At 38.6% G+C, this 478,785-nt stretch overlaps 4 protein-coding genes and 1 non-coding gene across 8 annotated transcripts; 2 read left to right on the forward strand and 3 right to left on the reverse strand.

Moving 5' to 3' along the window:
* The first annotated feature begins 9,742 nt into the window (after positions 1–9,742).
* gzl (godzilla E3 ubiquitin protein ligase) lies at positions 9,743–72,392 on the forward strand. The gene is made up of 9 exons (XM_083129971.1): positions 9,743–9,992; positions 49,730–50,075; positions 52,384–52,579; positions 53,639–53,741; positions 56,482–56,590; positions 58,213–58,387; positions 58,591–58,778; positions 59,570–59,843; positions 65,870–72,392. Exons 2-9 carry the CDS (start codon positions 49,872–49,874, stop codon positions 66,040–66,042), a joined length of 1,422 nt encoding a protein of 473 aa, XP_082986097.1. The 5' UTR covers positions 9,743–9,992; positions 49,730–49,871; the 3' UTR covers positions 66,043–72,392.
* Positions 72,393–83,794: 11,402 nt separating this feature from the next.
* IscU (Iron-sulfur cluster assembly enzyme) lies at positions 83,795–92,998 on the reverse strand. The gene is made up of 2 exons (XM_083130523.1): positions 92,750–92,998; positions 83,795–84,337 (listed from the first exon to the last, which is right to left on the reverse strand). Exons 1-2 carry the CDS (start codon positions 92,910–92,912, stop codon positions 84,012–84,014), a joined length of 489 nt encoding a protein of 162 aa, XP_082986649.1. The 5' UTR covers positions 92,913–92,998; the 3' UTR covers positions 83,795–84,011.
* A 1,069-nt stretch (positions 92,999–94,067) lies between these two features.
* Positions 94,068–210,663, forward strand: LOC145993967 (4'-phosphopantetheine phosphatase). Of its 2 annotated transcripts, none has more exons than XM_083129976.1 (16): positions 94,068–94,717; positions 95,003–95,094; positions 96,967–97,166; positions 99,417–99,600; positions 111,395–111,487; positions 152,139–152,310; positions 163,446–163,537; positions 166,848–167,010; positions 181,742–181,952; positions 182,786–182,938; positions 190,426–190,513; positions 191,547–191,751; positions 197,955–198,109; positions 201,508–201,677; positions 202,243–202,468; positions 210,472–210,663. In XM_083129976.1, the coding sequence occupies exons 1-16, from the start codon at positions 94,621–94,623 to the stop codon at positions 210,523–210,525; spliced, it is 2,355 nt and encodes a 784-aa protein (XP_082986102.1). In that variant the 5' UTR covers positions 94,068–94,620; the 3' UTR covers positions 210,526–210,663. The 2 variants fall into 2 exon arrangements, with proteins under 2 accessions (XP_082986102.1, XP_082986101.1); XM_083129975.1 differs by having other exon boundaries at positions 94,069–94,717; positions 163,431–163,537.
* On the reverse strand, positions 207,213–426,894 carry LOC145993966 (phospholipid-transporting ATPase IF-like). Of its 3 annotated transcripts, none has more exons than XM_083129972.1 (25): positions 426,730–426,894; positions 324,797–324,877; positions 290,227–290,334; positions 279,905–279,994; positions 278,584–278,748; positions 276,234–276,386; positions 274,531–274,789; positions 271,901–271,982; positions 269,969–270,069; positions 268,594–268,713; positions 263,286–263,401; positions 261,477–261,641; positions 255,544–255,707; positions 253,070–253,173; positions 246,400–246,545; positions 244,640–244,876; positions 243,161–243,303; positions 240,313–240,472; positions 223,093–223,195; positions 221,713–221,918; positions 219,859–220,045; positions 215,897–216,042; positions 212,241–212,344; positions 210,501–210,663; positions 207,213–207,746 (listed from the first exon to the last, which is right to left on the reverse strand). In XM_083129972.1, the coding sequence occupies exons 2-25, from the start codon at positions 324,797–324,799 to the stop codon at positions 207,624–207,626; spliced, it is 3,348 nt and encodes a 1,115-aa protein (XP_082986098.1). In that variant the 5' UTR covers positions 324,800–324,877; positions 426,730–426,894; the 3' UTR covers positions 207,213–207,623. The 3 variants fall into 3 exon arrangements, with proteins under 3 accessions (XP_082986098.1, XP_082986099.1, XP_082986100.1); XM_083129973.1 differs by lacking the exon at positions 426,730–426,894 and adding an exon at positions 338,866–338,909; XM_083129974.1 differs by lacking the exon at positions 426,730–426,894 and adding an exon at positions 333,269–333,289.
* LOC145994511 (U1 spliceosomal RNA) lies at positions 320,916–321,077 on the reverse strand. The gene has a single exon (XR_014442376.1). It is a non-coding gene; the product is annotated as a U1 spliceosomal RNA (small nuclear RNA).
* Positions 426,895–478,785: the final 51,891 nt, after the last annotated feature.

The raw sequence follows: 478,785 nt of genomic DNA on the forward strand, positions 1-478,785 counted from the left end.
TTTTCTAAAATACCGAAGCAGCTGATCCGAGACAACAGCAATTTTATATGTGTGTTTCATCAAGATCATACCAACCTCAAACACATACATGATGAATATGTAGGTGGGGACTTGAGCTACAATAACTTCTCCAAGTTTTGCAGTAGGTGCTGGAACCAGGACAGTTATGGGTTTGTCACAATTGATATGACAAGAACACCCAGTAGCGGCAAATACAGAAATAAAATCAACGATTTTCTAGACGTTGAAACATATATAAATAACCATGAAACGACCAGTCATTGATGATCTTAAGTTAAGAGATTATCTTGTAAAAAGATTTAAGGGATGGAAATCAGAGAACCGTGGAATTTATGAAAAACACAAACAAACAGAACAGCCTGTAATTGATGCTATTAATAATTTAGGTAAGAATATCAAAACTGTTACAGAGCAGAATCAAGATTTGATCACAGAGCTTGTACCTGTAGCTGCTAGGAACATATTAGATTATCCATTCACCCCACTTTCCAGTATTCATACACCTAGTCCTGTTGCTCCTAGAAGAATTGAAGCTAGTCAGGATCCTATTGAATTGGGTCGTCTTGCTCAAAAATATTTAACTACACCTAAAGACAACAAAGATGAGGTGTTTGGCTTATATGCTGACACAGAGCTTGATGGGAGCATCATTCATAGAATTGGCAATTTCAGAGTAACATTTATGGGGGATGATATAATTGTTTATTCAGAATCTCGTCTCGGAGAAAAAGGTGCTTTTGTTAAGTACACCGGAACACCTGGATTGTGGGAACTGATAACTAGGAAAAGGCCTGGCAGCTATACAGATCAAGATTATGAGGATTACAAGGAAATATTAATAAAATCAGATGCTCTATACCAGAACAATGATCCCACACAAAAAAGAGTCAAGTCGAGCAGTGGGGCAAAATACAATAATTTAATTAAGCCCATATGGTCACAGATCAAGACAGGTAGTGGAATCAAACAATACAACACCCTGCCCAAAGAATTTGTGTGGGTTGATGATGTCAGGAAACTTGTAGATAGGTTGCTGGTGATAGCTGGGGAGGAAAATGCTGGGAACCACAATTTTTACAATGAAAAGGTTGGAATTATGGACATGATAAGCACAAAATTGTCTAATTTTATAGTAAATGACCCTAAGGGGATTGGATATCTCATAAAAATTATTAATACTCTACCACCTAAATTTTGGAATATTTCTGAGGGTCGGGGGTTGGTTAATGACATTATAAACAAGCTGCCATTTGAACTACACATTCCAGGCTATCAGTATTGTGGCCCAGGCACAAAATTGGACCATAGATTAAACAGAGGTGATCCTGGTGTTAATCCCCTAGATGCTGCTTGTAGAGACCATGACATAGCATACAACACACATACTGATCTTGACAAGAGACATGTTGCAGACAAGAAATTAGAAGAGGCTGCATTTGGTAGATTTGTAAGCAAAGATGCTTCTTTGAGTGAAAAAATAGCAGCATTGGGAACCACCATAGCTATGAGTACCAAACAAAAACTGGGGTGGGGGCTGTGAATATGTATATAATAAACCTACAATGAAGGCCAAGGGTGTTATGTATCAAATACCTTATGCAGGTCTCAAATCTCTTAAAACTATTGACAGTCTCTTGACCAAAAAGCAGCGCAAGAAAAAAAGCTCTTGTCTTGCAAAGGGCCATGGTATGAAATTGTTGCTTAGCACCCCCCAATTAAAAAAATTACAGCAATCAAGAAAAAAATCACATGTAGGTGGTTTCATATTTACTATCCCTGCCATCTTAGCTGCTCTCGGGGCTGTTGGGAGCTTGGCTGGGGGATCAGCTGCCATAGCAAAAACAGTAATAGATGCCAAGAAAAATAGGGCAGAATTAGATGAGCAGAGGCGCCATAACCTGGCCATGGAGAAAAAAGGCAAAGGTGTTAAGAGAGCCATGAGTAAGTTTAAAAAAAACAAGAGCCGCTTACAAACCAAGATATTGAAGCTTTAATCAAGCCACTGGGCATCAAATATTTTAGAGGTGTGTACATGTCTGATTCTTTACCAGAACAACCACTCAACAAAGAGTGTGGCATTGTTAATTTGGATGAGTACAAAAATCAGGGCACTCACTGGATCTGTTATCTTAAATATTTAAACAATAAGGCATTTGTGTTTGATTCATTTGGAGGTGTTGGAGGTGTTCCACCTGAAAATTTAGTAAAATATCTAAAATCACCCAATCTTTATTACAATAATGCCCGTGTTCAAAACTTCAAAGATGTTAATTGTGGACATTTGTGTTTATCTGTTCTCAGATATATGTCTCAAATAAATAAACCATCAATTGAAAATTTTCAAAAGGCCTTGTGGTATTTAAAACATCATGGGGGTATTTCATCTCACCAGCCAAAATTCAATATTGAAACTCAAATTGCATGATGACATAGTGTATCCCAAAACAATAGCTCTCAGGGCATTTTACGGCATGTACTTGATACCTAATATTACACACCACAACAATACAATTGCAGTAGGGGATCAAAAAATTGTCATCACTCCAGGGCAATATAATCTGTCCACTCTAAATGCTCAATTACCCAGAGGTGTAGTGTTAAGTCAAAATTCTGTCACTCACAGAGTAGAGATTGTATCTGCTACAGAGACAGTGGATCTGGGTACTATAGGAGAGCTGTTAGGATTTGAGAACAACACAAAACTTGAACCGGCCATCAAACACACTGCTATTAATATACCTAAATTCTTAGCCATAGAGACTCTGAATATTCACTGTAATGTGGCCGAGGGTATGATCACCAAATCAAATGGCATAGGCACTCACAAACAAACCGGCATCATTGCAACATTCAAACCTAATTCCGAATTCATGGAGCCCATCATATACAATCCATCCCCAACATTATATTTTCCTGTGTGCCATAATAGAATAGATTACATTGAATTGATGGTCACTAATGAAAAAGAAGAATTAGTTGATTTTGCTGGAGCCACAACAACTGCAATCATAGAGATTAATATTTAAATAAAAATACATACAATGGAAAATATTGAGAGTTATGAGCTACAATCATTCCCTCCAAACAGGAGGACATTTGCAAATTTAAATCAACCCAACACGGAAATAGAGGTTGATCTTGATGTAGGGGACGGCTTTATACACCCCCACAGAGCAGATCTATACATCAAATTTGATGTTGTAAAGCTCGATGGAACAGATTACCCCGCAAATTCGAATATAAGATTGGTGGACAATTTTGTGCCGCATCTGTTCTCTGAAATTGAGATCAGAAAGCATGGCGTTGTTATAAACAGAATAGATTATCCCGGCATTACCTCCACGGCTTTGGCCACATTAAAATTATCCAAAACCGAAGCTTCTTACTACAAAATAGGCGGATTTGAGGCTGGTAATAAGATATTAACCAAGAACCACACAGTGCTGTTCCCCATGCGCCTGTTGCCAGGATTCTTCTCGGATTACAAAGATATTATGTGGAAGGGCGGGTTAAGAATTACATTTAGAAGAGCTGCAAATGATAACAATGCATTGATGAGGTACAGCACATTAAACTCTACAGGAGAAGCTCTGCCTAATACCCTACCTGATGCAGGCAAATGCATTATTCAGACTATGGAGTTAAGAATCCCGGTTGTTGAATATGAAGCCAGTTACGCTCTTAAATACAAAGCAGATATAATAAAAAATCCACAGATTCCTCTGCAATTTTACACATATCAATGCGTACAGAAGGTTGCCACTGGTACCTATTATGAATTTGATGCTACAAATTCATTCTCCAGCATTCAATTTGACATGCCCGATTTTGTAGTAGTACTGTTTCAGACTGGGAGACACAACAATCAGGAAAAAAATTCAAGTAGATTTGATAACTGCAACATCAAGAACATATATCTTAAAAATGGTAGAAATGAGGTTTTTCCTAGAGAAAATTACAATTTAGACATTTCCAAGGATGATTTTCTCAAATTATATGAAGCTTTTTCGGCTTTCAAAAGAGTCACTACAGGCAGTACTGACCTGTATTACGCACCAGATGAATTCAAAGCACGGAGGCCCATGTTTGTCATCAACACTTCAAAAAGAAAACAAGTTGTGGTTAATGACAGAACAAACATTAAAATTATCTGTGAATTTCACGAGGCTTTACCAGATGACACCATATGTAGCGTTATTCTCATAGGAGAAAAATCATATGTTTATGATGTAAGAAATGAAAGAGTCACAGAGCAATTCTAGAAGCACGATTCAGGGCTTCCCCCATGGCGCAGTGGTAGCGTCATTGCCTTGTAATCAAGGGGTCCCGGGTTCGATACCCGGTGGAGGCACAAGTGGTTCGGATCCCACTTTAAAACTGTAGGGCCAGTCCCGATTAGCCTTACTGTGCATAAAATGGACTTAAAACAGCAACTCGAACTAGAAATACAATTCAAACACAAAGCCCCTTTGGATATAAAACAATACTTTACCGTCAGAAAATATATTACCTACCCATTTTATACCACGTCTGTTCGTAGCAGATACTTACCCAAAATACAATACATTTGCCAAAAGCTGAAATACAAAAATATTGTAATTCTGTAAGTTACAGACTTGTGTACAACAAGATCAAACCTGCTATTCGGTTTGCATGACAATATCCATGAAGAAATTTCCTCAATATGATGAATAGTCCCTGAAAGGGTGCATAGTGTAGATAAGAATTTCTCTTTGAGTTCCATGACAAATGACATGTAATTTCCCTCGGAAAAGGCACAATACAGGTAATATCAGCAGATATAATCACTCAGGCATACAGAAAGAAGGCAATTTCTCTTTAATAATAAATAACTCTCTGAAAAGACGTAGTATAGATTATATCTGTTGGCATACAACTCCCGGGGCATGCAATAATTTATTGTTGGCCGAAACATGGGAGTGATCAAAAGATTGGAAAAACATGCAATGTTTACTTGACCTCCATTCTATTGTATTGATTATGCAGTTTTGCCCCGTATTGTTGTTACCCAGATAACAAAACTATGGTGATTCTTAATAGAGAATAATTTTGCTCTGTTGTATAACATTTTTTTACCAAATTTAAGATCTGGGGGCTATCAACTAGCTCAAAATCTCACGTATGGAATGCCACATCTCTCAGGACTCGAACCCGGAGCCCCTTGTTTACAAAACTACAATATTAACATTTTGCCATCAGATTTTATGAGGACTCAAACCCGAAAACCTCCTGATTACAAGGCAATGCACCACGCTCCACTCGGTCTCAGAACCCAATAGATATCAATTCAAGATTCCTGGGATTTTGACAGAAAAACATACTATAAGCTTAATTTCTGGTATAGCCAAAAATTGACAAGTTTATATACAAAAATCTGGCTGATGCAACTTTTGTAAGTATAAACAAATCAATCTGAGGAAGCTCTTCGTTTCTGAAAAATTCTTGAGAGCATTTTTACAAAAATCTTGGATTAGAGGGGGTTCCACACTAGAGCAAAAAGCTCATGTAGGCATGTTGAGCAAGTTTTAAGTATAAGCAAAGCTGCTACAGGGGGGCTCTTCCTTTCCGGCACTGTCCGTAGCATGAGTACCACTACTTTAAGCTATACAAAACGTTAATAAGACCTATTTTAATGTATGGATGTGAATCATGGATTATAACTAAGAATGCTGAGACAATGATCGGAAGTTTTGAAAGGAAGATCCTGCACAGGATCTATGGTCCTATATGTGAAAACGGATTTTGGAGAAGAAGATACAATAATGAACTATATCAACTCTACCAAGATATAGATATTGTGAAGGAAATTAAACTAATAAGGTTAAGGTGGCTAGGACATATATACCGAATGCCAGATAACTCGATGTGCAAAAAGATAACGTTTATGCATATGGAGGGCAGGAGAAAAGTAGGAAGACCACCTTTAAGGTGGGTTGATTCGGTAGAAGAGGACCTAAGTATGCTGGGAGTTAGGAGTTGGAGAAGGAAGGCGCTGGATAGAGATGGATGGCGGAAGATTTTGAAGGAGGCCAAGGCCTGTGATGGGCTGTAGTGCCAGAAAAGAAGAAGAAGAAGGCTAATCGGGACTGGACCTACAGTTTAAAATGGGATCTGAAACACTTGTGCCTGCACCGGGTATCGAACCCGGAACCCCTTGATTACAAGGCAACGACACTACCACTGTGCCATCGGGGAGGCCCGAATATGTTTTAAGTTCTATTATTATGACGCAAGTGGTGTTCCCAGGGTCTTTTTACGGTCCCCATTTTGTCATCTTTTCCTTCCTTTGACGTTTTTTCTTAGATATACTGGGCCAAAAGGGGGTTATGTCTACCATCCACCCCCCCCCTTCGCCCCGGGCACGCCATTGAATGACACTTTATTACTTAAATATTAATGTACATACTCGTTCTGCTGAAATGATTCTGATTCCTCCGCGTAATTTTTATCTCCAAACTGATATATCTTTCCTTTGTGACGGATAAAATTAAGGAAATAGGTTGGTATCACTTTCTGTTGTTTCAGAGATTTTCAAAGTGATCTTGTGTGGATATTTGTATTTGCAGTTCTGGAAAGCGCGTGGGATAGTGTGAGTGTTTGTTGCTTCGTGTTTTGTGCTGTGAATTTATCGGAATGAACACGTATTTAGGAACGGTTGATGTGAAGTGCGGGTGTATTATTGAGCAATTGAAAATTGCTTCGTTTAGCTCGAGAGAGATAAGTGTTAAAATGAAAATCGTGGAAGGGGGTCGACCAACACCAAGAGTTTGAAATTTATTGTGGTGAGTACATCGTCTATGCATGTGTTTCTTTGCTTTGAAATGAATTTTTTATTGTTTGTGTTTAACTTTTTATTTAGTGTTTAAGTTACTCCAATGCAGTTTTTAGGGTGCCCAAAAATACTAAATTACATCATGCAGCGTAAAATAAACAAACGATTCCCATTTTTTTAATCTAAATCGGTTTGGTCACCGTTTGACCATATTAAATAATAATGAACAAATAAAGGTACTAATAAGTAAGTAAGAAATTCCGTCTCCCTTTAGTCGTATGCGGAAAGTTCGCATATGCAAAACGTTTAATATCATATGAATAACGTTACCTGGATTTTTTTTAAAAAGTAAATGTGACGTTTGCGGATCATATGGTTTATTTTTAGTACAGTCACTTTATTACGATATTTTGACAAATCCAGCGACTGGGTAAATGAGGCTATAAACCTTGAATCTTTCCCCTCGGCATGTCATTGTACTACATGTTTTGTTGTACTGAAACATTGCTTGCCTCCTTCGTAAGACTACGCTTCGCTACTGGATAGAACATTCTTGGGCCCTCTGAAGAGAGATTACAACGAGGAGTTGAGATTGTTTCTCCGTAACCATGGGAGAAGAGCAACTCATTTTGACGTAGGAGAACTCTTTTCCAGAGCTTACCTACGTGCTCAGTCGGGCGAGATTGCTGTTAATGGATTCAAATGCACAGGGATTCATCCCCTGAATCCAAACGTTTTTAGGGATAGTGATTTCATTGGAGCTACCAACACAGCCAGTAATGACGTCTCTCTACCTCCTGATAGTGTTAATCCACAACCATCCACATCTTCGCCAACTGAAAATCCCACACCGCCTGTACAGGAAACAACTTCACCAAGTGAAAAGTCTACAAATGCTGTCTACACTCGCCGATCAACTCAACCCAACCATGCAGTAACACCATGGGATATATCTCCAGTTCCAACTACAAGTAATGCACAATCCAAGAGGGGAAGCAGAACCACTTCGTCAACTGTACTCACAGGAACACCTTATAAACATTAAACATTCTCTACAACACTCTTTTCATGAATCAGAAAGCGTGGCAAGAAGCAGGAAGACATTGCAAGTACAACAAGTGAATCGACCATTGAAAGTGATGGAATCACCTCTGATCATTGTAGTGTGATTGGTGAAAATGTAGGTCCGAGGAACCCAGACACTGAGTGCTTGTTCTGTGGAGAGAATTGGTCGACTGATGTTCCAGGCAGTAAGTGGATCCAGTGTTTATTGTGTGAATTGTGGGCTCTGTAGTGCATCAGAGGGAGATGTGTTTATTTGCGATTTTTGCAAGTAAATTTGTAGTTTTTCATTTAACTGCATAACAAATGTCGAATTAACATAAATGAGCAGAACAATAAGGCTAAGCGTCAATGTTGTGAAATCTCTAATTATGAGGGTAATGTGGAATACTGTATTCCACATTACCCCCCACTTTCATTTTGTTGACATTTCGCACTTTATTCACTAATGTTTTTTTCTTCAAAAGCACATTAATTATTTCAAATATTCTGAGTGTTTTTTTGAATAAGAAATGTGTATTGTATTTTTTTGTTGAATTTTCATATCAAAATGTGCACAAATAAAGTAATTATAGTTCAAAACAAAAACGGTATTCCACATTTGCCGCCTCTACTCTATGGCAGCAAAGAAATACAGAGTTGGGAGTCCCGAAACTTAATCCCAGCTGTCAAACACGGTGGCAGTTCACTCTTAGTATGGTGTTGTATGAGTGCTCCTGGAGTCGGCAAGTTGCATTTCATAGAGGGGACGATGCATCAGTACATGTACATTGATATATATTGAAGAATAATTTGAGCGCTAGTGTGGCTCAAATTAATTTGGGTAATGATTACTTGTTTCAACAGGACAATGATCCTAAGCATATTGCCCTTAATGCAAAATTGTGGCTGTTATATAACACCCCAAAACAACTTCACACACCTCCCCAATCGCCAGATCTGAACCACATAGAAATTTTATGGAGTGTATTAGAGAAACAGATAAGAAAAAGAAACATATCCAGCAAATCCGACCTAAAATTAGTATTGCAGGAAGAATGGAGCGCCATTTCACCTCAGATTACTGCAGATCTGGTTAAATCTGTACCCGACAGGCTCCGGGCAGTGATTGATACGAAAGGAAATCCAACACATTTGAAATGCTTGTGTTTTTTGCAGAAAATATGGATAAGAATGGCAAGTGTCCAAAGACTTTTTGTGTTCAAAATATGTAATATTTTCGTTATTATTGTTTATAGATGGTTTATTTTTTATATTTTGTATTTTCCTGTTGTAACAGATAAAGAAGTATATGAGGTACAATAATGTAGTTTTCATTCCACTCGCCTACCTGCACCCACAACCCATAGCGGATACCTTATTTACGTACCATCAATGGTGTCCAAACACTTTGTACACTCACTGTATATGGTCCTCAATCTGCGATCTCAGAATTTCTGGCATTAGGCTATTTTTTTGTTGGAATTGTAAAGGTGCATTATATAGCGCATTATATAGCTGCATTGTAAATTGGAATGCACAATAAGGTATTTCGTATATTTAGAAGTTTCTACTCTCAAAAATGGCATTGGGGGGGGGGGATGGGCTCCTTACATGTACAGTACCACTCTGGTTTCTCCCGAATTTTTGTTTTTTCTTTTAAAAATGTTAATTTTCTCAAAATTTCGGAGATATGTAGCCCCATCAGCTCCCCTCTGCGTACGTCAGTGCCCCTCCTGGCTAGTAGCATCGAACGAGCATTTTTTACTTTTACCGCCGAGCACACTGGACAAAAATGCTGCATAAAGAAGCACACTGCGTCAAATGGCTAGTTTCCACGCATGGTGTATACGGGACATATACACAGAAGGAAATTGTGTCAACGTATGGCAACATTGTATCAGTCACGTGAACAGAAAATGGTGTCTAACGTGTGGTAAATCTGGGCAAGCTTCACTGAATTTATGTTTTTTTAATGTTCTTCGTTGTTTGGTTGTTTAAGTGCATTTTGTTCCGTGAAAGGACGTAAAAGTATCGGTTTCATGAATTGGAGAGTGTACTGTTGATGTTAGAAACTAGATTCGGTGTTGTCCTATGAAACTCAGTCTCTTGTTATCAGCTGGATCATGAAGTTTGGGTAAGTAACGAGGAAAATAATAGTATTTCAAAATCGTAGCATTAAGAAATTGTATACATATTATAACAAATGTACGTAAAGGTAAGACAAATGAAGAGGAAAGTTAAAGAAAATTTTACGTTTGATTTTTATAGCTTGCCTTTTATTTTGTATTATGTAACCTAGACATATTCAAGACTCGTAACTGTCTAAAGTTTGGTTGCGACGCGAGTGTCATCAAATTTGTGCCTATTTTTGTTGGACGAAGAGAATTCCATAACAAGGATGTGATGTCACAAAATTATCCGTGTTTGTTAAACACTGTTTTCTTGCATGGGCAAGGTTTTTGAGATTTGATTCACTTTCTTATTTTGCGTAAAACTACGAAATAGAATGCGTGTTTCCAAAACATTCTCCCTTCACAGAAGTTTTGACTTCGTGGATTTGGAAGTTGTACTTTATTTTCTATACCAAACTTGCACATAAATGAGGAATTTTCTTTTTAGCATTGTCTTTTCCCAGTTTCTATTACTGATCATTACCAAGGACATATGAACTCAAGGTTGTTAAGGTCACTTATTACTGTGCCTCTCAAGGTTAAAGGGGGTAAGGATATCGGTAAAAGTTCGGTATATCGGATATTTTGCGTACTTACCAATTGTGTATTGCGGAAGGTGCCATTATGCTTTTTACACAAAAAAACAGAGTATTTTCTTTATTTCTTTCTTCGCTTCCGTAACACACATTATGGCAGGCAAATTTTGACTCAGGTTGTGGGTATGCAGTGTTTCCAACCATCTTCACCGAAAAATTTGTCACGGGTGAAAATTTAACAGTTTCATACATCGGAGACACATTTAAATCCGATATTTTGTGTTTCTCGTGGTTAGTACTTACCAATTATGTATTGCGGAACATAGTGGAAGGTGCCAATATGCTTTTTGCACGAAAACAAACACTTTTTCTGCTAAAATAAACCATTTTCCTTAATGCTACGGAAAGCATGCCACGGTGCGATATCGCTTGCTTTGCGAATGGTAACGCTTCTTTTGTTTTCGAATATCAATGTTTCCAACTCTATTGTGCATGAAAGTTGTAAAAAACCGGGGATCACGTCTGGAAATTGTACATTTCGATGAAACATTGTTCGTTAGCCCCAAAAACCATCCACGGGTAGCACCACAAACCATTGACGTTAGCCCCAAAAACCATCCATGGGTAGCCCCACGAACCATTCACACGAGGTTAGGTTCCATTAGCACCCATTTCACCCCTAAATTAATCGAAAAACAATTTTCCTTTCTCGACAAAAAACTGCACGTTTCTCAGAAGAAAAATGTGCATTTCTCGAAAAAAATCGCGCGTTTGGAAACCCTGATTCCACTAGCGAGATCGCGTGACTTCCGACGCTAGAGCCATCTGCAGGTACATCTTGGAAACAATGGCATGATGATGTCGATTTTCACAAAATGCGCAATATTATTACATGAAAAGTGATTATTTATTGTTCTGCTGCATTGTACGATGAATTTTTAGGAAGAATATATATCGACGAAGGTTGTAAACCTTGGAGAAACTCATTTCCGTAAGTAGTTTCTTGTGTAAAATTAAAGAAATGTGTCTCCGATGTATGAAACTGTTACCGAAAATTTTACATTATGCATGGGTAGCCGATGGATAGCCCCACGAACCATTTCCGATAAGGTTAGGCAAGCATAGTGAAGAAAAAGGGGTTGGAAACACTGACAGGGGCTTTTGTCATCAAACATACTCGGCATGCAGTTCACGTAAGCAGTGGCAATTGTGAGTCAGTGAGTTATTTCTCTTGAAAAATACATGATTTCCCGGTCAAATATATTCAACGATGAAAGAAAATACCGCAACGAATGTTGGAAAGCTTGCAGAAACTCATTTCCATAAGTAGTTTCTAGTGTAAAAATGAAGAAATGAGTCTCCGATATACCCGAACTTTTACCAGGGTATCAAATGTTTAATGATTTTTTACAAGCTTTATGAGAGATTTGCATGCGAGGCTAGAGGGATCCTTAAACGTGAGCCATAACCAAACAATGATATCATTTAGGGGTGTTTTATTAAAGCGAAGGGTGACAGTTTCACAACAGGTATGGATTTAGTGATGTAACCCTCCGTACCCCTGCGAGAAACCAGAAACTTTTTAGTGGGTTGGAAAGATTGGTACTTGTTTACTATCCTTCGGACACATTTATTTATTTTTACAGAAGAAACTACTTACCGTAATAAGTTCCTGTAGCATTGTCGAACATCGGGAAGGTGTTTTGTGTGATGTGGGAATGTTTCATAGCTGAAATTCATGTTGTTCGTTGAAAATTAATTCTCCAACGGAGAATAGCTAGCCCAACGAACCATTGGCGTGTGGATAGGTTAGGAAACATAGTTAAAATTTGGTGTCATGTTAGTATCAGGATCTAGAAATTGGAAATAATTGCGAACCATTGGCGCTAACCCCACGGACCATTAGTGCGTGGTTAGGTTAGTTCTGTTAGGTTAGGAAACATAGTTCAAATTTCATCAAAACAACGTTGATACACCTTCAGGAATGTTCCGCGAAGCAGATGCGTAAGTACGAATGTCAAAAATTGACGAAACAAAAAAATTAGAGGTGTCCGAAGGATAGTAAATTTTTACCGAAAGATTTATGAATGTATGTCTTTGTTTTTAACACGTGTAAATGCGTTACAAGTCAGTAATTAGTGATTTTATGTGGTATGATTTATGACGTCACACACAATGTGAATGATGTCAGAAACTGCTTATCGCACAACACTATGGCAACCTCTCGTTCAGACGTGGATTGCCTATGTTGTTAGGTCTGTTGGGTTTGGTTTTATTAACATAAATACATTGCAAATTTATTATTTATGCTGATAAAACTAAACCTAGTTAGCCTAACATAACTTAGGCATTCCTTGTGTGATGTCTGAACGCAAGGTTGTTGTAGTGTTGTGGGATAAGGGAGACCCATTGTGACGGAAAAGCAGAATGCCTTTGTTTGTTAGGTTTGGTTATCTTAGCATAAATAGTACAAAATACGAAAAATTACAGTCTATTTGTATCATCTGCCACTTGACATATGTTGCCCCTGCCACCACGGAGTGGGAACGGCATACTTTTAACGTACATGTATCATTTATTTTGAGGAATTAGGTTTCATGGTTATAGCAATCTCCCTTTCTTTTTAAAGATTTACATCGTGGGTAATGAAAATTGCTTTAAAAGAGGTGAAAGTAATAATTTAACATCATCTTTGACGTTAGGATGGTTACTTTCCATGATAATAGTAATTACGTGTTATTGTTGTACACTTATCATTGTACATGTTTCGATGATTTCTGTCGAAGATTTCTTGTGTGTGATGAAAATTTGTTCAAATAAGTGGCGAAAGTGGTGCAGATTGCGAGGAATTTGACGTGCCGTTGTTACATTTTGATAGTACATATCTCGCTTCTTTGTGGTTTCCACATTTTAAAAAGACTTTCCGGTACCTTCAAAAATCGAAATCTGCAGATTGATAATATAGATGTTAGAATTTTAGAGGGAGTACGGTTGGTCACCAGCCCAATGCATTTATTTCAGTATCGGCAGAGTGGCAAAAACATAGGGTAAGAAAGTATGAATTTCCCCTCATGTTGCAAGTGGAGGTGGTTTTTTTACAGTTGAGTTTTAAGTTAGATGTGATCTGTAAAAAATATATTTCCGATAAGGTTAGGTAAGGTTTGGTTGTGTTAGGCAAGCATAGTATAAAAAAAAAAGCCGACAGGGGCTTACGTCATCAAACGTGCGCAGCATCCGGTTGTCGTAGGGCAAGCAAATGAAAGCAATGGCAATTGTGCGTCAGCGAGATATTTCTCTTAAAAAATACATGATTTTCCAGTCAAATATATTTCACAATGAAAGAAAATTCCTCGACGAACGTTATAAACTTTGGAGAAACTCATTTCCGTAAGTAGTTTCTTGTGTAAAATTGAAGAAATGTGTCTCCGATCTATGAAACTGTTACTGTTTTTTTTTATTCCCAAGAGAAGAAGTAAAGCAATGCTCCCATAACTGTAATTCTAAGTGTTCTCCCCCTCCTGCAACCATCCAGCACACAGACCTCTCTTTCCCCAGCTTGCAGTGGGATATGTAGGGGGGGGGGGGGCAATTACAGGTTCTCATGACTGGCTGGATGTAGAAACTGTTCCTCGTGCCCCTAACAGTAAGAGCCATAAACGTGATATGCCTAACCTAACAATGAAAGAATTTAGGTGTGTAATGCCTCTGAATTTCATGTCATGTGACATAGTAGCAGCAGCAGTCTGTAACCAAGAACCTCCCGGTGGAAGCACATAGTTGTTTGGATACCACTTTAAAACTGTAAGCTCAGTCCTGATTAGCCTGTGTGTGCATAAAAGTGGACTTAAATCTAAACTCAAACTCTAAGAATTGTTATGCATCTAATGCATAGATCTTTTTCATTAATTTACCTTGAAATCTTTGTATTTTCATGTAACTTTGGATAGGAAATGTGGACATAATGCATATATTCACATGTAAAAATAATTATTTTGTGTACTGTCTGTGTGTGTTGTGTAAGTCACAATTTGTAGTCCCCTTTGAGTAGTTCCATATTTCATTAAAAATATAGATTTCAGTATTAATTACCTGTACATCTGATGACAATGTCTTTCAAGAAGAAACTTCTATATTTATTCCTAAAATTCGGCACTCCCAGGAGATGTACTATGTAGATTTTTCCATGAAAAATGCAGGTTTGACCAGGACTCAAAACCAAGTCTCTGGCTTAGCATGCCATTACTGAGCATGAGCTACCGAGCCGGACTGGCTTCGCCTGATTTTTCACGGCCACTGTTTTACCTTTGATGAATCATCTCTTTTAGTGCTACCATAACGGGATCTGTTGCATTTAAAACACTAGACGTTGCCTGGTTCCTCCCAGCATAGAGATGTCAATTCTTTAAATTAGGCACACACAGGAGATGTACTATGTAGATTTTTCAGAAAGAGATTCAGGCTCAACCAGAACTCGAACCTGGGTCTCTGGGTTACCACTGAACTACCGAGCCGAACTGGCTTCACCTGTTTTTCTGCTGAAAAATCTAGGTAGTTTTATTTTTATGTTATTGCCATTTGCACTTCGGTGCACAACTTCTGTTGTAAACACAGAATGGTATTGCTTTATAATTTGGCACACGCAGGAGATACGCTATGTAGAAATTAAGCAAAAGAAAAAAATGTAGGACTTGAACCAGGTCTTTGGCATAACATGCTGTTTGGTTTGATTTGGTGTTTTAAGTCCACTTTATGCGCAGTAAGGCTAATCGGGACTGGACCTACAGTTTAAAGTGGAATCCGAACCACTTGTGCCTCCACCGGGTATCGAACCCAGGACCCCTTGATTACAAGGCAATGACGCTACCACTGCGCCATGGGGGAGGCCCCATAACATGCTGTTGCTCGAGCGACTGAGTCAGCTGTGGTTTCACTTGATTTTTCACCTCCACTATTTCACCTTTTTGGTAATTGTGTCAACCAGTAATTTAGAGACAAGAGTTTCACTGACAGAGACAGTTCCACACAGATAAACAGCAGAAAGCAAGAAATCATGGCTGGTTCCCTACCTGTTTGTTTAGCATCTGCATGGTATGCCAAATACCTTAGTTCGAGCCCTGCTTGATTCCATCTTGTGAACTATATATTTCAGTGACATTACTCTTAAATTAATGGTTAACATAAGTGACCCAGCCTGGTAGTCTCTGCTGGCATAATATTGTTTCCATGGTGTATTTTCACTTTTAGAATCTTATTCGACAGCAAAAATAAATGTAAGTGGCAACTAAGGAGCTATTAAATAGGGTTGCATGCATATAGGATAGAAAAATATCAATTTCAGCTGATCATAGCATCGAATTTGTTCACTTTGATGCACTCTACAAACTGTGAAAGTTTTTGGTGTTGTACAGTCACATCCAACTATATTTATATCCAAGACATTTAGATGAAGAAGAGTTACAGCAAAATAAATGCTGCTTAACAGAATCTCGTAAATGATATTGTACTCAATTTATTATTTTTTTTAAAAAATAAAAGTACTTTTTGCAAGTTTGACAAAAAAACCAACGAAATATTCAATGATCAACGGGTTCCTATTTGATTGTTGAGTGTCAAACACTCGTAAGAAATTCAAAACAATTTTAACATTGTGCACAATATTCTACAGAATGTCCTACATAACCAGTACAATGTCTGTAGTTGTGCAAGAGTATTCCTTTATAGCAAGCAGGGACATGGATTAAAAAGAATGAACTGTTTCAACTAAATTGAGACATCTGATAACCTTGCATCAATGTTTGAAATGCTAAAAATACCAAATATTGCAGACTGCAGATTTCCGGAGCCTGTCTCTTTCCAGAAAGAAACTTATTCATTTGTGCAAGGACAAAATTGAAATTGTCGCAAACTTTGAAAGATCAACATTATTTTCATATTATTATGGGTTAACATTAAAATATTTCAGAGCCCCCCCTTTAGGTATGGGTCTGTTTGTACATATTTATACTAACAATGAACATGTTACAAATGTTACATGTTTTTTTGCAATATCAGTCTCTTGTATATAAAGCACTGTTCAAGAATAGTGGGAGAAATATTTTTAATACATTCTGATTATATTAACTTTATTCTTAATGTTTATTTGCAAAGTTTGACACTAAATACATTGATTTATAAATTAAATGATTTAGTTTACTTTGACTTCACTTTTGTGCCACTGTTGGCTAATTGCAAAGATGGGTTGAGTGATGTGATGATGGACACTCACAAACATCCATGCCCAGGCTGATATTCAATACCAGGACCCCTGGCATCATAGTGCAATGTGCTAACAACTTTGCCACGGGGGACGGTAACATATTTAACAACTAACAGTTTTGTCTTTTGCACCTGAAAGAATCGCATTTTATGTAAAATGCCACGTAAGTGTATCTAAAGTTTGCATTTGAACTCTGATTGACTTATTGAATTAGGTTAATTAGCATCTCTTTTATGCCCCTTTCGGCTAATCAGGATGATGACAATGAGTGTTGAAGTTGATGAAGGGACACTGTCTAAGAACCAGCATGCCCACCAGGATTCAAACCCAGGAGACCTGACATTGTAGCGTGCTGTGCTAACCACTCCACCACATAGGTCGGCATATTTGAACCAAATTTGTGCAAGTAAGATATGTTAACTCCTTTGTTCATCTATTACAGTTATCAGTTTGATTGGCAGAAATTGTATTAAACATTGGTGTGTACTTCCTTGAACTTGGATCTCCCCACTAGAACAAAGAAGGGGTTCTGTGTTCAATGCCCAGTCAGGATGCAATTTCGTACTTTGTTTCCATTTTAAATTAAAGGTTCACCCATGAATAGCCTAGCTGTGCATCAAATGGACTTAAAACAATCTTGACAAAGAATTCAAAGTAATAAGAAATGAAATATGTATAACATTTATTCTTAATAACATCTACTGAATTAAAAACTTAGGTGAAATTGGCCTCTTGGACTCCACATTAACATATTATTTTTTATTTGTTCTTCTTTTGGTGATATAACTGTTTACATAATTTAATAAAAGAAAAATATTTAATGTAATATATTAGTAGTGAGAACAGAGAACATTGTTACAACATAGTATTTACCAATGCAAATGCTTTTAATTACTGTTTTAAAATTGCTTAAAGCATGTTTTCAAATTTGCATATAGAGTTGCAAAAAAGCCAGCTTTTTTGAATGGACAGTTTTTTCCCTAAAAAAAGCCAGCCTTTTTGAAAAAAAATGAAATTTTTGCTTTTTATCAATTAAAGCTAACTTATTTCACTTGAAATTAGTATTATGAATATACAGGTTTCTAGTGACATATCTAGCTACAAAAAATTTACATGATGTAGCAGCCAAGGGACAGATATTGGCAATCCCAGTAGTTCAGATACAATTTTAACAATTTTCTAGCTTACCAGTGGGGAGGGGGGCTTGCAGGCCCACCATCGTTATTTTTTAGAATTTTCAACCGTTTGAAAATAAATTACATTGTTTCCTAGGATGTTACCAATACTTCTGTATTACTTTTGTTCATAAAAACATAAATGTAATGTAATTAGGAGGCAAAATACACTTGGTTGGCATATCAGGCACCATCTTTAAATTTGTCTTATTCGAGCCAATCGCAGCATTGACAGTGTACAATTGGTTGGTAATTATGGTAGTTATTGTAATTATCATATTTAATAAACAACTGTACTTAAACAAAAAGCATTAAAAAAATATTATGGATTTTGTGAGTTTTAGTAAATGATAAAATATATGTGACACACTCATACAATCATTAGTTACTATTTTCTATTATTGATAGTAATTTTGTAATTATTATAATAAATAACTGCACACATATAATCAGCACACTAAGCAGTGAATTAATAATAAAATGGTTTCTTGAATTTTAGTAATTAAAAAAAAGTGTGGGCCTGTGAGCCACTCCACGGTATCTAAGTTTCTTGTACTGCACGGGTAAGCTAGGGGTAAAACTAAACATGTAGTCCTGATGAGCACATCTGACCATGAAATGGACTTAAAACAAGCTTTTACATGTTTTGTGTCCCAATTTAAATTTTGATGTCATAAAATATTAAACAAATGTTAATATCAAAATATTTGTTGTTTTGGGACAATTAAAAATCTTGACTGTTCACACCACATATGCAGAAGTATACATATTACGTGAATGTGTGTATATATATCCTGTTTAATGGAGCTTTGAGATGGAAGCTATACATGGCTCTAGGAAACCAACCCTAAGAAGTAAATGCAACCTTTTGAACCGAAACAACTTGCCACTTGGCCTGTACCGTTTTCTCAGAAAACTTTCAGATCGAAGCAACAAGTGACACGTATCACTTGGAAGTAGACCCTCAGTAATCCATTCAACCTTTTGAACCGAAGTGCGACAATGAGCTAGACACATTACTTACATGTTGTTCGGTCTATAAGCTACTGTTTTCTCAATGGCATGCATTATGCCGCTTCGGTCTGTTGTTCTTGCATGCATGGTGAATGTTTTGCTTTATACTGAAGAAGACTGTGTTGCTTGTCATCTGTGACTTCAGTCTGAAAGCTCCTTCAATGGTGTGCATCATGTCATATCGGGTCTTGTTTGTGCATGTGTGGTGACTGCTTGCGTATAGACTGAAGGGGCCCATGTCACTTGTCACATTTCAATCATCCACTGACACACTGTCATGTGTTGCTTCGGTCTTAATTTTCTCTATACTTAACAAGGTTAGCTACTTCATCAGAGATTAAGATTTAATATAGCCTGTAAATCACAGAGCACAAATTGCAAGTACTGCTGTTGGAAAAAGGCCAGCTTTTTAATAGAAGGTTTCTTTTATAAACATGAATGGGCCTCTGGTGTGGCATAAAGTAATGCTATTGCCTTGTAATAAGAAGGGGTCAGTGGAGGCAGAGTGCTTCGGATCTCATTTCAAACTGTAGGTCCAGTTGATATTTCTTAAATAGATTTTTTTTTTTGCCATTTGCAGCTAGGTCTTATTTGCTTCAGTTTTAGTGCCAGTGTTTTTCACCACCGGGCTGCGAAAGGTCTGTTGCACCCAGGGGTTGACTACTAATTTAAATCTAATTTTATATTTGACAGTAAGTCTATATATACATAATTGAACTATGATTATGCCATAGTTGATATATTAATATTAATTAAGGGTGCATATTAATTTCCATATAAACTTTAAAGATAAGAAATGTATGTGGGTGACACTAAAAGTTTTTAGATGCGGCAATACATTGTCTCTAGGATATGTTGAAGTTAGTAGTCTGTGAAGTGTGATAATGCTGCAGAATTTATAGTTGTTAATTGTTGTGTGCCAGAAATTAGTCAATTATTGTCGTGTGTGTACAGTAAAATGGATTTAACACGGAAGCACTTCAGAGCAATGATTTTTTACGATTTTCGAGCAGGTTTAATGCAGCAGCAATGTTATGAAAGGCTCCGAAATGCATTTCAGGAGGAAGCCCCATGCCGTGCGACTGTGTTTAATTGGTTTTTAGAATTTCGATGTGGACGTCAGAAACTCAGTGATGAATTACGTGATGGTCGTCCTGTGACAGCAACTTCTCAAGAAAACGTCGACAGAGTGTGTCGCATGATAGAGGAGGATAACCGGGTGACACATGCAGTTATTAGTGCAACACTGGGTATTGGTATGAGTCAGGTTCAAACGATCCTGCATGACCACCTTGGTGTCAGGAAGCTCTGTGCCAGATGGATCCCACACCATCTTACTCAGGAGCAAAAGCAGGCATGGGTCACATGGTGCATGAAAATGCTGGACAAATTTAACCAAGGACAATCAAATGCAGTGTATGACATCGTAACAGGTGACGAAACTTGGGTGTACTGTTATGAACCCGAGAGCAAACGACAGTTGACGCAGTGGATCTTCCGGGATGAAGACCCACCAACAAAAGTCAGGAAGGGACGAAGTGTTGGCAAACAAATGGTTGCCACTTTCTTCAGTCGGATGGGCCATATTGCTACAGGGACGTCGGACCGTTAATGCTGAATGGTACACTACGGTTTGTTTACCGGAGATCGTACGGAAAGTTCGTGAAAAACACCAACGAAGTCGCATTATTGTGCATCAAGACAATGCGCGCAGCCATACAGCAGTACGAACAATTGAATTCTTCAAAGCCTCCAATGACTCATCCTCCTTACAGTCCCGACCTCGCCCCTTGTGATTTCTTCCTGTTCCCTAAAATCAAGGATACATTACGAGGTTCTTCATTTCCTACTCCCGAGGAGGCAGTCACCACATTCGTTCAGTGCATTCAAGAGGTGCCTGCAGATGTGTGGTCCCAGTGCTTTCACACGTGGTTTGAGCAGATGAACAAGTGTATCAACTGTCATGGAGAATACTTTGAAAAATTATAGCATTCATACTTTTGGTCTTCAGTGTTTTACTTGCGCGTGTCTAAAAACTTTTAGTGTGACCTATCATATTTATGAGTGAAATTGTTGGGATCAGGACATCGACTTGTAAAAAATTAATTTACTGGCTGTGGTCTCACAAAGGTTGAGAACCACTGTAACAAGCAGCCAAAATACATCACTAGTTTCTCTTGGACTAGGTTTAGCGACCATTTAACCAAATTATACATGATTTACTGGAAAGCCTGAATACAAATACAGGGTGTTTCTAAAGGTCGTTTACAACGCTTGGGAGGTGATTCCTCACACGAAAACAAGCAAAAAGTCTAAGTTCCATTTTTACGACTGAGGCTTCGTTTCCGAGATAGGAGCCTCGCAAAAGGTGACAAAGTGAACGTCACACCTAACTGGGACGAATACTATCACAGATAGAGAGGCGGTTCCAAGGGAATCATAAAGGAATCGTATGTGCTCAGTCCGGAAGTCACTATGAAAAGTTCACTGCACGCATGCGCAATGGAGTCCTCAAAGGAATTGGGGATTTCCAGCAAGAACAATGCATGGAAATGGTATGTAACGCAGCAAGAAGGACCGTGACAACGAGAAATGCGTTAAAGACAACACATCCCGACCTCAAACATCAAAACATGAGCACCGAACACAAAATCCGAAAAGTTGAGCACGGTTGCATACCCCAGTTACACGCGAGGAATGAACGAATCATGTCATGTGCCATACGAGAGACACATTACTCCACCAGGAGAAGGGAAAGAAAAACACAATATCAGATGATTGCGACAACGTGTATTTTTACACGCGACAACTACGTAATACCCCCTCCCCACACGCACAACAAATAACAAATGGTACAATGTGTTACGATACAGGCAGTGCGTGTCACTGTACACCAACTGAAGATGTCACTTTCACCACACAAAGGGGGTGGGGAGCAATACCAAGAGTGTTCTCACTGGGATTTGCCGAGGGCTATAATCAAAGCCGGTTTTCAAAATGTCTGCCGTTCACTTCTACGCAGAGATGACAGCGATGAATCAAGGATTGTCGAGTACGGGCAAACAAGCCAGGTGTATCTGCTACCATCGCGGCGGCGACGTTGATGCGAGCAACGAAGTCCTCAGCTGATGTGATAGGTGTGTCGTATACGAGGGTTTTCATTTCTTCCCAGAAGAAAAAATCGAGAGGGTTGAGATCTGGCGACCTCGGTGGCCAAGGCACAGGCTCATTCCTACCAATGAACCTATTGCGAAACACATCATACAGGAAATGTACTACATTACGATCGAAATGAACTGGTGCCCCATCGTGTTGGTACCACATTTCTTGCCGCAGTGCAAAAGGTACAGTCTCCAACAGTTTCGGCAGAACCTCACTAAGAAATGCATGATACGTGCGACCATTCAGGCGAACAGGGAGAATGTATGGTCCAATTAAATTATCATGTACTATCCCGCATCACACATTCACTGAAAACTTGTGCTGGTGATGGGCCACAAAAAGTGCATGTGGGTTGTCAAAGTCCCAGACATGACTGTTTCTACTAATGAAGACATCCATCCTGGTGCAAATGGCTTCATCTGTCCACAATACCTTTGCCCCGAAGTGAGGGTTTGTGTCCAGCTGATGCAACAGCCATTGGCAAAATTCCATACGAGGGCGAAAGTCACGAGGTAACAGTTCTTGTACTTTCTGCAGTGTAAAAGGGTGCATTCCTTCCTCTGACAACATTCGCCGAACATTCACATCAGACGTGTTTCGTGCCCGAGCGAGTGCCAGGATGTTCTGCGACCGCTGTTAACACATTTTCTGCAAACTGACGTGTGCGTACACTTCGGGGTCTTCCAACTTCTTGTCGCGGTGGTAACACCGACCCTGTTTCACGCAGTCGATTGCCCACTACCTGAAAGAAGGCGCGAGACGGTAAACATCTATGTGGGAAGCGTTCTCCATAAAGACGCCTCGCCTCACGGCTATTACCACGTGCCTCCCCATACATGAGATGCATGTCTGCTAGCTGCTGGGTCGTATACGCAGCCATCTGTGTAATAGGGAGCTGGAACTGCAAAGTATCGTTTTTGTTCAACACTGGCACACTGCGCAAATTGGCCGTATCACAGTACGAACACCACAGACCAATTGTTGCGATACTTGACTTGCCCACTCCACCACATCAACTTTCAATACAACATACTAGTACTCTTCAATGCGTATGACAACCTAGAGCGAACTGCTGATCATATCCCAGCACCTGGAACACGTCTGGCACGACTGAAAGTGACACGCACTGTCTGTGCGTAAGACATTGTACTATTTGTTGTTTGTTGAGCGTGTGGGGAGGGGGTATTACGTAGTTGTCGCGTGCCCGACCCTGTGGCCGAGTGGTTAGCACATCGCGCTGCGACGCCAAGGGTCCCGGGTTCGAATCCCGGTCGGGTATGGTTGTTTGTGAATGTCCATTTTCATCCATTTCATCTCTCATCCCCATCTTCGCAAATTAGCCAAGAGGCACAAAACGCGAAGTAAAATAAACTAAATCAATCAATCAATCAATCAATTGTAGTTGTCGCAATCATCTGATATTGTGTTTTTCTTTCCCTCCTCCTGGTGGAGTAATGTGTGTCTCGTATGCCACATGACAAGATTCGTTCATTCCTCGCGTGTAACTGGGGTATGCAACCGTGCTCAACTTTTCGGATTTTGTGTTCGGTGCTCATGTTTTGATGTTTGAGGTCGGGATGTGTTGTCTTTAACGCATTTCTCATTGTCACGGTCTTTCTTGCTGCATTACATACCCTTTCCATGCATTGTTCTTGCTGGAAATCCCCAATTCCTTTGAGGACTCCATTGCGCATGCGTGCAGTGAACTTTTCATAGTGACTTCCGGACTAAGCACATACGATACCTTTATGATTCCCTTGGAACCGCCTCTCTATCTGTGATAGTATTCGTCCCAGTTAAGTGTGACGTTCACTTTGTCACCTTTTGCGAGGCTCCTATCTCGGAAACGAAGCCTCAGTCGTAAAAATGGAACTTAGACTTTTTGCTTGTTTTCGTGTGAGGAATCACCTCCCAAGCGTTGTAAACGACCTTTAGAAACACCCTGTATATGTATTTTACTAAACACAAAATTTAATGTAAAGAGATTTGATGATTTTCAAAGGTAGAGCAGTATATTCTTTTTTGCTTCGTGTATGTGTTCGTATAACAAATTCAAAACATTGAAAATCATATTATACTATTAGGTTCTATTAAAAACAAACAAAACTACTCTAGTTATGTGAATATGTTTATTCTACATAGCTATATTTAATAAGCCTTCTGAAATATAATTACAACACTGGGAAAGAACCGCCCATTCAAAAAAGCCATCTTTTTTGAAAACACTGTTGTCTAGGTACAAATTTCATATTGTAAATTGTATTTTATATTTAGAAATGAGTGTCTATTTTACAGTTGGGAGATAAACGAAAACCATGGAACAGGAAAAATTATTGCCAATTCTTGTACTTTCATTGAATTGAGATACTGTGAAAAAAGCCATGGAAAAAAACTCCGTTTTTTTTCCCGACCACTTCCAATTCTATTTGCTTGTAATCTGTTCTCTATTTATTGTCCTTTTTTTATATGCAATAAAAATGTGGACTCTGGACAGTTAATTGGCTGCTTTCCAGATATGAGTTTCTTTACGATTATAAGTGGAGCAAGATTCCTTGTCCTCCATATCAGTCCTCGGCCAGTTCATTGAGTGCATTACTGCATGCAGAAACACATTCATAAATGTATGTTGTACTCAAGGAGTTTAAATTATTACATATTTTTCACGGACGTTGCATCCTTCTCTTCATAAGAAACTTGATTAATGTAACAGTTGTGGCATAGTGGTCAGGAGATTTCTTTGTAGCTTTCCAACCCTTAAGATTAAAATATTCTGCATATCAGCTGTTATATTTTTGGTCTTGCTACTGTGAATACAAAATAGAATCCACTCAAAACAAGTTAGCACCACAATTGTATATAAACAAAACAAAATCGATATACAGATACACAGACTCTTCTGAAACGCTCTTAATCCCATTGTAACATACTACGTATGAACTAAATCTGCATAATGAAGCAAAATTGGGTAGAGGGTATTTCCATGTCAAATCAACCAAGAAAAAATAAATTTTGGAATTTGATGTCATTGATTTGACTAATTTTTGGTATACACGTTTCTTTCCAAGCACCCTGTATTTCAATCATCTCTTCCTCAAGGCTTGTTATCAAGGCTTCCTTGAAATCAATTATGCTGGGACAGGAATCACACTCATCTAAAAAAAACACTTCTGTTGTGGTACCATACACATTATTTTTGAAAGACAATCTTTGTATGTTTTTAACTGATTTTCATGTCCTGGGAGAGTTATTTGATTTAAGTGAGCTCCAGCTATCATTTGTTTAACATTTTGATGAGTGGTACAAACCAGAGGTGGTCACCCTCCGGAGGGCGACCCTCACGAGGGCAGACTCTGAAGACTTGTGAGGGTGAGGGTGGGTGAGAGTGAGGGCGAGATCGATCCATGAGGGTGAGGGCGTGTGAGGGCGAAGCCGAGCCGTGAGGGTGAGGGGGTGTGAGGGTGAGGGCGACTGGTGAGTCGTGAGGGTGAGGGCATGTGAGGGTGAGGGCTACCTGTAAGTCGTGAGGGTGAGGGCGTGTGAGGGTGAGGGCGAAAGGTGAGTCGTGAGGGTGAGGGCGTGGGAGGGTGAGGGCCATGTCAATCCGTGAGGGTGAGGGTGCGTGAGGGTGAGGGCAAAAGGCTAGTCGTGAGGGTGAGGGCAGTTTCCTCGATATATTTTTTCATATTGTAAAAAAAACGTACAAGTTATTGACTTTCCTGTAGAAATGACATTTTTTTGTTAAAATACACAGTTTTCAAATTTATGTATTTTTCCTACTTTTGCGTCCCTTTCCTGTAACTTTTTCTAATCATGGCAATGAGGATGAATTGTTTATTTAGTTATTTTCTTATATAAGGCCGTTTTCTGCCACTTTTGGCTAATTGTGAGAATGGGGAAGAATGATGAGTGGGGAATGGAGGAGCAGGAGGATCCCATCTTCCCAACTAGGAGTCTTTCCTAGTGTTTGTTTTGAGTTCACTTTATGCACAAATCAGCTGATCGAGACTGATACGAACCACCATGTGCCCTCAGCCGGGTATCGAACCTGGGGTCCTTTGAATACAAGGTGACAATTACAATTTCCACTGTGTCTTCGGGGAAGCATTTTCAACAGAAAGACTTACGTAAAGCATTGTTCCACCTGTTCCTCATTTATACCATTAGAAGCATCCCCCAGCTATCCTCAAGGTTCGAGCTAATATCCGCCATCCCCCAAATAACATTCTGTTTAAGTTAAGAAGATTAAATTGATACATATCACATTTTTATCTTATTCCCATTTTGTGCAACACGTTCTAGTTAATTTCGATACATGTGATATTCTTCCAATTAATTTTAAAAAGAAGTCTGTCACATAAATATTTTTCAAATTACAATCAGAACATCACGGATACGTGTAAGACCTAGTTTTTTGAATTGATATGCCACTTACAAAGGTACTTTATTCTCAAACACTTTATTAAAATTATGTAACTGAAGTAACACTGCTATAAAAATTATAGAATGAAGGGAATCATGGTAATAAATAACAGAATCTATTTTTCAGTACGTACAACTATCATACTAGAGCTTCTTTTGAATAGCCATATAGTTGTTTAAGTTTTTAATACAGAAGTAGCGCAAAAGTAGCGAAGTAGCGAGTAGCGAACAAGAGTAGCGTGGCGAGCTACTTTTTGGTAAATGTAGTTGTAGCTGTAGCGAAGCTACATTTTGGAAGAGTAGCTGTAGTTGTAGCGAAGATACTTATAAAATGTAGCGTTCTGATCACTGGCAGAAACAATCCTCCACTCGTCCCCCTTCAATCTCTGACTTTAGTCGGATTAGAAACTCTAAGCTGCTTCATTGACTCTTAATGTTCTGCTTGTTCTTGTTTTATCTAACCTAACAAGGTGTGCGATATCAAGGATAACTAAGAATGACTTTCATAACTTGCACCGGAGTTCGGGTATTTATTTTGGTTAGAATAGGCAGAAAAAAAACATTTATAATGTGGAAAATAGGCACCAAATTAAAAAAAATAGGCACAATAAACAAAAATAAAGTGGGAAAGTTCCAAATAATTTATCTCTATAATTTCATTTTAAAATCAACATGTAAATAACATATTTACTTTCATTTCTTGCCTTGATTACACACAACCACTATTTTTTTTTTTTTTTTTTTTTTGAACATTCATTGCTAGCCGTCTGTCAGAAAGAATGATTTTCATAACGAGAAAATGATCTCATTTGACCTCCCATGAAATAGGCTATTGTAAGAACTGGATTCATATCGTGAATGAAATATTTTTTCTCGTTTAAGAATATCACAAATAGTTTTTACTCATTACACCTTTGCACTTTTCTGAAACTGCTAACTTTTTCTCCTGACACTTCAATTAGTAGCTGCACCGATTCCTCCAAGACTTTAATGGATAAGAGTTTCACCACTTTTTCCTAGCTTTGTAATTGTTTCTGGCAACTGGCAACATCGTAATGTGCTAATAAATAATGTTTTTGAAAGAAAACTAAGTTATGTACAATTTTTTAAAAACACATTCTAAAAATGTCATTGAAAATTTAAAAAAAACAGGCGTAAAAATTAAAGATATAGGCAGTAGGGTATAAAGTAGGTAAAACGAAAAAGTTTCTAAAACATTATCACCAACATAAAAAATGTACAGGGGATGGACAAAAATATGGAAACAGCACGACATCGGAACGGGTGATATCGACACACTTTTTCCACTTGAAATCGGACATGTTGCGACATTATTTTGTCTTGCGCCGTGAGATAGGACCCTGTCGGACTGGTAGGAGTCGACATTTGCACTGTAGATAGCGTGCATTGCAGTTGATACTGAATCATGTCGGAGCTGACAGTGTTTCAAAGAGAGCAAATTGTTGGTGCCTGCCTTGCAGGGGCCTCTGTTACCATAGTAGCCATGTTATTTGGCATAATCAATTTCGGTGCAGTGGCGGCGATTGGATTCTAAAACCGGCAGGGGCAAGGTGCCAAAACTGGGGGCAAAGGCAGTATATTTTCCTTTGTAGATAAGGTTTAGCAAAGTACGAGGGCAAAAGTGGCGAAAAGTTGGGGGGGCTATTGCCCCCTCGCCCTCTAATCGCCGCCACTGCCTCGCTGTTGTATTTCCTTTTTCATGACATAGGAGCTCCAATAATTATTTTAAACTTTCCTTTCAGAAGTAACTCAAAGAAAAAAATGGTTGCTGGAGGGTAATTTAAAGGGAAGTTTTCCCAAGTTCTTTAGATTTTCTTATTGTCAAAAAATTTCGGGGAGGGGTTGTAGCTCCTTATTCCCCCCTCCTCTGCGTACGCCAGTGGGGTAAGCAAATTGTGTCTGCTAGTAGTGGATTCCCGAGATCCTTGGATTTGAAAGCGACAGCCTGGGCACTATATTATCTGGGAGTTACCAAAGGGAACCCCACGATACAATTAATCATGGAAAATAAATGTAGAAATTGACTGACATATTTAAAATTATAACACAGTACTATTGTACTTGTACTTTGATTGCTGTTCTGTGTCATTAATTTTCTCTTTTCAAAAACTTCCACCCAATACGTCATTATATTTCCATTTCCACTCTGTCTTCAAAACTCTTCATTCACCAAGCTATAGTAAATGCTCCTGTTTCTTCTGTGAGATTACCATCATGGTTTCCAAGAATGAATGTCTTTCTTCAAATCGAAACTGTCCCTCTTACAACAAAGGATGGGGTGGAGGTAGGGGCTTTGAACACCTGCGGGGCAAGTCTTCCTTTTCCATGGAATTCCAGTAATTGTCACGTAGTGAGATCAAGTTCAACATATTTGTGCAGAGGATGAAGTGATCCCACAACTTAGATGTTTACATATCATCAATAGCTTGCGGATTTGCCTTTTTCATTCTTTCGTAATAAAACATAGGCTTTAATATTTTTAATTCGTTTCATGGTGTTTCTAGTCCAAAAACGCATTTTTGTATTGCCTATAAATGCCTATTAGCTGAGTGCCTATTTTGTTTAATCGTCCCTAAAATGCCTATTCTGCAATTTTTGCTTATTTCAGCTTTGTTATGCGCCTTTGGCTTTCCCTATGTTGAATGTAAGCCTTCGTTGACGTTGAACTGACTGAAAGCCTCAATCGGGGTAAGCAAACTGGACAACCTGTTAGTGACTCATCAGTCATCACCGTGGACATAACGACACCTACCGCCTAACTACCCTTTCTTTTTTCCACCTGAAATCTTGTAGCAGTCAACCCATACTCATTTGCTTTGTTGTGTGTGTGTGTGAAAGGAAGTAGACAGTTATCTGTGGAGATATCATGTTCATATGTTTAAAAATGCCAAAAGCACAAGACTGCCAGATGTGTATTGATTTAAAAATGGATTTCTGCAAAAGTTTGTTTAACCACCGACGGAAAATTTGATTTTTGTTATTCAGCATCGCTTTTCTTCCACTTTTGGCTAATCGCGAGGATTCGGATGAGGGATGACATGATGACATTTATGAAGGAACACTCGCAAAGAACATCCATGCCCAGGCCAGGATTCGAACCTGGAACCCCTGCTGTGCTATCCACTTCCTCACGGAGATCAGCCCCACTGACAGAAAAGTAATTTTCTGTCAAGCTTGTGTTAAATTACTATACAAATTAATATTCTATCCCACATACATGTACGTACCTATATAGTTTTACAAAATATCCTTGTTCAAAACTCAAGTTCTCTGTACGTGATTTTAGGCTCCTCTGAAAATGTATTTCTACCTATCGCGTTCTTAGGAAACAAGAATAAATGGTGAACAATGCACACCGAGATGAACCCTCTTACATTGCCTCAGTTCTGAATGAAACAATGCTAAGTTATAAGTTATGTGAAAAACTTAGTGTAGTGCCTTTGTGTTGCATAAGTCAAACGATGCTATTTATTCTAAAATGTAATGCCATACAAATTAACAGCTCACGTATTAGTGTAATGTGCGTAATCAGCGCAATGAGTAACGCAAGTTCATTTCTTCAGATACATTTTATTGGGAACATCCACAATTTATTTTAAGGGTGCAATTTTTTTTCATAACTTGCAAACAATTGGGCATGAAACTGGTGGAATTTACGTAAAAATGGCAAAGGCAATAGTGGCAACGGAAAAAGTGGCAAATTGAAAATGGCAAGCGGATAAAATGGGAACGTTACAAATGGTGAGAATAAAAGTGGCAAATACAATTATTATGATTTTACTTGAAAACTGAGAAATTTCTCGCATTTCACAGTTTGAAATTAAAATTTAATATAATGGTATATTTTTGCAGATATATTTACATGAAGTATAACTTGCACATGTAGCTCAATATCGGACACACTGGACGGAGCAGAACTAAGCCTGAAATCTTCTTCATTAAGTTTTAGCCTAATGTACGAATTTCCATTGATTGATTTTGTTTATTTTACTTAAATTTTCTTGGGTGATCGCGAAGATGAGGATGTGTGATGATTAGGGTGCGGATTTATAGGCACTAAAAACCTCTGAAATAGGCAGGCAATAGGCACCAAAATGATGCAAATAGGCACTTAAAAAGGGGCTCTAAAATAGGCAACCAAAATAAAAATACATTAAAATAGGCATTTTTTACTTCCAATGCACATGCATACTGTATTAGCATTCCAGTTTACATATAAAAGTGGGCTAACAATTCACAAATTTCAGAGAATCGTCAGTTCAAGTAATTCTCGCAGAAATTACTTGAGCTAACGATTGTTACGTGAATAATTGTTCTGAAGTGATGAAAAAACGATTTGCACCATTTTAACAAAAAAATATTTTAAAGGATGTTCCGATTAAAATTTCTCCGGAGAAATGAATTTCTGTTACCCACTGTACTAATTGCGCACATATGTTTAACAAACTATTGACAATAGTTTGAATGAAATGATCATTTGCAGGGAAGCTAGGATAACTCAACCTGGTTAATTTATTTATTTGAATGTATTTTACTTGCACTTTTTGCACGAGTAGATGAGCTGTTCATCTGTGTATGCGCATAACATTTTATAATAAATAATATCATTTGATTTGGTGTCCGTGCTCGAAGTGAGTCGGCATACAAGCGGATGGCATCCTCGCAACTAGCGCCAAGACACGCTATTAGTGTAATTCTCCATATTCATCACAAAGCCACTAAACGAAGTTTGTCACATAACATAGCATTGTTACATTTAGAACTGAGGTAATGTAAGCTGAAGGCTCGTCACAGTGTGCATTGTGCACCATTTATCTTTGTTCCCAAACAACACGAGAGGTAGAAAAACATTTTCTGAGGAGTGGAAATTTATACGTGAGCAGTTCAGTTTTGAACAAGTGCAATACATAAAACTATAGCTACATATGTAGTACCTAGGTACATGTGATATTTCCCATGTGAAAGAAATTGTTTATTTGGAAGTAATTTAACAGTTAAAGATGTCTGCTTCATACAAGCTTGACAGAAAATTACTTTTCCGTGTGGGAACGACCTCGGTGGCGGAGGTGTTAGTACAACAAGGCTACAACTCAAGGGTCCCGGGTTGGAATCCCGGCCTGTGCATGGGTGTTCCTTGTGAGCAGTGTCGTGCCCGGGATTTTCGAAAGGGAGGAGTTATGTATATTTTTTCTTGGTAGTCAGCCATCATTTTGTCGTAGTTTCCTACCTTTGACGTTCTTTTTTTTAGGAATACTGGGCGAAAGGGGGTTATAACCCCCATCAAGCCCCCCCTTGTGCACGCCACTGCTTCTGAGTGTCTCTTCATCAGTTTCATCATATCACTCATCCTCATCGATGCGATTAGCCAAACGTGGAGAAAAGCGGCGCTAAATAACAAAAATCAAGTTTTCATCCGTAGAACAACCTTCTGCATCAATCCATTTTTGATTAATACACTTCTGACTGCCTTGTACTTAGGCATTTTAAACATATGAACACGATATCTCCACACATAACTGCCTATCTCCTATCACACGCTCAACAAAGCAGATGAATACTGGTTGACACTAGAGGCTTTCAGGTGGAAAAAAGGAAGTAGTGGGTTCAAATTTGGCGAATACCATATTTCTGTCAGTTCAATGTAACCAATGGCTTACCTTCTTCAATGTAGGGAAAGCCAAAGACGCATAAAACCAGCTGAAGTTATCAAAAAAGGCAGAATAGGCATGTTTAGGCACGATTAAGCAAAATAGACACTAACCCTCAAAATAGGCATTTATACGCACTAAATGCGTTTTCGGACTATAAACACCATGAAACGAACTTTAAACATTAAAGCCTATGTTTTCTGCAAAGGAATAAAGAAGGCAAATAAGCAAAAATCCGCACGCTAGTGATGATACTTTAAAACTGAAGAAGGGACACTCACAAAAAACACCTATCCAGGCCAGGATTCCAACCCGAGACCTGTGCCATCGTAGCGCGCAGTGCTAACTAGTCCGCCGCGGAGTAGTTCTCTTAGAAGAAGAAGATGAGAAACGGTTGTAGCAAAAATACCGACCTAGTTTAACTTTAACGTGGTGAAATGATGACAGTGTGGCAGCAGGTGGGATGATCTGTGAAAATGTTGCTAACTCGGGGAAACCATGCCCCCTCACTTCGAGCACTGCTTATCCTCTTTTTTTTTTTTTTAAAGTGATAGGTAGAAAAACAAACCCTGTCCCGGATACGTTTTCGAGTAGCCGAAAATCACGTAACCAGCTGATAGTTTTAAACAAGGCCATTACATAAAATTACATATTTTTCCCATGTGGGAAATAAATATTAATCTGTCTTTTGATTTTAGGGTGTTTTTTGAAGTGCTTATTTTTTTTATTTTTGTGCCCATTTGTCTGCCTATTTGAGGGCTTTTTAGTGCTTTTAAATCCGCACCCTCATTGTTAGACATTATACACGTACACATTAATATCTACTGTTTTCCGGGCTCGGTTTAAAAACTGAAAAGTGGAGTTTGATCTTTCCAATTTCCCTTCAATTATGTCCATGGAATGATAACTACCAATTTTATTGTATTGTCTTCACACATGCATATTTCTCAACATTTATCCCTTAATAATCAAGTAATGTAATTTTATCATAAATCGATTGTGTTTTAAATAAAAATGAGAACTTAGCAATATTCCAGTGGTTTCGAGGCCAAATATGTGACGTAGGGTGCCAAGGAAATGCATGGTAAAAAATAAATATATATTTTTTGTGAGTCTTACCCCCTAAATTTTTTCCTTTTGACCTAAAAATAAGATAAATGCCTTTTTCTTCAAAATTTTTTAATATTTACAGGTCCCTCAAAAGCATTGAACTTTATAATTATTACCAGAAAAAGTGCTGTAAATGAAATTTGACGAAAAGAGGGAACTGCTTGTGATTTTTTAAATATAGTTCAAAAGTTTCTATATGATACAGTTCAATAATTAAAATATCCAATTTTATGTTTTTAATAAATTATCAAATTTCTCTTCTCTGAAATGGCAGCACAGTGCTTTCAAAATGGCTACCGTCCACAATCACGTTTTTGTTTTAGGTTTTATTTCCAATGATTTGATAATTTTAGAAGATAAAGCACCAAGACATTTTAGAAGATAAACATTTTAAAAGATAAAGAGTATGAAGACTTTTTTGAAGATGAGGACATTTTAGAAGATAAAGAGTATAAAGACTTTTTAGAAGATAAGGACATTTTAGAAGGTAAAGACAATAGAAATGAACAAATCTTACACAATTTTTTGTTTTATTTAAACAATATTTGTAAAGGATATTGATAAAGTTACCTTTGTTTTATGTTCGATCATAACTAATTAACTACGCAATATGTATATTTGGATAAGTTACTTTTGAAATGAATTATGAAAGAAAACTAACCCTAAAAAAATATCACTTATTTAGTGAATGAGAGAATATTTAAAATTTTTGAACACGTTTTGAATTTATAATCAGGATCTATATTTTTAACATATTTATACGCTGTTACAAATTATAAATGCAATAATTAGGTGCGTTTTTGCTTTCAGGTAGATAGCTGCCATGACTTCACAAATTGGAAAAGACCGTGGAATTTGGTTGATTGGTGGCACTATAGATTTAATTACAGGATGCAAATTGCCATCAAATAGACAAATTTTAGCAAGATTCTTTCATTCTCACACAAATGAAAAGCAGACCATTCAAGAAAGTGCTAGGAGGACAACGATGGAGCTTCTAGAATTGTGGGAAAAGGCGAGAATACCTACTCGTCAAGAATACAATATCATTGTGAAAATTAAAAATTTATATGGACAATGGCAAACATTACAGAAAAATGCCAGTCGAAAAAGTGATACACAGAAACATAAAGAAGAAGCATTTACAGAAGCTTTGGATGATTTGTTTGATGTTGCCCATGCTGATGCCATGAGTCTCATAAAGATCAAGGAAGACAAAATGTTCTTGGAAGCACAGCGAGAAAAAGGAAGGAGGGGAAGTATGGGGCCGGTTGACATAAAGTTAGCCAGACAAGAAGAACGGCGTCATAAGCAAGAATCTTTACAAGATTTAAGAAAGCGCAAAGAAGAGCAGAGAAAGAAGGAGTTGGTGACAACTGATGTTGAAGTGCTTAGTGGCAGCAGTGAGACTGAAAACGATAGTTCATCAGATGATATGGTACCAGTTTTTAGTGCTTCAGCTGAAGATGTCTCACATTCTAAAAAGCAACGCGTGACTAATTTCTTTACTCCAGAGCTGGGCGCTGCTCTGGATCGTACAAAGGTAAGCGACAGAAATGCTACCTATATTTTGGCTGCTGCTGCAAAATCTCTAGGTCACAATCCTGCTGAACTAACTTTAAATAAAGAATCCTGTAGACAGTTTCGAAGACGAAACAGAGAGAACATTGCTACTCAAATCAAAAAGACTTTCTCACCAGACACACTATTGACTGTTCACTGGGATACCAAGCTATTACCCTCTTTGGAAATTCCTCAGTGTGGGGGTTCTGCTAAATCTGTAGACAGAATTGCAGTGCTTGTCTCTGGATGTGGTTTAATGAAATTGCTAGCTGTCCCATCATTACAAAATGGTACTGGTGAAGCGCAGGCATTCGCAGTGTATAACGCACTAAGAGATTGGAACTTGACTGATTCTGTTTGTAGTATGTCATTCGATACTACTGCAAGTAATACAGGGAGCAAAAGTGGCGCATGTGTATTGCTTGAGCAGAAGATGAATAAAAAATTGTTATCTTTGGCATGCAGACATCATATTCATGAACTTATCATTGCAAGAGTATTTGAAACATTATTTGAGACCGGTGGAGGTCCGCAAATAAAACTGTTTCAGAGATTTTCATCGGTGTGGAACATTATCAATGTAGAGGCCTATGAAAGCAGTATTAGTGATATAGAGCTAACTGTAAAATTGAATCCGATTAAAGATGACATTTTGACTTTTTTGAAAAACCAGTTGCACATACATCAACCCAGAGACGATTACAAAGAATTGTTGAATTTAGCAATTCTTTTCCTAGGCGACCTATCTAGTGCTGCTAATATTAATGCGCCAGGTGCCTACCATCGTGCAAGATGGATGGCAAAACTCATTTATTGTTTTAAGATCTACCTGTTTCGCTCACAATTTCACCTTACAACCCGTGAACTTTCCCAACTTCGGCAGTTTAATCTGTTCGTTGTGTCCATATATTTGAAGGTGTGGTTTACTTGTCCTTGTGCAGCTTCTGCTCCACAACAAGATCTGGAACTGTTGCAAAAATTAGTTGAATACCGGATTACAAATAAAGCTGTAGCTAATGCAGCACTGAAAAGTTTCCTGCATCAACTTTGGTATTTAAGCGAACACCTAGTAGGTTTGGCATTCTTTGATGATAATGTGTCAGTGGAGAACAAAATTCTGATGGTCAGTGCTCTTTCACGAGATGAAAAAAACGAACCTGCTAAGAGAATCAACCTTGACATTGACAATTGTGACATTTCTTCAAAGCGATTATCTGATTTCGTTACTGTGAACACAAGACATATTTTTGTTGCACTTGATATATCGCAGGACTTTCTTCGAGAGCATCCATCCAAGTGGACATCACTTAATAGCTATTTGGTTGCTCAAGTCAGAGTTAAATCACTTAAGGTGGTGAATGACGCTGCAGAGCGTGGAATTTCACTAATTCAGGAATTCAATCCTATACTAACAAATCAGGAGGAACAGAAACAATTTCTACTGCAGGTTGTGGAGAAGCACCGGCGTGAATTTCCCGAACCTAAGAAGTCGAAACTCGTAGAAAGTGTAACTGCAACAAGTTCCATTGAACATTGAGTTGATGGCTACAAAAAGTTTTGTAATTCACTTACTGACTCTTTACAGTACTTTTTGCTTCAGAAATACTACATTTATGGCTATTAATAACTAGTTTTCACACGTTTTTGTCATGTAAATAAATTTCCCTAAAATTAGTTAATGTAATAAATTTCAAATGCTTTGAGGAAGTGGTAAATATAATTTTTATGTCCTAATATTTTTGGTAGATAATTACTATGCCAAAAGGAACATTTTTGAGGGGTAAGACTTTAAAATTTTTAAACTTCGTTTTTCCTTGGCACCCTAATGTGACGCATACATAAAACGTAAAAACATTCACTGTCAAACGGGAGGAAAGCAAAGTAACAAGAGGAGAAAAAAATAACGGATCCTGGTGTGTCTAACAGTACCAAGTTTAGTTCTAAAGAACATAAGTATCCACTATGTCGTAAACCAAGATTACGAAAAATTCGGTTTTTGTCAGATGTCGTGGATAAGATCTGGCAAGCGTAAAAAATATTAGAAGTTGTTGATTGATGTGATGAATAAAGATAGAACTCTTAAAGTAGTCTGCCAATGTTTTCGACATTGTCAAACAAAACATCGCAGTGTCTGCATGCCAATCATATATTTCTTTAACTTCCCTATTGTTTTTTTGGCACTTGACAATTAATTAATTAAATTTTCCTCAATTAGAGTATCACTTACATTTCTTTGTGTGTGTGTGTGTGTGTGTGTGTGTGTGTGTGTGTGTGTGTGTGTGTGTGTGTGTGTGTGTGTGTGTGTGTGTGTGTGTGTGTGTGTGTGTGTGTGTGTGCGCGCGCATTTGCATACATTCTTTTACAACATATTGCCCTCTCATCCCACATCAGTCCTTTTTATTCCTCCTCTTATCTATGTTCCTCGTTTTTTAAATTTACTGTACTTGTTGTTGCTATCCCCTGATACTACCCAGGTCTTGTGAAATATATGCCGTCAAATATTTCTCAGTGTTCACATTATGTATATATATGTAGACAGAGACAAAGGAATTGAGAATGGGAAAGAAATAATTTAATAATTCAAATTCAGTATCGATGCCTCATATGCAAACAGGTAGGAGCAAGCGAGTACTCGACTGTTTCCCCTATTGACAATGACGTTACTGTAACCACATTCGTAAAAGAACAGCATTTATATCATGACGATCAGATTTCCATTTACTTGGTACAGGTTAAATCAACAAATTTTCTTGACAGAAAATAAACTAAAGTAAATGTTTGGTAATTGCAACGTTGTGTTCTCTTAAAATCGAGACGAATTACATGTGGTGTAGGCAGCAGTAGCATATGATATTCGTAGTATCTTTGCCATAACCCACTCTGTTAAACGCATGTGATTATTTATTAATCGAAACACGGACCGTGTATTATGACGGATTTCTTCCGAAAAAAAATGAAGTGAAATATTTTTGTGGGGAGAGAACATGAAATGAAAAGTTTCATGTGCCCAGATATGGTTTTTTCTTTGTGTTCCCTCGCCTATTCCTTATTCATGTATCTTTATCGTTGTTATTCTAGAGAAGTATAATTGGAACGTGAAGAAACGAAAATACGATTTGATTGATTGATTGATTTGCTTTATTGTACTCCGCTTTTGTGCCAATTTTAGCTAATTGCGAAGATGGGGATGTGTGATGAGATGATATGATGAAATTAATGAATGGTGATTCACAAGCATCCATGCACAGTCGAACCCGGGACCCCTTGCGTCGTAACGCGATGTGCTAACCACTCCGCATCAGGGGCCGGTTCAAAATAAGAAGAAAAAGAAGCAATGTACATTGCCCATCAACAAGGTAGTAATATTTTATATTCGTTATCAAGGGATGTAGTTTGTTAGACGTAAATTTTATGCTCAAATAAGCTAATATCTACTGCACCTACAATTACAATGGGAGAAGTACTAAATTGTACACCAGCTAGAAGTGGAATCCTTGGATTCCAAAACGCAGAGGGTGCAACAACGAATTTTTGTCGGGCGGGGCAAGTACAGTGGGATCCACAAGTATTGCTCAGCAAATTGTCCATGACTATTTTCGTTGGTTTTTATCTTAATCTTACGTATTTTTAAGGACTGATTTTTTATGTATACTGGTTCAGAGGTTGTAAGCAGATTGCTTGGTGTTTTTTTTGTCAGTTTGTGAAGCTCTCATTGCATAAAACAAAGGGAGTAAATGTTGTGATGGACAATTTGCTTGGTAATACTTATGGATCCCACTGTACCAGGGTAAAAGTACCAATAGTAGTAGTAGTAGTAGTAGTAGTAAAAATGACATTATTATTATTATTATTAGTAGTAGTAGTAGTAGTAGCAGCATCAAAAACGTTATCATCCTCTTAAATTACGCAAAAAAAAGGGGTAGAAGTCGGTGCTAAAGCATTTGTTTGGTCAAACGATTTGAAATATTTTTTCAACACTTTCAATTTCACATTAGCTAATAATGGAAAACAAGCACACAAACTGTATTTTTGAATGGCAGAAAATGCACGATAAATGCATTCCGATTATAATTCTTTTCGTACACATGACATGTATAACTTTCATGTACATCATATGTTTTACACATATGCAATATGGAGCGACATAAAATAAGAAAATACATATGCAACATGCTGCCACTAAATTGTGTACAAATTCAAAATTTATTCAATACATATATGTACAACAGATGTATATTGCCTAAATATATTACATTATAGAAAACAATTATATTGCGAGCAAAGCGTATAAGAAAATATTTAGATCCAATTTTTCCAAACCGAAAAGAATATTGATTTAATATGGCGCAAATAATTTCACGGGGCGCCATGGCATTCTCTCTTTTATAGCTTTTTTAATTTAGATCGCTCGGCATCCATGGCCGACTCCCGCCGCCCCCTAACTACGGCTCTGAACTTGACGAGATTGAGTAAAGCAAGCAGTCCGAGCGAAGCGAGCAAGAAAATTTTACGAAATGTATTTTATTTACACAAAATTTGAAATCAAGGGGGGGCAATTGCTCCTATGTACCCCCTGGAAATGCCCTTGGCCGTCAACGTTTGCCCCCCTAGAATTTACTTCCGTCGAAGCTTTAGGGGGCAATGCCTCCCTGCTCCCCTGTAGTTGCGCCACTGTCAAAATGACAGCGTGGGCACTAGTCTGTTTGACAAAGGAAAGTTTATTTAACCACGACACGATACAATCAGCGATTCACGAATCAATGAAAAATAATTTTTGAAATTGACTGACATATTCAAAATTGTAGCACAGTACTATTGTACTTTGATTGTTCTGTCTTCATAATCACGAAATTTATGCCCCGTCAATATATACTGCTGGACAAAAAAACCGGACACTTGCATTTTTTGTGATAACGCAATGGGTCGATAAAAGCTCTGGTACAAGGGCTAACTAAATGTTGCAGAAAGTGAATTAAGTACGAATGCATAAACAAAGTCCGAGCCTATGAATGGTGCATATGGTACTACATGATCTGCCGAACATTCTGTAATATACCTGCGAGCTGTTATTGCAATTCAGATGTCAAATATTAAAGTGTCCGGTTTTCATTGTCCAGCAGTATATTTCCCCCTTTTAAAAGCTTTTACGTTCTATTTAGTGAACATATTTCCATTTATAAGCTGACTTCAAGCTACTCCTGTTGGAGGTGCAGATTTCCATCACGGTTTCCAAGAAGATCAGTGAATGGAATGTTGTTTTTCAAATCCAAACTGTCCTTGCAGACAAGAGGGTGGGGGTAGGGGCTTTGAACGCCTGCGGGGCAAGTCTTTCTCATCTATGGAATTCCGGTAATTGTGACGTAGTGAGATCAAGTCCAACATCTCTGGGCAGAGAATGAAGTGATACAACTCAGCTGCTTGTATATTATCATTGTTATAGTGTGATAAACAACAAGAAATAAAGACAGAGCAGTTGCATCTTCCAATGATAAGGTGTTTATAAAGTGAACGCTACTGTCAGTGGCCCACCCAAGGGCCCACCCACAATACTGTATACTCGTATGACACGATTTTTGTGACAACGTATAACTCAAATAATCTTAGTCCAAAATGATACTCATTGTTAAACCTTCTTGCTTAATAAAGAAAATTTATTATTATTATCATTATTATTAACTTCCTTAACATGAATGAGTTAACAATTTCGTGTCATTTCAATGTATGAAATGCACGTGGTAAAGGAACCAGTTATTTCTTCAAACATCGCTAACTCTCTACGGAGGGCAACCCTCATGAGGGCAGACCTCACCCTCACCCTCACCCTCCGAAGACTTGTGAGGGTGAGGGTGTGTGAGGGTGAGGGCGAGATCGATCCGTGAGGGTGAGGGCGTGTGAGGGTGAGGACGAAGCCGAGCCGTGAGGGTGAGGGTGTGTGAGGGCGAGAGGCAAGTCGTGAGGGTGAGGGCATGTGAGGGTGAGGGCGAAAGGTGAGTCGTGAGGGCGAGGGCATGTGAGGGTGAGGGCGAAAGGCAAATCGTGAGGGTGAGGGTGTGTGAGGGTGAGGGTGACTGGTGAGTCATGAGGGTGAGGGCGTGTGAGGGTGAACTGTGAGTCGTGAGGGTGAGGGCATGTGAGGGTGAGGGCAAAAGGCAAATCGTGAGGGTGAGGGTGTGTGAGGGTGAGGGCAACTGGTGAGTCGTGAGGGTGAGGGCAAAGGTGAGCCGTGAGGGTGAGGGAGGTTGAACGAAAATGACCACCTCTGGTACAAACACATACAATGTGGGTACCACTGGCTCCTGCTATTATGCAACTCTTTGGTCTTAATTCTACAAATTTTGAAAACCCAATCTTAAGTAGCAGGTATTTAGATTTAAAAAGTCTGATTATTTCTCTCAGATTTGCCAGGATCAATCTTTTTTGGATGTTGATGTTGTGTCCCTCATGGAAATATAGTCTTTCTTGCCAAGCATTTGCCTGCTAACTTCATCACTGCAGTAAAAATATTTAACTAATGAGGCTGTTTCTTCTGGTAAAGTTTTTCCAGGTCTGGGGTCGGGTGGGGACAAAGTTCCCTTCTCTCGACGAGTTTTTTTTTTTTTTACCAACACCAAACTCCTTTTCAATTTTTCCACATGACCAACTTTGGGCAAAATAGACAAAATCATGAACCTTTCACTTTTGTTTGCAGTTTTAAATCTCTGTTTAAGTTGTGCAAAGATTTCTAATTCTGAATTGCTATAGTGGCATTCTTCTTCATCGTTATCACTAGGGCTCGGATTTTTAGGTGCTAAAAATCAGAAAAATATTTATTTTTTATGTGCTCAAAATATGGAAAATATTTACACTTTATGTACTTAAACATGGAAAATATGCATTTTTATGTGCTAAAAATGTTGAAAATTTCTGCTTAAAACAGCTCTACTCACCAGATGAAATTAGCATGTCTTGCTGAAAAATGGTGAATTACAATACACCACAACTGTCATCTTCAAATTGTCCATTACAAAGGCCTGACGATTGTCTCGAAACAGTGCCTTATACTGCGAAAATGTTCGTTCTACATCACATGAAGTCAACCTCGCATACTTAAGGCATGATATTTCACTCACACTTAAATATCCAATATTGTCTTCCTGTTCACCGTCCAATACATTCGAAATGTTACACATCATTTTAAAGCCGGAATTTTTTGCCATGACATCTTGGAGTTTTCTGCGAAGCAATTGTGCCTTTGGTCCATTAAGTTTGTTGAGCTTGCTCTCCACTTCACGAACTTCTTTAACTGCTTCTGACAAAGGAATGTCCGTTGCTTCTAGTTTCTTGATCATATTACATAGGAAACTCAAATTTGCAGAAATATAAGCCAGGTCATTTCTTAATGTAGAGTCACTCAACATACCTTGAAGAATTTCAATTGAAGAAGCATCATCTTTATTCAGTCCATTAACAACAGATGAAAATTCTTCAAAATTTTCTGCATAGTATGCAACAGCATTAAGCCATGTTCCCCACCGCGTAACTACAGGTGTGGGTGGCAACGGTGGTTGGGGATTTTCCTTTTTGAAGATTTCAATTCTTGTTGGCGATTTCACAAACACCTTTTTTCCATTCGAAACCAATTTATCTACATTAGGATATACATTTCTGATTTCTTCACATACCCTATGCAATCCATGAACAATGCACGTAACATGAGTCATTTTAGGATAACGACTGCAAGACCTTCTGCTGCTTTCTTCATATATGCTGCAGCATCTGTGAGCAAAAGTAAAACATTGTCGAACTTCACCCCACTTGGCCACAATATCTGCATGGCTTCATTGAACAATCTAGCAATTGTAACATGATTTGTGGCACACAGTTCTTGGCACGTTAAAAGAAAAGATTTACTTGAAATTGTTTCATCATTAGAAAAGGCTAAATCTGTTCTTGAAATATAATGTATTGCTAAAAAAAGACCTGTTTTTCAATTACCCAACAACTACATTTCCCACTTTCCTACCACTTGAGTCTGTACTTTCATCTATGCTGACCCAGATTTTTTCATTCTCACAGATATCACGAATTTTCTGCATCGTTTCTTCGTAACACTTTGGGAGGTAACATTTCCTTAAAGTAGACTCATCTGGGGTGTCGATGTTTGTGTATTTGCCTAAAAAATTTCGCAGCTGAGGATGATTCACCTTATAAAGCGGTATGTCAGCAGAAACAAAAGCCATACACAAATCCGCACAATAACGAGAAAACTTGGATGGTTCTTGGGACGAACTTGGGATGGGGTCACCAATAAGGGATTGTTTGCTTTTCACACGCACAGCTGGAGCAATATGTTTACTGCCATTCACATGTTGGGTTACCTGAGATCGCTGTTATGGCTTTTCCACAGGTCTGACAAAAGAGTAGCTTTCCATCAGTGGTAAATGTGTTCTTGAATTCTGCAACATATTGCTGCAAACGATAGCTTGGTGCAGATTTCACTTTCGGCATTTTCAAACACGCACACACTTACAGAAAACTTGCACCTTTTGAACGAAACACACTAGTGCTTCTCCCACGCAATACCACGCCAAGCAAATACTGTGGAACAATCTGTCCACTACTGAACGTTGAGCTTATGTTTTACCTCTCAGTATGGACAATTCGTTACATCCAGACTGGATACTGTTGCCAGGTCTTGCAGAAATTTTTCCCTCTCTAAGATGAGAAAATAAATACAGCGACTATAAAAAAACCCTTTTGATTTTTTTTTCTGGGAAATCTTAAAAAGATAAGTAAATTTAAGTAGATACGAAATTTTATGTGAAATTTTTGGGACAAAACATTCATTTTATGCATTTATGAGCGAATATTAAGAAATATGTATTTACATAAAAAAAATTGGAAAATATGTTTTTTTATGTGAAATAAAATTTGATATATAGGCTCCAGTTACTATGATCGGAATTTGTAACTCACTTACGAGGTCATATCTACTCGCAGAAAAAATATTTATTTACCTAAAAATCCGAGCCCTAGTTATCACCTTCTGCATTAAAAAGGGATTGGGTATAAGTATTTCTTATTTTCTTTCTCTTTTCTCTGCAATACCTTTTCGATTTCTTCAGTTTCTTCTTACTCACTGGAGACTCACCAAGAGAGATCAAAGAGGCATTCAAGTAGCTGAACCCTGTATCAACATGGATATATTCTGAATCTTTGCTTACTGCAACTAGGACCAGCATTATCATCTGGCCCTGAAGGATTTTCTTTTTCTGGAACGATAGCCTGCTTTTCCTTCCCCAAGTGCAGTCTACAGGAAGTGCAAATTTTCATGTTTTCTTCAATTCCGTAATTCAAAGAAATCATCCAAGCTGCCACATTCCTCAGATCTGTAGTACAGCAGTGTCCCTCTTTCTTCAAAGGATTACAACAGTAAATGGACCACTTTTTGCCATCCATATCAAGATATTTTTTTTAAAAAAATGAAGACCCTAATAAAGCAAGTTTCAAACAATTCACAGCACAGAAGTTAACTGAGATGTACACACACTGACAGTTACACCACAACTGATCCAGTTGGACAAAGAAGCATAGGAGAGCAGGAATAAACAAATCTCTGCTGGAAGGGGCTTGAGCTTTAACTGTCTCTCACTCATGATACCAAAGAGATACCACCTTGAAATTTTGACTGAATCTTCAGTAGATGTGTACCAATATGTGTAAAATTTTTGAAAATGTCGTTTTTCGGAAATTGTAAAATAAAAAATTTTTAAAAAACTTTCGAAATTTGCTTTTTGCAAAAAAATCGAGCATGTTGTATATCAAAGGAAAGCCCTCTTCATAAGCTTTAAAATGAGACCATGCCCAGCCAATGTAGTTGAAACAAGTTTCTTGCTAATGGTATTTAAAGTTTCAGCGGTGAGCAGTGTTTGGGCAATTTTGTCTATTTTCAAATTTCAACAACTCAAAAACCGGCAACATGAAAAATAAAAAATAAAATTTCTATATTTCAGATGATAAGAAACATGTATACCCAAATTTAGGCAAATCCATGACATGAAAGGTTTATGCACTCCTTGATTTGACATGGAATTAACCTAGAGGGAAAAAAGAAGTTTCGAGTGCAACAATGTTTTTGTTTTCATTTTCTGCATCTCTTGTGTAAACACTTTGCTGTAACAATATGTTTAAAGTTTCTGTTTCTCCTTCCTACCACTTACTTAACCAATGATTAATTTTTCAAGAGATTTTAAAATAATAATGTAAAGTTTAAAAATTTGGTTTGCAATAGCAAATTTCTTTGCTCAGCAAATGCACACAAAATATAATGATACTAAATCTCGTTATTCTGGGACATAACGAAGTTTGCTTGGCAGACTTGCAGAGTGAATTCAATTACGGGAGGATTGGCAAACCTGTCAGTGCAGCATGCTATGAAACCAGAGGTCAATGTTTAAACACTGGTCAAGCATAGATATAGTGTCAAACTTGTCCCGTGCTCTATTTGATCATTCATCCTCAGTCGTGGTAAACCTAAGAGATAGAAAAGTGGCACGAAAGAACCAAAAATAGATGTAGAATGTTAAAACACCGATCATTTGGGTTTTGAGTTGAAAGTCATGTTATTTTTTTTTCCATTCTCAGCTTAATTGAGAATTTTTGCAAATGATTTGACATTACTATGAACACTTTCTTTGAATTTTTCTAAAAATACTTTGACCAATGGAGTTAAGATGTTTGCAATGCAATAGGATTTCTGAGACACATAGTGTTGACCTTGAAAACCATGCTTTTACCATTCTGGTTGGAACAATGATAAATTAATAAATTAATCATATTTGGAAGTGAAAACCCTTATTTCTCTTGGTGGCAACTCTGTGGATTGCTGGATGTATGATATTGCCATTGATACGCCTAGGTTCAAGGCTTGACTTGGGCATGATTAGGCACGTATCCAGAAAATATTGGGGGGGGGGGCTAAAGAACAGTGGTGGCTATTAGGTACAAAGAAGGGGGTTGGCAAGGAAATATTACATTCTCTTGGTAGACAAGGCTTAGCATTAAAGAGGCCATAGTGCAGGGGCATAAAATGGGGACAAACTGTCCCCTAAATCTTCACCACTGGTGCCATTTTTATCAGAACATGAAATTGGAACGTTTTTCACCACTAGACTCCTCTGGACATTGGGTGTATGTTGAAACCATCTCAGTGTGTGTGTGTGTTTGTCCATTTCTTCTCATAAGGCATCAAAACATCTGTGGTATATTTATGAAGCTGTTACGCACAGGATTGACAATCAACTCTACAATGTGAGAATGAAACTGTGGGCAGCAAACTGAATGTAGACAGTTATAATACTTCTCTCTCATTCTACCCTGAACACCACTGATGTGTCCTCCCATGTTTGCAGCTCCATCAAAGCCGAAACCCACCAACTTGTTCATATTCAGTTCTAAGCACTCACAAGTGTTCAAAATTGTCTCTGTCACAGCTTCAGCAGTCATGTCGTATATCGCCACGAAAGAAGTCTTCTCGAACACAGCTGGATGACGAAAAAAGAATTACAGCTCTTACTTTTCCAACATATCTTAATTTTCGGCTCATAATATGGTAAAATGCTGACTCATTTATCTCAGACAGATTTTTATAATCAGCTCACCAGAAGTTTTTGTCATTTTGTGTTGCATAAATGGACTGAAATAAGATGTGTTCTTCCTGCAGGTTCGGATATGATCCTTTAGGGTGTTGTCGCCTGTCTTCGCACCTAACCTTACCAAAGCCCTAATTTTCATCCTTGTGACTTGGATCTGCAATGCCTTTGGAAGATTTCAGACTGAAGGGACATGCGTAACATGTCGTTTGAAACGAACCAATCAACTGCATAGAGGCACATCATGCCTCTCAGTTTCTTCTTTCTCCTTTATTTTGTGCTTGTTCATTAAACAGGCACACACAAGAGATGTACTATGTAGATATCTTTGCAAAAATATAGTCTTGACCGGGACCCAAAACAGGGGGTCTGGCATACTGTGCCATTGCTCTACCAACTGAGCCACTGACAGCAAAGATAGTGTTTACTCAGTAGTTCAATTGGTAGAGTAATGGATCATTATGATTTGTGGACATTTTCCAAATTGGAGATAACTTTACAAAGTTCTTTTGTTACATGAAGCAACACATTTTTTGCTCTAATTCTCATTTGAATCACCCGATATTGCAATGCAGATTCTAACATAGTTGAGTCTATTTTGTTCATTAAGATTTTATATAGTATGACCATCAAGTTTAGAATATAAAAAGGACGTTAAAATTAACGTTAAAAATTGTACTTAACGTATTCGAGTATGTTGTTCCTATTTTCCTTTCTTTAGAACTACGATTCGGAGACTAACTATCCCCTTCTTCAGGTTCGTATGAAAAAACTAGCTCGAGCAGGAAAGGCCGTACCTGCAAGTTGTATATAGTGATACACACAGTTTTTTTAAAGTTTTTTTAACATTTTTTAACATGAGAATAGGTTAATTGTGCAAGTTTTTAGTGAACAACGAACTTTTTATATATGTATGGGGCAGGGATATAATATCTTAAATGGATCCACTCCAACCCTTGTCCACAATCCTTTTATTACATTTCGACGTGGTACTATGTTAAGTACCTAGTTTTTTCATACGAACCTGAAGAAGGGGATAGTTAGTCTCCGAAATGTAGTTCTAAAGAGAGGAAATTAGGAACAACATACTCGCATACGTAAGTACAGTTTTTAACGTTAATTTTTAATGTCCTTTTTATATTCTGGAATTGTGAGTAATACGCAGCAAACCTACAAAATGCTATCAAGTTTAGATTACACTTTTTTTTTTTCGATGTCACTGTAAGAGGGCAGCTCTTACAGTGGGGTGAAATTAAGGTACACATTGTTTTCGTACTTTAGATGCATGAAGAATTTGGACTGAATGATCTGTATTTCCCTTTTTTCCAAAGGCATGCCACATTACCATGAGTGGGTACACAAAGGAGACATACAAAGTTATTAATGTTGATATACTTGTTAGATCTTCCCCAGTTTTTTATACACGTGGTTAACGATATGATGGTTCTTTAAAGCATAGATTAGCATCATATGTGACACTAAGATCCTTCAATTTATCAGATATTCCAGAATGGAACAAATTAAGATAGGACAGGGAAAGCGTGGCCCCATGGGCATTGGGATGGTAGGGGGGTTCGAACAGCTCCCCAATGGAATTTGACTTCATTCATACAAAGTTACAAAAAGCAGAAAGTTTGTTATTTTTATTGTAAATAACAGAAATAAAGTTCAGTTAGTATTCAAACAGAATATCTGAAATAGCGAAGTCATTAGATTGAAAAATTAGCGTAAAATGTATTAACCTGGTTATGTTTTTTTCATGTCTACCATTTAATCCAAAGAATACAGTTGAACCTGAGTTATGTGTATGTCAAGGTGAAGAGAAGATAATACGTATAACTGAGAATTTCTTACAAATCAGATTTAGGTATATCATATTAATACAGGTTATTTCTGTCATAAAGTGGTAAATTAACAAATCTTAAAGTTTGCTACTGAAATACTACAGTAGACACTTACAGTTTTACTAACCAATTTTAAAAAATCATCTAAAATGGAATTTCTTTACTAATGACTGAAAAGTGTGATATAAGCGATGCCTAAATCTGCAGCTATTTCAGTTTATATGGATTAGCATTCACTTCCTGTATAAATTTTACTTTCTGGTCCAGCGTGCTTCTTTTTCTCTTGGTGTTCTCCATTGCCGACCAAAATCAACTGAAAACTGTCACTTCTGTGACATTGTTGCAGCTTGGTTACATACAAATCAATTGTATTTTATGAATATTACTATGTATAATACCAAATTACGTATGTACAAATAAGATTTAATTAATACATTTTTAAATTATATTTTGCCGGGATCTACAGTAATTTACATATAAAACAGAATTACCCAGAACTGAGTTATGTATAAAGCAGTCTCAACTGGAAATGGTTTCACATCTACAGTTTCCAAAATTCAAAAATTCAGTGTGTTATGTGGGAGGTCAAACAACATGCAGTTCATGAGTAAGATATCCCTCTGACTTTTGAAGCTTCTTCTAAAACGAGATGTGTAAAGTTGATAACAATGTAGAATAACTTTACATTTCAGTGCATTCAGTGCTTGATATTCACTTGTCTTGTGGTAAAAGTTTCTCTAAGGATAATAACAATAATAAATTGAAAAAAATGGTTTATTTTTATCAGTCTTTCATTGTTATTATTTCTACTATTCAGGTTTCATAGATGGCCTCACCTGCCCCCCTATATGTATCTTTTGACTAAAAGTTTATACTTGCTTTGTGCATTTTTTTGCCTCTGGGGAACGTAGCATAAGAGAGAAATTAAATATTTTATTTTTCATTGAACACTCATACTCTGTAGGAAACTTTTACACAGTATATCTACCCGTTGATATAAAAAGCAGCAATTTTAAATACATATTTTAGGACCGTCATGGGTGGCCCACTTACTCCATGTCACAAGTACAGTGGGATGCACAAGTATTGCTTGGCAAATTGTCCCGATTTTTCATTCATTTTTCTTTTGCATTCTTCATGTCTTTAAGCAATATACCTAGGTATTTTTAAGTATTCTGGTGCAGAGGTTGTGAGCCACTTCTTTTGTATTTTGTTTCAGTTCTTGAAACTCATTGCGTAAAACAAAGCGTGGACATGGTGATGGATAATTTGTTTGGCAATACTTATGCATCCCACTGTACATTGTATAATTTCTGTTGCAGACAGGAGAGTCCACTCTGAGAGACAGTTGAACGTATTTGTCATGCTGTGGAACCTCAGCATCAAATGTGAAACTGCAAAGCCGTGCTTGGAAGCTTCACCCATGTGGGGGAGCAGCAGTAATAGTGTGAACCATTGAACACCATGTATCCACAGTGCCCTCTTCCACGTCACATCACAGCACTCTACCTCACGACCGTCATCAACTGCTTCGTGCTCTTCCACGTGGCTCTCGTCGGAGCCGATGTCCTCGTGTACTCCCAGTTGACCCACGAGCCTCTCGAAGGGGTGGGGTTTGTTGACTTACCTGCGAAATTTGGCGACAGGTTACCCCTTGATGGATTGAAGGTTAGTAAGTAGAAGAGTAGCTGTATATTCTTATTTAGTCTGCTAAAAAAGTAAATTGTTGCTTTAATATTTTACATAGAATGGAACCCATGGTTGGCTGGTTTAAACCAAGTTTAAAACCATTTTATTAAAAATTAAGTACACAGTAGTTGTTTTTCAGGATTTTCTAATTTCATTTATTAGGGAAGTGGATAAAATTAAAGCATATCAGTAGCAGAAGTTGGGACAAATTAAATAATGACAGTGATGATGTAATGTGCAATATTAATGATTAAAGTTTTTGTGTACAGTTGATGTAATCCAATATTGTTTGATATTTTTCAGAATGCAAAGAATTGAATTATGAGCGATTACATTGAAAAAGTATTGTTCATTGCTACTTTATGGTTATTATATATATTATATACATTAGATATATTATTAATGTTAATAGTGGTAGCTCACGTCTAAAAGAAGGGTCAAACAGAACTACAAATAATTCAGGCACCAGCCATTTTCTGAAATATGATCTTAAAACATTTAGTTTATTTATATAAGATTGGATTAAAAGTAATTGATCCTTGCACTTGAGTGGCCTTCCTACAGAAGCCTAAATAACTATGCAATCTATTCTAATGTATGGCCAACTCTACCATATCGCTGCAGATTTTAAAATTCGTCTAGCAGCAGTGCAAAGATTTACAATTCCATATTTATTATTCTAATTTAATGAAACGTGATACAGAAAATACAGAAACATTACAAGACACACACACTGTAATCATTTAAGAAAGGTAATGGAAATTTCCTTAAGCCGATACATGATGTTTCTACCCCTGTCTAAAGTGATTTTTATTCTTTCAACCTGACATTTTGTCAGTTTTTCGATACTTTCTCAGATTCAACAGTATTGTTATTGATTTGCTTTATTTTACTTCGCTTTTTGTGCCACTTTTGGCTAATTTGCGAAGATGGGGATGAGTGATGACATGATGAAATCGATGAATGAACACTCACAAACATCCGTGCCCAGGCCAGGATTTGAACCCGGGACCCTGGCATTGTAGCACGATGTGATTCAACAGTATCATGCACACACTTCATATAGCTCGTTAGTAAACAATAGAGCTCTTTTCCAGAGAGCAGTAGTTTTCTAGTATGTTTCTGTAAGCATGTGAATGTGTGAAGCATTATATTTTTTGTGTCAAGATGGAAAATTTTGACTTTTTGTTTCATCGTAGTTGTGTGTGCGTTTCTCTCCCTCCCCATTTTTGTTATTGTTAACATAGCAATATACAGGGTGGGCCATATTGATGGGACACATTTCAAATGCGTATGTGGAGCATGTAGGAAGCAACATTTATTACCAAATATATGGAGAACACTCAAAAAGGACGGGAGTTTTGCACTGTGTTCAGTGTTTGAAGATTACATCCCTGAGATGGACACCATCTTGACGAGAACATTCTTTGGCTCTAACAGTCATGTTCAGCATAGTTTTGCGTAGGGTTTCGGCTGGGATGGCCGCTATCTCCCTTCAGATTTTGTCCTTCAGTTCATTGATGGTAGTGGGCCTTGTGGTATACACCTTGTCCTTTAGGTAACCCCACAAGAAGTAGTTTGGTGGAGTTAGATCCGGGGATCTGGATGACCAATGGACATCACCGAATCTCGAGATGAGCCGTCCCGGGAAGTGTCGTCGAAGGGTTGTCATTGACACTACTGCTGTATGATTAGTGGCACCATCCTGCCGCAGCCACATGTCCCTTAGGCCAAACCGTCTCATTTCGGGTATGAAGAATGTTTTCTTAAGCACTTAATCTGCTGGCACTTCACATCCATGTTTTCACGCTACAATTTCAAAATTTGAATCATGCGAAGCCTTTCCAGAAATCTCAGGGAGGGCAAGTGCCCCCCCCCCCAAAGGACAAGACCCACTACCATCAATGAACTGAAGGACAACATCCAAAGGGAGATAGCGGCCATCCCAGCCGAAACCCTGCACAAAACTATGCTGAACATGACTGTTAGAGCCAAAGAATGTTCTCGTCAAAATGGTGTCAGGAATGTAATCTTCAAACACTGAACACAGTGCAAAACTCCCGTCCTTTGGGAGTGTTCTCCATATATTTGGTAATAAATGTTGCTTCCTACATGCTCCACATATGCATTTGAAATGTGTCCCATCAGTATGGCCCACCCTGTATAAAACATTGAAGCTACATATTGTATATATGGTTATATACGTTTATTTATTTTTCTCTTTATGCAGAACCTTTCCATGTAAATCAACATTATTGTTAATAATGAATATTATTTAAAATTCCAGGGTATGGTCGTATATGCAGATCCACCAGATGCGTGCATCCCAATCAGACCACCAAACAGAACAATTGACAATTTTACAGGGAAATGGATTGCTCTCATTAAGCGATACAACTGCTCCTTTGAACAGAAAATACGTATCGCTCAGAGTTCTGATTTTGATGCAGCAATTGTCCACAATGTCAACTCCAGTGACATTGGTAAGTGCCAGTTACAATAAAATGAAAAATAAATTTAAAAGAAGAAAAAAAAATCATTCTTCTGCTTACTAGTTTGTGTCTTTGTATTTATAAACTGAAATTAATTACTAAACATTTCCAACACTGGCAACATTTGCTCTGAAACCTTCAATTATGTATTTAAAAAAATATTTGATTTGCTATTACTAGAGACACATATATTTGGTAAATATAAAAGCAAAAATTCGGTACAAAAACAGTCAATTTTGTGTTCAAAAGCTGTAAATTAAATAAAATTTCGGTGTTAGGCTGATGAAAAATTGGATAAAATGATATTTCGGTTTTAAAATTGTGAATATAATCCTAAATTCATGTTGAGGGGAATAAACAATGTGGTTGATAATATAAGACGTAAAAGAGTTACTAAAGATATATCCACGAAACTTACTTGTAAATGTTCTATTAATTTCGGTGGCCTCTGCCACCATCCACTTGGGAACTCGATGCTTCACTGCTAGGTTCTGCAAAAAAAGTTTCCATAGCAGTGAAGCATCAAGTTCCCAAGTGGATGGTGTCAGAGGCCACTGAAATTAATAGAACATTTACAAGTAAGTTTCACGGATATATCTTTAGTAACTCGTTTACGTCTTATATAATCCTAAAGTTGATTTAAAAACTGCACTTATTACATAAAATAAACATATCCCTTCTAATAGCACATTTATGTAGTTACCAGAGTATTAAGTTTATTAATGTATAAAGGGGTCCATTTTTGCTTCTCAAATATTTACAGCAGAATTAATCAATTTTCAGTGAATTGTATAATCACAGGATAATTCAAACTTCATAAAGTGTCGCGTCAGTAAATAAACAGGGTTAAGAAAATGCACCTCACACTTTTCAGAAACATGAAAAATTAACATTACAATGTGTTATTTCACATTTCGTGTTTTCATCAAAAACTAAATGTTCATGCCTCTTGTAAGAAGTGGAGTAGGTGTCAGAAATTGCATAATTCTATGTGAGATAGGTTTAAGTTTGACTGTCTCGATTTCATTTTGTTTCTTCTATTCACAATAGAAACAATGTCCGCTAAGGAATCCATTGGAATAATAATTCCATCCGTTTTTGTTGGTGAAGATGCTGGATTGGCTATTCGATTCAATTACTTATATGATGATGGGTAAGTTCTAGGTGATTATATTTGTTGTGATTTCTGTGTTAATATTCATTGTAGGTTTAAACCATTATACAACTGGCTGACTGGGTTTGATTCCCAGGGTGGGAGGTTTCCGGTGGGAATTCTTCCATCAATGTCCCTACATGGAGTTCGCTCTGCCTCTAATAAATGGGTACCTGGGGCAAAACCCTTTGGGTAAAGGTCAAAGGGGATTGATTCAAATTGATACAAAAATCACTGATTTGAATCATTTAAAGAAATAATTTATAGAATAATGTTCATAAGTAATTTGTAGATATCAGAATCACTTTTGGGTCATTCCATGTCAAATCGACCAATTTCAGGAAAGTTTCCAGGTCATGGTTTTTTGATTTTCATGAAATTTTGCATGAAGCTACAATCATGTCCGGAAGGCTTGTATTCCAAATATTAGGTTCCTCCGAGAAATAGTTATCGAGTTATAGCCTGTGGAAGAAAGTGGTGTGCAACAGAAAATGTGACCCAAATCTGAGAAATGAGCCTCAGAGCTAACTTCAGGACTCAATAACTTTGGAACTATTGATCACAAACCTCTCACCAAGCAACACGTGTATTGCATCAAAATACCCTCAGCTTGTGTACGTTAGCAAATAAAATACCTCAAAATATGCCTTAAAAAGCCTTATGTGTCAAAAAATGCATATTTTGTGTGCCTGCTGGTACAAGTGTAATCCAACCAGGAAGGTGGCATTGATTTTTCTAGCAACCCTGATGTGAGCTCAGTATGCACACATTATGTCGTCTCCGTATATATCACCCAATCCATATTATATGTGGTTGAATATGCAAGAAATTGAAAAATCACCGGAAAATGGTGTAGCACAAGAGGGACAACAGATATCCAAGCCAAATTGCATACTCTACATAATAGACCTTCCTCTAATGTGTGTCAAAATTTCAACTTGTTATTGCAAGATGCTAGTGCACAGTAAAGGTAGACCCTTAAATGCCCAGCACGTTTTCAGTGGGAAGTTTAAAATTGCACAAGATTTTAAATGAAGATTTATATCTCCGTAACTACGAATGATAGAGTTACAAATTATAGCTTGTTTCTTTCAGTACAGTCTCCGCTACATGCCTATTGTTGAAGAAATTCAAATTGCACTAACCAAATAGAAGAAGAAGAAGATGAAATTTAATACTCTTATTTTTTCTTTACAAAATTTCAATTTCGTCGGGCCCCCACATAGGCAACGCCAGGATGGGAGTGTTCAAAACAGTTCCTGCGTATTGCCTGATATGTATTTCATTCTCGTAGCAAGAATTGTGCACTTACGGAGAAAAAATATAATTTTTAATGTAAAAGCAGTATTTTTTTTCAGGGGATATTGCACCCACTTCCCCCTCCCCCTAACCCCCAAATATATTCAGAATCAAATTGAACTTTACTAAATACTAATAGGATGCTTAAGGCTCTTTGTGTAGCACCCAAGACATGTATCTCTTAACATTGCCCGAGTCTCAGTATGCCAAGAGTAAAAGAACACAAATGTGACATATTTCACATCTCGGCGTTTATGGTTTAAAAACATGTATTGGAACAGATCACTTTTTTGTAACAACCACAAAATTGGGCTTTAACCTCGCAAAAAAATCACTGGAAAGGAAGTAGACGATTATTTACAGTTCTTTAGACATACATTAACAGGGTGAATTGAAAGTCATAGGACACCCTTTCATTTCAGAGAAGAATGGATAATTAAATATCCGAGTACCACAGATAAAAAGGTGTGACGGAACCTAGCTTCCAAGATATAACTCCAACATAGCCACCGTACTGAAATCCACCATCTTGGGATTAGTTCTTTTCAAAAGGGAAGGTTGTCATTATGATGTACAAATCAGGCAAGGATTTTTCTCTCAGAAATTCATTTCTGCAATCCACTTTGCCATATGATATGGTGTGTTTAAACGCTATTAATATGTCCGATGTCACTCGAATAAAGGACGACGTGTTATGCATCTATGTGATGTGTTCAGTACGCTTGCCCTTGTGTGGCTGAGCACAGAGCATAATGCACTCGTTATGCACCCGCACAAGAATATCGGGAAATATATTACAGGTCTTCAGGGTGCGTTCCTGCAAGTGATCTTTGTCACGGATTTTTAGTTTCAGATGTTCCACAGTGAAAGCAGGGGGTTAGGTCGGGTGATCTGGATGTCCATTCCTCTGGACAATGCCAACCAATCCAATGACCAGGTAATTCATATTGACACATTGACGAACATTTGCTCCATACTATGGTGGAACTTCATTATGTTGGAAATTACAGGGGAATTGAAGAGAAGACTGTCTCCTGCAGCATTTCCAGCTAGCCCTGTGCATTTAGGGTGAATATGAGTGCCGCAAGGACCACCTTCAGCAAGGAGTCCTGGAGGCCTACAACATAATTCATTTCTCCAGATGTTTTGGTGCATAACGACTAGGCATAGTGCCTTCAACGAGCATAATGGTTAACATACTGAACACACAAAATAGTAGCACATCATGTGGTCACTTGGATGTAGTTTCAAATTTTTGAGCTAATAACTTTTGTACCACACCACATATGGCAAAACAAATTAATTGCAGAAATGAAATTTGTGGTGAAAAAAAAAGGCCCGATTTGATATATGTGAATCACATATGTTACATATATGATGTTGCTTGTTTTATTCTGTGTAGTGTAAATCATCATATTAATATTTGTGGTGTTTATTTCAGGTTCTATGTTGTGATGAATGATGAACTTCCATTCAACATCAACACCCATCTATTGTTACCATTTGCCATTGTTGTTGGGATCTGTTTTCTAATTATGGTAGTGTTTGTGGTAAGTATTATATATAATTTACACTATTCGTTGTTCAATGTCGAGGTAGTAAATTTTCTGATTTGTGGAAGCCTTTAGCATATAAATCACATTGTGCATTTTAGTGCAATGGAATGCATTTGAATATTAGACATAATTTCACTCTGGCATGTGTAAAGAATGTATAGTAATCTGTAGTGTGTTAGTGCTTCATATGAGAATAGACTTTTTACACATAAAGTCATTCTGCAGCGTGTTTGTAGTTTTCCTTAGTCACTCCAGGCAAATGTTTTGATAAATTTCATGCAGATGACTGCTGTTATGTAGTATCTTGTATCACTTATAAATAAGCTACAATTATAGCAGGTTAAAGCAGACAGAAAGGCTCACAAATTCCAGCATCCATGAGGTACATGTGAAGAGTTTTTTATGTGTAGTTTGTTTTATGGAGGGGTCCTGGGAGTTTTTTATGTGTAGTTTGTTTTATGGCGGGGTCCTGGGTTCGATACCTGGTGGAGGCACATAGTGGTTTGGATCCCACTTTAAACTGTAGGTCCAGTCCCGATTAGCCTTACTGGGCATACTGTGGACTTAAAACACCAACTCAATCAATCAATTTGTATTATGGATAGAGCCACATTTCGGGATCAAAAGCAGTATATAAAATGGCATTTCACTGTTAAAGTTGTGAATAAAGTCTCATTTGATTTTGAAAATTATACTTATTATACAAAAGAAGCATTTTGGTTCTAATATCACTTTTATATAGTTCTCAGTCTTAAGTTTATTCCTGCATAAGAGAGTCCTTTGACAGAAATAGTAAGTTTTCTGTGATTTTTGCATAGCTCACAGGATATTCGAATAAACTCTAAATTTCACGTTTAAGAATTTATTTCACATTTTAAAGTTCATGAGGAAACATCATAGGAAAATCCACCTCACACCTTTCAAAACCCATGAAAAATGAACATTACAACATATTATTTCACATTTCGTGTTTCCAGTCAACAACTAAATATGCATGTCTCTAATTACAGAACAACTAAATCTGGAATGAATTATTGTTTCACACATGGGAGAAGTTTATGTGGGTGTGGCAACCAATGTTTATGTTTACCAAGGGCAGAGAGCAAGTTGGTTCATTCTACTTCAGTTGACAAATTTGGAATATTTATTACCGGTATTTAAATACAGTAAAACCTTGTTAATCCAGACTAATGGGGGGATAAGTTGACTGGATTAACTGAAATAACCTAAAAGAACAGTAGAAGGTGCATTAAAACACTGTTTATAGCAACAAAACATGTTTCTTATTGCATATTTAAAGGGCATAGGCCTAAATACACTATACAGTACAAAGTCTGCGGGGAAACAGAATTTCATCAGTGGTTGACTGCCTTTTCTTTTGGAAGTTCTCTTGTTTACTTCTAGCCACATTTAAAACCTTGCATTCTGCTTTTTTTTCTGTCCAGATAAAGCAAAGTGTGGCTTATCGGGGTCCGGATGAACGAGATTTTACTGTAATAGAAATATTGGGCCAAACCTTTCAGTCTTATATTTCATTTTTAAATAGTTGGTTGTGGACTCACGTGTATGAAGAATATCTATTATTATTATTATTATTATTATTATTACTATTTCAGATTGTAAAATGCATCAAAGATCACCGTCAGCAGCGTCGACATCGTCTGCCGTCATCGTCCTTGAAAAAGATACCAACGTCCAAGTTCAAGAAGGGAGATCCATACGAGACATGTGCCATTTGCTTGGAGGATTACCAAGAGGGGGAGAAGCTTAGAATATTACCGTGCTCACATGGTAAGCAATTTTTTTTTGTCTATAAGTCTCTTTGAATGGGAGGTTTTCAAGGAGGTGCTTTTCAACAAACTGTCTTATTAATGTAGATTACAATGATATCAAATAGGTTTGATAGTATTTGCATCAGTGACATAATTTGTTACTGCATTTGTTTGCAGCATACTTATCCTGAAAATAACAATGTCTGGATTTTGTGTTTTCAGCCTACCACTCAAAATGTATCGATCCCTGGCTTACAAGGAACCGCAGGGTGTGCCCTGTGTGCAAGAGGAAGGTTTTTGCACACGATGAACATGTCTCCGACAGCGAGAGTGATAGTGAGGATGAAATGGCACCGCTTGTGCGACCAAGCTCCTACGGAACACAGGGTGGAACATTTGTACCACAAAGGGTAAGCTCCTTTCTTTCTTAAGTCTATCATTGGTAGAGGCATTTAAAAAAAAAATTGAAGGTGAAAATTTCAGTAAAATCTTAGCACATTAGATTCAAAACCAGTACAGCAGCCTTTTTTTATGTGCCCATTCCTTGCACAGATGGGTACTAGATTACTTTAGTTTAGTTCTTGTTAAAATTTTAGGAATTGACCAATATGAAATATTTACTTACTGATACTGATAGCACAGCACACTTCAACTTGTGGTCCCAAGTTTGAATCCTGTATATAAAGTGGTATTTTGCTGTTAAAATTGTGAATAAAATACTCAGTTTGATTTCAAAACTACACTATTACACTAAATAAACATTTCCCTTCTAATAGCACATTTATGTAGTTATCAGAGTATTAAGTTTATTTCTGCAGAAATCAATTTTCCATGATTTGCATAACTCTCAGGATAATTCAGACCAGAGAGTGTCATGTCGTTAAACTCTAAATTTCGTGTTTAAGAGCTTAGTTTGCATTTTGTAGTTTATTTCGCAACATTTTTTGACAAAACATGTTAGGAAAATCTACCTCCCACCTTTCAAAAACATAATTTGCATTTTGTAGTTTATTTCGCAACATTTTTTGACAAAACATGTTAGGAAAATCTACCTCCCACCTTTCAAAAACATAATTTGCATGCCTCTATTGATTACTATTGAGGAAAATGTTTAATTTAATCTCTTCACGTGGGAAGACAGATTGTGTCTTGAGTTTTCAGTGTCGGTTCAGCCCTTTAAAAAATTCCTCTTTTGTTGTAGGAAAATCCTTTCCAGCGTGCCCAAAGGCAAAGAGCTGGGAGCTCATCATCCGAAGCTTCAGCCAGTGCTTCGGCCCATTCTGGAGAAGCCGAGGCCTATGAAAATGCTGCATACGTGTTTGAGCAAAAGCTGCCTGCACCAGAAAAGCCGAAAGGGAATCATTCCTCTGATGACACCTCAAATTCAGACTCCACGTATGGCTCACCCTTGAGTTCCAGCTTCTCGCAACAGAGGCGACCGCACAGTAGCTCACGCCATGAGGGAGTTTCTACAGGTAGGTGTGGAACGTAATGCTGGGATGGTATTTGTGAAGGGGGATCCAGGCTGCGTCAGTTTTTAGTCTGATCCATATACATCGTGTCCTAAAATGATTATCTGGGTTTCAAGTAGTTGGTGCATTCCAACAGACAAAGGTGAATGTTTATATCGTACATTGACAATAAGAACTGCTGTGGAAGTTTGCTACCCTGAGTGCTTATCATTTGTTTCCCATTAGTCATGGTAGCATAGGTGTATTACAAGATGGTGACTCCCGTGCAGAAGTTCTTTTGTGTCATTGAATTTGCAAGGTGTGGTTCTGCTGTTTCAGTTCAGCGAGCTTTTCGACAGCAATTTAAAAGTGATCTGATAACAACATTCGTCGATGATTTAATAAGTTTGAAACAACTGGATGTGTCTGTAAAGGGAAGAGTTCTGGACGTTGTTGTTCATTTATTTAATGTTTTAAGTCCACTTTATGCACAGTAAGGCTAATCGGTACTGAACCTACAGTTTAAAGTGGAATCTGAACCACTATATGTCTCCACCGGGTATCGAACCCGGGACCCCTTGATTACAAGGCAACAACGTTACCACTACGCCATCGGGGAGGCCAGTTCTGGACATCCAAGTGTGTTGAACGGAAGTGTCCACAACATCACTAGACTACCAGATGGATGTGAGCCATGTCGCAAAAGGTTCTCGTATTGAACATTCATAAGGTACGCTATGTAAACTTGTTGGGTTGTTGGTTACTCCCATATAAGCTTTGTCCTTGTACTCCACATATAAGAGAAATTAAACGACTATGAAACCCTGATAATCATTTTGGCACAAGCTGTATATATGAAATTAACTAAGTGTTTTCCGTCTGCTGGAAATTTTGCAGATGCCATACTGAAGAAAATTACAGAATTTCCACATGCCTGTAAATCTTAGAGAATTAGAAAAAAATAATTGATCAATGTGTTCCAGTGAAGCATTTCTGAAGGACTTCAGCTGATAATAATAATTATAAGTAATAAGTTCTAATAATTATGTCAGTAACTTGTTTCAATAAGTTACTTTGAAGATGTGGGCATTAGATATATGTTTATTTCATTATAGATTCATTGATGTTGTACCCATTTGTAAACCTCTGTTTACCAAAAGTGTGAAAATATTTAACTTTGTTGCACAGTTGTCATTTTATTCCTGAATTAATTTTGTTAGTGGTATGAGGAAGTAATAATAATAATAATAATAATTATGCACCTTTAGTCTGCCCACGTAACACATATGTTACCCAAAAAGTATGTCCCTTGTAGAATCTGTAACACATATGTTACAAACAGCTTTAAATACAATTATCGAGGGTTTGCCACACTTATATTTGTATATTGAGGTTGAAACACTGACAGTTCGTTCGGGAACATGTGTTTACGAAAATTCCAAATCCCCCCCCCCCCCTTTCTTGGAATATGTCACGTGTTTGGGCTCACCCAAACACGTGTTGGCTCGACACTTGACAGACACAATGAATGCTTGGAATTTACGATGCTGTTTTCCTCCAAGCTTCCAACGCTGTGATTTAGTACTGATAAGGCACACATTCTTCTTTGTGTTTAGACCTGGTGATCCAGCTGAAGTAGTGGCAGGGGGTAGGGCAAGGAGAGAAGGGATTGGATGAGGTTTGGCGGTGTCAGCTTTCTGTCGCCTCTATGTTAGAAATGCAATGAAGCTTGACGATAGCCAGAGGCCAGAAGCATGAGTCTAAAGCGTGCGTCTACCCAGAAGTATAGACAAAACAAACGATTGCAAAGGCTCCCTTCCCTCCTCTGTTAGGACTAACAAAGGCCTCACCATAAACACTTCGTAACAGCTCATCGATTTCCCTAACGCACAATTGTTTCCTTCCGGACATATTTCCACAAAGAGCCGAGTCAACAGGGAAGAAATAGATTCACAGTTGCTACACAAGATGCAAGTGCAAACAAAAAAAAAGCAAAAGTTCGGGTTTTCTCCCCAAAGTAGCTGGAGAAGAGGGGGGCAAACTACACATTTTCATGCTTTTTTCATTGAAATTCGGGGGATGCAGCCCCCGCCCATAAACCCCCCTGCGGTTGGGCATCCAAATTTTACATGGTTGTATGCACCGATGTATTACCTGCAAAACAAAAGTTATCCGAAGTAGATTGGTCCCATAGTGCTAGAGTTATTACGATTTTTCTCCATTATGTATACGAATTCAAATTTCCCGCTCAAAGCCTTGGCGACACTGGGCTTACTTTCGTCAGACCGCGCGGCATACTAAGGGTTAACGCTCACATTTTTTCTGGTACTGATAAGCAGGGAACGGATTTATATGTAGCTAAAATGTGCTAAATATGTAAATGTATATTTAGTTATTTTCACCAAAATATGAAGCTAAATATGTACTTAAAATTGTGAAAATTTATCTTTTTAATAATATAAGACACTACACAAGCTAATTTCAGCATGTTACCATGAAAGAAAAGAAACCAGAAGGGAATCCCGTTCATCCCTGTGCCACAAAGTCGTTGCTTCTGGCACTGCTGTCAGGCACGCAACTAGTAGCAAGGTTAGCTAGCAGTGGACTGCTCGATTTGGGACTCTCTTCCAACATTGCCAAAATAACTTTTGTAACAGCCAGGAGCCAATGCTTGAGCCCTCATTCCCTATTGTTGTCGATTCATTGCAAATTCACAAGAAATTCACCCAACTCGTTCGGTCATTGATTAATTGTTTTGCTTTATTTTACTTTCCTTTTGTGCCACTTTTGGCTAATTTGCAAAGTTGGGGATGAGTGGATATGATGAAATTGATGAATGGACACTCACAAACAGCCATGCCCAGGCCGGGATTCGAACCTGGGACCCCTGGCTTTGTAGCGTGATGTACTTATCACTGTGCCACGTGGTCTTTTGGTCATATAGACATATGCAGTTATTGTGCAAATATGGAGTATATGTTGAGAAGTGTTCTGAAATTCATTCATTCATTGTTTTCTGCCTAATTGTCAGGTTTTTCACTGCAATCTCCAGCTTTTCCTATTCTCTACCTTACGCTTCGTAATAGCATAGGACCCAGTTAATTTAATATCATCCATAAGCTGATATCTCTTTCTTCCACAGACTTTTCCTTCTTCAACCATTCCCTCCAAGGCATCTCTTAGCAGGCAGTTCCTTCTTAGACAGTGTCCTAACCAGTTTCTTTTCCTCTTCTTGATGGTCTCCAGTATAGATCTACTTTCACTAACACTTTTCAGTACGGTTTCATTTCTTACCCTGTCCGTCCATTTTACATGCTTCATTTTTCGCCATGTCCACATTTCAAAAGCTTTGAGTCGTTTTTCTTCATTTCTTCTCAATGTCCAGGTTTCTGCACCATATAGTGCTACACTCCACACAAAACATTTCACTAATCTCTTCCTTAGACCTATGTCCATGGGTCCACAAAAAACATTTTTTCTTCTAATGAAAGCTTCTTTTGCTATTGCGATTTTCATTTTCACTTCTTGGTTGCAGCTCATGTCACTGCTTATAGTGCATCCGAGGTACTTGAAGCTATCCACTTGCTGGATTCTTTCACTGTTTGCTCTCACATTAATATTCCTTGGTTTCCATCCTATGACCATTGCCTTTGTCTTGTTTACATTAATATTCATCCCGTACTGCTCACAGCTGCTATTTAACACCTCTAACATACCTGGTGTACAAAAAAGAATGTCCTAGTTTTGAACCTCGGTTGTTTCATACATATTTGGGATACGGCAATGATATATATATATATATTAAACGAGAGAGTAACACTCACAGTTTTTTTGGTTCACAAATGTTCAATGTGTGACCCGGCGCACATCCAAACGATGAGACAGCTCTTCCCACACTCTAACAAGCATGTCCATAGTGATTGAGGTTACAGCTGTTCGTATTAGTTTCAAATTGCTTATATCAACATCTTATGTTCTTCGCAAGTGGAGCTTCAACATGGAACTTCACACGGAAAGCATGCTGCGCAGATATCACTGATTCACATTGCACCATGTTCAGAACACAGAAGGACTTCTGCTCGGGGCTCGCAATCTCACCTATTCTATTCCTTTGTTACGCCAGCGCCGCCAACCTGGAAAACTGAGAACTAATGAACACGAACAAAATTTCAAACATTCAAGTCATGAATGAACACTGTTCACGTATTCTACAAGAAGTTATAACAATTTAAAACTAGGACATTCTTTTTTGTACACACTGTATTATTTATGGTTCTTTCATCCTCAGCAAATAATGCCATGTCATCAGCAAATCTTATGCAGTTTATTCTTCTTCCTCCCAATTTGACACCTCCTGTGCCCTGGAAACAATTTTTCACTATATCTTTTAAGTAGATAGATATTAAGCAAAGTAGACGATATATGGAAATAATATGTAAAAATAACTAAAATACGAGCCAAAACCTAATATATGTACAAATATGGAAAAATAAAAACTGAATATTTCAAGTCTACATGCTATGATGCGAAAGGATATTACAAAATATAACTGATTTCAGCTTCATACATAAATATGTATTTACATATAATCTGTTCCCTGCTGATAAGCTACTGATTTAAAATTTGCTTTTACTGATAGTGGACTTAACAGGTTACAGTGCAATCTTAACCATGGGCATCGCGATGCAGGGTCTAGATGGCTGGTATACTAACAATTCAATATAAAATTGCAAGTGTTCTATGAAGAAATGAGTGATTAATTTGCTTCGTTAAACTGCGTTTGTGAGAAACTGGGAAAAAGTTGTCTGCTGGGCAGTGAGGAGTGAATGGAAGCCAGGAGAGAGACGCTGCTTACGCAGCCTTAACCCTTGCGTGTTTTTTTTGTTTTTTTGTTATGTTTAAGAAACTTGGTTCGTAAGCGTGGTGTTATCTTAATACGACAATCTTAATCGCAACCTTGCCTCAGTTTCTCCCAGTGTGGATTTCACCCGGTCTACATCAGCAACACCTCATGGTTTCTGCAAGAAATGCCAATGATTGGCAAGCATGGGAAACATGACAAGTTGTATCAAACGTGGTTTAATTAACATGTGCAGCTAAATAATTGCACTGGATTAAAAATGAACTGCATATTCAGATATTTACTTTACAAAACCAAACCATTCATAAAAAGAATTACAAAATGACAGAATTTTTCCCTAAATTACTGGCAAAACGTAAATATACTATTCATGACAGATGCGGTAAGCATGGTTTCAATATTGTGTATGCAAAATTTTCGTGTTACTATCAAATTCGCAATGGGGAAAAACTAAATTATACTAGTTTGGTAAAATTATCGGTAATTTTTCTGATAAATTGGTACACTAATATATACCAATACGAACTGGTACTTATTAATCTGTCCTATAGAGATCACTACTGATAAAGTACTGATTATCTCCCCCACCTCTAGTGTTCGATAGGTTCGATAGGTAGTCTCCATGTGATTATTTGGCATTTTTATGTTCCATCTGCCAGCAGTGTCAAGAAAGTTTTGGTCAATCTGTAGTTCTTTTTGGTCTCCCAAATGGTTTATTTGGATCCATGATGGTCTAGTTGGTAGGTGTTTGACTGCCATTCGGGAGACCTGGGTTTAATTCCTGTGATGGGTGATTTAAAGTCAGAATTTTTCCGGTCTTGTTCCTGCATAAAAGTGGCTCTGGGGATAACCCAGTCTCAAATAAATTGAGTGGGAGTAAAAGTGGCTTGAGTGTGGTGCTGATCACATCACCTCCAAAATTGCTGAGATCGAAGAATGATGGGCCCTACCCCCACGTCCCCCTATATATGCATCATGGCATGATGCAAAGTGCAATGGTGCATTTGTAACACTTGCTTTTGTAATGAAGGAGCTCGATCCTGAGTGGACGCATATCGGACAGTGGTTCAGATCAGACTTGATACAAAGGTTCATTCCCAATTAGCCTAAAATGTACTGAAACCAAACTCTGTAGTTCTTTTATTGCACATTAAAGTTGAATCACGTGAGCTTTGAAACTCTTTTTCAGGAGACCATTCGATTAATAGCCATGCCGATGACATTGTCGTTGATATTGCATCAGCAGCAGCTGCTCTCGGACCTGTTGAGATTGCAGTGGATGTAGCTTCCAGCCGTAGTCCCCAGGTGGCAGCAGAGTCCCAGGAAAGTAACACCACCAGGCAGAGTGATGTTGTGGTGTGATATGCATTACATAGCAATGAAAAGCAACTTAGAGAAACAAGACAGTTACTTCATTTGTGAAACTGGAGGGAGATAGTTTCCAAAAAAATCAGATTTCTCCTTTTTTTTAAAAAAGAAAATCACATATGTTATACTTGTAATAATCACTTTGCTTGTGATATTTCTGTTGTACTTTATATATTTAATGACATTGGTTTTAGTTTTACCTTATATTGTTTTATGTTCTTACAGGAAAAATCATGTTAATTTGCAGTAACAGTATGTTAATCTCTGTTCATAAACCATGTCTTATTGATTTTTGTAGAGTAAAAAAGAGATTGATTAATGAAAGGACATGTATGCAAAGAAAAATGCAAAACATTTATTTTAAGAATAACATGTTGTGTATTGTTGATGTTGCTTTTATGTTCTTGAATAGAATTCTGAGAAACTATAAAACCAAGAATAGTAACTGAATATTTTCTACAGAGAGAATATATATGTATGTATGAGAGAGAGTAATATATTTGTAAGACATTCTGATGTGTCTATAATCAACTCTGAACCAGACTTTCGTATTTGTAAGGTTTTTCTTCATAAAATGTATTCTTTTGTAAAATAATCTTCAGTGTGATTGTGTGTGGAGACAAGGAAGATGTTCATTTTTGTACAATTGGTCTCAAATTTTACAAAATAAAAGAAGACAGTTGTCATAAAATGAACATATTTTATTTGTATAGATAGGAGTTCATAGTTTTCTCTACAATTACTCTCGTTTCTGAGAAATCTCAAAATTTGCTATTTGAATGATGTAATATGTAGTTTTTATACATTTTTGTGTTATGGCTGATGATAAGTATTGTGTGAAGTTTGTTATTTGTACTTTCAGTGGTGCTGTTGTTAGTGTAATATAAATTTGTGTTTCATTTTATTTCTCGTTACTTCATTCTGAAGCTATGGGTTAGTTTAGAATGTAACTTGTTTTTATTTCTTTTTCTGTGATAAATTTTTAGCTTTAGAAACTATATACACACATTAATGAAATAACTGTATCCTTTTTTCTGTTTTTTTATTTAAACTATTCTTGCCAGAGGAGTGACAATTATGATTTTGTTTAAAACAGGATGCATTTTAAAATTAGAAACAACTGTCTTAATTATTTTGATACAGTTAAGGATAAATTCAAGATATAATAGGAAGTATCTGTTTGTGTTGAGATACATTGTATATTCTTTAGTAGAGTTAAGGTGATGTGTTCTGTGAAGTCGATTTTGTTTTCTTTTCTTTGCTGCTGATGTACAAATAAGTATGGACTTGCATTTCTACCAATAGTAATATAGTACTGGTGTAAAATTAAAGTGAGTGACTACTCGTATAACCCTGGTAAAATTGAAGTATAATTCCATATTCCAAAACTTCAAGGTAAAAAATAATAGTTGTTATAATGAAAATTAATTTGTAGTAACATTTTACTTGAATGTTTCTTTGTATATTTTTCTTAGTATTAGAATAATTTATGAGAGACAGGTGGTAGGGCATCTAACTCATGGGAGATCTAGGTTTGATTCCCAGGGCATGTTGTTCAAATGGGAATTTTAACAGCAATGTCCCTGTATGGAACAGCTCTGGGGTTCACCCACCCTCTAATAAATGGGTACTTCTTGGGAAAGGAGTTACAAGGAGCGGGTAGGGCCTCCCCAATGCTGTAGTGCTAACGTTGTCACCTTGTAATCAATGGGTCCCAGGTTCAATAACTATTGGAGGCACGTAGTGGTTCGGGCTACACTTTAAACTGTAGGTCCAGTCCTTGTTAGCCTAGCTGTGCATAAAAGTGGACTTAAAACAAAAAAAAAAAAATTGCAGAATTCATACAAGGAGCTGGTGCATGATGCTGATCACTAGGGCTAGAGCATATTATGATGGATTTTCGGTCATATTCAGATTCAGCATATTTTCGCTTTTTCAAGAAATATACAGTCATTTTCCAAGTGGATTCGTTCTTACCCCCAGGTTCACTCGAGTTTTTTTTTTTCTGCAGCAAAGTCTTTTTCATTTTCATTTGAAAATTTACAGGAAGTAGTCATTGCAGATTGCAACTCAGGGCTCATAAAGTGAACTAATAATAGTACGAATGTGAAAATATCTCAGCATTTAGATATTGATGTTTGAAACAGTCCAGTTATAAGGGCATATTTTTCAAATTATATTGCATATTTTGTACAATTTTAGGTCATAAGAGCATATTTTATTTTGCATATTTTGATGATTTTTAGGTTATAAAAATCCTAGCCATACTGATCAAATTACCTCCACAAACGGTTGCTATTGTGAATGTGTGGAAGCCCAACCTCCCATTCCCCTTCTATATGCACCTTCACAACATGATGCAATATGCAGGGGCAGCTTTACCTTTGCCATGTGAACAATTTATAGACCCCTCCCCTCTTGACATCTAGAATTAACCAATTACCCTCACGATGTTGTTAGTAACCTTCCCCACATTTTTTCGTACAAAATAAAAGAACCATCCCTAGATTAGCTCTGCAAGTAACAGTATAAATCTCTGATGAAACTGAAGAGCAGCAGCTGAAAAGAGACCTTAAAAAAAAAGTGCAAAAACTTTTGCATATTTTGAATTAAATATGGCTATTTTTCACATCTGGAAAAAGTCAAGGAATTTCAAATCTATAGAAAAAGAGAAATCAAGGCTCTTTCCCTACAAAAAGTCTCCCTGATCCTCATCCAAAAGGGCATGTTAGGGTAAAGCATGAGCATGGTGATCATCGCATCACCTCGAATCTGGCGAAGATTGAAAATATATGAGGACCCCTTCCTCCATGCCCTCCGTGTGCTTTCATGATATGGGAATTGCAGGTTTTTGCCCCTTCCCTTTGTATTTAACTTGTGTGATAATAATAACCCATGGCGCAACAGCTATTGAGGGCCAAGGCCTACGTACCGACTACCGGACTCAGCCGAGGTGGGTGGTCATCCAACCAGTTACGGTTGTGTGGTCAGCACGGTGAACCCCCAGTCATTGTTGTAGGCTTCCATGACCAGGTCATGCTACTCATTTGTAGCTCCCTAATTTCCTCACAATGGTGGGTGGCTGCCATTCCCATAAACTGGCTGAAGTCGTAGGAGAGGACTTTCCCAGAGAGCATGCAGCCCATTGCCGAAGCCCAAAACCTCACGCCTTAAACTGTAGATCCAAAAATGTAGAACAAGGAGAAGATGCGAAATACTGTTGGAGGATTAGATCTGACGACCAATATTGTTAAATTACTATTTTTTTGGTTTAAGAGACCATTAAGAGTCATCTGATGATTCTTGTATAATTTTTATGGTATTTCAGCTAGGCATACAATTGTACAGTTGTATTATTATGCTCCAAATTAATGGAAAGAATTCAGCTCTCCTATAGACCTTTGTGACCCGACAATCAGCAACACAGATGCAGGCAAAAGCTGTCACATGGTGTACAGGTTGGTGCTTATTGTTTACATTCCATTCTCATAATAGTACTATATTCTGCAAGTTAACAATGCTTTAATTTTCTAATACCAGCACCATTGAACAGCCATGACAATTTTATGTTTAGAAAAAAATATATATTTATAAATTAAGTGATACTAGCAATAATTCCTATAATGAAGAACATGTCTAAAGGTAAGAAAACAAAACAAAATAAAAATATCAGAACAGAGATTGAAAAGAATGGGCTGTCCCAACATCTGGTAGTTTGCATCAATGAAACTAAAAATTACCAAATATTGCCCACAACTCCCCACAAACAAGCAATTTATTTATGCAAGAACAAACTCTTAAATTCTTGCAAAATCGTCAATGTTGTTTTTGTGCATTTTTGTAGATTGACATTAAAGTACTTTGTAGTATGAGAGGGAGATTTTCTCCCCCGTTGGGTAGGGACCTGTTTGTAATGAAATACACTGAATGGTTTTAGACTTACATCTACAGCACTAAGGAAAGTACAGAGAACATACAAATTTCGAACACAAGAAATAATGAGTGCCTCCCTGAGGTATAGTGGTAACATTGCTGCCTTGTAATTAAGGGGTCCCAGGTTCGATACCCGGTGGAGGCATATAATGGTTCGGATCCTACTTTAAACTATAGGTCCAGTCCTGATTACCCATACTGTGCATGTGTAAAGTGGACTTAAAATGCAAACTCAATCAATCAACCAGAAACAATGAATAGAAAGACTCGTGCTAGAACATATCCTTGGTTTTAAATTCAAATCTCAATCTATTGTTTATTGGTGTTAGTAAATTTTATATTGATACATGATCTGCATTGGCAAAAATTTTGCATCGCCCCATCTGCTTTAATGCACTTGTGAGATCTACCTTGATTTACCAAGCATTTTCTTTGAAGTCCACTTTATGCACAGATGGGTTGTTTGGAAGTTGAAGTGGTACCCAAGTGTTTCTATTTGCAGGACCTGTAATTAACTACTTGAGCAATTAATCATTACACTGAATTTAATGCCTCAGAAAAAAATTAAATACCTAGGGCCAAATATGTATGGTGAATACATGATCAAGATTTTGGTACAAAACTGGCACATTTCAGGATCAAAAGCTATACACAATGGAATTTCGGTATTAAAATGGTACCTAGACCTGAATTTCATTTAAAAATACTCATTACACAAAACAAAAATTTAGTTTCTAATTATGTAATTTGTTCGTGTGTAAAGGAGTCAATTTTTGCTTCTCAAACTATTACAGCAGAATTATTCAGTTTCCGTGATTTGGCCTAACTCCCACAATAATCCATACTTCAGAAAGTGTTGTGTTGGTAAATAAACTGTAAATTTCATGTTTTAGAGTTTCATTTGGCAGTTGATATTGTATAATTTCGTGTCAAAATATGGTAGGAAAAAATACCTTGCACCTTTCAAAAATGTTATATCACATTTTGTGTGTCAATCCAAAAACAAAATACGTGCTCTACAGTAGAAATTCCGAATAAATCTTTTGGGGGGAGGTGGGCAATGATTAAATGGTCAGAAACCAGGCTCGTTGCTCATCCAAACATTATTTGGTAATGTGGAAGCTTTGAAGAAAAAGTATCCTTTGTCTGAATTGGCACCATTTTTATACACATCTTACTTGTACATTGGCAATAAAGAAAGTTCAGGTACAATAGCGGAAATACTCCGGAGCAAAGAAAACCTAACACAGTTGCATAATTTACTGATTGAATGAATTTCATATTGTGTGCAATGTGAAAATTCCAACTTGATTCATTTGAAAACAGAGCATCTTCACCACTGTGTTATGTGCACCTGCTCATTTTTATTAATGTGACTCATTGTGCGTTATCTTTTTGTGAAGTTTTTCTTGTTTGTAATTTCTACATGAATTTGTACAGCATGTCAACTTTTGTAGTCATGGTTTTTCATTGCTTTAAGGTTTTTATATTTGAAAATCTGATGTTTATGACAATGATAACCAACAAGGGTATTTGCCTGTGTTCCATACATTCCACAATATGGAAAATTTGTCTAACAGCCTAATCCTTAGGTGATAAACTTCGAAGTTGAAAATAATGACATCACAGGACAAAATAGAACTCCTCATGACTTCCTGTGTGGTCAAATAGAAATTGTTGGAAAGCACACAAAACTAAACATTATATTTAAATGTATGTGCGTTTCAACATCAATGTCTTTAGATTTGCTTGCGAAAACGGTAGAATTGGTCTAGGAAGAATTCTGGATTAGGTTTGTTTATTGAGTGATGCATGTAAAAAGTGACATTTGCAAGTTCAGTCGGAACAATTTGCATTTTGAATAATTTTGTGGCTAAAGACGTGTGGATTTGTGTTTAGATCAATACTTTAAGTTTCCATATCTGATTAAAACTACCCAGTTCACAATAGTAGAATCTGATGAAAATACAAATGTATATTCATAGATACGTACAATACTTTTGTTATCATTGAGTATATTTTATTCTGCCATTGTAGGGTGTGATTTGTTTTGCAGAAGTGAAGTTTAAATAAAAGAAGTACGGGAACAGTGAAATGTGATACAATAGTGTGAGTGAAGACTGACTGTTTAGTTGAAAATATTTGTGTAATTTTTTCAATAGAGAAGAACTAAAGAATTGTATGTAACCATAGTTCTTTTTTTTATGAACTAGTTGTTTTCTGTCATTATCTTTAAACAAGAAACTATAAGTATTTTGTAATCTGCTACTTAAAAAAATACAAAATAATTGAAGGCTTGTTAGTATGTTTGTATAGTTGTTACAAAGAAATGCTGCGTTGACGTTGTTATGATATGCAACTGTTTGCCATCGTATTGACATCATCACTTTGGCATACAATAAATTGATTTAAGAAAATTAATTGTTTATTCATGTGCACTACAAAATATTCATGAATGTGTGAAACAAACTTACTTTTTTTTGTACACCTATTTTTTTCATTAGGTTTGGTGACTTTGCCTGAACATGAAAAAAATGAATACACCATGGGCCATGAGTCATGATTCAATACTATTTATACTGCAAGAATGTATTATTTTCAAGCAAAATTGAAAACACTAAGATGCTGACCAAGGCAATTTATTAAGATATAAAAACACTTAACATGTAACGTTTCAACCCTGTATCAGGGTCTTCCTCAGACGACGAACTAAACTAGTTGAAACATTACATGTTAAGCGTTTTTATATCTTAATAAACTGCCTTGGTCAGCATCTTAGTGTTTTTAATATGGAAACAAGGCTTAATTGGTGTAAAAGGTGTTGGTTTAGAGGAATGTTAATCTTCTTCACACACATGTGGTGGTAATTTGTTTTCTGATAGAGATCAGTCAATGCCAATTGTGTGGTTAGGAGTCAGGGTTTCCAAGGGAAATCTGGAATTCACATGAATTAGCGTATTAGCGGAATTCATGTGAACTTCATTCATAGCATGCTACGACACCATGTTTCCTGGGCTCAAGTACCAGCCTGGGCGTGGATTGTGTGTGTTTCTTCATCATATTTTCACTCATCCTGATCGTCACGATTAGCCAAAAGTGGCAGAAAAGTGACACTAAATAACAAAAATCAAATCATAGGAATTCTGTTGAGTATTTAAAAGGAAAACCTTACCCGTGTCTTCAAAATGATCACGCCTGAAATGCTGAGGCATTTAAGCCAATGTACAGTCAACAGCAAAGAAAATAGTAGGCAAATTGTCCATCATTATTTTTTTTCTCACGTACTGTGTTGTGTAAAGCCATGGAATTCTGTTGATTCTAAGCAGGTGTTCGCCTCTACTTATTGATGTTCTTATTTCAATGTATTATCATCACAGTGTGGAAAACAAACAATGAAAATGGTGATGGACAATTCACCTACATGTTGGCACCGAGATTATGTTCAATGTACTGAGAAATTAGACTATTGGGAGCTGCACTGGGATTAATCTTACAGGCATTTTTGTCCTATTTCACTCTTTAATGCACCTTGTTGAGTTCAATACAGTTTCTGCATTGATTACAACATTTTCTTTAACGATACTAAAAACAATATCCAGTCATGACTTTTGGCTTACACTTCACAAAATTTGAACATTTCTTGTCAAAGAACAGAAGTACTTTGTTTGTTAGAGCTTAAAATGGTGAGGAGCATCAGATAGTAGTAGTAAATGATTATTTTTAAAAAAACAATAAATTCTTGGCTTTTTTGGCTGTAGATCAATTTCCGTACTAGCTCCGGATTTTCGGGACAGTACGAATTCCGAAAGTCTGTTGTTTATAGGGCAAAAGGCATAACTTGCCACCAAGCCTACCATTGTCATTGAGTACAACAAATTAGACCACACTCACTGCAGAGATGGACATGAAGATGGATGACAAAACTTTTCCCCCTTATTGGGAAAGACTATTCTGAATTTGTACCATCCCAAAGTCCCACACCAAGCCGTTGACTCCAACTTGTATACCTTATTTTCAAGGAAGGAAAGAGGGGGTCCTTGGAAGTGTCACCGGGGCCTGTCCAGGGCATCACACCTACCCACCGAGGCAGTAAGGAGTCAGGGATGCAGATTGTGCAATGATTGAGACTTTTTTTTCTTTTCTCCTTCCAGTTTTTTTTTTTTAAAAGGGAGAAAGAAGAGGGGACATCTTTATCTCTCATCTTCTGTCTAGAGAGAGAGAGAGGTCGGGGGTGTTAAGTGAAACATGAACCTGTGTGTCAAACGTTACTGGGCATAGCATACCCCCTAGCAGGATGGTACCCCACGCAGAAGATAACTGCATCCAGGTAAGAAAATGTAATTTGGTGTACCTATATATTTTTCCCACGTATTTTGAAATCGTATTTGTTTTGCATGGTTCCTTTCTGGAAGGTGCATATTTTTTGTAGGAAAGTGGCTCATACAGTAACACCATACACACACATTTTCAGTGGCCCATTACAGCATGTGATCCGAAAAATCGGATGTAATTATTTTCCTGAGTAAATAATTAAAAAACAAATAATTTTGCAACTGGTTTCCTTCAATATGCACTTTGAACATTCAACAATGAAAACCAGATTCATATGTTGCCAGGACTTGTCAACACTGTTTCTCAGATGCAAAATGAAGAAGTATTTCGGCTTGTACTAGCACTCCTTATCGCAGAGGGTAAGTACATTGTTGAAATTAAATATCTTACACAGGGATTTTACTTTGATTTTCATGTACATGTGTTCTTAAGACATTGTCAATTTTTCTCTGATAATTGTGAAATAAGAGCTTTGTATTGTTATTATGTTGTAAGTGCTCATCGGGCACGATCCGAAAAATCGGATCACATGCACACAGAACTAGGTTTGACTCTACACTTCATTTCATGCTCATCCATGGAGGTCTAGAAGAGCATTTATCAATTGATGAAAGCATGATTCCTTATTATGGGAAACATACATACATACATACATACAAACAGTACATAAAAGGTAAACCGATTAGATTCGGTTTCAAGAATTGGGCATTGTGTACTGCTTCTGGCTATATGGTGGCCTTCAAAATATACGCTGGCAAGGAAGAAAATCAAGAAAAACAGTTTGGTGTAGGGGGAGATACAGTTGTTTGTTTGATCAAGCTTGCTGAAATACCATCTAAACAGGGATTTAAAATTTATTTTGATAGTTACTTTACATCTGCAAAATTGCTAAGATATCTGGCAGAGGAAGGTTATTGTGCTACAGGGACTGTTCAGGAAGGGCGTGTAGAAAAGTGCCCTGTAATGAGTAGAAAAGACATGAGTAAGCTGCCATGTGGAAGTGTTGATTCTCGTACCTGTGATGATGTTCTTGTTGTTCGGTGGAAAGATAACAATGTTGTTACTGTTGCAACGAACTATGAAAAGAACGAAATGGGTACCTGCTCAAGATGGTCCAAAGAGAAGAAAAGCAAAATAACAGTACCGCAGCCAACAGTTCTTAGGTCGTACAATAAAGGAATGGGTGGAGTTGATCTCACTGATCAAATGGTTGCAATATACAGAACAAGAATACTCCAAAAGAAATGGTACTGGCCCATTTTTGCTTATATGCTTGACGTTTCAATTGTGAATGCATGGTTGCTTATGCGGAAAGTGATGCCATCTAATGAAAAATCTCAAAGTCTTCTGAAGTTTCGGAGGGATGTGCGTGTCAGCCTACTGAAAAGCTACGGAACAGAATCACAAAGAGGAAGACAGCCTGGTGCTCCCAATACAGATATTCGTTTCGACGAACGCAGTCATTGGATCATTCCTGTGTCGACAGAAAAGAAGTGTCGTTATTGCGCAGGAAAAGCTAAATACATGTGTCAAAAGTGTGATGTAGGGTTACATCCCAAATACTTCAAAGACTATCATATATATTACCGAGGTAAGGACTGTCTCAGAAAGTACTTTTCAGAATATTCAAACTGTGTAAATAACGATAATATGTATCTTTGATCAAGTACAAACTTAAGGTTTTGTATTTCTTCAAAATATTCTACATGTGACATATTATAACTAATATTTGCAGTTCAGTGTTCTTCAGTCATGTGATTTGATTTTTTTTGGGTGTTTCACTATCTTTGTGCAAACATATGATGATAAAATATTAAAATATATTTAATTTACTTTGACTTTTCAAAAATATTAAAATATATTTAATTTACTTTGACTTTTCAAATACAAATTTAAGGTTTTTGAAAATATTATTATATTTAGTACAAGCGATCATACTTGACAGTCCAATATTTCCCAGGTATGTAATCCAATTTCTCGGTTGTCTCCCCTCTCTCCCAATGCCGCCGCATGAGTTGACATCATATTATAATGTTCAATCATGAGAAATATTAAATATGTTTTGACTTGTCAGTTAGAAACTTAAGAATAGCGACTTTTCTGAAAATATTATTCATTACATTACTCTATATCTAACCTAACATAACATGGCAAATACTTTCAAGTGCACAGTGTTCTCCAGGCATGTGATCCGATTTTTCGGATGCCCACCCCCTCTTAGGGTACAACATACAATGATCTACAAACATTAAAAAATACTAAATGGTGGCTAAAAAGTAAAGAATAAATCAAAAGTTACAAAAAAAAATTCATCTGCAAACTTTATGCACTAATGGGTTAATATAAAAAAAAAATAATTAAAAAATTGTTCTTGTTCTTCTAGCTGCTAATCAAATTTTGGTAGCATGTGCTTGTCACTTCTGAACAAAATGAAGTATTTCTCATAATGCTACAAGTAGCAGTTTCTGAAATATTAAATTTTCTTTACAGAAAGTATGGAATTTCAAATTTCCCCCTGAAAACAGCTCCATATTTGGAGCAAATACCAGGAAAACAGCTCCAAGGGTTACAATTAGGTTCTGTTACTGTAAAAAAAGTGCTCCCCTGTGCTTAGCACCACACCATGAAGGCATATAGAGGGTGTGGGGGTAAGGCTACACACTTTCTTGATCCAGTCGTGAGTGGGGGTGATGTGATCAGCATCACACCCCTGACTACCTTTACCCCCCGGGTACCCATGTCATTCGATGCTGGGTGGGCGCTGGGGCCGCTTCCGTTACAAAAGTTCCCGGATTTGAACCTTATCTTGCAATAATATAATTTATATTATTAAATTTATATACTACCGTGTCTCTCTTTTTCCAATTATGAATTATATTATTAATTTAAGAAAAACCTTAACAGTATGTACAGTGGGATCCATGAGTATTACCATGCAAATTGTCCATGACTATTTTCATTAATTTTTCTTTTACATGCTATGTGTTTTTAAGCAATGGATTTTTATGTATGATGGTGAAGAAGTTGTCAACAGCTTGTTTTGAGATTTCATTTAATTCTTGAAGCTCTTATTGGGTCAAATAAAATGCACGAACATGGTGATGGACAATTTGCACGGTAATACTCATGGATCCCACTGTACATACTTGCCTTTCCCTTCAATTCAATACAATGAAATGATTAAAGTTCTTACTATTCCACAATTTGCTGATCTTACCAGAGTGGTTATCACATCATGCTACGATACCAGTGGTTCCGGTTTTAAATCCCATCCTGGGCACGGGTGTTCTTTGTGAAAGTCTCTCATCAAATCATCATCTTCGCAAAAGTGGCAGAGAAGCGAAGTAAAATAAACCAAATCAATCAATATTCCAAAATTCAACTGGGATGAAATGGGGACAAGTATTCTTAAGAACGATAATGGTCAAATGAGTCACTCTATACTGTTATATTCCTTGGGTTTGTACATTGGAGTGGCTGGGAGATGATGTTCCTTTGGATAATTCATCCTCGCTTGAGTCCCATTGTTCCTAGTGACTCGAGTGGAATCTGTATCTTGGATACTGACTTTCCCTCCTGGCTAGGGTGACCAGACACATACATTCAAAAAAAAGGACAGAGCATGGTGAAAAAGGAGGACAAAGTCATAAAAAAGAGGACACCGCAAAAAACGGCGACTCATTTGCCATTACTCATAATTTCATTAATAAATAAAGTACCAACACTTTGCTGACATAATTCTGATGATTTTTTCAATAATTTGAAATTTGCTCTTGCCTTTAAGCAATGAAGGCAATCTATTATTTAACACATGGCAATCATAACTAAGATATCTATACTTTGAAGCACAGAATTTTACTCTTTTTCCAATTCTTGGATATTAGAATGCAATATCCCGCATAAGTGAATGCAAATGTAACAAGTAAGCTTCGCTTAAACTCATTTCCAAGAACCTAATTTACATTTTGGGTAGTTTAGATTGGGTCAAGAAATATGATTTTAATGCCACGAACATTTCTAGTACTCTTCAAAAGCAGGGGAAACTGACAGCCACCTTACACTTTACCTCTGGTGGAGGGTCCCAGAGGTCCCATGTTCGAATCTCAGCCTGGGCATGGGTGTTCTTTGTGAGTGTTTCTTCATCAAAATCATCATATCATTGCTCATCCTCATCGAGCACACACATATCCAGGAGACGTCTAATGGACGTCCTCTGGATATCCATATTTCCGTCCAGGGGAAGTCCATAACATATCCAGGAATTAAGTGTTTTGGACATTCTGTGGATTATTTCTGGATGTGTTTTGGACATTCTGGATATGTTTCGGATATTCTGTGGATCAATTTTGAACATGTTTTGGACATCCTGTGGATCATTTTTGGATGTGTTTTGGACATTATATGGATGACTTTTGGACATGTTTGGGACATGAATTCACGTGATTTTCTGGGTGTTTTTATTTCATTGTGGATAAGGATATATTCTGGACTAAAATTGTACCTAATCTGGACATCATGCTGATATTTTTCGCACATACTTTGGATACGAAAAGAACATTCCTGGACTAGATTTACACAAATTGAAGACCTCAAGTACACATATGCTTATAACAAGCACTCCACTCTCTCTCTCTCTCTCTCTCTCTATCTCACTTATGTACACACACGTATCTACACATCCGAAAAGTACTTTGTATTCACACGCATAAGTATAGTAAGCAGCGCTTATTCTTCACTACAACGCAAGGAAACGTCCTCATGCAAACTACCGTTGTGTTCGAGAGGATACACAAAGAAAGCCTCGTGGCAACTTTCACCTGCTTGGTGCGCATGCGGGGCAACGCAATTCCTGTGGGAGATGTTTTTAATTTCAGATTTAATACTGCATAACAGAGTTTAAGTGCTAACATAATTGACACAAGATACTATGACTGAATCTTTACACGGATCTCAAAACATTTATGTCAAATTTGTGATAACGTGTGGACGTAATACCACATATCCCATGAATATCCAGGATGGGAGATTCTCTGCATATTCAGGAAGAGATATCCCATTCTACATATCCAGATATATCTGGATATGTAGAATGGGATATCTATAGGACGTCTTTTGGACATCCACAATATCCATGGATCTGTATAGGACATTGTGGACGTCCTATAGACGTCCCTTGGAGATGTGTGCTGTATGTGTGTTCACTATTAGCCAAAAGTGTCAGAAAAGCGAATTAAAATAAATCATATCAATCAACCAAAAAGGAACTGCTCAGATTACATGTGTTTCGCAAGTTTCAGATTGTGAAGCAACGAGTTAGAATAATTTGTACTAATGACTAGGGGTGTGCGGGACAGAACTTTTTTTGGTCGGGACAAGAAATTGTTTTAAATCACGACGTTCGGGATGGGAAAAATTCGCAAATTCCCGATGAGGTCAGTAAATTTTCTAGACGGGAAAAAAAATTCTAATGCTGTGGAAATCACGAACTTTATACTTAATTTTGTCTAAGATTTTTATTAATAAAAGCTAACAATTTCCGAAAAGTGTCAAGACACTTACAATGTTGAAAACTAGGGGTGTGTGGGATCCCAAAATGTCGGGACCGGGATCAGGAAAATAATTTCCCATCCTGATCCCGACTTTTCGGGATCCCGAGCAGTCAGGAAATACCGAAATGGTCATTTTTAAAAGTCGTTAATTCTAGACGTTTTCTGCATTGTAAATTTCTGGAACTTATCGGAAATTGTTACGTTTTTATTCAAGAAATGCAAAAACAATCACTTAAAGTGAAAATGACGTGTAGAATTCGAGATTTACAGAGCTTCAGGAAATTTTGAACATTTCCCATCTCGAAAATTTCCAGACATTGTCGGGGAAATTGCAAATTTTTCCCGTCCCGAATGTCGGGATTTAAAAACTTTCCCATCCCGGCCCAAAAAATTCTGTCTTGCACACCCCTACTGAAAACATAAAGAATGAACCCCTTTTAAAAATTACCATTCGGAATCCCGAAAAGTCTGGAAATCATTTCTAGAAGTCGGAATCAGGATGGCAACTTTTTAAACCGATCCCGGTACCGACTTTTCTTAATCCCACACACCCTTACTAATGACTCAGTTGGGAAAGTGATCGTGTTCAGCTCCTATGCTAGGTGAGCATTGCTCGCATACTTAAAACGCCCCAAGTGATGTGATGATTGTTATGTGTGGAAACATTCTCTGTGGAGCACATTTGTTATGGTCGATTCTATACTCTTTCCAAAAAAGGAGGACATTTACTGATTTCTAAAACATCCGCCCGGACGCCGGACAGACACCTGAAAAGGATGACATATCCGGATAAAAGAGGACGTCTGGTCACCCTACTCCTGGCACTTGCAGCAGTCACATTCTATACTAGTGTACAGTCACAGACACTTCTGGTTTGACTTTCAATGGGACCATTACAACCGAGAAGTGTCCGTGACTATCAATAGCAGGCTGTTCACCTCTTACGTAGATACTATTCAGTGCAAAGCAATACTCTGAATTTGTTTAGGTGCACTCTTAAGGTTAGTATTGATTGATTTGATTTTAAGTCCACTTTATGAACAGTAAGGCTAATTGGGACTGGCCCTACAGTTTAGAGTGGGATCCGAACCACTATGAGCCTCCACCAGGTAATCAAACCTGGGACCCCTTAGTTTAAAGATGATGACATTACCACTGTACTATCGGGAAAGCCTTAATGCCAGTAATGTAATGTAATTGTGTTGCTCAAGGGCACATCCAGTATCTAAATGCTCAGCTACTTGATGGTTAAATTAGCTTCACTTAATAAACATTGTTCAGTAGCTCCGTGAGCAAGCTTTCACCTCACATATACAAGAATTGGACCACAGACTGCAGTATTTGAATGCCAGTGATAAAGGTAAAGTGCTCCCCTGTGCTTAGCACCATGCCATGAAGGCGTATAGGGGGTGTGGGGGTAACACCCCACACTTTCTTGATCCGGTCATGAGTGGGGGTGATGTGATCAGCATCACGCCCCTGACTGCCTTTACCCCCCAGGGTTTCCCCCAGGTACCCATGTTATTCGATGCTGGGTGGGCGCCGGGGCCGCTTCCAATGCTAGAAAAGTTCCCGGACTTGAACCGGCTGGGGATCGAACCCGGGTCCTTGAGCATGGTAGTCAGACGCGTTACCGACCGAGCCACCACGGCCACTCGTTAAAAAGTATTTGTTGTTGACAGCATGGAATTCAGTAAGAGTCCTGAAGAAACCGAAGTTACAGGGTATGTAATTTTAACCTGTTATGAATTGTTCTAATTGAATGTATTGGTATGCAAAATGTGCACATGTTTCTGTAGGTTAGACAATGAGCAAAAAAAAAAAAACCACCAGTTCTGTATAATTAAGATATTTCACAAGGGCTTAAAGACCTCCCCGATTCAGTCCCCAATTATGACAAGATTGTACAGTGGGATGCAAATGCATATGCATTACCAAGCAAATTGTCCATCCCCATGCTTACTCTGTTTACGCGATGAGAGCTTCAAAAATTGAAACAAACACCAAACAAGTAAGCTCCTGACACGTCTGCATCAGTATACATAAAATTCCATTCCTTAAAAACACACAGCATACAAGAGAGAAATGAATGAAAGTAGTCATGGACAATTTGCTGGCTAGTACTTGTGAATCCCACTGTACAATGGTTCGACTGTAGGTTCAATTCCTATTAGTCTATCTGAGCATAGACTTAAACTTTGACAATGGCTCTTAAAAAATTGCCGACATGCATGGACAGCCGCAGCATTGTATTTTTTTTAAGGGAGGGGGGCAAACGAGATATATTACTTCCATAATGGTGCTGCCCCCTAAAAAAACATTCAGGTTGAAGTTTCTGCAACACCCTCCAATAATTAACATAAATTACTGTGAATGAAATTAAATATGTGTGTGTGTGTAATATATAAGTTTATGGTAACATCCATTTTATAGGGGGGCAACCCCCCTTCCCGATGCCCATGCTGTCATTAAATATTGGCAGGTTCTATACGTCAGCCTCACCATGAAGAAAATGCATCTTTGCTGAACTTCTTTCATATTATATTAAGATTAATAAAACCCCTAAGTACTTACATACAGTATTCTTCTGTTTGATGTTTTTGGTCATCCTCATCCTCAAAAACTTCACAAAAGTGCAAGTTTAAAAACATGACTCCAGACATCAAATGCAATACAATAATTTTTATGGAATTCAAAGTGGTGAAATCCAAGACAGAGAATGTATGTAACTCAGAGACTCCCACGCCATCACAGAAGGAGTTGTAAAGTTCATGATGGGGCATTTCCGGTTTACATGTGTGACATTTCACACATAAAATGTAAGATTCTAGACAGGAGATTGGATTAAAATATTCATAATGAGCTGATTCCATAGCATTATGAAGTACTTAATGGTGTCTGCTAATGAATGAATAAACTTGAATGTAATATAGCTTAAATGCATGAAAAGCATTAATGTAAACATATTGTGCATGTCATGCTTTAAAAATGTAAAGAGGTTTGACTTCATTTGTCTGTGGAGCATATAGGCTAGAGATGCTAATCACTTTTGTTGGTGAAATATGGATATATGAATTCACAAACATCTAAACCTTAATGCAATTAAAATCACTAATAATTTTCAGGTTAATTCCTTGTTATTTGTCGTGAAATGCCCCTATTGTGGAAATAAAGTGAATTTATCCATGTAATCTCGTAAAGAAATCTGTACAACAGTGCTACATTATGGAGATATAAAAAATCTAGACAACTGAAAAACATAAAATACAAATACACAAATGTAGATTTCCTGGTATATTTGTATTTTCTTTTTTCAGGTGATTTGAAAAATACTTATTTTCAAATGTAACACACAGTACACCATAGGAGGAAATAGTTTCCATGCGTACTTGTATTTTTATTCGGGTATGTGACTAATCACTAAGACTGCGAAGAGTATGTTTGAACACACAAAAATAGAAATTGAACCATGTAAAAAATGCCTGTGTATTATGATTAGTTCAGAATTTAAAAAATGGACTTTGGACCTTCACCTTCATGTAATCTTGCAATTTCAGGGGAAAAAACTAGAAGTTATGTTTATATTCCTCTGACAACGCAGGTTTTTTTTGTCTTCAAAATCTCAACAGTAAGTGACTACCATATACTCTTCAGAAAATGTTACCTATATAAAAAATAGTTTGCATGTGAACTTTCACCTAATTAACGTGTGCTAATGCACCTCTTCCATTCACAGCAACATTTGCCTGTTCCCACAGATTTTGCCAGAAAATTTGTAACTTTATTCACATCCCAATATAAAATGACAATTATGGTATAAAAACAAAGAATATATGTGTAACCAAACTATCAACAATTTAATTATATGTACGGAATAAAGCTTTCAAGGCACACCTCTTTACGCTTGTGTGGTCAATGATAGAACCTTATAATTTCCAATATTTACATATACATTTAATTGGCCTTTTTACAGATTTAAATAGCACAAAAGAGTAGTACATAAAATTCCAACTAGTTCTTTCAACGAAGTGAAGGAGGTACAAGAGCTGGAATTTTCAGGCTGCAAATTTGGAACGGCGTATCCTACTGTGCAGCATTAGTTGTTCATTTCTACAGCTGGTGTTGTGAAGATCACATCTTCATTTCTATTTAGTTTACAGATTCCCCAGCTTCCTTTTTCTTGGATGATTGTTTTATGCGATAGTCTGAAAGTGCGGCTTTGATTGCATCTTCTGCCAACATAGAGCAATGAAGTTTGACAGGAGGGAGACAAAGTTCTTTTGCTATATCAGTGTTCTTCAACGACAGTGCCTCATCAACAGATTTACCTTTAACCCATTCCGTTGCCAAAGAACTAGAGGCTATTGCTGAGCCGCATCCAAATGTCTTGAATTTAGCATCCACAATTTTTCCATCTTCATCTACTTTTATTTGCAGCTTCATCACATCTCCGCATGCAGGGGCTCCAACAAGACCTTATAAAAATAATATTGAGAATTATAAACCTATATCACTTACTTCTACATTCTCAGATACTTGAGAAAATTATTTCAAATAGTATACTTAATTTCTGTAACAATTATAAAATATTAAATCAATTGTCAGCACGGATTCCTTACAGGTAAGTCTGTAAACACGGCACTTGCACAATTGATTGACTATATAACTGAGTCCTTGGAATATCATGAAATTGTAAATGCCATATTTTAGGGATGGGACCGATTAATCTGTACTCTATCGGTATTGGCCGATATAGGCACATCAGTAAAATTATCGATTATTTTACCGATCCGATATATCAATAAAATCTGATAATTTAGTACAAAATTCTGCCATTTTGTTGTAATTTTTATGGATAATCGCCATGCCCTACTTTCTATAAAAAAGTAAATGTCTAAATATGCAACTTCTTTTTCACTGCAGTCACCTGGAAACAAACACTTACCAAGGGGGTTAATGAACCATTCAAGTTCTTCAAGGATCATTTGGAATTTTATATTGGATCCATAGAATATCGGTTAATTTTATATCAGTACTTTATCGGTATAGGACCATCCCTACCATATTTCTTGATCTCTCAAAAGCTTTTGATAGAGTAAACCATAAAATTTTAATGAATAAACTTTACTGCTACGGAATAAAAGGAACAACATTCACATCTACATGAAAGAATTCAGGCCTCCCCGATGGAGCCGTGGTAGCATCGTTGCCTTGTAATCAAGGGGGTCCCAGGTTCGATTCCCAGTGGAGGCACATAGTGGTTTGGATCCCACTTTAAACTGTAGGTCCCATCCCGATTAGCCTTACAGTGCATAAAGTGGACTTAAAACATCAACTCAATCAATGAAAGAATTCAGTATACACAAATGAGATTTAACTTTCATGAAAACTGCATCAATTATACATCAGATATGAAAAGTATTGTTCGTGGTGTGCCACAAGGCTCAATCTTAGGACCTTTATTATTTATATGAAAGATTTCCCTGACATGAGGATAATTACTTATGCTGATGACATAACAGTGTCGTTTAATGACAGAGACATTACAAGTCTTGAAATCAATACATTTATAAAAATTAATCATATAATTCAGTATTTAAATTTTTATTCATGATTTTTAATCCAAGCAACGCTAATAATAATGTGACACATGTTATTTTTATAGATGACACTGAAATAGATGTTGCACATTCTACCAAATTATTAGGAATTATAATAGACAAAGATTTATCATGGGATGAGGAGATAGACAACATATGTAGTAAACTAGCTTCTAATCTTTATCTATTGAAACAACTTGCTAAATATAACTTGACAGTAATTAACAAAACAATACTATAGGTTAATAGCTATATCCTGATATTGAAAATGGTATTATAATATGGGGCAGAGCATCACACATTAAAACATCCAAAATATAACGTCTACAAAAGAAACAGCCCTAAGAATCATGTATAAATTAAACAATAGATCTACTTGTAAATAAGTATTCAAAGAGAATCAATCGAATAATGACTATTTTTCTCTTTATATTTATAAAGTTATTTTATATGCTTTAAATACTGGTAAATTGGCCAAAAAATTTCAATTGCATAATTACAATACCGGAAGTAAAAACGATTACCATCAAGCATATACCAGATTGCATTTAACATAATCTTCACCCATGAATGCGGGAATATGGTATTTCTATCATCTACCCAACAATATTAAAACACTCATACCTTTAAAAAAAAACAAATTTTAGCTATAAAAGAATATTTATTACATAAAGCTTTGTATAGTCTTACAGAATTTATGGAAAATTGAATTATGGATGCCTAATGACTCATGTTTTATTTTGTTTCTATACTAATACTGTCTACTTAATTTATCTATGAATAATATTTCATGTCCTACTGTTAGTATAGTTTTGTTATTTTATATTTATATGACTGGAATATTATAATCTTATCGTGTGATATAATTCACAGCGAGTATATTCATGTTAAGTAATTCCACGTCAGATCAATAAGAAAAAATAAGTTTTTGACCTCACCAGTTCTGATTTTGATGAAATTTGGTATGATGGACACATATGACAAGGTAAGTAATTCTGCCAATTTTCCGATCTTTATTTTGAAAATTGTCCAAGATACAGACAATAAAAATAAAAATTTTCGTAAAAAATTACAAACTCGCATACTTACAAATGGCTGCAACTTTTACCCTAATTGTAGTAGAGTGAAAATTCAAACACCGTTGAAAAGCTAAGGAATAAAGCTTTCCCTTGGTACCCTATATGAGCTACTTATGACAGAATACAGTTTCAAGGTCATTGATTGTGACCTTTGACCTTGAATATCTCAAAACATGCAATCTCAGAAAATCATGAAAAAATATATTTTATTGCCACAACATTCTTCTACCCATGTACCAAATATTAGGCTGGCACTGCAATGGCAAGGCAGTGCAGGATTAACGGGAGTGTCATGCTGCATACTACTGCAGGTAAGGCACAGAGACATACCATGCAATAAATATTTCATACCCTGAGGATTTGGGTTCATTATACATATGTGTAGATATTTTATAACAAATCAATAGATTTATAAGAAAAATGCTGCTATGTGAAAGCAACTTTATTTGATAAGACACAATTTTCATCAGTAAATAGCAACAACTCTTGGAGATCATCAGAGATTGAAACTGCAGCCATTTTAGCCAATGGCAGGGCTTCTTACCCAATGAGAAAGCCATTTTGTAATCCACTGGGTAAAAAAGTGGACACACAAGGTGGAGAAAGAATCTGAGAAAAGTACAGTCTTGGATGATTCAGAAATGTCCAAATATAACATTAGAACAGAAAATATGTAGTTTGTGCAGAACAACCTGAGATATCAATTGAAGATATTTCAGGTTGAGATATGGACTGACAGAGACACAAACTTGAAGAGTCTGAATGATACATTACTTTCTCTAGGCGAATCTCCTGTAAAAAAAAAAAAAAAATAAACAAAAATTAGGTGTTGGACGGTACAGCAAGAAGAAATTTAAGAAAATTGGTGAAGTTATAAAAGACTAATATGGTCTTCCAGAATGTGAGAATCATGAGACAGTGTCTGACGAAGAAACCCTGCCTAAAATGGCTGCAGTTTCAATCTCTGATCGCCAAGATTTGTTGCTATTTACTGATGAAAATTATGTCTATCAATTAAAGTTGCTGTCACATGGTAGCATATTTCTGATAAATCTGTACACATTTCATGTATAATAAACCCAAATCCTCAAGGTATGAAATATTTATTGCATGATATGTCTCTGTGCCTTACTTGCAGTAGTATGCAGCATGACATTCCCATTAATCCTGCACTTCCTTGCCACTGCAGTGTCAGCCTAATATTTGGTACATGGGTAAAAGAATGTTGTGGCAATAAAGTATATTTTTTTCATGATTTTGAGATGGCATGTTTTGAGATATTCAAGGTCAACGGGTAACACTTTCGTTTAGTCAAAACGGATTTCTTCATTTTTACAGAAGAAACTACTTATGCAAATCATTTTCTGTACGATTGTTGAAGTTACCGAATGTATTTTCTGTCATCGTTTCATATTTTTTACTGATAATTCATGTATAAAAATATCGCAATTGCAGTTGCTTCCATGTACGAACCGGATGTTCCGTGCGCTTGATGACCCCTGTCACTGTTTCCAACCACCCCGTGCAAGATGATGATGTGACCCCAATTTAAACTATGCTTGCCTAACCTAACCCTCCCGTGAATGGTTTGTGGGGCTACCCGGGAAAAAATAGAAAATTAATAACACGGAAGTAGGCATTTTCTTCCCATGAATGGTTTGTGGGGCAACCTGGGAAAAAATATAAAATTAATAAGACGGAAGTATTTTGTTCAGAAGGTTAGAAACACTGCATCACTCGACAAAACACAATGACGACGCACGATGATCCAGAACGCTCGCGCCATATTGTGTCTCACACAAATTACACCTTATAGAATGTTCCGCAATGCACAATAAGTAAGTAGCAATCATAAAAAGGACGAAATTAATTAGTTATAGGTGTTTTGACTAAACGGTAGTAGTACTGGTCAAACGTCAGTCAATGACCTTGAAACTGTAATCTGTCATAAGTAGCTCATATAGAGCACCAATGGAAAGCTCTATTCCTTAGCTTTTCAGCGGTGTTGGAATTTTCACTCTACTACAATTACAAGCAACAATGTGATTGAATGTTATAATTTTGGTAACAGTTCGTTGTATCGGAGACACATTTCTTCATTTTTACACAAGAAAATAGTTATGGAAATGAGTTTCTCTAAGGTTTCTAACGTTCGTCGAGGTATTCTCTTTCATCGTGGAATCTATTTGACAGGGAAATCATGTATTTTGCAACAGAAATATCTCCCCGACACACAATTGCCATTGCTTTCCTAAGTGAACCGGATGCTCCAACCCCTTCTTTTTTTAACTATGCTTGCCTAACCAAACCTAACCTTATCGGAAATGCTTCGTCGGGTTATCCGTCAGCTACCCGTGCAAAATGTTGGAAACACGGAACGACTTGAGATGACCGGACCCCTCTCCGATTTTCTTCATATTTGGCATACTCACTAATTGAGGCCTCCTAATCATGAATCTGTACTTAAAATTTGTTGGAAACGTCTAACAATTGCAAAATAAGCAAAAATAAGGCGTTAGTTTAAGGAATGGAAACTGTCGATTTTCTCAATTTCTTTTGTTTCACAACCAAATACGATATATTCCTTATACTACCCCGACACCAGATTTTAACTATGTTTGCCTAACCTAACCACACAACATGGTTCATGGGGCTAACGCCAATGGTTCGTGAAGCTAGCGTCAATGGTTCACAATTTCTAGACGTGGCCGCCAAATGTTAACTTCAGATTCGTGATTAGGAGGCCTCAATTAGTGAGTATGTGAAATATGAAGAAAATCGGGGCTAGAGCCTAGTTTACGTCCTTCTTGCCCGTTTACGTCCTTCTTGCTCGTTTACAAAACCGTGCTAGCAGACAGCCGGCGCTCCGGCATGTGTAGGGTAAGTAAGTTTTTCTTTATACACTTTCTGTCACTAACCATTCACGGGAACGAGGTATGCCTACGAGGTTAGGTTAGGCCTGTTTGGTTAGGTTTTATTAGCACTCATTTCACCTCTAAATATGCGCTTCATCATCGAAAAATGTCCTCAGTACGTTCAATCACGAATATCCGGACAACATCGGTTTTTCTCGATTCTTTCCTCCAGGAAATTTTTCCTCGCCTTGGGATTTACTTTGTTGACTTCCTTATAAAATAACCTTTCCAACGATATATGACACGTATTCCTTAGGAAAAGGACGTAAACTAGACTCTTACCAAAATCGGAGAGGGGTCCGGTCATCTCAAGTCATACCACAAAAACTACTCTCTATGTGAAAATTTGTGTTGGTTTTCGTGTAAAAAGCATAATGGCACATGTTCAGCAATACACAATTCGTAAGTACGAACCATGAGAAACACAAAATATAATAATAATAATATTTTTTTTATTCAGCGGGGGAGGTTCAGCCAAGGGCTGCTCTGCCACCTAACCCTTGTCAATATGAGAATACATATGAGATGATATAAACTTATGGACCAGTATCTAAACGTAAAAATAATAATAAAATTAAATTAAAAATGAAGAAAAAAAAATACATAGGAATTAGTTGCACACAAAAAAAAGTGTAACTAGAAATACAAAAGACAATAGTAATAATAATACAAATTCCTTATAGTGAATGACTTGATACCTTCAGTATGTGCCCCGACTCTGCCATTGTTCCATTAACATCAGATCTTTTATTTTACCTTTGAAATATAATTGGTTGTTTACACTAGCGATATTTGCAGGCAATGCATTCCATGCTTTGGGAGCCGAAAAGGAGAAAGATGATTTGTAGGCCGTGGTAGAGTGATGGGGTAAATCGAAGTTGTTCCGCTTACGGGTAACATACTGATGGATTTCACTACGGGAATGCATCTTCTCAAACAGGTACTGCGGTTTACCTTCTGTCAGTATGCGGCGTAGAAAACAGAAATAGTGCAACTTCCTTCTGTTTGCCATGGTAAGAACCTGATTATTATTTAAGAATGGAAGAATATGATCAGATCTTTTTGCTTGAAAAATGGATCGGAAGCACGCATTTTGCACCATTTGTATTTTTTTACTGAATTTTTGCGAGAGTTGAGGGCCATAAACATTATCACAATAGTCGAAGAATGGGTAGATTAATGCTTGGATGAGTCTTAGCTTGCATTCCACAGGGAGGAAGTCACAGAAACGATTCAGATTCCTAAGTGTTCCATAATTTGATTTTGATTTGATTTGATTTAGTTTATTTTACTTCGCATTTTGTGCCTCTTGGCTAATTTGCGAAGATGGGGATGAGTGATGAAATTGATGAATGGACATTCACAAACAACCAAGCCCGACCGGGATTCGAATCCGGGACCCTTGGCGTCGCAGCGCGATGTGCTAACCACTCGGCCACAGGGTCGGGCTAAGTGTTCCATAAGCTTTCCTACATTGCGTCTTTACATGTTCTGTCCAATCAAAAATTTCGTCAAAAATTAGACCAAGATTTTTAGCAGTGTTATTCCTGACAATGGGCAAATTGTTTATTTTGAGCTCGATCTTAATATTTTTAATTAACGACCTTGAATAATTAGAACCAATGATCATGAAAGTGGATTTTTCTGGATTTATTTTAAGACCGTTAGATACACACCAGTCACTGACGATGTTCAAGTCAGAATTTATACCTGCCGCAAAATTAGTTTGGTATTGAGAGCTGAAGGAACACGCGTCACGGTGTTGCCATATCATGCGGTACAGTACGCACTGCAGCCGTCTGACGCCGTGTCGAGGAAAACGTGTAATGAAAAGGAACAACAATGAATAATGTGTTATTGTTTTTTCTATTCATTTCCATCTCCCTTACAACATGAACGAATTAACAAAACGAGCATTGTTTACAGGTTACCTTTTCAATCCATTCTGTATATACACTTTCAATAATCATTTCTTTCCGAAGTCGCCGTTAAAGTCTGCCCGTCTTTCAATTATACCGCAACTGAAGTGCACAAAGTCCAGTTGGTGGGGCGTCTGACTTTCACGCGTGGGACCCGCGGTGGTTTGTGGAACTTTTTCAAATATCCCGAGCGGCTCCGGGGTCGACTCACCGCATCACCTCCATAATATGGCCTAGGTCGAGGTCGAGAATGTGTCGAGCTCTACCTCCACATCTCCATCCATTATTTTTTTTTGTATGAGAATCCCAGATATTTTATGACTGTCCTTAAAGATGTTTCCCCACTTTGAAAAAATGCCGAATCTTTCAACGAAACGCGCAGTTTCCCAACAGTGGGATGATCTTTCCTCCTATAATAAGAGTAAATATGGCGAGAATAGCATCTTGCTGAAAAGTATCTAAATTTGTCACGCATTTACTGATATTCCTATTCTTTCCTGGGGTTTCCAATTTTGAAGCCTCGCATTTATTTATTTCTACCACATTATATTTTTCTTTCCCTATGGTAACAATAGTGTTCTTAGACACACCGAAAGCAGCAGCAGTCCTGTCCAGAACTTTGTTTACAGAAATGATTCGACCCCCCATTGTTTTTCTCTTGCTCAAATTATTTGCGCTCAGAACAAACCATCTCCCGCGTTTGTCCTTTGAGAAGAATTCCTTTTTCTTTTAGTGCATGGCCTTTTTTGTACATTGTCATCTCGAGTATTGCCTCCCGTGCTTGACATTCTTCACACAAGCACACGACACACTCAAGCAGAACACAGAAAATTATGTACAAAAAATAACACACTAAAACAACACGCTATATACAACAAAGAATACTCTAAATTCAATAAACACTAAACAAACGGACTGGTTAAAATATCACAGTAACGCAACGCAACAAACAACACGTCCTCTCCCAACAACATGAAGAATCGCCCGATAAGCGGCAACACCGAGAAAAACGTTTTCTGTTGCTAGGTAACCAGGGCCTGGGTGAAGCACTGGGAAGATTTTGATTGGCTGGCATGCCAGCAACCCACCCTCCCGCAGTGACGTAGACCCGATTTCAACACGTGGTTCTCAAGTGTCAATACCAAACTAATTTTGCGGCAGGTATAGTGACTGAAGCTTATGTTCCAAGGAAGCGTAATGATCTGAGAAATATAATGTGTTAATGTGTTTCCGATATAAAGAACTGTTACCATAATTTTATTAGTAACTTAATTAACAACCATTTTATGTATATGTATAACTACTGACGTTTTCCATGCCTATGTACTTGGTATTATGGAAATAAACCATTATTATTATTATTATTATTATTACCAGTGCCTACAGACTCGTCATTCTTATCCAAAGATCCAACGTTCCGTGGATTTTCGTAATGATCAATTACATTGGGATGATAATATAACACAGGAGCACTTATGGATCTTGCTACCACGTTCTGTCCGGGAAAAAACCTTGTAACAGTACGATATAATGCCATTTCCTTGATGTATCCTTAACTTGTAAACAAAACTGCGTAGATTCTTTGCTTATGGTTACATCATAAATGTCGTATATAATCTGTGGTCGCACGCAACCAATTCACCTTCACAGATTACTTCCAAGCGTTTTATCACGAGAAAGAACATGCTGGAATAATGGGTGCGTTCCGAAAGTCTTAACGAAACGAACGAATCGAATGAAAGTAACTGGCATCGTGAACCTGGTGATCACAGTTATTTTTCAGACTTATTGGACGCTCTAGACGCAGCGTTTTGTTTATACAAATTTTCCGCATGGCGTCCAGCGGAAGGCATGTCCCTCTGGTAGAAAAAAAAATGGATTGTTTTGTTGTTTTAAGTCCACTTTATGCACAGTAAGGCTAATCGGGACTGGACCTACAGTTTAAAGTGGGAACCGAACCAATATGTGCCTCCACCGGGAATTGAACCCGGGACCCATTTATTACAAGGCGACGAAGATACCACTGCTCCATCAGGGAGAACAACTGGCAGAAATAAACTCTGCTGTGAACACTATACTATTACTCATTTTAATCACATTCATGGACGTCCGCAGGATTTTTTTCAGGCAGGGGCAAACAAGGCACATTTTCCCCAAAAATAGTGTTGTTCCCTAAAAAACGTTGTTTAATTTTGAATTTATATTGTTCATGCAATAATTAACACATATTATTGTGGCTAGAATGCAATTATATGTGGGAGATACAAAATTTTTGTTGACTTTCATTTCTCAGGGGGGGGCACGGCCCACCCCTTCAGGACGCCCATGATCACATTGTATGAACAGTTATGGCACACTCATCTTGCGCATGTTGCTTCATACTCTCTGTTAAAATTATAATACATTTTCCGAACTAGTTCAGTTAGAAATCATCATGAACGCGCGAGGTCTGCACGATTCTCACTGAACAAACCGGCTTCCTCGCCCGTGCGTCTGGTGAATCACATCTTTCACGAGACTTTTGGGACAGCATAATATACTTATAGGAAATTGTTTGTGCTTCGGGAAATTTAGAATTTTTCCCGTCCCGGACCAAAAAAGAAATCTTTCCCGCACACCCCTATTTGCTGCAACACATAAGTGCCCCTGACTGTACATACTTCTAATAACCTTGTTTTTTTCGTGTCTGTTGTCAAATCATGTCAAAGTCAAATGGCCGAAAACCAGAAGAAAAATGACAAGAGAAGAAGAAATCCGTGAAATACAATATGCCTGGCCATGTTTTATTACTCGTAACATGATAATGACATTGAACATTGGGAAACTTTGGTCAGATTATGTTCCCAATTTTTGCGCTAACTGATTTCTTGCCTTGAACTTGGTACTCCGTGGACTTTGATTTCATGGTGAGATTGTTTAAATTATCAGCTTATTTGCTGTTCCCACCAAAGAGCAAATAAAAGGTAGACAAAGACCTGTGGTGGGTTATAGGGTACATGTCCCTCCGCTGCTATAAACTGTGGACGAAGTGCGAATGTTTTCAGTCGAGTCAGCTGTAAATGCAATCTGTAATTAAACGGTGCCGTGGTAAGTCAAATAAATATTTGAGGACGATGTAAATTATGTTTTATCACGGAACATATGTGACTCTAACTGTGACATCAAGTAGTTCTGTGATACTTGTGCAACTGGAAGAAAATTTTTGAGAAGCACTGATATAATTCGAAGAATGCGAGTGAAGAAAAATGGACGAGACCAACCATCCCAAAAGTATTATACTTCCAGAGACCGTGGAAGTATTTCGAAATCTCAAAAATGCGAAGAGATTTGCCATAGACATTGGTAAGTTCTTAACCTACAAGTTGTAAGATACATGGTGTCAAAATTGCGTGTATTTGTCGAATAACTATCAAACTATTTCTGGGTTCGAATCCGAGACAAGCGACACGCCTTCTTGTTGTATGCCTAAATGGTTATGCTATCACACATTTCAACTTCTTTTTTATGTACCAAAACATAATTACGTTTTGTATGAACATGTTCAATATTCTTAGATTTTAACACTACATAAGCTCACACATACCATTAAAAAATGAAATGTTGAATTTAGTATGTTATATTTTTCAGGAGGATCTTTGACAAAAATAGCTTATTACTCAACAATTTCACATAGAAGAGTTCATTATGGAAAAGATGAAAGTACTGAACAGGATGGCATGGTAATGCATTTGTCTTACTAAAACTTGTTTAATTAATACATACATAGCAGTATTATTTCTCTTGTAGTTTACAGTTATTACAAGCATAAGAACACAGTTTTTCGTTGTGACGTTTCAGGAGACAACAACCATTGTTATAACTGTATCTTTAGTCAAACTAAAAATAAATGTCTGATGAAGGGAGCATGTGTTATGAAATGTCACAACGAAAAATTGTGTTCTTAACGCTTGTAATAACCGTAAACTACAAGAGAAATAATTCTACAATGCAAGCAAAGCATACAAGAAAAACTATAGCAGTATTGCTCTTGTACGTTTCAAATTATATTTCATGTCACTATTTGTATTTCACAATTTGTCTGAGTGAAATGGTTTAAAGCAGGAATATTAGTAAAGTCTGATAGCGGATTCTAAACTTATAATTAGGATATGTAATGCGTAGGTTATATTTAGGTTATTCTGCATGCTTGGGCTTATGGTTTTTGCACAAAAATATTTACTTGACTAAGAAGAGGCAATTGATAATAATAATGATAAACACAGTATGTCCATAAACACATACCAGTTTTATAACTTGTTACCAGTGGTGTAAAGGTAAAAAAAGGTAAAGTGTTCCCCTGTGCATAGCACCACGCCATGAAGGCGTATATAGGGTGTGGGGGTAACGCCCCACACTTTCTTGATCCGGTCGTGAGTGGGGGTGATGTGATCAGCATCACGCCCCTGACCGCCTTTACCCCCCAGGGTTTCCCCCAGGTACCCATGTTATTCGATGCTGGGTGGGCGCCGGGGCCGCTTCCACCGTTAGAAAAGTTCCCGGATTTGAACCGGCCGGGGATCGAACCCGGGACCTTTAGCATGGTAGTCAGACGCGTTACCGACTGAGCCACCGCGGCCAACCAGTGGTGTGGTGTGACTTTTTCAAAAGTGTTATCAGCCATCAGTACGACAATTATGCCTGCTAGACATTATCACCCCCCCCAAATAACCACACGTTAGCGATCTATTTTTTTTTTGTTCATTTCGTTCCTTTTTTTGCAATCTGCACAGTGATTTAGCCACAAACACTCCTAGAAAGAACTACCACTCATGAAACAGTTACCGCGAAAATCCAATGAATAGTGGTGGACCCTTGTCAATTCTTCATCTGTCTCAGTTTCATTGCAATGAGGTGCAAAGGCGAAGAAGAACCAACACACTTTTCTCGGGTCAGTTTTATGTTTGTGTGGTGAGCAGACAACAGAACTCCGCTCCTCCAGTGACAGTCAATGTAAAAGGGAAGGCCAGCTGTACGTACTACTGTTGCCAACTTAGTATTTTGGAGCAAGGTTTGTCCAAATCACGAATCACACCACGGAACTGTATTTTCATCTATTACCTAACTGGTCTCAGTTGTAGTTAAATTCAGCCTTGGTTCTGCAGTCTGACTCTAGTTGCTTCACAGAAATAGTATCCCCATTTTAAGTGAGACAAACATAAATACGTTAGAGTATTAAATTTTGTCTACTTACGTAAGTGAGTATATATTCGTTGTAAACTACGTTTTGCAAGCTTTACTGCTTCCTTCTTCAGGTGGTCGTATTTTAGGCTCGGAACATCAAGTCACGTCGGAGAAGTGTCATGCAAAGATACTAGGTAAAAGTTGGAGTTAACACCAGTTACAACGTAATAGCAACTAACAAGAGTAGGGCATGAATGTTTTGTTTAATGTGATTCCTTCAATTCCACATTAATCCTCGTTGTTGCCATTAACATATTGGAGATTTGTAACAACCAGACAAAATAGACTGTATGTGGTGGTAAATTGTGAGCATTGTGTACATGTTGGTGGTATTTTTAATTTCCTGTAATAATTATATATGTTTATTTCAGGATCATATTGTATATGAGGTGTCAGAAGGTGCCAGGCTCCATTTCATTAAATTCGAGACAAAGTATATTGAAAGTTGCCTGGACTTCATTCAGCAAAACTTATTAGGTTCTCGAGATAATATGCTTGGTAAAAGCATTAAGGCAACTGGCGGAGGAGCTTACAAGTATACAGGATTAATTCAATCCAAGTTGGGACTGTCGTATGTATATATATTTATTTGCTTTTGTCTTCCCTCTTATGTACTTTTCAGCTAATAATTTAACTGGTTGGTTCTCTAAAAATTAACAAGATTATGGCCAAGTGAAATAACTAAGAAATATCTTCATGCAGAAAGTTTATTTTTTCACTGTCCTAAAAGTCATCCTTCTGGTCTGTCGAGATCTCATTTTTAAACATACTATATTTATTTAAAATTCCATTATACATGCTTGAAGGAATAGAACATTTTTATAAAACAATTTACATGACTTATCACTTCAAAGTGTGTTTGAGTGTTTTAACATGGCCCAGGTGATTTTTAAAATTCCTGTAGCAAAAGAAAGACAACTTTTAGTCAGATTTATGGACAGTATATCCCTCCCCCTTTTTTTTCTTGGTGGAAGAATAGGGTCTTGTGCAAATGCTACTTCTCCTGCTGCTTTCCTCAAATATAAGAAAATTGAAATTTAGTCTCGCAGCATTTTTGGCTGCCAATTTCCTTTAGTTGTTCCTTTTCCTTTTGTTACATATTAACATTTTAACATCAGGAATTTGTTGTCATTTTTTATTCACTTCAAAAGTTTAATGCGTTAATTTTAATTCATTCAAAAAAGATGCAGTAAATTCACGGAAATGTTCGGTAAGAGTGCTCCGACTGAGTTCAATTCAGAAAATTGTCAATAAATTTCGTGAGAGTATCTGTATGTAACGTGAAACACTGACGTAGGAAAATGTTGAAATTATATCCATATCGAATTCAAGTTTTTCATGAATTAAAACAAATTGACTACCCTAATCGTGTGCACTACTGTCAATAGTTAAAGAACTTCATTGGGAATGACATCATTGTGTTGGACTATGTGTTCTTTAGAGAGAGAGAGAGAGAGAGAGAGAGAGAGAGAGAAAGACTCTCTCTCTCCAGAGAAAGAAGGAAAGCCGAGAGAGAGAGAGAGATTTCTTTCTTTTTCTTTCCATCTCTCTCTCTCTGAAAGAGAGAGGAGAGAGCTCTCTCTCCTTTTCTTTCTCTCTCCCCCCTCTCTCCCTCCCTCCTCTCTCTCACTCTCTTCCTCTCCCTTTCTCTCTCTCTCTCTCTCTCTCTCTCTCTTTCTTTCTTTCTTTCTTTCTTTAAAGTACTTTTTCCCTGAACAGCCTAGAATTAATGCAATCAACCAGGTGAATGGAATAAGTTTTGCAGGCTTTCATAATGGTGTAGTATTAATGCTGCTGCCTTGTAATCTTGAGTTCTTGAATTTTATGCATATATACGCTGTAAGGACTGGACCTACAGTTTAAAGTTGAAACCAAACTACATGGTGTCCCAAAATGATTACCCTGATTTCATAATTTTCTTACTCTTTAGTGATTGCACTTATTTTGATTTTTCTCTTGCATATATGTTGGTCCAATTTTCGAGTTTTTCTGGTTGTGTGAAATGAATGTGCATGTTCTTAAGTAGGGGCACTGCTGCTCTTTAATCTGAAGACATGGCTTCTACGCAAGAAAAGGCTCAGTGTGTCGTGTGGCTGGCTGGGACAAAATCACCAAAAATGGTGCAATGGAAGGTTCAAAACAACCACCAGATGTGAAGTTGATAAAATCTTGGTTGCAAAAGTTTTTAGAAACAGGTACGGTCGAAAAGGGTAAAAGTGCTGGGCGACCATCGACATCTGTGGAGACTGTTGAAAACATTCACGCAGCCTTCCATGCATCACCAATAGCGATTTTGAAACTTCCGTTGCATTGTTTTTGGTGATTTTGTCTCAGCCAGCCACACTACACACAGCCTTTTCTTGTATAGAAGCCACGTTTTCAGATTAAACAGCGCATATTCATTTCACACAGCCAGAAAAACTCGACGATTGGTCCAACGCATCTGCAAGAGAAAAATCCAAATCGGTGCAATCACTAAAGAGTAAGAAAATTATGAAATCAGGGTAATCATTTTGGGACACCCGGTACTTGTGCCTCTAGGACTGTTTGATTACAAGGCAATGGCGTTACTACTGTGCCATTGGCGAGGCCCTCCTTGTAATCAAGGCATCCTGGGTTGGATCTTCAGTGGAGGCACATAGTGGTTTGGATTCAACTTTAAACTGTAGGTCTCTCTTTGCTTGAGCATGCTATTTGCAAATGTCATCTTAAGTAACCTATACATTGTACCCTATCATTTTTCTGGATTCATAATATCATTTTCCCATGTGTGTACCATGATGGAAAATGTTGTAATATCAGGTTGTATTCTTTGTTACAGAGTTGACAAAGAAGATGAAATGGGCTGCCTCATTAAAGGATGCAATTTCCTTTTGAAAAATATGATAGATGAAGTGTTTGTGTACCAGCGCCACGGGAATCCTGAGTACAGATTCCACAATATGGACCCCAATATATTTCCATACCTTCTAGTCAATATTGGGTCAGGGGTCAGCATTATGAAGGTAAACTCTAAGTTTCTTCTACATCATGTCTACTGAAGATCATTGCAAATCATGACACTTAGATTTTGCAGAATACAAGTTGCACTTGGAAAGGTTAATCCTTGTATTTTAACAGTCTGCCTTTTTGTTAATGGTTATAATGTCAGGAAATTCAGGAGTTTTTTTTACTATATAGAATGGACGTTTTTTTTCTCGATTAAAATCAGTTTTTTTGGAAACCAAGTGGAAATTTTGGCTTTTTACTAGGGATGTGACGAAGCTGAAAATTTACCGATGCCGATGTACTCACCGATAATTTTTGGAACCGATTCCGATACATAAGATGTTATGGAATGTTATTTTCAGCATGACAAAAATAAATTTCCTATGTATACAGGGTGTTTCTAAAGGTCGTTTACAACGCTTGGGAGGTGATTCCTCACACGAAAACAAGCAAAAAGTCTAAGTTCCATTTTTACGACTGAGGCTTCGTTTCCGAGATAGGAGCCTCGCAAAAGGTGACAAAGTGAACGTCACTCCTGACTGGGACGAATACTATAACAGATAGAGAGGCGGTTCCAAGGGAATCATAAAGGAATCGTATGTGCTCAGTCCGGAAGTCACTATGAAAAGTTCACTGCACGCATGCGCAATGGAGTCCTCAAAGGAATTGGGGATTTCCAGCAAGAACAATGCATGGAAAGGGTATGTAACGCAGCAAGAAGGACCGTGACAATGAGAAATGCGTTAAAGACAACACATCCCGACCTCAAACATCAAAACATGAGCACCGAACACAAAATCGGAAAAGTTGAGCACGGTTGCATACCCCAGTTACACGCGAGGAATGAACGAATCATGTCATGTGGCATACGAGAGACAGGAGGAGGGAAAGAAAAACACAATATCAGATGATTGCGACAACGTGTATTTTTACACGCGACAACTACGTAATATCCGCCCCCCCACACACACACAACAAACAACAAATGCTACAATGTCTTATGCACAGACAGTGCGTGTCACTGTACACCAACTGAAGATGTCACTTTCACCACACAAAGGGGGTGGGGAGCAATACCAAAAGTGTTCGCACGCGATCATTGTGACGTAAAAGAGACCAGTTTCGGGAGCGCTGCACAGGCAAGTCTGACTCTCGTAGTCTACGTTTGACCTTCATGACTGCTGTTCCCGCGAGAGGAGCTCGAAGGGTTGGTTCTCTCCGGCAGTCGTCCCAGTCGTGTTGCAGGTGCTGGGATATGATCAGCAGTTCGCTCTAGGTTGTCATACGCATTGAAGAGTACTAGTATGTTGCATTGAAAGAAGTTGACGTGGTGGAGTGGGCAAGTCAAGTATCGCAACAATTGGTCTGTGGTGTTCGTACGGTGATACGGCCAATTTGTGCAGTGTGCCAGTGTTAAACAAAATCAATACTCTGCAGTTCCAGCTCCCTATTACTCAGATGGCTGCGTATACGACCCAGCAGCTAGCAGACATGCATCTCATGTATGGGGAGGCACGTGGTAATAGCCGTGAGGCAAGGCGTCTTTATGGAGAACGCTTTCCACATAGACGTTTACCGTCTCACACCTTCTTTCAGGTAGTGGACAGTCGACTGCGTGAAACAGGGTCAGTGTTACCAGCGCGGCAAGAAGTTGGAAGACCCCGAAGTGTACGCACACATCAGTTTGCAGAAGATGTGTTAACAGCGGTCGCAGAACATCCTGGCACCAGTACGCGAGTGCTCGCTCGGGCACGAAACAAGTCTCATGTGAATGTTTGGCGAGTGTTGTCAGAGGAAGGAATGCACCCTTTTAAACTGCAGAAAGTACAAGAACTGTTACCTCGTGACTTTCGCCCTCGTATGGAGTTTTGCCAATGGTTGTTGCATCAGCTGGACACAAACCCTCACTTCGGGGCAAACGTATTGTGGACAGATGAAGCCATTTTCACCAGGATGGATGTCTTCAATAGTAGAAACAGTCATGTATGGGACTTTGACAACCCACATGCACTTTTTGTGGCCCATCACCAGCACAGGTTTTCAGTGAATGTGTGGTGCGGGATAGTACATGATCATTTAATTGGACCATACATTCTCCCTGTTCGCCTGAATGGTCGCACGTATCATGCATTTCTTAGTGAGGTTCTGCCTGAACTGTTGGAGACCGTACCTTTGGCACTACGGCAAGAAATGTGGTACCAACACGATGGTGCACCAGCTCATTTCGATTGTAATGTACGACATTTCCTGCATGACGTGTTTCGCAATAGGTTCATTGGTAGGGAAGAGCCTGTGCCTTGGCCACCGAGGTCGCCAGATCTCAACCCTCTCGATTTTTTCTTCTGGGGAGAAATGAAAACCCTCGTATACGACACACCTGTCACATCAGCTGAGGACATCGTTGCTCGCATCAACGTCGCCGCCGCGACGGTAGCAGATACACCTGGCATGTTTGCTCGTACTCGACAATCCTTGATTCGTCGCTGTCATCTCTGCGTAGAAGTAAACGGCAGACATTTTGAAAACCGTCTGTGATTATTGCCCTCGGCAAATACCAGTGAGAACACTCTTGGTATTGCTCCCCACACCCTTTGTGTGGTGAAAGTGACATCTTCAGTTGGTGTACAGTGACACGCACTGTCTGTGCATAAGACATTGTAGCATTTGTTGTTTGTTGTGTGTGTGTGTGGGGGGGGGGGATATTACGTAGTTGTCGCGTGTAAAAATACACGTTGTCGCAATCATCTGATAATGTGTTTTTCTTTCCCTCCTCCTGTCTCTCGTATGCCATATGACATGATTCGTTCATTCCTCGCGTGTAACTGGGGTATGCAACCGTGCTCAACTTTTCCGATTTTGTGTTCGGTGCTCATGTTTTGATGTTTGAGGTCGGGATGTGTTGTCTTTAACGCATTTCTCATTGTCACGGTCCTTCTTGCTGCGTTACATACCTTTTCCATTCATTGTTCTTGCTGGAAATCCCCAATTCCTTTGAGGACTCCATTGCGCATGCGTGCAGTGAACTTTTCATAGTGACTTCCGGACTGAGCACATACGATTCCTTTATGATTCCCTTGGAACCGCCTCTCTATCTGTTATAGTATTCGTCCCAGTCAGGTGTGACGTTCACTTTGTCACCTTTTGCGAGGCTCCTATCTCGGAAACGAAGCCTCAGTCGTAAAAATGGAACTTAGACTTTTTGCTTGTTTTCGTGTGAGGAATCACCTCCCAAGCGTTGTAAACGACCTTTAGAAACACCCTGTATATCTATTGGATACATTTGCATCTAAAAAAAAAGTGGTTATGTGAACCTTTAAGAAGAACATAGATTCTCAAGAGATTTGACATTAGTACACAAGCAGTTCTTTGAAAAGCAAAATGAATTCTTGTTCTTAATGTTGTAAATGTAATGCTGGCAGATTGAACTTCAGAAACAGGTATGGCCCAAGTATTTTCTCACCACTTGCTGCAGGTTTGGATACTCAATCTTTAATTTCCAACAACAGCAGATCCTGGTCACGTGGAATAGTTGGTTCAGCAATGTACTCTTTTATTTCTGATTTTGAGGTAGGATGATCCTCTGAATGAGAGTTTGCAATAATTTTGTTACAAAAACTCTACAAATGAAAAATCATAACCTAATTTTCAATAAATCTTACAAAATTAAAATATAAAACTTATTAGAAGGTAAATCTCTAGTATAATCTGTACCGTTTTAATAACAGATTTTTGCCAATGCCGATATGTCAATTTCTGCCGATTTTCATACATCTCTGATTAATCGGCTTCGGCACATCCCTACTTTTTACCAATTACAGCTAACTTATTTCTCTGTTATGAGTTTACACGTTTGTAAAGACATATTTTACAACTAGCTAAAAAATGTACATGATGTAGCTGCCAAGAGACAGATATTGGCCAACCCCGTGGACACGTTTTGCATAGTGGTTCAGATACAATTTTAACCCTACTCTACCCAGGGTGGGGGGGGGGTATACATTGCCACTACCTCTATTTTTTAGATTTTTTTAACTGAAAATAAATTACATTGTTACCTAGGATGTTCACAATATTTCTGTATTACCTTTGTTCCTAAAAACACAAATGTAGTGTAATTAGGAGCCAATATGTAGTTGGTGGGCTCAGGTGCCATCTTCGAATGCGTTTCATTTGAGACACTCATGCCAGTGACAGTGTACAGTCATGGACACTTCTGGTTTGTAATGATTCCATTGAAAGTTAACGGAATTGTTATAACCCAGAAGTGTCCGTGACTACAATTGCTTGGTAATTATTATAATTAATAAATAACTGCACATATATAATCAGGATAGGAAGCAGTAATTCAATAATAAAATGGTTCCTTGAATTTTAGAGATAAAAAAAGTGTGGGTCTGTGAAACCCCCCCAATATGTAAGTTTCTTGTATCGCACGGTTAAGCTAGGGTTGAAACTTTACGTGTGGTCTTGATGAGCACATTTGACCATGAAATGGACTTAAAACAAGCTTTTACATGTTTGTGTCTCAATTTAAATGTTGATGTTATAAAATATGAAATAAATGTTAATGTCAAAATATTTGATGTTTCGTGAGCATTAAAAAACTTTACTGTTCACAACACATATGTAGAAGTATACGTATTACGTGAATGTCTGTATATATTTGAGACAGAAGCGACACGTGGCTCTTGGAAACCAACCCTTAGTAGTAAATACAACCTTTCAAACTGAAGCAACAAAAGCTGCAAGTGTCGCTTGTTGGCATGTACAGTTTTCTCAGGGAACTTTCAGACCGAAGTGACACGTGTCACTTGGAAGCAGACCCTCAGCAATCCATTCAACCTTTTGAACCGAAGTGCGACAACGAGCTAAACACATTACTTGCAACCATTACTTGCATGTTGCTTGGTCTATAGGCTACTGTTTTCTCAATGGCATGCATCATGCCGCTTCGGTCTGTTGTTCTTGCATGTACGGTGAATGTTTTGCTTTATACTCAAGGAGACTGTGTTACTTGTCATCTGTGACTTCAGTCGGAGAGCTCTTTCAATGGCATGCATCATGTCGCCTCGGTCTTGTTTGTGCACTTCAATGTGACACCCACACTGTCATGTGTTGCTTCAGTCTGAATATTCTCTATACTTAACAACATTGTTAGCTACTTCATCAGAGATTAAGATTTAATTTAGCCTGTATATCACAGAGAACAAAATAAATTATTGTTGTTGGAAAAAGGCCAGCTTTTTGATAGAAGGTTCCTTTCATAATCATGAATGGGCCTCTGGAGTGGCATAAAGTAATGCTATTGCCTTGTAATAAGAAGGGGTCTGAGGTTGAATCCTTAGTGGAGGCAGAGTGCTTTGGATCTAATTTCTAACTGTAGGTCCAGTTTTTTTTTTTTTTTTTTTTTTTTTTTTTTGGGTGGGGGGCATTTGCAGCCAGTCTTATTTCCTTCTGCTTCAGTTTTAGTGCTTCATTTTCAATCAAATGGTCCATTGCACCCAGGGGTTGGCGACTAAATGTAATTTTATATTTGACAGCAAGTCTATACATAATTGAACTATGATTATGCCATAGTTGATATATTAATATTAATTAAGGGTGCATATTAATTTGCACACAAACTTTAAAGATCAGAAATGTATTTATGAGTGAAATTGTTGGGATCAGGGCATCGACTTATAAGAAATAAATTTACTGGGCTGTGGTCTCACAAAGGTTGAGTACCACTGCAACAAGCAGCCAAAATACATCACTAGTTGCTCTGTGACCAGGTTTAGCGGCCATTTAACCAAATTATAATTTAATGTAAAGAGATGTGATACTAGATTTTCAAAAGGTAGAGCAATAATTTCTTTTTTGCTTCATGTGCATGTTCGTATAACAAATTCAAACATTGAAAATCATATTATACTATTAGGTTCTATTAGAAACACAAACAAAACTACTCTAGTTATGTGAATATGTTTATACTACATAGATGTATTGCATAAACCTATCGAAATATGAAGATAACACTCTGAAAGAACAGCGCATTAAAAAAGCCAGCTTTTTTTAAAACAGTGTTTATGTGTAGCCACGAACCTCATATTGTAAATTGCATTTTATATTTAGAAAGGAGTGTCTATTTTACAGTAGGGAACAGGAAAAATACTGCCAACTCTTATTTTCATTGAGTTTAGACACTTTTGTGAATAAAGCCATTGGAAATTTTTTTCCCCCAAAGAAAGCAGTTTTTATTCCGACAACTTCCAACTCTGCATTTTACACATACGTGGCACCAGGAAAGTGCCAGATACCCTCTGCTTTAAGTTACACACCATGCTAATATAGAACAATTGTAACTAACATTAGGAGATTATCGGTACTTTATTGGTATTAGCAAAATCCCTCATAGAAATATTCAGAATTAGAAAAAGCTAATCTCAGCAGCCAGCTTTTTTTTTGGGGGGGGGGGGCAAACATGGTGTATGAAAACAATTAATCCAATTTAGACAAATTTATTTAGAAATGTGACCTTAATACATTTAATTTATTAATTAATACAATACTGGATTAAGAGTATTTAATTCTTGCACTGGAGTGGCCTTCCTAAAGAAGGTTCTACCGGTAAGAGCATAAATAACTATGCAATTCTAATTAGAGTTGGAAGTGGTCCGCGGATTTTTTGGTTGACCTTTTTTCAGCCTCCCCCCCCCCCCCAAAGTGTTTCAAATCAGTGGGAATACGTTACTTGGCTGTATTTTTGTTGTTTCATAGCTATCATTCATCTGTCTACTGTAAAAAGACATGTCTAAATTGAAAATACAACTTTCGACATGGAATTTGTAACTAGACACAAGCAGTAGTTGCAAAAATACCGGCTTTTTTGAATGGATGGTGGTAACTTCATATTTCAGTAGGCTTATTAAATATATCTACGTAGTATGTAAGCACACACACAACTAGAGTACTTTTGTACATATTTTGTAAATAGAATCCAATAGTATATAAATTTCGTTGTTTGAACTCTTTCCCTGGTGGCAGGATTACGAACTTGCTCTCTCTATCCTGGCAGGCAATTTAAACAAAATTAACCTAAAAGACATTTATTCTTTTTGTTTGGCAACAGCAACAAAGATGAAATATTTTGTTATACAAAGTGTAAATATCAGTAGAGGATGAATGAAAACATATATTTATAATGTAATAATTTTAGCAATTTAGTAGTTAGTAAGATGTGTGGGTGTTCAAATATTGATGGGCATACCGATTTGTCTAAGTAGTTGTGTGACTTATGAAATTTTCGTCCAAAAATATTTGCAAAAAATCAAATGGGTTTTTTACACTTGTCAAATCGATTTTGATTCCACAATCTCCTGTAAAAGGGACAATTGTAGGCACAATGTCACTGTTTGTCCATGCAATGTGTGTATTATGCACTGGGGACAAGATCACAGTATCTTCACTATCACTTTCGTCTGATCCATTGGAAGATATTACATCTTGAATTTCATCAAGTTCGGGAATATAGATTTCATTTTCACTTCATCAGCACAAATTTCATTCACTACTTTTTCAAAATCCTGCTACTTGATCGCCTGATTTCCCTTTCGAGATACCATACTTCTTGCCTTTGGTCTGCCTCAAACACACGGAGCTCTGGAACACAATAACAACAATGGGGATAAAAATAGACTTGCGCCTCACAAAACAATGACTCAAACGTTTTCAAGGTCGAGCGATCTTCCTTCAACACCTGTGAAAGATTTTGCAGTCACGTGTCCAGCTGCTATGCGGCAGGATAGCTCAGACGAAGCACATGTGTCTGGGCGTGAAAACATGCCCACGACGGAGAAAGGTTGGATTCTTTTCGGAATGAAAACATGCCCATGCCAGGGAAAGTGTTAATTTGACATGTGAACATTCACATGAAGCAAAATAAATTAAGAAATAAAGAAACACTGTCCTATTGCACGGTGGCCTAAAAATGAGGCATAAACTGAAATAGATTGGGCACAAATGACAAAAAAAAAAAACAACTAAAAATCTGGCTTTCTCTCAGTAAAATTTTGTTTGTTTAAGAAGTCCACTTTATGCTCGGATATGCTAATTGGGATTGGACTTAACATCTTAAAATGAGATCTGAACCACTGTGTCTTCATTGGAGATTGACCTTGGAAACCCTTGATTACAAGGTGACATAATTATTTTATGGAATCAGCGAGGTTCATTCTTTTATATTTGGTCTAGGAATTAATTCATGCGGTTGTTACGCACACATTGAAGCTGTAGTTCAAACACAAAATACATAAATACCTTAAGAAAAATATTGTCCATCGCGAGCCACTACTTTCGCCCATCTTGTCAGGCAAGTTACGGGTTCCGTGGCGAAAGAAGTCCTCATCCTTTGAATCGATCCAGTCAGAGACCCATTTTTCGATATCTTCTGAAGAAGTGAACCGCTGTCCAATCAAATCGTTATTCATGCAATCGAACAAGTAGTAGTCCGAAGGAGCAACGTCTGGTGAATACGGCGGGTGGGGTAAAATTTCCCATCCGACATTTTCTAAATAGGTTTTGACCGGTTTTGCGACATGTGGGCGAGCGTTATCATGTTGAAAAATAAGTTTATCATGTCTGTTCTCCCATTCTGGTCGTTTCCTGGCCAGAGCTTGCTTTCAAACGCATTAATTGTCGTCGATAACGTTCTCCATTAATAGTTTCACCCGGTTGCAGCAGCTCATAGTACACCACACCTTTCATATCCCACCATATGCACAGCATAACCTTTGCACAGTGAATATCTTGTTTCGGTTGTGATGGACCTGGTTCACCTGGCTTCACCCAGGCCTTTTTTCGTTTCGGGTTCTCGTAATGGATCCACTTCTCATCGCCAGTAACAATGCGATGCAAAAACCCCTTTCTTTTCTGTCTTTGAAGCAGCAATTCGCAAATGGTTTTTCGTCTTTCAACGTCTCTGTCTTTCAATTTATGTGGAACCCAATGTGACATCTTTTGAATCATTCCCATGTCTTTGAGGCGTTTGGAAACTGTTGTTTGATCAACGCCTAATGCTTCTGCAAGTTCTTCCTGCGTTTGACACGAATCCTGATCGAGCAATGCTCTCAATTCTTCGTCTTCAAATTTTTTTGGCTGTCCAGGTCGCTCTTGGTCTTCCAGGCCGAAATCACCACTTCTAAACCGTGCAAACCACTTCTGACACGTTCGCTCAGCTAGCGCATGGTCACCATACACTTCCACCAAAATACGATGACTTTCGGTAGCACTTTTCTGCATGTTAAAGTAATGAAGCAGAACACCCCACAAAAACACTTTATCTGGCATGAACTGCGCCATGTTCAGTTGACTACAAAATGCTGTTGTTGACGCGTCAATCAACTGCCCTATACTACGAACGATGCACGCTGACAGGAGTTTTCAACGCATGTGTGGCTACACGGAACTGTGGGACGATACGCTCGTTACACCATCTCTTGTCCAGGTGCACGAATTAATTCCTAGACCAAATATATGTCTGGCCATTTTCCAACTGTGCTCTGAATTGTAAGTTACTTTGGAATCTAAATCACAAGTTACTTTGGAATCTAAATCACCCTTGTAGTAGCATACTGATCTTAGGTATTAAATGGGGACTTTATAAGCATCTAGTTCTGGATACATACTATGGATGGTAAAGTTTTAAATTGTCTTGAAACATACAATAGTTTAATGTTAACATTTGCTTCATTTTTTGTGACATCAACGTCAACTCAACTGGTCGATAGTCCGAGAGAATTTTTTCATCAAGGGCACAAGTTTGCGAAAGTGAAAGTTCATTTTATGCTTAGATGGTCTAAACAGGATTGGGCCTACAGTTTTAAAATGGAATCTAAATCTTTCTGCAATATGTCTCCACTGAGGATCAAACCTGGTACTCATCTATTACAAGATAACAGGGTTACCACTATGTCATTGGGTAGACACATACTTAAACGTATGGAAAAAACAAATTAGTAGCTACAGGGTATCCAAAAAGTCACAACCGAGATTTTGTCTACATAACTTTTGTACAAATATGATAGACATAAATCTTACATTAAGTATATATTTGTTCTATGTGGATATTTTTTAAAACTTCAACTATATAATTGTGCTGTTCATGAACGTTCAGTTTGTGGAAAAGTACTAAGGTGTAAAATAGAGTGCTGCAGCAAGAACTATTTGCCTAAGTGTCTAATAGTTTGCACAGGCAAAATGAGTGGTACTTGCTCCAAGACCAGTAGTTTATGTATAACTTTAATTTGTCTGTGGTAGTGGACCCTCAAATGTGGATCGTAAAGTGAAAGACTTACTGAATAATTATCTCCACGTTTCACTTGCTCTCGGCCCCTGATTTTTGCTTATAAAAATCAAACTATTGGTCATAATGTAATGAAGGGAAAATAGGGGCCAAGAGCGAGTGAAACACCCTGTAGTTTAGTCTATCTTGCCAATAAAAAAATTAATTAAAGTGCTTCCCTGTGCTTTGCACCATGCCATGAAGGTGTAATGGGGGGGGGGGGTCCAGGGATGTCCGGCCATGTGCTATTCACCATCAATTACAGGAGGTTTATGGAGACAATGTTATTGACGAGTCGTCTGTTCGGTGCTGGTGTCGAAACTTTAACTCTGGGAGGTAGAACGTCCACGATGACGAACGTTCCGGTCACCCGTCGGGCATTCAAGTGGGAAATTTTCAAACATTCACCCTACAGTGTGGACCTGGTTCCTTCAGATTTTCATCTCTTCACAAAACTAAAGAACTTTTTGGGAGAAAAGACATTTCACAGTGGTGAGGAACTGAAAGAAGGGGTGACTACTTTTCTCAATGGACTGGCAGCAGAGGAATATGAAGCTGGGTTACAAAAACTCGTCACACTTTACGATAAATTCTTAAATGTACATGGTGACTATGTAGAGAAGTAGTAAAGTTTGTTGTTAACAATTACAAAGTTTTGTAAAAAAAATATTTTAAGTTTTTTTTAAAATTCAAAAATGGGTACTACTATCTGGATGCCCCTCGTACCAACAGAGACCGTCGATATACATTGAAAACGTTTTGCAAGCAACTCCACAGCTATATTTTATCCGTTTGTTTCCACTTCGTACAAAAACTTTTTTTACACCTTAGTAACTTTTCTCCATACTGAACGTTCATGAACAGCATGATTTTCTAGTTTAATGTTTAAAAAATAACCACATAGACAAAGTTGAAAATTCATGTCTCTATAACTATTTGTACAAAAGTTATGTATTTTCAAAGACTCGGTTGCTTGACTTTTTGTACATCCTGTAGAAGAAATGCCAAATATGTGTCTTTTGGTTGCTACACCATGTACAATTATTTAGCTAATTGCAAAATAACATTACGAACCTCTAAACTCTTTAATTTACACTGCAAGTAAAATGGGTTAGCTGCAATTGGTAAAAAGCTGGCATTTTATCGGAAAAAAAACTTCCATTCAAAAGAGCTGGCTTTTTTGTAACTCTAATTCTAAGACACATCTACCATATTCCTGCAGATTTTAAAATTTGGTGGTAGTGATGCAAGAATTGATAATGGTATTACAGAACCTTTCCTCTAGTTGGAATTTGTATATTGGATTCCGTAATTTCCTGCTTCATCATGTAACTATTTTGATTGTTTCATTCTGCAAGATTTCATAATTTAAAATCATTGTTTGCCAAATTTTTATACATTTAGTATGTGTCAGATGAAATTTACACTATGTCCAGCTCGGTGATCATGTTCAAGTGTGGCTCTAATTATGTATTTGATTCTCTTCACAGGTGGAGTCAGAAAATAAGTACGAGAGGATAGGTGGCACTGCGACTGGTGGTGGCACTTTCTGGGGCCTTGGGTCATTGCTCACAAAAGCAAAGGTATTCAATAGCATTTTATATGTGCACTAATACAATGGAACCCTAGATTTTACATTTTTCTGCATTCTTTTTTCACCTTGATCTCCTGAAAAACTTCCACTGTACATATATTTCAAAGGGGGGAGGGGGACAAAGTGAACCTGCCTCCACCTGCATTCATTTGAGGAAATGCTCTTAGTGTCCAGATGCCTTAAAATATACCAGGAAATCAGTTGCATGAATTTAACAGTTCCCCCACGTTTTAATTTCTCTTATTTATTGATACAATATACATGACAAAATAACACATATAATGAAAGAAAAATAATTTCATGGTAATTGATTTATAGTATTTCATTTGTTTATTTTTGCCATTTCGGCTACCAGAACTCTATTAAGTATGTTGTGAGAAGCAATCGATGATTGAATTGTAGGTGTGAGGTCTTTTATAATTTTTATTTGAAATTTGAATACAGTAAAACCTCTTTAATTCGAACCCCAATAAGCAGAACTTTTCTTAATCCGGACAGGCAAAAGGAAAAAAATCAGAATGCAAGGTATACAGGGTGTCTCGTAAGTAATAGAGCAAACTGACACAGGTGAAAGTACACGAAAATAGAAGCAAAAAAGTGTCAGTAAACATAGGTCTGAAAACGAGCCGTTTTCGAGATAATCGGGAATGTGTGATTACAAGCTGCCACTGACATCCTAGTTGATAAAATGCTAATAATGTGTGCAAATGTGTGGTTACGAGCTGTCATTCATTGCATTTTGTAAACACAGAGTGTTTTACTCCTTGCGCGGTCCGAGGTTTGCTCCTTGTTTACAAAACAGAACATTTCCGAGAGGTGGCGTTGGAATCAAACAGGATGTAAGTAGAATGTTCAATAAAAGCAATGAGATCTCCAAAGACTTTTCTTACTGTATTATTAGCATTTTACCAACTAGGACGACATTTACAAACAATGAAGTCAGTGTAATGTCAGTCACGAGGTTCATGTCCCCTGTTCTGGATCCCAGATCAGAAATAATATCACATAAAGTATGGTATACACCAATTATGTCATGTATATATTCCTTTGTATAGCATTGCAGTTTATTATTATACCTATTATAAAATGCAATCAAATTGTAATAAATAGAGAAAATAAGGTCGGGGGAACCGTCAAATTCTGAGCAACTGACATCGTGGTATATTTTTAGGACAATAAGCACATACCCTCGAATGTATGCGGGAGAAGGTGGGCTTACTTCGGGGGTTCCCCCCTTTGTTACATGTATTGAGTAGTTGTAATACGTGCATATTGGTTGCTTATGGTTGATAATTGTCTATAATTATATGATAATGCAATTCAATATGTAATGTAATAATGGGTATTATTTCACTTGATATGGATTACTCTGGTGAAGTTTTATAGTGCATATAAATGCATATTTGGGATGTGACTGCATATTTTAGCTTAACGTGCATATAATAATTTTCATGTAATTGTTAGTTTCAAGTTTGTCTGCTTCATTTTCCCCGTTCTTTGTGTCAGTATTAAAAATAGCCTACTTCTGTCTGGTCATGGGCACTAGTTGATTCAAGGACAATCCAAAACTCATCTCATAGTGTTATAGGTGGTCTGGTTGCTAAGATAGAGAAAACCCACCCTTTCACAAACCAACAACCATTCACATTTCCAAATTCCAGCAACAACACTGGGGTCACGTTATTTGAGGGTTATCTCCTAATGTGACATCTTGATAGGTGTGTGTGTGTGTGTGTGTGTGTGTGTGTGTGTGTGTGTGTGTGTGTGTGTGTGTGTGTGTGTGTGTGTGTGTGTGTGTGTGTGTGTGTGTGCGCGCGCGCGTGCGTGCGTGCGCGCGCTGGTTTACCCGTGTAAACGAGGACTTCCATGTGTTAACACATCAGCAGTCCGAGGACATTTTTTGCCGACCGTAGATGCGAGGACGTCCTCGGATCGTCTCGACAATATATTCAAGCATCCCAATGCTTTCTCAGTGTCTGGTCCTTTTCCCAGGCGTGGCTCGGAACGTAGGTCTGGTGCCTGTAGCGATAAACACACTCACACAAATGTCCCTATGTTAACGGTCTGCAGGCATAAGTAACACATCTCGGATTTCACACTCCGCTCTCCTCAAGGTCACGAAAGCCCGCCAAGGGTCCGGGGCGAGAGGGGGTGAAGTCCTCGGACTGAATGTCGCGTGCCCGTCACGGTACTTCTCTACCGCCCCCACCTCCTTTCCACGCAGGGGACAAAGACCTCCCAGGGTGCACCGTGGACATGTGTTTACTATAACTCCCCCTCGCTTCTGGGAAGAAGGTTTCCACTGAGTCCATGCCCTTTCACGTTTGCCTTTCGGTCATGTCGACGAAAACACGAAGAATGAGAATTTTCCAGTTTTACTTCTTTTTGTAATCTGTACCATGATTTTTTAAATCATTTTCCCTTTTATACCCTTCTTTGTTTTTCTTTTCTTTTCACTCAGACGCATATGAATTATTCAATTGGATGACACACCAAAGAGGACAAAAACATTCATAACTTACCAGTGGTTTCAACGCTTGATTCGTAGCTCATTAGGGGCGTCACAGCAGGGTGGATGGAAAGACAAGAGTCAGAGGTCGTGATATGAAGTGAGCCAGCACGCTTTTCTCTCGCTATTTATGTTTTTCTTCCCTCCCTTCCTTCCAATAAACCATTTTTAACCATTCAATTAAATACATAGCGCATGAGTTCTAATATCTTACAGAGGAAAATCACTTTCCTTCATCCAGTTTTCCGGAAAAATGAAATTAATTAATATCATCTATTTTTGGATATATTATATTTTCAGTAATGTATTTTTCATATGCGTGGCATAGAAATCAATTCAGAACGTCTCTTTTACACGTAAATTATAGTGTAGAAAATTCAACGATCTTTCAATTTGCGAACAAGACGCATGGGCGGTAAATTGTACAAATCAATTGGAGATCTATCTTGAAACATTGGCAGGGGTCTCTACGTTTGTAGTTAAGCCTCTGTAGCTCGTACACTGTACACTTCCATTCCTTCGTGTTCTATATCGCTTTCGTGTTTAGGATTTAATTGTTCTTACGATTCTGCCGACAAATCAGGAAGCCAACAGCATATATTTTTAGTAATTCTAAAAATTACGCCCTACTGTGACAGTAGAAGCTAAACAAGTTTGAGCAGCATTTACAAGGTAAACGCGATACTCCACAGGCCTTTATCAATCGGAAATATCAATATATAACTCTCATTTGAGATAGACAGACGAGCAGGTAGATATATTATATCCTATTGTAGAAAGTGATACTATTTTTAGTTCATAGAATTTTATCTCTGTATCTGTAATTGATTCCGTTATTTACCTGAAAGAAGGATCGGGCGTGCCAACGAGGACATTTTATCTAATGAAGATTATCAAGGGTCAATCGAGAATATATATATAATGCATCATGTTCGTGTTCAGGAAGTGTTTCAGTATGGTGAGTGGGTAGAGGAGCACCTACACGACTGCTACACGAAAGGTGAGAGAGAAATGTTATAGGAGAGTTAAGCTGCATTGTGTTCTCCAAATACGCAACTATATCATATTAACTGAAATATTCATATTTGTTCGAAACCATGTGTAAAGATCAGCGCTCGTACTGGAAATTGTTAGGTGAGAGAAGTTGTTCTAGCCTTGGGGGTATCTTTGCATAAAAATATTCTATTGAGGAGGAATACAACTCCCCGAATACCCAACTTAGAGCATTGGTAAAGATATAATAGCAAACACATTTATATTTATATACGTATATGGATATACACTAACACAGGGTGTCGTTGTGAAACACCGACATCCTTCCACAGCATGTAAACGACATCAATCTGAACGAATTTTTTTCGATAACATTTTGTTCGTTGAGGTCTCATTTTGAGAGTACGAGCCCTCAAAATATACCACTTTTATCCTGTGTGCTTACAGCCATGAATCACATGCCGATGCCACTAACATTTTTTCTATTGTAAAACGACAAAATTTTTAATACGCTACTGACAGACAAGGAAGGATAGCCTCCAGGATATGAATATCTCTTAATAAAACTTAGAAAATTTGTAACGTAAAGGTATCAAGCATGTTAAGCAACGTACGTGAATTGAACGAAATTTAAAATCAGGAATGTCGTTCTGTCAGATTCTCTGCTACCATGATAGGCCAGTCAACAAGGGGGTCCAATATGGATAAAAAACAGGGAAAGGTGGAACAAATGTTATTATCTTCATAAAATGGTTATTAACAATATATTAATTTTGCACGCCTGTACCACCCCAGATTTGGCCGCCATCTTCAAAATTGGCCCCCAAAATAAGTTTTTTTTTCCAAATATCTAACTTGGAAAGCATTTTACAGCAGAAGACGTTATAACAAAAATTAATCTACATACAATTCTCTAGAAAAAGGTTCTGTGCTTTTTTCTTCTAGGATGCACCGTTTGGGTGCTAGATGAGCGAGAAATTTTAAGTCCTTTTTCAGCCCCGATTTGGAAGTGCGGAGCTCATGGAAACATGTTTTACATGAAGTTTTGGTAATTCTCTTCTATAAAACTAGATTTTTTACATTTGTTCTTTCTCATAGAACGTAATTTATTGGTTCAATTGCTTTTATCACTGCATGCAGTACTTACAGGATATAGTTTAGCGTCCCTGAGTACAGGAGATAATATATTTTGTCAAAAATAGAAGATAACTTCAAAGGAACATATTGACTTGGTCCAAAAAGGTTATTTCATATTAAAACGCCCTTGTTCCTGGATGCAATGCCCGGTGGAGGCACATTTCTCAGTGGTTTGGAGCCCACTATAAACTGTAAGTCCAGTCCCGATTGTCTATCTGTGCATAAAGTAAACTTAAAACAACAATTCAGACCACAATAACACGATCAGAAAAGGTTTGGTCTGGGATCTTGTCAGATATGACGATGGAGCCGTCCGCGATGCGCTCCAATAAGAGTTGTGGGGATGGCAGAGGAGTGATCAACTCAGTTTTAACTAAGTGGATTTTTGGCATGTCTACTAGTTCACAGATAGGCAATTGGGAAACAATTTGGGAAACCTGATGGTAAGAGGCCTGTAGGAAGGCCAAGAGGAAGATGGAGGGATAACGTTGCGATGGACCTAAAGGAAATCGGTAAGGATAGGAAATATTGATTTCTTGTCCAGGATAGAAACAGATAGAAGGATTGTGTTGCTGTAGCCATAAACCTTCGGGTTTAAGAAGGCTAGAGAGTTAGTTAGTTACCAGTTCACAGATAAAATAGATGAGCTGCATGTCGATGCACGAAAGTCTCGTACACAAAGAGATAAACAAGACTCTCAGTTCTTTTGTCAGTGATTCTCATCTTCGCCACCATTCCCTGCTTTTGATTGATTGTTTTGATTGCATTTGAGTTTTAAGTCCACTTTATACACAATATGGCTAGTCGGGACTGGACCTACAGTTTTCAAGTGGGATTCGAACAACTATGTGCCTCCACTGGGTATCGAACCGGGGACTCCTTGATTACAAGGCGACAACATTACCACTACGCCATCGGGGATCCCTGCTTTTGATTGTATAAAGCCAATAGTTACAAGAGTAATAGGGAATAAGAAAACCAATCCTTCCAATGCTCATGATGTTGGAATGTCTTCAATGTTGAGCATTTGGCAAATGTCAGGTTTGAACAAAATAAGAGAGATTCACTGAAGCGATCACTTCTGAAATAAAAATCAGAGATACGTTGTATCCAGTTTTAATTTAAAAAATATTTTACTAAAAAATCAAGATCAATTCAGAGAAAACTTTAAGTACAAATTTGCCCCGTACCCGATATAGCTGATGTGGTAAGGATGTGGAAAACCAAGAAGTCTTATCTTTATGATCTCTGTGTAGCACTCTCTGAAAGTATCACAACAGACAAGAAACTGCACAGTCTGAGCTTCTTCGCATTATATTCTGTAAAAGCCTTAAAAGTTTCATAAGGGGCCTTGTAGCTGTAGGAAAATTGGGCTAAATTGTTGAATGATCTGTGAACATTGCAATATATTCATGTGTTCAAAATCTGACACTGTTCTATCCTCTGTCCTAGGAATCTCTGGAGCAAGGTCGTGTATTACAGTATAGAAGGGAAGTAAGCGAGTGGGCGGAGCGAAGCAGTACACGCTCCTGTAAACGGCTAGTCCTTTCAGTTATTTTCCCACGCCACGCAATCCCGTTTCCTCTCACGTGTTCATTCGTCGAGCCCTCTCGAGTTACTACGTGCGCAGAGACTTGTTTTCATTCGCTGGCTCCATAAATTCCCGGGACAGAGTATAGAAGAGACGGAAGCTAATCTTGAGAGATAAATGCAACTTTTCGAAGCAAGCTGCACGTGTCGCTCCAACTGCGCCATGTTCTCAATACCGTGCATCGTAGCACGTCTGTTGTTCGCGCTTGCACGGGGAATGTTTTACTATAGACTAAAGGGGGACATGTCATCATCACATCGGTTTGAAATCCCTGGGTAGATTAAGGTCTGCTTCGATCTGAAAGCTCACGACAACTGTGATGATATTTTTCATACGTATTACAAGAATTCTTGCTGGTAAAAGACAAGGGATGGTTTGGTTTCTAACAGTAGCAAGAAATACAGACATTATATTCATTTGTTTTGTATTAAATACTATAAAATTATTGTTTACGAGTGATTAATATACATATATTACCACTTGAAAATACGTTTTCAAGAAAGTCCTTAGAACATTTAGAATAGGTATTTTAGTACCTATTTTTCCAAGATGGCGGCCACATCCGGGTTGTAGAGGCGTGCAAAATTAATATGTTGTTAAGAACCCTTTCAGGAAAGCAATAAAATTTGTTCCAGTTTTCCCTGATTTCTTTCCTTATTGGACCCCAAAATCATCCCTGGCCTATGATCCCGCTTCATGTCTTTAGTATGTTGGCAACGATGAATCTGCAGTGCATGGTTACATATACACAAGATAATAATATTATGTTTTTCGAGGGCTGGTGGACCTGAAATAGGTCCTAAAGTAGCAATAGTTATTACGGAAAATTGTTGTCTTGATATCCTCTACACGCAGCCAAATTTCGTTGATGGTTGAAGGAAAATTGAAAGGGGGTTATAATTACGCAATATTAATAACTAGTGTGCAGATTTTTGCCCATTTGCCTTTTCTATTCTTCTATATCATAACGTAGGCTTCAATGTTTTAAGTTCGTTTCATGGCGCATCTAGTTCAAGAACGCATTTTAATCCTGCCTATAATTGCCTATTTTTTGGGTTAGTGCCTATTTTGCTTGACCGTGCCTGAAATGCCTATTCTGCAATTTCTGCTTACTTCGGCTTTCCCCCCCCCTTTGACTTACCCTGCATTGTAGAAGGCAAGCCTTTGTTTAATTTGAACTGACTGAAATCTGATATTCGACAGATTTGAGGGAATGTCAGATCTTTGCAAATTCCAAATGTCGCTTAATCAGGGTAAGCAAACTGGAAATAGGTTGTTGACTCGTACTCCGACAAAACCCTGTTTTATTTCAACTGGAAGCTTGTAGGAGTCACAGTACTCATTTGTTTTGTTGTGCTTGTCAAAGGATATAAGGTGGCTACGCTTCAAATTTGTGAAGATATCCTTGGTTTCAAAATACCAAAGGACTAGGCGGCCGAAGGTTCCGCGTGCGATTCCTGTACTCGGTATTTCAGCAATTTCATTTAATGATCCTCCATCCTCATCGTCGCGATTCAGTAAAATGGCGAAAAGCAACGTAAGATAAGAAGCATATGAAATAACGGTTCACAAAGAGTGACAAATTTTTAAAGGCAGAATTTTTAGCCAATTTTAGTGCAATTTTTAATTTTTAATTTTAGGATGCCTTTTAAGTGCCTATTTCAGTGCTTTTTAAGTGTATTTTGATCCTTTTGGGCGCCTATTTTTCTGCCTATTTGAGCTATTTCTAGTGCCAACATATCCGCACCCTATTAATAACTATGTGAGTTTTAGTGTATAATTTTACGAAGAATTGAAGGTGTATACATATTCATTTTTCAAAATATAAGGGCCTCGTGCTTCCTAACAGCGGCCCTGGCATCGGGCACTGATGTAAGTCAGCCATGTCAAGCTCGCGGCCCGCAGCATCTCTTGATGCGGCTCGCCTTGGCCCTACCTACATTTCATGCATAGAGGACTATATATACCGGTACAATTGAAGTTACCGTGTTTTTTTCCTCATAAAGCAAGCGTCGACTCATCGAAACTTCACCAGATTAACCTATTTCCCTACATTCTTCCATTCCATTAAAAGGTGGAGGAGGCTGCCTATTAAGCAAGTTTATTGACAGGTTGGTTCTGAAGTATAGAAATATCTTGCTGGCTGGTGGAGACGAGCATGGATACTTTCTGTCGCCAACGAGTCAATTGCGAAGGTTTTGCCTTGAAGAAATTTCAGTTTCTGGAAAAGTTTCACACAACCTTGCCACTGCGTAATACTTGTGGGTAGTAAGAAAATGACTATAGAAGAGGAATGTAGAATTTTTCAAACGAAATAGCAGATTGCATATTTTTGTTGTGAAAAGTGTTGATATTTTGTTTCCTCATAACGTGTATTCACTCAAAAATATTTCTTTGTTACGAAATAAAGTTGTTGACCTCCTTAGTGGAGTGGTTATGTTATCACAGTGTCGCGGTGCGACTCGACTCGAGGGTTCCCAAGTTCGAATCCCGGCCTGGATATGTGTGTTCTTTGTGAGTGCCCTTTCTTCCACTTCATCATATTTTCATGCATCATCGCCGTCGCCGTTAGACAAAAGTGACACAAAAGCGATGCTAGATAACAAAAATCGAAATAAAATCAAAGGCTAAAGTATCAGAATTACAGATGAGGAGAGGATTGGTCACTTAACATGCTATGTCAAAACGAAAAATTGAAATCATAATTTTATGGGTTTGTTGGTTTTTTTCTTCAAATAGATGAAAGTATGAACGTCTGTGGGCTTGCTAAGTTAGCTGTATTTACTCGTGGATGCGAGTCTCATCTCAGTGTGACAGAATAACTGCTTGTCATGATTTCCCTCCTTGACACAACAGAAATATTTTCATTGACGTAGAGATCATTTAGCAAAGATACAGTATTCATTTATCTAAGTTAGTAACATATATATTTTACAATTTACACATACAAGTTATAAGTAACTTAAAACTTGATTAATTTGATTGTTTATTGATTTCTTTATTTTATTTCGCTTTTTGCTTTTGGTTAAACACGAAGATGGGGATGAGCGATTATATGATGAAAGGGAGTCTCACAAAAACATTGATGCCCAGGCCGAGATTCGAACACAGGACTCCCAGCGTCGTAGCGCGCTGTGCTAAACACTCTGTCACCGATATCGGCATTGATGAATTTGAAAACAGGGTTCAAGGCTTCTAAGGAGAATTTTCTTATTCGCTAATTCCTTTTCCTTTGATGGTGCGTGTGCAAGTTCCGACCTTGAAATGGAACTTTTTTAAATACAACGCAACTCAGCATTGAGAGAGAAATATCATCACAAGGTTAGCGTTTCTAGATTTTTCTTATATCTCCCAGAGCAGCATCCTCGAATAAGTCATTTTGATGCTGGAATTTTAGTGATGTTGGAAGCATTTTCCTTTGTGAACACCTGTTCTCTATTATGAAGATAAATGAAAGAGCCCAACGATCAACAATGACTAATACACATTTGTTGTATACATTAAGAATTTTCAACTGACAAAAAAAACAAAAAAAAACAGTACGGGCATTGGGACATTGAGAATCTGGTTTCTAAAACAAAGTGTCCAATCTGTGGGACATGAAACTAGAATTGTCCCCCTCTTTTTTTTCTTTTTTTTTCTTTTTTTATTTTTTTTTTTATGTTTTCAGCAATTGTAACCGATGTACGCTTGAAACAAACATAAAAAATACTTTCACTAACTGCCAAAATATACTTCAGTTTGATTTTATTTCAATAAAATATATAACCCCACACCTCCTATACGCCTTCATAGCGTGGGGGAGCACTTTACTTTTTTTCCTTTTTATATAAGAACTAAAATTGAAATATTTTCCTTTACAATTACATACGTGCGTAATTATGGAGTCATTCAGTTCTAATCAGGGTTATTTGTGAAGGGGGATGAGGGAGATTTTTTTCTTCTGGTTGTTACGTCCTCCTCCGGTTGCTAATTTTTAGCACCTGAGGGTGGGGACTCTCTCTATATTTTATATAATATACCGATGCTGGAACAGTAATCACTAGAATCCTCCCGCCTGGGCCAACCTCCAAGATATGCGGCCCTACTTACAAACTGAATTTGACATGGTTGATGTAAGTGAAGGTTTCTTTCCTCTTTTGTTCGTGGATTCGCCTCTGGCCTCACCCTCGCCATCCCTGTCGAAGCAAACAATGTGTTACCCTGGACAAGGGTGAAATCCAAAGAGCAACAGTCATTGGCCTGGCTTTACGATGGGGGCTCCGCACAACAATTGCGCTCAAGGTTACCAGAAGAGTATTCCGAACGAGCCTAGTATTCCAAGGTCTGTGGACCACCCATCCATGTTGATTCAAGAAGTATGTCACCCATGCCAACAGAAATACCACGCATAATGAACGGTCGGAAGAAGGCAAAAACATGACTGAATATAATTCCAGCGGATATGGTTTTGTTTTATTTTATTTTTACCTACAAAGGATGTTGCGAGGGAAGTTTTCCATTTTCTTCTTCTTGCACAAGTATAGATTTTGAATCGTTTCTCTAATCAACATAAGCAGGAAAACTAAATAGGCAACGGTCAACTGATTTATTAACAAATTAGTAGTCCGTTGGGATATGAAAGAATTGTAGCTTCCATCGTCTGTCCATAAGGGACAATAATATATCTTACATGATCTACTTGTAATGGCACGAAAATTCATTAAATTCAGAACTTGTATTTTTCCGAATATAAAAATGTCTGCCATTACTTTTCTTGAAAGATCTCTCCTTGAAGCTCTGTTCTCCACACACCCTATACGCCTTCATGGCGCGGTGCAAAGCACAGGGGAGCACTTTACTTTTTTTTTTTTAAACTTTTCCTCAAGGTGTCCGATGAGAAGAAAATCCCTTCTTATGGACCATCGTCTAAGAACCAATGACAGATCTTAAATTAAGCATTCATACACTCTCATTCTGTCTTCTTGAAACTGGATTACACTAAGATAAAGTAATTTCCTATTACCTATAGCCCCTACACATGGATTGTCCGCTATTCATCTCCAATGATACGACAATGTCAGTTCTATTTTTCAAAGTTGTAGTAACTATTGCAAACACTGTGATGCTAGTTGCGTCAGCTTACGTAGTCCCCCCCCCCACTCGGTCCCCAATTCTTAAATCAATAACCGGACCGATGCCAGAAGGCATAATGTCATGTAATCAAATATTCGGAAGCATATTAAGATAATATGATGTAAGGTGTCTAAGACAATGTAACCATTTATTGTATTAAGGGTAATTCAAATAATACAAGGAAAGAAGATACCTGTTTGAGTATCTGAGACTCCAAGGGTGATCGATATGAATGTTATGGTTGGATTGTAACAAGCACCAAGGTAATTAACGTGACTAAGAGAAAGGTTCAATAAAATTTTGGTAGTTAAACATTAAAATTGTAAAGAGGACTAACAGTTTGCAAACCACATGAATCAGTGGCTAAGTCAGGGATAAATTACCAGAGCGGCCAAGAGAGGACCAGAACGGCAAGTGAAGGTTAGGGGGCACAAAAAATATAGTAAAAAGTCTATTTTTTTGGCTTCTCTACCTTCATGCAGGACTGTGGGATATGTGTAAAAAAATCCCCGGTGCATTGCAACGTACCCCAGACGCACATGAGACAGAGGATAAGGCTCCACATATTCTCGGCCATTGCCACAGTGGACATTTTTGCTCCATAGAATTTATTATTTATTTGAATTTAATCTTACCATACTTTCACAATTGTATTTAATATGCTTCCACTGTTTTTAGTGCAACAACAACATGACATCCATTTCAAACGAGCTAATTTTTTTTACTTCATTTGGGAGGAACTGCATAGCCTATCCATTAGGTGGACCGAAAGGTTACTGTAATGAATGCGAACGAACGATAGACGGGTGGGGAGGGAAGGGGGTCTGAATACATTTTTCCATGGGAGTGAAACGTGGCAATCAGACATATTAGCCGATCTATTTTGATTTCCAGGGAGTTAAAGGCAAATAATACATAACAACATACTCCGGTTAAGGTTCGCCATCATTATTATTGCACGTGCACGAACAAATAAATAAATAACGGTATTCTTTGTTTCAACAATAATAGGGCAAGTAATGCATATTAAGTTGATATGAGTCAGAAACATTTGTATTGTGAGAGCAGCGAGCAAAGAGACAACAATATTAATGTATTGCTGTTATAATACTTTCAAAGTAATAGGAGGTTCCCTTACAAAGGTTTGTATTGCGAGAGGAGTAAGCACAAGCAAATTTGCTGAATTTAGAGTACATTACTGATCTGCTATCATATCTACATGAAATACTGAACTTCCAATCTATGGTAGCAATTACATCCACGGTTTTCTTAAAGTTACTTTGATCTACGCTGCGAGTTTTGAGTCAGGAAAAGTGTGTGTGGGGTTGGGGAGAGGAGGTAGACGTGTGTCTGGCAGTTTGTGGCCAACCCTGGCCACCCCTTGGCGTTGCCACTGATATGAACACTAGGCCACCCCTCCCAAATACACTTATCGCTCACCGAGAATACAGATACTTAACATGCTATCATTACGCATCGTTCATGCACCAGCAAAGTACAGGGTGGCGACAGACCTGGAAAACCTGGAAAACCGGGAAAAGTCAGGGAATTTGAGGTGTCAAAAAAAGTCAGGGAAATGTCAGGGAATTTCGTTTTCATTGACTTTTTTTTATATTATTTATTTATTTAAAGATACCGTTATGGAACTCTGCACGGGAACAGGAAATCTCGTTCGTAAGTTTCGGCCTCAACTTTTAGACCCCTTTTATGCGCAACACAACCACGGCGTCAGAAAACAGTGATGGCAGCAGGAGGAGAGAGAGAGAGAGAGAGAGAGAGAGAGAGAGAGAGGGAGAGATAAATTTTTCTCGGCGGGAATTTTAAATTCGAACACACTGTGGAGGAAAATTGTTATAACTCAGGCACTATGGGATCAATCTACTTCGGATAACTTTTGTTTTTCAGCTAAAACATCAGCGCATTTAACCGTGTACAATTCAGAACACCGGACCGAGGAAGGGGGGCTTGGGGGGGGGGGGCACGTGCCCCGAATTTCAATAGAAAAAACAAAGAAATCTGGAGTTTGTCCCCTCTTCTCCCGCTATTTTGGAGAGAATGCGCGAACTTTAGTATTCTTTTCTAAGAATGAACATTTCTCAAGAGAATGAAACATGTTTCATGTTCTTGGGTGCCATACAAGTTGAATAATAAGCCAAAATGTGATATATATTTTTTTTATGAAAAATAGGTAATTTGCATTTTTGGAGGAAAATTGTTAGGAACAATCTACTTCGGATAAGTTTTGTTTGTCAGATAGAACATCAGAGCATGCAACCGTGTATAATTCAGAACGCCGGACCGAGGAAGAGGGGCTTGGGGGCGACCCCCGAATTTCAATGAAAAAAACCCATAAAAATCTGGAGTTTGCCCCTCTTCTCCCGCTATTTTGGGAGGAATGCGCAAACCTTAGTATTCTCTTCAAAGAATGGACGTTTCCAAAGAGAATGAAACATGTTTCATGTGTTTGGGTGCCATACAAGTTGAATAATAAGGCAAAATGTGAAACTCTGTTTTTTACGAAAAATAGGTAATTTGCATATTGCTCAGAAAATTGTTATAACTCTGGCACTATGGGAGCAATCTACTTCGGATAAGTTTTGTTTTTCAGCTAAAACATCGGAGCATGCAACCGTGTACAATTCAGAACGCCGGACCGAGGAAGGGGGTTTGGGGGGCGCGATCCCCGAATTTCAATGAAAAGACCATAAAAATCTGGAGTTTGCCCGTTCTTCTCCCGCTATTTGGGAAGAAGGCGCGAACTTTAGCATTCTTTTCAAAGAATGGACATTTCTGAAGAGAACGTAACATGTTTCATGTTCTTGGGTGCAATACAAGTTGAATAATAAGCCAAAAAGTGATTATTATTATTTTTTTTTTTTTTTACGAAAAATAGGTATAATTTGCATTTTTTGAGAAAAATTGTTATAACCCTGGCACTATGGGAGCAATCTACTTCGGATAACTTTTGTTTTTCAGATAAAACATCAGAGCATGCAACCGTGTACAATTTAGAACGGCAAACCGGGGAAGGGGGATTTGGGGGTGTGACCACCGAATTTCAATGAGAAAAAACATAAAAATCTGGAGTTTGTCCCCTCTTCTCCCGCTATTTTGGGGAGAAGTCACAAACCTTTGTATTCTCTTCAAAGAATGGATGTTTCCAAAGAGATTGAAACACATTTCATGTTCCTGGGTGCCATAAAAGTTGAATAATGAGTCAAAATGTGAAACTCTGTTCGGAGGTGGGGGGAGGTTGGTCGTGAATATGAATTTCCCAGGCTTGCTCCAGACCAGAGTTTCCACCCAAACATAAGAGTATGAAGGTCCAAAAAGCACATTCATTTCGTAATCAGCACCATGATACCATATGGTATCATCGGGCGAGTACGACCTTACTCTGATGATGCCATATGGTATCATCGGGGGAGGAAAGGTTAAGCCTCTAAATATTACGTGGAAAATGCATTGAATTATCATTTTTTCTTGTCCGTATGGAAGTAGTAAGGGACAGAACTGTCAACAGATGAAGGGGATGGGAGCGGGTGGTGCCGTCCGATAGTTGTCGGACGTCCTAGTAAGTCATTTTGTTGGAGAAACCGAAGGAACATGGAAACAAATAGGTCCCATTGATACATAACGATTTTTGTCGAATATCGCCACCCGACAAAGTATCTCACTACAACATGCGACAGAAATTGCATGGACTGCAACATCCAACAAAAATCGCATGGATAAACAAGAAGAGCTTTAGACTGCAAATATGCTGCTGGAATTGTATTACTCTTCTGGCTCACTTCGCCTTATTTAATGTAGCAGTGCTTACAAAGGTTTTCTTTTATCATCCTGATGTATTACTGGTTTTGCACTAGTTACCATACGTTTACAATGGCATTGCACTATTCTTAGATATCAAGAAGAATCTCACCAAATGGGATATATATTGAATATTATCCCGAAAAAGTGAAACATAAATCTGTATTGATGAACGTTATAAAAATTGGCAAGTGCATGCTCCCAACCTCAAATTTACTGCAACACTAGTATTACAATGAAATTAACGCCACTCTCTGTCCTGTCTCTTTAAACTCGTGAGAGATGGTGACTAGTCTCTCACTGATAAGGTTAATGTCCAATATTATGAAATAAAACTAATAATAAATACGTCAATATTTTAATATCATATTTACTCGAATCATTCAGTCATAAAAGCAAATAACTTTTTTCAAGAATTGACTTTTCTCTGCCAGCCCTGCTAAATTTTCACTTTCAATCTACTGATTTATATGAGGGGTGGCCAGAAAGTAATTTCCAATTAGTAGGGACATTGATTTTTCGCAAACGCCAAAACCGTGAAAAATGGTAATTGCTGCGAAGTTATGTTTAAATGTGCAGTGATGTCTGGACGCATTTTTCGCCCTTTCGAAATATCGAAATAATGCGAATTTGGCATAAAATGCGAATTGTTGGCGTTTTTAGCGATTTTTTAAAAAGAAATGTCCTAAAACATCGAAAAATTACATGAAATCCATTCTTGTCTTTTATAGGCCATGTTTGTATACATAGAACATGCAAGTTTTCCAACATTTTACTCAAGAGTGAACTATAGAGTTATACGTACATGGAATAATTCCGACAGTCACATTAAATCATGTATTTCGCACGATTTTTTCAACTTCTATCAAAACCATTTGCATCACAGAGCAAAGTGGCAGGGTTCTAACAGGAGATCGAGTGCGTATCTACCGTCACTCGGGAGCCACATCTTTGTATTTGTCGCACGAGATATGTTTTGAATTACCAAGCTAAGTGTGCACCATCGGCATTTGTCGAGCAAGTAATAATGGAGCTCAGTCTTTATGGTGTCTGACTACTATGCGAGAGACCCGGGGTCAATCCCCTGCAGGGGATAACCGGGATGTTTTCCACCTATTCAAACTGCTCCGGTGCCCACCCAGCATCATATGAAGCTGGTACCTTGAGAAAGACTTTGCGGGATAAGGTAGCCACGAGCGTGGTGCCGATCACATCACCCCCACCTTCGGCCGTGATCAAGAAATTGTGTAACCCTAACTCCACACCCCTACTATACACCTTCATAGAAAAGTGCAGGGGAGCACTTTACTTTTACTTCCTCAAAAATCTGTTCCAACATATCAAACTATCACGAAAATACGTAGATCTTGTGACCTACAATTTAAAATAATAGTTTAAAAGCACAATGGAGTATTAAGTTTTGGTATATTTGGCAGATAAATGTTCTAAAACAAAAACGCGAATTTTGGGAAACGTAACACTAACAAGTCAAAAAAAGATAATGCCAATTTTTGGTGCCATAATATATCGGTATCTGTCACGTGAGATTTATTGATTTTAATTTTTTGGGTGCGTCGCCACTTATGGTCATTATGCACCCTTCAGTATATACGGGGAAAATTCCATTATCTAAAATTCTTACCTTAAAATTAAAAAAGGGGTATGGAAAATAACTTTTCCAAAATAACTTTCAAAATATCAAACTCTCACGAAGAGGCGTAAGCCATGTGACTTACAATTTGAAACAGTAGTTTTAAAACACCATGAAGGAATAATTTCAGATATTTGCCAGAAAATGCGCTAAAATGAAAATGTGAATTTTGGGAAAAATAACACAGTATAATAAAAAAAATTAAAAAATAAGAAAATACACCAATTTGAAAAAAAATATCAAAGAGAGTGCTGATTAGGTATAAATAAAACAAGAATATCAGTTGTAATTTATTGCATTAGTAACAGTGAGTCCTAACCTAATTTTCGGCATAATCACCACCGTTGTTCTGGCATTTGTCGTAGCATGGCACTAAATTTTGTATGTCCATGGTATATGTGTCTGACAGCAAAGACTGGAACTATCTCTACCGCAGTGTAGCTGTCAAATCCTTGCCCTGCCAGAAACCTCTTCAGTTAAACAAAGAGATGAAAGTCGGTACATTCTTGGCCAGGGCTGTTCAGGGAGTGGTCCAAGATCTCTCACCTGAAGTGATGCAAAGGGCCCGTGTGTACTCAGCTGTATGGGGTTGTGCACATTCGATTGGCCATCCGTGAATTGTCTGCACCATCGTCTGACCATACTATCACTCACGACGTCCGGTCTGCACACCTCACACGATTGCTGGTGGCTCTGTGCCAAATTCTGAGCATGCAATGTAGGCTACATCGCAGTCGGTGGGAGACTGTGTGAGAGCTGCAATCTTTAACCTAGAACTGTCCTAAAAGGGCTGCATTGCAACTGTACTAGATTACAGCTACATGCCACTTCTTCCTGTCTGCATTTGTGTGTGTGTCGCTCTCCGACCACTATTGCTGTGTATAGGCACCATTGGAGCTTTTTTCAGGATGCCCCTCGTATATGAACTTTCAGAAGGTTTTATTATTAGTGTTTTCCTGTTTTAATTTGTGGTTAGCTAAGTCAGGTACCCATACAATGCAATTCTATAAATTGCTTGCGTTAAATTTCTAATACCTACATACCCTTTTCGTCAGCATTAATGGTATAACTGCATGTTGTCAGTTTCACAGTACTTCACTTGGATATACTGTACTGAAGCAGAAATCCCATTGATAATGTAAGGAAATATGACACTTTATTTTGTTCGATTCAATTGTTTCACTTATATGCAAGAGTTAAGTTGTTTGCTTTACAGAGAAAAGAGAAGCTTTATGCATTGAAAAATGAGTCTGCACTCATGGTTGTTGCAAGCAGAGGGTTTCAAACCTCAGTGAAAATATCAACATATAATACCGTTGTATTTCTTAATCAATCTCTCTTCACTCTTATCTCATTTAGTCGTAACTTTAAAAATAATCAAGTATTTTATTTTAAACTTACTGCGTATGACAAAATTCCGTAATCCTTCCGTAGCTTGTGAATTGTAATAATTTTCCAAATTCACCATTTTGCAGTTTGAATTCAAATCATAGAGAATAGAGAAATTAAGTCAATTTCATAGAAGATAATATTGGTACTTAACAAAACCATACGTGGATCTGTATGAGTTTATTATTTCCATTTGCAAAAACATCGATTTTGTTTAGTTTGTAATTGTCAGGGAAAAATATAAATTTTGTCCTGGAAAACCTGGAAAAGTCAGGGAATTTCATTTCTGCGTGTTTGTAGCCACCCTGAAAGTAGCAAATACAGTTAAGAAGTGCAATTTTACATCACAAATTCCACAAGGAACGTTTCTCCAAAAGTAAATAAAATACCAGAGCATTTCATCCAAAATTATCCATCACTGGTTCGGAAGAAACAAGATAAAAGAAAGGGACTTCGGTTCCGAGGTAACACCATTTGCGATGAGCGTCGTACCAGGCTGCACAGCATAATTCTCAGCAAGACATTAGGCACATTATTACTCTTCACGCTGAAACTTTTCTTCCACACTTTAGTACTAGACCTTTCTCGACCTTAGTTGACTGATTGATTTGGTTGGTCTTTTAAGTCCACTTTATACACAGTAAGGTTAATCGGTACTGGACCTACAGTTTAAAGTAGGATCCGAACCACTATGTGCCTCCAGTGGGTATCGAACCCGGGACGTCTTGATTATAAGGCTACTTGGATTGGATTGATTTGGTGTTTTAAGTCCACTTTTTGCACAGTAAGGCTAATCTGGACTGGACCTACAGTTTAAAGAGGGATCCAAACCACTATGTGCCTCCACCGAATATCTAACACGGGACCCCTTGATTACAAGGCGAGGATGCTACCACTGCGCCGTTGTGAGGCCCTCTCGCCCTTAGTGATAGACAAAAATTCTTGACTACAAGAATAATTTCTTCTGGACTTTCTTGACCTACTTGTTGATTTCTTGACTTTTTCTTGATTTTCTTGACATTGTTGACTGGTAGACACCCTGTAAATACTCGGGAAAAGCCAGAGTGGTAAATGCAAGCCCCATAAAATGAACCCCAGTTGCCATTCTTTATAACATTGGGTTCTAAGTTAAGAAAATATCCGAAATTCTCCTTTCCATGTATTATGATATTAATGCATCATCTGTTATTTACTGATTTCAATACGCAAATACATAATAACAAATATAATAGTAATAACACGACAAATTATCCCTACAAGTTTCCGCCACTGAAAGCATCCAGTTATTAATTTCCAGCCCCTCCCGAAAAAATAAATCCTGCGTACGCCAGTGCTTACAGTACATTTAAACCATTCGTTGTTACAAAATGGGGGTTTACCTCTCTCCCCTTCTAAACTATGCATTTCCGTCTCAAAGTTTGTTACTAATTTATATTCCAAGCAACATGCTAAACTTCGAATAAGAAAAAGTACTGTAGTTCCATTGCTTCACAAACGTCTGAAGTCCGTGTGTTATTTTTTAAAAAATAATTTGCATTGTTTCTAAATGATCAAAACAATATACAGCATACATTGAAAATTATAATATAAAATTTGTTATTTTTCTGCCTCCGTTACGATGTCATGAGTGTAGCAGGCTTCGACGCCAGAGGTTCTCTGTCATGTTGGAATCCTGGGGGAAGTATTGGATTTGTGTCTGTTTAATGATGTTTTCATCGCTTCATCATTCATCCTCAGCTTGCGATTATCCCAGTCCTTTTTCGCTTGAAGCGGGCGACAAAGGCAGTGGAAGGACAGGCGAGGTGTCTTTCGGGGGGAATGGTTGGCAAAGAGACAAGGTTACTGATGACAGTTTTATGAGGGTCGCGTCAGCCCCAGGTTTCCATTGCCGAAATACTATATACAACACCTTTGCTGTTTCCTGCGTGCGCTTGCTGTCATGGTCATCAATCATGAACCTGATTTCCTGCATTTGCAATATATCATAATATTATATAAAGAAAAAACAATTTGAAAGCTCATTCAGTACACAATTGAATCGTTTATTTAAGAAACCGCCTATCGACCACTTTTGGCCAAAACGACATTTTTACAGTTTCATTTAGCCCTTACCAAGATGCATGATTTGATGTAGAAACCGCTCATATAACCGCATCCGTAACGAAGGCAAGTGGCCTTGAAATATCCGTTTACTGCAGAAACCCCTCAGGCGCCGCAACATAGAGGGTTTCTACAGTAAAGATGTAACTCAGTTGGTACCAACTGATTCAATCGGACGTTCCGTACAGTTGGCAATACTACGTACATTGTATCTAAGAACAAGTGTTCTCCTGTGGAGTGGTGTGTTTAACATTGTCGTGAATTCAGTGGCGTGCCCAAGGGGAAGGGGGGGTTGGTGGAGGTCATGCCCACCCCCTTTGGCCCAGCATTCAAGAATAAAAGAACATCAAAAGCAGGAAAAGATGGCAAAATGAAGGCTGGCGACTAAACAAATGTATACGTAAACCCCTCCCCCTTTAGAAAATCCTGAGCACACCACTGCGTGAATTGTTGCCTGACAAAGTTCATCTTCAGCTAAATTCACCAAAAGCCAACAGGAAAGGCTCCCATAATCAGGAAGAAACTGGACGATATTCGTAAGTTGCTGGATTACATACGAGAATATGACAACTTCTACTACAACATTCTGCTGTGGCGAACAACACATGCTGAATGCTTCAACTTGGTCTAGGACAGTGGCGTAGCAGCCGCCCCTGCAAAAATCCCGCAATGCTGGGGGGGGGGGGAGTTATAGGGGTCCCACTATGTTATCTCTCTGTCATCCGGAAATTTTATATAATCCCAGAAATTCAACAATTACTGTCGCTTATTTAAAAAATGGATTTACGAAACAGAAAGTTGGTTCCCAGTAACATATCATATGACGACGTCTGCGATCATAAGCAGAGGGGCCCGGGCAACTTGACATTATGGGTCTCTTCCGAAAATCAGAATTAAGTTACTTGCTCATAGATGGCAATCGGTAGGAAGATTCTCTCATTTCATACCTTTATACCTACGTGGTTTTCGTAATATTAGTGTAGTGTAGTGTAGTACAGTTGTGAATCGAGTAGAAAGATTCAGTTGCTCAACCGGTTGATGTCTTATTGTTACACAATACCTAAACAAGCAAACTTGATAATTTATGACATTTTTATTACCAGTAATATTACGTGATATTTAAAATGTAACTTCCCACCAAATATTTTCAAGCCCCCCAAGCCTCAGTATGAGATTGAAATAAGATAAATTTCCCACATTGTCCATACCTATTACATTTTACTTCAAAGGGGCCCAAAAACTCGGGATGTTGAGCCCAAGGGCAATTTTCCCTTTGCCCTTAGGTCCAATAGCCCCAATTCCGCCACGCAGGTTATACAACGTATACAGTACTCGAAGTGCTCCAATCGCTCCAATAGGCATTTCATTGAGTGACAAAATTTCAGTGAATAAGTCCAGTCGCTGCTAAATTTTCTATATCTCAAGACTTGAGTCCGCCTCTATTTCTTAGCAGCAGATTGCAATTGACCCGAAGATATTAGGTCACCATTGACAATGTAGAGGTCCAGTTCAATCCCCATAACTGAAATGATAAGTTTGCTTGAGTATATAACTCAGTATTAGTATTAGAAGCGTAATGTGAAGGCTCTTACGTTGAATCTTGGCCAAGCATAGCCAGAGGATGGCTTTTTGGGCTGAAGGTGCATCCACCTCTAAGTCCAAAAAAGGAGCGTTTACTATCCTTTAAACAATTTACCCAAAAAGTATTTTTTTAAATATATGTGTATTATATGTAACCTACATTAAAGAAAAAAAGCTTCGAACAAAAAATACAAAGGATCACGAACAAAATAGTTGGCTATGTGAAGCCTCCACCCTCCTTAAAAAAAGAATCTTGGCCTTGCCACCGCGTTCAAGTAAGAGAAAATATTTCTAATTTCTTCATCCAGTTATTTATGAGAGATTCAGACAACCCTGATTTAGTTTCGACAAATTACTAAACTGATATATAGCCTAAGTCGATGTCGAAAAATTGGAAGGGTTAATTCATTTTACAACTTTGGAGGGGGGGGTGCTAACTATTGTGCGTCTGTCCCAGGCCCTTAGCTAGAACTGACCTCCATGGGGGGGGGGGGGGCTTATGGGTATCAAGTGGGGCTTTGTGGACCAAGTCCATTTTTCAAAAGTTCAATAGTATTAAATGAAGGTAAATTATGTGTGTTGGGGGTCATTCAGTTAAATTAAAATATAAAATTTAGAAATATCGTACAAATACTACAGTTTTTTTCTATATATCTTCTAAAACATCTCTTGAAGTGCTAATGACTGCCACTGACACCATCCCTTAACACACTCTCCATACTACTTTTGATGATACAGATATTTTTTATCATACATGTTAAAATGTACAATATTCACTTCAATCATAGTGCCTACCGTACATTCCACTTCCGCCCATAGCAATAAAACTTGGGATCTGTTGACATTTGACGTAGATGCGGAAGGAATGTGGATAATGACATCAAAGTCACAGATTTCTGCAACAGGGGCAAGGAAGGTACAGATAAAGAAGGCTCCTTATGAAAGAACATTCTAAAGTCTAGAGAATCTTCTAAACACTTGCTGCTGCTTAGACTTCTGCTCATAAACAAGATGAACGAACGAAGTTGTGAACAAAATAATATATTCTGTCTAAATTTTCGCTCTTCACCTCAAATTAGAATACAAAATAGTTTTACCTAATGTCAAGGGACTGGCGGCAGTGCCAAAGGGGGGGGGTGGCGACCCTGTTAGGGAGGCTGAGCCCCCCTGGCCCCTGCCTGGCTACGGGCCTGGTCTGTCCCACTCTGGCATCATCTCGATGTTTATTCTTTTCCACTGAGGGGGCCCCAATATTTTACTTGCAGGGGGGGCAGAGAACTGCGCTACGCCACTGGTCTAGGAGAAAGATAAGGTACGTTAGATTACTACCTATTTTGTCCTCTGAAAATGTGAATATTTTAACTGATTACGTAGAAGATTTTTTTCTTTTGTTCCCCTTAAGTTTAGCTCAAATAATTTGAATAGCTAATGATTATTATGTAAATAAGAATTGGGAGCACATACGTAATGCAATAGAATCAGCAGCTAAAGAAAGTATAGGATACCATAAACCGAGAAAAAGTAAGCCATGGTTTGATAATGAATGTCATAATCTAATAGAAATAAGAAATCAGGCTAGACTTAGGTGGTTAAATAACTCTGATGTATAATAGAATAAAGCGAGAAGTTAACCACACGTTTAGAAGTAAAAAAAGAGATTACTTGAAAAGCAAAATTAACGAAATTGAAACAAACAGCAAAAATAAAAATATCAGAGATTTATATAAAGGTGTAAATGAGTTTAGAAAGGGGTGGCAACCTAAAGTAAACTTGATAGAAGATAAAGACGGTGATTTTCTAGTTGACCCAAGCGATATTCTAAATAGATGGAAGAACTACTTTAATGACCTTTTAAATGTCCATGTAGAAGATAAATCAGAAGTAAATGAAGTCCACACAGCAGAACCTTTAGTTCCAGAACTTAACTTGACTGAAGTTAAGGATGCTATTAAAAGGCTAAAGAATAACAAAGCACCTGGCAGTGATTTAATACCAGCTGAGTTAATTAAATATGGTGGAAATTCGTTAATATGCCAAATTCATAAATTAATTTGTTTAATATGGAATAAAGAAGAAATCCTTCAACAGTGGAAAGAATCCATAATTGTTCCTGTGTTTAAAAAAGGTGATAAAATGAACTGCAATAATTACCGTGGAATTTCTCTACTCTCAACAACATACAAAATATTATCTAACATTCTTTTAACAAGACTAACCCCATATGCTAATGAAATTATAAGTGATTATCAATGTGGATTTAAACGTAACAGATCAAATTTTTCACATCAGACAGACACTTGAAAAAAAGTGGGAATATAATCAAAATGTCCATCAGCTATTCATTGATTTCAAAAAAGCATATGATTCGCTCAAAAGAGATAAATTATATAATATATTAGTAGAGTTTGGAATACCTAAGAAGCTTGTTAGTATGATAAAAATATGCACCAGTGAAACAGAAAGTAAAATTCGTGTAGGTATTAATATGTCTGACAAATTTACAATTCATGATGGGTTAAAACAAGGAGATGCATTATCTCCATTGCTCTTTAATTTTGCCTTAGAATATGCTGTTAGGAAAGTAAAAGAAACTAAAGAAGGACTAAAATTAAATGTTGTGACTCAGTTGTTAGCATATGCAGATGATGTAGACTTACTGGGGGATGATGTGAATACAATTAAGAATAATGGTAAAATATTTTTCCAAACTGCTAAAGAGATAGGTTTGGAAGTTAACAAAGACATAACTAAATATATGCTTACAGGCCGAAACCAAGTGTTAGGTAATAATCAAAATTTAATTATTGATAACAACTCGTTTGAACCAGTTTCCAAATTCAAATCCTTAGGAGTAATATTAACAAATGAAAATTATATTAAAGAGGAAATAAAAAGTAGGCTTAATTCAGGAAATGCATGTTACTTCTCTCTTCATAAACTTTTGTCTTCTCGTTTAATATCTAAGAAACTAAAAGTTAAAATATACAAAACAGTAATTTTGCCTGTAGTATTATATGGATGTGAAACTTGGTCCCTTACATTGAAAGAGGAACATAAATTGAGAGTATTTGAAAATAAGATCCTTAGGAAAATCTTTGGACTTAAAAGGGATGAGGAGACAGGTGAGTGGAGAAGGTTACATAATTTATAAGTACATAATTTGTATTCATGTCCAGATATTATTAGAATAATTAAATCAAGAAGACTTAGGTGGGCAGGCCATGTGGCACGAATGGGAGAGGAAAGAGGAGTTCACAGGATTCTTGTTGGGAAACCTGATGGTAAGAGACCTGTAGGAAGGCCAAGACGAAGATGGATGGACAACGTTGAGATGGACCTAAGGGAAATCGGTAGGGATGGAAAAGAGTATATAGAACTTGCTCAAGATAGGGAAAGATGGAAGGCCTGTGTTGTTGCAGCCATGAACCTTCGGGTTTAAGAAGGCTAGAGAGTTAGTTAGTGTTGATGATTATTATGAAGAAAACAATACATTTGTGTTTTCAACATTTTTCATTTTCTTCACGCTCATCTATTTCATGAATCAAATAAAGTCTTATTGTGATTCGTTGCGATTTTCACCCTCCATAAACAAAAAATAATAATAAATGAGCATTATAAAATCTCGCTGATAATGGCGCAAACTAAATGTACAGAAGTGGTTCACTGAAAAACAAACCTGTGAAATTGGAAAAATAATTATTCCCCCACTACTTAATATCGGAAACATTCAAAAACCATGTAAATGTGTTTGGACAATGGGACTTAATTTTGACCAATTTGTTTTACTGCGCTCAAATATTATGTGGGACAATAGCATTTTTTTTGTTTTCTCACAAACGACATTTGTGGAAATAGGGGGTTTCTGAAATAAACTATTCAATTTCTGTCTAGGAACATAAACAAGATTTATTAGTTCCTCTTGACAGTAGTGTAACGTTATTTGAAGGAAGGGTGTCGGGATGGGATTTTTAGAGAAACGTTTCTAGTGCGAACAAGTAAAGAAAACTTTTATGACTTTCTTAATTAGCAAGTCAACTGCAAAATTACTCAGGGAACTTATTTTTTTAAAAGGGAGATAAAATACAATGAAAAGTGTAACGAAAGTGCATTATCTGTTGTTCTTTTATGTCTGCAATGTGTCTGTTGTCAAAGGGAAATAGGAAAGAACATAACGTTTTATAATGTGTTTAAGAGCCATTATTTTGAAATTCGAACCAAAAAGTTATATTTGGATAGTTGTATTTTTTGTTCTCCGTGATTTTTTTATATGTTGAAGTAGGTCATGAGAAATGAATTTTGTGCAATTTTCAGACGTTGGAAAAATTTTCCCTACCCTGTAGAAAATGTCAAAATTCAAGGTCAAACCGTCCACTATTCATGAAAAGTGAAACATGAGTACGTTTGGAGTGCTGTATCTTTGGAAAGCAACAACACCCCGAACTTTTGTTTTGATATACTGTTAGTATAAGACTGCTTGTATACCTTCAATTGTTTTGATGGGGTATTGTTGCTTTCCATTGTTATGCAGCAACAAAGAGGGTCCAAAATGCAGTTTTTGCCTGTTTTCGGCCCTTAATATCTTGGTTAAGTATACCCTATTTTTACATTCTTTTTACTGGGCCAAAGGGGATAATAATCTCCAGCCCCCATTTTTGGCACGCCACTATATATTTCTTTGGAATTCATGCGATGAGAGTATGTTTGTAAAAGATGCTGTATGATTATACCAAAGAGAACAGAACTTTCTTGTAAAAGTCTGTACTTGTAACACCATACTGCGTGAGAGATTCCCAAAATAAACCAATATCAATTCAGGTAGGCATAGGAGCGGACTTCCTTGCGTATTGGTTTTCAGAGCACGCTACGATGCCAGGGGTCCTGGGTTCGGATCCCCGTCTGGTGTTGTTTGTTCTTTGTGAGTGTCATCAATTTCATAAATCATCACTCATACTCACCGTCTTGATTAGCCAAAAGTGCCAGAAAAGCGACGTAAATAACCTAGTATCAAGTAATCTCAAATAAGTCTAGGAAAAGCAGGTTTAGGTTATTTCCATCATCTTAATATTGTTCCTGCAAAAAAATCAATTTATTTTTGTCATAATCATGGCCATTGTTTCAAAGGAATTTCAAAATATCAGACACAAATTTATATTTTCGGATGCTTTACCTTGCAAGCATAATGGCGTACTCCAGATGCGCTTGGTTTTCTTTGGATTGTGGTGCGGTGACCAGTTTTTTTTTAAAAGAAAAAATAACGTGTAAGTAGGGAGGAATCCAGAATTTTTCTAGCAACATGTTAATACAACCGTAGCGACAACTGTTACCGTTGCACACGGACATTGGATTTCGATTTAGAAACCATTTGTTTTCGTAAATCCGTTTATCTTCTTTTAGTTTTGATTGAGTTGGCGTCTTAAGTCCACTTTATTCACAGTAAGGCTAATTGGGACTGGACCTACAGTTTATAGTGGGATCCGAACCACTATGTGCCTCCACCGGGTAGCGAACCTGGGACCCCTTCATTACGTTTCTCTTCTTTTGACTGATCCCAAGTACAAGGGACGATTATTGTGTTGGGGCAAGGGGAGAAATGCATTCTTGTCCCAATAGCCAGTCCGTCCTACGGCCGTATAGTATTTTTAACATCTTTGGTACGGCCTTTAATAGTTACGTACACTCATTGAAATGCGTTTGTAATCACATGTGATTGAAAAATTCTGATGTTTTTCACAGCTTCTAGAGTTCTACTTCATACTCGTCAATGTGACATTTTATTATTATTACGTGCCACAATCCAACTTGTCAGGTGCAATCTTCGAAATTCAAATATCCTTGAAGATTGATTGATTGATTTGGTGTTTTAAGTCCACTTTATGCACCGTAAGGTTAATCGGGACTGGACCTACAATTTAAAGTGGGATCCGAACCACTATGAACCTCCATCGGGTATCGAACACGAGACCCCTTGATTACAAGGAGACGACACTACCACTGCGCCATCGGGGAGCCCCTCAATCTTTCAAATAAAAGGTCAAGTAATACCCAAGCTAGATAGAAATTAAGAAGTAGGTTGGTTTTGTATTATTGTATTAATTAATTGCCGGCCAGCTACAAGGTGTAGTGTTAAGTAATATGTTTTCCATGTGTGTTCTTTTATGATATTATTACATGTAAGTGTATGTGCTTAATGAATTGTGATTTTTGCTGGATATTAGATTCCACTGTTTTTTAGCTTCCCGGTTTGGGGGAAGCTACGGGGTTCACGTTCACGGATGTTTACCCCGACTATGGAAAAAGGCCAGTTAGCCTTAAGAAAAAAAAACAGTTTTTTACTTCCTTCACAACGACGAAGACCCTTCGAAAGTCTTGTCCACTCAGGATGGCTATACTGAATGATTGAGAAGAAAATGTAATACTTGGCAAATGAACAGCTTCGAGAGTATTAGTCCACTTATGGTGGCTAGACTGTTGACTGAAATTAATGTATCATTTGGCCAAGGAACCTACTTCGAAAGTTTAGTTCACTTATGGTGGCTAAACTAATGATGGAAAATATATGTAGCATTTGGTAAAGCTAACCCCTGTTTGAAATCCCCAAGATTCAAAATTAGCAAAAGATTTGCATTTGTATGATATTGCCGAGTCGCATCATAATGAGGATACTGCGTAAGGAAACGCAAAACTAGTCGGAATATCAAGTAAGTCGAGGGTAGGCTACAGAGATAGTTAGGCTAACTCTGTGTTAATGAAAGTACCAATGGTTAGGCCATAGGTACACCTTTGCTTGAATTAAGGAAATTGGTTGATTATGTAAATGCACATAAGTATGGAAACGCTTTGTAAATATGTAAATAATAGCAACGTATAATAAATCCATATAATCCTACTTGAAATGTTACAATTTGCTGAAGAAACCCCAAGAACTACAGTTACTGTCCATTTTTAACAAAATATTTTTTCACTTTCTGTACATATGTAACAAACCAGGGACTAAAAATATAAATGTTATGTGAAACCCCACCCCCTTCGTAATTCCGGCGCAAATTGGCACGCAAGGTGAGGTGGAAGGAGAGATTGAAAGGAAAATACAAGGGAAGGGAAGTAATCACGAAGACCGGAGTTAAACCAGGGATTGGGGGGCCGAACTTTCACAGAGTCTAGTGGTGGTGTTTTAGCTGTGTGTTAAATTTAACAATCCCCAAATTTTCTCTCTCTGGCTGGTGTAGTTTCTGAGATACTCACTATATGAGTGTCTTAGGAGCTATGGTTGACATGGAGGTACACGATGGATCTCGATGTTAATGTAGAACCTAACATTGTGACTTTTAAATCAAGGGTTATCGAGTTTGATCCCGATGGAGGAACGTTGCACAGTGGTTCAGACTCATCATTTCGTTCTTTGCCTCATTGACTTTTCAAATTTCACCCCTAACGATCGAAAAGCAAGTAAAAAAAAGTACATTAAAATAGTCGCAATCTTGTACTATATGTTCTGCTGCAAGTGACCCAACAAAAAAAAGGTAAAGTGCTCCCCTGTGCTTAGCACCACGGCATGAAGGCGTATAGGGGGTGTGAGGGTAACGCCCCACATTTTCTTGATTCGGTCGTGAGTGGGGGTGATGTGATCAGCATCACGCCCCTGACCGCCTTTACCTCCCAGGGTTTCCCCCAGGTACCCATGTTATTCGACGCTGGGTGGGCGCCGGGGCCGCTTCCATCGTTAGAAATGTTCCCGGATTTGAACCGCCCGGGGATCGAATCCGGGACCTTTAGCATGGTAGTCAGACGCGTTACCGACTGAGCCACCGCGGCCAACAAAGGCCCTTAAAATCTCATGCCAGTGACGTTCTCTGTGCCGTCAAACAAATTCCGGTAATTGCACTTCCGTAATTTATTACTTCATCTTTCTCTCTCATGGTCAAGCGAAACCTGTAAACATTGATGTAAAATAGCCAAAAATATAAATAAATCATGCAATTCAACATTTAGATTTACTATTGTATCGTTAAAGATAATCAGGTTGCACGTAAATACCGTCAATATCAATATAATCTATAATCTTTGTGGCCCTTTGAAGATCGTTGAATATCTTAAAAGAAGCCCCACGAAGTGGTACACCCACAGGGTAAAGTTGGTACCGCCTTTGTTCGTAGAGTGTTTACTCCAAGAAGGGAAAGTGTTAGAACTAACAGGGGAAGTACAATAAATGTGAAGAGAGTGACTGTTTTCACTTTCTGAAGGGGAGATCTCTTGACTTTCTCTTCTTGCGCCCCAGCCCGCTAACTCCACACGTGCCGTTATGTAACCCCTTAACCATCTGAGGGATGTTTCTCTCATCGAGGCCAATTCTTAAAGGCAGGCTCCCTTTTATTGTGTTTTTGCGAGTTTATGTGCAACACCCCTCTTGTTCCCCATCCCTCTGCATGCTTTCTCTGCCGACCCTTCTCTCTTAAATGTTTTAACATTTTCATCCGTATCACAACCTCATCAATTTTACCAGAAGGGTTGGACATTCTGGTTCGAAAGATCGGTAATTTATGACAGCTTTCCCCATCTTTAGTGAGTTTTCAAAAATTACTTGATTGACTCCTAACGCATTTCGTTTGAGTCGCACCCTTTTTTTCCCCCATAGTTCCACGCTTTTCACTGAAAACAATATAAGGCTGAAAGGTCTGTCTTCAGTGTCCCTACACTGACCAATCGCATGACTCTAAACTGCCTTAGAGTTTCTAAAGTTCTTGCCTGAATTTATTTAAACTAATCAGTATTTGCTCACACATTGGAGTGTTCAGAGGACTGAAGAATCATACGTGCTGAAGGGTGAGTATTCTCTTGAATAACCACCACTGAAAATATTCATGTTTTTATATACTCCAGTGCATATGCTATTTGTTCCAAATTGCTTAGCTTTTATTGCTATTTTTATATAGTCTTTTTTTTTTCAATTCGCACGTTCAGAATATTTCCTTCTGATGTTTTTAAAGTATCTTGAAAGAGTTTTTGCAGACCAATATGAATATGCAAACGGAAATTCTGTCTTCGGTAGTGTTTCTGGTAAAATAGATGCCAAACTCTGACAACACGCAGGCCTGTAGCTTGGAGTGATCTCTTGACGAGGCGTTCACGGGTTACTGGTGAGTGGGGGTGAGCTTGTTTCAAACATGTAAAACATAATACTTTTACCTTCAATAGTTAAACAGAAATGAAACATGAACTGCAACTAGAGATGCTTTTTTCTTTTTTTTTGTTCAAAATTAGAATAGAATTCTGTGCTTCTTGAATTCATACATATAACTAAATTCTTCTATCAGAATTGTATTACTTTTGAGAAAAGTTGTTGTGGTGGTTTCAAGAGCACTTTCATTGCGTGGAGAGCAAGTGAGAAGATTTTTACTCTTCTTTCTATTTTTTTTTTAAATGGACAATAATATTAATTTTACCGGTGAGAGGGGCTAGTTTTCATAGTAATAAGTATGAAGTTGATATGACTAATATAAAAATCAACGTGGTGCTAGCGTATTGAGCAAGAACAAATTACTATTTTTTTCTTTTTAAAAAAATCGATAATTTAAACTGAATTATTAGTTAAAATTTTGAAATTGAAGGGAATGCATTGTTCTGTCTCACTTGCCCCTAGTAAATGTTCCCGTTTGCGATATAAGAGATGCAAATTTATTAGATATCAATAAACTTACAAATTCTTTCTGACATGCATGTGAATAAGAAGCATGGAAGGACATTGTGAAATACGATGAAAGGGGTCTCGGTCCAGGTTAGGCTAAGCCTCCCTCGCCCATGCCTAGCTACGGGTCTGACAACACGACATTAAAAAAAAGTGTAGAAACCCCAGTAAGTGGGTGGCGAAATACATATAATTTCATTTGGAATGGTTCCATATTCCATACTGCTTTTCTACTATTTGCTACCTACCTTATAATACGTAGTTTTATTTTGATAATATCTATAGCAAAAGGTCAACACCGGTAGCAATGATAATTTTAATTTTCCTGCTTGCTGCTATCGTGCGATTGTAATAGTCAGTTTATACTCGGCATATGCGTGTGCTAGCAGTGCAACTATTTTACCAAAGTGCTTAATTTCAATTTGGACTTGATCTTTTTTTACGCCGATTTTCTACCAATTTTGTCTAATCGCGACGATGAAGATGAATGATCATTTGATGAACTGCATGAAGAGTCAGTAGTTTACGACTTTTGAGGTGAGTTTTCTCACAAATAGGAGTCCCCAAAGAGCCAGTTTCCACTTTATAAGCACGGGTGAGTTTTCTCACACTAGTCTAGGCTTTGTAATTATTCCTCTAGCAAATGTATGTGGTGAACATGCTTACCCTGGCTAAAGGAGTGTATTTACACCCTTTCATCTGCATACAGTGCAAATGCACCCCCTAAGCTCGGGTGAGTATAACCACTCCTCATTTCGCTGGCGGGTAAATGCGCTTCCCAAGTTCATGAAGGAAAACTCACCTTTGTTTAGAACGAGGAAACTTGCCTTTTGTGGACGTCTATTTGTTACAAACCAAAGTCACCCCTGTAAGGTGAATTTACAGTGTTTGTTTATCAGTATACTCAAAGCGCTCGGCTACCAGGGTGTACTTCATTTCAGTTAAATATGTGATACTACATATAATTGTATGTAATAATAATAATATAAATTAGAAATTCAAATGAACGTGTGTCGTGATTGCAGGGGTTTGGTGAAGGGTGTGGTCAGTAAAAAAAGGTTGGGAACTACTGCATTAATATATCCAAAAGCTTCGGAATCAGAATCATGTGTACATTCCGTGTCTTAATAATACAACTGGGATGGTGTTTTAAATAATACCATGAACTTTGGGGAAAAAGACCCCCTGCCCCCCCTAAATACATCATTTGCAATGAAACCATTACTTTTATATATTATTATTAATGTTATGATTATAAACTTGGTGCATTTCTCTACTCGAAACAGCCGGCCCCCGTGGCGGAGTGGTTTGCACATTGAGCTATGACGCCAGTCGTCCCGGATTCAAATCCCGGCCTGGGCGTGGATGTTTGTGAGTGTCCATTCATCAATTTCATCATATCATCACTCATCCTCATCTTTGCAAATTAGGCAAAAGTGGCACTAAAGGCGAAGTAAAATAAAGCAAATCAATCAATCAATCAATCCACTTGAAACACCTGATGAGCTAATATCTGGCATAATTGTATTTTGTCAGATGTCAATGAAGGACAATTTTATTGATGAAATTTATGTTGTTTTATCTTTAACTATATCGGATTTCGGTAATTTGATAAACCCTTTCAAGTAACAATTTCATCATTCATCATCATCGTCGCGATTAAACAAAAAGGTAGAATGGCGACGTAAAATAAGAAAAATAAATTAGAAATAAATATATTTTCCTTCTGGCATGCACTACAATGTATTTTCTGATGATTGTAAAGTCTCATACACATCAGTACGAAATAAAATATCCATACAGTGCAAATGAATGGAATACAAGTAGAAAGGAAGATTTCTACTTTCGCTAATATTTCTAAGAAAGTTTCCATGTAATATTTTTGGAAAAGTCATACATATGTAGAAAGTACAGATGGCCAAATCCGTTTATTTTTTTAAAAAAAAATCCAGAATCCGTATAGTAAAAACGGAGAATCCGGATTTCGGAGGGAATCCGGATTTTGAATGGAATCCAGATTTCGAATTCGATCCATCCTGGCTCACGCTTATTTTAAATGTTTAAATAGTACGTAACTAAGTCTACTGTATATGTTTGCAGCTAATTCCAAACTGAGAAAGAGGAATAGTTGGCTAACTGAAAAGCAATGTGCAGTAGTATTGTACAACAGTTCTTTCTTTCCGCCAAACATGCCCACATTGCTCGATGACTTCTTATCTGTCGTAGCAGTTACATAAGAGCGATATTTTGATAGATTTCAAAAGTAACCGATGTCGTCCGTCACCTGTTGTAAAGCCTTTTGGCTATCATTCCTATCTCTCCTGTCGGATCACACTTTAAACTGTAGGTCCAGTTCCAATTGGCCTTACTGTGCATAAAGTGGACTTAAAACACTAACTCAATCAATCTATCTTTCCTGTGTGAATCTTGATATGGCCTCCCCACCTCTCTCATGTATGTGTCCCTTCCCTGATACCCTTCAATTGCTCCATTGAGGATGAATTGTGATAGGATGAAGCAGACGTAGGAACAATCACAAACACATATGAGCAGATCACATATCCACAAAAAAGCTCCACGTAGGTTTGTACTGGCTGTGAGTCCAGACGCCATAGTCTTGTTAGTCTGCTAAATACAGTCCAGGGTGTACTACGTGGAAGACAGTCTGACATTGGGTTGGTAGATTAGAGTATATTCTTAAATTCATGAGACAATTATTGAAAATATGGGTCGAAATCAGTTTCCCTCCAAAATTTGCTTTCTCTCTGTAATTCGTTATCATTCCAGAACCTGTCTTGCTTCCGGTATTCTTCTCACTCTGAAATCAGGATTCCCTCCGAAATCCGGATATTATATTTTCCGAATCCGGATTTCAAATTCTCCGAATGCGGATTTTTTTTGCTATACCTAAAGAAAGGGGCTGCTTGCAAGTACGATTAAAAGAGAGATAAAATTTATTACATAAGATGAATTATATTAAATTAGATTATAATTAGAAACAGTATCACGTTATACATTCTGAGAAGGTTCAGTGAAACTACCTGGCCAACTTTTTTTCTTGGATCGGAAATTCCATTGTTTCTAAAATGGAACCCAGACCCTCAGGAGTCTTTTTAAGTTGTAAGTTTGCTAACCGCAACACGGTTTACTTCAAAGAAGGAAACATGTGGTCTTCATTTAGAACAGTTCCCTTCGCGATAGCCACATCCCTCCTTATCCGACTCTCTTTCTCCCCCCTGTGGTGCACCAGCTGCGGCAACATACATACACTCAGGTCCTCATTTCGTTTGTTGCAGAATCTACAGTTCGAGGACATCAATGTCCTCGCATCGTTGATAGAATTATGTGCGATGCGAGGACCTGTGCACACATAACACAGGTGTACATTTGGTTATACAGATGACCTACAGTTAGAGGACCGTCCTCGTAATGTCTGTTACATGCCTGTAAGGAGAAAAGTTGTCATATCTTCGTTATTATTTAGCCATTTAGTATGCCGAAGCGCGTGGTGTTTCATCTCAATAAAACGTCTTTCTTGAGCGCTACTAATTGCAGTTGAGCCATGTCCTCGTATTGTATGTGGTCTGCTCATGTCCTCGCATGGTAGGGTAGACAAAGAGGGGTGTGGGTGTGTGTGTGTGTGTGTGTGTGTGTGTGTGTGTGTGTGTGTGTGTGTGTGTGTGTGTGTGTGTGTGTGTGTGTGTGTGTGTGTGTGTGTGTGTGCGCGCGCGCGCGCGCTACAGAAGTGGCAATAAATGCCGAAGGAGAGAAGAAGTAGCATCATATTGCTCCCAACAGTGGGTAGAAAGTAACAATGCGTTTATACCACTGCCAGCAGGGTTATTTATTGTCAAGTATCCTCTAAACATGTAATACATTTCAGCTATTTTAGAAGTTTTTGGCAGCTTAAATGGAAATTTGCCGAAATGCAAATTTAACCTGCTCAAAAAGAGCTTTCATTTTTTTGTAACAAAACATTTGTTGCCTGCGTAGGCCTGGACACTAAGGGAATGATGGTCAGGTGATGAATATATGCACTATGAGCATATTTTATTCTTAAATTAGACATAATAAAAATGCAATAACTTTTTACGATTATGTCTGTCGATGAATTGCAGCTAAATATTCAAACAACATACTGGTGAGGATTAAACATGATTTTTGGGTGATTTTCTTCACGAAAGTAGTAGTGATTTGAAGTGCTAATTTAATATGAAAGTAATTGGAAGGAGAAAGAGGGCATTCCTATAGAAACTGAGATAGCATTCGTGGGATTTGTGTACTTGATATATTTAATGCAGTTTTTATGTGCGTATAATAGGGTCCCTGGTTTTGATAAGGAAAAATTGTCACAATTATACCTTGTATATAACCTCCAACACAATTTATGTTTAAAAAATTATGCTTTCCTTATTCTTTGGTCTATCCTTGTACATTATTTTCCATTAAATCTCATGCGAAAAATAGCGTTTTCGACTCTCATATTAAGGTAGGTGCGAACCACAGATTCATAGTGCAGACTGTTTGCTGCCCGAGTTCAATATCTGTATATAATACATTTATATCTGTGCAAAATCTATCGTCACCAGAACTGCACATTAAATGTAGCAATCCAGCATTGCTTCCTTGAATTGACTGTTAAGGTGATGGATTCATATTCCTAGTGTTTGCAGTTGAATCTACGCTAGACCATCCAGACCATTGTGGTATGTCTGTAGTTGTACCATTGTGTTGTTAATTTGAATGAAAATTTTGTTCATCTGAATCTTAAATGAAGTATTAAAAATATGGTAAAATTTTGTTAATAGTTTTGAACAGACAAATATGATTTTTTTTCCTTTGTCCATCCAATCTCTCTTCCATATTGTTCCAAAGAAAATAGTACAGGAGAAGTTGAGGTAGCTGCAATATTATAATTGCAATATTGCAGTTTTTAAAGTGAGCCTCCAGACAAAGGAATGCATGTAATATAATCATTTTGTTACTTGAAAGTAAAAACATTTGTAATTAGTATTTTTTGGTGATCCTGAATAGCACAATTTACCGTACTTTCATTTCTATAATTACATTCAGTGAGTTGCCGATATATTTATTTCCCATATAAGGTGTACAAAACCTTAAAATGGGTTGTTTTGAACATTTTTAGTGCATATTTGCATGCATATTTTGGCTTTTTTTCATATAAATCCACCCTCCAGTAATCGCACATTTGCGATTATCTCTAAAACGGCTCGTTTGCAAACCCATTTTTACTTAGACTTTTTTGCTTCTATTATCGTGTACTTTCACCTGGGTCAGTTTGCACTATTACTTTTGAGACACCCTGTATATATAGAGCAGAATGTAAACATGTACTTCAAACCAACTTCCACAGCAAGAGTTTCGAGTGATGCAGAGCCAGGTCCGTTGGGCACATCCTAATAATTTTGGTATCACGTATGCACATTGTATGTACAGTATTGTGTACTGTACTGTATAGTGTATTTAGGCCTATGCCTTTAAATACACCATAATAAACGTGTTTTGTTGCTATAAACGGAGTTGTAATGCACTTTGTACGGTTCTTTTAGGTTATTTCTGTTAATCCGGGCTTTCGTTAAACCGGTCAACGTATCTGGATTAACGAGGTTTTACTGTATTGCTAATTGTGTCTGCAGATCTAGTTATCAGAACGGGTATTTGGTTTGATACAAGTTGATTGTTTCCCTTATTCTGGAGTTCAAATCTGGAGTCCAGAGCAAATAGCATGTATTTTAATAAAGTGAGTGCTACATTACAGTATGCATTTTGAAACTAATGAAATATGTTTCAGAACATATGCAATTTTGTTATTTTGTTTTGATAAGCTAGCGTCACCTGCCTCATTCTGGAATCCCAGAATGGGGCATCCCCATTCTTTCAAAATATGATGTGAGCATAAAAGATGAAACAATGGATATATAATGTGTAGATTTATCCACATTAAAAATGCAGCACTATTTGTATGTGTACATGTTTCATACCATATAATCGGTGAAACATTTTCAATGGAGGGAAGTGGGCTGGCCTAACCGATGGCGCAGTGGTAGCGTCGTTGCCTTGTAATCAAGGGGTCCCAGGTTCGATACCCGGTGGAGCACAGTGGTTCGGATCCCACTTTAAACCATAGGTCCAGTCCCGATTAGTCTTACTGTGTACAAAGTGGACTTGAAACACCAACTCAATCAATCAATGGATTGATGCAGCAACCTTCTATTAAGACACCCAAAAGTCAACCTTGCCTTCACGTGGTACACCCTTGTAACTGGTTCTTGTAGGCCAACAAGGCTCTGATGCCTGGACCAACAGCCAGGACAATCCTTTGTGGAGATTGTCCTTGTGTGTGCTGAACAGCATCAGCTTTCAATCTACGTAAGAAGATTGTACTCCTCAGAGATAGTATATATAGTTTTACTCCGTGCTTTTTTTTCTTGGTGGTTTGTTTGTGTGTCCATTATAAGGACCACTCAAAAACATTGTGATATGTTTGTAAATAATCGCCTATAAAAAGGTACCGGTACGCCGTACCGTTGTGTACCGCCAGGAAATAAGAACTGGTTTTATTTCTTTGTGTATGGTGAATGAATAAATTTTTTAAAAATGGGTTTTTAACATACATATTTTATTTTCTTGTTAGGGGTGTGTCTTCAATTTTGCTTTAGTTAAGGGGATTATTCCCATATTGCATGACAGGCAAAAGTAGCCTAGGTGCTAATGTGTCCATAATATCAAAATCAAAGGTGACATCTGTTGTTTGTCACTTGTTACTTAGTCTGAAAGTTGCCTTAATTGTAATGTTGTTATAATAGTAGCGTACTTTTGATTTCTAGAAAAGTATTTTCACTTCATTTGACAAATACATTTGGTATTTTTTATTAGGGATCGGTATCGGCCAATGTAGACATATCGGTAAAATTACCTATTATTTTACCGATCGAATATATCTATAAGTATTATAATTTAGTGCAAAATTCTGCCATTTTCTTATAATTTTTATGGACAATCTCCATGCCCTTTTTTTTTTAAGAAAGTAAATGTGTAAATATGCAACTTCTTTTGCACTGGAGTCAGCTGGAAACAAACATTTATTAAGGAGGTCATTGAACCATTCAGGACTATTTGAAATTTTATATCTGATTTCTTTTTACTCCTTAATTTAGATTAAAATGTAAAGATACAGTCAAACCTCGATTTTATGCTTTTCAGAGGATCAAGTTCAAAAAAGTGATAAAAGGTAAAATCCAGGAAAATTTTATAACATTCATGCAGATTGAATCTATAATGCAGGAAGTAATAAGAATATTACAGTAGGTGCCATTTCATCTGAAAAGCTACTTTTACCATAAAATGTTTTATAAAGAATTAATGAAGATTGCACACGTTGCATAATTTGCTGAATATTACGGCTCTGAGAAAGTACCAGTTAACGATTTGTTCTGGACTGCAGAGAAGCATATGACTTGCTTGGTGGCTGATCAATTAAGTGCTGGACTTTTTGTCTTGCCATGAAAGTTTCCGTGTTTCGAGTCCCAACCTGGGCATGGTGCTCTTTGTGGAGTCCTTTCATCAATTTCATCTAATCATCAATCAGCTTCATCATTGTGACTGCCAAAAGTGCCAGAAAAGAGATGTAACATAACAAAAATGCAAATACAATGTGGAAAAGTATTGGTGATTGGAGTAAATACTGTCCTGTCATGTCTGCAAGGTGTCAGGCTGTAGGATGCACTGTAGTTCAAGTCTCCTGGGGAGACGCGTACAACTTTTCTCCTGAGATTTCGACAGTGTATGGGACCCGTGGCCACCCACCAGGGGTAGAAAAATACAGGGCACCAACCATGCCACGTGTTAGGGGCCCCACACTTTCTTGATCATGGCTGAAGGTGGGGGTGATGTGATAAGCACCATGCCCCTGGCCACCTTCACCACACTCCAGGTATTCACTTTATATGAAGCTGTGTGGGTGCCGGAGTCGCTTGAACAGGTGGAAAAAATCACTGTTCTCCCCTGCCAGGGATCGAACCTGGGCCTCTCATTTGATAGATGCCCTAACGACTGAGCTACCATGGCTACTACGCATACAGCATGTGTTCTTTAATGTTTGTGTTTTTTCTGTATCACATGTATCATTAAATCAGAATAATAAACATTCCATTACAAATTTTTGCACTGTTGCTAGTCTATTTTAAGAACTGCAGAGTCAACCGTATATTAGAATGCATAGTTATTCATGCTGTTACTGGGGTGTAAGGGGTGCTCCTTCCACGTAGTGCACCCAATAGTCAACCTCACTTCCACATAGTACACCCTAGACTGCAGACTAACAAGGCTCTGGCGACTGGCCCCGTAGCCAGTATAATTTTGTTTGTGTTGTCCTGTGTTTTGTCCTTATTTGTACTGAGTGCTCCTTTACAACCTCAGCTTTTAACAAAAGTCGGAAGATTTTAATATTTTATGATTTTAGTTCTGCAACGTTAGAGTTGTTATGTGTAACGATAAGGGGCTGGAGCCCGTATAATGTGATGGGTGCAAAATAGCCTTAGTGCTGATGCACCCAAAATTTTAAATTCAAATCAAATCAAATCAAATCATGCTGTTACTGGTTGATTCTTCTTTAGGAAAGCCACTCTGTCACAAAATTAATTATTTTTAATCCAAACTTGCATGAATTAATTAAATTAAATGTTTTAAGATCACATTTAATAGCTTCTCTTAGTGAATTCATGCCTTTCTTAGCCCTTATTTGAAAAAAAAAAAAAATATTTTGGTCTACCCCTGCCACCCACCATTGCGTGGAAATTGGGGAACTATGAACGAGTAGCTGAACTTGATCATGGAAATCTACAACAATGACTGGGGCTTCATTGTCTGACCACATGACCCTCCGTAACTGGTTGAATGGTTGCCCACCTGTGTTGAGGCATGTGGGAGTTATGCTGGCGGTCGGTAGGTAGGCACTGACCCCCAAGAGCGGTTGTGCCACAGGTTGTTATTATTGATTACTATTATTAATTTTAATTACTGGTTTAATTAGTTCTTTGCCTCTCTCTCTAATGCGCAGGGTTTTGATGAGCTACTTGACCTGGCAGAGAGGGGCGACCATCGTCACATAGACATGCTAGTGAAAGATATTTACGGAGGAGATTACAAAAACCTCGGACTTCCTGGAGACTTGATTGCATCATCATTCGGCAAAGCAATGCATGCGATGAAGGATAGTAACTGCAATGCAGGTTAGGCTTACTTTTTACATCACTGTTGCTGAAATTATGGTGAAGGCAGTAGGTCTTGTAATGTACAGGGTTTCTCCTAAAATAGATACATGTTTTGTAATGACCTTATTTAAATTAAGGTATGACATACATGGATCATAGCATATTGTAGGGATCAACAAACACTGAATTCTTGCCAATACCAATAAAGTATCCATACTGATAACTAATACTGTAACAATCCAATATAAAATTAAGGAATACTTGTGAATATAACTTATTTCTTCGTGACAGTTTGGCGAATATTTTTCCAGTTTGAAAAAAAAAAGTAGAACTTTATTTATTATTGATTTCTGCATTATAATTGAAATAGTACACTTGAGAAAATTTACTACAGTGTTGGAAATTACGGACTTATCAAATAATTTAATCTTCTGTGTCCAAAGCAATATCATTCTTCGAATCTTGTACTGAATACAGTATAGTAATAAATGATTTTTAAGTACCGGCAATACTAGCACAGTTCTTTTTTTTTTAAAAAAAAAATTCTAATTATCATGTATCAATAGAAATATGTTTTAATTAACCTGTGGCTTCAAAGGTATGTGTGCAGCATGGTTATTGTTTTATATATATGATTTCCCCTGCTCTTATTGCCTTGACCTACATTCAGGGTAATAGTCTGTGGGGTTGTATGTAGAGCTGTGATTTGTCCTTATGTGTGTCGAGTGTGTCTGTACAGTTTTTATGTTTGCAATGAAAATTTAAATTTTAGTCATAATTTTTTATCCTTGGCAAGGAATTCATCTTCACAGTGTAGTTTTTTAAAATTTGCAATGCATGTCTTGAAGTTGCATTGTTGCTTATACTTGCATATTGTGCTTCCAGATAATACTAATATGGTTTGTGTATACCACGTTTGTTACAACTTGTCCCCCTTCCCGCGCTTGCTGATCGCTGACTTTTGTAGCAAAACCACGTGGCATTGCCACTGCAGATCGCGTGAACGCCATGCTGGGGAAAGCCGAAGCCAGGCTGTGAATAAAATACGCTGAAATGCCCAAATATACACAATTCCCCTTCCTGAATGTTCAAGCTAAGATGACACTAAACACAAAAAGGACACAAGCAAATATCACCAGAATAAATTCATCCTAGATATTTTAAAACACACTAATCAGCACCACGCTTACAAAACAAGCAAACACACATGCTTACACAAACAAAACACGTGAGTTAGACCACAACGTGGCAACAGCGTCTACGTACGTGCCTCTCTTCGCTCCTCGCTGCCCAGCAAATGACTTGTTCCTCATTTCTCATTGGCACCAAAACTGTCGAGTGATCGCTAGCGTGGGAAATGGGACAGGTTCTAACAAATGAGGTATTTGCTAAGGCATTATCGCTTAACCGCTAGTGATACCAATGTTGATACAAAGGTTGATTTTTAATACTGGCAACACTGCTGTAGCGACGCCATAAAACGAAGCAGGGCAATGTCGTGTATTCCACAAGTAAGTAAAATGCCCACCTTCCCTCAGAGCAAATTAACTCACCCTTCCACCTCCACTGCACGTGCGCGGTGACAACAGGAACAGAGCAGTTGTGCATGAGTGCTCGCGTTAGCAGTATACCATAGCAATGATTTTGAAGCAAGAGCAGAGGAGTTGGTTAAATATTGAATGTGCTAGAGGTCGCAATGCACGAGAGTGTCACCAAGGACTGCAAGAGGCTTGCGGTGCAGTAGGAAGGTGGGTAAGTACCTTCAGAGAAGGACATGAAAATGTGTCAGACATGCTTCGCTCTGGTCGTCTACCAGTAAGTGATGAAGACGTGCAAACTGTGTCCGCTTTAGTGCAGACGGATCAGAACTCCATGATTCGTGAGTTAGCCCAAGATGCAGGACTGGCACCTTCTACTGTGCTTCACATCCTCAAGGACCACCTGAGAATGCGAAAAATTGCATCAAGATGGGTTCCACATGATTTAACAGAAATGCAGGAATGGCTACAGTATGACGGTGCTCGTACTTATTTGCAGCGCTATGAGCACGAAGGAGAGGCCTTCTTACGGCATATCATTATAATTGATGAGACCTGGGCCAAATGTTACGAACCAAAGCTGAAACGCCAATCGAATGAATGGCATCGTCACGGGTCACTGCAAACAGCAACAGTTCGACCAATCCCAACCATTGTGAAAGTGATGGTGATTCTTGCCTACGATTGGGATGGTGTTATCGTAAAACATACCGTTCTCCCAAGGCAGACCGTTAATGCTGAGTACTACTGTTCGTTTTTGCAAAACAATCTGCGGTCAGCTCTGAGAAGAAGACTACGACACTTCATGCAAAACCCACCCATCATTCTCCACGACAATGCAAGAGCGCATGTAGCAGAAGCTGTGTGTGATTTGTTCATCGATGGGGCTGGGAAATGCTCTGCCACCCCCCATACTCTCCGGATTTAAGTCCCTGTGACTTGACCTATTCCCAAAGATGAAAGAACCACTTTGTGGAATTCGCTTCCGAGCAGTTCAAGAAGTTATTCAGGCAATAGATCACTCTCTACGCACCATCCTGAGATCACGCAGTGCCAACGGTATCCAAAGGTTTCCCCATCACTGGGAACACGTACGCAATGATGGTGGTTACTTTGAAGGCCTGTAAAACTTTGCACCTGATATGTGTGTTATGTATCTTGAAAATAAATAGTTGCCACTACTTAAAATTCAACCTATGTATTTGCTGGTACAGAAAGTTTCGGTTATAGTTTAATCACTGATACTTGGTGTTTTGCAGGGTCTGCAAATAGTGAATATGCTGTTTAAAAATTAAATAGTGAATAAAATTAAGCAGAAGGTGTAATAGAGTTTCTGGATTGGTCAAGTGTTCTCGGGTTACCAGCCAGGTTAAATTGACGTTAGCTTCCAACGTTTCTAGTGCATTCATTGCTCTCATCATCGAGACGGAAGCTAATGCTGATTTAACCTTGCTGGTAACCCAAGAACACTTGTTCGAATCATGTTGCCACTAAAGCTACAATCCCTACAGTGTGTATGCTGTTAACTTTTTTTTTAAAATACACTTTATGCATCCAACCAAGAACTTCTGTTCTTGTTCAACAATATTTCAGTCCATGTGAATCATCTGGCTGATGAGAATGCAAAATGAAAAATTCTAGAAGTTGTTTTAACACCTTATCACTAGAATTAATCAGCACATATGTACTTTTGTTGTTTGATAAAGATAAGAACTGAAGTTCTACTTCTTGTTACTATGCAAGAAGTAGTATGTGTGAACATAAGAAGCAAACATTTCTCTAAAGCAGAATTGCAAATATACCTGGGAGAAAGTTTTTCTCGGTTATGTGTAATTGTAACTGTCCGTGTTGTACATTAAATCACACATACATCTGCTGTGTTCTTTCTCAGAATTGCATTGTCGATTGGTTGATTTGCTTTATTTTACTTTCCTTTTGTGCCACTTTTGGCTAATTTGTGAAGATTGGGATGAGTGATGATATGATGAAATTGATGAATGGACACTAACAAACATCCAGGCCCAGGCAGGATTCAAACCCGTGACCCCTGGCGTCACGTTGACTTTTATGTTCTGCTGTAGTATTACTGTTGGCAGGGATCTTCATATGTGAGCATGGCACAGAGTAGATATGGGTCAGATTAATCTAAACTCCATCAGCATTGCTCCATACAGGCATACTATGAAAATATGGGTGGGCCGATATGAGATAAAATTCAAAATGGTCCTTGAAGAACCTGAATAGTTCTTTGACCTCCTTAATAAATGTGTGTTTCGAGGTGACTGCAGTGCAAGAGATGCTGCATATTTAGACATTTGCTTTTCTAAAAACTAGGGCATGGAGATTATCCATAAAAATTATAAAAAAAATGGCATAATTTTGCACTAAATTATAAGATACTTGTAGATATATTGGATTAGTAAAATAATTGATAATTTTACTGATGCACCGATTGTTCCTACATTGGCCAATATTGATACAGTATTGGTTAATCTATCTCCTAATTTTACCAATCTGACATTTCTACAGTGTAATGCCATTTTGAGATTTTCTTTGTATGTTCATATACCTTGATTTCTAAAGTAACATTAAATGGCTCATTTATCTTCTTAATTAATACATGTAATCGTATGACTGAAATAGTTTTGTTTTAAAAAAAAAGAAATGCATATTTAGAGAGTTATAAATACAGATACAAATTACTAACTTTTTCAATGAAACTTACCTAAAAAGGTTCTATTAATTTCATTGACCATGCCACCATCCACGCGGGAATTTGTTTCACAAATTTGCTTGTGTGTATTTATTACACAACTGCATCTTTCATCCACCAAAACATCAGTAATGAGTTGTGAAGAAGAAGAAGAAGGAGCAAGAAAAAACAGCTTATGGATTATACCTTTATCTTTCTTTCTCTAACTAATATATATTTATTTTATATATATATATATATATATATATATATATATATATATATATATATATATAAATAAATGGATGTGTGTGTGTGTTTGTACCAGCATAACTCTCGAACGCCTGGAGCAATTTCAACCAAACTTGGAACACGTATCACTTGCAATCTCGAATGAAATACTGTGGGGGTAAGACTAGAATTGGAAGTGGTCGAAAAAAAAACAGCTTTTTTGGGGAAAAAAAACTGTTTTTTATACCGCGGCTTTTTAGGTTGGCCTTTTTATCCATTTTTTTTTCACCAAAGTGTCTCAAATCAATGAAAATACAAGAGTTGGCAGTATTTTTCCTGTTCCATGGATTTTGTTTATCTCCCTACTGTAAAATAGACTCTCATATCTAAATATAGAATACAATTTACAATATGAAATTCGTAGCTAGACATAGACTGTGCTTTCAGACCAAAGCAACACATGACAGTGGGGTGTAACATTGAAGTGACAAGCGACATGAACCCTTTCAGTCTACCAGGTGTGCCGGTTAATAATTCTTAATTGATCCGAAAGAAAACAAGAGGAGAAAGGTAACAAATGCTTTGTTCAAAGTATGCGCCATCACTAGTTATACATTGTGCCCATCTGTCCATCAAATTGTGGATGCCCTTCCAGAAAAATTGTTCACATTTTGAGGTGATCCAGTCAGCAAGCCATTGTTCGACATTTTCGTAATTGTTGAAGTGTTGCTGGGAAAGGGAGTGAGACATCGATGAAATAAGTGGTAGTCCGAAGGGGCTAAGTCTGGTGAGTATGGCGGGTGAGGCAAGAATTCCCAGCTAAGTGCAGAAATGGTGTCTTTGACACCTTTCGCTGTGTGTGATGAGGCATTGTCGTGCTGCAAAATCACTTTTCCGTGTCCTGTCGCCCAATGTGGGTGCTTTTCGATCAATGCATGGTTCAAATTGATGAGTTGTTGACGGTAGCAAACGGCATTCACTGTTTCACCTGGTTTCAGAAGCTCATGGTACACCACACCCTTCTAATCCCACCAAATGCACAGCATTGTCTTCCTTCCGAAGCGATTCAGTTTTGCGGTCGATGTTGAAGATTGTCCTGGGTCAACCCATGACTTTTTGCATTTTGGGTTCTCGAAGTAGATCCATTTTTCGTCCCCAGTCACTATCCGATGCAAGAAAGACTTTCTTTCATGCTGAGAAAGCAACACTTCACACACAGTTTGTCGCTTTTCCATTTGTCTGTCCAGATGATGTGGGACCCATTTTCCTTCCTTCTGGATCTTTCCTATGACATGAAGACGATCAGATATGGTTTGGCGACCAACATTTAACTTCTCTGCCAGTTGTTGTTGGGTTTGAGTATCGTCTTCGTCCAACAGTGCTTGCAATTAGGCATCTTGTAATTTTTTCAGCTGGCCCGGGCGATCTTTGTCCTTCAAGTCGAAATCACCACTTTTGAATCGTTGAAACCAACGCGCACACGCATCTTGCGTTAGGACATTGTCACCGTACGTTTCCACAAGGATACGATGGCTTCACTTGCATTTTTATTTTGATTGAACAAGAAATGCAGGACGTGCCACACATGCTCCTTATTTGGTTTGCAGGTCAACATGTTTCCCACACAAACCCAATATCACGATCACACGCACTCGGGTTGCACATCCACGGCATTTTGACAGGTACTGTCCTGGCAACACACTGACGTAACAGTTGAGACTGTGCACCAACCCTTGCTTCCAGGGCCATCCAGCGACAAAATTAAGAATTATTAACCGGCACAGCTGATATAAGCAAGCATACACCACACATGCAGAAACAAGACCGAGACGACACGATGTGTGCCACTGAAGGAGCTTTCAGACTGAAGTCACAGATGACAAGCGACACAGTGTCCTTCAGTATAAAGCAAAGTATTCACCGTACATGGAAGAACAACAGACTGAAGCAGCACAATATACACCATTGAGAAAACTGTATAGTCTGAGAAACATGCAAGTGACATGTTTAGCTTGTTCCCGCACTTCAGTTCAAAAGCTTGAATGAATTACTGAGGGTCTGCTTCCAAGTGACACGTGTCACTTGTTACTTTGGTCTGAAAGTTCCCTGTGAAAACGGTACAGGCCAAGTGACAAGCACCACTTGCATATTATGTTGCTTCGGTACGAAAGGTTCCATTTACTTCTAATGGTTAGTTTCCAAGAGCCATGTAAGAGCCATCTGAAAGCTCCATTAAACAGGCTATATACACACATTCACGTAATATGTATACTTCTGCATATGTGTTGTGAATAGTAAAGATTTTTAATTGTCCCGGAACATCGAATATTTTGATATTAACATTTGTTTCATACACTGCTGTTTGTGAAAATTGCAACACCAAGAAGGAAACATATGATTGAAATGAAATTTATACCACAGATTAGGTACATGCCAATACACAAATGATTAGGGTTACAGACCTGTATGTGATCTCTGACCTTGAGAATTCAGTATGGTGTGAAGCCCCCATGTGCTGCAAACAAAGCCTCTACACGTCGTGGCATGGAATCAAGGAGGGCCTGGATATGTTCCTGGGTAATCTCCCTCCACGCGGTTTGTATGCGAGTCCCCAAAGCATTAACAGTGGTTGCTGGAGGACCATGACAAACAAGTTGCCGACCAACCATATCCCGGACATGTTCCATGGGTGACATGTCAGGCGAACGTGCAGGCCAGTGAAGCAGTGGTGTTTGTTGTTCTTCGAAGACGGCTTGCACATTCCTCGCCACATGTGGCCGGGCATTGACCTGCTGGAATATGGCATGTGGAGTTGCCTGAAGAAGGGGTCAGTGCCAGGGCTCTAAAACCTCCCTGATGTAGCGGCTGCTGTTCAGATTGCCTTCAACACGTAGGAGGGGAGATGGCATGTTGTGTCCAATGGCACCCCAAACCATCACACTTGGTGTTTGCCCGCTATGCCGCTCAACAATGCAGGTTGCCAGATTGGGTTCACCATGGTAGCGTCTAACACATATACGGCCATCACTGTAGGACAAGTTTAAGCGGGGTTTGTGCGAAAACACTACATTTTGCTACTTAGCATGCCAGCGCACGTGCCCATTGCAGTCTGAGGCGTTTGTGGTTTCTGGACAATGGAAGCCGATACAATGGCATGCGTGCCACCAGCCCAACCCGCAGCAGACATCGTCGTACCGTCGACGCAGACAGGTCCACAACTGTTGTAGTGCTCCAGGGTCGAGCCAACACTGTGGACGAAGCTGTACGGTCCGTTACAGCCATGCGTACAAGATGGCGATCATCCCATGCTGTGGTCACATTGCGTGGTCCAGTACCTGCTCATCGCTGTGTACGACCCTCTTCTATCCACTGGCTCCACACATGCATCACTGTCGTAGCAGCATGCCCTGTACGAGACGAAATGTCACGGTATGACAAACCCGCTTGCCGGAGACTGGTCATTCTGCCCCGTTCGAACACACTCACATGCTGATATTGAACCCTTTGATGTCGACAAGGCATACTAGCACTTGCTTTCACGTTTCCACTTCGATTGACGGCTCTTCACTGACTGAGCTTGGCGTAACACTAACCTTTCCAGTCACACAAGAGAGGGCGCTGCTGGGCCTACATGCGCGCCATCCCTCTGCAATCCTAATCACTTATTGCTGGTACACTGTTCTACACATCCTACGAGTTTGGATTCATTTGGGCCATTATTTCTGGGTGTTGCAATTTTCACAAACAGCAGTGTATTTTATAAGATCAACATTTAAATTGAGACAGAAACATGTAAAAGCTTGTTTTAAGTCCATTTCATGGTCAGATGTGCTCACCAGGACTATACATTTAGTTTTAACCCTAACTTACCTGTGCCGTACGAGAAACTTGCATACCGGGGGGCAACTCACAGGCCCACACTTTTTTTTTTCTCACTAAAATTCAAGAAACCATTTTATTGTTGAATCACTGCTTCCTTTGCTGGTTACATAAGCAGTTATTTATTAATTATAATAATTACAAAAATTACTATCAGTAATAAAAAATAACCAATTATTGCATGAGTATCTCACATATATCATTCACTAAAACTCACAAAATCCATAATATTTTTTTATTAATACTTTTTAGTTTGCAGAATTGTATTTGTTTATTAAATATAATAATTACAATAATTACCATCATTACCAATCAATTGTACACTGTCACTGGCATGAGTGTCTCGAATAAGACACATTCAAAAATGGTGCCTAATATGCCCACCAAGTGCATTTTGCCTCCTAATTACATTACATTTATGTTTTTATGAACAAAAGTAATAAATAAATATTGGAAACATCCTAGAAAACTATGTAATTTATTATTTTAAAACAGTTGAAACATCTAAAAAAAAGAGGTGGTGGGCCTCGAAACAGTTAGCCTCCGGTTAGTTAGGGTTTAAATTGTATCTTATCCACTATGCAATATGTGTCCACTGAGATTGGCCAATAACTGTATTTTGGCTGCTACAACATGTACATTTTCTTTTAGCTATTTGTAAAATACGTCACTGCACACCTGTAAACTCATAACAGTAACTTTAACTGAAATAGGCTAGCTGTAATTGGTAAAAATCCAAAGGAGCCAAAATTCCCAGTTTTTCCAAAAAAGCTGGCTCTTTATCGAAAATAAATCCATTCAAAAAAGCCAGCTTTTTTGCAACCCTAATACCCCTAGGGATGGGGGTGGGAAGGGGGTGACATGTAAAAATAATCGAAAACTGCCAATATTAGTGTGGAATCCATAGTTGTTGGGGTCGCTAAGATGAATAGTGACACTCCCAATGCCATTCAACTCCAAGACACCCCTGGCACCCCTAGCGGAGGGGGTGACATGTAAAACGACCGATATTAGTGTGGAATCCATAGTTTCCAGGGTCGCTAAGAGGAATAGTGACACTCACAATGCTGTTCAACTCCGTTCAACTCCAAGACACTTCTGGCACCTCTAGAGAAGGGGGTGACAAGTAAAAATTATCGAAAGCGACCGATATTAGTGTGGAATCCATAGTTTACGGGGTCGCTACAATGAATAGTGATGCTTCCAATGCCGTTCAACTCCAAGTTAATTTTACAGTGTGCGTAGTTATAATTCATTATTTTCCTGTCTAATAGAAGATTGGTATAAATAAATACCCTGGCAACGGCAGGTAGTCAGCTAGTATTCATATAAAGTAATAACAAAATGGCAATTTTTGTACTGTGGTACTAGACTGGTACTGATTAAGCTGTTCCATCTGTAATACTACACTAAAAACTCATATATTCAAATTTGCATTAGCAATATTTTGGATAATCTGGAACATATTGTTTCAAACAAGTTCTGTCATGACTGGTCTACTACACGTTAGTAGTCATGGCAACCAGTGTAGTTTACTTGGCAAGCGTACAGTGTATATTTTACCATAGTTAGAATGCAGTTACTGTTGTAAAAATAGCACAAATTTTGAACAAATGTTAATAGTATTGTGTGAATTTCAGTTACGGTTGATTAAATGCTTGTAACAACCATAAACTACAAGGGGAAAATTGTGCAAATTACAAGGGGAATAATTTAGTTGTGATGATCCCAGCAATACAAAATGTTATGAAATTCTCAATTTTACAATTTCCAGTTTTTTCAGTTTGATTCCCTGAAAAACATGAAATCGAGGTTCCATTGTATTATGTATATTTAATGGTCCCGGTATATCATTTTTCAATATTGATTATTGTGTTAAGAACCTTACAAGGCATTTAAACTACACCTTACTGCCTCTACAGATTGTAGAGGACCTTACAGGTTCAGGCATCTTACCATTGGAAAAAAACTGTAGCTCATAAGCACTCGCTTATCTGCATCCTTCATCAGCGGAGGTACCTAAATAAACTTAACCTACACAACGTTTTAAATGAATGGCAACTCACTTATTTTGGGTTAAAATTACCTAAAGACTGCATAGGCAAGGTTGGCGATAGAGAGAACATATTACTTGTCTCGTTCTTGAAGAGTTGATCAATAATAGTCTCCAGGGTAACTCTCTCACCCCACTTTTCTCTGCAATAACAGGCAAATACTTTGTCCTGAGGTTGTGCATAAGTTAACACATTCCTTAGAGTTCCCTGCCTGTTACCTAGCTAAGCTTAACTCGAAAATGAAAATAAGAGGTACATTACGATTGATGCAAAAATGTTTTTATGTATTTTTGAAGTTTACTAAAAATCGCTTCTGGTAAATGGGATTTGTGGACAAATGAGATTCGGATAAACAAGTTTTTATTGTATAGTGGAGTTATTATAAAGTAATTCCTGGTTTGGTTCCATTGGTTCTGGTATTGTTGTCTTGTCTGCTGGGTTAAGGTGTTTAACTAAGGCTGAATTGATATCACTGGAGTTGGTCAGAAAATAACAGTTCTTATCCAGTCACTATAGAAATCATGGTATCCAAAAAGGTATGCAGAATTCCAGTTATCCTGAAAATAATGAAAAATGTTATTAAATGACAGCTGTAAGAAATAGTTTTTGCATATGCAAACTTGTAATGATGCAATTTGCAAAAGTATTGGTATTGATTCAGCCTTAGTTTGATCTGTGTGATCCTTGTTGCTTTGGGTGTGTGTATTGTTTTGAGGGAAAGTTATGTCCTCTTCTTTATTACAGCTGCTCAATTTTCAGAAGCTGATATTGCCCGAAGTCTACTGTTTACCATTAGTAACGATATTGGACAGATAGCTTGCCTCTATGCCATGATGCATGGTCTGAAAAAGGTAAGTTTGTTTTTGCTGTTTTGTATTATGCTTCTTTAGTTTGATATAGGGTGTCCCACAAAATATGTAGCCAATAATTAGGGCCATATATTTATGGTGAATAAAATATCAAGATTTTGGTACAACATTTTTCAGGACTCCAAATCGAGCTCTTTGCATTTTTGGAGTTAACATTCATCAAGTTTTCATATGACGGTACGGAAGTGGAGATTCAGTTTAGAAGATAGTTTCAATGAAGTCTGTCATTAGTTGAATTAAAGGGAAACCTATATCACATTTTTACCAGCTGTGCCAGTTAATAATTCTTAATTTTGTCGCTGGATGGCGCTGAAAGCAACGGTTGGTGCACAGTCTCAACTGTTATGTCAGTGTGTTGCCAGGACAGTACCTGTCAAAATGCCATGGATGTGCAACCGAGTGCGAGTGATCGTGATATTGGGTTTGTGTGGGAAACATGTTGACCTTCAAACCAAATAAGGAGCATGTGCGGCACATCCTGCTTTTCTTGTTCAATCAAAAGAAAACGCGAGTGAAAGCCATCATATCCTTGTAGAAACGTACGGTGACAATGTCTTAACGCAAGATGCGTGTCTCATCACACACAGCGAAAGACGTCAGACACAATTTCTGCACTTAGCTGGGAATTCTTGCCCCACCCGCCATACTCACCAGACTTAGCCCCTTCGGACTACCACTTGTTTTCATCGATGTCTCACTCACTTTCCCAGCAACACTTCAACAATTACGAAGATGTCGAACAATGGCTTGCTGACTGGATCACCTCAAAATGTGAACGATTTTTCTGGAAGGGCATTAACAATTTGACGGACAAATGGGCACAATGTATAGCTAGCGATGGTACATACTTTGAATAAAGCATTTGTTACCTTTCTCCCCAGATACACTTGTTTTCTTTCGGGTCAATTAAGAATTATTAACTGGCACACCTGGTAAGATGCCAATACAACATTCCAGAAGACTGAGGACTTCTGTCTCCACAAGAGAAAATGAGTTGTAAACTTACAGCTAACTTCAAAAATAGGTTGAACAAGCAACTTATGACATGGGACAATGTTTATGACATTTTGAAGTATGTCGTTGAATCAATCATGCCATGCGTTTGAGAGATGTGAGGGTCTACTTTGATGAAAATCGGTTGACTGGATGTAGAGGTTGCACTGAATGTCCCCTGTGTTCACCAGATTTGACACCACAAGGTAACATAAATGGCACAAAACTGGTAAAATTGCTAAATTGAAAAATAATGCATCCATGATGTTCATCATTCCTGTGCAAAAATAATCATTGGTTTGAACACCTGTGATAATGGTTTCTTTAAATTAACAAAATTAGAAGGATCATTAATAGGGCTACCAGAGCACTATAAGCAAAAAGTATTACATATTAATTCTCCCAAAATGTAGGACATGATCATTTACAGTAAATTTAGTGCAGTGGAATCTGGATTTCCTATTTTTCAGAGAACAAAGGCTATAAGATTTAAAATGTAGAAAAATGCAAAATCTGGGAACATAAAATTACAGTTTCACTGTATATTACTAAGAAATATTACAAAATAATGTGAAAATGACACATTTTTAGTTCAAAAATTATTTTTTAAATTAATATCAAAGTATATAATTCCCAAATTTTTAATCAATAATGTAATCAACCTCGCATTCCATCTACCTTGGACTGCATTTTGCAGACAAACAAGGAAGATTACCATGTGTGTCTCAAGTAGGGATGTATGGGATGGCATTTTTTTAGTTTTGATGGGTTCAGGACAGGAAAAAAAATCTATGAGTTTGAGACTGGAATTGTACACAATATCCAGAAGAAGATCTGAAAACTTTAAGATCAAAAGTTCCAACTGCTGGGAAAATCTTGAATTCTGTGTGGTATTTCTCCCTAAAGTGAATGTTCTCACAATTTCTGGAATGAAACTTGCCATTTCCAACAAAATTTATGATACTGTGGATTAAGAAAGCATTTAATTCAATGGAGAAACTAAAAATCAGGGTGAATTTTGAGGAAAATGTCTCGTTGGAGAAGTATGATTGAAACTAGGTTTGTACAGGTAATTACCAGCATCTTGCATCCTGTTCGAGATGTTGGGAAACAACATTCCGGTTTTCGGTATCCTAAACAGGAAATTTTGAGTGGATGCATATTGAAACAGGATGTGTTATCAGTCAAGAAAGTCATGAAACTGAAGAAAAAGTAAAGAAATCAAAAAATAGGCCAAGAACTCAATAAAAAGGTGAGAAATTGTATTTGTGGTGAAAGATTTTTGCTTTCACAGTGACTGATTGATTTAGTTTATTTTACTTCACTTTTCTGCCCCTTTTGACTAATCACGAAGATGAAGTTGAATGGTGGTAAGATGGATGAAAGGAGAATCACAAATATGTAGGGATGACAACAGGATCCCCATATAAGATTATACTGGCTGAGAGTCCAAACGCCAGAGACACACTGCCAAATGTAGTCCAGTCTAATTCTCTTGTTAAATACAGCTTCAGTTTTCATCTTAACTGGCCTTTTGGTAAGAGTTATTTCTCAATAAGGGTCAAATGAATGAAGATTAAAGAAAACTTAAAAGAAGGTCAAGAAAAAGTCAAGAATTTTGGATTTATTTGGTAGACACCTTGTAAAAGGTGTTTAATTCTCAAAGTTTTCTACATTATAACTGCTATAAATTTCATGAGAATGTGTGACGATTTTTTGCTCTCTTTTATTTTCAAATAAACTTGTCGCAAAATCGTTCACAATTACTTCGCTTCGCTCCTGACGCAATGCGCGTCCAACATTGGTGTGATATCAACTACATAGTTTCCCTAATTCTCCAGAGATGGAAGCACCAAACCCCATTGACAACCTCAATATGCCATCTCACAGTGAATTGCACGTTATGAGTAACAATTACGGCCCACGTAGTGAGGTTCAAAAAGGACCTTGAGGTGCTACGAAACAACATGACTATAACCTCCATCAAAAACTTTGTACGTTCTGCAAATTGATAATCCTGCATTCCGGCCTCTTTCTATTTAGCTTACAAAAATATATTGTAGCAAGCTGAACGTTACAAATGGCAAATTTGATTCCAGAAATCTTAAAAAATTGACACTTCAAGGGGAGCTAGTGTGTAGAAAACCAGAATTTTACAGTGTCATGTAATCTTGAACATTGCCCATCCTGAAGATCTGGATGATTTGTTTCTTTCCCTACCAATAATCTTCTACCCCACACATCCCTATTGAAAATAGAAGGGAGGCAGCTTGTTTTATCTTCCGTTTCTAATTTTTAGGTGTACTTTGGAGGTTACTTCTTGCGGAACCACCCCCTGAGCATGCATACCGTGAGCTTTGCCATCAACTACTGGAGCCGTGGGCAGGTGCATGCCTTGTTTCTCCGTCACGAGGGCTACCTGGGTGCCATTGGTGCCTTTCTCAAGGGTGCTGAGGAGTGTGGTGAGGAACCAGGGGCTGGGGGGGAAGTAGGTGCTTGCAGTAGTAGTTCTACTTAGTAAATTAATTGCTAATTGTGGAAGTTAAGCACTTACTGTCATTTCTTCCTTCCTGCAGTAGCTAGAAACATAAATTGAGCATAATCGTCCAATTGCATGCCGACCCGTGAACATAAGGCTCTACAAAACCACAGTGAATCACTGGTTAGAAAATAGGAATGGTGGTAGGAATGCATATCATGATCACATATTTGTTTTTCAATATTACTTAACTTTGATACCCTTGCACTTATTCCAATGATTGTCATCAAATCACAAACAACTTTATTTGTTCTTTTGAAATTATAGGTGCATATGCTAGCATGTGCATCATTTTTATTTATCAAACTGCAAATTCCTACAGATAATTAGGTAGATGTTTTTGGTATCAACAAGTATTGGTTCAGATTTAATCACTGATACTTTTCCATTATCCAGGTGTGTCACGGAATCTGCAAAAATGTCATGCAACACTTTAACGGTGTCTTAAGAAAATTAATTTTTAAAAAAGGCGTGTGCGACTTATTAACGTTGGTACAATGTATAAGTACTTAAAATAATTACTTATGGTTCGTGAGTATATGTTTTATAGAAATCACTATGTTTCGAGATGCAACTGATCTCTTCCTCAGGTGCACTTCTTGGCAATCGGAATTCCTTCATGCCTACATCAATTTACACAAAAGAACAAGGAATAAGGTGATAGTAAAAGATCATGGTTAAAAAGGTATTTGTTAAAACTGCCCTTTGTGGGGCACTTGAGTGGGGTTTTAACGTGTAATGGGAGACGGGTTTTAACGTGTAATGGGAGACATGTTTTTATGGCCGTTTTTAGGTTTGAGGTTCATGCTTGGCAATGTGAGAAAGTGAGTTTTTATGCGCACAAAGGGCAGTTTTAACAAATACCTTTTTAACCATGATATTTTACTATCACCTTATTCCTTGTTCTTTTGTGTTCATTGACGTAGGCATGAAGTAATTCCGATTGCGAAGAAGTGCACCTGAGGAAGAGACCAGTTGCATCTCGAAACGTTGTTTTTTCTATAAAATGCATACGAACTGTAAGTAATCATTTTTATAGTATTTTTTAAAGTACTTACATAAATTGTACTGTTATGAAAAATTCACATTAATTTTGCACCAAAATTTTCTGCAGAAGAAATGATTTCGTTGATGGCTATTTTAATACTGTGAGTATCGTACATTCAAACTTTGAACTTATGTATATCTTGAAGTAAACCTGCTAGATTGATTTGTTACAGTTCATATAAAATAGTTATACAGTAGAACCTCAATTTTATGTATTTCAGAGGACAAAGGTGAAGAAACTTAAAATGTGAGAAAATGCAAAAGTCAGAACATTTTGCTATAGGGGGAATAAGAAGATTGAATGTATGATTCAGAAAAAATGTTAAATTCAGGAACGTAAAATTAGGGTTCCACTGTATATGCATATTAACAGATTCAAATTGATGCAATATTGAGGTATCGGTATCAGTGGAAATCAGGAAGAATATAGATATATGATCAAAGGGTATTGGCTGTGTTATTTATTTTTTGGCATTCCAAAAGCAACATTGCTTCCAATAATTAATTCCAAATCAGATGGCTCAAATGTCAACATTGGGATTAATTTTAAACAATTTTCGGTGATTATAATGGAATTGTTTAGTTCCCTGCCTCGCAGTGTTTGAAATTAGCATTCACAAAAATGTCACTCTTAATTTTTAGTTCGGTGATTGACTAAATCTACAACGTTGCAATTGCTTGTGACTGTTCAATTCTGATTCTTATAAATGTGATGATATCATCATTTTCAAATACAGGAACATGGACCGTTTTATATTTTATGTTTAATGGATAATAGGTAGTTTCTTTTGCATTTCTTTGATCAATGAATATTTTATTCTGCAGCTTCAGTCAGACTAAGAGTGTAAATATTTCCCTGATGATATTCAAGAGAGAACAGCCACAAAGAATAAATAAATTCATTATTGATTTTATTCCTTGGTTGTGGTCAGAAAATTTAGAAATGTATGTCTCCTGTACACACTACTTTCGCAACCTACTTTTTGCTACTGAATGATAGTTTAGTGTCTAAATTGTCAGCTTTGGTACCTTAAATATTATACATTAGTCACGAAATAGTCACATCACAAGATTAAAAGTTATAATATTAGTGGACAACCGAAACTAACCATTATAGTGCTTTCAAATTGTCAATTATTGATTAAAAGAATTTATCTGTTTTGTGAGCAGATTGAGCACACAATTGCAATAATATTGATTAAAAACATTTGTATAAGAAATGAAAAACGTCCCTACTTAGCATTTTGTTTATTGTTGCTAATACAGTGGAAAAATTGTTAACGAGACATTGTTATTTGTTGAAAAAATGTAAAGTCCATGGTATTTTATATTGCTTTTTACATGTGCTTGTTATGATGTATTTTTGGAAAATGTGTTAAAGAAATTGTATATTTTCTAGCATAGAAAAGACCAAAACTTGTGATCGTATCTATCAAGGTGAAGGATTTTGCAAGACACAAGTAATTGTTTCTTTTTTCCAAAGGGCTTTCAGTATCACACATCAATTAAGTTTGTAAAACATATTCTTTACAGCACCAACTTTATTTTTCTAAATAATATCTGCATCATATTCTTTTGAGATTACTCCAAATTGTTACGCCACATTTTTTTTTTTCAAATTCGAACTTACAGTAAGAAAATTATGAAGATGTTAAAGCAAAGTTGTGGAGAGTTGATGTTTTTAAATTATTATTGGCCTAACTTTGGTATTTTTACTGCATTTCAAAGGATTAGGGTAACTTATATATTTGATAAATTTTCTGTTGTCTTACAACAATAAATTTGAATTTTACTCCATACTTTTATGCTATTGTTTGGCAACAATATTTTCTCAATAGTTGTATCTATAATAATGTAATATGTACACTGAAACCTAATTTTGCAGTCATTGTGAAAGCATGTGCTATCATGACATTCATTGTATATCTGCTTTTTCAGATATTAGAATGAAAGTATACTAGTTTTTGCCATATTTTAAAAAAATAAGGGACCATTTTTAATAAAAGTTTTTGGCATTTTTTTAATACAATATTTAATAAAGTACACAGTAGAAGATTTTATTGATTTAATATACTATTATCAATAACTATTTTCTATTTTGGTTAATATTTTGCTGGTAAATATTTTATGGCTAGTTATTTATTTAATTACTTTTGTTAATTTTTTGTTTTATTTATTTTTGTTGATTTGTTTTTTTGAAGGGACTTGTTACAAAAGGTACAATTCATGTCATAACGTTTGTATAATTATTTTACAAATAAAGTCATTTAAAAATAAAACACAACTTTGCTTTATGAATAATGACTTCACCATTACATTCACCACTTTAATGCGAACAATGATTCTTATTTGAAGCATGTTTTCGTCAAGAGTTGGTCTGTAAAGAATTTTATATCTGGGGTATGTTTTGAATGCTACAAGAAAAGTTGGTAGTGGTTTATACTCCTGCTGGGAGGTGTGTTCAGGAATTGGGTCTGAAGTCTCAAGTTATGTCTTGAGCTTTTCAGAATGCATAGTTGTCATTTAACCCTTTCCAAAGGAATGACTGTATAGCCTGTCGTACAACTACTGTCCAATATGATGTGCACTCTAAATTCTATTGTGAATGAAAATGGGCTTTAATCACAGTGTCTCTTTTACAGTTGTGTTATAACCACCTGTTTCAAATTCCAATTGCTGGAATATTACTTGTACTCGTTGGTTGATTTGGTGTTTTAAGTCCACTTTTATGCACAGTAAGGCTAATCGGGACTGGACCTACAGTTTAAAGTGGGATCCGAACCACTTGTGCCTCCACCGGGTATCGAACCCGGGACCCCTTGATTACAAGGCGGCGACGCTACCACTGCGCCATTGGGGAGGCCCACTTGTACTCGTGTTGAATCACATTGCGCTCTTCTTTATACCTTTGAAAATTGCATTTAATCATTTATATGCAAATTGTGGACATTTTTTAACGAGGATTCCACTTTGGATTTCGCAGTTAGTGATGATTTCGATTCTCATAGGAAGTTTTTAGGCTATTTATCATTAATTATTTCCATATTATGTATTGAAAATAGGGATGGGACAGATTAATGTGTACTCTATCGGAATCAGCTGATATAAGCATATCAATAAAATTACCGATAATTTTACTATCCAATATATCTATAAATATCTTACATTACAAATTAATGCAATATTTTCCCATTTTGTTATTACTTTTATGAATATACACATATAATCTCCATTCCATACTTTTTTAAAGTTATTCTCTAAATATGAAGCTTCTTTTGCATCGCAAAGGTTGGTCATTTGGTAATATCCATTTATTAAGCAGGTCAATGACCCGTTTGAAATCTTATATCAGATCAGAAGAATATTGGTATCGGTAGGGATGTGCCGAAGCCGATTACAGATGTATGAAAATCGGCAGAAATTGACATATCGGCATCGGCAAAAATCTGATATTTAAACCGGTACAGATTATACTAGAGTTTTACCTTCTAATAAGTTTTATATTCTAGTTTTGTAAGATTTATTGAAAATTAGGTTATGATTCGTCATTATTGTAGAGTTTTTGTAATAAAATTATTGCAAACTCTCATTCAGAAGATCAACCTAACTATAAAACGGTACATTGCTGAACCAGGATCTGCTGTTGTATTGGAAATTCAAAAATTAGTATTCAAACCTGAAGCAAGTGCTGAGAAAATACTTGAGCATACCTGCTGCATCAGTATTCAGTGATTGAGTGTTCAGTGTTACTGAACAGATTCGCGATAAGAGAAGAAGTAGGTTACTTCTTGAAGTGCTTCCAAATCTCGTATTTCTGAAGTTGGATCTGGCAGAACAGGAATTCATTTTGCATTTCAAAGAACTGCTTGTGTACTAATGTTAAATCCCTAGGTTCACATAACCGTTTGTAGATGCAAATGTACATTCGCTACTCTTGAGAATATATATGTATATACATATGATATGCAATAGAAATGTACATACCAAATTTATTTTTGTCATGCAGAAAATAACATCTCATTTCTGTTTAATAATCTTATGTATCGGAATCGGTTAAAGATCAGCGTCAGTATCGGTTCCAAAAAATATCGGTGAGTACATCGGCATTGGTAAATTTTCAGCTTCATCACATCCCTAGGTATCGGTAAATTTTACATCTACACTTTATCAATATCGGCCAAAATTTCATATCCCTAATTGAAAATGTGGGAAAATTTATTTTAAATATAAGAAGAAAAACCAGCAAGAAAACACTGGGAAAACTGTATTTTCAGGCCCAACTGGAAAGGTTAAACCAGTAACTTAGTTTTAGCTGCATTAATGGCTGAGCCAATATTGATGGTTTTGTCAGCAAATGCAAGGAGTATGTGCAGGTAGCTGTTGAAACTCATTGATACAGGCTGATAATTTTTGTAGGAGCTTGGATGTCTTGCATGACACTTTCACATAGTTTGGTAATCATGCAAAATTCACAATCGATACATTTTAAAAGCAAAACTATTCTGAATGTGGCCAAATAATGATCAAAATATTCTCTATCAAATGGAAAAGGTCAAATATGCATAAGTATGCCATAAAGAAGCCCCTTATTATAATTAGTTTTTTCACAAGAAAGTGCATTCATGAAAATTTTAGTCCAATTAGTATGCTAGTATTTTTATGGATCATTTAGAGCACCAAATTTTATATTTAGATTTGCCGTAGTTTCTGAATAATTAGTAGATATTAAACGAATAGTTCATTAACTCTCAGACACAAATGAATGGGCAAATATAGGACATTTATGTTCAAGATTACCACTGACCTCAAAATCATAGAAAACCAGGAAAAATGTGGGAAATTGACCTATGACTAGGGGCATGCATATTTCGTTTTTGACGAAAAAACGAAATTTGAAAAAACACATTGTAGTGTTAATTTTTCATGTTTTTGAAAGGTGTGAGATGCATTTTGTGACCATGTTTTGTCAGGAAATAATGCGAAATGAACTGCAAAAAGCGAAATTAACTCTTAAACACGAAATTTACCATTTATATACCGACGCGACACTTTCTGAAGTCTGAAGTATCCTGTGAGTTATGCAATTCCCGGAAAATTGATTAATTCTGCTGTTAATATTGGAGAAGCAAAAATGGACTCCTTTACACAGAAATAAACTTAATACTCTTATAACTACATAAATGTGCTATTAGAAGTGAAATGTTAATTCTGTGGAGTAAGTGTAGTTTTTAAATCAAATTTAGGATTATATTCACAATTTTAAAACCAAAGTGTCTTTTTATATACCACTTTTCATCCAATTTTTCACCGCTATAACACCGATATTTCATTTTATTTACCGCTTTTGAACCCGAAATTAACTCCGTTTTTGTACCGAAATTTTGCTTTTTTATTTACCAAAAATATGTGCCTCTACCTATGACCAATTCTAGAAGAATGTGAACCCTGATGGCCAAAATTACACATCAGTGAAGAGCAATGTGCTGTACATTGTTTTAAAGGAGAATCTTTAGATTGCGAATATACAGTACAATATATGTGTTTCTAAACTCTAAAATTTGTCTGTGAAAAATTACCGCTTCAAGTACTATTTCACCAACTTCGATTCAGCAAATCCAGATTCACAGGTTGTCAATTGTGTCAGTCTGTTACCTTCATTTTTTTATTTTTTTTTAATATAGTGATGGCAGAATGCATTAGAAGATATATTCCTGTGCAAGAAGAAAGGCTGCTGCTATTTGTAAATTTCCTTGGTTATGTTTTTACATTATATATTTAATGAATCATATTTACAAAGAAATAAAATGTAAATAAAACTGCTTCTAAATTATCAGTCTGTTGCATCTGGAATTGCTGCAATGACTGAGAAAGTCTGGAAATTCAGAAAATAGTAAATGTGATTCTTGTAGCTGAGAATGTGGATTTTATGCAAAAATGTAATACTTTAATAATACCGTATCAGCTGGAACTAGAGGTTGCACTTTCGTATTTCCTACAAGTTAAAACGCCAGCCCCCGTGGTGGAGTGGTTAGCACTTTGTGCTACAACACCAGGGGTCCTGTGTTCGAATCCCAGCCTGGGCATGGATGTTTGTGAGAGTCCATTCATCAATTTCATCACTCATCACCATCTTCGCAAGTTAGCCAAAAGTGGCACAAAAAGCGAAATAAAATCAAGCAAATCAATCAATCAGTAAGTTAAAACATTACAGAATGGGTCTGAATATTTGAACAAAGATACATGAAAAAAATAAGGATTTTTTTTTATGAAGGTCTTTCTTCCATCAAAATCCATGCAGTTTTATTTGCATCCAAGATGTTTAAGTTCAAATCAATATTGATTTTTGACTTTACACTCTGATTTCCACAGGCAGACCGATCCACTGATCAAGCTTATTCATGTCATGTTATGCAATCTATCCGTTTTTTTTTGTGTATAAGTGAAAAACAAAAAGGAGTTGGCAACAACAGTTTTGGTGACGTCATGTGACACCCCTAGTCTATCTGTGCTGCAAGTTTGGACTCACCCGGTCTCGCCAGTTGGGAGTATTGCATCATTGAATGAACACCTGCAACAGTGTTCTGCCGAAAAAATGTCTAGCGTGAAAAGTGAACAAAGAATAACATCCAATTCCTTGTGAAACTTACTTTCAGGGTCATAGGTAAAAATCCATGTCTCATCGCAAGTAACAACAGATTCCAACAAACTTGGCTCATTTCTAAGGCATTGTAACATGTCCTCACTCAAGTCTTTACGACACTTTTTGGTCATCTGACAGAACGTTTGGTACAACCTTCGCACAAATCTTCCGCATGTTCAATTCCTCTGTTAAAATGCATCGAACAGCTTCCCAATCCAAGTTAACTAACTCAGCCACTGCACGAACGCTCAATCTTCGGTCACCTCGTATCACTTCAAGAACTCTTGCAATGTTTTGTTCTGTAATCGCAGTTTGTGGGCACCCTGTACGTTCATTGTCATCCACACTGTCCCTTCTCTCCGAAAACCGTTCATGCCATTCAAACATGCATGTCCTAGACAAAGTATCATCTCCAAAAGCCTCACTTAACATTTGGAATGTTTCTGTTGCTGATTTCTTAAGTTTCACAAGGAATGTGATGTTGATTCTTTGTTCACTTTTCACACTAGATATTTTTTTTCGGCAGAACACCGTTGCAGGTGTTCACTCAATGACGCAGTACTCCCAACTGGCAAGACCAGGTGATTCCAAACTTGCAGCAGAGAGAGACTAGGGGTGTCGCATGACGTCGCCAAAGCTGTTGTTGCCAACTCCTTTTTGTTTTTCACTTATGTCACACCTCGTATGTATTTCAGTCCACAAAATTTCATATGTATGTGTCTAGTAGTTACCAAGTAATTGATAGGGTTCATTGTTATCTTAATTAGGCATATAAGTAGGCTGATTGAAACCGTGCCTTGAGTTTACATCATATTTGTCTTATACTCCACCAAACTTCACATATCTAGTATGGGTGGTGGCCGGTACAAGATTTTAATGATACCACTGCTAATACTGTTATTACTAATTCCTACCATTTCCAATATTGCAATGTTGTAACTTTTAAGTTTTTCATAATATTTATAAATATTAATGTGCAAATAGAATATCAAAATAGCTGCCATTTAATTACAAACTCTTGTGGCACTGCTCATTCTGATACTGATGATTGAGTTTCTACTGGTTTGATATAAAATTGCAAATGTTCCAAGAAAATCCTAAATGGTTTGTGTGTATTCTTTATGCATGCAAATAGGCGATGGCAATAGGTTTTGTCTTAAGAAAATAAACTGCATATTTAGATATTTACTTCATAAAATCAGTGTTTCAAAAGGTGCTATTATCTTTGCATTGCACCATGCTCTAACGACACACATGGGATGTACGCAAACATTATGCCACATTAAAAGTGTTGTGAACAACACCACACTCCAGCTGCTTTTACCCTTCAGCTTTCCTTCCCTGGTACCCAGTGAGTAGATGCTGGATGAACCCAGAGCGACTTTATACGAGTACGGTCAGAAAGAAATCCATCGGAGATTAGCCACCATTGGAATTGAACACATTTCTCTCAAGAAACTCAAGATGCCAGAATTGTACACTAAGTTACAGGGTACGTACAGAAATTTCATAAAATTCTTTCACTGATATGCCTATATCAGCTGACAACAATTGAGTATTGGGCCTCCCTGATGGCATAGTGGTAGTGTCGTGGCCTTGTATTCAAGGGATCCCAGGTTCGATACCCGGTGGAGGCACATAGTGGTTTGAATCCCACTTTAAACTGTAGGTCCAGTCCCGATTGCGAATATACAATACATGTTTCTAAACTGAAATTTGTCTGAAAAATTACCTCTTCAAGTACTATTTCACCAACTTTGATTCAGAAAAGCCACCAGCTAGGAAAACTTGAAGACAAAGATTGGACGTTTGCTGCATGTGTATGTTGTTTGGGTTGCAAGTAATGGTATGGATGTTATGCCAAAAAGAGTAATTTGGGGGGGGGGGAAAGGGGATAGGGACAGTTACCTAGGGTTGCATTTTGGTGATTAGATGGAAATATTCAGAAGAATGATGTGAACAAATTACTTCTGAAATAATGACTAGAATTATTGAAGTAGTAATTTTAGGTTTGAGGTTCATGCTTGGCAATGTGAGAAAGTGAGATTTTTTCGCATCTATCCCTTATGTGTAGCTTTACTGAGATAGGAGTGTGGGCAATTGTATGTTTTATTCCTGCAAGCAGGTGGATGCACTAGTTGAGATATTTTGTCTCATTAAATATAGTTTCAAAGGTATTTGTTAAAACTGCCCTTTGTGGGGCACTTGAGTGGGGTTTTAACGTGTAATGGGAGACATGTTTCTATGGCTTAATCAAAGGCTTAAATGAAGTTATGCATTATGCAATACCCCTTGGTAGGATGGTAATTTTAACAATTGCAATTAGTGTAATAAATTAATATAATTTCTAGCTAATTGAAGGAAGTGGGGTCTGGAGAAAGGGATTTTGGGGGTCAGTTACAGTATTGGACACAAATTCAAAAATTGAGAGTTGCTTGTTACTTTGGTAAACCAAACAGTGAGGGAGTGCAAGCACTTAAGTCAAGAGAAAATTGCCATTGAAAAATACGTTGAAATTCCTTCAACTTGCTCCCTTAGCTGGAAAAACAAGACTTATCGGGGTTGTGTGCCAGAAAGGATTGTAGCAATATTAGGGCATGTTGTAGACAATTTTTCCATAACAGTGGTATTTTTTTGTTTCTAAGTACTTTGTTCATAATTCTCAATAGGGAAAATTAACCACCAAAACGGAAGTGAGCCCAACCGTTAACATGTAAGAATGGGAAAGATATGGTAAGATTGATACACCAGGCAAAGTAAGATGTAGGTAATTTGTGACATTACCACTTGCTATGTTTATATAGACTATGGTTTTACAAGCGTAAATGCAATTTTACTGTACTTTGATTGGAAACCAAATTTCTCATTGACCTGAAAATACTGGAAAAGTAAGGTAAATCGATTTTGTGATCTAATGGCAGCTATTTTAAATATTTTAGTGTAATTCTTAAATGTTTTAAAGCAAAACCATGGTAAATTGATGATGTCATTGCACTGGAATATGTTCATGTTAATAAGAGGGAGACTCAAATACAAACCTTAAATATTTTTTATCTCCAAATGTAATGAATAATAAATGTACACACTTACTTTTTAAAAAGTCTCCATTGCATGCACTTTAGCCTCAGCACTTTAGAAGTGCATGGGTACCTCCAGAAAAAAGTATTTTGGCTGCGAGTGTAGCCACTTGTTCTGCTTCATCAAACTTGAAAGACTTGCCTCCTGGCACCTCTTTGCCCGACACAAGTTTGAAAATCACTGGGGGCAAGTCTGGTAAGTATGGTTGATGGGGAAGATACTCAGAGGGCAGATCTTGGTTGGTTGCACGAGTTGAATGTGCACTTGGGGGTTGAGCATTGTCATGTTGCAACAAATCACCTTTACACTGAAGTCCATGTTGTTTTGATCTGATAACAGGATAAAAGCGGTTCTTAAGGAGATCTCTATACATTAAATTGGTGACTGTTTTCCCTCTGGGTTTGCAGTGTTCGAAAATGATACCTCATTCATCCCAAAAGAGTCAGTGTAACCTTTTCTGCCAATGGTGGGGTGCCATTCCTTGCGTGCTTTCTTGGTTTCTGGTTGTGGTAGTGGACCCAGGTTTCATCTCCAGTGACAGATCTTCAGTCACAAATTGCCACTCAAGTTCCTCACAGGTATGAACATGTTGATCTTTCAACTGTCATCAGCTGGCATGCCGATCCATGACTCGTATCCATACAAGCAGCTATTTCATGCACAGTTGCACTCAGATTTTACTTCACTAGGCTATAACTGCTGCAATACCCTGTGGCATCACTACTCGATGTGCCTGACCTGGTTAAGGGGAGTGTCACAGATGTAACACTGTTTAGAAACCACATTCATACACTTGCTGGAGAGATGAACATCCATCAGGGGCATTCCATGTCAAAGCACCTCTGAATCTCAAATTTTAGAATTAAATGAAAGGCTGTAACTTTATCTTGTGGGTCAATAATCTAAAATTGTCATTTGCGTAGAAATTCAAGAATAATATACAGGGTGTCTATAAAAGACCTCCGGGGTTTGAAACAATGATAGCGCGCAAACAGTATTAGGTAACTCAGGTTAGTTAATTACTTTGAAATCAATAGCTCATCAAATTTTATTCACGCCGTTTGGAGTTTATTCCAACAAAGGTCGGCAACGCTGCACAACATTGACCTTGAAGTGGCCGAGCCGAACACAGTCAGGGCAGTTCAGTGCAACAGAAGGCGCAGTGTGTGATATGGCTTGTAGAAACTGGATCTGTTATTACTGTACAGCGGAACTTTCGACGCGAGTATGGTGGTGTTTAGCCTTCGGACAAAACCATTCGTCAATGGCTTAAGGCGTTTAAAGAATCTGGAAGTGTGGATTGGAAGGAAAGGGCCTATTCCGTGGCCTCCAAGAAGTCCGGACCTTACTCCCTTAGACCTTTTTCTATGTGGACATGCGAAGAACATGGTTCATGCGGAGAAAATTCAAGATGTCAACCATCTAAGGCACAGAATTATCGCTTCTGTGGCAACCATCACCCCAGACATGCTGGCTAGGATGCCACAAGAAGTCTATTATCGTTTGGATGTGTGCCGTGCTACAAACAGGGCACATATTGAAATTTACTAAATTATAAACAAAACTTGATAACATTACCTTCAAAAATATGTATTTACTTTTTCCCGAGTTTGTTTTTAATAAAATGTTTAGCTTCAAAACCCCGGAGTTCTTTTATAGATACCCTGTATATACTTAAGTTAGAAAATAGAAGGTATTTTACATATTCTTGGTTTATTTTAACTTTTTGATTTCCGTTTGTTTTCTATTGTGTCCCACTCGCGACACCAAAAAAGAAAAAAAATACCAATTAATTTCTCCTTTAACTGTTCCATTTCCCCCTCAACTTCACTAGAATATTCAAAGGTCAATTGCCTTCTCTCTTTGTCTTAAATAATTTATTTTTCATCATTTGAAAATTCACAGAAGTTAAAATCAATTTCTTATTAAGTAAAGAGGCAGTGTTTTATCTGTCCCACCAGAGACACAAAATTGTTGACTTGTTGCTATAAATCTGGGAAAATGTTCTAACAGTGTGTAGTTTCATAATTCATTGCACAGCAACTGTAAGAAAAATGTTGCTTAACTATCAGTAGAATAGTTAATTTATTGTCAAAAATATAGTCTGTGCATGCCACTTGTGACAATGGAACGCCCCATCACTATACTTCACTTTCATTCTTCAATGGATTTTGATGAGTTTGATCAGTTCTCAAAAAAAATGTGTAACAGATTCTTTAACCTGGCTTCATGTTGCAAGTGGAGCTGCCTTATTTATAATACTGCAGAGCCTCCCCAATGGTGCAGTGGTAACGTTGTCATCAATGTAATCAGGTGGTCCCGGGTTCGAATCCCGGTGGAGGGACATAGTGGTTCGGATCCCACTTCAAACTGGGACCAGTCCCGATTAGCCTTACTGTGCATAAAGTGGACTTACAATAATAAATCAACAATATCAATTTATACTACTGCCATGCCAGTGTGGAGTATGCCAACATTATGCTGCCACCTGTTGACCACTCTTCATACCACAAGTATCATTATTGCCAAATTACAAGACAATCAAGACTGTTTGGAATATTTAGCGCACTTTTAAGGTTTTTATTTGACTGATATTAATCAGTACAGTGGAACCTCAATTTTACATTCCCGGATTTTACATTTTCCCGCATTATACATTCAATCTTGGTGGTCCCAACATAGCAGTTTTACATTTTCCTGCATTTTAAGTCTTTTCAACTTGGTCCCCTGAAAAACGTAAAATCAAGATTCCACTGTGTTTTAAACAACTCTTAGTACTTACAATTTACAATTTTGAAACATTCATAGCGAATGAGGATTGATAAGTATTTCAACATCAGAATTGGTATCACTTAAAACTGGGATCAGCTCAATGATGCAGAGGGTATTAATATGTTCTTTTTTGTGACAATTTTATGTCTTCTCAGAGAACAATGTGATATTCTTGTTAAAAGCAACACACATAAAGCACGATACGAGACACTTTAAAAGTTTGTCCGATGACTCCAAGATCATGTCAAAAGCTTGGACAAACTCTTAAAGTGTCTTGTATTGTGCTGTTTATATGTTTTTTTTAACAAGAATGTTGCTGGCACGTTATGTATGAAGTTTTTCAATGTCATATCAATGTGATAGTTATAATTAAGGCTCGGGTATTAATACGTGCGCCTTTTTTTAAAAGTCAAATACATTACTCGGATATTAATCTGTTTCATTACAAAAACAACCAAAACATTTTTGATGCAGCTTTTATTGTGGGATATTGCATTTTTAGGGTGTTTCATGACATTTTAGTGCATTTTAAAACAATTTTTTAAACGTTACCTTGCTTTTTTTAATGCTTTTATGAGAGAAGAGACATTTCATAGTGTTTTTGTTTATTTTCTTAAAAAGCAACCCATTTGTTTCTTGCCAGTATGAACGTTTCAGAACAACAACTTTGGCTCTAGGAAATCTGGTAAATCATTCCTTCTGAAACAAAGAGATGTAGTTAAAAAAGTGACTCATGGGAATGAAAGTAGCCAAGAAAATGATTCTGGTTTTGAACAAAAATGAAGGATGTTGATGTTTTGTCTGGAGAAGATTTTTCTTGTAACATAGTTTACTTCAAATATGTTTCTCTATTATCGGTAAGGAGGTTTTCAGTGTTCATATATTTGTTAAGAGACAGCCAGTGGTCGATTTGCTTTGACAAACTACGTATGTTGTTAGTGGTTCATTGCAATGCAGGATCGGTGAAATGAGCATGTAAATTTGTTGTGGTTTGAAGGCATTATTGAATTTTTATAGAGCATTTTCTTGTATTTTATTGTGTATTAAAATCCTATCCCTAGTGATAATGTAAGAATCTAATAACAACATGGAGTATATTGCGAATTGCCCCTTTCAGATCCTGATAGGTACTCTTGGCAAGAGAACTACGCAGGGAGCTCCGGCCTACGTAGTCCTATACCCACTCAGGTGCTGTCAGCTCAGGGGGTTCCCATGGATCAACTAGAGATAGACAGGAGGGAGCAGCAGGTCACGTTCTGCCCTCTGTTGTCAGACCCTAGCAACTATGTTCCTGACACTGTAGACTTGACACAGGATAGCGAAGCTAGGTGAGTTGTATGTGAGGTTGATAATGCTTTCTTGAATGTTTACATTATTATATTTTCCTAAGTAAAAAGTATAATAATTGTAATGGTAATATTAATAATAATTGGGCATTCCAATGTTACGTGTGTGACATTCACACATAACATGTAAGGTTTTTAGACATGTGATTGGATTAAAATATTCATAATGAACTGATTTCATTGAATTATTAGGGACTTTGTGGTGTCTGCTAACACATGAAAAAACTTGATTATGATTACAAAGCCTGAATGCATGAAGAGTACATGCTAACAAAAATGTGCTACGTGTGTGATGCATTAAAAATGTAGCAAATTTGGACTTAATTTGTCCGTGAAGCATATAGGCTACAGATGTTTATAATTTTTGTTGGTGAAATATGCAAATTGTATTAATTCACACACATTTAAACCTTAAGCAGTGTTTATTTTGTGAACTTTGATTTGCACACAAATATTACCTAGAAATTTCAGCAAAAAATACAGGCTCGACCAGGACTCGAACCTGGGTTTCTGGCATACCGTGCCATTGCTCTACCAATTGCACACAGGTAAAACAGCAACAGCAAAAACCAGGTGAAGCCCGGCTGCCTCGGCTTTTGAGTTGGTAGAGCGATGGCATGGTGTGCCATAGACCCAGGTTCGACGCCTGGTCGAGCCTGCATTTATTGCTAAAATTTCTACATAATGTATATCCTGTGTGTGCCAGATGGTAAGGTACTTTAACAATATATTAAAATTTGAACTTCAACAGTATTGAGATTTCTGTCTTTGCTTGTAAATACATAGTAAGTAATATTGTGGAAATGTCTTTCCAGGGAATACTGGTTGCATTGCTTCAAAGACTCGGTTGACAAGTTTGCTACACGTGCCATTAAGAGTCAGTCTCACAGCTCCACAGCAAGAGACAGAGCCAATAAGTTTAAGGAAAAGTACTTGTCAAGGCTGGAACATTTACAGGAACAACCATTGTAAGTACATGCACATGTAACTGGATATGTATATTTTAGAACTCAACCAATACCACTTTGACCCGATACCAATGCTGATATAATTACCGCGTCTGCAGTGTTGGCAGTAGTCAACATATATTTTTTTCTGGAATGTTTAGCTTACTCACATTTAGCAGTCACGCGTAGGTAGATCACTGTGCTCGATTACAATAAAAATACATTATACAAAATGGTTGCTAAGAGGAGGGCAAGAATATTTTGTGGTAGAAGACCATATTTAATATACGTGTAAACGATCAGATATAAAATATTTATGTGAGGTTAAAATTACACTATCAAGATTTTTGCGTATAGGGATGTAAGGAGAGCAGAATGGACTGACCGACTCAGGATTGAGTTCGTGAACCACTTTGTGGCATCGTCACTGTCTCAGAGGAAATTATGTGAACAATCTGCAAGTTTCACACAATTCTCAGAGTACAAGAATATCTGTTTACCCCATTCCAGATATCAACATTTTATTTAAGTTCATTTGCATTTCAGCTTATAAGTTGATGAGGATGGATGTTGACTGTTGACCCGACAATATGAATGAATAAAAGAACAAAAAGCATAATTAAACACAATGCTACTATGAGATGTATATGGATGGTATATTGTGCCCAACATTTTTTTCTTTTTTAGCTTTTGAAGTGTGCTGGGATGAATACCATTGTATGCTTACGTATTTTCTTCGTGAGCTTTATTATCTCCCTTGTACAAAATATTTCATCGACTGGCAACTCTGAGTCATTCATCCACAAGAACGCTCTGTTTTCACGGACAGCAGACACTTGTTGCCGTGGGAGGTTTTTCGTTCATATTATTTGCTTGTTTGTCGGTGCAGTGAAGTGATAAAGTGGGGAGGAGGGGAGAGGAATTGGGAGTTATTGATGACAATCTTTAATTGGGATTTTCGGCATATAATTACGAAAAAATTGCAAACAATCCAAAATTGGAGGTGTGTTCCTGATTTGGAGGACTTGTTTCAGGCAGGAATTATGAAGGATGGTAAGCAGTATATTAGGCATTTTGAAGAAAAAAATTATAACTACAGAGTTGTTGACTGGCAGCAGAACAACTAGAAACTTTATTGTTGACCTTGTTCGTTGGTTCCCTCTGAGAAAGGTGTGTCAAATTTATCACATGTTATTCAAAAGTACGAAAAATCATTATTCCAGTTCGTTACCGTTCAATGTTCATTGCACTGCATGAAGGAATTAATCTAGTTTGAGTTTTTTTTAAGTCCACTTTATGCACAATAAGGGTAATCGGGAATGGACCTACATTTTAAAGTGGGATCTGAACCACTATTGCCTTCACCGGGTATCGAACCCAGGATGCCTTGATTACAAAGCGGTGAAGGAATTAATCGAAGTCAATTGTTGGACTGCACCTAGCTACTATCAGAGAATATATTTGCGAATATAAAATATCATACATATAGCTTACCTCGTTACATTTGGATCTCTCTAGTAGCATTTAAGGTTATATCAAAGATTCCTTAGTTTCATCGTTTCCATAATTGACATCATATTTTAAGCAAGTGTCAATTAGCTTCCATGTGCACAAAGCAAGCTTAAAATAACTTCTGCTTCCCTTAATCTTCAGAACATGTTCCTCGTAAAACAATTTTTTAAAAAAAAAAAAAATTGTGGGATTGTTTATTCTGAAGCAACAACTTTTGTGAGGGATGAATGAAGGTCTTACAAAAGGGTGCAACGATTGATAAATGCTGCTGTGCCATTCCAAAAAGTAATTCCTGTTATTTGAAAATGATAACAATAATGAGAAATTTTCCATTACAAAATTTGGGAAAAGTAGTTTTCTTTATAACATGATGGATTGGATGGAGTGGTGTCTGACCCCCCTAACCCCCCTTCAGTGCACCCATGTTGCTTACCCTAGTCTAAATGTCACCGCACGCCACTGATATGTATTATACATTTGGACATGATTTAGCCAGATGTTGAGTTTTCAAAATTGAAGAGCAGAATTGTGGAAAATTATACTCAAACAGATTCTTGCTTGTAAGAATATATGAAAAAGGCTGATTTTTCTTACAGAAGATTGCCTAAGACATATGTTCTTTATTTAAATTTCACTTATATGTTATAAATAATCGTTTTCCATTGTATAATTTGATGATGTTTTAACTATAGGTTTTTGCTTTGTTAGAACTAGAGACCGGATGTTAGGCAAAATGCCTATTCTTTCCTGTTAGAGATATGATGAAAAGGAATGTTGCGAAGGCCAGGGGGGAGGGATTAGCTTCATTTAAAGGCAATTTAATTTTGCCTATTTTATACGATATTGCCTATATTATTTCATAAATACCAGATATTGCCTATTTTAGGTATTTTCTTTAAAATTGGGACATGACTGAACTCGGTGCATACAATTTCCTGTTCCCAGGATTAGTTTCCGATGCTTCCAAGAAATTCAAAAATAACAGTTAGCGAGTTATTGCAGCTAATGAGGACTTGGACAAATTAAGGGCAATTCAACAAGTTCTGAAAGATGAAAATATACAAACTGAGTTAGATCCACATGTTCTCGCGTGCTTTAAGTATGCTCCGGTAACATCTGTGGAGGTTGAAAGATCTTTTTCAATTCTAAAAAATGTGTTGTCCGATCGCAGACATAACTTGTCGGTTGATGACGTGAAGAAATACCTTGTTGTGACGTGCAACCACAATTAGTGCTTCTTATTCAGAGACTGCCAAACCGTACAGTACAAACTTGAAATGCATTTAAACAGGTTCTTAGTTCGAACTGCTGTGGAATATATAGTGTAAATTCTTTAACTGAAATAACCCTGTGTGCAGTGATAAAGTGTATATTTAAATAATTTGCGTACTGGTTGGAAGTAGCCAACAATTTCATTTGTCAGACTATTGTGTGTAGCCATTATACAATGGAAAATTTTGGGTTGACGTGACTCCCGTTTGCAGTGATTTATTAAGTATAATATTGGACTGCTGTCTCTAATGATGAGCTCCTGGTTTATTTTAAGTAACTATAAAGAATGTACAGGTATGTTTCTATATTTTTTAAACACATTTCTTTTTGTATGTCTATCTTCATTATTTTGAGTTAAATTTAATTGCCTTTTTTTATTGCCTATTTGTATTTTAATGCCTATTTTACTGCCTATTTTGAAAATTATAAGTGCTTATTTGCCTGCCTATTTTATATGTTTTTAGTGCCTAAACATCCGGTCTTTAGTTATAACAATATACATAAAATTGCTGAAACTGTTCCGGTACAAAAATTTCTATTTCTTAGTAAATGTAAGACAGTGATTCCTTTTCAGCATGTAACCGTAGCTTCCTACTGCACTACACATTTATTTCAATTCTGATTGTATGCTATTAGCCTATTACATATCAGGCTGTTATATAATGTGATGGTGTGTCAATCAGAACTTCAGATATAACTGAGAGCATTTACCAGTCACATTGTTTGTGATATAAAATGTAATTGGGGAGACATGATTTAACAAAATTGGTTGACCACACTGTCTTCGCTATTCTCACTGTCTCGTCGTATTAAGAGATGTGTGGATGCACAAGGACAACATTTCCAACATCCCTCGTGACATTTAATGTGCTGATTTTGAACTTAATTGTAACTGTAATTCTGAGAACTTGAAGTCATTTTGAAACTAGCTGTTTCCATAGTGGAGATATTACATATGATTTGATGGGAGTTGCCATCCGGGCAGCTGCCGACAGGCACACAAGGGACGGCAAAACGCACTGTACTTTCCGATTCCAATGGCAATGGTCAATCCTGATACATCAGCATCAGTATTGACTCACCCCTTCTTTGAACCGATACTCATATCGATGTTGATGCTCTTACCAATTCCTACCAATACTGATGTTTGAAAATTGTAACAACTAAAATTTGTTCTAAATATTGATCAATATTAGTGTGTACATATTCCACTTCAGTTACAAGCATCAATTTAACAAGAGTTTTGCTTCAGAATATTCAATAATTACATCATAATATTAAAATACATGTTATGCAATCACAAAATATGCTGTGCAAAATAACTTTGAATTTTGCATTATTTTCAGGATAATTAGACTCTGCAAATGTAACACTTGTGTATATATTATTAAAGATTTTTTCTTGAAGACTGAGAAGAGAATTGGTTGGTTGATTTGGTGTTTTAAGTCCACTTTTTGCACAATAAGGCTACTCAGGACTGTATCTACAGTTTAAAGTGGGATCCGAACCACTATGTGCCCCCACCGGGTATCGAACCCGGGACCCTTCGATTACACGGCGACGATACTACCACTGCATCATCTGGGAGGGGGAGAGAGAGGAGAGAATTAAACTGAAGTTCAGATTTCACAACAAAACAGCTACACTGTGTAGCCAAAAGTCACCAGACACCCAAGTGAATGTGGCGATAATGTCATGGTCTGGGGCTGTTTTTCCTGGTTTGGGCTCAGTTTTGTCAATGGCAACATGAACAGTGGTGTTTATGAGGACATGTTAGACAAGAGTATGCTGCCCACACTGTGGCAACAGTTGGAGTTGGCCCTTTTCTCTATCAGCATGATAATGGCCCTACCCATAAAGCAGGGTCCATTGCATCGTGATTTGAGGACAATCAGGTGGATGTGCTTATCTGGCTTCCTCAAAGTTCCGCCCCATAGAACATCCTTGGGATGAACTGGAGCGCCGGTTGCATTCCAGACCCACTCGACCGAAAACCATCCATGAACTATTCATGAGGCTACAGGATGAATGGAAAAAAAATCCACCAGCAATTACCAGAACTTAGTGAAAATCCTGCCCCGAAGAGGAAATGCTGTAATAATAGCAACGGTAGGTCTGTCATCTTATTAGTTATCTGGCTGGTGTCTTTGGAATGAGCAGCACTGTTTGATTTGATTTGATTTAGTTTATTTTACTTCGCGTTTTGTGCCTCTTGGCTAATTTGCAAAGATGGGGATGAGTGATGAAATAATGAAATTGATGAATGGACATTCACAAACAACCAAGTCCGACCGGGATTCGAACCCGGGACCCTTGGCATCGCAGCACGATGTGCTAACCACTCAGCCACAGGGTCGGGGCAAACAGCACTGTTTGTCCAGAGACTTTTGCCTACATAGTGTATTCGCAATTCGAGACTAGATTATAACACCATTAAGCCTTGTTTCCATGATTATGAAAAAATATAAATATGTTGACCAAGGCAGTAATTTATTTTATTAAAAACATAAACTAAACGTAACGTTTCAATCTTCTAGCAAGGTTTTCTTCAGACTGTGTATCAAGTACAAATGTAACAAGATACAAAAACAGGGCATTATATGTGCACAAACATTACTCCCTCCAGACTATTAGAAAGTTGTTCTGGAACTTTCTAGCAGGTGGCTTTCCCTTGTCAACTATACTTTCATCTAAAAGGCTAAACATATTTACTTCCATATAGAATGTGGTTAGGATTTATATCTCACGCTCTTTTTCCTTCATTTTTCTTCCTTCTCCTCTTTCTCTCTTGTCCTTTCCACACAATGAACTGGAATAGGGGACTGAAGTTAAACAAAGAATGGAAGAATTTGTTAGAAAGAGTGGAAAGGACAAAAGAGAGAGAGAGGAGAGGAGAAGAAAGAAAAATGAAGGAAAAAGAGCGTGAGATCTAAATCCCAACCACATTCTATATGGAAGTAAATATGTTTAGCCTTTTAGCTGAAAGTACAGTTGACAAGGGAAAGCCACCTGCTAGAAATTTCCAGAACAACTTTCTAATAGTCTGGAGGGAGTAATGTTTGTGTATATATAATGCCCTGTTTTTGTATCTTGTTACTTTTGTACTTGATACAGAGTCTGAAGAAGACTTTGCTAGAAGGTTGAAACGTTACGTTTAGTTTATGTTCTTAATAAAATAAATTACTGCGTTGGTCAGCATATTTATATCTTTTCAGAGACAAGATTGAGAACAAGACAGATTTCCTCCTGTATGGCACAAGAACTGACTTTAGCATAGATGCCTTGTGAAGATGTGACAGAATACTCTTATTGGTACTGGCCAGTAATTTAACACAATTTTTTTTCCAATAATAATTGCCATCCTTTGTCTAATGGTCCTGGATCTTCATTTAAGTTTTCTGATGTTGGTCCTCTTGTACTTTTGATAAATTTGGTTTCTTTCAATCTGTGTTTTTGTATTTTATATTCAAATAAATGTATTATTGGAAAAAACTACCAACAAATGTGCAGTGTTTTTGTGTAAAATCCTGAAAAACAAACAAGTCACAACACAATAAAGAGGAAGTGCAGCCATTTTTACTTGCTGGCAGCCATATTGAATATGACAGTCAGTTGCTAGCCAGAGGTGGAGTATGAAGAAGTGACAGGGCACTGCATTGTCTTACCATTTTAATCTTTTTTAACCTAACTTACCTCCCCATGTTGGAAACTTTGACTATTCTTGTCTTATCTCCTGATCTGGTGAAAGCTAGAGAAAGAAACAGTAAGTACATGCCAAAACTGAACTTCATTACTATAAAGCCCCGTTTCCATTACCACAAATTTGGCCTGCAACATGACGCGTTGCATTTGCCAAGCATTTGTTGAAATGGAAACTGTCTACAACATGTCGCAGTGCAAGTGCAGGGGACAAAATTGCCCCAAACGATTTTGAGGCACAACTTGCGCTGTGTCATGCACTGTGGAAAATGGAAACAGCCTGTAGCATGTTCCTGGGGCACAGGCATGCGCACTAGAGTAGAAACAGACGATGCGACTACAACCACGTGTTCGCTGTTCGGACTGAAGCGGCATCACGACACAACGGCCTGTTATTGGAGTGTAGTTGTTGCAGTTGATTGTCTAGTTGTACATGAGTGTTTGTTTTGTGGACAATATGGAGTGGTCGAAAGATAAAGTAGTAAAACGTATAGAGCAATATGAACAGGAGTCACAGTTGTGGGATGTCACCAGTTCGAACCATTGTATTGCCCATCTTACCAAATTATTACAATACAAGAGAAGAAACGCTGAACTAATCTAAAGCTCTGCACAATGCTACACTGCAGTCCTGCACTCCAGTGTTGTTGCAGACGTATTTTGCAGAAGTTGTTTTGAATTGGAAACAGTGCACTAAATGACACACAACATGCGCGTCATGAGTCTGGACTTGTCAGAATGGAAACGTAGCTTAAGTGAAATGATGGCATGTAGTGTAAGTTGTGCGTTATCCATGTAATACGTTAGTGAAGTAAATCTGCTGTTTCTTTTGCAAAAGCTAAATCTGATTACCTGGAGATGAATGAACTTTGCAATTTTATATCTGCTTGGTAGAATATTGCTTCTTGACATAAACAATTTTTTATGCCAGTCTCTCTCTTGTGTCTTAACTAGAGAGAACTAGACAGACACAAGGAAAGAGGAACATGATTTTTATTCATAATTTCTCTATTTGTATATTTCAGTGCCTTTGGAAACCTATCAGTTAGAAGTCTCCTAGACACAATTGAGCATTGCCTTAAGGAGTTTGACTTCCCAGATCCTTATTTAATGGTAAGTCTTGTCTATTTTCTTTTTTCTGTGTAATTAAAATACGTAGTGAGCATATAGGGTCAAAGTTATAAGTTTGTACGTGAGCAGTCTTGAGAAATTTAACACTGCATAAGGTATTTATTCATAATGATTCAAATGTATGAAAACTGAAATTTTAGTAACACAAATTTGTATGAGAGAATTATGCTGTATTTTTGCACTATAATGCCTCATCGATTGAGATCATTTTTTCATTCCCCTCTTGAAGGTACTGTAGATTGGAAAGAAGGGACAGCAAGAGTCACTTTTAATTACTTAACCTTTCCGGATGAGCCTGAAAATACAGAGTTTCACCCAGGGGGTGGAGCTTTTTTGCTGTTTTTTAGAAATGAAAATATGTTGTTAAGTGTATTATTATTAAAAAAAATCTGAAATCTACAACACGTCCTTTTTCCACAGACATATAATACGTTACAGTTTATATAAATTTTCTCACATTTGACAATTTTTTTCTGTAACAATTTTTTGAAAATAAATTATAACATTGAGAAAATGTTATTGAAAATATATTTTGATAAGGTATTATGGAATTAATTAATGCAAATAGCCTAAAAACCTCCTATTTGGATCGGAATTGTGACTAGCTGTGAAATTCGAAGCAAACTCCTCATAAAATATTTCCAGAATGAGCATATGAATTGTTCAATGCTATTCTCAAGTCTATAAACGAACCTTCAACATATTTTTTTGACACGAGTACAAGTAAAATTCAGCAACACGGAAAATGAGACATCTAGCGGTTGAAATTTGTAAGAATTGGTTACAACACACGTGCACAACAGACACGGTTCGATTAATTCTAGGCAGTCATTCATTCAAAGTAGAATTTTATAGTAAACGATTGGCTATTGCCATTGCCCATCTTATTGGACAGAAATTGTATGATGAGCTATGCCCGTCGCTCATTCGGGAATGGGTTAAATGGTGTGGAACATGTGACATTGTGCTTTTTTGATGCAGAAGTGGGTTGTAATGTGATACTATTATCTTGTAGCAAAAGCAGCAGGAGAACGACCAGGCACTGAAGCTACTTGGCTCTCGGCTGCAAACCCTGGACTCTCTGGACTGGTTTTCAAAGCAGGAGAGTTTGCTGGTTTCCCTCCTGGCAGGGAATGTGTTTGACTGGGGTGCAAAGGAAGTTGCTGATCTCATGGAGAATCCGGACTTTGGATTCCAGGAAGCAAAATCCAGACTGGAAGGTAATGTATGCTTCATCTTTCTTTATGAAGCAAACTGTATTGTTAAATTTTTTGTATCAGTTTGATACTGCAAGTCCCTTCTTTTGTACCATCATGTGTATTTATATACAGGGTGATTCAGTGAAAGCATGCAAAAATGAAACAGGAAATAGGTGATGCAGCACTGAACAATTTGAGATAGCGAACCTAGGGTTGGAGATGCCAGTGTAACAAGCTTTGGAGCACTTCCTCAATTCAGTGTGGATATCCGGAACCATCTGGATGTTACCTTTCCTGTTTGCTGGATTAGATAGGGCCTGCAAGGTCACCCGACCTGAATCTACTCCATTTTACATCTTGGGATTCCTCAAATCACTTGTTTATGAGAGTCCAATGGACATGGATTGCCAGGACTGTCGCTGCTTGTGATGTAATTTGTTACAACCTAGGGGTATATTAAAGTCTGCAGCTGCCTGGTGATGAGTATGAATAATGAAATGGTATTGGAAAAAACACAATCGTGTATCCAGGTTTCAAACATGGAATCGCTGGTTTTGTAACATTTTTATGCTGATCACTCCAGCACGAAGGTTGGTAAAAAAAGGTAAAGTGCTCCCCTGTGCATAGCACCATGCCATGAAGGCGTATAGGGGTGTGGTGGTAATGCCCCACACTTTCTTGATCCGGTCGTGAGGGGGGGTGATGTGATCAGCATCATGCCCCTGACTGCCTTTACCCCCCAGGGTTTCCCCCAGGTACCCATGTTATTCGATGCTGGGTGGGCGCCGGGGCCTCTTCCTACGTTAGAAAAGTTCCCGGATTTGAACTGGCCGGGGATCGAACCCGGGACCTTTAGCATGGTAGTCAGACGCGTTATCGACTGAGCCACCGAGAACATCAGTTGTGTTCTCTCATACTATTTACATGTCAGAAGTATTCCTCTATTATACTAACAGTCATTGCAAGTACTTAACCCCTTTCCGTTGTAACCTCCCCTGACACACATGCTTCCCTCACAAGACATTTATTTGTAGACCAGTAGTATCAAAATTGTAGTTAAACAATGAGCATTGTTAACAATGTTTTTTCTTTTGGTAATAATTGGTATCATATTGTTTTGGCTAACAATTAACATAAAGTTGAGTTGCCAGGATTCGATAGTGAAAAAAACTAACATTTCTGCAATAACTTGCTTCTTCGTTGCAGGTATTTTACACAAAACTGTTTTGCTTATTATTGTGTTTACTAAACTTGAATCTTTTAATAGCATGTAATAATGAATATTTAACATTTATCACTAAGCTAAATCATTAATTTTGTTTTATGACTGGAAAAGTTGAGGAATTTGTTGTGGCCAAAAGAGTAGAAACCCTTCTAATGAGATGTAACAACTATACATGAAAATCCACATTACTTTAATTCTGTAACATGCAAAAACCAGTTGCAAATTTATATTTTTAATAGTGATCTGAATATGTAGCCTACTAAAGTTGTGATTATGATTAACATGAATAACGTATGAACATGAAAGAATATTATTTGCTCTGTTGAGGTGTTAGTTTCAGGTTGCCATTTTTAGCAAAGATTACATCTTATTTTTGAACCTTAAATCCAGTGCACATTTCTGCCACCTTAAAAGATTATTAACAAAGGTAATTCTGAGTATCATGTCATGGTGGTTCGGTCAAATGGGTGTCTCACTGTGACCTAGAAGATCCAGGTTCGAATTCCAGGATGGGTGATCCGAGATAGAAATTTTTCCGACATTCTGCCTGCATAGAGTTGCTCTGGGCTTCACCCAGTCTCTAATCAATAGGTACCTTGGGGTAAATGTGACCGGAACATGGTGCTCATCAAATCACCTCCAATACGGGCCAAGATTGAGACTGATGTGGCCTTACCTTGGCACCTCCTATGGGTGGGCCTTCATGAAATGGTGCAATGCACAGGAGATAGGTTTACTGTCAGAATAACTATGTTCTGAGGGTGGGGAAGCGTGATATCATTTGAATGATGAGGTTTATTGAAAAGCAGATCAGCATGTTCTTGTTAGAGTCTCGGAGGTAATTAATACATTTTTAATTACTGCAGCGAATGATAGCCTGTTCTTGAGAAAATATTTCATGACGAATGATAGCCTGTTCTTGAGAAAATATTTCATGTATAAGCATCTGGATAGTCTGAATAACATCGCATCATTCCCCTTAAGCCTAAGAAATGTTGCAGGAAGAATGCTATGTAGGGCTGTTACCAATGCTGATGAATTAGAAAGTATTGGTTCAAATTGAATCACCAATACCAACCGATACTTTCTGTATTAGTATTTCTGTCTTGGTATTTTCAACAGTCTGCAGAAATGCCATGCAGTATTTTTGCAGTCCAATTTATCCTGCAAGTAAATTATGCAAAATGTACATTGTATTTAATTTTGCACCAACATTTTGTGGCAGAAGTGAATTTCACAAGTAAGTGATACTTATGTTAATATTTTGATTATCACTTTTGTAATTTTTCAAATATTTTAAAGCAACACTTCTAAGTTAACATTTATAAAAATTCTGAACACAATTTTCTTAGTGTATTCAAGCATTGGTATTGGAATTAGAGTGAGTATGTATTGGCATTTGTATGGGTATCATCACAGCCAGTTGAAAATGTTTTAGTATTATTACAACTATAATTTTACACTACTTTTAAACATGGTTTACAGCCAATTTGAAATACTTGTAGTAGCCATGGATTGAGATTTTGTATATCATCATGGAAGTGCTGTCTGTAATTTGAACCACCACGGCATGCTGGACTTCATCTCTTCATCATCATCCAAGCGCTGCAATTAAAACCATTTCGTCATGTACGTGAACAGATGGAAATCAGTACAGGAACTCACCAGAAAACTCTGAAATGGTGAATTGGCGGTTCTTTTTTAAATGGTTTGTTACCAGTTTAGCGTTCATCCTGCTCATCCAGTCACCTCACTTGCTCATCATGGACATTGGCCAGGCTGGAACATATGGCACCAGTGTTTCACACAACCCTCACTCGTTACATTATACTCATGCATTTTGCACAGTTGCTGATAATTTCAAACACTATAATGTTTTTGGTTAACAGAAATTTTAACATTAGTATATACACTATGTTGCCATTCGTCACTGGACACCCCTCAAAAAGTGCTTTGGATCGTCCGTACACGTCATACAACCTATAAAAGGCGTTGCCGGTTGAGAATACACTCATACCAGCTACAGCAGTCAATATGGACAGACGAACCAAACTTTGTGAGGCGGAACGAGGGATGATCATTGGAGCCCACAGATTTGGGCATTTGACCCGTGAGATTTCCAACAAATTTCAGATACCCCGGTCGACAGTGAGTGATGTTATTGTGAAGTGGAAGTGAGAGGGGGTCATGACATACCGACCCAGACCCAGTAAACCGAAAATATTAACAGATCGTGACCGTCGATGTTTGAAACGTGTGGTGAAGTCAAACCGGAAGGCATCGTTACAGATGGTGGCACAGGAGTTTCGATCGGCTTCCAGTAGTGCTGCAAGTGATCACACTGTCCGCCGGGAGATCGTTGCACTTGGTTTTCATGGTCGCGCAGCAGTTCACAAGTTGCATATCACAGCCCGCAATGCAACCCGTCGGTTACAGTGGTGCAAGGAACGCCGCCATTGGTCTCTCGAACAATGGAAATCCATCCTGTGGAGTGTGAATCGCGCTACCAGATGTGGCGATCAGATGGACGTGTGTGGGTGTGGCGTATGCCCGGTGAATGCTGTTTACAGGACTGTATCGTACCCACAGTGAAATTCGGCAGGTGGCATCATGGTGTGGTTCGTGGTATAGTGTTGGTCCTCTTGTTTTAGTTCGGGAAAACATGAATGCCGATGCATACCAAAAAGTTCTGGACAATTCTGTGCTACTGACATTGTGGGAACAATTCGGTATTTGCCCATACCTGTTTCAGCATGACAATGCTCCATGTCATACGGCAGGCATTATCAACACGTGGTTCGAGGACATGGGTGTGCAAAAACTTGATTGGCCAGCCCGAAGTCCAGATATCAACCCCATTGAACACCTTTGGGACGAGTTGGAGTGCCGCTTGAGAGCCAGGCCATGCTGCCCAAAAAACACCACTGAGCTGTTTGCCACTTTGCAGGAGGAATGGGGCAAGATTCCCATCGACACGTATAGCAAATTGGTGGATAGTCTTCCTCGAAGGGTTGCGGACGTAATTGCGGCGAAAGGTGGCCCTACACGATACTGATGTGGTGCTGCGACCGGATTAACGTACTGGTATGGGGTGTCCGGTGACGAATGGCAACATAGTGTATCTACAACTGGCAGGACTTCCAGTTGCAACACATTTTACACTGTGGTAGTTGTGCGACTAACAGCGACACAGCTTCCATTCCACCAGTGCTGGATGATCAGTAGGAATTGTAGCTTTCCTGGCAATGTGATTTGAACAAGTGAACTCAGGTTACCAGCCAGGTTAAATCAGCTTTAGCATCCATCTTTTCAAGCACATACATTGCTGATGATGATGAGAGCAATGTATCCACTCAAAACGTTGGATGCCAACACCAATTTAACCTGGCTGGTAACCCGAGAACACTTGTTTTGAGTCATGATACTTAACTGCACAAAAACGACACCATTACCCTCACTACTTCGTGTGCCACAGACAATCAGAAATGGCTTTTTGAACACCTCTCATATTTAACTAAATTAGTAAGGACTGGAAGAATTAGTCGTCTACCGACAGCTGTACCTTTTGGACTAGTGTTTTCACTGCAACAAGTAAAGATGCCCATAATTTTTCAAGAAGTGTGAAGATCTTTAAAAGCATATGCAGTATTATTTGACTGTTGGTTTAATTTTATGAGATTATTGTTGAAATAGCCTAATGTGATTTGTCACTGAAGTATTCAAAATTTGAGTTTTGGTAGATTATAATTAGGGAGCGGAAGTTGATGAAATGTCATCTTTTTTCTGACATCTCGGACACGATACCCATTAAATATATACAATATATTATACTTCGTCTAGAACCCAAAAGAGGTTATTTTAAAGTGCATCTTTTTTTGCCAATTTTTAGGTTTTAGGTCATTTTCCCTGATTTTCAACATTTTTCCGTCCTTTTTTTGCAATATTCGGTGTATTGTTTCGTCATATTTTGTCACTTCCTTCATTTTGTCAATATTCTTGAGTCTATTCAAAAAATGTAAAGTGCTCCCCTGTGCTTAGCACCACGCCATGAAGGCGTATAGGGGGTGTGGGGGTAACGCCCCACACTTTCTTGATCCGTTCGTGAGTGGGGGTGATGTGATCAGCATCACGCCCCTGACCGCCTTTACCCCCAGGGTTTCCCCCAGGTACCCATGTTATTCGACGCTGGGTGGACGCCGGCGCTTCCATCGTTAGAAAAGTTCCCGGATTTGAACCGGCCAGGGATCGAACCCGGGACCTTTAGCATGGTAGCCAGACGCGTTACCGACTGAGCCACCGCGGCCAACTTGAGTCTATTCACCAAGGTGAAATATACATATCACGCAGGATTGCAATTTACGAGCAAAAGAAATGCTGAACAGGTGACAGTCTTCGTTGTGTCGGGGGAAACCACCAGGTGTCCATCTGGGGCAAACTCAAATTTAACATTAGATAAGGAGATTGCATTTTGTTTAATTTCCTTTTCATTTAAATTTTTAACCCGAAACTAACAAATTTAATGGGCCTTTTTTACGTTATTTTCCCCATTTTTTAGGACATTCTATAGGTCATATACCTATATTTTTTAGGTCATCAACTTCTGCTCCCTAATTATAATAGTACATGGATAAAATCAATAATTAATAGAATGAAAGCATTTTTTACAACTGTACTGGATAATAATAGTCTTAGGATTAAAAAAGTGCATCGTGGCCACCAGCTGTCTTGCATAAAAGATGTTTGTCACTATCTACCGTTGTAAAACACTGATCTCGCTTTACGGATGTGTACTCGTTTCCTCCTCCTGGCAACTCCCCTTCCTTCCCCTCTTCTTACATTATCCGGTAACAATACAATACAAAGTATTCACCATACACATTTTATTTTCACCATACAATTTTATTTCAACACTGTTTGTATCAGTATAAATAAAATATGTGCCCAAAACGGTCTTGTTTTGGCAAATGTTTACACAGAGCTTTTATGGTTTTCTCGACAGCTCGGCCATGGTTGATAGACAGCTTCGATGAGTGGATAGACCGGTTGAAAGGACCACCTCATAAGTGTGCTGTTATATTTATAGACAATAGCGGTGTCGATATAGTTCTGGGAATAATTCCATTTGCACGTGAACTCCTACAAAGGGGAACTCAGGTAAGTTGTATTATTGCCATCATTAGGGATGGGAAAAATTTACACATACAGTGGAACCCCAATTTTACATTCTCCGGTTTTACATTTTCTTGCATAATACATTCAATTTTCGTGGTCCCAAAAGAGCAAAAATGGTATAAAATTTTCCCCAATTTTACACTTTTCCGCATTTTAATTTTTTTCAACTTTGTCCCCTGAAAAATATAAAATCAATGTTCCACTGTATATGTCCATAGAATAAAGCATCAATTTTACATTTTTCAGAGGATCAAAATTATTTAAATAGGGCTGGGCTAATACCGATGCCTGTGTACCAGGTGTGCCGGTTAATAATTCTTAATTGATCCGAAAGAAAACAAGTGTATCTGGGGAGAAAGGTAACAAATGCTTTATTCAAAGTATGCGCCATCGCTAGCTCTACATTGTGCCCATCTGTCCGTCAAATTGTGGATGCCCTTCCAGAAAAATCTTTCACATTTTGAGGTGATCCAGTCAGCAAGCCATTGTTTGACATCTTCTTAATTGTTGAAGGGTTGTTGGGGAAGTGAGTGAGACATCGGTGAAAACAAGTGGTAGTCCAAATGGGCTAAGTCTGGTGAGTATGGCGGGTGGAGCAAGTATTCCCAGCCAAGTGCAGAAATGGTGTGTCTGATGCCTTTCGCTGTGTGTGATGAGGCATTGTCGTGTTGCAAAATCACTTTTCCGTGTCTTTTCACCCAATGTGGGTGCTTTTCGATCAATGCATGGTTCAAATTGATGACTTGTTGACGGTAGCGAACGGCATTCACTGTTTCACCTGGTTTCAGAAGCTCATGGTACACCACACCCTTCTGATCCCACCAAATGCACAGCATTGTCTTCCTTCCGAAGCGATTCGGGTTTGCAGTCGATGTTGAAGGTTGTCCTGGGTCAACCCATGACTTTTTGCATTTTGGGTTCTCAAACTAGATCCATTTTTCGTCCCCAGTCACTATCCGATGCAAGAAAGACTTTCTTTCATGCCGAGAAAGCAACACTTCACACACCGTTTTTCGCTTTTCCATTTGTCTGTCGTTCAGATGATGTGGGACCCATTTTCCTGCCTTCTGGATCTTTCCCATGGCATGAAGATGATCAGATATGGTTTGGCGACCAACATTTAACTTCTCTGCCAGTTGTTGTTTGCGTATTGTCTTTGTCCAACAGTGCTTGCAATTCGGCATCTTGGAATTTTTTCGGCTGGCCCGGGCAATCTTTGTATTTCAAGTCGAAATCACCACTTTTGAATCGTCGAAAGCAACGCACACATGCATCTTGCGTTAGAACATTGTCACCGTACATTTCCACAAGGATACGATGGTTTCACTTGCATTTTTATTTTGATTGAACAAGAAAAGCAGGATGCCGCACATGCTCCTTATTTGGTTTGAAGGTCAACATGTTTCCCACACAAACCCAATATCACGATCACTCGCACTCGGTTGCACATCCACGGCATTTTGACAGGTACTGTCCTGGCAACACACTGACGTAACAGTTGAGACTGTGCACCAACTCCTTGCTTCCAGCGCCATTCAGCGACGAAATTAAGAATTATTAACTGGCACACCTGGTATCGATATCAGCCAATATCAGTGGTATCAGTTGAATTTTTTTTACCAATACTTATCCTGAAAACTGTGCAAAATTCAAAATTTCCATTTATTTCGCAGCAGTATTGTGCAGAGAACTGAATTTGATGATTACATAAGATGTATTTTAATATTCTGTTGTGATTCTTGAATCATCATCATCATCGTCAAGCCTCTCCATTTTCTTCTAGACTTCCACCACTCCTCCCTTTCCTAACACTCTCCGCTATCCTCTCTTTTCACCAACATCTTGGTCTTCCCTTCAACCTTACTCCCACTCCTTGTGCATTGTAAGGTCTTACTGGCAGTTTTTCTGCATCCATCCTCTTCATGTGTCCGAACCATCTCATCTGTGCCTGGTCTGTCCTGTCCTGAAGCTTCACCACGCCCACTGTCTTGTCAGATCTCCTCATTCCTTATGCTATCCCTTCTAGTCTTCCCCAATATACTCCTTAAAAATTTCATCTCCACTTCAATTCCATCTTTCTTCTGTCTCTCTCGGTCATTGGTGAATCCCTGTTCCATCAGGGTGATTCTTGAATATTGAATATAATTGGAGTGGAATACTTACTAATATTAATCCATATTTAGAATAACTTTTAATTGTTACGATTTTCAACCATTAGTATCACTGTCAGTAGGAATTATTAAAAGTATCACATTGGTTGAAAATGGTATCAACTCAGCAGGAAAGTGAAATATTCGGGGGAAATTTCATATTATTATTGTCTATTAAAGAGCCATGGAGCTACTTCCCACATTAGAAAATAGAAGACAATCTATCGAGGATGGATTGACATTTTTAATGATAATTTCTTTGCTTCTAAAAACTGTAAGAAGTAACAATTTTTTTTTAAATAAACAGATGAAAGTAAAAAAAATGTGTTGCATTAAACTTCTGTATGCTAGATTGTTGCATTGTAAATGTTATATCTTCTCATATTTTAAGACTGATTGTTCTCTCTCACTGTCAGATTGAGTTAATCCACCAAAATTTATCTTCATAGCTCTGGTCTTATTTGTCGCTCACAGCAGTTTAAATTTAAAATGTTTTTATTGATACGATTTGTATTACCTTAGCCTAATTATAATTTATTTCATTTCACATAAAATAGAAGATCTTGCCTGTGCATTGCACTGTGCTCGTCATGCACGTAGGACTCTACACATTCCAAGTATCAACCATAATGGAGGTGTTGTGATAGGCTTGACTTGGTTTATTTTACTTCCCTTTTCTGCCATTTTTGGCTAATCGTGAGATGAGTGATGATAGGAGGAAACTGATGAAGCGACACTCCCAAAGAACACCCATGCCCAGGATGACATTCGAACCCGGCCTGGACATGCTTCATGTGATTAGCACTAACTATACTATGGCTGTTTTTGCCCCTAACAATGCCAGCGTATCCGTTGCCCCCCCCCCCCCAATCAAACCAGGCTCTAGTTGTGGTCATCAGATGGTTTATCAACTGAACCACCACAGCACTTTCCACATAAAAAGAGCAAAGTTTATTGTACTGTTATACTGCACATCTGATATTTTTTTTCTAATTTGTGAACATTATCAACCATTGTGGCTGAGCACATTTGATTTGAAATCTTGCCACCGAAAGTTCTGAATTCAAATCTTGGCCTGGGCATGTGTGTTCCTTTTTAAGTGTCCATCAATTTCATCATCGCAGAGGCAGAAAAAAAAAAAAAAAAAAAAAAAAAAATACATACACTCATATTTATGTGTGTTTTTATTATGAAAAATATCAAGCGGAATGTAATCATGATTGTTTGCAGGTGATTTTGTGTGCCAACTCCGCTCCAGCCTTGAACGATGTAACGTACTGTGAGCTGCTTGTACTTCTGAAGCAGGTAGCAGCCATTTGTGAAGTGGTCCACCATGCCCTGGCAGAAGAGCGGCTGCTTGCAATGGAAACAGGACAGGGAGGACCGTGCCTTGATCTCAGGTATGTTTGTTTGCCTTTGGTATTATGGATTTCACCCAAGGTTTGCTCTACTTGGCTCTTGATTCAAAATACAAAATTTGTCACCTGAACCTAGAATTCTGGATTGAGTAACCAAAGTATAAATTCCAAATTTGCCAACTGAATCAAAAATCCAAATCCTAGATTTGCCACCAACAGCCAAAATCCAAATTCTGTATTTTCCTCCTGCATCCAAAATCTGGATTTTTTGTACCTGAATCCATGAATAGCAGAACTGATACTATCTGATACCAATATTGACATGTCAGAAACAGTATTGATCATACAGACAGAATATAATCATGCAACACTGACAGTCTTGCACAACTTGTAAACATGTTGGTGAACATGAAAATTCTTTGTAATGTTTTCCATTTTAAATCAGTTTAGTATGCTTTTGGTGCAATATTTTACTATTATGAGAACTTTTCGTGCATTAGACGGTCCACATTTGCTAATGCTATTTGTACTGCAGTGTATATCTAAATTATTATCACATACTTATTTTCCTATGAGGGTACAACTTATGGTAACATTTTGTTTATAGTCGCATTAGCCAGGATCTGGCAGATGAGATGAGTCGGTCCAAGGTTGATCTGGTGGTTCTGGAGGGAATGGGCCGTGCACTGCACACGAACCTTCACGCAAAGTTCAAGTGCGAGTGTCTGAAGGTTGCCGTGATCAAGAACAGGTGGCTAGCCAAGCGGTTAGGCGGGAACATGTTCTCTGTGATGTGTAAGTACGAACGCCCTGCCAAGGAGGATGAATCACAGGTTAGATAATGAATGTTAATGTAGTTATGTATATAAACCATAAATGATATACTATATAAGGCTGAGTACCTGTAGGTACTACTACTCACGAGAGAATTTACTGTAATGTATATGTAAGATTGTAGTGATCAATTCTGTACAGTCTTTAAAAATATAATTCATTCTTGTATGTTTTACATGGAGGTTTCCTTTCGGTTTGTTCCACAGCATTTCTCTGATTTCACATTCCTGGTTTCTATATTTTCTTCCTGTTATACATTACCCAGTTGTTTTTGTCATAAACTTAAAAAATGTGCAATTGAAGATTGTCTTCATTAGAGGCACTTTACTAATTGCCATTTTTTTTATTTTCATATTAGCCATGTCAGTGTACAGGTTATTTTTGCTCATCACGTAATATGAGGATGAGCCCCTGAACTAAAACATCTCCATAAAATTTCCTTACTCAATTTTTAAAACTCATTCATTTGTTACTTAACAAGAACTGAAACTATATGGTTTCCGAGGATAAAATCTCCTTGCCTATTAAAAGCCGAGGCTGTAAAGGGGCACTCGGCACACACAAGGACAAACACAGGACAACACAACTCAAGAAAAGATTATCCTGGCTCTTGGTCCAGTCACAAGACCCTCATTGGCCTGCAAGAAGCAGTTACCACCGGGATGTGAGAACAGGTTTTGTTCATTTGAAGTTTTAACTAATCTGTTGATTATTAAGACTGTTTAATCCATCCTCCCCAAATGTAATGGTTAGTGAAATCACTCAGTCATGGCATGGTAAATTTGTTTGGATCCAACTTTCAACTGTATGCCCAGTCCTGATTAGTCTGTGTAAAGTGCGCTTAAAACAATAAACTATAAAACTATAGTTTATTGTTGTTATTTGTTATTATGTAAATAAGTCGAGTTTGAGTGTAGCGCTCTAAGCCTGTATGATTTGTAAAATTGAAACCTTGATATATCTGATAAATCTTTAATCTAGTTTCACAATCGCTTGAGGCAATTTTTCAGAATATAAAGTATTTAAATTATAAATTTCTTGCTGCAAGTGCTACAACGCGATTGTTATTTAAGAATATTACGTACATCATGATATTTTAAAACTGGAATGGCTGGCTTAATATTTTATTTGCTAACCTTAACAAAGCTTGTAAATGATTTTCCACGTTTTTTCACATTGATATGTGATCTGCTTGTATCAGCATAGTGTAGAATAGGTTCCAGTCAGAAGTGCTGTATTACCTTAAAGATGCTTGATGACTTCAATATACACAGGAGGTGTTATGCTGGTCTTAAGGAATCTCATGCACTGGTAGGGATATATCAGAATGCTGTGTTGATTCCGAGAAGGCCTTTGGTCTAATGTGTTTGCAAGATATGCTCAGTTGGTCACTGGTCACCTTGTGCACTTGTAGAGGTTTGCCAAAAGTCCAGTGTTGACCTTGAGAAGACTTACTTCTGGATGAGAGTATTCGCAAGGGATGCTCAGCTGGTCTCTGGGCATCTTCTGAACTTGTAGGGTTTTGCCAGAAGTCCGGTGTTGACCTTGAGAAGACTTACTTCTGGATGAGAGTATTCGCAAGAGATGCTCAGCTGGTCTCTGGGCATCTTCTGTATTCGTAGGGTTTTGCCAGAAGTCCCGTGTTGACCTTGAGAAGACTTACTTCTGGATGAGAGTATTCGCAAGAGATGCTCAGGTGGTCTCTGGGCATCTTCTGTACTCGTAGGGTTTTGCCAGAAGTCCGGTGTTGACCTTGAGAAGACTTACTTCTGGATGAGAGTATTCGCAAGAGATGGTCAGTTGGTCTCTGGGCATCTTCTGCACTTGTAGGGGTTTGCCAGAAGTCCGGTGTTGACCTTGAGAAGACTTACTTCTGGATGAGAGTATTCGCAAAAGATGCTCAGCTGGTCTCTGGGCATCTTCTGCACTTGTAGGGGTTTGCCAGAAGTCCGGTGTTGACCTTGAGAAGACTTACCTCTGGATGAGAGTATTCGCAAGAGATGCTCAGCTGGTCTCTGGGCATCTTCTGTACTTGTAGGGTTTTGTCAGAAGTCCGGTGTTGACCTTGAGAAGACTTACTTCTGGATGAGAGTATTCGCAAGAGATGCTCAGCTGGTCTCTGGCCATCTTCTGTACTTGTAGGGGTTTGCCAGAAGTCCGGTGTTGACCTTGAGAAGACTTACTTCTGGATGAGAGTATTCGCAAAAGATGCTCAGCTGGTCTCTGGCCATCTTCTGTACTTGTAGGGGTTTGCCAGAAGTCCGGTGTTGACCTTGAGAAGACTTACTTCTGGATGAGAGTATTCGCAAAAGATGCTCAGCTGGTCTCTGGGCATCTTCTGCACTTGTAGGGGTTTGCCAGAAGTCCGGTGTTGACCTTGAGAAGACTTACCTCTGGATGAGAGTATTCGCAAGAGATGCTCAGCTGGTCTCTGGGCATCTTCTGTACTTGTAGGGTTTTGTCAGAAGTCCGGTGTTGACCTTGAGAAGACTTACTTCTGGATGAGAGTATTCGCAAGAGATGCTCAGCTGGTCTCTGGCCATCTTCTGTACTTGTAGGGGTTTGCCAGAAGTCCGGTGTTGACCTTGAGAAGACTTACTTCTGGATGAGAGTATTCGCAAAAGATGCTCAGCTGGTCTCTGGCCATCTTCTGCACTTGTAGGGGTTTGCCAGAAGTCCGGTGTTGACCTTGAGAAGACTTACCTCTGGATGAGAGTATTCGCAAGAGATGCTCAGCTGGTCTCTGGGCATCTTCTGTACTTGTAGGGTTTTGTCAGAAGTCCGGTGTTGACCTTGAGAAGACTTACTTCTGGATGAGAGTATTCGCAAGAGATGCTCAGCTGGTCTCTGGGCATCTTCTGTACTTGTAGGGTTTTGTCAGAAGTCCGGTGTTGACCTTGAGAAGACTTACTTCTGGATGAGAGTATTCGCAAGAGATGCTCAGCTGGTCTCTGGCCATCTTCTGCACTTGTAGGGGTTTGCCAGAAGTCCGGTGTTGACCTTGAGAAGACTTACCTCTGGATGAGAGTATTCGCAAGAGATGCTCAGCTGGTCTCTGGGCATCTTCTGTACTTGTAGGGTTTTGTCAGAAGTCCGGTGTTGACCTTGAGAAGACTTACTTCTGGATGAGAGTATTCGCAAGAGATGCTCAGCTGGTCTCTGGGCATCTTCTGTACTTGTAGGGTTTTGTCAGAAGTCCGGTGTTGACCTTGAGAAGACTTACCTCTGGATGAGAGTATTCGCAAGAGATGCTCAGCTGGTCTCTGGGCATCTTCTGTACTTGTAGGGTTTTGTCAGAAGTCCGGTGTTGACCTTGAGAAGACTTACTTCTGGATGAGAGTATTCGCAAGAGATGCTCAGCTGGTCTCTGGGCATCTTCTGTACTTGTAGGGTTTTGTCAGAAGTCCGGTGTTGACCTTGAGAAGACTTACTTCTGGATGAGAGTATTCGCAAGAGATGCTCAGCTGGTCTCTGGCCATCTTCTGCACTTGTAGGGGTTTGCCAGAAGTCCGGTGTTGACCTTGAGAAGACTTACCTCTGGATGAGAGTATTCGCAAGAGATGCTCAGCTGGTCTCTGGGCATCTTCTGTACTTGTAGGGTTTTGTCAGAAGTCCGGTGTTGACCTTGAGAAGACTTACTTCTGGATGAGAGTATTCGCAAGAGATGCTCAGCTGGTCTCTGGGCATCTTCTGTACTTGTAGGGTTTTGTCAGAAGTCCGGTGTTGACCTTGAGAAGACTTACTTCTGGATGAGAGTATTCGCAAGAGATGCTCAGCTGGTCTCTGGCCATCTTCTGTACTTGTAGGGGTTTGCCAGAAGTCCGGTGTTGACCTTGAGAAGACTTACTTCTGGATGAGAGTATTCGCAAAAGATGCTCAGCTGGTCTCTGGGCATCTTCTGCACTTGTAGGGGTTTGCCAGAAGTCCGGTGTTGACCTTGAGAAGACTTACCTCTGGATGAGAGTATTCGCAAGAGATGCTCAGCTGGTCTCTGGGCATCTTCTGTACTTGTAGGGTTTTGTCAGAAGTCCGGTGTTGACCTTGAGAAGACTTACTTCTGGATGAGAGTATTCGCAAGAGATGCTCAGCTGGTCTCTGGCCATCTTCTGTACTTGTAGGGGTTTGCCAGAAGTCCGGTGTTGACCTTGAGAAGACTTACTTCTGGATGAGAGTATTCGCAAGAGATGCTCAGCTGGTCTCTGGCCATCTTCTGTACTTGTAGGGGTTTGCCAGAAGTCCGGTGTTGACCTTGAGAAGACTTACTTCTGGATGAGAGTATTCACAAAAGATGCTCAGCTGGTCTCTGGGCATCTTCTGCACTTGTAGGGTTTTGCCAGAAGTCCGGTGTTGACCTTGAGAAGACTTACTTCTGGATGAGAGTAATCGCAAAAGATGCTCAGTTGGTCTCTGGGCATCTCATGCACTTCTAGGGGTCTTCCAGAAATATTTTGTTGGCCTGGATGTGGTAAACAGGTATTGCAACATCTCGTGACTTGAACAGACCTGCAAAATTTGCTGTGCTTACCTGGAGAAATCTTGTGGACTGGGGTGTTCACATTAAATGCTAAAATTGGCTCATGACGTGAACTTAAGATTTCTTCCATACGTTGACTGCAATTATATTTTGGAGCAAGATCTTGTGTGTTTAAGCATTACACAGAGGAAAGAGACCCATAAATACAGGTTTATGAAGATTATATTTTGAATTTTTATAAACTTTCAAGTTTAAAAGGTAGTAGAAAATTGAACTTACATTAAATAGTTTATTCAATTGAACTAATATTACAATATTATTCATCTTCTCATGTAAAATGGCACTAGTCACAGCATTAAAAAAATAATCATATTCATTTCAAGTGAAAGTACACTATACATAATCACACTGTAAAAAAATTGGAGCACATTACAATTGTAAAATAAAGAAGCAACCATTGGCATCCTCAATGCATTACATAATATAATTCTCTCTTGTATTGTGTTTTTATTCACTTGAGGCACATAAACAAAAACAGTAATCTACACATCTTTGGCAACAAAGTTTGGTTAATTCTCGTTTTCTTGCACCTGGCAATTATGCTAAAACAAAAGCTATCAAATGATTTTGTAGTAATGTTTAAAAATAAAAATAAAATAAATGCCAACAAGGTTCATATATCATGGCAACATATCCCCATGATCCGTCAGGTTCATTTTGGAAATGGTGAGGCTTCCTGACTGCTTAGCAAAGAACAGTGAAAATGTAACATAGCGCCCCTTGTATGTTCTCCTCCTCACATACTGCAAAATACAAGAATTGATGGATTGATAAGTAACTGTGTATGTAAGAACTATATTGCTATTTACTAGCTTTACAACTAAATGCTGTTACTCTTATTTTTAGATTATGTAGCAATCTTTGATTTCTAAAAATGTTGCAAGTATTCAAAAATTCTCTTTTTCTCCTTCAAGGCAAAGTTCTAATAGCTGATATTTACATAAAATATGGAAGTATGGAACGGTATAGAATGAGTTGGTCCACTTTATGCACAGTAAGGCTAATCGGGACTGGACATACAGTTTAAAGTGGGATCTGAACCACTATGTGCCTCCACCGGGTATCAAACCTGGCACCCCTTCATTACAAGGTGACAATGCTACCACTGTAGAGATATCATGTGTGGTGTCCGTTGAAGTCAATCCTGTTTGCTGCAGCTGCCATGATTGTTGGTACCATGCACCTGTTGGGCCCATTTGTTAACATTCGGCGAGTAAATTTTGTAAATTAAATAATAAAAAAAAATAGGGCTACACATTTGGTTTGCTTGTGATTAGAGACCAGAAACACCAACAAAAGGTTTTGAAGCTTTCACCTTGGGCCCTTCATGAACTTTTGTGCAAACAATATTTGCGTCACTTTAATTATAACATAGTGAATAGAAAATAATGTCTACTTGTTCGAGTGTTCAGCATGTTTGTTCAGTGATTTTGCATCCTACTAAAGATTACAACACATGTTTATTTAGGCCACATATGAACAATAGGTCAATTTTAAATTTTGTACATATTATTAATAAACGCATAAGAGAAATAAGTGTTTCATAAATGTACATTTGTTGTAAGTATACCTCTAGAATATAATCATCTTGATCGTCCCAAATTCCTAGTTTTTAATTTTCTACCACTTCTGTTGTTGCATCGAAAGCTGCACAGAGTATTATTCATTGTTTACCATAATGCAGAAATTATGCACTGTAAACTAACCTTCCTCACTAAATTCACTTTCACCATTGTCTCGGCAGCAACTATGGTACTAACTCAGATGGCAGCATTTTTACCTCATCCCTCTTCCCCAGAAAGCAAGCTTAGGTTTCCTCTATACCTCGTTCCGTACCCTAAGCATATCAGGCATAGGTTTCAAGTGCTGCCTGTGGCCCAACACATTCACAATCTGCCATATATGGAGGTGATGCGATCATCATCATGCTCCAACTACATATACTCCTTGGGCTTTCTCCCAGCTGGGATAACACACACATATTGATCGATCCTTATATCCTAGGGATCGGACCGATTAATAGGTACTCTATCGGTATCAGCCGATATAGGCATATCGGTAAAATTACTGATTATTTTACAGATCCGATATATCGATAAATATCTTATAATTTAGTGCAAAATTCTGCCATTTTGTTGTAATTTTATGGATAATCTCCATGCCCTACTTTTTTGAAAAGTAAATGTCTAAATATTCAACTTCCTTTGCATTGAAATCAGCTCAAAACACACATTTATTACGGAGATCAATGAAAATTTCAGGGTCTTCAAGGACCATTTCTAATTTTATATCGGATCGGTCGAATATCAGTTATTGGTATCGGTAAATTTTATATCGGTACTGTATCGGTATCGGTCAAAATTTCATATCGGCCTATCCCTGTTATATCCCTTAGGTGGGAAAAATAGAACAAATGATTTTGCCATCTGGTGATAAATGCCTCAAGTATTTTTTTTATGCATAGTATACGTTACTGCCTAGTTGCAGAATTCTGAACTGTAATTCTTTTTGTCACTAAATGGCAGCACATTCAATGTAAAGTCTGATGTATGTCAACTTTTATTGCCATCACTGTATTTTGGGATAATTGTCAAACTCTTTTTATTTTTCACATCCAATCAACTGCCATCTAGTGACAAAATGTGAATTACATATAGTAGTGTATGAGCAGCTGGATACAGCTTTATCAATGTGAAAATATACTTTCTGCAGTGCCTGTTATGATGTCGCATATTGATTGCCTGCTGTACAGTGGGATCCATGAGTATTACCGTGCAAATTGACCATGACTATTTTCATTAATTTTTCTTTTACATGCTATGTGTTTTTAAGCAATGGATTTTTATGTATGCTGGTGAAGAAGTTGTCAACAGCTTGTTTTGAGATTTCTTTTAATTCTTGAAGCTCTTATTGGGTCAAATAAAATGCACGAACATGGTGATGGACAATTTGCACGGTAATACTCATGGATCCCACTGTACAAGCTACATTAATGGCTATCCTGCCTAACCTATTCACGCAGGTCAAATTTGGTGTTATTAGCATATACAAGTTGCTATAGCTGTTGCTAGTAGTTGTAGCATCAAATCTAATGCTATCTAGTTGCAAAATCCTTAATGGGATTGTCACTAGATGGCAGCATATTCAAAGGAAAAAGTCAACTCTTACATTTATATTGCCTGTGCTACCATCTAGTGCCAAACTATTCATTGAATGTCGAATTTAGAGAAAAAAAATGATTAATAGCACCAAAACCAAATGTCTAACAAACTATTGTGCCATACAGTAGCAAAACCTTGGCTGTTGGCAAAAGACTGAAATAAGTTTTTGTTGACAGTGTTGCCACCCCATAATAATAATTATGTACAGGAGTAATTTTATTTCACGTACTGCTATCTAGTATATAAAGTCGGAATTAATCACTTTTCATTAGCATGATTTATGATAATTTTTTCATTCACTTAAAAGAAATTGGAAAACGAATGGCAAATACTTACCTTTGTGAAGCGTTTCCACGTATGAGCAACTGGTATCTTGAGGACCGCTATTATGCAGTCGGGAAGGAGGCAGGCCACAATTAGAAGAAAGGTGGACAGCCAAAATATGGGTGACGAGAGCAAAGAAATATACACCCAGTACATATCCAGCCCAAGTGACTCTCTGGAAATAATAACGACAGAGCAATATTTGAAATAATGTACAAAAATTGTATAAAATGCATCTTTACACCATATGTTGTGAACCACATTAATTTTGTTATTGTTCTGATGTTTAAGTTAGATATATTAAATTAAAGTTATAAATATCTGTGAAAAATATTTTACTTCCGAGACAAGTAATCAAAGATTTGAAAATTAGGATAACAACACTTGTGGACATGGGTGTAACTTGGGGCCTTTAGGAGAGGAGGGGGGGGGGGGGGTGAATCAAAATCAAAAAGTTGTCCATCTCATAAAAAAGACTATTTTGCTAAATAACAGTTTCATTTTAGAAATCATAAAAAAAAATGCTCTTTATTTCTTTGTTCCACAGGATCCAGGAGGTTAGCAAAATACCGTGAACTTGTAAATGTTAATGTGAAAAATTGCCTCCCTTGCCCCTAGTATGTGCGCACAGGAAGGGAGAGAAAGAGAGAGTTGGGAAGGGAATGAGGAGGAAATTTGTTTCCAGGGTTGTTAAAAGTCCAGGTATTGTACATAAACTGAATTCCGGTCCGGGAGAGAAAATCAGCAAGCATAAATGGATTCTGGACCATAAAGAACATTTTTATCATTAAAGCATTTCAATTCAGTCCCAGGACCTTTTTTTTTTTCCAGATTAATTTAAATAGGATCCAAGTTCCGTATTGGAATGAAACAATATGCAACTTGGACCAAATTTAAATTGTGCGAGAAAAAAGGTTCCAGTCCTTCCTTCCTTTTCTCTCTCTCTTTTTTTTTTTGTTTATATATATATATATATATATATATATATATATATATATATATATATATATATATATATATATATAATGGATAAAAGCAAGGAGGGCCAAAAGGGCTAAGTAAAAATCAAAGAAGGTAAAAGGAAACACTCACCGGACAGTAGAAAAATTCAAAATTTTCGCTAATTTCATAGCATCATCGGTGTGAGAAGAAATAGACGGAACTGGAAGTTCCGGTTCTTCCGGTTCCGTCTATTTCTTCTCACACCGATGATGCTATGGAATTAGCGAAAATTTTGAATTTTTCTACTGTCCGGTGAGTGTTTCCTTTTACCTTCTTTGATTTTTATATATATAAAATAAAAATGTGTGTGGGGAGAGAAATGTATTTGGTACCAGTATGTGTGAATATTACTCCCTCTGTCCCATAATTATGGTCTGGTATGCCAAAATGGTAGTACAGGAATTACAGACGAAGAGGCAGATGGAAAGTACACGCATGAGGAGAGGCACAGTATAGATCAGTCTTCAAGATTGTGAAGAGGAACAACGTGACCTTATCGCAACGAGCAACAAATACCATCCAGCCAATTACCAATTATTATGGGACAACAAACAAAGGTGTACCGGACAATAATTATGAGACAGAGGTGGTAGGTGATATGAGTACTAATTAATGTGTCATATCCTTAATGTATAGAAATATCAGCTCAAGAAAATTAACGGAAATGTTGCTGGTACGCCTTTACCTGGCATTACCACATTTCTATAGCTTCCTTGCATGTTATGATACCAATTGTAAAGCAATACTTACACAAATAAAAGGGAGTAGCCAACAACGACCACCATATATCCAAGCATGGACAACAGGAGTGAGAAGATAAAAATAAAAGTCCAATACGAACTCTGCAACCACAGCTGAAAAAATAAATAAAGAGGATATTGCTATAAATTCAAGTATAAGAATAAAGTAAGTTTTACTTTTCTAACATGTACATCCTGAATGCTGCACCATACAAACAATACAGATATAATAACTAAGACATGAAAAATATTAAAATAGGGGGGGGGGATTGTGTCTGTGGGAGTAAACAATTGAGCAAAGTGTACATGTAATCACAATAAATGGACTGTTATGGCCATACTTAATCTCGAGGAGACAGTCATCTCAAAAATGGTGTACATTTCACTTAAAAGGCAGAGCAGTGACTAGGCTGCCAAAATATAAGTCTGCCCCACAGTGACATAAATGTGCATTACACTGATGAATCACCAATATAAACTTCACTGATAAACTCTCTTATACCCATATAAAATATAAACAATTCATGAAGACTGAGAATTAACCCCAAAACTGCAATAATACGCTATGAAATGCATGTCCACGATGCTAAGCCCATTCTGCATTGATAGACATCAATATTTTGTTTTTAAAGGAAACACAAAATGTGAATTAATATGTAGTAATGTTCACTTTGCATGCTTTTGAAAGGTGTGAGGTATACATGAATAAATTTCATTATTTGTGGTACCTTACAAAACAGGATGAAAGAATTACTAACTACAAATGAATCACGTAATGAACAGTATGATTTTGATGATTATTGTTGATATTGCAGTTCCTAAAAATTATAAACCTCATTTAATGTCCATTTTAATTAATTTTGGGCGAGGAAAGTTGATTTCCAAGAAAATTGTTTATTTTTGCATATTATCTAACGTAAGTACATTAACCTCTACCATACGTGGGGCTCTAAAGATGGGAGCTTTTCAAACTTGCCGTGGTCTAAAAAAAATTGTAGCTGGAGAACTAATTGTCGTAGAGATATGAAACCTTTTTTTTTTTTTCGAATGACAGGACTTTTAGCGAAGGTTAAATTTATACATTGTCCAATAATGAGTTAATGGAAAATGAACAAATAGAATTTTTTTAAAAAATGTATTCGGCATGCCCTTGTGGCCACCACGATAGACAAAAGTGAACAGGCAAAATGCAGTATGTAGCAGTTGTATATTTCTACAATCATGCAAAGTTGCATTGAAAATATGCTGATACTGTTTGGGGGGAGGGGAAATAACAACAATGTATAAAAGCAGCATTGTTGCCAGCGTAAGGAAAGGAGAAAATTTGGAATTTTGCTTCTAGAATCTGCCCTATGGATGATAGATGGGTCAAGTTTGTAGGGCAGCATGAGGGGGGACTGACATTGCACACCAGTTTTGAAAGTTGTAATTTTTGGACATGGATCCTAATTGACGCATGTTGTTGAAGTGTTCTTTGTTCTCATTATTAAATGTAAAAGTGAAGCATATCTATCTAGTGGATCTATATATCCCAGCTGTACACTAGAGGATAACTCCATAATATCTTAATTAATGCATGTGACTTGCTTTAGAAAAAGGACTTTATTTTTAAAACAGATTTCAAACAGGGTCCTGACCCTCTTTTGCAGATTAGATTTCCAGATTCCTTGACCAGGATTCATTCCATCTGGAAACAAATTAACAACTTTGCTTCTACAGTAGAGCATCGATTATCCGAATACCGATCAACTGAAACATTGGTTAACCGAAAGCATTCCAGTCGGCAAATTCAAATGTAGTTTCACTACCAGCCACTAGTGTTGTGGAATGTGATGCTGTCCAATTGCTGTCTTTAAAACGTGTGCCGAGATTTAGCGGCAAAAAAACGAGTCTCAGCTCTGAAACAAAAGACAATTTTGGACTTCTTTTCCTAAACTGTAGGCCTACTTTACTTTATGTAAGGTATGTATTTGTAAGACAAAATACATACAGTTTTGTGTTTAATATCACTGTTTCTTTGGTACAACTTTTTTCGTATGATCGGTTATCCGAACAACCCCCGGTCCCACATTGTTTCAGATAATCGATGCTTTACTGTATTTGCATCTTGGTACGTTCAATAAATCAAATTCAAATTGTGTGCCAATGACCATTAATCTTTAGCATGGGTATTCCACGATGGACAGGTGATATACCTGTGTTATTACTAAGGATGGCCAAATCTGGACAAAATTTTATCCGAATATTGGATAATTTTCTATCTCGATATTCGAATTATCCATATATGTAAATTATCCAAAATGTTGTTTTATCATTCATTTGTTTTATGAGCTATCCACATATTATTTTATTTGTTATGTTCGACTGTATGGATTTTCTACGAATCCTTCATCAAATGTGTACTATCCGAATTATCTAGATATCCATACCATCTGGATATTCAGATTATTTGGCTATCGCTAGTTATCACCTCTACAGGGTTTGTCCGGAAAGTAATGAGACTGGGTCCAGGAAATAAAATTTATTGATCCAATTGGTACAACTTGTTAAAATTCTTCAAAGTACTCTCCTTGGCTATCGACACACTGCAGCCAGCACTATTTCCACACAGCGTATGCCTCCTGGAAGTCAGCTTCCAACAACCTCCTCAGAACACCCGTCGTTTTTTGCTTCGATGGTCAAAACGGCGACCTTTCAAGCGTCTTTTGAGCTTGGGGAATAGAAAAAAGTCCACTGGGCTCATGTCGGGGCTGTACGTTGGCTGCGGCAACGTGGATTCTAGCCAGTAATGACATCACAACGAACGCGGTGTGACTTTGTGCGTTATCATGATGGAGCTTCCTTTTGTTTGTCATCCAGCACCAACTTCGCACAAATCTTGCACATGTTCAAATTTTCACTCACAATTTCGTGCACCACTGTTTTGGGTAGATTCAGTTCTTCGGCTATCATTCTCACACTCAAACGACGGTCTTGGTCCAAGAGTTCCTTCACTTTGATGAAATTTTCGTCCAGACGACTCGTCGAAGGGCGTCCAGAGCGTTGGTCATCTTCCACGTTTTCCCGCCAGTTCTTGAAATCTCCATGCCAACTAAAAACCTGGGCTCTTGACGGGGCTTGGTCCTGGTAGGCCCCCTTAATCATGGCGAACGTCCCTGAAGCAGTTTTTCCAAGTTTGAAGCAAACGCTGCATTTTGAGCTTCCAAAAATCTCGACATCGTTTTTAAACACGGTTCGTGCGATAAGCGACCCTTAGTCTACCAGAGCTCGGAAGCGAATGATCCGGGTAGCGTTGGTTAGCTAAGACACCCACCACCAATCCCGCTCATGCCAGATGTGCTGTTGACGACTGGAGCGCCGTGCTGTGGCCAGTCTCATTACTTTCTGGACAAACCCTGTACACTGCAGCAATTACCATGTCATATCTTCAAAACTACACATGATACTGCAGTTTTGTCTTTTTTGTTCATTTGTATACATATGAAGGCATGACATGTTAGAATGGCAAAACAATATATTTACTGTCACTATTATTAAGAAATGCAATTTTAAAATGTTGATTTTCCCCCCTACCAACATTGGATTTGATTGGGCCCCTGGGCACACAAGTTGGAAATTGAGCCATGAATAATATTATTCGCAGCACATGGCAATACCGTCACTCACCTTCATATTTGCCACCATAACCACGCAGTGGAAGATGGTTGTACCAAAGCACCACATCCCCATGGTCCTTCCGTTGCTCCAAGCGATTACGCTTTCTGACCAGATTAGGAGTAGTCCAAAGAACACCACCACAGAATGCCACAAACCTATAAAACAATACAAATTATTTATTTTATCAGTTGTTACAGCATAAAAGATACATATACTTCCAGTTTAAAAGCACAGCGTACAGTGGCATGAAATATTAATATTGGTATTGATACCTAATATTAATGTTCGGTTTGTAGCTGGTGAATACACACACTTGCGTACTTTATATTGTTTCTGATTTTAACTGAAAACAACACAATAATTGTATATAAACAGGAGTGTGTGCATTGGAGATTAACCCATATGAAGTTTTTGTCACCTGCCTACATAGCTGAGTGGTCAGCATAATGAGCTACAAAGATGGTGGTTTCTGGTTTGAACCTGGCAAGGCATGGATGTACGACTGTGTTGGTCCTATCACAAATTTCACCAGTTGTCATTCGTCCTCGTCATCATGATTACCCCAGAGGTAAAAAGTGACAACACAACCCAAATAGAATAGAAATTTTTAGTACTGACAAAATTTACCATTCCCAATAGCTTATATTTTACCAGTCAGCCATAAAATTGAAATATTCCTTGAAGAAAATGGCTGGTTAACACTCTTATTGTGTAACCAGGTGATTATAATGAGTTTTGTCTCTGAAAAAGAATTGTGTATTTAGACATTTACTGTAGAAAGCTAGGACATCTGAATTATATGTACACTCCTGTTCAGATAAAGTGGCACATACAACTGTTCAAGCCTACAAAGTGGCACACTTTGCCAAAAAAAATTTGCACTAAATTATAGGCTGTTCATTAGGATTGAGCTAATACTGATGCTGATAAATCAGTATTGAAAATTATCAGTTGATTTTTTTAACAATACTTTTCCAGCATTTTGGCCTTTTGCAGGGGCTGAAATAAGCCTCACAAACTCTTGTAGGGTCTAATATATATAAAAAAAATATCCAAATTAGAAGTTTCACTTTATTTTGCACCAATACTGCATGAAAAACTCCGGTAAATTGGTGTGGAATACTCGAACAGCTTTTGTTGCAATTTTCAAGTACCATTTATCAGTCGAGACCAGATGTTAGGCAAAATGCTATTCTTTATTGTTACAGATGTCATAAAAATGACTTAATATAAGGTTGTGTAAGGGCATTAGAACCTAGTACACAAAAGTTAATTTTACCTATTTTCATGTATCAATACCTATTTACCTGATTTTCGAAATTAACTTCGCATTCTGCATTAGCAGATGCAATCAAGTGTCTTGAAGAGGAAGACTGGTAAAATCACTGTGTTGTGGACGATGTTCTGCAGAAAATTCAAGTGGTTCCAAGTGTTGTAATTTGCATTGTACAACAAAAACGTCGGCAAGTTTTTGCTGATAATCAGGATTTTCATCGGTTTCAACTGATCCTTACAGATGAAAACAATGTTAGAACTGATATTGATTCCTGTTAAATATGCTCCAGTACACCAGTAGACGTGGGGAGACCATTTCCGGTACTGAAAAATTGTGTTGTTGGAGAGATGATGTTAAGAGTTTTGTGAAATTTTTATGCCTTTTTGCCTGCTTATTTTGAATATTTTAAATGCCTAACATCCGGTCATTAATTATTAGTATTGGTGAGAGTACTGGTATGAGTTCAAAGTGATATCAGCTCAGCACTTCTATTTATAGACACAATTGGGTCATTAAAATCATCATTAATTTTACTGACACACCAACATGCAAATATCAGTTTAATCAGTTCCACCCCTAACAGGAAATATCTACCGTTCCTCATTTACCATTTTGGAAAGTAATAAGTTCTTGCACAGAAGGCTAATTGGGACTGAACCTACATCTTAAAGTTAATCTGAACCACTATGTGCCTCCACCAGAGCCTGTGCCAGGAATAGAGCCTGTTGCCCAGTAATTACAAGACAATAGTTTTAACAACTGCAATAGATAGGCATTTCCTTCCTGACTGAACACATTTACAAATATAAAAATCTTACTGCTAACTAGGGTCACTACAGTACTGCATAGGATCACTTTTGCTTCGTTGCACTCGTTCGAGTACCCTACTCTCAAGCGTTTTACATTCGAATATCACTTTAATGTGAAAATAAGGGTTAGTTGTATAAACATCACTAACTGGAGATCAGATTTGACCTACGATCCGGGAATGAACTAAGATCAAGCTTCTGTCATGTTGTATAAAGCTAACTGTTGATTTGTCGATCTTAGATCAAATCCTGATCTTGGATCAAAGAAATATGCTTGGCAACTTGGCAATTCCAGACATGTCGCTAGTGTGCCTGTGATGTTGCCAATTGTCCAACACTGAACTGCAAACATTTTAAAGTCGGTTTCGGAAAATGCATGTATTTAATATTTGAATAAAGAATAAATCTGAGCTGGTAGACATAGTAAATATTCGAACATGTTGCAAATTTAGTAAAATCACGTAAATTAGATACTAAATGGCCATTTATTGCTTGTGCGAATTCCATGTGGATGATTTATCATTGACATCGAAAGCAACTATTGGTTCTGGGTTGCAAAGGGGAGAAAATATGCTTGCATGAATAGATTTTTTTTTAAAAAAAAAAAATCTGTATTTCTTTTTACTGCTTAAAAGAGATATAACAACTTTCTTATACTCGGATTTGGAGCTATTGTTCATGTGAGGATATGTTTATTATATTTATTTTGTGATTACACGATAAGGTGTTACAGGTGGACCATTAGTTCCTGTAAGTAGTATATGGAATTTTCCTTGCACTTAATTGGATAACTTACGTAGTGAAATGTAAAATGTGTTTGCATTTTCCCGAATGGAAAAAAATATTGAAACAACAATGGCGTTTGTCCTCTTGGATGTAAATTAAGTCCAAAACAAATAATATTCGAAATAAAATATGTGTTCTTTATATATCAGGAGGAAAGAAAGCTTTACCAACTAAAATGCAACGTGCTCGGTTCATAAAGCAGTAGATGTATACACTACAGCCAAAGTTACATGCTCTGTTCCATTCTGCGAACAAAATTGAATTGCAATGACACTTGGCTGGATGTAGTAAAGCGAAATGGTAATATTTTTATACTCCCTCTTCATCCCAATGCAAGTTTTACAATGATATGATATCAACAAAGAAACGCAAGCGAGTCATATTTTCTGTTTGTATCAACACTTGATTGTTCTCAAGTTACCTTTCTCTGATCATGAAATTAAACAATGTTACAACATGCTCTTGCAGTCATTTAAGGCAATTTTCAAGAAAAGAAAATACATGGTATTTCAAAAAGTAAATAACACACACGATATATGCAAAGAAAGAAAAATGGAAGAAATATTTATCATTGTTCACCTTGTTGTGCATGCTTCTTCTTTATTATTATGAAACGGGATTTTATGAATTGAAATCTCCCATCTTGCCACATACGTTCACTTGCAACACATTACACAAGCAAATATTCGTTAGTACAACCATGTTACAACAGCTGAACTACGGTCAATGTCTGCTGATCGGAGAAAAATCGCGGGTCAACTTTGACCGCAGATCGTAGGGACTTAATCTCAGTTCAACTTTTATACAACACAAAATCAGAGTTCAGCGTGACTGCAGATCAATTTTACTGGCTAATCGAAGATCAACTGCTTTATACAATCGGAACCCCGGTTTTACGTTCCTGTATTTTTACATTTTTCCACATTATACATTCAATCATGATCTCAGCATAGCAAATGTTATAAATTTTACATTTTCCGGCATTACGTTTTCTTGGCTTAGTCACCTGAAAAACAGAAAATCGAGATTCCACTCTGGTGAAATCCACACACATTTTTCCCCCAACGAAACTTGTTCTCTGTACACAAGATTAAACTTACCCAGCAAGTTCCACTCCGCAAAGCACCACCACGACATGAGAGCGTTCCGTGTGTTCCTGGTGTACAGCTGAGGTAGCTGAAGGAGCTTCTCTGCACAGAAGTTCTGCTCGAACAGCCCGAATATAAGAACAGGTAGGGAAGTGAAGAGGATATTGTAGAATGTCAGGAACATGCTATTGTACAAAGCCTGAAACATAGAAATGTGTGGCATAACATTTCATAATAAATACCTCATTTGCCAAAATAGACAGAGCAATATTTGCCAATTTTGCACAAGTAGCAGTTTCAATTTGCAGCCGACATGAAATATGAATATTTTACAGTTTAAATTATACCTCAGTCAAGGTGGCCACTATAGATCATGATAAAATTCAAGTATAATTCCGTTATCAAGATGAACTTTAGAAAAATTCAAGGCTACAAGCAGACATTTTCTATATTTCAACCTTGTGTATCAACACCTCTCGCCACCCACATGCATACACAAATATTCTATTCAATTCAATTAAACGGTATACGAGGCGTATTCGTAAAGTGAGGTCATGCTTTTTCTTCGTAGGTTTATGAAGGTTTGAAATGTTCAAGAAAATCAATCGGCCCGCCGACTGTGAAGTATGGTCTGTGTTTTGTTTTCTCAATGCAAGAGACGTGAAACCGGTAGACATCCACCGTCAACTGTGAGAGGTCATTTTTTTATGCTTAAAGAAGGTCGTGAGACAGTTCATGATGAGCCAAGGAGGGGTCGGCCATCTGTTGTGACAGAGGATTTGGTGCATGCGGTGGACACAGAAATTCGTGGAAACAGACGCTTCACAATATCGTCGCTTTCCATGGATTTTCCACAAATTTCAAGAAAACAGTCCTCTACGAAATTGAGACAGATCGCCTGGAATCGAAAATTGTGGTCAGCGTTTCGACGAGGATGATGACGTCGAAGCAGGAGTGCATGGATGGCCGGAACATTCTATGATGATGGGATACAAAAACTAGTGCCACGCTATGACAAATGCTTGAAAAATGGTGGAAACTACATAGAAAAATAGTTTAAGTTCTGTAGAATGCAATTCAAATAAAAAAAAGGTACAAAACTATTTTACTTTATTTCTTACACCCTTTCGGTACTTACTTTCCGAATATGCCTCATATATATTTAAAATATTTAATTTAAGGTGAGGAGTTTACATTTGCCATTTCACATACTCAGGCTCTAAATACATCTAGAAACACAAGTCACTAATGTTATGGGATATACTAATCTATGAAAAATTGTTAATTTTGTATGAATTTCAAACTCAAATTTACCTACTCGCCTTCAAGATATCTTATCTTTCAATAATCTTCCATCTGTCAGATAGATTGCTCTGCAAAGGACACTAACAAAGTAAATTTGAGAGAATTTTGTTTTAATTTCCACGTGGCTTTCTTTTCCTTCATCTATAAAAAAAAAGTTCAACTGTGAAGAACTTGCCTCATGGCATTTATAAATATGTACACATTCAATGAAATTTGGTTTACTAAAGTTGCATTTGGATTAATAAAAGTAGCAATTTTTTCATCTATGGAAAATAATTCATGCAGAATTTATGGAACTCGAGGAATTCCCAGTGAGTATCCACCCTGCTTAATGCAATAGTGGAAGATATAAAAATTCCAAAGCTGGAAAATAACAGCTCACTTTTCTACCTCCTAGGTTCATTACAGCAATGAATATAGATGATTGAGCATTAAAAGCCTTGAGTTGTCAAAAAAAATGATAGTATATTACCTGAAATCCTAAATTATGTCTCAAATATACCTGGAGTTTTGTTGTAATTATATCTTTAGAAAAATAACTACACTCTCAACTATACTCACTTGTGTAGAAAATACATTGTAGAAGGAGTAATACACTAGTGGCGTGATGAAGATTATATTCTTGTAAAAGAAATACTGGACTAGAGTTGCCACGCGCACGTAGTACCAATGGCCATGCACCAGGAGAACCTTTCGGAGGAAATGGAAACGGGCAAATGCAAAATCTGAACACCTTACAGCCTGGCGACCTTCCTTCCCCATAATACCTGAAAGGACATGAAAACAAATTTTACGTTCCAATTTTTAATAATAATAATAACCTTTAGGTCAAATGCATGAAGACATGGTAAAGAATTAAAGCTTAACTGCTTAAAATATTGTTTGGATTATTAATAGCAGTAGGAACGTGACTGATTTAATGTTACCTTTTGTACTTGTATATATTTCTTATTTTACACTGATCTTCGTGGCACAATGGTTAGCATAGCATGCTAGAACTTAAGGTATCCCAGGTTTGAATCGCAGCCTAAGCGTGAATGTCTCTTTATCAGTTTTATCATACCATCACTCATTCTATTTTTAGCCAAAAGTGGGAGAAAAGCGAAGTAAAGTAACCAAATCACTCTCTACTATTTTACATGACTTTCACACCTCTCCGGCTACTTGCCATGAGGGTAAAAGTGATGAAGTGACAACGCAAAGGGACACATATGCTCAATCTTTGGTTTGAATTTGGAACCTCTAGCACAGAGATGTTGCTAGATTGATGCATGTAAGTGGAATAGTTACACACTAATATTAATCAATATTTTGAACAACTTTTAATTATTACACTTTTCAGTGGGAATCGTTAAGATTGATTGATTGATTTGGTTTATTTTACTTTGCATTTCTGCCACTTTTGGCTAATTCTGAAGTTGAGCATGAGTGATGATGAAATTGATGAAGGAGCACTCGCAAAGCACACCCATGCCTAGAATGGGATTCGAACCAGGGACCTCTGGCATCATAGTGTGCTGTGCTAACCACTCTGCTAACCATCAGTATGGGTATGGGTTCAAAGTGGTATCGGTTCAACCCTACAAAATGCATATTTTTGGCAAATGATAATTCATTTTACTGTTTGATTACCTAGCTTTGATGTCTGTTGGGGGTAAAAAAGCCGTTGCAGAAGGTTGACTAAGAAGTGGGGGAGTCTTCTCTAACCTATGGTGGCTGTGGTGGCGTCATTACACAGTAATTATAGAAATCATCCTTAAAAAAATAATCAAACCAAATCATTATCTATACAAAGTAATACAAAAAATTTGTTATTCAAACATACTCTTCCTGTATGAATGTTTGTAACAAATAACCAAAAAATTAAAATTGTAAGATTAACTACTCCAATCTATAAGCAATCATATCACAAACACGCAACAATGAGGGTGGGTTTCTTACCCAATCCAACGTGGGCTTCCTGAATCATGGAAACATCATTTGCTCCATCTCCTATGGCTGCTGTGATTGGCTTGTTTGGGGAAGTCTTCATCAACCGCACAACCTGGAACATGTTAGAATGAGGTAAGATATTTCATTAAAAAAAGTAACATTTTAACCTACTGCTGCACTCCGATTAAAATATTAAACCTTTCTGTACTGTCATGGAAATAACCATTGTTGTATTATTTCATTATAGGTGAGTATTGTTGCTCCAATTCTCATTTCGTTATTGCATAACATTGCCTAAATCTTTGTCAATATTCCAATTTGACTTTATTTTCTCAAAGTACGTTTCAAAAAAAGATTTGACTTTTTCAGTATTTTCTAGTAACAAGTGGAGCAAATTCACTGGGAGAAAATATATCAGGGTGGCTACTGTGGGACCATGATAAAATTCAAGTATAATTCCCGGTTTTCTGGTGAACTTTACAAAAATTCAAGGGTACAAGCAGATGATTCATGTATTTCAGTCTTGCATATTACCACCTCTCACCTCCCCCCCCACACAGATATATATATTAACAATGTAAAGGGTCTGTACAATTCCAATGCATCCAAAAATTCTAATTCAACTCAATTAAATGGTATATATATATATATATAAAAAATATTTAATTTAAGGGGAGGAGTTTACATTTGCCATTTCACATACCCACACTCGAAATACATCTACAAACACAAGTCACAAATGTTACAGGATATAATAATCTACGAAAAATTGTTCATTGTATAAGAATTTCGAACTCAAATTTACCTAATCAACTTCAAAATATCTTATCTTGCAATAAACTTCAGTCTTGTCAGATAGACTGTTCTGCAAAGGACACTATCAAAGTAAACAGACTGAGAGAATTCTGTTTTATTTTCTATGCAGCTTTCTTTTCCTAGCTCGATAAAAATAAAAACTAAGCTAAAACATTGCCACAGGGCTTTTATAAATATGCATAAATTCAATGGGATTTTGATTAATGAAAGTTGCAATTTTTCACTTCTATGGAGAAAAATTCACACATAATTCCCCGAATTAAAGGAATTCCCAGTAAGTGCATACATAGTATTTTTGCATGCACACAAAACGAAAACCTCCATAGTAGCTTTCATTGCATAAGCTGTGGTCAGTTCCATCACAATTTCTGATCTGGTTTTCTAGACCACCATCTGCTAAGCCCTCTGAAAAAGTTGCAAAATTTTCAAGCAATCAAAATTTACCGAAAAAAACGAACAGTACTTATCATAATGTACTACAAATTACCTCAATGACTTGAATGAATTGATATAATGGATTTAAAGAAAAACATTAAAAAACTGTTTCTTTAGCTGAATATCTTGATGCACAAATGGGATCCATTCACTTTTATTTGAATCTATATATGTATGTCTATCAATATCCATCTATGTATGTGTGCATGTGTAAATTCAGTCACAGCCTCAAAAAGTCACTATGTAAAAGGGCGATTCTCTACATGATGCATGGGACATTCGTAAATGGTTAAATGAGTCTGGTATGATGGTTAATTGATATTGCACACTGATCTTCCATATTCAGTGTTTTAATACTGGGTGATTGCTTACCATATGCCACGAAATAAAATCCTTTCTCAAATTAACAATGCAAAGTTAAATAAAAAAAGCTGTGTAATGCACCGGACTCAGAAAAACATGTGAGAAGCACATAGTTTTTTTAAATTTATTATTTCTGTGCTTTCGTACAAAGTCCCGATCGTTTTTAAATTAAGGGATCGTAGATAGGCTATGTGAAGCCTGATATTCGAAGTTATTTGGCTGCGAGAGGTGTATCGTAAGAGGGTGTATAACTCTGAAAAGCTACGTCTACACTTAACCAAGCAAGGGGGCTAGCCCCGTGAAATAAGAACACTCACAATTAACTTTAAACACTATAATTGACTGGTCTGGCAAGGGTGTGAGAGAATGAAAGACAAGGATAGAGGAACGTTCGTTACCTGTAGATCTGGAAGTGACGATCGACTCTCTGGTTCGTTGATGAAACTCTGATGAACTCTCCTGAAATAAAACTCCTTTCCGATAGCGTACTACTCCTCGCTGTAACTCCTTTTGTAACGTTTGGTAACAACTAATCACGCCATAACTTTCTTAGTTCAACAACTTGTATAATTCCGAGGCGCTAACTGTGCACGCGATAGATTTCAGATACCGACTGGGGAGAGAAATATTCTCTCAAGCTATTTAAACGAAATTCGAACTTCGGCCGTTGAGAGACCGCGTCTCTCAATAACGGTGCTTTCAGCGTGAAGCTGAGTTTGCAGTATCTTTCCTGCGATTCCGGAAGAATTCGTATCAGCGGTTTTTTACATCCGCTGAAGATCGCAGGTGGCATTTGCTTGAAAGAAGCTCTTTCCAGCTTCTTTCATACTCGGGCCCTTTTTATGAAATGATTAGGCTATCGGACTATGGCGCCCGGGGTCCCGGATTCGAGTCATGCCTTGGGCATGATACGACACACCTGCCTGGGGCAAAAAATTAAATTCACGCAGGGAAGTTAATTTTTTGTAACGCGAGCCCGGCCATACCAGTCAACTCTAGAAGATAATTTATTTACACCAACCCAAAAAAATTACTATTATACAAGGGTGGGTGTAAGGAAAAATAAATTTTACACACAACCAAAAATCATGCACTTAAAGAACTTAACATGCTGGATTATAAACAACATTGATGGCACGCGTACTACGCGGGGTCAGCTGATGCTGACTCGCCATTTCTCATGCCGTCACCGTAGCGGTGTTTATCACTGTACACACGGAGCACACGCAAACACTGTAGCACCCGTAAGAGAGCAGAAAATGTATCTTTGCTTCCTGGGCAAGGTCAGTTCCATTGCATATAGGTCAGGAAACGCGGAGTATGTTCATACACTTTGAAATGTTTAAATAAGTTATTAAAAAAACTTGGGAAGCAGCACCCAAGAAAAAAATTGCCATGCAATATATACAGCAGGATCAACCTGAAGGGTTCACAAGTACAAACATCGAAATTGCGATATGATATATATACATGGGGCGTTCCGCCCTCAAACTATTGTCTGTTTAGTTAATACACATAATTTGAAAAGGGGAAAAAAATAATAACAGTAGTGGCAGAAAATTGAGGTAGAAAATAATTTAAGTCTTTCTGCCGGTCTGAAAAAAACTGATTCCCAATGTGACACTTCGAGTTTGTGTTTTTAACATATAGTACTGGCCGAAATGTTGGTTGACCAGAGGGAAACAGAAAAAAAAAGACACTTAGGTAGCGTTCTTGATGTAGCTGAAGGATACCCCATTAGCAATCGCGATGGCGAGCGTCCATTGCTAACGGAGATCGGCGAAATGTTCTTGAAGATCCGGCGACGAGAGTCAAACCAGGAACAAACGGAGCACACGAATCGATGCGGACACACGCATTTGTATATGCGACGCGACACACGCACAGAGGAGATATACCAGAAACTGGAAACAAGTTTATCCAATGAGTCCGAAAAACGTCACCGAAAGGCTGTTCCTGGACGAAGGAGAACACACTGGCAGTTTGTGCGAGGGAAAAAGTTCTGACTCGCGAACAGTGGAAGTCCAGGAGGAACAGACACGCGAAAACGGCACTGGTAGAGCGTCCATTTTCACATTTTTCGGTGATTGGACCCGAACACACGACGCGCGCGATGTATGTTGGGTAAGTCTGGAACCGGTGTCGAACCCACGAACATGTGTGAAGAATCCTTGCCATCTGGAGGAAGGGGGGTGACACTGTCGACTGCAGACTGGGTGCTTTCCTGGGGGTTAAGGGTGAGCACTGGACGACACACTTGGAGGTGAGATGAGGTGCGGAGATGGGGCACTGGCGCCAAATAGTGAAGACTCGACGAGGGGGAGGGGGTCGTCATGAAGATCCTAGAGTGGACAGACGGACGGACAGCGGCGCCAACGTGAATTCTGAAATGTGACGAAGGCACTGGGGCGTTGCTGGTTCCGAAACTGATGAGTCTGGGGGGACATCTGGTAAGTAATGGTCATCCCCATGATAAAAGCTGACGGCGGGTCGGAGGAACTCTGCTCTCCAAACTGATGAATTCTAATGGGGGGTGCTGGTGATAGCTGTCAATCAACACTGATGACTTCTACAAGGCGCTGATCACTAATTATTATGAGTCGTTGGGGGTTGGGGTGCACTGCTGTAGACGAACCACTTATGGTGATCGCGGGTCGCAAGAATAACTGGTGCGTGCGTCTCAAGAACGTGATGATCACGAAGATGAAAAGTCCAGGGGGGATGATGCACTTCTGAAAGGTGCTGATCACAAAGATGAAAAGTCTGGTGGGGTGGAGTGCACTGCTGGACTCGAAAAACGTCTGGTGATCACGCGTCGCAAGAATGGTAGTTCCAGTAGGGAGTTGGTGCACTTTTGTCCTGGAGGGAACGAACCTCTGGAAGATGCTGATCCGGAACATGATGATTCCTGGGGATGCTGGATGCATCTGTTGTGATCTCTGCTTCAAACTGCAGCAACAGTCCTTGCTGGGCTGAGACGAACGGTGTGGAAAGGTAGGGTAAGGGGCAGCTGAAAAATGAACAGGAAAACCAGACCAGATCGTTTAAAAAAAGGTAGGGGTGCAAACTGAAACGTTGCTTCGTGAATAATAAATCCAAAATATCGCGAGTGAAGCGAAAATCTAGAAAATGTAAAAAAAAATTGCAATAAAACGCAAGGTATATGGGGGGGGGGGGTGTAAGTTTAAAAGTTATTCTTTAAAATAAGCAATTGCAAAAGCAAAGCACTAGCCCAAAGGTTATTCGTTAAGATGGGGACGGGTTACCGTGGCGAGAACGATAATAGTAAGAATAATAATAAAAATAATAAATTGATAAAGGACGTTATCTTCCCGAGGGCGGTGATGAACTTGCAACAAGTGAAATATCCCGTCCTCTGTAGTCAACGTTGACGGCATTGGAGGGGGGGAGTAATTACTTTAGTGTACAATGGGTATAAATTGACTAAAAAAAACAAAGATGGCGTAAATATGAATAAAAGGGGGGTTCGAAAATGAATCAAAAACACAAGGGCAATAAAGTAATCTATATGTTCCTTCACGACAGCGTGAATGCTATGGTAATAAGATGCGTTGAGATTAGGCAAAGGTATCGGTTCAAGCGACGGTTTATTTCGAGAATGTAACCGATTGTAGGTCCCAGTACGGGCGAGCGTACGCAATAAACGAAAGAAAATGTAATTAATGTTCATAAGATGATGTCCCTTAAAAAAAAACTATTAGGGAATACATTTCTGTAACGTTGTTCTAAAACGCGATGATTCATTGTGGCTGAATTGAAAGCATAAGTGGAATATATGAATTACAGGTAATAAATTAAATGTGCCGAGAATTAAAATAAGGAAAATAATTGGCTGTTTGCCACGAGAAGGGAGTGTGGAAGTTATAAATAACTGAAACATAATTGAAACTGTACCGCCGAAAGGCGGATATTATCGTCGTGGTTAGCGAAGGTAACAGTTTTCTGAATGCCGCTGAAAAGATTAACCCAAATGCCAATTCCCTGGAATTAACGTAATAAAATTCGGAAGGAAAATGGCTGAGCACTGTAGGACCCAGTCCCTTTTTTATTAATAACCCTTAAAAATGTGTCACTTATCAAGTGAATAAACGGTTTTCAAATGTCAAGGGGTTACGTCGATAGGCTGACGTAAACGTTAGAATGTAATGTTCGAAGTAAAGGACCATTCATCGAAACGAAATTTTAAAAACCCAATGTGGAAAATTCGCTTCCATGCATTTTTAGGTAAGTTAATAAAAAAACTCTGTTCTAAGAAAGTGAACGGATAGAAAATTGTGCCCTTGTTTGCGGCTAACAATTATTATGGAACCTTACATAGGAGGGTACAGAATACAGGTCGTCGTGCAGGATTCACGGCTCTGGCAAAGTAATTTGAGTCCTGTCTTTTCTGAATTCCTCGGCGGAACGTGATTTTCCCAGGCGCATGCGAGGTCCGAAGTCCTAAAGCTACTGGCGACGTTTCATTTGTAACTCGTCTTGAGCGAATTTTTCGTTCTTGGAAACCAGAACGTTAGGGCTGGCAACACTGAATTGTAATGCCGGGAGCTGATTGGAAGAGGAGCAAAGGTCAGTTACTGAGAGAAACAGCTCAGAGAAAACGGGCGAAATAACTGCAATCGCCTATCCTGATGATGTGCAATAAAAGGGGGGGGGGGGAGTGTCGATGTATCACCGTTGAGTCAAGCGAGACTGTCTTTAAAAAAGGGAAATAGATTGCACTGGCAACCTTGGTTCGGCTCCGGCCAAAGTTCATATTTTCCGTAGCGGGAAAGGATCTGCCTTCGCCGTCGCAAAAAGCGAGCGCTGCGGTTTCCGTGCGTGATATCTGCGGGGTGCGCGACGGAAAAGTGGGGGGGAGGTTTCGCTGCGACGGGAGGTGAGAAAATGTGCCGGGGAACAAACGAATGTACTTCGAAAAATGTTTCGTTCTTGAGAGCGAGCTGGGATGGCGGGTTCTTCCGGCGTGGATTCGAATGGAGATGCCTCCTGATTACCAACACGGGGTCGAGAAAATTCAGCAGAATTTCAGACGCCGTTCAATGCAGTTCCAGGTCACCATGCCTGTTGTGATAAACAAACGCATCCCTATCCTGAGTCAAGACATAAACAGGTGCCGAAAAGTGGGCGGCCGGAACGACTCTCTGTTTAAAATAGGGAAAGGTCATCATACGAGAGATGGGCGATAAATGAAATAGGCCTTTCCCTCGCTTGGGGAAAGTGAAACGGCGGTGGGAAATCCAGGACCTCGGCCTGCACGCAAGTGTTCGCGGGAGGGAGGATCACATTGACATAGGCGCACGGAGCGTGGTGTTGAGTACGCACTTCCAGCTCCGAGAGAGCACTGACTTGGAATAGTACGCTAATATGTATGGCCGCATTTACTATGGTAAAGCCTATGTTTTCATAAGTGTGATAAGTATCGATGCTATTTTCGCTTATTATGGTCCTAGTAATATGAGCTGCAGCAGGAGACTGCTTGAAAGCGGGTCGTGAGCGGGAAACGATGAAGCAGGCAGCTTCTAAGTAAAAACAAATAAATCGCTATTATCGTTATAAAGATGAAAGTACCAAAACTATAGTGATAAGTACGTGCTTAACGAAGTATGTCTTTAAAACTTAACGCTTGCACCGTTGAGAAAAACAAAGTTAAAACTGTTATGATACAAGTAACGCCATATTGTAGGTCTATGCTGTCAGTAACTATATACTTATTCAGGTGTGGGAGCAAGCCACAACTCTTCTGACTAAACGGGATAATAATAATCTAACCGTCGCTTGATTACTTAATGAAGCCGACTTCGCTTCATGCACTGATTTATTTATTCATTGTCTCTTCATTGGAGCAGCACCTTTAAATCTCTGTCGTCGTTATTTACCTCTCTATCCGTAATGTAACTGGACTGAACTCTGAGCACAATTATTACGAAGGTGCGGTGAGGTATATTTTCCCGTGCAAGCGACAAAGGTACTATTTGTATAAAATCTATTAAATCCTCCACTGGAATGCAAAAAAAAAATATGCGTAAATATGTGAACGTATTTTTAACGCCAGTTTCGTCCATCCGCACACCAAACTCGTGAAGAATGTACTTCGTGTAAGTCATTAATCGTGTGCTCAGCACACGATTTGATAAATAATGCAAAAGCCTTCGGCTTGCGTCGTCCTTTCCCCTCTGTTAAACAGAAGGTGCCCCTGGGGGGACTTGTATATAATATAATAAGCCCATTTTAACTTAATTGTTAACTTATCGTTGAGACTACTACACTGTGCGCTACATATAAACACTCTTAGTGTTATTTAACATCTGTTACTTCTTCGTGACCTTCATTATTCTGGTGTGGGTGACGTACAGTCTGCACTACGTGCAGCTGCGGTGATTGGCGAAAAACAATACCTTTCACAACATTTTCGCATAAGAGAAGGGGGATATTTATTTATTAGCGATTTATGTATGAAGTTAAAAGTATTGAAAAAAAATTGCCTGTCTGATCGTTGCTGCTCATTGACCACTGATATATAGCAAAAGTTATAGGTGACCGTCGGTAACTAGCCAAAAAGGGGGGGGGGGCGGGTGTGGCAACCTTCCCTTATCCCCGGTGTTCGCTAATCTTCATGGGGCGGATGATACAGTTTAAGACGTTGTATCCCGATCTCGTCAATAATCACCTGACCTCGCTTATTCGTGAACTGGACCCGATACGAATTAGGGTGAACGCGTTCGATTACAGTTCCAGGCCCGGTGAAACGTCCAGAAAATTTTCTAGATGTTCCGATGCGCTGGGTGGCATCGAAAATAAGGACTTCATCGCCCTTATTAAACGAGATTTGAGAATGTCGTCGGTCATAAGCTGGCTTAACGGCGTGGTGGCGAGCTTGGAGATGTTCTGCGGCCGCTGCACGTGCCTTATCCAGGATTTTAAATCTCATTTCATTCTCTACGCTTGCACACACGCTCCTATGGAGCATCGCGGACCAGGGAGTACGGGGTTCGAAACCGTGCAAAAGATAGAACGCCGAATAACGCAAATTCTGCTGGCGGGCCGTATTATAAGAAAAGAGGGCGGGGCCAATTAGTGTGGGACGAATTTACATAGTTCTTGAGAATCTGTTGCAAACTGCAATGTCCTTTCTCCTGAATACCCAAGGAATTATGACACGCCGTGGGCGCGAACTTGAGGTTTACTCCTAGCTTTTCATTCAACTCCTGAAAAAGCTTAGCAGTAAATGAACTTCCTCTATCCGCATGGACGGTCTCCGGGACCCCCCAACGGAGTATAATCTCTTCATACAGAAAGTCGGCCGCCGTTTGAGCCGATACGTCGGGAGTCGAACGTGCGACCATATACCGGGTTGAAAAGTCAGTCGCCGCGAGTATATATTTATGTCTGAGCGGTCCTGAAGCGGGATAAGGCCCACTGAAGTCAATCGCGATGGATTGGAATGGTTTTTGCGGCGGATAAGTTAATAACTCGCCGGCCGGATAACCGGGCGGCTTCTTATTCGCTTGGCACACTGAGCATTCCCTGATTTTCCGCTGTATGAAGTTCTTCATAAAGGGAAAATAAATTTCTTTGAGGGCTCGATTGTAAGTTTTGGAAAAACCCATGTGGCCGCCTCCGGTCGGCAATGAATGGAGAGATTCAATCACCGTGTCACGGAGGGTGGTCGGTATGCACAGAAGCTTCTGTGCACCCGAGGCCATTCGATGGAGCCGATAGAGCAACCCATTTTCGATGGAATGGTAACACGCCTGCCGTTGGAGGGGGGCGGGGGCTCGGCTGCCCTCTCCCTGTGGATCCTCCAAAATGCGAATGATACTGCCGAGGGTTTCATCCGCGCGCTGATGAGAGGCAATATCAATGGTTTTATCCTGCATGAATAATTCGATACCAGTATCCCGGGACAAGGGGTCCGCGGCAATGGGAAACCGTAAAAAAATATTCATCTATCGATAACGACCAACGTAAGAGTTTAGGGGAGAGAGATTTAGCGGTGCGCAGATACGTTATACTTTTGTTATCGGTAAACAAAAAGAAATGGCGTCCTACAAGATAGAACCTGAAGCTCTTTAACGTATAAAGAATGGCCAACAGTTCAAGTTCAATGATCCCGAGCCTAGTCTCGTGATCTTTCAATTTTCGTGAGCAATACGCACAAGGGAGCCACGCCCCTTCAGAGTTTTGTTGCATCAATATCCCAGAAATCGCGGTAGTCGATGCATCAGTATAAACCCGAACTTCTTTGTCAGGCTTATACGGCAAGAGAACGGGGGCCGTAATGAGAGCCTTTTTTAATGCTTCAAAGGCGTCTTGTTGTTCCTTTTCCCATTGAAAACGCTTATTCTTTCCTACCAAAGCCTGAAGCGGAGCGGCAATGTCTGAGTAGTTTTTAATATACCGCCGGACGTAGGAAGTAAGACCCAAAAAGCGGCGCACCTGACGCACGGTTTTGGGCTGGATGTAGTGCGTAATAGAGTCGATAATCTTATCCGAGATAGAATAACCGAAACGGCCAACTCGGTTCCCGAGGGCGATGATCTGGCTATAACCGAAGGAACATTTAGAAGGGGTAAGTTTCAAACCGGCCGCCTCTAAACACTTGAACAGTTGTTCGAGGGTGGTCAATAAGACCGAGAACTCGTCGGCAAAACAGTACAGATCATCCATGTAGGAGGCGAACGTGGAAGGATCCATTTGTGCACAAGCCAAGTGAATCGATCTTGTTAATCCTGCAGGACTTGTGCTGGCGCCCATTGCAGCAAAATTAAGTTCAAAGTGGCCTTTTCCTGGCACTGTGAATGCCGTATACGGCTTGCTGTCTTCCGACAGGGGTAACTGAAAATACGACTGGTGCAAATCAAGATTACAATAGAAACGTTTGCCGCCCATTTGATATAGAGTCTCATTGAGATCGTTCATACCAATCGCATCAAAGATGGTGTTCGAGTTCAGCGCACGAAGATCCTGCACCATGCGGTATTTCCCGTTATTTTTGCGCACGAGAAACACAGGCGAGTTGTAAGGGGACGTAGATTCCCGGATGACCCCTTGCCGTAACAGGGAGTCGATCTGCTCATTCATTTCTTTTCTCAAATGAATGGGCACCGGGTACGGCCTTGATCGGAAAACAACATCGTCTTTCAGGCGAATACGGTGTACGTAATTTGTAGCTCGACCAAAGTCAGTTTCGGACCAAGAAAAAACGTGGGAATATTTATTCAAGAGCTGCAACAATTGTTGTTGTTGTACGGGTGTAAGGTCTGGATTTATGTCGAACTGCTTGTCAACCGGAAATACGTTACTTGCATCTTCAGTTTCTGTCGTGACATGCACCTGAGCCGGGGTGGGAAATATTCCGGCGGTGTCACACGCCCTGTCCCCGTTCGGGTCGGCCGGGGCGACCGGGATTTCCCAAGCGTCAGCCGAACCAAGACGCTGGCCTTTGGGAATGGTAATCTTGTGCGTCAATGGATTGCTAATCCAGAGAAGGTTGGTCTGTGCATTTAAAATAGCCCGGGGTATTAATAAACCAGATTTCTGTTGAAACTGCACGTCAGGTTCCAATAACGTGTTGGAATCGGCAATACCATTCACCAAGCGCACGGGAATACAAAGGTGAGACCGAGGTTTCACTATTATCTTCCTCGCCGCGACAAATTCGGGAGTGAGATTAGCCTTTATCATGTGCGCAAGCTTGATAGACACGTCGAACGCCCTGTGGGTAGTGGCCCTAAGAGTAGATTTTACTGGAGATCCAAAACGATATAGGGTGAGACGATTTGTGCGGAAGTCCAAAGTAGCCCGCTGATTACTTAAAAAGTCCTTCCCCAGAATTGCACCCTGTTCAAACGTCGGAAGAACGCGAAACGGGTGGCGGAATGTAAAGCCATCTACGGAAAACGTTAAAAGCGCGATCTCCTTTACCGCAAGAGGTGTGCTTGTCACACCCTGTATGAGAGTGGGAATCTGAAAACGTGGTGCACTTGCTGGAACGTCCTTCGCACAAATTACCGAAATCATAGAACCCGTATCAAGAATGAAATTATACGGTTTACCTGCCTGCAATACGCTAATAGATACCAACTCTGCGTTTGGAAACATCTGAACGGATAGACAGTTAACAACTGGGGGCGTTGGCACGTCTCTTCCCCCGGTCGCTAGTGGCCGTTTTAAATTATTTTCCCTGGCCTGGCAAGCATCGGCTGTGCGATGGGGGTAAGAACCTCGAGAACACGGAATTCCGTCTTGGCGTTCCCCTTGCTCCATTCGCGGCGATGGGGATTGAAAACGTGTGGGCTGGAAACGTGAATTTCCGTCCGGCCACCACTGGCTTCGGTCATGTCGGGAAGACCCGTTACAATCGTTGAACGGTGGGCGAAACTGGTCTTGGCCATAAAAAGAACCTTTAGAGGACTGGGCGCGGGAGTTATGGGGGGCGCGATAAAAATCATCGCTGCTCCTTACATCAGGCGGCTGCTGAAGGGGAGAAACACTGGAAAGTGCATCGATCCTCCGAGACAAGTTCTTTAACTGTTTTGCGAGACCGGTCTCATTAGACGGAGGTCTCGGGTTCGAGTTCCCTTCGTATTTATGATTGATCGAGTCAAGCTCAGCTTGAAGGGCTGCGACTTTCTGTTCAAGGTCCGGGGTTTCACCGGTCCGTGGGAGATCCTGAGCCGGCGCCGCGGTGTCTTGAAACGCGAGATTCCTGGGACTCTGCGCGGTAAGGTCGCCCATCTGGCGCAGCAGGGGATCTTTATTAGCGTCGGACAAAAGTTCCTGAGCCTTACGTTTTCTTATAAGGAACTGAAGCTTCTCGACTTCTTTTAAATCCCGTACAAAGTCCGGTACGGAAGCGTATTCTCGCCTGTACGTCTCGCGCATAAATTCCGGTTGGAGGCCCCTGGTCAAGTGTTTGATAACTTTGGCCGTGGGCATGTTGGGATCGAGACGGTGCAACATTTGTATCTTGTCGCGAATATACTCCGTGACAGATTCGACGTCCGTGTGGAGGCGACATTTAATTTTCTCCTTCAGCTGCAATTTATCGGCCGAGTCTGTAAACTCGTCGAGCAGCTGGGTCTTAAAATAATCGTAGGTCACTGCTTCGTCTGCCTGTACAGCTTTCCAGCCTTCGAACCAACGAAGCGCTGAACCTGCCAGAAAAGCAGAAACCATTCGCAACTTTTTTCCGGAATCCCATTCATTAAGCGTTGCGAAACTGTCTACGCGGTCAAGAAAGCGCGTGACATCCTCCCCGGCCGTTCCATTGAACTGGAGGCCTTCGAGCATAAGGGGGTTCATAAAACAGGAAAAAGACATTACGGACGGGCTGGGGGCGCGAACCAAAGGACTAGGAGTTACAGCGGGGAGCGTTCGGGCGCTATTACGCGTTTAAAGCTGGCTTCGAACAGGTGGCGACACTTCGCTAGGGGACCGTGTCGTCAAAATTAACGCGTGTTGAAAGCCAATAAAAACACAAGGGGGGGGGGGGGTTAAAAAGACGCAAAAATGTAAATAAAAATGGAAAGTTAAAGGGTAGCGGGAAAAATAATAGACGGTTAAGTTAGTTCGTAAACGGAGTGAACATGTTAAAGCTCAGGGGGCAAAAATAACCACGAAAAATTGGACATGCATTTCGCGAGGGGAAATGTATGAAAAAAAAAAAAAAAAAAAAAAAGCCGCGCAAAACCTCCACCACGTACAAAGTCCCGATCGTTTTTAAATTAAGGGATCGTAGATAGGCTATGTGAAGCCTGATATTCGAAGTTATTTGGCTGCGAGAGGTGTATCGTAAGAGGGTGTATAACTCTGAAAAGCTACGTCTACACTTAACCAAGCAAGGGGGCTAGCCCCGTGAAATAAGAACACTCACGATTAACTTTAAACACTATAATTGACTGGTCTGGCAAGGGTGTGAGAGAATGAAAGACAAGGATAGAGGAACGTTCGTTACCTGTAGATCTGGAAGTGACGATCGACTCTCTGGTTCGTTGATGAAACTCTGATGAACTCTCCTGAAATAAAACTCCTTTCCGATAGCGTACTACTCCTCGCTGTAACTCCTTTTGTAACGTTTGGTAACAACTAATCACGCCATAACTTTCTTAGTTCAACAACTTGTATAATTCCGAGGCGCTAACTGTGCACGCGATAGATTTCAGATACCGACTGGGGAGAGAAATATTCTCTCAAGCTATTTAAACGAAATTCGAACTTCGGCCGTTGAGAGACCGCGTCTCTCAATAACGGTGCTTTCAGCGTGAAGCTGAGTTTGCAGTATCTTTCCTGCGATTCCGGAAGAATTCGTATCAGCGGTTTTTTACATCCGCTGAAGATCGCAGGTGGCATTTGCTTGAAAGAAGCTCTTTCCAGCTTCTTTCATACTCGGGCCCTTTTTATGAAATGATTAGGCTATCGGACTATGGCGCCCGGGGTCCCGGATTCGAGTCATGCCTTGGGCATGATACGCTTTGAAGAAGTTTCAGGGTACCATATTTAGACACAGTTTGCTAAAGACTTTGTACTACAATATGCAATGAACAACATTTTTTATATTTATAAACACAAAGTTTCAATATTTTTTTCCTTGTGTGATGCAAGGGACATTTAATATGTGATGCACGGGACATTTCTCTCCCTTATGTTGTCACTCCACTGCACGTAACGTCTGGCTCCATAAACTCTCTCAAAAGGTGGCAACACTTTTTTTAAAGTATCTAAAGGACAAAAGCCTTAAACAAAAATTACCTCATAAATATATTCTACTATCTGTTATTTAATTCTGCATAATGGTATTGCAGATTTTCAGATAACAGTGTAGGACTAAACTCCTGTATCCTAAAAGGCCTTCCCAATGGCGCAGTGGTAGCATCATCGCCTTGTAATCAAGGAGCTCCAGGTTCGATACCCGGTGGAGGTACTTGGATCGGATCCCACTTTAAACTGTAGATCCAGTCCCAATTAGCCTTACTGTGCACAAGGTGGACGTATAACACCAAATCAATCAATCAATCCTATATCCTGTACATTGTTCACAGCTGCTTCAACATTCCATGGTGGGGCCTTCCCGATGGTGCAGTGGTAGCATCTTCTCCTTGTACTCAAGGGGTCCCAGGTTCGAGTGGTTCGGATCCCATTTTAAACTGTAGGTCCAGACCCGATTAGCCTTACTGTGCATAAAGTGGACTTAAAACAACAAATCAACCAACCAGCATTCCATGGTGAATGTCAAACATATCTTGTGTGCTAAGATATATAGTTTAAGGAAAAAATACTGTTACTTGCTTTGTTGGTACTCTGTATGAAGCAATTGATCTTAAACTAGAGACCATCACCAAAGTTATATGATTGATGAACGAACATCTTCAGAATTTAAAAGTAAAAGGCCTTGTTTTCGCAAGAACTTTGTTGCAAATACAGAAAAACATTAATCTGAAAGTATTTTGCAACTTCACATGGGGAAGGGAGTAGTAGATGGAATTAGCGGAGAAGCAAAATCACTTATTCATATTCATGTAATGAGCAAAAGTAAATCTGCACCAATCGTACAGACTACTTAAGATTTTTCAGAAGTTATTAGAAATCTCATGCCCAAAACTAAAGTTATTTTGATAAATGAAGAAGCATTTCGCAAAAGAGAGAAGTTGGGATAATGCTCAGCCAATTGCAGGCACCAAATCTATACATACCATCAATGCTGTTCAAGGTAGATGTTTATATACCCTGAGAATGCTCCACCTATTGAATTAGGAATTCATTTGAATGCAAGTGCAGGTTACAGCACTGGTGACTGGGACATATATATGATGGTGATGGTGATGATGATGATGATGATGAACACTATCGTGATGCAGTTGCGAGAAAGGTTGCTGATGATTATGAGATATCCGTAATGGTGAAGGATGGTGATACCAAACATTTGGCCGACCTCTGTGGCAAAGTGGTTAACTCATAATGCTACGGGTTCCGGGTTCCAATCCCATCTTGGGGATGGGTGTTTGCGAGTGTAAATTCATCAATTTCATGATATCATCACTGATCCCCATCTTCGCAATTAGCCAAAAGTGGAACGAAGTAAAATAAACCAAACCAAATCAAATTATACCAAACCAATCACTGGAAGTGGCCTTTGAAGACTTAAGAAGTTATTGTAAAAAAAAAGGCCTCCTCTCAGTTTATTCCAGAGGACAGCTCAAGTTTCAAGATGTTATGCTTTGAAGTGTGATGCATGGGACACAAAAACTACTTGCACTGGTATCTCAGTGGCTTGAATTAAATTGTAATAATTGCATTTTCCGTACTTTATGCTGTGTTGAAAGTATATTTTAGTTTTGAAATGTTTTTCGACAAAAAATTCTTGAGAAAAATTTAATATTTTCGTGATGCACGGAGTACTTTAAAAATGCCAGTTTTGCAGTGTATTAAAAGACTAATTCCTTTATTTCCATATTCAATATGCAGCTAAGTAACCCTTTATTTGATAAATAAAAATAATTCAAAATGTTAATTATATATATCTATAAAAATGTATCCGTACCTGAGGTAAAGTTTCAGAGTTTTTCACTTGCAAAATAACCTTCAAATTTACAGATTTTTTCTTTAATATTTTCCAATTATTTACTTGTTTTTTGTTTTTCATGATGGTTTGGATTGTACTCTACCTAAATTTCAAGAATAAAAAAATAATATTGAAACTTTGTTATTTGATATTCTGGTTTCACGTTTCAGAGAATTGCCCTACTGTTAAAAATTGAACTTCTTTTGCAAGAATGTATTATATTTTGTATTTGTACAATTTTCACTTTAAGAAAATAGTATTGTGTTGCTTAGAAAAATGTTTAACATGGTGTAACATTGACAAAAACCGTGTAAAAGTGAATCAATCGATCAATCCCCGGTGGAGAATGAGAAAAGGGTTGCTTCACACAAGAGTTGAGTACTAACCACTAGGCTATGTACAAGCCTATGTACAGTGGTATCTAGGTACTATGTTTTTTTTTATGGAACTGGTACTAAAGAACTTACAATGTGTGGAAAATTAATAATATATAAAACTTGTGGCATAACAGCTATGACTGCTGGTCTCACTCCCACCTCACCCGCCAGTTACGGGGTAAAGTGTGGTCAGCATGACGATCCCCAAGTCGTCGTCGTAGTTTTCTGTGATGGGGTTACACTACTCATTCGTAGCTCCCCAATTTCCTCACGATGGTGGGTGGCCACTGGTCCCATACAGAGGCTGAAATCTCAGGAGAAAAGTTGTTACGTTTCCTCAAGGAGACTTGAAGCTGCATGCATTCCATAGTGAGAGCCAAACCATTTCTTCATTGGGAGCATAGATATAATGTATAAAGTGGGAAAGTGCATACTTTGCAAGCATGGTTCCACATCATTGTTTTCAGTCAAAATACTTGTGGTACAAAATTCTAACCTGGCATCATGATGACAATTGAGAAGGCACATTTGACGATGAAATAGCGGAGTCTCATCAATCATGGAGACAAGACTTCAACTCTTTAACTATTTTAATGAAAGATCAACTCGTTAACTATTTTAATGAAATAAATATTATTCTTAGGTGATGGTACATACCTCCGATTTCTGCAGCGGAGTCATTCGGCAACATATCACAGCATGGCAGGAGGAGCAAACACTCCTAAACATTTCCTTGTTGTGTTCCAGAGCTAAACTTAGACTAGCTCCATCCACAACTAAACCAAATTGACCATTAGGTTCATCGCGAACTCTAAACCTGTAAAAAGAAGAAGGAAGAAGTTAAGAACAGAATCAGAATGGGTGATTCACACTTGTGTAAAAAAATAATATACAGATGATACCTGTAGCACAAGGTTGTCACTGAAAGTAAGAAGAAAAACACACATAGGTGCACAGACTAACATTACACACGTTAGTCAAATTATTTTTTATATCCTTGTATGTTCTTTACTTGCATTGTACAAGTTTTCTATTTTGTAATTACAGCTTTACAAGTATGTAAAAAAGCACTTTTCAGTTGCAACTGAAATATATATATATATTTCTGATTCTGAAAAAAAGTTCTGAACAAAGGAGCTCAATTTGTATTTGTTATTTAGTGTCACTTGTCTGCGAATTTTGGTTAATCGCAACAGTGATTAGTTTTGATTTAGTTTACTTCACATTTCTGCCACGTTTGGCTAATTGCAAAGATCAGGATGAGTAGGGAGGGGGAGTAGGGCCAAACATATTCTCGATTTTGCACAATAGTGAAGGTATGTGAAAAGCAAAACACTCCAACCATATATATTCTCTGGGTACCCATTAATGGGGTGTTGGGTGGGCCAAAGAGCCATTTTATCCCAGACATTTTTGGAAAATTTCCCATCCAAGTTTATGCTCTATGGGAATGAAACCCGGTCTCCCCCGTGACAGTCAGATGCCCCACTGGCTGGACTACCATGGCTGCCTGACCATGATACAGTGATGAAGTTAAACCCTGAGTTCAAACAGACTAATGGGCAAATTGTCATTATTACGATATGCAGAGGTACAATACAATATTTGAACTAAAAATATCACTATGGGTGATATTCAGCAAACAGCTCCACCCCCCCCCCCCAAATCATTGTTCAAAACCATGCTCTGCCACCATACTTCAGGCGAACAGATCAAATCCTGCATTGCAAACATGCCAAATAAGCATTGTGTGTCTGCGAGTCTCAGACCTTTGTTGACAACACTTCGAGTCTCCAAGCTTTGGTGACAACACTGCCAGTCTCCAAGCTTTGCTGACAACACTGCAAGTCTCCAAGCTTTGTTGACACCACTGCAAGTCTCCAAGCTTTGTTGACAACACTGCAAGTCTCCAAGCTTTGTTGACAACACTGCAAGTCTCCAAGCTTTGTTGACAACACTGCAAGTCTCCAAGCTTTGTTGACAACACTGCAAGTCTCCAAGCTTTGTTGACAACACTGCAAGTCTCCAAGCTTTGCTGACAACACTGCAGGTCTCCAAGCTTTGGTGACAACACTGCAGGTCTCCAAGCTTTGTTGACAACACTGCAGGTCTCCAAGCTTTGTTGACAACACTGCAGGTCTCCAAGCTTTGTCGACAACAGTGCAGGTCTCCAAGCTTTGTCGACAACACTGCGAGTCTCCAAGCTTTGTCGACAACACTGCGAGTCTCCAAGCTTTGTCGACAACACTGCAGGTCTCCAAGCTTTGTCGACAACACTGCAGGTCTCCAAGCTTTGCTGACAACACTGCAGGTCTCCAAGCTTTGCTGACAACACTGCAGGTCTCCAAGCTTTGTTGACAACACTGCAGGTCTCCAAGCTTTGTTGACAACACTGCAGGTCTCCAAGCTTTGTTGACAACACTGCAGGTCTCCAAGCTTTGTTGACAACACTGCAGGTCTCCAAGCTTTGTTGACAACACTGCGAGTCTCCAAGCTTTGTTGACAACACTGCGAGTCTCCAAGCTTTGGTGACAACACTGCGAGTCTCCAAGCTTTGCTGACAAAACTGCGAGTCTCCAAGCTTTGCTGACAACACTGCGAGTCTCCAAGCTTTGTTGACAACACTGCGAGTCTCCAAGCTTTGTTGACAACACTGCAGGTCTCCAAGCTTTGTCGACAACACTGCAGGTCTCCAAGCTTTGTCGACAACACTGCAGGTCTCCAAGCTTTGTCGACAACACTGCAGGTCTCCAAGCTTTGTTGACAACACTGCAGGTCTCCAAGCTTTGTTGACAACACTGCAGGTCTCCAAGCTTTGTTGACAACACTGCAGGTCTCCAAGCTTTGTTGACAACACTGCAGGTCTCCAAGCTTTGTTGACAACACTGCGAGTCTCCAAGCTTTGTTGACAACACTGCAGGTCTCCAAGCTTTGTTGACAAAACTGCAGGTCTCCAAGCTTTGTTGACAACACTACAAGTCTCCAAGCTTTGTTGACAACACTACAAGTCTCCAAGCTTTGTTGACAACACTGCCAGTCTCCAAGCTTGTTGACAACACTACCAGTCTCCAAGTTTTGTTGACAACACTGCGAGTCTCCAAGCTTTGTTGACAACATGACAAGTCTCCAAGCTTTGTTGACAACACTGAGAGTCTCCAAACTTTGTTGACAAAACTGAGAGTCTTCAAGCTTTGTCCAAACTTTGTTGACAACAGTGAGAGTCTCCCAGCTTTGTTGGCAACACTGCGAGTCTCCAAGCTTTGTTGACAACACTGCGAGTCTCCAAGCTTTGTTGACAACATTGTGAGTCACCACAGTTTTATTTTTGTGACACTGCAAAAAAATATTCTCATTTTTAAAGCAATAACTAATACATTTTGTTATATTTATACCATTCTTCCACACTGTATGGAATGCAGAAATCACTTGCTGAAAACTTTAAATCCATACTTAAAACAAACATATTTGTATCCTTTGAGATGGGAACAGAAAAAGTTAAACCTACCAATGCCTCTTCAGCATCTCCATACAAGGGTCTCTATCTGTGTGGTCTGTCAGGAAAAGTTGCTCAGTTCCAGGCTTGAAGTGGCCGCAGGAAAATGAAATGTTCACCGCAGTTTCAACTTTATCACCTGTTAAAATCCACACCTGGAAAGCAAAGCAATAACAATAACAGAAGGCATGCTGCTGCTAAAAAGCAAATTTAGATAAAACAAGAACTAGCCAGAAAGAGTTTTATTGAATGTCTGAAGATGGAACTAGTTTTAACAAATGCCTACAGCAAAATCTAGTTTTCAGACTAGAATTAAATTGGGTATCACAGGGGTGCTTCAGCACAAGCAAAGTGAAGTGAGAGAAGCAAAGAAATGAATGTCCAATGTAGTTTGCAAGTTTGCTTGGGTTCTTCTCTTGGTTGAGCTCTACCTTATTAAAATTTGCACGTGGATTATTAAGAATACGAACATGACCAAATGGACATCACATACAATTAAAGATTTAAATTTTAAAACCAAGACTGCAAAATAAAATATATGATTAACTCTCCATTAGGCACATGGGGTATAAGTGTTCCCCTAACTTTTGCAAGATTTCAACACTGAACTATACTGCTTTGTGTAACTGAACGTTCTTTCGTTATTGATGTTCTAAGCTCAGCTGTGTTGTTCTGTTGCACTTCTAAGCCATGTAATACGTATTATAAAGTTAACGTCAGTTGCATGATTAGGGGACTAAATACTTAACATGAAAAGTATCAAATTGATTGGTGGATTGATTTGCTTAATTTCAGTTCACTTTCCGTACCACTTTTGGCTCATTTACGAAGATGGGGATGAGTGATGACATGATGAAATTGTTGAATGGACACTCACAAATATCCATGCGCAGGCCGGGATTCGAACCCGGGACCCCTGGTCTCGTAGTGCAATGTGCTAACCACTCCGACATGGGTGCCGGCTGTATCAAATCGAGAAAGACAGAGCACTCAGCAGATTCAGATGTTACATGGAAGTGGGTTAAGTGAGAAAGGGGAGGACATGTAGGCATGTATTAGTGATGAAAGTGAACATGAAAGTCAACATGTGACAAAGTGAACATGACTGTTTTGGTTGTTACATGTGCATCTTCCAAGCATGCAACTGACGTTAACTTTATCATATTATGTCATTTAGAAATTACAGCAGAAAATTGCAACTGATCTTGGAAGGAAAACAATGAAAGAACGTTGAGATGCATGGCAAGTATAATTCACGATGTACTTCATACCTTAAAGATAGTTAAAGTGTTGGGGGACAAGTGTACACCACGTGCCTATGCATGTTACAGAAAACAAAGGGTTAAACATAATGATCAACAAGAATGAATAGGAGAATAAGTTGACTATGGACTGGGGTTAAGACATTATCATGATGAATTAACAGTTGACTACTTTAGCAATTGAATACCCTTTTGAAATATTGCAATAAAAATATAGTGTTGAATTTACCTTGATGCCAGCAGCACGTAGACTCTCCAATGTCTCTTGAACCTTCTCCTGCAGTTGATCCTCAACGCCCGTAGCCCCAAGGATTGTGAGGCCATCTTCTGCTTTAAGATATGCCTCTGCAACGGCCCTCTTCCGATCAGACAAATTTTGACGGGCTGTCTGGAGATCTGCACACATCTTTTCATACTGTGATGACTCAACTCTCTTGCACCCTACCATCAAAGTTCTCAAACCTCTCTGGAAAGGGGAAAAGAGTAACATTTAAACAGTGACGAAAGTTATGGGGGATGAAGGAATGACATGTGGTCATTTTGCACCCTTCAAGTATATGAGGAAAAATATTCTTATCTAAAACCCTTAGCATAAAGTTACAAAAGGGGTGTAAAGAGCCCTTTGAGAAAGGTCGTAAAGGGACCTGCACAGGACAAAGAACACATTAAAGATTTTTTTCGAGTTTTTGTTTTAAGGTCACTTTATGCCCAGAAGGGCTAATTGTGACTGGACCTACAGTTTCAGAGGGGTCTGAATCACCATGTGCCTATACCAGTTATCAAACCCATAACCCCTTGACTACAAAGCGACAACGTTACCACTGTGCCATTAGGAACAAAAGATTCCTCAAACAGTGCTCTTTCAAAAAACTAAAAACTTTTGTTAAAACATGAACATATCTTTGAACATAAAAAAATACTGATGCTCATTTATTATATTCATTATGAATCGAGTAATTTTTATTTTACATTGCATTTCTGCTGCTTGGTTAATCGTGAGTGACAATTACATGAAATGGATGGATAGACACTCACAACGACCATCCATACCAAAGATGGAATTCAAACCTAGGAACTTTGGTAGAGAAATCGAAAGTCAACCAATTAACATGCTTGGCCACCAAGCTAGTGTATAATTTCTTGGATGGACATGTGTGTCATATATTATTGCTGTGCATCAATAGGTGCCATTTGAACTTACTTCTACTGGTGTAATAGCAATCAGGTGTCTTCACAATGAGCACAGAGACAAAACATACATTGTATAATCAAGATAATTTATGTGAGATTTATAAACAAAATTTGAAATTGTAGCTCTTGCAATTTATGGAATATCAATACAACAGATTGCTTGATATACATGATTTCCCTGCTTGATAGGTGGACCTACTACAAGATGTAATAAGTTAATATTTGGAAGGCTATTCATCCCACCAAATTTCACCTTCTTATTTGTTTCCGAGACAATGGTTGGCATAGACAGATAAATGAAGGAGACCATTGCATAAGGGGTACTTGTCATCTACTATACTATAAAAATAAATGAAGATTCAATAAAAATAATTGTGGGATGTTGTTCCTTGAAAATATTCCATTTTCATCCATTTTCATCAATTTCTAATTAAGCAATATAATCTATTACGCAGGTTTCTTATATGCAAGTAAAAACTAAAAAAGCCAAACTCTCGAATCCCATGCTAGGCATGGGTGTTCTGTGTGAGTGTCCCATCAATTTCACCATATCATCACTCATCATAACAAGTAGCTAAAACTGGCAAAGAATTTATACTAAATAATAAAAATGAAATTAAAAACTGAAAAGCTGACATCATACATTGGCACATTTTTACTTATTATTTCATGACAAAAATTCTCAAAAAATAACTTCAAAAATTATATATATATGTAAGAATGGTATGTAAAATTACTTTGGATATGAAAATATATGCTTGGATTTGTCATAAATGATCAAAGGGTCTCAGTACTTACCATAGCGAATTCTGAAACATGTTTTAGTGCAGCACCAGTAACTGGATTACTATTTGATAATGGCACAACATTTGACTCAGCTCCCTTACAATACATCCATTTAACTCCTGCCTCATCCTCCACAATTATGGACATGCGTTTGCGTTCTGAAAAAAGATTTGCAGGCAACTCTGTCATAGTGTAATGAAGATGCTTACAATAAACATACTTCTTGAGCATAGGCATGCACAAGGGGGGAAGGGGCAGTTGCCCCTCCTAATACGTTCACTTAGAAATTTAGTGTAGAGAAATCTTATTATTATTACCATTATTAAACAATATTCTTCTTTTTTTTAAAGGATTTTCCGATGAAATTTCCAAGCAATTACAGCAGGTTTATTTCCTATGTAATTGGACTATGTCACTTCATTATTCAGCAAATTACTTGTAACTAAGACTCGTGCATTTTATTCATAGCTTAGTTGTGTTACACCTACGTGGTCGCAGAATAAATTGGTCACACATTGGAAATAAATAGTTGTTTGAATCTGCTGTATGAAATCATGTTTATATTTAAATTGAATTGAATTGAATCAAATTTTCTTTTCTTCCGTTGACCCTTGATTAAAAGGGCATTGAAAACATCAAGATACATAATGAAATAATAATTAGTTTAGTACATCATAACAAAAAAAAAATAGTCTGAACCACAGAGAAAATAAAAAGGAGGGGGAAAGAGAACTTTGTGCCACGAAAGCTGGAATTATTATAATAAAGTCATTTTCGGCATGTCCAGACACATACACACTATACACCCATGTTTAGTACCCATCAATATCATAGAACAGTGAGATGGAATGAGGGTTTTTTTCCTCACACTGAACTTTCATCAAGGCGTTAGCCCTCCTTAATCAGACGGTCTGTGCACGCCTATGTTCCTGAGTTTGTTTTTAAGTACATTTTATGCACAGAAAAGGTAATCGGGACTAGAACCACTTGATTACAAGATCATTTGGGGGTCCCCACGGTGTACATACAAATGTAACTGGATGCAAGTGAATTTCACTTTACAATTTTACATATATTTGTAATAATTCTTATTATAAAAATAATTATTTCTAATAATTATTTTTAAGGATATTAATATATACTACACATGCCCTGGTTTTGTAAAATAAATAAGTATTGCACCTCTTTTTCCAATATTTACCAATATTAAATACATATGTAATTTGCAATTTTGGAATTTATCATGACAATTTACATTATCAGTAAATTCTAAAATTGTTCTTTATTGATATCAATAAAAAATCAGTAATCAGTGAATTCCCATTGTATAGAGTTGAATTGAAGATACACTAGAAACAAATTTGCTATATTCATAACAATGTACTAACAGCTTTCTAATAAATTTAGCCAACTTTCTAATGGCTGCGGTGTTGAAAATACAGTGGAACCCTGATTTTACATTTTCCCCACATGCATTCAATCTTGATAGTCTAGCATAGCGAAATATTATAAAATTATCCCCAATTTAACATTTTACTGCTTTTTAATGTTTTTTTAGCTTGGTCCCCAAAAAAACGTAAACTCAAGGTTCCACTGTATTCAAGAAAATTGTAATGAACCAATTGTTGTGAAATTTAAAATTTGCAACACAACAAAAATAGTTTATTTATTTATTTATTTATTTGCCTTCTACAGAGAAAGGATATCTCCAATTACAGAGGCATTAATATAACATAAATAATGTGAACATGAATATAAATGAGATTAAATAACATGCACACATATTACATAGTTATTAACTATAACATAAGTACACTTATATAACGTAGAGTAATGACACGCGCGCGCGCACACACACACACACACACACACACACACACACACACACACACACATATATATACATACACATCTACATATACATACACACATACAAACATATACACAACACACATAAATTATTCATATATCCACAACCAATATTATCACCTTTCTCATGAGGTGTACAGAATAAATATGACCATAATAGGATAGAAACAACAATGAAATAAATACATACACATATTAATGGGCACATATCCTTAAGCTTATCTAAATACATATATTTACATTATATATATACACACACACACATTTATGTGGATATAGGGATACATATAGAACATATTCTACAATAATTAATAAATACAATAAATAATCAACCATTTGTGAAAGTATCTGTGTTAAGTGTGGCTTTTATAGCATTTTTATATTCCAAAATGTTAAGATTAAAGTCAATATTTGGATTTGTGGATGTTATTCTATTATACATACCACTCATTCTAATTAATGGTGATTGTTTGTACTTTTCAGTTTTAGGGATATTATATAGCAATAAATTTCTTTTTCTTAAATTACATGTGCTAGCATTGAAACATATTTGGTGAAGAAACTCTCTATTATCCAACAATCCAGTTATAATTTTATAAAGAAATATCTGTTGTCCTAATTCTCTTCTATTGCTGAGTGTCATAAATGAGAATTCCTTCAGTAAAAGGACATATGAAACTCTGTTTGCGTATGCAGACATGTTGTACCTCTTGTAATATAGGTATCTCAAAAACTTTTTTTGCACTTGTTCTATTTGTTTTATGTGGGTTTTGTAAAGTGGCGACCAAACAATAGATGTATATTCTAGTTTGCTTCTAAGGCACTATACAGAAGCTTAATAGTAGTAGTACTGCTAAAATTGAGACAATTTCTTATTAGTAAACCCAAAGATCTATATGCATTATTTATTATATGAGATATATGTTCATGAAACTCTAGTTTACAATCAATTATTACTCCCAGATCTTTATTACTTTTCACTTGTTTCAGTTTTTCTTGATTAATGAAGTACTCATAATGTGTGGTATGTTCTGTATTTGATATTATCATAAAACAGCATTTCTTGATATTGAGTCCAAGATTACTTTTAACACTCCACTCAAATAAGCTGTTTAAATCTGTTTGTAGTTTCATAACATCCTGGGGCCCGTTAATTTGTTTATATAACTTTACATCATCAGCATACATTAAACAATATGAATGTTTAACATGTAACGGTAAATCATTTATGAAAAGAATGAAAAACAATGGTCCTAAGTTGGATCCTTGAGGTACCCCTGACTGTGCAGTATACATGTATGACTTAGCATTTTTATATGTTACATACTGTTTCCTATGATTCAAATACGACCCAATAAGAGATAAAAAATTATGTGTCAACCCAAAGCTTGAAAGTTTTTTTAACAAGACATCATGATTAATTTTATCAAATGCTTTGGAGAAATCAGTGTAAATGACATGCATACTTGAACGATCATGCAGTATGTTGTGTGCATATTGAACAAAATTAATTAGATTCGTTGTTGTCGATCTACCAGTAAAAAATCCATGTTGACTTTCACTTATAAAACTCTTTACATGACTAAATATTCGCATATATATAATATGTTCAAATACTTTTGCTGGTGCACATAAAATTGCAATGGGTCTATAATTTTCTATATTTCTAGAATCTCCTGTTTTTAAAATGGGGCAGACTTGCGTTAATTTCCATAGATTAGGGAAGTATTGATTTTTTATTATTAAATTGAATATTGAACACAAAGGTTTTTCTAATATTTCTGCACATGCTTTTAATACGTAAGGAGGGATTCCATCCGGTCCAGTAGATTTTTTTGGTTTCAATTTTTTTATGGCTTCAAAATATTCTTTAGATGTTATTGTCCTAATTGATAGTTCATAAGGGACTACCGTTTCAGAATATTCTGATGGATTATAAACACCAGTACTATCTACATACACTGATTTAAAATAGGACGCAAAGCCATTAACAATATGTTGACTCGTTTCAAGTAATTTATTTCCAAAGACCATTGTAGGATTATAATTGGTTCTCTTGCCCCTTTTACTTTGCACAAATTCCCAGAATCCTTTGGTATCTTTTTGTATATTTTGTTCTATTTCTTTGATGTAGATTTTGTAAGCTTTATCTATCAATATTTTAGTTATTTTTCTAAGCTTTTTATATTCTACCTCACTATTTACTCTATCTTTCTTTCGTTTTCTATGATATTCTTTTAGTTTTAATTTATTAATAATTTCTACGGTAAACCATCGTGGATATTTGCTGTGCATATTAGTTTTCTTATATGGAACAGTTTCATCAAATACCTTATTAATTACATTATAAAAATACGTTATGGCTTCTTCTACATTACCTATTTTGTATAAATATGCCCAGTCTATACCTCGTAATAATTCGTACATGCGCATAAAGTTTGCTTTACAAAAGTTCCTTTTGAGAGTGATATTATTTTTAATACTCTTGAACTTTATTTCCATAGACACATTTATAATTAATGCAGGATGATGTAAATCCTCCTTAACAAGAGGATATTCATCTCTAGATACTGTAATGTTACTATACACATTAGTAAGTATAAGATCTAAGGTTCTGTTATTGCCATTCTTAACATTGTTTATTGAATGTAAATCATAAAAACTTAAAAAGTTTTGCAACAATTTATAACAGGGCCCACCTTCTTGTAAATTGTATGAACAGTCAGATATCAACGGTAAATTAAAGTCTCCAATTATAAATAGATTATTTTGTAACTCTTCTTTGCATTCAAACAAATTGTAAAATGATTTATAGATATCAATTTTGGAAGCAGGAGAGATATAGATCCTGATTATATAATACAATTGGTTACATATAGAGACTTTAATACATAACATATCAAGATTACTTTTTAGTTCAACAACATCTGAAGGTATTTTATTTTTAACTGCAATAAGAACACCACCTCCTTTATGATTACCAGTTTTATCATGACGAAAGACCCTATAATTATCATGAAATAATTCACTGCTTAGGACCCCATCATGTAACCATGTTTCTGTTAAGACAATAATATCATATCTACTTGCTATATTATTTACATAAAACTCATAAGTTTTTGTATTGAGACCCCTCACATTTTGATAGTAAACCATAATATCAGACGAAGCCATTTATTGCTTCAAGTTATCTATGTCATCAGTTATTACATATACATCCTTTTGTGAAGCCATTTCAAATTATGCTAACTTATCAACATCTTCAATTGTTTTCAGAACAAAAATATCTCTATCACCTTCTCTTTTTCTTAATTTTATAGACCCTGAACCATCAACCCATAAATATGCGTAGTTTTTCTCTCTTTTAACTTTCCTGGCATAGCCATAGATTTTCTTCCTGAGGGGAGTGAGACTTTGATTAATATATACAGCTTCGTTATTTGTGTAGCCCAGATGTGTACAGTTTAGATTTCTCTTAACTTTACGTCTTTCAATTATCTTATCTCTAACTACACGTCTAACAAACTTAACAATAATGCCTGCCGATTTCTGTTGCGGAAGTTTTTTCATTCTGTGACATATGTCAATCATTTCATTTTCTACCTTTACATCTAGTACTTGTCCTACTTTTTTTACAATTTCGTAGGGATCTTCATTCAAGTTTTCTGGTACACCATATATTTCAAGAGTATTTCTCCTACCATACTGTTCCAGATCGTCTACTTGAAGCTGTGTCTCCTTCAATTGCTTCTTTAATAACAGATTCTCACTTTCCAACACTTCTATCCGCCCTAAGCATGCACCTATACTCTCGGACTGTTTTTTTATTAGTTCAGCGTTTTCATCTAATTTCATCTAATTTCTCGTGAGCGTTACCCCCACACCCCCTATACGCCTTCATGGCGTGGTGCTATGCACAGGGGAACACTTTACCTTTACCTTTTTTTTTTTTTTTTTTTTCTCTCTCGTGAGCAAGGTTTAGTGATTTTCCTAGTTCACGTTCCGTTTCTTCTTGCTGCTGCTTCAAGTTTTTAACTTCATTTGTAAGAGCTTGTAACAGTTCATAGACGTCCGTTAGGGATGGATTCCCTACCTTAGCTGGTTCCTCCGCACTTTCAAGAAGTAGACTACTGCGCCGTTCTTTCATGCATTTTGTACATCGCCATTCCCTGTTTTCAGATTTTAAATATTCCACATCACTTTCCTTTAACTGCACACATTTCATATGATACCAATTGCAGCAACCACTGCACTGTATTTTGGATGATATATCCTGTCTTGATACAGGTTTAACACATTCTGAGCAAGTACTCATATTTGGAGAAATCCGACACAAAGCTCCAACCGTGCTGTATAAAAAATAGGTGCACTAATCGACTTGTATGCTGTTTGTTTACATTCGCAAGGACCACAAATTAGTTAATAAAGTACATAAAGAACGTATTTCCTTCCCATATTTTTATCTAGTTACAAAGTTAAGTACTTACTGCATTGTTTCACACTATTATTTCATTTCAATAACGTGCACACACTGTAATATTTCACTAAATTTACGGACCGATAACAGCCGTGATCCTACTCCATTTCTTCTTCTTCTTCTTCTAGTTCCCCCCGACAGTAAAATTACTAACATGATTTGATGTTTTAAGTCCACTTTATGCAAAGTAAGGCTAATCGGGACTGGACCTACAGTTTAAAGTGGGATCCGAACCACTTGTGCCTCCACCGGGTATTGAACCTGGGACCCCTTGATTACAAGGCAACGACGAATTACTAACATGAGATATATGTACATAAAGAAGTAAAGTATTACCTGAAGTAAACTCCAGAACATCAAGTTTCTTGTACTGCAGTATTTTATCATTGAATTTTACATGCATAATGCCAGACTTCTCACCCAGGTACACAATCCCAAGCCTAAAATAGAAGAAATTCAAAGTACTGAATGAGAAAACTTGCTATTTAACTACAGAATAGAAAAGTGCATACCAGTGGCTGTTGAATTCTTGTTTTAAGTCCACCTTAGGCACAGAAAAACAAAGGCCTAATCGCGATTGAATTAAAGTGAGATCTGAACCACTATGTGCCTCCACCAGGTATCAAACCCCTTGGTTGCAAGGCAAACAACATTACCACTATGCCATCAGGACAGAAAAAAAAAAAAAACTGGAAATTTATAGAAATCACTACTTACATATACTATTATTGTGAATGGTAGAGAGAAACATGATCAGAAAGTGGTATTTTCTACTGAAAGCATATGGAAATAGAAGCAGCTACTTGCTCAGAGAAAGAAAAACCTAGAAAATATGGCTATCAGTTATTTATAATGATGTAAATATTAAATTTTGGCAGTGTGTCCTGTAATCACATTCAATTAGAACTAATAAAACACAATATGCTTGTGACTAAATATTTTTATTGTGTTTCATATGTCATACACACAATATAATGTAGTGTTATGGCAGCTGCAACATGTAATCAGTAAGAGCTGATTAATTGCTAATTATGGAATTAAGTATTAAACAGATATATTTTTTCCAAGCTATCAATTAGTAATAAATGCTGAGAAACAGCATTCATCATTATTTGATAGAATATTATGAATTGTTTGATAAATTGTTATTGATTATTTGTTGTATCTGGTTTTCTAGACTGAAGTCCATACACCATGAAGTATCTTCTCAATTGAAGAGTCCAGGGGAGAAACCTGATAAGTCACAATGCACTGTTTTTACAAGAGAACAAATTAAAACTTTCATGACTCACTACTTTTTCCCTGTATGTACAAGTTTAAAACATTCACAATGCCATCAACAATAGCAAATTGATAAAATTGAACTTATCACGTTTTCCCCTGTACTCCTCAATTGTCCATATGATGCGGATTCAAAACTCTCTATTCTATATTTATAATTATTCTCGGCAATTTTAAGGCTGTCATGTAGCTGAATGGTTAACACACCTGCTTGTGGTGTGAATAATTCTAGTCAAAGTTCTACAATGTCTGTAGACAAAACATTCTGAGAACAACAGGGGACCAACTACAAAAAAAAATATTAACAGAAAACCACATAACAGCAGCAATGGGGTTCTGGTGACATCAAGGAAAAATCAACAATGTTCATGTATGACACGATTTGAATATTAAAACACGTCATTTAGTCATAAGATCCACTTTTACAACACAGATTAACATTATAATTTACAAAAAGTGAAGCCACTTAAAAAATTTTAACACTAAGATTTTGTGAAAGTACTGGCATCTGAACTTCAAGAAAGTATCAAGTGGGTATCAGACCCTAGATTTATATATGTGGAGGCCCAGGGCTACATCTACTATTGAATTAAAAATTAGATACTCTAGTTCCGACTCCGATTAAAAATTAAAACCACCTTATTCAATTCTGCATTAATCTATCCTAACCAATTTTTTTTTTCGAGTATGCTTTATATTTTTAATCACTGTGAAAACAAAAAGGTGCCAGTTTTTTTTGTTTTGCAAATGATATAGCTCTCTTTGAAATTCTGTAAATTAAAAAATGGGTTGTCTTTTCAATTTTGTGAAACAACTTTTTCTTAGTATTGGGTAGTCCCACAAATACAATATTGGTCTTGTTTTGAAGCTTTTTGCATCTGTTTTTAAAATGCATTGTCATTGTCAATTCTCATTGCAAAACAGATTCTATACAGATTTTTCATCAGTGGAGTAAAGCTCCGTGCAGAACATGGCAACACTGTACACAGCGATGTCATTTGAACAGTGTAAACTGTGGGCTGGTGCTGCGAGTCAATGATTGCGATATAAATAAGACTCACCACCAGGGGCTTACCCAGAATGTTCCGACTGGATGGGGGAGGGGGGGGGGTTAAACTTAGTCAAAATTACAAAAAATTGGGCATTTGTGAAAAATTTTAGGGGAGAGGGCATGTTGAGGAAATTTTATTTTACAGAAGTTTCCACCATAATTAATGTTTCATGTATGTATGAGGGTTATCTGGAAAGTAAGTGCCATTTGCAAATATTGTCCCTGCAGTTCTGTGTCATGGTGGTGAACATGCATGCTGAGTTTGTTGTTTCTTTGGCAAGGCACAAACACCATCTGCACACATTCAAGCACCATTTACACATTGTGCTATGTGCTTATATGGTTTAAGAAAAGCAAAAAGCCAACTGCTCATTGCTTTCCTTACATTTGGGACTGCCAAAAAAAGTGAGCTCCAATTTATCACTGTACACTGTATCACTGAGTGAAAAGATCCATGAAATCAAGATATTTTCCTTACCTTTTGCATGCTTCGACTAACGCCTTCTCATCAGGACTAGAAGCTTGGTAATCTAACTCCTCCCCAGCCATTGGAAGGTTTCCATTTGAAATATCAGTGTTTCTAACCCCCACTTGTACAGTGTGGCACAAAACTAGTGCTAGGAAGAAATCTACAATTTCAGGCTGGAAATAGAAACACATGTTTAGTTCTGAAAAGCCCTAAAATAAGCAGGATATTACATAGTTCAGAAACTACTGTCAAGGACTAAAATAATACCTTATTAGTTACTATCCTCCAATCGCACAGGAAGAAACCTATAGTAAACTTGATAGATTGATATCTCACCAAAATTTAACCTTCTTTTTCTTATTATTGTAAAATTATGAACAATTAACTCTGGATTGCTTAAACGTGTAGTTGTTATGCAATAAGATTACTTTATATTTGCATAAATGGATATACTTCATATACAGAACATTTTTTGATAATTATGGTTATGTTCAGGCCCGTAACCAGAATTTTTTCCCGGAGGAAGCTCATCCCTCATCAGCAGCTGCCATCTAAAGGTGAAAAATTTGGGGGGGGGGGGGTAGATGAACTGAAGATGAATTTCTCAATATAGTACAACTTATTATACAAGATGTTTAATCCTGCTAATGAAGTAAAATTAATTACCACTGTACACTATTTAAATCAGATTTTTGAAGGATTTCAGGGGGAGGGGGTTCAGCCCCCTGAGCTCTCCTCCTAGCTACGTGCCTTGTGATGTTACTAAATGAGCACAAACATAAAGTAAAGGATTTTAATGATTTCTTTTCTAAACTATTATGATGTTGTACTATGATGATACAAACCAAATGCAAAACAAAATCACTATGTTCTGTCTCTCAACATGATAAGCAACTACAATAACTTTATGGCTGCCAGAGACACTAGAACTCATGACATTAGAAAGAATGTAACAGTGAACTCTGAATATAATACTGTCACAAATAAGCTTGTTTCATTCGTCGATGAAAAAGGTAAGTTAGAAGGTATAACTACCACATCATCTCCATAGCTTCAACAACAATCAAGATATAACAATTAAATCAGTATTGTTATATTTTATCCAACAATTCAAGTCTTCAGGAGTTAAGACTAAAATCTCTCCTATATTCTCCACCATAACATCTGCATATATTCATGATGAACATTGCTAAAGGGAGCCTTGTTGGTCAAGGGCTTCATCGTCATATATATAAATGGATGTGTGTGTGTGGGTGTGTGTGTATGTTTATTCCCGCATAACTCTCTAATGCCTGGAGCAATTTCAACCAAACCTGGTACACGTATCACTTGCAATCTGGAAATAATATTTTTGGGGTAAGATACCCCTGGCACCCCTAGGGGTGGGGTGGGAAGGGGTGACATGTAAAAATAATCCAAAACGACCGATATTAAATTCCACACAGACAGACATCCGTGACTCTATGCAATCCCACACAACAATAGTGTTTCGGGTTGTCTAACATTCAGGCTGTGTTGCAAAAACAACCGATATTAGTGTGGAATCGATAGTTTTTGTGACACTCCCAATGCGGTTCAACTTCAAGATCGTCACCTATAGGCATGGGGGGCGAGAGGGGGTGAAAAATATACCACAAATGATCTAGATTAGTGTCGAATGCATAGTTTTCGGAGTCTCTAAGCTAATTGGTGACATTCACGATGAAATAAAATTAGTTACATTTTGCACTATAGTTAGAATTCATTATTTTCCTCTCTAATAGAAGACTGGGATAAATAAATACCCAGCATTCATAAAATCAATGTTAATTTGTCCCTAATCAGCGGTGGCACCAGGATTAGTCATCTAGGGGTGCTGAGGGAGTGCAGAATGAAATTTAGGGGGCACGATGTTGAAAGTCAGGGCGTGATGCTGATCACATCACCCCCACTCACGACCGGATCAAGAAAGTGTGGAGCGTTACCCCCACACCCCCTATACGCCTTCATGGCGTGGTGCTATGCACAGGGGAACACTTTACTTTACTTCTTCTTTACGATGTTGAAAGTATAGAAAGCATCAAACATGCATGTAAGGGCACCAACAGGATTTTTCTCAGAGGAGGGGACAGAGTAATATTTGATATCCTTCCAGGAACTCATATTTTACCATTATTATTTTTGCTGTTGTTATACAAATTATAAAATTCAAATTGAATTGAAAGTAATTTGGCGTTGGTGTTGAGTTCAGGCTTGCCTCCACTATTTAAATAGAAACTGGATTCACCTTATATTCTTTCCATAAACATCTAACATTTTGTTCTTAAACCAGTGACATGCACTGAGTAGCAGCTAGTTTAGCAGAGATAGATCAATCAATCTCACATCTCGAATTATATTCAAATCACAATATTTATTGTCTTGTTAAAGCCACCACAGCTCATATGCAACACCTTCTTTCCACGCGCTTCTCGTCCATCGGTGTTCTCCGCGGGCAAAGCTGGCTGGATACCCTAGCTCGTTCTTCTTCCGCCAGACCAGTTTCCAGGTAGAAACGGCCGCCCGAAAAAAAAAGGAAGATTTCTACCTCTACCTCCCTTGCCCCCTCACCCTGCTGCAGTGGTTGAAAGCCCAGGCTTTCAGGTCCCCCAGTCTATCTCCTATAAAACAGATAGGGGATTGGTTTCTCATAGATTTTTTTGTAAATCGTCTAAAGAACTCAGGGTAAAATTTTCTGCAGTTCTCTGTATTTACACAACATTTTACATGTTGTACAATATGTATGTATAATATGGAATGTAGTTTTATTATTTATGAAATAGGAACGTGTTATGTGCAGACAATGATGTTATGCTTTCTTTCTTTTCTCTTTTTCAAATATGGAATATATAATGATTAAATTACAAATATGTGCTCGGGCTCTCTCACATTCTCGTTTTAGTAGTATTTTATTTAAATATACTAATCTCTTGGCCTCTAACAGTCATAAATACGGATGTATTTATTTGGGCAAGAGAACGTGCGTTCATATTGTTGTTGGATTGGTTTATTTTACTTCGCTTTTCTGCCGCATTTGGTTATTGCGAAAATGAGGATGAGTGATGATTTGATGAAGGGACCTCATATGAACAATCCAGGCCAGGATTCGAACCCGTGAAGAGTGCGCATTCTTGTCCTACTATGTGTTGTACTCTGCAGTGAATAATGAAATAATTTGGAATGAAAAATGTATTTCATAACTCAAAAAGCCAAATTAATATTACTGAAGAAACTACAAAAAAGTGTGTTTTGTTTCTGTGCATAAAGTGGACTTAAAACACCAAATCAACCAACTGTGCGGGAGTGGTTTTCACAGCGCGCTACGACACCAGGAGTTCCAGGTTCGAACCACGTCCTGGCCATGGGTGTTCTTTGTGTTTGTACCTTCATTAATTTTATCGTATCATCTTCGCAATTAACCAAATGTGACAAAAAAAGCAACGCTAAGTAACAAAAATGAAATCAAATCATTGATTGATTGCTCGATTTGGTTTATTTTACTTCGTTTTTCCGCCACTTTTAGCTAATCGCGAAAATGATACAAAAAAATTGATGAAGGGACACACAAGGAATACCCATGGCCAAACTGAGATTCTAACCCAGGATCTCTGGCTTAGTAGTAAAATCAAATCGCTTTTTATTTTCGAATGTGGGTGGGAGTTATGTGTACTTTTTTTTAGTACTCATTCATTATTTTGTAATCTTTTCCTGTTATTGACATTCTTTTTTTTTTAGGAATACTGGGCCCTAAAGGGGGGAGGGGTGTGACCCACACCAACCCCCCCCTTGAGCATGCCACTGACTGCTACCCCAAGTGTCGACGTCACCGCATGTCACTGTCTTAAACAGTTCTTTGTCTTTTTATACTTTGCACGATGCACAGATATCAGAGACCACTGCTGAGTATTCAATTTGTGTGTGTTGGGTAAAAGATAATCACTATGCAACCTGAAGTTCTACTATTTGCAATAAGACAACATGTACAAAATATCATGTAATCAGCTTCTTGTCATTATCATACTGCTTCATTACATAATAGAAGTGTGCATGAACAACAACAACAATAACAACACACACACAAAAACACCCGGCTCTATACAACTTGCCTTAAATATTCACCGGGCACAACCCGATGATCTACTGAAGGCAACTACAATTTTTGTTGGAGTGCGATTTTGAGAATAGAGGAAGAACAAGTGGGTTGAAAATAAAACTGTTTTTTATCAACAATGCTAAAATATTTAAAAACATGAAAACAAGAAACAACTGGCAATCCTGTATACAATTTGAGTTTTTGCAGCCAAAAATTGGATTACAAGAATTTTATTTAATTTTTTCGTAATTATTATTGTAACTTTCACTATTCACTATTATTATTATCATCATCATGATTAATAAAAATATAATTAAAATCGTACCGTTATATTTTTGATTCTCTCTTATTTTTTAAAATCTGTTATTTATTGATTTCAAGAAGCAATGTAGGCAATTATGGAAAATGCCACCGGAATAAACAAAAGTACAAACAAGTATTTACAACAATGGTGATGAAAGGAAGACAACAGCTGTATATTTGTATAGATCGCCGCCACTACAGGAAAGTAAATGCGATTTCTCTTTCAAGACCAATGGGTTGCCTGTTTAATACAATAATAGCGGTATCAATTCAACATCTAACATTCTACGCTCAAAGTGACGACATTGTCTTAATAGCATAAAGTAATATAAGATTTCATTATTCTACGCAATTTCTACGTAACATTTCATTAGGTTGAGATTAAGTTTTGAACAGGGGGTGATGAAGGTGGCACGAAAGAAAATTAAGGGGTGCACAAGCACCCCCTCGCCCACCCCTGGTGCTGCCCCTGTCCCAAATACTGTAATGTGAAAAAGCCAGATAATGAGCAGTATGATTTTTCAGTTGCAACTGGCAATCCTGTATACAAGGTGAGTTTTTGCCAAAAATTGGATTACAAGAATTTTATTTCATTTTTTCGTAATTATTATTGTAACTTTCATTATAACTATTCACTATTATCATCATCATCATCATGAATAATAAAAAATAATTAAAATGGTACTAACTGTTATATTTTTGATTCTCTCTCATTTTTTAAAATCTGTTATTTATTGATTTCAACAAGCAATCCATGAATCACGATAACAAATGGGCCAATCCATGACAAAGTGATCCTACCACTTAAAAAGTAAAATTAGTCCAAATACTATTTAAACAGCATTTAACTTAAGCTTTAACTTAGTGTGGGACAGTAAATACTAACTAATTTGATATTTACATGTCCTTGAATGGCTTTAAGGATTCAGATTAACAAAAAGAAGTGGAAAATGTGATAAAGGTTGTCTTTTTACATTAAGACTTGAGTGTATAAGCAATGCTCAATAAATTTGGTTATTATTAAAATGTATGAGTTGAGTAGGTTCTTTTTCCCCATGATATTGTTCAGTTAAAGTATTAGGTGAGTAATGTTGTATTAAATTAAGTTAATTAATGAGGTTTTCACATAGGTCACACCCAGAACTTTGAGTGGTCACACCTGGTACTTTTAAAAAATTAATAACAGTAAAAATAAAAATGTTTTCACTGGAATAAAAGACATGAGATGAAAGGTTGCAATCTACATCCCCCCCCCCCCCCAAACAAAAAAGTTGGTCACAGACCTCACTCTTCAGGACAGTAACAAAGTCATCATTCTGAATACAATAATGATGATATGGATGAGCTCAATGTTTCTGTTCACAAAATATTTGGATTTCAAGAGTGTGATTGTCAAACCCGGAACTCATGGATTGGACCAAATATATAATAATAATATTAACATGTCAAAATATTGAGTGGGCTTGGGCCTCACGTACCCATATAAGTTGGCGACACTGAACTGAAATACAAATTAATGCACTCTTACCGTCAGGGTGTCCACGAGTGTTCCTTTGGCTATCGACCCATCTGGTTTAAGTTTGTACAAGTTTCCACCATCTTCCGCATAGGGTGTCCCATCAATGGAGCAACGCCTGAACACCATTGTGTTTTCTGTAAGGGTTCCAGTCTTGTCCGTAAACAAGTACTCAACCTGGTGTACAAAAAAAAAAACAAAGACACATTACTGGATTATTCTAAAGAGCCTTTCTAGATGCTTCTAAAACCTTTTGAGCAAGAGTCAGCTGATACAGATACGGAGTGTCACGAAATCCAAGAGTTGTGTTCAAAAACCACAAAGCAGCACAAAGCTTAATGGTTGCTTTGCCATCAAGGTTGTCCTAATGAAAGTATGTTAATAATATCCCAGTTTAGTTAAAGAATACTCCAAACCAAGCATTTCCACCTCAACTGCTATGCCAGCTAGAACCCTATAATCCATGAAAGACTATGAACACCATGTATATCCATTTCTAAGGAGTACTTTGTGCTACGAAATAATTTTTGCAACATTTTATGCATTCCACCCTAGTAAAAAATCCCTTGGGAAGCCTTAGTTTGCAGTAATAGCACCAGAAACAAAGTGAGTGTGGGGGGGGGGGCAGTCATATTTAACATATGTCTAATATCATACAAAAATGCATATTCAGGTTGCAAATGCATTTACATACACTGTTTTTCTTGTTTGCTGGGAGGGAAATGGGAGCCATTCAATTGATTGTACCTTCATTGATTCTATGTTCTTCTTAAAGGTTTGCATAACCACTTTTCATAGATGCAAAATAATTAACATAGTTATTTTTATTCATTCCCCGAACTACTTCAAGCTGGCTGTTACAGGGAGGGGGAGAAACAGCCAGCTATAACACCTGCAAGGAAAAACCAGTTTACCTAGTAGGATATAAGGACACATTCCTTAGAAGTGTAAAGTGACTATCCATGTGAGGTTGTGTTATTGTATGTGTATATCTTAGTGTAGCTTGTTGAAGTTCTGGGAAACCAAAATAAAACATCGCAGATAAAGTAAAATAAAAACCACTAAAATTGATTGATTGATTTAGTTTTTTACTTGAAATTTTGTGCCTCTTGCCTAATTTGCGAAGATGGGGATGAGTGATGAAATGATAAAATTGATGAATGGACATTCACAAACAACCAAGCCCAAGCAGGATTCAAACCCAGGACCTTGGCATCGCAGCACGATGTGCTAACCACTCGGTCACAGGGTTTGGCAAAAACCAATAAAAATTACTGTGTTAGATTATGTTGCCTCCATTGATTGATTTAGTTTATTTTACTTCACCTTTCTGTCATTTTTGGCTAATTGCAAAGATGAGGATGAATGATGAAATTGCTGCAAGGACACACAAACAACACCCATGCACAGGCTGGGATTTGAACCCGGGACCCCTGGCATCGTAGCATTCTGTGTTAACCACTCCGCCAAGGAGGCCAGTTCATCTGCCTCCAGCATTCATGGAAAAACCACACCATGTATTAAAGATTGATCTCTGAAAGTTTCCTCAATATAATGAATTATGTGGCTGACTTGCATTCAAGAAGGCCCTGTGCAATTCCTAGTAGAAGAATGTTGCACAGTGGTTTGCATTCCGTTTAGCCTGAGTAGAAAGTGCCAATTTTTTGAAAAATTTCAAATGGAGATTTATGAATATCTGAACTTCACAATGAAGATTCATGCCATAATATTCCTATAAAAGCTACACATTAAGTACTACAGCAGTGCTACTGTGTAATACCACAAGAAACCAATTCTAACAATACAATAGACAAAAATTACCTGGCCAAGTTCTTCATTGAGATCTGAGGTATTGCAAATGGCTCTTTGTTGTGTTGCATCACAGAAAAGGTCGAGATCCCACTCAAAGAAGAGGGTCCCAAGGAACTTCTGCATTTCTGGAAGATAAATAATACATTCCTGAATTAGGACACAGCAAAATGTATCTATAATCTAATGCAAAGACAAAATATGTAAACTATCTAAGGTAGCGAATGCCACAATGCCCATCAAAAATAGTGATTTAAACTCTGAAACGCAAACAATGAACTACAAATGACACTGATCATTCCCATGTTCATGCTTGGCATTGCAAAATATCACACCCTATTATTGTGTAGTACAAATACAAAATAGAATAAAATTGTGCTGTGTTAAGATTTACACACATATTTTCATGCATGCACATACACACACATGCACAAACATTTTATACAACTATTCCTCTTGTAAAAAAAAATAGTTGCATGCTTGTAAGAACCATCAATATATGAGAAACAATTCTACGATGCAAGCAATATGTACATCAGTGGCGTACCCGGGATTTTCAAAAGGAGGGGGTTACGTATACATTTTTTAGTAGTCAGCCATCATATTGCACTCTTTTCCTGCATTTTAAGTTCTTTTTTTAGAAATACTGGGCCAAAGGGGGGCACAACCATTGGGCATGCGGTGCTACATCAGGCAGGGGAACAGGTCACCTGCACTTACTCCCCTCCTCCCCCCAATGGGTGTCTTAATATAATACAGTAGATTAAGTTGAAATGGACCAAATAAATATACGATATATATATTACAAATTGTCAGGAGTGACAAACATGAGGCATGTTAAAATTATATGACAATAATAATTTTAAAACAAATATGATATAATATAAAGAAAACATTAAAAATAAAATTGTTGATGTGCAACAAAGAAAAAATTAATAATAGCAATTTATGAGTGATCAGAGAAAAAATAGATGTTTTGTCGGAACCTATTTAATCTGTTTATTCGTAGATTAAGTTGACGTTTTTTCATAGAGTTGAGTATTCTTGTAATTCAAACGTCCTCAATGCAATAATGGCATACGTACAGATGGCTGAGTTTTTTTTCATGATGTCCGCTAGATTAGTAGAAGAAGTTGCTAATGTGACAAAACCCAAACTGCTTCAGACTCCCTTTTCAGGAACAAACAAGGGAAACAATATAATTTGCCGCTGGTAGAATATTCAGTTAATCATTTTACAGAGTTGTAGTAACTCGTTTGAAAATTCCTTGTGTAAGATTTCGTTTTAGTTTTTAATTCAGTTAAGATAGGTGTTGGTTTGTTGTATTTTGTGCAAAGTTCAATGAACTGAAGGCTTTCATCTTCAGCCGGTCGATCATACAACACTCGCAACATTCGCTTTCTTGTCCTGTCGCTACGTACCTTGAAATTTCGGTCTTGGTGGAACAGGTGGATGGGAGCTGTTCCCTCGGAAACTATTTCGCAGTGTTTAGCCAAGGTAACTTAAGGCATTTAGCAGACGCTTAGACTGTGGAAGATTTTTCCAGTTCATTATGAATGTCAGACGTAAGTTCATTACGAGATTAGGAAATTATAGGTTTTCTACACTCAAAAGTATCACTATGATGCAATTAAACTTCAGCACATAGCAAGAAATCGAAGAAAGGCGACGGAAATACTCAGTGTCAGACTATAGGGTGAGAATGATGAGGCTTTCTATGCGATGGGGGTAGGTGATGTAAACAAATGTCCAGCCAGAGTGAAAGATTTTTCTTCCGAGTTACTTTTGGAAACGTTGATTTCAGGAGAAAGATGTGTTCTTATTATGTTAATATAAATAATTTAAATAGCTCAAAAGGGTGATAAGTTGGAGTCACTGCATGCCACTGATGTATATACAAGAAAAAGTCATATTCTGTTTGCCAAGCTTTAATGTCCTTCATTTTCCCAATCTGACAGAAAACCACACGGTGTAGTGCACACTGACAAAGGAGGGCTAGTTCAGAGTTGGCAAGCATCTTGCAACTTCCACCCCCGACACTAAAACAGGACAGGGAGAGGGTGGCACAGGTGGACATTGCTCCCTTGAGTTTTCTCGAGAGTGGAAAAAGATCAGGTTCAGTCCCTGTTTTTTAATGTTCTTGTTATCATCCCTCCCTCACCTACATGCCTCTGCACAATGCAGAGACCATACCCAGAGAAGGGCTGGCTTCTGCTGAGACGAGAAGAGGGAAAAATGTGCCAATGTTTTCGACTGCCAGCCGTGGCACACGTTGCAGTTTTGGCAGGAAAAGGGGTTGAGGAAAGGGTAAGCGTGGTGAACAGAATACAATGTTTATGATAACTAGAGTCCAGATTTTCACAGATTTGTATTTTTTTATTCCACAATATTAAAACATGTGTTCAATCTTCTAGATTCGTTTTGCATTGTTTCAAGACTAATAATGCATTTTTGAGTGCCTATAAATTCATATTTTACGCAAACTTGCCTATAAATACATCTTTAGGCATTTTAAAGCTTATTCCCATTCTTTCGCTGTTTTGACATCCAACAACATTATTGAAGGTTACCTCTCATTTTGTGTCTTTTCATCAATTTTGCCTAACCATCATTCACCATGATTCAACGATTTACCAAAAGTAAAAGATAAGAAAAAAAATATCAAGTCCATGAGTCTGCAACTGACTAATAAAATTAATCTAAGTTCATGTTTGCTGTCTATTTTGGTGCCCCTAAGGTGCTTATTTTCATTATTTTTGTCACCTATTTGCAAGACTATATTTTAAAACTTTAATGCCTTAATGACAATGCCAAGGATTACAAAATTAAGAGTAAAATTTTAAGCACATTTCAATGCTTAGTTTAGCAATGGCGACTCATGGATTTTCTTGGGTGTAGGAAGTTATGGTAAACAGACCGAGAGAAGTTTTCAAAAATGTGTTCAATTACACAGTCACACGTATCGTATGCACCTTGTACTAGCCATTGCATTTGTACTGTTAGCTGCCGGCCCTCCCTGCATGTCACGTGTGGATTGAGAACAGCTTTGCCAATACCAACCTCCTGATAAGAAAAAGTGCTGTTTCAACTCTTAATTACGCTAAAAATTATGATAGGGTCTATTATTGTTATTATACAATTATTACGAATTTATCATTATCATTTTCTGATGGCTGTAGTAGTTTCAAGTTCAATTTATGCAACTATTTTGCAGTTGTGAACTGCGTTTATTTATTATAGTCAAGCAACATTAGGAATTTTGACTATTCAATAAAATGGGTTTTGTAAAGTGCTTGAAAAAGTTGAAGAAAATTCGAGACTGGTAGCAACTTTTATTTGTGTTAAATGTTCTTCACTTGTTAAATTGGGGAGGATTACGAAAGGTTGAAAACAAGAGGATGGGCCATGGCCTGTAAATGCTTGTTTGGTCAGCATACTTCCTTTTGTTTGAAACAAGTCTGCTGGAGAAGTACAAACACGATCTGGAGATTTTAATATACATATATATATACACACACACATGAAGAATGTATCACACCACAAATTTGTTAGGGGACATTGCAAACCACTCTGCTAAGATTATGCCATGTGCACTTCTAACCATACAACAGCTGATTGTGTTCCCATGTTTCTTACCTGAAAGTATAAAAATGTCACCAGCCATTTGATCCAGAAGCTTTGGGAGGAAAAAGTATGTTACAAATAGAGAAAATAAGCAATTGGGAATAATAGTAATCAAAGTGCATTTATTTTCCCTTTGTACCAAATGTAAATGTTATATTTCTGTCCAAAAAACACTGGATACAAGGTTCACATTATATACGAGAGTCAGTCAAAAAAATAAGTTGCACCTGTCAATAACATTTTGCTCAGGTGGAGTAACAGTTGCACCGTGGCTGTTAGGGATCGCATATTATCAGTGGTGATAATGTCATATTAGTTGGAACTGCCCTCCAAGCTTGAAGTGGGCTCAGTGACTTCCTTTCCGTGGACAAGAAGACTTAACTCTACTGAGATTCATCGCCAATTGCATGGGTGACAAAGCAATTTCATCTTAGGTGATCGCACAATGGTGTACGTTGTTCGAGTATGAGCAGATGGATATTGAGGATGTCTACCAGCAAGAAGGCTGTCAACTGCAATGACGAGGAACAATATGGAACATTGCATCTAAAGATATCAGTTTGGCGGTTACGCGGAGATAGGTAATTAACTCTGATACACTTAGTATTAATTTTTCCGCGAAAGTTTTTTTTCCAGCGATCGATTTCGCCACTTGTCTGATGGCTCACGCCTGACGAAGCCACCAGACAAGTGGCGAAATCGATCGCTGAAAAAAACTTTCGCGGAAAAATGAATATCAAGTGTATGAGAGTTAATGTTGAACATGTTAATGACCTGATTCATAGTCCAAACCTTGCACAAAGCAACTTTCATATTTTTGGGTCTATGAAAGAAGAACTTGCAAAACAGCGATATCATTCTGATGAGGAAGTTAAAACTGCTGCACACCAATGGTTATCGAAAGTTGGACTAAATTCTTTGAACAAGGTATAGAGACACACATGTTTCATGCCATGACAAACGTTTGAACAGACTTTGTGATTATGCAGAAATGTAGTTTTGATAGTGTACTTTCATGCAAATACAAGAACTGTCCTCCATATTCCATACACTATTTATTTCATGCTAGTGCAACTGACTTTTTGACTGACCCATGTAAATATATATATATATATATATATATATATAAAGTGAAAGAGGAAACACTCACCAGACGTAGAAAAACTTCAAATTTTCGTGACAATTTGTCACATCATCGGGAGTAGAAAAAAGTCCACGAACCTTTTTCCTACTTGAACCAATACGCTGATATGCCTATATCACCCGATACAGTACCGATTAATATATCCCATCCTTAATATATAATACGAACCCCGTATCCACAACAGAACAGATCAAACTTGGATGGACCAATATGAAATGTATCAATATAAAATTTATCATTACTTTGCCTTAGAAAAATAAGATGCACATTAAAAATTTATTTCAAACATTACTTATAACTTTAAACAGCAGAACCCCAATGTTCCTAAAAACTACAGAATTTTGGATCACACTTTAGATATAGGTCCAGTCCTGATTGACACATCTGGGCATAAAGTGGACTTAAAATAGCAAACAAATCTTCATATATTTTACATTTGACACTGTACAAGGTTCTATTTTGCATCAAAGTCACTTTAGCACCTTACAGGCAAGGCCTGTTTTCCATTAAACACCTTAATACTACTGTAAATGAAGAAATACAAATACTCACCCATTGTAACATAAAGGGATATGGGAATAATATAGTTGAACAGCACGATAAAAGAAAATAGATCTTGAAGTACGACTTGTGGAGTAATTTGTTGAAAGAGTCCAATGTAAAACATGCCCCCTGTGGAAAGAAGGGAAAACTAATTACTGATTGGCTGACTAACTTATTGCCATCCACTTGATCCACTACAAGTTGCATTATGGTGCGATAGGTAACAACTAGTATACAATTACAATTATAAAAATAGCAGAAAATAAAAAAATATGGAAAATAGTAAAGAGAATGACAGTGGAAAAATGTTACAAACTTACATTAATCCCATGTTCTACTTAAAGGAAAACTTTAGTACGTATAAACATTGGCAGATTTAGCAGAGGAAACATACCTAAGTATTATGAAAAGGGATGACATTGTTATATCCCAACGAACGAAACAAGTTCGAGGAACATGAAATAAGATCCTTAAAGACTATCCTTTTCAAACAGCAAAGAATAGAAATAATAAGTTCAGCACCAACAGGCTAATCACTACTGGACCTATTTCACATTGGAAATCTTCACCACTGAGAACAGACATCTTGTTTACAGGTCAATTATGTTTGATGTTTACAAAGAGCATTAACACACCAGTTAAAAAATCAGTGGCACTAATAACACACCCTCCCACCCTGCAGAAATGAATAGGGGGGCCCTATATAAATCGAAGTTCACAACTTTCCCTATAGTTTATAGTGTGCTATATTCTTTTACACATAAAAAAAAACATAACAAGAATTCAACATCACCATTGATATGGGAGAAAAATCTAATAATATTTCAACATTTTGCATTTGCTTAGGTAAGGTAGAATTTTTTTGCATTTTCCTACCTAAAACATGGATTTTCGTGTCTACTTTAGACTTTTATTACTTATAAAGGGAGTCTTGCATCACTATAGAATATGCCATTACAAAAAAGTAGTGGTGGGTGCTCAGAATATCATGCCATCAAGATGGAGGTTACATGATCTCGCTCCACTGCAGATTCCAGGTTTGAATCCTGGCCTGGTATGGATGTTCTTGGTAAGTGTACCTTGATCAATATCATCACACCACCACTTTGCGAAGTAAAATAGATAACATCGATCAACCATTCCATTGCTTTTAAGTGGCAACAACTTTCCATTTATTATAGAGTGTGTATTATGCTTCTGCCACTTGCAAAGCACTATAATAATTTCCCTACTTGAACAACCGGTTAAACAAAATTATTACTTCATTAACAATTTCCCTTCATGCTCTACAGCAATTACCAAATGACTCTCTCTCTCTATACTGTCTGTCCATCTCCAGCGATGCTTACTAATTATACTTGACTGCACAACATCAAACACTTACTGAAAATAGTTTCAGACTCCACCGCATACTTCAAGCCAAGACAAAGTCCAACTTCTATAAGAAGCAATATTAGGAAGAAAACAAGAAATCCATTCACTGACCTGGGAAAAGAAACAAACACTGTAAGAAGTCTACATGGAATACATCAAAATATGCACAAGTTACAATTTTATAATTTAAAGCTACCATACAGAGGAGGGAAAAACTGTTTTATTAATGATTAACTTCATTTTTGGATGAAATTTCAAAAGAAAAGTTATTTAACAGCATTAATGTCATTCTATTTAAAAATTCAATTAAATCTTAATTAATTGTTTATATACTTGAAACCAATGATTTGGGATATTGTTAGACATTTAGAAAACTGAATAATAATTTACAGCTGATAAAATAATCTTGTAAATAGATGCATGCATATTAAAAACACGGAATTTGAAATAACAGGATGTAATGTTCATTGTTCATGTTTTTGAAAGGGGTGAGGTGTATTTTCTTGCCATATTTTGTCCCGAAATGATGCAAATTGAATTGCAAAATGCAAAAGAAACTCTTAAACACGAAAGTTAGAGTGTATTTACTGACTCAACACTTTCTGAAGTCTGAATTCTCCTGAGAGTCACATAAATCATGGAAGTTTGATGAATTCTGTTGTAAATATTTCAGAAGCAAAAATGGACTCCTTCACACAAGAATAAACGTAATACTCTGACAACTACAAAAATGTGCTATTAGAAGGAAAAAGTTTAGTGTGTGTAAAAAGTGTAGTTTTGAAATCAAATTTAGGGTTATATTCACCATTTTAACATTGAAATGCCATTTTACAGTAGACTGTATACCACTTTTGAACCCGAAATGTGCCCAGTTATCGTACCAAAATCTTCATTTTTTATTCACCTCTAAAAAAGGAAACTCCTAAATGTAGAGTTTCAATGTAGTTATTATGGAAGTATTTACTACAGATACATGCATTAAGAGGTGTAAAAGTATTCTCAGTATTGATTAATGTATCTTATAAAAATATTACTTCATGTTCCTTTCAGAAAAATGAGACAAATTCTTGCAGATTCCTTTCAGAAAAACAAGATGAATTCTTGCAGGAAGTGCAAAATCTATTATCACCCCAGGCACTGAAATCATTAGCTACAGTTCTGGTAGTCAAAATATTGAACTTTGGAAATTGGTTTCAGGATTATTATTTCTATTTTGTTATTGCTTCTCAACAGTGTTTGTAGCGCTACTTTGCTAAAAAAGAAATGCAGTTACACTAAATCATTTTTAAATGTAACTAAGTTAAAGAAACGAGGTTCCTTTTACAGTTACTTCATTCTTGATAAAATATAATTCATGATAAATTTTGAATGTATGAACAACACCCTGATGGGCATCTACAATTAACATTATTTTTCATTCATGTGCTCAAATATGAAAATGAAGAAAATTTACCTATACTTAAAGCAAAGTTTGTTATGCCAACATTTGCTCATAACCAGTGAGTATTTGAAGAATAACATTTTGTTTCTAATTTTTACTACAATTGAAAGGTACTGTAAACTTCATTACTCATTCTGAAAAAAGTAAACAGAATTATAGTTATTCATTTCAAAGAGTCACTCACTATTTCCACACACTGCTTCTCATAACATTTGTGCAGAGAACATCAAATGCACCTAATTTTCATCAAAGTTCTTCACTGTTCCAAAAATATGCAATGACACTGGGTTATTTCTTACCAACATGATTGTTATTTCATGAACAATCACCAATTCTACATATTATAAACTACATAAAGTTAAACTATATTTAATTTCATCTTCTCAAATTACTTCCTAGTAACTGTTTATGCATATCTAATGCCTCCCTTGCAGGTGTTTAAGTCCACAAAGAATATAAAAAACATACAATAGATAAACAAATAAACTATGTACTACTTACTTTTCCACTGTGGAGAATTTATTCCTTGTCATTTTAGAATTTAATGCCAATTTGGTTTCTTGACCAGTATATACAGCACAGCCTGAAATGAATACTTGTCATTACTTTGTACGCATAGACTTCTTGTTAGGGATGAAATGATTGGCTTTTCTTAGCCTTTATTAAGGTATTAATTAATGTGAGATCTCTGTGAACCAGCACTCGAAGTGGGAACTCCTAGTTGAGAGAAAGCTTATTGAGAGGATGCTTAGTCAATTTTTGGGAAAGGTGGGGGAACGATGCTTGTATGGACCAACATGGAGACAATGCAATAAGTGGGGGATGCCTATGCAAATTACCCTAACTGGAGAATAGCATCTCCCACTTTGAGCACTGCCGTTAACTATTAACTAATTTCTTTTGATTTCTCCTTTTTTATGGTTGTTACAAGTGATTACACACATTTGCATTAAAAAAATAAATTAAAAACATCTTTAAATGCTTGTAACAACTCTTAACCAGAAGAATTCTACAATATGAGCACTATGTACATACAAAAATAATTCTTGTTGATGTGATTCATATAACAATTTAATGTTGAAGAAAAATACTTAATGCACAATTCATATTTTCATATAATCAGAAAAATTAGTCACTACATTTCATTCAGTTTAATTTTTAATAATAATTAGGGATGAACTGCTACCACTTTAAACAGATACCAGTTCAGAATATTTACAAATATATATATATAGGATAAAAGCAAGGAGGGCCAAAAGGGCTAAGTAAAAATCAAAGAAGGTAAAAGGAAACACTCACCGGACAGTAGAAAAATTCAAAATTTTCGCTAATTTCATAGCATCATCGGTGTGAGAAGAAATAGATGGAACCGGAAGTTCCGGTTCTTCCGGTTCCGTCTATTTCTCCGGTGAGTGTTTCCTTTTATCTTCTTTGATATATATATATATATATCAGGTGCAGCTCGTGCATTATTTTCCTGGGGGTTCACCGAAGTCATATGACACATACTCAGTATCAGCAAATAGATTTATTTGGCTAACTAAGTACAATAAATTGTGCATCTATGAAAGAAATTTCTGGTTTTATGGACGTCATGGACGTCCTCAGGATTTGTTCCAGGGATGGGAAGCAAGATCATTTTTTTCCAGGGGGGACAAACTAGGCACATTTTTCCTTGTAATAGTGCTGTTATCTGAAAGAAACGCTCCTTCAGTCCCTGCAACGTCTTTATAATAATCATCATAAATTACTGTGACTGAAATGAAATTATGTGTGTGTAATAAATAGTTTTAGGTTGACATTAATTTTTCAGGTGGGTGTGGCCCCTTTTCCCCTTCCGGACGTCCATGCCTGCAATTATAAAACGACTAATCACAATGATCCTACAATTATTAAAGGGAAATGGCAAAAAATGGCATGTACGTACTAAAACCTGAGACCCTTTCATTGGAACACTACAGCTTTTTTTTTCTTTCTTCAAATTTGGAGTTGGTCGACCAGCACACGCTTTATCTCTAATTTTCTTTCAACAGACGAGAAGGTATATTTCCGTTAATTGTATGTATTTTAGCGGTCATTTCTTACCTGCGCAGACAGCAACACCTATACTGCATCAAATGATGTAACATAGTCCATCCTTTGGAGCATCAATACTTTGCAACAACTATCCAAGCACTTCGAAAACTTACAACCTTGAAACATTGACACCAACATGGTTTGTCACGTCTTCCTTTCTTGTCTAAAATCGCGCCATTCTTTTACTTTCACATATCCGAAGTGTTTCCATCTTTAAGGAAAAAGTCTGAATGCATGCACGAGTTATTTTAGTAATGTATTTATTATATTTTAATTCATCATGTCTAATTCCAGCTTTCATTCATTTCTACTCATCCTTCTCTGCCACAATTTTGCAATTTGCCAAGAAGTTCGGCACAAAAATTATTCAACAGAGAAGATAGAATTTATAACGAATGCGCTTCAAACTTGAACCTCACAGGGCAAGGGAGGAACTCGCAGCGAGGACGGTGCCTTCTGGCTTCTGCTGCTGCTTCTGAGAAAGCACGAACTGCGCATGACCGTTGGTTGGAGATCGAGGTTCCTCAGTATCCTTTGCCATATATTTTACCCATATAGCTACCCTGAGCTTCTGCATGCTGCCCAAACCTTCACTATGGCAGGAGCTCTCCTCTGGGGGTTCAGCTGACGGTCTGTACGAGGGCGGCCGACTCGTGGTTTCTCCTTCTCAGCAAAAGAATTTGCCATGTTACGGACACAAATACATGACTTCTTGTGTAGATTGTCAAAAGGTAAAGACATTGTTTATTGTCCATTCTCGAGGTAAATGCCGTATATTACTGGGGGTTTATTGATCCTGTGCGCTATAAGGCCAACTGTGCCTGATATATATATATATATATATATATATATATATATATATATATATATATATATGTATAGTACATTACAACTATATCATGCCACTCTACCAGAAGTTTGTTTTAAAATACTAAAACAATACCACAGGATATATTCAGAATTATAAAATACTTACTTAATTACAGAATTTATTAAAATTACATATTTTCTGTAGTTTCCAGAATGGTGAGAACATTTTCTCAACAAGCTCTTACCATAAATATATTCTGTGTTTTTCAGTCTTGCACCCCTGAGGAGGAGGTTTTCAGTGTTGAGAGAAGCTACAGCAGAGCTACTGGAGGGATTAATACTGCTTCCTTCGCCATCTCGAACATCTAATGAATCGAGAACTTCTAAATTTCCTGTAAAACTGTACAAATCTGGTGTGGGCTGTTCACACGTAATGCATGCCTTCAGTTCCGAGAGGCTTTCTGGAGTCGCAAGCCCTGAAACTTGGCGAGGACACACCAGCATCTGGAATCAAAAACACAGTATTTCCATCTTATTACCCGATATATTCTGACACCACCTTAATGACAACAATCAACACAAGATAATGAAAAATAAGTAATACTTTTCTCTGTAATAGGAATGTGACAAATCTGATTTCCAAATTACCTTAAGATTTGCACACACACACAAGATGCACTGCAAGAGACCTGGGTTCCAGTTCTGGTCAAGCCTGCAATTTTTTCTGAAATTTCTACACACTGATTTGCTATGTATGAATATTGACCCTCTATCCCCAATATTGACTGAAAATTTATATCTGTATCAATTCGGACATTCAATATATTACTTTCAAAATTTTGATCATCGAGGACATACTGATAGTTTTTCCAAGTTCAATACAGTGTCATACTGTTCCCTTGAATGAAAGAAACCAAGATATACCACGTGTGGCAATAAAGTTTCCGTATTGATTTTCATATTCATTTCAAGTCATATTGATAACAGAGAGCTGGGTAGGACATTGACCTGTGGACTCTCCTCTGCCTAAGCAAAAACTTTTCTGCATGTGCGTGGAGCAGTCTGGCTGTAGTCTTTGTTAGAAGCAGATCGTCAAAATCATGTTAAGTTCGAAAGTTGGACAATGTGTTAATATCAAATTTCTCACGAAACTTGGGAAATCTGCCACGGAAACTTACAATTTGTTGACAGAAGTTAATGGGGATCAGTGTTTATCTCGCATGCAAATGTTCAAGTGGGGTGGGGGTAGGGAAAATGTCTGGGAATACCCACCATCAGGCCACCCTTGCACTTCAAAAACTCAAGACATTGTCGAGACGGTCAATTAGGTGTATAACAAGAAGGTTTTGGAGACCCCCGTGAATAGGTGAGAAGAAGGACACCAGATTTGTGTTTCAGGACAAGTCAACACAATGTGCTATCTGTGAGGAGGTTTTTGGAGAAACACAGCATTCCAGTGCTGGTTGGAACATCCCCATACTTGCCGGATCCAGACCCATCCAACTGTTTTCTCTTTCCAAAAGTTAAGTCCGCACTAAAAGGACCCAGTTCAAGTCTGGATTCAGTTAAAGCCAGGTCGAGGTGACCCAACTCTTGAACAGCATATCAGAAGATGACCTGCAACACTGCTTCCAACAGTGGAAGATCCACATGGAGAGATGTAGGGATTGGGGAGGGGACTACATTGAAGGGGACAACATTTTGATTGTCTGATTTCTTTCATTAAAAGAGTTACAGCATGAGTCCAGTTTTCATATTGCTACACCTTGCATATATGGCTTTGAAGCTGTTTTCTTGCACTTATTGCAAATCTCAACTTTATTCCTTCTCCTATCTATGTGAAAATTGGCTAGTACAACACAAAACCTTCAAACTGAAAGTCGACAGAACATAAATTCTGAAGTTATGAAATAAATTCTGAAGTTATGCCTATGGCACATGTACATACCTTAAGGTTTGTCTCTCCATCTAAATTCGCAGTCGTAATATGGCAATGTCCTTCCTTGTCGCTTGAGGACAGAAGAACAAGATCACATGGAACAGGCTGGTTTTCTTTGATCTGTACAATGTTGCCAACTTTTATATGCTGGGATTCTACTTCCTGCAAAATCAGAAGAAAAAGTTATTTGAAGGAATAAGTAATGATAAAACAAAATTAGCACAAATGGACAAATAAGATATTTGCTTCTCCCAAGTCAATTATGCTTTACAAATTTTCACCCAATATCTAACTGCACTTATCACCAATGCTGAATTAATAAAGTAGTATCGAATATTGTTTGTGCAAATAATATTGGTTTAAAAATTAAAATAAGCAGGTATCAAGATGAGTTTTTAACATATTTTTGTTAAAGCAGCATCATGTTAGAATTTAAATTAGATTACATTAGATTAGATTTTTTATTCATGAATTACATGTTTGCATTTACATGCTGTGACATCAGACATGTCAATTTGTGTTCACATTACAATATACTAATATTACAATAATATAATATAGTGAGTTGATACAATGAAATTATACCTTAACCTATTACAGTTTAATGCTGGGAGGTGTGCACTTGTATTAGTGATACAGTCTATTATGTAACAGCATGCTTAAAACATAAAGTCAACGACACATTGCTAAAGCTTGATAGCTGGTTTCAAGGAAATAATTTAATTCTAAACACAAGCAAAACAAATTACATAAATTTTACAGCCTCTCAAACAAAGAAACACTTAAATATTAATGTTAAGTCCCAAAATACAGACTTGATGCATGCAAAAGAAACTAAATTTTTGGGTATTGTTTTAGATGAAATTCCCAAACCACATCAACATGCTCCAACAAAAATTAAGTAAAGTCTGTTTTGCACTGTGTGTAATGGTAAACTTTACCACCTTTTGGTCTGTCGGATGTCTCTATGTAGCAAACTTTGAATCAGTAAAAAGGTATGGAATCATGAACTGGGGAAACAGGGCACATAGCTCCTACTGTTTAAATTACAAAAAAGAGCACTTCGAATTGTGGCAGGGGTCAATGGGAAATATTCATGCAGAAATGTCTTCCGTAACTTAAGCTTGCTGACATTACCATGTTTGTATATCTATGAATGTCTGGTATACATCAAACAAAATATTACTACTTTCGAAACCAACGAAGATATCCATAGACTGAACACGAGAAATAAGATAAAATTTGAATAAAGACATGCTATGCTGTCTTACTCTCTACAAGAAGGGACCTAAAATCTCAGCAGTTGCTTGTATAACAAGTTGCCCAGAGTGTTAAGACATGAACCAAAAGTGGAAAGGTTTAAAAATAAAATGAAAACCATGCTAATTACGCATTCATTTTACAGCATACAAGAATATACAGAGGCAACACTCATCTTTTGAATGCATACGGACATATCTATTGGACAGAGTGTGAAGGACTCAAGGTCTTCTGTATGTGTAATCAGAATAAATGTTAAAAGGTATGGTTAGTTACCATACATGCAGAGCTTGCTGTTGCACATCAAACTGAAATTGTCAAGTATAATATCTTTATATGCAAGGGTTATGTTAAAATTATCAAACTTTATTATCATGTATTTCTATCTGACATGTCCTATACTACAGATGTGCCTACTTTATGTGTATCTTTATGTTAAAATTACCAAACTTTAGTATCATGTATTTCTATTTAACATGTACTATACTACAGATGTACCTACTTGTACAAACTTGTAGTCCTTGGATGCAAATAAATCATATCATATCAGTAACATCAGTAAAACATGTTGAGATTACAATATAAAAATAATATGTATTCTGTAATGGATTAAAAGATTAAATGAAATATTGTGAGATAATATAAAGGTTATACAATGTCAACATATATTAGTACATACAGGAATTTATAGCATCGGCTGGTCTACTTTCCTTTTGTAGGGGGAGAGGGGTGGTTGGCCAAATGCATTAAATGGCCAGCTTTCAATCTCACCACTGAAGTTCCCAGTTTTGAATCCTAGCCTGAGCATGGGTGTGGATGTTCGTCCATTCATTAATTTCATCTGATTATCAGTCATGTTCATCATGAGTAGCCAAAAGTGGCAGAAATTAAAATAATTTTAAATTAAGAGGCAATAAAAAGAAATTTTAAGAGAAGTGAAAGTAAATTTTATTCCAAAATAATCAACAATTGGTTGTCACATGACCAAAGGAGGTAAATGAATTAATTAAATGAAACAATTTTATTCATGTCACAAATTTGTCTATAAGTCCATGTCAAAACCTGCATTCTGTGTTTGAGCATACAAATTTACACTAACCTGTAGAGAGCAATTCTTCACAACATGCACAGGGGATCTGTTCACTTCATTGTCCGATTTGTGCCTCAGCCAGTCTTCATAGGCCTGTTTCACTGCAGTGACCCCAATCACAAAGATAAGAGGGACGGTGCTTGTCAGAGGACTCACTGGGCTGTCTATGGTCATCTGGAAGCATTTAGGAGAATTAACATCAAATCATAACTTTTGAATTTGTAGGTTTTTTTTTCTATTTTTGTTGTACTTCTGCTTCTTCAGGTGGATCAAGATGATGGCAATTGGTGACAATTGGATAAAACTGATGAAGGAACAAATAAGAAGGAATGCCAAACCATTTTAAACTGTACATCCAGTCCCGATTAGCCTTCTTTACATAAAGTAGGTTTAGAAACTAAACTCAAAACCAGGGTTGTTAAAGTTGTTGTTGAATAATTTAAACCAAATTTTATATTTGTCAACAGGCCTAGATATAATTGAACCAATACTCTTTATCATTACGCCATAAGTTATTTATTAATATTTAATATCAAGGGTACATATTAATTAATGTATAAGAATAAAAAAAATACAAAGCTATTTGTGAGTACAATTGTTTGAATTGGGGGGGAGGGAGGAAGGGGGCATCGGGAAGGTTGAGAAGCACTGGTCTGAATATATGTTAATTTGGATCCATGTGACTTTATATTAACAAAAAGATGCAAATTTGCTATTATACATTGGAAATAATCAAATTTTAGAATATCAAGGTCAGCGACAAAAGCAAAGTTTGTTATTTTCAATACTTCTGAGATAAAAGATATTGGAAATAACATTTACGAACAAGATAAAAATTGTATTAAATATTATAGGCCAATATTAGTATAGCACAATTTTTTGCGAATCATTTTACACATGCAAAATTTCTGTACATACAGATTTATATTTAGTGTTTCTCTGCTTTGCATCGGCAAAGAGCCAACCTCCATGGTGGAGTGGTTAGCACAATGTCCTACGATGCGAGGGGTCCAGCCTGGGCATGAGTGTTCATTGCAAGTGTTCCTTCATCAACTTCATCATATCATCACTTGTCCTCATATTCAACAATTAGCCAAAAGTGGTAGAAAAGCGAATTAAAATAACATCAATCAATCGAAGTGTGGGCAAAGAAATATACTTATCACAGCAGCAAACATTCGGTGTTGGGCTTTTTCGAAAGTCTGAAAAACTGTTGAAAGTAAAGGAGGCTACTCTACTGAGGTTTCTTATTTTGTAAAAAAGGTATCAATTACAACTTAATTCTTAAACTAATGAAATTGCACATGGATAAATAACAATAGACACTTACCTGCACAACAGCCATGCATAGGAAGTAAAAGTTTGCAATACGACGAAACTGTTCAAACAAATTCTTTGGGATAAAATTCCATGCTGTGTACTGAAAGAAAATAATAAAGATGTCTATTAACATAGCATGTATACGTACATATGTATTTTAATATCACATGTCCTCTTTTTCTTTCAAAATTTTAGCTTTTTTGTCTAGTGCGACAAAAACAAATTTGGCCTATAATTATATTAAGAAATACTGGCGCTTCAATGAAGAGTGCTTCCAAACACAATATTATAAAATTGGTGGTAGACATTGGCAAGATTTTTTTATATGGGTGACAGGTTGGCATACACACGAATTCTTACTTTCTTTCTGCCAACCAATACCTTATTATTAGAAGATATAAACAAGCGTTAAAGAAATAAATTAATAATCTTTAGCATTATATCACTAAAGAAATTGAAGGACACGTTTCTCTTTATTTTACGACACATCACAGTATTTTGCAGTTTAGTATACCAACCTTACCTGGATATTCAAAAGTTACAACTCCAATTTAGACACGACATACACAACTACACGACTCGGCACTCTAAGAAACTTAATCTGGACAGATTCTCCAAATCCATATTCCTGTCATCCTTCAAAGCTGTTTCTGCATATTGTTGGAATGCGCTGCCACTCGATGCTACCTCGTGTGCGACATACAACAGCTTTATAAGGGCAGTAACAAAAGTACTTCTATATGAGCAAGGACAGAGCCTCAGTACACATGACTAGATTCAGCATGTTTACATTGAAATCAAAACAAAAAATGAGCAGATTTGAACCCAAGATGAACATTTTGATGTGTGTGAATGAGAAAAATTGTTTTTATCTATTTAGTGTGTTAATTACTGAAATATTTAGAAGTGAAAATGTAATGGAATTCTTATGTTGTAGTAGTAATTGTATTTTGTTTGTTTTAGTGTACTAGATTTTGTAGGTTAAGTGGTAGAGCAGCCACAGGCTGAACTTCGCCCATGAATAAAGAATTTCTAATTCTAATTTTAATACGTGTTTGGTACTATTTACTATAAATAACATCAATAAAAGTTATTTTTTTCTAAAACTGCTGTGATGGAGATATGTATTATCCATTTTACTGCTGCTACTGGTGGTAGACAAATGCAACTTGATATAACACGAAAAAAAAACACCTTTTTTTTGTCTTGAAGTAATCGAGGGATACTGGTGATATGGGCCGATTAAGAGAGGTCATAGTCACCTAATAATTCTCCAGTGAACCAATAAAAAGCACAAGGTACGTCAAATGACCCCTGGTTGGGCCTAATGGAAGTGCTTGGGTCTCCCATATAAGTTACACTCAAGTGGCGGCGATTGGGTTCCAAAACAGGAAGGCGCAAGGTGCCCAAATTTGGGGGAGGGGGGCAAAGGACAGTTTACTTTCCCTTGGTCATGCGCGTGCACTCTGGTATAGCAAGACCAGCAGTGGTGGCCCACAGCATAACTGTTACAAATTAATTCTTTAACTTGTGGTTTCTCATTATTTCTTCCGCTTTGCCTCAACAGAATATCAACCTGCAAGCGTCCAAGGTTCGTCCTTTTCCGATATGGGGTCACCAACACCCTCTAGCGGCCTGTTTATGGGGCCATCAATACCCTCTAGCGGCCTGTTTACAAAACATCTGCGTAGTATCACCACCCTGGCAATGCCATCAGAAACCCGGAAAATACCCCGGCGACCTTCAAGGATCCAATGGGAGAGGACGTTGTGCGGAGACAAAGCTTGTTTTCCAACCCGTAAGGCAGCGATGCCAACCCTAGCATAATGGTGCTAAACCTAGCATAATTTAACCATAATTGCACCTAGCACCCTGTGTTTGGCATAACAGCCAAATCTAGCATAATCAACAACCGCTCTGAGTCTGAGCGGTGGAAGTTTAATTCAAAGGAAAGAACTCTGAAGAAGTAAAAAAAAAAGTACCTCCACATCTCTTTTTCAGGAGTGGACATGTTTCCAACAAAATAGAATAAACCTGTCCAGATCCCACCACTCACCAATGTCTTTCATCTCTTCCGCATCTTCCTGTCGTAAAATCATAGAAGAGGGTCAAGGTGGAGGAGGCCCACCCTCTGGTTTGTCCTTTCTCAGCACCGACGGAAGGGGTCAGCCATTCGATGCCTTATTTTCCAGAGGAATATTTATGAGAGGAAATCTTACAAAGTTGGATTCACAAATAAAGCTAATGTTCCGCCTTTCCTTGTCGGCGAATTTTGTGACAATGTTTCAAGTCGAATGTTAGCAAATCAATTTGTCTTCTGCTGGTGTTCGGTTCGGTCCGCATCTTGCCATTTTGGAAACAAGTTGTAGCTAATATTGTTTGTGTGTGTGTGATTTTAATTTTTCATGTGTATTTTTTTAGCATGAGTTTAAGTTTATCTGTGCTTCTTTTTTTTCTGATTCTTTTTATTTGTGTTTGTAAATATATTTGGAAGAATTTCTAAACATGAGTACTAACACTCTTTGGTGCGCATCCCTGCCTGTAAACAAAACAATTTTGAACCAGTGTGAACAAGTCAAGATTTCGTGTACAGTGAGAGTGGCAGTTTCTTATTTGTTCTTTAATAATAATAATAATAATAATAATATTAAATGTTCTAGCACCATTGAGTACCATTTTGGCATAATTTCACTGTTCAATCAGCACTTTTCGCAGCTGAGAGGTTGTCAACGCTGCCGTAAGGGCTGGAAGAAAGCAGTGTGCCATCGGTCAGCCTGCTGATGTCCTCAGTGTTGCGAAGTGTACTGTATACTGTCAGCGATGTAGCGTATCCACCAAGCTAGTTAAAATTTATATTCATAAATAACCTATAAAGTTTCAAAACACAGGAGAAACACAAAAATATGATTGCTGACATACGGATGATATATTCTATGTGAAGATAAAAGTTTCCGAGCGTTCGGTCTATTAAGACAGCTAACATGTTCATGGACACATCGCCAGATAGAGTTGGTAAAACTCGCTAGTCGCGGTCACACTTTTTCAAGCGCTTTGCGAGGTGAAAAGTTATGGCTTTTCAGGAGGGTGAATTTCTATGTTTGCTTCAAAAACTTTAGTGTTGACATTGTTTACTATTTATTACGGAAAGAACTACGTGGTGCCAAAGTGGATTTGTGAATATTGTAATGTGTGAAAATCTTGAAAATTGTTTCAATCATCCGCGATCGTCTGTTGCATTAAATACGTTTGACAACAGACAAACTGAAATTCGAAAAAATGAACAACTGCGCCAGGAGATTCATCTTTCCCTTAGATGTTAGGGAAACAGTATCAGGTAGAGTGCTCATTTTTTCATTATAACGTACCAGGTAGAAGCAATGAATTCTTGGTTTTCTTAATTTTAAGGGATCTGCTTTTCCAACGGAAAATGTCACCGCACGCCACTGCCCTTGGTAGATAAGGTTTTGCATATTACGGGATCAAAAGTTGAAAAAAATGGAGGGGCAACTGCCCCCCTCGCCCCCTAATCGCCACCACTGTTAACCACGGTTATATTTTTTCCATTTAATTGAATGTACAATGATTTATTTTCTTATGTTTTTTTAACTAGAAAACCCCAGGATATAACTACACTGTTCTTAGAGACAGCCGCCCGATTCTCGAATTGCCCAAAGTTACGCAATATGTGTGCTCTTCATCAATTTCCTCTAATCATTATTCATTCATTCATCGTCGTGTTAAGTCAAAAGAGGCAGAAAAGCGACGCAACATAGTAAGTTATAAATACATTGCAATTTTCAGTTGGACTTCTTCTCCTTCCAGTTTTGAATTGCATTGCTGAGCAGTGGGGAGACCTGGGATTTCTTAAAAGCGGCTTTTTTTTTTAGTAGCAGCCGGCGCGGATCCACGGGGAGGTCGATAGAGGAGATCGCCCCTCCCAACTGCCAGGATTTTGAATATATTACGGATTATATGTCTTGAAGGCTTATCACTAGAGCCCGGAAGTTTGGCAAAATGCCTCTTTTTATTTACTGCATATATTGATAAAATTTTTCCGGATATACGTTTATTATGTTGTTTCGAATGTTTTAGAAGCCTTTTCATTTTGCCTATTTGGGACCCCACTGTCTATTTTTAATTATAATGCCTTTTTCTGCCTTTTTCAATGACATTTGACCATTTTTTTTTTAAATGTTGGTATTTATTTTTCTTCCGTTTATTACGTGAATAATTTTCGCCTTATTTAAGCAATATTGAACTCACGCATGTTACAACATTGCTGAAGGAGAAAAGTGTGAGAAAAAAGTATTTCATGCTGAATTAGGATATTGCCTTTCGGTTAACATTTCCTTGTGCATGATTGACTGCTAAAGTGGAGAGGTTGATTTCGAACACAAAGAAGATATTTCTGAAATCTCCCTCTCGAACCCGAAAATTTCAGGAAGTTACGCCTGAGCTTAGTTTTCCTCCTTGACAAGATGGGGAACCTGGATATCAGCAGCTATATATTATGCAATGAAAAAAATCAGTGAGGTGATCGATGCTCATCCAGAAAATAAAGGGGCTTCAATTCGTGAAGTGAAAAACTCCTGTGCTGAAGAATGAACTGTCGTTTATTTTTGCTACATATGGTGCATTGCCAGAGACAATTACAAAGCTAGAAAAAAGAGGTGAGACTCTTGTAGTATCCATGAAAATCTTCGAGGAATCTATGCAGCAGATGATGGAAGTGCCAGGAGAAAAGGGGTCAGCTGTTGCGGAAAAGTGCAAACCGGTAGTGAGTGCAAATAAGGACTTGAAACAATTGAAAACAATTTGTGATATTCTAAAAGATGAAAATGCTGTTACCAAAATGAGTCCAGCTACATTAGCTTGTTCTATGTATGCTCCAATAACTTCTGTCGAAGTATTGTAGAAAGATCATTTTCTATTATGAAAAACATTCTCTCTGAGACGACTATCAATGAATGTTGAGAACTTTAAAAAAACACCTTGTAGTTATGTGCAATCAAGACGGAGAAAATTGAAATGCTCTTCCCAATGTAGATTTTAACATGTTGCCAGAAATTATATATAAAAGTAAGAGACTTCCAAATGTGCCATTTTTTCAGTTTATTTTGACTTTTTTTTCATTTTTATTGCGCCTTTTTTTCATTTTTATTGCCTATTTTCCACATTATAAATGCCTTTTTGCCTGCCTATTTTAACGAAAATAAATGCCTGAACTTCCGGGCTCTACTTATCACCATGTTTAATGTCGAGAATATTTTCCAAAGTTTGATTTAAATCAACTTTATCCTCAGATCATAGGTGTAGCTAGAACTTTATATTTGGGTGTGCACAAAGAAAAAAATGAGGTCTTGTACCTTTTTAATAGAATATTTTGCAACACAATCACTTGGCTCTTTAACTGCACTGATGTTTGTAAAGGAATATAAATTCACTAAATGACAGTGTTGAAAATTTCTGAATATATGTAGTAGAAAAAAATCAAATTGCATAGAAATTGCACACACACAAAATGTTCATAAATGTTACAAACAAATACATCAAAATACACGTCATCTATAACAAGAGACGTCTGTCAAAAGGTACAATGTTCTTAAACTCATCAATAACTTCATTTACATCAATAGACTAAGCTTTTTCCTGTTCCACAAATAGCAAGAGGAGGGCTTCCAATCTATCCTGCTTCTGAGTTGCTCTTAATTTAGTTTTAACTTGGGTAAGCTTGGAGAAAGCTCTCTCACACGTGCAGCTTGTGACAGGTATAGAAGAAAGGCAGTGCAGTACAGAGTAGAATGCAGTAAATATTTTCTTTCTCCAATGACATAAAAAAATCGAAAATCTATAGACACCCGTTTCATCAGCGATAATGCACACGTTTGTACCAAGTAATGACATTTTCAACTTCTTACAAACTGCCGCTTATTTTCTCTCTTATTGAAATATCTGACTTTAATTCTCTTTGATAAAGCAGCCCATTAGGGTGTGCCTAGGCACACCCGGCACACCCCATAGCTACGCCTATGCCTCAGATAGGTCAACTCAACTAGACCTACAGTTTAAATTTGAACCCGAACAACGGTTCAACGTGCCTCAAAATGGGATCGAACCCCAGACCCCCTGAGATAATGGCTATCACCCCTGATTGCCCATCAAAACAAGTTCAAGAAATAAATATTTACGTTCTAGAAAAATAAATCAGTATAGAAACTAGACCTAATCTAGTTTTAACTCACACTTTTTTCTTTTTACACAATAACAACCATCTATTCCAGCCCTAGACATCAATTTTTGTGAAATAATACTCTTAATCTAGAAGATGGACGTCAGCCTGGTTCCCTTTCACGGCACGATTATTTACATAAAACAGTGCATGCAAGTGTAGGTTGGAAAGGCTTCTCGGTGAGGTGAGGTACCAGACTGAGATTCGCCCCTCCCAGCTGTAACTTCTGGATCCGACACTGAGTAGTAGTCATACATTTCACAATCTATTCCCTCATTCGACAATTTAGGATGATTAGTATCTGGCGTGGGCGAATTAAAAGCGCCAGAGACACAAGAAACTAAATATATATCGGAGGCATTTGTGTTTCAGGTGCCTCTCCGATGACTTAGTGGAAACGCCTTTGTAATCAAAGAATCTCGGGTTCGATACTCCGTTCAGGCACGTGGTGGTTCGGATCACGCTTTAAGCTTTAAACTTTAGGTCCAGTCCCAATTAAACTATATTGATCTGTTTTAGCACTTTTGGCTAATCGCGAAGATAAAGGATGATATGATGAGACTGTCAAATAAGTCCCCCCCCCTTTTCGAGTCATCTTAAAGATATTTGGTTTTTAAAAACGCAGTGACACAAGATGAACAGAAAACTATCAATTCTAGCGTAACTTCGTGACTACATACACACAACTTTGTCGAGTCCAGTCTATATATACGCCCATGTTCATAACAATATCCCATACTGAAATAGTACGATATATTTTGAATTTTGTACTGCGAAAAAAGCCGCCTCATCTCGTTACCCTGAACGCATTAATTGGTTGGTTCACAACTTCACCACTAAGGATCCTATCGAGACGAGACATGGCAGCCTTGGTCTCGTTCTCGTTGAGAGTTGTAAATGTCTGTCTCGTGTTTATTTGTAAATGTCTCATTGACAGTCTCGTCTCTATTTATAAACATCCGTCTCGGTTTGGGAGGGCAATTCTCGTTCTCGTCTCAAGTCTCGAAAAATATAGAATTAACTACGTATGCAAAGGCTTATCATTAGGGCTTGGAAGTTGAAGACATATAAATTGCCAAAAATGGACTTAAAAATACCAAAAAAAGGACCTAAAAAAGGACGTATAAATGTGATCCAAATTAATTAATAACTTCAGTTTTAATTACATATTTAATGAATAAAAAAATTCAAAATTCTGGTGGTATGGAACACACAGTGCGAAAAAACTATATGAATGAAATACATCTTCTTCCAGACATTACATATTTTTATATTAACATAATTTGAAAAACCATATTTGAAGAATCATATTTGGCCTAACCACACTAGGGTTACAGAAATAGGACTTCGAATCCTATTTCAGTCGTCCAAAAATGTTTTTCTCTCGTTTCAGGGATGGTTCAAATATATTTATTTCTTTTTTTTTTATTTCTTTACTACAGAAAGGACGTTGAAGAGGTGATGAACTGATGATAATTCGAATTGAGAATGGGCAGTAAAATCGTAGTCGAAAGAAGGTGAAGTTGCAAAACAAAGCCGTTAAGACCTTAAAAAAGGCTAAAAAAAGGACCAATAAGCCAAAAAACGACGAAAAAGGCAAAAAAGGACAAATAAAACCCACCTTTTTCTGGCCTACAATGACCCAAAATGAACATATATTATGTTGGGCCTCGTCTTCGGACACTAGGAAAAAAAAAAGGACTTTTCCTCAACTTCCGAGCCCTACTTATCATTATAAATACAAAAAAAAAAAAACTTTCTTAATATATATATTTTTTTGACTCCTCGTTTTAACAGTACGAGCCCTAGACAACTGAATATTATCCTGCTTATATATGCAAACCAAACCTCAGATTCAGAATTACCAGGAATGAACTGGCGTTGTAATTATTATACACAAAATTCATGATTTATCTGAGGAAAGCGCATGTTCCAGGTTTGATTCTCGACCTGTGCATGACTGTTCCCTTGTGAGTGACATTTCATTGAACTGGAAACTATTACATGAGAGGATGTCTGCCCGAGACTTTGGGGACAGCTAGGGGGATGCTTCTATTGTTAATGTTAGTGTTGCTCACGAGACGAGACTTTTCAGTCTCGTCTCATAAAAGGAGATGGGACAAGAACTAGTGAATGTTTTCGAAATGAGATGGGACAGAAGAAAATATTTCGTTTCGTATCGTGGCAGGTTGGGTGATACTTAGATTGTGCTTGTTGGTAGTGGTGGTAGTGTGTGTGTGTGTGGAGGGGTGTGTCCTCCTGCACCCCGACTTCGAATACTGCTTGTAGTTATTCATCTTCATTGTAGCGATTAGCCAAAAGTGGGAAGAAATGTGATGTTAGAGAAGATACATACTAAATTAACCATGCGTTCTCATCGTTGCGGTTAAACAAAGTGACGGAAAAGCGACGTAAAAGTAGGCTAAATACAAAAATTTGCAATATATATATTATCTGAAGAAAACTGTCATTTACTGAAGGAAATTTAAAAACTCCCCGTACCTTTTTATACCGTATCACCTCTTATATTACAGAAATTGGCGTGTAAACCAGAGTGTTCTAAACGTATTATCTTAAAATTTGCGAAGAAAATATTATGACGAAAATAATTGTAATTCCAGAAAAGGCATTCCTATAATATTAAGTTCTTGCCAGTCAGAACCAACCTATGTATTCGCAATGAACGAGGCTGTTCACGTGTTCAGCCATTGACTGCTACAAGTTTTGCTTTGTCACCCTAATGGGAAAACCCTCTATATTATATTGGCTGAATTATAGTAAATTCTGCTATACTGCTAGGGCATAATTCATCTCCAAGAAATGGAGCACAGATTTTTGCACTGGAAGTTACAAGATACTTGTTTTACACAGTAACAAGTGACTTTGCTGTCGCTTCCGCGGCTCATGCTAAGTTGACGGGACGAGCAGAAGCCCTGCCTGCACGCATTTCTAAGTGATGACGTCAGAGGACCTCGTGTCTGTGGAGAGGACGTTTTCAAATCCGTGACGTAAGAGGTGAATTTCAGCGGTGTTTGAAGGCGTGTTTCTCGAGAACCAAAACAAATATCGCCGAGATATTTTGCTCATCTCATGTTTGTGTCATTATCTGTAAAATGAATGGATTTAAAACGTTTTTCATGTCAAAGTGGAAATGTCCATTAAGAGTAACTGACGATAGAAGATCAACCTCCCCCTGCTCTCCGGACGCCTACATCATCTACTTGAGATCCAATATTAAACAAGTGCCTTACCTGAGTGGTCTAAAAGCTTTAAAAAAATAGTCAATTCATGTAAATGTTAATGCTGATCGCCAGTTTTAACATTTAAAACACCATCACACCCCTCCCCAACTTAAAATACCAATTAACCTATTAACCTATCCAAGTAATCATAAATCGTTCGTTAAAGGAGGAGTAAATTCCTAACGTCCCCACTTTTTTTTCGAATAAAGTGGACTCCACCAGACTATATCTGAAATTAGTAATATAAACATTTGACGAGGTTGAGGGTGACAGGTAAAGAAAATACTCAAGAAAGTAATTCCGATCTTTCTTCATGTCTGTCAAGAAAATTCAGGTAGAATTTTCGGTTGGTAGACATCCTGATACCCCCACAGTTTTGTCTAAAATTATGCGAACACCGTCAGAGACGACATATATATATATATATATATAGACAACAAACCTTCAACGAACCAGACAGACAAAAGCTTAAAGAAGAGACACACAGAGAATCTGGGGAAGGAAGGCTGCGGTATCAAATTTGGGGCTTAACGTGGGTGGGGAGGGGGCAGAAAATGTATCATGGTTGTTTGTTACGGCGGCATTGGTGTAGGATACATTCTGTATTTCATGTAGGTCGGTAATACTGCTACAACCATTTTTCGTCTTCTTCTTCTACTTCTTCTAAGAGAACCAAACCCAACAAGCCTAGCCCAATGAAGTATGATATATCATTGGCCTAACCTAACAACCATAGATTACCACATCCCAAAAGCTACCAGCCAATGGTAATGCTTAAAACAGTAGTAGCAGCAATCACTACCTTTCAAAATGTAGCAAACCCAAAATAGAAAAAAGAATGGAAAATTCTGTTCCTCTTACCTTGGAAGAGACGATACGGTTTCCGAGGTAGGCATTTGCACCAATCTCATCCTCCACCGATCCCAGCCACACTGTCCGGGTTTCCCCTTCAGAGGATGAGCGGTTTCCCTGGAAAGAAAGAACACAAATTTCCCAGTTAATGTCACATGTAAACAGTTCTAATACTACCTACACTCTAGGACCAGACAGTTATTCCATAACCGTGTCTGTACAGATCCATCTAGCGGATGGAAGACAATTCGCTTCACAAGTGAACGGCGTAATACTTGTATACCCATGTTAATATTTTACCTTGATAGTTGATAACTCTAAAGCAAGACAATAATTACATTATTAGTGTGGTGTTTGAAAAATTCCAGTTGGGGAAGGAGGATTTCAGGAACTTTTCAAAGTATCCAGACCAGAGGAAATTCCCTCTCATCCAAGGACGGCACGACGTGTAGGCAACCGCTCGCCCAAAAATTCCTCTGCCCACCCGATTGCCCACCTGAACAAATTCAAGATGTATTAACAATTATTTATAAAAATAGGTATGCTTCAATAAAAATATATTCTTGCTTCGACTCCGTGCATATTTTTCTTATGGATATTGTCGATACTACAGGGTGAGGCAAAAGTCTAGCACGACCCTTCTCATTTAAAAATGGCTTAACGGAGGATGATGAAACTTCGGATATGGGTAAAAGGGGGGGAGGTTACACCAGAAGGGGCCAGTATGCATTATGGCGGCCATCTTGGAATTACATCCAGTTTTCAAATGGGAATGGGGTCATGTGGCACATAATTTAAGATGTGAGTTTTCTCAGAAATAAGAATATGCAGTTATTTCTCCCCTACTTTTATGTGGTGAGGATATTTTGACAGTTGAAGTTCATATTTGGCGCAATGTAATGGGTTGTTATTTATTCTTTCCCGCTGATGTAAAATGGCGCTAACCTCCAATAACTGATTTAAATTATTGTGATAAGTGGGGAGCGCAGTGCCAGGGTCGTCGCAGAGGATTTCAAAGACCGGCATCCAGAGAGAGACGACATCTCACATACCACAGTGTTGCTTGTGTTGCATAAGTTTAGAGAGACAGGATTCGTGCACGACAGAGAACGTAGTGGACGGCCGAGAACCGCTACCGAAGAGGACGCAGCAACGGCAATCGTGGCATCGTTAGTCAAGAGCTCGAAACGCAGTACTCGAAGTTTGGCGTTAGTGTCAGGAGTCAGTCAGAGATCCATACTCCGGGTGTTGCATTCGAACAAGTGTCACCCCTACATAATTCAAATGCAACAGGACCCACTGAGTGGCCACCTCGTTCTCCGGACCTTACGCCCTTTGACGTTTACCTTTGGGGCCATCAAGACAAAAATCAATGATCTCCGACATCCACACCGGATCCAGCAAGCGTGTGATTCTGTGGATCCTGCAGCGTCCATGAGAACTGGCGAAAAGTCTTGCATTTTGTGTAGCACAGAATAGGCAAACATAGCACATCTTGAAGCTATGTAAACTTCAACTGTCAAAAAATATCCTCACCAAATGAAGTTAGGGGGAAAATAACTGCATATTCTTATTTCTGAGAAAACGCACATCTTAAATGAAGACCTACAACGGCTGGGGTTCGTCGGGCTGACCACCCGTCACCCCAATACTGGCCTAAGATCTCCACGCTATAACAGGTGACGGAGAAACAGTGTGGGAGGGAGACCAGCAGTCGGTAGGTAAGCCAAGGCTCTCAAGGGCTGTCGCGCTGTGGGTTATTATTATATATTTATTAATTCTACGATGCATGTTATTTCAAAAATTATCTGTAGAGATTAACCAACGATACAGGAAACTGAACAAGTTCTCTTCTTTATCTCCTTTTCAATTCACATATCCTCTTGTTTATATTAAGATTGCATGAATCATGACCTTAAAAATAACACAGAGGCAGCTGGACAAACGTTCGTCAATGGTAATAAAATAAGATAAAGCTAAAAACCCCATTTACTTGACAGTGGCTCCAAAGGTCAAGATGCAATCTCCTGTGGTATCAACATGAATGAAGTATTGTTTTGTTTTCTGAAGAAATTTACAAAAAAACTTTAAAAGCCAGATGATGGACAAGAAAATGAAGTAGAGAACAAGGTGGTTTCTTGTGAATTGAGTACGTTTCGAAACTCAACACACTGAACCAGTCGTGACAGTCAGTTGGCGGCGACGCTAAGGGGGTGGGGGTGGGAGGGGTCCCCGTAGAGAAGCAGCTGCCCCTGTGCATTCCCAGATGTTGGAAATATATTTTGAATGTGAGCATCAAATGGCACCATTACTACTAAAGCCAGAGCGATCAAGGGTTTATGTTAACAGCAGTCATTTACGACTGACCTCCCTATTCCCGACGCCTCAGGAACTCCCCTGGCTTTAGGCTTCTCAAGAATATACAGTAATGTTCTTCTTAATCGCAGGCCTCCTAACAAGCTGACGTATCCTTATCTGTGCGTACACCTTTCCTTGCAGCGTCAGCTGAAATGTGATACCGCTTGGCATAAAAAAAAAAAACTCCTTGAACGATGATCTCTCAGAAATGAGGTTTACTAAATGGATTGATTATTATCGAGACTATCTTCAACGTGGTCATCCTTTCCAGATTATATCAGGAATTACTCGAGACTATCTTTAACGAGCTGTCATCCTTTTCAGATTATATCATCTCTCCTTCTCTTCTTCATCACGTATATTTCTTGTATATTCCTCTTCTAATTGTTCTTCAGATTTCTGTCCAACACTCCTCATCCATCCAATTGTTTCTCACAACAATTTATTTTAACTCTACCTCCTGGTGCTGTCATCTATATTTCGTTTCTGAAGTTCTTTCTCAGTGGCTTGATAATTTTGCCTGGACGTACAAATGTGCTCTGCTGTAGGTATAAGAATAATTTACATTACACACAGATATAATAGAGCTTGAACAGGCGTTTATTGATGCTGCTTCATTTGAACTAGCGAAAGCTTAATCAAAACATTACAACCGAGATTTATTTTCAAAATCGTGAGAACGAGACGTTCGTAAAATCGGAACAAGACTTGGCGCCCGAAACTCTCTCACACTCCTTCGAAATCCACCCCTGCAGTTTATTTTTGTTTGTTTTTAAGTCCACTTGATGCACAGATAGGCTAATCCGGACATAACGTACAGTTTAAAATGAGATACGAACCACTATGTGCCTGCTCCGAACCTGGGACTCCTTGATTACAAGGCAACGACGTTATCACTACGTCAGCCGGGAGACCCTTGTTCGAAATCGAGAATTATGCAAGCTATATAATATATGGTATTTGAAAATCAAAATTATTTTATATGCAACCAATTCAGACATACCAAGTGGATGTCTACGTGATTATTTATAGATGGGTCAAATATATATCTCATCGCCATATCCAGGTTAATACATTAGTGGCAACTATTAGTCCGTGCAGTGTTTATCGAGTAGAGTTCTTAGCGTCCAGAATAAAAGCTGGTTTATTTGCGGCGACACAGTATGTGTGTGTGTGTATTGAAGCATTACCTTCTCTATATGAAAGCCTAATGGCTTGGTCCGGTCACGTGACTAAGCGTCATCAACTGGAGGCGAGATAGCCGCCATGTTTCATTTGCTTGTTCGGAATCGATATTGGACTTTTTAGTGAATATGGAATTGCATTGCAAATTTAAAAACTGTAATCGACTGTACATGACGTGTAAATATGCTTAAATGTGCAAGAGGTATGGTGTATAAGTGTTGTGAGCTCAATTGCAAAGGCAATTATGATGAAAAATGTAAGAGTAACGTTCACATTTCTTCAAGGTGTTGCTGAAAATGAGAAATGTTAGGGAAATTCCAAGTGATTCGGTCCCTACGAAAAGATACAAGTTAAGTAACAAAGGTTTTATAGTCATAAATAAATAAGAGGAATAGTTTGATGTAAAGATTTCATGTGTACGGAATAGGCATCTAATATACTCTTAAATGTAGTCAGGTTTTATCTTTCGTCAACAATCTTTTTTTAGAAATACATAATTTACCCTGAATTAGCTACAAACATTGGTTAACGTTAAGATAAGTTGTTCCTTATGATCGCAAAATAATTTGTTTCAAGATTTAGTCAATTTTTAAAATATTACGATCGTGTCTATCAAAGCAGTTTGATAGTGTAAATTTTATGCAAGCATTCGATAACATATTCATATTATTTACACAAATTTTCAGTTTCAAAATATGCTTAATGAAAGAAAACTATACAACTGGGCAAAGTTGACAGTTGTGTACATTTACATTCTTATTTACCCCGCTTTTATGCTTCTTTAGGCTAATCGGAGGCTAATGGAAGATACGAGGTTATGCATTCAAATACTAGGGTACGATGTACAAGAACTTCGATGAAATATTCGTGTGTAAAATTATCCAAGAATATATTACTTAAGTTTCAAACACAAATGTTTTCACACAGAAAGCATTTTGTTACCTAGCTATGTTAATATGAACTACAAATGTATTAAATTTTATAAAACTATTTCACATGAACCGCTTTTTATTTTTTGTCTTTGTGAAGCTTCAGTGTTCGTAACTTTGATTATTAAATCAGTGATAATGTTTACTGTTTCATAATTTAGTAACATTCTTCACGATATTATTAACATAGTGTAAAAACAGTGTAAGGAAATATTCTAAATGTTTATTTCTCAAGTGAACGCTAAGATCAAAATATTAATCTGCCTTTTTTCAATGAAAATGTTGAAACTCTTAAGTTATTATCACAGATCTTACTAACGACAATGAAAAGATTAAATTTGTTTATTATCTTTCGTTCAATAAACTCAATAGGTTCTAAATTACAATGTGACAAATGAGTTAGGTTTAATCTTTATTCCCAGAAATGTAACATTGCCCTTGTACCAATTTCTTTCGCTTTTGCTGCAAGGATATAGAAATTAAGTTTTTGTATTGAGATTCTATAGCTACACAGAATATCTGCATTATCTGGTTGATTAATTTTGGGTAAAGTTAAAGACAATTTAATTGATTAGGTAACTTGGAAAGTTTACGGTCATCCTAACATGCAGGATTTTAATTTAAATCAATTAATTTTTACATACAAAAGTTCATACAAAAGCTGTTCCGAGTTTTACTTTAGCTGACAAATATTCTCGATAATATTTTTCAAAGACATACAATGTTTAAAATTTTCCACCATGAAATTTCTAACGGTTTTCAACTCTTTCTTTGTGTTATGGTAGGAATTTTTGTGGTGGTCATAGTTACTTCCTGAATGAAATTGTTGGTGTAAATATTCAATATTATACTTTTTTCTTCTAACTATATTCGTCGAGAGGGTAAATGCCAAAATTTAACTTCATAAAATAAAGAAATATACCTTAATTCTCTACGATAAAAATACGATAAGGGATTTACAGCGATAAGACGATCGCCTCCAGATGGTGACGTCTTGACTGAGCGCTGTGGCCTGAACCTCAAGATGGTCTTGATTGAAGACACTGCCAACTCTCAGGTTTGAAATTATGCTTGAAAATTATTCTAGTAATTATTACTAGACTACATTTGTGAGTCTCAATTAAAATTTTTGCGTGCGTCGGCACACTTGGCCATTTTGCTACCTTTAGAATGTACGGGGGAAATTCCCTTATCTAAAATCCTTACCTTAGGGAGATTTCAGACCGAAGCGTCGAGTGGCACGCGACACGTCGTTTGGGAACGAGTCAATCAGCAGCAACGTTGCACGCCGTACAGGCACGACAGGCTGCACAAGCCTGCGTTCGATTGGTGAAAGCCTCAAGCGACAAGTGTCGCTTCGGTGAGAATTCTTCCTTAAGAGTTCGTGATTTTATTTTTGTTTTTAGCGTCGCTTTTTTGTCACTTTTGGCTAATTGCGACGATGAGAATGAGTGATGATGAAGGGGCAGACACAAATAACACCCGCACCGAGGCCGGGATTAGAACCAGGGATCCCTGGAGTTGGAGCACGGTGTGCAACCACTCCGCCACGGAGATCGGTCATCTTAGAGTTTAAAGAAAGGAGCGTAAAGAGCCGCTTGGTTAAAAATACCACTAAACTATTTTTTTCCTTTGGTCGTGATGGGTTCTTGTGCCTGATGCTATACACGTATTATAAAAAAAACAAAAAAAAACAAGAAAGTCCCCTTGCACTTTTTTCATCGAGCTTCGGTTAACGACTCATAAGCTACTTGCCATGCAAGACGGGAGAGTGCAATAGGAAGCGTAAGCAACCTTGACCAAGGACTGTTATGTCATTAGAAAGACAAACAGGGTCAAGAAGTGGGTCGCTTGTGAGGAATTCCAACGATGGGACATCGGCAGTCAAACTGGATTTCAAGTGAACTGAAGATATTGGCCAATTGACGTTTAGGCGGGAGGGCAAGGCATTTGCTATTTCTCTTTCATCGTCAACGTTTCAATTTTCCGTCAAGCTCGTGCCAAACTTAATGCTTTACAAACAGTGGCGTGTCCAGCGAGGAGGGTGGGGGCAAGAAAAGATGGCAAAATTAAGATTGGGTACTAGAAAAAGTATACGTAACCTTTTGAAAATCCTGGGCACGCCACTGATGCGATGGTATATAAATACCCACAATGCTCTTGTACAGTGGGATCCATAAGTATTATCGTGCAAATTGTCCATCACCATGTTCGTGCACTTTATTTCGCCCAATAAGAGCTTCAAGAATTATAAGAAAACTCAAACAAGCTGTTGACAACTTCTGCACCAACATACATAAAAATCCATCGCTTAAAAACACACAGGATGTAAGAGAAAAATTAATGAAAATAGTCATGGACAATTTGCACGGTAATACTTATGGATCCCACTGTACAGTGGGATCCATGAATATTACCCTGCAAATTGCCCATCGCCATGTTCGTGCACTTTATTTGACCCAATAGGAGCTTCAAGAATTAAAAGAAAACTCAAAACAAGCTGTGTCACAACTTCTACACCAGCATACATAAAAATCCACTGCTTAAAAACACACAGAACGTAAGAGAAAAAATAATGAAAATAGTCATGGACAATTTGCACGGTAATACTCCTGGATCCCACTGTACAGCGGGATGCACAAGTACTGTTCGATAAATTGACCACGACTATTTTCACTAAACTTTGTCTTGCATCGTAGGTATTTTCAAGGGAATTAATTTTTACTTATGCTGGCGCATTGTCAGTAGTTTGTTTGGCGTTTTGTTTCAATTTATGAATCTCTCACTGGGTAAAACAAAGAGAATAAACGTGCCAATGGACAATTTGCTTCGTAATAGCATTCCACTCTACACCATACATTGAAGTGTAATGATCGTTGTGTTCTATTTTTCTCCTTTAGTATATTAATAAACAAGTCAAAGCTGCATATCTTTCCTAATCTAGATGTTCGCCAAGTGTTGCCACATTCTGAGAGCAAAAATTCCCTTTGCAAGTGGTAAATTTTCCCATCATCTTAAGAAATCACAATAAAAATAAGTAGTATTTTCGTTGGTCCATGTTCGTATATATGAAAAATGTTAAGATGATCATATACACGTATATAACGAGCCTGGTCAGTAATGATTTATGTGTATATTTCATCACCCATCTAATAAGTTCACCATCCATACTAACCGTCGCTTTTATATCAAAGTTGTAGAAAGCAACGACAAATAGACATATAGACTCTAGCCTTACCCTCTAAAGGAGTGGCAATTAGAAGTAACAAATCTCGAACCTAATATTGAGTATGGTATCTTCAAAATTCCCCTGCAATTTGGTATTTTTTTAAATCGAATTTCCCTTTTCGCTTACAATTCGGTCCAAATTTCCTGCAATAGGAAAACACTGGTGCTCCGTGAAGTACCCGCCAATGAACTTTCGGATGACAAAACGACACAGATATGCAGGAGTCACAGGGCCAGAGGGAGTGGCATGAGGAGCGGCTGCCCCTGCTGTCTAGAATCAGCTCCCAGTTGCCTCCGTAAAAAATACCCTTTTATTCCAAGGGAATATTAAAAATAAAACGTCTACAAGACACCAATCTCAAACATTTACATTTCCTGCATGTGGCATACAAATACACTCATTTTTCATGTACCGTCACTGACGTGCACACAAGTCGCATACAAGTTGCTAAAGATCGAGTTTGCAACAGTAGATCAGACCTGATTTCCAAAAATCCTGTCCATAGAATACATTTCTTTAACTTTAGGAACGAGAAATATCTAGTTTCTATAGAATTATCAACTGCAAATCTCTGAATTCATACAATTTGGTCCGATTTCGTTAAAATGTAACGGCCTCACACAATTCCTAAAAGGTGTCTGGCTACAGTACAAATTTCAGCTCAAAAGCTAAAATTGATTGTTAGGGTGGTCACAAAATTGGCGACTCGTGTCCCTTTGATCCTCCCCCACAATATTTCTATATATATATTCACATTACAGTGTCGTAATTTTGAAAAAAATGATTGATTGATTGATTTTTTACTTCGATTTTCTTCCACATTTGGCTAATCGTGAAGATAAGGATGAATGGTGATTAGATGAAATGGAAGAAAGCACAATCACAAACACATATGGATGACACAACGAGAGTCGCACGGAGGATTATACTAGCAGTGAGTCCTGTGTTCTGTACAAGGGCGCCCGCAGGGGGGGACAGAGGGGGCACGTGCCCCCTGAGATTTCTGGAAATAGTTAATACAATTCGAATGGTGAAATTGTTAATACAATTCGAATGGTGAAATTGTAGATATATTTGATAAAAAAATGTTTTCAGTGACTTACAGGCCGTAAGGTAGAGCAACCACTATTATTATTATTGTTAGAAGTAGGATTACATTTAAGCTTACAGTCTATTTTACACTGATTTTCTAACTGTAGCTTTTTGTCCTACATGAATTTATATGTTAAGTACACAGTTATGCAAATTGTATATAGATTATAAAATATGGAAATTACAAATGTATGTAATTTAAAATGAAAACATAGGAAAGAAAAGTTAGTAAAGTTTAAACAGCTTTTCAAGTGGCGCATGTGAAGGAGGCAATGAGGTATAGTGTCAATATTCGTAGAATGAATAATAATAATTATTATTATTATTATATTTTGGTAGCCTTTGGCAGGTGAGAACATGGATCACAGGTACCATGAAGGACAGGTGATTAAGTGCTCTCTGACTGGTTGATATCTGTGCATTGTGAAAAAGTACAAAAGGACAAAGAACTATTCATGAACAAAGTGATAAGATGTTTATTGAAAGGTAGAAAGTCGAATCTAGTTTCTATGTAGGTCTGTCCACCTTCTACTGTATGTAAACAGTAGACTCGAATTTTAACTTGTATACAATGCAAAAGTATTTTCAACTTGATTTGAATTTTATGATTTGTAAAGTAGTATTAACAATAATAACGAAAATAATAGCAAAATAGTAACAGTAATAAAAATGAATAATAATGATAATAAAAGTTTCTATGTCTATGCCCCCCCATCCCCCAAGAAATAATCCTGCGGGTGCCCTAGCTTCTGCACTCCGAAATTGGTGCACATTTTACAGACCGGGATCAGATCCTACCTTTATAGACGATTAGATGACGATATATATTAAGGACCGTTGTGTTAATTGAAAAACTTGTCACTGATTGCGCTGAAGGCTGACTTGAGGAAGTGGTGTCATATAGTGGGAAGTTGGAAGTATTGACAATTATTTTGGTAACATTACACTTTCAACCGGTCGATGGAGACATTTGAAGGCAAATTCAAGACTTTAAAAAGAAAATGCACCTTCAAAGCAAGAGAGAAAAACAACAGTGAACGCGAAAGAAGATGGCCATGACACGAAAACGTCTTTCTCGCTTCCGTTTTTTCAGAAAGAAAATAAAAGGAAATCTGCAAGGCCAATTACGGTAGGCCTAAGAAGTCTGTCTACATTCCTATAGTTTTGCATCATCACCTGCGACACACCTCGGCAATCAAGTACTTTTTTTTTTAATGAAAAGTTTCCGATAATCCTAACCCATGTTTCAATTCTAAGCCATGTATCATGAAGGTGAATGCTGGTGGGGTTCTGTAATCTTCGTGTCAGATCAGTATTGTTTGAGAACAGGTGTACTACGTTGAAATTTCTACCTAGCAAAGGGTTTACAGGCAGTGGCGTGCCCAGGGGGGGGTTGGTGGGGGTTAAAACCCCCCCCATTGGTTTCGTCATTTAAAAAAATTCAAAACAGAAATACATTTTATTTCATAAATCGCCAATATTGTAAAATGTTTACATTTGGCAATGAGAAATGTATTTGCTTCTTCAATTACTTTTGATAATATTGGAGTTGAGTTACAGCAATGCACAAGCATTCATTCATTCCTTAGTCACTGAAAAGGAAGAAGAATTTCCTTCTCAGTATGGTCAAGAAAAGAGCCGCAACCCTTGGAATGCGAACTGAAGGAATCCCTCCTCCCCTTTCTTTCAGTCACGATGACCCTCTTAGGAGAATGACCCTCCCTTTCCTGTTACGACAGTGCTGCTAACTTCCCTTTTCATTCTTTTCCCTTCTTATACCATTTATGCCAGCAGAGCAAAGTTCTGTGAGATTTGAATCACTACAATTAGTAGGCAAAGTAAGTCGAAATCTTATTTCGCACCTGGATGCATATTTATTTCAAAATATCAATAATTATAATAATAATAATAATAATTGTTGCAGGCAGTAGCGAAGCATGGTTTTACGAAGGAGGCAAGCGATGTTTTGTACAATAGCATGCCGGGAGGAAGGGAGGGATGCGTTATATAGCGCAACTGGCCCAGTCAGTTTCATAAACAAAATAAAAGCAATTAATATGCCAATATATTATACGTTTTACTCTTGTGCTCTTTACAAATTATATTTTTTTTTTCTCAACCAATTTCCAGCCTTCAGTTTATTGAATTTTCTTGTAACATGTGTGAAAGATCTCACTTGAATTTGTGCGTAAATAATTTAGCAGTTGCCAACACTACTGACACTGACACTACTGGTTGCTGTCAACACTGGTGACGTAATTTGAGCTGGACCAAGCTGGATGTATGGTTCAGACATTCGACCGCCCGGTATCTTTGTCCCAAGTCCTGGTGTTCACTGGGGTTGTAGCGAGTTGCAGTCTGCAAGGTAGCAAGTCGAAGTGGTCGTGTTGTGTATTACGTTTCTGCGTGTGTTCTAGATTTTTGACGTGGAACTAAAGATGGATAGAAAAAAGAGGAGAAATACATTATTAGATTATTTCCAAAAGAAACAAAAAATGGAAGTTGAAGCTTCACCTTCCACAAATAGAACGTCAGAAAAGGTCGATTTAAGTTCAGAGGAATTCCATTCGAATTGCGAGAGTGAAACGTGCGAACTTTCAGACTCTTGATATTCAACAAGAAGGCATAACAGAAGATATTGCAAACCTTGTTGCAAAATTATGTCAAGGAACTGTCGAGGTAAGTGACGTTCATTATTTGATAGTAGATATATCCATAGACGGATTTAGAATTGTTTTTCTGGGAGGCCACAGCATGGGCTGTAAGCATACAATCGTGTGTGTGCAGGGGAGGGGGGGGGTGCCCGCGTGTGTATGTCTGGAAGACGTGTGTAGGATGTCACCCTATTTCACCAATAAACTTCGGCAGGGCGAGAGAACATGAAGATGAACAAGTTCCCTCAATGATTTCAGGGGCCTCACCAATGGTGGTGTAATCAAAGAGGTCCTGGGTTTGATCCCCTGTGAAGGTGCATTGCACAGTGGTACGTATCCCGATTTAAACTTTAAGTCCAGTCCCGATTAACGTATCTGAATATAAAATGGACTTTACAATCATTTACTTTTTGTTTTGTTCACGAACCCTCGAAAAACGATATTACCTATCTTATAGATCCACCAAGGCATTTAAAACCCTGGCGTCGGAGCAGTGGCACGTATTTTCCGAGGTCCCAGAAAGCTTGGTGCTACTATACAGTGTATATGTATGCAACCACATTATAAAATCACGGTTGCCATGGACAGTTTTATTATTTTGTAGGAAAGGGATAAAATTTGTATTACGACACGGGATAGACTAGATAGGCATCCTATTAACTGTAAATATTCCTTACAAATCTTCTGAATATTTCTCTTGTACAAACGCAACAAATACAATAAGTAATATACGTGTGCAGTAATAAATTCATTTTCTGAAAGCATCTTTTCTGGCATCAGTGGTCGAAGTAGGGGATGCTGCCTCCAGTTAAGAAAGTTTCACAAATCATACCCCCAATTAGAATAATTTTCATATTGAGCATCCTCCACCTACTGTATTGTCTCCATGTTGATCCATACAAGGATGTACCCCCTCGTATCTCCAAAATCGATCAAATATCCCCTCCCTTTTCGGCTACGAATTTCTATTTCGAGCACTGTGTGGCAAGATTTTGTCGGGCTCAGTGACAGATCCTGTGGTGCGGTACTGGGCTTCGGAGGGGAAGGGGGGAGTGGCCCCTTCAAAAGTTGGTTTCGCAGTTCCATAACGTTAACATTATACAAAATTCCTCTCCATAGACCTAATATGAATGACACTGTAGTAGAAAATGTTAATTACTGAAGGGGTTCGTATTTGTTTGTCGACTGTCAAACAAATGTTTTCACCAATAATATAATAATACAATGCCAAAAATGTACACAATATTTAGCAAAATCATCTTCACAACAAGTAAATTGTTGATTGAATTGATGTTTTAAATCCACAGTAAGGCCAATCGGGACTGGACCTAAAGTTTAAAGTGAGATCCGAACCACTATTAGCCTCCACCGGGTATTGAACCCGGAACACCTTGATTACAAGGCGACGATGCTCACACTGAAATGAAACTGTGGTATCGTCATCTTGCAGCAATGCAATGACGTCCAGTAAATGCTCTTGAAGCAATTGATATATGCAGTGAAGTAATATTTCCCTGGGTAAACACACGTTTGCGCATATTATGTACAATCCCGGTAACAACAACATCAAATGATAAATGATTCTCAACTTTGAGGCGGTTGAAGACCTATCTTCGACATACCATTTGCGAAGAAAGATTAAATGGGTTAGCTGCTCTGAACACTCACCGGGATATAAAAGTTACTTGTGACGACATATTGTCAGAACTCGCACAGAAACCTCGATGCCTAAATTTCAGAATTTAAATTGTTGAACTGTGGTACCTTATTTATTACTGTCTTTAAGACATCAAGTAGTCTTAATCTCTTTAATGTTGTTACAATGTTGAGTGTATATATTTTTTGTTTAAAAATTATATTTGAGCAATTAAATATAAAATATTAATAATTTGGAAATATTCAAGCAGGTGCTTTTATATGATGCAATAAAAACATGAAGCATCCATAGCAAATACATTGATTGCGTTCATTGGGGTAAAATCCAAGTATATTAATTATCTAATTTATTACAAGAAATTTGACCTGTGAACTGGAAAATGTATTGGATTCATAACCCCCCCCTTACGAAAATCCTGGGCACGCGCCTGTTTACAGGATCAACTGAGTTCATGGAAATCTGATTTATAGGATAGTATCTAGGCTGAGATTTCACTGCTGTTTGCTGCTGACGTATTACGTAAAGAACAAATTAATAACTAGCCCCTTAATCCTAAGTAGATGATTTGAAGAAAGTATTCAGTCTGAATACTTCAGATATAGATACAAAGTTGATGTAACATACAAACGACGAAAGCAACTACTGCTAAATATTTTTCCTTGCTATGTTGACACAGTGGTCCGGTTTCTACCATGTCCAGAAGAAACATGGTCAAAAATTCATCATGGTCCTTCTGCCTGGGCCATTTTTGAAAATCGCTATTGTTTTTACTATTCGCGTAGCAGTTTTCTTTTAACTCGCCGCTTCCTTATAAAAATCTCTCTGTGAAAATACAACAATGAAAATATATTTATACTTGACATTCGTTAAAATAATGATTGATTCTCGTTACTGTATTTAAAACACACAGGAAATTTTGAATATATGTACTTGATGTGAAGAAAACGAACCATTACACATACTGAGCTTTGGATTTTCCACCTTTATTAGAATTGAACTAAAACGGTGTTTATATGGAAGTTCTTTTTTCTTTGCATAAATAGGGATATTTGGTTTTAGCTTTTCTGCTATGCACCAGTTACATTTATTTTACATTTCATAATTTTACAATTTCATAATACAATATTTTCTGTTCTGGTAAGTATACATATTATATTTTCTTAATCGGATTCCTCAAAAGTGGTGACAAGTCGTATGCCCCTTTTTTTCCTACTTCTCACAGTTCATACAGTAGTAAGAAATAATCACGCGTAGTTTTGTTGAGACGACATTCAAATATAATATGATCAGGTGTTCCTTCAGTTGCACCCAGTGATGTGCTTCTACGCGTAAACAACGATAGTCTACATTCTACACGTAGACTATTTTATACACTTAGATTACGCAATCTATGTAAATAACATGGCGAAAGGTGATAATTTAGCAAAGGGAGCCGTGGATTTAGAAGAAAATTATACTGCGTATCAGTTGCTGATGTGTGAGAAGAAATTTTTATACTCTTTCTTCCAAATTCGAACAATTTCTCACCTAGGAAGAAACCTAATATGGGAAATATTCTAATGTTGTATGGGGAAAAGACCACTTTTGCCTCACGACTGCCATCTGTTGTTGGTTTTTGCATACTATTTATCATCTTTCATAGTTGATAATAGAAGAGAAGAGAAATTTGTTGTAAATAGGATTATTTTTATTTCGTTAGGAACCAATATAGTTGAAAATGTCACTTTCCTTTCATGAAACCCTTGAAAATTATTTTTTATGCACGTTAGATTGGGTAGTCTATGTAAACTACAACCCAATGTAATCTACGCGTAGATTACGTGTAGACAACGCATGTAGACGTAAACTTATAGTCTACGGCACATCACTGGTTGCACCATACTGACAGAGGGGGTTGTATTTGTAGGGGGGATGGGGGATTTCCGCCCTCTGGGTAGTTGTCCTCCCCTCTACTTGCTAAATTTTAACAATGGGGGATATGTTATATGGCATGAAGTCATTATCTCATGCTGTCCCTGGACAGTCAGTAGAATCCCCCTCCCATTGGAAATTTCTTAAATACCACACTGCTGACAGATTGGAGATTGCACAGTGGGATCCATGAGTATTACCTTGCAAATTGTCCATGACTATTTTCATTAATTTTTCTCTTACATCCTGTGTGTTCTTAAGCAATGCATTTTTATGTATGCTGGTGCAGAAGTTGTCAACAGCTTGTTTTGAGTTTTGTTTTAATTATTGAAGCTCTTATTGGGTCAAATAAAATGCACGAACATGGTGATGGAAATTTGCACGGTAATACTCATGGATCTCACTGTACAAGTCTTTGGGGACAAGGGTGTAGTTTAGCCGACATCTAATAAGAGTTTGTTAAATAATTTCTTGATAGATGAATATCTTGGTACCAAGATTCTTTGGGTATATGTGGTTGAATTGAATAGTCCATTTCCCCATAAGTGTTGCCTGTAATTGTCCAATGTTTCTGGCAATTTTCCAACAATTCTGTTTTAGCATGTTATATGGAAGGTTAAGGTTGGTTATGTTCTAGGAATTATTAAACTATGTATGTGTATAAGGATGGATATGTTTCATTTGTACGGTTGGTTAATTGGGTTTATTTTACTTCGCTTTTCTGCCACTTTTGGCTAATTGCGAAGATGGGGATGAGTGATGATATGATGAGATGGTGAATGGACTCACAAACATCCATGCCCAGGCCGGAATTCGAACACGAGACCCCTGGCGTCGTAGCGCGATGCGCCAACCACTCCGCCACGAAGGCCGGCTATTTGTACAGTTGTACCTACTACTTTATTATATTATGTAGAGATATGTTTTGGGTATGTGTGTGCTTGTGTATGACTGACTACATGTATGTTTATTGTTATATATATATGTGTGTGTGGGGGGGTTCAATATTTAAATACAAAAGTGTGTACAGCAGTGTAAGCTTTCCTGTAAATGGGGATATTTTCTCTGTTGGAGGCAAATCAATAAAATACAAAATAACGCTGGTCAATTTCACAGGTATCCGCCAGACCGCTCAAGATCAGTTCTTTCCCTATTGCAGTTCCACAATCGATTGTGCCATTCGATATGTCTTTGTTTACTCGTGGATAGCCTAAATATGGCAACGAGAACAGTGGGATCCTTAACTAATACCAAGCAAATTGTCCATCACTATATTCGTTCACTTTGTTTTACATAATGATAATTGAAACACCAAACAAGCTGCTGACCACCTCTGTACCAGCATACATAAAAATAAATTTCTTAAAAACACCTAGGATACCAGCATACATAAAAATAAATTTCTTAAAAACACCTAGGATCCAAGAGAAAAAATCAATGAAAATAGTCTTGGACAATTTGCCGAGCAATACTTGTGAATCCCACTGTACTACAGTATTTTGTTTAGTTCTGTTCATTATTCTGTTCATGCCTTATCATTTACATAGTGTGATCTAGATTCAAAGAATGAAGCAGTTGCGATATAACCTTTCCGCAGATTCGATTCCGAATACGCATCGCCACCATCTTTGGATGTGCTCTATGGCTATGAAACCTATTTTTTCCGGTCTGATAACAGTTGTCTGTGATGATCATGATATGGCAAAACATTTTCAGTTTCCTTATCGGTTTGAGCAAACAGTTTATAGCGGCCTTCGTTTAAGATCATTTACACGCATGCTAAACCAAAGGCGCAAGTGTTAAACATGCCCATTCAATACACACACGATGCAAGGGGGAAAAAACTGGCACAAGTATATTATACGTAGGCTGTCTGCATCAGAGTGTTAGAATGTCAAGTTCGTGGATAGAAGCTTTGATGCAACTCAAATGTTTGGACACTCTCGAGTGCAAGTAAAACAAAGGCAATGAAAATCAAACTCATTTTACCCTCGAAATCAGTGACCTTCAGACCATTCCCGTAAAGCGACAAAAAGAACCGCGCCCTTGCATTACGTAACATAAGAGCAGGAAAGTATTTCGTGGCCTTGAACTTCAAATGGACTCTCCTATTGGGAGTTAACTTCCCTTTCTTATATCAATAAAATTGTCCACGATTTTTCACCTGCACTAACAAAGGAACGCAGATTTTTTTCAACATAAAGAGAAGGAGACTTTAAATTACATCTACGTACAGTGGAATGCACAAGTAATGTTATTTTCATTAATTTTTCTCTTGCATCATACAGTGACTCAAAAAAGTATTCAACTCACCACAGGCTTCACATGAAAACATGTACAACAAGTAGAAAAGGAGCGAAGATGGAAGTACATGTGCACAAAAGTTTAGTGCATACTATTGAGGTACACACTACACAGAAAATAAACACATTTAGTAGATGACAGAATCAGTACAGAAAAACGAAAGACAAGATGCGTAATTGGATCTCAAAAAAGTATTCAACTGTAATACTTGCGGCATACAATATTAGGTGTGCGTGACATCCATAATACCTGCTTGTGCCCCGTTTCCCCTTGATGATTTTCTGCAACCGTTGTGGGACTGATTTCACCAAGGTATCTGTTGCTTGTCGGGTAATCTGCCCCCATTCGTCCAACAGAACGCGCTTGTGGTCGTCTTTGTTGAAAATGTGGTGTTCTTGGATTCTTTCTTCGAAAATATGCCATACATTCTCGATAGGATTAATGTCTTGTGATTGGGGAGCTGTTTGCATCCAGCGTGGGGTGTTGTGCGATAACCAGAGCTTGGTGTTGAGGGCTGAATGTTTCGGGTCATTGTCCTGGGTGAACATGTAGCCACCAGTAAGCCCATAATGTTCACTGAGTTGGATAGGTGCGCCTTCAAAGTGTTGATGTGGTCCATTGTACCATCAATGAAACACAAATCCCCAACACCATTGGCACTCTTACAGCCCCACACCATTACCCATCCCCCACCGTAATTTGTTGTAGCTGTGAAAGTTTTCTCATCTAGTTCACAGATCTTATACAGCCAAGCAATCATGCTCCCATCTGACGCCCCATGGCTCAAATTTCATTACAAGTACATAACATTACAAGAAAGAATTACAAATGGGCCAATGGGCGTCTGATGGGCGCATGATTGCTTGGCTGTATAAGATCTGTGAACTAGATGAGAAAACTTTCACAGCTACAACAAAATACGGTGGGGGATGGGTAATGGTGTGGGGCTGTAAGAGTGCCAATGGTGTTGGGGATTTGTGTTTCATTGATGGTACAATGGACCACATCAACACTTTGAAGGCGCACCTATCCAACTCAGTGAACATTATGGGCTTACTGGTGGCTACATGTTCACCCAGGACAATGACCCGAAACATTCAGCCCTCAACACCAAGCTCTGGTTATCGCACAACACCCCACGCTGGATGCAAACAGCTCCCCAATCACAAGACATTAATCCTATCGAGAATGTATGGCATATTTTCGAAGAAAGAATTCAAGAACACCACATTTTCAACAAAAACGACCACAAGCGCGTTCTGTTGGACGAATGGGGGCAGATTACCCGACAAGCAACAGATACCTTGGTGAAATCAGTCCCACAACGGTTGCAGAAAATCATCAAGGGGAAACGGGGCACAAGCAGGTATTATTGATGTCACGCACACCTAATATTGTATGCCGCAAGTATTACAGTTGAATACTTTTTTGAGCTCCAATTACACATCTTGTCTTTTGTTTTTCTGTACTGATTCTGTCATCTACTAAATGTGTTTCTTTTCTGTGTAGTTTGTACCTCAATAATATGCACTAAACTTCTGTGGACATGTACTTCCATCTTCGCTCCTTTTCTACTTGTTGTACATGTTTCCATGGGAGGCTTGTGGTGAGTTGAATACTTTTTTGAGTCACTGTACGTGTTTTCAAGGAACGAATTTTTGCGTATGCTAGAGCAGATATTGTAAGTACCTTGTTTGGCGTTTTGTTTCAATTTTTCAAGCTGTAATTGAGTAATAACGTGGTGATGGACAATTTGCTTCATAACACTTATGCATCCCACTGTACAAAATAAAAGGGATATATATTTCGAGAGAGAGAGAGCGGGGGGGGGGTCCTTCTCACTCTCTATCTTCTGCTCTCTTTTAAGAAGAAGAAAAAAAGAATACGGGAGAGAGACCACCTTTTTTTCTTTCATTCTTCCTTATTCCTTCCTTCCTTCTCCCTCCCTCTGTGACTGAGAGAGAAAGAAAGGATCTCTCTCTCTGATAGTGGACGATAGAAAGAAAGAAGAGAAAGGAAAAGAGACAATGGGGAGAAAAGAGAGAGAGAGAGAGAGAGAGAGAGAGAGAGAGAGAGAGAGAGAGAGAGAGAGAGAGAGAGAGAGAGAGAGAGAGAGAGAGGTATCTCCCTTTCTCTTTTTCCGAAAGAAAGAACGAAAGAGAAAAAGAAAATATCATTCGAGTTGGAACTAATTGAAATCAAAGGAAATTAACAAAAAGTATGGGACTGGTAAAATCACGATAGCGACAGTTCTACTCAAGTCATATAGGATGGAAAACGAACTAAACAAAATACTATTGTATGGAAATGACCAATATTACTGTATGTCTGATCGCGACAGCTGCGAACATACACTTCCACGTCATTGTTAAAATTTTCCTGAGGTTTAACAGAAACTGCGACAGTTTACGTTCTATTTTTAAAAATAAGCTTGTTAATAACAGCAGCAGACTTGGCACAGCAACATTAAACTTATGTTGATTTACTTTCTTGGAAAGAAGATATTTGGAACGTTGCCAACTTCCTAATTTTATCACTACTTAGTACAAAATTAGTCTTTAGACCGATTGTGACATTTCGTTTGTCATCCATGTTTTGACTGATGCTTCGGAAAGCAGTGACACTACTCTAGTTCCTTGACTTTTCTTTGCCTCAATTTGCATTAACTTTTTTGTGTCATTAGTATGAAGAGGCACGTTCAGCCGATGTATAGTAAATAATGTTTTCATGTCCAAACATGCCTCCCGAAGGTTAAAATGTCATTTCCTAAGAAAATTACGAATAGCTGGAAAAAGTAGGAACACAACTTCAAGGTGACATTCATTCATCTTGTAGTTAGTTTACAAAATGAACTACAATGCAATGCCTATTTATCGTCTTATGTTCAAACCATGTATGGTGCGCGCAAAATCTGGTTGCTTCAGCATACTAAAAAGACCGAACAATGGACTTGGTAAGACCTTGTAATTAAGAAGTTCCGGGTTCCAATTCCCAGTGGAGGGAGGAATGTTCATATGTATAGTCAGCGTAGCATTTTCGATAGACGATTATTTTTTAAAGGTGAAAAAGTAAGCACTTCACCATTGAATTCTTTCTAAAGATGTGGTTAGTGTTTTCACTATTTTGTTGTTTCTGGTATTAAATTGTTCAGTTTGGTACAAGGACCAAAACGGCCTTTAAAACATCAAGAGGAGAACGAAATTAGAACCTTCGAAATTTGTCGAGATGAAATTCTCGACCTCGTTCTAGGCTTTGGAAAACTAACCATAGTAATTTATGCGACTTATTGAAACACAGGGACCGTACGTCTACCCGAGGTCCCATATTTTGTTTACTGTAATTGTAAACTTAATTAAATGGTGACTACTGCCACTACGTGCTTCGTAGTTGCATACAATGAGAATGAAATACTCTTTTTCTTTCGAGGGATGATTGCGTCTAAAAAGTTGTTTTCCATAAGGACCTCTATACATTGCGAGACGAGACAGGTCCTCGCCCTCGAAACACAGTATTTTAGTCTGAGTGTATGCAACCACGGCGCACAGGTTCACAGTTGCCTCTAACGGATTATCTTTGCAGTTACGATAAACAAAATATAGGAGCCGTAAATTTTCAGGTATATCAGGGTCTGAATAAATCTCACAGTAAGATATTATTGGTTAGTTCACCAAAGCTTGGAACGAAATTGAGTCTTGTACACTGTTCTTCGCGCCCTGACCAACAGGAAGCACCGTTCTTGTTTCGGACGCTGCCTGTATCCTTTCTAGGAATGGTTATGATGCTGTAGACAGACTAATACATAGGCTACACCTAATAAAGACACTCAATTATATATATATATATATATATATATTAGGTAAACCGACATAATATCGGATACTCTTTGAAATCACCATAATTGACCTACTAAAATTTAACAGAAATGCATAATTTTTGGTAATATGAACTATTGGTACCTTGCCTTTTGCCTTGTGATGTGTTTATCTCCCTTATTGTTAAATTATTTGTTGTACAGTACAAAATAAAAAACCATGCAAATCTGAGGAATCGAAAAAAGCCGTCCGAATATCGGATAGGAATTTAACATTATATAATATATATATATTAACATTATATTTGAAATAAAATTACATCTCATGATAGAAGCAACCTATTATTTATTTTCAAACTAGTGTCACAAGAATCTGAGTCAGATTGCTCTTGACATGTTTTGTGCCGCAATTTGGGATTGGGGAATGTCAATTTGACAAATTTGATATCCGGTATTTGGCAGGCCTCCCTATCCGATATTAGGGCGAACGCGACCTCGCGGGAAATATAACCTTCATATCAAACAAAGACATTTACCCGAATAGGACTAGCATATCAATATACTTATATTTCATAGAAAGATGGAATATTAGAGTAAGCTATAGTTTCTCCTTACCTTCAATGTGAAAATCTTGGATCATGAAATGCTTCCAAAAACTCTGAAACTGAAAATTTTCTAAAAATTTCTGTTTTCGTCGATCGTGCACGCGCACCCACTCACAACGAAGTATTGGCGGCAAACGACGAACGTAGTTCAGTGGATTGTTGCAGATGGCAGCACCCACGAGTCGAGAAATGATGGTATCCGATATTGGGCGGGTATCCGATATTATGGCACTTTACCTTATATACGTATTTTGTGTGTGTGTGTGTGTGTGTGTGTGCGTGTGTGTGTGTGTGTGTGTGTGTGTGTGTGCGTGTGCGTGTGCGTATATATATATATATATATATATATATATATATATATATATATATATATATATATATATATATATATATATATATATATATGCCGATGTATCGGTATCGCCCATATCAATGGTATCGGTATCGGAAAGTATCGGTTGAAATTCATCTACCGATACCAGCTCATACTTTTCCGGCATATTGGTCCTTCACAGGGTCCGAAAAAATTCTTCGCAACACTGTCGCGGAGTTTAATTATCCTGGAAATTATGAAACATTCAAACTTTCTTTCTATATTATACGATTTTTTTTTACGAAAAACTATATTTTGTGATTACATAATGTCTATGGTCTATTTTAATATCCTGATGCAATTCTTGAATATTCCAAATTTCTTGGTAAATTGATGCACATAATTGTAGAAGAATATTTACACACCAATTTTGATCAATCTTTTGAAAAATTTTGATTATTGCAATTTTCAAGTTTCGGTTAAAAGTGGTATCAGCTCAGCCCTAATATATATATACGCTGTAAAATACATTATTTGCAGACGGCTGTCGCGTCCTTCTCCGCGCTCACACAGACTACTCACCCCCGGCGGCCATCTTTGCTCCAACTGTACAAGTTACGGAACATACACTAAGGAAGGTTTTGGACGAAAGCGACAGCGGGAGTTCACACCAAAGAGACACGCGATCCTTCAGTCTACATGCAAGCGTTCACCATGCATGCGAACAACAGCCCGAAGCGACATGATGCATGTTTAGGCCCAGTTAGACACGTGCAACTTGTGTCGCTTCTGTTCGAAATGTTACATTGATTACCGAGGGTTTGCTTCCAAGCGACACGTATCTGAAAGCTAAGTCTAGCTGGAATTTGATTTGGTTTATTTTTACTTGTCTTTTCTGTCACTTTTGGTTAATCATGAAGATGGGATAAATGGTGATAACATGAGATGGACATTTTACGGAGGGCGCAACACAGAGCCCCACAGAGGATCAAACTGGCCGTGCGAGTGTAGACGACAGAGCCTGTCGCTAGTGTGCAAATTGCAGTCCTGGGTGTACTGCGTGGAAGGGAGGTTCACATTTGGGTGTCTTTGAAAAGGGGTCACCTTCTACACCCAATGTAAGTCTCGTCTCGTCGCGATTCTTAAAAGTCGGCCCTGTGTCTGAGTGGTTAGCACATCGCGCTACGACGCCAGGGGTCCCAGGTTCGAATCCTGGCCTGGGCATGAATGTGTGTGAGTGTCCATTCATCAATTTCATCATACCATCACTCATTCCTCGCAAATTACCAAACAGTGGCACAAGAAGCGAAGTAAAATAAAGCAAATCAATCGATTTTTAAAAGGTCATCTCAGTACCATCACTAATGGCCGCGTGCACCAACGTCGATTATTTCGAAGTTCACATGAACGAGATCAATTTTAATCCACTCTAAATGAACTTGGTTTAAAGATTTGCATTGCACCAACGAAAAACGTTCAGGAGATTCCGTTCAACTGATCCGAGACTAATTTGTAAGGCTATACCTGATTGGTTGGCTAAAACAAATGACAATCAAGAACCCCATATAGTAATGTGATGTGTTAAAAAGTATCAACATGTAGGAGAAGATTATAATTCGGGCTGCAAACTTCTCTGAATTTGAGAGATGTACTAATCAACCTTGTCAATATGTACAAGGATGTAGTGGAGTGTAAAAAAATAATAATATTAAAAAAGAACTGACGGCACAACACAAAAGGAGAAGGAGAAAGCATGGAACCTTCTTCTACGGGACTTTAATGCCTTACGAAATCCATTCGATTTTGAGAGAACAGCGTACGCTGAACCTCGTCCGCTCAAATAAAGATATATTGTTATTTCTATTATTACTGTACTGTGGTATTTGATTTTTCATTTCTTAATTCTTATATACAGGGTGATTATAAAGTTTCGATCCATTTTGTTGAAATCAGCTGATTATGAATTTCTTTTATAGATGGTACGTACCTAGAGGTTCAAGAGGACTTTGAACGCAAATTCCATAAACCTGCTCCCACCAGGTATAATATCAGACTACTGGTGCAGAAATTCAAGACCACGGATAGTGTGCAGGATGTGAAACGTTCCGGTAGGTCCAGGGTGTCAGCCGACACTGTGCGACGGGTAGAGGATGCAATTACCAGAAGCCCGAAAGCATCAACCAGAAGGCTAAGTCGGGAGTCATTTTGCACGGCCTGTTCGTGAGTACCTGGAACACACATTTCCACGTAGATTTATTGGTAGGGGGTTCACACCGCATTTGGGCACCACGTTCTCCTGATCTCACACCCCTTGACTTTTTTTTTCCAAGGGGATACGTAAAGTCAGAGGTTTACAAAGTCAAAATCAACTCCATTGACCAACTGAAGGAGCGTATCAGGCATGAGGTGCTCAACATCACACCTACAATGCTAGAAAAGGTGTTTCGTGCAGCGGTGCGTCGCTGGGAGTTTTGTGTGGACGTGCAGGGTGGTCATATGGAATAAGGCTAAGTGCAACCTGTGATGGATTATGTGTTACTCTGAGGTTGGGTTTACATTATCTGTAGAAGTTCTTGATGGATTATGTGTTGCTAAGTGTTACGTTTTCCACTCTCATTATTGGTTGGATTCTAATATCTGTTTTTCACAGAAATGGATCGAAACTTTATAATCACCCTGTATTTATATTGTCGTGTCGTGTAAAAAGCCAGTAACATGTATTTTCGTAAATTTATACAATCATATTTCCAACACCATGTAGCAATATCGTAAACATTGCTGTGTTCTAATTTACCTTGCACGTAGGTAATATATGACATTTATATATCTATGTTTTGTGTTCTGGGATAGAAAGTACAGTATTTATAAACATTACGACTTTGCACCACAGAACCACAAATTATTATTATTATTATTATTTTGGCAGTATTTAGTTTACATCTCGAATTATCAGCATTGTACATCCAACATCTCTAGCGTTTGCACGCCCTCGATATCACTTTCCGTTCTTCTTATATTAAAAAACAACTGTCTGCAGTCTAAGTGTCAGTATCGTGAACCAGGATCACACGCCAAAACGGTCGCGAATGGCCGATCAGAAGATAAACTCGTTTTGATGTTCCTAGATCGCGATCAAGTGTAATGGCCGATCAGAAGATAAACTCGTTTTGATGTTCCTAGATCGCGATCAAGTGTTGAACCGTTTTCGTGCAATGGAATTTTCCAGTGATCCTTTCCCGATCCGAGATTAAAATTTGATCTTCGTTCGTGTACACGGCCATAAACGGCTTTCTTTCGTGAAAGGAAGAAGATGTTTGCCGTAGGCTCTGGGGGTAAGGTAAATAACGGACGAAATATAGAAACACCATCCTCGAGTTAATCTGGATTATATTACTAATATTATACTGGATGTCTGCCTGTTTCGCATGGAAACGTGCGCGGAGCGGTTTTACGTGGGACACCCGGTATTTATATCACCATCAGTATAATTATTATAATACACATTGTCAGTGGCGGCGATTGGGTTCCAAAACGGGGGGCGCGGCCATTTTTATTGTTGTTGCACTTTAATTCGTTTAACGTCGCTTTTCTGGAGTTTTAGGTCAATAATCAAAGGTGGATTTAGAGTGTCACTGTGTCAATGTGAGACGTAGTCGCTACGAGAGTAACGTAGCTGTGGATATATTACATTATTACCAGAGACAAATATGGTAATTTAACTGCTCACTCTGTTTTCTATGCCAGTAAAAATAGAAAGTCAACCATAAATTTTGAAGGTTGCAAGTGCAACACATCATCCCAACTATTCATGCTACAAATACAACATTTGGTGAGCTCAAAGAACTGCGAAATAGCAACTTCGTGCGATATTCTCCACTGATCCGTCGATTGTCGGCTCTAGTCTTCCAATCCAATATACATACATTGAGAAGCTACTAGAGATACAATAAAAAAAAATAGTGGACTATAAGAAGGCTTCGCCTCCCTCTAGAAATCATTATGATTGCCGATTAAATTGCAAATTCCAGATTTGCAGATCACTACCCTTAAATCATAACTACTCTAAGATAGCCAGAAACCTCGGTATTACTAGTATTCGCCTCTGTGCAAAGCGGCTACTTCAGTCATCCTCGTTTGCAAAAATTGGGAGTAACATGTCACCGTACATCTGAAAAGTGATTGTGCAGTATGGGGACTGGAGGGAGACACTAATGTCCGCCAACTCCTCCCCCCCTTTTTTAACGTAAATGAAATTAACCGCAACATTTCCAGCTGAACAATTTGCCACAAGGCAGCAGCACCAGACGATAGAGGAAAGGGGGAGGGGGAGAAATCTGCAGACGGAACTTAAATTGGCAGTGCGATTCCTTGCAATTGCTGCGTAACTTCCAGTGGCCTTGAGACAAGATCTGTCCGAATGGTTGCAGTCACCTTTCACCATCTCTATTGTCCTCCAAATGATCTTTCTTTCACAGCAGGAGACTCCACTTCAACACAGTGTTAGTTCCAGGAAATATGACTGCAAGTTTGTTTTCAAGCCCTCATTTTATCTCAACTTGGTTTCTGACAATATCTGTTTCAGTCTTTCCAAGAATACCACGATCACAAAGAAAAGGTCTTTTTCGGTGTGAGAAGTGTACAGTGGGATCCATGAGTATTACCGTGCAAATTGTCCATGACTATTTTCATTAATTTTTATCTTACATCCTGTGTGTTTTTAAGCTATGGATTTTTATGTATGCTGGTGCAGAAGTTGTCAAAAGCTTGTTTTGAGTTTTCTTTTAATTCTTGAAGCTCTTATTGGGTGAAATAAAATGCATGAACATGGTGATGGACAATTTGCACGGTAATACTCATGGATCCCACTGTACTACACATACATACACCGAAGCGTCGAAGCGTACTCTGTTGTTACAAAGTGTTGTATGGAACCTGCCCGCCAATCACGATAAACTAGTCAATAAATCTTTCAAAATAATATTAACCATGGTACTTAGTATAAAATAGCTGTAATGCATCTATAATTTGATATACAAACCAATTTTGCCAATTCTATTGAAAGGTATTACTTGATATTATCATAATTGGCCTAATTGATCGACGAGCCACCTGGCGAAGAGTTCGTAACGAGATATTTTTTGCACGGCAAATAGTTCTGAGTTGTCCGTCCAGTATTTCTTGTTCTTGCTTCGACCGGAAGGAATCAAATCTCATTTGATATTGCTGACCCAAATTACACTTGAACAAAATATGAAACAAAGTTTGTTGTAATTGGAACTACTCTCATTTCATGTAACTGTTACACTTTATATCTTGATGAATTATTTAGTGTACTAATTAGCAAAAGCTGAAAAGGTACTCTTATGTGACTGTCGTGCTAACAACCATCATATTTTCACTTTACGTGAATCATCGCAAATGCAACATAACTAACTGCCAGGACCATTGGCGTACGTAGGGGGGTGGGGTAGCTGATGGGGCTACAACGCTTCCCGAAATTTTGAGAAAGTCAACATTTTCAAATGAAAGCAGTAGGAGAACTAGGAAAAAACCATAGTCGTAACTGTAAACTCCACTTCACATGACCTCCGATTACAATTTTTGTATTCGAATAACTTGTAAAACGAAGGTAAAAAACCAATTGAAAATATTTTATATTTTATCCCTCCTCTACTTAAAAAGCAGCTATGAAATAACCACTTTTACAACTCCAGCCCCCTCCTACTGATCAGGACTCAGGACAAGTAATGAATTCCGATATTGGAAGAATTTACGAGCGTTTTCAATCGCCAACTTTTCGAGACCTTCCACTGCCATCACAGCAAATTCAAAATACTTCTGGCATTATCGAATTTCGTGAAGATCTTTCTTTGGTCGTGAGTCATACTTCGCTCACCTGCAGGCGGACTAAACCAAGGTGAGATCAGTAGGTGTGGGCAGGCCTTGGACGGAAAGAAATACTCTCCATAGATATAGGATTTGTTTTCTTTGCATGCCTGAAACCAACCTCGCACTGCATTGATTTTTGCACTCGCACTGTTGTAAGAAGCCTACATTTTCTCAGGTAGGGCTTGAAATGTCGAGCATTTGGAAAAACTCTCCTACTGCACGGACACTTGTGGGTTGTAACGATACCATTGAGAGTCAATAGGTTTGTTACAACCATTGAACTATATGGTTACAACCTAGATGCGTCCGTGACTGTACACTCCTGTTCAGATAAAGTGGCACATACTTCAATAGTTCTCCCCTATAAAGTGTGCCATTTTAAGCAAACAGTGTTCAATAGAAGCACTTTTAAATCATCAAATTAAGTGTCTTGGGTCCCCCTTTGCCTTTACCTCTTGCAATGTTTAGGTACCTCCCTCCTAACGTACGTTCAAAATAATACCAGTCGACTCACCTCATGTAGCTTGTTACAAATTTCGAAAGTCTTAGCCTGTTAAATGTTGGCTCATCCTGTATATCCTGAGGGATTATTCCTTTCAACTCGACCACCGACTAATATAAACTTCAATTGTAATTTGATTGTGAAATACATAATATAGTGGTGACATCTGGTGTGTTTACGGTACATTACCAGAGTTGACTTCCAAAAATATTGTGCTACAGTTACTTTGTCCTACAATAAGGATATTTAAATGTTTCTACAAGTATACACTTTTTGTAGTTGTTTACCCAACTTTGCATGCACAAGTTTAAAGCAACAATGAAGTACTGGTTGGCCAGAACTAAAGTTACCCAACTCAGAGCCCTCTGTAGCCTGTTTGAGGCATCGTAAAACTCTGAAATTTGGTGAATCCACTATGCAGACCATGGGGAAGCGGATGGCGATTAAAAATAGTTCAATTTTCCGCCACCTGGTTGAAATGTGGCACTGTACTTCCATGATGGGTTGTACAAATAATCACGTTAAGTGATTTAGCTGAGTTATTAATTAAAAAGATATTTGTTAGTGACTGGAAGTTGCGAGAAAATAATCTCGTTTATTGCAAGATTGTACGGTAGAGGCAAATCCATAACCAATAACCCTTTGGCCCACTATTCCTAAAAAGAAAAAAGTCAAAGGCAGGAAAAGACTAACATCAGGACAGACTACTACTAAAAAAAAAAATCAAAAAAATCTTGGACACGCCACTGGTTACAATTACTCGCATACTTTAATACTTTTGGTAACGCCTTAAAAACAACTCGGGTACTGAAAAAATAACGTGTCACTTTACTCCCAAAACCGGTGTCAAATGACACAAATGTTTATGTGTGCAAGGCGCCAAGAAATGTAATTACTGTTAAACAGTTCCCTGTGCATATTAGGTTACATAAATTCGAGTCTGCATAAACAACGCCACCCGTGCTGGGGTTGTGAAAGTTGACGCCTGCGTTCAAGGGCAGATACAGCACGAACCCCGTCCGTCGGCTCCCAATGGCTGGCCACAGTGAATCACGGTGTGTGGTAACCTGCACGTGTAATCGTTCCAAGCCAAGCACATAAGCATATCTTGCATGAAACTTGTGGACTGCCCATTTTCTTTATGTTGTTTTCGTTCGTGCTACAAATCACTGTTTACTTCAAGATAGAACGAAAAGAAAGCATGCTTATTACGGTTGGGTTGAACTGGTTCGAAGCTGACTTCAGCTTATACCACAGCATATTACTGTACTGTAGTTTTTCGAAACGTGGCTGTATCAAATAATAACGTTGATTTACTGCTAGATAATGCACCCCAGATTTCATTTACTTTAAAGACACAACAGCTTTTATCTTTCTCTTGATTAAACCCCCTGCCATTGAAAATATTGTATCAGTGACGTAAACCGTCAAGTGCCACCAGCACAAAAACAAATTTGCCCCCTCCCAATGTACAGATAGGAACAAAAGTTTTCATCTCCTAGAAATGTAAGTAATTATTTTGAATGGCCTAGTTGGGGCTACATTTTTTGCTAAACTATGCTCTTCACATACTTCAAAAGAAAAGTTCAAATTTTCACCAAAAAGAATGAGACTACAGACATAAAAAAATGCATTGACCACACAGCACTGTTAATATACAATAAATTACCTAATGACTACAAGCAAATGTGCAAAAAATAATTCGGAATCCATGTACAGTTATGGAAAGAAACATTTCTCACATAAGACTAACTGGTATTAAGGCTCTTTGGGGAAGTATTTTTTTCATGACTGTACAGCCACTCCTCCTAGAAAACATCTACGACGCCATTTGGTCCCGGGTTCGAATCCTAGCCTGAGATGGATGTTTGTGTACGTCCATTCATCAATTTCATCATATCATCACTCATTCCCATCTTTCCAAATTAGCCAAAAGTGGCACAAGAAGCGATGTAAAATAATGCAAATCAATCCTAGAAAACATGTACTACAAAGTGAATGAATTCCTAGAAAAATTTAGTAACCAAATGCAAGCGATCAACTCCTATTGAAAAAAAAAAAGAATAGTGACAAATCTATCGACATTTATATTGTTAAGAATATGCATTATACGGTCAATATCTATGTAAATAAATTTTTAAACTGGATTGTATCATATTCATAAGCTGTGTAGTGTAAAACTCAACAATGCACTCTATTGTTATATGTAGTGTAATAATTTTCTGATAATGTGAGAAATTTTTGTTACATTATAATTTGAAGGGACGGCGCGAACGCAGTCCCTACTACCAAAAATTACGCGCCCGAGATATCCACGTTTGGGATATTCGCGGGGGTCAGCCCAACCGAAGTGCAATGGAAGAGCCTCACCCCGGGGGAACCGCCTTGCTGATCACGGTAGCCCCTACGCCAGGTAAGTATGCCAAAAGCAGAAAACAACCGACCCTAATTACACCGTCTAAAGAAACTACCAGCGGTAGCTTGCGTAATTACAAAGTTTTCTGCTCGATTCATCAATATAGTACAATTACTACATTTAATAATTAACAAGTTTATTAAGATACAAAATATTCGTATGAAATAGTGCTATAAAGTATTAAAATTATTAACTTATAAACGGAGAAGTTGCTTTTTTCTTAGTGCTGCCATCTACCGAGAAGTTTATAATCACCGGTTAACCATTGATTATACGATTTGAGATTTTTCTGTGCTGGCTTCGCGAGGAACAAACACACTTGTATTTTCTTTTTAAAAACGCGTGGGAAAGTGAGCATGCCACCATTTGGTCCTGTAATCAGGCACGTAACCAGAGGGAGGGCTAAGGGGGCTCAAGCCATCCCCCAAAATCCCTCGAATAGCAGTGACGAGCGGTGACGTCGACACTTGGGGTAGCAATCAGTGGCGTGCTCAAGGGGAGATTGGTGTGGCTCATATCCCTCCCCCCTTTAGGGCCCAGTATTTCTAAAAATAGAACGTCAATAACAGGAAAAGATTGCAAAATGATGAATGAGTACTAAAAAAAGTACACGTAACCCCCACCCACATTTGAAAATAAGATTTGATTTGACTACTAAGCCAGAGATCCTGGGTTCGAATCTCGGCTTGGTTATGGGTATTCTTTGAGTGTGTCCCTTTATCAATTATATTGTATCATCTTCGCGATTAGCCAAAAGTGGAGGAAAAGCGAAGTAAAATAAACCAAATCAAGCAACCAATCAATGATTTGACTTGATTTTTGTTACTTAGCGTTCCTTTTTCCTCACATTTGGTTAATTGCGAAGATGATACTAAATAAATTAATGAAGGGACAAACACAAAGAACACACATGCCCAGGTCGGGGTTCGAACCCGGAACTCCTGGTGTCGTAGCGCGCTGTGATAACCACTCCCCCACGGTTGGTTGATTTGGTGTTTTAAGTCCACTTTATGCACAGAAAAAAACAGGTAACAAAACGCACTTTTTTGTAGTTTCTTCAATAATATTCATTTGGCTTCTTGAGTTCGGAGATACATTTTTCATTTCAAATTGTTTCATTATTCACTGCAGAGTACAACACAGGAACAAGAATGCACGCTCATCACAGGTTCGAATCCCGTCCTGGATTGTTCGAGGTCCCTTCATTAATTTCATCACATCATCCTCATTTTCGCGATAACCAAACCAACAACAATATGAATGTGCAATCTCTTGCCCAAATAAACACATCCGTTGGAGGCCAAGAGATTAGTATATTTTAAAAAAAGCACTACTAAAACGAGAGCGAGAGCCTGAGCAAATATTTGTAATTTACTCATTGCCCCGGCCTCCAGTTTCACTGTTAGCAGTGGATAAATTTTCATTGGTCAGGCTAATTGTTAGGGTTCATCTGATACTCCGTGATGTCGAGCAAGCGAGTGACGTCTTCTGATAGTGTACATAATTTCATATATTGAAGGGTGGAAAATGGCCAAACGTGCCGACGCACGCAAATAAAGGCGGAAAGCTTGATATTAGTGGATCAGACGAGATAAGCTGATGATAAGATGATGATCTTTGTTGGTCGAAATTCGGGAGCTTTCTGGGGAAGTCGCTCTCTTAATAACTTGATTCTGCTTCTTGAGCAGAAAGCTGCCGACTGGAAGAACAGCTGCCGCTATGGCAATGGACCGTGCACCAAGATCTTGTGTACGCCATTGAGCATATAGGCCTAATACCAGAAATATTCTGCTATAAGAAGTTTCGTAGTTTCCAACGCATATTCACGAAAACTGTGGACTGTGACTTGACGATAGTGTTTACAAAATATCTGGATCGTTTGATTAACACCTCGTTGATGCCTGTGATCTCGTCTGACTTTTTTAGGATTCTGAAAGCGTTGGTGAGTTTTCTTGCCATTGGAGGCGCTACTACCATTATGTTTAGGCTTGTCAACGACAATGGCCATGAAAGGTTCGAATTTCTCCTGTGTGTTCAGTTTTGGGGCTTTCATTTTTGCTTTGTCTTCTCCACAAGCCTGCCCCCCCCCCCTCTTGAATTCGAATCGATACATGTGAAGCAAGAACTCAAGAATCAAATCTATGCACGTACGTAGGATTGACAGTCAGAACTGAGTACTTGTCGCTCTTTGAGAAAAAAATGTCAGATCTTCCCGATTGCCACATGAGATGTATGTAGGACTGAGATGCTGTATCTGGTCTCCAATGTATTCTGATTCTGCTGGGCGTACGTTGAATACTGCGTTCTAATGTAATTCTATTTCAATGCAGGCTTATTTGTCAGTGTCATAAACTGATATTCTTGTTCTGCACATTAACACCAGTTAGCAGACAGTTTTCTCTTAGTTGCATTTATAAGACACATTGAATCACTCGGCATAAACACATGGACGTCCGCAAGATTTTTTCCAGGGAGGGGCAAGGAAGGCACATTTCCCCCAATAATAATATTGTCCCCTCAAAAAAAAACATTGCTTAAATTTGAATATATCATATTCATTCATGCAATAATTAACACGTATTATTGTAGCTGAAATGAAATTATGTGAAAGATATATAATTTTTGGTTGACTTTCATTTTCCAGGGTGGGGCACGACCCCCCCCCCCCTTGACCTCTTCCGTACGTCCATGATGATAAACATATTCATGCCACCTCATTCCACAAATGTTGAAAGTCAAATGGAAGAATCTCACACCATTGAAACTCATATTCCACCTTGACGATATGTAGAATATGTGCAACAGAACCCAACACAGATAATGTTCTGAAATTGAACACCAATCTCAATGGGTGAAACTGCGGGCGAGATTTTTGTGAAATGGCATTTGGCAAATGATTGGGTTTGAACCACCTTAAATCCTCATTATCTTGAATCGCCCATGGTATAACTTGGCTTGGCTTGAAGTGTTACAGATGTATTTCAGAGGAGTACCTGACTAGAAATTCCTAGGTGGGGGATTCTTGATCCAGTTTGGGGATGGGTGGGGATATTCTTGTATGGTTCAACATGGAGACAGTTTCAGAGCATTGATCACCATTATTTACAGCCCAGACAAAATACATTTTTGATGGCCTTTTGATGATAGGGATAATATCAGTATTACTGCCCTCCTCTTGGCCATACCAAAGAGCTTATAGTTTTCAAACAATCATAAATTTTAACGGCGTGAATTAATGGTGCTTAGCAAATTCGTTTTTGTCCCACCCTGAGAAAAGTTTATTTCTTCCGGTGGATATGCATGTTTCAAGGTTAGCAAGGAAAGTGCATACAGGCGAGTCAATCATGAATAAGGTTAGCAAGTAAAGTGCATACAGGCGAGTCAATCATGCAAGGAAAGTGCATACAGGCGAGTCAATCATGAATAGTGAAATGCCATTGGCTAGCGGGACATGGCGTCACGTGCAGATTTTTATCTGAAGTCTCGTTCATTGATATTAAAAAGAAATGATAACGAACAGATATAAAGAAAAAACGTAACGCTGTGACGTAATTACAAGTTTCGTTGTTGCTGTGGTTTAGAATAGGATTGGATCGTGGAATCAGTGGAGATTCTAAGAATTTGTCCGCATATAATATATACCTGTGTACTAACGCTATATTCTAATCAGTAATCACTTATATTTTTTTTGAAATTGTAAATTCCTTCTGGAAATGCTACTCACCATTCCATGTAGCTAAAACGTCTTGGGAACGAGGCTGGTTTCCAATTTAGCCGCCAGATTACTCTGGGAACACGGGAGAATCTGAAATGAAGAAACTAAAAGCATTAAACTTCCGAAGAAATATCACAACCAAGATGAGTACATACAGGTGGGACCTATAGAATTAATTTCTGACGCTAAGGTATTTTTTCAATTGTCTAGAAATATGATGTGTCCAGATTTATTAATTTCAAGAGGTAATTAAAATTATGTTAATGTGCGTGTGGGCACTAATTGCATAAGAAAAAATATAGCTGGTTTTGTGACTTAACAAATAAGAAGTAATAAACAATAAAGTTGTTTGAAAAATCGATGATATCCACTGAATCTATTTGATCGATTCGATGTACAGTCACGGACACTTCTGGGTTATAATGATCCCATACACTTTCATTGGGATCATTACAATCTAACGTGCTTCTTCGGGAAGGAGGGAGTGATTTCGGCTTGTAGCACACCAGGGACGGCGACAGGGGTGGGCACGGGTGGGCAAGCGGCCACCCAAAATTTCCTGTGCCCACCCGATTGCCCACCCAATCAAATTCAGTAAGTACATATACCGTGCGTCCATTTCGATCTTCAGCCGAGAGATCGGGAGAAGCTTGGCGGGCGGCGCGGACGGAGATGTCGACTTTTGCGGCCTGTAATGCCCGCTTAGTTTAATGGACATATGCAGACATTTATATAAATATTGCAAAACGAGCACTAACCTGTGTTATAAGAGTACGGTTTTAATTTTAGTAGCTTAGTGGCTGTATGTGCTGATGATTTTGACACGCCCACCTCTTGTGAAACACGGCGTAGAGGTTTGTTTGGAGAACGTTCTAACGCTGCACCAATATCATCGAGTTTACTTCGGTTAGAATCCGTCGTTTTTGCTTAGGTGTTTTAAAATTTAACGATCCAGTTTCTCGTAATTTAAGGACAAGATGTCTAACCGTATCTCTATGTGGAGTTGAAACGCCTGGGAATTTCTGTACAAATTGCCTACACACGTCTCGACACGAGTCTGTTTTCACGTACGTGTCATACATAAAAAAATCTTTGTTCTAACGTGAACCTTGCGGCTGGCATTCCAATCCTCTCACTGACACAACACACATACACACTGCAATAACACAAACACTGCAAGTAACCAAGAGTAACACTCTTGCGCACAGTACGAAATTAACACGCTCTTTGTTTTACATTCCTCGCCACTATATTCACAAATCTGTCTTCATCTCGTCGCGAAGGAACAAAAAACTCGAGCTCGGATATTTCGGATTGCAAGGAAGCTCACGAAAACCATTCACTTTTAACGGTTTCGTCTGCAGCGTAATCTTGATACAGTGTTGCACATTCGAATCCTCCAAACGATTCCCATGGCCACAAAACTCTTTCAAGGATATAAACTTAAGCAGGACGTTACTGGTCAAAACTATGATTAAAATGTTTTATTATCTGTGGCTCTTAACATCGTTTCTATAGCGTATTTATTTGTGTATATAAGAGCAGAACTTGGATGAATTACAGAAGAACTTTTGCGTGTTATAACACAGGTTAGTGCTCGTCTTGCAATATTTATATAAATGTCTGCATATGTCCATAAAAATAAGCGGGCATTACAGGCCGCAAATGTCGGCATCTCCGTCATCGCCGCCCGCCACGCTTCTCCCGATCTCTCGGCTGAAGATCGAAATGGACGCACGGTACTTGGGGATATGTAAATGCTTCAATAATGCTTCAATAAATAAGTGTATTCTGGTGTTCATAACATGTATATTTTACTTGTGAATATCATCTACGCTAGAAATGTTCACATATTATCAACCCATAAAAAGCTATTGAAACAAAAACTGTGATCAAATGAATACTTCCATGATTAAAAGCAGGTAGTAGGCTTAGGAGGCTCAAAATTATGCAGCGTATGATCAAGTTTAATCAGAATTTAGGGTGAACGTGACGACTGCAGCTTCGGCTCTTCACTGGGAAAGACCGCTTTGAAAAGTACCAGACAATGAAAAAAAAATAGATACTTCGGATGTGGTAAAAAGTATAATAACAAACCACACAATGTAACTTGGCGAGAAGTTATAACTGAAACTGTGTAGAAGGGATTGAAGTGAGGTCTTCGTGCTGTAAGCTCCAGGTACCTCCAGGCCTCCACATACGTATATAAATCCTGGCCTAGGAAATAATCTCCAAATAAACAAATCAAAACATCATATTAGCGTTACTTCCTCCAGCAACACAATAAATTATTTCTACTTTTTAATTATTTTTAGAATAATTTTATCAAGAAGACTTAGATGGGCAGGCCATGTGACACGAATGGCAGAGGAAAGAATAGTTTACAGGATTCTTGTTGGGAAACCTGATGGTAAGCGACCAGTAAGAAGACCAAGACGAGTATGGAGGGATAACCTTGAGACGAACCTAAAAGAAATCAGTAAGGATGGGAAAAAAAACTGGATTGATCTTGCTCTGGATAGAGACAGATGGAAGGCTTGTGTTGCTGCAGCCATAAATCTTCGGGTTTAATTTGAATTTAAAATTTTGGGTGCGTCAGCACTAAGGCTATTTTGCACCCGTCACATTATACGGGGTCCAGCCCCTTATCGTTACACATAACAACTCTAACGTTGCATAACTAAAATCATAAAATATTCTGACTTTCGTTAAAAGCTGAGGCTGTAAAGGAGCGCTCAGCACAAATAAGGACAAAACACACGACAACACAAACAAAATTATACTGGCCATGGGACCAGTCGCCAGAGCCTCGTTAGTCTGCAGTCCAGGGTGTACTACGTGGATGTGAGGTTGACTATTGGGTGCACTACGTGGAAGGAGCACCCCTTACACCCCTCTTCGGGTTTAAGTATGCTAGAGTGTATAATATAGTTTTAATTAGCTCTGCATTGAAATTCCAGAAGTGTGCCTTCTTTTTTATTTCATTACAATTTTTATATACCTGTCATCTTCAAATATCAATATGGTATGCGAAATATCAACTTTATATTCGTTCTACTAATAAGAAAGAATCACAATATTCACTATAATACCGAAGTGAATAAATTTTAATAAACCAGTTATGTATGAAAAAAGCTACAGAATTATTCAGTTCTAATGAGTGGCTTATCCTATTTAGAAATCCTCGTTCCACACATAAATTTTGCCACATGAATCAGCCGAAAATGTCTACAGAATCTGTAGATGCAGTAAAGTAAAGAAAAAAAAGTTATGTCATGAAGTATCCAGAACACGATTTTGTTAGTTTTTTTTTTTAAAAAAAACACTTTTATGCTCAGATAGGCTAATCGGGACTAAACCTACAGTTTAACGTGTAGTCCGAACCAGTGTGCATTGTGCTTCCACCAGAGGAGGGGGGAGTCGAACACAGGACCTCTTCATTATAATGCGACAACGTTATGCCATTGGGGAAAAATATACAGAAAGAACTCGCACCAAACGTGTCATTTTATCACCACAGAAGATGCGTCCATTTTAAGAGGGGGATTGCCTGAGTCAAATATTTGAAACTTTCGGAAAACAACGTCATTATTCATGGAATTAGCTGCCTTGATCCACTAATGAAACGCTGTGCAAATAAAACTACCACCTCAACTTTCTAAGAGGTATGAACTAATGAAACTCAATTTTTGGAAGAGTAAGTTGTGGTTGATTTGTTGTGTTTTAAGTCATTTTTCTGCTAAATTTGATAATGACTACGAAAGCAACGAAGGGGCGTAAACAAACACATGCCAACACTCAAAATATAAACCCTCATGAATTCATAAATTATTACTTTGACAGTGGTCCCAGGCGGCAGGGACTCGTTGCTCTGAACGAATAAAGTTTCCAGGGTATGCTGCACAAGATAGAGGTTGACATTCTAGTGTGTTCGAAATGGTCATGCCATACAACCCAAGTCATCTATGAAAAATAGATGAATTATTACTGGTATGGTGATCAACTTCGATTAATTCCTTGTGTCCTAAATCATTGTGTTACCTCAAAAAATATGCACATGTAACCATACGTGTATTGCCTCTCCCGCATTAGTAACATGACAGTTCAGGAAACGAATTGCAACTTAGCTAATAATCTCTTCAATTCTGAACAGATTTTTCAATCTTGCTTGTTTATTACTTATGAGTGATATTTTGTCAAAATAGCCTTTCATTAGCCTAGGAATACTTCATGGACAATGAACAAAGAATTGGTTTTCCGTGTGTACTTTAAATCATTCTTAATAAGACGTTCATTTTAATCCAAACATTTAGTGGCGGCGATTAGGAGGAGCTTGAAGTGGGGGATGCAGTTCACCCAGCCACATTTTGCCACTTTTTTCCCCCGCACTATGGCCTCTTTATGCTAAGCCTTTCCTACCAAGAAAAGTATATTGTCCTTGCCCCTCAAATGTCGGCACCCAAAACATTCAGATAGATCCCAGAGAGCATGTAAGTTAACTGCAAGTTAAATCTACATTCGATTTAACTTGCAGTTAACTTACGTGCTATCTGGGATTTGTCAGCTGTACAAACCCTGTAAGGTAGGAAAAGTAACCCCCAAAGAGTAAGAAAACTCTTCCAGTCAAAAACTCATACGATGAATATACTATGCTCAGGAACATGCACTAAAATTACGAGAAACTTCACGATTGTCTACCATTGTACTTTCTATCACTGTCGCCGAATACATAAAATCAAGTATGTGCCTTGTATTTGCAACCAAGCCTAAACCTAATTCACGTTTATTTCACTGTATTAACATGCATGAAAGAATGTGATTAGAATGTATGGCTGCGCATGGGTAAACACTTCCTTGAAATAATTGTGTCCATCAGAGACAAAGCGAAAGGAAATGGAACAAGATGCGAGAATAGATTAGAAAAGAATAAAGAGGAAAACAAGAAAAGGAAAGGGGAAAGTAAGAGGAAAATAGGTAGTATAAGAGAGAGGGGGATACATACGTATTATATACTATATATAATTAATAAATAATCCATTGCGCAATAGCCCTGAAGGGCCTAGGCTTACCTACCGACTGCCGGTCTCCCTCCCACGCTTTCCCTCGTCACCTCTAAGCGTGGAGATCTTCAACCAGTATTGGAATAGTCGGGGGGTCAGCCCGACGTATCCCCAGCCGTTATAGTAGGTCTCCGTGACCGGATTACGCTCACTCACTCGGAGCTCCCCAATTTCCTCACGATGGTGGGTTGCCACCGGCCCTATACGTAGGCCGATAAATTCCGACCAGAGTCGGATTCGAACCTATAGTCTTACATTTATACTGCCCACCCTAATCTATCAATATGGAGCTTCTGCCCACCCGGTCGAAAATTTCTGGCGCCGCCCCTGTAGCACACACACGGGGAAGAACACGGATAGGCATCATCAGCTGCTTGACTGCAAGTTTTTTCACAGGTAAACGCAACAACAGCGGGTCCTGCACCGGGAGTTAGCTTCTCTATAGCTTCACTAAAACGTCTAAAATTAACATTAAGTGCTCAGTTACCACAGAATAACTTGGGAATTTATCCTTATGGAGCTTTCAGACCGAAGCAACTGGCAACACTGGTGTTTCACACTGAAGTGACAAGCTGTAAAAACAGGCCGTTTCAATCTAAAGAAACATTCACCGCGCATGCGCGAACAACAGACCAAAGCAACACGAAGCCATTGTGAAATCGGGTGGGTCCAAGTGACACGCAAGCGACAAGCAACACGTGCAGTTTAACGTTTTCTTTTCGATTTCAAAAGGTTCAATTTATTCGCGACGGATGGTGAAGCTTGCCACTTGTCGCTTCGGTAACTTTACTTTGCTATTCCACCATTTTTAAATGTGGCTGTTCATTGCCAAACTTTTCCGCTAGATGCGCCACCCTGTTGTGTCCTAAAGAATTTCATTCGTTACCTGGTTGCCCTAAGTTTTACATTAGAGCGCGATAAGATGGCTATTAAAACATTATTTTCAATGAAGGTAAGAATTTCTCGTGTAAATCCATAGCAAAAATATGTTTAGCAAACCTTTACGATTATGTAGCAATTCATAAGTTACCGAAAATTACATTCTCCTGAATCTAAGAATTAATATATTAATGCGCAACGGCAGGGTAGCTCCGACGGGGTAAATATAGTAAGTTTATGAACAAAGAGCACTAAACTTGACGTAATTTGGGTCGTCCCTAGCTGCCGTGGGTCGATAATACACAATTTTAATTTTTCCATTACGCTTTATGCTTTTCTCTCGTTGCGAGCACGGTGGAAGTACGGTTCGAAAAAAAACCTCTCCAAATTGTAAAGAAAAATGTATTAAGTGCGTAAGCGCATCGTATATTTATTATAATACACTATGCCCTATCCATTAATTTAATATTAACGTATGTTTTCTTTGTATTAAGCAGACATTTTCCCCTCGTATTTTCGTACTTTTTTTCTTTTGGTTACAACAATTTTAAAATTATAATTCCTGTAAATAAGAAAGCGGTTGAGATTGCGAGATATGAAACATAATATTTTTTTGTAATAACTATTCTTCTCGATAAATGTGTATGTATAAAACAGAACCGGATTTACTAGCCATGAGGAAAAGTATATCACCATATCACGTAAACAAAAAAATTGTGTTATTAATAACAACTATAAAAATAAAAGCACAGTCACGTGGAATTATTATAGATTATTCTTTACCAGATTCACAAGAAAACGCACTTGAATTGTGAAAATTGCAAGTGACGTAAACAAGTGCTGTGCAAATTTTAAGGCCTTTTTAAAGTTTCCATATCTTTTCTGTTGTTGACGATCGTCTTATTAAAATTCTTAATTTCGCAGCACTGATTATTCACCTATCATGTTCCGACATAATTTCTGAGGTTAAGATCAAATGAAACTTGCAATTTACTGTAATAGCAGCACGTTCAGCATCAAATTCCCCATGTATTTAAATGGGAGAACAATTGCCCATCGAAAGCGTGGGGACACAACAGGGGTGCCTCACCTACAATAGTTTGCTTTGACCTCGCCCATTGCAAAGATGGGAATGCGAATGTCGTGATGAAGACAATCTCACAAAGAACAGCCATGCCGGATTCGAACCAGAGACCCTCGGCAGGCCCCACCGTCGGGGCGCGTTGTGCTAACAACTCGCGCTTCGTGTCGCTTCCGTCTGAAAGTTTGAAACGACCACCCCGTGAAACGACGTTTAAAACCAACAATGAACCTAGCTCTCACAATATATCCTTAATCCGCTCCTAGGCACTTTGTACAAACAGAGACAGCTGGTGGCAAAGGTTAAAAGTGGGCATACTATCCATCATGTTCCTCCGCTGGAAAAGAAACAGAAGAAAACGAAACTGACCACATCCAACATCAGAACAATTCAATTTCTTAAACACAAAAGAAGAAAAAAAAATCGAAAATAATTATGTACAATTTTCCTACTATTATCTTGCTGTCGGCTGTACCTGCAACAAAATATAGTAATTTGATGACCATTTGTACGATATTCGCATGTCTTCCTGAGAACTAACTACAAACAGAACAACATGTTTCGTATATATTGAATAACAGTAATCATAAGCCATTGCATTACTTATGTTTCACAATAAATCTAGAGGGAAGTCGTGTCATTGACGGAGGGGATATTGAGAGAAATTCCACGACCATATTGTGCATGAGGAAATTAACCTTTATACCTTCAAGGGCACCAAAACAAGACTTTCCGGAGGATTCATGTGACTCTACATGAATCCTGTGTAGTTAAAGAGTATCACGAAATAAGAGAAACAAGTTGTTTAAACAATTTTGCAGCTTATTGAGGTAGGTAGAGTCTGATAATAGCCCTGCGTTTGTTCCGCTTCGTATGTTTGAGCGCACAGATAACCTCCTGGGTGATCAAGTTGATTCTAGTACAAGTTGCCAACTCTGAGGCATTCAATGTTGCAAAGAAAAAAATTCCCTTCATTCATGGGACAAATATGGATTCATGAAGGACACAAACCGGAAGTTGAATCCACAAAATCTATTCACATCAAAGTGCGAAATTTGACTCTACAAATAGTTTTCTAGGTCGTGAGCTGCAATCTTAAAGTTCTTGATCAGTACAGCTATACTCTTACTCTGCCCCAGGAATATATGGAGTTAGCAAACGAAAATGAGTTCTCTGATCAAGTAGTGGCTCGAGATTAACTCATTAGATTGGTTCTCAACCTTTTCCACTCAGAGACCCACCTTGAAAGATATTACACTTCATGAGACAGGGGTGTGCACACAGCTTGTAATATTTTTGCTAACATCGAGTACGTTAAGAAGCCCTCTTTTGCGTTAGCTTAAATAATTTACACATACTTCATTCTAGAAAATTAAATATGTAATTTGAAAGACTAATTTACTCTAGTCTAACATCGAACTAACTCACATGCTGAAATTCAATACAATATTTTTTACTCACCGAACTAATGCGACGGTTGGGGCTGCCTTTTCCCCATAAACTGGAGTATGTTCGGTTGAATGGTGGTTAATTATGTCGTAAATCTGCGTGCGCGTCAAGTCTCAAGAGTTGCTTATGTTCACTGCCCATTTCATTGCACTGCACAGAAAAAGAAGTCTTGAATTTAACGGACGAGCTTTCTATAAAGTTAACGATTTCAACCGGAAGGTTTTAAACAGTTTTAAAACCACTGGGCATAGTTTTAGCAGCTTATGCCTCCCTGTGAATAACAAAATTTAGACTACGTACAACACAAGTTGAATTTAAATTGTTAAAACAATATATTTTAGTAATTTCAATATAATACGTTTTTAAGATACAGCAAATAAATTTTCGAGCCCGACTTCGCGACCCACCAAACGCCTCCTCGGGACCCAGCAGAGGGTCGTACCCATAGGTTGACAAACGATGCATTAGCCAGGTATCCACTTGTTACAAACCAGCGTATCGTATCCCCGTCCCGTATCAATCATTACGGACCACGATTTGTCGCGTATCATCACTGCGTTCCGTATCATCCACCCTCTGGCATGATTGATACGGGAGAGCGATACGGTTCACAGTCTGGTCTCAAATGACGATGAGTACACCGCAGCAAGTGGCAGCAGCTGCATATATTTTCATTCATTATGTTTTATCGAAAAAGAAAAAAAAACTCAAAATCACCACGTTGGTGGATGACAAACATGTACACGAACCGTGAACTGTATAATGGAAGCAGCTTATTGGCAGTCTTGCGGTTCCAGCAGATCAGCAGATTATACAAAAACTTTTACTTTATATCAATAAATGCAATAGTATTTTCCTTATTCCACTCCATAATAAAGATAACAGAGAAAATAGTATTTTCCTTATTCCACTTCATAATAAAGATAACAGATAAAATAAATTTACAATGGGACGTACTGTCTGTCATTCACAGAGTTCACTACACACTCAAGGATGATGCAACGAGGCAACGGAACGCGCGCGTGCCCGTCCACACTGCCCCTCCACGCGTATCGTATCCTTTCTTTGATGTGGTGGGGAAAAACCGCCAAATGAGCGATCGGGTCCGTTGCGTATCTTTTGTCACATTTCAAGTTTTTTTTCGAAAAATTTGATACGGGACGGGGATACGTTACGCTGGTTTGCAACAAGTGAATAAATGGATACCGGGCTTTAGAGGGATGGGTGGGGCATGTAGGCAGGGGGAACGCAACTGCAGGTGCCATGTTGTTCATTTATTTCAATATCGTCCGAATGGGCAATGCTACTGAGGATAAAAGCCGGTGTTGAATAGAGTAAGAATTTCTGCACATGTTGCAAGAGAAAGCGTTTTTTAAATTTCATTATTATGCTAGATACGATGTCTGAAAAATATGATTAATAAGAATTTTCAGAACCCCCATGTATGCAGTGGCGGCCGGCGGCAACTATGATGCGTAGTGCCAACGTGATCAAGAAATCGAAAAAAAAACCTCTGCAATGCCCCCGCTCCCTCCTTGAGGTAGCGCCGCTGGCCAAGATGTTTATCCTCGTTTGGTAACGTGGAAACAGTGTGTGTAATAAGTAATAACGCACTACGAATTCATCTTCAGTCACTAACCCATCCTTATACACTACAGGACACTTTCCCTAAAAACACAACAATTACAAGAGGAAGGGAAAAACAAATCCTCTCACCTTCTCCTCCCCTTCCACACGTATTCCAACTGGATGTCGAAAATATCCTAGACATTCCTTGTAAAAGGAAATTGTCGAAATGCCAAAGGAAACTCGCATCACCATAGGATTTTTTACTTTTATATTTTTAAAAAGTCTGGATGGCCCTCTAGGCGCATCTATCTATTATCAAAATGTTCATTTAACTTTGGAAAAAATACTACGTTCGTTTCTCCAAAAGTAGGCAGAAAAGTAGATAGTACCTTTCTCGCGAATTACTTCCCCAACGGGTCCTGCAAATCAGTCGTATTTAGCGACTTATCTCTGAAGGTGGCAACTGTGTCAACACTGCGACAGTTCCCTCGCCGTGCCATGCGAAAACGGGCAAGGCTGGTAACTTATGTCCTAACTAGATTTGGACCATATGGCTTTCAATGGACAGTTGCTGAAGAGATTAAGCTCATTTGCTACTTATAATAATATGCATAACATATTAATCAGGACAGTTGTTTTTTTATACAAATTTTGGCGATCGTAACTATACGTATCCTTTTAGTTATTCATGTATTAATAACAATACAGTACTAATTAATTTACATATGAATAGACTTATAAATTATATTAACGTAATGTAAACATTTATATTATAATATTATTATTTCTGAGATACTTGGTTCGGACACCCCCCCACCCAAATATATTTCTAGATACGTTCCTGTCGATGAAGAAAATTTAAATGTTTGAGATTGGTATCATGGTGGACTTGCAAACACAAGTGTTGAAGCCACATGCTTTTATTGTGAGCTTCATATCTTACATGAAGCACGCCATATGTGCTTCTTCTGACGCAGATAAGCACAGCTATTTCACGTGGCTTCGAGAGGGGATGCATTTCTTTCAGATTGTTACCTAGGAGGCACCAAAGATGTCGCTAATGCTTAGGAGTAATGTGACATTCTCCAATTTTAAACATTGAAATCAGCAATCACAAAATAAAAATAATTATTATTATTATTTCTCTCTCTTGCCCATGTTCATAGACATGGAAACGTCAAACAAAAAAAACTCACGAATAATATATAGGGGGCCAGTGGCGTGCTCAGGGGTGAACACTCCCACCCACTTTGGGTCCAACATTCCTAAAAAAAAAAGAACGTCAAAAGCAGGAAAATATGGTAAAATGAGGGCTGCCTTTCGAAAATCCTAGACATGCAACTGTGGGGGGGGGGGGACCTATGCTTAACAGGAAAAGAAGGGGTTATTGATGTGAAATGGTCGACCGGGCGAAAACGAACACTAAAAACGAAAGTTCGCTGTTGCGTATGTACGCAGAGGTTAATTTATGCACACGCGTAGGTACTTCATAATACAATGATTATCACGAGGATTTATAAGAAAAACGATTCAATTCTAAACTTACAAAACCATTTCTAAGATGGCTGAACTTACAATTTTGTAATCAACTTTACAAACAATTGAATGCTGACTCAGATATTATGCACAGTTAACATTCACATGATAATATTTAACACTGGGAATGAAGTTATCAAGCAGCCGATGCTGTCGCCAAATCTGCTGACGCAGACGGCGACGTTCTCGTCCACCTGCTGCCAGCTAGCGACCTGCAGAATGTGTTTCGTGGTTGCCTTCGTGACACTTGGCAGGAAGATTGGGATAAGGAAACTGGGAACAAGCTTCATGCAATTAAGCCCATCATAGATGCATGGCTTTCCTCGTCCCGTCCCTCTCGTCGAGGAAAGTTCTTACTCGACTTCGTATTGGACACAGCGTCTAACACATGGTCACTTACTGCAAGGGCTGGATCATCCGGTGTGTTGAGTTTGTAATGTTGTTTTAAGTGTTCTGCATATTCTTGTTGACCTTGCCGATCCTGCTTTCCTCAGACAGACTTTTAATCTTCCAGCCGTTTGTCATACCTGTTGGATGATGACAACGTTGTTTTATCACGTGTTTTTATCTTTTTGAGAAGAGCTGGTCTCTTCCACCGCTTGTGAGGAAACTTTTAGTACATTCTGGCTTTTTAATGTGTTGTGTTTTGTCTTGTGCAGAGAAGGGGCATTTTACACCCCTTTCTTAATTTTTTTAAAGTCAGAATTTTAGGTAAGGGAACATTTCTCCGAATGGCTGCAAAATGGCCTCAAGTGCTGACGCACCCAAACCCTTTCATTCAATCATTCAACTCCTGAAGCATCATCTTCTTACGCGTGAAAATTAGCAATTTTATCACATTTTCTAATCGATTTCACTTGTAGTGTTTTAGTGTTTGTGCTTCATGCTTCGCAGAGATCCTAGTTGGCCTGGCACGCTTCTATGATGTGACGTTTCGTTTCCCCCGCTTGGAGCCCGTCTTGTGTTGAACTGGAATATATCCTATTCTCTACACTTAAAGTGGCAGAGAGATTTTTCCTGGGAGGGTTAAAAACCTTGCACCAGAAATTAATCACGTCATTTCATTACCGTGGAAAACGATACGAAACGTAATTAAGCGACCGGTTAAACAAACAGTTACACTCCAAAGGGGGGTAATAGTGATGAGAAGATTTCCATCCGGAATTACGTAAATATCGCCTCACCTTCAAAGAGCGACCTTGGTGGCATCTCGTGTTGTGAAGCAGAAACACTTACTGTTGCACGCACGAAGGACAGAAGTCAAGGGCAGGTGCCTTTCTCCCGAAACATCAACATGACCTGAATTTCAGGCAGTACAGATCATAATTAGAAAAACACATGTGCCAAGAAGACGCAGCAGGAAGAAAAGACATAACGCACTGGGGGGAAAACTACATACGCGTTGCTTGAATTGAGAGAGACTTAAATCCCAAGTGTTTTGTTTGGGTTTGTTGTATCAACACTTTATGAATGGGTAGAATGTTGAGACCAGCAGCAGATAAACTACAGACTTGTGGGCGTATAGAAAAAGGGGACAAGGTAAGGGCAATATCCCTCTACCGTCTATATTGCATGTAAGGATATGTACGCATGTGCCCCTCCCCCGTGCTCCGAACAACCAATCTGGAATTTGATGTCAATTATCCCCCTTCCCCCCAATTCTATTAGGACGTACATGAATCTAAGACATCCGTTCCTGAACGTTCTCCGAAATATGTGGCCTACAATGTTCGCCGTTCCACGAAATATCCATGAAACGCCCCTGGAACGTAACGAAAATGTGTAGACAAGCTCATTCATTTCTATTGTACGTACTAATCGAAATTCGGACAAAGTGCGTAAATCGAAAGATTCCTGAGCCACCCTGAAATGTGTTGCCAGACCTCTACTTAACCAATGTACAGTGGGATCCATAAGTATTGCCGTGTAAAAATTGTCCATGACTATTTTCATTAATTATTCTCTTACATCCTGTACGTTTTTAACCGATAGATTTTTATGTAAGCTGGTGGAGAAGTTGTCTGCAGCTTGTTTTGAGTTTTCTTTTAATTCTTGAAACTCTTGTTGGGTCAAATAAGGTGCAAGAATATGATGATGGGCAATTTGCACGGTAATACTCATGGATCACACTGTACAAGGAATGCTGATGCAGGGCTTGTTTGGCGTTTTACCTTATTTCTTGAACCTGTCACTTCGTAAAACAAAGAGGATAAACATGCTGATGGGACAATTTGCTGGTTGATACTTATGCATGCCACTCCATGTGTATATCAGCCTTTAGGGTGGGCAGTATTCTGAAACAACCGAGCTTTTGGAGTGTTAAAGCCAAAGCATATGGATCAGCGATTGATATATGAATGCCTATAAGTGTGCCTGTAGAAAGTGAAGCCATTTTCTTAACAGAGAGACGTGCTATCTCTACAAGCATCACTTCACGAAAAGAGTACACAAGGGGGAATCCAACACTGCAAAACTAGCACAACAATTGGAAGTTCATCACTTACCAGACGACCAACCTTCCATGCGTGTTACAAAGACAAAAGACAAGCTCACTGGTACAGTGCACACTAAACGCTTTCAAGTTACAGCTAATACGTCATGGACTTATAGGGAAAGATAACAAACCGAGATAAGCAACTTCAATATTTCATTGAAGAGATTAAGTTGATAAGATAGCTACTTCGGCTTACCGAAGATAAAACTGATTCTCAGCAACAGCTGTTCTCACCAACGATATCCATGTCATTACCACGCAATTTATCCACGATCGTGTTCAGAATCTGTGCAGTTATACAGTGCGGTGCATAATATCAGTCAAATTTGTCCATAGCTACACTGTAAAAAAAAAATACACTTCTTGTACACTTTTGGTACACTTTCTTGCATATAATATGCACAAGATGTGTACTGAAGGTGTTGCAAAAGTGTACTTAAAGTGTTTTAGATGTGTGCGACCCGAAATGACGAAATTTTGTACACTTGTTGCACACTTTGGGGACACATTCAAAGTTGTGTGCACTTCTTCAACGCTTTCTGTACACTTTTGTTTAAAGTAAGTCTGTACACTTCTTGTACACTTTTGTAGCACATGATTTCATTTTGTGTTGTTGGTCATATCGATTGTTAATACTTTTTTGACAAATGAATATCTTATGAACATAAATCAATTTCATTATATAAAGCAGTAACACACTTGAAAGCAAGCAACATTAAACAATAACAAAATATAACTATTTTTTTCCTGGAACACATGGCAATCGCATTGCATCATGAAACTATCAATACTTTTTTGTTTAATGTACCAATTTGATAATTGGATAAATCTAATCAAAATTGAAGAAGGAGCAAGTTGAATGTTCCGAGGAAATTAATAGATTTTCTTAAATCGAACTATTCATCTTTAAAGCACACCAAAACAGATCGTTAACTTCGGGGGGCTGGTTGTTGCTGGAAACTTGTCATCATCATTATTATGTAACGCCACTTACTTCGCCTTACACAGAAAAAACTGGTTTGTTTGGAATTACCAAAAAAGTTTGGTTGAGCTGTTTGGTTATGCTTTTTGTTTCCGGTAACCAAATGTTGCTTGTAATTACTAAATAATTTTGTTTAAGAATACCAAAAAATTTGGTCAGACGAATGTGGTACTCGTAAACAAAATTATACATATGTAAGTAAAGAGAAACAAAACGTTTGGTTAAATTTACTATATGTGCGTGAGCGTGCTTCTGAATTTGAAATACGATTGTCCAGTTTCGTCGAGTGTAGTATGAAAATACTTTGTCGAAATTTGAAACTCATATATATAGATAATTACTCGAAGCGAGTCTTTATGTTGTTGTGTAACCTAATATTCTGAAAAAAGCTCAGAATATACTTACTTTATACTGAGTTTCCTACACCGGCCGCTAGATGGTTCTGTCAAAATGTGTACAAGAAACATAAGTTTTTGTACAACAAATAATGATACGTTTGATTGTAATCATAGTGAAAAATTGTGCTTTGACACTCTTCGAAAAATGTGAACATCTAAGATACAAATTAAAGAAGAAAATGTACTGCAGTGAATAAACGTTAATCTCCCATGAGCAACCTTTTTGATTCTGGACTATATAAGTAGAAGGTACGTGAGTCGCAGGAATCAAGGTATAGGTAATCGTAAGTCGGTCTCTCTTGTGTCACGCATCGTGGGCCAATTATTCCAGGTGGAAGCCGTAAGTCTGGAACGGACAAACGGTACCAATTGTGCCTATACGGTGGTTAGGTGATTGCGAGGAACCTTTTTGGTTGAACACGTTGAGTGGAGCAGACGTACGACTTGCACTATTTTTTTGAAACTGTTTTCCCTTACTACCTTCATCCTTCCTCTTCTTTTGTCTTGGGCTCTACAATTAGTTTGGAATTTGGATTCGCTTCTTTGGATTGAGTTGTCAGTTGGTTTGAGTTTGTGCCTCTTTTCCCATAGGATTTGCGTTTGTTCTATTGGATCATATAAACAACTCACGGTTGTGGTCTTCTGATATGCATCATGGTCTTCATGCAACGCTGCTACGACAGCGAGAAGGGGTGAAAACCTTCACCGGAGGTACTAAACGGACGGACGGTCCAAACTCCGAGACGATGCTCGATTCACGAAGTACCAATGATCCAATGCAAACGTCCAGCTATTCCACAAAACACCGACGTCGCAATTCCTATGAAGGATTACCTCTACCTCAACGTCAACGATCTAGATCACCAATTAAACGAGATACAGGAAATACAGCTCATGCAACCCAACTAAAGTCCAAACAACAGGATAACAGCTTATACAACTTCCTGCTCACCAATTACGACACCAAATTCAATACAGCAAAACATGTGTTCCAACAAACATCTAAGTATGTACCAAGGGCACAAATTGCACAAATACTGTTCACCCGTAATGGCATCATATTGAAATCACCAGATCCAGACTTTGCAAAACTAATTAGAAACAAAGCTTCTTTTGAAATCTATGGAGCCAAAGCAAACATCCAAACACTAAATGCTTCCATTCAAAAACAACCACCACCACCACATAAATCCCCACTACTATCAGTTGTCATCAGGGGTGTAGAACCTAGTCTAACAGACGAAGAGATTTTTGAGGAACTGGAATGCGAAGGTGTACAAATCCGCAAATGTATCCGTATTCGCAATAACAACGGACCCACATACATGGTGCGGGTCCTAACAGACTCACAAAACGCTGTAGACACACTACTACACAGTGGAGCATACATATACAGACGCAGGTACAAAGTTGAACCATCCCGTTCTCAACAACCTCTTCCATTGCGGTGCGAAAAATGCCAACAGTATAACAAGCACACTACCGCTGCATGTCCAAACCGAGATAAATGCGGATACTGTTCAGGACCCCATTCAACCAAAGAATGTCAAAACCAAACTGCTCCACCAAAATGTGTCACATGTACGGAAAACCATCCTACATACAGCTACAAATGCAAAGCCAAGCCTGAAGCAATACCTGAACACCCCGACCTAACAGTCCCCCTGCGCACCAATGACACTGCTACGGAACCTGACAACTCACTACGACATCCTGTAACAGTGGAAGATCTAATACGTTTCTTCACACTGACTCTCCAAAATGTGCACCCATTTTTAAGAACGCACATATTAACCCAAGTAACGGCATCGGCAAAAACCATTTTCAACTTGCAACTCCATGCAACATACTCTGGTCCTCACGTGCATTTCCACATATCCCACTTGGAAACTGCGGTTTAAGGTTTTGAATATGGCAGTACGGAATATGTATAATTTTCTATTTTTAAATATCCGATCCGTTTCTAAACGAAAAGCTTTATTGCAACACCTGCTCTTGGAAGAATCTGTTCACTGCTTTGCGCTAAACGAAACCTATCTTGCTCCAAAAATGATCTGTCATATTCCACCATACAACATCTTACGCCACGATGGCCCGCCGGGCTTAAGAGTAAACGGCGGCACAGCAATTGGAGTAGATAGAAAATTACCATATCGAACAGTTACCTTCCCACCACACTTCCACTTGCCAGAACATACTGCTAGTACAATTTACTTTCCATCCCGGGTCGTTACATTTGCTACCATCTATGTAAGACCAGAGGAGACTATTCCATACCAATTCTTTCAACATATCCAAACCCTTAGCAAACATTATATCATAGCAGCGGACATCAATTATCATAGTCGAACCATGCAAGACAAAACAAACTTTTTACAATTTCTGGACCAAAACACTACAGCAGAATTCCATGTACTGCCCAGAGCCACACGTCCCATAAGTAACACCACCCCTGACGTTGTTATAACATCAACATCTCTAAGTGCCTGCTTGAACATATCTGTGCTGGATTCCATCGGCAGTGACCATGACCCAGTGAAAATTACCTTAAATCTTGGTAACCGCAATACGAGCAGTACAATACAACCTCGAAAAATCTGGTGTTACAACAAAGCGAACTGGGAGGCATATAGTGAAAAGCTACAGAATGCTTTTTCTCACCCGCATCCAGAACCAAACAATTCAGAGGAACTCGATACGGCGGTGGAACATCTTACTGCTCAGATTACCAACATACCTACGACCACTCTCAATAGTTACAAACCAAAGCTACCTCCGCAATATCTTCACCTAATCACAGCATCACGACGAGCATACAGGGACTATCTCCAGACCAGAAATCCTGAATCCCTTAACTTACACCGTCAATGGCTGCGTACAGTTCATAACTATATAAAAGCTTATAAACAACGTCGATGGATTGAAACGTGCAACCAATTGAGTGACGAAAGCCATCCCACAAAATACTGGAAACGTTTCAAGGTGCTCACTGGACAATCCAGTAGTACTCCTTATCCGATAACAATCAAGGACGCAGCTCTAAACACAGACACTGAAAAAGCTTATGCCTTCGCAAATGTCTTGCAAGACACTTTCACTCCGACACCGCAACTAGCTCCAAATCTCCGCCTCCAGACCAAAATTGACAGAGTCACAAACCCCAATAACAGGCAACTGCAACCCAGTAATACGCACACTATTGATCCTACAAATGCTCTAACTGTTCCTATCACAACAGACGATAGTATCAATACTGTGCGTAGGAAGAGAAACACTGCTCCCGGATTGGACAATATCACATACGTATTGATTAAACAGGCCCCGCTTGCATTGCTGTCCTTTCTGGCCATCATCTACAATTTTATCCTCCGCACAGGACACTACCCGACAGACTGGAAGATTTCAAAGGTTCTAATGTTCCCAAAACCAAACAAAGATAGTACCAACCCAACAAACTATCGACCTATTCAGCTCACATCAACCTTTAGCAAAATATTCGAACGCATCATTGTTCGACGCATACACATGCACTTACAAGCACACAGTTTACTTCCGTCGCACCAAGCAGGCTTTAGACCTCAACACAGTGTCCTTGATAATTTATTAAAACTAACGACTCGCATCACAAATCATTTCAACACATCCAAACCATCCTGCCTAGTACTATTCGACCTGGAGAAAGCATTTGACAAAGTATGGCATACTGGGCTCATCTACAAGCTCCATAAATTCCACCTACCGCTTTCCTATGTCAGATTAGTACACAGCTTCCTAACAAATAGGGTCGCCTATGTCACTGTAAATGGAGCAATGTCATACCCCATTTTCCCTTACTCTGGCGTTCCACAGGGTGCTGCTTTATCACCATTACTCTACATACTATACGTTGCCGATATGCCAAAACCCCCACAAGTTTCTATCTACCAATTCGCTGACGACACCGCATTTCTCGCCTGTTGTTCAACCATCCAAGCTATAAACAAAACTCTCCAACCAGCTATAAACTCCTTCCAAAGATGGTGTGACACATGGCGTCTCACAATTAATGCTCTCAAAACACAAGCATTGGTGTTTCTGCAGACAGGCTGTCGCTCGAAGATCCAAAGGAACCCAACATTATTAAACATCAAAATACGGGGAACTCCAATTCTGCCTGCCACCACTGCAAAATATCTGGGAGTCATATTTGACTCCAAGCTAACCTGGAAACCTCAATTGCTCAACATCGTCCAAAAAGCTACAAATCGTCTGAGCTTGCACAAACGGCTAATTGGAACATCCTGGGGACTCAACTCCCAGGTTGTCCTACATACCTACAAGGCTTTCCTTCGACCAGCAATTACTTACGGCCACACTGCATGGATATCAGCCCCAGACTCATTCTATCACAAACTACAAGTTCTGGAAAGACATGCTCTTCGTTTGGCCTTCAGAGTAGTCCTACCAAGTCCTACACGACTACTGTACGAGCGAATAACCTTTCCCGAAATCACAACCCACATCGAAGCCATCCGTCACAAATATATAACTGGTCGAATGAACTCGCACCATCCACAACTTCTTAGCACAATGTACGAAGATGCTCTACACGACTGCCTTCCCACATACCACTGCACACCATTACAGCATCTCTTAACCATGTACACCTTCCTGATAGATCCACAGCATCCTGACTACCAGCTGTATAATATCCATCATCCTCCGGAACTACGGCACGTGATATATCCAACACATGCCGCACCATAACAAATTATTACTTTCCTAACTGAAGTAATTTTCCCACTACTGCATAAATAAGATCTAAGTGAACCACCCTCAGAATAAGTAAATATGTACCACTTCATTACTGAAAACACTTAGACCATCACCTTGCAAGGGAAAACATTTATGGAAACAATTCACTTACCAAAGAGAAGGTGTACCCTTCTAAATGGAAAACGAGGACCAAAAAAAGAGTCGCAGAAAAACAAACACGCATCACACAAAATTTAAGGTTCACAGTTGAACGTTGTTGCTTTTTCCTCCTTCAATTGTGAAGTTAAATGTGAGTCAACAGTATTTTTATTTTAGAAACTAAGTATGAGTACTGAATTGCGATATATCTCATGTGTGCAAGAAGTGTCGCTCAAGTATTTTCACAAGTGTTCCAAATGTGTAAAGTGTACCAGAAGTGATCAAAAGTAGTTTCTGCAGCACACTTCTTACACACTTTTGGGACACCTTTATATTGGAAGCACTTCTTGCACACTTCCTGTACACTTCTTTTGCTGCACTTTTTGTACACTTCTTGTACACTATTGAAGCACTTCCTGTACAATTCTTGTGCACATTTAATGTGTACAAGAAGTGATCAAAAGTAGTTTCTAGGAAGTGTTCCAAAAGTGTGCAGAAAGTGTATTTTTTTTTACAGTGTACTTGTATTGATTGTTGTCTTGCATCCTACATATTTTCAAGGAAAGAATTATTTGATGCTGACCTACAATATTAGACAGCTAAAGAGTACACTGAAGGTAGAAGAGATATTTACTTCCAGGTCGCCTTAAAAATTTCACCCTACATCAGTGGCGTATTCTCAATGTTACCAACATTTCTCATATATTTTGTACACATTTAGCTTAAATTTATGCGAAATCACTTATTATATATTTTTGCAAACTATTAAGACAAATTTTTAAGCCCGAATTTAAGTAAATTATATAAATTTAAACATTGGATTATGCACGCCACAGTTCGTTCTCCAGGGCACCCTTCTGACGACTGGGTTTCCTCCCGGACTGTACAGTGGGATCCACGAGTGTTACCGTGAAAATTGTCCATCACCATGTTCGTGCACTATAGGTTGACCCAATAGGAGCTTCAAGAATTAAAAGAAAACTCAAAACAAAGTGTTGACATCTGCATCATCATGCATACAAATCCATCGCTTACAAAACACACAGGATGTAAGAGAAAAATTAATGAAAATAGTCATGGACAATTTGCACGGTAATACTCATGGATTCCACTCTACGCAGGAAGGGTGAGGGAGCAGAAGAAAAATTGTGCGAGTGGTTATTTAACAACACGCGGCACAGCGTGGCCAGTTCCACCGTCGACGGGAGCAAAATGCTTGTTTCTCTTTCTGTGCTGCGTCAAAGGCAGTGTTGCTATTTGAAGCGAAATTTCCCTTAGTTTAGGGAAATTCTGGGCCAATTGTCGGTGAAGAGAAATTTTATGAAAAATATCGAAATTGCCGGAAAATCTGAAGTTGTCGAGCGCGTGTCTTTCTTTTACTTGCATGACTGCATTGGTTTTTTTACTTCCATTTTATCTAATTCATCTGGACAGTAATATGTACAATAAATAAGAATTGTTGCGGTAAACTAGGTCAAATTTTCAGGATACGCCACCACTGGCGTACGCAGGATTTATTTTCGGGAGGAGCTGGAATTGTATAGGTGGATGGATACTTTCAGTGGCGACAACTTATAGGGGCCCGTGGGGACAAAGCGCACCTAATAATTTGTCGTGTTATTATTATTATTATATTTATTGCTATATATTTGAGTACTGAAATCAGTAAATAATATTTAAAATAGCGAATATAATGTGCATTAATATCATGAAACCGAATATTTTTCAAAAGTTGGCGCCCCTGGCTGCTTTCTAGTGGGTGGCATACACAAAAAGATATTTCGTATATTTAGAAGTTTCCCCACTCTTTAAAATGGCAACTGGGGTCATTTTTGGGGCTTGCATTTATCACTCTGGTTTTTCCCGAATTTTTAGTGCTTTTTTTGAAAATGTTGATTTTTCCAAATTTCGGAGGGGGCTGAAGTCCCTTCAGCCTCGCCCCTCTGCGTACGCCAGTGTACGCCACTGGCCCACACTTAACACAAAATATCATATTAGGAAAGCAGTGTGGGGGTAAAAACTACGCCAATGCGGTACCGAGTAAAGACAAACAGATAAAAATTAGATATCTAAAGCTTCCGGATGAGTCATCGTATGGTTTACTGTCCTTTGTAATGAAGAATAAGAATATATGAAGGTTCCATGAATATCATAAGGAAAATAATGATACGTTTTAAACCACAGACATCTGGTTGCAGACCGGAAATGAGTATATGTTCGTTTCACCATTGGTCAATTTAAGTTACAACTTGGGTACCTAACAGACATAAACGGCAAACATACAGTGGGATGCATAAATATTACAAGACACGGAAAATTGTCCATCGTTTAAGACTTCAAATAAAGCACAAGCGAACCACTTGACAGACAATCTCTGCACCAGTGTAAGTAAAATTCCATTGCTGAAAAATATTTGTGGTTATGTAAGGAAAAAGAAATTAATGAAATGTGCATGCTAATATTTATGCATGACACTGTACTACTCTGTTAACAAGGACGTATTTAGGGGGTCTGGTTGGTCCGGAAAAATTAAATAATGAAATATTAAAATAACTAAATGAAAATATTCTTGTTGTTTATTTCCGCCAAAAGAAAATATTCTTGTTGTTTATTTCCGCCAAAATTATTGGAAGGCGAGGATTATATTCTGATCATACGCCCGAAAGACAGTACCAAAGAAGATTTATGCAAGATTTATTACTTATAACCTAACATTCATAAATTATCACCAGGAACTTTTCATTTCGTCAAATGGATCTAACATCCATTTCTTTATGTTGAATAAATATTCAATTCTTTATCTATTTGATATTCATTTCCTTGCCAGGGCAGTTATTTTTATACAAATTCAGCTATAAACAAATCAATGCTTGCCGATATGGTATCTACTAGATGCCTGTGCCTTTTAGACACCATGTTAGTATTTTGTCTTCTATTTCGCAATATAAATCAAACTTCTAATTTCCCTTCGCGAAATCTGAGGAATGTTAGTTCAAATCAAGAGTTTTTGAAGTCAGCAGACAAACAGAAGAACTGCGTAAATATACAATGGGTTGGAATGTAAGCTGCGCGGAAAGAAAGATAAAGTTTTGAATAGCTACACACGTATTGGTATACAGATGCAGAAACGAGTGAACGTATTTTCTGAAAGTTAATTAAACAAATGTGGCAAGTGTGAAAACAATTCTACGCGTGTATGTCCTAGTATATTCAGAAAGACTGTCTTAGTAAGCTAAGGTAAAGATACTTTCGATACAAATGCTTGCGCTGGTCGCTTTTGAGAAATAAATCTTCATATTACCAACATTAAAATAAATACCTAAAGTTGAGTTGATACGACGTAACAACAACATGTGATTTTCAATTATGAAAGTCGTATCGTGAGAAACCAATTTCGCCACAGACTGCATTACAAAGCTATTCCGCGAGATTTTCAGTACATTTAAATTTGTTTGCAAGCAAGTCATTGAAATTCTTAAATGTATCCGAAATATCGGCTCTTCCCAAAACGATTCGGCGAGAGGAGAACCGTTCTTCTCACAAACTGTTCGTCGAGAAGAGTACCGTTCTTCTCGCAAATGACTCTTCCCAACGATTCGGCGAGAAAAGATCGGCTCTTTTCACAACAAACGGTTAGCGACAAGAGCAAGGGCGCCGGCAGAATTTTTCTCGGGGGGGGGGCAGAGTAATTGAGATGTTTATTATTATTATTATTATTATTATTAGTTACTATTAATACTACTACTTTACAAATCATAAAATTCAAATTCGATTGAAAATACTTTGTCGTACTACTATTTAGATAGAAACAGGATTCGCCTTTCTTCCTTTCAATCAGCATCTAGCCTATCACTTTGCTGATGAACGAACAGTTCTTTTTTTTTGGTACTCTTTCACAATACACAGACATCAATCAGAGTCAGAAACCACTTACTTTACCGTCCTTCATGGTACCTCTAATCCATGTTTTTACATGCCGAAGGGTACTGTTGTATGTTACGCCCTCCCTTGCCCGGGAAAACAAATGCTACCACTACCTAGATAGAGGCGGCAAAATCTCCCTCGGACAAGCGAAATAGCGTTACGGTCCAGGTTAAGTTCGTGTGTAGGAACCGGTGACCAACAGTGCATAGTAATAAGCCATATCGAATAAAAACAAAGACATATGTACTTTCAAATTACCACCTCTTTACCTGTAGCCGGGAAGCGGCTAGCTGCATACCTGAAAATCACGGGTAGCGACATGCATACGAAAATGATATAGCCCAAAATTAACAAAAAAATAAAAAGTATATTCTATTCGTAACCAACAAAAATGGAATTATTACAGGTCCCCACACTTGCACTCTCACATTCTCTCTCAGATTCAATCCTCATGGGGTCATCGACACAAGAAATTATACATGACATGTACAGGTTTTATGACGACAAGCCCTAATTATTGCATTCTCAATTAATTTTATCTTACTTTTTGTCTAATCAGGTCATTTGTGATTTTGCTCCAGTGCTACTTAAATCCTAGCCAGCCCTTACTTAAGTTCACCTTTTGTTTTTAAAAAAGAAACTAGTCGGCGCGGTGACAATACATTACTTGACCAGTATAAACAAAGGCGTCTCAACGGCAATTACATTCACGTGGGCGGACGTTTTCCTTTTACAGGACCTCACGTGGTTCCAAACATAACAAGTAACCTCCGTTGAGTGGCGCAAACATATACTCTCTAGCAGGCGGGACTTAAACACTTCGCCGCGACTAGCAATTCATATTACCAGGCAAATACTTTAACAAATAATCACATATGCGACCTGACATAGCTAGCAGCGACACAGCGCTGACACATAAAAATGAACAAACCTCAAGTAGAATATGCAATTAAGCGGGCGGCGCTTTACTCTAATAGTACGCACTTTAAACAAATACAAAGGAGCACAAACAACAATGAATTTAAGATCATAAAAAAAATATCACAAGGAATAAGAAAAATTGACCTGAGACGAATAGATTACAAATGACAAGCGCGACGGGAGTTTGGTATGAAGTTCGAGTTGAGTGGGCGTTTTCAAAATGTCGACGAATTTCAAGGGCGTTCTCTAAATCAATCGGGCCGTCACGTGTTAAGGTTCACACAGATGAATACTTTACCATCTCTCAGCTTCCGGGGTGCATCCTGGCGTCTTTATGGGCGATTGAAAACGCATAGTATCCACGCGAAAGGTTTCCTTGGTCACGACGTTAAAGATGCGAAAAGGGTTCAAACACCTAGTTCCCCGGCTCCTCTTCCTCTCGGGATCGGTGGATCTCCGTGGTATGGCGCGGTTCGGACGTCGCATCTGAGCGGTCGTTGTAGGCGTCGTCGGCGTCGTCAACATCTCTCTGTCGCGGCTGGTAGGCGTCGTCGGCGTCGTCGGGGCGTCAACATCTCTCTCTACGTCTCTCTGTCGCGGCTGGTAGGCGTCGTCGGCGTGGCTCGTCGTCCCTCTCTCTCTCCGTGGCGGGTAGGCATCGTCGGCGTGGCTCATCTTTCTCTCTCTCTCCCCGTGGCGGGTAGGCATCATCGGCGTAGTCTCGTCGTCCCTCTCTCTCTCTCCGTGGCGGGTAGGCATCGTCGGCGTGGCTCATCTTTCTCTCTCTCTCTCTCCGTGGCGGGTAGGCATCATCGGCGTAGTCTCGTCGTCCCTCTCTCTCTCCGTGGCGGGTAGGCATCGTCGGCGTGGCTCATCTTTCTCTCTCTCTCTCTCTCTCTCCGTGGCGGGTAGGCATCATCGGCGTAGTCTCGTCGTCCCTCTCTCTCTCCGTGGCGGGTAGGCATCGTCGGCGTGGCTCATCTTTCTCTCTCTCTCTCCGTGGCGGGTAGGCATCGTCGGCGTAGTCTCGTGTGACATCGGGCGAATCGACGTAACGACATCATCTCTCTTCTTCCTCTAGCCCGCCATAGTTTCCGGTGTTCCTCGTTTCTCAAAAATTATAAATGGCGTAAGGTAATCACGGAAACACGGTTTCGCTTCAACTTCCCCCAGCGGTTGAGGTAGGCGCACTCGTGTAGACTTACTGCCTATCACACACACTGGTGTTCGCACAACACAACAAAGTCCACTGTACACGAAAGGTAGCACGAAGGTGCTCTCGTTCCAAGAATCGCGGCAAAACTGTATATGGAGTGGTAGCACGGAGCTCCTCTCGCTACAAGGATCGCGGTAAGACTGTGTATCGAAAAACCATGTCCTTCGTTTTATTTGGATTTTGAAAAAGGACGCTAGGCGCACGTTGGAGTGACGCTTCCGGAGAGATTATTCCACCACGCTCTATTGTCTCCAAACTAGGACGGACCGTGTCCGATGTTTACTTGTGCGGATTAAGCTTCCGCCTGGCTGTCGCCCATAGCTCAATTGCAATCGCTGTCCACAAACTGATCAATTAGAACCGATTTGATCTGGAGTCCGTAATTGTCGCTTGATCGTGACGAAACTCCACACATCCGTCCTTGCACACATGCCGCTGCGCTGGTATAAGTTTCACATGAATTTGACCGTTGGAAACCGAGATATTTAAATGCTTGTCATTACGGTCGAATTTCCTAAGCTTTAGACGCATAGCGTGACCCTTCAGGTGCTCACCCTTAACACACGCGAACGTCTCGTTCCTCCCGTCGGCTTGGCAAAAATCAAATATGTAATCTTACAAATTAAAACACTCAACACTTTGAATCAACACGTCTTTTTACCGCTACATACATGAATAATAATGATAATAATAATAATGACGGTAAATCTGACTGTCACACTGTGAAATAATGATAATAGTTGCTGTAACTTACGGCCTGTAAGTTACAGAAATCAATTTTTTACATATAAAATATAGCTACAATTTCACCATTCGAATTACATTTACTCTATCCAGAAATCTCGGGGGGCACCTTGGAGAAGAGAGAGGCTTTCCCCAAAACCAGAGAACGGCTCTTCCCCGAACGGTTCACTTGAGAACAGCTTCTCACTAACAGTGACAACTCTGTTGAACTCAATAGCTTTGGAGTTGAGGTTCGTTCAACCGTTCATACTATTAATCATCGACCCCGTAGAGGACGTCTGCCCGAAACGAAGCTTTTCCTAGTTTTTTTGTTCAAATAGTGCCTCGCTGGTCCACCTTGAACCGTGTCATAGTATTCAGTCACGACGAGTGTGTTTGCCCTTCCACGGCGATAAACGCCACTTGTTTAGGACCTTGTGGCTTTATGTACTCGTTCACTATTTCAAGGAACGTTTGCTGCAATCGTTTACGGCCCAGCAGTATTTGCTCTGCTCGCAGACCTTGCCGCTTGTCGTTGGCGAAACTGCCGTGACATTGTTCGGCAATTACGTCCAGCGAGTGAAACCAACTTCTCACTGATGAACGGGTGGAATTATGGAATCCTAATGGGTTCGCTTTGGGAAGCTTTCGTGGCTGAAACACACCATAATAAGCATACACAATCCACACCACAAACGCGCTACTCGGTAAGCCAACGTCCCGCGTAAAAAAAATTCTTACGGGCTAGGCTACACAATTAAGAACCCTCAAAATCACTGGATGATGAACTAACCTCACTTCGGCGGTACGTGATAAAGCAAACACACAGAATCTTCAATAAAGTGAACGCTCATATATAATCCAAATAGTATTAAAACGTACATTAGTGTCCCTGACTGTAAGCACTAATTTTTCGGCTGTGCACCACTGTCCCAAGGCTTCGCTTGACTTGTTCAAATCCTCCATTTGGTGGCGCTAGTAGCTTCCGTACTAACTTATCAGAGCTGAGTGATATATCCTATTGTACGAAGAGAATTTAGCGTATGTTCATGAAATGCTCTACAAACGCTCCACCCAGTGGCCTCGTATAAGCTGTGAAGGAACATGTACAGTAGGATGCACAAGTATTGCCTGGCAAAATGCCAATTCCTATTTTCTTTTATTTCCCTTGCGTCCTACGTGTTTTTAAGAAACAGAGTTTTACGTATGCTGACACAGAAGTTGTCAGCAGCTTGCTTGTTTCGTTTCGATTCAAACTCTCACTGGGAATGATTACAAATGCTGATGGACAATTTGCTTGCTAATACTTATGAATCCCACTCTACATTCGTGGTTAACTATGACTATTCATAGGATGTTCACTAATCGAATCTCAGAAACATACGTTCCATTAGTCCACGGAGAATTCCGAAATTATTTTCTCGCACCGCCCCTCCCCCTTCCCATCTACTTCTGACGTCATCTACGCTTTGGAGTAGTTGTTCGGTTGCTTTTCATTTTCCAACAGCATGACGTGTCATCTTAAGAAGCGCCAGAAGTAATTTAAGTGTTTATATTTTCAAGTTAATTTCGATTCCAAGGTTTTCTTGAACATTAGGAAGTCACTCGAGACGTGCATTGAATCTTAATTAAAAGTAGCCAAGGCTGGCAACACTGCGAAGCTTCAGTAGTAACCTCCGACGGGATGAATATCTTCCAATGCTATTTCCGGAAGCAAAACGGATTTTGTACAAATCCATACAAATAGAATTGGATTGACAAGTAACAGAACCAATACAAGCCATAGGTTAAAAAAACAAACTAAAAAAACATAAGTTTCATGAAATTAACAAGGGGAAAGAATATTATTTTATGATTTGAAAACGGCTCAGAGATGGCTGCAAAAGACTACAACCACTGACGTGACGTTACTTTGGCACATCAAGATCAGCCAATACGTTCTACAAGGAGTGTGGTGAGCTAATCGTATACCTTTATATCGCTTTTCTTCCACTTTGGGCCAATCGCAACGGTGAGGATAAAAATTGTGATTAAATGAAACTGATGAAGGGCACTTACAGAGGGGCCATGCCCAGGATACGATTCAAACCTGGAATCTTTGGTACTGAGATAGCGAGTCAACCGCACAAGCTCGACCACCGAGGTGGGGTGGCTTCGTTCAGCTTGAAGATATGTGGCTACACTGCACAGATTGGTACGCAAGATTCAAATCAAAGTATTCCTTGTTTATTTGCACTTGCCACACTTGCACACAGAAGCATCTATAAAATTAATTTGTAAATTATTGTTGGCAAACATGTCAAGGTAAATGTTTTTTTTTTAACATCGCTCTTTTTCTCTCTTTGGTCAATCGCGACAATGAGGATGAATGATGAAATGGGTGATGGGACAACCACGCCTTAACCAGGATTTGAATCTGGAACCTCTGGCCTTGTAGCGCGTTGAGTTATTGCGGGCGTTAGTGAACAGAAAGAGAAATAAAAGAAACACTTCACAGGGCGAAAGCAAGTAAGAGAGACGAAATAAGTAGAAGAAATAAGAGGGAGAAGAGAAAGAGAAAAAGAGCGAGCATAGAGAGAGAGAATATCAATAGAAGAAATAAGTGAGGAAAGAGAAGGAATAGAGAAAGAAAAATAGAAAATAGCAGAATTAAATGAGAGGGAACAGAATAGGAGAGAGAGAGAGATAGAGAGAGAGAGAGAGAGAGAGAGAGAGAGAGAGAGAGACAGAGTGGAGAAGAATTAGAGAGAGATAATTTAAGTAATGAAGTAAGAGAGAAAATAAAAAAATGGAAAGGGAAGAAATAGAAAAAAGAATATAGCAGAAGAGAACAGAAAGAGAGAAACGAAGAAATATAAAAAGAAAATCAATATAAGACAGAAGAGGACAGGAGGAGAGAGTGAGAGAAGAAAGAAGCGAGAGAGACAGAGAGAGAGAGAGAAACAGTGAGAGTGAGAGAAGAAATAAGAGAGAGAAGAACCAGAAAATAAACAGAGGAACTAAATAGAAGAAATAAGAAAAGCAAAGAGAGAGAGAGAGAGATGGAAAGAAAAGAATGAAGATGGAATGCAAGAAATTGAGAAACTGGAAGAAAATAAATAGAAGAAATAACAGAAAAAATGGGAGAGAGAGAAGGGGAAAACAAAGAAGGAAGGGTAAGAAAAATAAATTTTAGGACTGTAAAAGGCAGATGAAAATTCGCAAAGAGAAACAGGAAGAGGGCAACAACAAAGTTCAGTTGAGTTTCCTATGAAAAGGAAAACATCATTATCGAGATGAGAGTGACCTGATTTCTTTCCCCCGGGTGTCGTGTCGACAGTTGTCACAGGCACGGCTCGTTACGAGTATTACAAGCTAAGCAGGCTGTGCTTTCTTGCCTGCTGCTTAGCCTTACCAGCCATTTCAAAGTGCTCATTACTACTGCCGGTACACACACCATCTCCCAAAATGGACAATTCAACCTTTTTAAAGTCAAGATGTCACGGCGTTCCAACAAGTTGGTACCGTTAGATTTTTATCACCGCATAAATCCTAACAAGAAAAATGGTCTACATTCTTAAGTGATCTTCAAAAATCAGCATTCAGTACCCTCACTGTAGGCAGAATAAATTTCAATTCATTCATTTTACAACTTCTGGTTTCAATACGATTTCGAAAGTGTTTTAGCTATGTTTTTGACATTTGAATAATTATTCTTACTTTGCACCGTACCATGGAGGAACATTTGCACCGTACCATGGAGGAACATTAACTGCTGTAGAGATAGGGCTCCGCACATTCTCGATTTCGGCCATAGTGAAAGTGGGAAGGGAGGGAGAAGCATCTTAGGAATAGCGAGGAATGCAAACAAGAAAAAGGAAAACAGAGAAGAGGAAGAGGAAGGGATTATCTACGAAGTGAAATGTAAAGAATGTCAGAGTGTGTACATAGGAGAAACGAAAAAGAGGCTGAAAGACAGGTTGAAACAACATAGGGATGATGTACGACTTAAGAGAGAAAGAAATGCAATATTTAAACACACGAGAGAAACAGGACATGACATAGAGTGGGATGAGGCTAAGCAGATAGGAAGGGAGAAGAGAATGCTAGTGAGAAAATGGAAGGAAGCGAAGGAAATAGAGAAGAAAGGTGAAGAAGACACAATGAACTGGAATGGGGGATTGAAGTTAAACAAAGAATGGAAGAAGATGTTGGAAAGAGTGGAAAGGAAAAGAGAGAAAGAGGAGAGGAGAAGGAAGAAAAATGAAGGGAAAAGAGCGTGAGATTAAAAGTCCAACCACATTCTATATGGAAGTAATTGTGTTTAGCCTTTTAGGTGAAAGTAAAGTTGGAAAGTGAAAGTCACCTGCTAGAAAGTTCCTAACAACTTTCTAAATAGTCTGGAGGGAGTAATGTTTGTGTATATATAATGCCCTGTTTTTGTATCTTGTTACTTTTGTACTTGATACAGAGTCTGAAGAAGACCTTGCTAGAAGGTTGAAACGTTACGTTTAGTTTATGTTTTTAATAAAATAAATTACTGCCTTGGTCAGCATATTTAGTTTTTCAAAGTGATGCGACACAGTGCTCGAAATTTCTGACTGGGGGATGTTTCATCAAGTTTGGGGATAGGTGGGGATGAAGACAAGATAGTAGGTAGGGGAAGTCTATCCCTTAGGAGATGCTTTATGAAGAAATTCTTAATTCTCCCAGTTAGGTTCTCATTTTCAGAGTTCTTTTACTGAGTTAAACAAAAGTGAATTACCCCATTATATAATCTTCCACACTGTTCCACGGCTTCAAACTACAATGGTCAAACCATACGTTTGGGGGCACTGGTAATTTCCGCACTAATCTTTCTACAATAGGATGCATCACTTGTATTTGATAGGTTAATATGGTTTACTAGCGCTGCCAAGCGAGTGGTTTGAACTTTCCTGTTTTAGAGCCCTGAGATAATGTAACAGGATACCTCTGAATTTACTGTATAACGTTGTTCCGCGGCTTCAAAACACGTATGTTCAAACCATAAGTTTTGGGGAGCTAGTGGTTTCCGCATTAACATTTCAGAACTAAGCGAGACATCCTATTTAGAATCTGTCACGTTGCCATACCGATTCCAAAATGGCATATTCAAACCATCCTTTTGGCGGCGCAAGTGTCTTTCGTATTGAGCTTTGAAAGGTTAAGTGACGTATCCTATTGTAGAATTTATAACATTCTTCCACGGATTCAAAACAAATATTGATTTCCGTAATAATGTTTCAGAAGCCAATGACGCCCCGTATGCGCATGAAATGCGTGACAATAAGGAATCTTTTCACCAGCATACTTGCATATAATGCAAATGCAACTATCCTCCTAATTAGATATGAAAAGTTCCTAGAGCTACTAAAAAAGAACCACGAACAGTTTGCTCTTCCCTGCTCTGAGCATGCGAAGAAACTCGCGGAAGCTCTCGAATTCCCATTCTTCTCTGGCCTTGGACGAAAGGTCAGAAAGAAAATGCCAGTCTTGAATACCTCATCGCTAACTCTGGACAGTCACGGCAACAATCGCATGCTAATTTTTACTCAATCTGGCTACAGTGTGGGCGACACTGATTCGAGTGTTCTTGGGTGAAGGAACAATTAATTCACTATACGGCTGCTCATCTGCAACCCCCGGGAAGAAAATGCGAACCAAAATATCCGAGGAGTGCACAGCTCTACATATTCGGTGGTGCAAACTAATTTACGTTTACAAGAATCAAGAATACATCGATTACAGAATCTATAGCTTATACATTATTTAAATTATTATTAACTTGGAACTTTCTTAACTGCATTTTCATATCTAAACATGAGGTGTATTATAACTGAAAAAGTTAATGCAAATTGTACGAAGCCATTACTAACTAAAGAAGAGTTCACTTCCATTTCATTAGGGATGGTAGCGAGACAACACAATTGAGAGGAGACGAGACAGTCTAGTTCGATAATTTGGTGTGATATGGAAAATGTTTGCTAAGCCAAAGACACATTCATAACTTACCGGCAATTCGAACCTTAAGCACCCTGGCTCCGTACCTCGTCCGCCACTGAGGCTGGCCCAAATTTGCAATGAGCAGAAGACAACAGCGCCTCAGCTGCGAGCAACGGAAACTGACTGGCTATATGACGACTGGAAATCCTGCACAACTCATACACCCGGAAATAAATATGTATGATGTATCATTACCCACGGGGTTGCTAATCCCAGATACTGTTCACATTAAGAACTGCAAAAGCTGGAATCAATGTTGTCTACATAATGAAGAACCTGGAATTCATACTTAGTTTAATATTCTTCAACCATCTTAAACAAATACAACTTCTATAAAGAATAACAAAAGAACATCACTTCATAACATGTTTATGCTCCTTGAATAATTACACGAGGAGCATCCAAAGCACCCAGCAGTATGAAGAATACGAATAACACTTCAGTCCCTGCGCTGCTTCAACGCTTGTCGAGTCTTGGCCTCTCGTTGTTCTGTCACCTACTATGCTACTTCATCTTCCCAGTTTCTCTGAGCGCTTAGTGAGCACATTATATTCGCTCAGCAAATTAGGCAACTTAATATAGTGTCGTTGTGTGATTCGACTGTCTAAGGCCAAGATACGTATCATGGCGTCACTGGGAAAAAGTATTTGTTTATGATATGGTGGAATCAATCGTGATTATAGAAGAAATTTAGGTAACAGGGCGTAGTAGATATTTTTCCAACTTGTTATGAATTGGTGTAGATATCCTCATGCTGCTTTTGGTTAACCAATGAGCAAACACACTCAAGTATGATCAGTCCATCAGCGAGCGAAAATTCTTGCTCGGTGAGCAACCCTTGTGTACTTGACACGCCCCAGATCTCAGTTTCTATTTGTATTTTTCTTGTTTCACGTCGCTTTCTTGCTCTTCAGGTGAGTTGCGACGATGAAATATGATTGGATGAAACTGACGAAGTGACATTCACTTCCTTTACTTGAACCTGGGGTAGTGAGATCGTGAGTCCAGACATAAGAAAAGTCTTGTTTCTTATAGTGTGCTTCGGTTTCTTCCTTATTATCGACTGCCCATTGTTATTTGTTGCACGGTACATTTCCTATCCTCGCAGATATTTGTACGAGCAAGTAATGATGTAAACACTTACTACTAGCTTTTGCACAACCCATTACACTTCCATTTCCAGACTACCTAATTCGAACACTCAACTTGGGTGCAGTGAGCTGCTGCTACTCTTGTTGCAATCCGAGGTATTCAAAACGTTACTACCGTTAAAAAGACTATCTCCCTTAACTGTATATATAAAAAGAAAGTTAACTCACTAGCAAACTTATTACACCACATTATGCACTGGCACACTGAGATGCATAAATATTACCAGGGAAACTGTCTATCGCTTTTTCACTTCAGCTCTCTCTTGCAAGCTACCTGCTTGCAAGGAACATAAATACACTCATGCAAATGCAAGCACACAGTTTTGTTTCAATTCTTGCGTAAAACCAAGTTCGATGAACAAGGTGGCTGCTAATGCTTGTACATCTACAGTAATTTTGAAAAGAGCTTACCATAAACACTGAAAGGCTAAATTGCTTTAGCTCATTGTGCGCCTGCGTTGTTCAAACATGTAAAAGTCATTTGAACTGAGTAAGCACTTCCCGTCGTACTGCTAAGTTGTGGCAATCAAAACATTGAAATATTAACGCTAAGGAACCTACTTAACCAACAGTAGGAAGAAGTTTACGAAATTACTCCATTAAACCAGTCACGCCGGAAACCATTATGAAATGACGTCGTCTGCTGGTCTTGGCGCTTTTGTGGTTAAAAAAAAAAGACAGGTGTGATCCGCCATTGACGTCAAAGTCTAAGACTCTGAAAGAGATGCGTGGACATTCTTAACACATGCTGCCAAAATACTGTAATTATCAGTTTAGCTCTTTTTGTCCCACGCGCCTCTGCAAAGCTGAACAGATACACAACAGAGAATGATCTTGTCTCCTTGCCCTTTCGACACTTGTCTCGCCGAAAGATGACACACTTCAGGTCATGGCAAATTAGATCTCGATAGCGCCTGTCTTGAAACCTGAACACCAACCTAGAATTCGACTGCAGCGCCAAAATCCGATTAGTAGTTCAAACCATCCGCTTGGCGGCGCTAGTAACTTTCGTATTATTCCTTTAGAACTAAGGCACGTATACATAAAAACAAATCTTCAATAAATCTATGGATGGTGTGACCCGCGAGACTTAGAAGGCAAGTCTCGTTCTCGGTCTCGTCATCTCGGTACCACCCATAAACAAATGAATGGCATTATATTCATCTTCCTGAAACACATTGTGAGTGTCGACTTTCGATTTCGCCACTGAATTTTCATGGTTTCAGTACCGACGTGGTCATGTGTGTTCTTTGCATCATTAATGTAATCATCACTGCTCATCGTGATGTCAGAAGAACGGCCACTATCACAAATAGTTAGGCAACATTGACGTTCAATCTGCTCCAGAAAAGACAATCGATTTTAACTTTTCCACCGGCCTACACATTCTATATTCACCGCATAATTGTTCTTGGTCTGCAAACGAAATGTATTTTCGTTCTCCACGACTACGAGACTATAGTCTCTCGGTTTGCATTTTGCCTTCTCGATTGCCGATTTTCGCCCGCGCATGTGACGTCATTTCCAGAAAGTCCACAGTCTGCCATTTCTCACCTTTCGGACACATCTTCGGTTTCTATCGTCTTACCAGATATTTTCCGCACCTCTGGCAACGCTGCGAATTCGTAGCGATGTGCCGTAAAGTTATAAAAGGATATTATGATCGCTCGCCTATCGCCGAATCATGAGGCGATTATGCGAAGGCCTTGGCAAGATCCGTGATGTCGCATTCGGGGAACAGTTGACGATCAGCAGCCGTGAACGATGAGGGCAGGTGCGGAAGCATTGTTCGCACATGTTGCGTTCCATTAATGCAGCTATAAGGCATTTGCGCCGCCTATTTAGATGCCAATCATGTATGCAGAGTCTTTCAAAGGTATACCGCATAAAAAAAATGTTTCACATTTTCCTACACCTTCCTCCTAACTCAGATATGCAGAACGCAATAAAAAGTGGGAAAGCTGATTTTTTTTCTTTTTTACAACAGTGTGCGCAACATTTAGGAGTCTTTCAATGCGATCCAATGCTACCTAGCGTTACCCGGTCATAGAAACCTACAACGAAGAGTGGGGGGTTCGTCGTGCTGACCACACGTCACCTCGTAACTGGTCGGACGACCTCTCACCTCGGCAGGTGGGGAGTGAGACTGGCAGTCGGTAGTAAGGCCCTGGCCCTCACAGGCTGTTGCACCCTGGGAGTAAATTATTTCCTTATCCCTTAGCCAGAAAATGTAGGCTATTTATGTTTAAAACCAATTCAGACAATTTCTGAGAGCAATACATAAACTTTGTGGTGGATGTTTTTCCCTATTGCACTGATACGTGACCATTTCGAAGATAACTGTTCTTACAGTGTGGGAAAATGATGAAAAATCTGCTGATGTTTACCTATTTTCAATTTTCGGTGCTTTTTGTCTGTCTACCTTGAGAGTTCGTAGTGCTTATGGATTCTCTGATTAATTGGTTTATTTTATATCGATTTTCTGCCACTGTTGGCTAGTCGCGGAGATGAGGATGAAACTGATGAAGGGACACTCGCAAACACAAAGAACACCCATGCCCAGGTCGGGATTCGATCCTCACCCTGGTTACAAGCCCTTACCCTCCGTTACTTTTCTAACAAACCCTTGACAACGGATAGTATAAATAAATAGGACACCGAAATGTTATCACATTGGAAATGTAACAAATTGTTATGAAATGTTTTGATAACATTCAGTATTTAGTTTGTGAGAATTCTTTGAGTACATAATGATGTAACATTTTCTTTTATGCGCGGGAACTTTATTTGTAAATATATAAACCAGGCAAATTATTGACTGGGCTTAAGCCCCACGGGCCCATTAAGTTGTCGCTCATCCGCAAAATTGAAATTTTCGCGGTTCTACCTTTCGCGTTTAATCCTTCGCGGTAATTCCGTTAGCGATTAATCAGTTTGGCGTTTGCTCTTGTTCCTTCGCGTTTAATCCTGTGTTAATGATTCGCGATTTCGGAATTCCACCAACGTCAAGGAACACCTAGAATATTTAATGGGGGATGAGGTTCAGTTTCTGAAGAAAACGAACAGCTAATGGCGAAAATGGAGAGAATTCATAATATTGTCCTGTTTTCTTCAGAAAATTGAAGTTCAAAGAGTAGATGGGGGGGGGGGGGCATGGACGGAAACCAATTCTAGGGGGGCACGGGAGGGCAAATACTGAAGTAAGAAAAGCAAGGCTAGCAGAATATAAGAGTAGGATTTTTCTTCCAGACGGCCAAGATCACCTGCAGGAGGGGGGCATAGAAGGGCAATTGCCATCTCGATTTCAAAATTTTCTTGCTCGCTTCGATCGCAATACCTGCTTTTTTTAGTCTGTCTCGTCAAGTTCAGAGCAGGAGTCGAACATGGGCACCGAACAATCTAAATGAAAAAAGTTGTAAAAGAGAGAATGCCATGGTGCCCCGTCAAATTATTTGCGGCCTAATTAGTCAATATTATTTTCAGTTTGTAAAAATTAGATCTAAAAATTTTCTTCCTTGCTTTCGCTCGCAATATTATTCTTTTCCGTAATGCATTGTAAATTACTTGAGACAAAAGTAAGACCAACTATGAATATCAGACTGTTGCTGCTGTCTTAAATGCATGAAGGAAAAGGAGCCCGCACTTGAGACACAATTTATATCATTTTTGCTGTTGGTTTGTTATGAGGTGTAGGAATTGATTATGTAATGTATTTAAATAATATATACATGTATTAAAGAAACATTGAATACGTGCCCAATTTATTGTTAACATGTTGCATATGTGTAAAACATATGTTCTACACGAAAGTTACACATGTGCTGCCACGTCCCGGAGAGGGTAGCAGTAGCACCACTCCGGCTTAGGCCAGGCTAAAGCATGAGACACTCAGGGCAACTAAAACTGAAAGATAACCTTAAGGAAACAACTTATTTAACCCACTACACAAGGTACTATGCGCCGTATATTCTTATCTCTTCAGATTACATTTATTTGATATACATAATCATATTTCGAGCTGTCTATTTGTTTATCTACATATAATCCTTGTGGGTATATTGAAATATATCTACGGGAAGGACTTCTTCTTATCTAATAATCAGTATGGGAAGACTTATTCTTCTTCTTCTAACGGAATCTTCAATATGAGAAGGACTTCTTTTTCTTATCATTCAATAATCTATACTGGAAGGCTTCTTCTTTTCCCAATTCAATCTTCAATCTAAGAAGGACTTCTTCTTCTTACAAGGTAGAGGAAGGACTTCTTCTTATCATCTAATAACCTATATGGGAAGGCTTCTTCTTCTTCCAATTCAATCTTCAATATAGAAAGACTTCTTCTTCTTATCATCTAATAATCAGCATGGGAAGATACTTCTTCTTCTAACGAAATCTTCAACATGAGGACTTCTTCGTCTTGTGATTAAATAATCTATACTGGAAGGCTTCTTCTTCTCCCAATTCAATCTTCAATATAAGAAGGACTACTTCTTCTTACAAGGTATAGCAAGGACTACTTCTTCTTATTATCATCATCTAATAACAAATATGCGAAGGCTTCTTCTTGTTCCAATTTAATCTTCAATATGAGAAGGACTTCTTCTTCTTACTTTTGCTTATTTGGCATCTAGTATATATCAATGCGCCGGCAGACTCTACTTGACGACCCACAAATGACAGTTAAGGTTCACGATATGAAAAGCGCAACTACGTCGTGCTTCGGTGCGGCCTAGAACTTGGCGCAGCCAGGGTAAAACAACCCAAAGGGACAGTCAGAGGTTCGTGATCTTATACGCGCGCCTTGAACCGGTGCCGCATATGATGCGCAACTCTTGTGCTTTGGTGCAGCCTAGGACTTGGCGCAGCTAGGGGAAAACCAACCAAACCTCGATTGAGAAATCTCGTTCCCAACGGATTATAAAAGATACAAAATTGGAAACGTTTCCCGACTTCTTGACTTTTCAGGTCGTAACGTATATGGTGAATACTGTTATCCTCTCTTCTTATATCCTTTTTCATAGTTCATTATTGTTATAATACCATAGAGCAATCTGCGATTATATACTAACAATACTTATATATAATTTCATCTTCTTTTTATTCTATATACAATATTTAAGCGGAACGAGATCAACGCCGTGTAACGAGTGCACTCACGGTCCCCGAAATGACGTGTCAATCATACCCCGGCACGGGGCCAAACGTCGTTATGTGTACGGGAAACCGGTCGTGACTCACGGTCCAGTTATCAAGTTCGGTACTGAGACGGTCGTTTATTGTCATACTATTGCGAGGCGGAGATTAATACCTTGAAATGTTACACTGTTTTGTTTACCTTTGATATGTAGATTCGAACATTCATAACACACTAATAGCATAATATCCGGTACCTGAAAAACGTCAAATAACAACACTGACGAACGGTAAAAAGTGAATATATATTGTAACAACAAAAAAAATATTGCAATCAACAACTGTTTACAAAGCCTCCTCACTCTCACAACATTCACTCTATCTCTCTTTCACACACATGAGGTATTTTTACATGTGAAGTATGGGTACAAATCATGGATCTCATTAACATATCATTCCTTTTAATTTTTTAAACCCTTATGTGAATTTAGGGCATAAGTCTGCCAGCTCCTGTGCTCTTTTAAATTAACTTGAGTGCCAGCCCTCGGAAAGCGGTTAACTAAGACAATTGGGTCGGCGTGGTTAAATCTTTCGTTCGAATGAACGTTTGCACCCAGTCGTAAGCACGACATTATACAAGTTTCTCGGACCGGGGTATTACACACCAGCCTCTCTCGTCCAATGAGAACAACTACTCAATTACATAGTGATGCAAAAACTTAATTGGCTCCAGCTGCCGGAATACACTAATCAATCGTCGGCGCGAGCAAAAATTACCTTAAAAACCACTATGCAACAAATAATACTATTTCACGCACACGACCTTGCAATAAAATTTACGCCTTCCACGATTAAAAAGGACTCATCAGTCAAGTATTGACAAATTAAATGGCGCGACGGGGCGGTCGGTTACACAAGAAATGGAGCACACTTTGACAATTTATACTAAATATTAAAGAAATGAAATGGAGCTTCTAACCCTGAATGCAGACAATTAAATTAGAACATCTGAACATGAAATTACCCTTTTTTATAACAATACCAAAACAATTTTTAGACGCGGAAGTTAGGTTTGGGTTTTCCTGAGTAACTTTGCAAATAAGTGAGACTTCGGCGTTAACTGTACGGTGTTGATACTAACGACGCACGTTTACATGGACATGAGACCCTCTGAAGTATACTGTACCAGACTCTGCTACATGGCGTGGTCATTCATCTCTCCTGGACGCGGGACTTGTACACGGTTCCTTTGTGGCGAAATTGTCCTCCGAGGTCGATCGCGACGAAGAATAATTGCGACGATCTGGTGTACTTGCACCTCCTTGGTACTTCGGGCGTTCCTCTTGCCACTAGCGTCGGATGTACGTGGTCACGCGCCGGTCAGGAATCTCTCTGGTGACGGGCTTCGATTCGGCGTCGTTCTGGAGTCGTCCTTCAATCTCTCCCTCTGGCTTCGATCGGCGTCGTTTTGGAGTCGTCCTTCAATCTCTCTTTCTGGTGACGGGCTTCGATCGGCGTCGTTCTGAAAACGTCCTTCGGGCTTTGGGCAGTGTTTGGCTTTGGTGTCGTCTTTGGCGTTGGCTGACTGGCTTCATCGGAAGATGGCGATGCATCGTTGCGGGGTCAGGGAAGTCGACAGACTCCCTTCTCAATCTCCTTTAGCCGCCCATGATTATGTAGTTAACGCTTGGCAAAAAACAAATCACCGCGTAATCTTCACCAAAATAAGGCGCACACTGGTAACTCTCTATCTGCAAGTCGCTCACAGCACGTAAGGAAACAAAGTCCACGGACGCAAAACAATAATCACGCGAGAGTGTAGCGCGGAGCCGCTCTCTCTATGAAATCCGGGTGAAAAAACTGTGTCTGGGATGGTAGCACCGTATATTTATAAGAGAATCAAATTCGTCCGTTGAAACCCACGCTCAGGTAGCTTGGCTTCGCTTTTGGAGGAGATGCGAATGACCTGTGTCCATTGTCTTGAAACTCGGTCACCGAGGCGTCTTCGATCCTTACAGGCTTGCTCTCCAGCTGGTTTTCCTGGTCATCCGTGAACATGGGTTCGAACGCCTGCTGCGACTCAAGCCCGGTAGCGGCGAAAATAATCTTTCCTTATCTCCGCGTTGGTGCAAATATGTCATGTTCTAAGCCGAAAAAGGCAGTTCCGCTGTCACTCAAGAAAAACTCGTCCCCAACTCCCGACGTCTGGCTCGGATACAAGTTTATTCACAAAATAAATCAAACCTCACACTTTCATGTTTGTGCATAAAAGGAATCAATAAACAAAAAATAATTTATATCGAACTGCGTTTCACATGTCACTAGATACCGTGACATCTCGCCCTCCTTCCGATCAAAAAAATTCTGTAGGCGAATAAAATTTTTCACTACTCAGGGGCATGAAATTTTGACTACAAATTTTTTAACACCCTCTACAAGAAAAGTAAACCAGTTCGATAACACAAAACACATGATATAAATGATGCCTTCAATTTACATAATAGATAAACATATTATACACTCTCAATAATTTACACAAAAATGGGATAAATGTACCTCACATCCTGATCAGAATTCATACCAAAGACTCGCTCGTGCTTTTATATCGCGCTAACCACTCTTGGCGCTTTTCGTCGGAGCAGTTCCACCTTTTGCAGTTCTCTGCATGTTGCGGCGCTAGCGTTTTTCCGGTTGTGCAATCTACCAGTTCAAGTATGTTAGTGGCTAGCTTGCTCTTACAGAAATACGGCCCGTCGTACATAAAAAACAGCTTCTTTATCTTTCCCTCAATTTGCGAGCTGAGTCCGTGATTTTTCACGAACACGAGGTCACCTGCTTTAACCCCTGCGCCGTCTCGTGCCCTCTTCTCGTTTGCTGTTTGTCTTGCCTTCCTCGTCCTTTCCACGGCCATTAAGACCTTTTGGTTGGCCGTTAGGTCGTGGTCACCCTCCTTGAGACCGAAGTGGCGGATTACGTCTCTTCGCTGCGTGCTGCCCCACTGAAGCTCTGCGGGCGCGAAACCTAGGGTGTCTGACTCCGTGTTATTGAGAAGGAGCACAATAGATGGAATATGCTTGCTCCATTCGTTATGTTGCTTGTGGCAAAATACTCGCAACAGACGATTCATTTCGCAATGCATGCGCTCTACTTTATTCGCCTGCGGTCGGTAGCTTGGTGTCCATATGGGCTTGACAGCATACTCTTCCAACGTCTTCTTCCATAGGCCACTCGTAAACTGGCCTCCTCGGTCGGTGAGCACGTAGCGTGGGGTCCCCATGTGTGCGAAGTAGGTGCCGGTCAATTTCTGTAGTAGTACTTTCGTCGTGGTTGTCCGGACTGGGTACGCCATGAGGAAACGGCTGCATATATCCATAACGGTGAAAATGTACCTCATTCCGTCGCTGCTCTTCGGAAGTGGTCCCACGCAGTCTGCGAAGACTATCTCCCGCGGCTTTTCCGCCACTAGCGACGTCGGATTCTTGGCCGCCTTCGCACGGTTAGGTTTCGTCTGCATGCAGATCACGCAGTGTCGAGCCCATCTCTTCGCATCCTTGCGCATCCCTCTCCAGAAATAGAGGTGATCGAGATGCCTCCACATCTTCTTCCCACCGAAATGGCCCGACTTGTCGTGTGCCTCTTCTAAGATTTTCTCCCTCGCTTCAGTTGGAACACACAGCCTCAGGCGTTCGGGGTTGTGGACGTCTACCTTGCATAGGATCCCGTTCGAGATGACGAAATGCTCCTTTACGCGTCGCTGGCGGCGGGCTTCGGCGGGTTGCTGACCCTCCAGGATACGGTAGTACTTCCCGGTCTCGGCATCTTCATGCTGCATTTCGACGAATCGCTCACGACTGAAGATGGTTAAGTACGGGGAATCAAATTGCATAAGATTCACGCGCACCTTGGTTAGTCCCTTTCCTTCGACGTATCTTGACAAGGCGTCTGGAACTACGTTGTCGCGCCCCTTCACATATTCCACATCAAACGAATATTTCTGCAAGTGATGACTCCATCTCGTGAGGCGTCCGCTCCAGTTCTTCGCGCGGTGCAGCCACTGTAGGTTACGGTGGTCTGTCCTTACGACGAAGTGCCCTCCGGCCAGGTAAACATGAAAAATTTCTAGTGCCCAAACTACCGCCAGACACTCGAGCTCGCCGACGGAGTAGTTCCTTTCCGCCCCTCTCAGGGAGCGGCTGGCGTACTGGATGATCCGTTTTTCCCCCTCTTTTTCCTGATACAAGACCGCCCCTAGAGCCGAAATCGAGGCGTCGCTCTGCACATAAAACGTGTCCGAGAGGTCGGCGTGATAAAGGTAAAGCTGCTCACAGACGGCGTCCTTCAGCTTACCCAACGCTCCTTGGTGTTCGGCTGTCCACTTCCATTTTTTCCCTTGCTTCAGAAGTTCGAAAAGTGGGCTCGCAATGTCACTGAAGTTCGGAACGAAGCGGCGGTGCCACGTGAATATTCCCAGCAGGCGCTGCACTCCTTTTCTGGTCGTGGGGGCTTCTAGTTTCCGGATCGTCTCGAACTTCGCTGGATCTTGCCTCACACCTTTTTCATCTATCACGTGTCCCAGAAACTTCACCTCTGATTGGAAAAAGGCCGACTTTTCGAGCTTGATCGTCATTCCCGCTTCTCGCAACTTGGTGAAGATGATGCTCAAATGTTCAAAATGTTCCGCCACGTCCCTCGAAAAGCACAATATATCGTCCACGTACCATAGGCAAAAATCTTTGACTTCGTCCCCTAGTACCTCCGCCATGGCGTGCGTGAAGGCCTGTACCCCGTTTGATATGCCAAAAGGAACAACAGTAAATTCATACAGGTTATCCTCAAACCCGAAGGCGGTGTATGGCATGCTTTTTTCCGTTAGAGATATTTGCCAAAATCCAGACAGCATGTCTATCTTAGAGAATACCTTTTTGTCGTGGAACAACTGCAGAGTGTCTTGTAATTTTAATGTCCGGACGCGCTCTAACTTGCACCTTTGGTTCAATCCGCGGAAGTCGCCACAAATTCTAAGGCTACCGTCATTTTTTTTCACAACTAGAAGGGGATTTACATGCACCGCACGTGACTTCCTTATGACGCCCCATTCCAACATCTGCTGCAACTGCCGACGCACTTCCGGGCGGTGCGTAAAAGCGATGGGGTAAGGTTTGCTGACTACCGGTTTTTCTCAACGACGATTTCGTGCACGTATTTGTTACACCTCCCTGGTAGCTCGGCGAGAACGACGGCATTTTCCTCCAATAGTTCGGCGAACACTCTCTTCTCCCCTATGGTGAGGCTTCCGCAGGAGGCTACCGTTGAATCCACTTTCTCTTTAAGCTTCTCGTGGTGGTTGACCTCGGTGCACAATGCGACGTTTGGCTGGAACCCGTTCTCTTCTCCTTCCCCGGGCTTCATGAACTCGACGTCAAACTCTTCGTCGCGATTAGCCAGAGTTACGAAATGCTTGCCGATATTCAGGACCGAGGCATATCGACTGAGGAAATCCATCCCGATTAACAAGTCGACAGACAAAGACTGGAGCACCAAAACTTCCTTATGACGCCCCATTCCAACAGCTTCTACTGGGTGATCGTTCATGGACGCATGCAGAACTGTGTGTCCAAGCGGCTTCTCTCTCGCTTTCCCGGAGAAATCTACGAGTCTGAAATCTCGTAGGTGGCGAAGTTGTGGCCGGCGTACCCCTTCTGTTACTCGCCGCCATGTTGCCTCGGAACAAAGGCTTGCCTCGCACCCCGTATCCAGAAGTCCAGTTACCACCTCGTTTCCAACTCGCAGCTCCACTAACGGTGATCTCGTAGGCCAATGGTCCTCGCGTTTCTCCTCCGCATCCTCATCGCCGTGCATATCTTCGCCCAACCAGGCAGCTCGAATCCGGATTGGCGTGGTTTTTTCTCCTGGGTGGTTCGGCTCGAATTTAGGTGGGTTGGGTGCAGTCTGACCCGCATCTGAGCCCTGACGCGAGACTCCTAACGGTTTCCCGTGTGGTGGTAATTTGACGGCCCCGGCTGCGGTGATCCATGTCTCGAACCCGGGCCGTTCGCATTCCTAGTCGGGCTCCTCTGGACCCCCATCTGGCAGCGCCTTGTGTTCTCGTTGTCAGAACGCGGGCTCCCCGGTCTACTGTCCGGATGACGTTGGTAATAGCCGTTGCTTACCCGCCCGTTGAAGAAGTTGTTGTTGTTGCTGTTGCCATGGTGACCCGGCGACCTACGGCTCGGTCCACCTCGACGTCTCCTTCCTCGGCACTGGCGTCTGCGTCGCGGTGAAGGCGGATTGTCTAGAAAACGGCTTACTTCGGCTCCTGGAGCGTGTTGCTGCCCACCGTATCTTTGCTGGACCAGGTGAACGCGTGGATGCTTATTTCCTCGGCTTCCTTCATCCTCCGGTCGTCTCCTTTTGTTCCATCTGTCACTCCGCGTCCTCTCGCGTTCCTCTTCGCACTGGTTTAGGTTTTCGAGCGTGAGCGACATGGCCTCTGCATCGAAAACGCACGCCCCGTTGAGATGCCGTCTTATCTCTTGCGGGTAATGGTAAATTAAGGCCGCAATTATCTCCGACGTGGTCATCTGTGGCTGGAGAGCCTGGAACTCATTGAACTTACGCCAGAAATATTGTGAAAAAGTAAGTCCCCCGTTCCTGTCGTACCTCTCGTTCCTCAGCTGGATGAGCATCCTTTCCACTTGCATAGGGCGCTGAAAGTGTGTCAGGAACGCTTCCCTAAACGCCGAGTATGAATGAAAGTGTCTTTCATTCCGATCCAGCCAGTTCTTTGCCCGATCTTGCATTAGGCCTTTCAGCACGAGTAATCGCTCCCCATCCGCAAGTCCTAACTCCCGCGCTGTTGCTTCGAATTCCTCGATGAAGGCAGACGGCAAAATCCTGTCGGCCCCGGAGAACTTCTTGAAATGTTTCTTATATTCCGGCGGGAACAGAGCCCTTCTCGTCGGTGCTGGTTCAGACCGTATATCTTCCCGGTTTGAAGTTTGGGCTTCGAACGGTCGCGGCGATGAATAATGTAGTCCAGGTTCCACTTCGCTTCCCCCGTTGACAAGCGTAGTCGGTCTTGCGTCACTCGCGCGCCTTGAAGACGAGGGGACCGCAGCTGGCTGCGATGACGTCATGGCTGCCGGCTCTCGCGATGATCCGGGAACGTCGGCTACGTTCAGTCGCTGCAGTTTCTCTTCTATTTTCTTTATCTTTTCGGAATTCCCTTCCGCTACACTCGCTGCTCGCCGTATCTGTCGCTCGAGGGCATCGTTGCTCCGATTACAGGCTGACTCCAGCTGTGCACATTGTTGGCCGATGTGTTGCAAAGCTCCTTCCTGCTCACTTACGCTCTGCGCCAGTGTTGCCACCTTGGCTTCCTGTTCATCGATGCGAGCGTCGGTCCTGGCGATCCTGGATTCGATTCGAGACTCGGATTCTTGGATCGTCTGAAGGAGCCGTTGCGTCACTTCTTCTCCGGAGGCGCGAACCGTCCCTTGGAGACGTTCTTCCATCCCTCGTACGTCGGTCTGCATCCTGGTCTCCAACCCCTGGATGTTCGTCTGGACCCTGGTTTCCAACCCCTGGATGTTGGTCCGCATCTCCGTCTGCATTCCCTGGATGTTGGTCCGCATCTCGGTCTGCATTCCCTGGAGCATCTGGAGAACCAGCTGAAATTGGTTGGCACCACTGCCACTTCCTACGTCATCTTCTTCCTTGCTGTGGTCGCTGTCCGCACGTGACGATGTACCCCCTTGGGCACTTGGTATCTCCCTTTCCATTTCCAACGGGCCCTTGCACTGAAGACAAACCGGTCTGGCCCCCTCGCTGTCGATTTCGAAATCAGCAAATTCCTTTCCACAAGCCTCGCAAACCATCATGACGTCACTCTTGTTCAAACAGTCTATACGACGATTTCTTAATCTCATGAAGGCCTTTCGCTAAATATCTGCTCGATTTTCTGTCGCACTTTGGAACAGTTACGCAAACTTACGCGAGCTCACACAAAATGTGAATTACAAATCGATACGTAAAAAGAAAAAGGAGGTCCGTCGGGAATCCCTTATCCCGCAACTCAGCCTGATGCCATAAATTATGCCAACAACCAAAAAAAGTACACAAAAAGTACATAAAAAATGCCCTATGCAGCTGCCCTTGCTGCTTTCCCCGAAATGACGTGTCAATCATACCCCGGCACGGGGCCAAACGTCGTTATGTGTACGGGAAACCGGTCGTGACTCACGGTCCAGTTATCAAGTTCGGTACTGAGACGGTCGTTTATTGTCATACTATTGCGAGGCGGAGATTAATACCTTGAAATGTTACACTGTTTTGTTTACCTTTGATATGTAGATTCGAACATTCATAACACACTAATAGCATAATATCCGGTACCTGAAAAACGTCAAATAACAACACTGACGAACGGTAAAAAGTGAATATATATTGTAACAACAAAAAAAATATTGCAATCAACAACTGTTTACAAAGCCTCCTCACTCTCACAACATTCACTCTATCTCTCTTTCACACACATGAGGTATTTTTACATGTGAAGTATGGGTACAAATCATGGATCTCATTAACATATCATTCCTTTTAATTTTTTAAACCCTTATGTGAATTTAGGGCATAAGTCTGCCAGCTCCTGTGCTCTTTTAAATTAACTTGAGTGCCAGCCCTCGGAAAGCGGTTAACTAAGACAATTGGGTCGGCGTGGTTAAATCTTTCGTTCGAATGAACGTTTGCACCCAGTCGTAAGCACGACATTATACAAGTTTCTCGGACCGGGGTATTACACACCAGCCTCTCTCGTCCAATGAGAACAACTACTCAATTACATAGTGATGCAAAAACTTAATTGGCTCCAGCTGCCGGAATACACTAATCAATCGTCGGCGCGAGCAAAAATTACCTTAAAAACCACTATGCAACAAATAATACTATTTCACGCACACGACCTTGCAATAAAATTTACGCCTTCCACGATTAAAAAGGACTCATCAGTCAAGTATTGACAAATTAAATGGCGCGACGGGGCGGTCGGTTACACAAGAAATGGAGCACACTTTGACAATTTATACTAAATATTAAAGAAATGAAATGGAGCTTCTAACCCTGAATGCAGACAATTAAATTAGAACATCTGAACATGAAATTACCCTTTTTTATAACAATACCAAAACAATTTTTAGACGCGGAAGTTAGGTTTGGGTTTTCCTGAGTAACTTTGCAAATAAGTGAGACTTCGGCGTTAACTGTACGGTGTTGATACTAACGACGCACGTTTACATGGACATGAGACCCTCTGAAGTATACTGTACCAGACTCTGCTACATGGCGTGGTCATTCATCTCTCCTGGACGCGGGACTTGTACACGGTTCCTTTGTGGCGAAATTGTCCTCCGAGGTCGATCGCGACGAAGAATAATTGCGACGATCTGGTGTACTTGCACCTCCTTGGTACTTCGGGCGTTCCTCTTGCCACTAGCGTCGGATGTACGTGGTCACGCGCCGGTCAGGAATCTCTCTGGTGACGGGCTTCGATTCGGCGTCGTTCTGGAGTCGTCCTTCAATCTCTCCCTCTGGCTTCGATCGGCGTCGTTTTGGAGTCGTCCTTCAATCTCTCTTTCTGGTGACGGGCTTCGATCGGCGTCGTTCTGAAAACGTCCTTCGGGCTTTGGGCAGTGTTTGGCTTTGGTGTCGTCTTTGGCGTTGGCTGACTGGCTTCATCGGAAGATGGCGATGCATCGTTGCGGGGTCAGGGAAGTCGACAGACTCCCTTCTCAATCTCCTTTAGCCGCCCATGATTATGTAGTTAACGCTTGGCAAAAAACAAATCACCGCGTAATCTTCACCAAAATAAGGCGCACACTGGTAACTCTCTATCTGCAAGTCGCTCACAGCACGTAAGGAAACAAAGTCCACGGACGCAAAACAATAATCACGCGAGAGTGTAGCGCGGAGCCGCTCTCTCTATGAAATCCGGGTGAAAAAACTGTGTCTGGGATGGTAGCACCGTATATTTATAAGAGAATCAAATTCGTCCGTTGAAACCCACGCTCAGGTAGCTTGGCTTCGCTTTTGGAGGAGATGCGAATGACCTGTGTCCATTGTCTTGAAACTCGGTCACCGAGGCGTCTTCGATCCTTACAGGCTTGCTCTCCAGCTGGTTTTCCTGGTCATCCGTGAACATGGGTTCGAACGCCTGCTGCGACTCAAGCCCGGTAGCGGCGAAAATAATCTTTCCTTATCTCCGCGTTGGTGCAAATATGTCATGTTCTAAGCCGAAAAAGGCAGTTCCGCTGTCACTCAAGAAAAACTCGTCCCCAACTCCCGACGTCTGGCTCGGATACAAGTTTATTCACAAAATAAATCAAACCTCACACTTTCATGTTTGTGCATAAAAGGAATCAATAAACAAAAAATAATTTATATCGAACTGCGTTTCACATGTCACTAGATACCGTGACAGCCGTACAGAGTGCTGCCATCTATGAGTCGCCGTTTAAAACATCCACCATATGCTCTACCCGCGCGGGCACGTGACAGTACAAAAATAATTATATTCGTCATTTTTGTTTTTCAAAAGTACAGTTTGTGTGCGTGCGTGTTTTCCATTATTAGCTAACGTGAAATAGAACGTGTTGAAAAGATGCCATTATTATTATTATTGGCACGTTTATCCTCCTGGTACTTGCCCCCTCCCCCAAAACAAAAATTCGCGGTTGCGTGGGGTAAGAATTAGTAGACGCGACACTATTAACTCAACAGTAACAACTTTCAACACCTAGAAACTGACAAATAATTTCGCAACGCTCCAAGAAAATTCCACAAGCATTCGTTGGAAAACTCCTGTCGCACCAAGAGAACAGACGAAATTGTTTTCCAAGAAAACATGTCCTTCAGTCTCTCCATGGCATGACAGGTTAACACTGGGCTCAGAACACGAGTTTGTTATGAAATTAAGTCTTTTCACACAAATGCTCCCAACCAAGGTTTTGTTCGGACAAAAGTACTTGTTCGGGGCGTCTGTTGTTTCTTCGTTAGCAGATTTAACGCCAGGCCCTTGGAAGGTGGGGTTCTCTCTGGCCTTGAACCTTCAAGATTTTGTTCTATCGTAAACTGCGCTGCAAGGTGTCGTTTGCCTCTTACCGGGACGGGGAAGGTTAGAGGATGGCGATGGGAGGGAGCGTGGTTCGGCGGTTATTCCTTTCCTCGACTAGAGCAACATCGAGGTCTGATGGCGCTTTCGTCCAAACCGTCTGGAGCTTCCATCCCCCTTCTACTCATGCGCCTACCATAGGTTAATCCGGCTCGAGAGTTGATCCCACATAATCCGCTGGCAGTTTCCCCCTCCACCTTCGGTTAATCCGCCTCGACATTAGTTTCCACCCTTGGTTAATCCGCCTCGACATTAGTTTCCACCCTTGGTTAATCCGCCTCGACATTAGTTTCCACCCTTGGTTAATCCTCCTCTACATTAGTTTCCACCCTTGGTTAATCCTCCTCGACATTAGTTTCCACCCTTGGTTAATCCTCCTCGACATTAGTTTCCACCCTTGGTTAATCCTCCTCGACATTAGTTTCCACCCTTGGTTAATCCTCCTCGACATTCGTTTCCACCCTTGGTTAATCCTCCTCGACATTCGTTTCCACCCTTGGTTAATCCGCCTCGACATTCGTTTCCACCCTTGGTTAATCCGCCTCAACAATCGTTCCCTCCCTTGGTTAATTCGCCTAGACATTCGTTTCCTTTCCACCCTTGGTTAATCCGCCTCGACATTCGTTTCGACCCTTGGTTAATCCGCCTCGACATTAGTTTCGACCCTTGGTTAATCCGCCTCGACATTAGTTTCGACCCTTGGTTAATCCGCCTCGATAATCGTTGCCATACTCGGTTAATCCGCCTTCATAATAGTTGACAGCCATTCTAGTTTGATCCACCTCGATAATAGTTTCCTGCCATTCTCGGTTGATCAGCCTCGATAATGGTTGCCTGCCACCCTAGGTTAATCCGCCTCGATAATAGTTGCCTGTCATTCTCGGTTAATCCACCTCGGTATTTGTTCCCACAATCGGTTAATCCACCTCTGTATTTGTTTCCACAATCGGTTAATCCACCTCGGTATTTGTTCCCACAATAGGTTAATCCACCTCGGTATTTGTTCCCACAATCGGTTAATCCACCTCTGTATTTGTTTCCACAATCGGTTAATCCACCTCGGTTTTTGTTCCCACAATCGGTTAATTCGCCTCGGTATCTGTTCGCACAATCGGTTAATCCACCTCGGTATTTGTTTCCACCATCGGTTAATCCCACCCTCTGAAAATCTGCCTCCATGTTCGTTCTCCATGTTCGTTTGCACGAACGATCCTAAACTCACAGCACTTCTCAGGGACCCCAGGGATAGACAATAGGTGATAGACATCTCAATAGACCAACATTATTCAATCACTTAACACCATATACCGGGATTGACATTCATTCGATTTTGAATATTTACAAATATTTAATGAAAACTCAGAGATACAACTTTAATTTCGATTCACATCATTTTTCATATACATGTAATACGGTTTGAGAAATTTGAATTGACTGAATTTAGGATAATGATTATTGCATTAGTATTGCATATTACTATAGGTCAGTGGCGGCGATTAGGGGGGCGAGGGGGCAGTTGCCCCCCACTTTTCGCTACTTTTGCCCCCGCACCTTGCTAAATCTTATATACGAGGGAAATATACTCTTTGCCCACCCCCAAGTTTTGACACCTTGCCCCCCCCCCCCGGTTTTGGAACTCAATCGCCGCCACTGCTATAGATTAATCTATCCCATTCTTTTACTTTCTTCCTTACCTCTGCCACCTCCATACATTTACTAGCATCTGAGGACCTTCAGTCAAACCGAAAGGGCATCCTAACAATCGAACATCAAGAAATCATTCCACCTTAAAAGTTCCTTTTCCCATCACGACAATGCAGTTCCCAGCCATTGTTGTAATTATTACCGTTTAGAAATATTACGTTTCCAGGACGGCTGAAGTGTTGGGTCACGTCTTGTGCATGCTGAAATTTTGAGTGGTGTCCCGAAGAGCAAACTGACCAATCAGAGAGACGGGAGAACATTTATGACTTCATGCCCTTCGCCATAATTTCTTTCTTTCTCTCTTCTAGGGAGAGAAAAATCTTCTATGTTACGAGGTTTTCCAAACTACTTCTTCAATGGATATTTCAACTATGAAATGAAACAAGTTTTAAATCCGTTTGTTTTACGATTAATGATGCCTAAATGAGATGTGCGATCGGCAATATCTGTTTTTGGTTCTTCACATGGCGTAACGTCCCTCTAAGGGCCAGGGCCTACCAGAGCGGACCTTTCATTGGGTGACGCGTTGTCGGTGCATCAAGTCCCATCGCCGCTGCTTCTTCTCTTGAAGTAGCTCCCCAATCGTCCTGAAAACGTAGGGTCTCCGCCGAAATTTTGAAGGCTCTAACAAACGACCGCAGACACACACGACTATGGCGTGTAAAAACTCACATATTCTCTCTCTTAATGCAAACTCTTCAAATACGAGAAACAGCATACATGGTTACATGTACATGCATGGTGATAAATGCATAATTTGAAGGAAAAATTAGAAGGTGGGTCACTTTTCGGTTATACGAGGGGTGTCCAGAAAGTAAGGTCAGATTAGCCATAAAATTTATATCTGTAATTGGTATTTCGTTTTTTAGCACTACCATAGTTGGTGTGTTTCAAATATAAACAAAACATCGATATTTCTATGCGAGATCTCCATGGAATGATATATCGGCACATCACACGATATAATCTGCGAATTCTTCAAGAACTATGTACCGCAGTTCAGAAACAGCACTCGCATCGATAGTATTGCACGAGGTACGTTGACTGAAGAACGACTCGCAAGTGTTCGCGTGAACGCACAAAGCCGCTGCAGGTGTTCACCAGTTTTGCACTTGCACTCAAACGTCGTAATATCCCAAATGCTTTCGGTCTCTCTCACTTCTGTAAACGAACATCTCAAGACCTCAGCGAAACCGGTTTTCATGCATAAAAAAGAAATACCATGTAGCTCACTGTTAAGAATTTATTACGATTATTAAAGTGGGTCTATACTTAAGCAGTAAGGACCTTGAAATAATACAACAGTACATTTGATGCTTACGTTAAGATATGATTTAAAAATCCAAACAAATGTTAGGTCGTTATGTAACTTTTTCATGTTTTTAAAAGTTACTGTTGCTGTCTCTACTTCTTGAGTAGGGGTGTGTATTGTGGAGAATGACAGCTAAATACCATGAGAAAACTGGCGAGTTCAAAACCTATTTGTGATACTTTTATCAGCGGCGTGTTCAACGGGGGGGGGGGGGGTTAAGGTCATAAACCATCCTTTGGCCTAGTATTCCTAAAAAAAACCTAAAAAAAACCTCAATGCCATGAAAAGATGATAAAACGAGGGATGTCTAGTCTTACGGCGGGTGGCTTACATGCTGGCAAGGGAAGTGGGGAAGCGACCAATCCAGCGCGATAAGAAATACAGCAGTCTGTAGAACAAGATGCTCGCAGCACCTCCACCCGCGACGTCGTAACTCTCGGCGCCACCGCTGTTGTCTGGTTGGTCTGCTGCGTATTGCCCGCTACCCACTTCGCTTGTCTGCATGGAAGCCACCCGTCGTAAGAATAGACAAAAGCTATAATAAAAAAAAAGTAAACGTAGCCGACCCTTTCGAAAATCCTGGGCACGACACAGACTTTTATGTATCAACACTGTCCACTATGATTCCATTTCTGGCGATGTTCATAAGGTATTTTCATAAGGAGGGGGGTTGTTTGAGGTTTGAAACACCGGTGGTTTATTTTTACACCTCAGACTGCTAACACAATACAACTTAACAACGCAAGTCACCAAAAATAATTATATCCGAGAGCTTGCATGAAGTTTGTTTAAAAGAAAAGAAAATTCACGTGCACACTTTCCAGATAAAATTACTCAACTCTTGAATCATGCCAGAAATCTTACTCTAAACTTGTTAACTTAGAGATAGTTAAGTTTTTGTTCTTCCTTCAAAGTTTGTTGGTCAACCTACGTTTTTTTTTCGAAGGTTTATTGTCGAACTCAGACACGAAACAAAGCAATTTATGCTTTAGTTTGAAACAAAATATCAACTGACAGAAAACGGCTTATCTCCACACAAGTACGTAACAAGGCACTTATCTCGGAAGAAAATGGAGGAAATATCTTGTTTACATTCGATAAACAAAAAACCGGTTTCCGAGAGACCTTTTGCGTCAAATGTCATTCAGAAGAATTTCCCTTCAGGGTTAAAGAGAATAGATTAATTGTAATTAGTAAGACATCCGCTTCAAATGGAAAATGTGAGGCTTTTAGTCATTGCGAACTCCCCGCTAGATGGTAGGCCAATCGACCAAACTAATCTCATCACTACTATCCAGTGGCAGTGCAGTTGATTACGCGAATCTTGCCACTAATTTCCAGTAGTATCTTTCAATAGAATTGACAGATGAGTTTCTATATCGAATTAAACATTTATTTGAGGCAATTTTACAATAAACATAATTTGAAATAACCCGGTTTCTTGATGGATCTCGTAGATGAGTTCATACGCGATTGGATGGGAAGGGATCATAAGGATTCTTTTAAGAGACGAAGTAGTAGTTTGGAACGCTCCTATAGATGGCTCTAGTTAACGTCTCATCGCACAAATTAATAGATAGTCGAGGGTTTCGTTGACAGTAATTCATGTAATATTTGTTTCTACAAGGACTAGACACTAGAGTTCTCTCCCTAGAATGCACAAGTTTCAGAACTCTTCCTCAGTATAATAAGGTCGATACTATTTTTCTTATTGTTATCATTCTTTCTTTCTAAGAACTAATTTACGTGGGTTCACGAGATTAAATTAACAATCAATTTCATAAGAATCGCTAAAAATTTGCTACATGAATAATAAACATTCCAAGTATAACTTTGTTCAGTTTCGTCATACGAGGGCTGCTGGAAAAGTTTCTGCAATCAATATGAAAAAAGACATGAGAAATTCTGGGAATGGCTTTGTTGTTTTTCCAAGTATTCACCCTTAAGATCGATACACTCTTGCAAACGCTCTAACCAATTTTGAAAGAATTTTTCCACTGTGAAGCTGATACCTCAGAAACCGCTGTTCGGAATGCGTCAACAGCTGCTTCCGGCTACACAAATCACTCACCACGCATTTTATTTTTCATGTGTGGGAACAAAAATAAGTCATTAGGTGATAAATCAGGTTGAGTACGGACAAAGAGTCATTAGTTCGGCATTTTTACTGGACAAAAAATCAATAGTTTGGTGTGCTGAGTGGAGAAAAAAATCAATAGTTTGGTGTGCTGCGTGGGAACTGGCGTTGTCGTGGTGAAGAATAATGCGACGATTTGGGTTTGTTTTACGCAATTCATTGATGACCTCTGCCAAATAAATTGTTGTATACCACTCAGCATTTACAGTCCTTTGATCTTCTAAAGCTATTGTTGCCACATGTCCGGAATAACCGAAGAAACAAGCAATAATTTGCTTGGCAGCACTCCTCGAACGAACAACTTTGTTGGTTTTGGCTAACTTTGAAACACCCAAACAGTGGATTGCTGTTTAGTTTTGGGTTCGTATGCAAGTTTCGTCCCCTATAACGATGTAGTACACCAAATTTGACTTGCCTCGGTTGATTTTTTTGAGCATTTCTTTACACCAATTTACACGAGCCTGTTTTTGAGTTTCGGTCATGTTGTGTAGGATCTAAAGGCATGAAAGTTTCCGTACGTTCAGATGACCATGCAAAATCATATGTATTGCTTTCATGTCAATGTTTAAGTATGCTTGAATCTCACGGAATGTCACATGCCGATCTCTCTCAATCATTTCACGCACAGCATCAACATTACTATCAACAAAAGACGTGGATGGACGACCTTCACGAAATTCATCACGGAGAAATATGCGACCACGCTGGAATTCGGAAAACCAATTGTACACAGTCCTTTTGGATGGTACTTCATCCCCAAAAGCCAAATGAAGTCGCTCGATACATTGTTTCGGTGTTAAACTACATTTGAAATCATACAAAATCATTGCCCGAAAGTGTTCACGAGAAATTTCCATTTCTCACACGAAACTACTTCTTCAAACTGCTGTGAAGAATAAACGAATAGGCTTAAATAAACAAGCGAAGATAATTTAAACATAAAAAAGGTCTGTTCTTCCGATTTTTATAATAGCGGAACACTAGCACCACTGTTGGTAGTAGTTTGCAGAAACTTTTCCAGCAACCCTCGTATATTCAATAAGCTTCCCTCCATATTAACTAAGTTTTCTTATCAGGAGTGCATCTCTTCCTCTCTGTGTCTCTCTCTCTTCTATAAACAATATCATATATAAATATCTTTGTACACTACGTACACAGATTACAATCTGAAGAGTTTAATTGATACATAACTAAAAAATCTGTCATCTTCAGAAAAAAATTATTGAACAATGTTACATTATCTTGCTTTCAACACGCCTTTTTCTTTCTAAACCTGTAAACCGTCCGGACAAACGACGAGGGGGGGAGGGGTTAACTATAACTGAACAGGAACAAGGCGACTCGAGCGCTCATTTTGAAACGACATTGGGTTACGAAAAATGGCTTATATCTGAGGTATGTGCGTTTACGAGAAAGATAACTCAATACATGAGATTCGATACGAAGGCTTCTAATAGCAAAATAAGCTGATAGATGAAATATATGTTTATGTTCATTGATAGTTTAAAGGAAAATAGTTTGCAACAAATTGATACAAAAGAGGGCTGTAAATATGAATGAATCTTCCATTGAATGATTATGTATCTGACAAGTTTATATTAATTATGCAGTTATACATGTACCGGGTGGCCAGAATTAAAGTTACCCAACTCAGAGCCCTCTATAGCCTGTTTGAGGCATCGTAGAACTCTGAAATTTGGTGAATCCACTATGCAGACCATGGGGAAGAGGATAGCAATGAAAAAAAAACTAAAAATAAAACAAATAAAATAAAATAAAGTTCAATTTTCCGCCACCAGGGTGAAATGTGGTGCTGTCCTTCCATGATGGGTTGTAATAATGACGTAAACTGCTCCAATTGGTTATGGATTTGCCTTTACCTTGCAATCTTGCAATAAACGGGAGATTATTTTCTCGCAACTTCCAGCCACCAACAAATGTCTTTCTAATTAATAACTCAGCTAAATCACTTTACGTGATTATTTGTACAAACCATCATGGAAGTACAGTGCCACATTTCAACCTGGTGGCGGAAAATTGATTTTTTTTTATCGCCACCCTCTTTCCCATGGTCTGCATAGTGGACTCACCAAATTACAGTTCTACGATACCTCAGACAGGCTACAGAGGGCTCTGAGTTGGGTAACTTTAATTCTGGCCACCCGGTATTAACTACAAATGCAAGAATGTTAAAAAGTTGATTGTTGGCAAGATGTGAAAATATCTACCACAGCATGTAAAGATACAGTTCTTGTAAAAGTCTAAACCAGATCATTAAATCTTATGGTAACATTAGAGACAGTATATTAACATACAAAGAAAACCAAGCTCACACACACACAAAACTATCGAACTAATAACTCTGAAAACTTGACCAAATTTATTTTACCTAGTTCAAACTTATCGCCCATCTAACCTACATACAAGTTTCTTGTGAACTGTTTAATAATACATGTAAAATATCAGCACTACGCCATGAAAAGTGGAAAGAAACCTGCTGTCGTCTCGGCTCTGTGAGGTTGGTCAGTTCTCAGTTGCATAATGGCGTCTTTCTTTAATCCACAAGGCTGAATACATTCCGCCTGTAGGGAAATCTTTGATGACTGGGCCAATAATGGTAAAAAGGTAAAGTGTTCCCCTGTGCATAGCACTACGCCATGAAGGCGTATAGGGGGTGTGGGGGTAACGCCCCACAATGGACACGAATGATTTTTCATTTGTGTTCGTTACATAATTAAGAAATGGTATACTACATGCTTTCAATCAGATTTTCTTTGTGAGGTTAAAAACACCTTTCTTTTGCAGAGGATTTTTTTGGGGGGCAAATCCCCAGCATCCGCGCCGTTAATTTCCACGCTGCACTGTTACACTAGAATTGAACAATAAATGCCCGTACAAAAAGCAGAGAGATTAAATTCGCACACGGCGCTTTCATTTCCTGCTCGGATGAACGTGAACACAGGCGTGTAAGTGACCTTCACATAATGAGGGCGGGAAAAACAAATGAAGGTGAGACTCTCCAGTTTTCCGGAAGGCAGGAGCACTGTGACGTAACCTTCCGTTTGCATGGGACATCAGTTAAGTCGCCTTCAGACCGTAACTGAAGCAGGCTTGACCTTTCTACTTGTCACGGCGTCACCTCCGAAGGAAATTGCATTTGCCACACAGCGTGCCCGAATGAAATCGACATTAGGGTGTTTACAATTTTTTTGTAATTTTGTTGGCAGTTGGCATCAATTTTCTCTTGATTCTTCAACTACTGAGCATTTAACATTCGACCCAGCAGAATATAAATTGTGGAAATGCAGCATGTGAAGATTTATACAGGGTGTTGCAGTACAACATTGATGTAGACGAACAACTTTTCTCAAAAACATTTTGCTTGTTACAGTGGCGTCAACTTATATGGGCTCTGAGGCTCGAGCCCACACAATAATTTACCTCTAATTGTATTCTGGAAATAAAGTACCAGCGCTTAAGAAACCAAAATGTTTCATCATTATTCACCTAAAAATTCTCACATCTTAATTACTGACAATGTTATCATACTAATTTGTTAATGATACTTTTCAGTGTTCTATATTTACACTATCTGTGGTCGCATAGTTATTAGGAGAGTAAAGGATAAGGGCTTATATCCAGGGTGAGAATTAGTGTTGAGCGATATATCATCCAGACGATATATCGCGATATTGAAAAAATATCGTCCAGGCGATATCACCTAACGATATATCGTTACATTTTGGCGATATATATCATGTCGGGCCGGACCCTGTGGCCGAGTGGTTAGCACATCGCGCTGCGACGCCAAGGATCCCGGGTTCGAATCCCGCGCGGGCTTGATTGTTTGTGAATGTCCATCAATTTCATCATTTCATCACTCGTCCCCATCTTCGCAAATTAGACAAGAGGCACAAAACGCGAAATAAAATAAACTAAATCAATCAATATCGTGTCGAGGATATATCGTCGCGACATTTTGGCGATATATGTCATGTCGGCAATATATCGTCACGATATTTGGCGATATATATCATCACGATATTTTTAGCGATATACAGGGTGATTCGCAATTCCTATTATTACACACTTCTAGGGGTTGTTGAGGGGACTTAGTAGGAACCCACATCCGGAAAGTTACCGTTTTGGTACTACACAGATGACAAGATCACATAATTTCACATCTCCCGCTTAACCTGCGTAACTACAAGAGCTGCCCGATGTGGCGACCCTGAATTCCGTTGCAAACAGCGTACCAGGATGTTTGTATACACTACAGGAGTCTCATAAACAACACTCATAATGTGGCCCATACGAAAAAGGTCAAGAGGAGTTAGATCCGGCGATTGTGGTGGCCAAGGAGTTGGTCCACCGCGACCTATCCACCTATCCCCCTATGTTTAATTGGGATGTTGTCGGACGTCATGGGAAAAGTGTGCTGGTGCGGTATCATGTTGGAACGACATGTGCTGTGTAAACAGATTGTATACACGGTATCATGTTGGAACCACATGTGCTGTGTAAACAGATTGTATACCGAGGAAGTTGGAAGCAGAATAATTGACATCAGGTGACTGAAGACGTCGCCACATCCATAGGCATTGGAAATTCTCAAAATAGGCAGGCAAAATCACCGGAAAACACAAAATAGTCGCTAAAACACAGATTTTTCATCATTTCCCCGAATTAAGCACTCTTCGAAATAGGCACTTATGATTTAAAATAGGGAAAAACAACCACTATAAAATTCATGGAGGCTATTCCTGAAACCTGAAATGGTTTATTAACGTTTTCTGGGCCGGGAACGAAAAAAGATAATTTAATTTCTCAAAAGTTGACGCTACTGCTCTTAAGATTTAGTTTTGAAGGTACGAAGCCCCGAAAACCTGAACTTTCTGTCCTGTACGTATGCAGCCAGAGGCACATAATCACGGTTGCCACGGTATCTATTATTGTTGGAAAACGACAAAATGTTTAGTGTGAACCTGACAAGATTGCAATATCTACGGTGTGTGCATACTTGTAGACAAATAACATGATGCTTGGAAGGTGAACTACGCATGATTTGAGGAGGAGGGGTTAAACCAAACTTTTTGAAAATGGCATCTCTGACGTAGGTCAAAGGTCCAGCCGATCCTTAGGATTTGACACCGTTCTTTGTGCAATTTCATCCAATCCCAATCATCACTCACTCTCATTGTTGCGATTTGCCGAAAGCGGCGTTAAATGATGCAAATGCAAATACAACAGCAAAGACACTGTGAGCGGGATTTGCCTAATGAAAGGTACAGTCGACGGCAATAAAAATGTTCTTGTGTTTGCTAACTCTACAGCGATGTGGATTTTAATAGCAAATTTTCAATGGCGACTTCAATCACCGCCGTGGAGATAGGCAACGCACACAACGCCATACAGGGAAAGCTGTCCTAATTTTATTGCCGGTGACTGTACCTACACAAGAGAATTCCCATTTTTAAAAAATCATGAGAAAAGAAGCACAAGTCATCTTGACCAGATTTGTATGCTCATAATAGACTTCAACACTGTGAAAGAGTATGACACCATTCTTGGATTGATACTCTTTATGGACCTTGCTTTCCCTTTCCCCCTCACCTCTCCCTGCCTTGGACTTCCCTGGCAACCAAACTAACGACATCGGCAGCAGCCACTGCTTTCAAACGCAAACAAAGTTTTTCAGCATCATTAACTTCTGTCGTTTTCCTACCATAGTTTCACTTCCTGGTGGCAATGTGCGCGTTGCTTTTCAAAACCATCAAAACTTCCCCTAATGGACATTTTGCGGTTTCCTTCTTGTGCCACCAGCGTCTAAACAGCGCTCCCATCACGGTGTTCAACCACGAAGTAGTCTGTGCCAACCGCTGTCAGAGTCCGAAGGCTGGCGTTCGGCACGTTTTCAGATGGTTTGAGTGCAAGAGGATTGTACGTTATTATAAAAGCTTAGCATGCATGCTGCAATTTGCGGTACAAGAAAGTGTTGAAAGGCACACACAGACACTAAAGACATAAGGGGGGGGGGAGTCGAAATAACATAATTGCAAGGAACAAGTGTGCAGTGTTCATGTCGTTTTGCTCCTACCAGAATTTCAAGCAATGTTCAGGACTGATTCATCTACACGCGCTTACACATTCACACATCTACACATTTACATTAACACTCCTCTATAACTTCGTAAGAACACCCGATTTATGAATATATAGGCCCTTAATATTCTCAGTGTTAATGTTTGTTTACTTATCCATGAAAAGCCATGATAAGTGTGCAAAATTGAGAAGGCCTCTAACCAGTGATGTGCCGTAGACTATAAGTTTACGTCTACAATCGTTGTCTACGCGTAATCTACGCGTAGATTACATTGGGTTGTAGTTTACATGGACTACGTAGACAATCTAAAGTGCATTAAAATTATGTTTCAAGGATTTCATGAAAGAAAAGTGACATTTTCAACTATATTGGTTCCTAACAAACTGAAAAGAATTTTATTTACAACAAAATTTATCTTCTCTTCTCTCATCAACTATGGAAGAAGATAAATAGTATGAAAAAAACAACAACAGATGGCAGTCGTGAGGCAAGAGTGGTCTTTTCCCCATAAAACACTAGAATATTTCCTATGTTAGGTTTTTCCTAGGTGAGAAATTGTTCGAATTTGGAAGGGAGCGTATGAAATTTTTCCTCACACATCAACAACTAATACACAGTATAATATTCTTTTTATTCCACGGCGCGCTTTGCTAAGTTATCTCCTTTCGCCATGTTGTTTACATAGATTACGTCATCTACGTGTATAAAATAGTCTACGTGTAGAATGTAGACTATCGTTGTTTACGCGTAGACGCACATCACTGCCTCTAACCTAAAATAACACGAAAATTAAATTCCCATACACAAAAAAATGTCCACGTGTACGCTTTCCCATATTTCTAGTTTAGCAACTTTTATACACTAACACACATATTTATATATTTTGCATGTACTAATACACATTATATATTACAATAAAATAATAAATAATATAAACTTTCACAGAATGTAAAATCAAATTGTAGAATACACAAGGTCTGGCAACCTTGTTTCAACTTGTCTTACAACCCTTTGCAAGAAAAAAAATCTTTATAAATACTTAAGGTGGGTGCATACGTACAGGTAGTTCAAGATAATGAACGGGCATTGGTTAGCAAGAACTGCGGGTTTGGGGAGAACGCAATGATGCATTCAATTCCACGTAGAAGGTATAATTTACAATTATGTCAGCCAGCAATAAAATAAAGGAAACAAAAACAAGTTGGAAAAATCACGACAGAAATCAGCAAGTTAATAAAAACCGTGACATCACTATAGAACTGTCTCGGTAGCCATGGATGTAAAGTTCATTGCACTGCAGCTAAAGCTTGTTAATGCGAAGATGAGGATGAATGATGAAATTGATGAAGGGTCACTCACAAAGAACACCCATGCCAAGGCCGGGTGCTTATTATTTTTTTTTAAGTACATAAATATATTATTTCCCACACCAAGTAGCAGATGCAGGAAATGACGGAAGGAAGTGATTTTATGTAACAGCTACTTAAGATGAATTATGATTAATGTATACCGTTTTGGACTATGTTTTAAGCGTAACGTTATGTATTTCCTTGTACGCGTGTGTGTGCATGTGTAAGTGTGTGTGTGTGTGTGTGTGTGTAATATAAACTGTATTGCTTTTTTGTTTATGTTCGTGAAATGGTGAGCATGTGTCTGTGTGTGCGTATAGTAATTGTTTTCTTTTTTGTCTTCCTCTTAATTCTTTTTTTTTAATTTTCTATTTTATTAGAAAAGCAATGTAAGAAAAAACGAAGTAGATTGTTAAGTGGAAGAAATGGCAAAATAGCCTTAACTTCGACATGTAAATAAAGCCGAAATAAATAAATAAACAAACATTTTTGTTACTTTACGACAAGAATTTGAGACTAGGGGACACACTATGGTGCTCTGTTTTCAAGTAATATGCTACCCTTTGACATCAAGTAATATGGTAACCACTCACAATCCTGCAGTGCAGACTGTAAACGTGGGGGGCTTTTTGTTAGTTGTAAATGACGATATGATAATCCATCATGACCTAGAAAACAAGACGCTGTGTTTAAAGAGGGAGGGGAATGGACTGTGCAAAATCCTGTTCCCAAGGACAGTCTGCAAACTTTCCTCTTCTTCAAACCCCTTCACTCCGATTACGGTGCAGATTCATGTGAAGTTGACTGGCTTGCGTGACGTCATTTTTTCGGTGATATCATAAACTTATCTCATTTCGGGACTTGAGTAAATTAGAAATTAAGTACACTAAAAGTTGCTCCTAAATAGGAACTGCTTCACTAAGAAACATTCAGACATGCCAATGCAGGTGGTGGTTTGATAAACGAGTTATCTATGTTTTCTAATGTAAATCTTGTTAAGCCCCTCTTCCAAATTATCTAATTGTGTATTGGTTCATTCGGTTGTCAAACATACAGAAATGACAATCACCTTAATGTTATGAGAAATTAACATATGAAGCCTAACATAAACACGAATGCATAGCACAATTCTGTGAGAACACGAAGTATTCTCAATGTGGGTGCGATAAGTGATACCCCTGGCAATTTGTCCATCATCATTTTCACCCAGTCTGTTTTCCACACCGTAATGATTATGGATTGAAACAAAAACGTCAATAAGGAGAGGACAATATGTGCTTCCAATCAGAAGAATTCCATGCCTTCAAATAAGATAGAATATAGAATAAAAGAGAATGACAATAGTGATGGACAATTTGCCTAATGTTATATTTGCTGTTGCTGGAAAGTGGGATCCATGAGTATTGCCGTGCAAATTGTCCATGACTATTTTCATTAATTATTCTCTTACATCCTGTGTATTTTAACAGATAGATTTTTGTATATGCTGGTGCAGAAGTTGTCTGCAGCTTGTTTTGAGTTTTCTTTTAATTCTAGCTCTTGTTGGGTCAAATAAAGTGCACGAATATGATGATGGACAATTTGCACGGCAATACTCATGGATCCCACTGTACGAACATAAGTTTAAAATTGGTGTGAGCATGAAAACAAATGCCAGATAAGGATACGACGGCTCCATCTGTAGAAAGGAATGCAAAACACATCAGCACAGCCATCGAATGAAAGAGAAAGATAAGATAATATGTTTATCTGTGATAAAAGGCACTGAGTGCCAAGAGGCAAAATTACTGCAAAGTTTGCAATGATTTCCTCACTGCATTATTGAAATGTGATTATTGTGAGAATTGTTTGTATTAATTCCACCTTAGGAACAAGAATCCAGTAGTACAGCGAGTATAAAAGAAAAGGAGCTGAAAACAACTAAAATATTAATGAAGCGAAAGTAAGAAAGGGGAAAGAAAAATGAACGTATTCAACGAATACGAAATAAATTGAAGGATGTCGAGGACTTGCAACTGTCTCGACATGTGCAGAGTCACGACCGTATAGGAACACCATAGGAACGTTTAGACAAGCTCGTCAGATGATGAGTACGAACCACCGCCACCTTGACAAGTGCAGAGAAAGCTGTGACAACAAGATGCAAATCGCAAGTGTCTCGTCGCACGGGAGTAAACACTTCAACGTAAACAAAACATGTGGGATGCCTTACTCGTGTGCTTTCGCCAGTGCGGCCAACAAGCAGTGTTTGAAGTGTCAATTTGTGATTTACCGCCAACGGGGAAAATTGCTTGCACGTACAGTGGCGAATCCAGAAGAGATAGGTAACAAGACTGCTTGTTAAAACCCTTACTCGACAGATCTCAATGGTACACACACACACATCCACATGAATGAAAGATATTGATGGACATTATGTCTGGTAATATACCATACATAAGCGTGTGGACCGGGGGGGCAAGGTGGGGCAATTGCCCCATTTAATCACGGAAGTTCGCAGATTTTTTCTACGAAGGGACAAGCAAGGTATTTTTCCATGGGGCATATTACCCTGATAAGAGTGCTGCCCTTCAAAAAACAACACTTCAATTTTAAATTATCGCATTCCTGCGCCCTCCCCCATTACATAGTAATTAATGTAAATTGCTATGATTGAAATCAAATTATACGTGTGAAATATATAATTTTAGGTTGACATCCGTTTTGGAAGGGGTGTGGCTAACCTCCCCCCCCCCCTTCCATACACTCCATGCCTCTACATTATTATACGTCCTTTCACAGAAATTTAGTGCAGAGGAATCTTATCGCTGTTATTAAACGATATTACAGAAGACATTGAAGTATTTTCAAGCCGATGAAAGTTCAAAGCGACTACGATGGGCAACCACAAGGGAGCAGAAGGCATTGCATTTTCCCAATCTTGGACGAAAATCAATTCTAGGGGGTGGGGGGGGCGAACATTGAAGTAAAAGAAAGCAAGGGTAGCAGGACAAAGGGATACTCAAGATGGAATTAGTTTTCACGTCTTTCTTGCATTATTTCTTTCAGACGCCAGGAGCAGCTGGAGGGCGCACAGAGGGGCAATTGCCCCTTCGACTTCAAGTTTTATGCAAATAAAAATACAGTTCGTAAAATTTTCCTGTTCGCTTCGCTCGCAATATCTGTTTTTCTTACAGTCCTGGCACGTGCATGGACATGGCGCGGTTCAATACTGTTTTCAATTTGCAAAAATTTTGATAGAAAAATTTTCTTTCTCGCTTCGCTCGCAATTTGTTTTCTGTAATCAATTGAAAATTACCAGAGAGAAGTAGTACAAGCAAGTACTTCAGACAGTTGCTGCTATAACAGTTTAGTTTGGAGGAAAGGAGCGCGCACGTTTCAGAGACAATTTATATCATTTTTGCTGTGGTTTGTTATGGGGCGAATGAATTGATTATGTATTTAAATAATATGTTTATATATATATATATATACACACACACATATATATCAATCAATGTAATAAAACTAAAACAGTGACATAACATGAGGTTTTTCTATCTCGACTGAACTTTCAAGGCTTTTGCCCCCCCCCCCTATCAGAGGGTCCACGCACGCCTATGATTTCATAATATATCTTGAAGTATGGGCAAAATCACTAATTACAATCTAGAAGAACGCAACAAAATTTAATAGGCGTTCGTTCATTTGAATATCCAAATGGAAGTAATTACTGAGAATACCTTTTAAAACATTTCGTGTTGTGTGTTTATATTACCCTAAAACATATTGTAAACATATCTAAGGTGGCCTCCTTCGAAAGACATGTGCAAAGACAGGATCAAGAAGAGGGAAAATCAAATCAAGGCCAGATTACACTCACACTCGCTACCTCAAGCAGTGTTACCAGTTCACTTCAACTGGAGCCAGATTTGGTCCTTTTGCATTTGCGCTCAGGTCCTAATACTCTATAAAGGACCTTTTCAGCACCATGAGATTAAAAGCAGTGGCATTCTTAATACCCAAAAGTTATGGGCATTTGTTAGCATTTTTTTTTTAAATGCCCTTCATTCTCATAACAAATGTGTTGTTCGAAATCTTGATGAACAAAATTCTCAAGCAGCATAGTCAGGAGTTCATTCTGCATTATTTACCATTATTCTACAATTTTTTTAACTTCTATTTTCCTTATTCTTCTCTTGGTATGCATCTGTAGTGACTATGTATGTTATATTTACGCTAAATATTTTTTATTTATTTCCGTTCAATATTATGTCAAGGTTATGTTCTGGATAATTAATAAATTTCGACCGTGTATATGAATGGATATATGTTCCATTTCTGCAGTTGCATATATTTTACTTTACTTATTATGTTGTGTATATAAATGTGTTTGAGTGTGTGTGTGACGTATGAATTCTATACTGTTATATGTTCATTATTTGAATAGAATATGTAAGCTTTCCTGTAATTGGAGATTTTTTTCTGTTGGAGGCAAATAAATAAAATTCGTATTTCCATTTTATTTCAGTGATGAAAACATCACTTTAAAGTAACCGCCTCTCACATCACTTACGTTCTTCTTTTTGTCGTGTTTCAAAATGGCGGTGAAAGTCAGGAGGTGCTAGGACAAGCAACGGAGTTGATCACCCCGCACAGGCAATGACACTTCAAATGCAATATTTACATCACGTATGTATTTCCATGTTTTTTCTGTCTTCTCAAGTTATTGTTAACGTTGTTACCTGAAATAGATCCAAACTGAAGAAATGCTTGAGAGATTGGCATTTATTTATCCAAATCTTGTATTAGACAGGAAAATAATGAATTCTAACTATAGTGTAAAATGTAACTAATTTTAAATGTAATCGTGAATGTCACCAATTAGCTTAGCGTCTCCGAAAACTATGGATTCAACAATAATCTAGGTCATTTGTGGCATTTTATTTTTCACCCCCTCTCACCCCCCATGACGATAGGTGATGAACTTGGGAGTTGAACCGCATTGGGAGTGTCACGAAAACTATGGATTCCATTCGCAACACAGCCTGAATGTTAGACAACCCGAGAAACACTATCGTTGTGCGGATTGCATAGAGTCAAGGATGTCTGTATGTGCGGAATTCAATATCGGTGGTTCTCGATTATTTTTACATGTCACCCCTTCCCACCCCCACAGGTGCCAGGGGTGTCTTACCCCCACAGTATTTCTTTCCAGGTTGCAAGTGATACGCGTACCAAGTTTGGTTGAAATTTCTCCAGGCGTTCGAGAGTTATGTCGGAACAAAACAAATACACACACCCATACATCCATTTTTATATACACTATGTGGAAGAAAGTCATTGGACACCACATGTCAGTGAATACCATCAGTTTTCTTGCAATCAATAGGAGGTCGGTCCGCCTTTGACAGCGATAACAGCAGCTACACATTGTGGTAAACTGGCCACAAGGTTGTGTAGTACACCGAGTGGGATATTCCGCCATTCCTCCTGCAGTACAGTCACCAACCCTGGAAGTGTAGAAGGGCGAGGCGATCGCGACCTCAATTGGCGCTCCAGTTCGTCCCATAGATGTTTGATAGGGTTGAGGTCAGAGCTCTGAGCAGACCAATCCAGTGGGGTGACATTATTTTCTGCATACCACTCCGTGGTAGCCCTGGAAACATGACAAGTCAAATTATCGTCCTGGAACACACATTCTTCGTTTTCATGGAAACGCCACAACATGGGGAGCATTGAGTTGTCGAGAATATCTTGGTAGGATGCAGACGTCATGTGGCCATACACCAGTACCTGTGGACTCACGCCATGCCAGCTGAAACAACCCCAGAACATGATGCCGCCGCCACCATATTTCACTGTGGGCACTACACACTCGGGTAAAAGATGTTCTCCGGGTAATTGTCATACCTACACTCTCCCATCTGATCAAAACAGTGTGAAGCGTGATTCATCGCTCCATAGGACCTTCCGTCATTGCTCCACCATCCAGTATCTCCGCTCTTTACACCAGTGTAGTCTCTGCCGTTTATTGTTTTTTGTTATCAGGGGTTTGTGGGCAGCGGCTCGACCATGATAACCGAGCGCATGGGCCTCCTTGTGAAGTGTCTTGGTCGAAACAGTCAAATTGGTTGCACTTTGAAACTCTTCTGCAATCGAATGCATCAGACGGGTCCTGTTTTTCCGAATGTCCCTCTTCAGCACTCTCCTGTCCCGGTCGTCCAATTTCGTGGGTCTTCCACTTCGTGGTGCATTGCTGCAGTGTCCCTTTTCCTTCCACTTCTTGATGACAAAGGCTACAGTTGATTTGGGGACCTGTCGGACCTCAGCTATGCTACGTATACTCATGCATCATATGGAGCAGCCTACTATGATCCCTCTTTCAAACATGCTGAGCTCTTTCCTGTCCGTCATTTTATCAGCGAATGACTGAGAAGCCTCCTCCTGCCGTATATATACCCGTCTGTACTCTCTTTTCCATGAGGAGTTCGTTTCAGAGTTGAAACCAGGGTGTCCAATGACTTTCTTCCACATAGTGTATATAGGAGAAGAAGAATAGATAGATAGATTGAAGCTCATTTCTCTACAACAATTTTAAAGAAAGCTAATCGCAACAATGGATATGGATGACGATTAGACGATAGAACATGGACATTCTTCTTGCAACAGTTGTATAATCACACAACCTAGAGCGTCCTCATGTCAGACGCCATAACAACAGACTACAATTACCCACAATTCCTAAAATCGCAATCACAGCACCTGTTCGTGTCGTACGATAAGGGAGACCTGTGGGTGAAAGAGGTGGACTGCGATGGACTTAACGCTGAATCCATTGATGAAATAACAAATATGCGGAAGAACAAGCAAAAACACTGTTGCACCTTCTTAAAACAAGGTCTTCAAAAGTTGTTTTTTTTTTTCCCCTGTGATCTACTTCCTTTTTCAATAACTCGGCTTGGCAGCAGTGGCTTCAAGGTTGAACAATTAATTCCGAACTTGCACCAAGCCCTCCCCGTTACAAAAATCCCACAGAATCTGGTTGGGAAACGTCGCCATTTCTACCAACGAAATTCCCACGGAAGCCTATCGTAATGCACCACAAATACACTTGCGGTTTGGGAAAGCTGGGAGCGAGATTTCGTAACGCGAAAGCAACCGGTGAAAACGGTCAGCAACTACCAAAAACAAGAGCTAAAGCCTGGATCCGAAAATAAGTTGTATTTTCGTGCCCGAGTATTTTCACCAGAACGACACTTAAGGTTAGTTCAAATTGATGCTATCTTCGTTTGCCATTTTCTTCCACTAGATGAAATCTAATCTACTCTTTCATTTCCAGATGCGAGACTACTTTTATAAATATTTTGAAATTCTAAAACATTTAAAATCGTGGGAGTTACGTGCACCAGTTTGGCATCAATGCTACCAAAACTTTCCATTGTGACATTCGCGCATCTACAAATAACCTCCACAGGGAAGGATTCACTAGAGTTTTCAGACATTTCGCAGTAGAAAATGAATGGAATTAACTCTCTCTGTGGAAGGTAGTGATTGCTGCCACTAAGCAATCCCAATGACTGACATGATGTGACGTCATTAGTGTGAGGTTAGGTAAGATAGAAGAAGAAAACGTGTTGTGGTACTAATTCCAACCGGAATATACCCACCTCCCTCAAATACACATATTTGTTAGAGTCGCCTCCTTGGCTGAGAGCGTTGAATGTTCTGTATTCACGATCTCGCCATCGACGGTTCCAGGTTTGAATCCTGGCATGGACATTCCTTTGCAAATGTCCATCCATTCCGCATCTAATCATGGTTCATCTTCATCGTCTCAATTAGACTAGATACAGCCAACCTCCGTGACGGAGTAGTTAGAGCTTCACGCTACGACGCTATGGGTCACTCACGGGTTCGAATCCTGGCCTGAACATGGGTGTTCATAGAATTTCATCATTCTCATCTTCGCGATTACCCAAACTGTCAGAAAATCGACGCTAAATAATAAGTCCTCCGCCTACTCCTAGCAATATACGGGAAAGTTTTCGTCCAAATTCGGGTTTACCTTCTCGCTCTTGAATGTAAAACGCTTTTATCAAGGAAACATGAGACTTTTGCAAATTGACGAATTTACAACTGCTTCGTTCATACCATTATCGCGTCGGCTTTCACACGAGGAACACAACCGTGGCGCGATTCTCGAACCGACACGGAAAATCTAAGCTCTACCTCTTGCTGGCAATGCATCGCACGAAGATTCTCGGCAGGCTCGTACCAGCGAACCTATATAAAAAAACTACGATAATATCATCGACGATTTTTCAAACTTGTAAAAATTTCAATTTTTGTCCTTGCATAAATGAATATGTTTGTTGTGTAGAGAGGCGAGCTCCAGAAGTCTGCAGTCTGCAATATTGGGTAGTTTCAGTTTTATAACTATTAATGCAAGGCTACCTCAGACGAAAATGTCTTCTTTTTTGTTAACTCACATTTACAGTTCTTTATGATAATAATAATTGCTAATACGTATAATTTAATTTTCACATATTATTTTCTAAACATTGAAGTATCATGGCTGTTTTATGTTGCTGGTATAAGAAAATTAAATTAAATTTGAAAATTTCTGAGAACTGAATGTAAACAGTAAGCACTACGCTGAACATCATGTGGCAGGCTTTGTAAGCGACTGTGTGACTGGTTCTTGGGATGAGGTGGGGGTGGGTTTATTGGTGTTGATTTCTTTAAGTTACTTTGGACCATGATGTTGCAACGCTACCATTATACGTTTAGCTCTCTTGCTGTAGCATCATTATAGCATTGGTGGTAACATCTAATACTCCAGCAGCATTTCGACGATCACAGTGGCGGAGTGCGTGCTACGATGCCAGGGGTTTCGCAACCGAATTCCAGCCTGGGCATAGGTGATCTCTGTGAACGTGTTCCTCCATCAATATCATCATATCATCGTGTTTCTCTTTGTTCCACATTTTCGGATCAACTCCCTCCCCTTTTAAAAAAAAACTGGGTACGGGGCTTATTGCAACATTACAAGATAAAACACGAATGCAAGCTAATATGAGTGTGAAATCTTATTGATCATTATTAATAGAAAGCATGCATTAAATAAAATGTTTAACACTTATTAAAAACATATCAACTATACGCGTATATATATATATATATATATATATATATATATATATATATATATAGAGAGAGAGAGAGAGAGAGAGAGAGAGAGAGAGAGAGAGAGAGAGAGAGAGAGACAGAGAGACAGACGGGCACATCCATGCTTTCGGATCTGATCCCTCCCTCAAGAAAATCCTGGGTACGGGCCTGATTCTCGGCTACGTATATAACTGCGAAATAAGACCTTTTATTGGTGATTAAACTGTTGTTTGTCATAACTACGAAAGTTTTGTCAAATCATAGCTGCTTACATAGGTCTACTGAGTCATTCCATGCCAAATCAACACATATGTGCAATTTTTAACCTGACCATCTCCGATTTTCATGAAACTTGGGGAGTTGAAACTATGCATAGAACTTAGTAACTATGAAAATTTTTAGTCTCGTGCGTCTTGTAATTGTTAAATTATTCAAGGTCTAAGTTTGCAGAAATTGCCTTTTTTGAGCCCGCTTAGCTATACTAAATGTGCTGTAACTCCGCCACTGTTTTGCCTAGAAAGCTCGAATAAAGCTTATTGTACAGGGAATTGAATAAGCTTTCCAGTGATATATAACAAGCCTACCTTTGGATAAAAATATAATTTTGTCACGTGACCTTGACTTTTGACCTTGAATATCTCAAAACATGTCATCACCAAAAATCGTGAAAAAAATATATTTGGTCCCTCATACCATACTCTAAAACATATCAAAAAATCATTCTGGGACTGCAATGGGATCAGAAGATACAAAATAATATGTGTAACTATGTGACTGATAAAGGCCCCATTACATGAACTATGAAGAGTCAAATGTCCCTTAACACCCTCTACAGAATGTGAAGGAGTTATCCTGGGTATAATTGGTCATGAAAGCAATAGGTTAGGCACAGGGAGATCCCTAGCCGTGTGTGTCAAGCGCAGGTCCGGCATATTGTTGACCGCCATATTGAATTCAACGCAAAAATTTCAAAGGAAATGGGGTGATGTGATATATCAAATGAGGCTAGAATTTCACGAGAAATGAAGTGACGAAGGTTTATCCAACATACATTTAACCAGCAAAAATTTATTACTGCATGCTTGTAACCATTTTCTCCTTTTCGAGGTGTTAAAAACAAAGCATTGGAATGCTCCTAACGTGTTAGGAACTCATCGAGATCACGCTGACATCTTGGGAGAGAAAGAAGTATACGCACCATTGCATATGATTTTAATCAGCTACATTCACCAAATAGTTGAATAGTGAAGAATATTTGGAAAAGTATCTCAAACAATTACGTGACACTTCCTTTGGAATGAAAAATTCTTCAGTGACGAGGCTAATTTTTATGTTCACGGTGAAATTAATAAAAATAATATGCAATACCTGTGATTTGCTCAGTCGAATGGTTGTTGCTGGTAAGCTAATTATGTGGTATAATGTATGGCGAACGGAAATGGTTGGCCCATATTCAACAACGGAACCTTAAATGGTGAGGGCTTCTTGGATTTGTTAAGTGAACAGGTTTTTTCACCCTTGCTTACGGGATATGGCACTTTTCGAGAGTTTTGAAACAGGACAGAGTGTGACCACACTATGTGGACATTTTCGCAATTTCTTCATGGTAATTTTCTAGGTAGATTGATGGGTACACGGTTATCTATTAAAAGGCCTGCACATTCCCCAGATCTAACATCTTAGGAGGACTTTTACCTTCATAAACATTTGAAGAGAATGGTGCATGCACTAAAAGTCCCTGATATTGACCATCTGAGAGAAGGCATAGATGCTGCTTGCGATGTTGTTGCACATGCTACATTGCCAAATGTTCTATGCGAGTGTGAGAGACGTCAACGAGTGTGCTCACAGGAACATTGACAACATTATAATGTGCATATATCGTAAGTGAAAGATATGTGTATAAATTTTTGCTGGTTAAATATATGTTAGATAAACCTTCGTCACTTCATTTCTCGTGAAATTCTAGCCTCATTTGATATATCACATCACCCCATTTCCTTTGAAATTTTTGCGTTGAATTCAATATGGCGGTCAACAATATGCCGGCCCTGCGCTTGACACACACGGCTAGGGATCTCCCTGTGCCTAACCTATTTCTTTCATGACCAATTATACCCAGGATAACGCCTTCACATTTTGTAGGGGGTGTTAAGGGACATTTGACTCTTCATAGTTCATGTAATGGGGCCTTTATCAGTCACATAGTTACACATATTATTTTGTATCTTCTGATCCCATTGCAGTCCCAGAATGATTTTTTGATATGTTTTATAGTATGGAATGAGGGACCAAATATATTTTTTTCACGATTTTTGGTGATATGTTTTGAGATATTCAAGGTCAAAAGTCAAGGTCACGTGACAAAATTATATTTTTATCCAAAGGTAGGCTTGTTATATATCACTGGAAAGCTTGTTCAATTCCCTGTACAATAAGCTTTATTTGAGCTTTCTAGGCAAAATAGGGGCGGAGTTACAGCACATTTAGTATAGCTAAGCGGGCTCAAAAAAGGCAATTTCTGCAAACTTTGACCTTGAATAATTTAACAATTACAAGACCCACGAGACTAAAAATTTTCATAGTTACTAAGTTCCATGCATAGTTTCAACTCCACAAATTTCATGAAAATCGGAGATGGTCAGGTCAAAGGCTGTGTTGATTTCGCATGGAATGACTCTACTGTTAAATTTTTCGCGATTGCCCCATTAAACAAATGAGCAAAATTTTAGCTGGCAATGCTGCAAGTATACCACTACTCCCCGGGAAAATCCCGTCGAGACCCTGAACCGTCATCTAAGCAGTTTGCATCGTCACCCACTCAACTTCCTCTTTTCAGTTTCCACCACTCATACGGGAAAATACGTCTGTCCCCTGTGACCCCCCTTATCATCATCCTCCTTATCCTCATCCTCGCAAGACAAATGCAACCCGATCAGTGGCGTTTACGATTTACGTAAAGGGAAGGTTATGCGGTTCCTCTTTTTTGTGGCTCAAGGAGGTGTAATCCCCCGCATCTTCCCTTCTAGGACATGGCACTGAACCTAGAATTCATGGGGGGTCCGGAAGGGGGGGGGGGGCACACACTAGCCCCGGGAAAATTAATGTCAACCTAAAAGGATATATTTCACACATAATAATTTCATCTCAGTTTCAGTAATTTATATTAATTGAATCGTTTATTTATTTCAGAAACCCACTATAGACAACTTCTGGCGAAAACGATATTTGTACATGAAGTAAGAGTTGGAAGTTTTCCTGGCGACGAATGATGAATAGATTCTCTCGGGCTATCGACCAGGTGAGTTGTCGAAAGTATTCCAAGCTCTTGAGAGCTAACGTCACTCTCATCTTCAGGGTTGACAACCCTGAAGATGAGAGTGACGTTAGCTCTATAGAGCTTGGAATATTTTCCACAACTCACCTGGTCGATAGCCCGAGAGAATCTATTAATCAACGATATTTGTACAGTTTCATATACGTAGCTCTTGCCAAGACACATCGTTTAATCCAGAACTCGATCATCCATCCGGGCACCTAAGGTACCTAGGTAAGCTGTTACATGATCGATTTCTGCATCAAACGATGCGTCTCGGCATAGGCTACATGAAACTACAAATATCGTTTTCGCCAGAAATTGTCGATAGGGGGTTTCTGAAATAAACGATTAAATTATTACAAGGGCATTGCAGGAACATCGCAACCTCAAACTGAAGGAGTGTTTCTTGAGGGAGGGGCAACACAATCATCTGAGAAAATATTCCTTGTTGCCCCAACTCCTTGGGAAAAATACCTTGATTGCCCCTCCCTGGAAAAAATCCTGCGGACGTCCATAACTGTATCTATGATTCAAAAGCAAGTAAAAGCAAGCGTTTATAAAGATTCGGCCACAATCTCAAGGAAGATTTTTTAAATTAGCTGCCGTAAATACAGATCCACGGAATTAATTCTTAAGTAAACCTATAAATTAACGTACAGTATATCAATTTATGTATCCGTGTATCATACGTACATCATTTGTACACTTGCATGTCCATTTTGTTAAACACTTCTTGAAGATTATTGTCAAATATCATCGTCGGAATTGAAAGTTCATTTTTAAGCTTTTAGAGACCAATGAATTGCCAAAATGTATTCCGGAAATAAATACAAAAAATCATCATAATCTTAGAAACATTCCCAACTCAGTCACAGTAGATGTCCATAAAAAGAGAGTTGTTCAATGAAAGAAAGATGGAAATTGCTGCTTTCAAGGTTAATTAACAGGAAGATATGCCTTTGACTTACTCTCACGTTTTATTGCTATTACAGTTATCAGAACAAACACGTAACATATTCTCACACATGGCGCATACGTAATGCTATATAATGTAAGAAAGCCTTCAAAGCTAACGGTTCTTCCAAACATTAATTACTACTTGCAATCTTAACAGCAACCACTTCATATTGTTTAACTTGGCAGTAAAACGTGCAACTGCCCACAAAAGAAATACTTCCTATATTTGATTCTGTTTGTGGAAGGTTATGCATTCATTTCATTATTAACATTGAAGTAAGGTCGTGCTGGTCTATAAAAGTCAATATTTGGACTGAAATTGAATATGGTTGATCCCATACAAGAAGAATCTTCCTAATTTATCTTGTGCAGTTCGCAAAGGAAACACTGAAATCCACAACCGAAGTTTCAAAATCGTGACACTTCACATACCTCACCACATCATTCATTACCAACAATCACCACGTCATTCATTACCAACAATATTATAAGTGACGCAGTGATTTCCAATATCAAGCAATTTCACTTTAGTTTGATTTGATTTGTTGTTGTTTCAAGTCCACTTTATGCACAGAAAGGCTAATCGGGAATGGACCTACAGTTTACAGTGGGATCCGACCCACCGTGCAAGGTGCCTCCACCGGCTATAGAATCCGGGACCTTGGTTACAAGACGACGACGTTACCACTACGCCATCGGGGAGGCACAAATTTGGCTTTAGTGTATTAGTTAAAGCATTTCTGTTGTTCGAGGATGCTAAAGGGAGGAATTATTTAGGGGTGCTAAATATAAAAGCTCAATCCGAATAGTGGTAATCTACAAGAGCAGTCAATGAGGAAGAAAGATGGACCTTTCAAATACAGCCTGCTTCAGCATAGGCGCGTTCCTTAAATCATAATGAAACACATGAATCGAACAAAAATACAAGTCTCGTGAATCTAGTGAAACCCATTAATTTACCGACTTCGGGAATGCATTGGGCGAAAGTGTCAGTCGCAGTGTATTGTTCATGAAAAGTTTCCACATTGGTCGAGTAAGGGACTAGACATTATAGCAGAAAGAAAAATCTATGACAGATATTCTTCCTCATTACCATCACATTTTAAAAACCGTTAAGGCACATTCATCTTGAGTACGCTGATTCATATAGCTTTTTGTTCATATTATAGGCCTAATGTGTTTTCCCAAATTGTACAGTTTGAAGCCACAATGTACATGTACACGTACTGTCTGCAAGTATCAGATGATTTTCACAGAACCATCCTCCCAGTCGGTGAGTTTCGTGCGAGAACGAACTTTGCGAGCACAAAAATCGACTTTAGGAACGCCATAACGAACCCAGTGCGTGCAACTTCTCGAACGCGCCCTATATAAGCACGAGTTGATCAAATGGGGTGAGGACAAGAAAACCAAAGAGCTCTTTGAATAAAACATTCATGGTTTTGCCTGTGTTTCGAATACACGACCTCTGGTAATGAATCACGTTTTTTTATAAGCATAAACGACGGTGGTAGGCAGTACTTGAGTTGCCCGTGAGCAGTTTCCTTCAACATTTTGTCATCCTTGAGTTAAAGTCGTACTACATCATAAGTGAAAGCCATCGCTTGCCCTTGCACATCAAGCTTCAACGTCGTGACTCAAAGATATATAAGCGAATAAGTTAGGTTGTATAAAAATGATGATTAGTAAAGCAAGGCGAGCAAATTGGCCATGCGCAGACACTTGCAACCGAACCACCAAAGCAAGGAATGACACAATGACACGGATCATAAATCCTTCCGATGTATCTGCTTGTCTTCAAGTAATACGAATCATTCAGCCCTGTCGTGACTCACGCTTCAATCTATGGTGGAGTGTAACATCACAGAAGAAAGTAAACTTCAATTTGCGTAGTTTGTATTCAAATATCGCCAAAGGAAAAAGATCCGTCCTTCACAAATTGTTGATCGGTAAAGGAAATACGAGGCGCATGGTTTATCATCAGCATCAAACCATTCCAGGCAGATTTACATGTCTTTCTGCTCTGTTACACGGAGTGATGAACAAATTCACAAGCCCTCATAAAAATGTTACAAACCATGAATAAAAAATGGTCTGATGGTTACACGCAATGTGCGTTTAAAGTAGCACTAGTAACGGATTTTTTCCATGACGTGAAAAGGAAGATTTTGCAGAATCTCGTTGTAATCTCGAAGCGATGCTTGAAATAATATATACGAGGAAAAAAAATTAAAACAAACTAGACAAATTTTCTTGTAAATTAAATCATACATATTTATGAATTTAGTCTCCAACGGGACCAAGCTCAGATTCTTAAGACTCAATTTTACATATACTTGTCTTGTTCTCTATACTCCCTTTGCTGTATGCGCTATGTGTTTCTCAACCGCCGGACCGTGGCCCGGTATACCGAGCCCTGGCATCAATTATACAGGGCCGCGAGAGGTTCTCCTGAAATTTCAGATTTGAGTTTGGACAGCAGTTTCATTAATAAATATTTGTAATGGAAACATTCTAATTAATTGGTATTTTTCAGGTTTACAAATGCAACATGCCAATGAAAATCAGCACTTACCATATTATTTTACTTATGTTTGTTCATTCGATCCAGTAGTTAACTCACGACCAATTTAAACTTAATGTTGTTTGTAAACAAGTTTAGATGCAGGTTTAATCCAACCATTACTCCTTATGATTATGCCATAATTTAGGAGACATATTAATTAATGCATAAAACTAGAAAATAATTTACGAGTAATATTATTGGGATAGGGAGATCGACTTTTTAGAAAAAGAATTGACCGGACCGCGGTCTCGCAAGGTTGAGTACCAAGTGTTCTAAAGCTGGCCTCCCTAACGGAGTGGTTACAACGACGCCAGCGATTCCGGGTTCGAATCCAGACAGGCGCACTGGTGTTCTTTGCGAGTGTTCCTTCATCAATTTCATTACATCATCACTCATCCTTACGATTAGCCAAAAGTGGCAGAAAAGCGAAGTAAAATTTACCAAATTAATCACTGCTCGACGTATAGGACGTTACATCCTATCCTTGTTACTGAATGAGATATATTTGTAGCATCGATCGGCGTGAGGAAGTATTTTTTTTTTTACAAGCAATAACTTTTCATGTCGCCTAATTGCAACGGTTAATCATCACAGTTGAACTAAATCCAAAACATTAATTCGCCCTTGACTGGTCCATATGAACGTAAATAATACAGATATGCATGCAACAACTAATGTGATTAACTACGAACGACCAAACGCAACCGCCGTAAAAAAGCGAATGTAGGACTTCTCAGAGAATCCCCCGGGCTATCAATCACTTGCCACAATTTTTCCATCTCCTTTACAATGGGGGCGCCCATACTAAGCATTATGTAACCGAAGTCATGTAAATACCTTGCCTCAATTTGCAAACATTTCTGCTTTTACAGCCACTTCTTGCTAAGTTATGCTGTGAAAGTGAGGGGCGGGGGCAACTGCTCACACCATTTCGCAAAATGGCTATCGGGAACAAGGTTCTCTTTTGTCAAAATAACAGAGAATTGTGCAACAAATCAAACTATTTTTGTATGAGTTCTGTACTAATCTCACTCAAAGACACCAACTTCAATAAGCGATACACGGAATATACGAAGTTTATAATCGAAAACCTAATAGTATAAAACAAATTATTTATTTACTTAATTACTGCCTTCAACAGAGGTAAAACCTCCAATAACAGAAGGCAGATAAACACACACATATATTGGTTTATGCACACAAAAAAAAACACAACAATACAATTAGCATACATATAAACATACACGAATCAATAATACAAGTAATAAATTACCTAATCACAATTAACCAATCGGAATCTTTCACTTCTCTTTCACCATCAAGAGCAAAAAACTTGTGCGATAATTACATTTATTGAATACATACACATGTATAATTGTAGAATATACTAGAAAATAAAATAGCGTTACCGAAATGAGTGCAATGCATTTGTTGATAAATTCTGATTCAATCAATTTTTGATAAAATTTGAATGGCAATGAGAAATCCAAGATCTGTTTATTAAATGAAAGCATATTATGCAAATACACATTCTACTTAATGGGCAACTTTTATATTTCTGAGTTTTAGGTATTTTGGGAATCAGTAAGTTTCGCCCATGTAAATTAGTATAAAATCTAGAATCTTACGGTCAGTCTCCATCCTTCTTTGTCACTGTATCAAATAGTCGTCAGAAAGAAGAATTATGGATACGAGTAAGTTTATAAACAAGTACATAACATTTAAGTAGCAGCGATCGGCTGCCAAAACTTTGGAAGGGGGGAGGACAGTTTACTTTTTCTTCTTAAAACACCACTAAGCCTTGTTTCCATGATATGAAAAACTCAATATGCTGACCAAGGCAGACATTTATTTTATTATAAAACATAAACTAAACGTAACGTTTCAACCTTCTAGCAAGGTCTTCTTCAGACACTGCACCAAGTACAAATGTAACAAGGTACTCCCCTCCAGACTATGTTTATGTATATATATCGTCCTGTTTTGTAGAAGGTTGCTAGAAGGTTGAAACGTTACGTTTAGTTTATGTTTTATAATAAAATAAATTTCTTTTTCTTCGTGGACAAGACTTAGCATTAAGAAGCCATAATGCGCGGAGGGGTAAAAGGTGAGAGCAGCAACTATTGGATTATGTTATTTTATGTCGCTTCTCTTCCACTCCACTTTTAGTTAATCGAGACGATGAAGAGATACTCACAAACATCCATGCCTAAGCCGGGATCAGAACCCGGGGCCCCTGGAGTCGTAGAGACCTTAGATCAAACACGATACGCGTCACCGGAGAAAATGGCCCAGTCACTGCGATACTGAAGCCACAAGCGACATGAGCAACATGTCGTGTCGCTTCGGTTCCAAAGGTTGCACTGATTAATGAGAGTTCGCGTCCAAGCGACAAGTGTCGCTTTTCTTTTCGGTATGAAAAAAAAATGTTGCATTACAAAATGTAATGCAACGGAAGGCTTTCGAGGTGGGGTTCTGAACAAAACATGGTCTCCGTTCAGCGGAAGCATCTTTAGATAGCTTATCATCATTTCGTAACTCTTGTTCTGCCACAGAAGTGAATGCGACATTTGATGGAAGGAAGTAAGACAGCCAAAAAATAAAAAAAATAAAGAGAATGACACAGCTAGAAATGCCTTTCCTTTAAAATAGAAGAAATTAAGGTCGTGGATATACGCCTACTGCGATGTTAGTCACTTCAGTAGGAAAATGAGGTTTTTAAATTTTCCGTTGTCATTTGCAAACATTTCCTTCTTTCCGCCTAAAACATGGGGAAATACGTACGTGTTGCATTCAAAAACTTCAATCAAAACCAGGATATGCATCTCTGTCTCTCCACGCAGCCAAGGATATCAGACAATACTGACAATAAACCTCGTAACAAAGCATTATATTTCAAAGCAAACAAAAAATCATAGAAATCCAAAACATAAACATTGCCTCAGGATTTCAAAAATTAAATAAGAACGTTCTTCGGGTTAATTAACAAAATTGAAGCCTTTTTCAGGCACCACACAATTATTGGGACACTCAAAAATAAAACAAAGCAAACTTGCAGACAAGAAACAAAAATTAAAACCTTGTGATCATGTCAAATACCGTGCTATTCTTCAACTGCGATCTTTCTGCGATCTGCCGGAAGTGTTGTCCATTTCTCTTGGACTCAGTTTCCTCATGAGTTATACAAGCGCTGACTGGCTACCCTACATGAGTCTTTGATGCAATTTCCGCTTTATAATGCCCTATTTATCACACTGACAAACATTCTATTTCAAGGCTACCAACTGCTGTACGAAAAATTACGTTGAAGCAAATTTTCGAACGCTTATAATACATACAGTCTCTTCTGTGCTTCAATTCTGTCTGTGTAGATATACCGAAATAGACAATATATTCATACTCAAACCCAGAATTTTTCGACAAATATGTAACTGAAAGATGGTATTTCTCTACTAAAATGTAGCTACAAGCAACACAAGCACTAAAATGATCATATTGTAAATTTCGATCCTTAGTGACATTGCTAAAAAATATGGTTGAAGCCGTAAATTCATCGGCCTAGTGTTTCTTCCCGTTCAAAGACCATAGACGTGATGCAAGTTTTCGTCAAAATATGCCCGATATAACAATACATTTATCCATGTTTCAATTGTTGAAAGCATTGTCCGGCTTGCGATTGTTGAAACTCGTTGCATGGAAGCCTGTAGTTCACGGGTTTACTTCGTTACCGTTGAAGAACTGAAGATTTGAAAGGATTAACACCATCTGTCGCAGAAGATCCACGCTCAGAGACTTGGCTCAGAGATTCAGCACTTGCTCCAGGGACGGAGGAGACGCCATCTTGGGCACAACATCAGAACCACCACTACATGGATGGAAATTGGGCCACGAGAGCAGAGAGGAAAGTGTGAAGGAGAAGATGTACAAGAAAGAATGGAAAGTGGATGATACGCTAGATGTGTCGAAGATCTGTACAAGAAGCAGAACGGACTATGCAGAAACTAAAGATTCTGCTTCAAAATGCAAAGAACTTTTCCTCAAGTGGAAATTAAACAAAGGAAGTACAAAATTAGAGGAATTTTTGCACAGGAAGACGCGCGACAAAACCTCTTCCTGCCTGAGGAAAATCAGGAAAGTAGATTTAGACTGGAGTCTGGAATGTGACCTGACCAAGAAGATCCACGCAGCTGGCAACGAGATTACTTCAAAATTTGATGAACGGTTGTGTGAATTAGAAACCTCAGCAGACAAGTTCATCCTGGAAAATCCGAATTCGAATAGACACGATTTGGACATTTTCGCCAAGCAGCAGCTAGAAGCAGCCAAAAAGACGGGCCTCACTTTGGATAAATTTGTTCGTGAAGAGCTTACATTAATTGTGGCTGCTTCCGCTCGGAAGAAATTGATATTTTATTCTGTGATTTGCAACTTCTTATCTTGCGTTCGGTTGTGATCTTTTTAACTGGCTACAAAACTGTAACTACCTGATGTGGACAACGTTTATCTCAAGGTTATTAGAAGTATAGATTGGGCCATTCCGTTGTTTACTCGTGATGACGAAACGACGGTAAGAGGTGAATTTATCCATGAAATGAATTCCAAATCTATGCGCTAGTGTTGCACGATGCAGATAGGAAACCATGCCAGAAACTGAACACACGAAATCTAGTACACAAATGAGCATTTCCACCCATTTACATTTTGTGGCTTCAGACAAATTGAAAATAAATATAGATAGGTACTTATTGTTATGCGGGACAGAATATTATTGATCGGAACGGGAATTTTTTTTAAATCCCGACATTCGGGACGGGAAATATTCGCAATTTCTCGACTAGTAGGGAAATCTCAAATTCTCATTTTCACCTTAAGTAATTTTCTTTGCATTTCTGGAATGAAAACTAACAATTTCCGATAAGTTTCAGACACTTGCAATGTAGAAAACATCAAGAATTAATACCGTTTTAAAATCACCATTCGGTATTTCCCGACTGCTCGGGATCCAGAAATTTAGGGAAGTCATTTGCTGAAGTCGGGATAGGGACGGAATTTTTCTTTCCGATCCCGGTCCCGACTTTTCGAGATACCGCACCCCACTTGTTATTATTATTTTAGTTCAGCACAATATACATCTTCCAAGTACGTTGAACATAATATATACGTTATATACGTTTTTCAAAAGGATTCTTCGGTCACCGAGCTTTGGATTCGTGTGGAAACGCTAACGTGAATCATGCTAATGCTAGAATCTGCAGTGCGCATTTCTGCCCAGAAGATTATGTACGTAATCTGAAAAGTCAACTTTTAGGTTTACATCGAAGAAAGATCCTTAAGCAAGATACCTTCGACTCCTTATTATGAGCAAGAATGTAGGGAGTATAATCCTGGTAAATACTTCGCCTACCATTTCTTTGCCATTGGTGTACAATTCTCTCTCGCTTTTTCCCTACATATTTACATAAAGCAATAAAAATACAAACTGCTAACTTTTCATTCCATTTTGGTTATTTATTAAACGGTACGTGTTTGTATTTATATTTGATAAATTTACTTTGCTCTTCCGGCCATTTAAGTCAATTGAGATGATGAAGAAGTGATAAAATAGATGAATGGCCAATCACAGTTCACCTTACTTACAAGAGCGACCACAAGAAAAAGAACCTTCCTCCTCTTCCGTTCAACTCGGACTATAAGAGAGCATGCTCCACTCTCCCCCTCCCCTCCACACTGGAGTACGTTGCACAGGAGTCGCGAGTCTGCGCAGGTTTCTATGCTTGTGGTTCCACTATAATAGTAATATAAAATTGTACACTCACCTCACTTAGTTCTCCGGCAGTTTGTTTCTTTATACATTATATTTGGAGAAGATACAATTCAATCTATAGTTGTACGTACACTGTATATAACACACCTTATTACTGACTTCCTTGACCCTGGATGTACAGGGTCAAGGAAAACAAAGAAATGAGCATAATTTTCTCTTCGGTGAAGATGTTGAACCTAAACCCCCCAAAAAAAACTCAAATAATGAATTCGACAATGTAAATTGATGAGATTTAGTAAATCATTTGATGAAGTGAACTAATTCTGAGTGGACTAATCGCAAAGGACATAATCAGCTCAGATCCTATTACTTCTTCATGGTATGTGACGTAAAGTTCCCGCCCAACCGTTTGACGGCGTTAGTGGTTATCGCATCTCCTTTTCCACAGCCTGTAGTACACAATCTCATTTAGACATTGTTCTTGTTCTGGTGTTTAATATCTGCATACTGCAACACTGTCGTTTTGTCATTTTACGTGAATTCACATTGAAGTGATGCATTCACTTGGCCGGTTACACGTCATCGCACGTAAAAACTTCAACCGTTATCATGGTTTTGGGCCAGTGCTGGTTTATCTGCTATAACGTTATACATGATTGAGACTTCAACTGCTTAAGCGGTATCTACCTGGATGCGAGATGTAAATAGTTAGGTTAGGGATTGTAAATAGTTGCGTTAAGGGCTTTAGATAGTTAAGTGTAAACAGTTATAATAAGGTTGTAAATATTAGTTTAAGTTAGGAATAATCAGCTGTGTGTGTGCAACACAATTTTGATACGTGGCCAATTTTAAGTCTTTTCAAATTTGAAGCAGCCAATCAGATCCTTTACAAGCATTCCTTTTGTTCCTGTGGAAGGTGGAACACTGATGCATTAGTATAAACCGAGAAGTGACCTTTGATGGAGTGAATTGATAAGTCTGAAGACAGTGTATATGATGATATGAGGACAAAAAATGGCGACTTGAATTCCTACAAAACAGTCTAAACCTCAGTAAACTGATAGCAGAACCAAAGTAGAGTGAACGAGTAAAGAAAGTAAGTTGAAAGAAAAATAAAAGTGACACTTTAAGATCATTAATATCTCAACGTAGTCGACACCACGCGAAGAACCAAACATTAAATAAAATTAAAATGTCATTGAAATCTGATACTTGCGTTTCTTTTCTCTACATTTTACAGTATCTGCTCACACAAGGATAAAACAGCCACCACGGTGATCTTGCCACCGAAGGTTCATGGTTCGTGTCCTGGTCTGGGGATGGATGTTTATTTGTGTGTGTTCCTTCATTAGTTTCATCTAATCAATCATTCATTCTCATCGTTACTGTTAGTTAAAAGTGAAAGAAAACGACGCAACTATTAAATACAAGGACAAAATAGTAAGCAAAGTATAGAAAAATAGCTGAACTTCGAACATAATGCAAAGTTCTGAAATTCATCTAGTCCATTCCCACAATATGTTGTCGCAATTGTTTACTGTGTTTTATTTTCCGTGACGAATTATTTCTCGCGGTTCTACACTTTCCTGGGTAGATTAGGCAGGTGCCTGAAGAGGAGTTTCAATTGCCTATCTCGACAATGTTAGCCTAATTGTATTTGAATTTGAATTTTTATTACTCCATATTTGGAGGGTTCAGTACAGTTCATCAATCCAGATATTCCCTAACACTATAATATTCCTTATTAACTAATAGTTTTTTTTAATTTGTTTTTCAAACTTGTCATATTTTCTGCTTTATTATCATTTGGTAGGTTATTGGATATTTTAATTGACACCTGTTCGGGTCCTTCTTGAACTAATGTAAGCCTTGTGAAGTAAGCCATTTATTTCGGGAGTTATATGTATGCTCTATTAAACTTCGTAGCGTAATATTTTTTCTCGCATATAATGCCATTTCATATATGTACTGTGAAGGGAGGGTTAATATTTTGTATTTCTTAAACAACGTTTTGCACGATTCCCTATTCTTTATTCCTGCTATTATGCTAATGGCTTGCTTTTGTTTTCTAAATGCTTCTAAACTTGCCGGTGAGTTCCCCCAAATTCTATTGCAAAATTTATTAGTGAATGAAACATTGCATAATATACCTGAATTAGTGAATTTGTATTAAGTGTTTGTTTTAATATCCTCAGTGCGAATATTTTGGAATTTAGTTTTTTTAACAAGTATTTTTACTTGGTTTGACCAATTTACATTTTCATTTATGAAGTTACTCCTAAAAATTTTGTTTCGCTAACAAATGTTACTGGAAGATGACTATTCTTTACTACATCTTTAGTTTTACTGTCTTGTTTAGTGTGAAAAGCAGGTAATTTGTTTTCTGTTCGTTCAATAGTAATTTGTTACTGTTAAACCAAAATTTCATCTTTATCATTGTTTTTTTAATGTTGTCGTAACTCAATCTTCCTTTTTCACAGAAACTATTAGGTAACATCACTTGAGAACAGGTTTTCCTATCATTGTTACGATATTTATATTTTTAAGTAATGACAGAAAACAATTGGAAATTAATATTGAAACCAAATGTAATACAATACAGGCAGGCTATGTCTTTACAGATAATAACAGCTGAATCCCTCGCATGAAATCAATCTGTATGTTCAGTTTTTCCACGTTTTGCAATGGGCATTACTTCATAAAATATAATATTATATTGTACCTGATATTTTATGCTATAGGCCCTATCATTTTAAACAATAGAGTTCCAACTTTTAGATGCAATATTTTAGCCATTGGAACGACGTTAATGGAGTCAATATAATGCGTCTTTGATATTTTCAAATTTACATGACACAACTTCACGCGTCATAGTCTTTCATAATATTTTGCAATAATAATAAAAATAGAATAGTTACATATTTACTTACTGCATTGTGCACTCAAAATATTTATATAGATTAATTACAATATAACTGCAACAGTGTTTTAGTATTACAAAAGATAAATAAGATTAAACAAAAAAAATAACGATTTTGAAGAGAAACTCAATATTTAAGTTTTCAGAAAATCCGAATAAACTAGTACAAAACTGCAGTACAATGCAAATCTTTGTTAAATCTACTATTTGAAACGGTGTTAAAATAATATCGACAATAGTAACACCACTGACAGCGATCAAAAATTAATAAAATGATTTCAATTTCGTATTGCATTATCATCCAAAGCACCTTCAGCGGTCAACTGCAAGATAAATCGTCAAAATAAATCTTTTTCCACATTACTCTACAAAAAAAAAACTTTTCATAATTATTATTTGTCGTTATGAAACCAGTATTATTATCAGTTTATAAATTGCACAGTCTAAATGAGTTTACATTTCTTCTTCTTGTGGGTGCGGTTTAAGGGGTGTCCATCCTCAAAGACAATATCGTGTTACCCCCCCCCCCCCGATCATGTCATAATCCCCATAAGGTGTTTACTACTATTATTTTAACGACAGTCACTACAGGAAAAAAAAGAAGACCAGAAATACCAACTGTCCAGCAAGGAAAAGGAAAACAGTCCGACTTAGGTCGCCGTATCGACCTTGCATTCTCAATGCCATCGAGGTAAAAAATAACTCCCGCAGACACAGATACTTTAGGGGCACCCTGCTGATCTGAGAGTCGCAAGGCGGGGGTTCAATGTCAACCTGTCCATAAACACACACTGCTCTTGATAAAGGCAAAGCTTACATGACCATCAGTATTATATTCCAGTCTTATGCAACGACCTTCATTTGGCTATGCCCATCCGAAGCACTGTAGATAATCAATCGTGCTTTTGTTTCGTTCGGTTTTGAGGGAAAGGGGGGGGGGAAACACCTTGGCCAGCAAGACGCACGAAATTAAAGAGGTGAGAATTGTTTTGTTGTAAGTACAGTATATAGTTTACAACGCGGGTGGGGTCCCGGGTTCGATACCCGGTGGAGGCACATAGTGGTTCGGATCCCACTTTAAACTGTCGATCCAGTCCCGATTAGACTTACTGTGCATAAAGTGAACTTAAAACGCTAACTCAATCAACAACGCGGGTGGCTAACAGGTTCGTCAATGAGAAGACACGAAAGGGCATTGGTTGACCTGTGACGTCACTGTGGAAATGTTTTGGGCTTTCAAGGAAAAGCAGAACCTCGTAAAATTCGTGAATAGAACGTACAGTGGGATCCATGAGTATTACCGTGCAAATTGTCCATCACCATGTTTGTGCATCTTATTTGATCCAATAAGAGCTTCAAGAATTAAAACGAATCTCAAAACAAGCTATTGACAATTTCTGAACTAGCATACATAAAAATCCATCGCTTAGAAAGACATAGGATGTAAGAGAAAAATTAATGAAAATAGTCATGGACAATTTGCACGGTAATACTCATGGATCCTACAGTACAGTAGTAATGTGTGGAGTCATTAACTTCAAACCAGAGAAAGATTGCGATTTTCTAGCACGAACTGTCAAGATTCACGCAATGAAACGAACATGCAATTTGATGTATTTGAAATATTACCGATGAAGCATAATTATGTCCATAAGTAATGTCGTGATTTGTAAGAAGTTTATCAAAGTATTATTTGTACACTACTTAGCTGCTAATGGTACACAACAAGTTCCAGCACAAAAATGCTACAGCTACAGGAGACAGGGAAATTTACAGGACACACTTTTCATGGAGCTGATAGTCATCGCCTTGTAATCAAGGGTTCCCGGGTTCGATACCCGGCGGAGGGACATTGCACGGTGGTTCAGATTCCACTTTAAACTGTAGGTCCAGTCTAGTGTTGCCCACGGGACGAGACGGGACAGGCTTTTAAAAATTCGAGACGAGATTGATCATGTGTTCCGAGACAAACGAATATTTTCGAGACGAGACAGCATTTCACAGCATTTCCACGAGACGAGACAGACCAAAGTCTCGTCTCGTGGGCAACACTAGTCCAGTCCCGATTAGCCTATCTGTGCATAAAGTGGACTTCAAACAACAATTCAAATTCATGGAGCTGGTGAGTGTCTACGATGACGTACGTAGTGACATTGTAATCAAATGCTTTCAGATCGCACTTTAAACTATAGTTCAGTCCCGATCAGCCTCTGAACATAAGCGAACTTAAACTTCGTCATCGTGCTGGTTTAACGTGCTACTCTATTTGGTCCACTCCAACATGACATTTATGCCTCTAAAATATTAGGGAGACTGCGTTAACTACAATTCAAGCAGACATCCATGGTGGAATAGGTACCACAGCGCGCTCTGATGCCGGGAGTCCGTAGTTCGAATCCCGGCTTGGGAATGGATGATATTCAGCGAACAACTTCTCCCACAATTCATTGCGCGAAAGCACGCCCGCTGTCATGATTCCGGCAAATGTTTCGGAACGTGTTGAAAACACGTTTGATAAGTATTGCGCTCACAGCTTTTGGGGCAGTGGTTCAAGGTACAAATATAACGACTATATATGCCAAAATGTAGTCCTTCGCATTTTGCTTAGTCTCGTAACAATGATCAGAATAACTAAAAAGATGTTATTTGCTACAAGACAACTTTGTATAAAGCTATATAACATCCGAAAAACAAATACAGGACTAGAGTGCGCGTCAAATCTCCTGCATATTGCCTTGAACGGCTGAACAGCACCAGCGAATCACAGACGTGCGGCGTTGCCTAGTTCCGTGCTCTCCGTGACAAGGCGTTTCGCTCAAACACGCTGTCTCTTTTCCGTGTGAGACATGGCACCGCTGCAGTGCGCTGCTATTGGCTATCGCCATATGCAGGAGATTTGACGCGCACTCTAGTGTTTCTCATGGAATAAATCGAGCCTTATCCGATAGCGTTAGTGTGTAATGCTGTCCCCTTCTAATCGAAGGATCCAAAATTCGGTTCCCGGTGGAGGCACATTTTTAACGGTACTAGCCCATCTGAGCATAAAGTGATTTAAAAACAAACTTTTGTCTCGTGAAAATGATAGTTATAGATATGTTCCAAAGTGCAACATTGGGTACTATTTTCTGAAGGCAGTAACGTATCATTGTCACTTATTGTCTGTGCATTGAGACAGGCATAGAAGATATGCTGAAGAGTGTATACAAATATATGCATACTGCAAACGCATCCGCTGATTGATAAACAAATTTCAACTTTCTTTAGTGAACATTATTAGAGTTCGTACAGCAACCACACGCGGTGCTAAGCATCAGGGTGTAAAGAGTAGCATAAAATTCATATTAACGCTAGCCAAAAACACAGTGCTTGCCTATCAAATACGATTCATATTTCATCCCGGATAAACACCGGGTCATTTTAAGACGCACAGTATTTTTTTCGCTTCATACTTGCTGTCGCTTGCCGAACTGTGTGCCAGACCACGTGCGGGCCAGACCACGTGCGGGTTTGGCCAGATTTCCCAACATGCTTTGTGTCGCTGACGTCATATTGAATATCATCCATTAGAGTACCTTCGTCAAATTCATCACATCATCTTTCATCCAAATCTTCGCGATTAGTCAAAAGTGGCAGAAAGGATATAAAACCAAATCAATCAATCACTTACAACGAAAACTATTATTTATGTTTCCATGGGTAATTTTAAAAGATCTGGAGAATGCGATTGCCCCGCCTACGAGACTAATAATAAATGCTCACTTTACATAATAAATTGCGGTGCTCTCATTTTGACGTCTAAAATTATACAATTTCCTTCCCCTAGTTGATGCCTAACGTCCCCAGAGAAGTTTTAACCGAACACCAATATTCGTTCATTGAATCATAGCCCGCAGCGTAAAAACATGTCATTTCAAACCCTGGTGAAAACTCGCTAATCCGCCACTGCTAGGCGAAGAAAAAACAAAGTTTAAAAATATGTCTTATCTACAAGGAAATGTGCCTGTGCGCCAGAAGCGTCTCTTGTATGGAGTTTGAGTGCGTGTGAATTCAATTGTTTCTTTTAAACTTTGTAAATAAGCTGGAACCTTATCGAACCGGCGTGAAAGCAGCTTCCTGCGTACAATGCCACCCTGTCGGGCGACTTGCCTCTCCCAGGCGTTGACCCTCCGTTGCGAAACAGGGAAAGGAGTTCCCATTGCACCTTCCACATGTTAGCCCAGAAAGACACGTTCCAAAGTTCGTATGCAAGACTTAGAGGTAAAATCAGTGTTGGCAACCCGAACATTTAGACCACGTACACGGAATTTTATTATGGGGAAAATATAATCAATGAATTTAATTTAATTTTTGTTATTTAGCGTCGCTTTTCTTCCACTTTTTGGCTAATCGCGACGATGAGGATGGAATGAGAGTATGATGACATTGATGAATGGACACTCACAAACACCCATACCCAGACCGGGATTCGAACCTGGGGCCTGTTGCGTAGTAGCGCGCTGTGCTAACCACTCCGTCGCGGAGGCCGGCCAATTACAGTATAAAAGTTGGCATGCTGTGATTAGTTAACACAGGTCTCGCTATTGAAGGTTCAAGGTTAGAGACGTGGGGTGAGTTGTGGTCAGGACCGTAGCAACAATTTTTTTTCGGGGGGGAGCTCATCCCTTATCTGCAGTCGCCATCTAAAGACAAGAAAGGGGGAAGAAGTCTGAAAATGAATTTCTCGGTATATTACAACTTATTATAGATGATGTGTAATCCTACTGCTAATGAAGGAAAATTAATTACCACTATACACTATTTAAATTAGCTATTTGTAGGATTTCGGGTGGGGCTTCAGACCGCCGAGTTTCCTCCTGGCTAAGTGCCTGGTTGTATTTGTGCCTTTGTGACAGTCTCCTTGTTAATTTCATCTGATCATGCTTCACCCTCATCGTTGGTGTCAAGAAAGCAACGTATTATAAATGTAGGATTTACAAATTCCTTACAATTATTCCAACACAGTACACAGCAATATAATGACGGTAATGTTTTTGTGCATTTGCATTATGATCTAAACATTGTATACGAGTTTCAGGTCAGCCAGTATTGTTCAATCTTCTCCACAATCGAGTGATTATGTACTTATTTTTTTATTAAAGAATGTGACGTACGATAGAGGACAATTCAGAGCCCTTCAAAACTTTACAAGGTGTTCGTCTGTGTTTCTACATTCACACCATCCGGACCACTGTCAAGTAGCGCTCACTAAATTAAGCACCATCCATCACCTCTGTTCAAATATAGTGTTTATTTACAAGATCTTTTCCAAACTCGCTATCATAATTTACTTCTGTTACAAAAACTAATGCATCCAGAGTTAAAAAAGAAAAGAATCAAGCATGAGTAAGTCAAGATACTAACTGAAAAATCTACATAACTTTGTCATTCGATATGTTCATGGCACGGAAAGTTTCTAGCCAACAGTCAGTTTCTAGCCAGGTGCTCTTCGGGATGCCCCAGTCCAGGATGACTGAAGACTTGAGTGAAGAGCGATAGCTTCAACACGCTAACGCAAATCCTCCACACCTTGCACTCCATCGGGATTTTATAACAGACCACGTGTACGCTATCAAAGAACTACGATGAGCGTGAAAGACAATTTGATGAAATTGACGAAAGGTAAAATCAGTGCTCGAAGTAGAACGTGATGGATATGGCAACCTGCTTCATTGTCATCATGTTGAATGACACAAGAATATCTCACACTATCCACGGCGTGTAAGAGGTTGTGACACTTTACGAAGACACCCAAATGTCACCTCCCTTCCACATAGGACCCCCTGGACCGCATTCTGGGGTCTGGACTCACGGCCAGTATAATCCTCTGTAGGGCCCACTCGTGTTATGTCGTCCCTACATGTTTGTGATTGTCCCTTCATCCATCTCGTTTGCCTATTTGACTTGTTGTTTTAAGTTCACTTTGTGCACAATAAGGCTAATCGGGACTGGAACTACAGTTTAAAGTGAGATCCGAACCACTTGTGTCTCCATCGGGTATCGAACCCGGGATCCCTTGATTACAAGGCGAAGACGCTACCACTGCGCCATCAAGGAGGCCACCGTTCGTTTACTATCGATTTATGATTGATTCTCTTCAGAAGATCCACAAATAATCATGTTCTACTTAACAATATCAAGTATACTTGACACATCATTTGCGAAATCTGAAAAAAAAAAAATACTCACGGGTTGGCGTTTTAAACTGCGTTTTGTAATTCGAAGTGATATTTTGATCCATTGTAGAGACAGGATCTTAGGGTTGGCAACACTGGGAAAAGTAACTAATTGCTACTCGCAACGACAAGAGACTTGCAGCACTGGGCGCCCCTTGAGTTCGTTGCCGCGAATGATCAAAGGAACACAACCCACATGCAGGCGGTTATGCAACGAGGGAGTGAGCTGTATCCGCGAGCCACTCATCACTCGATGTGGAACGCAAAATGGTTTAATTTCGCATTTTGCGATCGACTCGCTCGATGTGGGTATTTGATTAACACATGCAAATGTTTTCCCTTCCCGATTGATTTACCCTGCGTATTCTCACGACTGCAGACTGCTTGCTCCAAAGAGGTTTCGGCCTTGAGTCAGTTCCCAAAGCCCCTCACGCTCTCTCCGAAAAAGAGCTGATTTTACTTGATCCTCAAACGTGCATGACTTCAATTCTACTTAAATACGGTTTCTGCTTTATTTGATACATCTACTTTTCACCCTTTTTGTAACTTCTTTTTAAAATTTAGCCTTTTTTCTTCATACTGTCGCCTTCTCACAATGTATTTTTTAGATTTTACTACTTTTCACTTAATCTTTCCCGCTTTTTACGTCCATTTCCCCTTACAGTAAAACCTCGTTAATCCGGACTAATGGGGGGGGGGGGGGTAAGTTGACCAGTCCGGATTAACGTACATAACCTTGAAGAACAGTAGAAACCGCATCAAAATTCCGTTTATAGGAACAAAACACGTTTATTATGGTGTAGTACAAAGTTAGCGGGAAACAGAATTTCATCAGTGGTTGACTGGCTTTACTTTGGGAAGTTCTCTTGTTGACTTCTCGCCACATTAAAACCTTGCATTCTGCTATGTTTTTTTTTTAAATTTTTTTTTGCCTGTCCGGATTAAGCGATCGGGGTCCGGATTAACGACGTTTTACTGTATTTTATTGTTCCTTACGTTTCATCGTTTTTCAGATGCTCTATCGAGAACTGTAGCCTTTCTTCCTTTACATAACGCTGATTTGCAGTAGCGGCGTTTGGCGATTTTTTTTTGGGATCCTTCTACTACCGCCGTATAGTTAGGCAACACACATAACGCCTTGGAGGGAAGCGATCATTTCAGGATCTAGTGTCCCATTATTATTGCCGGTGAGTGTACCTGCCTATTTTACAGATTGTTATTGCATTTGAACCCTCAAAGAAAATACCAGGTTCAAAATCACACCAACACCTTATGGTACTTCAATAAAAACCCATTATTAATAAACACGCTGAAAAGGGTACCCATCCACTCCCAAATTCAATGACGAACTTCCTCCCTTTACGCTAAACTTTTGACGTCGTTAAGTTATTTTAGGTAGATAAAAATTCACTGGAAATTATTTGCCAATAAGTACTCTGTATTGGTGGCCACCGAGTCGGCATGAACTCAAAGGTCTAGTGCGTGGCACACCCAGCTTTCAACGAATGCTAAAAGCTCGAAACTTGGCCCTACTAATCTAACAATTCCTGACCTACAATACCGCTTAGGTTTAATAATGCATATATGGTTAGGTTACGTTAGAAGGGCCAGGTTTACAGATCTTAACATTTAATTTTATCGTTTGTGGAAACTGGGTGTGCCCCCCACCAGACCCTGAACTCAATGAGAGCAAGTGTAGCAGAAGGCAAATTCGTGCACAAATCCAATAATCTAAAAATCAAGGTGGATACGTGTGTTCTCGCGCGTACTATACATTTACGAACATAACACGAGGACAGGTATAATCTTTTACGTCACTGCCACGTCATCGTCACGATACGGGCCTGGGAAACATGTGTAAAGCATTAGAGACTGTCGACTCCTAGCTCAGTTTTTCGTCAGCAAGGATTGGAAAATCCAAGAGGGAAGACAACAACGAACACAAGTCGGTGCCAGCGAGTCTAACAGGGCCAAGGAAACCTTTCACTGCATTCTTCCTGCACAGTCGATGCAGCGTTCGCAAGGATCACGAGCACGCAGGGCCATCGAGTGTAATTACGAGCGTCAATATCTAACATTATCCCCCCTTGCACTTCTACCCAGGTATGTGTATACCTGCTTTCGCTGCGGCTCTCTAGTCAAATCCCGAAGCATTATGCACGCTTGTATGAGAACGTTGCACGGAAAAATGCGTAGTTATTTTTCTTCAGAGAAGCTTCACCAGGTGAAGATTACGTGGTTCAAGCAGGGTTGGCAAAATTTGTTTGTTTTTCAAAGAAAAGAAACTATGTTTTAAATGAGCCCAGTCAAGTTCACTGCACTTTTGACACCAGCAGGCGCGGCGCCTGATAATGTTCGCATGAGCACGTGAACACTCATGTATGTCTTAAATTACGTATTTATTCGAAAAAAAATACTATATGATGTACGAGTATATATACACACAATTTACTCTGACACGACTTCTTTCACGTCTGATAACTTTTCTAGATAGTTGGTAACACTGACTGCTACGGTGTTCCACGGAGTGCGTTGAACGTAATTGCTGGGCGTGTTGCATAGAGCTGACAGCTAAGGGGCTGTTGGCCACTATACCCCGAAGATGTTCATTTCGCTGTGTGAACACTGATTCAAGCGGCAATACTTGTTACATTCGGCACCAGAATGCAGCATATACAAGGCATGTATAGTGGGACAATGTCTATGCTACATAATTGCAAACTTTACCGAAAATTCGGTAACCCTAGCAGATTTTAAGGGGGAGAGGGGCGATTTCCCCATGGTCCTTCTAGTATTACTTCAAATATAGCGTGATTTTGGGGATAAATTGTTGGAAATAAATATGAACTGTTATTCTCACTTTTTCAATTGAAGATGAAGTTACAAGGGAGAGGAGTAATTCAGTACAAAAACATTATTATGAACACTCGTATGCGAAACGCACGCGACGCAACTGAACACCAGGTGTGTTACATTCCGTGTGAGCAGTGGCTCCGATTGGGTTCCAAACCTGCGGGCCAATGTGACAAAACTGAGCTTACCTAAAGGTAAGGTTTACCATAGTGCAGGAGCAAAAGTGGCAACTGCCACACACGCCCCTCCCCCCCCAAAAAAAAATCGCCGCCACTGCGTGTTGAGACTAGTGCAAGGAACTATGTTGAACCTTGAACCAAGTAGATGCTTCTTTGTTAGGTGCTGTACAGGTTCAACGAAGTTAGTAATAAGTTGTGTTTTATACAGCGGATATTGATTCACCTGTAGATTGAATTGTATCTTCTGCAAATATGCTGTATAAAGAAACATACTGCCGGAGTACTAATTGAGGTGAGTGTACGCATGAAAAGAGATGTCCTGTCTGCTGCTTGATACGTTCATTTAATTGGTTAACACGTACCACGTGACTATACACCACACAGTACACCGCTCCAGAACTTAGTGCAAACTGAGCAGACACCAAATACACTACGTGACACCAATCAATGAAGTAGACGACCCGCTGCACTTTGTAACCAACTAGGCGCGTGAGTGCAAAGAGTCAAAAAGTGCAGCGAAATAGTGTGAGCCACGATGTAAAACAATGCTACCAACTCATATCATAAAATAAGATCATATCATAAAATAAGAGTTAAAAAGTGCAGCGAAATAGTGTGAGCCACGATGTAAAAGAATGCTACCAACTCATATCATAAAATAACACAACAAAAACTGATAATTTATGTAAAACAATGCTACCAACTCATATCATAAAATAACAACAAAAACTGATAATTTATGTGTCAGATCAATGAATCAAGAACAAACCAAGTTTTAAACAAATAAAACGTTTAAAACGGGTCAAGAATTATTTCCTAAATATAATGGTTCATATGATCCAAGGAATGGCCATATTTCTAGTTACATAGTAAACGTTTGAGTAACTTCTTAAAATACCTATTTATGTTAAATCTCGCGTGTAGACTGTTCGATAATGTTTAACTAACTATTTGACGGTTGCCACTCTGTTTTCCGGTTGCCACTCTGTTTTAAATACTTGCATAAAACACAGGCTTGTGTTTTTAAACATTTCTAACATGGTGTTTTAAACACTTTTAAGTATGCCACCCCTGAGTTGAAATCACGCATCTCTTAATTCGTGTGCGCGTTTGTGTGCATACAATTAAGTTATTACTCCCTCTGTCCCATAATTATTGTCCGGTACACTTTTGTTTGTTGTCACAACATACTTGTCCGATATTCAAACTGTGACATTTGTGTATACAGAAGAAGAAAGTGAAACACGGGAATGAGTCATACAACGTTATTACTCAAGGATCAGTACAAATTGGCCGATCAAGTATCCAAAAGAACCTAAATAAAAAGTTACAATTTTGGCATACCGGACTATAATTATGGGACAGAGGGAGTATTTATTAATGAACAAGGTTCTACCAACGGATACATGTACAGTGGGATCCATGACTATTACCGTGCAAATTGTCCATCACCATGTTCGTGCTCTATATTTGACCCAATAAGAGCTTCAAGAAATAAAAGAAAACTCAAAACAAGCTGTTGACAACTTCTACACCAGCATACATAAAATCCAACGCTTAAAAACACATAGGATGTGAGAGAAAAATTAATGAAAATAGTCATGGACAATTTGCACGGTAATACTCATGGATCCCACTGTACTACATAATAAAACACACACAGAGAAACGCAAAAAAGACGAAAAAGTTAGAACAGACTCACGCTGATAATTCAACCACTTGACAGCCAAATAAGTCACTTCGAAACGTGACGCATTAACATGTACGTATGGAACACAATAACTTCATCAACTCGTTCGTCTCCGACGAAAAGTGAACACACAACAAAGCAGCATTCAGGCGGCGATATCTGTCCAAAACCTGATAATGTTCAAGTGTTTTAGCATAAGTTTTTCATGGACGAAGAGATGGAGGGAGAGTGTGTTTTAAGTATATTTATATACAAAGTCTAATCTGGACTGGACCTACAGTATAAAGTGAGATCCGTACCACTATGTGCCTCCACTGGGTATCGAACCCGGGACCCTTTGATTACAAAACGACGTTACCACAACGCCACTCTATCGTGCCAAAAGTCTCCGCGCACCTTCCCCTACATCGGTTCAACTCTGGCCACAATGAAGCCTGCTCCACTCTGCCATCCCCTCCACGCGGGAGAACGATGCGCAGGAGTCGCAAGTCTGCGCAGGCTCTTTTGCCTGTGGTTCCACTATACTTTGGACATTCTTCATTCCAACGCGTGGTTCATCTCCCACCCTGTTCCTCAGGCCCGTGCCCAGGATTTTTTGAGGGAGGGGGGGGGGGGGGGGCAAGCCCGAAACCTTGGTGTGTATATATATGTCAATGTCATGAAATATATATCAATTATTAATTAATTTATTTATATATATTTGTAAACATACATAAACAAATAAATTTGCTACATTTATAAACTAGCAAATTAATTCTTTTAACGACTGGTTCAAAATGTCAAGAAATTGGAAGATAGATGAAATGTTTTTAATAAGCGTTAGATATTATTTAATTATTGCCTTCTCTTAAAAGTGGTAATTAAATTTTCATACTTTTATTGTGTTATGTTTTTATAATGGTGTAAATCTATTAATGGGTCTCTCGAAAGGAAATATTTCCTTATCAGAGTTGTAGCTAGAGATTTGAGCCCCCAGGACGAGAATGATTTTCGCACCCCTCCTACCTAGATGTAGCTGGCATACTAAGACATTGTAGAAATTTTATGTAATTACTCTTTTCCGCTGAATCCGATGAAAAGAAAATCATTCAAGAAATGCGTCTTATAAAAGGACAGTCGGTTGTGCATTCCACAGCGTTCCTTGTAGCCGGTTCTAGAGCAGTGTTTCTCAATTATCAACTGTACCGGGCAGCGAAAGGCTCTCCTGAAGTTCGCGACTTGCAGCCCGAGCCGACTTTTCGTTCAGGGTTCATCGACGATAAGAGGAAATACTTTCTCGCTAGTGATGGCGAGGAATCAAAGTTGCTGAGAGAGGATTGTCTCCCGCGCAGTCTCCGAATTCGAACCGGAAGTTAACGTACGAACACCACGGTCAATTTAGTTTGCGCAGAAATTTTCATTAACAAATATATTGATTTTTTAAATTTGAATTTAAAATTTTGGGTGCGTCAGCACTTAGGCTACTTAGCACCCGTCACATTATACGGGGTCCAGCCTCTTACCATTATTAAAATAACAACTGTAATGTCGGGTTTTAACTAAAATATTCTGACTGGTTAAAAGCTGAGGCTATTAGGCACTCAGCACACAAAACACACATTATTATACTGACCATGGGGCGATTCGCCAGACACTCGTTCGTCTACAAAATGCAGTCCAGGGTGTACCCCGTGGATGGAACATGCCAATGAAAATCAGCATACTTTAATGACATTGGCCAGAGGAGAGGAAACTAGGATATTCTATTACATCCAGTCGTTGTCAACTTATTTAAACTGAATGTTATATTTGTCAATAAGCCTAGACATAATGGAACTAATGCGGCCAATGGTTATGCCATAAATATTAAATTTCAAGGGTATATTATTAATTAATGTATAAAGTTTTAAAAATTAGAAATCAGTTTCGATTAAAATTACTGGGATATGGACTTTTAAAAGTAGAATTTACCGGGCCGTCGACTCAAGGAAGTTGAGAAAAGAACAAAAGGTCTAGAAGACGAGGTTGCCCAAAGAGAGGGTTCGTGGGGTGGTCCCCTTCATACGAAATTTGGAGTGGGATACCATAACGATGAGGATATAATAATAAACTTACATAGCTTTATAGTTTATCTACCACTACTGCTAACCTGGCACAAAAGAAGGGGGGATTAATTGATTATCTTTCATTAAGCAGCACACGCTTGATTTCAATTCCATATTTTAATTAAACTTGTTATCGAGTACAATAATGGCATGTCCACCAGTTATAATGGGAAAAATTGCAATTAATTTTATCAAAACAACGTTGATACACATTCAGAAATGTTCCGCGAAGCAGGTACATAAGTACGAATGTCAAAAATTGACGAAACGAAAAAATTAGAGGTGTCCGAAGGATAGTAAATTTTTACCATTGTAATCGCAGTTTATTTATCACTGGGTTTTCCCGAGTTCATTACTGCTCTCATTTAAAAATGTTTATTTTCTCGAAAGTTAGGGGAGGTGGGTTTAACCTAATCAGCTCCCCCCACCCCCTTCACCAGAGTGATGAGGTTGAGTAATGATTCAATGAGATTTGAGATTTTGTTTTAAATCCACTTTATGCTAATCGGGACGGGACCTACAGTTTAAAGTGGGATCCGCACCACTATGTGTCTCCTCCACCGGGTATCAAACTCGGGACACCTTAATTACAAGGCGACGACGCTACCACTGCGCCATCGGGGAGGCCCCGGTTCGATGAAGGGACATTTATGAAGAACAACACCCTAGCCTCGCCCAGATTCTAACCCGTATACTTCTGTGGAAAGTCCAAAAGTCGACCACTTAACTCGATTCCGCAACTTCAAAAGGCAATACGTATAATAAAATTTTCCTCATTATGTCATCGCGTACATACTGATGGCAAAGTTATTTCTTCGTAAAACTGGAAAGCGACAAATGTACAGGATTCATATTTCGTCGCAACAGTTTAGTTGCATTAGCAATTCGTTGGGGGTTTTCCTTAACCCACTTCTGTACAACACATCCGGAAATTTTCATGTGTATCCGGCAACGCACGTGTATTTTCACGAATTACGTCACTTCACAGGACACGCCTGAAACAGGTCGTATTTGACAGGGAAACACGAAAGATACACTAAAGTTCACGTTACTTTGACAGTACTCACCCATAGCAGCTCTCTTGTGCACTTCCAGCTTCTGTCACACGCAGACAAGGCACAGAAACACGAAAAACTTCTTAAAAAAACAACAACGGGTAAACACGCGAAAGTCGTCCACTCTGCAGCTAAGGCAGAAAAACACCAACTTCAAAATCCCGGTTACAGCGCGGCTCCACCTGGCGGAATGTCTGGAAACTACTTGGTTCCGTTTGCGCGGCGAGCTGCGCGTTTGATTAGATTTGCACCGGTAGGAGGGCCACTTCTGACAGGGTTGCCAGACGTGTCGAAGTTTCAGGAAAGTATCGAACGTTTATTGGGTCAAGGTTAACTTGTAGGGTTCAAGGCCACACAATAATTAGGTGAAGGATAATCTTACACGCAATTTGGAACGCGATAACAACGATCTTACGTCGCTTTTTTGTCTCTTTAGGTTAATCAATGAGGAGGAGTATTAAAATAAATCTAGCTATCCCAGGATATTATAGCCTAGGGGGACTGGCGTGCCCACGATTTTCGAAAGGGATGTGTTGCGTATCCTTTTTAAGGGAGTCTGGCCCTTCATCACTATATAACATATTATTTAAATATTTTACATAATCAATTCATCCGCCTCATAAGAAACCAACAGCAATAAATGATATAAATTGTCTCTGAAATGAGCGCGCTCATTTTCCTCAAAACAATTATTCATTCATGCATTTAAGACAAAACTGTTTAGCAGCAACAGTCTGATGTACATAGTTGGTCTTTCTTCTCTGTCTGGTAACATGGGCGTCCGGAAGGGGGGCAAGGGGGGCCGTGGCCCCCCCCCTGGAAAATGAAAGTCAACCCAAAAATATGTATTTCACACATATAATTTCATTTTATCCACAATAATATGTGTTAATTATTGCATGAACACCATAAATTCAAATTTAAGCAATGTTTTTTAGGGAACAAGACTATTTTGGGGGAAATTTTACCTTCGTTTGCCCCCCTGGAAAAAATACCTTCCTTGCCCCTCCCTGGAAAAAATCCTGCGGACGTCCATGTCTGGTAATTTACAATCCAAATTTTTACAAACGGAAAACAATAATGATATAATGGGGCGCAATAATTTCACGGGGCGCCATGGCATTCTTTTTTTTTCTTTAGATTGTTTGGCGCCCAGAGCTGACTCCCGTCACCCCCTAGCGGCTCTGAACTTGACTAGGCTGTAAGATAAGCAGATTTGCGAGCGAAGCAAAAACATTTTATGAAATGTATTTTTATTTGTCTAATATTTGAAAACGAGGTGAGCATTTGCCCCTCTTTGCGCCCCCTACAGGTGCCCTTGGCCGTCTGGAAGAAAAAATGCAAGAAATACGTGAAAACTAATTCCATCTTGAGTATCCTTTTGTCCTACTGCTTTTAGATTCTGCTAATCTTATCTTTTTTTTACTTCAATGTTTGCCCCCCCTTCCTTGCCTCCCCATGAATTGATTTTCGTCCAAGGTTGAAGGGACAATGCCCCCTGCCCCCCTGTGGTTGCGCCACTGGCCTAGAGGTCGCAATTCCAGGGGGACCGCACAAGAATGAGACGCTGAAGGAGCAGAAGTGAAAAAGACCATCAACGTTCAAGAATTTTTAAAGCAGTTAGACTGAAGCAAAGTGCAATGTATGAAGTGAATTCAGCTGGTGACTATATTCGTGAAAAACATTTAACAGTGCTTCTCCCAAATCTTTGAAATTGCTCCCAGGCTTTTTGCGAGTATTTTGCCATGAAGCGACAGTGAGTATTCTAAAAGGAATTATAACTGCCGTCAGAGATTCAGCGTCGGATAGCAGACTTTCCAGTTTGGCATCCATCACAGCGAATGCTCATGTCCTGCAAGAAATTGACTTTGAGTCTCTCATTCATCAGTTTGCTGCCATGAGAAGTCAGAAGAAAACATTTTTAGGCGAGTGTTCTCTTGTTAAACCTAAGTGTATTGTTTTATCAAAGGGCCATACCATAAGAAGCAACGGTGGGTCCGATATGGCCCTTCTGGCCGTAGTTTTGGCGGCCCTGGCATACTGTATTATGTCCTAATCCCACATTTTCATTTATGCTGACATACCCGTTGGGTACAAAGTAGGGGCAGCCGATTTCGTCATCGTTAGCACCGAAAGGGCGAGATCCGGAATCAGAACATGCTACTTTCTGGGCACCCTGCCCGCGAGGCCGAAACACGCCCTCTCAATAAAGACGATATTATTATTATTATTATTATTATTATTATTATTATTATTATTATTATAATAAATGCCCCCCCTCGGCGTAAAGTCGGACAAATTTGATTTTCCTGGTCTAAGAAAGAATATAACCGTGCATTACAGGTGAATTTCTCTCATAAAGCATAAATTGGTCATATTACTATAAATTTCTTGTCCTCTTCCGTGGCCGTGCGGTCTAAGGCACCTTGCTTTGGATGGCGGCTGCGGGACGGCATGGGTTCGATCCCGGGAATTTTCGGCCTGTGTATAGGTCCGGTGGCAACCCACCATCGTGAAAAAAATGGGGAGCTCCTATATCGCGTTTGTTACAACCTGTCCCGGTTCCCGCGCTAGCTGGTCGCTGGCTTTTCTCCGTGCTGGGGAAAGTCAAAGCCAGGCAGCCAATTAAAATACGCAACGTCGCAACAGCGTCTACGTAAGCGCCTCTCTTCTGGCTTCCATTCGCTCCTCGCTGCCCAGCAGACGATTTTTTCCTCGTTTCTCATTGGCACCGAAACTGTCGAGCGATCGCTAGCGCGGGAAACGGGACAGGTTGTAACAAACGCGAGTAGTGAGTGAGCGTCCTACAACGGCTGGGGGTTGGTCGGGCTGACCACCCGTCCCCCTAATCTGGCTGCCGATCTCCACGACCCCCTGGTGGGCCTCGTGGGAGGGAGGCCAGCAGTCGGTAGGTAAGTCAGGGCCCAATATTGGGCTGTAGCACTATAGGATTTTACTATAAGTTTTCTGAATAATTTTTATTCTTCAAATTTCTTGCAGTATTGTTGATTTTAGCGAAAAAATGATAAGAACAATATTTGAAGATCTTATTTACAGTATTCGATTTTCTTTAAAAAAAAAACGGTTGATAAAAAGCAGAGAAACAAGAGTTGTAAAAATATGAATTCTGCCATTTTGAATCCAAAAGATTTGATTGATTGATTGATTTAGTTTATTTTACTTCGCTTTTTGTGCCACTTTTGGCTAAGTTGCGAAGATGGCGATGAGTGATGATATGATGAAATTGATGAATGGACACTCACAAACACCCATCCCCAGACTGGGATTAGATGCCAAAAGAAACACAAGGTTTCTAGACAACTTGGATGTGCTCTATCCAGCGATGCTAACAATGATACAAATTAGAAGTGTCAGTTTTGAGATAAAGACTTCTGAAAATTTATTTCAAACTTATGAACTAAATTTTGGAGGGAGGTTAAGAATGGATAATTCAATAAATATTTGAGCGGGCAAGGACATGAACGTAGGCCAGGAACTGGAGAAGTGTCAGCCTCTCAAAGCAATTTATTCAGTAGTTACAGCTTGCTAAAGTTTGGGGAGAATTCATCGCAGCATTCGTATTTGCCGCGGCATTAAAAAAGTGTCCTTCACAGAAGCAGCCCTGGCGCCCCAAACAAGCTACTTATGAATCTGAAACTTCGCAGGTCTCCATGTGGGATACGTATGCAAAACCTGTAGAAGTTCCATCAAAATTGAAGAGGGTCAAGCAGGGACCATGTCTGAATTTAGATCACTTGTAATCATGAAGTTCTTAAATCAATGGTTTTTAGTTTTTATATAACAATTATCAGTTCAATTATTTTATTAATTAGTATAATAATTTTATTATTATTAGGAATAATGTTTTGATTAACATATTTACTCCTACATATTCTTATAACCTCCTCCGCTATTATACTATTTTCAATAAACAAATCATATTATATCCATCAACTATTTATACTAAAGCTTTCATCTATAAAAAAATACCCAGATGCAAAGTCAGAATAAAATATTCAGAAGAATCGACAAGCAATGATCCCTCCATAAATCTACTCAGATTTTTTCTAGTGACAAATATGATTTTATTCTGTATGGATAGTGGCAACACTGCAACAACACGCCTGGTTTACTTCACGTGATTTTCTGCGGCGCACATGGGGAGGGAGAAACACATCATCATCACTCTTGACGTAATGTCATATCACCAGATAAGCGTCGAAATTAGAATCGACATCTGTCACGACAGAAGAAATTGATTGTCTGGAGGCAAGTGCACGTACGATAGAGGTGATGATGATCTTAGGATCATTTCCACAAAGGCAGCTTAAGGTGATGTCATTAGTCCGTGTACAATTTGATTGGTGAACTTGCTGAAGATTTTGTGCAATCTCACCTAGATATTAATCTATGTAGATATCCCCGCTTATCCAAGATGGGTACACAAAGGTGGGGCCAATCTAATCGAACGTATGAGTTCAGGAATTTTTGTGTAGCGTAGTTTCGAAGCGCTCATAAGCTGTACAAAAGACAGTTCTGAAATCATCGGGACACCAGAAAAAATATTTCCTTATGGGAATAGCGTAGAGTGGTCAGTGAGGTTGCAGAGGAGGGGGGCTGAAAATTCAAGGGGGAAAGGAGTGAGAGAGGAAATATTGGTGTTCATTCTCCTTCTCGAACAAACATAGAAAAACCTTCCTTCCTGACCACCATTCTCTATCAACCCCCCGCCGGCCCCTGTGGCGGAGTGGTTAGCACATCGCGCTAGGACGCTAGGGTTCACGGGTTCGAATCCTGTCCTGGGCATGGATGTTTCTGAGTGTCCATTCATCAATTTCCCATCTTCGCAAATCAGCCAAAAGTGGCACAAAAAGCTAAGTAAAATAAAACAAACCAAATATAATCTTTCAACCCCCCCCCAGCAGAGAGAGAGGTGTATTTACTAGGGATGGCCAAATCCGGGTAAAATTTTACCCGCCTATCGGGTAATTTTCTATCTTGATTTCAAATATTCTCATATCCAGATTCCAGATATAGGAATTCTCCTGATTATGAGGATATTCGGATTTTCGGACTATCCGAGTGTGTGCATTATCCGGACAGTTTTATCGGTTATCCATTTTACGGGGCTATCCATATATTTTTTTTATTCGTCACGTTTGTATTTCACTGTATGGAACACTATTCGTCAAATCTGTACTATCCGGATATGCCAGTGTCCTATGATGAGTCTAAAACCTGGACTAGCTTAATTAATATACAACCTGCTTCTAGGCTATGGAGGGAGGGAGATGACGTGGCTCATTCTTTACATCTTCAAGGAAACCACGTTGCCATCCCAACGGTAGTCAGCTTCCAAACTTATAAAATTAAGGTTGATAACTTGTAAGAATTCAGGTTGCCAACTTGTAAGAATTCAGGTTGCCAACTTGTAAGAATTCAGGTTGCCAACTCCTAAGAATTCAGGTTGCCAACTTTAGAATTGCCATTATCTTCTTTTTTTAAATCAGGTTAATTTACAGTTTCTAATAGATTTTCTTCAGTATTTTACTTTGTAGGCTTCAGGCTTTGCAGATAACATAGCTAGCCTGAAATATACGCTCCTTGAATATGCGAATTATGCATTCGAAACGAATACTGGATAATATGAAATCCGGATATCAGTCTTCCTGATTTTGTGGCCATTGAACGGAAACGGTGGGGATTCCCGTCTGCTCCTGGGGCCTCCCCGATGCCCCACTGGTAATGTCGTCGCCTTGAATTCAAGGGGCCCCGGGTTCGATACCAGGTGGAGGCATTAGATCCCACTTTATGGTAGGGCCAATCCCAATTAGCCTTGGGCTTAAAACACCAACTCGATCAAATGCAAAATCAAGGGGTGAACACGCTACTCCCTTATGTGTGGATTGGAGGACGGAGGTCGAACAGGACCGTAAATTCATATTGTAGCTTTTCGCAAGTTCAGTTATCAAACCTCTAACCCTTTTGAGGGATATTAGAATTGAGATATTCCTCGTATTCCATCTGGGAATTTTATAAGATATATTATTCAAAAAGTATTCACAATCTATTTGGAAAGGCAAAAATCTTCCGTACAAAATTGTTCCTTTTCAATTTTCTTGTTTCTTCTAAAGTAGATATATCTAACTGTGTTAACCATACATAATAATGCTGTTCATAGTAATTCTTTTTAACGGGCCCCGTGGCGGAGTAATCACCACATCGCACTGCGACGCCAGGGGTCCCGGGTTCGAATCCCGGCCTGGCCATGTTTGTGAGTGTTCATTCTTCAATTTTATCACATCATCACTCATCCCCGTCTTCGCAAATTAGCCAAAAGTGGCACAAAAAAGCGAGGTAAAATAAAGCAAATCAATCAATCAATTATTTTTAAACTTCGTACATAATAACAATAATAAAAGTAAAATATGTTTCTATGGCTGAAGGGCAAGATATTAAATCTTATACTCTACCCCCCCCCCCCCGAGAAAAAATCCCGATTCCAGACTGCGGGTTTACCCAGGATCTGTTGATTACAAAGCCACAAAGAGGGCTCTGTCTTTCAAGGATCGAATCCTCGTTACTCTTTGTCACAAGGAGTAAAGAAGGTGTAGAGCAGTGGAAAGGCTGAAATCGGTCGTCTTTTGTTGAGGAAAATTGAACGCGGAGTCTAGCCTTACTATTTCTGCAAGCTCCCGGCGCCGTCCAATGAGACAGGCGAGACGCAACTTCCAACTTGCCAGCTGCGTAAGCAAATCACGTGGTTCATTCTCGCGAATAGCTACGTAGATACTTCACGGCCGAAAAAGTAAGGCATAACTTTGCATTCGATTTGCTTCAGGCGAGAAATTGTTTTCAGTCACTCCAGAACTTCTATCCCTTTGATTTGTCCCACCATTTGTATCTTTCTATGTCGGTTATGTTAGGTACCTTTTCCTCCTCAGAGGCTAATCGCAGGAAATTGATGAAGCAATTAATACAATGATCGATACTCGGATCTGTGTCTTCCTAGTGCGTCACGCTAACCACTCCGCCACGGAACCCGGTCGAAATACATATTTCAAATACTTATCAGCCACCTTCATCATAACGATTAAACTGTAGACAATCGAGGGTCCGGGTTCAATCCCAGCCTGGGTGTGGATGCTCTTTGTGAGTGTGCCTTCAACAATTTAATCAAATTATCACTCATCCTCATCTTCTCGATTAGCTAAAAGTGTCAGAACTTTTTATTTTTCTTTCTTTCTTTCACCTCTTATTTCTTCTCCTTCCATTTCTTCTCTGAGAGAAGAGAGAGAGAAAGAGACAGGGGGAATATATGTGTGTGTGTGTGTGTGTGAGAGAGAGAGAGAGAGAGAGAGAGAGAGAGAGAGAGAGAGAGAGAGAGGGGGGGGTGGACGTGGACCTACAGTTTAATGTGTGATCCGAACCACTATGTCCTCCACCGGGTATCGAACCCTGGATCCCTTGATCACAAGGCGACAACGCTACCACTACGCCATCGGGATGGCCCAAGAAAAAGAAGAGAAAGAGAGGAAGAGAGAAGCGAATTAAACCAAAAATTATAATGAACAAACAATAAAGTAGAAAATCGATGTAAAATAACAAAAAAATACCAGTTCCTTTTGTATAGACGGAAATTTAACCCTAGAACACTACCGTGTTCCAATATTACAGTATAACTAGCGCTACGTAAATTTTACGTACATAAAGGAAACTATTTTTAAAACAACCTCTACATCATGAAAACAAAATCACGATTCTTTGTGAACATTATTTTGTTTATTTTCCTTATATTGGAGTTTTATTCTTAATTTTAAAATGTATAAACATTTTTTTTTTTTTTTTTTTTTTTTTTTTTGACAAACCCGTTCGTACAGTGGGATCCATGACTATTACCGTGCAAATTGTCCATCACCATGTTCGTACATTTTATTTGACCCAATACGAGCGTCAAGAATTAAAAGAAATCTCAAAACAAGCTGTTGACAACTTCTTCACCAGCATACATAAAAATCCATTGCTTAAAAACACATAAGATGTAAAAAAAAAATTAATGAAAATAGTCATGGACAATTTGCACGGTAATACTCATGGATCCCACTGTATATTAAGAATGAAGGCGAAAAGTTCAAACAATGAAAAGCAGACAATAATAATATTCATAACGCTGTAAATAAGAAAAGAATGTAACTTTAAAGTCTTACAAGAAAGTAGTGCTTGGTTCTAAACTTTTGTTTTCAAAATCTAACTATCCAAATCGAATTTACAAATGTCAAAATTACGTGCACCATTTTTCTTCTATTACTAGCGCTACAGAGTCCAACATAACGAAGAAACTAAAGACTTTCAATGCTTGCACCCTCCTTAACACAGTGCTCCCTCGCGTAGGGTCAGTGGGTGCGAGGTAGGGGAGGGATTTGAGCGCAAAGCATACGTAAACTTAGTGGTCTAGGGTTGATCTGCCCAAAGCCTTTGTCATGATCCTTCAGAAAAATAAACATGGAAAATGGAAATAATCTTCTCGGAAGAGACAGCGAGCGAGTTTGAGATGTAGTGTTGTACACATAAAGTTTTAAAACAATCAAATAGTGTTTGTATGGCATAAAATGCAAACATGTTTGTGCAGCTGTACTGTGTGTGTGGGCGCTCAGGTTGCGATGACGTAATGCAATAGCATGCAACACCTTTGCAGCGTCAGCGGGAAGAAGACACATGCAGCGCTTCCTTCATTCCTCGCAGGCGGAAGTCTAGCTCTGAGGGCGCTGCCTGCATCTTCAACGGGTGGAAAAGTGGGGCAAGCGATGAAGATCGGATCTAAATTGTTTCCGCCAGAGTGCGAAATCCTGGAGGGGGAGGACAGGAGGGATTTCCCCCACCCAAAAATGTCCGGGGCGAGTTTTTTTAAATAAAAAAGAGAAGTAATTAGTTTTGAGTTCAAATATACTTTACTAATGTTAATATATGAAAGACAAAAACATGTATGTTTTCACTCTCCCTCCTTCACAGTCTCTCCCTCTCCTCTTTCCTCTCCCCTCTCCCCCTCCCTTTCTTTTTTGAGAGAGAGGCCCCGGTTCGGATCCCACCCTCTCCTCTTTCTTGGCGAGAGAGAGAGAGAGAGAGAGAGAGAGAGCACTCTCTCTCTCTCTTTCACTCTTTCTCTCTCTCTCTTTTTCTTTTCCCTTCCTCTGCCTTCTTCTTTTCGCTTTTCTTTTTCTTTTATTTTATAGAGAGAGTGAGAGAGAAAGAGAGCTCTCCTCTCTTCTTCCTAAAGAGGAGAGAAGAGAGGAAGGAGAGAGAGAGAGAGAGAGAGGAAGAGAGAGAGAGAGAAAAGGAAAAAAGAGAAAAAGAGAAGAAGGTCCTTTCCCTCTCTCTCTCTCTCTCTCTCTTTCTCTCTGAGAGAGAGAGAGAGAGAGAGAGAGATAGATAGAGAGGAAGAAAGAAAAAGGGGGAGAAGAAAGAAGAGGAGAGAGAGAGAGAGGAGAGAAAGAGAGAGAAGGAAAGAGAAGCAGAGAGAAAGAGGGAAAGAGAGAGAGAGAGAGAGAGGGAAGGAAAGTGAGAGAGAAAAAGTCTTCTTCTTCCTCTTTTTCTCTTCGTTTTAGAGAAAGAAGGAAAGTGAGAGAGAGAGAGAGAGAGAAAGAGAGACGAGGAAGAAAAAGAGAGAATGAAAAGAGAAAAAAGAAAGAGGAGAGGAGAAGGAAAAGAAGGAGAGAGAGAAATGGAAAAGACGCGTCTCTGCCACTTTTGGCTAATCGCTGAGATAGAAGTAAAACGATTTTGAGTTGGTGTTTTATTTCCACTTTCTGCACAGTAAGGCTATCAGGACTGGGCCTACAGTTTTCCGAACCACTATGTGCCTCCACCGAGAATCGAACCTGGTACCCCTTGATTACAAGGCAACGACTCTACCACTGCGCCATCGGGGAGGGCCAGAAGTAAAATGAGAATACAAGATAGATAAAAGTGTGAAATCTAATTGATTTATATTAATAGAAATAAGAACTTAACGAAAACTTATATGTAATAAAACCATTTCAATTCTTTATTTAATTTTTACATTTTTGACCAGTTGATAAAGGATTTACTTTCCTGCTTTATAAATATCTGATATATATAAAAGTAACATGAATTCCTTTATATATATTTAACAGCGTATTTAAATATTTATATATCTACATTGCTCTACAAAACTTAGGGAACACCAGGTGAACAGAAGGAAACAAACACAAAGACAGGTTTCACCAGGGTTTATGAACACCAACAAGGTAGAGATAGAACATGCAACGAAAATGACCAGCGACATTGCTGAAGGCTATTAAGACTATTAAAAAGCTAAAGAATAACAAAGCACCTGGCATTGATTTAATGCCAGCTGAGTTAATTAAATATGGTGGGAATCCGTTAATATGTCAAATCCATAAATGAATTTGTTTAATATGGAATAAAGAAGAAATCCCTCAACAGTGGAAAGAATCCGTAATTGTTCCTGTGTTTAAAAAAGGTGATAAAATGAACTACAATAATTACCGTGGAATTTCTCTACTCTCAACAACATATAAAATATTATCTAACATTCTTTTAACAAGACTAACTCCATATGCTAATGAAATTATAGGTGATTATCAATGTGGATTTAAACGTCACAGATCAAATTTTTCACATTAGACAGACACTTGAAAAAAAGTGGGAATATAATCAAAATGTCCATCAGCTATTCATTGATTTCAAAAAAGCATATGATTCGGTCAAAAGAGATAAATTATATAATATATTAATAGAGTTTGGAATACCTAAGAAGCTTGTTAGTATGATAAAAGTATGCACCAGTGAAACAGAAAGTAAAATTCGTGTGGGTATTAATGTGTCTGACAAATTTACAATTCATGATGGATAGGTTAAAACAAGGAGATGCATTATCTGCATTGCTCTTTAATTTTGCCTTAGAATATGCTGTTAGGAAGGTAAAAGAAACTAACGAAGGACTAAAATTAAATGGTGTAACTCAGTTGTTAGCATATGCAGATGATGTAGACTTATTAGGGGATGATATAAATAGAATGAAGAATATTGCTAAAATATTTTTCAAAACTGCTAAAGAGATAGGTTTGGAAGTTAACAAAGAGAAAACTAAATATATGCTTACAGGCCGAAACCAAGTGTTAGGTAATAATCCAAATCTAATTATTGATAACAACTCATTTGAACCAGTTTCCAAATTCAAATACTTAGGAGCAATATTAACAAGTGAAAATTATATTAAAGAGGAAATAAAAAGTAGGCTTAATTCAGGAAATGCATGTTACTTTTCTCTTCATAAACTTTTGTCATCTCGTTTAATATCTAAGAAACTAAAAGTTAAAATATACAAAACAGTAATTTTGCCTGTAGTATTATATGGGTGTGAAACTTGGTCCCTTACATTGAAAGAGGAACATAAATTGAGAGTATTTGAAAATAAGATCCTTAGGAAAATATTTGGACCTAAAAGGGATGAGGAGACAGGTGAGTGGAGGTTACATAACTTAGAACTACATAATTTGTATTCCACTCCAGATATTATTAGAATAATTAAATCAAGAAGACTTAGGTGGGCAGGCCATGTGGCACGAACGGGAGAGGAAAGAGGAGTTTACAGGATTCTTGTTGGGAAACCTGAAGGTAAGAGACCTGTAGGAAGGCCAAGACGAAGATGGAGGGACAACGTTGAGATGGACCTGAAGGAAATCGGTAGGGATGGAAAAGAGTATATAGATCTTGCTCAAGATAGGGACAGATGGAAGGCCTGTGTTGCTGCAGCCACGAACCTTCGTGTTTAAGAAGGCTAGAGAGTTAGTTAGTTAGTTAGACATTGCAGAATGGTATACAGGGTGTCCACAAATCGGAAAAGCCCGAGACCCCAGAAGATGGAGCTGGAGTATGACAGCCCTCAGACCGTCAATACGGTGTGTGACCATCTCGAGCAGACAAACAGGCACGACATCTGGCCTACATGCTCTGGATGAGATTGGTAACCAACGCTGGAGGGATAAGGGGCCACTCCTGTAAAGTCAGGAAGGGTCCGTGGTGGCGGGTTACGCTGCGCAAGTCGTTGTCCAAGAGCATCCCAAACATGCTCGATATGATTGAGGTCCGGCGAGCATGCAGGCCACTCAATACGGTTGATGTCATCTGTTTCCAGGAATTCCGACACAATATGCGTGCGAGCATTGCCATCCATACACAGGAACTCTGTTCCCTTGGTGTTCCTTAAGTTTTGTGGAGCAGTGTATGTATGTGGTTGTGTGTATATTCATTCATTCATTCATTGTTTTCTGTCTAATTGGTAGGTTTTTCACTGCAATCTCCAGCTTTCCCTATTCTCTGCCTTATGCTTCGTAATGGTATACGACCCAGTTAATTTAATATCATCCATAAGCTGATATCTCTTTCTTCCACGGACTTTTCGTCCTTCAACCATTCCCTCCAAGGCATCCCTTAGCAGGCAGTTCCTTCTTAGACAGTGTCCTAACCAGTTTCTTTTCCTCTTCTTGATGGTCTCCAGTACATATCTACTTTCACCAACTCTTTTCAGTACGGCTTCGTTTCTTACCTTGTCTGTCCATTTTACACGCTCCATTTTTCGCCATGTCCACATTTCAAAAGCTTCGAGTCGTTTTTCTTCATTTCTTCTCAACGTCCAGGTTTTTGCACCATATAGTGCTACACTCCACACAAAACATTTCACTAATCTCTTCCTTAGACCTATGTCCAAGGGTCTAACAAAAAACATTTCTTCTTCTATTGAAAGCTTCTTTTGCTATTCTCATTTTCACTTCTTGTTTGCAGCTCATGTCACTGCTTATAGTGCATCCGAGGTACTTGAAGCTATCCACTTGCTGGATTCTTTCACTGTTTGCTCTCACCTTAATATTCCTTGGTTTCCGTCCTATGACCATTGCCTTTGTCTTGTTTACATTAATCTTCATACCATACTGCTCACAGCTGCTGTTTAACTCTTCTAACATACTATTTATGGTTCTTTCATCCTCAGCGAATAATACCATGTCATCAGCAAATCTTATGCAGTTTATTCTTCTTCCTCCCAATTTGACACCTCCTGTTCCCTGGAAACAATTTTTCACTATATCTTCTAAATAGATATTAAACAAAGTAGGCGATAGGCAGCATCCTTGTCGTACTCCTCTTCCAATTTCACATCCTTCTGTCATTTCGTCTCCTGTTCTCACTTTAACTCGTTGATTCATGTATACGAGGGTCACTATTTATATTTTGAGCCTTGGCAACACTGATTGAAGTTAGGCGCGATTTGACGTTTGCACGGAATCGTCTGGCATTATTGACCATAACGTACTTCAAATGTTTTGTCAATAGCTTCATTTGTGTTGTTTATGTTGCCTTGGAGATTGCGCGACAACAATAAAATGGAATTAACTCGTGAACATTTTCGTGCGATGATTTTTTTACGATTTTCGACGTGGATTATCAAGACAAGAGTGCATCGATCAACTTACTTCCACATTTGGCGATGAAGCCCCATCCTTTGCCACTGTGAAACGCTGGTATAACGAATTTAATCGTGGCCGCCATTCGCTCACCGACGAGATTCGCGAAGGTCGTCCAAAATCAGTTGTTGTTCAAGAAAACATTGATGCTGTGCAAAACCTAATACTGCAAGATCGTCATGTGACATACTGTGAGATTGAGGCAACCATAGGCATTAGTTCCACCAGCATATATAAAACATTACATGATCATTTAGCTGTGAGAAAGGTACGTTCTTGTTGGATCCCACACAATTTGACAAAAACTCAAAAAGACGCTCGCGTCAATTGGTGCAAACAAATGCTCAATAAATACAATCGTGGTGCTTCAAAAGACATATATAAGATTGTAACAGGTGACGAATCATGGATATATGCATATGAGCCGGAACGTAAACAGCAGTCGACTGTACCCCCACCAATCTGCAGTGATTTCGCTCCCTATCATCAACCAACAAGCAATTGATATCGAGATAAAAAAAAAGAAAGTGGAAATGGATTGGAAACCTCCTGAATCCATAGAGAAGACTGGAATCCTCAGAGAAACTGAAAAGTCAATTGAAGAAGAAGCCTTGGAAATGGGAAAATGTCAACAGGACCAGATGGAGAAGTTTCCGAACACGTGGAGGGAGATTCAATACAGGCTGGATATTCTAAGTGCAACAAACGGAGCTCATGGAGCTATACTGAGATGTAACCGTTTCCAATAAAACTTGCTGAGTTTTCCTTCAAAACGAATGATTTTGTTTCTTACCATATTAAAATGACACACTTTTAAAAACTGTCAATCCCACTCTGGATACCCTGTATATGAGAGTGAACTTAATCTGCTCTCTTTCATGGCACCCCTCGTCCATGTTTTCACGCCGCAATTTCACCATTCGGATTGCATGAAATCTTTCCAGATACATCGGGGGGGGGGGGGGGGGGAGTTCCCCTCCTGGCCCTCCTCTTGGTTAAGTGGTAGAGCAGCCAGCGACTGAGCCTCGGTATTAAAGAGATGTTATTATTGTTATTATTATTTCTGATTTCGACTATTGTTCACTATCAAGTCTTTAAGTACAGATTTTAGAGATTATAGTATTTGCACTCAAACTAGTGTTAACATCTATCGAGCATGTTGTGACTGACTTACTATGCTTATTATTTCAAGTTCTAAAATTTTTGTTAAGTATTTGTAGAAAACACGGACATTTTTACACGGAAAAGAAAATTCACCCGGATTCCCTGTTTTGTTTTCTAAAAAGAGGCCAAGTCGCGGAAAAAGAGATCGTCTGGCTTCAACGTGGTTTGCAGGGGAAAAACCCGTTTACGGAACCCACGGCAAATATTTCCAATGAAGGAAAATTGCGAAATAGTCCGAACTGGATTTAACCATCTTGGAAAGCGAAAGTGAGAATTTGAAACGACCTGAAACGACAGAGCAAAAGGGAAAACATTGTATTTCCAAGCGTTGGTTGCTTTGTTTCAAGTTCAAGACATATCAGATACCTTGACACTCATTCAAGGTGGAAGGATTTAAATCAGGGGATTAAAATAAAAAAAAATACTGATTAAAATCACTTTAAATAAACAATTTATAGAATAATGTACATAAGGATTTTGTAGATATCAGAACAGTGACGTAGCGCAGTTCTCTGTCCCCCCTGCAAGTAAAATATTGGGGGGCCCCCCTCAGTGACAAAAAAATGATGCCAGATTTGGACGGACGTACTAGTACGATAGTTAGCTAGTCCACAAAATTTCAATAGCTATGTAAGAACTTACAAAATTACACAAAATAATGGCCACCTTCAACATACGGTGAACGCTGCGTGGCAGAGTAGAGGATGGCCCTTAGGCAAATGGGTAATTGCCCCTGGGATCCACCTCCTACTGAGTTTGAGGCCCCTTTTGAAGTAAAAGGTAATAGGTAGATAATGTGGGAAATTCATTTCAGCTCTTATATCAATATGAAAAGGCTTGGGCCCCCCTTGATAATATTTAGTGTGAAGTTACATTTTTGGTTGGCCGCGGTGGCTCAGTCGGTAACGCGTCTGACTACCATGCTAAAGGTCCCGGGTTCGATCCCCGGCCGGTTCAAATCCGGGAACTTTTCTAACGATGGAAGCGGCTCCGGCGCCCACCCAGCGTCGAATAACATGGGTACCTGGGGGAAACCCTGGGGGGTAAAGGCGGTCAGGGGCGTGATGCTGATCACATCACCCCCACTCAAGACCGGATCAAGAAAGTGTGAGGCGTTACCACCACACCCCCTATACGCCTTCATGGCGTGGTGCTAAGCACAGGAGAGCACTTTACCTTTTTTTTTACCTTTTTGAAGTTACATTTTAAATATCACGCATAAAACTAATATTAGTGTAAAACGTCATGAATTACGAAGTTTGATCTTTATTGTGTAGTAATAAGACATCGACTGGTTGAGGAACTGAATCTTTCTACTGGATTCATCATTAGACAATTGACACACTACACTTCGTTTACGACAAACTGCGTAGCTATAAAGGTATGAGATGAGGCGTATTTTCTTATCGATTGATATCTGCGGAGGAAGTAAGTTAATTCTACATTTTGGAGGTCATTGACAAGCATTGTCTCTGACTAAGACAATACGCCACTGCTTATTATCGCAGACGTCGTCATAAGATGTTACAGGGAACCAAAGTTCTGTTTCCTTTCGTAAATCGATTTTTTTTATAAGCGACACTATCTGTGGAATTTCTGCGATTATATAATATTTGAGGAGCACATTGTGGAGCCCATACACGTCGGGGCCCCGGGGTGGCCGATACGCCACTGTATCAGAATCACTTTTGGTGAAAGTACTGTTATAAAGAATAACGTCTCACGCTTATCTCTCTTTATGTACACCTTTATTTTACATACCTCCCCATCTCCATATACGAGGGTTGCAATTTATGTATCCGGAACTGGCAACACTAATGTTGCTAGGTAACATCTAATATATCCATCGTAAAGTTGAACATTTCTATGGTATATGTACCCAGAACGTTGTGCTTACGGATGCTATTTTTTTTGTTACAGGGAGTTGAAAATTTCATCGGAGGCCAACAATGGAATTAACTGGAGAACATTTTCGAGCAATGATTTTCTACGACTTTCGACGTGGATTATCTCAACAACAGTGCATCGATCAACTCACTTCGACTTTTGGCGATGAAGCACCATCTAAAAGCACTCTATAGGCTATCACTGGTTTAGTGAATTCAATCGTGAGCGTCGTTCACTCACGGACGAATCTAAAGAAGGCCGTCCAAAATCGGTTGTTGTGCCAGAAAACATTGATGCTGTGCAAGAACTGATAATTCAAGATCGTCATGTGACATATCGTGAGATTGAGGCATCCCTGGGCATTAGTATGACTAGCATACATAAGATATTGCATGAACATTTAGCCGTGAAGAAGATTTGTTCGCGTTGGATCCCGCATAATTTGACAATCGCTCAAAAGAAGGCTCGTGTCGATTGGTGCAAACAAATACTCACAAAATACAATCGTGGTGCTTCAAAAGCCGTGTATAACATCTACACAGGTGACGAATCTTGGATCTATGCATATGAGCCCGAAAGCAAACAGCAGTCGACGGTGTAGGTGTTCCAAGATGAGCCAAACCCAACAAAATTTGTTCGTGCAAGAAGCACTTCGAAGCAAATGGTCGCCTTTTTTTTGGGGGGGGGGGGAATGGACATGTGGCTACAGTGCCACTAGAGAATCGTAGAACCGTCAGTTCTGAATGGTACACAACCATTTGTTTGCCAGAAGTCTTTAGGGAAATCAGAAAAAAACAATCAGTGACGCAGGATCATTCTTGACCATGACAATGCGAGTTCTCACACATCGGTCCAAACAACTCAGTATTTGACAGGTGAAAACATTGAATTGATGCGTCATCCGCCGTATAGCCCTGATTTAAGACCCAATGATTTATTTTTGTTCCCGTACGTGAAGAATAAGCTACGTGGTCAACGATTTTCGACGCCAGAAGAAGCGATTGATGCGTTCAAAATGAATGTTTTCGAGATACCTCAATCGGAATGGACAAAGTGCTATGGGAATTGGTTCAAACGTATGCAAAAGTGCATCGATCATCATGGAGAATATTTTGAAAAACAATAAAACCATTTTCAATTATACAATTTTTTTTTGTTTGTTATTCCGGATACATAAATAGCAACCCTCGTATACATCTTTCCGTTACAATCCATTAACAACTGCTCCCGTTTGCCTTTTGTCCCAAAACAGAGAAATGCACTTAACAGGACTTCCAGGACTTCACTCTGCGAGCGCACTATTTAGCATAGCGCTAATCTGCCCCCACAGTTTATCACACAGGCGCTCACTCTCTGTATCTCTATGCATCCATCTGGCTCAGTAAAAAACTGCCTCAGGGCCTTGTGTCGGAGTATCTGAGAGAGTCGGTAACTGTCTGAGTAACTGAGAGCGCGTAACAAGTCGGAACCCGGTATATAAAACCTCCGACAAATTGGCCCGCCCCCAACCACCACATACTTGTATGTACCCAATGTGACCTAAACGTATTTTTTTTAATAAAATCTTCCTTACATCCGTTATTATTTGAAACTGGCTCTACTTTTCAGTAAACGTCCAGAAATGTTCCCTCTCTTGAATCTTGCGATTAGTTTTAGCTTTCTGACTTTGTACGCCATTAGAAACAATCGCAAACCTTAGGTAGGCCATTTTGGGTTCGGGTACGTTAAGTGAATTGTACTCGTTGATCATTTTGGCAGATACTTAATGTACCGGGTGGCCAGAATTAAAGTTACCCACCTCAGAGCCCTCTGTAGCCTGTTTGAGGCATCGTAGAACTCTGACAATTGGTGAATCCAGTATGCAGACCATGGGGAAGAGGATGGCGATAAAAAAAATTGTTCAATTTTCCGCCACGATGCCTCAAACAGGCTACAGAGGGCTCTGAGTTGGGTAACTTTAATTCTGGCCACCGGGTAGTTTGTAAGATCAGGGACGTGAGAATGGGCATGCGGTACATCTATCCCACAACAATCGAGTGTAAAACAAATGAAATACGACATTTTTAACTAATGTTGATTTTTTGCCTAGCAACAATTTAGGTGTATCAAAAACTTTCCAAACAGCACTAATTTTTCGGCCCACTGAATATCAAAATTAAAGGAACTCACAGAAATTGAAAGGTACGTATGTGTTCTAGTAGTATTACCAAGAATAATAATCCTTGGTATTACAATTTAGGTGTATCAATTTCAATTACTATAACAATTTAATATTTAGATTTAATGCTCGAAAGTGGTGGTTGTCGAAAGTTCGAATCGTACATGAAAGTTTTTAGCTGAACTGCGCTTTTAAGTTGAGTATATCTGGTGAAAATAACCTGAAGAAGAGAGAATCTAGAAATTTATTGCAATATGGAAACCAGCTTAGGCAGCTAAACAGATCTATGTCTCGTCGAGGTTTTTGCACAGCTTATGCCACTACCTTTTCACCTTCATTTTGAAATTTTCATGGTGAATTGGGTCTCTCTGCAGCATGTGCTTATGAAATGTTCATCGAAGATGAGGCCGGGAATCGAACCCGATACCTCTAGCTTCGTAGCGCGCTGTGCTAATCACTCCACCACGGAGGTCTGTAGATCTGGTTGATTGATTTGTTTAATTTTGCTTTGCTTTTTTGTGCCACTTTTGGCTAATTTGCGAAGATGGGGATAAGTGATGATATGATGAAATTGATGAATGGAGACCTCCAACCATCCATGCCCAGGCCAGGATTCGAACTCGGGACCCAGTGCCGGATCTACAAATCTTGGGCCCCCCGCAAAATATTGCCAAAGGCCCCCTCTAGCTACCTACCTTTACACACACACACATAACAACAACGGTGTGTGTGTGTGTATATATATATATATATATATATATATCGTATAAGAGCCTGGAGGGTGATTCAAAAGACCCTTCGCACCGCCTATAGAAAGTAAAGAAGTTAGGCTGGATACAATTGGTCATGATAGAAACAGGTTAGGCTAGGGGGGCACATTGGTATGTTCCAAGTGGACGTCCGACATATTGGTGTCCGCCATATTAAACTCAACTCAAAATTTTTAAATGGGAATGGGGTGATGTGATATATGTATATGACACTGTTTTTTCACATCTGGAAAATGATACATTTCATTTGTTACAATCATGCAGTTGTAACTTTTTCCTGATTAAGGATAGGTTGAAGAAACTTTCACAACTGCATTTCTCGTGAAATTCTAGCCTGATTTGATTCTACTCTGACTGCACGCGGGAAACCCGGGGTGGGTGATCTAACATCGGAATTTTTCCGACTTTGTCCCCGCATAAAGCGGTTCTGGGGCCCACGGAGCCTCAATTCAAATGGTACCTGGGAGGAGGGTTTAAAAAAAAAAGTAATAGCTCAGTACATTGTTCTATTAGTTGATGGCACCAAAGGTTTCCGCACGTATTGAACAAATGAATATTGTTTGAAGGTTTGTTGATATTGGTATTTGTTCTATAGAAGAGCATTTCGTTCGTTTTCTTTCTGTAGAAGACTGTGCTAACAGACGCCATTTTTAAAGAAGAATATTTTGTCTTAGGCTGTGTCCAAAAGGTACAAAGTACATACTTGAAGTACAGTCTTAACGGAAGTGACGTCACCTAGTGCAGTTCGAAAGCGCCAAGCAAACGAGTGTACAAGACCAGAGGACGCAGCACACGAGCGGTGCACACTTGCGATCTGTGCTTGCTTTTCATTTGTTAAAAAAAATGGACGTCTGAAGTCAATCAGCTGGTAGTTGTAGTTCTTCCATTGTGTGGAAATGTAAGTAAACAAGTTTTTAAAATACTATGTAATTTTATTTATTGGTTTTATTCATATATGCGTGGTTTCTTTCTTCTATAGTGAGAAGGTGTTAAAAGTGAGAAAACATTTTTTTTCCCCCGCGATCGTAAACCATGTTGCGGAATGTGTGAAAATTAATTTGAAAGAGCAAATTTCTTTCATATTTCTATAATTAATAACGTGCTGTGTTATATAAACTGCACGGCGAGTCAGTGTGTGTTGTTCACGGAAAACAAGAGTGGCACATACAGTCGATGTTTGATAATTTTAGTTTCGAAGCAACTTTTGTTGCATTCCTCACTTGTGTTGGCGCTGCAGTCGAAGTGTAGTTCGAAAGCTTTCCGCTTCCAGGCTTCAAGACCGCACTGCGAGTATGCTCTCGAAGTATGCTCGCTTCAAGTATGGTCTTGCAGCTTTCGGACGCAGCCAAAGTATCAGTGAATGTTGCAGTCAAGGGTATGACAATGGGGAAAATATTGTTGGTATAAATTCGGGCGTCAGAACCACTATAAGCTCTCGCCACGAAAACAGTCCAATCAAGGTCGGAGCTCCACCTGGCTTTCCAGGGTTGCTACACTTCTTCTTCTAAGCTGCTCAGTCGACACTTCGCACGTTGTCCGGCCAAGGAAGACGAAAATACCTGGAATGGACGATTCCAAACGCGAGAGGAGAAGCAGGGAGAAGCACTCGCTAAACTAGCCTGTGGCATTTTGCTTGTTGTGTTTATTACCGCTTGCTGTGTTGTGTTTGAGATGGCTCTTACAATTCGCAAGAAACCATTTCGGAGTGGAATAAAGAAAATTGGGACTTTTGCCCCCTGTTGCACATTCTACAAATCACCCTCGTTGTACTAGAAAATGTCACAAACCATTCAGTTACTACATTATTTTTTTATAATACCATATACAATAATAATATTATTAGTGAATACTATCCTGATTAATGCTGTGTACATTTGTGCTAACTGTCATATTTACTAAAAAGATTAATTTAATTGAACGATTCAATATAAAGCTACTTTTTTTTACAAACAAGTTTATCTACTAATGTGACGTGATGAATACTTTCATGATATGTTCTGTTGCTGATACAGTATATAGATGGCTTTAATTTCGTTTTGAACCCTTACATAAATCGTAAACATCTCTCTATCTATTTTTTAGGCGATGTTATTACGTTGAAACTTCATTCTTGTTTCCACAGCAGACGATTTTCAAGCACCCCCACTTCCAGCCCAAAGTTCCGTCACCCCCATTTAGCCACTGAACACGTCCGGTTGGTGCATGCGCACTTCAGTCCATGGTCTCAACTAAAGCAGCCAGACAGTACGTACGTAGAGTAAAGGCACCTAATATGAGGATGGTCCGTAATATGGGATAGCGGCCGATCTCGCATATGTGGTGCCTCAGGCAATCAATGACGCATAAGATACACAGCACTTGGCAACTCTGTTAGTCTCTGAGAAAATGTGCTGTGGTCGTTGAACAGTGTAGATGTGGGACGTATTGGAAGCATTTTGTCAAGGCAGAATATTTTTGCAGAGGTGGAAAACCATGCGGGTTTCGCAGGTAAGTTAATTGGGAGACATAAAATCATTGATGTACCGTTAAAGGAAATGAACCAAGCAGTGTGCTGTAAGTTTTTGAAGATCCGCGATGGCAAATTTAAATGAAAACATGGCGGTTGTTTATTCGTGTACCAATGCTCCAAATATGAGACAGAGAGTGGTTCCCAATACGAGATATGTCTCATATTAGGGTAGCTTAGGTTAACCTACGATGCTCCGATTATAATGTCTCAACACCGAGATTAAGTGAATGTTCTGATTTAGGCAAAAGTATTTTTATGTTATGAACAATTATTTCTATTGTTGTAGATGGCACCCCGTCGAAGAAAAGCATGGTCCAGGGAGAATATGATAATGGCAGTGCATGCTGTTAGGAACAAGGAAATGGGTTACCTGAAGCAGGCACGTATCCAGGAATTCCTTTCGGGGGGGGCTCAACACCATTTTTTTTAAGGGGTATAGTAAGAACCTCACAATTGTGTGTTTAAGACCAGAGGTGGCAATTGGGTTCCAAAATGGGGGGAGGGGGTGCGGAGGGCGTTGCAAGGAAAGTTTACTTTCTCTTGGTAGCCAAGGCTTAACATTAAGAGGCCATAATGTTGAGGCAAAAAAATTAAAAATGGGGAGCAACTATCCCTTAAATCGTTGCCACTGTAAGGCTATCATTTTAATCAGAACGTGAAATCGGAACATTTTCTACCACTCGACTCCTCTGTGCCGGAACCATCTCAGTATGTGGGTTTGTCCATTTCTTCTCATCAGGCATAAAATCATCTATGGTGTCTTTGAGTGTTTTTACGAAGCTGTTACACATGCACGGGATGGACAATCCACTCGACAACGTGAGATTCAAATTGTGGGCTGCGAACTGGACGCAGACAGCTCTCGAATATTTCTCTCTGATTCGAGCCTGAACACCACTAACGTATCTTGTCCTCCCATTTTTTCAGCTCTTATAAAAGCCGAAACCCAACAAATTGTTCAGATTCAGGCCTTAGCACTCACAAGTGTTCAAAAATGCCTGTCACAGCTTCCGCTGTCTTGTCATATATCGGCACGAAACAAAGGAAGTCTTATCGAATACAGGTCGATCACGAAACAATTAATGCACAGTGAAAACCCTTCCGTTCCCAACACATCTAATGTTTCGTCTCCCAGTATGATGAAATGCTTACTCATTTATCTCTAGTGACGTGCCCAAGGGAGGTTTGGTGAGGTAATAACCCCATTTGACCCAGTATTCTTAAAAAAAAAAAAGGAATGTCAAAGACAGGGACAAAATGGCAAAATCAGGACTGACTACCAACAATAGTATGCGTAACCCCTCTCCCTTCCAAAAATCCTGGGCACGCCTCTCTTTATCTCGGACACATTTTTTAAAATCAACTCACCAGAAGTTTTTATCAGCGTATTGGAGATTGAAGTAAGATGCGTTCTTCCTGCAGGTTTGGATATGATCCTTAAGGGTGCTGTCGTCTGTCTGCCTTCACACCTAACCTTAACAAGGCCCTAATTTTCCATCCTTGTGACTTGGATTTTCAAGACTTGGGAAGGTTTCAGACCGAAGGGACACGCGATACGTGTCGATTGGAATGGGCCAATCAACAGCAACGTTTCACACCGTAGCGACACAAAAGGCCGCACAAGCCTAATCTTCAGGCGACACGGTGTGAAATCTCCCTTATTAGGCCACTGTCATTGTCACCTCAAAGTAGTAGCTCTTGTTGACCACAGAAAAAATTATCCTCAACCGGTGATAATGCTCCTCAGTTTTCTTCTCTCTCCTATATTTTCTGTGCTTGTTCACTATACAGGAAACACCTTACGATTTGATATACACAGGACATGTACTATGTAGACATTTTAACCTAAAATCGGTTGAAGTCAAGGATGGCTAGGTGGCTTAGTTGGTAGAGGCCTGATTTGGGTCCTGGCAGAGCCTGCAATTACCGCCTACATATGCAACATCATCTTGCTTTCTCTTCTCGACATTCATAAAATTTTCGGCTGTCTCTTTATGGTAGTTAAGTGTTTGAATGTGTTTCGAACCCAGTAGGCTTAAACAAAAGTATTTTTTTATACCATGAAATTCTCGGACTGCATATACGAAATTTAGTTCTGGCAAAACTAAATCATCATTCAAAACTTTGATTTTCAGTTGATCTATGCAGTTTATTTCTGTTTTAATAAACCACTCCAATATCCGGTATTGCTGAAGTATTCACTTTAGAGAGAGACCTTTGATCTCTTCGGCCCTCTAACCGTGCTAGCGCTACACTGAGGCCCCGGAAGTTCCACTGTCGTCAATGTCTTCATTTTCGTATCACTATATCTTATAAAGCAATCAGAGGACGCTGACTGATCTGATCATCAATCGACTGTGTGAATTGTCACACTTACCTCTGAAATCTCATTAACCGATTCTTTGTACAGATCAACCGAAAAATTGAATCCGCGTATTTACATCCTCATTATATTCTAGAACGTTCCGCAGATAAAACGATTCGTTATTATCGCCAGTACTTGACTCCTTCTCTCATTCAAGAACGTACCCTCTCCCACCTTCCAGAGATTAGAAATTACAACGAATCGCCCTACGTGTGGCGCTACCTTTGTTGTGCAGCTTCCAAATGCTGACAAGTTTCTACATAGTGCTCAAGTGCGCTGCGACAACACCGAAAGCTCAAGAAAAGTGTACGTGCAATATTATCAACAACAGTTTTATAGAACATTCTCCGTCTTGCCTCGATAATTGTCTATCTCCTTAAATCATCGTCACATTATTCAAAATGCCAAAAACCTTATTTTATCTAGTGTAAAATAAAAAAAAAATCATGGGGGGGGGGGCTCGAGCCACCTCAACCCCAGCTTGGATACGTGCTATTAACAATGACAGGGTTATAGAACATTTTCCATCTTGTCTCGATAATTATTTCTCCCAAATTATCATCACATTATTCAAGAAGCCAAAATCCTAATTTTATCTAGTGTAAACAGAAAAAAAATCCTGAAGGGGGCTCGAGCCTCCTGATTCCCACCTTGGATATGTGCTATTGACAATAATAGGGTTATAGAACACTCTCCGTTTTGTCTCGATAATTATTTCTCTCAGATTTATAAATTTATTATCCTCACATTATTCAAGATGCCAAAAATCTAATTTTATCTAGTGTAAATTGAAAATTTTCTGAGGGGGGGGCTCGAGCCATTATCAATAACAGGGGTATAAAACATGCTCCGTCTTGCCTCGATAATTATTTCTCTTCTTACATTATTTTCACATTATTTAAGAAGCCAAAAACCTAATTTTATCTAACGTAAACTGAAAAATTTCCTGGGGAGAGGGTCGAGCCCCCTGTGCCCCATCTTGGATACGTGCTATTATCAATAACAGGGTTATGGAACATTCTCCGTCTTGCCTCGATAATTATTTCTCTCCTTAAATTATTGTCACATTATTTTATTTCACACCACAAGAAATCAAGAACCTCATTTTAACTAGTGTAAACCTAAAACTTTCGGGGGGGGCTCGAGCCCCCTAAGCCCCCCCTCTGGATACGTGCCTGACCTGAAGGCATCCAAGCAATATGCTGTACCAAAGGGAACACTCGAACTAGTGAACAACTAGTGTTACTCCCCTTAGGCAGAAAACCAGTTCTTCCACCAGAAATTGAAGATGCATTGGAGCAGGCACGTATCCAGAGGGGGGGCTCAGGGGGCTCGAGCCCCCTCCGAAATTTTTCGACTTACACTAGATAAAATGAGGTTTTTGGCTTGTGTGTGTGAAATAAAATATTGTGATTATAATTTAAGGAGAAATATAATTATCGAGGAAAGACGGAGAATGTTCTAGAACCCTGAAGGATAACCCTGTTATTGATAATATTGTATGTAAACTTTTCTTGCTCTTTTGGTGTTGTCGTCCAACGAACTTGAGCATTATTTGGCCGGGTTAAAGTTACAGTGGTGTAAGTCACTTTTTTTAAAAAAAAAAAAAAGCAAAGAGTTTGACTCACAGCACTTTACTGATCAACCCAACAGCTGTTTCCTTTATCACAAGAACTTAAACTGTCATCTGTTGCCAGTTGAATGAATCTCTGACTTACTTCACGTTTTCTGTTAACAGATTGACTCATCTCGATCTGATTTCTGTGTCTAAGTATTTTTTTTTTTTACAAAGTGACTTACACCACTCTAACTTTAACCCGTCCATTTAAAGATTTGTCAGCATTTGGAAGTTGCACAACAAAGCACTGTTGAAGGTAGCGCCATGAGTCGGACGATTCGTTGCATTACTACAAAAAAAAAAGTGCGGAACATTCTAGAATATAATATGGATATAAATACATGGATTCAATTTCACAGTTGGTCTGTACAAAAGAATAATTCAATAAGACTTCACGAGTAAGTGCCACAGTCGATTAGTGATCAGTCAGTGTCCAAGGACAGTTTTATAACATGTAGAGATTCGGAGGAGGAAGGGGGTGGAAGAGGACTAGTGACACATTTTCCTGGAAAGTGCTGAAGTCTACCAGTATTAGTACAAGTTCGGCTCAAAAGCTGAAGACATTGCCGACAGTGTAGTGCTAGTTTCGAGTCATGAGCCGAAGAGATTGAAGGTCTCTAAAGTAAATATTTCAGCAGTAATGGGCATTGGAGCATCATTTTTTTTTTTTAAAAAAAAAAAAGGAAATAAGCTGCACAGATCGACTTAAAATCTAAGTTTTTAGTGACGATTTATTAGTGACCGGACCAAGTTTTGTGTATGCAGTCCGAGAGTTTCGTGTGTTAAAAAAGGACTTTTAAGTCAACTGTTTTGGAAAAACACTCAAACACTATCTACCACAAAGGGGCAGCCATGAAGGCCGACAATTTTATGAATGTCGAGAAGAGAAAGCAAGAAGATGATGTCTATGTGGAAATTTTAGCGGAAAAAGCAAGCTCGACCATGAACCAGGTTCTCGGACATATGCCGTGGCATTCTTTGTTCTACCAAGTGAGCTACCGAGTCACCCTTGGCTTCGCTTGATCTGTTGAGCAATGGCACGGTATGCCTGGTGGAGTCGGCATTTTCCGCTAAAATTTCTGCATAGCACATCTCTTGTGTATGACCAACCGTAAGATGTTGCCTGTTTAATTAACAAGCACAGAAAAAGGAGACATTCCCACCGGTTGATAAGATATTTTTCTTCTGTGGTCAACACGGGCTGCCGTTTCAAGGTGACAATGAGATTGACCCACCAGGTTTCACACCGAAGCTACAAGCTATATGTGTCGCTTGAGGATTTCACAAATCGAACACAGGCTTGTGCAGCCTGTCGTGCCGCTACGGTGTGAAAAGTTTCTGTTGATTGGGTCACTCATTGCAAACGACGTGTGTGCCTTCGTTCTGAATTCTTCCTAAATCTTGAAGATCCAAGTCACAAGGATAACATATTAGTATTTTCGTTAAGGTTACGTTTCGAAGGCAGGCGACAACACCATAAAGAATCATATCCAAACGTGGGAGAACACATTCGAATGGATTGTCCATTGCATAACAGCTTCGTGAAACGTACACACACATACACATACTGAGATCGTTTCGGCACAAACACAACGTTCGTACATTGCAACACAGGAGTCGAGTGATAAAAAATGTCCCGATATCACGTTCTGAAAGAAGAAAAATAAGAAAAGAAAAGAAGAAAAAACAGCAGCTTAAACAGTGGCAGATTTAGGAGACAGTTGCTCTCCATTTTTGGCCCCGCACTATGGCTTTTTAATGCTAACCTTTGTCTACCAAGATAAAGTAAACTTTTCTTGCCCCCCCCCCCCCCACCGTTTTGGAAGTGAGTCGCCACCATCGACCTTAAACCTTGCGAGGTTCTATCTATAAGCCTGTAAAAAATATGTTTAGCCCCCCCCCGAAAAGAATTTCTGGATACGTGCCTGCATTGGAGTCATATTGCATAGAAATGGATAAAAGATACTTTGGACACTTCATGTGCATGCAGGTGAAGTGACCAGGTGCCAAGACTAGTGTGCTTCATGTGCGTTATATATCGTATGAATTGAACTAACCAGTGCTTACTTCAGTGATGACTTACTTGCAAGTGAATGTAGAATCTCATATTAGGACCCCATTTTCTCAAACCCCATTTTTGCATATTTTTGTATTTTGTATCACTATATTTTTCAAGAACATTCTAGGGCAATATTAGTTATTGAATTTCAACAACAACATGTCTGGTCATTGTATGCATTTGTCACATTCACATTGTTACATCATTGTTGGCTGTAATTTTCACATAAAAAAATGTGTTTCATATTAGGCGTCCTTACCCTATGCGGTTGATTTCGTCGGTACACATTGTTGCTTATTGGCAACACTATAGGTGGGTGGCGTGACCTTGACTGGACTTTTTTCGTGGCGAGAGCTCTTCGGCGAGGGCTGAATTGAAATCATAAAGGTGGATATTACATAGCTACGTTCTAGAGGGTGAGCGGGATATGCAATTAAATATTATCTGATTACTACTTTTAACCTTAGTTTTCTAGAGGGTGAACGGGATACACAATATAATATTTTTTGATTACTACTTTTAACCTTCGTTTTCTAGAGGGTGAAGGGGATACACAATATAATATTTTCTGATTACTACTTTTAAACTTCGTTTTCTAGAGGGTGAACGGGATACACAATTAAATATTTTCTGATTACTACTTTTAACCTTAGTTTTCTAGAGGGTGAACGGGATACACAATATAATATTTTCTGATTACTACTTTTAACCTTCGTTTTCTAGAGGGTGAGCGGTATACACAATTAAATATTTTCTGATTACTACTTTTAACCTTAGTTTTCTAGAGGATGAGCGAGATACATAATTAAATATTTTCTGATTACTACATTTAACCTTCGTTTTCTAGAGAGTGAGCGAGATACACAATTAAATATTTTCTGATTACTACATTTAACCTTCGTTTTCTAGAGAGTGAAATGGATGCACAATAAAATATTTTCTGATTACTACTTTTAACCTTCGTTTTCTAGAGGGTGAGCGGGATACACAATTAAATATTTTCTGATTACTACTTTTAACCTTCGTTTTCTAGAGGGTGAGCGGGATACACAATTAAATATTTTCTGATTACTACTTTTAACCTTCGTTTTCTAGAAGGTGAACGGGATACACAATATAATCTTTTCTGATTACTACTTTTAACCTTCGTTTTCTACAGGGTGAGCGGGATACACAATATAATATTTTCTGATTACTACTTTTAACCTTAGTTTTCTAGAGGGTGAACGGGATACACAATATAATATTTTCTGATTACTACTTTTAACCTTCGTTTTCTAGAGGGTGAGCGGGATACACAATATAATATTTTCTGATTACTACTTTTAACCTTCGTTTTCTAGAGCGTGAGCGGGATACACAATTAAATATTTTCTGATTACTACTTTTAACCTTCGTTTTCTATAGGGTGAGCGGGATACACAATATAATGTTTTCTGATTACTACTTTTAACCTTCGTTTTCTAGAGGGTGAGCGGGATACACAATAAAATATTTTCTGATTACTACTTTTAACCTTCGTTTTCTAGAGGGTGAACGGGATACACAATATAATATTTTCTGATTACTACTTTTAACCTTCGTTTTCTAGAGGGTGAGCGGGATACACAATTAAATATTTTCTGATTACTACTTTTAACCTTCGTTTTCTAGAGGGTGAACGGGATACACAATATAATATTTTCTGATTATTACTTTTAACCTTCGTTTTCTAGAGGGTGAGCGGGATACACAATATAATATTTTCTGATTACTACTTTCAACCTTCGTTTTCTAGAGGGTGAGCGGGATACACAATTAAATATTTTCTGATTACTACTTTTAACCTTAGTTTTCTAGAGGGTGAACGGGATACACAATTTAATATTTTCTGATTACTACTTTTAACCTTCGTTTTCTAGAGGGTGAGCGGGATACACAATTAAATCGTATTTTCTGATTACTACTTTTAACCTTCGTTTTCTAGAGGGTGAGCGGGATACACAATTAAATATTTTCTGATTACTACTTTTAACCTTAGTTTTCTAGAGGGTGAGCGGGATACACAATTTAATATTTTCTGATTACTACTTTTAACCTTCGTTTTCTAGAGGGTGAGCGGGATACACAATGAAATCGTATTTTCTGATTACTACTTTTAACCTTCGTTTTCTAGAGGGTGAGCGGGATACACAATATAATATTTTCTGATTACTACTTTTAACCTTCGTTTTCTAGAGCGTGAGCGGGATACACAATTAAATATTTTCTGATTACTACTTTTAACCTTCGTTTTCTAGAGGGTGAACGGGATACACAATATAATGTTTTCTGATTACTACTTTTAACCTTCGTTTTCTAGAGGGTGAACGGGATACACAATATAATGTTTTCTGATTACTACTTTTAACCTTCGTTTTCTAGAGGGTGAGCGGGATACACAATTAAATCGTATTTTCTGATTACTACTTTCAACCTTCGTTTTAAAAGTTGTTCAAAGAGAAACATGGTAATCGGGTGTATTTACATTTACCATTTTGGTTCTTGGTGTCTGTGTCTGTGTGTACACACACGCACACAACTTGAAACAACTGTCGTAACACAGGTTAATCATGTTATGCAATATAAATACCGGGTGTCCCATAAGTCTGGAACGATAGGAGAAGAACAAAACAAGTTCATGTTAGGTACTTATTATTTTACAACACAGTTCAAGAATTTGCTCAAAGTCCCCACCAGGAAAATAACTTGGATTCTCTCCTCCTTGGTAGGTGCCATGGTTTACCTGTAACAGAAAAAAGAGTAATATGAAAGATACCTATGGTTCCAGACTTATGAGACACCCGGTATAATTGTATGCATGCTAAAGATATGTGCGTAAATATGACGTTACAGATCGAAAATGCTGACATCTGTGCCATGCATCGCCGTCTGCTTTAACGCGCTATTTGGGCCCGAGCCACATTGAACGCACTGTATAAGCGGGTGGGAATGAATGTATGTATGTATGTGTGTGTGTGTGTGTGTATATATATATATATATATATATATATATATATATATATATATATATATATATATAGAGGGTGTCCCATGTAACCATGTAACTGGACAAATCGAAATATCGCGAGAAATATGCATCGAACGAAAAATGTTCCATGTGAAAGTATAATAGTGTTGTTGGGGCAAGTCACCTACGCTACAATGTGTGTATAGGACCAGTGGCAACCCACCATCGTGAGGAAATTGTGGAGCTACGAGTGAGTAGCGTAATCCGGTCTCGGAAATCGCCTATAACGGCTGGGGGTTCTACGTGCTGACCCTACGACACCCCATTACCGGTTGAAGATCTCCACACCTCTAGGTAGGATTGTGGGAGGAAGACTGGCAGTCGGGAGTTAGGCCAAGGCCCTTACGGATTGTACAGCCACGGGTTATTATTATTTACAGCGTAAAAAAGACGTAACGTAAAAAGATATAATTGTTTTAAAGGAGGGAGAAAAATAATATGAGCAAGGCATTAGAGAATGAGAGAGAGGAAGAAATTTAAAGAAGCGAGACAAAAGGAGAGAGATAGAGAGAAATCACACGAATGGAAAGGAAAGAGAAAAAGAAGACAAGAGAAATGAACAAGCGAAAAACACAGAGAAGGAGAAATATAAAACAGACCGTAAGACAGGGATAGAGAGAAATAATAAATGGCAGAGGGATATATATATATATATATATATATATATATATATATATATATATATATATATATATATATATATATATATACACACAGTAGAGCGTCGGTTATCCGAACGTCGGTCAACCGAACGACCGCTTAACCGAACTGCTCGTAAGCGTGTAGGCTTGCTTAGACAGACCAAAATAAAGGATTTTTTAAACGTTAATTTTGTGTACTGTGTGTATTGTTCATGCAAAATGCGTATGTAATATGTACATATTTTTGTTTAATAAACTGTACCACATACTATATATTCCTACTAAAGTTGCCTTTGTACGTTACTTTGTAATACATACTTAAAGAGATGCCTGTTTTTATGAATAAATTTACTGTACAGTACTTCTTTTTGGCAAATAAACATGTAGGCTACAGTTCGATTATCCGAACAAACCAGTTTTGCGAACACCCATGTCCCCCAATTACTTCGGATAATTGACGCTCTATTGTATATATATATATATATATATATATATATATATATATATATAGAGAGAGAGAGAGAGAGAGAGAAAGAAAAAATAAGTCAGAAAACGGGGATAGGGGAACAAAACAGGAATGATCAGTGGAGAGGAAATAATCCTGACTTAAATTGGTACACTTTCATGATAATTTTCGTTGCCTAAATAAATTAGGTGTAATCCAGAATAACAACGCAGGCTATAACAGCAACATTAAGTCTATCTTCTCTGTTCCTGCGAGGGTCACCGACCTTTTGAGCGCTGCGCAGTAGCTGGGAGGAAACAAACGAATGGAGGTTCTCCATAAAAAAATGCAGTGGAGGAGAATGTGACCGTTGGGAATTCCTCTTTCTGGATCGGCAATTAAATTTATTTCTGAGATAAAAACTTTCGCCTTTTTTTCTTTCTAAGTGTTCTTGATTGATTGTTTTAAGTCCACTTTATGCACAGGAAGGCTAATCGGGACTGGACCTACAGTTTAAAAGGGGCATCCGAACCAGAGAGATGCACATCGGGAAAATTCGCTTACTAGGCCCGCCTAGACGAGCGGGCGAGTAAAACTATAGGCCTGAGTTTTGACTCGTCAAGCATCGAAAGTCCATGGGTAACTGGAAGCCCTTGCAAGACCAAGCTCGCTTATCTTCAGCGAACGCTCATTCCGGTTTTGCACCGTCTCCAGATACATGAGTCACGCAGTCACCGTTGCCAACTTTTAGATTCTAAACTGGTCAAGGAGCACTTAAAATGTTCATCAGGATTATCAATTTGAAACATCAGACATTTATTCCTTGGTAGAAAACATTTGTATCACTCACACCTAGTGGCGGTGATTGGATTCCAAAACTTTTAATTTCCCTTGGTACATAAGGTTAGAGTGGTGCCAAAGTGGCAAAAGAGATTGGGGTATCTGTCCACTCTCTGCCTCGCCCCTAATTGCCGCCACTGCTGACACCTGTAAAGGAGTACGAACCAAGTTTGGCAAAAAGTGCCATCGTAAATATTTTGGAACTTTGGTGTGACTGGTGGTTGTTCTACATTAAACATTTTTTGGGGGTGCTCCCCTATGGCGCAGTGATAGTGTCGTCGGCGTGTAATGAAGAGGTCCCGGGTTCGATACCCGGTGGAGATAGTGTTTCGGATCCACTTTAAACTGTAGGCCCAGTCCCGATTAACCTTATTGTGACCAAAATAAATGAATCAATCAATTATACAGATTTTCTCTGGTGTAATTTTGTCAATTCAATATCCGAATTAGTTGCTCAAGATATCACCCCTCAACACTAAGGCACAATGGTCCATAAAATGGAACGTGAAATCAGAACTTGCATTATAAAAGTTTTTTTTTGCATATTGTCATCTCTTTCAACAAATCGTCGCTCGCTCAAGTTGTTGCTATTTATCTAGTTCTACAGACCGCATCCCCCTCCATGTAGGACTGCCTTGACGGGGCGAGGGTGCTTAGTAGGGAGGTCATTTTCATCCCATCGTTTCACACATTCTTCACATCCATCACTCACGTTTTCACCATTCCATCACGTCATTCATCTCCATACCTTTGACCTCCCTCTAAGACACTAATTTAGGGAGGTCATTTCCATCTCATCATTTCACTCATTCTTCACATCCATATCTCACGTTTCCACCATTCCATCACGTCATTCATCTCCATATCTTTGACCTCCCTATAACTAAGGGTCCTGCTAGAGGAGACAACCTCGATAAAAAAACCCTATCCCAAGGTGTGAGTTGCACGTGCCGATGGGACAGTGTTGGCTGCAGGGGTAGGTGCAGTCGCGAACGTGGCCTCGGGGATTTCGGTTTGGTCCTCGAGTAGCCTCCATTTTTGGGGGTAGGCCTTCCTCGGCATAGAGGGCATGTCGAGGCGACAATGTATGGATCCTCCACTTAAATTAATTTTTGTATATGGGTACAAAAAACAACTCAAACGGGGGGGAAACCCCCAAAACGAGCGCGGCCTTCGAGCCCGCTTCAGTTAGTGGAAAAGACAAGTAACGTGCCACGTTACCTTGTTATCAGTATTGTTGAGAAAACCGATAGTAACGATGTTTCTGCAACAACAAAGAAACACGGAGCTGCTACATTGAAGGACTTGTCACCATTCCTTATCAAGAAACAGCTAGACTACGCCGCTGGTTCCGATGTTCCAGAAATAAAGAAGCTGAGAAACGGGAGTCTACTTATCCAGACCAGCACAGATCGCCAGACCAACAACCTTTTAAAGTTACGATCTTTGGGCCACTTCACTGTTAATGTTGAACCCCAGCGTCAACTTAACAGTAGTAAAGGTGTGATTCGCCACTGGGATCTGCTAAATGCTGAGGAGGAAGAGATCCTTGAAGCACTCTCAGACCAACATGTCACCTCAGTGCAGCGAATCAAAACGCGAAAATCCGGAGAACTTGTGCCAACTGCTTCGATTATACTAACTTTCCAAACGACCACTCTCCCAGATATTGTACGGGCTGGATATTTGAGACTAAAAGTCCGGCCATACATCCCTGACCCGATGCGATGTTTCAAATGCCAGCACTTTGGGCACACTCAGTCTTCCTGCAAGGCCACTACCGCCCTTTGTGGTAAGTGTAGTCTGCCTGATCATGGGACCGAACCTTGTTCTTCTGGTCCCAAATGCATTAATTGCCAAGGCGAGCACCCAGTCTGGCATCGTGACTGCCCCTCTTTCCAACAAGAGAAGAAAATCAGAGAGTTGGTCGTTATAGAGAAAATCTCTGCTGGTGAAGCAAAACAACGTCTCCGCGAAGCGAAAGTATACGCACCACTTTACCTGTGCCATTCGCTACAGTTGCTGCAGCTGCTCTTACCCGCCGCAGTGTTGGTGTACAAACCAGCGACGTGTCCACTCAAACTACAACGCTTCCCGTAGAGGCTCGCCCTGCTTCGAGGAAACCAGCAACCACGCCTCGCTCCACAGAGAAGAAGACGAAGCAGGTCTACAGAAAAGAATACTTTCTGAAATCCAGTAGCTCTCCAGTCAGGGCGGCATCGACCACCCTGAAACTTAAAGCGCAGCTGAAAGCTGCCCGGCGGGCGCTCAAAGCACCCGCCCCCACTCCCCTTTCTTCATCCCCTTCGCCCTCTGTGTCCTTACCCGAGGACATGATACAGGACGAAGCCGCGGATGAAGAATTTATCAAGGTGACAGGGCCTAGAAACAGAGTACGCCTTAAAAGGTAACTATAATACCTCCAGCTATGGCTTATTGTCTCCAATGGAACCTTAACGGTTTCCGTACACATGTCGAGGAACTGCAAATCTTAATATCTGAATTTGACCCTGCCATCATATGTCTCCAAGAGACACATTTTCGTCCAAATGAATCAGTGATTCTCAACGGATACACGCTTTACCGCACCGACAAGCTTCCTGAGGGTCGTCGTGCACACGGTGGTGTTGCAATCGGTGTTCGAGATACCATCCACTCTACACCAATCTTTCTCACCACCCCCCTCCAAGCTGTCGCCGTGCGGGTCCATTTACCACAGCCAATATCTGTGTGCTGTGTCTACATCACAAGGGAGGAGCGATTCTCTCGAGGACCTCCTTTGTATATTCGAACAACTTCCGTCTCCTGTAGTTCTTTTGGGCGATTTTAATTCCTACCATCGTTTGTGGGGCTCCGTTTGTACAGAGCCCCGGGGTCAAATTGTAGATCAATTCCGTGAGGCATCAGGTTTAACGTTGCTGAATGATGGAACTCCCACATATTTCAGTCCTTCCTCTGGCACATATTCTGCGTTGGACTTGTCCTTCTGCAGTCCCAGCCTTGCTCCTACCACACCTTGGAGCGTTCATCCTGATCTCTGTGAGAGTGATCACTTCCCTCTCATTCTTACCTTCGAACATCTTCAGCAATCACGTGAACAACACCCTCACTGAAATCTCAGTCGGGCCGACTGGGAAGCCTTCGAGCGTGCAGTGGACCTTGAAGTCGATCTTGCTTCGACTTTACCACCAATCGATGCCTTAGATGTCTTTGTGTCAGGAGTGCATGATGCTGCACGCACCTCCATTCCACATCCCAGTGGACCTGCGAGGCGACGCCCAGTCCCCTGGTGGACTGCGGAGATCGGTGCAGCCATCAAGGACCGCAATCATGCTCTCGATCGATTTAATAAGAACCACACTGCCGCAAACCTCGAGCAGTTCCGCATTAAACGTGCCCGTGCCCGTCAGCTCATTCGAGCCAGTAAGAAGGCGTGCTGGGTCCAATACGTGTCTTCTCTGACGAAGCAGGCTTCGTCGAAAGCCGTTTGGACCAAAGTACGTCGCATCCAGGAGGGTGCATCTACTCCTCTGAGCGCTCTGGAGCACGATGGGACGTTGTACACAGATTCCGGAGACATAGCTAATATCTTGGCCACGCAGTTTTCTGGTGCGTCTAGCTCCGTAAATTATGAACCACGTTTCCGCCGTGAGAAGGACCGTCAGGAACGACGCCCTCTCGTTTTTCGAAGTCATAACACCGAGCCATACAACTCTCCATTCACTGAACGGTAGTTCGATCAGGCACTTCGAGATTCTAAGAACACAGCTCCTGGAGTGGACAAGATCCACTATGAGATGCTTCGTCATCTGCCCATTGGAGCAAGAAATTTCCTTTTGGCGGTATTCAACAGGCTTTGGTTGGAGGACTCTTTCCCCACTTCCTGGAAAGAAGCTATTTTTGTTCCCATCCTGAAACCAGGTAAACAACGCACCGCAGCCTCGAGTTACAGGCCTATTGCCTTAACTAGCTGTGTGTGCAAGTTGATGGAATGCATGATCAACAAGCGTCTCACCTGGTTTTTGGAGGAAAACTCATTGATAAGTAATTTTCAATGTGGTTTTCGCTCCAACCGTTCCACACTGGACCATCTGGTTCAGCTGGAAACACACATTCAGGATGCATTCCTCAACAAGGAACATTTAGTTGCAGTTTTCTTTGACCTCCAAAAAGCATATGACACAACGTGGCGTTTTGGCATCCTAAAGCAGCTCCATTCTTGGGGCGTCCGTGGCCATATGGCGTACTTTATTAAAAACTTTTTATCTGATCGTTTTTTTCCGCGTACGTGTTGGGAACACCTTTTCGGATCTTCAAGAACAAGAGAACGGTGTCCCGCAGGGCAGCGTATTAAGTGTGACTCTGTTTGCCATAGCAGTGAACAGTGTTATGGCGAGCATTGTTGCCCCTGTACATGGTCTTCTGTATGTAGACGACCTCACGATCTTTTGTCGCTCACGGAATCTCGCGTCAGCTTCTCGTCAACTCCAACTGACGATAAACCGTTTGGTTGAGTGGTCCTCCCAAACAGGTTTCACCTTCTCATCCGAGAAATCCGTGTGTGTTCACTTTTGTCGTCAACGTACATGTCATTTCGATCCTGACCTGTACATGGGGAAATCTCCCCTGTGCTTCGTGAATGAGGTCCGCTTCCTGGGCCTAATTTTCGATAAGAAATTGACATGGCTACCTCACCTTCGCCAGTTAAAGTTCTCTTGTCTTCGAGTTCTCAACCTTCTACGTGTTTTATCTCACACTTCCTGGGGTGCTGACAGGACGGTACTGCTTCGCCTGTACCGTGCACTCATCAGGTCGAAGCTTGATTATGGATGTGTTGTGTATTCTTCTGCCCGCCCATCTAGACTTCGCATCCTAGACACCGTCCACCATGCTGGTATACGTGTGTGCTCTGGTGCTTTTCGGACCAGCCGTATCGCCAGTTTGTACGTAGAGGCATCTGAGCCGTCGCTGTCTCTGCGAAGACAGCGGCTGGTAGTGAACTACTTCCTCCATCTTCGCTCGATGCCTTCACATCCCTCATTTCACACCATCTCAGACATGAATAGGCTGGCAAGGTATCGGCTCCGCCCTAGTGCCACAAGACCATTTGGTGTTCGTGCAGACGAGATCCTGTCAGCACTTGGTGTTGACAGTGATCTTCCTGGCGTCTCTCCACTCATTCCGCCCCTCCCTACCTGGGAGTTTCCTGCACCTTCTATCGATTTTTCTCTGACTGCCCTTCCAAAGTCAGAGACACCAATGGTTGTATACCAGCAACGGTTTTTAGAACTTCGTGCGAAGCACCCCAATTTTAATGTGTTTTACACGGATGGGTCCAAGACAGTGGAATCAGTTGGTTGCGCCTTCGTCCTAGACTCTCAAAGCTCCAGTTACTCACTACATCCTGCCTGTTCCATCTATACGGCAGAGTTGTACGCCATTCTAAAGGCACTGGATTTTGCAGATGTCAACGGTCTGAAGAAGGTCCTTGTGTGCTGTGATTCGACCAGCGTGTTGCAGTCTCTGGATTCGCCGTATTCCCGGCATCCAGTAGTGCAACGCATATTCAAACGGCTTGTGTCCTTATCTGCCAGCACGGATGTACACTTCTGTTGGGTCCCTAGCCACGTGGGCATCCAGGGGAACGAAGCAGCTGATGCTGCCGCCAAGTCTGCTGATGCAGATGACGACGTTCTCGTCCACCTTTTGCCAGCTAGCGACCTGCAGAATGTGTTCCGTTCTCGCCTTCTTGACACTTGGCAGACCGAGTGGGATGTGGAAACGGGGAACAAGCTTCACGCTGTTAAGCCCACCATAGGTGTTTGGCGTTCCTCGTGTCGTCCCTCTCGGCGAGAAGACGTTATTCTTACCCGCCTGCGTATAGGACACAGCCGTCTCACACATGGTCACCTACTGCAAGGGCTGGACCCTCCGTTGTGTCGTACTTGTAATGTTATTTTAAGCATTCGACACATTCTCGTTGAATGTGTCGATCTTGCTTACCTCCGGCAGACTTTTAACCTTTCCGGCTGTTTGTCATCCCTCTTGGGTGATGACAGCAGTATTTTATCACATGTTTTTAGTTTTTTGCGAAGAGCTGGTCTCTTCCACCGTCTGTAAGGAGGTTTTTAGTTTATTCTGACTTTTTAATGTGTTGTGTTTGTCTCGTGCAGGTCTTTTTACAACCTTGCACTTTTAGTTTTTCCCAAGGGGCTCTTTACACCCCTTTTTTACGTTCTCAGTCAGAATTTTAGATAAGGGATATTTTCCCGTATACATAGAAGGGTGCGAAATGGCCTTAAGTGCCGACGCACCCAGAAATTTTAACTCATCATCATCATCATTACAGACCGCATTGATAGTAATATGATGCAAAATATAATTGTTAGATTCTATCTTCATGCGGGTGCAAATAGCAGGCAATGCTATTTACACATTTCAACAAACAAACGACATAAAAATGAAACTGAGGGAAGGTTTACCATTTCAAGAGCAGAAAGTGACATAAAATGAACAAGACACACAAACCTATTTCAAGACCAGAAAAATGACATAAAATTAACAAGAGACACAAACCTATTTCAAGACCAGAAAAGTGACATAATATGAACAGAACAAGACACACAAACCTATTTCAAGCCCAGAAAAGTGACATAAAATGAACAAGAGACACAAACCTATTTCAAGACTGTAAACAAAAATTGGAAAATATGTGGTAGTAGCTTTGACATAATAATGAAACTAATTTGAGAAGTTACAAAATCTTAGTTATACTACAGTGGCATAGCAACATATCGCGAGGCTCTGGGCGAGATTAGAATGCAAGGCCGCCTCATCCGTTCTTTAAGTTTGAAATATCAATGTGAATATACAGTCATCAAAAAACGCCAGAAAATTATCATATGTATATAATAGCCTAATAATAATAATAATAATACATTTCTGACGAAAATTATATTTAATACTACGCAACAGAGAAATTTACACTTGGCAGAGCTACAGTAACACGCAGCTGGAATTTTCATTAACCAAAGCAGTAGTAATAGCACGTTTTTTAAAGATGTTCTTTAGGCAGTAAGACAACTGAAATATCCTTAAATGTGCTAAACGTATTTAAAAAAATCAGAAATACAAACTAAGAATCTTTAAATATAACCTATATATTATTTAATGAGCCGTTGTTTGTTTCCTCATTTCAAAATTTGTAGGATGGAAATGTCACAAACCATGGCTTAAGGAGAAAATATTGAAGGACGTACATAAAATGTCGGTGCTTGATAGAGCGGGGGAAAGGGGGTGTGCTAAATCACAATCCTGTTTAGGGGCCCAAAATATCTACATACAAGCTCTAGTTAGCCAAATATCAGTTGCCATATTTATTTACAGTTTAATGATAATGACACTATTAGTATTTTGTATATTATTCTATTTTAAAAATGTGCTATTTTTGCTTATAAAATTTATGGAATTTTAAATCAAGGGAAATATAAGAGTGTCCTTCAGATGACGTATTACAGTTACTTTCCTATGAGCTTCACCCCATCAGAACGTATATTTTGTTTCCTCTTTTTCCTTTCTCAGAGCCTAATAAACACCATTAAATGAGTACGAGATTAATGCACTTTCACAAAACGTGATTCTGATATCTACGAATTTCTTGTGTACATTATTCTGTAATTTTATTTAAAGTAGAGGGGACGGGAGCATTATGCTGATCACATCACTCAAATCCCACCTTCTTTGTGACAGGGTGCAACAAACCAAGGAGAGCTTATTATTGCATGTAAAACTTTACACACATTTGAAGGTAGTTTAGGATTTGGTGGCGAATACGAGTATTTTTCTTTTTTTAGTTGTAACTGTTGTCTGGTGTGAATGAATGTGTATTTCGTACTTTTATGCACTCCCCCCCCTCGAGAATAATTCTAGCAATTGAGATACGTGGTCATTTGAGGTGAGGTAAAATAAATATAATTAAATATCATTCCTAATTAGGTATCAAACATTGTGAATTTTATTTTCAGGAAATGATTTACAAATAAATATTGAAATAAATGGGCTTAACCCCAATAGGCCCCCTTAAATATTTCACTCGTGAATACAGTACTGATTCCATTCAATATAACCGTAATGTAAAATAATATCACTGTAATGTAGCTGAAATATCACAAAACCTTACGGAAATGTATTTGTAATGTTACACTGACATGTTTCTGCAATGTTACATTGACACGTTTCTGTAATGTTGCACTGATATGTTTCTGTAACATTACGAATGTTATGTTAGATTCGCGGACATTTTTACATTGCTGAAACATACCTGAAACATCACAGTAATGTTTCGCAATGTTGCTGCAATGTTACAATGTTTCACGAGTTACGTATCCGTAACATATCTGAAACCATGTTGTGCTGTATGGGAAGTGATTTCACTAAGTGATTTTTAAAAATAGAATTCCCCAATCTAAATCTTGATTTAAATCAAACCACCTTGCTTAACAGAAAGCTGTTAAGCTGTTAGATCTTGGCCTTTCACGTTCAAAGTGAGATTACTGAGTCTGCTAAATTTGGGCTGAATCATACCATTCTACACTACCTTCCAGACGTTTTTCCTAATTTCAATTTTGAGAAAGATAGTTCATTTTTCGTGGTTGTTACCTGAAGAGTAAACAAACATAAGGCGGAACAGGATACAGAGAACACTGGAAGCTAGTGTAGAGTTATCAAGGAGAAGAAACTTTGCCAAAGCACTTGATTTTATATTTAAACACATTCCTGAAACGTAAAACTGATCAGGAAATTCGGAAGATAAATCATCTTCGTGCCCGTTACTGAGGACAATAGTTGCATCTGAAGTTGTAGGAAGGAAGGAAAAACTGCTAATATTACCCATGCCCTTCTATAGTTGAAAACAAGGGAAGCATTTAAATGCTCCCTGGCAGTTTGAGGTTCTTTATCATTAACATATTATAATCGGGTACACCAAGGAATTTTTGCGTTAATGTTTCACATGAGAAATGAGAATTATTTTGACTTTTTCGGAGCCCGCCCGCCTCTGATTTGACGTATTCATTAAAATTATAACGTTAAACTAGAATACAAAGTCAGATAAAAACAAAAGTTTTTAATTTTATTGCTCACAATATTTTTTTTGAAAAAATTTTCTCACTTCCATTTATTACGTTTTTCGTATCAACCTCATAGGACGCGAGCCCTCTACATGCGAGAGGCTCAGGGTGGTCGCCCACCCCTTGCTACGTCAATGGTTATACAACCTCAAGGCACCTGCGCCTAGCAGAAATTCAAATATTTCCATGCGTAGTGAAACATAATGGACTTTGGCAACACTGACAGTAGTGCTTGCGACTGACTGCAGGAACTAAATAGAGTCAGTCTCAGTAGATGGTAAAACACTTGGTGCCTAACAATAGACCCTTTAATTGACATTAATGGCTTTTTTATTCATTTTCGAGGGGTGACGCTATTGTTATTTAATCTAGCGCCACGTGTCGTGGGTGGAGGAGGGGTGACGCTATTGTTATTTAATCTAGCGCCACGTGTCGTGGGTGGAGGAGGAGATGAGTCATCGATGACTCATGCACACGTGTGAGTTTGAAATTAATGGTTTTCCATTAGTGCACAAAAGACACTATTATGTATTCCGTTTTCGGCCTAAGCTAACCTTTTGTTGTATATTATTAATGCGTTTCTGCCGGATATGAGTCACAGATGATTTATACTGACGTTGGAGTTTGGAATTAATGGTTTCTCCATTAAGGTACAAAAGACACTATTATGGAGTTCGTTTTCGGACTATTCTAACACTATTGTTGTATTTTATTAATGCGTTTCTGCCGGATATGAGTCACGGGTGCTTTAGGCACACGAGGGAACTTGGAATTAATGGTTTTTCCATTATTGTACAAAAGACATTTTCGGCCATTTTGGCGTCGGTGGTGAGTTATATTTGGTATAATTAAGGATCCGGATTTACCCGTATTCAACCGGTGCCGACGCGTTCGATCGGAGGTAGAAGATATTATAACACATGTTCGCTTTAAAGGCGAAGAAATTGAACGATGTATCCTATATGAAAACGAAGTATGCGAGCAGAATCCATGTTATTAATATTAACCTGTTACGGAAGAACCTGTTATGTGGTTGCATTCATCGGCACCCCCAAACCGCGCGCGTTCATGGACACGTGAGGGGAAAAAAGGTTCTCTATTGTTACGGCCCCCATCGCTTGGTCTTCTTCCGAAGTTGAATGGAAGTCAAGTGTCGCCAAATTTTTACACACGAGTATTGATTTTCTTTGAGGTTCCAATTTTATTTGGTGGAAGTAATCTACGCGGTATTTCTGCCGCCTTTTGTAACATTGCAAAGACTATTTAACCTAAGGCGTAACGAATTTGGCTGAACTAGGAACATTCTGTTCCAGTATCTACAGGTTAAAGTGGATGCGATCCACTATTTGCTCTTATTTCTGGGTTGCGAACCACGGCCCATTTGATTATTGGGTTATAAACATCAGGATTCATGTAAAATTGACCAGATGTTTTTACTGTTAGAGACAATATTTCGCATTTTTTGTGTATTTTTACTCAGAAAACGCTATTTGAACGATTCAAGCAAGAGTTCGCATGGGAATTTAGACACACAAACTGTGTTTCTTCAACTTTAGCTGAAATTTAGGTTTATTTTTTACTCTAATATCACAATTTCTTCTATTCAGGCAACATTTTTTATTAAATTTTGGACTCACAAAGACATTTTTCAACTTTTAACTTGTTATTTTAAAAGTTTATTTCCATTTTTTACTCTAATATCACAATTTCTTCTATTCAGGCAACATTTTTTATTAAATTTTGGACTCACAAAGACATTTTTCAACTTTTAACTTGCTATTTTAAAAGTTTATTTCCATTTTTTACTCTAATATCACAATTTGATCTATTCTTGCAGAAGTGTTTATTGCAATTTTGACTTGCAAAGATAATTTTTTCAACTTCTTTTATTATTTTTTCTATTTATTGCCTTTTGTATCTTATATTTTTAATTCTTAACTTTGAGTTTTGTTCTTTATTTAAAAAATTTCTCTAATCACTAAGGAAGAAGTACTTTTAAGTAAAACTGTACCCACAAAGTTTATTATTACTATTATTATTAGTATTATTATTATTATTGTTGTTGTTTTTGTTTTGATGTAGTTGTTGAATCTTGTTGTTGTTGTTAGGGTTTATTGACTTCCACTACGCTATTTTTGGTTTGCTTCGTAGGAAAGTTTGTTTATTTTAGAGTTTCCTCGGTATTTTCTTACTGTTAGGGTAGGTAAAGTTTCCTAAATATATGAGTAGGGTTCCATATATTCTTGTTCTTGCATGTTTTTCATATGATGTGATCACAACAACTCTCCAAGTGCTTTTACTGCATGTTTCCATTTTTATTGAGGCTTAGTGATTCCTAGAGCCACTTTATGCATGAGAGAAAGCTTGAAAATTTCGATCTCAGATAGCCGTCAACCTTATGTCAGAGTATTTTCGAGTATATTTTAGACTTATTATGGGGCAGTAGAATATCACGGCTTGCTTATTTTTTAAGTATGTTGCGCAGTTATTGTATTTTTGCTTTTGCTTTCTAGATAAACTGTATGAAATGTTTAATATTTGTACTTTTTTTTGCACTTATAAGAGGCCAAACTTTTACTGTAACTAAAATTATTATCTCTCTAAGCACTGAAACCCCTTTACCAAGAGTACTATAACTGAATGTTTATTAATATTGTTTCTTTCATCCCTTAAATATAACTACTTAACAATATAATGACAAATCACAGGACAAGACGATGTTAGCAGATGACTACGTGGCTCTTAAGTCCACCTGCCAAACTTTTCTTACCATGCTATTTACCCTTATAGTCTTTTATTCGGGGTACGTTTCAAGTACTACTTGACTTTTTGAGTGTTTGATTAACACCAGGGGTTATTTGTATCTGTTATGCTGTATTATTTGAGGCTTCTTTTTTTATTCTACAATCACTATATGTCCCTGAGAACTAAATTTCCACTGACTGAAGCTTAAAGCTTAGGCTCTACAGCATGTTGAATGGTTAAGCACTGGTCAATATGAATTTTACAGAGGCTAGTAGGAGGCATAGGAACACACGCCAGAGCCTTATTAGCGTGCAAGAAGCATTTTCAGGGAGTACTACGAGGAAACGAAGTTGATTTTTTTGAGGGCTTTACCAGTTACACAGCCAATATTTGCTATTTCAAGTAACTACATGTACCAAAACATTTTACAGCCCAACACTAACTAGACTTCAATTTATATTTTATTAGGTGCTAAATGTAGCAAGAACACTGATTGTACATACTTTTGAGAATCCAACTATTTCAGGATTTTTTCTATGTACGCATATTTTTATTGATTACTAACTTTAACAGACCAATCAGGAAGACGCCAAAATTCACTAAACTTAGTACTATAGTGTATGTGATTGCATGAAAAGTAGAAATTATAACAACCACAAGATTTCGCTTTTTTTGCTTTTGGGACTAATCGTGACGCTGAGGATGAATGGATGGCCAAAAATCTTAAGGACTGGATGTATTTTACCATTACAGACGCCTATGTAGAAACACTAGAGTACTGTTAGCTTTCAAAATTGAGGTTATACTGTACTGTTTTTTAAATATTTCGTATTTGGCACGCTTAACAAGTTACATTTATATCCATTTCAGGACAAATATTGCTAAAACTCTCAAATTAATGTGTACAACTTTATATTTCTGCTATCAAAGGAATTAACAATCCTATTTTACAAACAAAGGGTATTGTTTACACTTTATTTACTTCAATCTGAGACTAATATTTTACAGTAATTGAATCATTCAGCCCTAGTCAATATTTTACTGCATCAGAAAGTTTGTTATTAATCTAATAAGTATCCTATTTTGTGCTATTCTAACGCAAACGTTGTTTAATTCACTGGTTATAATGCAAACTTTTGCACAAATTCGATATATTCACTACCTTCAAACCAAACAATTGTACTTATTTAGCGCATTTCATTTATATTTCTTGTAATTAACTTATGTTTCTTATAATTAACAAACTAAACTAATTACTTTGGCATGTTAAAAACCTTATTTTTTACTATTTCCTATTCTATCAGGTTCTATATTGCTGTTTTTATCAATTATGTAAGACCACACTCTGGTAAATGCACATATATTCTCTTTTATACACACGCACGTCACACACACACACACACACACACACATTTACACACTTATACGAACATACATCTGACGTTTTTCAATATTTTGCTATGAAGTTTGCATCCACGCTATTCAAACAAGGGCAGGCAATGTAGTATTTATGAGTATTAGTAATCCCAAAGTGGTGTTTTTGGTGTCCAAGTTCAGATGAGAGGCTGCTATGTGCCTTTTGCAGGGGATTGCATGTGAAGTGTATGCATATTGAGCATTATTGACTGTGTAGGCTTCCAAGTTTTGCTGTTATTTTCCTATAATTCTGTGAGACTGTAGAGAGTTCTCCCTTTTCATCCAGTTTTCTTTCATTGATTGGATACTTTTTGGGAACTTAGCAGTTTTTTATGTTATGAAGCAGATTGTTGTAGAATATTTTGCATGGTCTTTTGTGATATTGAGTGCCTGCTGTAACGGAAGTAAGTATCTTTCCTTCTTGTGTTGATGTTTTCGTGTAGGTTTCCTATTTTCGGTCAAGTTGCAGTAGGGAACTTAGCAGTTTTTATGTTATGAAGCAGATTGTTGTAGAATATTTTGCATGGTCTTTTGTGATATTGAGTGGGTGCTGTAATGGTAGTAAGTATCTTTCCTTTTTGTGTTGATGTTCTTGTGTAGGTTTCCTATTTTCTGTCAAGTTGCAGTACTTAGAATAATCGCTACTGTCTTATTGATCTACGAAGCTCCTTTGAATAATCATTTGCATGTGACCCTATACTCCACGTTGTACTTTGTTCTGGGAGCTATCTTTTGAAGCCTTGGCATTCTGCTAGTACAGTATTATTATCGTAGAGGTAAATTAGTTCGTGAAAATATGTATTTTTCTGATTAACTATAGTCGCTTAGTTGTTCTAGCAGGTATAAGTAGTTACTGCTGATGTTGTTAATTTTCTATTCGCAGGGGCTATGTATGATGTAGCGTATTTGTGTTGGCTGTCCCTTTTATTCCTATGTTGTTGAGTTTCTCCATAAGCATGTCCTGTTTTACTCTATTCTATGCCTTGTTGCTGCTAGATATCTGAGGTATGTTGCTGGTTCATATCTGAGGTAGCTTGTTTGACTATCTATTATTTTTGCTATGGCTGTGGCTATTGATGTCCCTTTCTGAATTCCATGTTGGTTTCTGTTTATCCTTGTTGCTGCTTGTTATCTGAGTTAGGTTGTTTGACTTCAGGACTATCCTTTTTTAACTTTATTGTTGATTGCTGTTTTGTTTATTTCCTTATTTGTTTTTATTTGTCTACTGAATCTATTTGTTTTGTGTCTTGTAATATTTTAACAAAAATAACAAAATTGTACAAAAGTTCAAATAGCAGAAGAATTGTACTCTTAAATTATTAACTTTGAAAGAATAGTATTTTTAAAACATTAACTTTAAAATTTGTACTTTTAAAACATTAACTTTGTAAAAATTGTACTTTTAAAACATTAACTTTGTAAAAATTGTACTTTTAAAACATTAACTTTGTAAAAATTGTACTTTTAAAACATTAACTTTGTAAAAATTGTACTTTTAAAACATTCACTTTGAAAAAAATGTACTTTACACCAGAAATAATCAAATATATAGGAAAGAAGGAGAAGTTCTGTTGCTCAGAATAATAAATGTGGGATGGAAGGAAAATAATTTTGTTACTATAGTAAATAATATTACAAGACACAAAACAAATAGATTCAGTAGACAAATAAAAACAAATAAGGAAATAAACAAAACAGCAATCAACAATAAAGTTAAAAAAGGATAGTCCTGAAGTCAAACAACCTAACTCAGATAACAAGCAGCAACAAGGATAAACAGAAACCAACATGGAATTCAGAAAGGGACATCAATAGCCACAGCCATAGCAAAAATAATAGATAGTCAAACAAGCTACCTCAGATATGAACCAGCAACATACCTCAGATATCTAGCAGCAACAAGGCATAGAATAGAGTAAAACAGGACATGCTTATGGAGAAACTCAACAACATAGGAATAAAAGGGACAGCCAACACAAATACGCTACATCATACATAGCCCCTGCGAATAGAAAATTAACAACATCAGCAGTAACTACTTATACCTGCTAGAACAACTAAGCGACTATAGTTAATCAGAAAAATACATATTTTCACGAACTAATTTACCTCTACGATAATAATACTGTACTAGCAGAATGCCAAGGCTTCAAAAGATAGCTCCCAGAACAAAGTACAACGTGGAGTATAGGGTCACATGCAAATGATTATTCAAAGGAGCTTCGTAGATCAATAAGACAGTAGCGATTATTCTAAGTACTGCAACTTGACAGAAAATAGGAAACCTACACAAGAACATCAACACAAAAAGGAAAGATACTTACTACCATTACAGCACCCACTCAATATCACAAAAGACCATGCAAAATATTCTACAACAATCTGCTTCATAACATAAAAACTGCTAAGTTCCCTACTGCAACTTGACCGAAAATAGGAAACCTACACGAAAACATCAACACAAGAAGGAAAGATACTTACTTCCGTTACAGCAGGCACTCAATATCACAAAAGACCATGCAAAATATTCTACAACAATCTGCTTCATAACATAAAAAACTGCTAAGTTCCCAAAAAGTATCCAATCAATGAAAGAAAACTGGATGAAAAGGGAGAACTCTCTACAGTCTCACAGAATTATAGGAAAATAACAGCAAAACTTGGAAGCCTACACAGTCAATAATGCTCAATATGCATACACTTCACATGCAATCCCCTGCAAAAGGCACATAGCAGCCTCTCATCTGAACTTGGACACCAAAAACACCACTTTGGGATTACTAATACTCATAAATACTACATTGCCTGCCCTTGTTTGAATAGCGTGGATGCAAACTTCATAGCAAAATATTGAAAAACGTCAGATGTATGTTCGTATAAGTGTGTAAATGTGTGTGTGTGTGTGTGTGTGTGTGACGTGCGTGTGTATAAAAGAGAATATATGTGCATTTACCAGAGTGTGGTCTTACATAATTGATAAAAACAGCAATATAGAACCTGATAGAATAGGAAATAGTAAAAAATAAGGTTTTTAACATGCCAAAGTAATTAGTTTAGTTTGTTAATTATAAGAAACATAAGTTAATTACAAGAAATATAAATGAAATGCGCTAAATAAGTACAATTGTTTGGTTTGAAGGTAGTGAATATATCGAATTTGTGCAAAAGTTTGCATTATAACCAGTGAATTAAACAACGTTTGCGTTAGAATAGCACAAAATAGGATACTTATTAGATTAATAACAAACTTTCTGATGCAGTAAAATATTGACTAGGGCTGAATGATTCAATTACTGTAAAATATTAGTCTCAGATTGAAGTAAATAAAGTGTAAACAATACCCTTTGTTTGTAAAATAGGATTGTTAATTCCTTTGATAGCAGAAATATAAAGTTGTACACATTAATTTGAGAGTTTTAGCAATATTTGTCCTGAAATGGATATAAATGTAACTTGTTAAGCGTGCCAAATACGAAATATTTAAAAAACAGTACAGTATAACCTCAATTTTGAAAGCTAACAGTACTCTAGTGTTTCTACATAGGCGTCTGTAATGGTAAAATACATCCAGTCCTTAAGATTTTTGGCCATCCATTCATCCTCAGCGTCACGATTAGTCCCAAAAGCAAAAAAAGCGAAATCTTGTGGTTGTTATAATTTCTACTTTTCATGCAATCACATACACTATAGTACTAAGTTTAGTGAATTTTGGCGTCTTCCTGATTGGTCTGTTAAAGTTAGTAATCAATAAAAATATGCGTACATAGAAAAAATCCTGAAATAGTTGGATTCTCAAAAGTATGTACAATCAGTGTTCTTGCTACATTTAGCACCTAATAAAATATAAATTGAAGTCTAGTTAGTGTTGGGCTGTAAAATGTTTTGGTACATGTAGTTACTTGAAATAGCAAATATTGGCTGTGTAACTGGTAAAGCCCTCAAAAAAATCAACTTCGTTTCCTCGTAGTACTCCCTGAAAATGCTTCTTGCACGCTAATAAGGCTCTGGCGTGTGTTCCTATGCCTCCTACTAGCCTCTGTAAAATTCATATTGACCAGTGCTTAACCATTCAACATGCTGTAGAGCCTAAGCTTTAAGCTTCAGTCAGTGGAAATTTAGTTCTCAGGGACATATAGTGATTGTAGAATAAAAAAAGAAGCCTCAAATAATACAGCATAACAGATACAAATAACCCCTGGTGTTAATCAAACACTCAAAAAGTCAAGTAGTACTTGAAACGTACCCCGAATAAAAGACTATAAGGGTAAATAGCATGGTAAGAAAAGTTTGGCAGGTGGACTTAAGAGCCACGTAGTCATCTGCTAACATCGTCTTGTCCTGTGATTTGTCATTATATTGTTAAGTAGTTATATTTAAGGGATGAAAGAAACAATATTAATAAACATTCAGTTATAGTACTCTTGGTAAAGGGGTTTCAGTGCTTAGAGAGATAATAATTTTAGTTACAGTAAAAGTTTGGCCTCTTATAAGTGCAAAAAAAAGTACAAATATTAAACATTTCATACAGTTTATCTAGAAAGCAAAAGCAAAAATACAATAACTGCGCAACATACTTAAAAAATAAGCAAGCCGTGATATTCTACTGCCCCATAATAAGTCTAAAATATACTCGAAAATACTCTGACATAAGGTTGACGGCTATCTGAGATCGAAATTTTCAAGCTTTCTCTCATGCATAAAGTGGCTCTAGGAATCACTAAGCCTCAATAAAAATGGAAACATGCAGTAAAAGCACTTGGAGAGTTGTTGTGATCACATCATATGAAAAACATGCAAGAACAAGAATATATGGAACCCTACTCATATATTTAGGAAACTTTACCTACCCTAACAGTAAGAAAATACCGAGGAAACTCTAAAATAAACAAACTTTCCTACGAAGCAAACCAAAAATAGCGTAGTGGAAGTCAATAAACCCTAACAACAACAACAAGATTCAACAACTACATCAAAACAAAAACAACAACAATAATAATAATAATACTAATAATAATAGTAATAATAAACTTTGTGGGTACAGTTTTACTTAAAAGTACTTCTTCCTTAGTGATTAGAGAAATTTTTTAAATAAAGAACAAAACTCAAAGTTAAGAATTAAAAATATAAGATACAAAAGGCAATAAATAGAAAAAATAATAAAAGAAGTTGAAAAAATTATCTTTGCAAGTCAAAATTGCAATAAACACTTCTGCAAGAATAGATCAAATTGTGATATTAGAGTAAAAAATGGAAATAAACTTTTAAAATAGCAAGTTAAAAGTTGAAAAATGTCTTTGTGAGTCCAAAATTTAATAAAAAATGTTGCCTGAATAGAAGAAATTGTGATATTAGAGTAAAAAATGGAAATAAACTTTTAAAATAACAAGTTAAAAGTTGAAAAATGTCTTTGTGAGTCCAAAATTTAATAAAAAATGTTGCCTGAATAGAAGAAATTGTGATATTAGAGTAAAAAATAAACCTAAATTTCAGCTAAAGTTGAAGAAACACAGTTTGTGTGTCTAAATTCCCATGCGAACTCTTGCTTGAATCGTTCAAATAGCGTTTTCTGAGTAAAAATACACAAAAAATGCGAAATATTGTCTCTAACAGTAAAAACATCTGGTCAATTTTACATGAATCCTGATGTTTATAACCCAATAATCAAATGGGCCGTGGTTCGCAACCCAGAAATAAGAGCAAATAGTGGATCGCATCCACTTTAACCTGTAGATACTGGAACAGAATGTTCCTAGTTCAGCCAAATTCGTTACG

The sequence above is a fragment of the Lepisma saccharinum genome, chromosome 10, assembly GCF_977018435.1.
Source record: "Lepisma saccharinum chromosome 10, izLepSacc3.1, whole genome shotgun sequence".
NCBI lineage: Eukaryota > Metazoa > Arthropoda > Insecta > Zygentoma > Lepismatidae > Lepisma > Lepisma saccharinum.

What these genes read in the sequence shown, in the direction of transcription:
- gzl (XM_083129971.1), top strand. Translation starts at nt 49,872, where the DNA reads ATGTATCCACAGTGCCCTCTTCCACGTCACATCACAGCACTCTACCTC. An exon ending in AATTACTTATATGATGATGG is followed by an intron (nt 53,742 to 56,481) that starts GTAAGTTCTAGG and finishes TGTTTATTTCAG; the next exon opens with GTTCTATGTTGTGATGAATG. An exon ending in GAACATTTGTACCACAAAGG is followed by an intron (nt 58,779 to 59,569) that starts GTAAGCTCCTTT and finishes CTTTTGTTGTAG; the next exon opens with GAAAATCCTTTCCAGCGTGC.
- IscU (XM_083130523.1), bottom strand. Translation starts at nt 92,912, where the DNA reads ATGGCATTATATCGTACTGTTACAAGGTTTTTTCCCGGACAGAACGTG. An exon ending in TGACGAGTCTGTAGGCACTG is followed by an intron (nt 84,338 to 92,749) that starts GTAATAATAATA and finishes TATTTTTATAAG; the next exon opens with GTCTTGTTGGAGCCCCTGCA.
- LOC145993967 (XM_083129975.1), top strand. Translation starts at nt 94,621, where the DNA reads ATGGACGAGACCAACCATCCCAAAAGTATTATACTTCCAGAGACCGTG. An exon ending in AGCAAAATCCAGACTGGAAG is followed by an intron (nt 191,752 to 197,954) that starts GTAATGTATGCT and finishes TTTTCTCGACAG; the next exon opens with CTCGGCCATGGTTGATAGAC. An exon ending in CCAAGGAGGATGAATCACAG is followed by an intron (nt 202,469 to 210,471) that starts GTTAGATAATGA and finishes TTCACTTAAAAG; the next exon opens with AAATTGGAAAACGAATGGCA.
- LOC145993966 (XM_083129972.1), bottom strand. An exon ending in CTCCGCTGCAGAAATCGGAG is followed by an intron (nt 223,196 to 240,312) that starts GTATGTACCATC and finishes AACATGTTCCAG; the next exon opens with GTTGTGCGGTTGATGAAGAC. An exon ending in TGCGGAGTGGAACTTGCTGG is followed by an intron (nt 216,043 to 219,858) that starts GTAAGTTTAATC and finishes ATTGTTTTATAG; the next exon opens with GTTTGTGGCATTCTGTGGTG.